Here is a 576,716-nt window from a genome sequence, read left to right on the forward strand (position 1 = left end):
TTATGTAAAATTATAAATTTTTAATGCAAAATGGTAACATTTGTTACAACAAATTTAGAATTTTATCACAATATTGCCAATGTTTTTGTTGTTTTCATAACAGTGAAATTTTTGAGTAAAATTATGACTTTTGTCATCATTTTGTCAAGTAAAATTTTGATTATTTGTAGAACATTTTAAAGTTTTCGTCAAGTAAAATTACGACTCTTTTCATAAAACTTGCCAATATATTGTAAAATTGCGACTGTTAATGAGTAAAATTCCAAGTTTTATAATAATATTGCACAAATATTAGGATTGTCTTGTAAAATTTTGACTTGCGTTGAGTAAAATGACACATTTTATTATAATACTGCCAAAATTCCATATTTGCCTAGTATGTATATATTATTAATGTTGTAAGTACAAATCTTTATATATCTAGAAACAGTGGTCCTAAAGAGGAAGGCATTTTTCGTAGGTCTCAAGAAGGTAACAAATACAAGAACGTGTGTCTGCGTGTGCGTGTGTGTGTGTGTGTGCGTGTGTGTGTGTGTGTGTGTGTGTGTGTGTGTGTGTGTGTGTGTGTGTGTGTGTGTGTGTGTGTGTGTGTGTGTGTGTGTGTCACTCCTGTCAACGTGCCGACAGGTAAACACATCCTGTGGATGGCGGGATTAACGGAGAAGGTGACAAGTTAATATTTAATAGAAGCAGCTGAGAGGAAATATGTCATCAGGTGATGCCTGCGGCACATTTTCATATCCATTGTCCTTCATAAAACAGATGCTTTCTTTTCAAAAAAGTACGTATTGGGACCAAGTCAGAAAACAATTGGCTCTAACAAGGATCATCGTAATGACCGACATTAGAATACAGTAGCGTCGTAGGCGTAAATATTCATTAAACACAAGAAATGGGATTTATTTTAACCAGTTTATTTAATAATTGCTGTAACCTTAACATTACACACTGTTTTAACTGTAACACTGTGTCTGAATATTTAATTAGGTGATTCTTTGGTGTACCACTAGATGGAGCCCGCTAACCACAAGTTTGCCACGGTTTTAAAATCAATGGTAAGGGTCAGTGGTCCCCAACTATCAGTCCAGGGATTGGTTTGCATTTGCTACGGGGCCGCACAGAAATATTAATTAATTTGTAAATAACCGCCTTTTCTCCAACTTAACTTTGGCCTGTCCCACTAAACACAGCAATAACTTGGTAATAAATGTGTATTACAACTCCTCATAGGAACTGGCCACTTCTTATAGTACAATAATGCACATTAAGTGAAGTTAAGTTAAGTTAAGTGAAGTTAAGTTAAAGTACCAATGATTTTCACACACACACTAGGTGTGGCAATTTTTTTCTCTGCATTCGACCCCTGATCACCCTCTGGGAGGTGAGGGGAGCAGTGAGCAGCAGCGGTGGTCACGCCCAGGAAATTAATGAACACATAAAATGTGGAGGGGGGCATGGTTGGCGCGCCTCCTGCGGGAATGGCGTGTATATTGAGGGACTTCAAAGCAGCTGACAGGTGAGTGGATTGCCCAGCTGAGGCGGGTTATCTAATCACCTGTCTCCTTTATCAGCAGGGGCCAAAGCCATGAGGGGGAGAGAAGAGAGCGCAGACACGAGCAAGCAGGAGGCTGCGAGCGAGACAGCCCTGAGTATTAAAAAGAAGTAAAATAAAAGACTTTATTGCACCCTTGACTGCGGGTCCCGCCGTGTCTATCAGACCACAGAGAGCCCAAACACAAGAGACGTTTACAGTGCCAAAGGCTAATTTCCATCCACTGGGTCATTGTATATAGCAGGGGTTTTAAACCTGTTTGACCTCAGGACCCAACTTTTCCACTACAGAAGGACCCGGGGACCACTCCAATAATAACACAGAATTAGTAATCTTACTCTTCGGGTCGCGGGGGGCGCTGGTGCCTATCTCAGCCAATATTCAATAAAATTAAATATATACCCCACTTACAGTTCAATACTTTGTAAATTGGCATAAAAGCATGTGTTAATCACAAAGATTATATTATTAATTTAACAAATACATCTTAAGCATACGTCTGGCTGTTTAGAAAAAACAAATTGACGTATAATATGTCTTATGTTGTGCTAAAATAAATAAAATCAATTAATGATACATAATAAAATAAAAGTGCAATTTAAAATACAGCTGCAACACTTTAGTTATAATTTTTGCACTTAAAAAATGTATATGACCTTAGCACCAGACTTCGTCTGTTATATGTTTTCATTACTGCCACAAGTGGTGGAAAAGTGTATTACAACTGACTACCGCTGCGGCCTATACGGACCACAGCTGATAAACTTATATACTACATTCTAGGGGGCACACACGGCCCAACAATGGGCCCCGGCTCTACGGTTGATAAACACTGCTATATAGTATGTGCCATCAACGTGTCGGGGACCATCTCCTCACAAAGAAACACGACCAGGGCTCCGACTAGTTCAGCGTTACGGTAAGTTGATTTTTCATGCTAATTTTTTTTCTGACACACTTGGTGGTAGAGGGCTTAATGCGTCTGCTTCACAATACGAAGGTCCTGAGTAGTCCTGGGTTCAATCCCGGGCTCGGGATCTTTCTGTGTGGAGTTTGCATGTCCTCCCCGTGACTGCGTGGGTTCCCTCCGGGTACTCCGGCTTCCTCCCACCTCCAAAGACATGCACCTGGGGATAGGTTGATTGGCAACACTAAATTGGCCCTAGTGTGTGAATGTGAGTGTGAATGTTGTCTATCTGTGTTGGCCCTGCGATGAGGTGGCGACTTGTCCAGGGTGTACCCCGCCTTCCGCCGATTGTAGCTGAGATAGGCACCAGCGCCCCCCGACACCCCAAAGGGAATAAGCGGTAGAAAATGGATGGATGGATGGACATGGAAAGCTGGTCCGTGAAAATATTGCCTACATTAAAAGGGTCCCTGGTGGAAAAAAGGTGGGGGACCCCTGGTCTAGGTTGTTGATTCAATTCACTGAAAAGGAAGATGTATTTATGTGGCAGGGGTAAGCCATGATGGAGGGATATATTGCAAGAATTCACATCTTGATTTGAAAGTGTGAAAGTGATTGCTCTTGTCCCGGAATTAAAAGGAGCAGCTTCTTGTCAACCACTGGGGAAAGGTCGCTATCTAGTGGACTTTTGAAAAATGACAACCCTGCACATATAAAGCAGCGTCGGCCGGGTTATAGGTGCAGCCCTGCAGGGGCGTTCAAGTGAAGGGGTAAATTGGGGACGTGGTACTCACCGTGGTTTTTTGTAAAGTTTGTAAAGATGTCATTTCAATATGTAATTTATTAAAAAAAAATATATATATATCTATATATAAATTACAATAAATGTGGACTGTGAATGAAAACAGAGGCCCAGGGACTATTTGCAGCCTGCAGCATTTTTTTAACAGTGGGGACACATTCTAAAAATACTATTTGAAAAAATACAAAAGAAAAAAAGTGGAATAAAACAGCAAACAGGTGAAATTTAAAAACAAAAAGTTTCAGTTTTTCGGTGTCATTAAAGGCCTACAGAAACCCACTACTACCGACCACACAGTCTGATAGTTTATATATCAATGATGAAATATTAACATTGCAACACATGCCAATACGGCCTATTTAGTTTACTAAATTGCAATTTTAAATTTCCCACGGAGTTTCTTGTTGAAAACGTTGCGGAATGATGATGCGTGCGCGTGACGTCCCGGGTTGGAGGGGACATATTAGCGCAGCACCATTTGTGGCTAAAAGTTGTCTCTTTTCATCGCGCAATTCAACTGTATTCTGGACATCTGTGTTGCTGAATCTTTTGCAGATTGTTCAATTAATAATGGAGAAGTCAAAGTAGAAAGATGGAGGTGGGAAGCTTGTTTAAAATTCCCGGAGATGAAGATTTACTATGGATCAGAGCGGCCAAGCGAACATGGTTCCCGACCACTTGTCAACCGGCAGGTTTCGGTGAGAAAATTGTGGTAAAAAGTCGTCTCTTACCGGAGATCAGCTGAGCTTGCGCCGTCCATGCAGCTGCCGTCGACTTCCCTCAGAGACTGGCCTCAAGACACCCGTGGACACACCCCTCCGACTATCAGGTACTATTTATTCTCTCTAAAACACTAGCAACACAATATAAAGATAAAGGATTTCCCAGGATTATCATAGTAAATGTGTCTAAAAACATCTGAATCTGCCCCAATGCAATTGCCTTTTTTTTTCCTTTTCTAGTCCTTCGATATCAATATCCTCAGCCACGAATCTTTCATCCTCACTCAAATTATTAGGGAAATTGTTGTTTTCTCGGTCCAAATAGCTCTTGCTGCTGGAGGCTCACATTATAAACAATGTGAGGATGTGAGGAGCCTTCACCCTTGTGACGTCATCGTCTGCGACTTCCGGTACAGGCAGGGCTTTTTATTAGCGACCAAAAGCTGCAAACTTTATCGGCGATGTTCTCTACTAAATCTTTTCAGCAAAAATATGGCAATATCGCGAAATGATTAAGTATGACACAGAATGGACCTGCTATCCCCGTTTAAATAAGAAAATCTCATTTCAGTAGGCCTTTAAGGCAGTTTTTTGACTGTCATTGTTAAAAATAAGATTTAAAATCAATGTCATGAATTATTGATGTATTCAAGGCTCCAATCATCTCACATCAAATATTGCACATTAAAAAAATTTTGGTGGGAATATTGCATATTTCAATCAATCAATCAATGTTTATTTATATAGCTCTAAATCACTAGTGTCTCAAAGGGCTGCACAAACCACAACACAAATCACAACGACATCATAGAGCCCACATAAGGGCAAGGAAAACTCACACCCAGTGGGACGTCGGTGACAATGATGACTATGAGAAACCTTGGAGAGGACCGGATATGTGGGCAACCCCCCAGCCCCTCTAGGGGACAGAAAGCAATGGATGTCGAGCGGGTCTAACATGATACTGTGAAAGTTCAATTCATAGTGGATCCAACACAACCATGAGAGTCCAGTCCAAAGTGGATCCAACACAATAGCGAGAGTCCCGTCCATAGTGGAGCAAACAGGAAACCATCCCAAGCGGAGGCGGATCAGCAGCGCAAAGATGTCCCCAGTCGATACACAGGTGAGCGGTCCATCCTGGGTCCTGACTCTGGACAAGTTTTGTGTGTTTGCCATGTAAAACAAAGTTTTCTTTAACAATATGAGCATAAAACAGACGCAAAAAGAAAACATGAACAAATAATAAAAACGTATAATCCATGGATATAGATCTGAAGTTGAAGCTTTGAAAGTTTAAAAACATGTTATAACACCAACACCTTTTAGTGAGACTTATTTTTAAACTATATTCATTTTTAAAAAATTATAACAATTTGAGATCCATGTTGTTATGAATATTGACTTATTAAAGGCTCTGATTACTTCATATCAAAAATTCAACTTTGAAAATTCTGAGGAAAATATTCCATAATGTGTGTCTTTACCCAAAAAAGAGCAAGGTTTAGTTTTAGGATCTAGATACTTAAGCATTAAATAATAATAATAATTGATTACTTATGTTTAAAAGTGTTCTGATTGAGACCCAGGTCCATGGGACCAAATTCGAGGGGAGCCCTAAAAAAACCCCCCAAAAAAACAGATGTATGGTTGTAAAAATGAAAAATACCACCATGGGCACCACATGCTTGGATTTTTCAGTGTGCGACCCTCAGTAGAAAAAGTTTGAACAGCCCGAGTTTGAGACTACCTGCCATACATTTTCTACCGCTTGCCCCTCTCCCTATCTTGTTGTAATTGTGTGCATGTTCCAAATAAACCATCACCATGACTTACAACCCTTTTCAAAAACACTCACTGCTTTGTTCCACCTGGATGGCGCAAAGCCAGCTTCAAACACTTCACTCCACACGGACGTCATGACGTCATCAAAGCTCACATTTATGCATTCACACACTGTTCCAATATGTTGGTGCTAATGGAAAAAGGTAAAAATATAATAAACATATGTGGCATAATAGGCGAAACTTATGTACAAGTTTCACTTTTGCATCCCACTGTACATAACTGTGGTGCGTTCAAAGACTGATGAAAGTTAGAAACAGAGGTGTTACTAGTTCATAAAGACAAGCGGAAATTAAACTCCTAGGAGATGCACTAAAAATAACATATTGATGATGCACTATTACCATTTTATCCACTAATGACAATCATACACGAATCAGCTAATTTCTATTTTACACTCTCAAGTAAAAGAACATTTGACATATTTATAATCATATTTAAGTGGTTTTAGGACTTATCTTGATACATTTCCTGGCCACTTAAAATTAACTTTGTTGACAATTTTTTTTTTTAAATGGAACTAAATTTATGGGGGTTAATCTAGATATGTTCGAGATATGTTAATCGCATTTTTAAAAAGTCAAACACCTAAAGAAGGTGTTTACATGTGTTTTAGAAAGCTGGTTTAAACCAAATCCATGCAAAAGTTCGTTTTTTTTTAGCGCAAGTAAACATACCGTGTGTGTGCGCATGGGGCCACATAATTTGGTGCTTTGGTCCAGGTAAAATTGAACTCAAAATGATTCAACTACAAAAGTAAACTAATCCCAAAAAAATTACAATTTATATTAGAAATACATTTGCCATCTAAATGTGAGCTTTCAAAATATTTGTTGGTTTATAACCTGGATGTAATTGGCAATGGGACAGTGTGACTGTATGTTGGAATATTTAGTGTGAACTATTCTGTTTCAGTCCACAGGTGATGGAAGTTTGCAGTGGTGTGAAACTGCTCTCAAACGCAGTTAAATAAGATGACTTGCCAAAGCTGCCGCTGGCTTCATTTAATGCCGCAGATTTTGATAATCCATGAGTGAGAAAAGCCGATACCAGTCACGTTACCTGTATTTATTTTTTCAATTTATTTACGGTCAGTGTTATTGGCCCACATCTGAGGTCCTCTCCAAGGTTTCTCATAGTCAGCATTGTCACTGGCGTCCCACTGGATGTGAATTCTCTCTGCCCACTGGGTGTGAGTTTTCCTTGCCCTTTTGTGGGTTCTTCTGAGGATGTTGTAGTCGTAATGATTTGTGCAGTCCTTTGAGACATTTGTGATTTGGGGCTATATAAATAAACATTGATTGATTGATTGATTGATATTTACACAATATTTAAACTAAGTCCTTATTTGCTTTGTCTATCATGTTGAAACTTTTCCTTCAGTGATAACATTACATCAAATACAAAGCAGTGGTTTATAAGGGAGGTGTTTTTGTTTTGTTTTTTTTAGCTTAGTTGAGCGGCTCCACACCTTGTATGGCAATACACAAAATTTGCTGCTAGTCAGCCGGGGGACAAAATGTAAAGATGTACCCCGCGTTCCACCCGAATGCAGCTGAGATAGGCTCCAGCACCCCCCACAACCCAGAAAGGGACAAGCGGTAGGAAATGGATGGTCAGAGGGAGTCTGCATTTGTATTTTGCATTAATTAGCTTAGGTGATTACGCACTTCACGCAAATCATCTGATTCTGATCGGTGGTGGATCGATCAGCACATCCCCGAATCATTTTGAGTCCCCCACCATTACATCTTCACGTTTTATAGTCCATGTGAAACAATTTACGTATACTTTCTTTATCAAACTTGAATTTAATTGAATGCATGTTTTGTACCATCATCAAATTCCCATCCATCCATTTTCTACCGCTTATTCCCTTTTTGGGGTCACGGGGGGCGCTGGCGCCTATCTCAGCTACAATCGGGCGGAAGGCGGGGTACACCCTGGACAAGTCGCCACCTCATCACAGGGCCAACACAGATAGACAGACAACATTCACACACTAGGGCCAATTTAGTGTTGCCAATCAACCTATCCCCAGGTGCATGTCTTTCATGTTCTCCCCGTGAATGCGTGGGTTCCCTCCGGGTACTCCGGCTTCCTCCCACTTCCATCATCAAATTAACAAATAAATTCAATAAAACATTTTTTTTAGTTTTATGTTAAATGTGTTCTTTTGCAATAAGTTACAAAGGTTTCTGGAACACCCAGCGCTAACTTCTGTGCACCACATATTTACATTTCAATAGAGATGTGCCATTATGTTATGGAGCAGGAAAGGGCTAAAAATATGTACGCAGTAAAATGTCATCGTGTAGGTTGCATGGACCATCTATGCCAGACGCATCGTAGCAGGTTTGACACTTGTTTATTATTTCAACAAACCTTGTATGGTCCCAGTCGGTCGCGCCAATTTCTAGTGTGACCTCTTTTGCTGCTCGTCTCGGCTCGCCTTTCAGTGGCCGGTGACTGAGTCTTCCTCGCGGGCTCATCCTCCTTCTGGTCGCTCTAGTCGTCTTTTGGTTTTAATTCTCCCCAGTCTTCTGCCCCGATTGCTCCTCCTTCTCCCCTTTTAAACTGCAGGGGCGGCATGGCGTAGTGGGTAGAGCGGCCGTGCCAGAAACCTGAGGGTTGCAGGTTCGCTTCCCACCTATTGACATCCCAAAAATCGCTGCCGTTGTGTCCTTGGGCAGGACACTTCACCCTTGCCCCCGGTGCCGCTCACACTGGTGAATGAATGATAGGTGGTGGTCGGAGGGGCCGTAGGCCCAAATTGGCAGCCACGCTTCCGACAGTCTACCCCAGGGCAGCTGTGGCTACAGATGTAGCTTACCACCAGGTGTGAATGAATGATGGGTTCCACTTCTCTGTGAGCGCTTTGTATCTAACAATAGAAAAGCGTGATATAAATCTAATCCATTATTTTTATTATCAGGAGAAGATGCAGGGATCGCGAGCAGGTGTGTGGTTTACGCACCTGACTCAGATTGCTGGAGCATCGCTCAAAGCGCGCCCCACCTCTCCACCTCCTGGCAGCCATCTTGAGTAGGACCACGTTTTATTCTACCCCGCTGTCGGCTCCGTCCCTCCACAGTCACATGAAGCCCAGTGTCATCCATTAATTGCCATTTTACATGCACTTTTTTAAGCGAGGCGCGGGATTGGTGTATAGACGCCACAATAAAAGAACTATACTACAACTCCCAATGGAGCATTTTCACACGAATACAAAGGCAACATATTGACCAGTTTTTGTCTGGAGCTCCTTGGATTGTGCAGGTATGATGAAGGAAATCATACATGAGGCCCTTTTTTTGAAAACATGACACCTAGTGCCAACCTCGTCATGTCCGTTGTGTCCTGAGCAAGACACTTCACCCTTGCTCCTGATGGGTTCTGGTTAGCGCCTTGCATGGCAGCTCCCTCCATCAGTGTGTGAATGGGTAAATGCGGTTGTAGTGTCAAAGCGCTTTGAGTACCTTGAAGGTAGAAAAGCGCTATACAAGTACATCCCATTTATCATTTATTACTGCAAAGGCAGGACTAAAATGTATTAAAACAAAATCATGTATAGTATTTCTATATTATGAACACTGATTCCTTATATTGCATCTTAACTAGCATGCTGGACTTGTGACTCAGGGGCGTCTCTAAAAGATCATTTTAGGAAAAACACAAATAGAAAATAGATGCATCATAATCTTTTATCTTAGTCACTGTGAATTAACTTTTACAGTGCATTTCATTACAAGTTATTCATGAATTTAACAACAATTTAGCCACCACCAATGATTCAGATATAAATTTACATGTTATACTTCAGAGTTTCTCAGGTTGTAAATGATTAGGTCGACTAATTTAGTGACACGTGATCATCCGGTAAGTGATTAGAACAATATGGTAATCTTTAGCAGCTTAATATCTGTACCATAAACACACAGGAGGAGCCAATCAGTAACCTGCTGCCTGCTATTGGAAAAAAAAAACTGACAGAAGACCAAAAATATGGCACATTTGCACAACCAGTAGACACAAAGAAATATGTATACATATTTTCATAAATTGGGGAGCTGTGGCTGACTTCCCCTCGAGAAAAGAAATAGCTAAGCATTAGGTCATTGTTTTTCCTCAACGCCAATCAGAACAATTAAGCTTTTTTGAAGTGCCGTTGGAAAATTCTGTCCCTTCCCAGAATACCGTCAGTGAGTCCAAAACAAACGTGCCGTGTCCATCAACATCTTTCAAATACTGAAATGTGGCATTGAAGAGGACACGCCCACATTGATTGTGCAATGGACACAAACTGCACGAACTCAGTCCCGTTACATTCAAAAGATAACACGGCGACAGCAGATTTCTCCCTTTTGGTCTCAGGATTGCCTCCGTTAGACAACGTAGAAGTGCACAAAAATAAGAATACAAAATTAGACTTTTAAATACAATAGCAGCATTTTTTTGTCTTAGCTGAAAACCTCCAGTAAATCAGGTAAAGGCTTGGAGTCGCTGACCACCGATCGATTGTCCCTGTCAAGTGTGACGGTGTCTTTACGCAGGAGTGCAGGTGTCTGGTACTTGAGGTGACCACTAGGGGCGCTGCCATGCTACAGGCTGAAAGACTGTGCCTCTCCTCTTAGAGCGGCTCCATTTCCACAACGAGCCTCCAAAAGGGGATCGACTCCTCATTGCACCCCACCCCCCCAAGCTCTCGCAGCCGAAAATCCAAAGCAGGCCGGGGTGATTACGTGTGAACTGCAGAGTTTGCAGGATGTTGCTCCTCTCAACTCGAGGCTGTGGCTATGGCCTTCTTGAACTGCTGGCTGCGGAGCTCGCGGGTGCGGCACGTGAGGAGCAGGTCGTGACAGATGTTGCACACCAGCACTGGGTCGTACAGCTGCTGGTCCGGGATGGGCAGCTTCAAATGACAACAGTCTTTACAGAACACATTGCCGCAGTTCCTACCCACACAAACACAAAACAACACTGTTAAATGAATGTTAGAGGAAACATCCTTAAATTCACTTTTTTTTTTGGACTTCATTCAAAGTCAAACTGTGAAGCGCACACAAACATACAGCTGCAGTTGCGACTTTAAGGAATCCCCTACTACTAACTGTTGTTTCGGAGACATTAACGTCTCCGAATGTAACCTCAAGTGCAAGTTGTTTACAACAGTGGTTCTCAACCTTTTTCAGTGATGTACCCCCTGTGAACATTTTTTAATTCAAGTACCCTCTAAATCAGAGCAATGCATTTTTGGTTGAAAAAAAGAGAAAGAAGTAAAATACCGGACTATGTCATCAGTTTGTGATTTATTAAATTGTATAACAGTGCATTTGTATTGATCATTTGTAGTGGTCTTTCTTGAATTATTCAGAAAAAAATATGGAAAAATAACCAAAAACTTGTTGAAAAATAAACAAGTGATTCAATTATAAAGATTTCTACACATAGAAGTAATCTTTAACTTAAAGTGCCCTCTTTGGGGATTGTAATAGAGATCCATCTGGATTCATGAACTTAATTCTAAACATTTCTTCACAAAAAAAGAAATCTTTAAACAATATTTATGGAACATGTCCTCAAAAAATCTAGCTGTCACTGAATATTGCATTGTTGCATTTCTTTTCAGTTTATGAACTTACATTCATATTTTGTTGAAGTATTATTCAATAAATATATTTATAAAGGATTTTTGAATTGTTGCTATTTTTAGAATAGTTTAAAAAAATCTCATGTACCCCTTGGCATACCTTCATGTACCCCTAGGGGTACGCGTACCTCCATTTGAGAACCACAGGTCTTCAATAACTAAAGAATGGTGCAAAGTAAGGGTACTACAAAACAAAAACAGTCGATTCACATTAAAATCGCAATTAAAACATTTGTAATTGTATATATCAATTTATAATTTTAAATAAATTTAACCAGAAATGTGTATAAAATAATTATATTTCTGGATTTAAAATATTAATATTGATACAATTGCTTTCATTCAGTTTTAGTTCTTGTTTTAAGTATTGTATTCATATGTCTTCTCAACTGCTTTATAAACGTCTATCGTAAGTATTGTACAGCTTGGATTGGTTTGCTCTATTTTCTTTTTTAGATTGATTAACATTCTGCAATTTTTGTAAACATTTTAAAAATACATGTTTTAGATGTACACTAAGTCAAACATCAGCAGACAAAAGGAGCTTTTGTAACCGGCAAACTGTTTGAAAAGGTTTGATGATAATGTATATGCCAAATGATACAGTACGAGAATCGTGTTGAATCGAGAATCATTTATGAATCGATTAGTCACCCCAAAAATCGAATCATGAGTTGCTCAAAGATTTCCACCTCTAGCACAAAAGTTAAAATCTTGAAACGGAGGATTGAGCCTTAGATATTAATATTTTAAAATCATAATGCTTTTAATAAGCCATACATCAAAAAACACCTTCATTTATGGATGGAACCAATCAAGTTGCTCTCTATTCATCACTTCTTTTTCCTTGTAAATGTTATGAGTTTTATAATCCAGTAGATGGCAACACCAACACATTATCAGGGCAGTGTCAATACAGTACAGCCAGTGAGTGTGTCACACACTGAGTCATTATGGTCAAAAGCAACATTTTCCATTAAACTTTTTTATACACTCCAAATAATTATTGAAGTAAAAAAAAAAAACAAAAAAAAAACATACCGTTCCTGCTTCTAATCAACACTTCATGTATTTTATGGTTAATGTAGTTAGCTCCCTGCTTTGTTTTAAAGCATGTAACACTGCTCAATAAATCTAAATATTTGAAATGCAAAAACTTTTACCAGAAAACTTTGTCCATAATGGCTTCACTTTTTATCAATATTTGGTATTGACGAGGAAATTACACCACTGAATAAAGACTTTCAGTGCATCTGAAAGATAAATTGCGTTTTGGACTAAAATGATCTGGAGTATTTATTATAGGGCTGGTTGATTATGGCACAGGCCAAAGTCCCAATTATTTGCACATTCTACCTCAAAACAAAAAAACTAAACCAACACCACACTTTTGTGTTAAAAGCTTTAAATTTCTGTTTCGACTATTTTTTGAATAATCGCTCATTCCTAATCTATTAACTGATTTTAAAAAAAGTATTGACAAAAAACAGAACACAACAGAGTACACTGCTTGTCTGTAACTATGAGTTTGTCTACTGCAATGTTTTACAACCTTTGAGTCACACTTTTGGAAAAATAAAAGCCGTTACGGCCAGAATTAAAAGCATACGAGCAAAGAAAAAAAGAGATCATCATGAAGGTTTTTTTTAATCACCTGTGAATGGTTTAAAGGTGTTGCACACATGTCTGCCGCTGCACAACATTGAACACTTGTGTTCGGTGGTTAAATAAACTTTAAAAAACACAAGATTATGTCGCATAAAAAATGACGCTCAGAATTACTTGGTTACACACAAACACTAATCAAAACCTGTTTTTCCTGAGTAGTTGGTTTTAAGTTTTACTATCTGTGTTGGCCCTGCGATGAGTTGGTGACTTGTCCAGAGTATACACCGCCTTTTGCCCAAATGCAACTGGGGTAGGCTCCAGCACTCTCGCAACCCCATAAGGAACAGGCAGGAAACAGATGGATGGACTATTTGTATTGTATTATTATCAAGGTCCTTATGTACGCTGCCATCTAGTGGAAAGTTACTTAACTGCATTGCACTGCAATGCAAGCACAAGCACAGACTTCTTATTTGTACAAACAAGTGTTTTTTTGTTGTTTTTTACCAATTAGATAAAAAGGGAACATTTCCCACAGCACACTTGACTATACCTTACGACCAGTAGTTCCAAAATACTTACAAAACAATATCAGCAAAGATGGGTCAAAATGCAGAGAATAATTTCACCACACCTAGTGTGTGGGTGTGACAATCATGGGAACTTTAACTTTAAGTCAAACAAAGATAAACGTATTCATAGAGCACAAAAAGATCAAAACATTCTTTACAATGTCCAAATGCATGAAAATGTTAAATATATGTAAATATATTAAGGTCTAAACAAAACTGTTTGTGGCTTGTAATACAATATAGTTGAGCCGGAGGTTTGATTAAAAAATTGTTTTAGGATCCTTAACACTTTTGACTCTGCAAAACTCAAGTAAAAGTATTTAGGTTAAAAAATATCTCTGGAAAAAGAAAAAAAAATTACAAGGGCTTATGAGCGTCCCAATTTAAAAATGTCTTGAGCCGTCTCTCGACTAATTGTTGTTCTTAGAGATGCAAGCAAGAGTTCCAAGCATCCCCACCATAAGTCAGCCTAACAAATATCACAATGGAGCCCGGCCAAAACATCTGGTCTCACTCGCTAACATTAGCTTATATTTAGAGATCAACAGGACACATTTTTCAAGCATGGGAAGGGAAAAAGTGAGTGTGAAGGACAGTGCTGAGTGGAAGATATTAAATTAAATAAAGAACTCAGAATCCTGCCAACTTGGCCAAGCAATTTAAGTGTATCACTGCTAGTCTGCAACATACTGAAGCAGAACGAGTCTAACGCCATCTAAGGATTTAAAAATATTATCTAAACGATGGACATTTATCCATAAAAATATGGAAAAGCTGCTGATGTGTATGACGGCGAAACAGCTGAAAGGATATACCGTAAAAGTTCACTCTCCAAGGTAAATGCTGCACAATATTACATTACTTTCCTAGAACTACTATAGCTTTTCGTACTACATTTTATTGTACCTTTTTAATCAAATTATTTTAATGTAAAAGTTACTTTTTCTTTTGATAAGGCATGTTACTTGTTAACATGGTGCTGTTTTGTTTTTTTAATTAATTTATTTTAATTCATTTAAATGTGACATGCTGATTTGAGATACAAGTATTTTGAGTTAGGAGTTCCATCAGAGAACTAAGTAAACTTGAATGTGAGGTAGTACTGTATTTGTATTTTCTAACGACTAAGGTGCACTTACAATTGAAAGTATCACTGTTTGGATAGGATCATAGGACTCCGGAGGCAGTGGACAGGTACCGACAGGCCAAGCGGTGTGCGGCTTCAGCGGTCGCTGAGGCAAAAACTCGGACATGGGAGGAGTTCGGGGAAGCCATGGAAAACGACTTCGAAGCGATTCTGGACCACCGTCCGCTGGCTCAGGAAGGGGAAGCAGTGCACTATCAACACCGTGTATGGTGCGGATGGTGTTCTGCTGACCTCAACTGCGGATGTTGTGGATAGGTGGAAGGAATACTTCGAAGACCTCCTCAATCCCACAAACACGTCTTCCTATGAGGAAGCAGTGCCTTGAGAATCTGTGGTGGACTCTCCTATTTCTGGGGCTGAGGTCGCTGAGGTAGTTAAAAAGCTCCTCGGTGGCAAGGCCCTGGGGGTGGACGAGATCCGCCCGGAGTTCCTTAAGGCTCTGGATGCTGTGGGGCTGTCTTGGTTGACAAGACTCTGCAGCATCGCGTGGACATTGGGGGCGGTACCTCTGGATTGGCAGACCGGGGTGGTGGTTCCTCTCTTTAAGAAGGGGGACCGGAGGGTGTCTTCCAACTATCGTGGGATCACACTCCTCAGCCTTCCCGGTAAGGTTTATTCAGGTCTACTGGAGAGGAAGAACTGAACCTCGGATTCAGGAGGAACAGTGTGGTTTTTGTCCTGGTCGTGGAACTGTGGACCAGCTCTATACTCTCGGCAGGGTTCTTGAGGGTGCATGGGAGTTTGCCCAACCAGTCTACATGTGCTTTGTGGACTTGGAGAAGGCATTCGACCGTGTCCCTCGGGAAGTCCTGTGGGGAGTGCTCAGAGAGTATGGGGTATCGGACTGTCTTATTGTGGCGGTCCGCTCCCTGTACGATCAGTGCCAGAGCTTGGTCCGCATTGCCGGCAGTAAGTCGAACACATTTCCAGTGAGGGTTGGACTCCGCCAAGGCTGTCCTTTGTCACCGATTCTGTTCATAACTTTTATGGACAGAATCTCTAGGCGCAGTCAAGGCGTTGAGGGGTTCCGGTTTGGTGGACGCGGGATTGGGTCTCTGCTTTTTGCAGATGATGTGGTCCTGATGGCTTCATCTGACCGGGATCTTCAGCTCTCACTGGATCGGTTTGCAGCCGAGTGTTAAGCGACCGGAATGAGAATCAGCACCTCCTAGTCCGAGTCCATGGTTCTCGCCCGGAAAAGGGTGGAATGCCATCTCCGGGTTGGGGAGGAGACCCTGCCCCAAGTGGAGGAGTTCAAGTACCTAGGAGTTTTGTTCACGAGTGAGGGAAGAGTGGATCGTGAGATCGACAGGCGGATCGGTGCGGCGTCTTCAGTAATGCGGACGTTGTACCGATCCGTTGTGGTGAAGAAGGAGCTGAGCCGGAAGGCAAAGCTCTCAATTTACCGGTCGATCTACGTTCCCATCCTCCCCTATGGTCATGAGCTTTGGGTCATGACCGAAAGGATACGGTCACAAGCGGCCGAAATGAGTTTCCTCCGCCGTGTGGCGGGGCTCTCCCTTAGAGATAGGGTGAGAAGCTCTGCCATCCGGGAGGAACTCAAAGTAAAGCCGCTGCTCCTCCACATCGAGAGGAGCCAGATGAGGTGGTTCGGGCATCTGATCAAGATGACACCCGAACACCTCCCTAGGGAGGTGTTTAGGGCACATCCAACCGGTAGGAGGCCACGGGAAAGACCCAGGACACGTTGGGAAGACTATGTCCCCCGGCTGGCCTGGGAACGCCTCGGGATCCCCCGGGAAGAGCTAGACGAAGTGGCTGGGGAAAGGGAAGTCTGGGCTTCCCTGCTTAGGCTGCTGCCCCCGCGACCCGACCTCGGATAAGCGGAAGAAGATGGATGGATGGATGAACTGTTTGGATATGTATGCTTTTAAGCCAGAGAATCGGTTGTCATTTAGGTGATCTCTGATCACAACGAAAAAGGCATAATGGGTGAAGTTTGTGTTTTTCTTTACTTAAGTTAAATCCAAACAGCCAATTCCTCTCAACTTAAGTTACGATGATGTTGTCTACTTAGACAGGATCTTTTTTCCCCTCAAGAACGTCCAGAAAAACAATTGAACCAAATAGGAAACCCCACCACTGATGTTATCACACTAACTGTACAGGGGCTCCTTTGCTGGTTGAATTTGTGATATGAGATCATTTTTGTGTGATCGTGTGAATGGAAACATAGTGAAGTCCCACCTGCAGTGGTGACGCCTCTTGGCTATCCAGAACTCACAGTCACAGTTGAAACAATGAGAGGCCATGTGATCAGGCACCCACCTTGTGACCTACACACACATACACGTGCACACACACACGAACACCGTTGATACTTAGAAGTGCAAAAAGCCATCATAGTGAGAGAGAATATAGGACAGTGTAAACAGAGTCTGACAAGGAGGCTGACCTCTGTGTCTTTGCTCTCCACTCGATCCCAGCTGCCCTCAGACAACCTGTCTTCACTGTGTGTTGACAGAGAGTCTTCCTCATGGCTGCTGTCTGACTCTCGTAGACACGTCTGAAAGAAGAAAGACATGGATGAGACCTAACACACACATATACACATATATGTGTGTATATACACACATATATATATATATATATATACACATATATATATATATACATATATATATATATATATATATATATCCATCCATTTTCTACCGCTTATTCCCTTTTGGGGTTGCGGGGGGCGCTGGCGCCTATCTCAGCTACAATCGGGCGGAAGGCAGGTTACACCCTGGACAAGTCGCCACCTCATCGCGGGGCCAACACAGAGAGACAGACAACATTCACACACTAGGGCCAATTTAGTGTTACCAATCAACCTATCCCCAGGTGCATGTCTTTGGAAGTGGGAGGAAGCCGGAGTACCCGGAGGGAACCCACGCATTCACGGGGAGAACATGCAAACTCCACACAGAAAGATCCCGAGCCTGGATTTGAACCCAGGACTGCAGGAACTTCGTATTGTGAGGCAGACGCACTAACCCCTCTGCCACCGTGAAGCCATATATATATATATATACACACATACACACACACATATACATACATACATACATACATACATACATACATATATATATATATACATATATACATGTATATATACATATATATATACATATACATATATATATATATATATATATATATATATACATATATATGCATATATATATACACAAATATATGCACACATATATACACACATAACACACACATATACATACACATAAACACACACATATATATTATACATACACATACATACTAAATACAAAGATACATACATACTAATATATGAAAAAGAATCTACTAACAATGTCATCCTCATAGTCGACGTCTGGCTCTGAGGGAGGAGTGCTATAATGTTTGCTCTCCAGTCTCATCTGCAGCTGTCGCACTTGCTGTCGCAGCACCTCCACCTCTAGTTTGTAGCCTGCTTCGATCTGACGTAGTCTTTGCTGAACTGCATCCATGGGCACAGGCAGCCCATCATCGTCGAGGTAAGATGGCGCTTGGGGCGGAGGGGAGCTGGAGGCAAAGGGTGAGGGCTGTGACACAGCTGGAAGTTGATAGCCAGCCAGTGAGCAGATGTTTTGAGCAGCGCTGGTCAAGCTGGTGTAGCCCGCACTTCTGGTGGCGGAGGGCCATGCAGGCTGCAGAGGGGTACTGGGGCAAAGTGCCTCTCTGCGGCAGCACTGGGAGCTGTTGGGGATGGCGGAGCCTTGGGAGCGGAGCAGCTTATGGGCAAGTCGTTGGCTCTGGGAGGTGTTAACCTGCAGAGAGCGGCTGGCGCAGTGACTGGCACTGCTGCTGGACGACTTCATCAAGCCCTGAGCGCCCTCCCAATGGGAGCCAAAGAGGGACAAGTCTGGCAGTGGGCTCTGGGAGATTAGATGGTGAGCTGCTCCCTGAATGTAGTCTATAGGAGATTCTGCAAGTGCTGAAGTCTGATCTTTTTTTTGGACAACATCTGTGGTCATGTCTTCTTTGTGCGGCTCAACTGCTACCGCCGCCGTTTGCTGTTCCTCATTGTTGAATTTATTCTGATTATGACTGTTATAAGGGAGGGCGGGCAGAAGTTCTCCTTGATCTGTAAGAGTTTCAGTTGAGTCTTCCAGGGGAGGAAGTGGCATTAGAAGCTTCAGAGTCATGAGGTCTGCAGATTGCTGTTCATCATTTTCCTGGCTGTCATTGTGGGCATCAAGTAGTGGGCACACTGGGGTGTCTGATGGTTGTGTGGCATCAGTCAGCGGTAAACACATTTCGGATTTAGGAGAGGGTGGGAGGGTGGCCGCCACACTACTATAGGGGCTTTCAGCCTCCAGCAGAGTTGTAGTGGTGGTAGTGGTGTGTAGTAGCACTGGAGCAAAGAGAGGAGTGTGAGCATGTGTGATGTCTGAAGTGTGCTGGACTGGAGGAAGAGGCAGAGAGGGCAGCGGCTGAGTGGTGAGACACGGTTCCTCTGTTGGGTCCTCACAACCACCATCTGAGGGCTTCGTCAGACCCAGCTGTAGAGGTTCCCTGTCGCCACTGTCATGTGTGACCTCGTCAGAGCAGTCTACGCATGTGCTATTTGGTACAGGTACAGCTTCCAGGGTAGGACGACTCTCCGGGCAGTGCTTATTAAGATTAGGGTCACTGGATGTTCGTGTCAGGGGCAGCCCATTTTCAAACGCTGAAAGTAGGTTGTCCATGGACCGGGTCTTGGGAAGTCTTGAAAAATACATAATACAATATTTACTTTAACTTTACTTACTATTAGATTTGTTGTTTACAATGCTAAACTAACATAATTTCATTATAGCGCAGACAAAGTTAAGCTATTTAAAAAGGATGACAAACAATTGTGGTGGATTCGTTTACCCATTTGTTCATTACTTAACAGGCTGCTCCTCATGGTTTTACTGAGTAATTTGAGCAAATTTGGACAGTCAGTTGAAATCGAAATGTCCTCCAATTAGCACAAAAGTTTGGTCTTTCCTTGTATTTTAGTGAAGTCATTTAAAACAGTTAAACATGGTAGGCTCTGAGAAAGCAGCTAATGCACAACAGCTCAGCACACAAGTCAGACATGCGTAGTAAATGACCTTAATTAAAACAATATTGCAGTCAAACACATTTGTCAATATAAACAATTAATATAATTATAGTTGCAAATTACTTAGTAGATATTTTTGTCTCATATTATACATTTCTGCCTTGGAAACTTTGCGTCTAACAAATGTGTCTGATCATTCAACTTACGTCAGCCCTTTGTTTATTAAAAACACTAGGTGTCACCAAAACAGTATTTAACACTTTAGCCTTTTCTAACATTTCACAATCAGAAATAATAAACATGTACTGTGGTTCCTGTTGATGTCCTATTGGATTAATGTCAAGGCGCCAACATCTGTATCATATCTGAAGTGAAAAAGTCATTAGGACAACCCCTAAATTATGCAGATCCTCAGTGATGCATTTTCTGTTCCTCCAAAGTTTGTAATAAATCAAGTTTTTCATACTTTGGGCCTAATTTTGATATCTGTATCTACTATTTACCAATTTATTTAGACAAAACCACATCCGTGAAAGGGTCATTAATCAAACATTGATTTGAGATTTCAGACCAGCTTTTCCCAAAGTAATAAACCACAATTGTTGGGTTGCAGTTTGTCCGAATAAAGTTTTAGTTTCAGTATAAACCATGAGAAATGCATTTTCATGACAAGGGAATGTTCGAACCACCATGGATGATTTCATTAGCTAAAATGTTGCTTTACTTAACATTACTACCGAATATGTTGTATATTTTATACATGTAAACCAGCAGTAGGCCCCATCAAGTGAGAGCTTTCCTTTTAGAAGACATGCACATTATTGAACTAGATAGATGCAGCTGTGACACAAACACCAATTTGAAAGAGTTTCTCAAAATGTGGGAATGTTAGCAAACTAAAGTTATGCTGCTGTCTAAAAGATGTGCCAATTATCTCTCTCTCATATACAGTATATATCCATTTCCTACCGCTTATTTACTTTGGGGTTGCTGGTGCCTATTAGCTACAATCGGGCGGAAGGCGGGGTACACCCTGGACAAGTCACAACCTCATCGCAGGGCCAACACAGATAGACAACATTCACACTCACATTCACACACTAGGGCCAATTTAGTGTTGCCAATCAACCGATCCCCAGGTGCACGCCTTTGGAAGTGGGAGGAAGCTGGAGTACCCAGAGGGAACCCACCCATTCACAGGGAGGACATGCAAACGCCACACAGAAAGATCCCGAGCCCGGGATTGAACCCAGGACTACTCAGGACCTTTGTATTGTGAGGCAGACACACTAACCCCTCTTACACGCACACACACACACAGTTTGTGTCTCAATTGCTCTGTTTATTGCAGTTCTGAGTGTTGCTGGGTCAAGTTTGGTTTTGGAATTGGACTGCATTGTTATGGTATTGCTATGTAGTGGTTTGTTGGATTGATTAAAAAAAATATATATATATTTTTATTTATTTATTTTTTCAAATTAGAATAGATTCTGAATAGCACAACAAACGATTCGAATCGATTTTTTTCCCCACACCCCTAATATATATATATATATATATATATATATATATATATATATATATATATATATATATATATATATATATATATATATATATATATATATATATATATATATATATATATATATATATATATATATATATATATATATATATATATATATATACATACATATATATATATATATATGTATATATATGTGTATATATATATACACACACACACACACACACATATATATATATATAAATAAAACAAGATTTACAAGATTTTAACTACTTCAAACCTGTGACACTATCTGATTAAAAGGCCTTCCAAAAGAGTTTACATTTTTAAGGATTGTTAAGGAAAAAAATATGTTTTCGACCTTCAAAAACTTAAAGTACTTTTCTGTTTGACCGTAAATATAATTTAACTCAAATGTCCCCAAAGGGTTGAAAAAAAGATTAATTATTAGTTGAAAAAGAGGAGTCCTCTTATGCACGCATAGTTATGTTGTTTAAATACTGTGATGTTTAGATAATAAACAGAGGGAAACCCTGAAACAAACACCTGTCAAAGGAACGGGAGGCGAGTTCATCTTCTGTGACACTCTGGGACAAGTAGAGCTCCATAGAATCGTCCACAGCAGTGCAAGGAGAAGAGGTGGGGAGGTAGACAGCTGTCCACAGCTGTAACGCCCGTGTGTGGCAGACAGGTTGCAGCACCTTGCAGACAAACAGTGAAAAATAACATTTTATAAAGTAGCTAAACAGAATTGACCCTAGTATTTAAATCTGTGAGTGATATTTTAACACTTGCTATTTACAACCATTGCCATTCAAAATGTCACGATACAAAAAGGAGCTTCAAAGCTTTAAATGTCACCCAAAACCAATAGGAGGCAGCATATGAAGAGACCACATTCTGACTTAATTACCAATTGCGGTTTCACAAATTACACAAAATTGCACAATATTATTTAACATTTATCATTGTGGTTGAAGTTTGGGCTATAAGTGCACTGCACCATGCTTCTAGTATTGAGCTTTTTAGGTTACTACTTTTAACAAGGGCCAACATATTACTGATGTATGTATTTAAAAAGGGACAATGCACATTAACACATCACATAGCACAGGGATATTCAACTAACTTGTTTTGGGGGCCACATTTATACCTTCACTATCACGTCTTTTATTGTAAATTCCTGAGAACAACCTTCCCCTACAGTCAACATACGATTGTGGGTCTATTTATTTTGTTAGAGTTAAGGAGCACTTTAAAAAAAGGACCTTTTGCAAACATTTGAATGTCAAGTTTTTTTTTTTTGTTTGTTTTTTTAATATAACTGCAGCCTGAATAGCCCAAATGATGAAAAAGAGGACCTAAAATGAAACATTAATGAACATTACAACTCCAGAAGTTGAACAAATTAATAGTGACTGAATCCGAAATAAAAAAGCTACAGTAACAGCTTAGTTACATAAATCACATTATGAAATAACTGCCAAAAAGGAGAGGACTTAAAGGGGTGATTTGAAGAACAGTTATGTAAATCACAAGTTTGGACTCCAGTCTTCTATGTTTACTAGCAAAGTTAAAATGTCAATGGAAAGATCTCCCAATTTGTTTACAGTGTTGTAAGTTCCTCTAAACAATAGAATCACTCAGTTTTTTTCAGAATTTGTCTCAAGTTTTGAAGTGAATCTGGCCCCTGGGGCACCAGTTGAATAGTACTGACATAGGATGATGTGTAAACATGCTGGAATGTAGCAAGTTAATTTCCATCCACAGTCCCTCAACATAAGGATGTAAGACGTGACAAAGAAATAACACACAAGTAAAAGAGTAACAATAATAATGAAAATAATTCAAAAATATATGCATGTTCAGTTTACACACCATTTTTAGTATGATGTACTGTATTGTTTTAGTAGAGGCTGACTGCATCTGATATTAGAGGTGTGCCTAATATTATAAAAGGTGAGTGTATACTTCAGGCAAGGAGTGGAAATAAGGTATTTTCTAGGCTAGATGGACAGAACTGGTTTGATTTAAGTGTGTCAGTCTCAGCGAAAAACAGGAGGGCGCAGCATTGTAAAGTAAAACTGACCACATCATGACTGAGGATGTAGAGGAAGTTCTGAAAGTTCTTGTTTCCTGTGCGAAGCAGGGACCACACGGAGCAGGTGCGTTTGTAAATGTTCTTCGCCTCCCTCTCCTGATTGTTGTTACACAGGAAAGTACCGTACAAACACGAGTACGTATGTTGCACCAACTTGACCTGCATAGGACAGAATGCTTTAGAAATGTTAAAGTGTAGAGACAGTTCCATTTAAATACCCAAAATATGGTGAAAATAGGTTATCTTTAAAAATGCGCAGCAACACCTCTGTTAAGTTCAAGGTTTTTTTGATAATGGTCACAAAACAACTTAGCACTCATTGTCAGAATGAATGTGAGTAGCAACCACGCACAAGGAAAGCCTCGTTGAACTCAAACAGGCAGGGGAACTGTTTGAGCAGCTGGTGAACACAGTCAAGCCACTGCAGGAAGACAGGACACTGCTCGCTGACGTCATCAGCGTTCTCCTGGTGGCCACAGCGGTCCCCAAATTTGTGACCGTAGTCCAACCACTCAGTCTCTACAAGCACCTGGAAACCCTGTAAAACAGATGGTTATTAATACTGCATATAATGCTATTTGACAATCAATATGAAAATCAATATGGCCAATGGGCCATATTCTCCCAAGTGCTTGAATAAAAAAAAAAAAGGTGTATAACAGCGTGAATTCTGGTTGTGCAGCATTATCCTCCTGGATTTAAGTCAGTCAGTGTGGCCCTTCATCCAAGATGCGCATTATGGGTGGTCTTGTGCATATTTTCCAGTGGACTTGTGTTTTTGTTCTCATGCGCTTCTGAGGCTTAAAAATGTCCAGAGCCCTAAGAACGCAAAGCATTATGTTGCACTTGAAGTTTGAATGCAGTGTACGTCAAACGTAATAAAATGATTAAAAAAAACTTGAAAAAGCAATCAAATCTATTCTGATCGCTTTTATTGGAGACACCTGGAAGGATCCATTGATATGAGAGGATAAAAATGACCATAATGACACTGAATTAACTATCAAAAATCTTAATGCATGTCATATATCAGCTGTGTCTCTGCACGCTTATATAGAAGAGAAGAAGGGCGCATCCAGGGCATTAAATGCAAGGCGACCATGCATATATCTGGCGCATTTGGACATTGGCAAAAAAGTTAAACAATAACACCTGGACCATTAGGCGATATTGGTGGTTTCAGTCTTATTTAATAGAATCAGCCTTTGCCTGCACGCATCCACTTTAACACTCTATCACACATAACTTCAGGGTGGTTATAATAAGTAAAATAAAGTTTCATCTACAGATTAGTCACACTAAGCAAGGAAGAAGAAGCTGTTGTAGTGTGGATATACACACTACATCACCATGGCAACACAGGTTCACGTGATAAGCACTGCCTGGATTGATACAGCCTTTTCCAATTTAAAGTGTTTCCTCTTGTGACAATACCCACAAGTCCATTGGCAAAATGTATTTAATCTGATCATATTTCGGATTAGAATGTTACGGTGTACATAAATGGACCCTAAAAAAAAAGATCCGATTTTGTCGTGTACTTTCATGCATCACACCTTAAGTCGGAATACTTAATTTTGACATGAGGAACACATACCATAAACAAAAGTAGTATAAGTACATGGCTCTGTGCATTTTTACTTGTTTGACTTTGTTACGGGACTTTTTTCCTTCTGTTCGCACTTTTGTTTTACCTCTCTTTTTAAAATGCGCTGTTCTCAAAGTTGTGATACTGTATGTACAGGTTGCTGTGCGTTTTCATGTTACAACCTTCTGTGTATGTTTGAGGCTCACAGTTAGCACTTGGAGTAGCTGTAATGTGAATAAAACAGCTCGTTAAGATGACAACTAGATCCCTTCTTTTACTGTTACATCAACACATGATACTCAAGAACATACTTTGGTTTTGCATGTCTGTTTTAGAGCAACAAACTCAACAGTATATAACAATACCTCTGTGCATGTTGATTGGGGGGAGACAGCAGCAAGATAACTGCTTCCTTCTGAGACTTAAATTTAGTCCCTGCTCCACCACCAAAGTATAGCTGACGTCAGACATGCGTATCAAGGATCACTTCGACCCGCATTTTGCAAGACGTGATTCCATGCACACCAATGTGAATGACTATTGGCATAAACCACCCGTTTCGATCGTAATTAAATTTTGATCCGAACGTGCGTTAACAGGTCAGAATATTCCGAATGGCGTGTTTTCATTAAGCAGTTTTATTCCGGTTAGACTTTTAATCCGATTGTGTCCCGTGTGCAAATAGCTATTGAAATTCACAAGTGTTAATAATACTCCATCTTCCAGAACTAGCCCGTCTTCATTTACAACTTAAGCACTTTTGCCTCACTTATGTAGGGTGGGCTTGCCTGTAGGCTGGATGGGAGAATACGAATCAAAGTTGTGTAATATCAAGTGCGTAAAAAAAAACATGATTAGGGCTTCACATGTGCAGCAACTTATTCTGATAGAGTTAATTTAATTGATTTTCACAGAGAAAACAATACCGTGCGTAGACCCTCACCTCTAGTGTTCTATAGTAGGGATCCAACAAGATCTTGGCCAGAGCAACAATCTGAGGTGTGCGGTCCCAACCGTCTGAACAGTGCACTAGTACAGGACGGCCTTCTCTTTCCACAGAGGAACACACCAAAGTTGCCGCCTTCAACATTACAGATAAATGCTGCAGCCAACGAGTGCTCTCGAGAGCTGAAAGCCAGCTACAAAAAAAGACAGAAAGATGACATCACTTTTACAAATAAGATCATTTAAAGATGACTTCTGATGATTTTCTTCTTTTCTGACAAATGTTATATTCAACAATGCCAAAGCGTCAAATCTTAAAGGTTCATGGATTTGGGCGTGAGCTTGCAGACAATTTTGGATACCTCTCTGTTTGCTCTCTTGTGCCAATGTCTAGAGGCTCTATTGCTTTGTTCTTCTTGTTTAGTACTTTTCCGCCTGGCCTGATGTCTATAAAATACTTTAGTGAAGGGTTTTCAGACTACAGTCCGCGGACCAAGTGGAGCTTACCAAAATCTTCAGTGCGGCTCGCTAGACAGCGCAAGTTCAACAAGCCGATTAGCACGCGGTGTGTTTTTGCCTAAATATAGTATCCTGTAAATTAAATTGGAATGACATGAGTAATTTTGCCGCCATCTTGTGGACAGAAATGGATTTGGCAGTCAATGACCACAAATTTCATTTGATGGTGAACTGATTATAGGATACATTTTATATGTTCCAACCCAAATAACTTTTCCCACTAATGGTGTAAATTAACTGTAACCAAAAAATAAAGTCATCACACATAACTCATTGAACTTTGTGGACATTATAAAATATGTAAATAAAATTTAAACACACACACCAAAGTGCATGATGATATGCAAAACACTTCATACGTTCCCATGTCTGGCGCATTTTAGCTGAGATTTCTGATTGAAAACTTTAAGGAAGTCGTCAGGAAAACAAACAAGGTAGGAATTGAACTTTCACATACCAACTAATATTCAATGGTTAATCGTTTATACTTCATATTACATTGTAGTCAGGGTCTGATGTGAGGGGGGGTTGTTAAAGTTGAGGTAGTTGAAAGTATGTGTTCAGTCTGTTATAGCTTGCTTTAATTGATGCAAACTGAAATGGTATTTTTGTACAAAAGATTACTGTTATGTCCCAATGTTGTATTTATGTGTGCATGTGCGCTCACATCTATTTAGAAGCATATTGGCGATAACCTTCGAAAATATTGCTTTATTGCAGTTTGTACTGTATTCTTTCATGTTCGGTCAACCTTCTTCAATTTGGTATAAAAAGTACACCTGTGAAATAAACCATTTCAGGGACTACCTCTAAGCTCAGAGAGAATTCCAAGAATGTGCGAAAAAGTAATCAGAGCGAAAGGTGGCACTGTGTGTGTGTGTATATATATATATATATATATATATATATATATATATATATATATATATATATATATATATATATATATATATATATATATATATATATATATATATATATATATATATATATATATATATATATATATATATATATATATATATATATATATATATATATATATATATATATATATATATACACATATACATATATATATACATATACATATACACATATACATATATACACACACACACACACACACAGTTGTGATCAAAATTATTCAACCCCCACACAATGTTGGTGTTTTAGATTCCGTATTTTGTTTATAGTCATATCAAATAAAGATGCATTAAATAGACAAATGCAACTTGAATTACATTATATATTGTAACATACCAAACAGTGTCATTTCTCTTATTATCTCATTGACAAAATTATTCAACCCCTTGCAGATCATAACTCTTAAGAACAGAATTTGAATAAGGTATTTTCAATCAGGTGTTGAAAACACCTGTAGATGTGATTAGAACCACAACGAGCAACAATTAAACTGATTGAAAAAGACTGACGCTCAGTTTCTTGTAGATGGTCAATGGTGTATTTGCAACATGGTGAAGTCCAGGGAGTGGTCAAAGAAGTCAAGAGGAGGTAATTTCTCTTCATAAGAAAGGATATGGATATAAGAAAATGGCAAAGACATTACACATTCCAAGAGACCAGGCATAATTCGCAATTTTAAAGCTAAAGGCACAGTGGAAACACTACCTGGGTGTGGTAGAAAGAGGATGCTGTGTGCAACTGCTGTCCGGTATTTGAAGCGTACCGTGGTGAAAAACCCCCCGGTAATAGCTGAGGAACTACAACAGGACATTGCAGAGGGGGGGGACGCAGGTTTCGTCCCAGACAATAAGGCGCGCACTACGAGATGAAGGCCTCCAGGCCAGAACTCCCAGGTGCACCCCACTTCTGACTACCAGGCACAAGGAAAATAGACTCCAGTATGCCAAAACGCATCTGGACAAACCCCAAAGGTTTTGGGAAACTGTTCTATGGACTGATGAGACAAAACTGGAACTCTTTGGGCCTATGAATCAACGTTATGTCTGGAGGAGAAAAAATTGAAGCTTACAAAGAAAAGAACACCTCGCCTACTGTTAAGCATGTCAATCATGCTCTGGGGCTGTTTCTCTGCCTCAGGTACCAGGAATCTCCAGCATGTTCAAGGCATTATGAATTATTTTTCCTACCAGGATATATTAGCTGCAAATGTCATGAAGTCAGTGACGAAGCTGAAGCTTGGGAGACGTTGGACCTTCCAACAGGACAACGATCCCAAGCATACCTCCAAATCAACATCAGTGGTTGCAGAAGAACGGCTGGAAGACTCTGGAGTGGCCTTCACAGTCGCCAGACATAAATCCGATAGAAAACCTGTGGTGGGACTTGAAGGCAGTTGCAGCACGCAAGCCCAAGAATATGAATAAACTGGAGGCCTTTGCCCAAGAGGAATGGGCTAAAATACCTGTAAATCGTTGCAAGAAGCTTGTGTCCGGTTATGTATCACGTTTTAAGGATGTAATTACTGCCAAAGGGTGTTCTACTAAGTACTAAAGATGCATGTAATTAGGGGGTTGAATAATTTTGCAAATGAGATATTAAGAAAAAATTCCTTTTTTGGTATTTTGTAAAATACAGTGTTACAATTTAAGTTGCATTTGTGTATTTGACACATCTTTATTTGATATGACTATAAACAAAATACAGAATAAATGTCCAACTTGCTAAAATTGTGTGGGGGTTGAATAATTTTTATCACAACTGTGTATATATATATACAAATATATATATATACACAAATTATATTTATGAAATGTTTTTGTTAACATGTTAAAAAGTGTTTGATAAAAAATGTATTATGTATATGTTTTATTATTACATGTATTTTATGCAAGTTTCAAATAAACTCAAACCATAACCATAAAGATTCCTTTCTTTCATGAAGACAAAATTATAAGTTGGTGTTTTACCTGGTTCTGATGACTTTGATTGGAATCACACAGTATTCACAGTAGTGCTGGTAACTCCCACATTTTTTAATTTACATTGTGGAGGTGAAAGAAGTCCTGTCAAATACCACATGAAAGTGGTTGGTTTTTGGCATCTTTTTTGTCCAGCTTCCATACTCTCTTACAAGAAATACATTGACAGCAAACTCTGTAGCTTGCTACCTTGTGTGCGCTTGCTTTCTGAGCACTTATATTGTAAAGACAAGAGCTGTGCGGTTGGACTTTAGGCTTTTTACAGCATGTAGGGCACAATAATCTGTTGAAATAAAGTGTTTCTTGCCTTCCTGTCAGTCGTTTTTTTTCTTAGTACTAAGCTCGCAGCACCCAGCGTCACCTCACACGATCCTCAGGTGCGGCGAATGTCAATCAAGTGACGTCATAGTGAAGATTGATGATCGATCATTTTAGGACAATTTTTTTTAATGCCTGGCTGTTGATCTGAGACACACCCTCCGCGATCAACCAGTAGCTTGCTATCGACGTAATGGGCAAACCTGGTCCAGACAGACAGCTAGTCCACCCAGTAGGAATAAGACTGGACGCGGCTTCCCCATCTTGCCGTGAAAGCATTGGCGCAGACGCTGAGAAGGGGGCGGGCGGGAGGTTAAATTGATCAACTTACTTTCCAGGATCGGGTATCTGACTGCAGACAGTCCTTAGGGCATGGAAACTGTTCCGGATGGCATGGATGTTGGCCATTCCCATAAACATCACCTCACAGTTGGGGTAGTACTCTGAACACAAATGGAAATTGTCTCACACACACTTGATATGTATGGGTTTACACAGAATGGCCATTTCCGTACAATGACGGGAAAAAAAATTAAAGACAAAGCATATTTTTCCTTGAATAAACAGCCATATTATACTATATAAACAACTTGGTGTCACATTTCACTTCTTTGTTGAATTCCTTGGTAGTTGAAACAGTGGTCTGCTTCTATATTCCATCCTATCCATTTTTCTAACGCTTGTCCCTTTATATTGTCTTGCTATTATGTTTTGGAATGGTAGGCCTTAATCTCACTGCGAATTTAACAGGTCAAATTGAACAGAACTATACTAACTTTTAAAATATCGGGTAAAACATTATACAAATACAGTGGGCTCTCAGCATTTGGCCTACGATTGCAATGAAAATATGGTCCAAGGGTCAAATTGGAATCCAAAAAGAAGAAAGGCTGAGATGGGACAAAGCAGCTAAACAAATATGCAGTTTTTACTTTTTGGTGTGTGTGCGCACCCTTTTTAAAAAAGGGTTTTACCTGTTTTGACAACAGTACTAAGAAAGGAAGTATTGCTGAGTGGGCTACGCAAAGGTAATAAAGTTATTCTATGTTTTAAATGTTACAATTAACAATAACCATTTATAGTATACACGTAGCGCGTAGGGCGCTGCAATCCACAGGGGGGCCATGTTTTGCGTGAAGAAGCACACAGAATAAATGCTTGTTTTGCAAGGCAGAAGGTACTTTGTTTAAATCCTGGAGAGAGGTCAGGTAGTACGGTCAATAAATGTATGTTTTAAAGTTGGCAGTCAGTCATTGTAACAAAAAAAACAAAAAACTGTTTTAGTGCAAAACTTAATTAAGTTTGATTAAAAAGTATATAAATTGCTTCACATAAAAAATGTTCTACATTTTTTGTAATGGGGCATTTACAAATTATGCTTAAAGTAGGGGTGCTATTCATCTTAGGATTTTTATATGCTTTTACAATATTTAAAAGCCCTCCTCACAGCTGTCACACACATTTATAAACATTTATTAAGCTTTTAAATCACTTCATACATTAAAACCTGCGTAATGTTAACATGAAACATTAACAGTACTCAAATCTCACAGAACTCCTTGGTACTATAAAATTAGTGATGCACTAAACCCGTAGTTAGTGAACTCTGAAGTGGCGAAGGAACACTTTCTTATTTTTGCACTGCCATTAAAACCACTACGCTAAAAACGTACTTACAGTGATACCTCAACATAAGAACGGCCCAACTTAAGTGTTTCGAGATAAGAGCTGCCTATTTTGCATTAAGTTGCAGGCAGAAATGTAAGTTGCAAGCATCCATGCCATTAGTTGGTATAGCAAATGTCAGTGATCTCCATTAGATCCAACCAAAACATCTTGTCTTACTCACTAGCATTAGGTTTTAGCTAGAGATGAACATCACTGTTTTTCCAGCCATGGGTAGGAAGAAAGTGAGTGTGAAGGATAGTGCCGAGAAGAAGTGGATGATATTAATTGAATTAAATAAAGACATCAAAAACATGATAGTGTTAAGCAGACTTGGCGAAGCGGTTTCTATTTTACATCGCACTAAAGCAGCATGAGTCGATAATATTTAAATGGTGTACATGTATCCATGAAAAAATAGAAAAGCTGCAAAAAGGAAACACCATAGAAATAGAAGTAAGAACTTTCTTAAAACTACTGCAGTTGCTTGTCGTACATTCAAAAATATTTCAAAAAATTGTTTTTTTAAAAGGCTTGTTAGATGTAAATAGTGCCTTTTTGGCAGGGGAAGTACAAACTAAATTGGGTTCAATTAATTTTAAAGGGGGATGTTGACTTGAGATACAAGTGTTTTCAGTTAAGAGCTCCGTCACACAACCAATTAAGCTAGTAAGTTTAGCTACGATTGTATTCACTTTTTAGGGCAATTGTCTTATCATTTTAATAGGCAAAATGCATTTTAAGTTAAAAAATTCAAGACTAGTAGCCTCATGTAATGGATGGTGTTGGACTTTGGGCTGAATATGGTAAGTAAAACCACCAAAAAGTCAGTGAGTAATCTGATAATTTTTTTCAACTAACCTTCACATTCGCAGCCTCCGCCCTTTGCACGATTGGCCACTGCAGCAGTGTAAGAGCGAGCGTCCAAAATGAGCAGCTTCTGTGGCACAGTGTTGTCGTCACAGCCCGAGTTTCCCGTCAATGAGGAATCTGGCAACACAGGAGGCAGGACAGAGACATGGCTTGCATTATTACAACTGGATTTCATTTTTTAGACGTGACCAATGGTCAGAATACCTAAGAAAACGCAGAAAAGATAAATTCTAGGAAGTCACAAGAATAGGGTCATATTAAAAAAAAGCAAAAAAACTTATTTCTCACACTGAACAGTACAAGTACGCTATAATAGGTCTACAGCCATGCACAACCTGCTTGTTGAGCTAATTGAAGCACCTTATGTTAGAATAGTGTAAGTTGTTGTGCATCTTCACATATTCTTGGAAATATTACAAAAATGAAAAAAAAAGAAAAGAGCGCCTCCTGGTACTTTTGATCCCTTGTAGCTAACCAACTTAACAGCAATAACGTGGACCTTATTTACTTGCTTTTAGCACAAAACAATGGACATAATTCATATTAGATCCAAGGTACTATAAAATGTTGTAAATCTGGAATCAAACATTAAATGAGAACATTTTAGAAATAGTCAGCATAAAAAAATCTGTAAGGACAGGATTACAACAATATCCTTCAAATAATGCAAAACAACCTCTTTGTAAACCCCAAATGCAAATAAAATAAAAATACTGTTCTACACAAAAATAGAAATGCCCCAACTTAAAAGGAAACTGCACTTTTTGGGGAATTTTGCCTATCGTTCACATCATTATGAAAGACCCGACGATGGATGTATTTTTTTTTTATGCATTCTAAATATTAAATAAACTTAAATAAAAGTCTGCTTACAGCTGAGTCAATGGGAGCTCCACTTTTCCTCCCACAAAATTTGATAAATAACCATTCACAAAGTGCCAGCAATACTCAATTTACATTTTGTGACTTTAATATTAACCAAGTATTAGTGATACAGTTATTACACGTAAGCGCTAACGCAGTCAAACGGTTTATAGCGGCAACATGATAAACGTGCCTATGTTTATATCATCGAGTGGTCTGTCGTTTCCTCGCTTCCCGGATCCCTGTAAGTTTATTGTAGATCCTAAATTAAGTTGATGGCTAAGAATATAGTCCGACAAGTTGGGACACTTAGACCACCATTTTGGACCTGCAACAGGTGAGAATGACACTAAAAGATCTTTTTTTTAATTTTTTTTATTTAGAATGCATTAAATAAAAAGTCTATCAGTCATGTCTTTCATAATGACTGTGAACAAAAAGGTATTTTATTTTATCCTCTTTTTTAAAACTGCTATTACCCTTTAAGAAGCTTTTGAGATAACAGCTGTCTCTAGGTTAATTGTTATGCTTTAGGTTTCCAGCTAAATTAGTGTTACAAGATACCTGCCAATAGTTGGCATAGCAAACATGCAAAAATGGATAAATGTATAGTGTACAGTCAGGGTCTCAGCAAGTCAAATTAAAGACTTTTTAAGACTTAGGTCAATAATGAATATAATTTAAGACCATTTCTAATCCATACGGACAAAAAAGTACAAAGACAAAGGAAAATCAGAGGGCCAGGATGAATTGCAAGTATATGAATTAATACACTTTCACATGAAAATAAATTGTTTAACTCGCTGAATTAGAGATGTCCGATATTATCGGACTGCCGATATCGGCCGATAAATGCTTTAAAATGTGATATCGGAAATTATCGGTATCGGTTTCAAAAAGGAAAATGTATGACTTTAAAACGCAGCTGTAAGGAGTGGTACACAGATGTAGGGAGAAGTATAGAGCGCCAATAAACCGTAAATAAACTGCCCTTTGAGTGCCGGCCCAATCACATAATATCTCCGGCTTTTCTCGCACACAAGTGAATGCAATTCATACTTGGTCAACAGCCATACAGGTTACACTGAGGGTGGCCGTATAAACAACTTTCATTGTTAAAAATATGTGCCACACTGAACCTACACACACCAAAGAAGAATGACAAACACATTCGGGGAGAACATCCGCACCGTAACACAACATAAAACACAAGCTGCTGTTTTGAGGCATGTTAAAAAAATTATGCACTTTGTCACTTCAATAATAAATATGACAGTGCCATGTTGGCATTGTTTTCCATAACTTGAGTTTATTTTGGAAAACCTTGTTACATTGTTTAATGCATCCAACGAGGCCTCACAACAAAATTAGGCATAATGTGTTAATTCCACGATATCGGTTGATATAAGGAATTTGTAATTAATAGATGGACAATATCGGAATATTGGATATCAGCAAAAAAACAGACATCACTAAACTGAATACTACAGAAGCCTCTCTATTGTAAACTAAAACATTTTTTTGCAAACTTCATAACAGCCATTTTTCAGATTTGCCATAGAAGTGTTTTCTTGCAAAAGGTGCAGTGTGCTTCATACCAAGTGTTTACATGTAACAACCAAAACATCAGCGTTGGTATAGACAGCACAACTATATATTGCCTTTGAAAGACACTAACATCTCTGCTAAAGTTAAATGGTTAACTTTTGCTGCTGTCAGAATTGAGCAAACAGATAAAAACGTCTACAGTACTACTACTGTATCTGCACAAAGTTGTGAAAAACAAGAGTGCAGACAGAGCGATTGTCTAAAAAGAAAGAAGGCAGTTATGGCTTGCAAGCCCAGAACAGAATTTGGATGTGAATAATGTGCTCAGCTCATCTGGTATGCGTGAATACATTTGTACCTGTTTGTAACTTTTTTGAAAATATATTGCTAATAAACAAGTCGTTTTTCATTAAGCATGACATTCCCAAATCTTCCTTGCTTCGCTCACCCTTAGTCTGTACACTCATTAACTGAGTGTAAAGACTAAACACAAACTGTATAGCTTTTAATGTCAGCTGCTGCAATGCTTGGAGAAAAAATTAGGGATGAAAAGGTGATGTGAAATTATTTCAATAACTAATAGAAATATAAGAAAAGTTTTACTGGTGTGAGTACATCATTATCCATGCGTTTGTTACGTCTTGTCTTGATTACTGTGACGTATTATTTTCGGGTCTCCCCATGTATAGCATTAAAAGATTACAGTTGGTACAAAATGCGGCTGCTATACTTTTGACAAGAACAAGAAAGTTTGATCATATTACACCTATACTGGCTCACCTGCACTGGCTTCCTGCGGACTTAAGAAATGACTAAGGTTTTACTACTTACGTATAAAATACTACACGGTCTAGCTCCAGCCTATCTTGCCGATTGTACCAAATGTCCCGGCAAAAAATATGCGTTTAAAGGACTCCTGCTTATCAGTGATTCCCAGAGCCCAAAAAAAGTCTGCGGGCTATACAGTGTTTTCCATTCGGGCTCCAGTACTCTGGAATGCCCTCTCGGTAACAGTTTCAGATGCTACCTCAGTAGAAGCATTTAAGTCTCATCTTAAAACTCATTTGTATACTCTAGCCTTTAAATACACCCCCTTTTTAGACCAGTTGTTCTGCAGTTTCTTTTCTTTTCTCCTCTGCACCCCTCTCCCTTGTGGATGGGTTGGGCGGGAGGGAGACAGGTCCAGGGGACCATGGATGAAATACTGGCTGTCCAGAGTCGGGACCCAGGATGGACCGCTCGCCTGTGTATCGGTTGGGGACATCTCGGCACTGCTGATCCGCCTCCGCTTGGGATGGTTTCCTGCTGGCTCCACTATGGACGGAACTCTCAATACTATATTAGGTCCACTTTGAACTGGACTCTCACTGTTAGATCCACTATGGATTGGACTTCCACAATATCATGTTAGACCCGCTGGACATCCATTGTTTTCGGTCCCCTGGAGGGGGGGACAGACGTCCCATTGGGTGTGAGTTTTTCCCTGTCCTTATGTTGGCTCTACTGAAGATGTTGTGGTTTGTGCAGCCCTTTTCAGACACCTGTGATTTGGGGCTATATAAATAAACATTGATTGACTTTTCCCAGATTTTGGACTTTTACATTATCATTTAATTCACTTACAAACGGTTCCCTCCTTGATGACACCACATTAAAACACTTTACATGTTTCCATCCAGAGCTTCAACCCTGTTGAACCCAAATGATTGTTCTGGAGCCACAAATAGTTTGTAATGTAAGTGATTTGGCTTTCTGTGGGCTTTTGTTAAGTTTTCTCCGTTGCTATGCTAAGCACACCACAGCTCTTTGCGCGCACAGAAAACTGTAGCTGTTAGTATGCGGTAAATTTTCAATGGGAAGCACTGATACCCTCTTTTGAGTTTCATTTGTAGTTACGTTATAGTGTCCTCAAAAATTTAAATATTTGAGGACTGAAGCAGATAGCAAGACTGAAGTTTATGCATGTTTTAAATAAGAGTAATGTTAGTATATTTTATATCCTTTCAAAATCATAATTAAGGCCTTTTTTTAGATTTTAGGAGAACTTTAGATATTTTAAGGCCTTAAACTGAAATAGTTGGACTTACTTTTTACAGGGTCTCTGCATGTTTCAAAATGTCAAATTTAAGACCATCTTTAAAATAATTAAAAAATTATTTCACATCAATACAGACAAAAAAAATACAACGTAAAATCAGAGGTCCAGAATGAATTTTAAGTACATGAATTTGTTCACTGCTCTTTCACATTGGAACACACAATGGTTAAACTGTATACACCACGAGCTTCTGTAGTTTAAACTAAATGAAAAAAATATTAGCAAACATCGCAACAGCCAATGTCAGTTGCAGTATAAACTTGAGGAAAATACTAGGCATGAGAAGCTGAACTGAGATCATTAGAACAAATAAGAGAATTAGTTATTTTTGTATAGTTTTACTGAAGAGTACACTACTACCGCAGAGAAATTAGCATATGCTTATTGTATGTAATCAATCAATCAATCAATGTTTACTTATATAGCCCTAAATCACTAGTGTCTCAAAGGGCTGCGTGCCACTTAACCGAAAAAACACTCCATTGGGGGGGAAGAGGGGTTGTTACGTTAATCTTTGTAAAGTTGTGCAAGTGTTGGTAGCGTTTCAGCATCTTTTGACATGTCCTTATCCCGGATTTTGAATTTTACATTATCATTCCATTCACTTTCACCGCCATGTTTACAAAAGCTTCCCTCCTTGATGGCTGCACATCTGGCTACTAAACACTTCACACAATTTTTTTTTTCTCCCATTATTATTTTTAATAGTTGTTCTTTTCTAATCCATTTTCTACCACCTGTTATTCTTGGTGTCTCCTAGCCGCTCAGGCAAATCATATTGTCTAAAAATGTTCCCATCTATAACGTGACAACGCGCTCGCGCCGCAGCAAGTACACGCTCTTTGAATCAATTATTGCGCCACACACTTTTTTAACCCAATGCGGCCTCCGATTCAATAGGATCTCTGCTTTATACGTTTCCATCCACCAGCTTCAACCATGCTATTATTTTATCGTTCAGGAGACACAAATTGTTGAACTTTTATTTACCTAACTCCATCCATCCATCTTCAACCGCTTATGCGGAATCGGGTCGCGGGGACAACAGCTCCAGTAGAGACCCCCAGACTTCCCTCTCCAGAGCAACATTAGCAACTTCCTTCTTGGGGACCCCGAAGCGTTCCCAGGCCAGAGAGGAGATGTAATCCCCCCCCCCATCTGAACCGGGGCCTTCCGCGGTTTACGATCTTATGCAAGTCATTTGGTTTTGTTTGGGCTTTCGTTAGGTTTTCTCCGCTGCTATGTTAACTAATTTGTCAACACAGCTGCGTGCACAGCAAAAGCTGGTGGTGTTCGATAAATTCTGACCGGGCAGCACAGTTAGTTCCGCTGTGTAATTACGTTATCGAGTCCTGAAAAATCTAAACATTTCAAAGCGAGACTCAAGTTTATGCATATTTTAAATAAAAGTAACATCAATAGATTAAGACCTTTTATGAGATTTTAGGAGAATTTTACACATTTTAAGACCTTAAATTCAAATTGGCTTTAAGAATTTTTTTTTTTTTTTTAGACTTTAAGACCTTGCGGATACCCTGTACAGTAAATATTAAAATACTTTACCAAAATCACTGTCTGATGAGTCAGGAGCTTCCTCGCGTTGTTGGCAGGTTAGTGCTTCACAGGAACCCTTGCTTCCGGTGTCCATTTGACAAGCTTTAGCAATAGATGTCACCAAGTACTCATCATCTGTGTTCCTCCAGCCCCACCAGCTGATCTCAGGCTGGCTGCAGCGAGCAATCACAGCACCATTCTTCTGGTGCCTAGAAATAAAAAGCAGGGTGAGATAAAAAACCTACATTTGATTTTACAGTTGCACAAAATGCACAGACCTATAGACCACAACAGGAATCCTCTTCCAAGATCGAAAGGAGGCCACACTGTCCAGCTCTTTGTCAGTTATCCATATTGGAACAAGAAGCTTCTGGGGGTAACTGGAGCACAGCCTAACAATACAAAATTCAGTTATTAATGTGACATCATACAAACAGAGCTTTTCAGTGTCACTAATGATTTAAAAAAAGTGTGCTAAAAATGTAAAAATAAGCAAATATTGGTTATAAATGTGGTGCTTGCCTATATAAGTCTGACATATTTAATTTTACTTACAAAGTTTAAGGAGAGAAGAGCATGTGTCTGTGTGAGGAAATAAAAGACTGTGCTAATGAGTCCTTTGGATCAGCAGGCTGCATTTTGGTTAATTAGCAATTTGTCTGTGCTTCTACCTCACAGGCTGTGATCTTGTGAGCATGAATGCAAGTAAACACGGCTATTTTATGTACTGATTTTCACACACATACACATCGTTAAACAATGAAAACACCGTGAATTTGGACATACACAGTGACTGCAGGCCAAAGTTTTTTTGAATCAAATTTTTTTCCAGTTGACTGTTTACTCTGCAAGTAAAATGTGCTTTTTATAGGACTTCAGTGTAAACATGCATGTAGCCCCAATGTGGCCTCAACGTCACTTGCATGTACATTGAAATGAAGTGAAAACAAAAAGTTGACCAGAGAGGAAGTCAATACTACTAAAAAATAAAATAAGTCGCCGCACCATAAAAGGTTGTTTTTTTTACATGAAAATAAATTTATGTAAAATAATGTATGAGTGAATGTATATATTTAGGAGGGTTCTAATCTTTCAAGGACTTTTTAAACTCACATGTAAGCAAATGTTAGCGTCAATTCCAGTCCAACAATCGCTATTTCTTCAGAGTCAAAATATATATTCATATATTACAAATAGCCTATAATTTGCGCACTATTGACTAGCGATGCAACGAAAACTCGGTCATCTTAAATAGACTTTGCTCAGCAAAACCCGATGATATATCCACTTCTGCTGGCGACTGCATCTTTCCCGGTGCACACGAGTGATAAAGCCCCCCAAAGATGACGTAAAAGTTGCATTCAGGTCTCATTACGTTGAGACTGAAGTCACACTGGAAAAGATCATATTCCAATCAAATTGGGACTACCTTCTGATGCGGCCTGAATCTGATGCGAAAAGATTAGATTTGAGAGCGTTTAGACTATCAAAAATAATCCGATCTGTGTCACTAGAGAGCAAAAAAAGGAATCTGATTTTGTGTACAGTGTAAAGAGGGCCACTGAATACAGATACTGAAAACAAACCACTCAGTGTCATCTTAATGCTGTACAAAACATGTCATGCTATTTAACGATACAATATCTGTGACATACTTATAGTTGCTATTTATGTCTGACACTCTCCAGATGTTCTGCGTGTCAAATCCCATCCTTTTGACCTCCACCTCCATTCTCTGCCGCACGTGATCACCTGCAGACAAATTGGATGAGGGAACACGTTAACACGTTGAAGAACATAATTCCCAAATTAGACTTGTTTTTATAGACCTGGACGACAAAGATGAACATGCTGGTCTTCGTCATCAGCACTGCCTCCCAGACACCACGCGTGATAGGCCAGGGCGAAGAGGTCCTCAAGGCGGGATGGATGAGCCAAGGCCCTCGTGAGACGTTTCATCCACTCCTGACACAGCTTGAAGGTTGTAAAGTGGCATCTATGGGGAGGAAATACGTACATGTCGCCCTCACTACTCATTTCCAGTGTAATTTAAAAGCATTAGGAAAGAAGTTCTCAAAGTTTTGTTGGGGATTGATGTTTCTTCTTCTGAATTAATTTCCTTCCTTAGTTTTATTTCCTCTACACTTCGTCCTTCATTTAAGTTTGTAAGAATAAAATCTAAACATAAAATAAACATTACAAAAGTCAATTGTGTATTTTACATGAAGTCCATTGTGTATTTTGTACAAAAACAATTGAAAGTTTTGTGTTAATACATGCACACAAACTACAGATGTTTATCCAAAGAAATTAATCATCCATATTAAACATTATGACTACACATCCATACATTTTCTACCTTGTCCCTTACAACTAAACCTAAATTGTAACGTGTTTGCACTCTATTGGTCAAATTTAGTGCTACATGTATTAAACGAGCCAGGGTTACCTTCAGACAAAAAAACCCAACCCCAAATACAAAATGCATCACAAAGTCAACAATTTCAATACAAATTAAATATCTTCATGCACAATATCTACTTACAAAAGGTTTGACCAAGTTTTGTGATAAAGCTTACACCTGTGGATTTCTACCATTGTTGCGGCTTGTGTTCGTTGCTGGAAAGGTCCGACAGGAAACAATAACTCAAGCACTTGCAAGAGTGCCCTTGCAACGACTGTTGTCCAGTCGTTTGGGCAATTTATTTTGAATTTTTTCATGGGTTTTTATATTGTGACACATATGCATCGCTGTTCCCCTTTGTGGTGTGGCGAGAGTATTGCATACATGAGCAACCTTAGTTTTAATGGTTTCATAAAGCCTATTTGGATGATGTTCGGTGGGCCAAATGGCAGATTTAGGAGAGCCAGATGTGGCCCGCGGGCCACCAGTTGAATTAGTCTGGGCTGTTAGGCTATAGCTGCTGTGCTAACATTGTTATGGAGGGCTGCTGTTGGCATGTTAAGGTCAGCAAAAAAGTTAAAAAGAGGCTCAGACTCTCTGCTTCTGTCAGGGTCCTACGTTAATAACCAGAGTAAGTAAGAGCCAGAATAAGGCACCGATAGCTTTTTCTTTTTTTGGTGTGGGTACTAGGTGGCGGCTTGTGAGTTTGCGGTGTCAAAGCAAGGTGTTGCTTTTTTCTTTTACCACAATGTTTGCAAGGTAATTGGTTTGTTTAGAATGTGAAAAGTAGCCATGTTTGTTTATGATTGAGGGGTCCGGTGATCTTAGGTGAGGTTTGGAGCATGGTATGAGGTAGAATTGCTTGATTTGTTAACCCTAACCCACCTCCAGCCCAGTATGGGTATCTCGCCTCATGAGAGGGTTTTTAAAAACATTTTATAGGTTATTAAGGGTTATTTTTAATGTTATTGGATTACTGGTGTAACATCATAATGCATGATATCGACCCGATAATCATCATGCACCTAATTTATCATTGATAATTAAAGCATTAAAAAAAATCAATACCATTCTATATTCTCTAATCACAATTATCTTCATTACCTGACAATTTTGGAGTCTTTGCAGATGATATACAGCTGAAACATATCCCTGCTCTCCACGCTCTCTATCAGCCTAAGAGGAACCTGTAGGGGGGGACAAGAACATGTGTGATGAGACTGGTGGCTTGCTGAAAGAGAAGATAGCACATGTGCTAGTGTTACCACTCACTGGTCTAGAATAGACTGACCAAGTTAGGCTGCTCAATCCTTCTTTCAAGATTTATGTCATACAACCATAGCTGACTGTCTTTTGAATGTGTGTTCTTTTAATTGAAAATTGTTATTTATGTCTCAAAAATGTTACTGAATTCAACACAATTACAGAACCGGTTCCATTAAACTACGTCATATTCCAGTGTTATTTTTTAAATACATAATACATGGAATAAGCAGTAATCTTTCCCTGAAGTTCAACTGTGCAGATGAGAACACTTTCTCTTCTGCAAAAAGGGGTGTTTTTAACAAGGTACTCACAGATATTTCATTGTCCACATCTGGGTGGGTCTAAAACACAGTGACAACATGGAGCACACACAGAGGGAGGACACAAGACAGGAGGAAATGGAAAAACAATTAAATCCCCAAAAATCAGGTGGTAAAAAAAACAGACTGACAAGTTATAAGAAGGAAAGAAAACTTGAAAGTGGACAAAGTGGCCTATGCAGTGCACTGAGCGTGACCACATGACATTGCCAAATTGAAATCATGGAGGGAAAGACAAACAGAAAGGAGCAAAGGGCGAGAAAACAGCTTGGAAGTATGAAGATAACCTAAAAGGGAGTGTGGGGTAGAGGTTGTGGCTTGCTGGCATTGAAGGGATCATCTTTGCTGCAGGGGTCATGGTAGAAAGGCAGTATGATAGACACCAATTACTTTAGTCCTCGCATCTTTTTCTAGAATGCAATTTCTCATGAAGATGTCAGGGGATTTGAGATCCACTCCTAGTGACTACAGCCAATTGGTATCTACAGTATGTATTGTTTGTAAATTAAGATGTGGCATAAGAGGGGGGTGTTGCCCCTGTCTAAACTGGTGCACTCTAAGCAGCATTTTATTCTGAAACCCTTCAATCTCATGACAACCTTTTTGAATGAATTAACTATATTCATGTGAAATTATTTGTATAGTTTTTTTAATCAACTTTTATTTAATTTGATTTGTATTAGATAATTAATGGTAAATAAATTCAATGATTTATTTAGTGCAAAATCCAAATTTACCATACTGCAAATTACAGGCTATATGCCGCTACTTTTTTCTTATGCTTTGGACCCAATGGTTTATAAAACGGTGCAGCAAAAGATTGACTGGATTTATTCAATGTTTTTTCTTTGCTTACAGCAGGGGTCGGCAACCCGCTGCCCCGGAGCCGCATGCGGCTCTTTGATCACTCTGGTGTGGCTCAGCTGTAAACTTGCCGACCTTCCCGAATCTACCGGGAGATTTCTGAACTCAGTGCCTTTCCCTAAAATTGTCTGAGGTTTGCATACTGCGATTTTCACTCGGACAACGACATTGGGGGCGGGCCGTGATGGCATTACCCATAACATCTAATACATGTGGTTGTGCCCGCTGTTACACTACACTATGTGCGTGCCGGCCGGTCACGTATTGTGTGAAACCTCAATTACAATCCTCAAGCAATCGATTGCAAAGCATTTTTTGTTCAACAGCTATACAGGTCACACGGAGGGTGCCAGTTTCAACAACTTTAACACGGTTACAAATATGCGCCACACTGTGAACCCACACCAAACAAGAATGACACATACATTTCGGGAAAACATCCGCACTGTAACATAAACACAACATAACAAATACCCATAATCCCATGCAACCCTGTCTCTCCCAGGCTACATTATATACCCCGCTAGCACCAAACCCCAACCACCCCGCCCACCTCAACCGACATAGGAGGGGGAGAGGGGGATGGAGATTTGGTGCTAGCAGGGTGTATAATGTAGCCTGGAAGAGTCAGGGTTGCATGGGATTCTGGGTATTTGTTATGTTGTGTTACAGTGCGGATGTTTTCCCGAAATGTATTTGTCATTCTTTATTGGTGTGGGTTCACAGTGTGGCGCATATTTGTAACAGTGTTAAAGCTGTTTAAACTGGCACCCTCAGTGTGACCTGTATGGCTGTTGAACAAGAATGCCTTGCAGTCGCATGTGTGCGTCTGCTGAAGCCACATACAACACGTGACCTGACTGGTAAGCTGTTTGTGCAAGTTGTGGAGGCCTCTAAAGACAGTGCAATCATAGCACACCCTTTTTTTTGTTGTTTGGGTTTTACTCAGCAGACGTCCGAGGGAATAGTCACTCTGTAACCCGCGAGTCTCCCGGTCAAAATAGGGAGGAATTGTATGCGTGATGCTAATAAGGGGCATTCATATAAAACTCACTGGCTGCACTAACATCAAATATTCATATTTAATTGCGGCCCGCGTGTCTAAGACCCTTGGTTTATACATAGCACAAAGCAAAAAAAAAAAAATAACCTCTGTATATAGTTTTATTTCATTATAAATTTCAAGAGTCTTGTGGCTCCCATTATTTTGTGAAACGGGTCAAAATGGCCCTTTGAGTGGTAAAGGTTGCAGACCCCTGGCTTATAGTCATAATGCAAATAATTTCCATGAAACATTGAAAAACATGCAAAAACATTAAAATGGTGTGTTACTGTTTGTGCTACGGCGCAATCTTTTTGGGGAATGTCTTCAGCGTTTTCTGCTGTTAAAAGCTTTGAACTGGATGTACAAGTGCCGTTTTGCTTCTAATTGTCCATAGCTTTTCTACTCGTGTGGATTCTTCATTCTTCAATCCAAAGTAACGTTTTACAATATAACAAACAATCCCTACTTACTGAACCATCCCACGTGTGATGTCTGTCGGAGTGGTTTCATGCATATTTGTACGTGCTATAATGTATTGAAGCCAACGTCGTTAGCAATAGCTAATACGCAAACATGTTTACAGGTGTCTGAGTTAGTATTAACTTACAATGTCATTCTTTTTTTATTGTTTGTTTCACAAATTCCTCAGTAAATTCAGCAAAACGTCACCTAGGAGTTAAGGTTTTTAGCTAAATGGAGAGCTAGCGTCCGCAGCTAGTGCACCCATGGCAATGACTTCGGTTTTGTTTGATCAGCCGTTTTCCTGCTATGTTACAGAAACCGTTTGGAAACAATTAAGGTATGTAAATAAACATTTACAAAATCGTTCTGTGTAAGTAACTAATTTCACAACGTTTGTATCTGCGGCTTGTAGTTCAGCGAGGTAAATTTATGGAAAAATATTTTTTTCTTCTAAAATGTAGTAACTGCGGTTTATATACTGGTGCGCTCTGCAGTCCGGAAGATAGGGTAATTAAAACATTACATTTCATATCTTCCTGACTCATCTCCGGTCGGGATTTGCTCCCAGTAAAACAGTTTACCAGCCCAGTATTAATTATGCGCGTTACGGTGAACAATGGGAATGTCTATGGAAGGTTGCCATTATATCCTTATCAGTGACGCAGCAGGACACGACTGGTATTACATTTACATGAAGTTCCCTGTCAATCATTAATTTACATTTTACATGTGCCTATTCACCCTGCGATGAGGTGGCGACTTGTCCAGGGTGTACCCCGCCTTCCGCCCGAGTGCAGCTGAGATAGGCGCCAGCGCCCCCAAAAGGGAATAAGCGGTAGAAAATGGATGGATGTGCTTATTCAAGCACAACAGGCACAGACATGGATTGCAGGGCCCTATGCACAGTACGTTATCTGTGAATAGGGAGGGCAACATTAAACCTATCTTGCCAAATGCAAAGATGACTAACTCCTGTGGTTTACATACCCCTAGTAGAAACTCTCAAGCCATCACATTGGGATTGGTGCAATAATTATACTTACTGTATTTCAAAATTGTGAATTCTGAACTGAGATATGAGTTTTAGTTTTTCCAGATGTACTTACATTGATGACAGAGTCCTTGAACTTGATGTGGAGTCTGTAGTTAGAAATAGCAATGACAGCCTCAACTGCATGGCCAAGATATTCCACCCCTTCCCCCTGTAGAACTGGGAAGGGTATCTGTAAAGACAAAACACAGATTGCAGAAATACAAGGAGTACCAAAAAAGCAGATTCAAACACTTGTCAACGGTGTACCACATCTACTAAAGTCAAGTCAAAGCTGTGGCTTTCGTTTTTGATGTAACATTATGAATTATGACTTTTTCTCCCTTACATTTAAAATAAAAGAATATTGAGGCTCTATTTCTATAATGTCCTGATGTCTGTCATTTGTATTTATTTTTTTTTTTTTAAGAATATTGTCACCTAAAATAATATTCAATACAAAGTTCCAACTTTAGTGTTCTAGTCAAGCTAAATTCCTACCAACTAAAGTGGTCACTCGTGTCACGAGTACCCTAATTTAAGCATTTTGAGATATGAGCTCAGCTGTTTGTTGTTATGCTTTAAATTGAGAGCATAAAATTAAAAGTCACAAGTCTTTCTGCCGCTGGTTGAGGTAGAACCCCCTGCCAGAGATCGACACAATCCTGCCCTCCTACCACCGGAACTGTGAAAGTGAACGCAAAGGAGAACGAACGATGACGAAGAAGAAAAAGCAAACAACGGTCTCGGAATCAGAAAAACAAACCACCAGAAACAAGATCAACCATGTAGCCTACCCAACGAGGCAACCCGAGTGTAAATTTCCGATATGAGTGTTTTGAATAACGACTTTGGTCATGGAACCAATTAAGCTTATAAGATATGGTACTACTTAACAGTAAAGTAGTAATTTGTTTGTGAATAGATCCAACTTTTAACAGCAAGCCAAAAAATAGATAAAAAGCTCACACTTGATATTTCAACTAGGGTTACAATTATTCGGGGAGGGGATGTTTTATGTGCGAACTGTAAAAATTGGCAAAAATGGGGATAAAAAGAAGACATGAGAAAGTCTGTCAGCATATAGTGGGCTTTATCAGTGAGGGGATTCAAATGATGATATTCTAACTTTTGTGTTTTGTGAAAGAAAACTGCAAACATGGAAATTCTCACATTTGTACAAACAGGTAATATATAGAGACACCTAAGTACAGTAGAACAAATGAGGTGGAACACAATTCTTTCCAGGATGCCGTTTCCATCAGTTATTTGTTTGGAGTTTAATCAAAATTACTACATTAATCTACTCATGGGTGAAACAATGCAGGGGGTGGAGAGCAAAGATTACCGCTTGCAAGCCAGGTCACATCCCATACAGTAAAGTCTAACCAATCCTACATTAGCATGCAACGCTGAGTCATGCAGAAATGGAATCACTGATGCATGAGCACGCAAGAAGACTGGTGACTGACGATGAGGATTATTGTAAACGGTCAGAAAATCAAGTCCTATTGAAACTTGCGCAGACTGAGTGAAGAGTGCAGCCTTATTTTAAGGACATATTTAAGTTACAAGTCATTGGAATACAAGTTAGAATCTACAGCAGGGCTATTCACCTGGCCAGGGAATGACGCAATACCGCCGGCCCCCGAGTTCAAAATTTGAAAGAAACATTTTTGCAGCAAATACCTGAAAACAGAGTGCTCCAGTTAAAGAGGAACTTGGAACACAGTAAAATCTGCAGATCCTTGCATTACATGCCATTATGGCATTTACATAACTGAGGTTTTCCTCAAGAAAGCCCTGTAGGTCCTCTCCTTTTTGGCAGTTACACGTTTTCACCTTATGATTAAGATGTTGCTGTAGCTTTGTTTACTTCAGATACAGTCCGTAGTCATTTGTGAGAGACTCATATTTTTGCTGTAGATTCCTAAAAAGTCTAGAGTCCTGTCAAAGCTAATCTTTTACTAGCATTTTTGCAGAAGAACCTTAAAAACAAAATAAAATGTCTACAGTGGAGAACACTGGTTCTCTAGGAATATACTAAATAAGACTAAATAGTGAATGGAGAAGTCCGCCATCCAGTCTTTAGCTTTCTGACCCCCAAAACAATTTAATTGATCAAACAGCTATTATCTAAATCTGCTGGTGTCTGAACTAAAATTTTGATAATTCAAAAATATTTTTTATAAGTCTAAATGGGAGATGGGGTACTTTACTTTCAAGAAAATTACATTGATCGAGATCAAAAAAATTTAGGGCAAATTAAACTGTCACTGACTGCACTGTTGCTGCTTCTCTGCCTAAATATGTGTGTGCGCTTGGTGAATACATGTGGGTACAGCTTAACCTAGGAACTGCAACATAAACTCTGCACTGAGATACCGACACAGCCAAATATAGGCAGCAAGCTGGCTGAAACCAGCTAGCACTATTAGGAATTTGCAAAAACTTGCATCATTCAGATTCACAGTCATGTGCAATATGTACATATACGTAATTAATGACCATTAAATATTGCATGGGAAATCATAACTTCAAATCTAGGTAGGTAAAAGTCTGAATTATCTCAACTTTCTGATTCCTTGCATGCATAAAAAATGTAAGTCAGGGAATGTGTCGCCAAATAAAATAAAATATTGATTCAACAGCAGCAGAAATGAAAATGTAGAGCTCCAGTCTGTGTGCTACTCTGCGAAAGGGAGCAGAATATGTCCTGCTGAGAAGGACAGTTAACATGCTGTACAGCCTGACAGTTTTAAACCAGCTGCAATCCAAAAGTAGATGCATGAGTCATTGAGCGCCTGCAAGTGCAGCAAAAGATAGAGTCACGTTTCCGCCACAAAGACTTCAGCAGGAGAAACGATTAATTTTTTTTAAATCTTATTATTTATTTTTTTTAAAAAGGAGAGGAAGAGGCTCATGAATAACTGACTCGTGAGTCGTGACTTCCGGTTGAAGAAGCTGGCCAATGAGAACACGAAAGTGTACACGCAGCTGCACGCATGCATCCGAGCAGCAAGGCAGCAGAGTGTTAAGTGATACATCTAGTGGGGGAAATGCCTGCAAGAAAATTGCACCAAGAAATGTGGACTTTCAGTGTAATGATCATAGAGTGCCTTCACAAAATGTGTCTACATGTGAGTGGAACAGAAATGTAGCCAGGGGACTAAAAATACATAATGCTAGCAATAGGGGATTAGCTAGGCAATTAGAATTAAACGGCAATACGATCACGTACTTTTTCACGCAAATCAGCCAATACTGACACGTTTGATCAGCACATCCCTAGTTTCAACCAGATGTCCTAGACGCATTTCCAATTTTTGCTTGTCCCTGTCAGAAGTCTACCAGCCTCATTTTGCACCAACGGTATTCTTTTGATGCTAGATATAAAGAGACCCGAAAATAACGTTAGAATAATAAGATACAGTGCCCTCCCACTATGACCTGTCTCAAAAATAATCAAGCGTGAGCATGTAGACAGACACTGAAAATCTTTAATTCTGTTTATTTCGGGAAAAAATGGTTCATAGATATGCATGGTGCATTTGTAATTTAGATATACGATAGGATATAACTCATCCTATTTTTAAAATCAAAGACAAACTACGAGAAATGTCTGTTAGGTCTCCATAATATGTAATGTGAAGTGAGTTAAATTTATATAGGGCTTTTCTCTGAGACTCAAAGCGCTTTAAATAGTGAAACCCATTATCTACATCTTTAAGCTACATTTAAACCACTGTGGGTGGCACTGGGAGCAGGTAGGTAAAGTGTCTTGCCCGAGGACACAACGGTAGAAACTAGGATGGGGGAAGTGGGGATAAAACCATGAACCCTGAAGTTGCTGGCACGGCCGCTCTACCAACTGAGCCACGCCGCCGCACAATGATGGTTCTTTGGTGAAAAATGCACATCTATTTTGTTTTAGAGACATATTTGAAAGCCATATTTCGTTCCCTTTTAAAACAGCTCGCTTTAGAAGCAAATTAACCCCTCACGCTGAGTTGGCATTCGCCCTCGTTTGTTCTGTATTTTTTTACATTTTCTAGCTTTTATTGTGCACTTTAGACATCGATAACCGGCACCAGCCATCTGTTTGGAGTGACTTTCCTCAAAACACAACATCCCAGATATAGCAAAATCAACGGGCGCGATAAGGAGACTATATGCGGGCGGACGAGAGAAAAGAAGCAGACACCAAAGACTGCAGGTCTGCAACTATACACTAAAGTTAAACTTCTACAGAGTCTGTAAATCTCCATTGCTAAATCCTGGTCCTATCCATGTGTATATTGACGATAAAAGTATTTTCTATTCTATAGCATGTTAATAATTTCACTACAGCCGCTTTGAACACTGTAAAGGATTTTAATTAAATTAAAAAAAATACTCCGGGAGAACTTTGAACATGTCACAAGGGAGGTGCGGGACATTGAGTCCGAGTGGACCATGTTCAGAACCTCTATTGTCGAGGCAGCTGATTGGAGCTGTGGCCGCAAGGTTGTTGGTGCCTGTCGTGGCGGTAATCCCAGAACCCGTTGGTGGACACCAGCAGTGAGGGATGCCGTCAAGCTGAAGAAGGAGTCCTATCGGGTTCTTTTGGCTCATAGGACTTCGGAGGCAGTGGACGGGTACCAACGGGCCAAGCGGTGTGCAGCTTTAGCGGTCGCGGAGGCAAAAACTCGGACATGGGAAGAGTTCGGGGAAGCCATGGAAAACAATTTCCGGACGGCTTCGAAGCGATTCTGGACCACCATACGCCGCCTCAGGAAGGGGAAGCAGTGCACTATCAACACCGTGTATGGTGCAGATGGTGTTCTGCTGACTTCGACTGCGGATGTTGTGGATCGGTGGAAGGAATACTTCGAAGATCTCCTCAATCCCACCAACACGTCTTCCTTTGAGGAAGCGGTGCCTGGGGAATCTGTGGTGGGCTCTCGTATTTCTGGGGATGAGGTTGCTGAGGTAGTCAAAAAGCTCCTCGGTGGCAAGGCCCCGGGGGTAGATGAGAGCCGCCCGGAGTTCCTTAAGGTTCTGGATGCTGTGGGGCTGTCTTGGTTGACAAGACACTGCAGCATCGCGTGGACATCGGGGGCGGTACCTCTGGATTGGCAGACCGGGGTGGTGGTCCCTCTCTTTAAGAAGGGGGACCGGAGGGTGTGTTCCAACTATCGTGGGATCACACTCCTCAGCCTTCCCGGTAAGGTTTATTCAGGTGTACTGGAGAGGAGGCTACGCCGGATAGTCGAACCTCGGATTCAGGAGGAACAGTGTGGTTTCCGTCCTGGTCATGGAACTGTGGACCAGCTCTATACTCTCGGCAGGGTTCTTGAGGGTCCATGGGAGTTTGCCCAACCAGTCTACATGTGCTTTGTGGACTTGGAGAAGGCATTCGACCGTGTCCCTCGGGAAGTCCTGTGGGGAGTGCTCAGAGAGTATGGGGTACCGGACTGTCTTAATGTGGCGGTCCGCTCCCTGTATGATCAGTGTCAGAGCTTGGTCCGCATTGCTGGCAGTAAGTCGGACACGTTTCCAGTGAGGGTTGGACTCCGCCAAGGCTGTCCTTTGTCACCGATTCTGTTCATAACTTTTATGGACAGAATCTCTAGGCGCAGTCAAGGCGTTGAGGGGTTCCGGTTTGGTGGACGCGGGTTTGGGTCTCTGCTTTTTGCAGATGATGTGGTCCTGATGGCTTCATCTGGCCGGGATCTTCAGCTCTCACTGGATCGGTTCGCAGCAGAGTGTTAAGCGACCGGAATGAGAATCAGCACCTCCAAGTCCGAGTCCATGGTTCTCGCCCGGAAAAGGGTGGAGTGCCATCTCCGGGTTGGGGAGGAGACCCTGCCCCAAGTGGAGGAGTTCAAGTACCTAGGAGTCTTGTTCACGAGTGGGGGAAGAGTGGATCGTGAGATCGACAGGCGGATCGGTGCGGCGTCTTCAGTAATGCGAACGTTGTATCGATCCGTTGTGGGGAAAAAAGGAGCTAAGCCGGAAGGCAAAGCTCTCAATTTACCAGTCGATCTACATTCCCATACTCACCTATGGTCATGAGCTTTGGGTCATGACCGAAAGGATAAGATCACGGGTACAAGCGGCCGAAATGAGTTTCCTCCGCCGGGTGGCGGGGCTCTCCCTTAGAGATAGGGTGAGAAGCTCTGCCATCCGGGAGGAACTCAAAGTAAAGCCGCTGCTTCTCCACATCGAGAGGAGCCAGATGAGGTGGCTCGGGCATCTGGTCAGGATGCCACCCTAACGCCTCCCTAGGGAGGTGTTTAGGGCACGTCCAGTCGGCAGGAGGCCACGGGGAAGACCCAGGACACGTAGGGAAGACTATGTCTCCCGGCTGGTCTGGGAACGCTTTGGGATCCCCCGGGAAGAGCTAGACGAAGTGGCTGGTGAGAGGGAAGTCTGGGCTTCCCTACTTAGGCTGCTGCCCCCGCGACCCGACCTCGGATAAGCGGAAGATGTATCACGGGTCGCTCCTCTCTGAGCTGCCACCTTACCGTGGTAGAGGAGTTTGCGTGTCCCAATGATCCTAGGAGCTATGTTGTCTGGGGGCTTTATGCCCCCTGGTAGGGTCTCCCAAGGCAAACTGGTCCTAGGTGAGGGACCAGACAAAGAGCAGCTCGAAAACCTCTATGAAAAGTAAAAACAAAGGACCCAGATTTCCCTCGCCCGGACGCGGGTCACCGGGGCCCCCCTCTGGAGCCAGGCCCGGAGGTGGGGCACGATGGCGAGCGCCTGGTGGCCGGGCCTGTACCCATGGGGCCCGGCCGGGCACAGCCCGAAGAGGCAACGTGGGTCCCCCCTCCAATGGGCTCACCACCCATAGCAGGGGGCATAGAGGTCGGGTGCATTGGCTTCATCTGGCCGGGTGAGATAGGGTGAGAAGCTCTGTCATCCGGGAGGAACTCAAAGTAAAGCCGCTGCTCCTTCACATCGAGAGGAGCCAGATGAGGTGGTTCGGGCATCTGGTCAGGATGCCACCCGAACGCCTCCCGAGGGAGGTGTTTAGGGCACGTCCAACCGGTAGGAGGCCACGGGGAAGACCCAGGACACGTTGGGAAGACTATGTCTCCCGGCTGGCCTGGGAACGCCTCGGGATCCCCCGGGAAGAGCTAGAAGAAGTGGCTGGGGAGAGGGAAGTCTGGGCTTCCCTGCTTAGGCTGCTGCCCCCGCGACCCGACCTCGGATAAGCGGAAGAAGATGGATGGATGGATGGAACTTGTGGGTCATAAGCTTCCATCCAGTTTTCTACCACTTGTCCCTGAATACTCAGCTGTATTTGGGCAGTAGGCGGGGTACACCCTGGACAAGTCGCCACCTCATCACAGGGCCAACACAGATCAGAAAATATTCACTCACATTCACAGCTTATTTTAATTAATTATTGCGGCCACCAGGTGTTGCCAAAAACAGTGAGCTTCAATTTCAAGCCAGCATACATCCATTTCAGACAGAACTGAATAGGTGTTTTTTTTTCCATTATTACCATTGTTCTTAGTTTGGCTAATTTTACTTGGTATTTTTTTTATATCATTCTATACAAAGATAGTATTTTAATTAAAACTGCGAAAAGCGTTGACAGGTTCTCGACAACCTAGCAAAGCGGGGACACGTGACACTTCCGAATGCCTGACCGAACACCAAAAAGTTTGGTGGATCAGAGCATGTATAAAAAGTTATGACTGTTATAATTTTCCACCACAAGGTGGCGACCATGGCACCACAGTAGTCCTGCAGTTGTGTCCCACCCAGCCCAACAATCAAACATTTCAGGCATACTTGCCAACCCTCCCAGATTTTCCGGGAGACTCACGAAATTTAGCGCCTCTCCCGAAAACCTCCCGGGACAAATTTTCTCCCGAAAATCTGAAATTCAGGCGAAGCTGGAGGCCACACCTCCTCCAGCTCCATGCGGACCTGAGTGATGTGTCGACAGCCTGTTTTCACGTCCGCATTTCCACAATATAAACAGCGTGCCTGCCCAATGACGTTATAACTGTAGAACGATCGAGGGAGAGTGCTTGGTTTCTTATGTGGGTTTATTGTAAGGCAGTTTCATTAACGTCCTCCCAGCGCGGTAACACAACAGCAGTCACGATTTCGTCTACCGTAAAAGCAGTTCGTCTGCTGTGAACAGCAATGTTGTGACACTCTTAAACAGGACAATACTGCCATCTACTGTACATGCATGTGACTATAACATATACAGCTTTTAGAGAGTGCAGTGCACAACTGCGCACACAACAAGGAGACGAAGCAGAAGAACGAGGTAGATACACCAATGGGGACGCCGACGACGAGTAAGATGAAGAAATACGCTTGTAAGTTCCAAGCCGCAGCTGCGATTGGACCTGGATAGCCTCTGGGAAGAAGTAGTGGACTACCAAGTGCTTGGCAGTGAAGATTTTCCTCAGGAAGCAAAGACTGACGGGTTTTGGGCCATGCTAGGGAGAGATGGAAGATTCCAGACTACTGCATTTGATGAAAGCACTTTTGTGCGTGCCACACAGCAATGGGCATCATCAGAGAGGGTGTTCAGCATGGTTAGAAAAATAGTGACAGAATAGAACAAGGATGAACATTTCAACCCTTAACACTGAAATTCAAGTATTTATTTTATATATATATATATATATATATATATATATATATATATATATATATATATATATATATTTCCTTGAATTGCAGCCGGAGCGCTAATTTAAAACCTCTTCTCACTCCGGCACTTACCAAAGGTATGCAGTAAAAATTTGAGTGTGACTTAAGCTTGGACCTTAAATCCTACTGAATAGCTCTTAATCTTCTTCCCTTTATGTGATTTCAAATTACCCGTATTGAAATCAGCCTCCTCTATTTTGAAAATGATGACAGGGGAAGTGTCACTCATGACATCACGAGTTTGACCAGGCGGTAATACTAAGCATGCGCTAAATATTTTGGCAAGAGAGTTTGACCCCAGTAATTCAAGGCAGGTGCATACTATATGCCCTGCGGCAATTCAAGGAAATACTCATATACATATATATATATACACATACATATACATATATATATACATACATACATTAAATACTAGACTGTGAATTCTAGCTGTAATTATACTCCCCTCTTAACCACACCCCCAACCACGCCCCCCCACTTCCCCAAATCGGAGGTCTCAAGGTTGGCAAGTATGATTTCAGGGAGACTGGCCCATGTAAAAGGAAGTTGTGACAGTCATAATTTTTCACCACAAGGGGTCGAAAATATCAGGGCAAAGTTCATGCAGTTGTGTCCCCTCCAATATCCCAATTCACCATAAAAAATTTCAGGAAGACCAAAACATGTGTACGGAAGTAATGTCTGTTATTTTCTACCTCACGGGCGCGATGACAGTGCCACTGCTGAAAAACATATGCATTTCACCCAATACAATGACGCTCCAAATATTTCAGTAAGATCGGAACAAGTGTAAAGAAGGTATTACTGTTATAATTTTTTCACCAAAAGGGGGCGATAAAGGTGCCGCAGTAGTCATGCAGTTGTGTCCCACCTAGCACCACAACCCACCATCAATAATTTCATGAAGATCAGCAAATGTCTAAGGAAGTTTTGACTTTTATAATTCCCACCACGAGGGGGTGATAATGGCCCCACTGCAGTAATACAGTTAAATCCAAACTGATACTCTGACCCACCCCCAAAAATGTTGGTAAGGTCGGGGCATGTGAAAGGACGTCATAAGTGTTAAGTAATATGTAAAAATATGTACAATATGATTCCTGCTGATATTATATCGGGTGATGGTCGGTATCTGCCAATATTTAAGGCATTGACATCGTATCAGAATTGAAAAAGTAATAATCAGGACACTCCTTGTGACAAACCACAATCGCCAGTGAGATTTCATTAAAGTACAAGTAGAGTGGAAAAACAAGTTGCCTCTATATTGAAGCTATTATCAAATATATATATGATTCATGACACCAAAATACTTCCAATGTTGGCAAATAAATAGATATGATCACAATCGTATCAATCTCACAGAGATTCCCAAGCCATTTCTAGAGACAATAAGGAAGCCAGTCACGTGATCCGTGACATAGCCAGAGAAGGCACAGATCTTCCCAAAAAACAACAATGCTAATCAAGTAGACTTTTTGAGAGCAAACGATTACTTTTGGAAAAATTATGATCCAGGACCTTATATTTTTGAGTTCTGACACAGAGGATGAGTAATAAGTTTTAGAAGCAGAGTGATGGATGCAGTTTCATTGTGACTGTATAACATCTGCAGCATTGTTCGATGCTAAACATGCAAATTAACCACAACAAACAAACTAAAAACACTAAAATTTCCACTCTCGCTGGGATACCTACCGACGGGACGCTCACATAATTCTGTTAGGATGAATAATCAATCACAATCCTCACAAAGGGTTAAAAAAAAGTTCCTGCACGAAGTCTTTAAGGGTCTATTTCGCCAACTAGGGGACATGACAGTTAACGTTACATGGCCAAATTGATCTACTCCCAGGTGAGAGATGCATGAATAAGTCTAGAAATTTACTTTTAGCAAGTTTAAGACTAAGCAGAAGCAGCAGTCAGCTCAGTTTTTTAACAATAGCAGGGGTCCGGTCCGATCCGGTGGCCATGTACTGCTTGCCTGTGTATCGGCTGGGGACATCTCTGCGCTGCTGATCCGCCTCCGCTTGGGATGGTTTCCTGCTGGCTCCGCTGTGAACGGGACTCTCGCTGCTGTGTTGGATCTGCTTTGGACTGGACTCTCGCGACTGTGTTGGACCCATTGTGGATTGAACTTTCACAGTATCATGTTGGACCCGCTCGACATCCATTGCTTTCCTCCTCTCTAAGGTTCTCATAGTCATCATTGTCACCGACGTCCCACTGGGTCATTATTGTCACCGATGTCCCACTGGGTGTGAGTTTTCCTTGCCCTTATGTGGGCCTACCGAGTATGTCGTGGTGGTTTGTGCAGCCCTTTGAGACACCAGTGATTTAGGGCTATATAAGTAAACATTGATTGATTGATTAGCTAACATTAATTTAAGGAAATCAATGCGCCGCTAAAAAAGTCATTCTGCATTAGCGCTTATAACAAAATCATTCAAATTTGGTTCATTTTCATGTCACATGTAAATTAGGTATTGTTAGCACTTTTTGGATGCTTTTAGAGAGAGTAGTTCAGTTCATTTATTTACAAACCCCATTTCCGTATTAGTTGGGAAATTGTGTTAGATGTAAATATAAAAGGAATACAATGATTTGAAAATCCTTTTCAACTCGTATTCAATTGAATGCACTACAAAAACAAGATATTTGATGTTCAAACTCAAACTTTGTTTTTTTTTTGCGAATAATTAACTTGGAATTTCATGGCTGCAATATGTGCTAAAGTAGTTGGGAAAGGGCATGTTCACCACTGTTACATCACCTTTTCTTTTAGCAACACTCAATAAACATTTGGGAACTGAAGAAACGAAATTGTTCAAGCTTTGAAAGTGGAATTCTTTCCCCTTCTTGTTCTCCGCTGTTGTATTTTACGCTTCATAATGCGCCACATATTTTAGATGGGAGACAGGTCTGGACTGAAGGCGGGCCAGGAAAGTACCCAAACTCTTTTTTTACGAAGCCATGCTGTCGTAACACGTGCTGAATATGGCCTGGCATTGTCTTGCTGAAATAAGCAGGGGCGTCCATGAAAAATACGGCGCTTAGATGGCAGCATATGTTGTTCCAAAACCTGTATGTACCTTTCGGCATTAATGGTGCCTTCACAGATATGTAAGTTACCCATGCCCTGGGCACTAATGCACCCCCATACCATCACAGAGAATGGCTTTTTAACTTTGCGTCGATAACAGTCTGGTTGGTTTGCTTCTCCTTTGGTTCGGATGACACGATGGCGAATATTTCCAAAAACAATTTGAAATGTGGACTTGTCAGACCACAGAACACTTATCCACTTTGCATAAGTCCATCTTAGATTATCTTGGGCCCAGAGAAGCCGGCGGCGTTTCTGGATGTTTTAGATAAATGGCTTTCGCTTTGCATAGTAGAGCTTTAACTTGCACTTACAGATGTAGCGACGAACTGGATTTAGTGACAGTAGTTTTTTGAAGTGTTCCTGAGCCCATGTGGTGATATCCTTTAGAGATTGATGACTTTTTGATACAGTGCCGTCTGAGGGATGGAAGGTCACGGTCATTCAATGTTGGTTTCCGGCCATGCCGCTTACGTAGAGTGATTTCTCCAGATTTTCTGAACCTTCGGGTGATATTATGTACCATAGATGATGAAATCCCTAAATTTCTTGCAATAGCACTTTGAGAAAAATTGTTCTTAAACTGGTTGACTATTTGCTCATGCAGTTGTGGACAAAGGGGTGTACCTCGCCCCATCCTTTCTTGTAAAAGACTGAGCATGTTTTGGAAAGCTGTTTTTATACGCAATCATGGCACCCACCTGTTCCCAATTAGCCTGCACACCTGTGGGATGCTCCAAATAAGTGTTTGATGAGCATTCCTCAAGTTTATCAGTATTTATTGCCACCTTTCCCAACTTTGTCACATCTTGCTGGCATCAAATTCTTAAGTTAATGATTATTTGCAAAAAAAAAAAAGTTTATCAGTTTGAATATCAAATATGTTGTCTTTGTAGCATATTCAACTGAATATGGGTTGAAAATTATTTGCAAATCATTGTATTCAGTTTAAATTTACATCTAACAATGACCCAACTCATATGGAAATGGGGTTTGTATTTCATTCATTAAAAAAAATCTAACAAAATGAATAAAGTGCAAATAAAATCAACATAACATTAAAAATGTAATATTACGAGTTAATTCATGAGCGTAACAGGGGACCCGCGATCTGTTAGCTATTTATTTAGGATTTTGAACGCATAAAAAAAGCTAAGCATGTGTACTTGACTTACATACGGATTGTGAACAATGACCACCACATCTCTGTCAAAATGTTTTTGTATTTTCAGTATGACTGACCTGATAATATGGCCAGAGTGCAGAAGCAGAATATTACAAACGGCTGACTGAATTTGTGGCATTTTGTGATGTTAAAATCGTGTTTTAACATACTTTGCGGATTGTAAATTATATTAGATATAATGAAACAAATAATATAATGTTAACTTGTACAACTCAGGAGTGGCAAGAAAATTCATATGACGTGAATGTGCCTTAAAATGGGATTTTAATGAAACAATGCATGGCAATTTAGCTTAAAGGCCTACTGAAATTAGATTTTCTTATTTAAACGGGGATAGCAGGTCCATTCTATGTGTCATACTTGATCATTTTGCGATATTGCCCAATTTTTGCTGAGATGATTTAGTAGAGAACATCGATGATAAAGTTCGCAACTTTTGGTCGCTAATAAAAAAGCCTTGCCTGTTCTGGAAGTAGCAGACGATGTGCGCGTGATGTCACGGGTTGTTGAGCTCCTCTCATCTGAACATTGTTTACAATCATGGCCACATGCAGCGAGAGCGATTCGGACCACAAAAGCGACGATTTCCCCATTAATTTGAGCGAGGATGAAAGATTTGTGGATGAGGAAAGTGACAGTTAAGGACTCGAGAAAAAAAAAAAAAAAAAATACGAGGGCAGTGGGAGCGATTCAGATGTTATTAGACACATTTACCAGGATAATTCTGGAAAATCCATTATCTGCTTATTGTGTTACTAGTGTTTTAGTGAGATTATATAGTCGTACCTGCAAGACGGAGGGGTGTGGCCACAAGTGTGGTGACCGCCAGTGTCTCCAAGGGAAGCCACATTTCTCGACGAGGCAAGGCAGCCGGGCTGAGATTATTTTTTTTTTTCCCTCGACGGAGTAAGCATCCGACGGTCGGTGGGAGGCAAGAGAGTCCACAGCTGCAGGAAGAACGACGCAAACTGTCCGCTCATGTCTACGGTAAGAGCCGAATATAAACAAGGAAACACAGGCTGTGTTTGTGTTGCTAAAGGCGGTCGCAATTCACCGCTTCCCACCTACATCTTTCTTCTTTGACATCTCCATAACTCATTGAAAAAATTGCAAAAGATTCAGCAACACAGATGTCCAGAATACTGTACAATTATGCAATTAAAGCAGACCACTTATAGCTTTGATCGGTGCTGGATCAAAATGTCCGCTACAATCCGTGACGTCACGCGCACGCGTCATCATACTGCAACGTTTTCAACAGGATACTTTGCGCGAAATTTAAAATTGCCATTTAGTAGACTAACCCGGCCGTATTGGCATGTGTTGCAATGTTAAATTTCATCATTTATATATAAACTATCAGACTGCATGTCGGTAGTAGTTGGTTTCAGTAGGCCTTTAACTACTTTCCAGAGGGAACTGAACTCAAGAGCAAAGGTTTGATGAATATTGTTGCATTTACCTGAAGACTTGTATCTTCCTTCACCAGTTCCTTTTGGGGGAATAAATCCTTGGCCTTGATGTACTCAAGACTGGGAGGCCCCTCTTCACCCTACAAATACGTAAATGGAAGAAAAAAATATTAAACATTAAGGAAATAAAACATGACTAAAGGGTCTTTAAAATGTAACTGCAGAGAAAATTTAAATCATATAGTACTACACTACGTAAGGAGCAATGAATGGGTCATGGAGGTTGAAAGAATGAGTGTATTAATCAAACAAAAAGTTAATATTCCGGGTTTACATACCCTCTTAACAGGGTGGTTGGCCTTTGATGTTCACTTACTAAAACATAAATTACAAGAGAGATCAACCATTGACTAAGTGAGAACGAAAATTCAATAAAAATATAGCACAGAACTTGCAGTTATGTCAGAGAGACAGGAAAAGGAGTGAGGGAAAAATGTTGCATACATTTTTGAACACTATTATGCTCAAGCCTTGCATTGACTTAAAAGGGGTCAAAGTATGCAAAACCAACTTTTATTACCTGTTGGTAACTGGTTTTCTGCATTTGGATTGCCATAAGGCATGGCATAGATAATACAAAACTTTTGCCTTCTTTTCAACATTTTTAATAAAAAGTAACGTATAGTTTTAACTTGTATCGGGCAGTAGACTCCATTTGAAAGCGCTAAAAACATGGCTGACAATGTGGCGACGCAGTCAAAGAAGATTTTGCTTGCAGGAGGCCTTTGGCTGGTAAATAAGACTGCCCAAAAAACGGTGCATTCTGAAGAGACAGTCAGAAAACAGCTTAAAGATGGTCTGTAAAACATGATCCATGCAAACATGACCAAAGCAACACATTACATGTTATGCACTGCAAGGAAGTGTTTTAAATTTAAAAGAAAATCATAGCGTGCCCCTTTAAATAAAATTACATTGTCTGAAACCCATACTGAGAGTATTAAAAGCAAACTGACCAGATGAATAACATCCTATTATTTTAATCATTATACAAATATTACACATAAGTATGTTAAAGTGTGTGAAAGTAAATCTCACCAAAACATGTATTAGTGCATTTGAAAAGTGTAACTCCTTTAAGTAATGGATCAGACACTTTTTTTTAAATTCTAAATTTCTGGAAAACATAAGCTTCTGTACTGATCGAATGATGTATTTGTTTTTCCAGAGTGCATAATGGGTTCTACTTGTATAGCGCTTTTTTACCTTCAAGGCACTCACAGCGCTTTAACACTACTTCCACATTTACCCATTCACACACACATTCACACACTGATGGAGGGAGCTGCCATGCAAGCCGTTAACAAGCACCCATAAAACAAAAAGATTAAGCCGAAACGATTTGTTGGAGATTGGATTGCGGTCTGAGCAGGCTATTTCGGTGGATTTTGAGCAGACAACATTCCGGAGGAGCCAGCACGTAGCCCTGGAGCACCGTGGCTACCGTGCTCGACAAGGCGGAGTCGCCGTGGTCGAAGGGGCGGCTTGTTAGCCAGATTTAAGATGAACCCAAACAGACCAGCGATAGCAAATCTATTCCTGGCTAATGCGAGATTGCTCGCTCCTCATGGTAAAGAGGATAAGAGGGACGAGGTGAGGCACCATGTAGCACAAAACACTGATGGATAGATGCGCCCTATTGTTTACGGAAACCTGGCTAACATCCTCTATCCCAGACGTTAGCATGAAGCTAACCGGTCACACAACACACAGGCAGGACAGAAACGCAGATGCTACCGGCAAGCGACGTGGGGGTGGATTGTTAACCTACAACAACAACAACAACAACAACAACTGGACTTCAGATTCAGAAGGTAGTAAACAGCCACTGTTCCCAAGATCTGGAATATATTAGTTAGATGCCGACCCTTCGATCTAGCCAGGGAGCACTCTGCTGTCCTGATCACTAACCTGTATGTAGCTCCTGATGCTAGCTCTGCTGCACAATACAATCAGTGCACAACAGAACAAATATCCCGACGCAGTCCACATCATAGCGGGGGATTTTGATCATGCTGACCTGAAAAAGGTTCTACCTAAACTACACCAGCATGTGAAGTGTGCTACGAGGGGAGCTAACACACTGGACAAAGTCTATTCCAACATAAAACATGGATATAGAGCCGAACAACTACCCCAACATGGCAAGTCTGACCACATGTCCCTGCTCCTATTACCAGCTTACATACCAATAGGATAAGTGCCTATCACAACCAAAATGGTCAAAACATGGCCGGATGGAACAGCTGCAGGACTGCTTTGAAACAGTCTGGTCAGTTTTTGAAAACTCAGACTTGGAGCAGTACACAGCAGCGGTCCTGGGGTACATCAAACACTGCATAGACACTGTCACAGTGGACAAGCGCATCAGTCTACCCAAACAGGAAGCCCTGGATGACAAAACAAAAGTACAGGGGTTACTCAAAGAGAGAGACAATGCCTTCAATGCACAGGACCAGCCACTCTACAGTGCTGCCAGAGCCAATCTGAAGAGAGGTATCAGAGAGGAAAAAGCCGAGCACAGGAGGAAAATGGAAGCCCACCTTCAGAGCAACAACACCAAGGAGGTATGTAAAGGAATACAACATGACAAACTTCAGACCCAGTAACCCTTCGGCTGACGGCAACATCTCTTGAGCGGGGGAGTTAAAACAGCTTCTTCGCCCGATTCGAGAGAAAGACACCTGCGGCCGTCACAACACCTCCATCTAACACCCACAGCAGCCGTACCCTTATACTGGAGGAGCATGAGGTGAGGCGCACGCTGAGGGCGGTGAACCCGTGGAAGGCTACAGGCCCAGATGGGGTCCCAGGACAGGTACTGAGCGACTGTGCAGACCAGCTGGCTGGGGTATTTACAAAGATCTTCACCCAGACCCTCTCTCAGTCCATCATCCCATCATGCCTGAAGACCTCCACAATAACTCCGGTGCCGAAGAAGAACTTCATCAGCTGCCTGAATGACTACCGTCCAGTTGCACTTACACCTATAGCCATGAAGTGCTTTGAGAAGCTGGTAGTGTCATTTACTGAACACGTATCAACCTGCAGTTCACATGTACTGTATGGGTCAGAGCTGTGTATAGAGAGAGAATGGCCAAGTTGGTTTCAAAGTTGGTTGCAAATTTGACTCCCAGTAGTCACGAGATGGGCTTTTGACCAATTATTCAGGAGATTTTCTTGCCATACTCTGAGTGGTCAAACGCCCCTCACATGATTGCAGGGTGCTATGTTTGCAACAAACTTTAAAACTGAGTTGTAAAGACTCTCTATACACTGGTCTCTGACGTGAGACTCTGCCAGACGTTCTCAGCAAACCTCACTATGCGTTTGGGCTTTCCAGGTCTGTTCGGCATCCTCCCCCACGATCGGATGATACACCCACAACCTCGATCATCAAACAGCGTATGCTGTCTGTCATGATACATGCTTGACGTGCTGCATGTATCATGAACAATCCCTCAATGGACAGTTGTCTATTTGGTCCAGCTGGCCAGGGATGTTTTTTCCGGTTAATTATGGATAAACACGCCATGTGTGTCGGAATAGCTTGGCTGCAATTTTCACATTTTGCAACTTCGATTCACATTCCCCTCTGTCGGCTTTCGTCTGCTTCAACGTCTCACTCTTCCGGTGTGCTGGCTTCTATAAGCAGTAGTTCATCCTCCATAAATTCACAACGTGGTGGAGACTTGTCCAGGGTGTACCCCACCTATCACTCGAATGCAGCCGAGATAGGCTCCAGCGACCCCCTCCCCCTCCCCCCATGACCCCAAAAAGGGACAAGCGGTAGAAAATGGATGGATGGAAGATAAGGTGGTGAATCCTCATTTGTCCAAAAATAGTTTTTTTTGTTTTGTTTTTTTTACCGATGATTAGACAGTTTTATTGTGACTTTATGGTTTCATACTTCATTTACCGTATTTAATTGAATTGCCGCCAGGCATATAGTATGCGCCTGCCTTGAATTACTGCTGGGTCAAACTCGTTTCGCAAAATAATTAGCGCATGCTTAGTATTACCGCCAAGTCAAACTTGTGACAGCACGAGTGACACTTCCCTTGTCATTTTCAAAATGGAGGAGGCTGATTTCAATACCGGTAATTTGAAATCCCATAAAGTGAAGAAGATTAATAGCTATTCAGTAGGATTTAGGGTCAAAACTATTGAATGCTAAAAAGAACAGTAAGCAGCTATGTTTTATTAATATACCGGTACCTGTCGAGAGGTGGAGCAGACGGTCCGACAGACAGGCAGGGCACGCTAGAGCCCGGCCCAAGATGGCGGCGAGCGAGCAGAGAAGTGCGGAAGAACGACCTGGACTGAGGTTTTATTGAAAAATAAAGTCAAACTGCTCAAGCCATGTTCTTCCTTGGTGGTCCTAGGTACCCGCAAGACGGCTTGAGACAGTCACAATACCGTAGCTGCGTGTGTCAAATATGAGTCAAATGACTCCCACCTCTTGGTGGTAGAGGGCGCTAGTGATCCTTCTTGAGACTGCTCAACTGCAGAAGTGAAATGAGTGACGTAATATGTGCTGGGACGGATATGACGGACCTTTTAGGATGTAACACTCCTATTCTGGTTATGTAAACAAACGGGCTGAAATAAAGCATTTTCCTGTCCTAAATACCCAGTGTATTATTTATACAATAACACTTCCTGGTGGCAGCGGTGGGATAAAGAGATCACCCACGGAGCAGAACGAGAGGGGGAGTTGTCCAAGGATGATTCTCTTGTCGCCCGTGAGGAGCCGAGCTAACTGATAGCCGCTGTCTGAACGTTGGGAGCAACCCAAACGAGAGTGCGCTATGGCTACACACCGACCGACCATGAACTGGACCAGCAAGAGTGAGCAGAGTGCGTTTATTAAAATAAAACAGTTTTCTAAACTGGAATTTCAATCGAAGCAGGAGGTAATAAAGAAAGATATCCATCGAGACAGAGACTTTTAAAACTGAAGAAAGATAAGGAAGACTTCTATAAACAAGTTATCGATGCTTTTGATCAGAAGGAGCTGGCATGGACTATATTTATAAGTAAAGGCAAGACTATGTTTTTCTTACTAAATGTGCTTTTCTTGATGGTATTCTTACATCACACTCAAATTGTTACTGCATGCCTTTGGTAAGTGCCGGAGTGAGAAGAGGTTTTAAAATAATTAGCGCATGCTTACTTTTACTGCACGCCTTTGGTAAACGCAGGAGAGAGGAGAGGTTTTAAATTAATTAGCGCCCCGGCGGCAATTCAAGGAAATACGGTACTCATGTATTTCAGGCAATGACATGAAAAAAAAAAAAAAGTACAAGGTAAAAAATACGTAATGACAAATTAAATTGATGTCAGAGTTCATTGTTTGTTACAAAGTCTACCATGATTAGAACACACAAGTGTTTTGTATCTGGAAGTAGGAACACATTGTCGGCCGTAGGCTGCTATGGAAAGGGAAATAAATGCGCCGAATAATTAGTTCCGGCAATGATTAAAATGACCAAAATCAGGTAAATATTGCACACATTACATATTATGTTTGTTGCTACATTATATGTAGAATTGCACTGTGTATGCAAAACTCTGATGGAAGGTTTTGAAGTTGTTTTAGAAGGCTTTTAAGGCTACAACGGTGACCCCCATTTGCCACATCTTTCAAGCATTTATCATCATCAATAAAAGAAAAGACGTATGTGTTCTTGTCTCTTATAATGATTGTGAACAATAGGCAACATTCCCAAAAAAGTGCAGTACCCCAAAAAGACAAAAAAAATATTATTTAAATCAGTGCCAAAGGTAAGAACTTTAAATATTTAATTGATACTGTTACACCGCCACACTGGATTTTTTCAGATTCAAATTGTGATCAAAAATGTAATCATTAAATTATTTTGAAAATTTGAAGGACATATCAGCATTGGTATGACCAACACTGCCCCTGTAAGTACTTGCTTTTGGATAGATACATAAAAGATACATACATTCATCGAAGCGCCCAAAACTAAGAAAAAAGAAGAATAAGCGTTTATCTTTTAACAGAAACATACACTTCTGTTTAAAGATAGGTTAGAAAAACAAAGATACAAACCAGATATTAACAGTAAATTAGCAGGTCGATTAATACAGAAAATACAACTGAAAATTTTGCAATATGTTACCGCATAAGTCAGCCGCAAAATTGGGAGCCTTTGTAACCCGTTTTTAAAATGGATCGATTTTTATTTGTATACCAAATATTTTGTAATATGTATTATTGTAGGAGGCTGCAGTATTATCAGGATATTGATCATTAGGCCATTTTGACCATCTCTACTTACTATTTGTTGTTTTGGGGATTTTGTCATTTGTTCTGATACAAGGATGAAAGAATTATGACTAAATGTAACTCCAAGCTGTCCTCACATAGCTAACGAAAGAAGGAAGAACTGGTCTCAGATTTACAGGTAATATTTATGGCTCATTAATATTTACAATCATTTACAAATTAGTTACACATCCTCTTGCCAAAGTTACCCTCATCAATAATTAGAACAACTCAAGTGGCTCCCTCTTCTTCACTTCCTTTTTTTAGGACTGGCCCCTACCTTTGTAAACACTTTTTGACACACGGACTAAAAAACCCATTGAAATTGTCTGCCATTTTGCTATAAAGAGTGAAAAATTCTTCATCAGGGCTCACTTTTGCAGAAACTCGCTTTTGTTGAAGCCCACACCCGATGTTGATCGTACACAATATTGACTGATTGACAATGCTTTTGTGGGAGTGAGAATATACTTGTAAAATCTTCGAGATGATCCGACATTTGACTTTTCAAGTAAAGAACAGTGGTGAAGAGTCTAACATCGTAGAAGGATGTGGAACGTCAACTTTGTGATTTCACATGAGAACTCGTCAGAGGACCTGCTACACCCGGATCAAAGTTGGGCAGTTTGAGCCACCAGCTGGCATTGACGTATTTGTTTTTTGGAAGGGAATAAAAGGTTACCTTTGTGTACAAGGCAGAGGTTATCAAAACCTATTATATTAAATCCTCTCCAAATACAATAATTGAGCAGGACCGCATGAATTCAATCTTAAGTCTTTACATCTTAATGAGTACTCCAGCATCTTGCTTTGTCCTGACCTTTTTGCTGCTTTAACTTTTTAACACCTTTTACTGAATTCTTTGATAAGGCACTCTGAAAGGCTTAAATTAAAATGAACGAGGAGTACAACATCTGTGTGGTCGATGCTAGTGATGCTGTATCAAGGATATATTATGTTTGGTGCTTCTAAACATGTACAATCTAAATAGTGAGGAAAGGTTACACGAGTTATCATGGATGCTTTACTTCTGTCAAATTCTACAGAACACATCAGATGTAAGGTGCCATTGTTTGACAAGATTAAAGAGAATGAGACACCACAATTTCCCTTTCAAGAGAAACAAATATGGAGCACAGCTGGCCTGGCAAAGTTTTTTGCTTTGTCACTGTTGTCAGCTTCTGCACCATACCGCACTTCTGTTCAAGCAGAAATTAAAGTGCCCCACCAGACAGGTCCATGCATACTGTATAAGCATGAGACTGCATGCACTTTGTAAAATACAAGAATTATGGATGAAAGCACATCTAATGCAGTGATAGGCTGATAAAAGGTGAGAACAGCTAGAACAGCAGATTGTGCAAATCTGATGTAGTAAAATCAGAAGATGTGAAAATGTATACAGCACTTTGGAGGGTATTCTAATAGGAAAACTAAACTTAAATATGAGTAAAAAGAACAAAAAACATGCTTTACTAAAATGTAACCTTGGGAGAAAACACATGCACAGGCTCCAAGAATGAGTGTCTCGTTGCCATGGCGACAGCAATCGCTCCATGTTTAAGGTTTTGGAAACAATTATCTCTCCTTACTCAACAGATAATTTACTAAATCTGCCTAACCTACTCAGTGGCCTAGTGGGTAGAGTGTCCGCCCTGAGATCGGTAGGTCTTCAGTTTAAATCCCGCCTGAGTCATACCAAAGACTATAAAAATGGTACACATTACCTCCCTGCTTGGCACTCTGCATTAAAAGGGTTGGAATTGGGGGTTAAATCACCATAAATGATTCCCAGGCGCGGCACTGCTGCTGCCCACTGCTCCCCAGGGGGTGATCAAGGGTGATGGGTCAAATGCAGAGAATAATTTCGCCACACCTAGTGTGTGTGACAATCATTGGTACTTTAACGCTTTGTCTGAGAACAAGCAGATTAAAGAACTACTATCAAATGTACATTTTACCTTGTGCAGTACAACTTTGTATATTTCTGTAAGGCAACGCTGCGCAGATTGAAAAATGTCAGACAGCAGGTCAGAAGGAAAAAAGTGACGAGAGCACAAAAAAAAAACAGTCAAGAAGACTAGGTCCTACTGCAGACTACTTAATGGGTCCTTTTTCTTGCAACATAAATATTTTATAGATCAGTGTTCTGAAGGTTCAGTCCAACTATAGTCTTATAATTTCAGTTATACAGTATGCTGACAAGAGCTGAGGAAACTACAGAGGGTGGTTTGAAACAGAATGAGGCACAGAAATCATCTTTCACACATCATAAACTCTATCTGTACACTCACTAAAATAAGATCAGTTAGTCACCTTGAAAATTGTGATCGCTAAAGAAGGCCTTCAGAGAAAGTTTTTTTGTTGGGTTTTCTTTTCTATTATACAATGTCAATAAAAAGTGGTTAAATAATGTATGGCCAAACGGTTCAAGTCAGGCGTGTTGACAAATGTTCCATCAAGGACCACATACAAAAAATGATGCAGGGGAATCACTTTGTCATTCTTCACTAAACTGAAACCAATCCAATATAAGCAAATACTCAGTAAACTATCTTAGCTTGGTGTTGCAGTTAAAGTACTCTAATACCAACCTGCTAAGACATTTAACAAGCACAGCCACATTTTGTTTAAGGTGCAGGTCATGCTAAGAAAGAAAGCTTGTTATAGGAGGAGGAGCGAGCCAGCAAAAGATTTACTGTTGCCTCGACTAAGGAACATAATCCAAGCTTCACAGACTGAACTCAGAACTGAAATTAGACAAAATTCTTACTGAAATTAGACAAAATTCTTACCTCGAGAGCAACAAGTGCCAAGTATGAAAAATGCGTGTTATGATGGCAGGTCTGGTATTATCTAATAATACACTAGTATATTAGAAGGCTGTTTGCAACTCGTTCAAAGTAAAATATTTTGAACCAAACAATGTAACAAGAACACCACCGCTTGCTTATGTTACCATTAGTTGTTTAAGAGAATATATTTAATAATCGCGTCTATATTTGTCACAACTACAAGTTCAATCCATCCATTTACTACCGCATGTCCCTCTTGGGTTCGCGAACTCACTTACATTCAAACACTAGGGTCAATTTAGTGTTGCCAATCTATCCGCAGGTGCATGTCTTTGGAGGTGGGAAGAAGCCGGAGTACCCAGAGGGAACCCACGCAGTCACAAGGAGAACATGCAAACTCCATACAGAAAGACCTCAAGCCCGGGAATGGCACCCAGGACATAGGACCTTTGTAAAAACACTTCCACACAGACAGAATGAAATGTTGGCTTTGATTGGCTTTATTTTTTTGTGTTCTGTACACATGCGCATGAGGGAAATAAGCTGCAAGGGCCACCAGGCAGAGTTTAAACCGGTGAATGAGACTATGAATCAATTGAAACAGTGCTCTGTAAGCATTTATCTCGCCGTGACCAACAGCACCTTTAATGAGAAGTTTAGTTGTTTAAGTAAACATACGTGTTTCGTTTTTTGTTCAATATACAGAGAGGCTGTATTGCCCAGGCTGCTGCACCTCGCGACACAACCTTGGATAATGGTTACTGTGACCAAAATTATCAGCGTTATAATCATTGCGGTATAGTTGAATGGGCTCATAAAGTAATTTTTTTTTTTTTTTTTTTTTTACAATAACTAAAATAAATTGTGGGGTTCTACTCCGTTCAAATGTCTTTGAATGCACCATTAAAACACATCAGTCTCATATTCTTTCTGAGTATAGCTCGATCAGTCTGGTCTAACCCCGGATTTCCACTGAATACGTACCATCGTTTTGTTGCAGCTTTGAGAAATTTTGACAAGATCTCTCAAATCCGTGAGTAAATCAGGTGAAAAGGGGAGTTGTAGTTTGCTTTACTACAAACAGTTTATTCTGTCCTTCCAGAGGAGCAGAATCCAAAATACATGGTCTTGCCATTAAAGTCTGCTGAACGGCAACCCCGCAGAACGTTTCGAGCTTTGCCATCCATCAATACCAACCGGCTGGCGTGTGGTGGCACTGACTTGTCTTGCAGAATGACAGCTTTATTTCTATATTTGTAGCCAAAACCCAGTAAAATCATCCCTTGCAAACATTGTTCACACGCACACCTCATTCAACTCTCCCAAATCACTCCCCTGATTCCCTGGCCCCGGTATTTGACATGCCCATAAAATGTCTGTAAAATGATTACTGAAAACTTTTGAAAAGTTGACAGTATGTCTGTTTCCCGCCTATAAGGACGGTTCCAAGTGTAAAATACGATTCGCCTTTACAACAGAGTATTTTATTTTGAAAGTAAACCAGATTATTTATTTTCTGTTTGTCCAGGACTTGACCTGTCCAACAGAAAAATATTTTAGCAATATTAAAACCGCTGTGTTGTGGCGACTGTCAAATATAAAAGCTCTGCATATATGTAGCGCAGGGACAGGGACTGCATGTTGTTACCATTCCCCAAGCGGTGAAAGATGACACGCTGACTCAAATTACAACAGAAGAGTAACGCTGCCATTACGCATCCAGTGGAACTCTGGGCTAAGAGCACAGCATGTAGGGTTAATGTGCTCAATTGAATAGTTTAGTTGGTCAGAAAGCAATGTGTTTTAATTAGGGCTATCAAAGTTAACGCGATAACCATAAATTTCAATAACGGCACAAATTTGAACCGTGCCGTAGCAGAAATTGCCAAAAGAAAGTCTACCTCGTGGAAATTGCAGGTTCAATGCCATGGCATGTTTTACCGACAAGAAAGGACTCTTTCACCGTGAGAAGAGGCGACATCCCTGCAGAAATGTCTGCCGCGTGCTTCGTTCAGAGGTGGGTGGTGCCTAGCTTCAGTGATTAAATTACGGTTAAAGTGCAGCGATAACGAAACATTTAGATTGTTACTGTGACTGATTTGGTAAGTAAGATGACAGCATAACTTAACAGAAATCAAAGATGGTTCGGCGGGAAGTCAAAAGAAGACTTTTATTGCAAACAGTCAATCCAACATCAAAACATGTTAAGACACTTTCCCAAACCAACCACGCACTTATCTGGCTTCAAAATAAAAGCGCTATACATCCGGTTTAACTACATTTACAAAATAAAAATTTCTTGCATTAGGATCATGCTTTGTCACTCGGGATGGGCACTGGATCCGGTACATTATTGGTACCAATCAATACCAGCCGGTACAACCGGGCACCGATTCACGTAAGATCCAACGGTGCCATGTTTCGGTGCCTAGATTGCGCGTAGCGTCACTTCTGTTTAAATTAGCACTTGTTAGTGGCGAGTACTTGCTAACACTTGAGGAAAACGGGCGATTTTGAAAATGACATGCTCGTAGTAATCTTGCAACCCACCAATGTTTCATGACAAAAACCCAACCATGCCAAATAGAAAACGCTCCAAAGTGTGGCTCATCATTTTCAAATGTGATGCCGATGCAGATTACTTGCTGCAAAATTTGTGACCCAAAAATCAAGGCAAGTGGCAGGAATACTTTCTATCTGAGAAAGCACCTAGTTAAACAGGATTTTTGGTCATGGTTTAGGAAAGCAGATTAGGGTCAGGGTTAAACTGTTAGATGTACAGCTGCAACTCCTGCATTTGGCACCTTCAGAGACCGTTGCAGCCAACAACACGAGGGAAGAAATGCTGTTTGCATTTGGTGACGATAACAGCGACATCATCATCCTCTTCGTCTGTTCCAGGTAAAAAGCCTACTTTGTAAGATTAGGTTAGTTTTGCATTTTAACTTGCAATAGCCTAATTTACATAATCAGCTCCAGTCCTCGTACTATACTTTGTAATGTTAAGTAAGTTTTTGTTTCACACACACATATATACATACATATATATACATATATACATACATACACACACACACACACACACATATATACATATACACATATATACATATACACACATATATACATATACACACATACACATATGTATATATACATACATATATACATATATATATATATACATACATATATACACATACATACATATATACACATACATACATATATACATACATACATATACACACATACGTATACACACACGTATACACACATACGTATACACACACGTATACACACGTATACACACACATATACATACATATACACATACGTATACATACATATACACATACGTATACATACATATACACATACGTATACACATACATACATATACACATACGTATACACATACATACATATACACATACATATATACATATATACATACATACATATACACATACATACATACACATATACACATACATATACACATACATATACACATACATATACACATACATATACACATACATATACACATACATATACACATACATATACACATACATATACACATACATATACACATACATATACACATACATACGTACATACACATATATATACATATATATACATATATATATACATACATATATACACATATATATATATACATATATACATATATATACATATACATATATCCGATTAATCACAATTGGTTTTGAGTTAACTGTGAACAAAATATCTTAATCATTCGACAGCTCTAGTTTATATAGGTTTAGATTGTGGTAGATCAATTTCTAAAGGAAATACATTAAGGACTCTTGTATTTATGTGTGTTTTCACCAGTCAGTCTGCGTGTTTATGAAAGCGCGAATATACATCAAGATTTTTCGCTAATCTTAATTTAAAAATGGTAATACTACCCGTCGGGAGTTTTGCCGCAGTAATCGTTAATACTGTTTAACATTACATCCTTAGCTCCAGCCGATTAGAGCTGCAATGATAGATTAAATAGATAAAAAAAAAAAAAATCACCAATTCTTTTGTTTCTCGATGACTCATTTAATGAGAAACAAATATCCATCCATCCATTTCCTACCGCTTATTCCTTTTGGGGACGCGGGGGGGCACTGGTGCCTATCTTAGCTACAATCGGGCGGAAGGCAGGGTTCACCCAGGACAAGTCGCCACCTCATCACAGGGCCAACACACAAATATAAAATCCAGACCACATGGAGTGCCAGAAACTTAAAATACAGACATTTTATCACACGACTAATGAAATAGAGCACACGAGAGCAGTGCCGTGGGTCATGATGTGGCCTGTGTGGCAAGGAACAGCAGAGAGCGCAGATGGAGCGAGAGATGATTGTAAGAAAAACGACGAGGGGTAAAGAGAGAAAGAACCCAAAGAAACAGTGACAAGCTTTTAAAAGATTTGTAATACTTTTAAACTGCAAAAGACCAGTCAACTTTGTATACGTTTGTACCGTCAAAGAAGCTTTTCACTTGCATGACATCGATGATGCAGCTAGTCAAGAGAAGCTACATTTGATGAAAACGTGGGAAAAGTGAATTTACATGTTTGATGGAAATCAAAAAGGATGGTGAGAATTTAGAACAGCAACATCATCATAATCTCAAGAGAAGACTGGCGGAGGATTGATCCATTTAGAAAGGCACAGACAAAGTATACAGGTAGTGATGTGGAAGAAGAACTGATGACTCAGCAGAACAGCAGACATTTCAAAATAATCATAAAATGCCTGCCTATGTATTGTAAGAGAGGTAAGGATCTGCAGGTCCAAATATAATACTAGTACTTCATATTACATTTGGTTATGTTCAGCATTACAGTGTGTCATTTCTATACATGATCAAAAATTTAATAGTTTAATACTTTCCGGTTACCTTCTTGGGTTTAATTATCTAACTCTATTATTCCTACTTTATCCAATGTCATATTCTTAAGATGTTGCCGTGGAAAATGGTCACTGTCTTTGAACATGTATATACACACACAGACACCTTTTACTGGACCCCGAGGTAAGTGCCCCTGCTAGCTTTAGTGTTGCTCTCATGGACTTACATTTTCTCAGCATACGTTTTCTCTGGATTTTTGGGAAGAATAACACAAATAGTTATCTACATGATGTTTGTTTGGAATGTTTGTGTCTGAATGAGTGTAGATATAACAATCATATCCTTCGATGAACAGATACTGTTTATATTCCTTAAGCTTCTAATGATGAACAGCAAGGTAGACTTTTGCCTTTCCACAAAAGCATTTTATTAGTATTTAACAATTCACCATGGCTATGTCAAGTTATTCTGCTGAAATTATTACAATAGTTAGATGTTATAGTTATACAATAATTATCATGGTTGTTGCTGTTGCTTAAAACAATGCCACAATAAGCACTCATTTGCCCTGTTGAGTCTTTACATGTTTAGATAGAACTTTATTGATTCCTTCAGGAAAATTAAAATTCCAGCAGCAGTGTAGAGTTGAGATCAATTTAAAAAAAAACTAAAAAGTAAATAATGGGGGTTTAAATGGAAACAAAAGAGAAATATTACAATAACAAAAAAAAAAAAGCAACAATGGGAATAAAAATACAAGAGTAAAATAAGAATATAACAAGAGAAAGTAGGCAGTAGTGACCATGTTATGAAAACTTATTGCACTTTTATTGTTTTGCATCCCCTGTCATCCTTGTACCCCCCGCCCCAGAGAGGAGTTGTACAGTCTAATGGCGTGTGGGACAAAGGAGTTTTTTAGTCTATTAGTCCTGCACTTGGGATGAAGCAGTCTAGCACTGAACAGGCTCCTCTGGCTACTGATAACGCTATGCAGACGGTGACTGGCATCATCAAGGATGCTCACTAGTTTGTCCACAGTCCTCTTCTCTGCCACCGTCACCAGTGAGTCCAGTTTCATTCCGATTGTAGAACCGGCTGAGGCAGTTCTCTGGAACCTTTTCACAACTATGACCTCAAGATAGAAAATAAGTGAACCACCTGTTCTATCAGTCTTCCTCATTAATATCCTTGGGTATCCTGACACCAGTAACACTGCTCAGTACTGCAGAGAATGCACTTCAGCACTAAGACTGGCAGAGCAAGGTGCTTAATCCTAGCAGCACACATTTTATAGCTTGCCTCTTGACATTCAATCAAAATCTGCTTGCTGCCACAAAAATAAAATAAATAAAAGTAGCTTTTAATTGTCACCAATCTCATCTAACAGACAATACACTTTTAGAGAGAGCCTGCATTGATTAATACTGTAACTGCAGCGCTCACGAGGATCAAGCAGCACCACCAACCCCACCCCTTTATGATAGGCAGACCGGCCCACTAGCAAGTTTGGGTGTCAAGGGTGTTGATGCACAATCACAACAAAAGCTAAAAAATTAAAAAAATAAAAAGACGCCATTTTAAAAGCTTTTGAATGAAGTGAACTTACAAAGCAGTTGAGCATGGAACAGGACACCCTTCCTTCACCGCTCATGTCGAGGAAACGAGGGGCTGTGCCTGTTCGACACACAGCCGACAGAGGAGCAGCACAACCAGAGCACGAGGAGCCGGCATCACGATTCTTCCCCTCAACAGGCGCCGCTTCAGCCCTCTTCTGCTAAAACAACCCCAGCATGCCTCCCCCTCGGCACTACCTCTCTCATCGCGAGAAGAGCTACGGGACAACACGCTGGTTCGGGGTTCTTAAAATTGGGGACCCACCACGCCTTCTCCCCCCCACCCCAACACGTATGTGCGGGGACAGCCCTTGTTGCACAGCTGAGACGCCCAATAATCCGTAAAGAAGCAAATAAGCACAACAGTCCACTTGGTCAGCTGGAGGAGGGGAAAAAATGAAAAAATGACTGCAGCTCTGCCCTGTGCTGTAGTAAATAAATGCAGGGGGAAAACACGAGTAGAGTGATGGAAAGATGGGAAGGCAGAGGGAACTGCCTGCCAGGCTCCGCCTACTGCATTAGCATCAACATCCATCTCTCATATTCACACACTCAAATTTCCCATCCATTCTCTCTCATCTCTATACTCCTCCCCCATTCCTTGCTTGCTCATCCTCTACTGAAATCTCAAATATGTTTCTACCTCTGCAACAAGGCAAGGTAGTGCTTATTGCACGACAGCCACAGGCGCACGGAAGATGCTCTGGCACACAAGCATGTGCCAAATGACATACACTGATCGTGAATCACACACACACACAATTTGCAGGAAGGCTGTGCTTAAAAAGGAAAATCCCATCCCCATAAATGGAGCAGAGCGGTTGAACATCGACACAAAATCTTTACACGGACAGCACCTGATTTTTGGGAAGGCGGCAGTTGTGTTGCAGAGGATAGGAAGGGGAGGGGGCTCTTGAGGAAAGTGATTCTATGCGGTGATGTTCAGTGACACAGCATTCTACAGACACTAGGTCGTGCTGTCCCTAGCTAAAAGTGGCGGCTGGAAAATTTCTGACCAGTTCCTCATCCATTCAGCAGCGGCATGTTTCTCTTCTGAAAATCATAACATTTTAGTGGAGTATATACAGTATATCTTACCCAACAACATAGGAGGACACCTATCACTAATCTGTCACCTACCCCCGACCACACCCCCACCGCCGCATTGGCAGTCGTGACAGCCATTAGCCTTCAGCTGAATGACCTCTGCATTATGTAACACGCAGGACATAGGGAGCATACACTATGTATAATACAGCTTAAACTCATAATATTTAAGACGTGTGACCATGCCTAAAGTCACTGACATGGTTTGTTGCAGTTTGATTTAGTTTTTAAAAAAGGGATGTTACTACAAATACTGGACTATAAGCTGTACTTTTTATCTACGCTTTGCACGCTGTGGCTTATAAAACTGTGGGGCTAATTCATGGATTTTTCTTTGCTAGAGACTATGATTGAATAATTATCAACAGACACTGAAAAGTTGTATTATTGTTGTGGTATGGCACCAGCATTTGGACGAGTTTGCTCACTGCAGTTGCTGCGGGGTGAACATCTAAAGTATTTTCTTCTGTTTAGTGCTTTCAACTGGAAGTACTAGTGTCATCAAGTCTTCTCGTCCATAGCGTTTCTACTCATACGGATTCCTAATTTTACTGTAACTCAATGACATTCTTTTTGTATTGTTCCAGTTTTGTAAATTCACCAAAACGTCACGAAGGACTTATTGAATCCGTTTAGCTGATTGGCTAGCTTTTGTAGCTAGTGAGTCCATGAGGATGACTTATTTTGTATGATCAGCCATTTTAATGCCAACTTACAGACACCATTTTAAACACTTAAACGTTAAGTATGTAAACAAAAATCTACAATATCTAAGAAAATAACTAATTTCACAACATGTATATCTGGGGCTTATAGCGCGGTACAGCTAATATATGGAAAAATATTTTTCTTCACATTTAATGGGTGCAGCCTTTACATACCGTGCGCTCTATAGTCATAAAATCCTTGGAATTGCTTGCCATTAATTCAAACATTTCTCTTATCAATCCTTCCGGGTGGGGATGACGTTACCTTGTGACGGCCGAAATCAAAATGGCGGAGCCCGGGTGCAACAAACGCTCTACAGTTGACTATATTGTACAAGAAAAGATTGCAAAAGGGCTACTTGTAATAATTATAAGGCTGCAAGTTAATCAAGAGGAGGACATGCAAGCAATATGCTGAAACGTTTCAATACACAAAATGCAATAATTATAAATTAAAGTTAAATTTTTTTAACCACTCCAATTAGGGCTGGGTGATACATGGATATACAAGATATATGACGAGAGAATGCTCTTGAATGGTTCCATAACTGCCGCAATCTCTCCTCTGACAACAGATTTAAGATTGTTGGGGATGTCAGCTCGCAATTCATCCATCTTCCAAAGTATGCTCCTAAAAATGACCGACTCCTCCATGATATCTTGATCCTTAGACTAACTAGGCTTGGAGCGGCCTGACTTGTCGGATTACCGTAGGGCAGACAATGCGGAATCAATAGGCGCAATGACAAAAAAAAAAAAAAAGCTGCACATGACAGGTTAGTACAAGAAGTATACTCTGGGATTTTCAAGTCTTTTTTTTGACATTACCACAATAATATTGTACCGTAGCCTTAATACCGTGATATCGTACCGTGCGATTTTGATATTGAGACAGCCCTACTAGCTATTAGTGCTGCTTGTGAAACTCCAAGGAGACAAGCAGAGCAGCTTGTTGTGCAGGCGTCCACACATGTCGCCATCTTTTAACAGCAATTGCTTATCCTCACTGATCTTTTTTGCAGCACAGCTAGTAAATAAAGTGCACTTTTCCAAGTGTTTTCCCAATTTCACAAAATAGAGATACTGGGTGCTGTAGAATTGGTTTTGTTTTTCAGTGCTATAGTTAGAAGCTGACATTTTGCTCCATACACACTGCCACTTCTCTATTTTTGTTGCTTCTGCTGACTTCCTTTAGTCCTTCATTTGACTTCCCTGCTACTTTTAGTGATAGGTTTTCTTGGATATTACGGCATTTATTTGATCAATTTGTTTGTTCCCTTTAGCAATGCCATTTTATGTTTGTTTTTTTAGTTGGCGAACTTTATGATGAAGTGACAGATGTGGTGTTGCTATTTATTTTGTAGAGCAAAATGTATGTCTTGATGTTGCTGACGTCCACTTCCACCACCTTTGAGTGCAGAAAGTTGACCACCTGTTGCTTTGTGGAAGTGACAAATTAAATTCTTAATTTCTTTCTCTTCGAACCTGGGTTTAAAATGTGCAGCCCAGTCACAAACATTGTTCATTTTGTTCTGTCTCATCCATTTTTCAATGTGCTCGCATGCAGTGGTTCTCAAATGGTGGTACGCGTACCCCTGGGGGTATTTGAAGGTATGCCAAAGGGTACATGAGATTTTTTAAAAATAGCAACAATTAAAAATACTTTATAAATATATATGGTAAATAATACTTCAACAAATTATGAATATAAGTTCATAAACTGAAAAGAAATGCAACAATGCAATATTCAGTGTTGACAGCTAGATTTGTGGACATGTTCCATAAATATTGATGTTAAAGATTTATTTTTTTGAGAAGAAATGTTTCGAATTAAGTTCATGAATCAAGATGGATCTCTATTACAATCCCCAAAGAGGGCACTTTAATTTGTTTACGTCTATGTGTAGAAATTTATTTATAATTGAACTTATTTTTCAACAAGTTTTTAGTTATTTTTATCTTTTTATCCAATTAGTTGAAGACAGACCACTACAAATGAGCAATATTTTGCACTGTTACACAATTTAATAAATCCGAAAGCACTGTATTTTACTTCTGTATCTCTTTTTCAACCAAAAATGCTTTGCTCTGACTAGGGGGTACTTGAATTCAAAAAATGTTCACAGGGTGTACATCACTGAAAAAAGGTTGAGAACCACTGCTCAGATATGGTCCTTCACTTCGATTTCTTTCTAAAGATGCTTGATATCGCTTTACAGTGCATTGTTATTTTCCATTAAATATTTGATTTAATGATCCAATCTAATATTGTCCTCTTTCAGTGATTTCAGGTCACCCCGGATTGTGACAGTGTACTTTTTAAAGAATGTCACGTTATTGTCAATAATTGTTTGACTTCTTTTGATGTCTCTCCAGAAGATTTTGACGTTGCTTTTTATTCTCTGCTATCTTTGAGAAGTGCCGTTTTTTGATTACCTTCTGTAATATTTGTATTTTATTATTCGTCACATTTATTTTATTTATGCAATGCGTTTGATTAATTATCTGGCTTACTATTTGTATGTATAGCCTGATCTGCTCTGTCTGTTCCCTTTTTGAGAGCTGCTTCATTTACAAATTCTAGCAACACAGACTGGAATGTCACTCCAGTCTATGTATTTTAGACACTTTCATTTATATTTATATTGTCTTCTCTATCCCAGGAATCTCTCCAAGTTTGTTATTTTGTCATCGCTCCTGCAGTATCCTTCTGTGCATCGTCAATCGATGCAATCAGTAGCCCATGCGCACGGTCATGTAACTTTCTCTTCCTTTTTTGTCCATCTTCTCACATTTCTTTGTTGTTTCCATGGACTCCTCTGTCCTGACAATTCCAATGGAAGACTTACCGGGTTTTTAGGTAACTAGTTTGAGACTCTCCATTACTGGTGGTTAGGGTGGCTTGCTAATTGCAGTCGTAATTCATTTATTTGTATATGTACGGCTTGCTAGCCTAAGTTAAAATCACAAGTGTCGGCAAGTAATTATGTTTAAGTAGTTGATATTTGTAGTCAGGTAAGCTGGAACGAATGTAGAGTTGTACCTCACTGCTTGAGAGTGCCCTAGCTCACAATTTTTGGGGGAAACAAGCTGTCTCGGCTACATTGATACGCTTTAGGCTTCAAGCCTCCTCACTGCTAATAATAATAACAACCTTATAACAATCGTCCAATGGGACACTTAAGTTTTTTTCTATTTATTTGCCACGCATTGTCATACAGTACCATGATTAACAGAAAAGCGACCAAATATAGGCCCACAAAACAAACTCTTCCACAGTAACCTGCTCCACTAACTGTTAAAGGGTAGCATTACCATACATTATATTTACTGGAGGTAGGATAAAATATCAGAGTTGTCCAAGCTTCCATACTGCACTTGCATGATCCAGCTTACAATAAAAGGCAGCAAGAGTGGAAACACTGAACTCAATACTTACATATTCTTTCAGTAAGAAAACTGGAAAGCAATTAAATCCAAGGCTGGATTAAAAGTGTCATATCACATATGCAACAAAATGTCGTCCAATCCCCACCTGAAAGAACATGACCAGAGAACAACAATGGAGAAGGGAAATATCACTCTCCATGATACTATGGTATTTAATAGACATTCTTCAAAACAATACAATGAGTCGATCTCACTTGTACTATAAATAAAAAGTAGATTTATTTTAAATGTATTAAAGGAGAATGTTAACACGCAGCTAAACCCTTGACAAACTGAGGTCTGTCCCGTCGCATTTACATGCCTGGACGCATGCATTATTTGCTGCTCAACTACGCTGTCAATTAAAGCCACAACTTGATTGTGTGCCCTATAAAAGCTGAGTTGGGCGGCGCGCCATGTTTGCATTCTACCCACTCAGTAGACCATAACTTTAGGACACATCCTGCTCCCACACCTTCTAATTGTGCAAAAGAAAAGCTGTACCAATAAGTCTTATTGAAATCATCTTAATATCATCTTATTAGATTTGCACTCTTAAAACATTTGTTAATACCGTAACCAGCATAGTTGTGTCATGTTGATGCTATTCCTTTCAAAGCAGGAGATTACAGCCATGCAGTCAAATACCAACATTTGTATTTAATAACTTGAATTTGAGAGGCCTTGCACATCTTTATCTCACATGTGAAGCACTTGTGCAAAAATGCAGCGAATGCTAGAAAAACCTTGCAAGTGCCATGTAAAGCCTAACATCTTTGAAGTGTTTTCTCTTATGTTAATGGCTATTTGCTAGAAATTAGAAATGTAAAGGGCATGTTTGTAATATGATACAATAAAGAATTACTTGTTTCACATAGAAAAAGAGCAAACCTTGCATGAGACGTAAAAGGTTCAAGTTCTGTTTTATGAATAGCTTATCACTAAACCAGCATCAGTCACTCAAAAAACAAATATTGGTGGGATGTGAATTCTGTCGCATTTAAATGGTCGTCACTGAGAACTAGCTCTATACATTTGGTTCACTAGTTCATTAGTCTGACCATGGTAATGCCACAGCCCACACCCAAAATGTATTACTGACAAGGTATGGGCAATAAATAGATAAATTGGATTTTTTTAAATCAATGTTTTTTTCCTCTTGTTTCGGCACATTCTTTGTCCCCAGTAGCTTCTGCCCTCCTCGTCATTTCCTTAGCGTAGATTCATGGCAAGGAGTGACATGGCAAGGAGTGACATTTTACATCAGCATGTCTCTATATTTAATTATTTAGCTTACTACATGTATGGGCCATACATTACCAGAAATGACAACTATGCATTGTATCATTTCCAGAACCGTCACTTAGCACCAAAAATTAACCTGGCCAAATGCAGGGAAATTTTTGTGATGTCTCCTCAATTACTGAACCTGTCTATGCTCGTAATGTGCCTTACCAATGTCTACAGTATGTTAAAAAAGTTAGAGTCGTGGACTTCCACTTCCAGCTGAATTGAGTGAGCAGTAGGTAAAGGCAACTCTGAAAAATGTTGTGTCATTTTACTAACTACACAAGCCATACTACATATTTACGAACATTTTCTGCTTCCAGACGACAAAGCCTGTTCTGCCATGAAGAGGTGGAGTACCAGTCGGAAACTCGCACAACAGACTTTGCGTACTCAAGTCTCAGCCCCCAGCAAAAGAAGTGACAAGTTGGCGGAGCAAGAAGACAACGTGCCTATTTCTGTGAGAACACTGCGGAACAAGTTACAGACTTATCGAGACGGTATGTTAGAAGATATAAAGTCACAAATTGAACATATGCAGCACAAAATACGTAAAAGATAAGTCTTCCCTTCGTGAAGAAGCTAAAGCGGATACCAAAGCGCTACGAGATGAAATCTCACAGAAAATACAAACGTTATAAGAGACACACACAAACTGCTAAAACGCAAAAAAAATGGAATCATCCCTCATCAACAACTCTGACGGACAAGTAACTCTGGAGAATTTGCACGAATCGCAAACGGAGGTAAAGAGGCTAGAGGATAAGTGCACCAACCTTGAGAACAAAAGCCGCAGATAAGATATCCGAACTATTGCCGTTGCAGAGGGCGCTGAGGCTGGTAATTTCAGCCAATTTGTTGCGGAGTTTTTTGCCAAAGTGCTTGGTGAGGGAAATTTCGCATCACCGATCGTCAGACAGGGCTCACAGGACCCTCGCACTGAAGCCGCGGAAAAACGGACGCCCACGAGTGATGATTGTTCGCCTACATTACTACTCCGACAAAGAAAGGATCCTATAATTATTCCGGGAAAAAGGAAGTCTTTATTACAAAGGTTACCCCGTTCACATCTTTCCAGATATGAGCCCCAAGGTCGGCTGGTTGAGAGCATCCTTTAATCAGGTAAAAGCGACAGGAGTCCCATACAGCCTGTATTATCCTGCCGGACTGGTGATAACATTGAACGGCTCCAGGCATTCCTTCAAATAACCACAAGAAGCTGAAGAAAATCATCAAAAGAATCTCCACTACATCAGAGTATGGAACGGGATAAAAACGGAATTTAGAGTGAGAGGAGACCAAACAGTTGATTGTAAGACTGAATGTATGAACATGTAACCTGTAAGTTTTGGGCGGGTGTCCCTTTAAAAAAACAAACCCAAAAAATAGTCTGGTTAATTAAATAATTTTGTTTTGTTTTCAAATCATTATCGCTTTCCTTATCCCATACGAATAAGGAGGAATTGAAGACTTCAGTTTATTATGCTATTTGTCTTATTGATAATTGTCTAAATAATGCTACAATTGCATACTATATTTACTTTGTGGTTATGATTAAAATGTAAAGAAACAGGGGGAAAGGATATTTTTTTTATTTTAATTTAACTTATTCATAAATAGTTATTTTGAGCATTCATTAAGACAGTAAAGTTAACGTTGGGCAATGTTTGCGGTCAGCATTTTCTTTTTGGTTTTGCTTGTTGTCGGATAAGAAATCAGTAGAATAAATTAAAAAACAAATTGATCCGTATTTATCAACCAATACACAACAGAAATATCAAGATCTACACTATGGGAGGCTCGAACAGCATACATGAGGCCAGATAATTTAATGGAGAAGCTTAAACAATATAGACAAAGAAAATGAAATTATAAAAAGGAAATAATTTTAGACTTAAAAAAAAATAAAAAATAAAAAAATCCAAACGAAATCCTCTTATCCAATGAGGACAAACAATATGAATATTGGGAAAAGGCCGGGAAAATTTTAGCACATCAAATAAGGGAACAAGCGGCAACAAGATTAATTGCAGAAATACGAACAGAAACAGGACAAACTGACTGACATATCCTTTAAAACTTTTATATTTAATTATACTCCTCCGAATCTAAAGCAAACTCAACGGTAATTGATAACTTCTTTAAAAAAAATTAACATCCCAAAAATAAGCTCTGAGAACAAACAATTAGAAAATCCCATTAAAAGGGGAAATAGAAAAAGCAATACAAAGCATGCAAAGCTCCACGGCGCCAGGCCCAGACAGCTAGACCACAGAATTCCATAAAGAATTAAAAAAACAACTATCACTTACATTGTCAGAAGTATTTAATGAAGCATTGATCAACAGCTATTACTACCGACTTTTTATCCCACCAGCCTCTTCTTTATTTATGAGAAAGATTCGCTAGAACAAAGGTCACACAGGCCGATGCGAATACTGGATGTTGATAAGCTTCTTGGCAAAATTTTAGCTACATGTTTGGAAGGTATACTTCCAACAATAATTTCTGAGGATCAAATTGTATTAAAAAAAGATAGACAATTGCTTTTCAATATTAAGAGGCTACTTAATGTTATATACACACACTTGGGATACAAACAACAAATTCCCTGAGATATCGATATCCTTGGATGCTGAGATCGCCTTTGACAGGGTCAAGTGGCGATGGCGCAGTGGGGGAGTGGCCGTGCGCAACCCGAGGGTCACTTGTTCAAATCCCACCTAGAACCAACCTCGTCGCGTCCGTTGTGTCCTGAGCAAGACACTTCACCCTTGCTCCTGATGGTTGCTGGTTGGCGCCTTGCATGGCAGCTCCCTCCATCAGTGTGTGAATGTGTGTGTGAATGGGTAAATGTGGAAGTAGTGTCAAAGCGCTTTGAGTACCTTGAAGGTAGAAAAGCGCTATACAAGTACAACCCATTTATCATTTATTATTTACCTCTTCTCGGCTCTGTCGGGGCTCGGATTTAGAACCAGATTTGTTTCTCTTATTAGATTACTATATGCTACACCTCAGGCCTCCATACTGACAAACAATATTTGGTCGAGCTCCTTTCCGCTGAGTCGCTCTACACGACAAGGTTGTCTCTTATCACCACTATTATTTGGGTAGGATGTGAAAGAGCATTAACTCCTTCACATTCTACTCATTTGCAATTTCAGATACATTTAGGTATTTGGGAATTATTATAACCCAAGAATACTAGTCTTTTTAACATAACATTTCAAAAGTATATAAATATACAGTACAGGACCCAGATAGGTGAGCTAACTTTCCAATTTTTAAGCAGGTCGAATCAACTTAATCAAAATGAATATTCTACCCAAATTCTTACTCCTTTTCAAGTGCATTCCAATCTTTATTATCAAAAAACGTTTTCAAAAAGTTAGATTTAATATCTAAATGTATATGGAAGAAAAGAAAAAAAAACTCAGAATTTAAAAAGAAACTTTTTACAGGGACAAAAAACAGCGAGTATGAGATTGCCTTGTTTTCAATTATATTATTGGTCTTGCAATATACATTCACTATCTTTTTGGACGAAGGTTGTCTGGGCAGGGTTGGAAAATCAAAGTTGGTACTCCACTTCACTAAAAGCTCTATACATTCAGCATTACCTATTCTACAAATTAATCTAAAACAATCCAGTTCTTTCACACTCAGTGAAAATTTGGACCCAGATAAAGAAGCATTAACTGGAAGGAATAGTCAGTACACACCTCAATTAGTAAGAATTATACATTCACTCTTTCACTGTCAGACTCTACATTTAATTAATGAAAACTGAAAGGAATACAATACATATAAGATCTGTTCACTAATAAAAAATATTCAATTTGTCAGTTGCAGTTGCATGAATGATGTGATGAAGTATTTGCAGTTAGAAAAGACAATTTACATTAAGAGGAAAAATAAATGTTTCAACCAATATTTGGTAATACCCAGAGCTATTGACATCCTCCAAGTGGTATTATTTAGGAATGACATCTGTTTTTACTTGTTTATGTTTTGTCTTTATATATGTAGCATCATTTAGTATTTCGTGTTCTTTTGATGTATCTGGAAAATAAATCCCCAATAAAAATAAGTTTAAAAAAAGTTATAGCCACAGAGTACAATATGATGCTGAACATGTTGCAACATAGTGCACTTTGTTTTGGTTTGTAATTAGAGTGGGACATCCTGTGTGATGATGGCAGGACTCCCATTTATTTGTGTAGAAAACAAGGAAGTTCAGCAGTTTTAAAGCAGCAGCCGAGCATTTGGAGCAAACAAGTACCGCCCTCATTCATTGGCTTACCATGATGAAGACAGTAGGTGTAGGTGCTGCTCTTCCCTCCCTCTCCTCCTGTCTGCTGGGCTCGGCCTTGTCACTGGCAGCTCCTACCAACATGGGAAAGAAAAAAAAAAAAAAACCTTTGAGATACAGTGGGTGTGTGTGTGGAAAATGTTTGCGTGGGCGGTTGAATGGTGTATGCAATTGCAAAGGAGCTGAATTGAAAAGCAGCCTTTCCCTTGTCTGAAGTACATGCGAAGTAAAACCGAACAAAACTAGCTGCCATAGAAGAGAAGTAATCACAAAAGATTGAAGGAAGTTACCGTATGAATAATGTGAACATCCTGCACTGCAGAGACACATGCAGGCATATGAATGTAACAGACTGGAGCCAAGTGACTACTGTAGATCCCACATTTCTTCTTCACACCCAACACACAAACTAGGGGTCTGACTTAAAAGCTCTGAACTGCAATGACAGGGTGGTTCAGCAAATAATTACAATTATTGGATATGTGAATTTGGAACTGTTAGATTGACCTTTAGAACAAGATGTTTGGAATTCTGAAAACAAGCATTTGCTCTCTGAAGTCAAATATCCCTAAGGTTGTTGTTTCAATTCAACAATTGTCTGACCTTGTAAGAGACATTTTGCAGACTGAAAAAATATTGCTGAACAACTGCAGGAAAAGTAATACAGCGGAAGCTCTAGTTACAAAACTCAGAATTTGTCTTATCAGACCCTCAAAAGAGAGACTTTGGTGGTTTGAAAAAATTTGTGCTGTATTATTGCAGGCAATATAATGGTTTCATATATTCAAACTCCTTTGAAGTCCTACAACATAGGGAAATTATAGGGATGGACAATATATTTTTTTAAACCAATACCAATAACTTCCTGCTTTTCAAGACCCATACGCGATAACTTATTTATCCATCCATTTTTGCCGCCTGTCCCTTTCGGTAGCTATTCATTTTAAATGTAGATTTGACTGTAGTTTGTGCACACCTGGAAGTAAGAAAGAGTCAAGAAATGGTGGCTTTGACAAATTGTACCTGTAGATTTGTCCTTACCAAATATGACATTATTATGGTAGAGTTAACATCATATCCATAAATCATTTAAACGTATGTCCTGATTAGGGATGGGAATAGTTTACATTTTTACCAGTCGTTATTAGTTATCTATTATTATTTTATTTCTTTTAAGTTTTTGGGTTATCGGTGTCATAATTTCTAATATTCCCAAAAATGTGCCTCGAAAGTTCAAAAATTAACTTAAAAGGTTGCATCATGAAATCACACAAGACTCACCATAGTTCGAAACTTAGCTGTTGTCACGGACATTTGTGCCGTGTTTGTTCTGTAATGTATCATGATCACAATCATATAATCGCCTAACCCGAGCCATAGAGTGCTGTTTTGTTGACGCTAATAAAAATGTTGATTTAATGCACAGTCACATAGCCTTAGTCTGCTGACATATCAATTGTTTTTGCTCCTAACAGTAATTTGGTTTATGTTGCATGGGTGAATTATTTTATTTATAAGATATAATAGAGAATCCAGGTTAATACCGCCATGCTGAATCCATGTTGAAGTTTACTTTGCAGTGAACAAGAAGTCATGTGCACGTTTAAATTCTGTGAGCCTAGACGGTTATTGTCGTTTTAAGCTCCTTAGCGATAATTATGAAGTTTGACAATACAACACCCTTATGCCCGATTGTAGGTGAGATAGGCACCAGCGCCCCCGCAAACCCAAAGGGAATAAGCGGTGGATGGATGGACAATACAACACGTCCACATGTACAGCGTTGATGGGTCTTAATTTTTTTGGTTAGAAAAGCAGTTGGCTATGTATGTCAACTTCAATTTAAGCAGAACTTTCGGATAATGCTAATTGTGTGAATGCCGAAGAATTCACACAAATAGATCGTTTTCTACACCAAAAAAAAAATTCATAAATGTATTATTCTTCCGAACGCGCAAAAGTTTGGCGCACTCAACGGCCCAGTTTTTACTCGATGGGAATCGTTCAGGAAACAAAACATTCGGTTCGACCGGAAATCACAAGCTGAGCAACAAAAAAAATTCAAAAATATCCCAGATTACTCAGAATTCCTCACTTTGTGGGACATTTTTCCTATTGAAGATAAATTGGTAATTTTCCGAACTTGCACAATTCCAACATTTCTGAACGGTATCGAACCGTTCCATCATCCGCATACTACACTCACCTTGGACAATCAAACTACCATTTTCCAAGTTGAAAAAATAAAATCCATAAATTCCCAGTTCTCCAAAGCCCTATTTTCACCTCTTGCTGTAAAGTTTTCACAGACAACATTTTTCAACCGTTTTTTACTTCAAAACATTCCTCATAGTCATGACAAAATAACCATTTTTCTTTTCGTACAAATTCACGGTTTTCCCAAAATTACGAAATACCACTTCTGAATTCTGTTACTAAGGCAACATTTTTCAACCGATTCGAAAAATTCCAACACCAACCCATTAATATCATCTCGGACAATTGTGCTGATATCAATATTTTCAATGGAATTCCCATTCAAGTGAATGGGAAAACAACATTTCACATTGTTTAAACTTGATTCCGACATTTCAACCATCCACCCACACTGCTCTTCCAGATAAGTTTTCCCTTTCCCCAAATTCCAACATTTACACACTCCACTCGCCTTGGACATTGAAGCATTTCAGTTCCGTTCACGCCTATCGACGGCTTGGCGGATCCCGCACATAGGGTATTCACACGATGGGAGATTATCATCACACTTCAACATCTCTGACATGTAAATGCTGCCAACATTGCAAATGAAAATCTGTTCCTAATTGCATTTAACTGAATGAGTAAAAGTTTAATTAATCTATAAATACACATAAACAAGGAAGTAAATGTTTACATTACCAAGAAGGTTTAACGCTGTGGACAGTAACAAGGAATGTAGGTCTAAGCTACGCGGGCGGGGTGACAAAAATTCCGTTAGAGCAATACAGAGTTTATAAAATGTTACACGTTTTAGTTTCTGCTTCGTCTACACAAAAAACAAACAAGTTTTGATTAGACAGCTGAAGTGCAGGTTTGAGTGTCGCTCAAAAAAACAACTCTTTTGGCCAAAATGACGCGGATTGGCCAACATTTAAAATTAAAAACACGATTGCAAACTCTTGGGGGGAGTGCTTATAGTAATTTACACGTGTACGACAAGTAAGAATCAGATGCATGAAGCTCAAACCATCTTCCCATTACACCAGAAATCTGGAGGGAGGACGCGGGCTCAGTCTCAGTAAGAGTGTTAGCTTATACCTTGCTAAATGCCTAAGAAGTGTGAGACAAAGTTGTGTGGAAAATACATTTATCACTTTAGCCAAATTCAGTCAGCTAAACTTTGTCTACATCAATTCCAGTAGTTTTTAAAGCAGCGTGAATTTGCAATGCCGTAAAAAGGCATAGCCAAAAAAAAAAACATTCTACACATTGAGTCTATTAGAGTGCTAAAACTGCCAAGAGTTCATGACTAGTCAGTATACCAGTGTGCAGCTTAGTAATCATTACAAGCTTATTTTTGTTTTGAGGAAGTCAGATTTTGTGTTTTGTTTGTTTTCATTGCTTTTATTTTAATTGGCATTTTTTTTTAAATACATAAACAAGTTTTTTGTTTGTTTTTCAGCACTTCGCCTTTCCTTTTTAAATGGATGACATTTTAAGTCAGTTTAATTTCAGCTGAATAAGCAGCACAGTTACGGTATAAATAAATATTTCTGAATGAATTAGTCATCTTTGTTGTTAGTAAGTGCATGCCTAAAATACCTCAAGCTGTATTTAGAAGTCGATGGAAAGATTAGAGATATTAAATGTGTACGCTTTATTATCCATCTAATCGTTAAGATAATCGTTGACTAATCGACTATCAAAATAATCATTAAGTTAAGCCCTGCCTGAAGGTGAACACTTAAATTACATGTTTATGGTAAAACTTTGATAGCCTCTATTCTTCCCTGTAATACATTATTTTTTATTTATTTTAGTTCCTACTCAACATCGGCATTCGTGGGAGGTCAAACAGTTTCCAACAACGTATTGTGTTTGACCTTAAAAAGGTTCCAATGTTCTGGTACCAGAGTAACGCATACATACAGAAATACATAACACACACTGTTGACGATTTGTGTTATGGGGTTACACGTCTTGTAGAAACAACACAGTTAACATAAGGACAACTTAAAAACCACACAGTGCAAGTTGTCTCACTTCCCCAGACTTCTGCCCAAAGACACACCCCCTTTTGCACACAACTCCATGAAATGAAAAGAAAACACTAACATGAGATTCAAATAAATATAAAACTTACCTAGATAATGCAATGCAGTCTATGGTCTGAAATTGGTTTTCTGAAACTATTCACAACTTTAAAACATCAGAGTAGCTCAATTCCTTGCAAAGTTGCCGTCGACGTGGTCTCCCAAACCGACTGGTTGTAATCCAGGGCATGACACACCTCCCTCGGTTCCTCCCTCTCCCAGTGACTAGAGTTTACTCTCATCTCCCTCCCACTCTTTCAGTGCCAAGTTACTCATTGTGAAAGTAGTAATACTACAGAGCATTCTTTTTACACACCTCCACTCATGACTATTTTTTGTTTCTAAGACCACCGTCTTTATTATCCAACCATAAAAAGTAAATAATATTAATAAGATAGTCAACAATCTTAAAATAAAGCAAAAAGGTTCAATAAAATTAATGTTTTGTACATCGACTCTTTACATTTTACTTTGACATTAATGCATAAAGATTGCGTTCCATGTGAACTATTCATTTCTAAGAAAAGGGTCAATCTGGATGCTACATTACAAATCACCACTCCTTTACATTAAAATTAATTGTTTTTAAATGTGGTTGCAGAATATCTTTTAAATACAAAATATACATACTCCACCTATATTACCTTACTTAAATTTGAATATATTCAAACTGAAAATTCCATTACATATGTCAGGGCAAATCAACTGGCAGCCCCTCAGCCCAGTCTAAAACTAAAAAAAGCAAACATTTTTGTAGCAAATTCCTAAAAAAAAAATAAAAAAATAAAAGTCTTCCTGTTGTAGAGGAATTTGGACCACTTTACACATTGGCGGACCCTCACATTGACATTTTAACTTTGCAAGCAAACCTAAAGCACTACCAAACGTCTGATTCACATAACTGAGGAGTTCCTCAAGGCAAAGAGCACATTTCTTTTGTAATGTGATTTATGTAAAAAATGTATTGCAGTAGCTTATTTACTTCAGATGCAGTCAGTAGTCATTTGTTTAACGTCTTTAGTCAAACTAGTAGTGTTCCTCAATGTTCCATTTCAAGTCCTCTCTTTTTCATCATTTGGGCTCTTCAAATGGAGGCTCCCAGAGTGCAATTAAAAAAAATTGTGGGAGAGTCATATTTTCGCAGCAAACTCTTAAAAACACTAATGTGCTGTCAGAGATTATCTTTATATAGACGTTTCGCAAAAAGTATTTCAAACACAAGAAAAAGCTCTGTAACTGCCAAAATAAAGACTCAAAATCAAATGTCTCCGTAATATACAAAATAAAACTAAGAGTGAAGCCCTGGTCTAGCTTTCTAGAAAAGTGGCACCCAGAACATATATACATACATATATATACACATATACACACATACATATACACATATATATACATATACACATATACATATCCAATTAAATTGTTACCAAAAAAAAAAATGGAAGCTGTGCACACAAATCACAAATAACAGTAAAAAAGATATTAAGTCAAAATGTGCTAACACGGTCACCGATTATACAAAATGACTGGTTTTGGCGTGATTTCAAATTGTAGAGTCAATAATTCCCAAAATTAGCCAAATGAACACCCATGATTGCCAGAATAAAGGTCATATATGTGTAAAGAGAAAGTGAAAAGGGATTTCAGTCACCAGATGACTTGCTGATACTGTAGAAAAGAGTCACTAGAGTCTTCCTGTTTGGAACAATTTCCCTTGTGGATCATTACAGTTTGTCTAAGTCCGTTGTAGAGGAATTTGAACCACTGAACACATTGGTGGATCCTCACATGGACATTTTAACTCTGCTAGCAAACCTAAAATGCTGGGTCCAATCGTCTGATTCACATAACTAAGTTCCTCAAGGCAGAGAGCACTTTTTTGGCTGTTACAATTTTTTAATGTAATGTGATTTATCTAAATAAGGTATTGCTGTAGCTTATTTACTTCAGATGCAGTCAGAAATCATTTTTTTAACGTCTTTAGTCGTACTAGTAGTGTTCCTCAATGTTCCATGTTAGGTCCTCTCTTTTTCATCATTTAGGCTCTTCAACTAGTGGCCCCCCTAGTGCAGTTTAGAAAAAAATTGCGAGACAGTCAGATTTTTAAAAACACCAACATGCTGTCAGAGATGATCTTTGATAAAATGTTTCGCAAAAAGTCTTTCAAACACAGGAAAATGCACCTGTAACTGACAAAGTAAGTAGACCCAAAATAAAGTGTCTCGATCCATCCATTTACTACCACTTGTCCCTTTTCGGGTCACTGGAGCCTCTCAGCTGCATTCTGGCAGAGTACACCCTGGACAATCGCCACCTCATCGCAGGGCCAAAACAGACAGACTACATTCACACACTAGGGCCAATTTGGTGTTGCCAATCAACCTCTACCTTCCATCCATCCATTTCCTACCGCTTATTCCCTTTGGGGTCACTGGTGCCTACCTCGGCTACAATCGGGCGGGAGGCGGAGTACACCCTGGACAAGATGCCACCTCAACTAGGGCAAACAGAGACAACATTCACACACTAGGGCCAATTTAATATTGCCAATTAACCTCTACCTATCCCCATAATATACAAACCCCGTTTTCATACGAGTTGAGAAATTGTGTTAGATGTAAATATAAACGGAATACAATGATTTGCAAATCCTTTACAACCCATATTCAATTGAATGCACTACAAAGACAATATATTTGATGTTCAAACTCAAACTTTTTTTTTTTTTTGCAAATAATTAACTTGAAATTTAATGGTTACAACACATGCCAAAGTAGTTGGGAAAGGACATGTTCACCACTGTGTTACATCACCTCAAATGTTTGGAAAACCGAGGAAACTAATTGTTGAAGCTCTGAAAGTGGAATTCTTTGCCATTCTTGTTTTATATGTAGAGCTTCAGTCGTTCAACAGTCCGGGGGTCTCCACGGTCGTATTTTACGCTTCATAATGTGCCACACACTTTCGATGGGAGACAGGTCTGGACTGCAGGCGGGCCAGGAAAGTACCCGCACTCTTTTTTTACGAAGCCACGCTGTTGTAACACTTGTCTCGCTGAAATAAGCAGGGGCGTCCATGATAACGTTGCTTGGATGACAACATATGTTGCTCCAAAACCTGTATGGACCTTTCAGCATTAACGGTACTTTCACAGATGTGTAAGTTACCCATGCCTTGGGCACTAATACACCCCCATACAATCACAGATGCTGGCTTTTGAACTTTGCGCCTATAACAATCCGAATGGTTATTTTCCTCTTTGTTCTGGAGGACACCACGTCCTCTGTTTCCAAATATAATTTGAAATATGGACACGTCAGACCACAGAACAATTTTCCACTTTGCATCAGTCCATCTTAGGTGAGCTCGGGCCCAGCCAAGCCGGCGGCCTTTCAGGATATTGTTGATAAATGGGTTTGGCTTTGCATAGTAGAGATTTAACTTGCACTTACAGATGTAGCGACCAATTGTAGTTACTGACAGTGGTTTTCTGAAGTGTTCCTGAGCCCATATGGTGATATCCTTTACACACTATGTCTGTTTTTGATGCAGAACCAGCTGAGGGATCAAAAGTCCATAATTTCATCGCTTACGTGTAGTGATTTCTCCAGATTCTCTGAACTTTTTGATGATTTTACGGACCGTAGATGGTAAAATCCCTAAATTCCTTGCAATAGTTTGTTGAGAAATGTTATAAAACTGTTCAACAATTTGCTTACAAAGTGGTGACCCTCACCCCATCCTTGTTTGTAAATTACTTAGCATTTCATGGAAGCTACTTTTATACCCAATCATGGCACCCAACTGTTCCCAATTAGCCTGCACACCTGTGGGATGTTCCATATAAGTGTTTGATGAGCATGCCTCAATTTTATCAGTATTTATTACCACATTTCCCAACATCTTTTTCTCGTGTTGCTGGGATCAAATTATAATGTTAATGATTATTCGCAAAAAAAAAATGTTTATCAGTTTGAACATCAAATATGTTATCTTTGTAGCATATTCAACTAAATATGGGTTGAAAATGATTCGCAAATCATTGTATTCCGTTTATATTTACATCTAACAATTTCCCAACTCATATGAAAACGGGGTTTGTACAAAAATAAAACTAAGAGTGAAGCCCCGGTCTAGCTTTCTGGAAATCCATCCATCCATTTGTTTTCTACCGCTTATTCCCTTTGGAGTTGTTGGTGCCTATCTCAGCTGCAATCGGGCGGAAGGCGGGGTACACCCTGGACAAGTCGCCACCTCATCGCAGGGCCAACAAAGATAGACAACATTCACATTCATACAATAGTGCCAATTTAGTGTTGCCAATCAACCTATCCCCAGGTGCATGTCTTTGGAAGTGGGAGGAAGCCGGAGTGGGCTTCACGGTGGGAGAGGGGTTAGTGCGTCTGCCTCACAATACGAAGGTCCTGCATTCCTGTGTTCAATACCAGGCTCGGGATCTTTCTGTGTGGAGTTTGCATGTCCTCCCCGTGAATGTGCGGGTTCCCTCCAGGTACTCCGGCTTCCTCCCACTTCCAAAGACATGCACCTGGGGATAGGTTGATTGGCAACACTAAATGGTCCCTAGTGTGTGAATGTGAGTGTGAATGTTGTCTGTCTGTTTTAACCCTGTGCAGAGGTGGCGACTTGTCCAGGGTGTACCCCGCCTTCCGCCCAATTGTAGCTGAGATAGGCGCCAGCGACCCCAAAAGGGAATAAGCGGAAGAAAATGGATGGATGGAAGCCAGAGTACCCGGAGGGAACCCACCCATTCACGGGGAGGACATGCAAACTCCACACAGAAAGATCCCTTTCTGGAAATGTGGCGCCCAAAACGATTAAGTTCTATGTTTTTTTATATTTGTTACCAACAAAAATGGAAGTTGTGCACACAGGTAGCAAAAAACAGTAAAATAAATATATTAAGTTAAAATGTGCTAAAACGGTCACGGATAATACAAAATGACTGGTTTTAGAATGTTTTCATTGAAGATTCAATGAATTTCCAAAATTCGCCAAGTGAACACCCATGATTGCAAGAATAAACCATACTGTGTAACATAACTTAATTGTCTGTAATCGGGAAGTCAACCCATGCACATCGATGATAGCCAAGAGTCATCTTCTAAACGACAATGTTCTGCTGACATAGTACAATACCTTAATGATGGTCAATCGAGAATTGATCCGATTCCAGTAGAGGCCCATCAACATGACACAAGTCAGCTGCTCGTACCGCTGACCAACAACAGGTGTGTGTCTGCGCGTGTGTAAAAATGGTAATAAGTTAAATGTGCGTGAAGAGAAAGTGAAAGTGGACTTCAGTTTACAGCGGACTTGCTGGTCGTGTACAAAAGAGGGAGACAAAAGCAAAACTAAAATACAGCAGTGGGCTGCTTGCAAAGGTTAGCATGAAGCTAGTTACCGGCCTCGGCTAACCACGGCACAAGGAGCTGAGGGTTGTGTATTTTCATCATTCGACACCAGCAAAATGCAAACCAGCTTCCGTATTACGTGCACTAAGCATGCCCGAAAACACTAGGACGTGTCATATGTGCAGGGTTTACTATAAAGTTACATCATTTTAAAGTTAAATCAAGTTACTCACTCAAAAGGGAATCAGCTGACACAACGGTGACTCAGTAGACTGCAGGACTTCCGCATTCTCGTGCGATGACAAGTGCGTCGGCCAATGACACGAGACAAATATAGTAAATGTGGACCAATTATAATTGAGCGCTTCCGACAGCCAATGAAAATAGAGTATACTAATAGCAGCGGTCCTACACACCCACGGCGAAGCCAATCAAGTGTCAGTCATGATCCCAAAACCCACCAATAGAAAATCACAGCGCGGCATAAACTGGGCACACGTACACCACGCTCTACTCGGGCGATTCATGTTTAAAATGGGTCTTATAATGTCTATAAAAGAAATAATTATGACAATAAAAATGTTAAAATTGTCATTTTGGTACAATTTGGAGAAAAAGTCACTCAATAATACAGCAATATTGAATAATAAACACCGATTTGTCATCAAAGGAGCTATTGCTTAATAACTTCATTGATTAATACGGATTGATAATTAATCGATGTTTTTGTTTGCTTTGAAAACTAAAATGTAAAAAAAAAAAAGATAAATATCAGTGGCATGGTAGTGTTCATTATGTGAAGCTAGACTTTATTTTAGTAGCAGCACCAGGCATATGCTCTCCATCAAGACACTACAAGCAATCCTGGTGTGTGTTTCGCTACAGTCAAATCACGTGTTTTTTATTGGGTTTTTTTACCTTGAAAAGTTTGCCAAAATACACACAGTTTGAAGCAAGAATTTGCTTTCTGTCTGCTACAAGTAAATTTATTTTCATCAAGCCTTCAAACTGTGCTGAAGTTTATTAGTTCATTCCGAAAATAATTCAACTCAAAAGCAAATGTAAAAAAACAAAAAAAAATCCGAGCTCTCATATCATGCTCAGTTGCTCTATCTAGTGGCAAAACTGAGGACAACATCCATCCATCCTACCGCTTATTCCCTTTGGGGTCGCGGGGGGCGCTGGTGCCTATCTCAGCTACAATCGGGCTGAAGGCGGCTACACCCTGGACAAGTTTCTACCTCATCGCAGGGCCAGCACAGATAGACAGACAACAACCACACTCACATTCACACACTAGGGCCAATTTAGTGTTGCCAATCAACCTATCCCCAGGTGCATGTCTTTGGAAGTGGGAGGAAGCCGGAGTACCCGGAGGGAACCCACGCATTCACGGGGAGAACATGCAAACTCCACACAGAAAGATCCCGAGCCCGGGATTGAACCCCAGACTACTCAAGACTTTCGTATTGTGAGGCAGACGCACTAACCCCTCTTCCAACGTGAAGCCCAACTGAGGACATATAGTTTTATTATAATTTTTCCATTCTCTTATATACCTGCACACATTTAAATTCTACACTCAGGTTGTGTCTCCCACCCTTGATATGTGACTGCTGTCTCACCCCCCCTCCTTTTTTTCTATAACAAAAATTGACATCAATAGGAGGTGGGCAGGTGGGTGTAGATACAAAATGACCAATCACAGCTAACCACTAGGTCAGTACATATCGGCAACAGACAGACAAACACTGATTTTGATCTACCGGTAACTCTTGTTGAACTAAGGCCCTGATCACAGCATGGTAAGGTTCTTGAATCTGATTTTACAGAAAATAAGGCATCCACTGAGTCGAAAAAAGTTGCATTAGAAATATGAACTCCTGTAAATTTTAGTTTTGTTTTAATGATATCATCATTCATATTTGTTTTTAGACAACTTACACTGATAAAGGGGAGAAGGTAAGTATTTTAATATTCAAAACCTCAGATCCTACTTTACAAGGATACATTGCTCTTTCTAAATAGGCAATTAATGTTAAATATTACCATTATTCTGCTGCTAAAAAACGCACACACACAAGAAAAACATTTTCTTCTCTCATGTCAATGTTTTCAGCCTGAAAGTGGAAAATTTGTCAAGTTTCATCATATCTCCTTCTGGGTCGGAAATGCCAAACAGGTCAGTGGGCAAATTATGAACATTTATGTTACAAGTCAAAATCCATTGGTTAAAACATTGTTTGACCGTGTTAAACGTACAAGAAAAACATGACTTTTGGATTATTCAGCTTGCTCTTTTTTTTAAATACCTTTCCCAGATCGCATTTAAAATGTAAAAATTATGCGATAACACTTGTCACATTTTTAATTGAAGTGAATTATTATTTGCTAAATTCTGTCTTTTTTGGCTAAAGAAGTATATTGGAATAAAAAAAAAAAAGTTAGCTATTTTCATCATATTTTCCTATCTACTGTTGTAAATAACATAGTTGCTATAGAATGTGCTAGTTTAGGGGTACTCAAATGTAACCTTTGAGGTTCGCGGAAAAAATGTTCAATAATTTAAAGGCACGTTTATTATAGTTAGACAAGGCGTAATAAGGGGTTATAGTCAAAACCAAATGTCCTTATCATTCAAAATAATTCCAACTAAAATGCTGACAGTCAATTAATTATTTAATGTCTTTTTTTATGAGAAAAATTCAGTTGAAAGAGTTTGTTCCTGTTTGCAGGCAGCGTCCTTCTACTGTAACAAAATGGGCTTCGAGCCTTTGGCCTACAAGGGCTTGGAGACTGGCAGTCGAGAGGTGGTGTCACATGTCATCAGGCAAGATAAGGTAGACATTTTGAACTTTTTCCACTTCCTTGTATGTCATAATATAAACTTCGTATTCACAACAATGTAATTCCACTGTTACTCATCATAGATTATATTTGTGTTGGAATCTCCACTGAATCCTGGGAATAAAGGCAAGCAAGTTTTGAAATAAACATGACAATATTCATACAAGATCAAATGTTGTAAGCTTGCCTGGTGGGTCTTCTTAGAGATGGGCGATCACTTGATGAAGCACGGAGATGGAGCCAAAGACATTGCATTCCAAGTGGAAGACTGCGACTATTTAATCAAGGTAAACTATTTTTTTTTTTTTATGAATTTGTGTCTTCTGATTGTAATAGACTCTTGTAAACAAACGTGCACAATAATACATCAACCTTCAAGGTTGATTGGTTCTGTGACCGATGTGTTACCTCCAAACACTTGTTTCTCAAATCAACGTCACCCGAGGCGGCATGGCGCAGTGGGTAGAGCGGACGTGCCAGAAACCTGAGGGTTGCAGGTTCGCTTCCCACCTATTGACATCCAAAAAAGCGGTGCCGTTGTGTCCTTGGGCAGGACACTTCACCCTTGCCCCCGGTGCCGCTCACACTGGTGAATGAATGATGATTGAATGATTGGTGGTGGTCGGAGGGGCGGTAGGCGCAAACTGGCAGCCACAATTCCGTCAGTCTACCCCAGGGCAGGTGTGGCTACATATGTAGCCTACCACCACCAGGTGTGAATGAATGATGGGTTCAAACTTCTCTGTGAGCGCTTTGAGTATCTAACAATAGAAAAGCGCGATATAAATCTAATCCATTATTATTATTATTATTATTACCCATTGAAATGCATTGAAATCAATTTAATTGGTGCTAGCCTTCACCCCCGAAACATTACATTTTTCACATGAAAATTTTTAAAAAGAAAAAATTACTTTTGGAAAATAAATATTGTGTGAAAAACATTACAATAGAATGTACAACAAATAACTACAATAGATCTAGGGCTCTTAAAAGTAACGAGTTAACTGTGTGATTAATCACATTAATCTGTAATTGCATTATTTATGTATACAAACAAATTAATCAGACAATTTATTTATGCCGCGGATTATTACCTGGAAGGTGTGTTGTTTTACGGTCATTGATCAGTGCAACGATGAGTGAGAAGACACCGATTGTAGAGCTCCCTGGTCAATTTCACCCCAAAATACACCCTGACTACACTATAGATGACACTCTTTTGAACAAATAAATAAAGTGCATCCAAGTAAAACATTTTAAAATGTTCCAGTTCGACTTTCTGACAGTAAATTTAGGTACAGTACATACTGTACATACGTCCATCCATCCATCCATTTTCTACCGCTTATTCCCTTTTGGGGTCGCGGGGGGCGCTGGCGCCTATCTCAGCTACAATCGGGCGGAAGGCGGGGTACATCCTGGACAAGTCGCCATCTCATCGCAGGGCCAACACAGATAGACAGACAACATTCACACTCACATTCACACACTAGGGCCAATTTAGTGTTGCCAATCAACCTATCCCCAGGTGCATGTCTTTGGAAGTGGAATGCAGGAAGCCGCAGTACCCGGAGGGAACCCACGCATTCACGGGGAGAACATGCAAACTCCACATAGAAAGATCCCGAGCCTGGATTTGAACCCAGGACTGTAGGAGCTTCGTATTGTGAGGCAGACGCACTAACCCCTCTGCCACAGTGAAGCTCACTGTACATACTGTACATACTGTACATACAGTTCTTTTTTAAGTCAATTTTAATGATGCAAACGAGCAAGGTCCTGTGATTAATCACGTTTAATCGAAATTCAAAAGTCTAAATATTCTGGTTAAAAAATGTATAATTCGAAAGCGCTTGGAGAGTGAACTTCTACAGTATATTATTCCAGTTGCTTCTCCATCGAACACACCAACAGCAGCTTCTCCATATCTTCATGGATACATGTCGCCCATTCAAATATTGTTTCAACATATTTGGCCGTCATTATCAAGTCATTGTGCTTCAATATGGTGGACGCTCGCAGTGCTATGCTCAAACTCATGTTTTTGATGAGTTATTTTTTTAATTCAGTGAACTTCTTCACAGCACTGTCCTTCACACTCACTTTTCTCCTTCCATTGGTTGGGAAAACCAAGTTATGTTCACTACAAGCTATAAGATATTGCTAGCGAGTAAGACCAGATGTTTTGCGTGGATTTTACAAGGTGTGACATTTGCTACACCAACTAATGGCTGAAATACTTTTAACTCAAATTTTTGCTTGCAACTTGAAGCATAACAATTAACCAAGTGACAGCTTTTATCTCAGAACATTCTTAAATTGAGGTACCACTGTATTGGGAATGACAGGTTTGCTCTGACAGTTTTTCATTGTCACGTTGGTACATATCTCAGCTTATAATTGGACTTCTCAAAACTACTTGTTGAAATTTCTCATCGTGTTATTAGTATACATCAAAAAACAGTTTCTCATTTCTTAGAACGAGATGCAAATGGTTTGATGCATCCATGTAAATCATCATGTACTGCTGGTTACTTTTTACAACCTTTATTTAACCAGGTAAGAAACCGATTGAGATCAAGATCTCTTTCACAAGGGTGACCTGGCCAAGAGTTCAACAGCACTTGTCACAGAGCATTTTCAGAAAAGTAATACATTAAGATATACATTTTAAAGGGCATAAAAGAGAAATGTAAAACAATAAAAATGCACACCTTTTAAAAACACAGGCACTGTGCAAATGTCTCTTGCTGTCTGTCCATCAGGATTGAACGGAAGTCTCCAAATGGAAGTAGTTCAAAGAGTTTAAATTTCGTCTGCAATGCATTCTGTACCAGAGGGGCAGCAATGCCAAAAGCCCTTTTACCAAATTCAGTTCGTGCATGAGGAACAGTTAAAACATACAAATTGTTAGAACGTAGTACATAAGAGCGTTTTTTTTCTTTGTGACAAGGTACACAAGAATGGATTAATCAAAAACCATACTATTCACTAATCTTACAGTCAAAAATATTGAAATTTAATGTTATTATTTTGTATCAAACTGCACAATTAATGTGTGAAGCCAAAATAAATAAACTCCCAGGAGGCATTCAAAAATTGTTCAGCACACAAGAGGGGGATTGTAATTTAAGGGGGAATTTTAATTTCAAAATGCTTAGTTATAGAACGACCATCAAAAGTTTTTGTATTTCAATTTGTGGAGTGAAACTATGGAATGGTTTGAATGTGGAGTTAATTCAATGTCCAAGAATAAACCAGTTTAAAAAGAAGTATAGGTACATGGTATTCCAGAGGTACAGGTATGAAGAAGGGGTTTGGTATTGGGTTTTTTGTGTTACAGAAGAGTTTGGGGCTGCCCATTGAGGCAGTGGTGCTGCTGTTGTGGCATGATACCATTTCCATGATCACCAGTGGTAATGGTGTGGCTATGTATGTGTGTAGTGTGCATATGTATGTATATATTTATCATTTATGTATATACAAGTTCATTAAGTTTGTACATAGAGTGAACTGGTAGTTCTAGCTCAGTGTAATTTATGATTTAACCTTCCTCTTGTGTTAGAATTCTGTTACCATCTCTTATGTTAACCGGTCAGTTTTGACCCATGTCTTAAATCAGCTGTAAAATACACTAAACAAAATTATCTATCATCCAATTTGGTTCTCATCTCTTGGTTACCTTGTTAGGCTTCCTTATGCATGAAAATATTGAGTTTGATATTTTTGGTGTGGGACTTTTTTTGTCAGTATACCCCTCGTTTTCAATTACAAAAATTATAAAATGAACCTCAAGAGAACCGTAAAAATAAATAAAAGGTTGTTGTGTTACCTGACTATTACTGAAGGGTATTAGAACACATTTCTAAAATAAATGTGTTGTTTTTTTGTTTTGTTTTTTTCATTTTAATAATTTCATACCGAATTGACCTCACATGCCCGTCTTTGTTTGTTTTTGTACTGGATAACAAGGTAAAATGAGAATCCCCTAAAGCTCACATGATTGGGAGAGGATCTGGCTGTCAGTGTGTTCAGTTTTGGTTATTTTTATAACTGGGTCGAAACCGACCCTAACAACACCCAAGGTCCTAATTTCAACCAGAGCATTTTATAATTTAGTTGAAAAAAAAAAATGTTTTGTTTTGTTGAAATAGAGGTTCCTGACGAAGTCAAAAAACTTTGATGCAAAAAAAAAAATGTATGTGGTTCTTTTACGCATTTAAAAACGAAAACGGGTCGGTGCCAACCCCAACACAAGACGAAGGTTAAAGAAAAGGGATGGGATTAAAGAAGTGTAAACTTCTTCTCACTCCCTTTCAAATATGTCAAAAAAAAAAGAAAGCTAATTTGTTTTCGTTTTTTATCATCCATTGTTTTCATTTTGTTGTTATGGCTGTTAAGGCTACAGCACTGTATTGGATCAGGCTTGCTCTTGTTTTTTTTCTTTCGCATATTTGAAATAAAAATGTACCAATCATTCAATACACCTAAAAGATACTTATAAATGATAGTCAGCCAATGTGTGTATCTGCGTGCACTCAATGATTTCATCATACTACAAGTCTGACTACATTATCAATAAAATGTGATAAAAACAAACCATTAATATTATTTTAGACCTTTTTGCCTAACTTTTCCTGCTGCTTTCTTTTGATCCTTACATCCAAAAGGACAACTTTTTGTACTTCTTTGGCAGCACAATCTTCACTGGACTTTTCTGTAATGCCAGCAGACACCAAACTGTTTTAATTGACTTTTTTTGTAATCAGCCCATTTAGTGATCCAGCAGCTGTAAAAATATACAATGATATTTCTGAATAAACAATGTCTAATATGTTTTTTTATGATAGTCCAAATACATTGACACGCAAACAGTCAGAATAATTTATCTGGCAATGCATCGCCTCCTTTCTCACAGCTATTTCATAACGGTGCCAGTTTGCACACACATTCTACACTTTAAAATATTTACACAAAACAGCTGCCGCAGAACAGTTTCGATCTTGATAAATCACATTAACAAGTGCAAAACAATAATGCTTGCAACTTCTCCTCCCAGATCATGTTGGTGTTCTGATGAAGACAGACACGCTAAATGGAGTGTGCGCTCTAGTTTGCTCATTTAAGAGACACAATTTTCATTGCGCAAACTTAGAACATCGGCTTTGCGTGCGCTATCAAGTTTGTACATGTTTGATACAGGCAAACGCCAAGTAAATCAAGCCATGAATGCATTTAAAAAAAATACTTAAACAATAAGAGCATGAATTTTCCGGCAAAAGCAAGTGTCAGTCAGTCAGTCCAGTGTAGTCTGGAGGAATGCTCTGATGTCAACTGCGGCTGAAGTTTGGACGACAGTTTTTCTTTTTGTAAGTTACACCTTACTGTTGGTGGGATATTATATGCAAAACTTTAGACTAGATTCACATTGCCTTTCTCTCCGTTTGTACTGTGGTTTGTTGACCTATTATGACAACTTGTTCAGTCATTTTGCATATAAAACTTACGCAATGAACTAATGCCTAAATGTTATGGGGGTGAGACTATTCAACAGAGACTCATTACCACATATATAAATGATGTTTGATTATTTATTTGCTGGGCAGCAGAGTGGCAGAGGGGTTAGTGCGTCTGCCTCACAATACAAATGTCCTGAGTAATCCTGGGTTCAATCCTGGGCTCGGGATCTTTCTGTGTGGAGTTTGCATGTCCTCCCTGTGACTGCGTAGGTTCCCTCCAGGTACTCCGGCTTCCTCCCACCTCCAAAGACATGCACCTGGGGATAGGTTGATTGGCAACACTAAATTGGCCCTAGTGTGTGAATGTGAGTGTGAATGTTGTCTGTCTATCTGTGTTGGCCCTGTGATGAAGTGGCGACTTGTCCAGGGTGTACACCGCCTTCCGCCCGATTGTTGCTGAGATAGGCACCAGCGCCCACCGTGACCCCAAAAGGGAAAAAGCGGTAGAAAATGGATGGATATTTATTTCCTCAAAACTTGGTTATTGTATTATCTAAAATCCCTTTTAATTATATTTTAAAGAAATACAAATTAATATGGATATATATCACATCATTTTGTTGATTTGATATATTATATATATATATATATATAGTGATCAATCACTATATATATATATATATATATATATATATATATATATATATATAGTGATCAATCACATTCGTTAACTTGTTAAATTTGATAGCCCTGATAATTATATCTCCTATTTGAAAAAAAAAAAAGATTTGAAATATGCATTTTATTGCCCCTGAATCATTTCAGACACACCTTCAGCGTGCTAAAAGTATGTTCTGTTGTCTAGATTGCGCTCCAATCCAACAACAGAACAAAATAACACAGGTTGGAACAAATGGTGCCATAAATATGGAGGAAAATTTGTGCCTCCAAGGTGACAGCTGTTTTTTTTATATTATAAACGCAAAACCCCTCAGTTAAATACAACACTTTGGCACTTGTTATCAGTTGTAAATGCAGTCTTAATAGATTACCCCAACACGCCCACTAATGGTAAATGCTATTTCAAAATTTGCACATGCCGTGTAGAACTACTTATGTGGATCTTAGTAGTTCAGGCCAGAACTGTTTTACAAATGTCGAAGATGATTCGAGCACCAAAGCGACAGAGGAAAAGACGGCAATGTAAACATGTCAATTTCAGTGAGGTCATTCCTGATAAGGATGTCGCTTTTAAGGACATACAGGGGACAACAAAATGCTACAGCATGGTTAAACATCATTTAATTGTGTTTTCAGCCTCCTAAAGAATAGCTAATTTACAATCATTATGTCTTCTTTTTGTGACACAATTGTTTTGTCTGACTTGTTTTCAAACAACATGCATGAGAGTGTGTTGAAACATGAGTAAACATGACAGGTTCTCCACAAGGGGCAACCTTGAAGTTTGGCAGACTGGATAGAACTTGTTATCTAAGCCAAGGTCAAATTAGAGGTTCAACGTCGTCACAGAAAAGTACAAAAGTGGAAAACAGCGGGACCTCAGATGCACCATATGTTGGAGTTTAATCATAACAAGGAACCTGCTTTCAATACTGTAGTGAACACATACTGTATGGTGCATACTAAAAAAAACTTCATCTGGATCCCGATTTTTATTTAATCCTATTTTATTACAATTTTCAAAATCAATTAAAAAACTTATTTTTTTAAGACTCAATTTTTAAAAGACGTTTTAGGCCATTTTCATGTTTTTGTGCAGCTTTTGTCACCTGCTTTGAAAAGGTTTTATTGTCATTTTCATAAGAGTATATTGCATGAATCAGTTTGAATGGAGAATCGTTTTGAATCGAAGATTGATTCTGAATGGTATCGTCACCCCAAGAAATGGATTCAAATGATAAGTTGTTGTAAGATTCACATCCCGAGTGCATTTTTTATTAATTTATCCATTATACTATACAACATATCAATCAGTCAATCAATCAAAGTATACTTATATAGCCCTAAATCAAGAATGTCTCAAAGGGCTGCACAAGCCACAACGACATCTTCGGCTCAGATGTGGAGAATATTACAAGCTCAATGGATGTGATGAACTTCTTAACGCAAAACACTTGCATCTTAAGTCACCATCTCACATTGTGCTGAATTGCAATTTAATTGGTGTTGCCCCCCACCCCCAAACTGCACAATTTTAACATGTAACATGTATTTTTAAAATAAAAACAAACTTTTAGATCATATATATTGTATATTCAAAACAAAACAATAGAATGTCCTACTAACAGCTACAGTACTTGTATGGAGTAATGTAATAATAATAATATACAGTATTTACTTTGGAGAGCGACTTCGAGCTGTTTATCCGTCAAACACACCTTGAGCAGCTTCTACATATATTCATGGATACATGTTTGTCATTTAGATATTATTTTAAAATCCTTGGCTGGTGTTATCCACTCATTCTGCTTTATTATAGCGCAGATAGGCAACTTTTTTTTGCGAGGTTGGCTACACGCCTTTTCTTTTTTTTGTGTGTGATTTCTTTCTTTAATTCACTGAATATGACCTACTTACTCTTCCCAGCACTGTCTTTCACATTCACTTCCTTCCTTCCCATGGTTGGAAAACAAAGTAATGTTTATTGCCATAAGCTAATGCTAGCAAGTAATCGGATCTTACAGGGTTTACTGTTAATATGTACTACACCAACTACTTGTGTGGATAACGGAATTTTTTGCTTGTAACTTAAACTATAACAATTAGCCCAAATCTCCAAAACACTCTTATGTTGCGGCAGTCTTAAATTGAGGTATCACTGTATTCTTATGATGCCATTACGAAAGGTTACCAGTGTGTTAAAAACCACAGAACTTTTGATGGAACTAACTTTGATATATGACAAATATTATTAATTGGCTATTAATTGTAGACACAAATTAGTTTGTGTTTTTAGCGTGCATTTTTGGTCGTCTTGGATGGGAATAAGAAGGCCATCATGGAAAGTTGTGGGTAGTTCCTTACAACTTTAACCCGGAATGACTAAACACAACACATTAGTAGATTACTAGCCACAAAACCACATGTTTAATTACTGTTCTCATCAGTTTAGTTACATTGTTGTCCTTATATTAACCTGACTAGTAATCTGTCAAGTCTTTCCAGCATTCACAGTGAGACTTTGTTTTATTGACCACAAATAATTACTGGGCATGGCACCGCTGCTGCCCACTGCTCCCCTCACCTCCCAGGGGGTGGACAAGGGGATGGGTAAAATGCAGAGGACAAATTTCGCCACACCTAGTGTGTATGTGACAATCATTGGTACTTTAACTTTTAACATTTTTATAGGGTAAAAATAATAAAATAATAACAATAATTAAAATAAATAAACATTAATAATAATAAATAAATCACTAGAGAGTTAGATGTCGGATTAAAATAAATATTTTTGTATTTAGTTTTCAAACAAAATAATCGCCATTCTTTCCAAGTGTGTTAAGCGTTTACAAAAAAAATTTAAGTTATGTGTTTTTTCAACCACTAGAGGGCAACATACTAATGTAGATGTCACTCGAATTTGTTTCCACTGACAGGTAGCCAAGGAGAGAGGAGCTGTGATTGTGAAGGAGCCCTGGGTGGAGCAGGACAGCAGTGGGAAGGTCAAATATGCTGTGGTTCAGACGGTGTGGTAGCAAGTAGAAAAACGTCTTATCTACATTAAATTTAGATATGTAATAAATTGCCTGTTTTGTCCACAGTATGGAGATACAACACACACATTCATTGAGTACCTGGGGCCCTACAAAGGTCTTTTTTTGCCCGGCTACAAACAACCACTGTTCAAAGATCCTGTCTTAGCCAAACTGTGAGTCTTTTTAATATTACTGCTAAAAACATTTTTTTTTTTTTTTGCACTACAAAAATGTAAGTTATTATTTCTACATTGGACGAAGTGTATAGTTTTGTTGGACAACCATTGAAAGAAAAATCATGACAAAATACAGCTAATTATAAATATACTTGCATATATATACTGTACATATTATAAAAACACAGCTCTTTTAATTAATAAATAATGTTAAAAACACAAAATAAATCCTTAGAATAACAATGAAAACTAAAATATATATTATTTATTTGTAGCTAAATATATGTATATTATATATGTATTTATGTATACTATATATGTACATATAAATGTATATGTTATATGTAAATACATATACATATATATTTATCTATGGATCTATATGTAAATATGCATTTGTATGCATATTTCCAGATATTTGCATATATACATACACATTCATATGTGTATATAATGCAGCTGAAACCCCCGATACCCCGAAAGGGACAAGTGGTAGGAAATGGATGGATGGATGTACATATTTACACATATAAATGTATATGTAGACATGAATATATATATCAATATATGCATATGCATATATATAAATATATATATTGCATTTTGAAGTGTTCCAGTAAGTGAGAATCTTCAGACCTGTACGTAAATTTAGTGTAATTTTTTATGCTTTTAATTATAATTAATATGGCAGTTTGATATTTTTTTCCCAAAAGACACCTTTCACACAGAAAGTGAACTAAATTTTAACATGTAAAAATTATGGCGTGAATGAACTATCAATGAAAGACAAAAAAGGGGAGAAGACTCAAATATAAGCTTTGCTTCTTCCTACTAATTTTCCAATATGTTGACATTTACAAATTAAACCACATTGGGTTCTTTAATGTTTAGCATGTTTAAAACAAATAAATTATGTAATCAAAATACATTTGTGTTGAAAAATATGTTTTTTACACCGTAAATGCACATTAAGCATTTTTGCCCACGTCCAGGCTTGAGGGAATTCTAATATTATGATTTATGAAAATTCCTATCAGAAAATATATTATAAAAAATTCAATACAATTTTAGATTTTCGGCTCAAAGTAACTATGATTTGTAAAAAAAAAAATATTGTATAATTGTATTTGACTTGCATTAAGTTACATTAGGAAATTCTAACTATTTTCTTTGAGTGTGCACAAGTCTATGAATAAAGACTTGTGAAATAATTGTGCTTCGTTACATTCAATCAATCAATCAATGTTTATTTATATAGCCCCAAATCACAAATGTCTCAAAGGACTGCACAAATCATTACGACTACAACATCCTCGGAAGAACCCACAAAAGGGCAAGGAAAACTCACACCCAGTGGGCAGGGAGAATTCACATCCAGTGGGACGCCAGTGACAATGCTGACTAAGAGAAACCTTGGAGAGGACCTCAGATGTGGGCACCCCCCCCTCTAGGGGACCGAAAGCAATGGATGTCAAGCGGGTCTAACATGATACTGTGAAAGTTCAATCCATAGTGGCTCCAACACAGCCGCGAGAGTTCAGTTCAAGCGGATCCAAGACAGCAGCGAGAGTCCCGTCCACAGGAAACCATCCCAAGCGGCAGCGGACCAGCAGCGTAGAGATGTCCCCAACCGATACACAGGCGAGCGGTCCATCCTGGGTCCCGACGAGCGGTCCATCCTGGGTCTTGACACTGGACAGCCAGTACTTCGTCCATGGTCATCGGACCGGACCCCCTCCACAAGGGAGGGGGGGACATAGGAGAAAAAAGAAAAGAAGCGGCAGATCAACTGGTCTAAAAAGGAGGTCTATTTAAAGGCTAGAGTATACAGATGAGTTTTAAGGTGAGACTTAAATGCTTCTACTGAGGTAGCATCTCGAACATTAGTTTTCAAAATGTCAAAAGTAATCCTCTATATTTTCTTTATACATCCATCCATCCATTTTCAACCGCTTGTCCCTTTTGGGTTTGCTGATATTCTTAATTTAACAAAAATGTAGATTTTTAAACTTATTTGTGAATATGAGTTTGTGGAGTTATTTATTTTTTTAAAGATAAAATAAAGAAGAAATTAATATCTAGAGCAGTGTCATGTCCAATGATATTTTTATTAAATATAAACATGTAAGAATAAGGGAGTGCCAGATTTGGAGCCACAATGTTTACGAATCGAAAAACCTTTTTTCATTTTTTGATTGTAATGTATTCCTCTTTTCTCTGCAGCCCGCCAGTAGGTTTGAGATTCATTGATCACGTTGTGGGAAACCAGCCAGATGACCAAATGGTGCCAATTTCAGACTGGTAGGACCCGTGCTTAAGAGCACACACACACACACACACACACACACACACACACACACACACACACACACACACACACGAAGTACATGCAAACTCTGTGCACTACTGTTGCATTTAAGTAAATACAACACAGTACCTATGTTGTTGTTCAGTACCTTGATGCTCAAATAAGTTGGACAGCTTGTTTGGATTAGGCTTACAATGCCTTCCATACAATGTGTCCAAGACTATTAAGAATGTAAGAGTTTTGCTTATAGAATTTGCTTGGAATTTAATTATTTTAGTTGTTTTATACACACGTGACAAGTGAAAGAATCAGATGTTAATCACTTTCACAATGTCTGAAAAGGAATAGTAAAAAGCAAAGGTTATCCAATCCTATTGTGAGCGACTCCAGCCGTCGTCATGTGGATTGCGTGGACCACCCAGGAAGGACATCGTGTCGAGCAGATTTGACTCTTTTGTTTTTTCAAATAAGGAAGCGTTAGTGTCGATCGGGTCGCTTTTCAGCTCCTCCTCCTCCGCTGCTCGTCTCGGGCTGCTCTTCAGCTGCCGGTGTCGTCTTCCTCTTGGGCTCATTCTCTAATCGGCCTTGTTCGTCTGCTTCTGCAGTGCTGCGGACAGTCCACCTCTTCCTCTTGATCTTTCCTCTTTCTCCCCTTTTGTACACCTCCTGGCCGCCATCTTGAGCAGGGCCAAATCGTGTCCTGCCCCGCCGTCGGCCCGTCGGCTCCGCCTCTCCACAGTACTCCACCGCCAGACTCAAGCCGGGCTTCAGTCCGGCTGAGCCTACTCTCCCCTCCCTTTTTTGAAGGAGCGGGGGGAAAAAACTGCCACTGCCACCTGTCTTCTCTTCTTTGTCCTCTTTGACCTTTTCTTTGTCTTCTTTGTCCTCTTTGACCTTTTCTTCGTCCTCTTTGACCTTTTCTTTGTCTTCTTCTTCTTTGTCTTCTTTGACCTTTTCTTTGTGTTCCTTGACTTCTTCGTCCTCTTTGATTTCTTCCTCTTCTTCTTCCTCCTCTTCTTTCACTTGTTCTTCTTCTTCTTCTTCTTTTTCTTCCAGCACCACCACGTTTTCCCCTTCACCCCCTTATCATTTTCTTGAACTTTAACTTCTTCATCTTCAACTTCTTCGTCCTCTTTGACTTCTTCTTTGTCCTCTTTGACTTCGGCTTTATCATTTTCTTGGATTTCTCCAACTATTTCTTCTTCTTCAGCTATTTCTTCTTCTTTATCATTTTCACGGTGGCAGAGGGGTTAGTGCGTCTGCCTCACAATACGAAGGTCCTGCAGTCCTGGGTTCAAATCCAGCCTCGGGATCTTCCTGTGTGGAGTTTGCATGTTCTCCCCGTGAATGCGTGGGTTCCCTCCGGGTACTCCGGCTTCCTCCCACCTCCAAAGACATGCACCTGGGGATAGGTTGATTGGCAAAAACTAAAATTGGCCTTAGTGTGTGAATGTGAGTGTGAATGTAGTCTGTCTATCTGTGTTGGCCCTGCGATGTGGTGGCGACTTGTCCAGGGTGTACCCTGCCTTCCGCCCGATTGTAGCTGAGATAGGCGCCAGCGCCCCCCGCAACCCCAAAAGGGAATAAGCGGTAGAAAATGGATGGATGCTCTCCAACTATTTCTTCTTCTTTATCATTTTCTTGAACTTCAATGTCTTCTTCTTTAACTTCTTCATCTTCTTTAACTCCTTAATCTTCTTCAACTTCTTCATCATCTTCAACTTCTTCATCTTCTTCAACTTCTTCATCTTCTTTATCTTCTTCATCTTTATCATAAATTTCATCATCATCGTAATCTTCATCATCAACGTAAACTTCATCATCAACGCAAACTTCATCATCACTGTATACTTCTTCAACATAAATTTCTTCATTAAAAACTTCTTCTTCATCTTTACCATAAACTTTAACGTCATCAACGTAAATTTCTTCAATGTACATTTCTTCGACGTAAACTTCTTCATCATAATCATCTTCTACCTCTTCAGCTGCATGCTCCACTGGATGTGGGCGCCTCCTCTGCATCGCTGTCTGCCTTTTTCTCTTCGGGGGGCCATTCGCCGCCCTCCCACCCCATCTGGTCCGCCAATGCTTGCAGGAGCCGGACTTGTTGGCGGGACTTCTCGAGCCGCTGCTGACTGCTTGCCACCAGCTCGGTGAACGCGCCGACTAGCGCCTGAGGAACTCATCCTACCTCGCCTCCGATGGTCGCCCCACGTTGGGTGACATTTGTGAACGACTCCAGCCGTCTTCATGTGGATTGCGTGGACCACCCAGGAAGGACATCGTGTCGAGCAGGTTTGACTCTTTTATTTTTTCAAATAAGGAAGCGTCAGTGTCGATCGGGCCGCTCTTCAGCTGCCGGTGCCGTCTTCCTCTGGGGCTCATTCTCTAATCGGCCTTGTTCGTCTGCTTCTGCTGTGCTGTGGACAGTCCACCTCTTCCTCTTGATCTTTCCTCCTTCTCCCCTTTTATACACTGAGAGGAGATAGGCAGATTGTGAGCCAGTGTGTGTGCCACGCACCTAATTAAGATTGTGGCTGCGTCGCTCACAGCAAGCCCCGCCTCTTCGTTCCGCTGCATTCTCCGCCTCCTGGCAGCCATCTTGAGCAGGGCCAAATCGTGTCCTGCCCCGCCGTCGGCCCGTCGGCTACGCCTCTCCACAACTACATTATATCCTATACAAGGGTTAGTGCGTGTGCCTCACAGTACGAAGGTCCTGAGTTTGATCTCCCGGCGTGGCATGGTTGGGAGAGTGGCCATGCCAGCAACCTGAGGGTTCCTGGTTCGATCCTCAGCTTCTACCAACTAAGTCACGTCCGTAGTGTCCTTGAGCAAGACACTTCACTCTTGCTCCGGTTGGGTCATGGTTAGCGCCTCGCATGGCAGCTCCCGCCATCAGTGTGTGAATGTGTGTGTGAATGGGTGAATGTGGAAATAGTGTCAAAGCGCTTTGAGTACTTTGAATGTAGAAAAGCGCTATTCAAGTATAACCCATTTACCATTTACCCCAGGCTCGGGGTCTTTCTATGTGGAGTTTGCATGTTCTCCCTGTGACTGCGTGGGTTCCCTCTGGGTACTCCGGCTTCCTCCCACCTCCAAAGACATGCACCTAGGGATAGGTTGATTGGGAACACTAATTGGTCCCTAGTGTGTGAATGTGAGTGTGGTGACTTGTCTATCTCTGTTGGCCCTGTGATGAGGTGGTGACTTGTCCAGAGTGTAAAAGCCCGAGATCTACTTAGCCGTGCCAGCAACTCCCGCCATTCTAGTCACGGCTGTTGTGTCCTCGGGCAAGACACCTTACCCTTATTCTTGATTGGCTGTGGTTGCTCTTTGCATGGCAACTTCCATCATAAGTGTGTGTGAATGGGTGAATGTGGTGTGTAAAGCACTTTGCGTATAATTCCAGGTATAGTAAAGCACTGTAGACCATTTACCATGGCGGATTCCTGGTGGGACTGACTTATGGTTTAATGTGTGCTCTTTTGACCGACGTAAAGGGCCTGAATTGAACACGTGTCCAAAGTACCTTCCTTGTAATAAAAGGCTCCTCCTTGTTTTCCATCCCGCACATCCCAGGTATCAGAGGTGTTTGATGTTCCATCGGTTCTGGTCCATAGATGACAAGCAGATCCACACAAAGTACAGTGCACTCAGGTCCATTGTGGTCACCAATTATGAAGAAACCATTAAGATGCCAATCAATGAACCTGCTGTGGGAAACAAAAAGTCACAAATACAGGTGGGAGTTTATAAAAAAGAAAGTATTCACAGTGCTTCACTTTTTTCACAGTTTGTTATGTTACAGCCTTATTCCAAAATGGAATAAATTCACTCTTGTTTCAGAAATTCTTAACAAAAAACCTCATATGTAAAAAGTTATTTTTTTTTTTTAAGTTAGCAAACTTATTATAACATCTACAAAAGTATTCATAGTTTTTGCTCAATACTTTGTTGATGCAATTTTGGCAGCAATTACAGCCTCAAGTCTTTTTGAATACAATGCCACAAGCTTGGCATACCTATCTTTGGGTAGTTTCTCCCATTCCTCTTTGCAGCACCTCTCAAGCTCCATGAGGTTGGATGGGAAGCGTTGGTTTTCATCCAGGATGTCTCTGTCCATTGCTGCATTCATCTTAGTCTAGAGTGTATGGTATAGTACACAGACGCAAGCCATTTCTTAGTAAAATATTTGCCAATATGTACCTAATATACTCTCAGACTTCAAGAAACATATTTCTCTTGTCTGACATGACAAAGATTGCACTCTTTGGCGTGAATGCCAAGCATCATGTTTGGGAGTAACCAGGCACCGCTCATCATCAGGTCAATACCATCCTTACAGTACAGCATAGTAGTGGCAGCATCATGCTGTGGGGATGTTTTTCAGCGGTAGGAACTGGGAGACTAGTCAGGATAAAGGGAAAGATGAATGAAGCACTGCACACAGACATCCTGGGTGAAAACTGACACTTATAATCCAACCTGTTGGAGCTTGAGTGGTGCTGCAAAAAGGAATGGGGGAAACTGCCCAAAGATAGATGTGCCAAGTTTGTGGCATCGTATTCAAAAATACTTGAGGCTGTAATTGCTAACAAAGGTGCATCGGCTAAGTATTATACTTATGCACATGGGATTTTCTATTTTTAGTATATTTACAAAACCATTTTAAAGAAAACCTTTTCACATTGTCATTATGGGGTATCGTGTGTAAAATTTTGAGAACACAAGTTAACGTATTCCTTTTCAGAAGACCAACAACAAAATGTGGAAAAAGTGAAGCACTGTGAATACTTTCTGGATGCACTTTACTTATATAATATTCAAGCAATAGCTGAATGTGGTGTGTCTAATGTACATGCAGGAATATGTTGACTACAACGGAGGCCCAGGCGTTCAGCACATTGCCCTCAACACATTAAACATCATTCAAGCTGTGAGTGTTTAATCAGTTTGGTCATCCCAGTTCATCCACACGTGGCCTTCCAAAATGGACAAGTAAAGACTTGTTTTACTGTAATCCCATCCAAAGATTGTCAACCTGCGCGCCCGAGGGATGGAGTTCCTCTGCGCCCCTGATGCCTACTATGACAACCTGCGAGAGAGGCTGAAAAGCGCCACGATAAAAGTGAAGGAGGACCTCAACCGTTTACAGGTGAGTTGATGTTTGACTTTATCAAGCATGCTGATATACATTGTTGCTTCGCTGCCATCACATGACAGTAATACCGATTTCCTGTAAAGGAATTAAAAATCCTGGTTGACTTTGACGACAAGGGGTATCTCCTCCAAATCTTCACCAAACCTGTGCAAGACCGGCCCACACTCTTCTTGGAGGTCATCCAGAGGAACAACCACTTTGTGAGTGACCACATATGTATACATACATACATATATATATATATATATATATATATATATATGTATATATATATATATATATATATATATATATATATATATATATATATATATATATATATATATATATATATATATATATATATATATATATTTACATATATATACATATATATATATATATATATATATATATATATATACATATATATACATATATATACATATATATACACACACACACACACATACTACACGATCCATTTTTCATTCAAATAAATTACCTGGTTGACAGCACTTTGTCTGGCTTGACTGCGCAATGTGCAATTCTCTGCCAAAATGCTAGGGGGAGTGTTTTCTCTAAAGTGAACAATCAACTGTCTAGACTAGTGGTTCTCAAAAATTGTTTCACCTAGTATCACCTCAGACACAAACACTTGCCTTCCCAACTACCACAATAATGACCAACATTAAAATACAGTAGCATAGTAGGCCTAAGTAGGCATTAAAAACAAGGTGGAGGTGTTATATAATAAGTGTATTTAATATATTGGGCCATTGTAACATTATACACAGTTTGAACAGTATAACTGCGTTTGAATATTTCATTAATTGATTTTTTGCCATACCACTGGTCTAGATGCAGTATTAACTCAACTTGAGAGTGCCCCAACTGAGGAATGTTTTGGGATAAGAGTTGTCTCTCGGCTAATTGCTATTTTTTAAGTTGCAAGAAAAGAGTTGCGTTACCAGCATCCCGCCATTAGTTGGGGTAGCAAATGTCACAGTGAACCCCGTAACAGCCAGACATAACATCTGGTTTTACTCGCTAGCATAACTTTGTATTCCAACCCTAGGAAGGAAGAAAGTGGTATAAGGAAACATTCTGGGAAGACAAAATAGATGAAACTTTTTTTAAATTAAAGAAAGAAAAAAAATCGATAACATGACCATGAAGCAGAATGAGTGTAATGCCAGCCAAGTATTTTAAAATAATATATAAATAGCGGCCGTTTATCCATTAAAATATAGAGAAGCTGCTGAATGTGTGTTTGATTGAGAAGCTGCTGGAAAAAGATAGCATAGAAGTCCGCTTTCCAAGGTAAATGCTGTAAATTATTATTACATTTATCCAGGGATGTCAAACATTACTCTGGCCTGTGAGATATATCTGTGAAATGTAAAATTGAGCTGCATCTTTAAATTAAAAAAAACTGCTGTTCTAAATGTGTCCACTGGATGTCGCAATAGCAATTCTGTTAGGCAGGAAAATAGTTTATACCGGGGCGATCAAGTATATCAAGCAATAAGTACATGGTAAAGCGGGACTGCCACTCTTCACCCTAGACCCGACGTAAAACAAAGAGTAGTAAAATAAACAATTGGCAATCCCACTTAAAATGCTGCCTGAGACACTCCAAATTGATATAGTTCTGTGAAGATTATTGTTTTCTGTGCAGATTTAAAGAAAGAGAACAGCAAGATTTACTGCAATACTGTCAGTCTTTTCAGTTTTTATTTTTAGTTTGTAGACATTTTCACAGCTTTTATTTTTCTATCAATACACAGTAATGCCTAGAAGGCAGGGAGCAACTCAGCCCTCTTGAATGATTTCTACCTCAGTTTGTATGGTTTGTTGTGTTAGCACAGGATGAATATGTGGAAACGACAAATGAGGTAGTTGATACATAGAAGAGTTAAATGAATCAATATATAAATAAAAATGAACTCAATATCTCTGTTGTCATCGGAAAATTGCCATGTTTTCTTTGTCACTTTCAAAGGGGATACAGAAGGGTTCACTCTGTGCATCTCTATCAGCGCCTGAGTAGGCCCAATTTATTGGAAAGTAATTGCAAAAATCCCTCAAAAAACACAGTGTAAAAAACTGCTCAATATTTATTGAGGTACAATTTTTGCCAACAAAAAATAAAAGTCATTTTTATTTTTAGAGTTTGTGTACTTATTTCAGAATATCAAAAGTTTTTGATCTTCCAATTATAATGGTAAAAAATAAGTACTATAATGAAAGTTTATTGCGCTTGAAAGGAATACTTGCAATATTATTATTGTTATTATTATAAATGATGATTACATTATTGCTTCATTTGTTTCAAAATAATGTTGACAATATTATTTTTAATCAGCAAAATCAAACAGAAAATGCATTTATAACAGTTTAACACATAAATATTAACATTGATTTAATTTTTCTATTCTTCGCTCTTTTTATTTTTCCACTTCACTCGCCCACTGAGACCGCACGTCCATGCAGGAAAGGCTACTTATGGAGAATGGTCTTTTAAATAAGCTGACCAGTCAATCACAGATCCGTGGCCCACGTCGCCGTTCACACAAGGTTTAAATGTTTTTGATGCGCACATCAAAATTCGTCAGGAGTGTTTAGAGGGGAGGAGCGAGCCCTTGCTCTGACAAAACCCTGCTCAACTCGACAGCGCATCACAGTTTGGCCGAACCTTGGCGCCATGACACTATAGCACAATGAAGACTTTCCAGCAGGGGTGTGCAAAGTGCTAGCTTTTTGCTGACCCTCGACATGTTCTGAAAATGATTCCTATTAATGAGGTATATTAGACATAACACAAACAACTATTTGCTAAAGTCAGCTATAACACAAACGCTAAGATAATCATTGTTTTTTCAAATAGCTTAGCACAGTGTTTTTCAACATTTTTTAAGGCAAGGCACATTTTTTTCTCCCAAAAATCCGGAAGCACGCCACCAGCAGAAAACTTTAAAAAATTCAACTTTACCAGGTCATCGTGCCTTATTTTGAGTTTGTTGGTGTTTTTGTGTGTGTAGTGTTTTGTCTTGAGCTTTTATTTTGGTGGCCCTTCCTGTTTTGTCTGTGTTCTCCTGTAGCAGTTTCATGTCTTCCTTTGAGCGCTAGTCTGCGCACCTGCTTAGTGTTAACAAGCAGGGCTATTTACGTTGTTGCTATCCTTCTTTTTGTGGACATTGTTGATTGTCATGTCATGTGGACGCCGTAAGTTTTTGCCGTCGTCCAGCATTCTGTTTCTGTTTACTTTATACCCAGTTTAGTTTTACATCCGATTTTGCAGAACCAACGTCTTTTCCTTTCCCTTTCATTCATTTTTGGTGTAAGCATTACATACCATTTTACCGGGGCGGTGTGGCGCAGTTGGGAGAGTGGCCGTGCGCAACCCGAGGGTCCCTGGTTCAATCCCCACCTAGTACCAACCTCGTCACGTCGGTTGTGTCCTCAGCAAGACAATTCAACCTTGCTCCTGATGAGGTGCTGGTTAGCGCCTTGCATGGCAGCTCCCTCCATCAGTGTGTGAATGTGTGTGTGAATGGGTAAATGGGGAAGTAGTGTCAAAGCGCTTTGAGTACATTGAAGGTAGAAAAGCGCTATACAAGTACAACCCATTTACCTGCATGCTGCCTCCCGCTGTGGTCTGCATATTAGTATAACAACAAACCATCCTCGTCTCACCCGACACATTTCGACTTTTACAAAGCAATTAACTACCTGCTGCCACCAACTAACTTGGAGTTTTACGTAATTACCCTGAAGATTTTTACACAGCACAGGGACATTATTTGGATATTATAATTATTGATTTGCAAAAAATATCTTTTGAACCAATTAGGTGAAGTAGTATAATTTCCCACAGCACACAAGACAATATCTCACAGCACACTGGTTGGCACACTGGCTTAGCATATGCTGGTCCCAAAGATATTTGACGGGTTCGAGGTCAGTACTCTCCAATTCTTCCAAACATGGAGCTCGCTTTGACTCACAAGCTCGTCCAAACTGCTAAAACGACTGCGAGAGTGCACCTCATGTCCCGCACAGAACTTCCCCTTGGTTGTGTGCGTGCCAGCAGCAAAGCAGATCTGAACACCAGTTAAAGGATCAAAATTCCCGTGAGCACGTTCACACTTGTAACTTTCAGTAAATCAATCAGGGAAACACTCAAAGGCTTGCTGCATCACCACAAGGCAGGTGGAATCTTCAAAACTGTGTTGCACCTTCTGTCGTCATGAGGAAATCTCCTGACCTGAACCAGTCTGCAAATGCATAGAACTGAGAGAGCCAGCAGAAGCCACAGCAAAGAACTGTCAACACTCCTAATATCAACATGACTCAGCAGGTCCAAACATCAAAGTATTAAGGCGCCTTCAAGGCAATAAGAAATATGACAGAAGACTCTTTAGCCAATTAACCATCTGTGTGTGTGTATGTGTGTGTGTGTGTGTGTGTGTGTGTGTGTGTGTGTGTGTGTGTGTGTGTGTGTGTGTGTTTGTGTGTGTGTGTGTGTGTGTGTGTCTGTTCCGTCTACAGGGTTTTGGGGCAGGAAACTTCAAGTCTCTCTTTGAGGCCATCGAGAAGGACCAGGACGCCAGAGGCAACCTCACAGTGCTGACAGCAGAAGGTCAGGCTGAGGCTTTCTACTGATCCTCTGGATCAACATCTACAAAACAAAAATTCTTGAAGCATTTGGAAGCGTGTATATTAGAAAGCAGCATTGAGGTCTGTCACAACTTTGCAGAGTGGATGGGACAATGAATAAATGAATGTCACATACACAATCGTTGATGTGTTTGGGGTTTAAGGATGATTGTTTGCCTTCTGGCCGCTGACTTTAGTGCCTGATGCAATACTGCAGGGTCCGAATGTGTACACCACGGCCCAAGAAACATACACACACACACACACACAATATCAGTACTCATATGTTATGCAACAAAAGTACTTTATTATTATTGTTTTGTATATTCATGAGAACCAGCGTTACATGCAGTGGACATTTCATTTTGGTTTATTTTGCCAGAGTCAAAACATTCGGAAAAAAATAGCGGGAGTGCTCTACTGTTCTTTAAAAAACTGCAGTAGTCAAAGACCATCTTCATGGGTGTCAAACTTGTTTTCATCGAGTGCCGCTCTTCACACTGAATAAAATTTATGTAAATGTAAATTGATATTTGACTCATAACTATTATATTTTTTGCAAATGGATAACTTTTTTTGCTTCCAGGTGACAATATCGGATATCGGTCCAAAATCAACCCAAAAAAACATTGTCTTATGATACCCGCTTGTGTGTAAAATGTCAAATATCATCTTTGATACAAGCAGTTAACCTTTGCAAAATTGGACATGAGCCCAAAAGACAAACTACCACTCTATTTCAATTTTAAAGACAGCGTCTTTCATGAGGTTAGTCTTTTTTCATCCCTACAATTGTTCTCTGTTTGATTAAATTCCTTTGATCAAACGTTCCCTAACATTCCACACTACAAAATACTAAAGGTACATATACTATGATTTGTGCTGATATCATATCGGAATAATATCGATATCAAACAATACTCAGGTCTCCAATATGGGTATCGTAACGGAAGTGCAAAAAAGTTGTTTCGTGACAAACCTAATTTAGGTTGGGGTTTTTTTTACAATATTTTTTTGGGAATATCTAGTTGCGTGTTCAGATAATTCTAAAGTTTAGGAGGAATGCAATTGCATTCAAATATTAAATGTTTTGATTGACGACCATATAAATTTAGCAATATCGATAAAGTGCTTTATTGACGCACCCTATTTCCAGGCAACATCGATTTCCGAAAGGATAATATTACGGGTACAAGCGGCCGAAATGAGTTTCCTCCGCCGGGTGGCAGGGCTCTCCCTTAGAGATAGGGTGAGAAGCTCTGTCATCCGGGAGGAACTCAAAGTAAAGCCGCTGCTCCTCCACATCGAGAGGAGCCAGATGAGGTGGTTCGGGCATCTGGTCAGGATGCCACCCGAACGTCTCCCGAGGGAGGTGTTTAGGGCATGTCTAACCGGTAGGAGGCCACGGGGAAGACCCAGGACACGTTGGGAAGACTATGTCTCCCGGCTGGCCTGGGAATGCCTCGGGATCCCCCGGGAAGAGCTAGACGAACTGGGTGGGGAGAGGGAAGTCTGGGCTTCCCTACTTAGCTGCCCCCGCGACCCGACCTTGGATAAGCGGAAGAAGATGGATGGATGGATGGATGGATATTTCCAGGCTTTCATGGACCAGATACAAGGATGTGATGGGCCAGATCTAGCCCTTGGCCTTGACTTTGACACCTGTAATTTAGCCTGTAAAGTCACATCTTAAAAGTAAAAGCAAGCCAGTAAAATATCAGTCATATAAAAATGTCAGTGACGTCACAGGCCAGATCTGGGCCCCGGCCCTTGAGTTTGACACCTGTGATCTATGTGATAGCGCTCTATTGTGCTTTTAGGAATCTGCTCCAAAGAATGTTTTGAACAAAACTTTCTCGGATTTGGCCCATCAAGTTGAGTAGACCTAAGTTAGACGGACAAGTTTGGTTTTCCAAAAAACTGTCAGAAGAAAGTGCCGTGCAGAAGTAGATGAGTTACTCATTTATAGGTTATGATCAGAAGTGGGTAGAGTATAAAGTAGAGTATATAGAGTATAAAATGCAGGCCATTTTATTTACCCCAGGATTCAATGCTATGATCTTCACAGCTGTGAACATTCCCCCCAGTGCCAACACCAAAGAAGCCTTAAATGCTTTGTACTGCTCCATCAATGATCTGCAATCTACACATCCAGAGGCAGTTTTCATCGTGGCAGGAGATTTTAACCAAGCTAACATGAAAATTGTCTTCCCTCATTTCCATCAATATGTGAATTTTGCAATCAGGGGTGGAAGCACGCTGGACGTGATGTACAGCAATATTAAACATGTGTTTAATGCTGCACCCCGCCCCCACCTCGACTCCTCAGACTATCTTTCTGTGATGCTAATTCCTGCTAACAAGCCCCTGCTGATCAGGAATCAAGCTGCAGTGCACCGGCTCCCCCCAGGGCTGTGTCCTGAGTCCACTGCTGTTCACGTTGATGACCCATGACTGCTGTGCCAGGTCCACTACTAATCACATTGTGAAATATACGGATGACACAACAATAGTGGGCCTCATCCGTGACAACAACGACATGGACTACAGGAAGGAGGTGAAACATCTGGTTGACTGGTGCAGAACCAACAACCTGGTCATGAACGTCGACAAGACCAAGGAGATCATCGTTGACTTCAGGAAGCACCAGTCCAGCCACACTCCACTCTTCATCAACGGCACAGTGGTGGAGATGGTGAGAAGCACCAAGTTCCTGGGGGTGCAGATCACTGACAATATGACCTGAGCTCTTGTAAAAAGAGCTCAGCAGCGCATGCACTTTTGCGCCGAATGAAAAGAGCACAGCTCCCTCGCCCCATTCTCACCACATTCTACAGAGGCACTATAGAGACCTTCTGACCAATTGCATCTCTGCCTGGACTGGAGCCTGCAGTGCCTCTGACTGGAAGGCTCTGCAGAGAGTGGTGAGCAGCGAATGACAGAGAATGACAGCAAAATGGCGGCGCCGGGACGGGCTGCGCTCTCGAGGAGCTCTTGCTAAAGATGGAACATTTGGCAGAAATACCGGACAATTCCACAAACTTTATGGCTGGCTCGCATCGTGGTCACTCCGTGATCACGTACGACCGCCAGACACTTCTGGATGTGGACGAATCGGGCCGTTTTGGACTGATAGACGCGGGCGTGCTAAACATGCTAACTAGCATGGGAATACATCGGCGGCTACATCCAGCGGCCTGTGAAGCAGGGGAGTCTAGTAGCAGCGGGGGCCGTCTACGGAGCAGACGCCAGCGGTGTGATCGGAAACGCGGATGCCGAGCGGGGCTAAAAACAAAGCAGAAGGCTAATCCCCACAGAACACCACTTTCCTCCATCCCGAAGACGGATTTAGATGGAAAATGCGAGACTACTGGTCTGGGTAAGGAGTCTGTTAAATTAGAACAAGTTTTTTCTGCTTTGAGTGTTTCAGAGTTGGACATGTGTTCTACTGAGGTGGCTAACTATGATGCGTGCAGTTTATCAAAGCAACAAACAAACAATCGGAAAATCCCCGTTACTGAGGTGGCTAACCATGATGCGTGCAGTTTATCAAAGCAACAATCAAACAATCGGAAAATTCCTGTCGTATCAATTCCTAGATATGGTCGTAACTATACTAAATGCACTGGGCATAATAAACACAACATTATTAATATTGCTACTACGGATAATTTGATCAAAAACTCCCTAAAACAGCCCACTACCTATAATATAGGTTTTTTAAACATAAGATCATTGTCTCCTAAAACGTTGTTAGTTAATGATATTATCAGAGACAACAATCTTAACGTCATCGGTCTCAGCGAAACCTGGCTTAAACCAAACGACTTTTTTGCGCTAAATGAGGCATGTCCTCCTAACTTTACACATGCGCATATTGCCCGTCCGCTTAAAAGGGGTGGGGGGGTCGCACTAATATACAACGAAAACTTTAACCTTAGTCCTAACATAAATAATAAATATAAATCGTTTGAGGTGCTTACTATGAGGTCTGTCACACCGCTGCCTCTACACCTGGCTGTTATCTACCGCCCCCCAGGGCCCTATTCGGACTTTATTAATGAATTCTCAGAGTTCGTTGCTGATCTAGTGACACACGCCGATAATATAATCATAATGGGGGACTTTAATATCCATATGAATACCCCATCGGACCCACCGTGCGTAGCGCTCCAGACTGTAATTGATAGCTGTGGTCTCACACAAATAATAAATGAACCCACGCATCGCAACGGTAATACGATAGACCTAGTGCTTGTCAGGGGCATCACCGTTTCCAAAGTTACGATACTCCCGTATACTAAAGTATTGTCCGATCATTACCTTATAAAATTCGAGGTTCAGACGCATGTTCGTCAAACTAATAATAATAATACCTGCTATAGCAGCCGCAACATTAATACAGCCACAACGACAACTCTTGCTGACCTACTGCCCTCGGTAATGGCACCATTCCCAAAGTATGTGGGCTCTATTGATAACCTCACTAACAACTTTAACGACGCCCTGCGCGAAACCATTGATAACATAGCACCGCTAAAGTTAAAAAAGGCTCCAAAAAAGCGCACCCCGTGGTTTACAGAAGAAACTAGAACTCAGAAATTATTATGTAGAAAGCTGGAACGCAAATGGCGCACGACTAAACTTGAGGTGCACCATCAAGCATGGAGTGATGGTTTAATAACTTATAAACGCATGCTTACCTTAGCTAAAGCTAAATATTACTCAAATCTCATCCACCGTAATAAAAACGATCCTAAATTTTTGTTTAGTACGGTAGCATCGCTAACCCAACAAGGGACTCCTTCCAGTAGCTCAACCCACTCAGCTGATGACTTTATGCAATTCTTTAGTAAGAAAATTGAAGTCATTAGAAAGGAGATTAAAGACAATGCGTCCCAGCTACAACGGGGTTCTATTAACACTGACACGATTGTATATACGACGGATACTGCCCTCCAAAATAGTTTCTCTCGTTTTGAGGAAATAACATTAGAGGAATTGTTACAACGTGTAAATGGAATAAAACAGACAACATGTTTACTTGACCCTCTTCCTGGGAAACTGATCAAGGAGCTTTTTGTATTATTAGGTCCATCAGTGCTAAATATTATAAATTTATCACTCTCCTCGGGCACTGTTCCCGTTGCATTCAAAAAAGCGGTTATTCATCCTCTTCTTAAAAGACCTAACCTCGATCCTGACCTCATGGTAAATTACCGACCGGTGTCTCACCTTCCCTTTATTTCAAAAATCCTTGAAAAAATTGTTGCGGAGCAGTTAAATGAACACTTAGCGTCTAACAATCTATGTGAAACCTTTCAATCCGGTTTCAGAGCAAATCACTCCACGGAGACAGCCCTCGCAAAAATGACTAATGATCTATTGCTAACGATGGATTCTGATGCGTCATCTATGTTGCTGCTCCTCGATCTTAGCGCTGCTTTCGATACCGTCGATCATAATATTTTATTAGAACGTATCAAAACACGAATTGGTATGTCAGACTTAGCCCTGTCTTGGTTTAACTCTTATCTTACTGATAGGATGCAGTGTGTCTCCCATAACAATGTGACCTCGGACTACGTTAAGGTAACGTGTGGAGTTCCCCAGGGTTCGGTCCTTGGCCCTGCACTCTTCAGCATTTACATGCGGCCGCTAGGTGACATCATACGCAAATACGGTATTAGCTTTCACTGTTATGCTGATGACACCCAACTCTACATGCCCCTAAAGCTGACCAACACGCCGGATTGTAGTCAGCTGGAGGCGTGTCTTAATGAAATTAAACAATGGATGTCCGCTAACTTTTTGCAACTCAACGCCAAAAAAACGGAAATGCTGATTATCGGTCCTGCTAGACACCGAACTCTATTTAATAATACAACTCTAACATTTGACAACCAAACAATTAAACAAGGTGACACGGTAAAGAATCTGGGTATTATCTTCGACCCAACTCTCTCCTTTGAGGCACACATTAAAAGTGTTACTAAAACGGCCTTCTTTCATCTCCGTAACATCGCTAAAATTCGCTCCATTCTGTCCACTAAAGACGCTGAGATCATTATCCATGCGTTTGTTACGTCTCGCCTCGACTACTGTAACGTATTATTTTCGGGTCTCCCCATGTCTAGCATTAAAAGATTACAGTTGGTACAAAATGCGGCTGCTAGACTTTTGACAAGAACAAGAAAGTTTGATCATATTACGCCTGTACTGGCTCACCTGCACTGGCTTCCTGTGCACTTAAGATGTGACTTTAAGGTTTTACTACTTACGTATAAAATACTACACGGTCTAGCTCCATCTTATCTTGCCGATTTTATTGTACCATATGTCCCGGCAAGAAATCTGCGTTCAAAGGACTCCGGCTTATTAGTGATTCCCAAAGCCCAAAAAAAGTCTGCGGGCTATAGAGCATTTTCCGTTCGGGCTCCAGTACTCTGGAATGCCCTCCCGGTAACAGTTCGCGATGCCACCTCAGTAGAAGCATTTAAGTCTCACCTTAAAACTCATTTGTATACTCTAGCCTTTAAATAGACTCCCTTTTTAGACCAGTTGATCTGCCGTTTCTTTTCTTTTTCTTCTATGTCCCTCTGTGTATCGGCTGGGGACATCTCTGCGCTGCTGGTCCGCTACCCTTGGGATGGTTTCCTGCTGGCTCCGCTGTGAACGCGACTCTCGCTGCTGTGTTTGGACTGGACTCTCGCGACTGTGTTGTATCCATTGTGGATTGAACTTTCACAGTATCATGTTAGACCTGCTCGACATCCATTGCTTTCCTCCTCTCTAAGGTTCTCATAGTCATCATTGTCACCGACGTCCCACTGGGTCATTATTGTCACCAATGTCCCACTGGGTGTGAGTTTTCCTTGCCCTTATGTGGGCCTACCGAGGATGTCGTGGTGGTTTGTGCAGCCCTTTGAGACACTAGTGATTTAGGGCTATATAAGTAAACATTGATTGATTGATTGATTGATGGTGAGGACACGGAAAAGATCATTAGGACTCCTCTTCCTCCTATCCAGGAGATCGCAAAGAGCCGCTTCCTGACCAGCGCTCAGAAAATCTGCAGAGACTCCTCCCACCCCCACCATGCACTGTTTTCACAGCTGGACTCTAGAAAGAGGTTCCGCAGGCTCCGTAGCAGAACCTCCAGGTTCTGTAACAGCTTCTTCACACCGGCCGTAAGACTCTTGAACGCATCGTAATTATCCCCTCAATTCCCCCCAAAAATGGATTAACTCGCTGGGAAAAAAAAAACAATATAACATACATCCATAAACATGGATACATGTGCAAAAGTGCAATATATTTATCTGTACAGTAATCTATTTATTTATATCTGCACCTTATTGCTTTTTCATCCTGCACTACCAGGATAAAAAAAGAAATAAGGTGCAGATATAAATAAATAGATTACTGTACAGATAAATATATTGCACTTTTGCATATGTATCCATGTTTATTTTGGGGGGAGTTGAGGGAATAATTTAATTATGATGCGTTCAAGAGTCTTACAGCCTGAGGGAAGAAGCTGTTACAGAACTTGGAGGTTCTGCTTCGGAAGCTGCAGAACCTCTTCCTAGAGTCCAGCTGTGAAAACAGTCCTTGGTGAGGGTGGGAGGAGTCTTTGCAGATTTTCTGAGCCCTGGTCAGGCAGTGACTTTTTGCGATCTCCTGGATAGGAGGAAGAGGAGTCCTTATTTTCTTTTCCGCCGTCCTCACCACTCTCTGGAGAGACTTCCAGTCCGAGGCATTGCAGGATCCAGTCCAGACAGAGATGCTGTTGGTCAGCAGGCTCTCTATAGTGCCTCTGTAGAATGTGGTGAGAATGGGGGGAGGGAGCTGTGCTCTTTTCATCCGACGCAAAAAGTGCATGCGCTGCTGAGCTCTTCTTACAAGAGCTCCGGTGTGTACGGACCAGATTATACTCTCTTGATTAGCGAACAGAGACAGGTGTGTGTCCACTGATTGCCAATCAAGAGCAGGTGAGGGAAACAGCGCTCAGAGACAGGAATAAAGTCACTGTATGACAACACACAATACAGGAAATAGAAAGTAGAAATAAAAGCAATGGACAGGAATTAAAACACCAAACGCAGGAAAACCCAAACATGACTACACTGTTAGTAGCAAGTCTGACAAGTATGTCAGGAAACTTGTTTTCACTCGACTTGTACTTTTATATGACTGTTGGCCATATGCAATGTGCCTTTTATACACCAGGGGGCGATTGTGGTCATTTCAGCCTCTTTGGCTATGTGGGAATGTAAAACAGGAGAAGAACAGAATGCTACAAGCAAGTAAGCTCCGGATCTAACAGGCACACACAACTTTCCACTGCTCTTTGGTGTTTGGGAGGTCTTAATGTCTTTAAATGACAATTGTGGTTATTAGGATCGCGAGAAAAACACAAAAAGATTGCCATTTCTGTCAACATAATTTACTGGTTTCCAATCAATAACGTTGTCTAAACTGTTGTGTTTGGACATTTAATTCTTACATGACTAAAATCAAGTATGAATAACGATGTTGCTGTGGATCCTCTGAAAGAGAGATTTAAATCATATGTGATCAGCTAAAACTATTTATTGTTGTTGTCTACTGATAAAGAGAACATACACATTATGTTTACTCTGTATTAATTCCATCGATTGTATGTATGAATAAGTTTTAGTGTCAAAATACGTCTTTTAGGAGGTTTATTTTCTATTACTTGAAAAACGTGCTGGCGTTATGTCACCTAATTGAAGTGTCTTCTTTGGAAACATTCTGACATATATATACTTACAGTATATATATACTTTAATAAATACTGACTTATTTCAGCTTCTATATCTGTACTTTGTGCTTGTTTGGCAATATCTCACTCCTGTCTTATTCCCCTTCACCTGCAATAATGTAGAATGCCAGGCTGCGTTTGATTGGTGAAATTGAGTCTGGCGTCACTTGTGCTTAAATTGGATTGGTTAAAAAGAGTCTTGTGACAGTGCCTGCCCGAAGAAGGCTTGCTGACAAACAAATGCGTCTTCCATCCATCCATTTCTGCCGCTTGTCTCTCTCTGGCTCGTCTTTGCTAGCTTTAATCCAGAGATTGAAATGATAATATAAATACAGAGTACAATTCTGAGCCAACCCACGTTACGCATGAATCATATAGCCTACTACAATGTACAAAGTAGAAAATCATTAAATGTAATGCGTTATATTGTGCCAAGCAAATACCACCCCATATGTGCCACCAAAAACCGCAATTAGCCGTGCTAATGTTGGAACACATTTGTGGAGGTCTTGCTCCTCTGGGTTCTCTGGCCCGCCAATGACGGACATGACAGCCGTGTTCATCTTTGTGAACAATGATTTATTTTTCAATAATTCGTGCTTTTCAGCCATGTTAAAGTTTCTCGCTCATTCGCCACCATCAACCACCTCCTCTCCTTCCCGACCGCTGCCTTTAACAGAGTGACAGGTGAACAGACAAACACTCAAAGCTGTGTCACTAATCTCGGAGTCGATCCTGACACACCCCGCTTCGCTGCAGGTCCGCAGCCCCCCCCACAACATATTGACAACAAAATAGTCACTGACACTACCAATATTCACATAGGTTTTATTCGTCGAATATCTATTTTGCCCCGTCAGTTGGATAACACATCAACATACAGGCTAACAGGCGTATATTTTTAGGGTTGCCACCCGCCCCGTAACATACGGAATCGACCCGTGATTGGGACTGAATTGTTGCATCCCGTATTGAACCAAATCGGGGGGCGGTTTCTTTCGTATTTTATTATTTGTCCCATGCGTCTGTCACACACACACACGTGAACACTGAATTCAACAATAATGAACAAGATAAAAGACATGACAGTAAAGACAGCAATGTTGTATTTGACCCCCTAGTGAAGTGGTTCTCAAATTGGGGTATGCGTACCCCTGGAGGTACTTGAAAGTATGCCAAGGAGTACGTGAGATTTTTTTTAGATGTTCTAAAAATAGCAACAATTCAAAAATCCTTTATAAATATATTCATTGAATAATACTTCAACAAAATATGAATGTAAGTTCATAAACTGTGAAAAAAAATGCAACAATGCAATATTCAGTGTTGACAGCTAGATTTTTTGTGGACATGTTCCATAAATATTGATGTTAAAGATTTCTTTTTTTGTGAAAAAATGTTTAGAATTAAGTTGATGAATCCAGATGGATCTCTATTACAATCCCCAAAGATCGCACTTTAAGTTGATGATTACTTCAATGTGTAGAAATCTATATTTAAAATTGAATCTCTCGTTGATTTAGTTTTTAGTTATTTTTATATCTTTTTTTTCCAAATAGTTCAAGAAAAACCACTACAAATGAGCAATATTCTGCACTGTTATACAATTTGATAAATCAGAAACTGATGACATAGTGCTGTATTTTACTTCTTTATCTCTTTTTTTAAACCAAAAATGCTTTGCTCTGATTAGGGGGTACTTGAATTGAAAAATGCAGGGGGTACATCACTGAAAAAAGGTTGAGAACCAATGCCCTAGTGCAACCCAAAAACAAATCTGTGTGGAGCCGCAAAAAAGTAAAAGCCATATTACATACAGATAGTGTGTCATGATCAATATATAATTTGAATCAAGAGGACTTAAAGGAAACTAAATTACCTAAAATATAGCTACAAATGGGGCATAATGATGCAATATGTACACATAGCTAGCCTAAATAGCATGTTAGCATCGATTAGCTTGCAGTCATGCACTGACTAAATATGTCTGATTAGCACTCCACACAAGTCAATAACATTAACAAAACTCCCCTTTGTGCATGTATGCACAACGTTAAAAGTTTGGTGGACAAAATGAGACAGAAAAAGAAGTGGCATAAAACACGTTGTCACGCCAAATATCTTCCCCCCTACAAAAACTTCTCCCCCCATTTACTTCCGGGATCATAATTAATACATACGTTTTGTTAACGCTATATTATAAAATATAACACTATGTTATAAAAATACAGACGTTTTGTTGACGCTATATTATAAAAAAATAAAAAAACAATTTACAAACACAAGCTATGGGATGACACATTTACTTCCGGGGTCACGTTTCTTCTTATGTCATCCCATAGCTTGTGTTTGTAAATTGTTTTTTAAATTTGTTTATAATTTTTATAATATAGCGTTATATTTTTATTATATAGCGTTAACAAAACGTCTGTATTAATTATGACCCGGAAGTAAATGGGGGGGGGGGGGGGGGGTGAGTTGAGTTTATTTCGAACTGTAGGGAGAAGAAATTTGGCGTGACAACGTCCTAGAAAGTCGGAGAAACTTGTACAAATAAACAAATTATGGTGAGTTCAAGGACCGCCAAAATTAGTAGGACAAAACGGCGCTCGCCAATTACTTTCTTTTGAATCAGTGAAGCATGTTTAATACAAACAGTGCTCTTTATAACAATCAAGGAGGTTTGTGTCATGTTTGTCCTCCTACAGAAACCATATTAAAACAAAAAATATATTTTTTACCCTCATCTTTTTCCATTTGTCATACATTTTTGAAAACGCTCCAGGGAGCCACTAGGGCGGCGCTAAAGAGCCTGAGTGTGACTGTAATTCGCTCTCTGTGTCAAATCCTCTCCGATTTCGTCTGCCTGCACGCAGCCCCGCCCCTCTGCGCTGTCTGTCATGACGGTTGCCTGGTTACGCTGCCGACTGCACCACGCGTTACAAAAATTATCAACAGCAGATACTCACCGCGTCCTCAACCTCAAAAGAGAAAACACCTCCAAAAATATGCACTTTTTCTACTTTTTTTTTTTTCATCTTTTCATTTGGGTTCACAGAAAAAAAGTGTTTCATTTGACTATAGTTCTCCTCAAGTGTCCCCAGAGCAGGGGTCACCAACGCTGTGCCCTTGGGCACCAGGTCGCCAGTAAGGACCAGATCAGTAGCCCACTGGCCTGTTCTAAAAATAGCTCAAATAGCAGCACTTACCAGTGAGCTGCCTCTATTTTTTAAATTGTATTTATTTACTAGCAAGCTGGTCTCGCTTTGTTCGACATTTTTAATTCTAAGAGGGACAAAACTCAAATAGAATTTGAAAATCCAAGAACATTTTTTAAAGACTTGGTCCTCACTTGTTTAAATAAATGTATTTATTTTTTTACTTTGCTTCTTATAACTTTCAGAAAGCCTAAAATACAACCTTAAAAACGTTTTTAGGATTCTTAAACACATATACCTTTTTTACCTTTTAAATTCCTTCCTCTTCTTCCCTGACAATTCAAATCAATGTTCAAGTAATTTTAGTTTTTTTTATTGTAAAGAATAATGAATACATTTTAATTTAATTCTTCATTTTAGCTTCTGTTTTTTCGATGAAGAAAATTTGTGAAATCTTTCTTCAAACTTATGATTAAAATCCCCAAAAATATTCTGGCAAATCTAGAAAATCTTTAGAATAAAATTTAAATCAGATTTCAAACTCTTTTGAATTTCTTTTAAAATTTTTGAGCTGGAAAATCTAGAAGAAACAATGATTTGTCTTTGTTAGAAATATAGCTTGGTCCAATTTGTTATATATTCTAACAAAAGGCAGATTGGATATTAACCTATTTAAAAGATGTCATCAAAATTCAAAAATTAATTTTAATCAGGAAATATTACTAATGATGTTCTTTTTAAAAAAAAATTCAAAAAGATTCGAATTAGCTAGTTTTTCTCTTCCTTTTTTCGGTTAAATTTTGAATTTTAAAGAGTCAAAATTGAAGATAAACTATGTTTCAAAATTAATTAAAATGTTTTCCCTGTTTCCTCTTCTTTTAAAATTGTTCAATTAAGTGTTTTTGTCATCATTTATTCTCTACAAAAAACCTTCCGTAAAAGGAAACAAAATCTACGATGGAATGACAGACAGAAATTCCAATTTTTGAATATATATATACATATATATATACATTGATTTATTTATTAAAGGTAAATTGAGCAAATTGCCTATTTCTGGCAATATATTTAAGTGTGTATCAAACTGGTAGCCCTTCGCATTAATCATTACCCAAGAAGTAGCTCTTGGTTTCAAAAAAGTTGGTAACCCGTGCCCCAGAGTAATGTCCCCATACAAAGTGCTGTAACAAAGCCTGTCCGGCTCCCAGACCGGCTATGCATATAATACAGTATATGTTCACGTTCAGTCCATTTAGCCTTTAACATGTATATACACACAAGTGTTTCCTCTTAAAGTAAAAGTGTGCCTATCGTTACATTTACAGCACTTTATAATACTTACATTATATTTAAGTAGTGTCCTCTTTCAGTAAAAGTGTCCCCAGACAGGCTTAGTTTAATTTACAGCACTTTATATGTATAGACTACAGTACGACAGGCCTACATGCTCAAGTTCAGGCAAGTTTCGATACATAGACGTGATCATTGATCTAAACATGTATACACAAGTTCGAGTGTTTCATTTAGTTTTTTGGGTGTTAAACTGCAAATCTTTGTTTAATTTGCAGCACTTTAGCATTGTTTATTGCAGGGGTCACCAACCTTTTTGAAACCAAGAGCTACTTCTTGGGTACTGATTAATGCAAAGGGATACCAGTTTGATACACACTTAAATAAATTGCCAGAAATATCCAATTTGCTCAATTTACCTTTTTTTTTTTAGTTACCTTTAATAAATAAATCTATACATATAAATAAAAATGGGTATTTTTGTCTGTCATTCCGTCGTACATTTTTTTTCCTTCTACGGAAGGTTTTTGTAGGGAATAAATGATGAAAAAAACACTTAGTTGAACGGTTTAAAAGAGGAGAAAACACCCAAAAAAAATGAAAATTAAATTTTAAAACACAGTTTTATCTTCAATTTCGAATCTTTATAATTCAAAATTATAAGAAGCAAAAAAAATAAATAAATGTGTTTATTTAAACAAGTGAAGACCAAGTGTTTAAAATATTTTCTTGGATTTTTAAATTGTATTTGAGTTTTGTCTCTCTTAGAATTAAAAATGTTGAGCAAAGCGATACCAGCTTGCTAGCAAATAAATACAATTTTAAAAATAGAGGCAGCTCACTGGTAAGTGCTGCTATTTGAGCTATTTTTAGAACAGGCCAGCGGGCTACTCATCTGGTCCTTACGGGCAACCTGGTGCCCATGGGCACCGCGTTGGTGACCCCTGGTTTATTGGGACCCAGGGGCCAGGGCCCAGAGGCTAATATGATGTGTGAAATAATGTCAATTGAATCAAAGCATTTAGTTTTTTATACAAGATACATACGTTTCTATGCATTTCAGGGTTTTGGGGAGCCGTGAGGAGTGTTCCTTATTTCCACTTCTGAAAGGTGGCAACCCTATTTCCCCTGTTAGCCTATACAAGTATGTCGATGTGTCTTTGACTGGGCCAGCATCATAAGCATTTGTTGCAGGAACATACTGGCTTTGTTAGACAACCTCATAAACTGTAATCCATTAATTACAAGTAATAAGAAAACGTAAATGCCTGACTTACCGATCAAGGAGGAAATTAGCAAGTTTGGCGTAAGATGAGAAAATCTTCTCCTTCAATCACCTCCATCTTTCAAAGGCATCCCCTGGTACAAATCCTTGTTTTGTTCCTGATTTTGTCATGAATAAGTTGAGAATCTGAATGACGCCTTTTAGGTTTACCAAGGTCTGACATGTTTAGTAACTTTACCAGTGGTAATAGCTGGACAAAGAGGGCGGTGCATTACTGGCAATCTGGATGTGACACACTCAGAGACTTTCTAAATGGTCAAACGGTGGAGGGCAGATAGGGTGACCAGGTGTCCGGATTTATGCCGGACAGTCCGGATTTTTAATGCCCTGTCTGGCGTCCGGCGCAGCATCAAGCCGGACATGTATTTGTCCTCCTTTTGAGGCACTAGGCTTGAAGAGCGGAATTTTTTCATCTTTGCTGGGCTGCAGCGTAATAGCTAATCATAGACCGTAAAAAAATGCCCCCAACGCAGTAACATATCAAATGATTGGCTAAGAGCGGTGTCAGATACAAATCTGCTTATCATTGGTTAAAAAAGTAAACAAGGGTCCATGTGCTGCGGCATGAGATTGACAGAGTTAGCATCGTGCCAAAACGCAAGACCTCATTTAATTCTGAATGGATAAAAGAGCACAAATTTATAACGAAAAGCAGTCGAGACTCATTCCATGTCTTCTCCACACTTTGTCGATGTGATGTCGACGTAAGTAGTCAGGGGAAAGCTGCAATTGAACGGCATGCGGGTACGGATAAACATAAAAGTAATAAACGTGCGGCAGGTACCCTTTCAATGAGGACATTTTTTCGTGAAGTTTCGTTGCCCCAGGATGACAAGATAACCGCCTCGGAGTTGTGCAAGGTGTACCATGCTTTAAAGCATGGGTGTCAAACTCTGGCCCGCGGGCAAAATTTGGCCTGCCATGTAATTTAATTTGGCCCTTGAGGCAATATCAAATTAACATTAGAGCTGGCCTACCGGTATTATACAGTGGCTGTGCCGCTGTAACACCTCATTCACCGCTAATATTCATACATGCCAACCCTCCTGATTTTCCCGGGAGACTTCCGAAGCTCAATGCCCCTCCCGAAAATCTCCCGATTTCCACCCAGACAACAATATTGGGGGCGTGCCTTAAAGGCACTGCCTTTAATGTTCTCTAAAACCTGTCATCACGTCCGCTTATCCTCCATACAAACAACTTCATAATGTAAGCGGCTTATACACACTCATAAGTGAATGCATCGCATACTTGGTCAACAGCCATACAGGTGACACTTGAGGGTGGCCGTATAAACAACTTTAACACTGTTACAAATATGTGCCACACTGTGAACCCACACCAAACAAGAATGACAAACACATTTCAGGAGAACATCTGTACCGTAACACAACAGAACAAATACCCAGAACCCCTTGCAGCACTAATTCTACCGGGATACTACAATACACGCTACCACCTAAAATGTTAATTTGTTCAACCTTGACCCGCGGCTTTGTTCAGTTTTAAATTTTGGCCCACACTGTATTTGAGTTTGACACCCCTGCTTTAAAGCATCACCAGTCCTACAGAAGTTTAGACTGCGGCATGAAAGTGGACCGGGAGATTTTCAGTGACTCGCCCACAGCTAAAGGGATGGCCTGTGGCAGAACAAAAGACAGGTCTGCTGCGCACACACACATACACTGAAGACAAGTCCCCAAAAGACTGAAGCACTTTAGAAATGCTATGCTTTTTGAGCAGTTGAATGTTTTCTTGTTTGTTACAATCTCCTTTGTTGTTTATATAAAAGGTTATTCAGGCTTTTTTAACAATCTTTTTTTTTTTACTATGTATGTTACCTGTTAATTGTTGTTTACATTTAAGTCCACACATGTCCTGCTTTGTGGCACTCTGCACTTGAAAAGATTAATCTCAGTGGTCACTTTTTGAACACCACAATGTATTGAATAAATACAAATACCGTTAACAAACACTTGACTTTAATATTTTTTCCTATTCAGCCACACAAATATCATCTTTAAACCACTCAAAATTGTACTATAAATAAGAGTATACCAGAGTCCTATGTACACCATAGTAATTTATTGAAATGCCGCATAATGTCCTCCTTTTTGGTGTCATGGAAATGGTCACCCTACAGGGCATTGAAATGAAAAAAACAACACTATTTCTGGGGTGTAAAACTAATTTTGAAAGGAGCATATCCCGGCTGAACTACTGTTATCAGTTAAAAAGGTATTTGAAAAGAACATGATTTATTCATGCCTTTTGACATATCAGTGCCATTTAATGATGACTGGGCATGACATTATTACATAAGGCTCCTTTAAAGGGGAACATTATCACCAAACCTATGCAAGCGTCAATATATACCTTGATGTTGCAGAAAAAAGACCATGTATTTTTTTTAACCGATTTACGAACTCTAAATGGGTGAATTTTGGCAAATTAAACGCCTTTCTGTTTATCGTTTTTTTAGCAATGTCAGAACGCGACGTCACCGAGGTAATACACCCGCCATTTTCATTTTCACATTCCATACACCGGGTCTCTATTTTCCCTTTTTTTCGACTATTTTTTGGAACCTTGAAGACATCATGCCTCGTCGGTGTGTTGTCGGAGGGTGTAACAACACTAACTGGGAGGGAATTAAGTTGCACCACCGGCAAGAAATCTGCCGCCAGACCCCCATTGAATGTACCAGAGTGTCTTCACATTTTACCGGCGATGCTAAGACAGACATGGCACAGAGATGTATGGATAACCTGCAGATGCATTTGCAACTATTAAGTAAAACGAAATCACAAAGGTGAGTTTTGTTGATGTTGTTGACTTATGTGCTAATCAGACATATTTGGTCACGGCGTGACTGCCAGCTAATCGATGCTAACATGCTACGCTAATCGATGCCAACATGCTATTTACGCTAGCTGTATGTACGTTTAAAAGTAGATACCCACATTTAATGCGAAACAAACACTTACCAATCGACAAATTTAAGTTGCTCCAGTGTCACAAGATACGAAGTCCTAATCGTTTGGTCTGCACATTTTACAGACGATGCTAATAAGGCAGCCATGCTATGGGCCACTGTCATTAGGTACACACATGCTATGGCCGAATAGCGTCAATAACTATTCGCTCAATAGCTTCAATTTCTTCTTCAATTCTCGTTTTTGCTATCTGCCTCCATACTCCGACCATCTGTTTCAATACATGCGTAATCTGTTGAATCGCTTAAGCCGCTGAAATCCGAGTCTGAATCCGAGCTAATGTCGCTATAATCTTGCTGTGATAACCGGCATGTTGTTTGTATTGGCAGCACTGTATGACGTCACAGGGAAATGGATAGTGGTTTCGAAGATAGCGAAAATAAGGCACTTTGAAGCTTTATTAAGGGATATTCCGGGAGGTGTAAAATTTGAAAAAACTTCGAAAAATAAAACAAGCCACTAGAACTGATTTTTATTGTTTTGAACCCTTTTGAAATTGTGATAATGTTCCCCTTCAAGTAAATGTAACATGTTATACTACCCACCTCCGGTAAGAAATCAATGATAAAATGTACACTTACACAAATTAATCTGCAGCAACAGCCATAGAAACTCGCTGTTTTACTGTGTGGTATACTATGAATGTGTGCAAACAATGTGCTATAGGGGGAAAACAAATAAACAATTGGCGCTTTATTTGATTATTATATATTTTTTTTACCAACAAACTGATGGAAAACATGCTTTAGGATCAGAAGTTAAAGTGAAAAGGCAGATATATTAAGTTCGGCTAGTGTAGAATTGTTGTCTGTCTGTCTGTGTCGGCCCTGCGATGAGGTGGCGACTTGTCCAAGGTGTACTTCCGCCTTCCGCCCGATTGTAGCTGAGATAGGCGCCAGCGCCCCCCACGACCCCAAAAGGGAATAAGCGGTAGGAAATAGATGGATGGATGGATAGTGTAGAATTATTATTTTTTTTTCAAAGGGTCTCAATGACAGAATAAAATCTTGGAATAGATTGTTGTATCAAATGATGTCAAGTTAAGAACTCTATTGGCCTGCATTAATGTTTTGTCAAAATTGATTTACAAGGATGAAATGCATTATTGACACACATTATCACATAAAATGACACGGCACCCCAGCCTCAAGTTTGACACCTGTGGTGTAAAATGTCATTTTCAAATGAATAGATGACAGGTTTCAATGAAGATCTTTGGAGGTGTAATATTGGAATACATGGCTCTGTGCCAGGGATGTTCTACTGAATTGTTTACAGAAGGCTAAGGACGTGGCCGCCGGCCTTCTCTTCCTCCACTATAATTCATATTTTGTGTATTTCACTACAGTAGACATTTGATTTTGGTCATTCATTTTGTCAGTTATTAAGCAACTTTTGCAAAAAAAAGCTAGTTAAAGATCATCTCGATGACAATAATTTTTGAGGATGTGCTGCAAAAATGGGAGTCTCTCAAGTTTTTCGAACTGAACTCAAAGGTCACCAGCGGAATAACCCAAAAGGAAAAAAAAGAGAGGCCCTCGGATGGAACCATGAGGAACGCCACGAGTATAACTAAAGAAGTTGAACAAATTGACTCCATCTGAAGTAAACAAGCTACAACAACACCGTAGTTACGTTAACCACAATACGGAAAAAAGGTTTCACTACAAAAATGGAGAGGACTTAAAGAGGTGCCTTGAGGAACGCCTCAGGTACGTAAATCACACGTTCGGACCCGTGTTCTATGTTTGCTAGCAAGGTTCAAATGTCAATGCAAGGATCTGCCAATGGGTCCAAGTTCCTCTATACAACAGGAACACTCTTGTGTTTGGATCTGAATCCAGCCTGGGAACCACGCCATACCGGCCCCCATTTGAAGAGCTTTGTTCTACTGTAACAGTTTGTCAGGCAGGAAAATGCACGCAGATGTTTTATTTCAAAATAATTTATTTGCATATAATTGGAATGAAGACAGGTTGATACATTTGTAATGGCACTAGTTGGTTTCCAAACAGAAAACAAAAACAAAATTGGTCTATACAGAAACAACCATTTCAAACCTGGACAAAACGGATAAATATATTAGTAAATAAATATATCAGTGACTAAGTCACTATATTGAAATGTTCTATTATATATATAAAATACAACACTATTTGTGTTATACTCTTTTTGTATACAAAGTATCCAAAATATATTGATAGATGGATCCCTTGGCATTATGGAGGGAATCTTATTCGCACTCGAGTAGGAACGCAAGTTTAAAGCACATGTCAGGTTTTGGATGAAACCGCAGATCTGCAATACGCTGCTTCTGTATGGATGAGCTTTTTCTATTTAGACTGATTTCACATGAACACTTTTATTTTTCCATATAAAATCACCCAGAATGCTGTTTCTCATTCAGAGCACGCACGCACGCACACACACACGCACACACACACACACACACGCTGCAAGATTGTGTTCAAAGTGAGGTATGTTGCCTAATGGATTGTCCAAAAATGATTAGCAGTTACAGTAGGAAGGGGATTCATATTGGTTTACCTGAAACATGAAACCTGACGAAATTGAGGGGTGCACTATTCCCTTTAACAGGCAGATAGCAGTAAAGTGTTCAATATTTTAAAATGTGTTTTGTGGCAAATCCAACATTGACTACAGCGTCAGTTGCTATGTAGAGTGGCGCTTTCCATCATTTTCAGCTGACTGCATAAATTAGAGATCCACCCAGAAATGGAGCCATATGAATCCCTTCCCTACTAAGTAAGGTAACTCAATGGAAGGAAGGGGGCTGACACTTTCTGCAAAATGGATGAATGTAAGTGCTACAAGTTAGATTGAGCTTCGACGGTTTTCAGCTCTTAAGTGTGTCTGCAGTCACACTGCTATGAAAAAAATCCTTTTAAGTAACGACAGAAATGACGGAATACGACTTTACGCTTACGAAGCTGACAACTTGCATGTGCAAAGGGGAAGCATTTTTTACTGTATCGACACGTTTGATGTGGTTAGGCGGGTGCAAAGCAAATGGTGGCTAACCGTACTGAAGGCAGGGTGTCATGCAAAAAAAACAAAAACTATTTCAAACACAAGAACCGTGGTCGTCCACGCACTACCAACATGTCTCAAGGCCAGAGAGAAAACAAACGCCACAGGAATAAAGAGGTAAGTTACAGGAAAATAAGTCATCACAATATGAGAGTAAAACTCTCATTTTAAGAAACTAAATGTTGACAGAATAAAGTTGATATGGGTCCAAATTTGAAAAAAGAACCAAAAACACGCCAGTGTGGAACCATCAGGTCTCTCTAAGGACCTGACTAATCCAGTGGAACCTGTTTATGTTGCACGCTTAACGTATTTTTCGGACTATAAGTCGCAGTTTTTTTCATAGTTTGGCCGGGGGTGCGACTTATACTCAGGAGCGACTTATGTGTGAAAGTATTAACAGATTACCGTAAAATATCAAATAAAAATATTTAGCTCATTCACGTAAGAGACTAGACGTATAAGATTTCATGGGATTTAGCAATTAGGAGTGACAGATTGTTTGGTAAACGTATAGCATGTTCTATATGTTATAGTTATTTGAATGACTCTTACCATAATATGTTAGGTTAACATACCAGGCACTTTCTCAGTTGGTTATTTATGCGTCATATAACGTACACTTATTCAGCCTGTTGTTCACTATTCTTTATTTATTTTAAATTGCCTTTCAAATGTCTATTCTTGGTGTTGGGTTTTATCAAATAGATATTCCCCAAAAATGCGACTTATATGTTTTTTTTCCCTTCTTTATTATGCATTTTCGGGCGGTGCGATTTACATTCCAAAAAACAAAAAAAAACGGTACTTGTGACTTACGATACAAAGTTTTTATATGCTGACATGATTTTCCTCTTTTTCTGCACATTCATCTTCCCCATTTATTTATTTCTAACAGAGCAGTTGTTGAAATGCTCTTGTAGGTTTTCCCCACAATGAAAATAAAGCATTTAAAAATTTCCTCGGTGACTAACTATGTAAAAAATGTTTTTACTCGGCACTGAACAGGAGGTTGCGTGCATGCTTTCATGCTGTGTAATGTGACGATCAATCCCTCCAGGAGTTTGCAGGCTGTTTTTGTGATTGTCGCCGCCTAAATGTTGGACTTCAAGGCAGCTTTTTCAGAAAGATGCAATGTTTTGAGGCTTATTTTTTTCGGACATTTGTACATGATTTTATCAAATTGCAATGCTTTAAGTGCTACTCGTAACCTAAACCACACAAAGCAAGTATTTCAACAAAAAATTAAAACAAATATTGCATTGATATTTTACTACACACTAGATGCAGTAAAAGCACATACTCAGCTCATCGTCAAAATTCTTTACTATTTTAAATGACGAATAATCGAAACACTGCCAAAAGTGTTTTTATTACCTGCTGTCTGCTCTGTCGACCAAAAATTGCAGACTTTTTTCCATGTTTGTTTTACGCCAAAAAGTGTTTGCCCATCTTAAACTTTAATTTATGTTCCAACACATGTTCCCCACATGTGAACAGCATGTGTGAACTGTTGTGAAACAGTTGTAGTTGTTGGTGGTAAACTAAAGACGATGAGATTAGCGTCGCACTTCAACATCTCTAACATGTAAATGCTGCTTCTTTGCAAGGTCAGCATTGCTCATGAAAATATGTTCTTAATTGTCTTACCCCGGATAAGAAAGACAACATAAAGATATGCATAAACTAGGAAATGAAGGCGCTGGTGTGTTGCTAAATGTTTACATTGCACATTACCCAGAAGGCTTAGCGCTTAGATTGGAAAAGGAAGTAACTCTGAGCTACGCGGGATTTGGAATTGTATCGTTCGAGCAACTTATTTATTGTTACACGTTGCTGTTTGTGCTTCAACTACACACAACAGTTGACGGGCACTCAGAGGCAAATTTGATCATTGAAAATGATGCTGATTGGCCAAAATACGCGGAGAAGTTGGAAATTGTTAGGTCGAACATAATTTGCGTGAATTGGTGCGATCGTAAATTCCTGAAGGGACTGAACAGTAAATACATTGCTGTTGACACTTCATGCTGCTTAGTGGTGATAAGGTGGAAAATATTAACACGTCGCAATTTAGTTCTATGTCAACAAAGTGGTTCAATCTACATACAGTATATGTATATATATATATATATATATATATATATATATATATATATATATATATATATATGTTGATATTTTGTCATCTTTTAGTAGTCTCGATATAAGTGGGGCCGACTTAAGCAGGTTCCACTGCTCCAATTCACTTCACTGTACCGTACATACATACTGTATATGTATGTAAGTGTTAACAAAAGTAAACTCTAAATGTATTGTATGAAAAAAAAAAATATATATATAACGGCTGTCAAAAATAGTGATTATTCACAAAAAATCATTGCATTAGTCATGTATATGCATACACAGATTAGTGCTGTCAAATGGTAATGTGTATTTATAAGTTCTGTCAAATGATGCATTTTTTAAATCAAATTAATCACACTTAAATTGTGATTAATAATGAATCACAGTAAATTACTTGCTGGCAGAATTTAAATTAAAATAAACACCTCAACATTTTAACACAAATTGTCAGAATAACATACAAACTTAAAAAAAATTTTTTTTTCACTAAGAATACAATTTATTTGGTCAAAACTTGATAAAAGTATTAAGTCACATTATTATATATACTATTATATATATAGTATTTATATAGGTGTGTGTGTGTGTATATATGATGGATATGTGTGTATTTTGGGTATATGCATGTGTGTATGTATGTGTATGTATGTGATTATGTGTGTATATATATGTATTGTATGTATGTATATATGTATATATATATATATAGTATTTATATAGGTGTTTGTGTGTGTGTATATATGATGGATATGTGTGTATTTTGGGTATATGCATGTCTGTATGTGATTATGTGTGTATATATATGTATTGTATGTATGTATATGTATATATATATATATATATATATAAATTGTATATATGTGTGTTGTGTATATATGTGTGTGTACATATGTATATATGTGTGTGTGTGAATTTAAATGTATTATATATAGATAATATATAGCATCAACGCAGCAACCACTGAATTGAGTTATATTATATATATATTATTGAATTATATATTGTATATATATGTTGTATATGTATAGGGGTGGGACCTAATAAGTTTACTTCTTCCCACTCCCTTTTGAGCCAATCTTGACATTTACAAAAGATTAGTCACATGTAATGTTTTCAATGTAGGTGTAAAAATAATGTATATATATATATATATATATATATATATATATATATATATATCTTTTGTATTTCATGTCATTCTTTTGTTTTGTTTGCTTGGCTAAAAATAAACAATTCATTCATTAGGATGTGTTTTGAAGAAATATATATGGAATATGAAGAAAATAAATTGGGTGATTAACCTGTGTTAATACATGTTTAGTGACATCATTTTTTGTGATTAATTACCTGCGTTAACTTATTTTTGACAGCCCAAATAATTATATCACCTATTTAAAAAATAACATGTATGTAATATGCATTTTGTTGCATCTGGATCATTTATGATGCACCTCCAGCATGCTAAAAGTATTTTCTGTTGTCTAATTCAACATAATTATGAAGTATACAGTACATTTGGACATTTACATTTACTGACATTTACACAATCACAATAAAGTGCTCTACAACTTTATCCTTATAATTAGATTTTGACTATTTAACACTCCACTATTTTTGTCGAATCATTATTCTTTTCTTGTGAAACAACTTTTTCCTTCTATAACAATTTGAATAAAATTTAAGGCATTTTCCTTGTAGGAATACAGCTAATATTCTGACTTTATATGCGTGATATTTTGACTTTATGACAAATAATGAACTTCTAATTCGAAATTCTGTTACTTACTTTAAACTTTGTGGTTTTCTAAGCATGCCCCAGATACTCCTTTTAACCAATTCCTATAAGTGCGTTGAATTGGTTTTCAGTGTTTGAACATTTTCTGTGATGTTTTTCAGGCGGACAAGGTGTGGCTTTATTCCACTTCTCTTGATGTTATTAAAAAAAGGCACTGGGGGTGTGTCTACAGCTACAATGCAGAATTGTGACAAAGAAAAAAAAAAAAGCATGAAAAACAACAAGCATCATCCCGCTAAAGTAAAAAAACAAAAACAAATGCTATTAAGATGTAATAATTCGGTCATTTTGAAAACTTAAACAGACAAACCACAACAAAACTCATGATAAAAACAGCTGCCATGATTTGAAGTTTTGAAAACAAGGCCAATGCAAGGCTCTGCCAATTCAGAGAACACCTCAGAGAATCAAGCGACCTGACAAGGTTGTTGGTGTGGCGTCAAACAACTACAGCAGTACCTTTTAAAGACCCTGTGAGACAAGACAAATGTGAGCTGAGGTAGGATAGTGACGACTTGTCCACTGAGGCTCCCCTCAGCAAAAATGAAGATTGAGCAAGTGAACAAAGTACCAAAGTGAGCGATTAAGTTAGTCGTAAAAAGAGAGGAGGCACACCAAAAACCAAACCCTGTGTCCTAAAAAATGGGCACACTTTCACTTTCTTTCTGTGATTGTTGTCCTCCTGATCATCCAAAACACAGAACCTTGGGAAAAGATTGACACTTTTTTGTCATGAATTATGTTGACAAAGCGGAGGGAGGAGCTGAGATAAAGAATCTTCTTGTTGTGGCAGCAGAGAAGAGAGCACTACCACAGCGTTCCACGGTCCATTCTGGCTCCTGAGTAGCAGCGTGATACAGTGGAACCCGTTTATGTTGACGCCCCTCGGACTTGCTTGATTTACAACCGCTTATGTCGACGAACCAAAGCCAAAACTAAGCACTCCTTAATAACTTGTCACAAAAAGACAATGTGACATTAAATTTTTTTCCTCAATTACAATTTGATTCTTTCAGTTTTCATGTATTCTACATTTTTATTATGGCTGTTGAAAATAAGTTAACTCTTTTAATAAATGACAAAAAAATATTGCATTAATAATGTGTATCAGCTGATTAATCACGCAATGTATTAAGCGTTAAGCAAATAAATGACGTGCATTTTAAAAACATTTAAAAAAAGTTTCTAGATAACATTCTGACAAAATTGTGTCCAAATATTCGGCTCTTTTAAGTTCATGCATATGGGTAATAACCTGTTTAATCAGGATTAATCCAAATCCAAAAGTGTGATGAAAAAAATTATTGAACAGCACTAATTTCGTTTTATGTCTTGACTAAATTGACGACACAGCATGCGCAAATCTTTCTTTCCCAGTGGCTAAAATTCCTAAATAAATTTGAATGGGTGACTTGTTACAGTAATACTGCCATGCTTTTATTTTGACGCTTACTTTGCACTGAACAGGAAGTCACTGTCTATTCTTCTTAAGGCTGTGTAACTGGTTTCATGCTATTGAGCGGTAAAGAATTAAATAATACCGTACTATAACAGATAGGAGTGACTTTTTATCAAATTGTAAAGTTGAAAAAAAGCGATTGACCATGTATGTTGACATCGGCTCAAGAGAGCACTTTTTAAGGATGAAACGAACACGGTGGATGAAGACTTGATGAGTTGGTCGACATAAGACAGGTTTCCAACATACAAACCCCGTTTTCATATGAGTTGGGAAATTGTGTTAGATGTAAATATAAACGGAATACAATGATTTGCAAATCATTTTCAACCCATATTTAGTTGAATATGCTACAAAGACAACATATTTGATGTTCAAACTGATTAACTTTTTTTTTTGCAAATAATCATTAACTTTAGAATTTGATGCCAACAACAAGTGACAAAGTAGTTGGGAAAGGTGGCAATAAATGATAAAGTTGAGGAATTCTCATAAAACACTTATTTGGAACATCCCATAGGTGTGCAGGCTAATTGGGAACAGGTGGGTGCCATGATTGGGTATAAAAGCAGCTTCCATGAAATGCTAAGTTATTCACAAAAAAGGAAGGGGGGAGGGTCACCAATTTGTAAGCAAATTGTCGAACTGTTTTAGAACAACATTTCTCGACGAGCTATTGCAAGGAATTTAGGGATTTTACCATCTACGGTCCGTAAAATCCATCGAAAGGTTCAGAGAATCTGGAGAAATCACTGGACGTAAGCGATATTACGGACCTTTGATCCCTTGGGTGGTACTGCATCAAAAACCGAAGTCAGTGTGTAAGGATATCACCACATGGGCTCAGGAACACTTCATAGAACAACTGAGTAATTACAGTTGGTCGCTACATCTGTAAGTGCAAGTTAAAACTCTACTATGCAAAGCGAAAGCCATTTATCAACACAAAGGAACGCCGCCGGCTTGGCTGGGCCCGAGCTCATCTAAGATGGACTGATGCAAAGTGGAAAGGTGTTCTGTGGTCTGACGAGTCCACATTTCAAATTATATTTGGAAACTGTGGACGTGGTGTCCTCCGGAACAAAGAGGAAAATAACCATCCGGATTGTTCTAGGCGCAAAGTTCAAAAGCCAGCATCCGTGATGGTATGAGGATGTATTAGTGCCCAAGGCATGGGTAACTTACACATCTGTGAAGGCACCATTAATGCTGAATGGTCCATACAGGTTTTAGAGCAAGATATGTTGTCATCCAAGCAACGTTATCATGGACGCCCCTGCTCATTTCAGCAAGACAATGCCAAGCCCCATGTTACAACAGCGTGGTTTCGTAGTAAAAGAGTGTGGGTACTTTCCTGGCCCGCCTGCAGTCCAGACATGTCTCCCATCGAAAATGTGTGGCACATTATGAAGCGTAAAATACGACGACAAGACCCCGGATTGTTGAACAACTTAAGCAGTACATCAAGCAAGAATGGTAAAGAATTCCACTTTCAAAGCTTCAACAAATATTTCTCGGTTCCCAAACATTTATTGAGTGTTGTTAAAAGAAAAGGTGATGTAACACAGTCGTGAACATGTCCTTTCCCAACTTCTTTGGCACGTGTTGCAGCCATTAAATTCTAAGTTAATTATTTGGACATCAAATATCTTGTCTTTGTAGTGCATTCAATTGAATATGGGTTCAATCAATCAATCAATGTTTACTTATATAGCCCTAAATCACTAGTGTCTCAAAGGGCTGCACAAACCACTACGACATCCTCGGTAGGCCCACATAAGGGCAAGGAAAACTCACACCCAGTGGGACGTCGGTGACAATGATGACTATGAGAACCTTGGAGAGGAGGAAAGCAATGGATGTCGAGCGGGTCTAACTTTGGGAGGTCTAACATGATAAAGGATTTGAAAATCATTGTATTCCGTTTGTGTCTACATCCAACACAATTTCCCAACTCATATGGAAACAGGGTTTGTAAATCAGGTGGACTTAAACGGGTTCTACTGTATTGTGAAAACAAGTTGTCACACTCCAGACTCCTCTTCAGATCCTGGACACACACAAATACACATACAGAGAAATTTAATTCAACATAAAACGACAAGGATATTTTATTATTAATAATAGGTATGTTCCGATCCGATATTGATATTGGATATCTGTCCGATATAAGCAATAAAATGAGTTTCCAATGATATCGGCTTGCATCAAAAATGTGACAAATATAAGCTCCGATACAAGAAGTCCTAAGGCGAGTGTTTACTTGTGCAAAGCTGGACAGACAGTTAGCATGTCAAAGTCCTCCAAGAAGCACACAATGTGACCTTTTCTTGTATTTTAGTAAAGTTATTTACAAAATGTAAATATGGTAAGCTGTAGGCTACTAGGAGGTAGCAGCCACCCAACAGCTAAGCACACAATCGCACATAAGCTAGTTGCACATTATGTAATACATACAGTACAGGCCAAAAGTTTGGACACACCTTCTCCTCATTCAATGCATTTTTTTATTTTCATGACTATTTACATTGTAGATTGTCACTATAGGGATTAAAACTACGAATGAACACATGTGGAGTTATGTACTTATAACAAAAAAGGTGAAATAACAAAAAACATGTTTTATATTCTAGTTTCTTCAAAATAACCACCCTTTGCGCTGATTACTGCTTTGCACACTCTTGGCATTCTCTCGATGAGCTTCAAGCACACCTGTGAAGTGAAAACCATTTCAGGTGACTACCTCTTGAAGCTCATTGAGAGAATGCCAAGAGTGTGCGAAAAAGTAATCAGAGCAAAGGGTGGATATTTTGAAGAAACTAGAATAGAAAACATGTTTTGAGGTATTTCACCTTTTTTTTGTCATAAGTACATAACTCTGAGGAGCAACTTGTCCAGGGTGTACGCCGCCTTCCGCCCGATTGTAGCTGAGATAGGCACCAGCGCCCCCCGCGACTCCAAAGGGAATAAGTGGTAGGAAATGGATGAATGGAAGTACATAACTCCACATGTGTTCATTCATAGTTTTGATGCCTTCAGTGACAATCTACAATGTAAATAGTAGGTAGGGGTGTAACGGTACGTGTATTTGTATTGAACCGTTTTGGTACAGGGGTTTCGGTTTGGTTCGGAGGTGTACCGAACGAGTTTCCACATGGACATATTAAGTAGCGCACCGTACGTTGTGTAAACACTACACACCGAGGCACAACACACGGCATGCTAGCAACGACCGGGCTACGATAGACTGACCATACCTCCTCTTTTCACCGGACATGTCCTCTTTCGCGCAGCTGTCCGGGCGGAGTTTCTTAAATGCCTGGCATTTTAAGTTAGGGTTGCGTGTATTTTTCAATGTACGTTCAGGGTTAAGAAGGGAATAAAAAACAAAACAAACATTTGTGAGGGAGGGATAGAGACAGAGAGAACGAGAGCTATGATGAACGCGCATGCGTCGCCAGGCTCTGCTTTTTACCCATAGATTTATCAGATTGAATTTTTTATTATCTATAGCAGGTTTGTCAAGTGTTCCCCGGAGGCCATTTGCAACCCACAGCTAATGTTTTAAAGGCCCGTGGCACATTCTAAAAATACTATTCAAATAAACAAAAACATAACAAAAGTGAAATACAAAAGCTTAAAAGGTTAAATGTAATTTAGAAAAAGTTGCAATGTTGACTAATAAAACAAAGCTATTTTTTTTCTTTCAAACTGTCATTGTTCAAAACATAATATTGAATCAAAATCAATGTTTTTATGAATTATTGACCTATCCAAGGTTCCCATTACTTCAAATCAAATATTCCACTATGAAAAATATTTTTTGTGGAAGATTTTGCAAATTGGGTAAATGAATAACCAAAAAAATGTATATTTTGTTGTTTTCTTACTGCTAAGGAAATTAACCGAACCGTGACCTCTGAACCGAGGTAAGTACCGAACCGAAATTTTTGTGTAGCGTTACACCCCTAGTAAATAGTCATGAAAATAAAGAAAAACACATTGAATAAAGGTGTGTCCAAACCTTTGGCCTATACTGTATACTAAGTCTTCAAGGCAGAAGCGTATTACAAAGTATCCAGTAGCAAATGTGTCTGCATCATTCAACTTACTGTCTCATGCCCTTAATTAAATGAATTATTGTGTCCACTAGCTGTCACCGAAACACAAATCAACACTCCACTTCATAAGCATTAATGTGTCATAAGGTTAGTGTTTTTCATGTTTACAATTATTCTCTGAGTAATTTCACTTGATCAAACCTTTTCTAACATTCCACATTACAAAATAATACAAGTATGTAATTTTATTTCTGCTAACATCGTATCGGATTAATGCCGGTACCGGCAACCACTCAAGACTCCAATGTCTGTATCGTATCGGAAGGGATAAGTTGTTGCGCACATTAAAAATGTGTCATGAAAGATCAAAAGAACACACTTACCCTGATGTTGGTATATTTTTTGACAACATAAACAAATGTCTGTGTTGCGATCTGCAGCGAGTTCATGGTGAAACCTGCAAGGGGCCCACTCAATGGAGGTCCTGGTGCCCAGATTCTGAGGCTCAGGGTGGACCTCCTGGACTCGTTTTTGCCACACAACGTAGGACTCGGCACAGCAAGGCCAGTCGTTGATACCACCCGAGTCCGAAATAAGAGGTACGGGAAAGGGGGCTGGGTGCGGTTCAGGAGGAGAGCGGCAGAATCCTGAACTTTGGCCGTAGTGGACGCGGCTGCTCCGGTCTTCCTGAAAGTCCGAGCTCTGGTGAAAGCGAGTGGAGAGGGAGTCTCGCATACAGCACCGCCCCAGAGCTGTGGTACTGTGTCCTTGGTGATAGCAGTGGGTCTGTAGCTTCATAGGGACAGGAGACATCAGGACAGAGGGCCCTGAAAAGCTGCTCGGGTCCTGATCCTGATTTTCTGTCCCACACACATTAGAACAGTCTGGTTTTGTGCACTGGCAGTGACTAAGCTGAGGAGGGCAAACAGATGGATCTTTGTCCAAGGGGAGTGAAGAAGGTGCAGATGTTGCTGCTGTGCCCCCCTGCTCTTCATCTGAGCCCTGGCTGCCCTCCCCTTCCTCATAGTGGTGGTGTCTATGGCGGTGGTAGTGGATGTGGCTGAACACAGTCTGTGGCTGTTCCTCAGGGGAGCCCACTTTATTCACCACCAAATCCACAGACCTGGGCCTGGCCTGGGCCTCCATCTCCAGACTGTTCCTCCGCGGGGCTCGCCCAGACCCCGGCCCATGATACACAAACGGATCGTAGTCACTGCTCAACGAGCTCCGGAAAGTGGACCAGCTGCCATAAACTCCCTGCATGGACACATCGGTGCAATTTAGAACCGAGTCGCTGGAGGAGCCGTGGCACGGCCCCGAGCTGGAGTCGCTCGCCGGCCCGTCTGCCAAATATCCGCTGCGGTCCGTGTGATAGCTGCCGCCGGAGCAGCTGCCCTCGTCTAGCCGGCCTTGGGCGGCCACTCTGGCTGAGGCGCTGTGGTGCATCCTGGAGCTGGGTGTGCTACGCTGAGCTGGGCAGGATGAGCGATAGTTTGGACAGGACCGGCGGGGGGTATAGTGGTGGGTCGAAGTCCTGCAGTTTCCGCCAGTCCTCTGGGGCCTCCTGGGACCTTCTGCGGGAAGGTGGTACTCACAAGGGGCGCCCAGAGGCCTGCTGGTGAGCAAACGTAGCGTTCGGCTGTCCATGGGAGAAGACGCATTGTAGTAACCGACAGGGGGATAGGACCCCGAAGGTCCACGAGGATAGTTGGGTCTCATAGAGAAAGGGATGGCATGCTGGGGGAAGGGGTGGTTTCGTGGACTGCTATAAGGCTGCGGGTGAAGGAAACTTCGTCCTGAACTGGACAGAAGTCTGTTCCTGTGTGGCTGCCTCTCTGTCCCTGTAGATGACAACTGTAGTTCAAATACATCGAACACAAATTTTTTATTTCATTTATCAAAGTCATTAATAATACGATAATTTTTTTAATCTTTCATTTTTTACATAAAATTAAGGTGTGAATCTTTAGGCAATGCATGATTCGATTTGATTCGATAATTGGGGGTAACAATTCGATTCAGAATCGATCTGTACCGATTCTCTATACAAAATCAATACTTTTTCAAGAACATTTGGTGACACTTCTATGAATAAGTACATTCCTCCATAAAAAAGAGCTCTGATAAATTGTTATATTACTAAGGCAGTGGTTCCCAAATAGATAGATAGTACTTTATTTATTCATTCAGGAGAGTTCCTTCAGGAAAATTAACATTTTCAGCACTATCCCATTCAAGATCAGACAAACATTACAGGGAGACAGAACAGGGTTGCTGACGGGTCTGCTGACTTCCGGCGCCCCTTACAAAAAAAGGTGAGATACAGGTAAACAGGGGGGGGGGGGGGAGAATAAAAGATTAAAATAAAAAAAATGGGGGTACACGTACCTCTGGGGGTACATGAAGGTATGCCAAAGGGTACGTGAGATTTTCTTTTTAATATTTTAAAAATAGCAACAATTCAAAAATCCTTTATAAATATATTTATTGAATAGTACTTCAACAAAATATGAATGTAAGTTCATAAACTGTGAAAAAAATACAACAATGCAATATTCAGTGTTGACAGCTAGATTTTTTGTGGACATGTTCCATAAATATTGATGTTAAAGATTTCTTTTTTTGTGAAGAAATGTTTGGAATTAAGTTGATGAATCCAGATGGATTTCTATTACAATCCCCAAAGCGGGCACTTTAAGTTGATGATTACTTCTATGTGTAGACATCTTCATTTATAATTGAATCACTTGTTTATTTTTCAACAAGTTTTAAAGTTATTTTTATAATTTTTTTTTCCAAATAGTTCAAGAAAAGACAAATGAGCAATATTTTGCACTGTTGTACAATTTAATAAATCAGAAACTGATGACACAGTGCTGTATTTTACGTCTTTATCTCTTTTTCAACTAAAAATGCTTTGCCCTGATTATTGGGTACTTGAATTAAAAAAATGTTCACAGGGGGTACATCACTGAAGAAAGGTTGAGAACCACTGCTTTAAGGAAACTGGTTTTAATGAATGCAATTGTACCCAAAAAAATCTGTACAGCAGATGTGGGAATCTACATCAACAATATGATTTGCCCGAGTGGCTGGACAGGACATATTTAAATAAATAAAAGTTTTTTTCTTTTTAAAAATTATGTAGACCTACATTAGCTAGTCTTAACTAATATGGGCCTCGTCCTCTTGTACACTAAAAAATGTACTGATCGGTGTTGGGAAATAAACAGTGGTGGTAAAGTGGCCGTGCGCAATCCGAGGGTCCCTAGTTCAATCCCCACCTAGTACCAACCTCGTCACGTCCGTTGTGTCCTTGAGCAAGACACTTCACCCTTGCTCCTCATGGGTGCTGGTTAGCGCCTTGCATAGCAGCTCCCTCCATCAGTGTGTGAATGTGTAAATGTGGAAGTAGTGTCAAAGCGCTTTGAGTACCTTGAAGGTAGAAAAGCGCTATACAAGTACAACCCATTTATCATTTAACTTGAAACAAGATGTTTAAGATAAGAGCTGTCTCTCGGCTAAATAAATAAAGTACTATCTATCTATCTATCTATCTATCTATCTATCTAAATGTTATGCTTAATATTGCAAGCAACAAATTGAGTTTCCAGCATCCCCGCCATTAGTTAGTGTAGCAAATGTCACAGTGAACCAGGGGGGCGCTAGCATTATTTCACAGCTAAAAACTGGCATAACTGTTTTCCAACCATGGGACGGAAGAAAATGAGGGCGAAAGATTGTGCTGAGAAGAAGAGGATGATATTCATTGAATTACAAAAAGAAATTATCAAAAAAAAAAAAGAGTGTGTAGTTGACTACGAGCGTATCACTGCTAGCTCACAGCATACTGAAGCAGAATGAGTTTAAAGTCAGCAGAGAAAGTCGAATTAATATTAATTTATCAATGAAAATATGAAGATGCCGATGCTGTGTTTGACTGAGAAGCAGCAGGATGGAGATATCATAGAAGTCCACTCTCCGCTGTAAATGCTGTGCATTACTACATTATTTCATAAAACTACTGCAGTTGTGTGCACTTGACAGTTTTGCCCACTTGGTGGCTTTGTTGCTAAATTTGGCGACTTTCCAAATCCTTTTTGTAAACAGCTACGAGCGACAAATCTCACGTTTTTTCCCGGTGTTATTGGAGACTTTTCCTGTGTTTTGGAGACTCTGAGATGAAAACATGCTGCAGTTACTGTCCTCAAAGAGGAGTGTGTCCCCCCACCCACCCCCGTTCCAAAGCACTCACAGGCAGTCGGTCTAACTGCAGCTGGTGCTGCACGAGCAGAGCGGAGAACCTCAACACTCAAAACCCAGACTGCAAATGATTTGTGCGTGTGCAAAGCCACTGTGATTACTGCACTGGCTTACAAAGCATAAATCCAGACTAATGAAATGCGCATGTGCACAACTGACGCCTTAACTTCCAAAGCAAGATCTAAAGGAAAATATTAAATTTACTGTCATGTCACCGAAAAATGATTCACTGCAACGTACAGTAGGGCAAAAAAGTATTTAGTCAGCCACCAATAGTGCAAGTTCTCCCACTTGAAATGCTGACAGAGGTCTGTAATTTTCATCATAGGTACACTTCAACCGTGACAGAATGTGAAAAAAAATCCAGGAATTCACATTGTAGGAATTTTAAATATTTTTTTTGTAAATTATGGTGGAAAATAAGTATTTGGTCAACCATTCAAAGCTCTCACTGATGGAAGGAGGTTTTGGCTAAAAATCTCACGATACATGGCCCTATTTATTCTTTCCTTAACACGGATCAATCGTCTTGTCCCCTTAGCACAAAAACAGCCCCAAAGCATGATGTTTCCACCCCCATGATTCACAGTAGGTATGGTGTTCTTGGGATGCAACTCAGTATTCTTCTTCCTCCAAACACGACGAGTTGAGTTTATACCAAAATGGATACATGGATGATACAGCAGAGGATTGGGAAAATGTCATGTGGTCAGATGAAACCAAAATAGAACTTTTTGGTATAAACTCAACTCGTCGTGTTTGGAGGAAGAAGAATACTGAGTTGCATCCCAGGAACACCATACCTACTGTGAATCATGGGGGTGGAAACATCATGCTTTGGGGCTGTTTTTTTGCTAAGGGGACAGGACATTTGATCCGTGTTAAGGAAAGAACGAATGGGGCCATGTATTGTGAGATTTTGAGCCAAAACCTCCTTCCATCAGTGAGAGCTTTGAATGGTTGACCAAATACTTATTGTCCACCATAATTTACAAATCAATTGTTTAAAATTCCTACAATGTGAATTCCTGGATTTTTTTTCCCATTCTGTCTCTCACAGTTGAAGTGTACCTATGATGAAAATTACAGACCTCTGTCATCATTTTAAGTGGGAGAACTTGCACAATCGGTGGCTGACTAAATACTTTTTTGCCGTACTGTACCAATGCTCTAGGTCATATTAAAGAGCCAGTTAATATATGACAATAATGTCACAACCATCCAATATTTTGATCAAATTTGATACTGTAACTTTTTGATCACGAAAACTAACATTGAACAGAAGAAAGTTTAACTTGCAGTTCTGATCATAATAAAAAATTTAAAAAAACTCTCACAACCTCTCTCCTACAGCATCCGTTGCAATCAATTATTTAAATGCAGCGATGATGTCATCTAGCGACTTCTATTGACTTTAAGGACAGTCAAGAGCTACTTTCCTTCCGGAGGAGTTTATACTACTGCTTGTTATCAATTGCACATGCAGTTTTAGAAGATCACCCGCAACACGCCCACAAGTACAGTTTGTACATGCATTTTTTTTAGTTTGCTCACGCTATTTAGCACTCGTTATTAAAGCCCTTTTGTTTTGTGTACATTCTCTTATCGTTGTATGTCTTTGATAAAGTTGCATTGTTACTCAATAGGTATACCCAATGAAGTGTCTGGAAATGGGCCAATGCTCACCCAAGATGTTGTGCATGCACAAAGGACAGGTGCGGCGCTCCAGCAGCCAAGGATCAACACAGTCTTTGTGAAACTCATGAGCGCAGGAGATGATCCTCAAATGCTTGGTTGAAAAAGGGAGAAACATTTAAATTAGTGGTACATACGTTTAAAGCGTGTTATGTATCCTGAGGTTGGATTCCTCTTACTTGGCCGTCCTGGAATTCCTCCAGGCAGATAGCACAGACTGGGCCGGAGTTGGAACTGCTGCCATGGGAGCGATGTGTGCCTGAGCAGCCCTGGGAGATGTAGGTTTTGGTTTCCAAACGACTAATGGCATTGACAGTTTGCTGATGGGCCGTGTCCTGCATTGACAACATTGACAAAGATTGCAGGTTAGAAATGGGAATTGAAGGTTGAAGCTTTAAGTGTTGCCACTTTCACTTACCCAAGTTCTGTTAGATTTGCACTTGTAGCGAAAAGCAAAGATGAGGACGATGGTCAAAATAGCCAAGACAACGGTAAGGAGGATGCCCACGTCATAATGTGGCTGAAACGGAAGCACATGTGTATGGCATTATAATAACTGTGGCATGCAAAAAGAAGCAACATAGTCATCACTTATTGTTTTTATCTGGGCTCTTCAAACATTTCCCATCTAGTCGCATATATCAAAAATAGATAGGGGTAACTTTGCTACATTTTGTACATTAAAGATGCCAAAACCAATCCAATGTAGGTCAATATGTGTTTACTAAACAAAATATACACATTTTATATATTTGTGTTGTTGGTGGAAGAGCAAACTAGTGTAATATCTAAATCAGGGGTCTCAGACACGCAGCCCGCAAGATGTTATTTTGTGGCCCGCACCTTGATCCATCCCATCCATCCATTTTCTACCGCTTATTCCCTTTCGGGGTCGCGGGGGGCGCTGGTGCCTATCTCAGCTACAATCGGGCGGAAGGCGGGGTACACCCTGGACAAGTCACCACCTCATCGCAGGGCCCCGCACCTTGATATGAAAATTTAATGTTAGTGCCGCCCGCGAGTTTTGTATGAATGGCGCTTGACAGGATTATATTTTCAACAGGCTCCCGGATTTCAGGGCAACCATTCTCTTGAATTACTGACGATTTTATTCGACCAATCAACAATGTTCAGGGGGTGCCGTATTGGCACAGTCTTTAGCGCCCTCTACAATTTGTACGAGCAGCGTGCCAGCCCAGTCATACAGTGTGTTTCTGGATTTCGGACACACACGTAAACGACTGCAAGACATACTTGATCAACAGCCACACAGGTCACACTGAGGGTGGCCTTATAAACAACTTTAACACTGTTACAAATTTTCGCTACACTGTGAACCCAAACCAAACGACAAACACATTTCGGGACAACATCCGCACTGTAACACAACATAAACACAACAGAACAAATACCCAGAATGCCATGCATCCCTAACTCTTCCGGGCTACAATATACACCCCTGCTACCACCAACCACGCCCCCGCCCCCCAAACCACTCCACCTTGGGGGGGTTGAGGTGGTGTATATTGTAGCCTGGAAGAGCTAGGGCTGCAAGGTGTTCTGGGTATTTGTTCTGTTGTGTTTATGTTGTGTTACGGTGCAGATGTTCTCCTGAAATGTTTGGTGTGGGTTCACAGTGTGGCGCATATTTGTAACGGTGTTAAAGTTGTTTATATGCCCACCCTCAGTGTGACCTGTATGGCTGTTGATCAAATATGTCTTGCAGTCACTTACACAAATCTGCAGTAGCCTCATACAATATGTCGCTGGGCCGACAAGCTGTTTGTATGATGAAAAGGTGGACGCAATGACCTGTTTTAGAGGACGTTAAAGGTAGTGCTATTACGGCACGCCTTTAGGATTGTTGGCAGGGTGAAAACTGGAACATATTCGGGAGAATAGTTTTATTAGGAGGAGCACTGAAATTAAGGAGTCTACCGGAAAAATCGAGAGGGTTGGCAAGTATGTTGCAAGGGCAGGAAAGCCATTCAAAGAAGGTGAATACATTAAAAGGTGCATGTTAGATTTTTAAAGAAATCTTTTCTTGCGGCCCAGCCTTATCCAGTTTCTGCATTCAGTGGCCCCCAGGTAAATTGAGTTTGGAACCCCTGATATCAATCATATTAATTAGGGATGTGTCGCTCAATCGGCCACCAATTAGTGTTGGACGATTTAAAAAAAAAAGTATGTGATCGCTATTGCCTTTCGAAGGCGATCACAGATCCCCTCTGGCTAATAATGTATTGATTTTTAGTACCACGGCTGAGCTAATTATGTATCTCCTACATAAGTTAAAAAAAAAAAATCACCTCCATTACGATAAATGGAAAAAAAATGGCTTTGGAGCAATCAAAGCTGCTCACACGGTCACTGAGGTGGGCACTATGTTTGACATGTCAACTTAATGTGTATTATATTTATGCATGAGAACATTTTGTTGTAAGCTGAGAGGTTTGTCTGTTAAAATCATGGTTGTGTTTTACAAATGATGACAGATGTGAACAAGAGCATGTATTGTGTATGTGTGATGATGTAAATGAGGTGTGGTTCTAATGTATAACAAGTATGTGTCAACGAAAGGGCATTTTATGACTTTTCTTGATTTGATTACATGCTATAATATAATTGCATTGTTATAACTTTATTGCATGTGTGTTTTGTATCTCTTTAATTTAGGTAACCAGGGACTGCGAATGGAAATTATCTAATTAGCTATAATCTGATGCAGAACATATCGTTCTTTGAGCATAATGTTTCTGTGCATCGTCCCTTCAAATAAAGACTAAACTAACTAACTAATAAACTGTATTTATTGATATCTTAAAAGGTGTTGTTTGCTACTTCCCCACAGTTACATTTTTTAAAGCCAAAAATATAACAAGAACACTACTGGCTAGCTCATGTTACCATTAGTGTTTTAACAGAACACATTTGTTTGACAATTGTCCATATTTTTTTTGAAATTGCGAAGTTTATGTAATAATTTGTAACCGGCCCGAATAAAATGATAGGCGTTTACGGCTTTTACTCAATTGGTCTCGTCAACACGTACGCGATGAGAGCGCGTGCACACATACAAAAGCAGTCCAAGAGAACAATTTGCAGTCATGCTGCGGTTATGACAGTTGATACATTCAATGACAGCTAACCCTAGCCATCCAAATTGGAAAACCTAAAGATAATGTGAGTGCATGTGTTGCGTACGTACATAATTACATTATTACGTACGAGAAGCCGTTAGAGGGCAGGATTTAATGTTTAATATATCGTAAAGTTGGCGCCCTCGGTGCATCTGTGTGAATCAGGGGTCTCAGACACGCAGCCCGCGGGCCAATTGCGGCCCGCGAGACGTTATTTTGCAGCCCCCACCTTAATATGAAAGTGTAATGGTGGTGCGGCCCGCAAGTTTTATTTGAATGGCGCTTGACAGCGTTGTGTTGTTTGGGTCCAAAATGGCTCTTTTATCTTTCTGGGTTGCCTACCTCTGCGTTAGTGGAAAAGCGGCAAGTGAGTGAAAGCGACAGAGATGTTGCCTTGGAGACAAGGGTTTTTTTACACATGTCCGCCAGTAATAACAGTCCCCGATAACCTGGACCAATTCAAATTGTTATTTTTTTTTGTTTAATTTGCATTGCCTCACACGATGAACACTACATGTATTTCTATATGACGCCGTCACTTTTTTTGCGCTCGCTGTCCTGGTACTTTACTGTTATCCACCGACCACCGTGTTGCTGTAGGGAGGAAAAGCGTAACTACACATTGCAGAAATAACATTATTCTCCGTGTGTCGGCTAAATACAAATATATTCCACAACCCCAAACATGTCTTTTTCAAAGCCTGCAGTGAAGAGAAGGGTTAGTGATGAGCAAAGACAATTCCAGGAAAAGTGGGAGATGCAATATTTCTTTGTTGAGCACAGGGGCACCCCGACATGTCTTCTTTGCACATAGAAAGTTGCGGTGCACGAGGGATACAATGTGAAACGTCATTATTTGACTAGATATGCTGAGGAGTATGCAAAAAGTTTTTGGGGAAATCTTTTCTTGCGGCCCAGCCTCACCCAGACTCTGCATCCAGTGGCCCCCAGGTAAAGTGAGTTTGAGACCCCTGGTGTAAATGTTGCAAACACTCCCATTAAGTATTAAGTACTAAGACGCAGCTAAACATTTTACACACCTAGAGCAAGCAGGAGCAGGCACGCTAATAGCTAAGCTAGCCGCTGAACCAGCTTCAAACAACAGAAAAAATAAGTGCTTAGAATTGTGTAATAAAGACCATCCATCCATCCATCCATTCTCTACCGTTTGTCCCTTACGGGGTCGCGGGGGATGCTGGAGCCTGTCTCAGCTGCATTCGGGCGGAAGGCGGTGTACACCCTGGACAAGTCACCACCTCATCGCAGGGCCAACACAGATAGACAGACAACATTCACAGTCACATTCACACACTAGGGCCAATTTAGTGTTGCCAATCAACCTATCCCCAGGTGCATGTCTTTGGAAGTGGGAGGAAGCCGGAGTACCCGGAGGGAACTCACGCAGTCACGTGGAGAACATGCAAACTCCACATACAATATGAATGATTAAAATTGGCCGGCGACAGATCTTTGAATATTATCGTTATATCGTTCGTGCATGATGACACATTCTAGCTGTCTCCTGCAAATGTGACAGCGACAGACAAACAAACGCATCCTCAGCGCATTGTAGTGTCCGTGCTCGCAGCTAACGTCCCTCCACAGTGCGTAGCCACTTCTACATTAGCAATGCTAGCCTCCACGGCAGCAAATAAACACTTATTTTATAAGTGTCATCCCTGGAGGACAAGTAATAGCTAAACATGCTGTACCACACACCATGAGAGGATATGCTAACTGTTCACTGCTCGCTGTACATATCCTACAAAGTGAGACCTACACTGTTACGATGTCCATTTCCCAGATTATATAATTGTTGATGACTGAAGTACTGATATCAACCAAGACGGAGTTACTACGGCAGGGAAGGAAGCTGAAAGGAACTGGGGTTTACATCAATGAACATCTTACAAAGAAGAACGCCGACATTGCAAGACAAGCACGCATCCTCAGAAAAGAAAACAAGATACAAGCAACATGGACACGAAACTGTAAAATCATGATTCGGCTAAATGGACCATATGAAGAAGCCAAAGTTGTCACGATTCGAGAGCTCCGTGACTTGGATCAATATAGATGAGACCTGCTAGGCGTATGACTGACATGGCTCATCCTTGGCTGGAGATGGGGACGGTTTCGCGACGAGAAGGTGAGACAACTGAGAATCAAGCGTCTTCAAGAGCTGAATACATGGACTATAAATTACATGACTTTGAATATGATGTTGACCCAGATAACCATCTGTTCAACTCAATCAATGCTACTTGTGACTACTACACCGAGGAACAATTTAATGACAATGTTAGCTTAGATAATAAATTGTCTTTAATACATTTCAACTGCAGAAGCTTATATGCAAATTTCTCAAAGATTGACGAATACTTGAAGACTTTAAACAGCAAAATCAAAATAATAGCACTTTCTGAAACATGGATCGATAAAGACAGAGGTATTGACTTCTCCATTGACGGGTATAAGTTGTATCACAGTAGTAGAAAAAACAAGAAGGGAGGAGGTGTGGCCCTGTTTGTTGACTGCGACTTGAAATGTAAACCTGTCGAATGTATGACAACGGTAATCGATGATTTATTTGAATGTGTAACTGTGGAGGTAGACATAGAAAAGAAGAGAAATGTTATTGTTACGTGTTTATATAGGACACCTGGGTTTAAGGTAGAAGCATTTCATGATAGTCTGGAAGAATTACTGTGTAAGGTAAAGGAAAAGAAAACATTCGTCATGTGTGGCGACTATAACATAGACCTGCTAAGCTCACCCAGAAATAAATCAGGAAGAGACTTCTTGGATGTGGTATATAGTAGAGGGCTTTATCCATTGATCACCAAACCCAGTAGAATATCGACAAATTGTGCAACATTAATTGATCACATCTTTATAAATGACATAGAAAATAACATAAAAAGTGGATTAATAATTAATGATACAAGTGACCACTTACCTGTGTTTCTTACTTATGACTGTCAAATGTATAGAAAGAGGGAGGAGAAAACCCATAGGTATACAAGGAAAAGGACTGAAGAGGCAATAAATAAATTTAGGAAGGACTTATTTGAAGCAGACTGGAATGAGGTGTATGTGGGAGAGGCAAATGCTGCATATGAGGCTTTTCTTAATATTTATTTATCATTGTATGAAATACATTGTCCGAATGTATGGAAACAAAGAGACAGCTACAATATAAAGCCTTGGATTATTAAGGGACTACAGAATGCTTGTAAAAAGAAAAACAAACTTTATAGAGACTTTATAAAAGTAAGAACAAATGATGCTGAAACGAAATATAAGGTTTACAAAAACAAATTGATAACAATAATGAGACAAGCTAAAAAAGACTATTACAATAACTTACTAGAAAACAACAAAAACAATATTAAAGGAACCTGGAATATTCTGAACAAGGTAATAGGTAAAACATCGGGGCCTACAAACCCACCAAGCTATTTTATAAATGAGGATAATAAGATGATAACAAATATGAAAGAAGTAGCAAATGGATTCAATTCTTTTTTTGTGAATATTGGACCCAAATTGGCAGAGAGTATTGAAGAACATAAAGATATACAGAATGGATGGAGAGGGGGAAGCAAAGTGCTACAGTCCATGCTTTTAGGAGATGTTAGTGAAAATGAAATTCTATCGGTTGTAACAAAACTGAAAAATAAGGCATCAACAGACAGTGATGGTATTGACATGATAATTGTAAAAAAGACTATTGACTGTATCATCAAACCTCTATGTTATGTTTTTAATCTCTCTTTTCAAACAGGGACTTTTCCAAATAGAATGAAGGTAGCAAAAGTAATTCCACTCTATAAAACGGGAGATAAACATATATTTACTAATTACAGACCAGTGTCACTGCTGTCACAATTTTCTAAAATAATTGAAAAAGTATTTGTAGAAAAATTAGACAGTTTTATTGAGAAGAACATGCTGTTGAGTGAGAGCCAGTATGGATTCCGAACTAATAGATCCACTGCTTCAGCTGTAATGAATATAATCGAGGATATAGCAACAGAAACTGATAATAGGAAATACACTATCGGTGTGTTTATTGATCTTAAAAAAGCATTTGACACAATAGATCATTCTATATTATTGTCTAAGTTGCATTCACTTGGTGTGAGAGGAGTAGTTTTAGAATGGCTAAGAAGTTATTTAGATAATAGACAAGAGTTTGTGGATTTTTTGGGTAATACATCTGAACAAATGAGGATTGAATGTGGAATTCCACAAGGTTCAGTTTTGGGACCTAAATTGTTTATTTTGTATATTAACGATATATGTGAGGTATCAAAGTCATTGAAATGTGTTTTATTTGCGGACGACACCAACTTTTATAGTTCGGGACATGACTTAAAAGCGTTATCAATACTTATTGAACAGGAAATGATTAAACTTAAGAGATAGTTTGATGTCAACAAATTATCATTAAATGTAAAAAAAACAAAGTTTATGATTTTTGGTAAGAGGAAAAGAGAGGACACCATCAAACTGTCGATAGATGGAATTGATATTGAAAGGGTTTCTGAACTTAGATTTTTAGGAGTGATACTGGATGATGGTCTGACATGGAAATCTCATGTTGCACATGTACGAAAAAAGATGTCTAAGAGTATTTTTATATTAAACAAGGTAAAATATATGTTAGATTATAGGGCAATGCGCATATTGTATTGTGCACTTATATTGCCATATATCAGCTACTGTGTGGAAGTGTGGGGGAACACATATAAGAGTAACATAAAGGCATTGTATCAATTACAGAAAAGAGCTATAAGGATTATTCATAAAGTAGATTACTTAGAACACACTAACATTTTATTTATTAACTCTGGACTATTGAAACTACAGGAGCTAGTAAAGCTACAGACATTGTGTGTCATGTTTAAGGCTAGAAGTAAAACATTACCAGCAAATTTACAAAAAATGTTTGTCATCACTTCTGAGAATACAGAGCATAGAAGAAAAGGTCATTTCAAACAACAATATTCAAGGACAACTTTAAAGCAAATGTGTACATCAGTGGTGGGGGTAAAATTGTGGAATTCTCTTTACAACGAGATAAAAAACTGTAAAAATATATTCCAATTGAAAAAAATATATAAAGATAGAACGATAAGATCATATGGACAGCCATAAGTGTTTACATTTTGTTTTTTATTATTTTACTTATTTTTTGTCTGGTTTGGTATTTGCTCTGTATCATTCCGTGAGGTGTATATTATATTATTACTATTATTTTCTTGGTTTGGTTTATACTTTATGAAGTTTTGCAATTGTTGTGTTTTTCTTGTGTTTTTTGTTTTTGATTGTTTCATCACATTTGGATATATGTGTCGGCTTAAATGATATTCATGAAGTAAGATAATGTATTATGTCAAAGGGGGCAGGAAATTATAAGATTTTCTTCATCCTGCTCCTTCTCAGGAATTGTGTGAATTTAAATTGTATAATTGTGATATAATTATTTATCGTTCTAAATGCACATCAATGAATGAGATAAATAAAAATGAAAAAAAAGAAAATGAAAAAATATGGTCGATACTACAGTGGTTGGATACATTTTTTCTATATTCATCCATCTATTTTCTACCGCTTGTCTTTTACGGGGTCGCTGGAACCTATCTCAGCTGCATTTGGGCTGAAGGCGGTGTACACCCTGGACAAGTCGCCACCTCATCGCAGGGCCAACACAGATAGACAGACAACATTCACACACTACGGCCAATTTTTAGTGCTGCCAATCAACCTATCCCCAGGTGCATGTCTTTGGAAGTGGGAGGAAGCCGGCGTACCCGGAGGGAACCCACACAGTCACGGGGAGAACATGCAAACTCCACACAGAAAGATCCCGAGCCCGGGATTGAATTTGAGACTACTCAGGACCTTCGTATTGTGAGGCAGACGCACTGACCCCTGTGTCACCGTGCTGTAATCAAAAAATATTTGTCGCTTTTGTTACTGTTTAAAAAAATCAAGAAATAAGTCCCTGGACACTGCAGTTGTTTAAAGGCCTACTGAAACCCACTACTACCCACCACGCAGTCTTATAGTTTATATATCAATGATGAAATATTAACATTGCAACACATGCCAATACGGCCGGTTTACTTTATTGAACTGCAATTTTAAATTTCCAGGGAGTTTTTTCTTGAAAACGTCGCGGAATGATGATGTGTACGCGTGACGTCACGGGCTGTTATGAAAGATGAGCGCTGCGCACACACACAGCTAAAAGTCATCAGCTTTCGGCAGATTTTGGCATAATAATACAGTATTTTGGAGATCTGTGTTGCTGAATCTTTTGCAATTTGTTCAATCAATATTGGAGAAGTCGAAGTAGAAAGATGGAGTTGGGAAGCTTTAGCCTTTAGCCACACAAACACACGGTGATTCCTTGTTTAAAATTCCTGGAGGTGAACTTTACTATGGATCAGAGCGCGGTCAAGCTATCATGGATCCCGACCGAATGTCAACCAGCAGGTTTCGGTGAGAAAATTGTGGTTAAAAAGTCGCTTCTTACCGGCGATCAGCTGAGCTTGCGCTGTCCATAAAGCTGCCGTCGACTTCGCTGAGACATTGGCGTCAACACACCCGTGGACAAACCCCTCCGACTATCAGGTACTATTAAACTCACTAAAACAATAGCAACACAATAGAAAGATAAGAGATTTCGCAGAATTATCCTAGTAAATGTGTCTAAAAACATCTGAATCCGTCTCAATGCAATTGCATTTTTTTTAACTCGTTTCTTTTCTTTTCTAGTCCGTCGCTATCAATATCCTCAAACACGTATCTTTCATCCTCGCTCAAATTAAATGGGGAAATTGTCCTTTTATCGGTCCGAATAGCGTTTTTTGTTGGAGGCTCCCATTAAAAACAATGTGAAGATGTGCTGAGCCACCAACATGTGACGTCATCGTCTGCGACTTCCGGTAAAGGCAGGGCTTTTCTGTTAGCACCAAAAGTTGCGAACTGAATAGTGGATGTTCTTTATTAATCCTTTCAGCAAAAATATGGCAATATCGCGAAATGATCAAGTATGACACATAGAATGGACCTACTATCCCCGTTTAAATAAGAAAATCTCATTTCAGTAGGCCTTTAAGGGCAAAAACCGAATTATTTAAATCAATAAACGGAAAAAATTCAACTGATATTGTAACACCGCTATCCTGTGTTTTTGTCTTTTTATAATTGTGATCTAAAATGTCAGTAATAATGCCCCTGTAACTACTTGAGGACTCCCAAGTTTGTAGTATACCCCAAAACTAATGTAAAGTGTTGAAACAACAGAAGCATCAGTGCTTAATACATTTGAACAGAAGTGGAGATAGGGCCATGTTACAACAGAAAATAACCAGATATTATATGGAGGTAAATCAGGGCCAAAATTCATCCATCCATCCATCCATTCATTTTCTTCCAATTATCAGAGATCGGGTCACGGGGGCAGCAGCCTAAGCAGGGAAGCCCAGACTTCCCTCTCCCCAGCCACTTAGTCTAGCTCCTCCCGGGGGATCCCGAGGCATTCCCAGGCCAGCCAGGAGACATAGTCTTACAAACGTGTCCTGGGTCTGGAAGCTCTGGGTTATGACAGACAGGACAAATCACGGGTACAAGCGGCCGAGATGAGTTTCCTTCGCCGGGTGGCGGGGCTCTCCCTTAGAGATAGGGTGAGAAGCTCTGCCATCCGGGAGGAGCTCAAAGTAAAGCCGCTGCTCCTCCACATCGAGAGGAGCCAGGTGAGGTGTTTCGGGCATCTGGTCAGGATGCTACCCGAACGCCTCCCTTGGGAGATGTTTAGGGCACGTCCAACCGGCAAAAAAATTCAATGTGAATCAAAAATATTTTCAACTTGAAAAAAAAAAAAAAAAAAAAAGAGGCTTTAATTTCTTTTTATTTTGAATACACTGATGTATTTTTCAACATTCAACATCAAAACCTGAACCTTCAGTTTCAAAGTACAGGTACAAGACTTTTGGCCCTGATTTACCTCCATACTATTAACAGTAAATTAGCAAGTCTATTAATAATAGTTTTGAGAAAATAATACAACGCGATAAGTTACCACACACATATCATGCCCTAATACCCTACTGTGCAATGCTACCCTTCGAGTGCAATACGTCCGACACTGATTGTTATGTATTACTTCGGTACTATCGTCTTGTTCTGTATTTTGTACAGTATTTTGTATTTCTATAGTGTTTCGTATATTGTACAGGATTGCTTATTATTTTTATTGGATAGTAGTCTGTTTATTTCAACTGTTTTTTCTCTTGTGTTATTTATTTCACCCCATATTTGTTCCCACTACCCCACCTTAAGTTGGAGTCTTTAATCTCATTATATGCAAGTATAATGACAATAAAGTCCATTCTATTCTACTACCTGTACGTCAACAGCCCGGTTTGAAATGGGTATAATGGGTACTAAATAAAATATTTTTATATACACTGTTATTACAGGAGGCAGCTATGTATATATTGTTGTTATTTTAAATTTCGCCCAACTCTACAGCTTTTAGGAAGTTGAAAAGGTGTAGATGGAACTGATTTATGTTTTGTACGTGGAGTGTTAATTTGTGATTTGGCGGAAGCTACTGGTCAAAATAATTAATTCAGGGCATGACACAAAGTTGAATGATACGGACACGTTTGCTGCCGAATACTTTGTATTACATGTCTGTCTTGGAAACTTTGTATATGAAATATGTAACTATAATCATGTGATATTTGTTCACATTGACAAATGGCTTTCGACTGTTCGATTTGAAGACACCTATTACATATGTCTAGCTTGTATGCTATTGTGTGCTTAGCTGTTGTGTGGCTGCTAGTGCAGAGTAGACCATATCGGATTAGTACACCCCCAATAATAATTTCTGTATTTACTAACAACGATATTGTTCTAGCTTACCCATTTGGGCTGCTCCAACAAGATCTCAATGCAGACTTGAGCTTCCTCGTTCTTGTTGACCAGACCCATCAACTCCTCGGCATCGTCAGCGTCCACCAGCACGACTGGGCGTGGAAGGGAGTCCGCTTCTCTCAGCTGTGTGTGACACAAAGAAATATGGCAAAACTGAGACTCGTCTTTGTCCTTGAAAGAGTCTGCTGTCTTCGTAATCACCTCAGCAGCTGCATTTGCATCATCGCTGACATCGAAAATGACAGCCTGAGCGCCCTTGTCCAGTGCCATCTGAGCCTGGAGGAGAAATAACAAGATAGACAACACTTAATCAACTGAATATCCACAGGTGTGCCCACTTCTGCAAAGGCTGGACTGACAGCGCGAAAACATCACTAGGTGGCAGTCTTGCTAAGGGAAAACTAGTTCAGCTCTTCTCTGAAAACATCATAATGAGAAACTACAGTTCCACTTCCTGTGCTTAACCATTCCAGTCAAAGAGAGAGGAAAAGTCAATGCATAGCAAACGATTCCTTACAAAAGGGTGAAAGGAATAAAAGAGGGTCAAATGGATAGTGGAGGAAGTAAGCCTATGATGAGCTACCATGCAAGATATGTCAGAACAGGAGTATCCAAAACTTATTTTCACCACAGGCTACATACTGAAAAACCAAAGAATACAAATTTTCCTTTGGTAATAAAAATATTCTAATATAGAAAGAGCTAAATTGTGGGAAAACATTTTGTAAAAGAAAATGTAAAATTTAGAACTTAACACTCAAATTTTGATTTTGAAAAATCTGAACTAAATTGGATACAAAAATCTAACCCTGAAAAAACAAAGATCCGTCTAAATGACATTTAAATCTGAAAAAAGAAATATAGGAAATGGAAGAACAAAAATTATTTGTTCCAAAAAAATACCAGCATGAATCCCCATTATATTAAAATGTGTGCTCTTATTTTCATTTTTGAATATATATATGTATATATATATATATGTATATATATATATATATGTATGTATATATATATATGTATGTATATATATATATATATATATATATATATATATATATATATATATATATATATATATATATATATATATATGTATGTATCTATATATATATATATATATATATATATATATAATGCTTTTAACTGTAAAACCAGTGATTTTAGTTGCTTGCATGATTTACAGCAGTTATTCTCTAATGGTATGCCAAATAATCACTGAACTAAATATCCAAACACACTGTTACTGTTTAAACTCATTGTAATGTTACAGTGGCAAAACTATGAAATATAATTGTTAAATAAATAAAACCTCTGCCTTTTTTTTAATACATAGTCAGGACTACTACACTACTTTATTTTAATGACAGTCAGTGTAGTGGTACTTGGAGAGAAAAGTGTTTTCTGAAGTGGGTTGAGAACCACTGCACAGGTGTAAAACTCAAAATCCGGGGGACAGATCTGGACCAACACATAATTTTATAAGGCCCGCAACAGCCGGGAAATAATATAGTTTGTGAAGCAATTTTTAATTTTAATTATTTACCTCAATTCTGACAAAAAAAAAATACAAGTACTGAATGAACAGCAATTACATTTCTGCTTGACTCTTACATTCAAAGCAAGTTATCCCCCATATTATACACTGTGAAAATGGCAATACATCTTACAGTAAAAAACTGCCAGCTCAGTTGCCAGAATTTTGCCAAAACAAAAAAAAGCATATATATATATATATATATATATATATATATATATATATATATATATTTTTTTTTTAAATTATTATAAAATATGGATGCATTGATTGATTATTTTTGTCTATACATGAACAATGTTATGGTAGGTTTATTTGAACGGACATAATATTAACAAACACATGAAACAAAGGTTGTGTATTTGATCTCCAAGCAAACTTTTGTTGTTTGCTATATAACTGGTTGTGCACGTATCATGAGTACATTGTACGAAATGGTAGCTCTGGGCGAGATGGCCAAAAAATAAAATACATTTTTTTGCCCAAAAAATGGATTTGATACTTTTACCCTGCTTCTTAAAGAAACCAATAATTACGAATAACAGATAATTCAAAACAAGTTTTGCTTTAATTGGCTAAAAACTAGTAGCTTGAAATAAGACCAAAAAAGGCCACAGTTTACAAGATACATGACATAAACATTCACTGCATCTCACTCTTAGCAAAATTACAACAAATACAAAATGCACTGTGTATGGACTAATTGTCAATAACTAAATTAAGAGCTTGCTCTGCAGAGCAAAACATCCGCCTTGATATACTTCCGTAAACAGAAATGTAACATTACACTTTAAATTCTAAGAAATAATCTCCAGTATTACGATCCATAAAAAGCTAACGTAAATGTTCTGTTTTGAATCAAACAAAAATGGAGCATTGCACATTGTATACAAATAAATAACAAACTCCAACATTGAGAGTGCGCTATAGTTTTAGTATGTGGGCAGCTTTATCGACGTGCAGAGTGACCGCTTTAGTTATAGCTGTCATTTGTGATCCTTTCCTATTATCTTAAAGGGGAACTGCACTTTTTGGGGGGAATTTTGACCATTATTCATCATACCCATGTAACACAAAAACAAATATGTAATAATTTTTCCATGAAATCTAATTTGTAATACATGCCAAGTAAGAGGTGGCTAACAATGAAGCTTCATTGTTAGCCACCTCTTACTAATGGTAGTCACCCAAATATTCACCAAGTAATAGCCATGTTGTTATTATAAGCACAAACATTAAGGAACTACTTTTAGCGCTGCCGTGATCACAGAGAGGTAACTATCTTATGCAGCTTTTTCCATACTAGGCTGGTGAGCTGCTGCATCGCCTTTGAAGTGGTAAAAATTAATTCAAGATTGTAAATCATGCCTCTCACCTGGATAGTAGAATGTTAAGGCCTTAAACCGAGAAGTTGGTCAACTTTGAGATTTATTTATTTTTTTTTTTTTATAAATCTGCGTGGGGATTATGAATAATTATTCATTTAAATGTGATTGTATAGTAAGGGCTTGTTCGAAAACATAGCAAAACGCCACAGGTATGAGCATATAAGTTAATGGAGGATTTTGGAGGTTTTTCTATTAGCTTCACTGATAGCGGACATTTCCTAGTGTTTATTTACTAGTTAGAATGCATTAAAAAAAAACAAAATAACATACGTATTCTTGTCTTATATAGGAATTGTGAACATTCCCCCAAAAGTGCAGTTTCCCTTTAAAAGGGAACATTATCACCAGACCCATGTAAGCGTCAATATATACCTTGATGTTGCAGAAAAAAGACCATATATTTTTTTAACCGATTTCCGAACTCTAAATGGGGGAATTTTGGCGAATTGAACGCCTTTCTATTATTCGCACTCGGTAGTCAATCCGCCATTTTCTCACAGACATTACAAACACCAAGTCAAATCTGCTCTGTTATTTTCCGTTTTTTCGACTGTTTTCCGTACCTTGGAGACATCATGCCTCGTCGGTGTGTTGTCGGAGGGTGTAACAACACGATCAGGGACGGATTCAAGTTGTCTTACGTGGAGTGTGCATCGATTAGCATGCTTACGTGGGGTGTGCATCGAGTAGCACGGCATGCTAATCGATGATAACATGCTATTTAGGCTAGCTGTATGTACATTTGTAGCTATATTTGCATCCAGCATTTCCCTCCACCCACATTTAATGCCAAACAAACACTTAACAATCGACCGATTTAAGTTACTCCCGTGTCACAAGATGCGAAAGTCCCTATTGTTTGGTCTGCACATTTTACCGGCGATGCTAGGGCAGACAAGGCACAGACATGTATGAATATCCTGCAGATGCATTTCCAACGATAAAGTCAACGAAATCACAAAGGTGAGTTTTGTTGATGTTATTGACTTATGTGCTAATCAGACATATTTGGTCGTGGCATGACTGCCAGCTAATCAATGCTAACATGCTATTTAGGCTAGCTGTATGTACATTTGTAGCTATATTTGCATCCAGCGTTTCCCTCCACCCACATTTAATGCCAAACAAACACTTACCAATTGACGGATTTAAGTTGCTCCTGCACATTTTACCGGCGATGCTAAGGCAGACATGGCACAGAGATGTATGGATATCCTGCGACACTCAATCGTTGGTTAGAAGGCGATCCCCGAATAGCGTCAATAGCTATTCGCTCAATAGCTTCAGTATCTTCTTCAATTTCGTTTTCGCTATCTGCCTCCATACTCCAACCATTCGTTTCAATACATGCGTGATCTGTTGAGTCGCTTAAGCTGCTGAAATCCGAGTCTGAATCCGGGCTAATGTCGCTATATCTTGCTGTGCTATCCGCCATGTTTGTTTGTATTGGCATCACTGGATGACGTCACAGGAAAATGGACGGTGGCTTCACAGATAGCGAAAATCAGGCACTTTAAAGCCTTTTTTGGGATATTCCATGATGGGTAAAATTTTGAAAAAAACTTCGAAAAATAAAATAAGCCACTGGGAACTGATTTTTATTGGTTTTAACCCTTCTGAAATTGTGATAATGTTCCCCTTTAAGTAAATGACTCCACCACACGAGGCTGCCTTCTTGCAGGAGTTTGTTTATTGTCCGCCCTCTTGTTGCATTTCCCCTACTTGGCTGGTTGCCCCTCTTTTAGATGCTGGAATAAGTTTGTTGTAACTGCTGTCTTTTTCAAATAAACTTTGCAGTGTGCTGTCAATTGTTGCACGCCTTTTGTCACAAATCCAAACCACTAACGACACTTTTCTTTTCTTTCTTGCTCTTGTTGGCAGCAGCCATGTTGTCTCTGTGTATGTGTGATTCTCTGCTAACAAAATGACGGGGAGGGCAAATTTTGCGGAAGCTCCTGGGGATAAAAAGTATGTGGGGCAAGTGGAGAAAAACATACTTTTTAAAAAATAAAATCACCTGCAACAAAAAAAGTTGATTTATTGATAAAATCGTTAAAACGCCCAAGCCCACAAAATGGTAATTCTGCGAACATCTAACAATGAGGGTAAACATGTGAACTTCTAGTCAGCAAATCCAACAAATAAGACGTGTTCACACACACACACACACACACACACACACACACACACACACACACACACACACACACACACACACACACACACACACATACACACACACACACACACACACGCACACACACACACGCACACACACACACACGCACACACACACACACACACACACACACACACACACACACACACACACACACACACACACACACACACACACACACACACACACACACACACACGCACGCACGCACACACTTCTGGGGTAGGACTGGTGGAAGGTAAAAATGTCACTCCGTTGATGTGTTTAACAAGTTAATGAAAAACCTTGTTTGTTTAGTGCCGCCGTTGAACTCCGATAACTTTTTAACACTTCAAAAGGGGAAAGTTAATACATGACAAGCAAGAAACAGATACTTCCTTTGTGTACATGAGATGTCATAAAGGAACTCCTCCCGCACCTCTGCCTCTCAAAACACGCATAAAAAAAGAGCACAACGTGTCCATTCTTTGGCTTTGTATTTGAGGTTTTTATGCTGCCACGAAAAAAAGAATGAATAACTATTCTTTTTATTTATATTTTCACAATATAGTTTAATTGTATTTTGTCGACAGTGTTGCAAACACATCAACCTCCATATTCTTATTTTATTACAAGAAATGCAGTAGAAAGGGAAGACATAACAAGTTGTGTTTTACATAAATGCATTAAATGTAATGCTGAAATCTCCAAATTTATTTTGTTTTGTTTTTGTTGGTATCCGATTAACCTACGAACCGAAAAAAGTATAGACAGATTAATTGGATAACAAAATAATCGTTAGTGGCAGGATTAATTGGGAACTGCACTTGAGACATGACATGACGACAGAAGGATTTAAAAAAAAATTCATTGTAAATATCAAATAGACGTAAATAAAAGTCAGCTTAACAAGAAGTCCTTTATGCCGCCCATAAAATTCAATCAATAACCATCCAAATAGCGCCAACAATGCTCCATTTACATTTCGTGACTTAAGTATTAACCAAGTATTACAGATATTGTTATAAGCGCTAACGCTGATAACAATTTATAGCGGCGATGTGATACTACTGTGTGTCCCTATGTTTACATCATCGAGTGGTCAGCCGCTTCTCTACTTCCCTGCTCTTTGGAAGTTTATTATAGATCGTAAATCATGCATCTCACCTGGAAAGTAGATGGCTGAGGACATATTCCGACAAGTTGGTACACTTTGACAGCCATTTAGGAACCTGGAAATGGCTAGAACGACACGAACAGACGCTTATATTTTCTTTAAAAACGCAAAAAAATTTATACATACATTTAAATCAAATCTGTTGCTATTGAATATATTACTAACATTTATTTTCCTTACATAATATTGTTTTCCTCTCTTTTTAAATTGTTGCTGCTTATTTTGTGATGTACTTTGTTAAGAATTATTTTCCCCAAAGATTTCTCCAATCCTTTTAGTCATTCTTCTTTCATCAAAAACAACTGGCAACAAATATTTCTGTTGGTATCGTAGACTGTACTAGTGTTTAAAGACTCTTTACTTCTGTCGCTCTATGTCCACGACCAAAAGCAAGCTGCAGAGAGCATTATTTTTGCAAGAAATCATTAACTTAAAATTTAATGGCAGCAAAGCATTCCAAAAAATTGTCACAGGGGCATTTTAACCACTGTGTTACATGGCCTTTCCTTTTAACAACACTAAGTAAACGTTTGGGAACTGAGGAGACCAATTATTTGAAATTTTTCAGGTGGAAATCTTTCCCATTCTTGCTTGATGTGCAGATTATGTTGTTCCGTTGTCGTATTTTAGGCTTCATATTGCGCCACACATTTTCAATGGGAGACAGGTCTGGACTATAGTCAGGCCAGTCTAGTACCCGCACTCTTTTACTACGAAGCCATGCTGTTCAAACACGTGGCTTGGAATTGTCTTGCTACAATGCTCCCCTCACCTCCCAGGGGGTGGAACAAGGGGATGGGTCAAATGCAGAGGGTAATTTCACATCTAGTGTGCGTGTGGCTATCAGTGGTACTTTAACTTAAATAAACAGGGGCGTCCATGATAACGTTGTTTGGATGGCAACATATGTTGCTCCAAAACCTGTATGTACCTTTCAGCATTAAAGGTGCCTTCACAGATGTGTAAGTTACCCATGCCTTGGGCACTAATACATATCCATACCATCACAGATGCTGGATTTTGAACTTTGCGCCGATAACAGTCCGGATGATTCTTTCTGAAGTATTCCTGAGCCCAGTGGTAATATCCTTTATGGACTGATGTCGGTTTTTGATGCAGTACCACTTGAGGGATCAGGCAATCAGTAATATTTTCGCTTTGATGATATTACGGACCGTAGATGGTGAAATCCCTAAATTCCTTGCAATAACACGTTGAGAAACGTTGTTTTTAAACTGTTTGACGATTTGCTCACGCATTTGTACACAAAGTGGTGACTCTCGCCCCATCCTTGTTTATGAATAACTTAGCATTTCATGGAAGCTGTTTTTACACCCAATCATGGCACCCATCTGCTCCCAATTAGCCTGTTCACCTGTGGGATGTTAAAAATAAGTGTTTGATGAGCATTCCTCAACTTTCGCAGTCTTTTTTTGCACTTGTGGCAGCTTTTTTTGGAATTCCCAATGAGCTAATATTTGCAAAAAAATAACAAAGTTTACCAGTTTGAACGATAAGTATCTTGTCTTTGCAGTCTATTCAATTGACTATAGGTCGAAAAGGATTTGCAAATAATTTTATTCTGTTTTTACTTACGATTTATACACCGTGCCAACTTCACTGGTTTTGAGTTTTGTACACAGCTCGCCAGACAGCGTATGTACTGTAGTTGCAGGGCTCCAATTTAGCAGCGGCAAGTGCCACGACCGCCCTCGTCTTTTCGCCGTAATTTCAAAAAAATGTACCAACATTTGCGGCAAGAACATGCTGTGACCGCCCTTGACTTTTTGCTTGTTATTTAACAAGGGATGTAACAGTAAACAGTACAATGATAACATGCGATCAAATTCCAGACCGTTAGTAATTCCATTAAATTTTTTAATTACTGAAAAACCGTCATTTATTAATGCATTTTAGGCAACAAGAAATCAGGCGCGTGCGTCATTTGACTTGATAATTATGGCGGACCAACAACACTGACTTGGCTGTGGAGATTTCCCCTCGGAGTAAACGGAGCCAAGCGCTTGGTTTAACGTTATTTTCCCTCACCTCCTGCCGTGTGTTTGAGAACGCACTGTTGTGTATAGATGAGACAGGTGTGGACAATATTGGAGACACTTTTCCCCACACTAAAAGCATAGGAGAAAACGATATGATGTTTTGCATCAGGCTATGTGTCGGGAAGTTGTCACAATTTGTATATGAAGTCTTTACTTCGTTTAATGGGATGTTCACTCGTCCTTTATTTAACTGCAAACTGTATCAGTGTTGAAATAACATCAATATTAGCTAAAATATTTTGTCATCTCATCGAATTGAACACGGGCGGTGAAGATTGTTTATTCAATGTGTGAGGTATCACTCCGGAGTTTTTTTTGTTGGCCAAACTGTTGTACTGAAACACTATGGAGGTGTTGGAGAAGAACAAAGCTAGTTTATTAGATTTAATCTTCATTAGTCAAACTGCTTTATGTTTTATTTTGATATCAAAAAGTAAACACCGTTTTTGTTTTGTTCTTTTTGACATTATTTGTGTTTTTTTCATGTCACAAAGGTGTTACTTCAAAAATTATTCATATGACACATTATTTTGTTAATGTTTTATAGTGTATAGATCCACATACAACATATTTATTGTCAAACTCTTAATGGGTCTGTCCCGATACAGGATCTACATGTACATATAAATGTACATAACTCAAAAACATAAATAAATAAAACCACCCTCTATCAAAATGTAAAAATAGAGATAAAGGCATCATGTAATGACAAAGATCTGACAAGTTGATGTTATTAAAGAATAAAAAATTAATATTTGTCTATCAACATGTGGATGACATTTATTTTTAGCCTTTTTATTAGACATTACAAATGATATATTTGTAAATACGTTCACACCCCAACACTGCTTAACTTAATCAGTAATCATGATTTCAATATTGATAACAATAGTCTTAATTATTACTTCGGCCATAATTGGCAGCTCTAGATCTCATACATGAACACTACTTTTTTTTATCTATCTATCCATCTATCTATCTATCTACAAACCCTGTTTACATATGAGTTGGGAAATTGTGTTAGATGTAAATATAAACGGAAGACAATGATTTGCAAATCCTTTTCAACCCATATTCAATTGAATGCACTACAAAGACAAGATATTTGATGTTCAAACTCATTAAACTTTATTTTTTTTGCAAATAATAATTAACTTGGGATCTCATGGCTGCAACACGTGCCAAAGTAGTTGGGAAAGGGCATGTTCACCACTGCGTTACATCACCTTTTCTTTAAAAAAACCCCTCAATAAACGTTTGAGAACTGAAGAAAGTAATTGTTGAAGCTTTGAAAGTGGAATTCTTTCCCATTCTTGTTTTATGTAGAGCTTTAGTCGTTCAACAGTACGGGGTCTTGTTGTCGTATTTTACGCTTCATAATGCGCCACACATTTTCGATGGGATACAGATCTGGACTGCAGGCGGGCCAGGAAAGTACCCGCACTCTTTTTTTACGAAGCCACGCTGTTGTAACACTTGTCTCGCTGAAATAAGCAGGGGCGTCCATGATAACGTTGCTTGGATGACAACATATGTTGCTCCAAAACCTGTATGGACCATTCAGCATTAATGGTGCCTTCACAGATGTGTAAGTTATCCATGCATTGGGCACTAAAACACCCCCATACCATCACAGATGCTGGCTCTTGAACTTTGCGCCTATAACAATCCGAATAGTTATTTTCCTCGTTGTTCTGGAGGACACCACGTCCTCTGTTTCCAAATATAATTTGAAATGTGGACTCGTCAGACCACAGAACACCTTTCCACTTTGCATCAGTCCATCTTAGGTGAGCTCGGGCCCAGCCAAGCCGGCGGCATTTCAGGATATTGTTGATAAATGGGTTTAGCTTTGCATAGTAGAGTTTTAGCTTGCACTTACAGATGTAGCGACCATCCGTAGTTACTGACAGTGGTTTTAGGAAGTGTTCCTGAGCCCATGTGGTGATATCCTTACACACTGATGTCGGTTTTTGATGCAGTACCGCCTGAGGGATCAAAAGTCTGTAATATCATCGCTTACGTGCAGTGATTTCTCCAGATTCTCTGAACCTTTTGATGATGTTACGGACCATAGATGGTAAAATCCCTAAATTCCTTGCAATAGCTCGTTGAGAAATGTTGTTCTAAAACTGTTCGACCATTTGCTTAGAAATTGGTGACCCTAGCTCCATCCTTGTTTGTGAATTACTTAGCATTTCATGGAAGCTGCTTTTATACCCAATCATAGCACCCAACTGTTCCCAATTAGCCTGCACACCTGTGGGAGGTTCCATATAAGTGTTTGATGAGCATTCCTCAACTTTATCAGTATTTATTGCCACCTTCCCAACTTCTTTGTCACATGTTGCTGGCATCAAATTCTAAAGTTAATGATTATTTACAAAAAAAAAAGTTTATCAGTTTGAACATCAAATATGTTGTCTTTGTACCATATTCAACTGTATATGGGTGGAAAAGGATTTTCAAATCATTGTATTCCGTTTATATTTACATCTAACACAATTTTCCAACTCATATGGAAATGGGGTTTGTATCTATCTATCTATCTATCTATCTATCTATCTATCTATCTATCTATCTATCTATCTATCTATCTATCTATTTATTTCCTTGAATTGCCGCCGGGGCGCTAATTAATTTAAAACCCCTTCTCACTCCTGCGCTTACCAAAGGCATGCGGTAAAAGTAAGCATGCGCTAATTATTCTAAAACCTCTTCTCACTCCGGCACTTACCAAAGGCATGCAGAAAAAATTTGAGTGAGTGTGATATAAGGATACCATCATGAAAAGCACATTTAATAAAAAAAAAGTTATTATTGTCTTACCTTTACTTATAAATGAAATCCATGTCAGCTCCTTCTGATCAAAAGCATCAAAAACTTGTTTATAGAAGTCTTCCTTATCTTTCTTCAGTTTTAAACGTTTTGTTATCTCGATGGAGATCATCTTTTATTACCTCCTGCTCCGATTGAAAGTCCAGTTTAGAAAACTGCTATCAGACCGCTGCTATCAGTTAGCTCGGCTCCTTAAGTGTGGGGGCAACGACAGAATTATCCTTGGACAATTCCCCCTCGCGTTCTGCTCCGTGGGTGATCTCTTTATCCCACCGCTGTCACCCGGAAGTGTTATTGTATAAATAATACACTGGGTATTTAGGACTGGAACAAACTTTATTTCAGCCCGGTTGTTTACATAGCCAGCATTGGAGTGTTATATCCTAAAAGGTCCGTCGTGCACCCGCCGCGTCAAATCCGTCCCAGCACAATTCACGTCACTCATTGTCACTTTTTCTGCAGCCAAGTAGCCGCAAGAAGGATCACTAACGCCCTCTACCACCAGGAAGAGGGAGTCATTTAATGACTCATATTTGACACACGCAGCTACGGTATTGTGACGGTCTCAAACCGTTGTCTTGCGGGTTCCCAGGACCACCAAGAAAGGACATAGCTTGCGCAGTTTGACTTTGTTTTTTTCAATAAAACCTCAGTCCAGGTCGCTCTTCCGCTCCTCCTCTTTGCTTGATCGCCAACGCCTCCTCCTCGCCGCCATCTCCAGCGTGCCCTGCCTGTCTGTCGGACCGTTGGCTCCACCTATCCACAGCTATATTAATAAAACATAGCTGCTTACTGTTTTTTTAGCATACCGGTATCCAATAGCTTGGACCTTAAATCCTACTGAATAGCTCTTAATCTTCTTCCCTTTATGCGATTTCAAATTACCGGTATTGAAATCAGCCTCCTCCATTTTGAAAATGATGACAGGGGAAGTGTCACTCGTGATGTCACTAGCAGGGGCGTCGCCAGACATATTTCACTGGGGCACGAAGACCTTTATGAAGAAGAAAAATCATGGACCCAGATTTCCCTCGCCCGGACGCGGGTCACCGGGGCCCCCCTCTGGAGCCAGGCCCGTAGGTGGGGCACGATGGCGAGCGCCTGGTGGCCGGGCCTGTTCCCATGGGGCCCGGCCGGGCACAGCCCGAAGAGGCAACGTGGGTCACCCCTCCAATGGGCTCACCACCCATAGCAGGGGCCATAGAGGTCGGGTGCAATGTGAGCTGGGCGTCAGCCGAAGGCAGGGCACTTGGCGGTCCGATCCTCGGCTACAGAAGCTAGCTCTTGGGACGTGGAACGTCACGTCACTGGGGGGGAAAGAGCCTGAGCTAGTGCGCGAAGTCGAGAAATTCCGGCTGGATATAGTCGGACTCACTTCGACGCACAGCAAGGGCTCTGGAACCACTTCTCTCGAGAGGGATTGGACCCTCTTCCACTCTGGCGTTGCCGGCAGTGAGAGGCGACGGGCTGGGGTGGCAATTCTTGTTTCCCCCTGGCTCAAAGCCTGTACGTTGGAGTTCAACCCGGTGGACGAAAGGGTAACCTCCCTCCGCCTACGGGTGGGGGGACGGGTCCTGACTGTTGTTTGTGCTTATGCACCAAACAGCAGTTCAGAGTACCCACCCTTTTTGGGGACACTCGAGGGAGTACTGGAAAGTGCTCCCCCGGGTGATTCCCTTGTCCTACTGGGAGACTTCAACGCTCACGTTGGCAACGACAGTGAAACCTGGAGAGGCGTGATTGGGAAGAATCGCCGCCCGGATCTGAACCTGAGTGGTGTTTTGTTATTGGACTTTTGTGCTCGTCACAGTTTGTCCATAACAAACACCATGTTCAAACATAAGGGTGTCCATATGTGCACTTGGCACCAGGACACCCTAGGCCGCAGTTCCATGATCGACTTTGTAGTTGTGTCATCGGATTTGCGGCCTCATGTTTTGGACACTCGGGTGAAGAGAGGGGCAGAGCTTTCTACCGATCACCACCTGGTGGTGAGTTGGCTGCGATGGTGGGGGAGGATGCCGGACAGACCTGGGAGGCCCAAACGCATTGTGAGGGTCTGCTGGGAACGTCTGGCAGAGTCTCCTGTCAGACAAAGTTTTAATTCCCACCTCCGGAAGAACTTTGAACATGTCACGAGGGAGGTGCTGGACATTGAGTCCGAGTGGACCATGTTCCGCACCTCTATTGTCGAGGCGGCAGATCGGAGCTGTGGCCGCAAGGTAGTTGGTGCCTGTCGGGGCGGAAATCCTAAAACCCCTTGGTGGACACCAGCGGTGAGGGATGCCGTCAAGCTGAAGAAGGAGTCCTATCGGGTCCTTTTGGCTCATAGGACTCCGGAGGCAGTGGACAGGTACCGACAGGCCAAGCGGTGTGCAGCTTCAGCGGTCGCGGAGGCAAAAACTCGGACATGGGAGGAGTTCGGGGAAGCCATGGAAAACGACTTCCGGACGGCTTCGAAGCGATTCTGGACCACCGTCCGCCGCCTCAGGAAGGGGAAGCAGTGCACTATCAACACCGTGTATGGTGCGGATGGTGTTCTGCTGACCTCAACTGCGGATGTTGTGGATAGGTGGAAGGAATACTTCGAAGACCTCCTCAATCCCACCAACACGTCTTCCTATGAGGAAGCAGTGCCTGGGGAATCTGTGGTGGACTCTCCTATTTCTGGGGCTGAGGTCGCTGAGGTAGTTAAAAAGCTCCTCGGTGGCAAGGCCCCAGGGGTGGACGAGATCCGCCCGGAGTTCCTTAAGGCTCTGGATGCTGTGGGGCTGTCTTGGTTGACAAGACTTTGCAGCATCGCGTGGACATCGGGGGCGGTACCTCTGGATTGGCAGACCGGGGTGGTGGTTCCTCTCTTTAAGAAGGGGGACCGGAGGGTGTGTTCCAACTATCGTGGGATCACACTCCTCAGCCTTCCCGGTAAGGTTTATCCAGGTGTACTGGAGAGGAGGCTACGTCGGATAGTCGAACCTCGGATTCAGGAGGAACAGTGTGGTTTTCGTCCTAGTCGTGGAACTGTGGACCAGCTCTATACTCTCGGCAGGGTTCTTGAGGGTGCATGGGAGTTTGCCCAACCAGTCTACATGTGCTTTGTGGACTTGGAGGAGGCATTCGACCGTGTCCCTTGGGAAGTCCTGTGGGGAGTGCTCAGAGAGTATGGGGTATCGGACTGTCTTATTGTGGCGGTCCGTTCCCTGTACGATCAGTGCCAGAGCTTGGTCCGCATTGCCGGCAGTAAGTCGAACACATTTCCAGTGAGGGTTGGACTCCGCCAAGGCTGTCCTTTGTCACCGATTCTGTTCATAACTTTTATGGACAGAATTTCTAGGCGCAGTCAAGGCGTTGAGGGGTTCCGGTTTGGTAACTGCAGGATTAGGTCTCTGCTTTTTGCAGATGATGTGGTCCTGATGGCTTCATCTGACCGGGATCTTCAGCTCTTGCTGGATCGGTTCGCAGCCGAGTGTGAAGCGACCGGAATGAGAATCAGCACCTCCAAGTCCGAGTCCATGGTTCTCGCCCGGAAAAGGGTGGAATGCCATCTCCGGGTTGGGGAGGAGACCCTGCCCCAAGTGGAGGAGTTCAAATACCTAGGAGTCTTGTTCACGAGTGGATCGTAAGATCGACAGGCGGATCGGTGCGGCGTCTTCAGTAATGCGGACGTTGTACCGATCCGTTGTGGTGAAGAAGGAGCTGAGCCGGAAGGCAAATCTCTCAATTTACCGGTCGATCTACGTTCCCATCCTCACCTATGGTCATGAGCTTTGGGTCATGACCGAAAGGATAAGATCACGGGTACAAGCGGCCGAAATGAGTTTCCTCCGCCGTGTGGCGGGGCTCTCCCTTAGAGATAGGATGAGAAGCTCTGCCATCCGGGAGGGACTCAAAGTAAAGCCGCTGCTCCTTCACATGGAGAGGAGCCAGATGAGGTTGTTCGGGCATCTGGTCAGGATGCCACCCGAACGCCTCCCTAGGGAGGTGTTTAGGGCACGTCCAACCGGTAGGAGGCCACGGGGAAGACCCAGGTCACGTTGGGAAGACTATGTCTCCCGGCTGGCCTGGGAACGCCTCGGGATCCCCCGGGAAGAGCAAGACGAAGTGGCTGGGGAGAGGGAAGTCTGGGTTTCCCTGCTTAGGCTGTTGCCCCCGCGACCCGACCTCGGATAAGCGGAAGATGATGGATGGATGGATGGACGTGCCCCAGTGTTGATCTGCAGTGCCCCAGCACAAATTTCACCAATAAAAAAAAAACGCTTCAGAGTTTTAAGTCTACATAACATAGACAACAGCGCACATACTACTTAGTAGGGTAATTGATTGCTACTGTATTCACTCCACGAATCAGTGAGAGCACATGGCTAATTAATATGGTAATTTATTCACGTGTGGATCGAGACTTCAGGAGAGAGAGAGAGAGAGAGAGAGAGAGAGAGAGATTATATTATTTTAATTTGACTCAAACTGTAACTCCTAGATGGATATCAGAAAGTTATTCGCCCGCAGCAGAGAAGAAGCAGCAGGAATGAGAGATGTAAGTGAAGTCCTAGCTAACTAGGCAACATCATTGTCTTAAGTTGATGCTAAGTTAGCTAACATTATTCCTTGTATCAAGACAAACATATTCATTTGCTGTACGAGCTGTCGGGGGAATTTCCAATGAACATGAAACATAATGTTGCTTATTGTCTGCTGGTTCTGCATCAATGATGATTTGGAGTAAGCATGTGTGAGTTGAGTGCTTCTCACATGGTTTATCTTCAGGAAGAAAATTTTTTTTCCATGTCATCAAGTCGTGAGCCAAATTTTTAAATCATTCAAGTTTATTTCACAGAAAAATAGCAGAGTAGACTTGTCTTGTTAATCGGTGTGACTTTGACTAAAATACTCTTGTTTTGTCACCAGAAAAATGGCTACAGCTGAAGCATCTGGTTTTGTTTCCAGAAAAAATAATAACATTTCTGTATTTGTTTTCAGAAAGATGGCTGAAAATAACGGGTTTTGTTGCCCCATTTAGGTTTTTTTAAATATATTTCCATGTCTGTCCTGAGTCCTCATCCAACTTGTTAGTCGGTTTGCCTTTTGCTAAAATACTCACTAATAGTCACTAGAAAAATGGCTAAAAATATCTGGTTTTGTTGCCACAATTTGATTTTTTTCTCCCTAAACTTTTTTTTTCCATGCACACATCTGACTGCGACTCACTGAAAATGACACACAATCCACTTTTATGTCACGACCCAGCAGTTGGGAACCACTGGTCAACTGTATAACAGTTACTGTAATATTTCCATGTCTGTCCAGAGTGATTGACCACTTTGCAAAAATGAAAATGAGACGTTACAGTTTACTTCTCAGAAAATGATTCCCTGAACAGACACACAACAGTTCATTTATTCTACTACTGTGGCTTTATTGTTTTGTGTATATTTTATAGTTTTGTGTATCTGAAATAGGATTAGCCACATTGCCATGAATGGAAATTAAATAATATAAAAGAACCCAGAGATGTATGGGTGCTTTATTTTTTGTTTTACTTTTGTAGATGTTAAGTTTGCAGATGATTACTGCAATATATATTTCAAAAAGATTCATTGCTTTTCCTTTTTGCTTTTACCAGTAGCAGTTTAGAGGTCTGGAGTAAAAAAGTGCACAAGTAGGTCAAATGCATTAGTTAATTTCTGGTCGTTAATCAAAGATCTATACAACATAATCTGATATGATTTCATAGTTTAAAGCACTATTTATGTATTTTTTATGATAAATAAGTGCTAAAAATGTTTTTGCTTGCGCGCTTTGCACGCTCACATGAATTTTCTGTGCCCAAGGTGTGCCCCAGTATAGTATTAGGTCTAGTGACGCCCCTGGTCACGATTTTGACCCGGCGGTAACACTAAGCATGCGCTATATATTTTGTGATGCGAGTTTGACCCGGCAGTAATTCAAGGCAGGTGCATACTTTATGCCGGCGGCAATTCAAGGAAATACGGTATATATGTATATATACTGCCTCAAAAGAAAATAATGTTTGCCTTGGTACCTTTCTAACTTGCCTTGGTGCCCTAAAATATGAGCCCTCTTTTAACACGCATGTTTTTCTGCGTGTATCATTATCAATATTAAAGTGACTCACTCGATGGAAAGTTGTGCTGGCCGGGGACGTTTTTTCTGGTTTAATTTTGGGTAAGCACTCCATTCATGTCAAAATAGCATGGCTCCAAATTCCAAACTTATAGCATCAAAGTCACGCCGACCTCACTCTATCGGCTTCTGTCTGCTCCAAGTTATGCCATGTTTCAACCTCCCTTTGTGCTGGCTTCTATAAGCATTAGTTTATCCTCAGTATATTCAGGTTCAAAAAGTTAAGGTTGTGAATCCTCATTTGTCCTAAAATAGTAATGTTCGTTGTCTATTACCAAGTCTAAAGTAGGAACGCACATTTGTGGCCGCAAGTGCTCTGCTAAGGAAACGAAAATAAATTTGTTTAGGAAATCAGTTCCGTCAAGGATTAAAATAACCAAAATAGGGTAAATATTGCACATAGTACATATTGTTATGAAAGTGTCTGTTACTACATTAAATATAGATTTGCAGTTTGTATACAAAACATTGAGGGTTTTGAAGTTGGTTAAAGGGCTATGAACGCTACAACAGCCGCATCAGTTCCTAAAAAAACAACAACAGGTGTTTTTGTGTCTCATAATAATTGTGAATGATAGGCATAGTTCCCAAAATGTGCAGTTTCCCTTTAAATTAACCCAACAAATGAAATGTTTTTACCAGCATGTCATACAGGGAATTTTTAAAAAATGTTTTACTTGAATACATGTCATTTATTTGCTCGACACTCAGTAAAAGTGTAGAAAAAGTCCTGTATGGGTTTAATTCAAAGCAAAATTTGTCACAGAGTACACTAATCGGAGTCTCCTCACTCATCTTTGCAGTGATGTACACATTGACCTAATCACTGACCTTTTACAGTACAGTAAAATGAATTGTGCGATTAATATGTGCAGACACATGATTAATGCAATCATTTTGTGTTTAATCCCAATGAGCACAATACACTTGTTTTTTTTGACAGCACTATATTGAAATTAAAGTTAAACGAATAAAATATTTGTTAAATCTTTGCGGCACTCCTTTATTGAACACCTTTGGCTTAGCATCCTAACCACCACTGGATTGATAAAAGTGAACATGTTCATAAAATAAAATGTGAAGAGTATCATAGCGACCCCCTTGTGCCCTTTAATTTTCTATATGCGGTCTTAAGAGGAAGAAGTTAGGACACACACATTTCTACACATTTTTTAACCTCTGGCAGTTGGTTGATAGTATTTTCCACCCTTTGTGTATATTTATTTTTGACTGTTCTGTAAAATTGAGGAATTGCTTATTGTTCTTAGCTGTGATTTAGGGGTTGAAGTACATGGGTGAGTGACTAGTCAGTTGAGTAAGGCTGCATCATAATTCTCTCCCTTTCACCTTGTTTTAGCCCTCGACTTTGTGTGTTTATGTTAAGCAAGTAGTGTCTCAATTCTTCTGCAAGGTTAAAGGAAGGACTAAATGTCAATGAGTGTATATCCCTTTAACCCAAATGTGGCCCCAAGTTTTATGAAAAGAAGGTTGAGCAGAAAGTTCATAAATTATAAAGTAATTACATGCATTATTTACTTCCATAGTAGAATAATTAATCACAGACACGCCACGTAAATATTTCCCTGTTAGAATGTTGTTTTTATTTGAAAATCGATAGACATCGTGGTTTACTAGTTACAGCCACGTTGGCTACCGCGTATGACAGACTAGCAGGAAATTGACTCCACTATAATTTACAATATTTCATGAACGAACAGACAGCTGAACCACTTTCAAAATTTATATTAGCCATGTTTAGAATGTTAAACAATGACATGGTTGACTGGATTTTTAGAAATGGTTCAACACAGACGAGTTGGCAACTGAAGCGTGAATTACTCAATAGGGTTCTAAACGGGTTCCTCTATGTAAAAAAGAGGTTTCCTAGTCATGTGAAACTGCCCTTTGTGTGAGACAGATTACTGTGCATAGAACTCAAAATAACAATCAACATTCGAGTCATCTGTTTGAATGGTAAACTATAACCTGATGACTCTATGCTCAGGACAGAGAGCCAGCAGCACAATATAATTATCAAACACTTTACATCAGGGTTATTCAACTGCAGGCATGGGAGAGAGACCCTACCGGCCTCTTAGTTCAGTTTAAAATTTAAGAGAAACAATTTCGAAGAAAAATTCCTAAAAACCATGGAGTGCTCCTGTTGTATAAGGGAACTTGGACCACTGTAATCACATTGGCGAATCCTTGCATTGACGTTTGAACCTTGCTAGCAAACATAAAACACTGGGGTCCAAACTTGTTAAATACATAACTGAGGTGTTCCTCAAGGCTCGCCTTTAAATAGTGTCCTTTTTGGCCCTTTTTCACACATATTTTCCCCTAACATTATATATGTAACTAAGGTGTTGCTGTAGCTTGGTCCCCTCCATCTGCGGTCCCCTCTAAGGTTTCCCATTGTTATCCCAAAGGGTTGAGTTTTTCCTTGCCCTGATGTGGGATCTGAGTCGAGGATGTCGTTGTGGCTTGTGCAACCCTTTGAGACACTCGTGATTTATGGCTATATATGTAAACATTGATTGATTGTTTGACATAAAGCACAGAAACAAAGAAACCAAGAGTGTTTCCTACATCTCAATTCGAGCAATCTTGTACTAATAAGAGCTCAAACTGAACAAACACTACATATAGCCAGTGGGTGGTCTATTGAGGCCAGTCAGTTCTGTTTGTTTACGCCTAAGCTGAAGAGTGGTCTGTGAGCCAAACCTGGGATCACATTGTACTCTCCTGAGCGGAAGGACATAGTCATGTCTTTATCTCACATGGCATTGTTTTTGAATCACTAAAACTTAAGGGTCACTAGGTTTAGAATATTGCAAGGTATGCCAGTTTTCTGTGGCTTCGCAGGTTTTGCTTAAGATCAAAGCTTTATCGTATGTGCCCTTAATGGTTTCAGTCAGTCTGGTTTTCAACGTTTAGTCTGTAAAAATGGCTGATTGTTCTCCAGTGCAAATTGTTTGTCAGCTCAGTTTTGTAGGTGTTAGCTTCAGTGCTCAGTGCACACGCCCTTAATTACTAAAAAGTGCAAAAATGGTGCACACCGCCCTATTTCAATGTGGTTTTTGCATGTACCAATGGCGTATGTGCCCATGGAAACACTAATTTCCCTTCTTATTCATGTTATGCTCCTACCTGTGGAGGTATTGCAATGTTGGACAAGAACACACACACATACATGCACACACACCAACCGGAAAGACGAGCGCATTTGTTACCCTGTCTGTGATTGCGAGGCGGGGCGGTCCATTTCGCTTCAAACGGAACTTTGGATACAACTGAGGTAACTTGTTTTTATAATTGGCACACATCAAGTTTAAAATACCTTCTTAATATTCGAAGAGGGAGCTGACAGTGTTGCCAGCTGATCTATCCTACAATATCTAGGTGAAGCACAATTACAGCAAGGACAAACCAACTGCACTACACTGTATATATATATATATATATATATATATATATATATATATATATATATATATATATATATATATCTATATCGTATTTTTCGGATTATAAGTCGCAGTTTTTTTCATAGTTTGGCCGGGGGTGCGACATATACTCCGAAGCGACTTATGTGTGAAATTATTAACACATTACCGTAAAATATTAAATAATATTATTTATCTCTTTCGCAGAAGAGATGAAGAAATTGTCAGCAATCGTCACATACACGTCAACCAATAAGAATTCGGCGGGGGAGGGTCATGGCAGAAGTGCATTGTGGGTCATGGGATGCTAACTGCTATATGCTATATGCTACTGCCGTAGTTATTAAGATTGATCATTTCAACGTTGGCGGTGTCTTATAAAAACTGAGAAGGGCTGAACAAAAATGGCACTGAAAAGGAAATCATGTACTGCAGATTACAAGCTGGACGTAGTGAAATATGCAGCATAAAACGACAAGAGGAAGCGGCGCATACTTTTGGAGTTGGCAGAGTTGTTTAGAAGCGACATCGAGGAAGAAGATTTCATGGGATTTATCGATTAGGAGTGACAGATTGTTTGGTAAACATATAGCATGTTCTATATGTTATAGTTATTTGAATGACTCTTACCATAATATGGCACCTTCTCGGTTGGTTATTTATGCGTCATATAACGTACACTTATTCAGCCTGTTGTTCACTATTCTTTATTTATTTTAAATTGCCTTTCAAATGTCGAGTCTTGGTGTTGGAGTTTATCAAATAAATTTCCCCCCAAAATAACACTTATACTCCAGTGCGACATATACATGTTTTTTTCCTTCTTTAGTATGCATTTTCGGCAGGTGCGACATATACTCCGGAGCGACTTATAATCTGAAAAATACGATATATATACACACACACATGCATGTAATACCTTTTCTGCAATAGAGAATATCACTCAAGCCAACATAACAATTTTTTGCACTCTGACGATGAGCTACACAGTGGACCATCACAACTAAGGATGGGTACCAAATTAAATTCAGTACTTCTGGCATCGCCCGAATTCTGTTTGTACTACGTGGTATTGATTCACATAAAATCAAATGATGCCATATTTCGATATCTTTTTGGCACGTGGCGTGACGTCCAGTTGCACACTCGTCACGTGTGGTCGCAGACTAAACACCAGCTCAAGGAAACCATCACTCAAGCAGCTTTCAGGGCGGATTCAGCCAGACTCCTAAGTAATGTTGCAATTTTCAACACCAACAAAGCAGGTATGTTTGGTAGAAAAAAAACACACATAAGGCTCCACTCTTTTAAAATGTTCCAGCTTGATACATTGGATTTGCCATAGACAGGTTAGTAATAACATTGGCGATTTTACATAGCAAATTCGGCACCTCAAAATTTGGTAATGAAAACTACAACTCAGATGAATGTTACAATCAAACAGCTGGCATGTAATAAGCAAAATACCTACAGTAAAAAAATGTTGTAAGCCGCGACGTAACACATTCAACTGAATGGAAAAAAATACTGCCTAGTGAGACAACATACCAAAAAATAGCCTATAGAGGACTGCCATCTAATGTCTTGGAAGTGCAATTGCATTGCAAATGAGACTCAAATGTCATAAGAAAACAATATACAACAACCGGACAGAACAGTTATCAATTTTTAAAAATTAAATTATTTTTATCAACCAAGGGCTTCACGGTGGAAGAGGGGTTAGTGCCTCTGCCTCACAATACGAAGGTCCTGAGTAGTCTGGGGTTCAATCCCAGGCTCGGGATCTTTCTGTGTGGAGTTCGCATGTCCGTCCCGTGAATGCGTGGGTTCCCTCCCACTTCCAAAGACATGCACCTGGGGATAGGTTGATTTGCAACACTAAATTGGCCCTAGTGTGTGAATGTGAATGTTGTCTGTCTATCTGTGTTGGCCCTGCGATGAGGTGGCGACTTGTCCGGGGTGGGCCCCGCCTTTCGCCCGATTGTAGCTGAGATAGGCACCAGCGACCCAACGACCCCAGAGGGAATAAGCGGTAGAAAATGGATGGATGTATTTATCAACCAATTAACATTTATTAGCACACATAAAGGTACGGAGAATTTGTGCCCTTGAGTAGTCCGGGAATCGGTTCAAATCATCCCTAGTCACTGCAGCACAATCATACCACTGGGATGATCCAAATGCAAGTAAAAATACATATTGCATGACATTTTTTCCTACTGGGTATATATAATACAGTAATATATTTCCTAAATAAAAAAACAAATGCCATTAAAACAAAACAGACAGTAAAATGCATGAATTGAATTGGTTTTAATCAGCCCGTTAAGTCAACCAGTAGCTATCCAAATATGAAAACATATTGCTGAATAGACAATATCGCTTATATTTTTATCTTTGACAGTTCATACATGTTGACAAACATACAGAGCAAGGACAAGCCGTGTGATCACCTCCTTTCCCAAAGCCATTTTTGCGCATCTGCCATTTTGCATTTCCTTTTCAGGCATTCCAAATATAGATGCAAAACAGCGTCCAAAGAACAGTTTAAGTTTTATTGAATCACAATTTATAAGTATTAAAAAATGAAAAATAAAGAAAATAAATTGCATCTTCTCCACCCACTATTGTGGCTGTTTTAATGATCAGCATGTATTCTGCATATTCATGTAGACAAACACGCTAAATGAATGTCTATTATGCTCACTTAAAAGACACAATCCTCTGCGGACCAGCTTTGCAGACCAGTTTTGCGTGCGCTATCCAATTTACACGTGTTTTAGTACACACAATCCTTCAGCAGATCAGGCCCACTGTGTGCGCTTGCCGAGGTAGGCTGTATATGCAGAATACAGTTCAGCTTTTGTTGTTGTTTTGGGTTTGTTATTAAAGAGATAGTTGAGCCATCACCACCTTGTTATGTTTGTGTGATATACAGTGCTGTATAACGCTTTATATTGTGTTCAAAGAGTACACATTTTACAAAATTATGGACTTTTGTTGTCAGGGTACCAGTTGAAAAGCCCAAATGATGAAAGAGTGGTCCAGGTTCCTTTATAGTACAATAGGGGTGCAACGATTCGTCGACCATTACTGACAACATTAATTGCAGACAAATTAATTTATCGACAACAGTCATGACGTAATTACTTGTGTTTTTCCGGAGGGAAGCGAGTCAGCGCGGCAACTTTCTGCAAACAACACCACTGGTGAAAACATTGGGAACGTTTCCTCTTATTCTTGTTAAAATATGAATACCCTGCTCATAATTTGTAAGCGGTTAAAGTGGGGGAATATCAGACCTCTACAAGATACGGTCTCAACGCGATATAAAAATTGGCTTGTTATCTTGCTAAATAGCTAACAACTGTGAGACAAAGTTGTGTGAAAGAGTTTTAACTATTATTTTACCCAACCTTTAGTACTTTTTAAAGCAGCATCAATCTGCAAAGCAACAAAGAAAGGAACAATAAGAAACATCAATCACACGCACGCACACATACACAAAACATTAGGCACCAATATAAAAGATTAAAAATAAAATGCATTAATAGCTAAAATGTTAATTATATATATATATATATATATATATATATATATATATATATATATAAATAAAATCAGAAAATCTTTCATTTTATTGCTGCTATTTTAACTTTACCTTTTTACTTTCATTAAAAAAATGATACTTTGTTGTTTTGACACGTTGCCTGCCCTTGCTTTTAAATGGACACACTATTTTTAAAATGTTTGTGACAGCCTAATGATCAGCAAATATAGAGTTACAAATTAGATGAATACTATGAATGAATATCTTTGTTGTAAGTAAGCACATGCCGATATATATTAAGCTAAATTCAAGTCGATGGCTAAATTAGAGCCACTAAATATGTGTACACTTTATAGTCTGATTAGTCGACTAATCATTAAGATAGTGGATGACTGCAGTCGACTAATCGTTAAGATAGTCGATGACTATAGTCGACTAATCGTTAAGATAGTCGATGACTATAGTCGACTAACCGTTAAGATATTCGAGGAGTACAGTCGACTAATCCTTAATATAGTCGTTGACAATAATAGACCAATCGGTAAGATAGTCTATGACTATAATCGACTAACCGTTAAGATATACGATGCGTATAATTGATTAATCGCTAAAATAATCGATGAGTATAGTCAACTAATTGTTAAGATAGTCAATGAGAATCGTCGACTAATCGTTAGGATTGTCTATGACTATAGTCGACAAACCGTTAAGATATTCGATGAGTATAGTCGACCAATCGTTAAGATAGTCGATGAGTATAGTCGACCAATCGTTAAGATAGTCGATGAGTATATTCCATTAATCGTTAAAATAGTCGTTGAGTATAGTCGACTAATCGTTAAGATAGTATATGACTATAGTCGACAAACCGTTAAGATATTCGATGAGTATAAATAGTCGACTAACCGTTAAGATATTCGATGAGTATAAATGACTAATCGTTAAGATAGTCGATGAGTAAAGTCAACAAACCATTAAGATAGTTGATTAGTATAATTCACTAATCGTTAAGATAGTCGTTGAGTATAGTCGACTAATGGTTAAGATAGTCGATGAGTCTAGTTGACTAATTGTTATGCTAGTCGATGAGTATAGTCGACTAATCGTTAAGATGGCCGATGAGCATAGTCGACTAATCGTTAAGATAGTCGACGAGTATAGTTGACTAATTGTTATGCTAGTCGATGAGTATAGTCGACAAATCTTTAAGAAAGTCGATGACTATAGTCGACTATCAAAATAGTCATTAGTTGCAGCTCTACTTTACAACATAATCATTGAAAATGTTTTAAACTGGAAGTTTAATAGCCCTATTTTATGGACATATACATGACTATGTTAGGTTTGCCCCTTTTAACAGTAAAATATTCAGTATGTCAATTCAGACATTTCAAACTCAATTTGGAGTGGATTTAAAACGTACGAGAATTTAATAATCAATCAAACTGAATGTTTTTTTGTTGGGACAATCTCTTCTTAGTGAGACTACCCACATCATTTAGGGCACAAGCAAATTAGACACTGGAATTGTATGTGTGACTCAATGGAGTGAGAGTAAACTAGGTAAAAAGAGAGAGGGAAAGAACAGCGGTGAGGAGAAAAATGAGGCGAGCATGCAGCACTGCTGCTGTGGCATTAAAGTATCTAATGACAGAGTACAGCGATGTGGGCCTTCAGGCCAGAGGCTGATTCTCTGTGCCCTGTCATTTCTTTAAAACGGCTCGACACATTACTGTGGAACAGGGACACGCCGTTCGGCTAAATGAGGAGCAGACAGGGTTGTGGCTGGGTGGTGATGATAGCAGGGTTAAATGGCATTGAAAACAGGTGCAGTCTGCATTTACGTTGTGGACACACTTTGTGAAGGCATCCACTTTAAAGTAAAGAATTTGACCCTCAAATACTTTTTAGCTGTCCTCCTCCTATGGTTATGAAGTGAAACTTCTTGGTAACATAGTAGTTGCGATTGTAACGCGGGGCTTGAAATTAACGGTGGAGCCTTTTAAATTGAGGTTGTACGATACAAAAACAAACAAAACAATCAAAAAAACAACCACAATGCATGACATGTGCCGTGTTTTATTTTTAATCTATCTCTTTCTGACAAAAGAAGATCAGAGTAAAAAAAAGCGGAAAATGTGATAAAACAAATATAAACCATAAGACGGCGACAGCTATCGATAATTTTAGTAATCAGAAATCAGATGAAACATGCTTCATAGCTTCAATGCGTATTTTAAGGACAATAGTTGAAATAAGGCAGCACAGTTGCAGAGGGGTTAGTGCGTCTGCATCACAATACGAAGGTCCTGAGTAGTCCTGGGTTCAATTCTAGGCTGGGGATCTTTCTGTGTGGAGTTTGCATGTTCTCCCCGTGACTGCGTGGTTTCCCTCTGGGTACTCCGGCTTCCTCCCACTTCCAAAGACATGCACCTGGGGATAGGTTGATTGGCAACACTAAATTGGCCCTAGTGTGTGAATGTGAGTGTGAATGTTGTCTGTCTATCTGTGATGGCCCTGCGATAAGGTAGTGAGTTGTCCAGGGTGTACACCACCTTCTGCCCGATTGTAGCTGAGATAGGCACCAGCGCCCCCAGCGCCCCCAAAGGGAATTAGCGGTAGAAATGGATGGATGGATGGATAGTTGAAATAAACAACATCTTTTCTGCTCAACATAACTTTCAATCTTTGGTTCTGATACTTGCACATCATCAAAACTGCATTTTTAACATGTGTGCATTAAGAAAAATAGAAAACAAAAACATTATTTGTTGCCACTACACACCACCACCCTGATGTGCGCCCTATTATAGTGAGCGTGTGGAAACTATGTCCGCATATCTAAAACTCTATGCAGTCTTGATTTCATCAATTACTGAGTGGGACAAGCGGTAGAAAATGGATAGATGGATTTATTCTAATCACTCATTGAACGATAAATTGAAGCAAAATCATATACATTGAAGCTTTTTCTGTAATGGATTTAGCCCTAACCATAAGTTACTTTAAAAAAGTTTCAAATGACAATTCATCAATTGTTTTCCTTAAAAAATGTCTGTATATGTAATAAAGTTTTAATTATGATGACAGTTTGATGTCGAATTACATCTTCCCTTAAACTTTTCCTCCCATTCCATTGCACATTTCACTTTAACAACCTCCCCTAGTAGCATCCTTTCCTCATTGTTTCCCCCATTAAAAGGACAATCTGGGCCAGTCATAGGAATTTTTTGTCATTTTATTGCACCAACTATTGCCCGCATGCTCCCAGTCTACATGTCCCCTGTGGACTTGTCCCTCGGGAAGTCTTGTCAGAGAGCATGGAGTATCTGATTTTGGTGGTGCGCTCCCTGTAAGATCAGTGTCAGGACTTGGTACGCATTGCCGGCAGTAAGTCCGACCCACTTTTCAGTGAGGGTTGGACTCCACCAGGGCTGTCCTTTGTCACTGATTCTGCTCATAACTTTCATGGATAGGATTTCAAGGCACAGTCAGGGTGTCAGGGGATTCGGTTTAGTGGCTGCAGAATTGGGTTTCTTCCCTTTTTTGCAGATGATGTGGTCCTGATGGCTTCATCTGATCAGGATCTTCAGCTCTCACTGGATTGCTTTGCAGCCGAGTGTGAAGCAGCTGGGTTGAAAATCAGCACTTCCAAGTCCAAGTCCATGGTTCTCGCCACAAAAGGATGGAGTGCCATCTCTGGGTTAGGCAGGAGAACCTGCTCCAGGTTAACGAGTGAGGAAAGAGTGGAACGTGGGATTGACATGCGGATCGGTGGAGCGTCTGCAGTGATGTGGACCCTGCATTGGTCCACCGTGGTGAAAAAAGATCTAAGCCGGAAGAAAAATCTACCGATCAATATGTGTCCCTATCGTCGAGATCACGGGTACAAGCGCCCGAAATGAGTTTCCTCCGTCAGATTAGAGATAGGGTGAGACGCTCTGTCATTCCGGAAGAGCTCAGAGTAAAGCCACTGCTCCTCCAGAGTAGCCAGATGAGGTTGTTTGGGCATTTGGTCAGAATGCCCCACAACGCCTTCCTAGAACACGTCCGATTGGTACGAGACCACGGGGGAGACCCAGGCCATGGTGGAGAGATTATGTTGCCCAGCTGGCCTGGGGCTGCCTTGGGAGGAGCTGGACGAAGTAGTTTGGGAGAGGGAAGTCTGGGTTTCTCTATTTGGGTTGCTGCCCCCACAACCTGACTTTGGATAAGCGGAGGAAGATGGATGGATGGATGAATCTTGCAAGATTTGCACAATAGAGCTATAACAGCAAATGCAGGATTTATAGGCAATTGTGTGGAAGAATACTAACAAGCCTTGTGATGCTTTGGTCGCATGATGGCAATGGTTGTTGTGATTCCAAAAAGGCAGGAAAAGGCGAGAGGCAAGTTGCAGGTAAAAGCATTTTATTTTAAGTACTAAAAAACAAAAACAAGTGCTTCTGGGAAGTGTCCGAGCACAGGGGAAGCTATGCATGACAAAACAAGAACTGAACTAACTACAGAAGTAAACAGAATGCTGGACGAGCAAAACTTACAGAAGGTACGTGGAGCGGGAATAAAACGGCATCTGCACCAAGTGTAGTTCAGGCTTAGCAGATGAGTCCAATGTTTGAGAAGCGTAACATGAAAATCAATGTTCCGACAAAAATGATGTTTGAGGGTCAACTTAATTAGTCCTAATTACAAACAGAAAATAGGTGCTGCTGGGAAGTGCCCGAGCATAGGGGAAGCTATGCATGACAAAACAAGAACTGAAATAACTATATAAGTAAACCGAATGCTGGACGAGCAAAACTTACAGAAACTACGTGGAGCGGGAATAAAACGGCATCTGCACCAAGTGTAGTTCAGGCTTAGCAGATGAGTCCAATGTTTGAGAAGCGTAACATGAAAATCAATGTTCCGACAAAAAATTATCTTTGAGGGTCAACTTAATTAGTCTAACAGAAAACAGGTGCGGGAAAAAGTGCCAAAGGACTGGGGTGAAGCACTTCCAGGAAAACACCAGAAAAAAGAGAAAGAACCACCAAAATAAAAGCACAGAACAGGGACTAAAACATTTAACACTGGGAAACATCAACAAACTCCAAACAAGACATAACATGATGTGACAGATCCCAACAAGCCTGGGCCCATAACACATTTTGTTAGATGATATATTTAACTTAAAATTATTAGCGATAAACTATATCATTGCCAATATTTTTTAAGACCAAACTAACCACTGATGTAATGATAATAATCCATGTATATCCTTTCAAATGCAATAAACGTGTGTTTCTCATATATTTTAACATTGTAATTGAATGTAAGCATTTACATCTCCAAGTTATATAAAACAAACATAATAAAAAAATAAAAATAAATCCATTTTTATTTTTTAGCACAATTTTGCACTTGAACGAAAATCAAAAATAATAGCAATAAAACATGTTCGAGGGAGACCTCAAATATACACAAGCAAAACAACAAATAGAAATGTCTAAATTGTAAGTACTGACAAACAAAGTTGCGCTTCACTACTGAACATGGAGGCAGAGGTGTACATTATGACAATCAAGTTAAGACATTTTTAGACAAAAGTGCGGAGTAACAATATAAACACTATAGCAAGGGTCACCAACCTTTTTGAAACCAAAAGCTACTTCTTGGGTACTGATTAATATGAAGGGCTACCAGTTTGATACACACTTAAATAAATTGCCAGAAATAGCCAATTTGCTCAATTTACCTTTAATAATTATTTATATATATATATATATATATATATATATATATATATATATATATGTGTGTGTGTATTTCTGTCTGTCATTCCTTCGTACATTTTTTTCCTTTTACGGAAGGTTTTTTGTAGATAATAAATTATGAAAAAAACACTTAATTGAACGGTTTAAAAGAGGAGAAAACAGGGAAAAAATTAAAATGAAATTTGAAACATAGTTTATCTTCAATTTCGACTATTTGAAATTCAAAATTAAACCGAAAAAAAAAAGAAGAGAAAAACTACCTAATTCGAATCTTTTTGAAAAAATTAAAAAAATATTTTATGGAACATCATTAGTAATTTTTCCTTATTAAGATTAGTTTTGATGACATGCTTTAAATAAGTTACAATCCAATCTGCATTTTGTTAGAATATACAACAAATTGGACCAAGCTTTATTTCTAACAAAGACAAATCATTATTTCTTCTAGATTTTCCAGAACAAAAATAAAAAAAAAATTCAAAAGACTTTGAAATAAGATTTAAATTTGATTATAAAGATTTTCTAGATTTGCAAGAATATAATTTTTGAATTTCAATCATAATAAGTTTGAAGAAATATTTCACAAATATTCTTCGTCGAAAAAACAGAAGCTAAAATGAAGAATTAAATTAAAATGTATTTATTATTCTTTACAATAAAAAAAATAAATTAACTTGAACATTGATTTAAATTGTCAGGAAACAAGAAGAATGAATTAAAAAGGTAAAAAGGTATATGTGTTTAAAAATCCAAAAATAATTTTTAAGGTTGTATTTTTTCTCTAAAATTGTCTTTCCGAAAGTTATAAGACGCAAAGTAAAAAAATAAATGTATTTATTTAAACAAGTGAAGACCAAGTCTTTAAAATATTTTCTTGGATTTTCAAATTCTATTTGAGTTTTGTCGAGCAAAGCGAGACCAGCTTGCTAGTAAATAAATAAAATTAAAAAAATAGAGGCAGCTCATTGGTAAGTGCTGCTATTTGAGCTATTTTTGAAACAGGCCAGCGGGCTACTCATTTGGTCCTCACGGGCTACCTGTTGCCTGCGGGCACCGCGTCGGTGACCCCTGCACTATAGTATAAACAGATGTATTAACAAGTCATATCCAAAACAATTATGACTGGCAGATTCCCAGCGAGGAAACACCAAAATGAAATGAAAACATGACAAAAGTCTTGTCAAACATTTTCAGCACTATAGAAATGTTAGTTTTTCAAGAGTATAAAAGGGCATTATATCTTTTGCAATGTAGTTATTAGAACAATACTTTCTATAAACGCACACTATTTGGTTTGCACTGACCTGGCTTGTTCACCAATAGGGTTGCCAACTCCTTGAAAAACAATTAGGGACACCGTCAAGGGCCAGTCAACCTACTTTTTTTGTCCTATTTTTATTTGTGTGAAAGTAGTTTGTACTATCCACAAAGGTTAAAGGCCTACTGAAACCCACTACTACCCACCACGCAGTCTGATAGTTTATATATCATTGATGAAATAGTAACATTGCAACACATGCCAATACGGCTTTTTTAGTTTACAAAATTACAATTTTTAATTTCCCGGGAGTTTCGTCTTGGAAACGTCGTGTCATGATGACGTGTACGCAGGACGTCACGCGTTTTTAGGAAGTATGAGCGCTACGCACACACACAGCTAAATGTCGTCTGCTTTAACGGCATAATTACACAGTATTTTGGAGATCTGTGTTGCTGAATCTTTTGCAATTTGTTCAATTAATATTGGAGAAGTCACAGTAGAAAGATGGAGTTGGGAAGCTTTAGCCTTTAGCCACACAAACACACGGTGATTCCTGGTTTAAAATTCCCGGAGCTGAAACTTTACTATGGATCAGAGCGCGGTCAAGCAGACATTGATCCCAACCGAATGTCAACTAGCAGGTTTCGGTGAGAAAAATTGTTGTTAAAAAGTCGGCACTTACCGGATATCAGCTGAGCTTGTGTCCTCCGTACAGCTGCCGTCGACACCCGTGAGACATGGCTTCAACACACCCGTGGACGTACACCTCCGACTATCAGGTAAAATTAAACTCACTAAAACACTAGCAACACAATAGAAAGATAAGGGATTTCCCAGAATTATCCTACTAAATGTGTTTAAAAACATGGGAATACGTCCCAATGCTATCGCGTTTTTTTTTTAAACTTTTTTTTGTAGTCCGTCGCTATCAATATCCTCAAACACAAATCTTTCATCCTCGCTCAAATTAATGGGGAAATTGCCGTTGTCTCGTTCCGAATCACTGTTTTTGTTGGAGGCTCCCATTGAAAACAATGTAAATATGTGAGGAGCCATCAACATGTGACGTCATCGTCTGCGACTTCTGGTGAAGGCGAGGCTTTTTCAGGAGGTACCAAAAGTGGCGAACTTTATCGTGGATGTTCTCTACTAAATCCTTTCAGCAAAATATGGCAATATCGCAAAATGATCAAGTATGACACATAGAATGGACCTGCTATCGCTGTTTAAATAAGAACATCTCATTTCAGTAGGTCTTTAAATGGAGACAACTGGACTCTTCCGGTTCAAGATGTTTCACAGTTGCTTCCATTCAACCTTTGTAGATTATATGACCTGATGCAAATAATCTACATATATTTTATACTGTTTGACTCCAATTAAAATTTAATTAGATGCATAGGTTTTCGGATCAATACGAATACATGGGAAACAACTTCTCCGATAATATTTTTGTGTGCCAAATAACTAACTCAACAGAATAAAATAATATTTGTTCTGTCTTGAATAAAAACATTTCCTACTTAACTTAACAAAAAAACAACATTTCTTTAACAAAAAATCTGAGGTGAGGTTCTTTTGTTTTATTAATGTGACTGGCAACATTTCAATGGTGCTTTATTCATGACTGTAAGGTTTGCTATACTATGTTAATTTGTCATTAAATATAAGCATCACACACACACTCATAACTTAAGTGGAATAAATTACACGCCACTAATAGTTTAAGCGAGATACAACTTCGTCGACCGAAGGGTGATAACTGGATGTCTAATATCCTCATTGAATGTGTGCTCGACCTCAGACCAATTGCACTGAGTGACAAAACGAACGCTCATATAAATATTGCAGATTTTAGAGGTAGTGTGAAAGTGCCTAATGAATGCTTTTCAGAAATATATTAAGCTGAGCTTTTGAGAGTAACTGTGCTTGACTAACTGGCATGTGTCTGTGATGGCAGGGTACTCCATTGGTGGTTAAAATGGATGAAGAAGGCAAAGGTGTGGCCCTTCTGGGTATCCATTACTTACTTTGATGTGGGGCCACTGGAAAAGGGTGGGGGCAGTCAAACGTGAGCAGGAGGGGCTGGGTGGCATGTTAGGACAGGTGAGCAAATTCTACACTCTGTGCTCAAGTATTAAGCCTGGAGGGTGGGTCTGAATCACCCACTCTTATCCCTCCTATTCATGAACATATACGCTTAGAATCTAGTCATGGCGCACAAGGAACTCAAACAACGTTCAAAGTACAAACACGATATTCTTGTTTGAAGCCAAGAGGGGGTCATTTGGAAAATTCACAGTATTGAAGCGCAACCCAACCCTTTCACCGCCTGCCCCATTAGCGGGTGCTCGGTGCAGCCTGACACAGATTTGAAATGCATGGCACAAGGTGATAGGAGACAGCCACATGTCATATGATATACAATCACTTGCTGCATGAAAGAGAGTTGTGGCAAGTGTCTGTTGCATGTGGAGCAAATGAGACTGATGTGGACGCTAAAATAACGTGATGATATGCTTGAGAGGCACAACTCAAATTCATACCCACATATTCTGTATGAACTTGAACAGGTCAAACCGGGTGAGCGAAAACAATAAGCAAGAAGTGTCTCCTGCTGTTGCTGAGCAGGTTTCATTTCAAGTTCAGCAACATTTTATTCCAAAATTGTGAGATAAGTCAGAATCAGAATCAGAATCAGAGATACTTTAATAATCCCCGAGGGCAGAGTAAGATTTTCAGCACAATCCCATTCAAGAGCAGACAAACATTTCAGGGAGACAGAACAGGATTACTGATGGGTCTGCCAACTTCTGGCACCCCTTACAAAAAAGGTGAGAAACAGGTAAACGCTAAAAATATTTAGTCTTAGCCTGGGACCCTGAAAAGGCGGTCCAGATTGATTGATTGAAACTTTTATGAGTAGATTGCACAGTTCAGCACATATTCCGTACAATCGACCACTAAATGGTAACACCCGAATAAGTTTTTCAACTTGTTTAAGTCGGGTTCCACGTTAATCAATTCAGGGTAAGAGTGAGGCCAATGGAAAAAAAAACTCATAGCCATAGCACACAAACATGTGTGTAAGAGGGAAACATCAAAGAACACAAAGGACATTAATGAAATTAAAAAAACAGAGCTGATGCAGCCAGCCACTTCTACACACAGCCACAAAAGTAAAACAACAACCAACAACAAAACATATCTTATTTTTTGGATTATAAATTGCTCCGGAGTATATGTCGAACGGGCCGAAAATGCATAATAAAGAAGGAAATAAACATATATACGTCACACTGGAGTATAAGTTGCATTTTTGGGGGAAATTTATTTGATAAAATCCAACACCTAGAATAAACATTTGAAAGACAATTTAAAATAAATAAAGAATAGTGAACAACAGGCTGAATAAGTGTACGTTATATGATGCATAAATAACCAACTGAGAAGGTGCCTGGTATGTTAACGTAACATATTATGGTAAGAGTCATTCAAATAACTAAAACATATAGAACATGCTATAAGTTTACCAAACAATCTGTCAACACTAATCGATAAATCCCAAGAAATCTTCTTCCTCGATGGCTCTTCTAAACAACTCTGCCAACTCCACAGGTATGCGCCGCTTCCAATTGTCATTTTCTGCTGCATAATTCACTACGTCCATCTTGTAATCTGCAGTACTTGATTTCCTTTTCGTTGCCATTATTGTTCAACCCTTCTCAGTTTTTATAAATAACCGCTAACAATGAAATGATCCATGTCAATAGCTACGGCAGTAGCATACAGCAGTTAGCATTCCATGACCAACAATGCACTTCTGCCATGACCCTCCCCCGCCAAATTCTTATTGGTTGACGTGTGTGTGACGATTGCTGACATTTTCTTTGTCTCTTCCGCGAATGAGATAAATAATATTATTTGATATTTTACGGTAATGTGTTAATAATTTCACACATAAGTCGCTCCAGAGTATATGTCGCACCAAACTATGGTGCAACATATATAAATGATAAATGGGTTGTACTTGTATAGCGCTTTTCTACCTTCAAGGTACTCAAAGCGCTTTGACATTACTTCCACATTTACCCATTCACACACACATTCACACACTGATGGAGGGAGCTGCCATGCAAGGCGCCAACCAGCACCCATCAGGAGCAAGGGTGAAGTGTCTTGCTCAGGACACAACGGACGTGACGAGGTTGGTACTAGGTGGGAATTGAACCAGGGACGCTCGGGTTGCGCACGGCCAGAGACAGGAGCAGACCCAACAAAGCAACCAAGAGAGCCGACTCCACCCTCGGCCACCCACCAACTCTCGGCCAGTGTCCAATCTGCATGGATGAGCGAGGATATGTCCAAGTGCAAACTATATCATATTTGTTTAATAATAAAAAGGGAAATGTTGATTGATCCGCCACTAGCAAGTATCAGACAATTTACTTGAAAAAGTATAGAGTTTGAAAGGGCACATGATTTTGCAATGCATTGTGGGAACTGGGTAGCCATTTTTGCTGGATGTAGGTTTTGTTTACATGGCTGTCCCTGAGGTAATGTGAGAGAGAGAGAGAGCAACAAACTTGATTAAAATGGATTGTACAAAGTAAAAAGGTCAATGGCCTCCACCGAGACAAACTGTACCCTATTCCAAAGGCTCGCTACCTCAAAAAAATATGTTAATGTTTCCAAATTGTGTCATGGCAGGAAAAAACAAAAACTACTCACAAAACAGAAAGTCATTGATGTCTTAATTTATCCTTTATGAGATGAATAAGATTAGTATCAGATCGATACAAGCGTTATGAGATCAATATTTTTCAGTTTTCTTCTTTTTATTTTGTACAAATATATTTGTCATATTTTGCATTGCTATACAGTAGTACCTCAGCTTACATGCTTAATTTGTTTTATGACCGAACTCGTACCTCAAAACACTTGTGCCGCAAATCAATGCCCCCCAGGGAAGTTATTGGAAATCTGTTTCATTGTTCCTTCTAAAACGCCACAATTTTTAAATTTGACATGCTTTTAAAAAAAAACCTAACTTTTAGATAAAAATACTGTTTCGAAAAAAACACAAACAAACTATATACTGTACAGGAGAGTCTATCTTTTTTGTAAGGGGCGCTGGAAGCCGGCAGACCCGTCAGCGATCCTGTTCTGTCTCCCTGTAATGTTTGTCTGATCTTGAATGGGATTGTGCTGAAAATTGTAATTTTCCTGAAGGAACTCTCCTGACGGAATAAATAAAGTACTATCTAATCTAGGCTGTCCATAAAATCCGGGTACAATGGGCAATTCAGACTTATCAAGGAAATCATGTTGAAAATAATATTTATCAACATTAGAATTGAATACAATTGTTTTCTTTTGAACATTATGTGTTTTTAACAATGTGGACACCCTTAACTACAAGCAACTACAGTAATTGTATTTTTTTTTATTATGAAATGATGCAATAATGTAGCATTTACCTTGGAGAGCAATCTCAATGAAGTTGGTTTCTATGTAACTACAGCGTCAGTATACCCCTCACCGTGCTCGGACTCCAGTGGTATGGCGCAAAGAACTTGAAGGATAAATGGGGCTCTGAATGCTTAGGAGAGCAGACTCCTACGATATATACTTCAAACTGTTTATCCGTCAAAAACACCATCAGCACTTTTAATGGAAAAGTGTATGCCGTTTAGAAATTGTTTTGGTGCTACCTTCAAACTGTTTCGCCAAGTCGGTTACACGGTTGGTCACGGCTATGATTATTTATTTTGTCAATTCAATAAATGTCATTTGCTTCTTCGCAGCACTCTCCTTGACATTCACAAAGCAAATTGCTGTTGATCTCTATTGATAAATAATTTTAGGGTTTTGGGTTAAGCGCAATGTAGCACTGCATGCCAAAGAAACATTACCAGGGGGGTGGTGCACCAACGTTTAAATGTATTAACAAAGTTTAAAAAAAACAAAAACTACAAACCCCGTTTCCATATGAGTTGAGAAATTGTGTTAGATGTAAATATAAACGGAATACAATGATTTGCAAATCATTTTCAACCCATATTCAGTTGAATATGCTACAAAGACAACATATTTGATGTTCAAACTGATAAACATTTTTTTTTTTGCCAGTAACACGTGACAAAGAAGTTGGGAAAGGTGGCAATAAAGACTGATAAAGTTGAGGAATGCTCATCAAACCCTTATATGGAACATCCCACAGGTGTGCAGGCTAATTGGGAACAGTTGGGTGCCATGATTGGGTATAAAAGCAGCTTCCATGAAATGCTCAGTAATTCACAAACAAGGATGGGGCGAGAGTCACCATTTTGTAAGCAAATTGTCGAACAGTTTTAGAACAACATTTCTCAATGAGCTATTGCAAGGAATGGAGGGATTTTACCATCTATCTAAAATCATCAAAAAGTTCAGAGAATCTGGAGAAATCACTGCACGTAAGCGATGATATTACAGACTTTTGATCCCTCAGGCGGTACTGCATCAAAAACCGACATCAGTCTGTAAAGGATATCACCACATGGGCTCAGGAACACTTCATAAAACCACTGTCAGTAACTACAATTGGTCACTACATCTGTAACTGCAAGTTAAAACTTTACTATGCAAAGCCAAACCCATTTATCAACAATATCCTGAAACGCCGCCGGCTTGGCTGGGCCCAAGCTCACCAAAGATGGACTGATGCAAAGTGGAAAGGTGTTCTGTGGTCTGACGAGTCCAAATTTCAAACTATATTTGGAATCAGAGGACGTGGTGTCCTCGAGAACAAAGAGGAAAATAACCATTCGGATTGTTATAGGCGCAAAGTCCAAAAGCCAGCATCTGTGATGGTATGGGGGTGTATTAGTGCCCAAACCATGGGTAACTTACACATCCTTGAAGGCACCATTAATGCTGAAAGGTCCATACAGGTTTTGGAGCAACATTTGTTGTCATCCAAGCAACATTATCATGGTCGCCCCTGCTTATATCAGCAAGACAAGTGTTACAACAGCGTGGCTTCATAAAAAAAGAGTGCAGGGACTTTCCTGGCCCGCCTGCAGTCCAGACCTGTCTCCCATCGAAAATGTGTAGCACATTATGAAGCGTAAAATACGACAGCGGAGACCCCGTACTGTTGAACGACTGAAGCTATACATAAATCGAGAATGGGAAAGAATTCCACTTTCAAAGCTTCAACAATTAGTTTCCTCAGTTCCCAAACGTTTATTGAGTGTTGTTAAAAGAAAAGGTGATGTAACACATTGGTGATCATGTCCTTTCCCAACAACATTGGCACGTGTTGCAGCCATGTTAATTCTAAGTTAATTATTGTTTGCAAAAAAAATAAAGTTTATGCGTTTGAACATCAAATATTGTTGTTTATTGAATGGATCCCCATTAGCTGACGCCAAGGCGACTGCTAGTCTTCCTTGTTGAGGATGTCAAGAAGGTAGAGCACTTTCTGACCATGGCTAAACCTCTTCCCATTTTCATTAAAATACTATCAATGTGATCGGACCATGACAGTTGACTGTCTAATAGCACACCAAGCAGTTTTGCTTTTTTGACCTGCACAATAGGTATATCTAACATTGAAATGTGAAGCTTAGGGTCTTCAACAAGCATATGCCTGGATCCAAAAAGAATGATATTTGTTTTGTCAATATTCACAACAAGTTTACTATCATTTACCCAGCGTGACACTCTCTCCAGGTCCTGATTTAAGTTAATTTGTAGGTAATTTAAGGTAGAGGCAGTGCTGTATAGAGTTGTGTCATCTGCATACATAACCATATTAGTGTTTGTTGTAACACAGGGAAGATCATTAGTAAAAATAATAAAAAGTAAAGGACCTAACCAGCTTCCTTGAGGCACGCCACAGTAATTGTACTTGCGTTCAGATAGGCTACCATTAAAACACACTCTGTGATCTTCCTGATAGATAGCTCAACATCCAAGAAAGTGACGTACTATTAAAACCATATTTTCTCAGTTTGGAGATTATTATGTTGTGATCTACGACATCGAATGCCGCACTAAAGTCAATCAGGACAGTACCAACCATCTTCTTGACATCCATTTGTGACAGCCAGTCGTCAGTCAGCTGAGCTAGAGCAGTAGATGTTGAGTGACCTTGTCTATAAGCATGCTGGTAACACCACATCAGTTTTTTGTAGGCAAAGTAATCTTGAATCTGTTTGAAAACAACTTTTTCCATCAATTTACTAAGAACAGGAAGTACGCTTATTGGTCTACTGTTTTTACCAGTAAAATCTTTATTTTTTTCCTTGCGTAGAGGGATGACTTTGGCCTCCTTCCAAACCCCAGGACATACTCCACATCTTAATGATTTATTAAATATATGAAAAATCGGAGTTGATACATGGCATACCGCAATTCTTAACAATTTACCATCTAGCATGTCCGTCCGTCCCAGCAGGTTTATCAGATGGCAGTGATGACAAAAATTTCTCAATATCAAAACTACTAACTGGTACAAAATCGAACCTGCAGTTTTTACCCTTCATAATATGATTTCCAATTAATGTGCATGAGGAGGAGCCATCAGAAGGCGTCATATTCACTCTCAGATTTTCCACCTTGTTTGTGAAGTAATTATTAAAATATGTGGCAATTTCCATGGGCATAGTCAGGTAAGCTCCATCAACTTCTATATACGCATTTGTTTTACAGGATGCTGATCTTCCCATTATGTGATTTAAAATTTTCCGCAATTGTTTTCCATCATGTCTAAAATCATAGATCTTTGTCTGATAATATACCTTTTTATTACCTCTATTTATTTTAGTTACACTATTTCTTAATTTACGATGGATCATCTCATCAGCGAGTAGACCAGAAGAGTCCACCAACTTTTTAGCCTGGTTACTGTCACGATCCGTGACTCGGATCGTTCATGGTTTTGCCCTTTTTATGTCTTTGTTCATGTTTTGTTTCTGGACTCTGCCGATCCTTGTTTGAGCACTTCCTTGTTTGTGTTAGTCACCATGGAAACGTATTGTGTTCCTCCTCACGGGCTCCTGTCACACACCTGTTTCTAATAATTATTTGTGTATTTAAGCCCACCTGATTCCTTAGTTCGTCCTCGGTCCATTGTTTGCTTTTCGCAACACGTCACGGTTTGTATTTGGTATCATAGATTATTTTGTGCTAAGTTCAGCCTTAGCTTCACGTGCGTGTGGCACGTCGTTTAATGTTTTCTGTTTCCTGCTACGTTTTAGCATTAGCTTTCCGTGCATTGGCATGCGCTTTGTTTTTCCCCTTTTTGCACCAGTGTTCTTTTGTTTTATTATATTAAAACTTGTTCCTACCTGCTATCCTGCTGACTGGTCGTGTGTGCATCCACGAAGTGGCAACTCTGCGCAGCAAGTGCGCCGAGAAGCGTGACAGAATGGACCGAGCCAAAAGCCACTTCGCACTCCTCCAGCCCCAGCCAGAGCAGGTCTTCCTCTCCGAGGAGGAAGAGATGGAGATCTTCCGGGAGCTCCGAGCAGACTCTTGTCTATGGGAGAGCGAGGACGACATTGAGCTGCCAGAAGAGGATCTCCCGGCCGAAGCGGCCTCCAAGACGACGCCCGAGTCCAGGACGACGCCCGAGTCCAAGTCGAGCGTCAAGTCCAAGACCACGCATCTCCCTCCGCGTCGGCTGTGGTTGTGGCCGTGCCCAGGTCGTCCTCCTCGCAGGGCGCTTCCACCTCCACGGGTGTTGCCGTACCCCGGGCGTCCTCCTCAGCGGGTGCTTCCACCCCCACGCCGGCCACGGTGGTGGCCCTACCCAGGGCGTCCTCCCCGCAGGACGTGCCCTGGCCCTCGTCAGCCACGGATGTGGCCTCTGCGGGCCCGACCGGCTAGACTTTTGTGGCAGCGGCGTTCCACCCGCCGCCGGCACCTATGGTGTCCTCGGTGGATTCGGGACACGGGACTTTCCAACCCTCCACGAGGTCCTCCCTCCGCCCTCCCTTCTCTTTTGGACTGTCTTGTTGTGTGTGTGGGGGGGTTGTACTTTGGGGTTTTTGGGGCATCTGGGATCTGCCCCTTAAGGGGGGGGTAGTGTCACGATCCGTGACTCGGATCGTTCATGGTTTTGCCCTTTTTATGTCTTTGTTCATGTTTTGTTTCTGGACTCTGTCGATCCTTGTTTGAGCACTTCCTTGTTTGTGTTAGTCACCATGGCAACGTATTGTGTTCCTCCTCACGGGCTCCTGTCACACACGTGTTTCTAATAATTGTTTGTGTATTTAAGCCCACCTGATTCCTTAGTTCGTCCTCGGTCCATTGTTTGCTTTTCGCAACCCGTCACGGTTTGTATTTGGTATCATAGATTATTTTGTGCTAAGTTCCACTTTAGTTTCACATGCTTATCTGTAATCTGTAAAAATAACTTCATGAATGTGCTCAAAGCAGCAAATATCTTGTCTTTGTAGTGCATTCAATTGAATATGGGTTGAAAAGGATTTGCAAATCATTGTATTCCTTTTATAATTACATCTAACACTATTTTCCAACTCATATAGAAACGGGGTTTGTAGCTAGACTGTCCTGGTGCAGAATGATCTTTTTCAACCAGGAAAAATTAATCATGCATGTTCACATAATTAGTTTTGATACCTGTGTGCCGAGCGAGAGTAGGATCATGTGACCTGGTGAGCCATCTTTGAACTGGAAGCACACTGGATCTTTTTTTTAATGATTATCTTATTCAGCCAGCCTGCCTACATATAGACACACTGTCACTAGCCCTGTGATGCACTCACAGTTTGAAATCACAAAACTTCTAATCTTCAACAACCAGGTTGCAACAATGATTAGGAATATCCACCCATCCATCCATTTTTTACCGCTTGTCCCTCTCAAGTCGCAGGGGTGGCTGGAGCCTATCTCAGCTCCATTCGGACGGAAAGTGGGGTACACCCTGGACAAGTCGCCACCTCATTAGAAGGCCAACACAGACATAAAAAAATGATATCCACCTCACCTTGTTGGATGTTCATTGTGTCTAAACCAGGGGTGGGCATTACGTCGATCGTGATCGACTGGTGGATCTCGGAGGGTGTGTCAGTCGATCTCAAGCCAGGCATTAAAAAATATACATAAAAATGAGCAATCATCAATCATACCAAGACTTCACTTTCGTCAGTTGTTTGACATTCTCGGCACCCGAGGATCTTGTGAGATGACGCTGGCTGCTGCGAGCTCATATTTAAGAAAAAAATCACTAACAGGGCGGACGCAGAGAAACACATTTTATTTCTAGAGACTCCGTACCTACTGTCAAAACTCTAAAGACCGACTGCACAGTTCCTGTCTTCACCAAAAAAGACCTGTTTCATCCTGCCTGTGCTAACAAAATAAGAGTCTCAGAAAGCTAGCGTGCACAAGCTAGCAAGCTACGGAGTTTGATGCCAATGTATTTCTCCCCCGCCCTCAGCGACCGCTTTCTCACTTGCTTGCCCACCCGCACACTCACTGACGTCACTCACCTGCTGCCAGACTTTAAAGGGCCACACACATATGCTACTCTCATAACAAAGTGTTTAAAAACGAGTAAAAAGTTCCATCTTTAGCAAGAGCACCGCAGTGTCGCAGCCCGTCCGGGCGCCGCCATCTTGCATATATACTAGTGATTTAGGGCTATATAAGTAAACATTGATTGATTGATTGATTGAGTATGCAAGTTGGACAAATGAGATGCCAAATCCAACCACTTTCATGTGGTATTGGACAGAAAGGAGGACTTTTTTTTTCCTCCATTTGAAAATGCGGACGTTATCAGCACCACTGTCTAATTCCAATCAATGCAAGTCATCAGAATCAAATACACCAACTTATATTCTTGTCTTCATGAAAGAAAGGAATCTATGTGTTAAACATGCTTGTATTATCATTAAACACCATTAACTTGTTAACAAAAATGTCTCTTTCATAAATAAATAAATATAAATTATAAATAGGAATGAGGTAGATCTCCTCGACTTGGTCAATTGAAAAGTAGCTCACCTGCAGAAAAAGTGTGAGCGCCCCTGCTCTAGACAAAGATGTGAGTGTTCTTTATTTTTTTCTTCTTTGCAGGCAGTATCGACAACGCTGTGGATACTTCCCAAGTGTTACAAACCACACATTACATGTCCGTTGTTTTCTTTGGACTCATATTGAGCGAGCAAAACTAGAAAAATGCTGCAAAAAGGCTAACAGCACTTAAAAAGTAGCACAGCTGCTAAATGAGCAACGGTGAATCATCCCGCCCAACATTGGCTGTCCTTACGGGCCTGAAATGGCTGACCTGCAGGCACACAATGGGTGGGTGAAACCTTTGTACACTGAGTTAGGGCATTTCTTTTTGGTCTGAGGTTTGTAAATAAAAAAATCAGTACAATCAAATATACGCTCTAACAAAAGCAAAAACCAAGACAAAACATATGGTTCAGGTTTTTGTCATTCACTCCCAAAAACACTGGTCATGGGTTCGGAGTTGCAATACAATAAATCAATTACATACCTCACCATATTCTTAAGCCCATCACTAGCTCAAAGTAGTTCAGAGTTAAAAGTTCATGCTGCGGATGAACTTGTTTCCGTTATCTTCGGTAGGTAAAATTCATTCGAAATCTGTACAAATGAAAAGGTCGAGCAGCCTCCAGGAAAACATCATCTTCCATGTATCCACTGTAATCTAAAGCTGTACAAACATACGATATTGTTCAAGAATTCTTTAGGACTCTACATGTCTGGATATCCTTTAATTATCGTAGCATTTGAGTGTAACATATATAATTTAGCAAACCACCTGGGTCATATGGTCGGCAGAAAGACTTAAGGTTCTTTGAACGTGCAAGAATTAAAAACACAGCAAACACCACCATTGTATGGTTATCCTTTTTCTGCTAACATCAAGTGACCTCAACTATATTAAACAGTCCGACAGAGGAATCATAATGTCTTGTCAAGTGATTCAGAGAGGAAAAACATGCGCTTTATATCTACAGTATCCATGGCTTATGTTAAATAATTCATTCCATAACTTTCATTTTCTAGCTGGCCGAGACATTTCTTTCTTCCACTGACAGCTGGTGGCACAGAGAGTCAGGGAAGCCAATTAGAGGGTCTTTCCTGGCCGATACAGATAATGCCCTTGTTTTCATAAAGCATCCTGTTATTTAATCAGGCCTGCAAGTGACATCCTGACACCCCTCCTAGAGTGTAGCACAAACTCCATCCACTCTCGCCTGTCATTCTTGCCGTGAGCACTCCATTTCATTCAACAGCTCTTGTAAGCTTCCAGGAATTCATTCTTGGAACAGGCAATGCAGTAAGCCATGTCTTTCTGCAGATCAAACACACGCACGCACGCACGCACGCACGCACGCACGCACGCACGCACCCACACACGCACACACACACACGGTCACACACGCTGTCTATGTAGAGCACAACAATAAATGGCTTAGAAAATGCACATTCAGTGCTGCTGGACTAGGTAGGGGTCAGCAGCTTTGCTCTCTTTCACTGAAGAAAAAAAGTCTGCACCTGCAACACTTAGCTTATAACATTTTTTAAATACCTTTTATTTTACCTACCACAAAATAAAACTGACAAAAGTACAGTGTGCATGTGAAATGGATGCCAGTTAGTGTGGCTGTGTGATACCACATTGGTTAAACCTTACTCCCTGACGCCTTAAAGGAGACATATCATGCAAAGCCAACTTTTCTTACCTGTTGGCGCCTGTTTTTGTGCACCCCCGCGACCCCAAAAGGGACAAGGATGGATGGATGGATGAGATCCCAATAGTCCCAAATTTTAAATCCAAACCATGGAGGCGCCGCGGACATACTTATAAAACAATTTTGCTTTCTTCCAAACTTTTTCCAATCGACCTGTTCACAATTTGCGACTTATATTGGCTTAGTTATGTAGCCTGATATCTCCATACATGGTAGAGCTTTATCCGAGGAACTTTGTGTTAGTCTGCAATTTCTTATCCAGTTATAGTCAATAAGATTACCCTTTTTCAGTGTTTTTCAACCTTTTTTGAGTCAAGGCACATTTTTTTCATTGAAAAAATCTCAAAGCACACCAGGAGCTCATATTTTGTTGCTGATTGACATGTCATGTACGGATGTACTTTATGGACGCTGTCTTTTCTCCACAGTAAGTCTTTACTGTCGTCCAGCATTCTGTTTTTGTTTACTTTGTAGCCAGTTCAGTTTGAGTTTTGTTCTGCATAAGCTTCACTTCCTTTTGTTTATTCTTGATTTAAGCATTAGACCACTTTTTACCTTCACCCTGCCTCCCGCTGCTTCTGACATCTACAAAGCAATTAGGTACCTGCTGCCACCTACTGATATGGAAGAGTATTACACGGTTACTCTGCCGAGGTCTAGACAGCACCGACACTCAACAACAACACATCATTTGCAGATTATAATTACTGGTTTGCAAAAAGTATCTCTAACCCAAATAGGTGAAAGTAGATAATCTGCCACGGCACACAGTGTGCCGCAGCACAGTGGTTGAAAAACACTGCCTTATTTTTCTCTATTCTCTTGTTGTGGAACACAGACTGGCTTTTACATGCACACGCATGCTAAAATAATCCGCTGTTGCCATTTCTAATACAATGTAGTGTATAGTTTTAACTTACAGTATATCTTTCAGTAGATTCGATATGGAAGCGCTAAAAACTACAATATGGCTGAAGGGGTGGAGACGCAGTCGAAATAGGCTTGGCATGGATGAGGGGTTTGGCACATGTGGAGGGGGGCGTGGCTTGCCGCGGAACGGGGTGTGCAAGGACCGGCCTCAAAGACAGCGACAGGTGAGTAGATGGCCCAGGTGGGCCTTGTTATCTAATCATCTAATTAGCAACAGCCGGGATGAGACACAGGGTTGGAGTCGGGAGTTGGAATGAGAGAGAGACACACGGACAGAGAGCGCACGCATCATCACGCCTGGAAAAGACTGCTGAAAGGCAATCCAGACTGTTGAATGAAAATAAAAAGACTGTATTCAAACTGTGTACCGGGCTCACGAAGATCTATCGGACTCAGGAGAACCCTTGCAACAGACAGACTTTTACAGCACGTAACTAAGACGCCATAAAAACGACCCTTTAAGAAGTCAAGAGCACAGCGAGTTGATAGCCATTGTCTTTTAGCTCGTTAGCCAGCACTGCTCTGCTTCACCTTCAACCAGTGGGTTTATGCAGTAGCCAGTTTGAGCCCGGCATATGCAGAGCTATACATATGACCGGGATGCATACACTGACCGGGATGACCATCGATTTACTTGTGCATGCCTAACTTAAAACAAATCATTACTTTACGAAAATTGCTTAATTTATTCGTTGGCTAATTACTCGCCACATATCAAGCACACAAGATAAGCCAGCATTGTTGGCGGTGAACTTAAAATAATCTGTCTGTACTAAATAAAATGTTAATTTTCTTCTTAGATGTTTCTTTTCGCAAAGTATTTATAGCTCATGGATGTTCTCATTCATACTGTCATTTTTCTTTTACGGCGTTTAATCGATCTGACTGGACTGTGCAGTTTGTCTTGGATAACCTTTCTTCCCTAATCCAAGTAGACTTCATTAGTTCATGCTCATAGACGTACATTGGTCAGATCTAGTCTAGATGCTGTTTTGTTTGGTTAGATTCATTGCTATCCTACACTTAAAATGCTGACATCATTTTTGTGACTTAACTGCAAACAAACACTCCTTCTTTCTTTCCCTCAGTCAGAACTCGGCCTGTACTTATTCACGGCCTTACAGGCAGTCAAAAGACAGCAAATACAACATCCATCCATCTTCTACCGCTTATTCCCTTTGGGGTCGCTGGTGCCTATCTCAGCTACAATCGGGCGGAGGGCGGCGTACACCATGGACAAGTCGCCACCTCATCGCAGGGCCAAGACAGATAGACAGACAACATTCACACTCACATTCACACACTAGGGCCAATTTAGTGTTGCCAATCAACCTATCCCCAGGTGCATGTCTTTGGAGGACATGCAAACTCCACACAGAAAGATCCCGAGCCCGGGATTGAACCCTGACTACTCAGGACCTTCATATTGTGAGGCAGACGCACTAACCCCTCTGCCACCTTGAAGCCGCAAATACAACAGTTAAATATTTTTAATAATTTAAGATTCACGTAGTATAATCAACCATTCCTGGAAAAAAAGGTTATTTTGAGTTTGCCAGCTTGTTGATTCGCTAGCTTACTGGCTGACGCTAATTTCTTTGCAAGATAGTTTCTTAGATCTTAGTCTTAGCTACTTTAAGGACATAATTTGAAACAGTTACTGTACATTATACATTATACATGTACATGAATACCATTTATCACATACATTAGACAAGGAAAAAAGAGGATTGGTTGTATTTTTCGTTTACTGTTCACACACAAAACAACATTTTCATCTTCGCATTTCATTACATTCTGTCTGTATACTTTTAGCATGGATATTCACTGTCGGCAATAACACAAATAATTTTTATAAAAAAACAAGCAAAAACACTGACAGAGTCTTTAATTGTTTGTGTTATGGCGCCATCTTTTGGACAAATTCGCTCACTGCTGGTGCTGCAGCGTCCTTCCATTTATTTCAAGCAACGTTTTTAAGTATAACTAAATTTGTTTATATTAACTAAACCGTCCCATGTTTGATGTCTGTAGTGGTGTTTTCACGCATATTTGTACGTGCTATCGTAATGCGCTGACGCAAATTTTGTTAGCATTAGTTAATATGCTAACATATTTATGAGTGTCTGTGTTAGTATTATTAACTTAAAATGGCATTATTTTTGTATTGCTTCAGTTTCACAAATTACTCAGCAAATTCACCAAGACGTCACACCGTGGAGTTATTGAGTCTGTTTAGCTGATTAGAGATCTAGCTCCCGTAACTAGTGGGTCCATGATGATGACTTCTGTTTTGTTTGATCAGCTGTTTTACAGCATTGTGACAGCCACTGTTTGGAAACAATTAGGTATTTAAATAAATACTAACACATTTTTATAGTGTAAATAACTCATGTCACATTGTATATATCTGCGGCTAACATATGAGATAAAAAACTTTCTTCTAAAATGTAGTTAGTGCAGCTAATATCCTGGTGCTCTAGAATTATGTCAACTAAATAACAGTTATTTTTGTTTACATTGCTTTTGTTTGTTTAGCTCAATGAAAAGCTTTGTTATCACCACTTTGCAGCTGGCAGACCTTGTAGAATGATTTAAAAGTAAGAAATATGTGTGTTATCTGAATATTTAATAGAACGTCATGCTTACATTATTTTTGTTTGTTTCAGATCAACAGGCAGCTTTGGCATCAACATTTTGCAGCTGACAGACGTAGAAATATTCAAAAGGTAAGGAATATATTTTAAGTGTAAAGTTAATAGTATTTGTTGCTTGAAGTTCTTTTTGTGATTTTGTAAATCAACAATGTGGGGGTCACCTGCAAAGACATATCTGTACCTGAGTCAAACTTGAACATAGATTTACTGAAAAGTCAAAACTGCCTGCCCAAAATTTGATATAATAATTCAAGGGAATGTGACAGACAGTAAAAAAGAGAGATGAGAAATGAGAGAGGGATGTGAAGTGTGAAAGAAGACGGGAAAATGTATTTTTTACAGGAATGTTCTATTTTATCTCAGAAAGACGGTGTGAAAACCTCCACATGGTTACGAAACAATTCAAAAGAGGCTCCGCATGCCTCCACTTGCTGCTGTATAAAAACAACATTCTAATGCCCTAGTTGGCATTAGAATGTAGGGTCGATTAGAGACAGGAGGGTGGAAAGAGAATTAGGTGTACATGGGAATGGGAGTGACAACATAAGGGAACAATGGGAGGGTGAAGATGTGAAAGGGTGGAGGAAAATGACAACATTTTTCCTGTCAATAGTCTTGATTCTGACCTAGTAGACTTGAACTTGAAAAAGCAGACAAGTCCTTTCATACAGTCAATACAATCAACTCATTCACATCTTTGACTCTGGCACATAGCCATCGGATTCCCTTTCAAAAGGGTGTTTCCTGAGTAAAGTATTAGTAAGGCCAATTAGTTTGAAGCACGATCATGACTATGTTGGTGCTTATTACCATGAATTGATTAACGTGGACCCCGACTTAAACAAGTTGAAAAACTTATTCGGGTGTTACCATTTAGTGGTCAATTGTACGGAATATGTACTGTACTGTGCAATCTACTAATAAAAGTTTCAATCAATCAATCAATGAAATTATGCATCTAAACACAGTGTGGAGCCTCTCCCCTAAGTTATTAATCACCTCCATTTCTTAATATCTTAAGTATCATTTCTTAGTATCTTAAATATCGTTACCAAGTATAATTTTTACTAGCAGACATGGCCTAATATGTTAAACACTCGAGAGTAAACCAGGAGCAGACATGCTAATGGATAATCTAACTGCAAAGATAGCTTTAAACAAGAAATTAGTGTTTCGTAAGGTTTAGGAAGTGTAGATGGAACCACCTTGCAGCAGAAACTAAGCAGATATTAACAGGAAATTAACAAGTCGATTAATAAGTCTAAGGAGAGGATAATATAACAACAACTGTTGGTATGTCAGCATTGTCCGAGTCAGTACACGACTAGTAAGAGGAGGGCAGAGTGATCCATAAATTGGTGGTGTCTATACCCAGAGTAGTATCAGTATAGGATCAATATTTTTAATTTCTCAATCATTGTTTTCTTGTTTTTTGTTTATGTTTACACATTCAGGGAATAACTTCCTGGACACGGAAGGACTTTAAAGACGAAACCAATTGATATACATAACTAGTTGTGACTTTTTTAAATTTATTGTGTAGTATGTGTACTATTGACGTTGTTATGCTAAACAATTGCATGTAATACATGAGACTAAGGAACTAGTTAAAATATTATGTTGATGTTTATAAACTTTTAAGAGCACTTACCATTAATAAATTGAAAAACATCAATTTAATACACGTTATTTGGCATTGGCCGAATTCACTCATGGATGGTCGTATCAGAATCGACAGAATAAGACCATGATTGGAATATCCCTGATAATAGAAGAAGTTGAAATATCCCTGATAAAGGAAGAAGAAGATGAAGACTATAAAAACGGGACTGCTTGGCACTCAGCATCAAGGGTTGGAATTGGGGGTTAAATCACCAAAATGATTCCTGAGCGCAGCCACAGCTGTGGCTCACTGCTAAACCCCCCCCCCCCCCCCCTCCCCTCCCCCGGGGGGTGGAACAAGGGGACGGGTAAAATGCACATAGTGTGTGACTATCAGTGGTACTTTAACTTGAACTTTAAGAAAAAGAAAAGAAAAAGAGGAAGAGGAAGATGAAGAAGACGAAGAAGAAGAGTAATAATAGAGGAACGTAACATCTGTGCAAACACAGTCATTGGACATACACTAAATAAAACTTCATGCCAGTGAACATGATCAATCGATCAAATGAATTCTTCTCCTAAAATCATTTTGACATCTGGAGGCAATGGTAAATGTATTAACTGTTTGAAGGCAAAGTAGCAGACTGAAAGTTTTCCAAGCACATTAGCTCACTTGCTTTAAATTTGCACAAGTTTCTTGCAGCACTTATCTCATTTGTCATAGACAGACGAATAGCATCCATCAACTTTTCAGAGTTATTTTTCAACAAGTAACCAAATACTTAATTGGAAAAACTTGGAATACCTTTTTAAGAGAAACTACAGACCAGTGGCTATAACTCTCCCCTCCTCTTCAGAAGAGGACATTTGACTTTGTCATTAAGAAAGAAATGCATTGGATAGAATGTTTCATTGTGGCTCCAGGGCACTGATTCAAAGGAAGTACTTCAAATTGCATTTTAAATCACAATAAAATATTTGAACTTTAACAGATGGGCCAGGCTTCATGATTGGTCTCAATGTAATTTTAAATATTTGAGAATTGTAACTTATAAGCAGAGATGAAGCGCCATTTAAACCTGGTGTTTTTGTTCAGTAGTTAGGTTTTCCTACCTGAAGGCATCTTCCGCCAAGAGCCAGGGCAAGACTGGGCGCGATTTCGTCTAGAAAGGAGTTTTGACGAGCCAACTTTCAAGAAACTGAGAGGATCAAAGGGCTGATTATAATGACAGCAAATAAATAATGTTGCACAGCCTTATGAATATTTCAGTCATCAGTGAGAGACAATACATTGGTTTTTGATTGATTGATTGATACTTTTATTAGTAGATTGCACAGTTCAGTACATATTCCGTACAATTGACCACTAAATGGTAACACCCGAATAAGTTTTTAAGCTTGTTTAAGTCGGGGTCCACGTTAATCAATTCATGGTGCACCTATAGTTGCCATGGCGGCAGCCACTTATGGTCCTTTTTGTTCCCCTTATTAGGGGAAACAAAAGTCACACAAAAAACAAAGATTTGCAGCTAAGAAGTTCACAAAGAGGAAACACATGTACAGCACAACATCTCCTCAGCAATAATACAAATGCAAGAAAATTAGCAACAAGAGTGTGCTTGTGTCCAGATTAGGATTGCTCTAAAATTGGATTTACACTATGAGGCCAAATACAAATCTGCGTCGTGTCTGTGTAAAAAGGAAAAACATGTCCTGTCCAAACCAAACAATATGGAATGGAATGTTTAATATTTGTACCATTCATCTAATATTGTTTAATTCTGTGTAGTCGTAGCCAGATGACACTTGGGTATTTGGGAATTATGGGCGTGTGCGTGTTATTTCACATTTTCAGTATATACTAAAACAGTGATATCGGATATGGGTCACCTGAATGCACATGGAAATACAAAAAACATGATTTACGTATTGCATCAGTCTCGTGGACCAGCAGTATAAATCCATCGAGCCGTATATTTGTCCAAAACTGATATTCCACTTAACTGATTAAACTGAATGTGTTTCCCTAACAGTCAGATTGACATTTTCTGAAGGCTAACATTTGAAACTGAATATTATCATCTAGCTTTTGCCTCTGTTTAGACAAGTATGTAAAGCATCTATGTCTAGGATCTCATTTTCCTCCAAATCTCTGTGGCCACTGGTGATGACAGCTTGATGAAATCCTGACCAACCAAACAAATGAGGTATGTGACGCCCAAATAAGAAAGCCTTGAAAAGTGAAGTCTGCATTCAGGAACACTGGGAGCATACCTTTGATGACTGCCCTTCAACAAGACTAAAGTACAGACAATGTATGCAACGATTATAGATTTTGACTGAAGAATCAAAGTCTGAGTTGATAATCATGGTTTCACGGTTAACACAATTTTCATGCATTGATTATTTTCACAACAAAATATGTATAAAATCCCACAGAAATTCTTTAGAGATGTTGATGTGTTTATTATTGTCGGAAATAACATTAATGAAATAAAATTATAAGAGTAAAACATTATAAATATATGCAAAAGTTGTATATGATTGTATGATTAAACTCAAGTGTTATTGTTGTTAATCGATCATCCATGCCTATCAAATCCTTTTAAATAATATGTTTAATGTTGTGTTAACAATAACTGTAATGCTTCTTTGTCCTGCTGCCATTTTTAAGCTAATTGAGCGTTGTAGTGTGTCTCTTGATAGGTATATATAAGCATGTGCAGCGCTGGTGTAACTTTGCAATTGTTCCATTTAGATAGTGCCGAAAAATACGCACCAGCATAATGTCCAGGGGAGGACAACAAAAACACACGGTGTGGCCTTTGCGGTTAAATAACAAATACTTTTTTTTAAATCATGGTTAGTAGTAAAACCGGTTTATTGTTGTATTCTTAGTAGTGACAGATATTTTTGTCAAGTCAAAGCTATAGTAATCAATTATGACTAAAATGTCACAAAGTAGCGTTAAGACCTATGCCAAACCTGGACTTGCTTTAAAGTAAAACAAGTAATTATTGTTGGTTAGCAGGCAATTTCCTGGCTCATCCCCTAGACACTGTGGATGGTTCCTTTGATGCTTTATTGACACCAAACTAGGGCTGGGCGATATGGCCTTTTATTAATATTTCAATATTTTTAAGCCATGTCACGATACACTATCTATATTTCGACATTTTGCCTTAGCCCTGAATGAACACTTGATGCATATAATCACAACAGTATGATAAGTCTATGTGTCTACATTAAAATATTATTGTTCATACTGCATTAATATATGCTCATTTTAAACTTTCATGCAGAGAGGGAAATCACAACTATGTCAATTTACCAAAACTGTATTTATTAAACAGTTACTAGGCAGTGGCACAAACAGTCATGTAATTTCAAAACAGAAAGAGCAAGATTGTCATAGACATTTTAAAACAAGCTATTAGTGCATTTTTGTGCATGATGTCACTAAGATTACATATCAAAACTACACTAAATTAAATAAATGATAAATGGGTTGTACTTGTATAGCGCTTTTCTACCTTCAAGGTACTCAAAGCGCTTTGACACTACTTCCACATTTACCCATTCACACACACATTCACACACTGATGGAGGGAGCTGCCATGCAAGGCGCCAACCAGCAACAATCAGGAGCAAGGGTGAAGTGTCTTGCTCAGGACACAACGGACGTGACGAGGTTGGTTCTAGGTGGGATTTGAACCAGTGAACCTCGGGTTTCGCACGGCCACTCTCCCACTGCGCCACGCCGCCCATGCAAATTAAAGTGCACGTTTTGTACAGAACGCCACTGCAATATTTTAAAACTAATAAAGTGCACTGTAGTGCGTGATGTCACACAAGATATTTCAAAAAGTGTAAAATAAAAATTAGCTGCATAATAGGAAATCAAATAGTTTATGACCTTCGCTATGTGGTGGGTTACTGAGGACGTTATCTCCTTCTGTTGTTAACTATTTTTTTCATACGGTGTTGATGTGGAAATGGAAGACGCCAGCCTCAATTGGGTCAGTGGTTTTATGCTACGGCATTTTGTTGGTGTGGCACCGGCCGAGATGTTGACATGCAGAGTTTCAAGCACTCCTTATTTTCTAGCGGATACATTTTCAAATGATGGTACAAAATAGTAGTGCTGCTACTTTTAAGAGCAAAGCTTTTGCCGCATACTTGACATATTACTGTTGTCTGTTCAACATCTTCCTGCTTGAAGCCAAACCACCACCAGACGATGGACCCTGTGCTGTTTCTCTTGGGAATGAATTTTTTTTCCTCCATTTGTTACCAGATTTGCACCTTCGCTCTCTCGTATTACCACTCACACCGCTCCACTTGTACCACCTGCCACAGCTAACTTTACCCACGCCGCTACGTCTCTGCTCAGCGAGGGCGTATGATGTTGCACGTGCGACAGTATGTGACGCATGGAACAAGGGGCGCTTGTTTTACGTCTCTGTGAGAAGGAGGGACAGGAAAGCGCGAGGAACGCCTGTAGTGTAATGCCCGCAGCTAAAAGCAACTGCGTGACAACGTATATTCGAATACTCACTATTTAGTCATTTTCTAGATTACACAGAGTGATATATCGAGTATATTCGATATATCGCCAAGCCCTGCTCCAACCATTACATTATTGTATCTGCTGAACCTATCAGGGTCCTTCTCATATTCAAAAGGCCTTTAAAAGGGTCCATGAACCATCTCTATACAAATTGATGTATTTTTGCCTTCAGAGTGCTTAGCACTCCACCCCTATCGAAAAAAAAAACAAAAAAACAAAAATGAATACATGTGTACAAAAATGTTGGAAAGTATTTTGCGATCCACACATACACTCATGCAAGTGACATTCCAAGTGCTTCTATTTTGGAGTATACTTCTCACTGTGCTGCGCTGCAGACATCTCACTGTTTGTGTATAAAAGTTTTGTGGTGATTGTGACTCCAGTGACTTAAAACTACATTGCAAAGAGGGTGGAGGAAAGGGGAAGAAAGGTAAGGAGAAAGGAACAACATAGAGAACCAAAATGCAAAAGCTCAACCATTTTTTTGTTGCATTTGTGATCAGTGAAGAGTAAACATTTAGTTTTACTATGTCAGCAATGGAGATAAACCTTGTCCGGTAAGGAAATACTGATGAGAGCTGCCACAGCTACACTGAAATACACTTCTGACAGGCCTCACATATCTTGAGGACAGATAATTGTCAATTGAAATGTTATTCAAATTAAAAGACGACTAGAGAGAGAGTGTCGTGGAGAGGTAGACCATGTTCAAATCACTCAGACCTTGTTGACAGGAGTGATGACAGCACAGCACCGAGCTGAACGACAACAATACTGCAGGTTAGAGGGACATCTGTTCATTGTTGACCTGTGAGACCTTTTGGCCTCCGGGTCCTACGGTGCTGTGACCCTGTAAACTTGAAACCCTGGAATTCAGATGCTTCTGAAGGTGCATGATAACGCTTCAGGTAAGATCGTCTGATTTTTGTGTTTTCAATCCATCCATCCATTTTCTACCGCTTATTTCCATTGGGGTCGTGGGGGGCGCTGGTGCCTATCTCTGCTACAATCGGGCGGAAGGTGGGGTACACCCTGGACAAGTCGCCACCTCATCGCAGGGCCAACACAGATAGACAGACAACATTAATACTCACATTCACACACTAGGGCCAATTTAGTGTTGCCAATCAACCTATCCCCAGGTGCAAGTCTCTGGAGGTGGGAGGGAACCCACGCAGTCACGGGGAGAACATGCAAACTCCACACAGAAAGATCCCAAGCCAGGGATTGAACCCAGGACTACTCAGGACCTTTGTATTGTGAGGCAGACACACTAACCCCTCTACCACCGTGCTGCCATTTTTGGGTTTTATAAAAGAAAAAATTCAGTTTTCAGTGTCTATTGATTCACATATCCCAAATAGTGATCAAACATATCATAGTTGTATTTCCAGACTTAACGTGTCGCTCCCGAGGTCAAAAATATCTCACCAAGCAGAGCCACCCACTTGGCAGCATTGTTGTTATTCAATCCATCCTGTGAGGAATCTATCTCACAACTGCTCAACTATCATAATTAGGTTGGTTTTCATACTCGTCACCAGCCCCATAGTTCACAGATCGCCAAAGCCATGTGCAAAAATGCAACTTTTTAGAAATGGAGACGGCAAGAGGAATGTGCCTTTGAGGTTCTCTTAGTATTTGTGACATTGTTGAGCTCCAGCTCCGTAAAACAGCTGGTGACTTCAAAAAGCCAAGCTTTGTCTCAGAGACGAATAGGATAGACTTTATTTAACTCAATTATGTGGTAGCAGAGCAGCTTCAGACAGTGCACAAACAAAAAGTAAAACAAAGGAAAACAGAGGGAGGGAAACATTAAAGAACACAAATGTAACCAAACATAAAAGAGCACAGAGCTGCTGCAACCAGCTGCCACTTCAACGGCGTCATTTCTACAAAAATTATTTTTCTGAAATTATGAATTCTCCAACCACAGGCAAAAATACTTTGGCAGACCATGAGTGAGTTATATGCTGCAATTTACTAGGGTAATCTATAATGCAATCAAAACACACACTTTTTTTGGGCATTTAAAAAATGTGGCAGAGTGAAGGCGATAAACCATGTCACTACTTAACAACAGTTCTCCGAACTTCACTTCACCCTATGTCACATAAATAAATACAACATTTTTATTCATTGATTTTGTTTAGCTTTTTATTCAACATGAAAGTTTCTTTAAAAAATGATTGTAAAATGATTATACCTGAAACAGGGTCTATTTTAGTGTGCAGCTTGGTTTGCTGAAACAGACAGTTTTACTAATAATTCTGTAGCAGTACATGAAAAAGCAATTTGGATGGTCTGGCGTCATGATGTCGCTACTATATCCATTTTGCTCTATTTTTGCACTTAAAAAAAAAAAAATCTTCATTTTAATCCTACAATGTTCCACGAGTCCATACAAATTCTTGTTCTACAAAAGGTCCCTGGACCAAACTCTAAATACAACTGGTTTGTGTATTTTACCAAGAAGGTAAATTCTGTTTGTGCTGTGGGGTGGCTTGTGGAGGCAGATCTCTGCTCACACAGTGAATGCTTCTGTGCCTTTTGATTACTGAATAGCTGCACAATGAAAAACACACTCCTCTCTTTCACTTTTAATGCATTTCTTTCCTTGTTAAATGCAGCACTAAAGTTGCAAAATTGGCCAACAGATCCCTTCTGGTACGCCTTATTTTCTGGGAAACCATGTGCGTATGAGGTGAGTGGAGAAGTGGAGTTGCAATGCATGTTCTATAAAAAAAAAGGTCTACAAACACAATAGTACAGTACAGCACAGTCAGAAAGCTGTCCTCCAATGATGGTAATTAAACAAATGTGATGTTGATTACGGTGCCAGCATGCAACAAATAAATTGTGAATATTTGATTTGATTTAACTTTATTTCACTAGTTTATTGCTTCCTCTATTTCAGCACATATCCTACAACGAGCTCGCCGAGTCCTTTGTTGCTGCAGTGAGCTGAGTTGGTAATATGGTTAATTTTTACAGTAGAACAGCAGTCAAACCCACTACGAATGTTCATCTTTGAATAATCTTGCTTAAGTTTCTTCAGCTTTTTACCAATTTGGTTAGGCAGGAATTTTTGTTTTAAAGGGGTCATGATATGATTTCTTTTATATGTTTAAAATACCTCCTTGTGCTCTTACATAGTGGTGTAACTAAAGCGGTGCTTTAGTTAAAATTTTGCATATATTTTGTATTACAGACATCTTCAAGCCTCAATTTGTCTGTCTCTCCAAGAAGCGCCATTAAGTGGGACTTCCACCAGGCTAAGCCCCATTCGACTGGGTCTCCATCCCTTCAGCAATGTTGTAGGTATAAGCGCTTCCATATCAAGTATACTATCAGATATACTGTACGTTAGAACTATACCCCACTTTTTATTAGACATGGTAGCAGCGGAGGATTTTAGCATGCAGTCTACCCCACAAGAGGATTGAGAAAAATAAGACTAACTGACTTACTGACTACAACTTTGGACAACAACTGAGCAAAAATGCAAAGCTCTTCAGGTAAACCTCTAAAATGTATGGAAATATTTGCTGATGTAACTAAGGAAAAATACAAAAACCATCCATCCATTTTCTACTGCTTGTCCCTTTTAGGGCTGCGGGGGGTGCTGGAGCCTATCTCAGCTGCATTCGGACGGAATGCGGCGTACACCCTGGACAAGTCGCAAAACAATTTTCACAGGGGAATTTTTACCACTGTGTTACATGGCCTTTCCTTTTAACAACACTCAGTAAACGTTTGGGAACTGAGGAGACCAATTTCTGAAGCTTTTCAGGTGGAATTATTTGCCCTTCTTGCTTGATGTACAGCTTAAGTTGTTCAACAGTCTGGGGTCTCTGTTCTCGTATTTTATGCTTCACATTTTCAATGGTAGACGGGTCTGGACTACAGCCATGCCAGTCTAGTATGCACAACAGTAGTACCCAACATACAGTATGTTGCTCCAAAACCTGTATGTACCTTTCAGCATTAATAGTGCCTTCACAGATGTGTTAGTAACCCATGCCTTGGGCAACTTACACTCTACTAGGGGTGTAACGGTACGTGTATTTGTATCGAATCGTTTCGGTACGGGGGTTTCGGTTCGGCACGCGGGCGTACCGAACAAGTTCGGAAGCAGAAGTCTTCACAAGCTGCTCTGCTTTTTGCCTCTGTCTCTGCCTCATTGTCCTGCCCACACAATCATCTGATTGGTCACATACAAAGCCAAACAGCAGTGCGTATTCAGACTTCAGAATGATGTAGTCCATGCTTTAGCGTCGAGCAGATATTCGTCTAGCAGGGGAGGAGCGGACTCTACCCAAATAATAATAAACACTTCCCAGTCACAACTATTATAAACATCACTATGAGCCCGTTGACCTTCTAGAAACTTAAACTGCAGCTCAGCTCGCTCACAGTATAGGCTTGAGATGAAGGCTAATTAGCTTTTAGCGTAACGGTAGCTCATTTTGCTGTGTGTGTGTGTGAGCGTGTGTGTGCGTGCGTGCGTGTGCGTGTTTTAAGGGCAGCAAAGCCCTGTCTGTTATTTCATTGAACTCCATTTTGCTTAGGGATGAATAGTCTCTCCTATTGCAATTGTACTATTTTTCAGCTATAGTTACATGAATCATTAGTAATGTAACAGCCTAGTTTTGAATAGCAGGGTCCCTGCTATCACATTTTGATAAAAATACAACATTTACATAATAAAAGTCAACTACAGGCTTCCCAAATTCTGTAATAAATTAAGCATGATGAGTTGACATTAAACAGTTTCAATGGAAACTGTTTAATGTTGCACTTTTTATATGTAGAAAAAAGGTTTTTTCATTTTATTTAATCAAAGCAACAACTTGAGGCAGTTTAATGTGGATTAACGTGGGCAGAATTATTATAATGTTCCCAATGTTAGAAGGATAAAGCCATTGTTTACAAATTTGGTAAATAAATAACCAAAACATGTATATTTTGTGGATTTCTTACTGTACCGAAAATGAACCGAACCGCGACCTCTGAACCGAGGTACGTACCGAACCGACATTTTTGTGTACCGTTACACCCCTACCTACACTCTAGTGTTTTTAGGAATCTCATGCTGGAATGTGAGTCTCTTATCCATCCATCCATCCATCCATCCATCCATCCATCCATCCATCCATCCATCTTCTTCCGCTTATCCGAGGTCGAGTCGCGGAGGCAGAAGCCTAAGCAGGGAAGCCCAGACTTTCCTCTCCCCAGCCACTTTGTCCAGCTCTTCCCGGGGGATCCCGAGGTGTTCCCAAGCCTCCTACCGGTTGGACGTGCCCTAAACACATTCCTAGGGAGGCGTTCGGGTGGCATCCTGACCAAATGCCCGAACCACCTCATCTGGCTCCTCACAAGTTTTTATAACTCAACTCGCGGGCCACCACTTAACTCGCTTAAATGATGAAAAAGAGACGAGCTAAAATAGAAACTTGCGAAACATTACTCATATAAATAAAGAAGTTGAATAAATAATTACTGACTGCATCTGAAGTCAACAAACTACAGCACCATATTATTCACATAAATCACATTACGAAAAAATGTGTCAATTCCGAAAAGGAGAGGACTTAAAGGAATGCCTGAAGGAACGCCTCAGTTACGTGAATCACAAGTTTGGACCCCAGTGTTTTATGCTTGCTAGCAAGGTTAAAATGTCAGTGTGCTGATGTGTTTAAGTGTTCCAATTTCCTTTAAACAAGAGGAACACACTAGTGCTTTTCTGCAAGAATGTTTCCCAAGCATTGAATTGAATCCGGGGCCGAAATGATGTCATGCCTGTTCCAAATTTGGCCCCTCTGCCGCCAGACGAATAACCCTGTTTTAAAGTATCCCTTAAAAGTATTACGTTTTGCTTATTAAGGTTTCCCCTCTCCCTAAAGGAAAAAAAGGGGGGAAATGTACCAAAAACAAGTGTTGCAAATGTGGTTTCCCTGTTTGTGTCATTATGAAAGAGTGAGTGAAAAGACACAGGCTAAGAAAAAATACCCAAAGACGGAACATCATGCTCTAAAAATGACAGTAAAGGTTGACATCAACTTTAAAGCAAGAGCCAGACTGAGCTCACTGGCTAAAAAGAAGGTAATCATTAGACTAAGTTAAGTACTTACTACGGAGTTATCTTCACTTTAACATGATGAACTAAGACAGCACCTAACTTTAGCAAAGGAGGAAATGGGAGGGTCAGGCAAGTACAAACAGAAGGCTAAAGACATACAGAGAGGAAATGTAGGAAAATGCACTGCAGGGTTTGACCGCTTCAAAGTAGAAGAAACATGTAGGGAAAGATGAGCCTCAAGCTACTTTTACGTGATTATGAAGTTTGTGCGTTTGAGATGAAATGATCAAAGCAGAGTCAAGGAGCAGTGCGAATTTGGCCTTCAGGCAAACAGGAAGAAAGGAAACTTTAAGAGAATGTTTTCAAAAGGTCATTGACTTTCGAGCAGTGATTTACAGTTTATCTTATATTTGAAATGCTACAAAATACACAGATGGATGAGTTTCAAGGAGCATGAAGATTAAAATGCATTATGTTAAGCGCTGTACGGTTCTTGCTGGATTATTCACGGGTGTATAATAAAAAGTAAGAATTCCAATTTTGCGGCAAAGTTAGTCTGTTCAAAGACACGTGCAAAATTCTGGCAGAGAGAAGCAAATTAATGGTCAAATGCAGAGGACAAATTTCACCACATCTAGTGTGTGTGTGACAATCATTGGTACTTAAACTTTAACTTTAAAGGCCTACTGAAACCCACTACTACCGACCACGCAGTCTGATAGTTTATATATCAATGATGAATTATTAACATTGCAACACATGCCAATACGGCCTTTTTAGTTTACTAAATTGCAATTTTAAATTTCCCGGGAGTTTTTTCTTGAAAACATCGCGTAATGATGACGTGTACGCTTGACGTCACCGGCTTTTAGGAAATATGAGCGCTGTGCACACACACACACAGCTAACAGTCGTCTGCTTTAACCGCATAATTACACAGTATTTTGGAGATCTGTGTTGCTGAATCCTTTACAATTTGTTCAATTAATATTGGAAAAGTCAAACTACAAAGATGGAGTAGGGAAGCTTTAGCCTTTAGCCACACAAATACGCGGCGATTCCTTGTTTAAAATTTACGGAGGTGAAACTTTACTATGGATCACAGCGAACATGGATCCCAACCGAATGTCAACCAGCAGGTTTCGGTGAGAAAATTGTGGTAAAAAGTCGCCACTTACCGGAGATCAGCTGAGCTTGTGCCGTCCATACAGCTGCCGTCGACTTCCATCAGACATTGGCGTCAACACACCCGTGGACACACACTTCTGACTATCAGGTACTGTTAAACTCACTAAAACACTAGCATCACAATAGAAAGATAAGGGATTTCCCAGAATTATCCTAGTAAATGTGTCTAAAAACATCTGAATTCGTCACAATGCAATTGCGTTTTTTTTTAACTTGTTTTTTTTTCTTTTTTTCTAGTCCGGCACTATCAATATCCTGAAACATGAATCTTTCATCCTCGCTCAAATTAATGGGGAAATTGTCGTTTTCTCGGTCCGAATAGCTCTTTTTGTTGGAGGCTCCCATTAAAAACAATGTGAGGATGTGAGGAGCCATCAACATGTGATGTCATCGTCTGCGACTTCCGGTAGATGCAGGGCATTCCTGTTGCAAGCAAAAGTTGCGAACTTTATCGTGGATGTTCTCTACTAAATCCTTTCAGCACAAATTTGGCAATATCGCGAGATGATCAAGTATGACACATACAATGGACCTGCTATCCCCGTTTAAAAAAGAAAATCTCATTTCATTAGGCCTTTAATGAACGTATACCCGCATGTCTTTTGTTTCGTCTGATTTTTAAGTTTTGCCCTAAAGTAGTAAAATCATACTCTTTGCAGATGTTTCCCAGTGTTCCTACACCATGACTTCAATTAAAAGTGTACGTGGCCAACAGGAGCTAATTGTTGTATTGTATTCATGTTGGCACACCCCATAAAGTGAAAGGAAAAATATACATCTGATGGTTATCCAAGCTGTCAATATTTGTCAGAGATCATGTGGAAAGAACCCCAAATTGCTTATAATCCAATTGCCTCCCCTTTTATGTTAAACTTCAAAACAGATGAAAGGCCGTTGAATGGAGCAACAACATTCAAGACGAGCGCTTCAATAAAAGGCTTCACCTCAACAGCACCAAAAAGTCAAAACTACCTTGTTTTGTTCTGCAATGACAAGGCACATGGTATTGCTAAATGCCCAGCCTTTGCAACAACAACAGTGTATGACAAAAGGGTATTTATTTATGAACACCATTTATGCTTTGATGCTTAAGAAAGGGCCACTCTGCTAAAGACAAAAGGTAACTGCGGTGGATGTCGTCCTACCTGCCTGCAACAGGAACATATAAAAATTACAGGTAAGTACCAATCATACCGCCTGAATGCAGCTGAGATGGGCTCCAGTACCCTCTGCGACCATGAACAGGACAACCAGCAGAAAATGGATGGATGGATGGAAGTAATGATGCTACAGGGGTAGGGATCAATATAGATAGTTACAGATATTTTAAATGGCTTAATTAAAAGCCTGCCAATAAATACAGTAAAATAATTTCCAACTTACCATAGGTGCTTTTCATCACTGGAGAAGGTGTCTGATAGTCAAGTAGGATGAGCGCGGCTAATGTAATAAAATAGTCAAAGTACAAACCCCGTTTCCATACGAGTTGGGAAATTGTGTTTGATGTAAATTTAAACAGAATACAATGATTTGCAAATCATGTTCAACCCATATTCAGTTGAATATGCTACAAAGACAACATATTTGATGTTCAAACTGATAAACTTTTTTTTTGTGCAAATAATCATTAACTTTAGAATTTGATGCCAGCAACATGTGACAAAGAAGTTTGGAAAGGTGGCAATAAATACTGATAAAGTTGAGGAATGCTCATCAAACACTTATTTGGAACATCCCACAAGTGTGCAGGCTAATTGGGAACAGGTGGGTGCCATGATTGGGTATAAAAACAGCTTCCCAAAAAATGCTGAGTCTTTCACAAGAAAGGATGGGGCGAGGTACACCCCTTTGTCCACAACTGCGTGAGCAAATAGTCAAACAGTTAAAGAACAACATTCCTCAAAGTGAAATTGCAAGAAATTTAGGGATTTCAACATCTACGGTCCATAATACAATCAAAAGTTTCAGAGAATCTGGAGAAATCACTCCACGTAAGCTGCATGGCCGGAAACCAACATTGAATGACCACGACATTCGATCCCACTTTATCAAAAACCGACATCTCTAAAAGATATCACCACATGGGCTCAGGAACACTTCAGAAAACCAATGTCACTATAGATACAGTTTGTCGCTACTCTGTAAGTGCAAGTTAAAGCTCTACTATGCAAAGCGAAAGCCATTTATCAACAACATCCAGAAACACTGCCGGCTTCTCTGGGCCCGAGATCATCTAAGATGGAGTGATGCAAAGTGGTTTGACGAGTCCACATTTCAAATTGTTTTTGGAAATATTCGACATTGTGTCATCCGGACCAAAGAGGAAGCGAACCATCCAGACTGTTATCGACCCAAAGTTCAAAAGCCAGCATCTGTGATGGTATGGGGGTGCAGTAGTGCCCAAGGCATGGGTAACTTACACATCTGTGAAGGCACCATCCATCCATTTCCTCCCGCTTATTCGCTTTTGGGGTCGCGGGGGGCGCTGGCGCCTATCTCAGCTACATTAATGCTAAAAGGTACATACAGGTTTTGTAACAACATATGCTGCCATCTAAGTGGCGTGTTTGTCATGGACGCCCCTGCTTATTTCAGCAAGACAATGCCAAGCCACATTCAGCACGTGTTACAACAGCGTGGCTTTGTAAAAAAGAGTGCGGGTACGTTCTTAGCCCGCCTGCAGTCCAGACCTGTCTCCCATCGAAAATGTGTGGCCCATTATGAAACGTAAAAATACAACAGCGGAGACCCCTGACTGTTGAACGACTGAAGCTCTACATAAAAGAAGAATGGGAAATAATTCCACTTTCAAAGCTTCAACAATTAGTTTCCTCAGTTCCCAAACGTTTATGGAGTGTTGTGAAAAGAAAAGGTGATGTGACAGTGGTGAACATGCCCTTTCCCAACTACTTTGGCACGTGTTACAGCCATGAAATTCTGAGTTAATTATTATTTGCAAAAAATAAATAAAGTTTATGAGTTTAAACATCAAATATTTTGTCTTTGTAGTGCATTCAACTGAATATGGGTTGAAAAGGATTTGCAAACCATTGTATTCAGTTTATATTTGCATCTAACACAATATCCCAACTCATATGGAAACTGTGTTTGTAGATTTGAAGGCAGGTGCAGATTTGAGAGACTCAATGGCAGTAGTGTATAAGCTATTGAACAGTTTGAGAAGCAACTCATTAAACTGACGCATTGTATGTTTAAGTTTAATTCGAACATGCATGTAATTACAACATGATACATCACAGTTTCCCAGTTTCTTTTTTCAACATTTTCACAGCAAGACGTAAAGACGGCGCAACCTTACTAGTGTTATGAGAGTAGTGTATGTGTGTGCTCCTTTAAGAATGGCAGTGTGTACTGTCGGGTAAGGGACGTCAGTGAGTGCATGGAAGATTGAAGAAGTAAGCGTTGAGAGTGTGCAATAGTGTCGACTGGTGAAAGTGTCCTGTTGTGTCCTGCAGAAGTAAGAATAAAGTGACCAAATTGTCACAAGTTGGCAGCCTTGTCATTCTGACCCAGATGCGGAACTTAGCAGACCCATTGTCGGATAAAGTGAAAGGTGTTACTACCCCCGACGAAAACATAGGTCCTGGGAACATCTCCTCTATGCTCCTCGACTACCGCCTGGGACTGGGAGCCCAACGGCAGCAAAAGTGTAACACTCGGTAGTTGATACTTTTACGCGATTGACTGTTAGCGTGTCCCTCCGATTGCTCAGTAACACTTCCTGTTTCCTGTGTGCTGGGTTCCCAAAGCGCGAGTGACTTCCTGAAATGAATCGTACTTCACAATTTCTGGTTTCTTCCGACCAAAATATATAAATATATGTCCAATATTTTATCAAACATATTTTATATTGATATTTCGATATATATAGGGCCAGCTCTATTACAAATAATGATTTACCATTTAAAGGTGTGGTTTAGAAAACGTTAACTTGAAAAAAAAAGTATTCAAATAGTATTCAGTACACCACTTGTTGACTGCAGAATAAAGTTTGTGATGACAAGCAAAATAACAAACAAAAGAAAAAAACATTTTATTCCCCAAATTTTACCGAGAAAAAAAAAAAGTAAAAAACCATGGCCCGAAAACCGAGGTAACGAACGTAGTATGGATTATCTGTACTGTTGCACATCTGGTAAACACAATGATAGAAATGAACAACTGTCATGACAGTTGTCAGCTGTATAGTACCTTAATTAAAAATGGTATGTAATGGATGTTACAAAGTACTGCAGTAATAAAGAGTAGTGTTTCAATGGTACTCGGTATAAACCTGCACAGGACAATACAATTTTATTTAAAAAAAAAATACAATTGTGATATTAATTGAGATAGAATGATATGAAAAAAAAGATAATTTGTGCATGTGTGCACCCCAAATGTAATAGTAGAGCTGTAGAGGAGCAATTCCATTAGCAATTGCTACACTCTACTGTGCGTGTCGTTCTAGTTTGTCACTTTATTTTTAATCTTTTTGGTATACCGATTTTAACTTTGGCATTCCCCCTTTTTTTTTTTTTAGCTTGTTCCCATAATAACAACATTACAGATTATTTAAAATATGGTCTGTGGTCTTTTTAAGGTTGTTTTGAAGAAAGGTGATCCAGTAACACACAAACATCTAAACATATGCACAGGAAAAGCCACCTTGACGACAACAGGATTGCAACACAATCAATTCCAAATCCCATTTCATCTGAGAAGTGGAATCCATAAGCGAGGCTTTCAATAAGAGTCAACAAGTTCAGACATGGGCCAAACACTCAGTATAACTTGTTCTCACTAAAACGAGGCATTCTTTGTGATGGTGCAGTTTGTGTGTGAATGAAAACTAGGGCTATCTGGGCTTTGAAGTTTGTAGATCACAGTTTTTTATTTTGAGCAAAGTACAGTAAGCCTTGTGTGGAGTTTAGACTCAGCCTCTTGGCATCGCTGCAATGTATTTGCTCAATGAGTCATGTGTTGCTTTGAGAACAGGTTCAAGGCTTTAGTGTAAATACAAAAGCCAAAAACTGTCTAGAGTCAAGCAGACAGATCACCGCCAGAACCAGCCGGTGGTTGAGAAAGCCAGTGGTTAAGTTGCCTGAGTTTTGTTCATGTAAAAACAGTGAACAATACAGGGTTTGGATTGAGTCATTTGGAATAAGGACTGAAAGGGCGGTGGTTGTTTGTTTAATAAATGTATCTATTTAAACACTGTTGTCCAATTCAATCCTGTTTAATTTCTCCCATTTGCAACAAAAGTCAAATGAAACCCAGTGGGACCATGACATTTGTACAACCTGAGTTAACAACTGCATATAGATTAGGTGTGTCTCCGATACGACTTTTTCACTTCCAATATTGGAGCCTTGAGTGTTGGCCGGTACTGATATCAATCTGATACGATACCAGCAGGACTCATAGTTTCATAATTTTGTTATGTGAAATGTTACAAAAGATTTCATCAAGGGAAATTGTCAAAATCGAGCACAACAGTGGATATGAAAATACTAACCTTAGGGCATAAAAGTGCACTTATTATTTTCCAGTGTGAAAAGGGCTTAATCAAGTGAAATTACCCCGAGAACAACGGATGGTATTGAAAAACACTAACTTAATGGCTTTTTGAAATGGAGTGTTAGTTTGTGTTCTGGCAACACTTATTCGTCACAATAATTCATTAAATTAAGGGCATGACAGAGTAAGTCAAATTATGCACGTTTGTTACTGGATACTTTTTAAAATGTTTTTTCTGCCCTGGAGACTTTGTATGTGTAACTAATTTGCAACTATAATTATTTGATACTTGTTAATACTAACCAAATTCTTGTTTTAGACTGCAAAGTTGTTCAACAGGGTATCTACAGGTATTAGCAAATGTAATTTAATTATTTTTAATGCCATTAAACAAAATAATGGTTACGGCATGGCGCAGTGGGATAGTGGCTGTGCGCAACCCGAGGGTCCCTGGTTCAAATCCCACCTAGTACCAACCTTGTCACGTCCGTTGTGTCCTGAGCAAGACACTTCACCCTTGCTCCTGATGTGTGCTGGTTGGCGCCTTGCATGGCAGCTCCCTCCATCAGTGTGTGAATGTGTGTGTGAATGGGTAAATCTGGAAGTAGTGGCAAAGCGCTTTGAGTACCTTGAAGGTAGAAAAGCGCTATATAAGTACAACCCATTTATCATTTATTTATATAGTATAAGTCGCTCCGGAGTATAAGTCGCACCCGCCGAAAATGCATTATAAAAAAAGAAAAAAAAAACATATATATGTCGCACTGGAGTATAAGTCGCATTTTTGGGGGAAATGTATTTGATTATACCCAAAACCAAGAATAGACATTTGAAAGGCAATTTAAAATAAATAAAGAATAGTGAACAACAGGCTGAATAAGTTTACGATATATGACGCATAAATAGCCAACTGAGAAGGTGCCTGGTATGTTAACGTAACATATTATGGTAAGAGTCATTCAAATAACTATAACATATAGAACATGCTTTACGTTTACCAAACAATCTGTCACTCCAAATTACTAAATCCCATGAAATCTTATACGTCTAGTCTCTTACGTGAATGAGCTAAATAATATTATTTGATATTTTATGGTAATGTGTTAATAATTTCACACATAAGTCGCTCCTGAATATAAGTCGCACCCCAGGCCAAACAATAAAAAAAACTCGGACTTATAGTCCGAAAAATACGGTAGTCAAAAGCTTACAATTGTCTGTATACACACAACTGTAAAAATTTGACAATGATCATCTTGAACAGTTGAAATCAACTTGAACTCTCTAGTGAATTTTATATGAGAATGCATATTTATTTATGTTTTGTTGTAATAGCAGCAGCTGACAGTGGCAGAAGTGGCTTTGTTGGTCTTACCAAGAAAAAAACTGACACTGTTAACTCCTGCGTGCAAATAACTGCCAGCTTGTAATTAGTTAATAAGATGGTTATTGCGTGAGTGATTTCACCACATTTATGCCCTTTGAGCAATGTTTGAAAGTCTTTTTGGACACGCTGCAGTATGCCTCTCTGGGTTTACAATCAATGGGCTTTAACCAAGTTTAACCAAGCCAACCAGCCACTTTTGCAGACATTTGCAGCTTCCTATTTTCCCGAAATTGTCATGATCCGTTGCCTGGGTTGTGTTTTGTTTAGTTTGATATTTACTTAGTTGTTAATCCTGTTTCAGCACCCATGTTTGTGTTCTTAGTTGCCATGGGTGCTGATTTTTGTCACCTGCCTCTGATGAGATGTTGGAACGCTCACCTGCTCCTGGTCAATAATCAGAGAGGTATATATTCCTGCCTCACGCCATATTCTGCCTGTCTTGTTCGCAACACGCGACATATACGTTGGGTATTTATTTTAGAGTTTAGAATTACTAGTTTCTTTCTCCATTGTTTGCTAGACTATTGCTAAGCTTTGCCATACTGTGGCTTCTCGTGTCATCCGCACATTTTCCTTTTTTGTATCTTTTGCCTTGTTATTTGAATAAATCAATTTTTTTATTCCGCACACTACTTCCGGATGTCCGCCTGCATTTTAAGGAAGTGACCACCGCAAAATCATGCAACCTGTCCTGACGGACATGTATTCATGTTCTTGCCTTCACCACAGCATGAGCAAATTCACAGGATGCAGCATCAGAATCATCCTGTGTTCTGACTTCGTGCACCGGCCGTAGATAATAGCCAATTAACAGATTCTGCCAGTCAATAATCATACTGTACCTTCAATCAAAATGATTAAAAGGGAACTACATTTATTTAATTCTGAAATAGTTGATCATTATAATATACAAAGAAGTCATTTTTAAAATGTTATTTCTTTAAAAAAATTCTGTAAAACTGTATATCCTCTAAAAATATGCCTTATAATAGTCACAGCATGGATGATATGTTTGTTTCTATCAGGACACAAATTTAAAAAAAATAGTTAAAGGGTTTTATGAATAGTAAATGAACATTACACGAGAATGCAAATGATGCATCTGTTCGGAAAGGGATTATCCATTAAAACGTTTTAGGAAAAGACATGTCATGTAATGATATTTGGAAAAATACCAATAAGCATTTTTCAATGCATTACCAATAGGCTGAGTCAAATAAACATCTTGAATACATTGTATTTTATAACCTCTCAGTTGTTTAAAATAGGTACATTAGATATCAAATTATAGTGTCAGGGAGCCGAAGGAACTCTTACTCATTTGCCGACTGACGGGATGTTCATATTTTCTCGTTTAGCTAAAGATCATTATCCCCACAAAGGGTTAATAAAATGTGCCGCAAACGAGCATATTTTTGTGTCTTTCTCGCAATCTCGTCTAAGTTGAATGTCAAAGTTGACCACAACCTTCTACTATCCAGTGAGAGGCATGATTTATAATCTAGAATTAACTTTTATTAGCTTAGAGGCGATGCAGTGGATCACCGGCTCAGTATGTCAATACTGTAGCTTGCCAAACTTGTTAGCTCTCTGTGATCATGGCGCCGCTAAAAATAGTTTATCTGCATTAGCAGTCATAATACCATTATCGCTAATACTTTGTTAACATTCAGGCCACGAGAAGTAAATGGAGTATTGTTGGCAGTTTTTGGATATTTAGAGGGTTTTATGGGCGGAATAGTGTACTGCCATTAGCTGCCAAGCCTCACACTTTGAGCGTCAGTCACGCAACTTAACCCATTCTCATGCCACACTTGAATTTTTTCATGCTTATATTTCCCCATTCACTACTCTATATATTTTTTTTTTTTCAAAATAATAAAGTATTTTCTTTGCGGCTTGTCGTACTTCAAGTAACTTTGATTGCTGATTGCCTGACTAAAATACCCAATCCCAGATTATTCTATAAAATATTGTGTCTAAATCTAGGCAACCACATACTATAAGGCATCTTGCAATATAAACCAATCAGAAGCAATATAAGGCGTCTCTCTCTTTCACTCACAATTAAGCGCAGTGTTGTCAACTTGGGAATTTTGTCGAGACTGATTTGCTGTCAGTCTTTGCACTACTTATGCAGGTCTGGATGTTGAATGTTTAATCTTTACCTAAGTTTGAAGTATTGCCACCTTTGGCGAGGCATGTTTTTAAAGCATCGCTTCAGCGTTTATAGCCTCACCATTATTGTTAGTTTTGAAACCCAAATGCCTCCATATTGCGCTCTGCGCACCTTCTTTATTAACCAGTAGAAGTGCTGCTTCTGCCATTATACCTCTTCTGTCTCCACTCTGTTTCCACTTGTATGTCCTCTCTGTGTGTGTTGACTCACTCAACGTGCACCTCGGCTCATGTTACTGCAGTAACCTCAACGCGGCGCAGCAGTATTTGCACAAAAAAAGGACTGCTATTTTTCAAAGGCAGAATAGTAATTTTTTTAATTAATTATTACCCCATTATGTTGTACAATCCTCCCATGGATTAAGCGCAAAATTTCAAGTTTACCTCAACTAGTCAGCACAAGTGATCTTACGTTCTCTGCTGCTATGTGAACCACAACCAATGACCCTCTGATTATATACTTTACAAGGATTTTAGTCCTGGCTAAACATTGTCATTACAGTAGATACAATGGTGCACTAAACAAACAGCAAGCAGGCCTGATTCTTTGTGTGTGTGTTTGAGTATGGGTTTGTTTTCCCCCACCCACAATAAGCCACTACCCACTACTTCCAAATCCTCCAATTGGTTCTGACTGGTGGCTGTAGTTTGGGGCCAGGAATGCTGTGCCAATGTTGAAATAGAAAGGCATTCCAGAATGCTGTGCTGATTAGCTATGGAGGTAGTAACAGTAGTATCAATTTTCATGCAATCGGGACAGCTGAAATGCTTGATACTTGTAAAGGCAGCTGTTTTGATGCATCTTTTGAAATGAATCTGATAAGACTCTGTTTTACCAAACTGATGTTGCCAGTGAATTCATATAATACTATAATACCTTGTAGCTTTTACAGACAGAATGAAATATGCTCCATTAACAACCGTGTGTGTGTACCAGTAGAGGGCAACGTTTGAATGCATAACCCACCAACACAACCTGTTATGTCCAGCTGAAGAAAGAGTTACAGTACACTTGTTGTTGCAGCACTGGTCAAGTCCATATTTCAAATCACTGCAAACTCCAATCCAGGCGGTACGGAGAAACAATTCAAGCAATAAATTACATGATAAAGCTAATACATATCACATGCAAATCTTAAGTTCACTGTGCTGCTGAGAGTAGTGAGCAATGAAAACCAAAATTAAGACAAAGTAGAAAAATGCAACTGCATTCTTAAAACTTGGAAGCTTTACGATATTTGGTTTCCAGTCTATTTTTGGCATGTGGTGCAACATGAACCTTCTGTGGGCGAAAGAGTATCTATAGATCAGCAGGATGGGTTAAAGTCAGACTACATTGTAAACAAGTCTCATTCAAAGAACCACAGCTGACCCGTCGCCACACATCTAAACCATCTGACTCATCCTTTTCAAAAGGAGAGCAAACTTTTCAGCAGCTGCATGATGAATCCCCAGTGGAAAAAAATCCAGCTTTGATTCTCACTGAGGAAGCAAGGATGCAGGTGGCTGGGGTTAAGCGTATATTGGAACACATATTTTTCAGACAACCACAACAACGAAAACACCCCGCCTCCTGTGCTCTGAATTTCAAAGGCAATCTGCGGGGAGGAAGGAAGCACTCAGAAGCAACAAGCTTTTGTCCGAGAGAGTATGTCTTGTTCATGGGAACGCATTTGTTTCTATTCAGCGTTCAGTGATATCTTTTATTTTGGCCTACTCGGTTTGGTTCCCATTGGGAGCGCAAACACGAGTAGGGATGCAACGATTATAGATTTTAACAAGAGGTGGAATGATTTGTTTTAACAAGAATTTGTGGTTGCCGATACCATCCGAAACAATTCAGTTAGTGGAAATCGATTCTGTAACCTTTTAGCAAAAAAAATTAATAATAAACTAGTGGGACTGTTAAATAAATACTAAATACTGGAAACTGCAGGTAAAGTTTCCTATATTGCTGTTATTTCTTGTAAGGAATTAATTTATGAATGAATTATGGATACCAAAATGCAAGTACACAACGAATAATGGATGCATTCACATCTTATCTGAATAAATGGCAACAAACACTTTAAGTTGAATTAACAGGAGGAAACCTTTTCGGATTTTATTTTCAATATTCAAATGTTCAATATAACTGCAGTAACCAGGATTTTAACAGTTGATTTATCTGCTACTTTTGCTATTGTTTTTCAACATAAAAAGTTACAATATTAATATAAAAAATAAATAGGTTAACCTGCTTCTTTTATTGTTGTTTTTTTGACATATCAATAATAATGATTAAAAAAAATTCAATTAATATAAACTAAATACATGCAACCAAATCTCCTAAGGTTAAATGAGCGGCGGTTTGACTTGCTTCTACTCTCATTTTAATAAACAGCTGCGGTAGCAGAGATAAGTCACAACAAATGCAAACGCCACAACACAATAACATAATACAATAACACAACAATTATAAGCCAAAACATAACAACAGAAAGACAAAACAGAAGTGACAGTGACAAGTTTCGGCGACTCACCAACTTCCGAAACAGGAAAGCGCCGCTCTAAGTAGCTGAAGGTTGTTGTGTTATAATAATGATATTGTCATGCCGCGTTTTATTTTGTTGTAACCTTTCTCAACCACTGTAGTTATCCGGCATTCTTGTTTTGACGACTGATGGCGATGATGGCACAGACAGACTTGAATGATGTTTAATGTCCTTATCATTAAGTACGAATTGCATGTCAAGTCATCATTAAATGGCCCTGATATGTCAAAAGGCATTAATAAATAATGCTCTTTTTGAATACCTCTATAACAGATAACAATAGTTCAGCCGGTATATGCTCATTTCAAAATTTGATTTCCAACACTGAAATCTTGTTTTCATTTCGATTTCCCGCCATCTGCCATTTTACTAAATAGAAAGTCTGTGAGTGTGTTACATCTAGGTTGCCAGTTACACACCACCATCTTCGTCTGGCTCCTGCCACTGGTAAAGTTACTAAACATGTTAGACCTTAGTAAATCTAAAAGGCGCCGTTACGATTCTCAATTTATTCATGACAAAGCCAGGAACAAAACGAGGAATTGTATCGGGGATGCCTTTGAAAGATGGAGACGATTGAAGGCAGAGAAGATTTTTTCATCTGACACCAAACTTGCTAATTTCCTCCTTGATAGGTAAGTAAGGCATTAACATTTTCTGATTACTTGAAATAAATGGATATGGACATTTCGTATGTAAACTATATTGCCCAATACTGTCTATGATCTGGTCTAACAAAGCTTGTACGTTCGTGCAACGAATGATTAGCATCCTAGCCCGGTCAATGGGAGCATACACATCGACATATATGCTAACGGGGGAAGTATATGCCTCTATATCTATGTGTAATTGAACTCACAAGGTAAAATATATTTTCGACAAATAAAACCTATGTGAATATGGGTAGTGACTATTTCGTTCTCAATATGCTAATACGCTGAGGAAATGGGTTCACACATTAGCACGGCTGTCATGGCAATGGGAAATGTATAGCTACAGCCAAATCACATAATAAACGAATTCCTCATTCATGTTTGCATATTGTGGACTACATGTACCAATTTATAAGGCAATCTGAAACATTTAAAACAGTATCAATGTATATTTCGAGCGGTCAAACTAGACATTTTAGCAGGGGTAATGCCAACAATCTGTTCTGACTAAAATATTGCTGCGTAACAATACAATTATATTTGGCTAATCGACATTAGTAAAATGTGGCATAATAAGTTAGTAAACCGTCTTGCAAGGGGCATAAAAAAGAGAAACCTACAACGTAGGACTTGTCACTTGCCGTTTGAGGTTCCTTGGAGTAGCCGAGTTGATCAAGCTTGATTTTGCTGCGTATCTGGCAACCTCAGTCAGGGAGAGGGGGAGGGCACTACAGAATTTTGACCGTGATTGCTGTACCATTTTAGGTCTGATTCTTACATATGGCTCCTTTAAACTCCACATAACGTCTGCTGTTTTTTTTTCCCCCTTTCAAAACAATGTTGGATTGACACCAATCTTTCATTAGGCAAACTTGCTGAACATAGATCGTTGTAGTTAAGTCTAAGGAAGATACATCAATATATTACTATATGGATTAATTGTTACACCCCTACCAATAAGGCACATTTTCAAATCACCTCAAATACGATTTGTTGAGTATTCAATTACTCTGAGTAATAATCACGGTTTCACAATTGTCACCATTATTATGCATTGATTAATTTATCACAAGCCACTTTATAAGTGGAATGGCTGGATGGAGTTGTGTCCGGGTGTCATTGTGGTTGTGTTGTTTAGTGTAGTCGGGTGATGGTTGTTCACCGGTTGAGGTCTTAGCAGGAATGTGGCTTTTTTTTCCTTTATTTTTTACAGCTGGGTTGAGTGGCCGCATGGTAGGCTTTCTTGGCGGAGGGGTCATCGGGCGTTGTTCTGGCTTCATGGGGGCCATGGTGTTTGTGTTTGGACGTGGTCCTGTCAAAGTGTGGTTTTGGCCACGGTGTTTCGTCGTTTTGATTTGATCGGATGGTGTTGGTTCTCGGGGGTATTGAAACCGTTTGTCTGTTGTACGGGCGTCCGTGGTTGCTGGGTCCGGCTTGTTGTGGTTTGTGATAGCGTGTGCGCTTGGTGGTTGTCGGGGCTGGCGGACTTGTCAGCTCTGTTATCGTTTGTTGTGTCCTGTTGGTTGGCTTGTATGGCCAGGCCTGCCCTTGCATTCTACCGCGCCATCCTTGGTGCCCAAAGTCGTGCTGTCGTGTGGGTGGGTGAGGCACATGGGCAGACCTGTGGGAGACTGCGAATCGATTGGCTGGTTCTCTGTAGATGGTGGGTTCCACTGCTCCACCGGCTAATGTATGGATTTGTCTGTTTATATAAATGTGTGTGTGTATATATATATATATATATATATATATATATATATATATATATATATATATATGTATATATATATATATATATATATATATATATATATATACATATATATATATATGTATATATACATATATATATATATATATATATATATATATATATATATATATATACACACACACACATATATATAAACAGACAAATCCATACATTAGCCGGTGGAGCAGTGGAACCCACCATATATATATATATATATATATATATATATATATATATATATATATGTATATATATATATATATATATATATATATACATATATATATATATATATATATATATATATATATATATATATATATATATATATATATATATATATATATATATATATATATATATATACACACACACACACACAGTGGGGCAAACAAGTATTTAGTCAGCCACCGATTGTGCAAGTTCTCCCACTAAAATGATGACAGAGGTCTGTAATTTTCATCATAGGTACACTTCAACTGTGAGAGACAGAATGTGAAAAAAAAATCCAGGAATTCACATTGTAGAAATTTTAAAGAATTAATTTGTAAATTATTGTGGAAAATAAGTATTTAGTCAACCGTTCAAAGCTCTCACTGATGGAAGGAGGTTTTGGCTCAAAATCTCACGATACATAGCCCCATTCTATCTTTCCTTAAAACGGATCAATCATCCTGTCCCCTTAGCAGAAAAACAGCCCCAAAGCATGATGTTTCCACCCCCATGTTTCACAGTAGGTATAGTGTTCTTGGGATGCAACTCAGTATTCTTCTTCCTCCAAACACGACGAGTTGAGTTTATACGAAAATGGATACAAGGATGATACAGCAAAGGATTGGGAGGATGTCATGTGGTCAGATGAAACCAAAATAGAACTTTTTGTAAATATAAACGGAATACAATGATTTGCAAATCATTTTCAACCCATATTCAGTTGAATATGCTACAAAGACAACATATTAGAAGTTAAAACTGATAAACATTTTTTTTTTTGCAAATAATCATTAACTTTAGAATTTAATGCCAGCAACACGTGACAAAGAAGTTGGGAAAGGTGGCAATAAATATTGATAAAGTTGAGGAATGCTATTCAAACATTTATTTCGAACATCCCACAGGTGTGCAGGCTATTTGGGAACAGGTGGGTGCCATGATTGGGTATAAAAGCAGCTTCCATAAAATGCTAAGTAATTCACAAACAAGGATGGGGCGAAGGTCACCATTTTGTAAGCAAATTGTCGAACAGTTTTAGAACAACATTTCTCAACTAGCTATTGCAAGGAATTTAGGGATTTTACCATCTACGGTCTGTAAAATCATCAAAAATGTCAGAGAATCTGGAGAAATCACTGCACGTAAGCGATGGTATTACGGACCTTTGATCCCACGGGCGGTACTGCATCAAAAACCGACATCAGTGTGTAAAGGATATCACCCCATGGGCTCAGGAACACTTCATAAAACCACTGTCAGTAACTACAGTTGGTCGCTACATCTGTAAGTGCAAGGTAAAACTCTACTATGCAAAGCAAAAACCATTTATCAACAACACCAAGGAACGCCGCCAGCTTCCTGGGCCCGAGCTAATCTAAGATGGACTGATGCAAATTGGTAAAGTGTTCTGTGGTCTGACGAGTCCACATTTCAAATTATATTTGGAAACTGTGGACGTGGTGTCCTCCGGAACAAAGAGGAAAATAACCATCCGGAGTGTTATGGGCGTAAAGTTCAAAAGCCAGCATCTGTGATGGTTGTGGGGTGTATTAGTGCCCAAGGCATGAGTAACTTGCACATCTGTGAAGTCACCATTAATGCTGAAAGGTACATACAGGTTTTGGAGATACATATGTTGTCATCCAAGCAACATTATCATGGACGTCCCCGCTTATTTCAGCAAAACAATGCCAAGCCACGTGTTACAACAGCGTGGCTTCGTAGTAAAAGAGTGTGGCTACTATCCTGGCCCGCCTGCAGTCCAGACATGTCTCCCATCCAAAATTTGTGGCGCATTATGAAGCGTAAAATACGACAGCTGATACCCCGGACTATTGAACGACTAAAGCTCTACAAAAGACAAGAATGGGAAAGAATTCCACTTTCAAAGCTTCAACAATTAGTTTTCTCAGTTCCCAAACATTTATTGAGTGTTATTAAAAGAAAATGTGATGTACCACAGTGGTGAACATGCCCTTTCCCAACTACTTTGGCACGTGTTGCAGCCATGAAATTCTAAGTTAATTATTATTTGCAAAATAAAATTAAGTTTATGAATTTGAACATCAAATATCTTGTCTTTGTAGTGCATTCAATTGAATATGGGTTGAAACAGATTTGCAAATCATTCTATTACGTTTATATTTACATCTAACACAATTTCCCAACTCATATGGAAACAGGGTTTGTATATATGTGCACGTGTATGTATGGATGTGTGTATGTGCACGCATGTGTGTGTGTGTGTGTACACTTCTATGTATACATATATACACACATGCATACACTACTCTTTTGTAAATTAAACCTGTACAGCAAATATGGGCATCTACATCAACAATATGATTTGCCTGGGTGGCTGGAGAAGAAAACAATTTAAAAAACATTCACACAAAAAATATAATTCTATTTTCAGAAATAAAAATACCGTATTTTTCGGACTATAAATCGCAGTTTTTTTCATAGTTTGGCCGAGGGTGCGACATTACCACAAAATATCAAATAATATTATTTATTTCATTCTCGGAAGCGATGAAGAAAAGGTCAGCAATCGTCAACAATACATGTCAGCAATCGTCACACACACGTCAACCAATAAGAATTCGGCGGGGGAGGGTCATTGCAGAAGTGCATTGTGGGTCATGGAATGCTAACTGCTCTATGCTATATGCTACTGCCATAGCTATTAAAATGCATCATTTCATCGTTGGCGGTAACTTATAAAAACTGAGACAGGCTGAACAAAAATGGCACCGAAAAGGAAATCCTGTACTGCAGATTACAAGCTGGACGTAGTGAAATATGCAGCAGAAAACGACAAGAGGAAGCGGCGCATACCTTTGGAGTTGGCAGAGTTGTTTAGAAGCGACATCGAGGAAGAAGATTTCATGCGATTTATCGATTAGGAGTGACAGATTGTTTGGTAAACGTATAGCATGTTCTATATGTTATAGTTATTTGAATGACTCTTACCATAATATGTTACGTTAACATACCAGGCACCTTCTCAGTTGGTTATTTATGCATCATATAACGTAAACTTATTCAGCCTGTTGTTCACTATTCTTCATTTATTTTAAATTGCCTTTCAAATGTCTATTCTTGGTGTTGGATTTTATCAAATAAATTTCCCCCCAAAATGCGACTTATACTCCAGTGCGACGTATGTATGTTTTTTCCTTCTTTATTATGCATTTTCGGCCGGTGCGACGTATACTGCCGAGCGACTTATAATCCGAAAAATGCGGTAATCAAATAATATTATTCCAACAGTATAAAATTTAAAATACAACCAAAAGTGTAATTAAAAATAAGGTATTTAATAATGGTATAATTAACATAAGACTAAATGTCACTATCCGCTACACGGATCGTTTATTGTTTTGCTTTGGATATGTTTTGATCACGTTTGGACTCTGCCGATCCCTTCAGTTGAACACTCCCTTGTTTACATTCGACACCATGGCTACTTAATTACGCCTCCTGCACGCACTCCCGAAGCACACCTGTTTTGATTTATTGTGTTGTATTTAAGATCGCCTGCTACCTCAGTTCATCGTCGCCAGTTTGATTGCATCACGCAACAGTTACGTTAGTTTTGTCTTTCCGTATTCTCTCTGCTAAGTATAGCTTAGCCTCCGCGCGCTCGGCTCGCGCTGTATGGACTTTGTGAACTCTGCCTTTTGCTCACGTTTGTGTTCCGCTTCCCGTGCGTTGGCACACCTTTTCTTTCCGCGTTGTACAAAGTGTTCTTTTTGTTGTATTTTATAATTAAAACCTGTTCCTACCTTCAATTCTGTCTGCTGTGATCCCGTGCATCGAGGGGTGACACTCCCCGCACATCCGCGATGCGGCGCTACCGTAACAGAAACTGGCGACCAGAAACGGGTCACCTCGCGTGGGATCCTCCAGAACTCCGTCCCCGACAAGCAGCTTATCCGGACATGTACTCCACCGCTCCAACCCAGGACTCTTCTCTAAGGGTTGGTACTTTGTTCACTTCTCCCGTTCCTAGTCACCATTCTGCTAGTTCTGTTAGTTCCGCACAAGCTCCCGCTTTCCCTGTCACTCAACGTGACGTCACTTCGTTCCCGCCTCCCTATCACGTTACTATTAACCCCTTGTTAGACTCTCCACAGACTTGTTTTTTTGATGATAGCAGTGACGACGAGTTTTTTGATTCATAATTTTATCATTTGTTACCCAAAGACCTGTTTTCTTTAAAGAAGATTTATAAGGACAATTATTGCACCCCCAAGCCCAGTCACCCGCCAAACAATGACGTTAATTCTAAGATTAATTATTATCAGGATAATTTTCGCCACTATGACTCTAGTATGTCTTCACGCCCCACACCTGCTTCCCCGCCTCTCAAGTCTCGTTCCCCGCCTAAATCCGTGCCTTTTTCCTCCTCATTTTGTGAGGATTTTGAACATTTTAGACGGGAGGAGCCTGCCCTCCTCCAAACCTCCCACCGCCCACCCTTACGGTCAGCCTCTGTCCAACTGGGCCCCGTCTGGAATCCGGGTCTTGAGGGGAGGGCTAGTAGTAGCAGCTGTGCTACAAAGGTAGCACAGTGGCAAACTACTAAGCCACCTCGACAACCGGATTAAACCTCTTCTACCTGTATTCCAGCACCTGAAACTCCGGCCCATTAGACCTCCTCCACCGGAGTTCCCCCCGGTTAAGCCACTACGGCCTCCTAGACCTCCTCCACCTGTGTTCCGTCCGTGCCCTAGTTCTTGTTTTAGTCCCAGTCTCTTCCAGAGTTCAAGTCCTAGCCGTCTTCCTAGTCCGTGTTCCAGTCCTACTCGTCGACAGACTTGTAGATTGAGTCGTAGTCCAAGCCCTGGTCCGAGTTTTTGTTCTAGTCCTGTTTCGAGTCTGAATCCTGTCCCGAGTCTAGTTTCTTGTCATCTTAATATTAGTTCTGATTCCCCTCATGGTCCTAGTCCGAACCCTAGTCCTTGGCCAAGTTCTTGTCCGAGCCCCAGTGTTACTGTTAGTCCTAGTCCTTGTTCAAGTCCTGGCCCGAGCAACAGTAAGATTGTAAGTCCTGGTCCTTGCCCTAGCTCTTGCAAGAGCACTAGTTTGATTTTTAGTCCTGGTCCTCACACACATCCTTGCCCGAGCCCTAGTATTTGTCTTATCCCTAATCGTAGTCCTAGGCCTTCTCTCAGCCAGTCCCCTAGTTCTCCTCTGTGGGTCCCTGTGCCTGCTCCACGGCTGATACCCGTTCCAGCTCCGCGGCGGAGACCAGTACCTACTCTGCGGCGGATACCAGCTCCGGCTCCACCAGTTCCGGCTCCACCAGTACCTGCTCCGCGGCGGGGACCAGCTCCTGATCCTCTGCCGACCTCTGCACCTGCTCATCTGCCGGTTTCTGCTCCTGCTCATCTGCCGGCTTCTGCTCCTGCTCCTCTGCCGGCTTCTGATCCTGCTCCTCTGCCGGCTTCAGCACCTGCTCCTCAGCCGGCTTCAGCACCTGCTCCTCCGCCGGCTTCAGCACCTGCTCCTCCGCCGGCTTCAGCACCTGCTCCTCCGCCGGCTTCAGCACCTGCTCCTCCGCCGGCTTCAGCACCTGCTCCTCCGCCGTCTTCAGCACCTGCTCCTCCGCCGGCTTCAGCACCTGCTCCTCCGCCGGCCTCTGCACCTGCTCTTCCGCCGGCCTCTGCACCTGATCCTCCGCCGGCCTCTGCACCTGATCCTCCGCCGGCCTCTGCACCTGATCCTCCGCCGGCCTCTGCACTTGATCCTCCACCGGCCTCTGCTTCGGCTGCAGCCCCCGCACCGGTGCCTGCTGCTGCCAAGCCTCCTCCACTCAGGCCACGGTTGTGGCCGTACCCCAGGCGTCCCCCTCAAAGGGCGCGTCCACCTCCACGACGGCCACGGCTGTGGCCCTACCCCGCGCGTCCTCCCCGTAGGACGCGCCTGGGTCTTCGTCAGCCACTAAGGTGGCCTCTGCGGTTCCGCCCGCCCAGACTGTGTTTGCAGCGACGTTCTACCCGCCTCCGCCACTTGTGTCCCCGGTGGATTCGGGGACACGGTACTTGCCGACCCTCCGCCAAGCCCTCCCGCCGCCCTCCCGTCACGTTTGGACTGTCTTGTTTTGGGAGGGGGTTGTCTGTATATTGGGTTTTTTGGGGCATCTGGGATCTGCCCCTTAAGGGGGGGGGTAATGTCACGATCCGCTACACGGATCGTTTATTGTTTTGCTTTGGATATGTTTTGATCACGTTTGGATTCTGCCGATCCCTTCATTTGAACACTCCCTTGTTTACATTCGTCACCATGGCTACTTAATTACGCCTCCTGCACGCACTCCCGAAGCACACCTGTTTTGATTTATTGTGTTGTATGTAAGACCGCCTGCTACCTCAGTTCATCATCGCCAGTTTGTTTGCATCACGCAACAGTTACGTTAGTTTTGTCTTTCCGTATTCCCTCTGCTAAGTATAGCTTAGCCTCCGCGTGCTCGGCTCGCGCTGTATGGACTTTTTGAACTCTGCCTTTTGCTCACATTTGTGTTCTGCTTCCCGTGCGTTGGCACACCTTTTCTTTCCGCGTTGTACAAGTGTTCTTTTTATTGTATTTTATAATTAAAACCTGTTCATACCTTCAATTCTGTCTGCTGTGATCCCGTGCATCGAGGGGTGACACTCCCCGCACATCCGCGATGCGGCGCTACCGTAACACTAAAGTTAACTTTATTGATCCCTCTTGGGAAAATGTCAAGTAGGCAATACACTTAAGTGTTACCGTCATCAACGATCATCGATGCCTATTTATTAATTTGTAATAATCTACTTAATGCTGTGTTGATTACTGTAATGCACATCATTGAATCACATTGTGTAGAGCTGTTATTGTACAATGTTATGGTAGTGTTTTAAACAAGCTATATTAACTTACAATGCCTATAGTTTATTCAACACAGCAATCCCTAACTTGAAATGGAGAGTCTGGGAGCTATAACCTGGAATGCCAGGTCTCCACGGGTTTTATAACATGTTTTTGGGATCTTTAGAAGACCCTGGCCTGAAGATCGGAGGCTGCGCCCTGAGGAGTAGGGGCATAGCAAATCAGTGATGTACTGAGGGGCCCCACCATGCAACGCACAGAGTGTCAGGGATAAAATCTGAAACTCACCGCGGAATTTAACGGGAAGCCAATGAAGACTGGATAAAACGGGGGTGATGTGGGCTTTTCTGGGTGCACCGGTCAAAAAGTCTGACAGCAGTATTTTTAGCGTTGACTTGTTAAAAAGAGTGAACAGAGAATTGCACTAGTCAATGCGAGACAAAATGAACACGTGAATGATCATTTTGAGATTAAATTTTGACAACAAATTTCTCACTTTAGAAATATTTCTGAGATGATAAAAACAGTTTTTGGTCAGTTGACGACAGTGACCCTCCAAAGCCATTGACTGATCAAATACAACCCCAAGGTTTCTGAGACTGCTTTTAACAGATGCACCCAGAGCACCAAGGGAGTTCTTGATCAGGAGGATCTTTTTATCGGCAGCGATTATCAGAGTTTCCGTTTTGTTTGAATGTATCTGGAGTAAATTTGAGGACAACCAGTTTTCAATACAGGATACACACTCCAAGAACTCAGATAAAAAGTGAAACTCTGAATCATTGAAGGAGCTTAACAGTTTCATATCATCTACATAGAAATTATGTGACACATTTTTAAAACTACTGATCAACCTCCAAAACGGCCTCAGATACAACAAAAATAAAGCAGGCCCCAGAACAGAACCTTGGGCCACACCAGACTATGACAAGTTGGACACATTGGACATTACATCACAAAAAGCAACATTAAAAGTTCTTCCATTTATATAAGAAGTAAACCACTGGAAAACTGCAACAGAAAACCCCATCTCAGATTTGAGGCAATTTATCGGTATGCTGTGATCTACACTATCAAAGGCAGATGTCAAATCGAGTAAAACCAAAAGCTGTGTAGCGACCAGAGTCAGCGGCCATCATCACGTCACTGGAAACTTTTAAAAGAGCAGTTTCGGTGGAGTGAAATTACCTAAAGCCAGATTGGTATTTATCGTAAAAATCATGCTGTTCCAAAAATAAGGTTCGCTGCTTAGCTACCACATTTTCAGTGATTTTTGACATGAAGGGAAGTTTTGGTATGGGCCGGTAATTTATAGGCTCTACCGAATCAAAATTAGTTTTTTTAAGGATGGGATTCACCACAGCATGTTTAAAAAAGCTGAGGATCGAGTCCGACTGAAGTGAAAGGTTTATCAATTTTACCACCCAAGGACCAACAGCATCAAACACATTTAAGAAAAGTGGAGTAGGAACAATGTCCACAAGGCTTGATGTGGGTTTCATTTTCCCACTAAAACTAAAACATCCCGTAGGCTGACAAGATTAAAAGAAGACCATGATGCACACACAGGGGCTGGAGTAGTGCACAAACCATCCAAGGGAGGACTAATACTGGCCCTTATGTCTTGCACCTTGTTCACAAAAGAGTTCAAAATCTGTTACAGTCATCCTATGCGTACGCAGGCACCCGAGGAGATGGAGGTGAAACAAAATTGTCAATAGTGTCAAATAAAACTTTAGGGTTGTTGTTATTATCCAAAATAAGAACATCATTTGAAAAGAAAGCCGAGCGAGCACGTTTCATAATTTCTTTAACGTCCCATATCGTTTATTTAAAGTGGAGTCTTTGGACATCTAATTTTGTGGCTTTCCACAAATGTTCGCCTTTCTGACAGCTTCTCCTAAAACTGGAAATGGCTTCATTCATCCATAGACGAAGTTGTTTATAAGAGCGTAGAGTGTTTTTAGCTGGTGCTACTGTGTTCAAAACAGTCAGACAGTAATTATTGAAGTTAAATGGTAAATGGGTTAAACTTGTATAGCGCTTTTCTACTCAAGGTACTCAAAGCGCTTTGACACTATTTCCACATTCATCCATTCACACACACTTTCACACACTGATGGTGAGAGCTGCCATGCAAGTCCCTAACCACGACCCATCAGGAGCAAGGGTGATGCGTCTTGCTCAAGGACACAATGGATGTGACGCGGTTGGTATTAGGTGGGGATCGAACCAGGCCACTCTCCCAACTTCGCGACGCCGTCCCCAGTTATCCATAAATGTATCAACATCATCACAGCTTGCAAAAGTTGTTGGGTCAAAAAGAAAAGAAAACTCGCTGATGGTAGAGTCATTTAGAATGCGTGTCTGTTTCCTCACATTGGAAGTAGTCTGAGTCAGCGAGACCGCAAGATTAAAAACAATGCAATAGTGGTCACTTATTTGAAGGTCTTCAATACTTAATTGGTTAATTCTTACTCCAAAATAGAAGACCAGATCTAAAGTATGACGTTTTTTGTGAGTAGGACCCGACACATGTTGTAAAAAGTGTAATGACTTCATAAGAGATACTAGCTCATCTACCAAGGGACAAGAGGAGTTATCAACATGGAGATCGAAATCACCAACAATTAATACCCTCTCCAGCTAAACAATAGATGACACAAAATCTGTGAATTCGTCCAAAAATAGACAAGCAGGACCAGGCAGTTGGTAGATTGAAACACAGTAAAAAGAGTGTTCGTTTAAAACCTAGCACGTCTGAAGCTCGAATGAGTTGTACGGATTCATGTCTATCAGTCTGCAGCAGAAAGAGTCCCGGTATACAAAGGCCAAGCCTACGCTGCGGCGATTAAGTTGAGAGGTCCCAAACACATGACTTTTCGGAGAACACAGATCCTTAAGAAAAAAGTACTTGTTCTCCCACTGCCAAGTTTCCGTGATGCACATAAAATCCAAATCGCGGGACACTAATTGGTCGCTCAGGAGATGTGTTTTGGTGGCTATCGACCTAGCATTTTGCAGGCACAAGCATAGAGTTGTGGCCTCGCTAGCTGGTGGAGGGTTGCAGCACAGTGGCCGGAGGGATCCGTGGTCCACACCGCGATGTTGTGGAAGGCGTCCGTGCAGCAGCGCTGCCAGCGGTAGTTGACGGAGGCAGGTGGTCAGACGCGCAGGTGTCACGGGCTGGATCCACCACAATCCGTGTGATTCCGGGTATCCGAGTGAAAAGAGGACAGGAGCAGTCTCAGAATGAGACCTCCAGTACGCCTTGATTTTCACCAGAAGACCTCCGCGTCTCACCCGCTTTTTGGCGCGCTTCCTCCGCAGGACAGGTGAGCGTAACAGGTAGGCAGGTAAGGAGGCTAGGTGGGAAGGCAATTTAGAAGCCTGATCCTCAAAGTGTTGACTGTGGTACATCTCATACGGTCGATTTAAATCGACGAACGCATGAGTGAGCAATCGTCTTCAATGACTCCCTGGTCATTTTTTTAAATACCCGACTAGGTACAGTTTACTGCGTTGTCCTGCTGCCATTTTTAAACTAATGCAGCATACTAGCCTGTCTTTTGATAGGTGGGTAAAAGCGTGTGCACCGTTGATGTCACTTAGTTTTTTCGTTCCATGCAGGTAGTACCTAAAATACCGTACCAGCATAATGTCCATTTATAGCGAGTGGGGAGGACTGCAACACAAGGTGTAGTGGAGTCTTTGTGATTAAATAACCGTGATTCTTTTAACCACGGTTAATACTAAAACCGGTTAACCGTTGGTTCTCTAAACATGACAGGGATGTAATCGGCGGGCAAATGTGAGGGAATGTTTCTACAGCACCACCCGGCTCTACAATATTTAAATATAGGGAAAAGGAAACAATACCTCTGCCTGCCTTCGGGGGGGTGCACTATCCACTTTAGCAGCCAAAGCAGTAGAGTGTTGAATATCTTAAAATGTGTTTTGTGGCAATTATAGCTTTGACCACAGCATACCTTGCTATTTAGAGTGGCGCTTTCCATCATTTTCACCAGACTGCATTGCAAATGCTTACTCCCCTCTTATGGAGGGAAACAGAAAAGTGATAAAAACCAGGGCACGGATGAGTTTTAAAAGTTCCGCGACGATAGCTCAGGCTCAATGCCACTTGTTTCAAAGTAGACTCCCTAGTTGTGCATCATGGTATAATACCAACATCCTGACCAAAACCTTTGGCTCTTTTTCTGTTCATATCATCTACTCTTTGAAGGTTTAGGAGCAGAAGAAGCTCTGGAAAGAAAACACCAATGGACGGGAAAGGAAAGGAATCTTTGGAAGTTTGCAAGAACAATCAAGATGTGTGTTTGACTTCTACCTTATCCGGCAGCGGTAGACAGCGCGGTCCTCTTTGCTCCAGTTTGACAATGGTGATGAAGTCACTATCTGGTCGCTCATCTTCACTTGTGTTGCACAGAGACAGAGGGTGATACTGCCAAAAGGAAAAAAAACAAACATTTAAAAGTATTGCAAACGAAAAAACAAAAACTGTGACTCTATGTTTATGCCTTGTACCAATGATTCCCAACCACTGTGCCGCAGAACATTAGTGTGCTATAAGAGAGCATCGGTATACCGTGGAAAATTAGCCAATTACCAATCAAATGTACCTATGTTTTAATTTTAAGAAAATTACATTTACTAATAGAGGCTTTACTACATAATAAAGTTCTGGTTCATTATTTTGGAACAGTAAAACCTTTATTTGACCTCTGTTTCCATACTTATGTTTAAGGGGTCTTATTGTGCAAAATTAACGTTTCTTACCTATACCCTACTGTTTTTGTGTATTTGGGATCTGCATAAATCCGGAAAATTTGAAATGAAACTCTAAAAGAATAGCGGAGATAATTATAAAACAATCTTGCCTTCCTTCATACTTCCTCCAAACGAGCTGTTTGGAATTTGCCCAATTTCTGACGTTTTTCCCGATTGTGACATCAGCTCCATAAAGGGTAGAAATGTACCCAAAGTGCTTAAGCAAGTCTGTTATTTCAGTCAATAAACTCCTTTTTCTCCATCCTCATGTATCCTCCGCTGTTGCCATTTCTTATACAAATCAGTTCATAGTTTGAACCTACATCTGTCAGTAGACTTAAAATAGACTATATAAACTACAACATGACAGGGAGAATATGTTGTCGAAGTGGAGGCACGTGAATAGGTCTGCACACAAAACGGCGCATCCTGAAGAGACCGTCAGAAAGCAGCTTGTACACAGTATGCAAAACATTATATATGCAAATTTTGACAAAATATTCACTATTAAATTGATTGATTTAAATATTTATTTCAAACCTGCACAGTACAACAAAACACTTTTTTTTAATACATTTTTTACATTTTGGCAGAGATAATCGTGCAAGGCTTGAAAATGGGTTGGATGAAGCAGATGCTTATAATATCCCAACCCCTCTCACACATTCCACATTTAACATAAACAATATAATACAAGAACAATACTCTATAAACAAAAACAAGAAAAACTCTTGTACACTAACAATACGATAGTACAACTATTACTATGAGACAAGACGAGACAAAACACACACACACACACGCACTCGCACGCGCACACACGCCCACGCACACACGGGCCCAAACACTCTCTGACCATACAGCTGGTTCTAAATATAGGTAAATATAATTTGTTGTTCCCCTTTAAACTGTAACTATGGTGATCATCTCTGTCATGGAATAGGTTCTGTATATTGGATGGTAGAGAGTTTCGGGATGCCCTAAACATAATTTGAGCAGTTTTAAAGTTGATCACATCGTTCAGTTTAAATTGCTTTAAGTCCATAAATAGTGGATTTGAATGATGTCGGTAGTGAACATTGGACACAATCCTAATGGCCTTTTTCTGCAGAGTGACTAAAGGTTGTAAATGTGATTTATAACAATTTCCCCAGACTTCAACACAATAGTCAAATATGACATAATAAATGAATGATACAATAACAGCAGAGCATTGGTGTTCAATAAAAGACATGATCTCCTTATCATTCCAACACATTTAGCAACTTTTGTCCTCAGGTAACTTATATGAGGCTTCCATGAGATATTTTCATCTATTACCACTCCTAAGAAAGAATATTGTTGAATATATTCTATTGGTGTTTCATCAATAACAATCCTGATCGGTATATTACTTTTGCGATTGCTAAAGAGCATTATTTTGGTCTTCTTTAAATTCAGAGACACTTTGTTTGTATTAAACCAAGTTTTTAACTTTATCATCTCCTCAGTTACAGAGGCCAGAAGTTGCTTCATGTCATCACCAGCACATGTGATTGTTGTATCATCAGCAAAGAGGATGAACTTCAGCAGCGTTGATACTTTACATATTTCGTTGATATATACTATATATATGCTATACTATAAATAGTGTGGGTCCCAGTATGGACCCCTGGGGTACTCCACAGGTTATGTTCATGAGTGTAAATTGATGTTGGTCGATCTGAACAATCAGCTGTCTCTCATTTAAAGGCCTACTGACACCCACTACTACCGACCACGCAGTCTGATAGTTTATATATCAATAATGAAATCTTAACATTGCAACACATGCCAATACGGCCGGTTTAGTTTACTAAATTACAATTTTAAATTTCCTGCGGAGTTTCCTGTTGAAAACATCGCGGAATGATGATGCATATGATGACGCGTGTTTGTGACGTTATTGGTTGGAGGGGACATATTAGCCCAGCACCACTTATAGCTAAAAGTTGTCTCTTTTCATCGCGCAAATACACAGTATTTTGGACATCTGTGTGGCTGAATCTTTTGCAATTTGTTCAATTAATAATGGAGACGTCAAATAAGGATGCTGTTGGTGGAAAGCGGTGGATTACAGCTGCCTTTAGTACCGAAACACAGCCGGCTTTTCTTTGTTTGTTGTGAAGCTTTAACACAGCCCGGTCAAACGAACATGTTTCTCTACGTCAACCAGCAAGTTTTTTTATGGGAAAATTGTGATATTAAGTCGGCTCTTACCGGAGACTTGAGTGAATTACGCGGCCTCATCCTGCAGCTCAAAAAGGCAGCTTTGATCTTGGCTCCTCGGCTTCTCTCAGAATCACTGGCGTTCACCGCAGCCATCCGACTTTCAGGTATGACTTGATAATCTCACTAAAATACTGTTAACACAATAAGCAGATAAGGGATTTTCCAGAATTATCCTAGTAAATGTGTCAATTTACATCTAAAACTCTCCCACTGCCGCCGCCTTTTTTTTGTGTGCTTCACTCTAACTTTCCTCATCCATGAATCTTTCATCCTCGCTCAAATTAATGGGGAAATCGTCACTTTCTCGGTCCGAATGCTGGTGGCTAACATTATAAACAATGTGAGGATGTGAGGAGCCCTCACACCAGTGACGTCACGCGCACGTCGTCTGCTACTTCCGGTACAGGCAAGGCTTTTTTATTAGCGACCAGAAGTTGCGAAATTTATCGTCGATGTTCTCTACTAAATCCATTCAGTAAAAATATGGCAATATCGTGAAATGATCAAGTATGACACATAGGATGGACCTGCTATCCCCGTTTAAATAAGAAAATCTCATTTCAGTAGGCCTTTAATGTTATGTAGACCACAAGGAAGTGTTGTAAATGTAGAAAAAAAATCATAATATGACCACTTTAAGGCATCTAGGTGATGTACAGTGAATAGAATAGAATAGAATAGTTTTATTGTCATTATTGCAATGAACAGGTTCAAAGAACAACGAAATTGGAGCAAATCCTCCTAAGGTGCATATACAGTGCATAAGCAGTGTGACAGCATAACATGGCACAGTGTAACCCATGATTAGAATGAGAAACGTAACATAAAGACAACAAACACAAATCAGTCTGTTTTAATCAACAGGGCTTTTTGTTTTCTTCCCATTCGATTCTTTTCATATGTTTGAATACTGATATGAAATTTCTCCATTGACACATCAATTGGCCGCTCTATGAAAATTGTGTGACTCCTAAAAAAAGTCAAACAACTCAAGTGGGTCATAATCCTTGGCGGAGCTGGACTAAAAATCCTGTGTAAAGAAGACAAACTTGCTTTAAAGCAGCGGTGTCCAAACCTTTTCCAGTGAAGATGCGGGACCATTTTGATAATATGTTTTACAACATAGAAATCCAAATACTAAAACCAATACAATGTAGGTCAATCAATTGGGCTTTTAGTCAAAAAAGGACCATATCTTGCAAGAAATTATATCATACACTCACGAAGGATCATATAAAGTAAGTCGCACGGGTTTGGTTTTCTTGACCCATTCTGTAATTTCATTAGTTTTTCTGGTTAATGTGCTAATCCAGGGCTGTTTCGTGCTTGCATGACAGTGAGTCAAGGGGAAAAAAAGGTCATTTTATTAGAAACACCTAAGTAAAATTGCACCATTGAATTGATTACCATGAATTTATTAACATGGACCCCGACTCAAACAAGTTGAAAAACTTATTCGGTTGTTACCATTTAGTGGTCAATTGTACGGAATATGTACTGTACTGTGCAATTTACTAATAAAAGTTTCAATCAATCAATCAATCAATCAAACTAGCTCGACCAAAAGCAGGAAACCAGGAGTCTAAAAACATAAGGCAAGGTAATACAAGACAACATAGCAAATAGTGCCAAACACAAGCAGTGTGCACAAAATAGAGTATGCAACACGATGCAAAACAATCCGCAATGAACCAAAGAGGTCTGTGAGGCGACACTGGCAAATAAAATTTCCAGATTAGATATCACCGGCAGGTAAGTCTGGATTACTAACACGGAGCAGGTGTGCAGATCGAAGATCAAGCCAGAGCTAAAGTGGCTGAAAACAAAGGCAGAAAGTAGGTGTAATTACCTAAATACCAAAACACAGGAAAACACAGGAAAACAACACACACAAGTCTAACCTGTCATGAGCAATCATCCTACAGAATGAGCTGCGGGCCACAAAGGACCCCCGGGCCATAGCTTGGACAGCCTAGCTTTAAAGAGTTCAATGATCAGCATGCACAGTAGCATGTGAACTCCAAAAGAGTAGTCCAACCCAATGGCCTGGTCTTGTCACTGGTGGGCCTTTTCATTTTGCTGTGGGCTGAGATCAACAGGGATACCCCCATCTTTCTCCGGCGGAAATCCCTAAATTAAAAAGCCCTCAGGGTGACATCAACAACTGGCACTCCGATCCTCGGGGTATTGACGTAATGTTCTGCAAAGGGCTGGTGCTTGTCAGTCAGGTGGAGGACGCAAGGAGGAAGGGAAAGGGTTGAAAAGGAAAAGAAGATAAAGAAACATGATGGATGGGTGCAGTAGATTCACATTTCACTAATCATTAAAGCCAGACAAATAGTTACAACTGCATGAACACTCAATATTTTCAACCCACCACATATTGCTAAATGCCTCCCCTTCTTAATACAGAGTATGATGAGGAAGTAATGCAGCATTAACTGCTGGCCCAGTCAACATGCTACTCTGGCAGCCTGGCCTCTACCAGCCCACATGGAATAGCTCTAAATTAAAGGCCTACTGAAATGAGATTTTCTTATTTAAACGGGGATAGCCAGTCCATTCTATGTGTCATACTTGATCATTTCGCGATATTGCCATATTTTTGCTGAAAGGATTTAGTAGAGAACATCGACGATAAAGTTCGCAACTTTTGGTGCTGATAAAAAAGCCTTGCCTTTATCGGAAGTTGCAGACGATGACGTCACAAGGGTGAGGGCTCCTCACATCCTAACATTGTTTTTAATGGGAGCCTCCAGCAGCAAGTGCTATTCGGACCGAGAAAACGACAATTCCCCCATTAATTTGAGCGAGGATGAAAGATTTGTGGATGATGATATCGATAGCGAAGGACAAGAAAAAAATAAATAAATAAATAAAGTAAAAAAAAAAAAGCGATTGCATCGGGACAGATTCAGATTCTGGCAAATCCCTTATCTTTCTATTGTGTTGCTAGTGTTTTAGTGAGATTAAATAGTACCTGATAGATGGAGGGGTGTGTCCACGGGTGTCTTGAGGCCAGTGTCTGAGGGAAGTCGACGACAGATACAAGGACGGGGCAAACTCCACAGATCTCCGGTAAGAGGCGACTTTTTACCACAATTTTCTCACCAAAACCTGCCGGTTGACAAGTGGTCGGGAACCATCTTCGCTTTACCGCTCTGATCAATAGTAAAGCTTCACCTCCGGGAATTTTAAACAAGGAATCACCGTGTGTTTGTTTGGCTAAAGGCTAAAGCTTCCCAACTCCATCTTTCTACTTTGACTTCTCCATTATTAATTGAACAAATTGCAAAAGATTCACCAACACAGATGTCCAGAATACTGTTTAATCGCGCGATGAAAATAGACGACTTTTAGCCACAAATGGTGCTGCTCTAATATTTCCTGACAGTCCGTGACGTCACGCGCACGCCTCATCATTCCGCTACGTTTTCAACAAGAAACTCCGCGGGAAATTTAAAATTGACCCCTGCACTAGAGGAAAGACATTCAGCATCCAACATTGCAGAATGGTTGGAATAGGTAATAGCCAGGTTTGAAATTCCCCTAAGCAAAATTATTGCTATTGTGCAGGACAACGGTGCACTTTATATAAAAAAAAAAAAATAAATAAAAAAATAAAAAAAAAAAAAAATTTGAAATTTGTAACACTTGCCTTGTTTTATTTGGCAAGTCGAAAGGACATGATGCCAGTACACTGTTTTTTTAAATAAAGTATTGGAAAGGATACAAATGTAGTTTTTCTCTTTTATCTGATTATTAATCTATTAATCGAAGTAATAATCGACAGATTAATCGATTATCAAATTAATCGTTAGTTGCAGCCCTAGTTACTTGTATCAGTAACACATGAGATTTCAGTAACACAGGAAATCTTTATTTACACCTCTGCAGAATACTCATACTCGCTCGTATTGCGCTTATATTTACGGTATCGCTCTAACACTAAGATTGCTGGGTAATGTAGTTTCTCTACAAGTACTAACACACGGAAAACCTCGAGAAGCAACCCAACCTTAAACCATTAATGCTAAGAACTTGAAGACACAACTTACTGTAGAGACAATCTGTAGTCATTGGCAAACATTTACCCTCCTGGGGAAATATGTGAACCAGTGGTGTTCAAAGTGTGGCCTGGGGTCCATTTGAACAATACAGATTTTATTGTCACGTGGGGAAGCGTGGAAGTAGCACCTTAAGCAAAAGTGACCCCAAAATGCAGCAGTTTCTCTTTCTTTAATTAGCAAAAGAAACCCACTCACGAGGGAGTGGGAAAACAGAGCAAAGAAAGCAAGTTTTAAAATAACTGCACAAGTCACAGAACTTCTTTGATGAACATTAGGCATAGCAATATGCAGGACAAAAGAAGGAGCATAACATCAGCCATACGACAGTGAATTGTCTAAATAAGAGACTGATTGGCAACCTGGCGCAGATGTGCCCAAGTTGCCAGTCAGGTAGCAGGTTTCGACGCCTGTGCACAGCAAAAGGAAATGAAATAACAAAATACGAGCAGTGGAAAGAAACTAAAATACCAAACACAGGGAGAGGTATACCTAACTCCAAAACAGTCACAAGGGTGTGACAAGTAGAGCACATTGTGGAAATAAAATAAACAAAAAACCATACAAGACAGAAAATAGAGCAAAAAGGAAAATAAATAATTAAACAAAGCTAAAATGTTCATACAAATGAATAGCCATACAAAGATGTGCCTTTGAATATATGTAAAATGTTTGTTTATCCTTTTTATTATCTTAATTTATTACAAATAACACGATGTTGTCAGAAACCTCCATCCTTTCTGCTGTCTTTGCAGTTTTTACCAAGGTAATCAAAATCAAAAAAATTTTTTTTTATTGAAAAACATCTGTATTCTGCATTTTAATTTTGCCTAAAATTGTGCAGCCCTATCCTACATGCAAGAGTAGTGTATTAATTAAGTAAAAAATACAAATCCTGTTTCCATATGAGTTGGAAAATTGTGTTAAATGTAAATATAAACAGAATACAATGATTTGCAAATCCTTTTCAACCCATATTCAATTGAATGCACTACAAAGACAAGATATTTGATGTTCAAACTATTTTGCAAATAATAATTTACTTATAATTTGAAATGTGGACTCGTCAGACCACAGAACACTTTTCCACTTTGCATCAGTCCATCTTAGGTGAGCTCGGGCCCAGCCAAGCCGGCGGCGTTTCAGGATATTGTTGATAATTGGGTTTGGCTTTGCATAGTAGAGTTTTAACCTGCACTTACAGATGTAGCGACCAACTGTAGTTACTGACAGTGGTTTTACGAAGTGTTCCTGAGCCCATGTGGTGATATCCTTTACAGAGTGATGTCGGTTTTTGATGCGGTACCGCCTGAGGGATCAAAAGTCCTAGAATGATTGCTTACGTGCAGTGATTTCCCCAGATTCTCCGAACCTTTTGATGATTTTACGAACCGTAGATGGTAAAATCCCTAAATTCCTTGCAATAGCTCGTTGGGAAATGTTGTTCTAAAACTCCATCCATCCATCCATTTTTTACCGCTTATTCCCTTTTGGGTCGCAGGGGGCGCTGGTGCCTATCTCAGCTATAAACGGGCGTTCGACAATTTGCTTACAAAGTGGTGACCCTCACCCCATCCTTGTTTGTGAATTACTTAGCATTTCATGGAAGCTGCTTTTATACCCAATCATGGCACCCAACTGTTCCCAATTAGCCTGCACAACTGAGGGATGGTTCATATAAGCGTTTGATGAGCATTCCTCAACTTTATCAGTATTTATTGCCCCCTTTCCCAACTTCTTTGTCACGTGTTGCTGGCATCAAATTCTAAAGTTAATGATTTGAAAAAAAATAAATGTTTATCAGTTTGAACATCAAATATGTTGTCTTTGTAGATTATTCAACTGAATTTGGGTTGAAAATGATTTGCAAATCATTGTATTCCGTTTATATTTACATCTAACACAATTTCCCAACTCATATGGAAACAGGGTTTGTACACAATATCAACATTAGCCCTGCTGCTAACTTTTGAGTGGTCTGCCAGGACATTTTCAGCGAGATGGTATGTAAAAATAAAAAAATCATCATTCCAAGCGTAACACTGTCCCGACAGGTGACTCGGCGATAACTACACTTAATTGTGCCTTATATTGTTTCACTAAACTCGCAATGTTAATAGTTACTATTAACTTAGTATTCAAATTAGTCACTGATATCTACATTGTTTTTTGGTGTCGTTACTGTCTTTTATGCTAGCAATAGGGTTGCGAGTTATAGACGATGTAAGATATAAAGATATAAAGTTGGCTGACGGTAGAGTATTCAATACTATTGTTGTATTATGACAATGCATGTTGATAACACATTCTAACTGTGTCTGCAAATTAGACAATGACAAGCATACAAACTCGTCCTCATCGCAATGTAGCATTGTTGCTGGCGGCTAATGCCTTTCCACAATACAAAGACACTTAATTCAAAGTCAGCAATCCTCACCTACTTGGCGGCAAATAAACAATGTTTCTTACAAATATTATCCCTGGAAGACAATGAATAGTGGAACAAACATGCTAAAATACACAATGTAAGAGGATATGCTAACTGCTTACCGCGAGCTAGATCTCTTCAACGTCAACAAAAGGTGAAAGCATTGTTACCAATATCGACAGTATGATACCAAGTATAATATCTTTATTGGTTGATACTTCAGTGGTTAGATCAAAATTTTATCCATCCATCCATCCATCCATTTTTTACCGCTTATTCCCTTTTAGGGGTTGCGGGGGGCGCTGGCGCCTATCTCAGCTACAAATTTTATATTATCAAAAAATGTTTTGTCGTTTTTGTTATTGTTTATAAACTCAGGAAATGCTAGGCCGCACCGGCCGCAAACGGTAGTGACCAAGTCACATCAAAAGATACCTGCAGGGCGGTATTGTCCCAAATATGTCTTTCCAAAATATACCGGTATTAACTGTAATACTGATACACGGCTCAGCCGTAGTTATGTGTATATGAGTACTTTTTGGGGACATTCAACAATACCGTGATGAAAATGATAACCGTTATTAGTCTGGTGACAATAACCGTAATATAAAATTGTTATAATGTTACAGTTGAAATCATTAACATTATATTAATCAGTTTCGATCTCTGGCTGCATGCTCTTTCACGGGCCACCTTGGGTGATATCTGTGACTTAAAAACACACTGCTACAGGGCTACAAATAGCAACAAGACAGACTGAAACGTCTTAATTTAGGTATTTGCGGGCTGCCCTGACAAAAAGGGGGCCTGAGAAACCAAATCACCAAGTCTCCATTACACAGAGACAAGAAACCACAGCGCACGCAAACAGTTCCCCACAGACTGTTAACAATGCTCACTCCTCCAACCTGCCGCCTCATCCTCATCTGTCTAGATCTGTTGCAAACTGACGGGGACATGTCCCTTGGCTCTTTTGTAGCCACGATTAAAGGCATTCCTTTCTAGTTCAATCAAAGCCTGTAACAAAAATATTCTAAGGAAAAAAACTAACAGCCTCAAAAACAAACACATGGACAGAAAAAGACAAAAATAAATAGTAGCTGTGGTGAAACGTCAATACTACTTTCCCCTTGCTTGGGCCTGCGGAAATTCTTTTTTCATCTGCCAATAATCAGCAAGTGGGCTTGTAATTCATCTGCTGCCAGACACTCATCACTTGCAGTTTGTCTTCTTCTAAAAATTACTATTAGGTGTACTTCTTTAAACTAATCTAAGTAATGTTCAGTGACATGTTAACAAATTAATACAATTTTTGCAGTAAATTCCTACAAATACTAGTGTGCTCCTGTTGAATGGAGGAACTTGGACCACTGTAAACTCATTGGCAGATATTTGCGTTGAAATTTTAACCTTGCGGGCAAACATAGACACGGGTCGAAACATGTGATTTAAATAACTGAGGCCTTCCTCAAGGTACCCCTTTAAGTCCTCTCCTTATTGAAAGTTATTGTATTATTTCGTAATATGGTTTACTGTATGTAACTAAAGGTGTTGCTGTAGCTTGTTTACTTCAGATGCAGTCAGTAGCCATTTGTTCAACTGATTTAGTTTCTTGTGGTGTTCCTAATACGGGACAGCGTGGCGAAGTTGGTAGAGTGGCTGTGCCAGCAATCTGAGGGTTACTGGTTCAATCCACACCTTCTACCACCCTAGTCACGTCCGTTGTGTCCTTGGGCAAGACACTTCACCCTTGCTCCTGATTGGCCCTGGTGAGCGCATTGCATGGCAGCTCCCGTCGTCAGTGTGTGAATGTGTGTGTTAATGGGCGAGTGTGGAAATACTGTCAAAGCGCCTTGGGCTTTTTAAAAAGGGGTAGAAAAGCACTATACAAGTACAACCCATTTACCATTTATTGTAAGTCAGGGGTGTCAAACTCATTTTAGATTGGGGGCCACATGGAGAAAAAAATCTACTCCCAAGTGGGCCGGACTGGTAAAATCACGGCACGATAACTTAAAAATAAAGACAACTTCAGGTGTTTTTTTCTGTTCAAACATAGAACAAGCTCAAATGTACAAATCATAATGTTGCTGGGGTTGGTTTTTTTTTTAGACTTACATGTTGCGGTTAATAATTTATTTGTTGTTATTTATATTTTCTGAATAACTTCTGTGATAATGTTCATCAGTCAACTCATTGGTGTTAATTTTCAATCTATTAAGATAAAAAAATGGTATCAAAATCCAATTTCAGGATGTTATTTATGTAGTTTGATCATTTTCTTCGACTGATGTACTAACATGTGGTTTATTTTGTACCGTAGGTTTCGGAGTATAAGTCGCACCTGCCGAAAATGCACAATAAAGAAGGAAAAAAACATATATAAGTCGCACTGGAGTATAAGTCGCATTTTTGGGGGAAATTTATTTGATAAAACCCAACACCAAGAATAGACTGTAACCACCGGGTCGCAGCGTGGTGCGGAGTTCATTCTCCCAGGAATGCAGACGAGCCTCGGTCACAGCGTGAAGTTAGGAATAAATGATTTAATTACAAATAAATCAGACTTTGACAAAGAAAAACGAGCGCATAGCACTTAAGGCAAAAAACTTAAAGAGCTAGCATGGGAGCTAGAAGACAAAGAGCCTAGCGTGGAAGCTAGCAGGTAGCAAGCAGGAAACAGAAGTCGTCACTTGTTGTAAGAAAACAAACTAGGAAGCCAGCCTGACTGACGGGAGAAGGCAGGCTTAAATAATGTCAGTGATTAGAAAACACAGGTGTGCGTCCGGAACAAGCGGCAGGTGAAAATAATAAGTAACTATGGTAACCAACTGAGAGGTACACAAACAGGAACTGAAGGAGTCCAAAACCAACAGAAAACACAGAAGACTCATAACATAGACATTTCCAAAGCTATTTAAAATAAATAAAGAATAGTGAACAACATGCTGAATAAGTGTACGTTATATGATGCATTAATAACCAACTGAGAACGTGCCTGGTATGTTAACGTAACATATTATGGTAAGAGTCATTCAAATAACTATAACATATAGAACATGCTATACCAGGGGTCGGGAACCTTTTTGGCTGAGAGAGCCATACAAGCCAAATATTTTAAAAAGTATTTCCGTGAGAGCCATATAATTTTTTTTTTAAAGACTGAATACAACTAAATACGTGCATTTTTAAGTAAGACCAACATTTTTTGAGTATAATAAGTCTCTTATTCTTTTTAATAACATTGTTATTTTGAAGCTAACTAACAATAAATAAAATACTTCTTACCATTAATGCGACTTCTTGAAAGGGTGCGGTGGAAGCCAGATGGATGGATTAAGATGCATGAGAATGTTTTATATTTTGAATGTTATTTTTTACAATGTGATTAACGTGGAATTATTCATTACTTACCGTGTTAAGCAATGTCAGCTAAGATTTTTCGGAGAGCTAGGTGCAGTCATCAAAAGAGCCACATGTTCCCTACCCATGTGCTACATGTTTACCGAACAATCTGTCACTCTTAATTGCTTATTCCGATTAAATCTTATACGTCTAGTCTCTTTTGTGAATGAGCTGAATAATATTGTTTGATATTTTACGGTAATATGTTAATAATTTCACACATAAGTCGCTCCTGAGTATAAGTCGCACCGCCGGCCAGACTATGAAAAAAACTGTGACTTATAGTCCGAAAAATACGGCAGATATGTATCATCATCTACAAAGATACAAAGAATTGGTGTTGCGACATCCAGTGGACACATTCAGAACACCAGTTTCATTGATTCCAAAATTTCAGGTAAATTTTTATACTTAGTAAACTCATCCCGCAGGCCGGATAAATCCTGTTCTAGGTCCTCTCTTTTTCATCATTTGTACTATTCAACTCGCGGTCCACAAGTTCAGTTAAAAAAACTTGTGAAAGAGACAAATTTTTGCGGCATATTTTTTAAAAACACTTGAGTGCGGTCATAGAGATTATTTTCCTAACTTTTTTACAGAAACAAGTTTACTCGACAGGTACATTGTGTTAACATGTAATAAAAATATAGATGGACAAACAGGCAGCGAGAAATGAGCTGTCAAATAACCTCTGTTGGCAGAGGTATGAAAGACAGTTAGGATCAGCTTTGAACAGGTGGATGTGGCAAATATGATGACACAAGATTAAAACATTGTCTGCCTTGATAATTGAAGAGACGGCTTGGGGCAGCCAAACAAAGTGTGTCTTTTCTCAAATGTCAAAATCACCCTAAGACTTAAAATGAGCCAGCACTGGATTGTGCATTCGGTGTAAAACGGACCTCACTCATGCTCTTCTTGTATCGGATGATGCTAAATTTGTAAACAAAAAGAGTTACTGTTTGCCAGGTATCTAAGTGTTTACTCACACTGGGCTAGTTCTATCACAACAAAACATTATTCTCTCTCTCTCACTCTCTCTCACTCTCTCTTTCTCTCTCTCACACACATTGATTTTGCAGCAATTTCATAGTATCTAGTTTTTAACTCTATCATAGCATGTGAAATAGTGGCCACTGAGCCCGCAGCCTTTTTTCCTCCAAACAGGAGGCATTACAACTTTAGACCTGGAAAAGCAAAAAGTGTGCCCCCCTCCCTACCCCATCATTTTATAATCAGTGTCTGCCCCGTATCCAGTAACATTTGCCACAAAGAATGACAAAGAAACACAATCTTATAATGAGCTCTGAATAATTACCACAAGCATTGAGTTTGCTGGAGTGCGTTATCTGAAAGGGTTATATTATGATTCTAATATATATTTAATAGACATTAAATCTGTGTATTAATTTCAGGGTTCGTACACCTTTTCCATGGCCAAATTCAAGCACTTTTTAAGGACTTTCAAGATCAATTTTCCAGTTTTATAGTACCCTTCAAAAGGCGAAAACCATCCATCCATTTTCTTCCGCTTATTCCATTTGGGGTAGCGCTGGTGCCTATCTCAGCTACAATCGGGCAGAAGGCGGTGTACACCCTGGACAAGTCGCCACCTCATCGCAGGGCCAACACAGACAGACAACATTCACACTCACATTCACACACTAGGGCCAATTTAGTGTTGCCAATCAACCTATCCCCAGGTGCATGACTTTGGAAGTGGGAGGAAGCTGGAGTACCCGGAGGGAACTCACACAGTCACGGGGAGAACATGCAAACTCTACACAGAAGGATCCCGAGCCCAGGATTGAACTCAGGACTACTCAGGACCTTCGTATTGTGAGGCAGACGCATTAACCCCTTTTTCACCGTGCTGCCCAGGTAAAAAACAGTGTGAATCAATCCATAGCCTTGTTGTTTGAGGTCACCAAATGCTGTCTGTAGGAAAAATAGGGAACATCTGCTAAAACATAAGCCTAACATTGAACCAGCAGTTGTCATTAACTGAATGGGGCATAGAAAATGAAGCAGTGTTTCTGTAGACTGATGTCATTGGTGTTTGCAAACGTGTCTCCATTTTTCTTGTTTTTCAAATTTCTTGTTCTTTTCCTTACTAAACAGCACTCAATCACATCTAACAGCACGGATTGATTCAGACAAATTAAGTAGACAACTAAAATAATGGAGCAAAAAATACATCAAATCATGTTGGATTTCCTTTTTGCATACTTTGCAGCAGCCTACACGTGAATTTAGTCCACGATTTATCCAAAGTTTGTATTTGTCATTTTCCATCCAATGTTCATTAAAACAACAACCTCCCGGCATGATGGACCAATGCAGCACTCTCCTTTTGGGGGCGACACATAGCCGTATATACATGACAACAACCTAATGTAAGGTCTCGTGCAAAGCCAACAGATCAAGCATGTAGCTTTCTATTTTAAGGAAACTTGTTTTATTTTTTTCCATTTTAATTCCATTGAGTCAGACTGCCGACAAATATGATGAACATTTCCAAGCATTTACAAACACTTTACGAAATAAAATAAAAAAACATTTACAAAATTCAAGCATTTTTCAAACCTGGTTTGAAAAATGCTTGGTTTTTAAGCACCTGTACGAACCCTGTAATTTGAACATTTTGTATACACTTTTATATACATACACATTTACTACTTTTTGAGCACTTTAATTTCCGGGCTTTAGAGCTCAAAAAAATAATGCCATTGTAGGTTAATAATACAAACAAAGACACTTGTAAGCGTGTTAGCATCTTTGCTGATGATAACAATGCGAGCTTGAATAGATTACGATATCACGTACAAGTATGCATAAAAACCCTCTCACTGGAATCAAACCTGGGATGGTTTAGTAAGTATGAATTTTTTCAGTTATATTGTAAAACGTACACATTTTGAGTGATGAATTAAGAATCCTTTCAAGTTGAAACGGTGCAAAAAAGGAAGTACATTGTCAACCCGCAGCACCTGCAGAGAGAGAACTGATCCAAAAGATGGCACCATTGCACAGACAATAACAACTTTTCAGGGTCTGTGGGTGTGATATTAAAATTATCTGTACAAGACATTATTGCTGTTTGCCAAGAAAAATCCATAACATTAGCCGCACCGTTTCATAAGCTGCAAGTATTAAAGCGTTGGAAACAATTAGCGGCTTATAGTCCAGAAAATACAGATTGTCTTGAAAAGGAGCCGTTTTGGGGTTGCGCTTTTTTCGATGCGACTGAACCCCTACAGCCGACTGAGATGACATTCTTCCTTGAAAGACATTTTGGTAGGTTTTTTTGAGAACCAAAACATATAGAGTGCTAGAATTACAACATCCATCCTGCAAAAGCGTTTACCCGTCAGGCAATATCAGGAACGAAAATGAGCTTCTGCAAAAGTGAGCCCCGATGCAAAAGTTTTACTCTCTTTGTAGCAAAATGGCAGGCAAGTCTAATAGCTTAATGAGTCCATGTGATAAAAGTGTTCACAAAGGTACGATAGTAGGGAAGTGATCAAGAGGGAAACGTTCGAGTCATTTCATCCATAGAATGGGGAATTTTGTCCAGAAAATGTGGAGCTAATTATACACATTAAAATAAAAACAGCCAGGGCTGCAACTAACGATTATTTTCATAGTCAATTAGCAACCGATTATCTTAACTATTAGTTGACTATTTGGATAGTGAAGTGCACTTAATAACTAATTAATGATTAATGACTTTATTTTTCAAATGACTTCTAAATGCAGCTTACAGTAAGTAGGACTAAATTTGGCCAAATGGTGGAGTCTTTCAGAGGCATACAGTCATGGAACAGGCTGCCAACCCATGTCAGAAACTGTGACACCTATTCAACATTTGAAACTGCACCCGATTATTCCATTTTTTGTTTATTCTTTGTTTTATTTTGATTTTTTTTTTGTCCATGGTCTGTGCTTATGGTATGCTTTTAATATGTAATGTGTTGTGATTTATGTATTCTTTTGTATCATGCATGACCCGTTGAATGTTTACTGTATTAACCTGCCTTAGAAAAACGGATGTCGCTGTATGTTGATGAATATGTATTTTCCTAATTCAAATGAATACATACAATAAAGTTATTTTGTGATTTTTTAAAAAGCTACACACTGGTATAGTGACTATTGATCAACTCTAGTGAGACTGCTTGCCTATCTCTCTCTCTGTGTGTGTGTGTGTGTGTGTGTGTGTGTGTGTGTGCGCTTTAAAACATACTTAAATTGGTGTCGACAATGTTTAGCTGGTTGACTTTGGCTAAAATGCTAATTAATGTTATTTTTCACACAACTTAGTTTCACTCTTGTTGCTAGCAAGGTAGAAACTAACACTCTTATCGAGACTGTGTCCACATCCTCCCTCCAGGTGTCCACAATCATGTCTCCGCTTTAAATGCTCGCGCATCACAGATGTACTTCCAGAAAAACAAGGTACGCGTTGCAAAATGAGAAAGGTATTCATGTTTTAAAGGCCTACTGAAACCCACTACAACCGACCACACAGTCTGATAGTTTATATATCAATGATGAAATATTAACATTGCAACACATGCCAATACGGCTGGTTTAGTTTACTGAATTACAATTTTAAATTTCCCACGGAGTTTCTTGTTGAAAACGTCGCGGAAAGACGACGCGTGCGCGTGACGTCTCGAGTTGGAAGGGACATATTAGCCCAGCACCAATAGCGGCTAAAAGTCGTCTCTTTTCATCACGCAATTACACAGTATTTTGGACATCTGTGTTGCTGAATCTTTTGCAGTTTGTTCAATTAATAATGGACAAGTCAAAGTAGAAAGATGGAGGTGGGAAGCTTTAGCCTTTGGCCACACAAACACATGGTGTTTCATTGTTTAAAATTCCCAGAGGTGAAGCTTTACTATGGATCAGAGCGGTCAAGCGAAGATGGTTCCCGACCACTTGTCAACCGGCAGGTTTCAGTGAGAAAATTGTGGTAAAAAGTAGCTTCTTACCCGAGATCAGCGGAACTTCTGTCGTGCTGCTGCTGCCGTGACTAATTCCATCAGAGACTGGCGTCAAGACACCCGTGGACACACCCCCTCCGACTATCAGGTACTATATAATCTCACTAAAACACTAGCAACACAATAGAAAGATAAGGGATTTCCCAGAATTATCCTAGTAAATGTGTCTAAAACATCTGAATCGCTCACAATGCAATCGCCTTTTTTTTTTTACTTTATTTAATTTTTTAATTTTTTTATAGTCCTTCGCTATCAATATCCTCAGCCACGAAACTTTCATCCTCGCTCAAATTAATGGGGAAGTTGTCGTTTTCTCGGTCCGAATAGCTCTTGCAGCTGGAGGCTCCCATTATAAACAATGTGAAGATGTGAGGAGCCCTCACACGGGTGACGTCATCGTCTGCGACTTCCGGTAAAGGCAAGGCTTTTTTATTAGCGACCAAAAGTTGCGAACTTTATTGTCGATGTTCTCTACTAAATCCTTTCAGCAAAAAGATGGCAATATCGTGAAATGATCATGTATAACACATAGAATGGACCTGCTATCCCCGTTAAAATAAGAAAATCTCATTTCAGTAGGCCTTTAACAAGAACAAGAGAAAATATCCTCACATTTTACAAACCCCGTTTCCATATCAATCAATGTTTATTTATATAGCCCCAAATCACAAATGTCTCAAAGGACTGCACAAATCATTACGACTACAACATCCTCGGAAGAACCCACAAAATGAGTTGGAAAAAAACGGAATACAATGATCTGCAAATCATTTCCAACCCATATTCAGTTGAATATGCTACAAAGACAACATATTTAATGTTCAAACTGATAAACATTTATTTTTGCAAATAATCATTAACTTTAGAATTTGATCCCAGCAACACGTGAGAAAGAAGTTCGGAAAGGTGGCATTAAATACTGATAATGTTGAAGAATGCTCATCAAACACTTATTTGGAACATCCCACAGGTGTGCAGGCTAATTGGGAACAGTTGGGTGCCATAATTGGGTATAAAAGCAGCTTTCATGAAATGCTAAGTAATTCACAAAAAAGGATGGCGTGAGGGTCACCACTTTGTAAAAAAATTGTCGAACAGTTTTAGAGCAACATTTCTCAACGAGCTATTGCAAGGAATTTAGGGATTTTACCATCTACGGTCTGTAAAATCATCAAAAATGTCAGAGAATCTGGAGAAATCACTGCACATAAGCAATGATATTACGGACTTTTGTTCCCTCAGGCGGTACTGCATCAAAAACTGACATCACTGTGTAAAGGATATCCCCACATAGGCTCAGGAACACTTAATAAAACCACTGTCATTAACTACAGTTGGTCGCTACATCTGTAAGTGCAAGTTAAAACTCTGCTGTGCAAAGCCAAACCCATTTATCAACAATACCCTGAAACGCTGCTGGCTTGGCTGGGCCCGCGCTTACCTAAAATGGACTGATCCAAAGTGGAAAGGTGTTCTGTGGTCTGACGAGTCCACATTTCCAATTATATTTGGAAACACAGGACGTGGTGTCCTCCAGAACAAAGAGGAAAATAACCATTAGGATTATTATAAGCGTAAAATTCAAAAGCCAGCATCTGTGATGGTATGGGGGTGTATTAGTGCCCAAGGCATGGGTAACTTACACATCTGTGAAGGCACCATTAATGCTGAGTGGTCCATACAGGTTTTGGAGCGACATATGTTGTCATCCAAGCAACGTTATCATGGACGCCCTGCTTATTTCAGCAAGACAAGTGTTACAACAGCGTGGCTTCGTAAAAAAAGAGGCCCGTCCAGTCCTGTCTCCCATCGAAAATGTGTGGCGCATTATGAAACGTAAAATACGACAGTGGAGACCCCGGACTGTTGAACGACTGAAGCTCTACATAAAACAAGAATGGGAAATAATTCCATTTTCAAAGCTTCAACAATTAGTTTCCTCAGTTCCTAAACGTTTATTGAGTGTTGTTAAAAGAAAAGGTGATGTAACACAGAGGTGAACATGCCCTTTCCCAACTACTGTGGCACGTGTTGCAACAATGAAATTCTAAGTTAATTATTATTTGCAAAAAAAAACAAAGTTTATGAGTTTGAACATCAAATATGTTGTCTTTGCATTCAACTGAATATGGGTTGAAAAGGATTTGCAAATCATTGTATTCCGTTTATATATACATCTAACACAATTTCCCAACTCATATGGAAAAAGGGTTTGTACATGTTCGCACTGACGATGTCGACAACAAAATTTGTCTTTGACATGAATTGATTAACGTGGACCCCGACTTAAACAAGTTGAAAAACTTATTCGGGTGTTACCATTTAGTGGTCTATTGTATGGAATATGTACTGTACTGTGTAATCTACTAATAAAAGTTTCAATCAATCAAATTTATCAACAGTAGTGGTGACGTCATCACTTGTGTTTTTTTTCCAGCCGAAGTGGGTCACATCTTTGATTGATTGATTGAAACTTTTATTAGTAGATTGCACAGTTCAGTACATATTCGTACAATTGACCATTAAGTGGTCAATTGTAAATCAAATGTCTACTGTAGAGGATGGTGGTCCTCCCGGATATACAAAAAAGGACTCATAGTGAAGGAAGAAGTTAGCCCTTGTAGGCCTTTGATTTCTAGAAATGTGGCCCCCAGAACAATTCAGTTGAATGTAATAAAAAAAACTACCTCGGCCTGGGCAAAATGGTCTAAAAATAACAACTTAGATTTTTTCACAAAAAATTCTACTTACAAATAGTTTTTATTTTCCCCCTACGTCCTAAAAAAAACAATGAATACAATTGACATGGATAATTCAAAACAGCTTTTGATTTTATTTGATCAACAACTAGCAGTTTGAAATGACACTGCATCTTTTTTCCAAGAGAAATTGTAATTTGTATAATGTTCTTTTTCGATCAGGAATAAATTGTTTTATCCAATGCAATAATTTTCAAATAACTAAAAAGCTTCCTCTGGGAGGCAATAATTCGAATAAAATACTTCTGTAAAAAGAAAATGTAACATTTTACATTGCATGAAAATAAATAATAATCTTCCACATTGAGATAAATAAAGTGCAAACTTAAAACTTCTGTCTTGAAAAATGTACTTCTGTACATAATAATGTAGCATTGCACTTTGCATGCAAATAAATAAACTCCAATAAATCAATAGGGATACCAATAATTTAATAATTACATAGTAATACAAGTAAATCAGATCAATGAAGTTCAAACTTAAAAGTTCTGTTTTTAAGCACAAGCACCTTTGAGCTGTCTGGTTTGGATGCACAGAGTGACTGCTTTAGTGATCCCTTTGTGCATTGTTCTCCATCTTATACATGGTACATTGTTTAAATGACTTTGCCACAATAAGCTGCTTCTGGAATTGTTGTTGCGGTCTTGTTCGCCTCGTAAATATTTGCATTTCCCCCACTCGGCTTGATGCTATTTCAGATGCTGGAATAAGTTGGTTGGAATGCAGTCACTTGTTCTAGGCCAGTTGCCGGAATTCTAAAGCACTGCTAGCACTTTTCTTTTCTTTGGAACAAATGTCTCGCTCTCAAATGCAATAACATTAGCCATGTTTTGTTAAGCTTGTGAATCTCTCCTAAGGAACTAAGGGCACAGGCGAGGTCTACACAAAGTATGCCGGAGAAAGAGGAGAAAAACATCTATTTTTTATTTTATAAATCGCTTGCAACAATAACTCGGATTTATTGATAAAATCGATATATCGTCCAGTCCTAAAAGTATCCATCCATCCATCCATCCATCCATCAATGGATGGGTGATGGAGTTGTGTGGAATCTTTTTTTTTTCTGAATAAAACAATAAAATAACTCAGTGGTTCTCACCCTTTTTTCAGTAAAAGTACCCCCTGTTAACATTTTTTTAATTCAAGTACCCCCTAATCAGAGCAAAGCATTTTTGGTTGAAAAAAAGAGATAAAGAAGTAAAATACAGCACTATGTCATCAGTTTCTGATTTATTAAATTGTATGACAGTGCAAAATATTGCTAATTTTTAGTGATCTTTCTTGAACTATTGTGAAAAAAAGATATAAAAATAAGTAAAAACTTGTTGAAAAATAAACAAGTGATTCAATTATAAAAATACAGATTTCTAAACATAGAAGTAATCATCAACTAAAGTGCCCTCTTTGGGGATTGTAATAGAGATCCATTTGAATTCATTAATTTCATTCTAAACATTTCTTCACAAAAAAAGAAATCTTTAACATCAATGTTTATGGAACATGTCCACAAAAAATCTAGCTGTCAACACTGAATATTGCATTGTTGCATTTCTTTTCACACTTTATGAACTTACGTTCATATTTTGTTGAAGTATTATTCAATAAATATATTTATAAAGGATTTTTGAATTCTTGTTATTTTTAGAATATTTAAAAAAAATCTCACATACCCCTTGGCATACCTTCAAGTACCCCCAGGGGTATGCGTACACCCATTTGAGAACCACTGGAATAACTAATCAAATTCCTGCATAGTAGGGCTGATAAATTAATACAATTTTAATTTTGATTTTAATTATGGCTTCTCACAATTATGAAAATATAATAATAATTTAAAACACCGAATAATGTGCATGCAAATTCCTGAGCTTGTGACCCTTTTAAAACTCAACAAAAAAGTAAGTCATACGATTTCCGCCGTCACATAACCGTAGATGGAGTCACATAATTCGTCAATAAAAGAGAATCCTCTTATAAATGCAAAATAATGTCAAGGAAATTGACATAAATGTAAAAAAAATCTTGTCATTGGGAGGAAAATAAACATTTGTTTGGGGAAATATTGCGCTCATTCATTCCCGACACACTCCACCACCCTGTTTTGACTAAACAATCAATGTCAAAACGGCCAATTTAAACATCAACTAAACTACGAAGGTAAAACTAACAAGAACAATCCATACACCAACAACACATTTTATCTGCTTGTGTTGTTGTGAACAACATCATCGATGTAAACATTAATGCATGTACAAACAGTGGTCACAACTTAAGAGAAGCAATCTCTTTTAACAGCCTCAATTGAGCCTCAACTGAGCTCGTCAAAGCAGAGAACAACAGCACATCACACTTTTCCCCTTCACAATAATAGCGACATCCGGTCACACTGCGCTAAATAAAGGGTTCAAAAAAGTACTTTATATAAGCATAATGTACTTTAAGCACATATTGATACAATTCCAAAATTATTATGCTTTGACCTAAAATACAGGTCAAAATGTCCAAAGATGCATTGCACCAATAAATGTGAGGTATTTTTCATTTAATCAAAAATGTTTTATAAAATGTTATTTCATACAAAAATTACACACTTTATTGTAAAAAAAACTGAATTAAAAACAATTCAAACAGAAAAAACGAATTTAGTTTTTTTTTATATTACTTTTGTTATTTAAATGTATTGTTATTGCTATTATTATTTTACTTCCTGTGGTTTATTTGTTACTAATTTCTAACCAGTTTTTTTAAACTATATTCAAAGTTCAGTTTTGGTGATACAATAAATAGTCATGTTTTCATATTAATGAATAATCGTGTAATTAATCAGGTTTACAATATCAATCACACTAATCGTGATTTTTTATTTTTTTGGGCCATAATCATCGAGCCCTACTGCATAGTTTGAACTAACTTTTAATGGACACTACATACAGTACATATACACACACACAAGCATACACACCACTAACAACCAAAACTGCCCCATCAGCCTCAGGCTAGCACCAAGGCATACATTTCAAAGCACCGAGTTAAACATAAACAAAACACTTCCCTGTCATAACAGGTCAGTGGCTTGGTAACCCAGCAGTTTGTTAGTATTGCAGTGAGCCCTCTTCCCTGTGGACATGGAGGCCACATCCACACGTCCTGCATGTTTCCTCTCGCCCTTCAATGGCCAATACCCATCTCACTTTCTGAGATCTCATGGAGAGCCAAAACTATAGGATTGTGGGACATTTTCAGAGATATGTGGTGATATTAACAAGTTAAATGAGGAAGGCTCTTTGCCAATGGGTATTAAAGTATAATAGTCATGATATAGTATTGTGAATGTTGTCTGTCTATCTGTGTTGGCCCTGCAAAGAGTTGACGACTTGTCCAGGGTGTACTCCGCCTTCCGCCCGATTGTAGCTGAGATAGGCACCAGCGCCCCCCGCGACCCCAAAGGGAATAAGCGTTAGAAAATGGATGGATGGAATAATAACTCAGAAGATTGGTCCAAAAAAAAAGATTCCAGATGTAATACAAAGTCGGGGGATTATTACCAGCAAAATTGCTAAATATTGTCTGGAATAATGAGTATGTGTACAAAATGAGCTGAGTTAATGATACATGCTTGTTATTTAATTTCTGGCAAATTGGTCACAGATACTGTATTTGTATGTATGTAACCAAAGGCAATGAAGCAAAGCTTATCTAAACATTTGTAACCTGATGCTGTAGCTGTTTGAGAGGAAATGTTTTACCCATAACACCTGGTGCGGGACCTTGGATAAAGATAAGGGCGTGACTGTAGAAAGAATAGGGGCAATACTGCTACAACTACAACAAGTCTATTTTACTAGCAAAGACACCAGGGTATGGATTTCTTCATTGATCAATACTATATGAGAGGCTGCACAAAGATACTTGAGCATTTCGGTATAGTGAAAAACTTCATAAGTAGAAAAAGATTTGAACATGCCAAACTAAAGGAAAACATTTAAATGGTTATTTTTATCCTGTGTGTCATACCCTAAAATTATATCATGCAACAAGGAAGGATTTCTACTACTGTTTTTTTCCATCAATCTCAGAAAGAGGCAGTCATTGAGGGAAAGTAAACACGACAAATAAATTAAAGGCTTCCCCGCCTTATTCGTGATAGTCTCCAGTGTTCCTGTGGTCACATTGTCCGCACACTTAGCAACTCCTTAGCAACTTGCCAGTAAATAGTGGCAAAACAGCATCCCTGACGTAGCCTCAGGCTGTTTCGATAACACCTTGTAATTGGCTACATTATTGTTTTCCTTCTCACTGCCAATTTCCTTAAGAGACACACAATGAAGCAACCTTTTTTATGGTCTAAATTCTGCAGAAAACTTTTAAAGACTAACCAGTGCACATCTCATTAGTGACTGGCTCTCTACATAACAAGGCAGTAGGCATAGAAGTCAGCAGGGGCAATGGGATCCTTCCTTTCCCTACTTCTTCCGTAAAGGTGCCGAGCTGTTAGGTGCTGCACCAATACCAGCTGGGTCCTATGTATAGTTTTAGTGGCTAAACAGAGCGTTAGACCGTGCATAAGTATGTATGTTCAATACAGAGAGGGGTTGAGGGGTCGGTGGGGTTAACGTTGCTGTGGTGTGGGCATCAGGCCAAGAGCATGTAGCTCCTCATGGAATGCCATGGATAAATGAGACAGAGGAATGCAGACTTGACTGAGCAGTGTAAACAGGCAGGGCCGCGAGAAAGGCTGCCACGCCGCTTTGAAGTCGCTTCAATCTCCTTATCATACTGTAGACACACACACAGAGCTTACCTGTCAGTATCCGACAAAAAAAATATTCAAATTATGCCAACAGTGGAACCTCTAAAGACGAATGCATCTGAGGTTAAACAATTCAGAATTTGAAGGGCTATCGGTCAAAAATACACCTCTGAGGCTGTTGTACGGTACATGACATCCTGTTAGACATGCATTACATTGCAAGCCTCGCAACTTTTGACCTCACGAGACCTTGCTTCAGCAACACAAGTGACTCAGCTTCTGTCTTGCTATTTTGTATGAGTCGTTTTCCAAAAGAATGACTAGACTCAAATGTATCAAGCCAAAACACTGCAGCCAAAAAGTTTTGGCATTAAAAGCGGATGTACTGCATGTTTGAAATAAATATGTATTGACACTAAAACATATTGGTACTGAACAATTCCTTCCAGGCATTTGCGATGCTGCATCTATGCCAACTGACACAAATTCAACCAATCCCTGCGAATTATGCGGAGCCTCCAACTTTGTTCAATGCCCGCAATTTCTCCGCACATTTTCACCAACCAGCGTAATTTTCACCTACCTAATTTGTCTCTGAGCGGCGCTAAAAGTCAACTGCCTCATCAAAACATGTTTGTTTTTTGTGTAGACAAAGCAGGAACAACGTGCAAAAATATATCAAGCCTTTATTGCTCAAACAGAGCGTATTTTAGACCTACTTCCTGTTCCTCTCCACAGCGCAAATCGTTTTGGATAATGTTATACTGTATATAAATATTTACTCCCTAGTTTATGGGCATTTATATATTTATTCAACCTTTATTTATTCAGGTTATTTTCATTTGCAATGCTGACCTATAAAAGAGGCAATATTTTTACATTAGAGATGTTTAAGTATGATGTTATTTACCAACATTCATAAAAACACAGGTTTGATTGATTGATTGATTGATTGATTGAAACTTTTATTAGTAGATTGCACAGTACATGTCCCGTACAATTGACCACTAAATGGTAAGACCCGAATAAGTTTTTCAACTTGTTTAAGTCGGGGTCCACGTTAATCAATTCGTGGTAAAGGTTGAGTATATGTTATTAAGAATAGCCTCTAAACACTGCAACTTTGGCTAAAGGCATTTAAGGCTGCAACAATCTCATAAAAGGCCAGCACCATCCAGGAGGGCCTAAATGAATAAGATTCAATTTACATGTAAAATACAGGATACAAAAACATGTATATGATGTGTTTCACAATGTCAGTCTTTAGATTTTTCTGAAAAATATCTGGACTTTTGCACAGTACTCTAATAGCAAACCAATTAATTTTTAGAAAAACTGAAATACTTCTAAAACAATACCTTAATGCTTACTAGGGGAAATTACAGTAAGACTGCTTGTTTGCATCTCAACAGTTGTTTTCCTCACTACGGTAGGGCGAAACCATCTTTGCCCAGGCACACGCTCCTGTTATTGGCGTATAACTATTTGGGGTTTTGGCGCCAGCCACTAGACTAATTATGACCAATCTAAGTCTATGAGCAAGAACTGATGAAGCCTACTTGGATGGGAGGTGAAACGTCTTCTAAGATAAACCAAACAGACCAGCTGCACTTGATTGATTGATTGCTTGAAACTTTTATTACAAACATTTGTAGTAGATTGCACAGTTCTGTACATATTCCGTACAATTTAAAAGTTAAAGTACCAATGATTGTCACACACATACTAGATGTGGCAAAATTATTCTCTGCATTTGACCCAAGACCCTTGATCACCCCCTGGGAGGTGAGGGGAGCAATGGGCAGCAGCGGTGCTGCGCCCGGGAATCATTTATGGTGATTTAACTCCCAATTCCAACCCTTAATGCTGAGTGCCAAGCAGGGAGGTAATGGTTTACCACTTAATGGTAACACCCGAATAAGTTTTTCAACTTGTTTAAGTCGGGGTCCACGTTAATCAATTCATGGTAAATGAATGCCTTGATGATTAGTGTTATTGCAGTGTTATAAGTGTCTGAACAACATTTTGACAACTTCTATTAGCCTGTTCAATAACTTCAGATCGACAGTCATTATGCATTTTATTATCATGTGCCAGGCATGGATTTACTGTATAACGTTCAATCAGTAATAATTGTAAAAACAGAGAAGGAGCCAGGCACGTACATACTGTATTCCCGAAACCTAGATGAACTGACTTCAAAACGTCAAAATATGTGACTGCACCCTAGCCTGTGCACTACACAACGATACAGAAGCTCACACCTGTTGTCTACGAGAACACACACAACTTCAAAGCTTCCAGCTGGATGACGGCAGGGAATTTTACAATGAAGATATAACTATCTAATCCCCACACTACACTGTTAGCACCGCTTCTATGTGCCCTATCAACGTTTCAATGTTTGTTGAACATCAAGCAGTGATATCAGATGGAGCTGAGCGTTAAAACGATATCTATATACTGTGTATCGTGATATGATTATTATGGGTTTTTTCCCCATATCACTCAGCTCTAATATCAGACTAAGAATGTAGACAGTAGACATGAAAGAACTGCATTGGTTTGCCTCATGTATGAGCCAGCACAGGAATCCACTGAAATGGGCACATAAACACTTTTGCCCTTTGAAACATCATTCTTCTCAGTCCAGTGTGTATACAGTATGTGTGTGAATAAGAGAAAAATACACAGTGTGCATGAAAACCTCTTTTCTTAACCAAGGGTTGCAAGTGCTGTGGCTCACGACCAGCAATGTTTGGAGTTAGGGTTTTATTTTCAGGTACAATAAAGTTTAAAGCAATGTCACACCCAGCACACAAGGTATGTTTAACACATATGTTTCTATGTTTTTTGGCTTTACAACCACTTACTTGTAAACTAAGTTCAGGTCACCAAGAAGAACGGTTTTGGAAAAACACTGACTGTAGGAGACTATTCTTTTCAGCATCTCTGTATTCTATGGGAAAGTGGACTTAAAGGGGTCAAAATATTTTTTTCTACATTTTAAACACTTTCTTGTGGTCTTTGTATTACGTAATGGTGGCTCTTTAATCAAAAATTTGCATAGATTATGTTTTACACATCGAATTCAAGACGCTTTTTGAGCGTCTCTTCAGGATGCGTCTTTTTGTGGTTGGTCTAATTTACGTGCCTTCACTTTAAAGGCCTACTGAAACCCACTACTACCGACCACGCAGTCTGATAGTTTATACATCAATGATGAAATCTTAACATTGCAACACATGCCAATACGGCCGGTTTAGTTTAGTAAATTGCAATTTTAAATTTCCCGCGAAGTGTACTGTTGAAAATGTCGCGAAATGATGACGCAAATGACGGCGCGTGAGTTTGACATCACCGGTTGTCACGGACATGTTCTTCCAGCCCGAGCCAAGCTATAAGTAGTCTGCTTTAATTACACAGTATTCTGGACATCTGTGTTGCTGAATCTTTTGCAATTTGTTCAATTAATAATGGAGAAGTCAAAGAAGAAAGATGTAGGTGGGAAGCGGTGTATTGCAGCTGCATTTAGCAACACAAACACAGCCGGTGTTTCCATGTTTACATTCCTAAAGGTGAAGCTTTACTATGGAACGGAGCGGTCAAGCGAAAATGGTTCCCGACCACATGTCAACAGGCAGGTTTCAGGGAGAAAATTGTGCTAATAAGTCGGCTCTTACTGTAGACATGAGCAGAGCTTGCGTCCTCCTGCAGCTGCGAATTATTACTTCCTCCCACCAGAGACACTGGCGGTCACCACACCCGTGGCCACACCCCTCTGACTTTTAGGTACCATATAATCTCACTAAAACACTAGTAACACAATAAGCAGATAAGGGATTTTCAAGAATTATCCTAGTAAATGTGCCTAATAACATCTGAATCGCTCCCACTGCCCTCGTCTTTTTTTTTCTTCTAGTCTTTCACTCTCACTATCCTCATCCACAAATCTTTCATCCTCGCTCAAATTAATGTGGAAATCGTCGCTTTCTCTGTCCGAATTGCTCTCGCTGCTAATGGTTATGATTGCAAACAATGTGAGGATGTGAGGAGCTCCACAACCGGTGACGTCACACGCACATCGTCTGCTACTTCCGGTACAGGCAATGCTTTTTTATTAGCGACCAAAAGTTGCCAACTTATCGATGTTCTCTACTAAATCCTTTCTGCAAAAAATATGGCATTATTGCAAAATGATCAAGTATGACACATAGAATGGACCTGCTATCCCCGTTTAAATAAGAAAATCTCATTTCAGTAGGCCTTTAACTGCATCTTCTCCCCGTCATCCATGTTGTAGTATCTCGAGCTTCCATATCGAGTCTACTGACAATAGTTTGAACAATACGCTACTTTGTATTACAAATAGATGTATGTGTGTGTAGGAGACAGTCAACCCCACAACAAGACGATACAGAAAAAGAAGGCGCTTAGTGACTTTGCCGTCAGACTACGATGGTAGACGCAAAGCTCTTCTGGTAAATTTCTACCATAAATGGAGATATCCGTTGATGTCACAGGACAAAGCAAATTCTAAACGCCTTGTTTGGAGGAAGAAAGAAGTAAGACAAGATTGTTTTATAAATAGTTCTGCAACAACCCCATGGTTTGATTTCAAATTTTCGGGACTTATGGGGATTCCAAATACACAAAAGCAGACACAATCAGGTAAAATAAAGTTGGTTTTGCATAGTCGGACCCCTTTAAAAGCAAATCTCTTTTTTTGTGGTATAACAGACCTACAAGTGCTGATTTTAGCTAAATATATATCAACATCATCATCCAGCCTCTTATTATATTAAGGAACTGAGATATGAGAACATGCAACCAAAACCTTTTCTATTGCTTTCCAGGCTTTGTAAAGACAGTATCACAGCTTAGAGAGGGAATTGCAACTTAATTTTTTTTTTTTACCCAGACTGAGTTTTTTTTTTTAAAGATTCCTGAGTACATGTAGACTTACCCTAAGTTACAAAAAGGAAATAAACGACATACAATGCTAATATCAAAGTTATTGTGACCAAAATGATCACGTTATCATTATGATCGTGTTTTTTATTGAATGTGCTCAAAAAATACTTATACACATTGAAGTCTTAAGACAGTCTTTTTTTTTCTCAAAGTAAGATAAATAGACACACTGTGAGAAAACCTTACAAACACCTTTGTCTGGTATTCTTAGGAGTATAGATAACTCTGCCTATTGGTTCAACATGCACAGTTGAATAGCTTAGTTGCTCAGACAGCAATGTTTTTGTACAAGTTTAGATTGGCGTATGTCGATTTCTTAAGGGGAAAGTGTTTCATTTCTCTTGTATTAATGCTAGCATTTATGCTAGTAACAGCCAGTTCGTGAGTTTATAATAGTGTTTCTATCGATCACAGTTTTTGGATAATTTCTATTTAAAACTGGTGGGAGTTGTATCCCGATTATCTTTAATACCGTTTATCGTGAGCAGGGATGTAATGTCAGTGTTCAAGTTAATTTGGTACATGTTGTCCTAGCTCAGTTTAAGGGCACAGTCACGCAAGTCAATTAATGATGTGTGCTTAACTGAAGTTTACTTGACTAGCGTAGTGTACTATGCATATGCACGAAACAAGATTAAGTATATCTTCTTAAATAGACTCTTTAATATTGGCTTGTTCAAGAGTTGCATCAACTGGTTTGCCAGGTACCTCAATAACCGAATGCAGACAGTTCAGAACTAGTTTTTGTCAGCTCCAACAAATACTTGGGTCTCTGGTTTGGCTGCTCTCTTTCTTTCTGGACTCACATCAATAATCTGCAGACAGGATTGGAGTTCCTTTTAATAAAGCATTATTCACATACTTTGCCGAACATACTTTGGTGAAGATGACCATACTCCCTAAGTTTGATTATGGTGATGTCGCCTATAAAATGGCTTCCAAGTGTGTCGTTAATTGACTGGATGATCTCCACCTCTCAGCCCTGCGTTTTGCCCCTGGAGTGCCTTTTTCCACCCACATTGTGACTTATATAAACTGATAGACTGGCCCTCCCTTCCAAACAGGTGACATTGTCACTGGCTTCGACTTGGCTAAACACTTACCTAAAAACAATACCTCTTTAACTGCTTGCACTTTTCCAACAATAATTATCACTTGAGATCAAGTGACATCATGACTCTTTGTGTTCCAAAAGCCCGCACTGTTCTTGGCCAAAGTTTTTTTAGTGTCTTCAACACTCCCTCAAAAAATCAACTCTTCCATCACTAAACTTGTTCAAGTAGAAATTGCAACTGTCCTAAACTGATTGTTGTACAAGTAAATTCCCCTTCTGGTATCAATTTCCCTATAAACTATTAATTATTTGCATTGTTTTTGCATGCTTGTTTTCTTATTGGTTGTATATTTGTATTGTAAATAATCATGTTTATTGTTTTTTACTTTTATTTGTCCCTTGCTTGGTCATCATTTACACTGCAGGCCAAAGTGGCCCAAATCGGTTTTTTTGCAGCTGACTGATTACACTGCAAGTAAAATTTGATTTTTTATCAGACTCCAGTATAAACGTGCACAGGCCCCAATGTGGCCCTAATGTGGCCTCGACGTCACTTGCATGCGCAAATATCTTAAAAGGACAAGGGAGTTGCTCCTACTCCAACAAATTGACATAAAAGTTGTCATACCCTAAAAAATTCTCTTTTTTTTAAAGTGAAAAATACATTACAGTAATATGATATATATATATGGATATATAGTGTAATTCATTTTGGAAGGTTCTAATCTTTTTTATGGCTGTTGAGAAAGCAACATGTACATCAGTGTCGATCTACGATAGCTTTAGTTTTCAACTCACTTACGTGAACAACTTAAGCAAATATGCCACAGCGTCAATTTGGGTCCTTCAACAATCATTATTTTTTTAAGAATCAAAATATATTTACATATATTTAATATAGCCTACTATTTGCACACTTTTGACTAGTGATGCACCGAAAATTTGGCTGACAAAAAAGACTTTGCTCATCGAAACCCAATGTTGTGATGAAGAATCCACTTCCGCTAGCGGGCTGCGTCATTCCCCACCCACACAAACGATGTAGCTCCCACAAAGATGACAAAAAATTCACATTTGGGTGGCCTTGCCATCTTTAATTCAAGTCACATTTAAGAAGATCAGATTCCAATTGGATTTGGACTATTTCATGATGTGGCATGAATCTCATAACCTGACTCTCGCAGGATCCTTGTAGTTCACTGAGCTCCACACAAGGATCTAGGCTCGAGGGCATTGAAAACTCCTTCAAAATATCAAAAAATAATGAACCAATCAGGATCGCCGGACGGGAGTTCAGAGATGTGACGTAGCGCCGAAGCGACTGTTTGTTTCAAACAAAAATGGTAGCATGCAGCGAGAAGTCGTGTGCTGACATTGATTCTGCTATTGCAACTGTTTTGTCGAATCTATCTCTCATTAATTCTTTAAAAGATGAACAGAGAACGGTTTTGAAAGCATTTATTAACTTACCGCTCTGTCATTATCCAATATGTCGGCTGTTCTGTTTTGGATTTCCCAGCGTCGCTCTCATCAGCGTCACGGATTGATTTGGATGTGAGTGGTTGAAGTAGTACGTCATTCAGGATAACGGACAAGAGGTTTATCCAATCACATACATTTTTTTTTTTTTTACAAGGCCCCTCCTTCTGAAATACCTCTCCTTTTGAGAAGTCCCAGATCCTTGTTTGGAGCTCAGCGAACTACAAGGATCCGGCGAGAGTCAGGTTATGAATCTCATGCAAAAAGATCACATTTTGAAGCACTTTTTGGCATTTAAACAGGCAACTAAAATCTGATCTGTGCAACATGAGGGCAACAAAATCAAATTTGGTGTGCAGTGTAAACATGGCCATTGTAAATGAGAAGTTGTTTTCCTGTTGGAATAAATAATGCAGGGCCCCATACAATTTTGCTTTTATGAGCACAAGTATCGAATCTGAATGTGTAGTAAGGTTGCACGATTATGGCCAAATTAATTATCAAAATTAGTTTACTCAATATTGAAATCACGATTATCAAGATCGGCCTCTTTCAAATTGAACACCTCCTTTTATTTGAGTCATATTTTACATATTCCGGAGAACAAGCAGTAAACATTTGACTTTGGGCAATTTATTTTGTCAGGGTTTTTTGAACTGAACTCTCCGGCCACCTGTTGAATAACACAAATGATTAAAAAAAGAGAGGCACCTAAAATGGAACCTTGAGGAACACTAGTAGTACAACTGAAGAAGTTAAACAAGTGGCTACCGACTGCATTTAAAGTGAACAAACTACAGTTAGACCTTACAAAAGGAGAGGACTTAAGGGGTGACTTGAGGAATGCCTCAGTTATGTAAATAACAAGTTTGGGCCCCAGTGTTCTCTGCACGGTTACATTTCAATGCAAAGATCTGGCAAATTTGTTTACAGGGGTCAAAGTTCTTCTATACAACAGGAGCACTCCAGTGTCTTTGGGAATTTGCTGCAAAGAATTGTGTCTCCTGAATTTTTATTTGAACTCTGGATTTGGCCCTCAAGTCGCCAGTTGAATGGGTATATTATTTCAGATGCTCTGCAGGTGTCAACAAGTCAAATTTAAGATTTAAGCAGGATGCAGTGTGCGTCATATCAAGTGTTTTCATGTAACAACAACCAGAATATCAGCAATGGTAGAGACAGCACAACAATATATTTTCTGTGAAAGGGACTGGTAGCATCTGTGCTAAAAATAAATGGTTAAGTTTTGCACTGCTTTTGCTGCTGTAAGAATAGAGCAAACAGACAAAAACATCTCAAGTACTACTACTATTGCATCTGCACAATTTTGCGAAAAACAGAGTGCAGACAGATTAAAGTTAAAAAGTTAAAGTACCAATGATTGTCACACACACTGGGTGTGGCGAAATTATTCTGTGTTCAACCCATCTCCTTGATCACCCCCCTGGGAGTAGAGGGTAGCAGTGGGCAGCAGCGGTGGCCGCGCCCCGGAATAATTTTTGGTGATTTAACTCCCACTTCAAACCCTCGATTGCAAAAGAAAGAAGGTGATTATGGCATGCAAGCCTAAAAAACAGAATTTGGATGTGATTAATGTGCTCAGCTCATCTAGTAAGCATGAATCCGTTTTTACCTGTTTGTGACTGTTTTGAAATCACATTGCTACTAAACAAGAAGTATTCTTTATTTAATGACAAGATCCATCTATCCATCCATTTTCTATCGCTTGTCCCTTATTGTTAAGTTGAGGAGACACAAACATCAGCGTGGATCTACGTGAGCTTTATTTTTCGAATCAAAACAACAATCGCTATTTCTTCTGAAACAAAATATATATTCATATATTACATATAGCCTATTTTTTGCGCACTATTGACAAGTTATGCACCGAAAATGTGGTCGTGGTAAATATATACAGAAACCGGATGTTGTGATGAAATATCCATTTCCGCTAGTGACTGCATTTTTCGCGCACATGAATGACGTAGCTCGCCCAGAGCTGACAAAAAAAGTCACATTCGGGTCACATTACTTTTACACTGAAATCACATTTTAAAAGATCCGATTCCAATAAGATTCAAGACTACCTCCTGATGTAGCCTGAATCTGAGGCCAAAAGATCATATTTGAAGCACTTTTGAGAGTTTGGACTGGCAAAAAATATCTAAACATTCTGACAGGTATGCCGCAGCAAGTGGAGGAAAACATATTTAATTTGTTAAATCATCTGCAACAAAGAACTTGAATGTATCAATAAAATCGATATACCGCCCAGGCTTATAACACATTACCACACAATATGTGGATATTATTAAAAAAAACGCCCATGCATCATAAAAAAAATCAGAATTATCCTAATTTAAATCCATTAAAAAACATGATGGGAAGAATGAAAAACACTTTATGTACACTTATCCATGTTTGGCACATTTTAGCTGCCTGATATTTTTGATTGCAATATTTATACATAATAAATTCATATATATATATATATATATATATATATATATATATATATATATATATATATATATATATAGTTCAGTTCAGGACCTGATGTGGGGTCCTAATGGCAAGTTGATTCCGATCACCTCCGTATGGCCCGAGGACATCGATCCACCACAGTACCGGACGCGTCAGCGAAGGCGGAAGCCGTCCAAAAGGGCTCCACTTCGCTACCGGGACGCGCCGCTCCCTCAGACTCCTCCGGACAGCAAGACGCCACAAGCAGCAAAGTTTTCCTCGCCGCCGATGTTTGGTAATCCAGTCACTCATTTTGCCAAACAAACAAACTGATTGGGCTGCTAACAAAATGAACTCCGGCTACGACTTCACTCCATCCACTCTTCATGACGTCACTCCGCCCACTTCTGATGACGTCACTGAATCGGCGCGCGGCGATGACATCATTCCGCCGGCGTCATCTAAGGAAGTCACGGACCATAATGTTCTTGTTGTGCCTTCTGTCTCCAGGTGTAAGTCACCTACAAAAGACTATAATTCAAAGATAAAACACTACCAGGACATTTTTTTGAAATTTAGATTTCCTCAGTCTTCTTTTGATTGCCAAGCTCCGCCCCCCATGGCTCTAGTCCCGCCCACGACACGGACGTTTTCTTCTTGTCCTCCCACACAATCTCAGGTGGGAGAGGGAGATGCACTTGCTGAACATTTTTTAGGGGAGGATTCTACCCACCTCCTAACCTCCCTCCACCCACCCCGAAAGACGGTTCCAGACCGCAAGAAGTGCGTCTGGTATCCGCCCCTTGGGGGGGACTGGGGCAGGGGGGCGGTGCGGGGGGAGTGGCACAACTGCGCCCAGCCAAGCCGCAACCTCCTCCTAGGCCGCCACCACCAGCTCCACGACCAGTACCAGCACCAGCTCCACGACTAGTACCAGCTCCACGACTAGTACCAGCTCCACGACCAGTACCAGCACCAGCTCCACGACCAGTACCAGCACCAGCTCCACGACCAGTACCAGCTCCACGACCAGTACCAGCACCAGCTCCACGACCAGTACCAGCACCACGCCAAGTACCAGTACCAGCACCACGCCAAGTACCAGCACCACGACAAATACCAGTACCAGCTCTACGACAAGTACCAGTACCAGCTCCACGCCGCCAAGCACCGCCATGCCAAGAACCAAGCCAAGTCTCGTCTTCTGCTGCGTCCACGCCTGACAAGTCTTCTGCTGCGTCCACGCCTGACTCCTCGTCTTCTGCTGCGTCCACGCCTGACTCCTCGTCTTCTGCTGCGTTCACGCCTGACTCCTCCTCTTCTGCTGCGTTCACGCCTGACTCCTCGTCTTCTGCTGCGTTCACGCCTGACTCCTCGTCTTCTGCTGCGTTCACGCCTGACTCCTCGTCTTCTGCTGCGTTCACGCCTGACTCCTCGTCTTCTGCTGCGTCCACGCCTGTTACAACGGCGCCGACGTGCCAACTTCCACATCGACCATGGATGTGGCCGCCCCCTGGTCGTCCGCCACGCCAAGTGCATCCACCTCCCTGTCGGCCACGGATGTGGCCGCTCCCTGGTCGCCCGCCTCGCCGGCTGCAGCGGCGTTCCACTCGCCGCCGCCACTTGACTTTGCCTCGGTGGATTCGGGGACACTTGCCCTGGCGACCCACCGCCAATTCCTCCCTCCGCCCTCCCGTGACTCTTGACCCTGCTTGTTTTTGTTTATGGACATCTGGTATCTGTCCTTGAGGAGGGGGTACTGTCATGATCCGTAGTCTGGATCATGTTTAGTTTAGTTATTTTCTGTTAGTTTGGACTCCCTTTGTTGTTTGTGTACCTTTTTGTGAGTCAGTTTGGTCACCTTGGCAACATATTAATTTCACCTGCTGAGGGTTCCAGACGCACACCTGTTTTTTTAATTACTTCCTTATTTAAGCCTGCCTTGTCCCGTCAGTCGGTCTTGGTCCCTCGTTTGCGGTATGCAACTGTTTCGTTGGTAATTCTAGATTTCTTGTTACCTGATCCTGTGCTAGTGTTAGCATTAGCTTCTGTGCTTTCGCCACACGTTTCTTTTCGTCTGTTTTTGTACCAGTGTTTTGTTATTAAATCATTCTTACCTTTTAGTTGTTGTCCGGAGTGTCTATGTTTGCGTTGGAGGAACGATCCCGCATTAAAATGCGACCCCCACGTGACAATGTATGTATGTATGTATATAAAACAAAATTTGGTCGAGGGCTGAAAGCTGACTGCATGTAAAGTAACATATTAAGTATATATATATATATATATATATTTATATATATATATATATATATATATATATATATATATATATATATATATATATATATATATATATATACATATACATATATATAAACATATATATATAAATAAAAACATATATATGTATATATACATATATATAAATAAAAACATATATATATATTCATATATATATAAATAAAAACATATATATATATATACATATATAAATAAAAACATATATATATATACATATATATAAATAAAAACATATATATATATATATGTTTTTATTTATACATATATTTATAAATACAGTCAGCTTTCAGCCCTCGACCAATTATTTTTTTTAGCCCAATGTGGCCCCCTTGGCAAAAAGTTTGGCCACCCATGATCGAGACCACAAAGTAGTGTTTTAAATGTAGATTAAAATCATGATAGGGCCCCTTTTAATAAAGTCTAATCCCATGGTATGCTTACTCAACCACAAAGACACAGGCTTTGGCATTTAACGTACCCATTTTTTTCAGTACATGTGATCCATCCTCCTGGACACCCTGAAATAAGCCACATAGTCAGAAAAGTTGCAAAAAGGCAACTAATCGTGCAACTAAACACATTGGGGCTCATAGAATTGCAATGCAGTGTGAGAGTGGGCTGAGGTAGGGAGGGTTGATTGTACCGAAGCACCGTATATTATAATTTAGTATGATCTCAACCGTGTGAATGCTTGCTAAGTGGGAAACAAATTGATTGGGGTCTTTGTAACAAGCTAATCAACATGTTCTTCTGCTACTGTGAGAAGAGTCAGAAGTATGGTCTATTTTTCAAATAAAGCTGTATGAAAACATCACATTGATTTGATGATGTGTCTTTATTCAGTGTTTGACTTTGTGAATTATTTTGAAAGTGTTTCTATTGATTTCTATAACTGTTATCAAATGCGTGCAAATGTGTTAGTATCGCCGTTCTTAGCCCACGGGTGTCAAACGTACGCCCTTTTTAAACAAAGAAAACAATCTGAAGTTGTGTTTTTTTCTAAGTTATCATGCCGTGATTTTGCCAGTCCGGCCCACTCGGGAGGAGAGTTTTCTCCATGTGGCCCCCGATCCAAAATGAGATTGACACTCCTGTCTTAGCCCATTGACAATCTCTTTATTTTCCAGTGCCATATCTTTTTATGTGGATGAATACAACCTGCATCCTTATTTGCAGGCACTGAGTGAACGTGGTGACATATCCTAAATAACTCCCCAAAGTCTTTAAAAAGGGGGTGGTTTTGAAAAAATAATTTTGACATTCTTTCTCCAAAATTTATTTCTGGCATATAATTACAGAAGAGGATAAGCATATCAAGCTAAGTAGAAATCTCGCTCAGACTGTCCTTGTACCACAGCAGAAACAGTCTGGTATACTTCCAACTACTTTAAGGACCTTTCAGCAAATGTTTGCTCTCCCTTTCTGGGATGAAAGGTAACATAGTCAAAAGTCAGTCTGTCATCAGTATTCAGTACTGTGCGGCTGTCACAGATTAAATTGGCACTTGCTACTCCTGCATTGTAGTACTCAGATACAACTCTTAACTAAAAGCAGTTAGTGGTTTACTGGTCAGAGACAACCACAAGCAGACACAACTCTCCGGCCGGCCTACAGTAAGACATTGGGGAATCATTTATTAAGCATGCGTATGCACAAAAACCTGCCGTACGTTATTTTTCACAGCAAAGTTGAGATGTACAAAGAGTGAACTTGACGTTCAAAGGGGTGATGCCTCGTGCCAGCTCAATGTTTCACGTACGCACATTTTTGCAGGCTGTTGATACTTTGGCGACGCAATAAAGTGGTCATTTGGGCTTTGCCAACACTTGATTTCAACAATGTAAAAATGATCGAGGCAAGAACCAAAAATTTACTTTTTCGCTAATGGATTTAATGGCCCCTATCCATATTACTACTTCTGAAAAAGTCTATCAATTTAATGAGGTGACTATTTTGCCACCTATTGCTGTCACAATGTGTTCCACTGACTTCAGCACCAGCTAGGACAGTCCAGCGGACAGCAGCAGCCAGTGGTTTTGGTAAAATGGCACCATGGAAAACGCCTTTTTGTCACATACGGCTGCTACTGCAGAAAGCTTTCCTATGCTGTAATAATACATGAGTAATCAAACAAGAGTCAAAGTATTACATTTAAAAGACTGTAAACCAAGTGTTACATGATTTTTACACCAAAATATAATCTGGCTGTGAGTCGGCTCCAGTATGAACACATTTTGTTATAAATTACACGATTTATATTCATATTGGAGGTAATCAGAATCACCCATCTCCTGTAAAAGTTTACGTATCATTGCAGCGTCTATCTTTTTCAAACGTGGTGCAATACTATTTGATCTCCTCTCTGCTTGTCTGTTTAGGCCATGCACATTGTTCTTCTTCTTCACCTTTGTCCTGATGTTGGTCAATGATTTTTTTTTAATTTTAGCTTGTGTGCAGTTATCAGAACAGAGCAGTTACATAAGATAAGAAAGTACTTTATTAATCCCCGAGGGGAAATTAGATTAGTAATGACAGTCTCTCTATCTCACAACTCTTGTAATTTGCTGGAATCACGAGAAAGAAGCACATCCCCTGAATTCCAATTCGGTAGAGCGTGCAGATCTCAGACAAAAGACTCATTTCAATATGATTTGCGTATTTATAAAAGGGAGTGTGCCAAGCCACGCAGACGTCTTGAATCAATTCCAGGTTGAGTGCGATGTAACACAAAAAGTGCTTGAATTTGAACAAAGTGCATTTGCAGCTCTGCGTTGTGTTTATGATCTTTCCAAACTGCCACCGCTCAGAGCGGGACGCGAAGACACAACTGTCCGATTGAGATGAAAAGTGTGCTAGCCACTTGGCTAAAAGCCCAAGCTGCTAATTCAGCGGCTAGCAAACAATTTTCTTGGGTAAGATGTTGTCTGGATTTAAACATATGTCTATTTTTAGTAGGAAATCCGTGCAACTTTTAATACATGAAGCGCCTGGTCATTAATACAAAAAAAATGGAATCATTAATCTTAGACATGCCTGCTAACATGGAAGCTCATAGATGTGGGAAAAAATCTACAGTAATTTGGCTTTACAAATAAAGTGGTTTTAGTGCTGACTGAGGTGTACAGAAGGGATGAAGTCTGGTAGAGTTTAGATTCCCCCTTAGTATTTGTGCCATTAGGTTGCATAATTATCAATCCGAGAATTATAGGGTTGATATTAAGAACTAGTACATCGCTGATAATCCAATGACATTAAAAAAGCTCACATGACAGCAAACAACAAAAAACAAAAGGCTCCAATGAGGTGAGACTACCAATTATGTACTGAAGGATGGTTAGGGTGAACGTTTCAAGCGCTCCTACCTCATTAGATGTTCTAAACTTCCACTAAACCTACTCTAGTCATCAGAGGAAGGCATCCTCTGTGTTGCCGCATCCAAATGGCCTGCAAAAACTACGCATGACAAAAACCCAAAACACCCAGCTTTGATACATCAAACCTTAATGAGCTATCCACTAGAATTTACACCGAAAAACGAAAGAGCTATCTGTGCTCTATTCTAGTGCCCGACCACCTGCAACAAATGCTCTGCGGAAAAATTGTGCAGATAGCGTTCTTGTTAGTGACTTGCTTGACAGAAGTCTAACGCTCTGATGCTGAACCACCAACTTACAATGGAACAAGGTAAGAATAACAATAATAATGGATTAGATTTATGTAGCGCTTTTCTAGACACTCAAAGCGCTTCACAGAGAAGTGATAACCCATTATTCATTCATACCTGGCGGTAGTAAGCTACATTTGTAGCCACAGCTGCCCTGGGGTAGACTGACGGAAGCGTGGCTGCCAGTTCGTGCCTACGGCCCCTCTGACCACCACCCATGATTCATTCAACAGTGTGAGCGGCACTGGGGGCAAGGGCGACGTTTACTGCCAAAGGGCACTACGGCAGTGATTTGGATGGTAAGAGGTGGGGAGTGAACCTGCAACCCTCAAGTTGCAGTTTCTAGCACGGGTAGAACTAAGACTACATTTGCACTCCAAGTGGACCAAATCTTTTTTTTTTTTTTAAATCTGATCTTTTTCCAGCTGACCGTTAACACTGCAAGTAAAATGTAATCTTTATCAGAATCCAATATAAAAGCGCACAGGTCCCAAAGCAGCCACCATGTGGCCACGACATGACTTGAATGTGCAGTTTGATAAAGTGTTAAAAAGGAAGTTGACCAGAAGGCGATTTGTTGAAATGAGCCATCTCTTGTAAATAAAGAGTGGAATTGTCACTGGTGCTGCAGGTAAGTGATTATTTGGGGATTTTTTTAATTTGATATCCAAATTGGCGTTCCGAAACCTGAAGGTATCTTTTTTTGATGCGGCCGCAGCATAAATTGATAGACACCACTGGTAGCTTTTTCCAACAAAGCGCCTCATTTCCCTTGAACACCGAACTCAGTAAATGAACAAGGAAGTCTCAGGGCATTCAATCGATCGCAACTGGACTGTTTAATTTGTCTTAAAAGACGTTTCGCCGCTCATCCGAGTAAGCTTCATCAATTCGTGCTCACAGACTTAGATTGGTCAGATCGGCGAAACGTCTTCTCAAACAAACCAAACTGTTTGGTTGCGATCGATTGAATGCCCTGAGATAACAATGACCTGGATGAATGAGAACATTCATAGACAACAAGGAAGTCGCTATTACAAAAAAAACTACAACAGAAAACAATGGTCGCCACAGATCAATGTGTTAGTGGGTTGTAATTGTGCCATGGCTTTTGCGTAAAGGAAGTAGGTAGATAAGAAGAAGAGAATTGCAAAAGAGAAAGTGATCGTGCTGAGCACACAAATGACGTAGATTGCCCAAAGTAAAAATCACAATCAGGCCACATTCAGGTTGCATTTCCGCTTAGACTGCAGTCACATTTGAAAACATTAGATTCCAGTCGGATTTGGATTACCTCCTGGTGTGGCCCAAATCTAATGCAAAAAGTTTAGATTTGAAGCACTTTGGCACATTTAGACTGGCAAAAAATATCCCATCTGTGTCACTCGAGGGGAAAAAAATCTGATTTGTTGTGCAGTGTAAACAGGGCCCAAATAGAACCAATGAAGAACAGGTGAGCTGGCCAAAGTGGGCCAAAAGATTACATTCAAACTTTATGGTTCCACTTCTACAACTGATTTGTTAGCAAAATATCCACACCATCCACAGCTATAATTTCACGCTTTACACAAAACAATCATAACATCCCCTTCTCTGATTTGGAACTGTCTCATTTTAAACATGTATTAATGTGAGTGTGAATGTTGTCTATCTGTGTTGGCCCTGTGATGAGGTGGCGACTTGTCCAGGGTGTACACCATCTTTCGCCCGAATGCAGCTAAGATAGGCTCCAGCACCACTCGCAAACCCGAAAGGGACAAGCGGTAGAAAACGGATGAATGGTTAGATAATGTTACACCCTTAATGCCTCTCATACACACACACAAGCAGAAAACAGATTTGGCTGCTCCACCCACTGGCTCTGGACGTACATTTCATCATCACTGACACACAAAGTCGGAGTTGGCAAACCTCAAGGTTTGATATCCTGGACTAAAAATACATTTTAAGACAACGACTTGACAAAGGACGAGCAACCTGTCAACAGAGAAGCCAGGATCAAAATAATCTAAAACATTTCCCTTTACGGCCAACAGGGCTTAGTGCTGTTGCCTCACAATAAAAAAAATCCTGGGTTCGATCCCCGGGCTCAGGGTCTTTCTGTGTGCTATTTGCATATTCTCGCCTTAATCTGCGAGGGTTCCCTCCAGGGACTCAAACTTCATCCCACCTCCAAAAGCATGCACCGAGGATTAAATTAAATTGACCCTAGTGTGTGAGTGAGAATGTTGTCTGTCTTGGCCCTGCGCTGATGTGGCGACTTGTCCACTTGTCCTTCGCTTTCTGCCTGAATGCAGCTGGGATAGGCTCCAGCCACCCTCGTGCCCCTGAGAGGGACAAGCAGTACACCTACAGCTAATAGACCTGTGCAACCAATATAAATACGAAATAAAATGTGTCCAAAAATGTGTGTGTACGGCTATTATTTAGGTGCAATGTATTTTAAATAATCCATCCATCCGTCCATTTTCTACCGCTTATTCCCTTTTGGGTCGCGGGGGATGCTGGTGTCTATCTCAGATACAATCAGGCGGAAGGCGGAGTACACCCTGGACAAGTCACCACCTCATCTCAGATGTATTTCAAATAATATATTGCGAAAACAGGTTGGACTCGCGAATCGTGTTGAATCAACAATTGATTCCAAATCGAAAAGTCACCCGAAGCCTTTAAATTGAATAATCGTGATTTTTTTTTCTCCTAAGATTCACATCCCAAATCAGTAGAACATTTTAATTATTACACACCACAGTGAGGCTTCCACAGTCAAACAAAGGGCATATGCGTGACAATAAGACAAACAAAAATCTATTTTCGTTATTCAGTTATGTTTATGCCTTTTTAACTACAAACGTTTGTACATATAGAGCTGGGATTGATTCCAGCACCACCCGTGAACCGGAGAGAGACAAACGGTAGAAAATGGATGGGTGGAAGGATGGATGGATGGATGGATGGATGGATTTTAAACCATAAATGATATACCTGCTACAGCACCAACTCAATCCTACTACTCCACTGTAACGTTTACCCAGACACCAGTTGTATGATCACAAAAACAAACAGCAGTCCATAATGTTGTTTTTCAAGACTTTTCAGGTTACTACAGTAAGCTTCTCCTCTTCTTTTCAGCACAATAGTGGCAAACATTACATCCTAAGTATGGCTTTCCGAAATAGTCTCAAAGTCCTAATTAAAGGTCTCCTTGGAAGAAATAAAAAAAAAACATCTAAAGCATTGTTCTATTTGTGTTTTGTGTGTCTATCATTAAAAAGCAATTACAGAACCTATTTCTAATTACAATTCTCATTCCGTTTTACAGAAATGTACTTATAATATGGGGTAACGTGAAGGGGGTAGATAAAATGCACGATTCTGTTTTAAGACACCCACAAGATTTTCGCATAGTGCCAACAAAGATTGGCTCATGTGTAAAGACAATGGACTGACATAAGACTATAATTAACAACTTTATTATCAATTAATTAATTCATTATATACATTTATATATATATACATATATAATATATATATATACATATATATATATATATAAACACAGATACATACGTACGTATATATATATATATATATATATATATATATATATATATATATATATATATATATATATATATATATATATATATATATATATATATATATATATATACATATATGGTAAATTGTAAATGGTAAACTCAGTATTCTTCTTCCTCCAAACACGACGAGTTGAGTTTATACCAAAAAGTTCTATTTTGGTTTCATCTGACCACATGACATTCTCCCAATCCTCTGCTGTATTGTATCAATTTTGGTATAAACTCAACTCGGCGTGTTTGGAGGAAGAAGAATACTGAGTTGCATCCCAAGAACACCACACCTACTGTGAAGCATGGGGGTGGTAACATCATGCTGTGGGGCTGTTTTTCTGCCAAGCGGACAGGACGATTAATCCGTGTTAAGGAAAGAATGTATGGGGCCATGTATCGTGAGATTTTGAGGCAAAACCTCCTTCCATCAGTGAGAGCTTTGAATGGTTGACCAAATACTTATTTCCCACCATAATTTACAAATAAATTCTTTAACATTTCTACAATGTGAATTACTGGATTTTTTTTTCACATTCCATCTCTCACAGTTGAAGTGTACCTATGATGAAAATTACAGACCTCTGTCATCATTTTAAGTGGGAGAACTTGCACGATCGGTGGCTGACTAAATACTTTTTTGCCCCACTGTACATATATACTGTACATATATACAGTTTATATATATATATATATATATATATATATATATATATATATATATATATATATATATATATATAATATATATATATATATATATATATATATATATATATATATATATATATATATATATATATATATATATATATATATATACAGTGAAGAAAACTAGTATTTGAACACCCTGCTATTTTGCAAGTTCTCCCACTTAGAAATCAGGGAGAGGTCTGAAATTTTCACCGTATATATATATATATATATATATATATATATTGGTATATACTGTAAGTGATATTAGTACAATTTCAAAATGGGTTACAGAGGCTCCTAATTTAGCTGCTGACGTATGCAGTAACATCATCATTATGTTTAACATAATTTCCAGGTGTATTATTTTTTCAAAACTATTATTAATGTATTTATTAATTTACTGTTAATATCTGGTTAGTTTTTGTTGTAAAATAGTTGTATTAAAATTATTTGTGTGTTGTTGGAATACTTTGCATGCTCTAATTCTGGGTATTGATCCAATACAGGGGCAGTATTAATCATACCATTGCTGATACTGATCCTTCAAATTTCAAGATCATTGCATGATTCAATTTTTAATAGCAATCATAATCAAACGAAAACACAGGATGACAGTTTAACAATATAAATGTCATATTTAAATGATTTTTTACTTTTGTCTTTAAATTGAATCCTTTGGGTTTTGCCCTTAAAACTCCTGTAAAATGTTACTTATTTATTGGCTTTGTAAACAATAATAAAAAAAACAAAATATTTTTTGATAACAAAAATACAAATCTGACCACTGTGGTATCGACCTGATATTGTACTACTTGGTTAGTACTGTTGGTATTTGTATGAATCTACCCAACTTTGTTTACATTAAACAGTTATAGCTTGCAGTTAACATGGCCTATTGTATCTTCCTACGGTATGGAATGTAGCATATTAAACTATTCCTCGTCCTCCATGGATATTTCTTATTAGAAATCTAATTTATTTGCCGCCATGAAGGCAGTGAGTTACTGGCAAGGATTTCTGACTTAGAAGTGGCTCCTGCACTATGGAGGGACATTAGTTGCTTGTAAGAATGCAACATTGCGTTGCTTGTCGCTGTCAAATTTGCAATATCAAGATATGAAAATAGTATTAAAAACTATAGTGTCGGCCAAATGGTCATCATTTATATCGTATAATACAGAATGCAGCTGAGATAGGCTCCGGCAGCCCCCCCGACCCCGAAAGGGACAAGCGGTAGGAAATGGATGGATGGATGGATTGATGGATGGATGAATGGATGGATGGATGGATGGATGGATGTACTGGCCAAACTTAATATACAACTCTAATTATTCTCAACATATGTTTTATTTTTGGCTGTTTGGAACATATTTGAAAGTACAGTATTGCTAGGAGGGCTTCACGGTGGCAGAGGGGTTAGTGCGTCTGCCTCACAATACGAAGGTCCTGCAGTCCTGGGTTCAAATCCAGGCTCAGGATCTTTCTGTGTGGAGTTTGCATGTTCTCCCCGTGAATGCGTGGGTTCCCTCCGGGTACTCCGGCTTCCTCCCACTTCCAAAGACATGCACCTGGGGATAGGTTGATAGGCAACACTAAATTGGCCCTAGTGTGTGAATGTGAGTGTGAATGTTGTCTGTCTATCTGTGTTGGCCCTGCGATGAGGTGGAGACTTGTCCAGGGTGTACCCCGCCTTCCGCCCGATTGTAGCTGATATAGGCGCCAGCGCCCCCCGTGACCCCGAAAGGGAATAAGCGGTAGAAAATGGATGGATGGATGGAGTATTGCTAGGACTTTAATGATCAGCTAGCGAAATTGTTAGACACAGTAGCTAAATTACAAGAGGAAGGAATGGATAATTAAACACTCACAAGGGCATAAAAAAGGACAAAATAATAAATAAATGTAGATTGACGATAAAAGAGAGATTTTAAATAACAACAGCAGCATAAAAAAGATTAATTTTAAGTAAATACATTTTCAAATATACAATACAAACAAAGAAAGGTGCGATAATGTTAAAGGAGTCGCGTAATAGAGAATTATTACAGAATTGTTACCGTACGGAGAGTGATTGTACAGTTGGATGGAGTGCGGAATAAGGGGTTCTTGTAGTGTGAGGTGGCGACTTGTCCAGGGTGTACCCCGCCTTCCGCCCGATTGCAGCTGAGATAGGCGCCAGCGCCCCCCGCAACCCCGAAAGGGAATAAGCGGTAGAAAATGGATGGATGGATGTATTGTACAGTATGGAAACAAAGCTGGAGAAAGCTGTTGGCGTAAGAGCTCTGCTGTCCCTCAACTGACTGGTGGAGTGGGTAGGCAGGATTGTCCATGATGGGGAGCAGTTTGTCCAGTGTCATCCTGTCCCTCACTGACACAAAAGCCTCCAACTATGTGCCAATAGTCTGGCCGACTTTCTGAATCAGTTTCTCCAGCCAACTTATGTCCATTTAGCTGGTGCTGCTCAACCAGAAAACCACTGGAACACACAGGGCACTGTACTTATGGGAACAATTAATTCAGTTACGACTATGGTAGTTACCACTATTGTCATGAATACATGCCTTCATAATTGGCATTCCTCCTAAATACAAAGAAATTCAGATTTCACTGTGACATTCTGCAGCAAGTGCCTCTGGGCGAGTCCAGCAATCGACCAACACAAACAGGACCCTGAGATAAGATCCACTTAGTGAGGCAGATCAAACCATCTTAACAATAGGGAGCTGGCCAGCCCTGCAACTTGACCTAGCGTCTCTCCATCAGCAGTTTAACATTAGACCTTTACACTTCCTCTGCTGGCTCTCCTTCCTTTGGCCCTGAGGGTAGGAGCACGTCTCTGTAACGGAGTGTGTGAGTGAGCAATCCACACAAAGAGGGTGACCTCATATGGCATGAAAGAAGCCTCAAAAACACTGTCTCAAATGGGGTCAATTGGAGGGTCCACATTGTCGAAAGTCCTACATATCAAAAGTCACTTGATTTAAGTCAGCCTGCTGAGTTGCCTGCAGCAAAAAAAAGTGTTTTTCTATCTCAGTGCTGTTCAACTGGTGGCCAACGGACCAAATCAGGCCACAGAAAGAAGCCATACCAGCCCTAGAGTTCAGGTCAAAATTTGGGAGACATGTTTTTAAGCAAATTCCTGAAACAACACCAATGTTCCTGTTTTACAGAGGAACTTGGATCAATGTAAAGACATTGGCAGATCCTTGCATTTAAATTTCAACCTTGCTAGCATACATAGAACACTGTCATCCAAACTTGTGATTTACTTAAAGGGGAACATTATCACCAGACCTATGTAAGCATCAATATATACCTTGATGTTGCAGAAAAAAGACCATATATATTTTTAACCGATTTCCGAACTCTAAATGGGTGAATTTTGGCGAAATAAACGCCTTTGTATTTATCACTCTCGGAGCGATGACGTCAGAACGGTCAATCAGCCATTTCGTCAAACACATTATACACATGGAGTCAAATCAGCGCTATTATTTTCCATTTTTTCGACTGTTTTCCGTACTTTGGAGAAATCATGTCTCGTCGGTGTGTTGTCGGAGGGTGTAACAACACGATCAGGGACGGATTCAAATTGATTTAAATAGAATGTGCATCGATTAGCACGGCATGCTAATCAATGCTAACATGCTATTTACCGGCGATGCTAATGCAGACATGGCACAGAGATGTATGGACAACCTGCAGATGCATTTCCAACGATAAAGTAAAAAAAAATCACTAAGGTGAGTTTTGTTGATGTTGTTGACTTATGTGCTAATCAGACACATTTGGTCGCTGCATGACTGCCAGCTAATCAATGCTAACATGCTATTTAGGCTAGCTGTATGTACATTTGAAACGATATTTACATCCAGCGTTTCCTTTCACCCACATTTACTGCCAACAAACACTTACCAATCGACGGATTTAAGTTGATCCAGTGTCAGAAGATGCGAAACTTCCGATCGTTGGTCTGCACATTTTACCGGCGATACTAAGGCAAACATGGTCGAATAGCGTCAATAGCTATTTGCTCAATAGCTTCAGTTTCTTCTTCAATTTCGTTTTCGCTATCTGCCTCCATACTCCAACCATCCGTTTCAATACATGCGTAATCTGTTGAAACGCTTAAGCCGCTGAAATCCGAGTCTGAATCTGAGCTAATGTCGCTATATCTTTGGCAACCGCCACGTTGTTTGTATTGGTATCGCTATGTGACGTCACAGGAAAATGGAGAGTGTCTTTGCAGATAGCGAAAATAAGGCACTTTAAAGCTTTTTTTAGGGATATACCAGGACGGGTAAAATTTTGAAAAAAACTTACAAAAATAAAATAAGCCCCTGGGAACTGATTTTTATTGGTTTTAACCCTTTTGAAATTGTGATAATGTTCCCTTTTAACGGAGGCATTCTCCTTTACGTCCTCTCCCTTTTGGTACTTACACATTTTTTGTATTGTCATTTATGTAACTAAGGTGATGATTTAACTTGTTTACTTCAGATGCAGATGATTTGTTCGATTTCTTTAGTTATTTAAGTACAGTTCCATTTTAGGTCCTCTCTTTTTCGTCTTTTATTCAACTGGTGGCCGCAAGTTCAGTTCATAAAAACCTGTGCATTAAAAATATGATGGTTGCTGTCATAGAAATGATCTTTGACTAGCTTTTTGGCAAAGCACTCCTGTAACTCTGACAAAATAGATTTAAAAAAAATCGAATTTCTTCTGTAGAGGACACTGGTTCTCCAGAATATACAAAACAAGACTGTTAATGAAGGGAGAAGTCCGGTCCCGGGTCCTTAGCCTTCTTGAATGGTGGCCCCTAAAACAATTGAATTGAATATCCCTGTAATATCTGTTGTCAGATAGATGAAATCATGGCATACTGAGAATAAATGTCTTACTTAGGAGTAGGTAACTTGTCAGCACCTTTTCCTGTTACTGTGAGTGGTTCAGGGGTTTGTTTGTAGTTTTTTTTAATTTTTTTACTGACATGTGATGTGAGGGGACGGACCAGGTACAGAGTGGAACCAGAATTTCCAGATCCATTGTCATGCCTGCGCCTTTGTAGACTAACCAGCCCATCTCCTCGACTGACTCGGCACACGTACACACACCCAGACACCCAGACACCCACACGCCCACACACGCGCACACACACGCACACACACGCACACACACGCACACACACACATGGCTCTAGCCAAAAGGAGGGTAGAGTAAGGCTAAAGGAAGTCAAACTGTCGACAGTCATAAATATACACATACAACTGAAGTCATTGCAGGTAAACGATAAAGTCGCAGGGTAAAATTGTTTGTTCTCTCCCTGACGCTAGCTCCAATTATACTAGATCGTGGGTGGCCCTAAAATCAGAACCAGCTTTTAAATTCCAGAAATGGGGAGTGAGTGGCAAAGGCCAGCTGCTGAAATGCATCACACTGTGGCTCTTTTCTTAGGAAACCACATCAGAGGCAATCCGACAATGACCCTGACCTCTTAGTTGTCTCAGCATCTCTCCTTTTTCAGAGTCACACCTGCTTATCGTTGCGGGTTAATGTGAAAATAACACAGTGGCAGATAGAGGGGCAGTGCATCAATAGTAAAAGCTTTGAGCAGAAACTTTTGACTAGTGTTAAGTTAATGGAAAACATCTGCCTGTAGGCTGGAAGGTAACAACAAAAGAAAGCACATATCATTTTCATTTAAAACAATGTGTTAAAACTATTTTTTCCCCTCTGCAAGATGCACATCACAGGTTCATTTTCTGTAGCTTTTTTCAAAGGACACCGGGTGCACATACTCCAATTATACTTGAATAACATCAAACAGAGTATTAAACATGCTCCAGTGTAAGAGGTTCAGCCTACATATTGGTAAATTAATACCATTACCATTACCATAACATACCATACCAACGTTATTTATAAAGCCTTTTAAAAACAACCACAGTTAAAAAACAAAGGGTTGTACACCACAAACAAGTACACACAAAAAGGAGAGAAATAGAAGGAAAGGACCGACTAAAATACAGTATATCATTCAAAACAGAGGTTTTAAATGAATACAATCAAAGTTGTGTTTTCTCCAAAAAAATGATGTTGTTTTTACAAAATTGATCTGTGTATTGGTCATGCTCAAGTAGTTAAGACTCAGTGTTGATATGTAAGGCATCAAAACTGATTGAACCCTGATGGTATAAAGACTTAAGCCTTTCTATGTTAAGTCTAACGACAGAAGTAATTTCTTTTAACCCTTTAACGTTCCAAAGGGCGGGCCGATACCAATTATGTTCACGAAGAAACCGAAGTTAAACACCGCCCCCGATTTATGTGCCTGAACATGTTGTACATTATTGAAACACTTTTTTTGCTGAGATTTGACTGATGTACGCCATTTCAGCATACTGTTATACCTGAAAGCTCTGCGACTGAAGCCTCACTCGGCTCAATAGAAAACTGTTAACCTCGTTTTCTCGGGGGACAACAACCGCAATGTTTGACTAGTTCAGGACATAATCATGGATGCCACAAAACAGATAACAGGCATAACACAAAACTATAGTTATTTCAAATTGCAACTTCTGGCTTAAGAAACACTCAAATAAATTAAGAAAATAAACAGTGGAAGTAACAGTTTAATTTTTACATCAAAGAGAGTGTAAAATTATGGAATCACTATAAGCCGCAAATTTTTTGCCTACGATTTGAATCCAGCGGCTTATAAAACGGTGCGATTAATTTATGAAGTTTTGTTTGCTGATGATAATATTGTTTTTTGTTCAACAAATGGTTTTCATTAAACACAAGCAGATACGTGTTATTGTTTGTGCGATGGCGCCATCTTTTGGATGAGTTATATCACTGGAAGTGCCGCAGGTTGAACATTTACACTAATTTCTTCTGCTCAGTGCTTTAAACTGGTAGTACAAGTGCCATTCCATTTTCTACTCTTCCATAGCGTTCATCCTAGTCGTATGGATTCTTCATCCATCACACCAAGCAACATTTGTAAGTTTTAAAATATAACTAACATTATTTTCACTTACTAAACCATCCAATGTACGATGTATGTAGGAGTGTTTTTATGCATATTTGTACACACTATCAGTGGCGTTAGCATTAGCTTATAGCTCTTATCAAATTCTAAAAGAAAGCTGTCGGAATTATCAAAGTTGGTTACACGGGAAAAAGCTAAATATTTGTCAGACTTAATTTCAAATAGTGTCAGCAAGCCAAGTGTTATTTTTAAATCCATTAGTTCTGTTCTTAATCCGAATCCAGCCACTTCACGGAGATGACAAGTGAAACTTGTGGAAAATTTCTCTTTTTTAACGACAAGGTTGCTTCTATTCGGGCAAATCTTCTCCTTCTACATTGAGTTTCAATGTGGGCACTCAGTGCTCGGCTGTGTTGTTTCAGTTTGAGCCTGTGTTGATGCCTGAGCTTAAAGGAATAGTTGACAAACTAAAACCCTCGTCCTGTCCCACAGACCCAGTCCCCCTTGCTTTTTTTAAAGAAGTCTGGGACTCTATTGACTTGTCTGTTAGGGACATCATCAACAACAGCTGGATTTCTGTGCCATCTTTTTGTAAAAGAGCTGTTGTGAGCCTTTGATAAAAAAAAACCCCAAAAAAAGGGCTTGATCCTACAAGTTTGTCAAATTATCGGCCCATTTCTAAATTACCTTTTGTGTCAAAAAATTTGGAGAAATGTGTTTTGGTGCAACTGCAGACTTTTTTAGATGAAAATAGCATTTTAGATCCATTTCAGTCCGGATACAAAGCTTTGCACAGTACTGAATCTGCACTTTTAAAGGTTTTTAATGATTTGCTTTTGTTGTCTGATTCTGGCAGCTCTGCCATTTTAGTGCTTTTAGATCTTACAGCTGCCTTTGACACAGTCAACCACACAATTATTTTAGATCGCTTGAGAGACTGTGTGGGTGTCAGGAGGACTGCCTTAGAGTGGTTCAGATCCTACCTGTCAAAAAGGTCCTTCTCTGTCAGGCTGGGGGACGCCACCTCTTCTTCTGTTCCGCTTTACTGGGGTGTCCCCCAGGGATGTATTCTAAGCTCCATCCTGTTCGCTCTATATCTCCTCCCGGTTGGAGAGATTTTTAAGAGGCATGGAGTTTCCTATCACTTTTATGTAGACGACTGCCAAATTTATATGCCGATTTCAAAAGGCCTCGGCCCCCTGACAGCCCTTCTCAACAGTCTATGCGACGTCAAAGCTTGGTTAGCCCAGAATTGTTTAATAATCAATGAGGTAAAAACGGAAATTTTAGTTTTCGGCCTTCACTGACTTGGGACCATTGCAAAAATATGTGCGTCCCAAAGTCACCAGCCTTGGCGTCACTATAGACCGCGATTTTAAACTTCACAAACAAGTCAATGGCGTTTTAAAATTTAGTTTTTATCATCTTTGTATTTTAGCAAAGGTAAAAAAGTTTTTATCTTCTTACTTTTTGAACAAGTTGTGCATGCTTTTATTTCAAGTCGCCTGGACTACTACATTGCACTTTATGCTCGCAAAAACCAAAAACTCTCTCCCGGTTGCACTTAGTCCAGAACGCGGCAGCGCGCCTTTTAACAGGGGCCAGGAAACGCAAGCATTGAGAGTTTGCACAGGCTCCCTGTTTATCTCAGAATTTAGTTTAAAACATTGCTGTTTGTTTTTAAAGCTCTACATGGACTGGCACCTCATTATATCTCAGACCTCATCCAAATGTACACTCCTGCGCGCGTTCTGAGGTCCGAGAGCCAGCTCCAGCTTGTGGTGCCCAAGATGACACTTGAAACCAGGGGAGACAGGGCCTTCTCTGTGGTCGGCCCTAAGCTCTGGAACACTCTGCCCCTCCATGTTCGAACTGCTCCCACAATGGAGTGTTTTAAATCTCGTCTTAAGACCTACTTTTATTCTCTGGCTTTTACCACAACGTCAGTTGTGTGGTCCTCTGTTGTCCTCTGTGTTTTAAAAAATTTTGATTTCTATTTAATGTTTTATTTAGTTTTATCCTTTGAAATAATTTTTAATCATTTATTTTACATAGTTTTTGTATTGGTTTTATATATATATATATTTATTTATGTTTTTATTCAGTCATTGGTGGAACTCAGGATAATATTTTAATATTGTTTTTAATATTGTTGTGCAGCACTTTGGAAACATTTTGTTGTTTAAATGTGCTATATAAATAAAGTGTATTGGATTGGAATAATATGTTTGCAAGTGTCTGTGTCAGTATCATTAACTTGCAAATGCATTATTTTTGTATTGCTTCAGTTTCACAAATTCGTTATTAAATACACCAAAATGTCATCGTGAAGGTATTGAGTCTGTTTAGTTGATTGGACAGCTAACTTCCATAGCGAGTGGGTTCATGACGATGACTTCTGTTTTGTTTGAACAGCCATTTTACTGCCATATTACAAGCACCAATTGGAAACAATTAAGACATGTAAATAAACATTTACAAAATAATTCTGTGTAAAAAAACTCAGTTGATAAAGTATATTTCTGCGGCTTATAGTCCGGTGCAGCTAATATATGGAACAGCTGTATAGTCTGGAATATACAGTAATTACCAAGTAAAGTTTAATTTCCAAAGTTAACACGGATAACATTTGCATTTAAAAAATTAATTTCACAACTTTGAGACCTGTTGCACCAGGTAGACTGGCATGAATTATGGCTCCAACACGAGATAGGTTAGTTGGAACAAAGAAGAATGATGCACATTTTAATCCAGCAGCTACTTGTTGCTTTACCCTCAGAGTTAAATGTGTACCTTTCCTGCTAAAGTGTTGAATCATTGGGGTCAATACAATCTTTAACTACCAAGAAATAAAACATCTTTGTGTAATACTCATAATATGGTTAGGTAAGCTGTAGGTGTTTCTCTCTATGCATGTCAGCATTGACAGCAGTCCCATAATGCAACTGAAACCAACAGCGGCACATTAAAGCAGGTGTTTAGTCAGCGCGGCGGCTCAAATTGATTCGAGGTGATATACAGAAGGATTCAGATCTGAGTCATCACTATAAAGAAGACCGGTGTACGCGTCATGCTAAAGTGGTTTCATTATAAACTGAAGTGGCCGCGGTCGGAATCATTTTAGCAATTTAACCCCCAATTCCAAACCTTGATGCTGAGTGCCAAGTGGGAAGGTAATAGGTCCCATTTTTATAGTCTTTGGTATGACTCGGCCAGGGTTTGAACTCACGACCTACCAATCTCAGGGCGGACACTTTAACCACAAGGCCACTGAGCAGGATTGAAGAGATTTTAGAACTTTTAACATGTATCAGCAACCTATCACTTCAAACTGGCAAATTCCCAGACAAAATGAAAATAGCAAAAGTCGTACCAATTTATAAGACTGGTGACAAACACCTGTTTACAAACTAAATACCTGTTTCTATACTTCCACAATGTTCTAAAATTATTGAAAACATTTTTAACAATAGATTGGACAAATTCATAAATAAAAATGAGACACTCACAGACAACCAATACTAAGCCAACATCTGAAAATCAATGGCATAAATTGAAATAACGGAAGAGATTACCAATGCAATAAATCGCAAAAAATGTGCTGCTGCAATGTTTATGGATTTAACAAAAGTATTTGACACAATCAATCACGGTATCTTAATCGACAAATTAGAAAGGTATGGAATTAAAGGGTTGGTTTTAAACTGGGTAAGAAGCTACTTAACCAACAGGAAGCAATACGTGAAGATGGGCGAACACAGAGCTGAAAATATCTTGTGGCGTAACTCAGGGATTAATACTTGGACCAAAATTGTTCAATCTCTATACAAACAACATTTGTAAAGTTACAAAAGACTTAAAGTTAGAATTATTTGAAGATGATACAACTGTGTTTTGTTCAGGAGAGAATACACAGAAGCTAATACAAATAATACCGGAAGAAATTAACAAATGAAAAAGATTGTTTGACAAAAACATCTTTGAATCTCAGTAAAACTTAAATAATGCTATTTGGTAACAGTAGACGGGAAAGTCAAACACAATTACAAGTAGACATTGAAAGGGTAAAAGAAAACACATTTTGGATGTAATAATAGATGCTAAAATGAACTGGAAGCCCCATGTAAAAAATATACATCATAAACTAGCAAGAAACACATCAATAATGAATAAAGCTAAAAATGTTCTGGACCAAAATTAACTTCATATTCCCTACTGCTCACTAGTGTTTCCATATCTGAGTTATTGTGTAGAAATACGGGGAAACAACTACAAATGTGTGCTTCATTCATTAACTGTGTTACAAAAAAGAACAATTAAAATGTGTCTAATATAGAGAACATACTAACAATTAATTTATTGATTAAAAAAAAATTGGTGCATTTGCAAACAGCTAAAATGGTGTACAAAGCAAACTAACCTGCTACCCAACAAATCTTCTCAAAAAAATAGGAGAAATGTAACCTGTGAAGAAAATCTAATTTAAAACATTTGTATGCACATACAACACTTAAAACCTTTAGCATATCTGTATATGGAATGAAATTATGGGATAGATTAATCAAAGAATTCAAACAAACCACCAATATGATTCAGTTTAAGAGACTGTTCAGACTACAGGTGTTCACAAAGTACAAAGAAGAACAATAATGATAGACATCTTGAAGTATTTTTTAGATAACAATTATTTATGTAATTAAATATTTGTTTACTTACTTATGGTATTTATTTATTCACTGTTCTGTTACAAAGAGAGAACAAAAAAATTGTATAAAATTTCATATGATATGAAAAATGGTAGGATTAAATAAGCTCTGCTTCTTCCTACTCCTTTTCGGACGTGCTGTCATGAAACAACTGCAATTAAAGCTGCAAGCAGCGATGGACAAAACCGCTTTGGCTGCTGCCCCCGCAACCCAAGCCCAGATAAGCGGTAGAAGATGGATGGTTGGATTATTACACAGAGAAAAAGTTGTATACACATGTGTTATGAATCAGTCTCATAGTAATAACAGTTGTAAAGTGGCTTGGGCATTTTATAAGGACGACTTGGTGCCGCCATTTAGAGACTCTAATGCATGGTGAATGTAATGCAGTTGTTGTATTGCAGAGGAAATAGCAAACTTCCTGTTGATTTTGGCCGGGGGATCTCAGTGGATGAAATATAGGTCTAACTGAGACCTACGTGGTGGTTTTTGTTTCATGTTTCTACGACATTCCTACTGGTAGTTACAGACAGTTTTGTCTGTGTTTTCTTCCTAGGGGGCGCTAAAGCGCAATTTTGAGTTTTGGGGTTTGTTTTTTTGATTAGATCGCAACTTTCGCCAGTCCTGATGTGTGTGTAATTTGGTGAGTTTTGAAGCATGTTAAGGGGGTCAAATTACAGCTCAAAGAGGCGGCGGTAAAATAATAAATAATAATAATAATGATACTAATAATAATAATAAAACCTTAGAAGTTCAATAGGGTCCTCCGTCCCAAAGGGACATCGGTCCCTAAATATGTGATGCATTACATTCCATAGTATGCATGTTCGGAATGAACTGAAACTTAACTCAAACTGAAACTGAACATTTAAACATTTTAAAACTGCATTATTATACAAATAAAACATGTTTACTACATGAAAACACACTAAAGTACCAAAAATTGTTGAGTTGAGTACCGGTATTGATTCCCAGGTACCAAGAGTACAGTTTCAGTATCTTGCTGGCTAAAATATTATGTAAATTACAATTACAAAATAAGTAGCAGGCTGAATATTACATTTTATTAATTGAGAATGTTAAAACACTGTCATGCAGCAATATGAAGACTATTAACTTGTACAACTTGGTCACTACTGCCTAGTTTCTCTTGTTATATTTAGGGACCGAATGTCCCTTTGGGACAGAGGACCCTATTGAATTTCTAGCGTTTTATTCTTTCTTTCTTATTATTATTCTGCAGCTTTGAACTGTAATTTGACCTCCTTAACAATCTTCAAAACTCACCAAATTTGACACACACACCAAGACTGACGAACATTGCGGTTTATTCAAAAAAACCTAACCCCAAAACTAAAAACTGCGCGCTAGCGCCCCCTAGGAAGGAAACACAGACAAAAATGCCTGTAACTTCCAGTAGGAACGTCGTAGCGACATGAAACAAAAACCTCTATGTAGGTCTCACTTAGACACTGACATCCTTCAGCAAAACTCAACAGGAAGTTTGCAATTCCCCCTTCAAAACAAAAGTTTTGTAAAAACACTCAGTTTTTCCTCTTTGAGCTGTAATTTGACCCCCTTAACATGTTTCAAAACTCACCAAACTGGACACACATATCGGGACTGGCGAGAATTGCGATCTAATCAAACAACCTAACCCCAAAACTCAAAATTGCGCTCTAGCGCCAACTAGAAATAAAACACAGACAAAACTGATCCTAGGAAGAAAACACAGACAAAACTGCCTGTAACTTCCAGTAGGAATGTAGTAGCGACATGAAACAAAAACTTCTATGTAGGTGTCACTTACACCAAAATTTCATACACTGACATCCTTCAGCAAAAATCAACAGGAAGTTTGCAATTCCCCTAGGGATGATACTCGAAACCGGTATTCCCAGTTGTTCGATAAGAAAAGAACCTAGTCCTCAGACTCAAATCTCTTTTTGAGAACTGGTACCCGTTATCGAGACCACAATAGTAAAGAAAAAGAGTTGGTTCTTTATTCGAATCCCTGGGACCAATCCTGTCCCGACCAGATATGCCCCGTGAGACATCACAAGAAATTACGTCACGTAGCTCAGTCATTAGGCGCAGATAGAGAAAGCAGGAAAAACAAGCGCTCCAAGGTGTAATAAAGATCAAAACAAAAAGACATAATCCAATGAATAACTTTACTGAGAGATTTGAGCAGGGCACAAACACATGACCAACACTATTATGACCAACCGGAAAAATAGCAACAAGGCTAGCAACGCACCTCCTTTACGGCAGCTGTCGCAACGTTCTTAAGGCAACCGCAGCACATACATATATATACAACATATCCCCCTTTTTTAACTGTTGTTTTTCTTTCCTTGTAAACAAAACAAAATCACACTGTACAGTATATGTGTTGTCTGTCTAATTATAAATAATGCAGACGAGGCGTGTTGGCTGAGTTTTTGAGGTTTACCTTCACAGCGTACTCATAACCTGAATCTTCTTAGCTGCCGGGTGACGTTAGCAACAACACTTTTCGGGGCTACCGCGCATGCTCGTCACTCCTGTTGCATGCTGGGTGAGTAGTTGTTATATTCATAGCTCAGAACATCACATCTTTCCCCCTATAAAGAAATAATGTTAACTCAATAGAGTGTATTTATTTTTTTAGCTTTAAGTTTTAATTTTTTAGCATTGTAACCACATTTGCAAACAACTTTTCTCTTCATAGAATTTTCTTTCAATAAAGAAATAAAGTGCAAAATTGTCAAAGCATCATAACAAACAGTTATGTCAAATAGCAGCAGAAGTGCAATTTTTGGAGAGCTGTATTATTTTCAGTTTTGTGCCCAAGCGACTGATTTTATTTAACACTATATTATTATTTATACACCTATAGTGATCACAGAGACAGGTTGTTTTTGTGTTACTGTATATATTTGTTTTTCTGAAAAATCCCACTTAATATACTTTGGGTAACAACAGTCAATATGTATTTATTTAATTTTTTTTTTTAGGGGGGTAAGAGTCAATATTTTTTTATTTATTAGATTTTATTTTTTTCTTATATAATAAAAATGTGAGCTTTTGTTGAACCAAATATTGTGTTTTTTTTACAATATACAACAACCTATCTGGACTCGATAAGAGAATCGATAAGGAATCGGTTCGATATGAGGATTTGGTAATAGGCTCGAACTCGATAATTTCTTATCAAACATCATCCCTAAATTCCCCCTTCAAAACAAAAGTTTTGTAAAAAACGATCACCTTTTTTCAAACATTATCTCCTCTGAGCATGTTTGTCGTGTCAGCTTCAAACTACCACAGGAGAGAGATTGAACCCTTCTGATTAAAAGTTGGTAAAATATTTTTAATTACTGCTACGGTTTTGATTTTATCAGCCTTCAAAGAAGAAACCATTTCAAATATGGCCACCGTGCGCAGACAGAGCGAAGGAAACGTTTTTTTTTGTTTTGTTTTTTCCGTACCATAAGGCTAAATGTAATTTAGAAAAAGTTGCAACGTTGACAAATAAAAAAAGCATTTTTTTTTCTTTCAAACTGTCATTGCTCAAAACATAATATTGAATCAAAATCAATGTTATTATTATTTATTGACCTATCCAAGTTTCCGATTACTTCAAATCAAATATTCCACTTAGAAAAATATTTTTGGTGGAATATTTAGCAAATTTGTTAAATAAATAATCAAAAGATGTACATTTTGTTGTTTTCTTACTGTACCGAAAATGAACCTAACCGTGACCTCTGAACCGAAGTACGTACCGAACCGAAATGTTTGGGTACCGTTACAACCCTAATATATACACATACATGTATATATATATACTGTATATATATATATATATATATATATATATATATATACATCTGCGATTAATCGTGAATAATTTTAAGTTAGTATTAACAAAATGTGATTAATCGTGATTTAAAAAATAAATAAATAAATAATGTATATATATATATATATATATATATATATATATATACCGTATTTCCTTAAATAGCTGCCTGGCATGTAATATGCGCCTGCCTTGAATTACTGCCGGGTCAAACTCGCTCCCCAAATTTATTAGCGCATGCTTACTTTTACCGCCGGGTCAAAGTCGTGACGTCACGAGTGACGCTTCCCCTGTCATCATTTCTAAAATGGCGGAGGAGGTTTTTTTTGCTTTCACTATGTGTAAACTAGGGGTCTTGTTCCACAACCATACAGATCACACTGATGGTAGTGATATAAAACAACTTGTCTTTAACACTCTTACTAATATGCGCTACACTCTGTGAACCCACACCAAACACATTTATGGAGAACATTGGCTCTGTAACACATTATAAACGCAACATAAGAATTACCCAGAATTCCAATGCATCCATGACTCTTGGCTATATTATACACCCCGCTAGCCAAGAGTCATGGATGCATTGGAATTCTGGGTAATTATTATGTTGCGTATATAATGTGTTAGAGCCAATGTTTTCCAGAAATGTGTTTGGTGTGGGTTCACAGAGTGTGGCGCATATTAGTAAGAGTGTTAAAGTTGTTTATATCATAACCATCAGTGTAAAAGGTATGGCTGTTGACAAAGTATGCATTGCAATATCGTGTGAGAAGCAGCGATATGCATGCGTCCGACCAAACCGCAGATAGCACGGTGTAAAGGTGGGCGCAATGACATGTTGTAGAGCAGTGGTCCCCAACCACCGGACCGCGGCCACAAAATAATTTTTCATTTTTTTATTTTTCATTTTTTTATATCACACTCAATTTTTTACTGCATGCCATTGGTAAGCGCAGAGGTGAGAAGAGGTTTTAAAATAATTAGCGCCTGCTTACTTTTACCGCATGCCTTGTATATGCGCAGGAGTGAGAATAGGTTTTAAATTAATTAGCGCCCTGGCGGCTATTCAAGGAAATACGGTATATGTATATGTATATATATATATATATATATATATATATATATATATATATATATATATATATATATATATATATATATATATATATATATATACATACACATCCATCCAAACATCCATCCATTTCCTACCGCTTGTCCCTATCAGGGTCGCTGGAGCCTGTTCCAGCTGCATTCGGGCGGAAGGGGTGTACACCCTGGACAAGTCGCCATCTCATCGCAGGGCCAACACAGATAGACAACATTCACACATTAAGGCCAATTTAGTGTTGCCAAAAAAACTATCCCCAAGTGCATGTCTTTGGAGGTACAAGAAGCGAAGCCAAATAGCTTAACTACATTTCCCAGTAGCTTGGCAGTAGCTTTGCTACTTTTTAAACAAGTACTTTTTTAGATCCATGCAGCGGGTAGCTTAGCTGCAAAAATACAAGCCACGAAAGAAGAGTGTGGGAGAAGATGAAGAGAAAAGAAAAAGAGAAGTGGACTAGTGCAACTTAATGGGCAGGTGACAAAAAATCCATCCATCCATCCATTTCCTACCGCTTATTCCCTTTGGGGTTATGGGGGGCAATGGTGCCTATCTCAGCTACAATTGGGCGGAAGGCGGTGTACACCTTGGACAAGTTGCCACTTCATCGCAGGGCCAACACAGATAGACAGACAACATTCACACTCACATTCACACACTAGGGCCAATTTAGTGTTGCCAATCAACCTATCCCCAGGTGCATGTCTTTGGAGGTGGGAGGAAGCCGGAGTACCCGGAGGGAACCCACGCATTCACGGGGAGGACATGCAAACGCCACACAGAAAGATCCCTAGCCCAGGATTTAACCCAGGACTCTTCAGGACCTTCGTATTGTGAGGCAGACCCATTAACCCCTCTTACGCCATGCTAACGGTGACAAAAAATACAGAAAAAAAATCAATAATGATTGGTTGGTGTACGTATGAGAAAATCCACAATGATTGGTGGGTTTACTATGATGAGTCTCGATTGGTTAAGATTAGGGTAAAACATTACGGACAGGCCAATCATAGGGAAAGATAGGGCGGGCCATCAAACCAAGAAGGGAAATCATAAAAGACATGCATCTCAAATGACGAAAAGGGAATATTCAAGTGGGCAATTAAAAAAAAAAAAAAAAAAAAACGAGTGGAGAATGTTAGAGGGATTCTCTGACTTAAATTTTTCTTTAACTGATGTAAATGACGTCCAGGATAACCCCAATGCGTCTACTTGGTCACATTTGGACAAATGTATGCGTTCGGTTAAAACAATGCCCAAACATTAATTTTAGTTATTTACCTTGTAAGCCCAAATCAAAACTGCTCTCAACATGGAAGACGTGGAACACACATTTAAGAATACACATTAATTCCCACAATGTTGGGAACAAGATAAAAGTGTTTTATTAATGTCTCCGCTTTTCCTACATGGTTTGAATTCAATTTTACAGGCCATATGGGGATCCTAAATACATAAAAAAAGATCATAACGTTTAAGAAAAGTTGGTTTTGCAAAATATGACCCTCTTAAAGGGGAACAATATCACAATTTCAGAAGGGTTAAAACCAATAAAAATCAGTTCCTCGTGGCTTATTTTATTTTTCGAAGTTTTTTTCAAAATTTTACCCGTCCCGGGATATCCCTAAAAAAGCTTTAAAGTGCTTGATTTTCGCTATTTGCGAAGCCACTGTCCATTTTCCTGTGACGTCACATAGCGATGCCAATACAAACAGATGGTGGATAGCACAACAAGATATAGCGACATTAGCTCGGATTCAGACTCGGATTTCAGCGGCTTAAGCGATTCAACAGATTACGCATGTATCGAAATGGATGGTTGGAGTATGGAGGCAGATAGCGAAAACGAAATTGAAGAAGAAACTGAAGCTATTGAGCGAATAGCTATTGATGCTATTTGGCCAACTTAAATCCGTCGATTGGTAAGTGTTTGTTTGGGTGGAAGGAAACGCTGGATGTAAATATAGTTTTAAATGTACATACAGCTAGCTTAAATAGCATGTTAGCAACGATTAGCTGGCAGTCATGCCGTGACCAAATATGTCTGATTAGCACATAAGTCAACAATATCAACAAAACTCACCCTAGTGATTTCGTTGACTTTATCGTCGGGAATGCATCTGCTTTGAGTGTCGCAAGATATCCAGAAATTCTTGCCATCTCTGTGCCATCTCTGTCGTAGCATTGCCGGTAAAAAACAAACGAGGGACTTTCGCATCTCTTGATACTGGAACAACTTAAATCCGTCGATTGGTAAGTATTTGTTTGGCATTAAATGTGGGTGGAGAGAAAGGCTGGATGTAAATATAGCTACAAATGAGGCATAATGCTGCAATATGTACATACAGGTAGCCTAAATAGCATGTTAGCATCGATTAGCATGCCGTGCTAATCGATGCACATTCTACGTAAATCAACTTGAATCTGTCCCTGATCGTGTTGTTACACCCTCAGACAACACACCGACGAGGCATAATGTCTCCAAAGTACCGGAAAACAGTCAAAACAACGGAAAATAACAGAGCTGATTTCACTTGCTGCGTGTAATGTGGTGCAGAAAATGGTGTTGACTACCTAGGTGACGTCACGTTCTGACGTCATCGCTCCGAGAGCGATGAATTGAAAGGCGTTTAATTCGCCAAAATTCACCCATTTAGAGTTTGGAAATCGGTTAAAAAAATATATGGTCTTTTTTCTGCAACATCAAGGTATATATTGACGCTTACATAAGTCTGGTGATAATGTTCCCCTTTAAGGATCCTGTTTCAATGCAAAAATTAAAGCTGCAAGCAGCGTTGGTCGGGTCCGCCGTTGGCCGCCGCCGCCGTGTCCCGAGTCCCGATCTTAGTCAGACCTACATAGAAGTTTTTGTTTCATCACTCTACGACATTCCTAACAGAATTTACAAGCAGTTTTGTCAGTTTTTTTTCCTAGGGGGAGCTAGAGCACAATTTTCATTTTTGGGGTTTGTTTTTTTATTGGATGGCAATTTTCACCAGTCCTGATGTGTGTGTAAAATTTGGTGAGTTTTGAAGCATGTTAAGGGGGTCAAATTACAGATTGGCGTTTCTGGATGTTGTTGATAAATGGCTTTCGCTTGGCATAGTATAGCTTTAACTGGCACTTTGAAGCATTTTAAGGGGGTCAAATATCAGTTCAAAGAGGCAAAAAAGGCATTTTTTGCAAAAATTTTGTTTAGAAGGGGTTTTTGTCAACTTTCTGTTGATTTTAGGTATAGAAGTGTTTAATGGAAATGTAGGTCTAAGTCAGACCTACATAGAGGTTTTTGTTTCATGTCTGTCCGACATTCCTACCCGAAGTTACAAGCAGTTTTATCTGTTTCCTCTTCATGGGAGCAGATTTTTCTGTGTTTCATTAAAAAATTGCAATAGAATGCAATTTTGAGTTTTAAGGTTTGGTTTCTTCACTAGATCGCAATTTCTGCCAGTCCTGATGTGTGTGCCAAGTTTGGTGAGTTTTGAAGCATTTTAAGGGGGTCAAATTACAGCTCATAGAGGCAAAAATAGCGTTTTTTGCGAAAATGTTGCTTTGAATGAGTTTCTGCAAAAATTCTGTTGATTTTGGGTATAGACGTTTTTAAATGGAAATGTAGGTCTAAGTCAGACCTACACAGAGGTTTTTGTTTCATGTCTCTACGACATTCCTAACGGAAGTTACAAGCAGTCTGTATTTTTTCTCTTCCTAGGGGGCGCTAGCGCGCAATTTTCATTTTTGGGGTTTGGTTGCTTAATAAGTTGGTCTGCCGCTCCATACCGATGTGTGTGTCAATTTTGGTGAGTTTTGAAGCAGGTTATGGGGGTCAAATTAGGGTGCGAAGGTGCGAGCGCGCCTTGGGCTGCTGCCCCCAAGCCCCACTGTCGAAGATGCCTTAGTGACACTATTTAATGCATTGTGAAAGTAATGCAGTTGTTGTATTGAAGCGAAAATATCAAGCTTCCTGTTGATTTTTGCCAAAGCATGTTAATTATTCAAATGTAGGTCTAAGTCAGACCTACATAGTGGTTTTTGTTTCATGTCTCTACGACATTCCTACCGGAAGTTACAAGCAGTTTTGTCTTTGTTTTCTTCCTAGGAGCAGTTAGTCTGTGTTGTATTCCTAGGGGGCGCTAGAGCACAATTTTGAGTTTTGGGGTTTGGTTTTTTTATTAGCGTGCAATTGTTGCCAGTCCTGATGTGTGTGCCAAGTTTGGTGAGTTTTGAAGCATTTTAAGGGGGTCAAATTACAGCTCAAAGAGGCAAAAATAGCATTTTTTGCATAAATGTTGCTTTGAATGAGTTTTTGCAAAATTTCTGTTGATTTTGGGTATAGACATTTTTATTGGAAATGTAGGTCTAAGTCAGACCTACACAGAAGTTTTTTTTTCATGTCTCTACGACATTCTTAACGGAAGTTACAAGCAGTCTGTGTTTTGTCTCTTACTAGGGGGCGCTAGCGCGCAATTTTCATTTTTGGGGTTTGGTTGCTTAATAAGTTGGTCTGCCGCTCCATACCGGTGTGTGCCAAATTTGGTGAGTTTTGAAGCATGTTAAGGGGGTCAAATTAGGGTGCGAAGGTGCGAGCGCGCCTTGGGTTGCTGCCCCCGAGCCCAAGGGCTTAAGACGCCTTCGTCCCACTATTTAATGCATTGTGAAAGTAATGCAGTTGTTGTATTGAAGTGAAAATATCAAGCTTCCTGTTGATATTTGCCAAAGTATGTTAATTATTCAAATGTAGGTCTAAGTCAGACCTACATAGTGGTTTTTGTTTCATGTCTCTACGACATTCCTACCGGAAGTTACAAGCAGTTTTGTCTTTGTTTTCTTCCTAGGAGTAGTTTGTCTGTGCTGTATTCCTAGGGGGCGCTAGAGCACAATTTTGAGTTTTGGGGTTTGGTTTTTTTATCAGCTCGCAATTGTTGCCAGTCCTGATGTGTGTGCCAAGTTTGGTGAGTTTTGAAGCATTTTAAGGGGGTCAAATTACAGCTCAAAGAGGCGAAAATGAAATTTTTTAGGAAACTTTGCGCAGCGGATCTTTGAAGGCGCGTAAAATCAAAACCTTAAAACTTATCAAAATTTTGATATATACTTTTAATCAGAAGGGTTCAAACTCTCTCCTGTGCGAGTTTGAAGCCGAAACGACAAACGCTCTTGGAGGAATATCGATTTGAAAAAGGTGACGGGTTTTTACAAAAACTTTTATTTTGAAGGGGTAATTGTCAACTTCCTGTTGATTTTTTCTGCTAGCTGTCAATTATTAAAATGTAGGTCTAAGTGAGACTTACATAGAAGTTTTTGTTTCATGTCTTTCCGGCATTCCTACCGGAAGTTACAAGCAGTTTTGTCTGTGTTTTCTTCCTGTAAGCAGTTTTTTCTGTGTTTTACTCAAAAATTGCGCTAGAGCGCAATTTTGAGTTTTTTAAAGAATTTTTTTCATTAAATCCCAATTTCTGCCATTCTTGATGTGTCTGCCAAGTTTGGTGAGTTTTGAAGCATTTTAAGGGGGTCAAATTACAGCTCAAAGAGGCAAAAATTGCATTTTTTGTGAAAATTTTGCTTTGAATGGGTTTTTGCAAAATGTCCGTAAATTTTTGCCCCAGAAGATACAATTATGAAATTTAGGTCGAAGTCAGACCTACATAGAGGTTTTTGTTTCATGTCTCTACGACATTCCTAACGGAAGTTACAAGCAGTCTCTTTTTTTTTTCTTCCTAGGGGGCGCTATTGCGCAATTTTGATTTTTATGATTTGGCTGCCTAATATGTTGGGAAGGCATGAAAGACCGACGTGTGTGTCAAATTTGGTGAGTTTTGAAATATGTTAAGAGGGTGAAATTGGGGCGCGACGGTGCGGAAGAAAGAAAGAAAGAAAGAATAAAACGCAGCAGATTCAATAGGGTCCTTGCCTATGGCAAAGGACTCCTGTGGAGTCCTTTGCCATAGGCAGGGCGGACCCTAATGAGAAATTGTCGATGCTTGATGAACATTGCTCAAAGTAGATGCCTAAATGGGAGCATGATGCAAAACAATTTGAGAGTGTTCCTTCTTGTTGGTCAATGTTTACATGCCAGCAACCATCTGTGTTTATGAAAAACTATAAGATGAATACATTTCACACAACATTGGCGTTTTTTTTTTAGACATTCTATTGCCATAAATGAACATTTGCAGCCCACATACACGTGTGAGAGAGCATTATTCCAAGAGCTAATGTTGGCAGTGTTGAGAAATATAACTTGTGTGTTCGCCTCATAATGTGGATCTCAGAATCTAGACACTTTAAATAAAAGAAACCATGAATGTCGCCTCAGGAGAGATTTATATGCCAGGAGATCAGTGCAAGGGGTGTGAAAGGAGCGGGAAGGGAGGAAAAGAGGGGAGGTGTGCGTCTCAACATGCAGCCCCTCTGGGTAGAAGGGCAACAACATCCAAAGCACTTCCTCCCACCAAGAGAACATGCTGTTAAGTTGGAGAGGCAGGTAGAGAATTTCAGACGTGCATCATTACACACTAAAAAATGTTGGGTTAAAAAATAACCAAATTTTAACCCAACTGCTGGTTCAGAAAAGAACAAACCCCTTATTTAAGTTACTGTGACTCAAAATTTTGGGTGAATTTTTTTCAACCCAACTTTTGGCGTTGAATTATTTAACCAAAAAGTTGAGTTATGACAACTTAATGTTGGGTTACTCTCAACCAAACTACTAAATTTAATTATTTAACCCAGAAGTTGAATTATGCTAACTCAATGTTGGTTGAATTATAAACCCAACTATTGGGTTTAACTTATTTAACAAAAGCTGAGTTATTCTCACTACAATGTTGGGTTATTCCCAATCCAATTATTGGGTTCTGCAATTTAGCGCTTATTGACCCAAAAGTTGGTTAAAAAATATTAATGCTACTGCTCGTTTGTCCTACACCTGAGTGACATTTTTACAATAATTGCCTTGTATGGTCATAAGAGTCCTATACAGCATGCTCAAATATGTTCATGTATGTAAGAGGTGTGATTGTAAATAATGTAAATGAGATTAAAAAAGAAAAAAGTAACTTTATATAATAAAAATGTTACTCCAAAATGTGTTACTCATTGAAAACCAACCCAATGATTTTGAAAACCCAGAAATTGAGTAACAATAATACATTTACAACCCAAAAATAGATTGCTCTTCACAAAAATAACTCCAACATTAAACCCAACACCATCCATCCATCCATCCATCTTCTTCCGCTTATCCGAGGTCGGGTCGCGGAACAGCAGCCTATGCAGGGAAGCCCAGATTTCCCTCTCCCCAGCCACTTCGTCCAGCTCCTCCCGTGGGATCCCGAGGCGTTCCAAGCCAGCCGGGAGACATAGTCTTCCCAACTTGTCCTGGATCTTCCCCTTGGCCTCCTACCGGTTGGACGTGCCCTAAACACCTCCCTAGGGAGGCGTTCGGGTGGCAACCATACCAGATGCCCGAACCACCTCATCTGGCTCCTCTCAATGTGGAGAAGCAGCGGCAGAGCTTCTCACCCTATCTCTAAGGGAGAGCTCCGCCACCCGGTGGAGGAAACTCATTTCGGCCGTTTGTACCCGTGATCTTGTCCTTTTGGTCATGACCCAAAAGCTCATGACCATAGGTGAAGATGGGAACGTAGATCGACCGGTAAATTGAGAGCTTTGCCTTCCGGTTCATCTCCTTCTTCACCACAACAGATCGATACAACGTCCGCATTACTGAAGATGTTGCACCGATCCACCTGTCGAGCTCTCAATCCACTCTTCCCTCACTCGTGAACAAGACTCCTAGGTACTTGAACTCCTCCACTTGGGGCATGGTCTCCTCCCCAACCCGGAGATGGCACTCCACCCTTTTCCGGGCGAGAACCGTGGACTCAGACTTGGAGGTGCTGATTCTCATTCCGGTCGCTTCACACTCGGCTGCGAACCGATCCAGTGAGAGCTGAAGATCCCGGCCAGATAAAGCCATCAGGACCACATCTTCTGCAAAAAGCAGAGACATAATCCCGCGGCCACCAAACCGTAACCCGTCAACGCCTTGACTGCGCCTAGAAATTCAGTCCATAAAAGTTATGAATAGAATCGGTGACAAAAGACAGCCTTGGTCCAACCCTCACTGGAAACGTGTCCGACTTACTGCCGGCAATGCGGACCAGGTTCTTACACTGATCATACAGGGAGCGAACCGCCAAAATCAGACAGTCCGATACCCCATACTCTCTTAGCACTCCCCACAGGACTTCCCGAGGGACACGGTCGAATGCCTTTTCCAAGTCCACAAAGCACATGTAGACTGGTTGGGTAAACTCTCATGCAACCTCAAGAACCCTGCGGAGAGTATAGAGCTGGTCCACAGTTCAACGACCAGGACGAAAACCACACTGTTCCTCCTGAATCCAAGGTTTGACTATCCGGCGTAGCCTCCTCTCTAGTACACCTGAATAAACCTTACCGGGAAGGCTGAGGAGTGTGATCCCATGATAGTTGGAACACACCCTCCGGTCCCCCTTCTTAAAGAGAGGGACCACCACCCCGGTCTGCCAATCCAGAGGTACCGCCCCTGATGTCCACACGATGCTGCGGAGTCTTGTCAACCCAGACAACCCCACAGCATCCAGAGCCTTAAGGAACTCCGGGCGGATCTCATCCACCCCCGGGGCCTTGACACCTAGGAGCTTTTTAACTACCTCAGCAACCTCATCCCCAGAAATAGGAGAGCCCACCACAGAATCCCCAGGCACTGCTTCCTCATAGGAAGACGTGTTGGTGGGATTGAGGACATCTTCAAAGTATTCCTTCCACCGATCCACAACATCCACAGTCGAGGTCAGCAGAGCACCATCCACACCATACACGGTGTTGACAGTGCACTGCTTCCCCTTCCTGAGGCAGCGGATGGTGGTCCAGAATCCCTTCAAAGCCGTCCGGAAGTCGTTTTCCATGGCTTCCCCGAACTCCTCCCATGTCCGAGTTTTTGCCTCTGCGACTGCTGAAGCTGCACACCCCTTGGTCTGTCGGTAGGGCTGGGCGATATATCGATATATACAATATATCGCGGGTTTGTCTCTGTGCGATATATCGTAATATTCGAGTATACGTTCTCACGCAGTTGCTTTTAGCTGCGGGCATTATTACACTTCAGGCTCTTTTCACTCTTTCCTGTCTCTCCTCACAGACAAGCAGGCGCACATTCTTACATACGTCACATACTGTCACGTCATACGTCACATACGTATACGCCCTCGCCCAACAGAGAGGTAGCAGAAAGGGCTACGTTAGTTGCTAACGTAGCCGTACGAGTGGGAATACGAGAGAAAGAAGGTGCGGATCTAGTAACAAATGAAGGAAGACTTAATTCCCCATAAAAACAGCAGGGGATCCATCGTCTGGCGGTGGTTCGGCTTCAAGTGGGAATATGTCCAACAGACAACCGTAATTTGTCAAGTGTGGGGCAAAAGCGTTGCTATAAAAAGTAGCATTACTGCTAATATGTATCATCATTTGAAAAGTCACTCGCTAGAGAATGAAGAGAATTTCATAATGTTCGTCGTAACCTACCAGATAGTGAAGGACGAATACTATTTGATTTACTATTATGCAGCTCATTTTTATTTGACACTTAAAATGTCTCTGACTATCTTGCACTTTATGTTTTGGAAATGACTTGAATGTTTGTACCATTGCTTAATAACTTTAATGAATACACTTTTGGTCAATTGACTTAGTTGTGATTTCCCTCTCTGCATGAAAGTTTAAAAGTAGCATATATGAATGCAGTATGAAGAAGAATGTTTTAATGTATACACATATAATCATCATACTGCTGTGATTATATGCATCAAGTGTTCATTCAAGGCCAAGGCAAAATATCGTAATATATATCGTATATCGCAATATGGCCTAAAAATATCACAAAATTAAAAAAAGGCCATAACGCCCAGCCCTACCTGTCGGTACCTGTCCACTGCCTCCGGAGTCCTATGAGCCAAAAGAACCCGATAGGACTCCTTCTTCAGCTTGACGGCATCTCTCACCGCTGGTGTCCACCAACGGGTTCAAGGATTACCGCCACGACAGGCACCAACTACCTTGCGGCCACAGCTCCAGTCAGCCGCCTCGACAATAGAGGTGCGGAATATGGTCCACTCGGACTCAAAGTCCAGCACCTCCCTCGTGACATGTTCAAAGTTCTTTCGAAGGTGGGAATTGAAACTCTCTCTGACAGGAGACTGCCAGACGTTCCCAGCAGACCTTCACAATGCGTTTGGGCCTGCCAGGTCTGTCCGGCATCCTCCCCCACCATCGCAGCCAACTCAGCACCAGGTGGTGATCGGTAGAAAGCTCCGCCCCTCTCTTCAGCCAAGTGTCCAAAACATGAGGCCGCAAATCCGATGACACAACTATCCAAGATGGCGGCGCCCGGAAGGGTTGCGACCCCGAGGAGCTCCTGCTAAATATGGAACATTTGGCAGAAATACCGGACAATTCTACAAACTTTATGGCTGGCTCACATCGTGGTCACTCCGTGATCACGTACGACCGCCAGACACTTCTGGATGTGGACATATCGGGCCGTTTTGGACTGATAGACGCGTGCTTGCTAAACGTGCTAACTAGCACGGGAATACTACGACGGCTAAATCCAGCGGCCTGTGAAGCAGGGGAGCATAGTAGCAGCGGGGGCCGTCTACGGAGCAGACGCCAGCGGTGTGATCGGAAACCCGGATGCCGAGCGGGGCTAAAAACAAAGCAGAAGGCTAATCCCCACAGAACACCACTTCCCTCCATCCTGAAGCCGGATTTAAATGGAAGATGCGAGACTACTTGTCTGGGTAAGGAGTCAGTTAAATTAGAACAAGTTTTTTCTGCTTTGAGTGTTTCAGAGTTGGACATGTGTTTTACTGAGGTGGCTAACTATGATGCGTGCAGTCTATCAAAGCAACAAACAAACAATCGGAAAATTCCCGTTACTGAGGTGGCTAACTATGATGCGTGCAGTTTATCAAAGCAACAAACAAACAATCGGAAAATTCCCATCCATCCATCCATCCATCATCTTCCGCTTATCCGAGGTCGGGTCGCGGGGGCAGCAGCCTAAGCAGGGAAGCCCAGACTTCCCTATCTCCAGCCACTTCGTCTAGCTCTTCCCGGGGGATCCCGAGGCGTTCCCAGGCCAGCCGGGAGACATAGTCTTTCCAACGTGTCCTGGGTCTTCCCCGTGGCCTCCTACCAGCTGGACGTGCCCTAAACACATCCCTAGGGAGGCGTTCGGGTGGCATCCCTCAAACAACTTTTTTTGTCAGGATGCCACCCGAACGGAAAATTCCCGTCGTATCAATTCCTAGATATGGTCGTAATTATACTAAATGCACTGGGCATAATAAACACAACATTATTAATATTGCTACTACGGATAATTTGATCAAAAATTCCCTAAAACAGTATAATATATGTTTTCTAAACATAAGATCATTGTCTCCCAAAACGTTGTTAGTTAATGATATCATCAGAGACAACAATCTTAACGTCATCGGTCTCAGCGAAACCTGGCTTAAACCAAACAACTTTTTTGCGCTAAACGAGGCATGTCCTCCTAACTTTACACATGCGCATACTGCCCGTCTTCTTAAAAGGGGTGGGGGGGTCGCACTAATATACAACGAAAACTTTAACCTTAGTCCTAACATAAATAATAAATATAAATCGTTTGAGGTGCTTACTATGAGGTCTGTCACACCGCTGCCTCTACACCTGGCTGTTATCTACCGCCCCCAGGGCCCTATTCGGACTTTATCAATGAATTCTCAGAGTTCGTTGCTGATCTAGTGACACACGCCGATAATATAATCATAATGGGGGACTTTAATATCCATATGAATACCCCATCGGACCCACCGTGCGTAGCGCTCCAGACTATAATTGATAGCTGTGGTCTCACACAAATAATAAATGAACCCACGCATCGCAACGGTAATATGATAGACCTAGTGCTTGTCAGGGGTATCACCGTTTCCAAAGTTACGATACTCCCGTATACTAAAGTATTGTCCGATCATTACCTTATAAAATTCGAGGTTCAGACGCATGTACGGCAAACTAATAATAATAATAACTGCTATAGTAGCCGCAACATTTATACGGCCACAACGACAACTCTTGCTGACCTACTGCCCTCGGTAATGGCACCATTCCCAAAGTATGTGGGCTCTACTGATAACCTCACTAACAACAACGTGTAAATGGAATAAAACAAACACCATGTTTACTTGACCCACTTCCTGGGAAACTGATCAAGGAGCTCTTTGTATTATTAGGTCCATCAGTGCTAAATATTATAAACTTATCACTTTGCTCGGGCACTGTTCCCCTAGCATTCAAAAAAGCGGTTATTCATCCTCTTCTTAAAAGACCTAACCTCGATCCTGACCTCATGGTAAACTACCGACCGGTGTCTCACCTTCCCTTTATTTCAAAAATCCTCGAAAAAATTGTTGCGGAGCATTTAAATGAACACTTAGCGTTTAACAATCTATGTGAAACCTTTTATTCCGGTTTCAGGGCAAATCACTCCACGGAGACAGCCCTCGCAAAAATGACTAATGATCTATTGCTAACGATGGATTCTGATGCGTCATCTATGTTGCTGCTCCTCGATCTTAGCGCTGCTTTCGATACCGTCGATCATAATATTTTATTAGAACGTATCAAAACGCGAATTGGTATGTCAGACTTAGCCCTGTCTTGGTTTAACTCTTATCTTACTGATAGGATGCAGTGCGTCTCCCATAACAATGTGACCTCGGACTACGTTAAGGTAACGTGTGGAGTTCCTTAGGGTTCGGTCCTTGGCCCTGCACTCTACATGCTGCCGCTAGGTGACATCATACGCAAATACGGTATTAGCTTTCACTGTTATGCTGATGGCACCCAACTCTACATGCCCCTAAAGCTGACCAACACGCCGGATTGTAGTCAGCTGGAGGCGTGTCTTAATGAAATTAAACAATGGATGTCCGCTAACTTTTTGCAACTCAACGCCAAAAAAACGGAAATGCTGATTATCGGTCCTGCTAGACACCGACCTCTATTTAATGATACAACTCTAACATTTGACAACCAAACAATTAAACAAGGCGACACGGTAAAGAATCTGGGTGTTATCTTTGACCCAACTCTCTCCTTTGAGTCACACATTAAAAGCGTTACTAAAACGGCCTTCTTTCATCTCCGTAATATCGCTAAAATTCGCTCCATTCTGTCCACTAAAGACGCTGAGATCATTATCCATGCGTTTGTTACGTCTCGTCTCGATTACTGAAACGTATTATTTTCGGGTCTCCCCATGTCTAGCATTAAAAGATTACAGTTGGTACAAAATGCGGCTGCTAGACTTTTGACAAGAACAAGAAAGTTTGATCACATTACGCCTATACTGGCTCACCTGCACTAGCTTCCTGTGCACTTAAGATGTGACTTTAAGGTTTTATACTTACGTATAAAATACTACACGGTCTAGCTCCATCCTATCTTGCCGATTGTATTGTACCATATGTCCCGGCAAGAAATCTGCGTTCAAAGGACTCCGGCTTATTAGTGATTCCCAAAGCCCAAAAAAAGTCTGCGGGCTATAGAGCTTTTTCATTTCGGGCTCCAGTACTCTGGAATGCCCTCCCGGTAAAAGTTCGAGATGCCACCTCAGTAGAAGCATATCTCACCTTAAAACTCATTTGTATACTCTAGCCTTTAAATAGACTCCCTTTTTAGACCAGTTGATCTGCCGTTTCTTTTCTTTTTCTCCTATGTCCCACTCTCCCTTGTATCGGCTGGGGACATCTCTGCGCTGCTGATTCGCCTCCGCTTGGGATGTTTTCCTGCTGGCTCCGCTGTGAATGGGACTCTCGCTGCTGTGTTGGATCCGCTTAGGACTGGACTCTTGCGGCTGTGTTGGATCCATTATGGATTGAACTTTCACAGTATCATGTTAGACCCGCTCGACATCCATTGCTTTCCTCCTCTCCAAGGTTCTCATAGTCATCATTGTCACCGACGTCCCACTGGGTGTGAATTTTTCCTTGCCCTTATGTGGGCCTACCGAGGATGTCGTAGTGGTTTGTGCAGCCCTTTGAGACACTAGTGATTTAGGGCTATATAAGTAAACATTGATTGATTGATTGATTGAACTACAAAGTCGATCATGGAACTGCGGCCTAGGGTGTCCTGGTGCCAAGTGCACATATGGACACCCTTATGTTTGAACATGGTGTTTGTTATGGACAATCTGTGACCCAGGACTAGCGACTCATAAATTGGGTTATCAAAATAACCCAGCATTTTTTAGTGTGTGCTTTAGGAAAATAGGACAAAACACTTGACTTTATCTTGCCACATCCACTGTACATGGTCAGCATGCTGCTGGTGAATCATTGTATCCCAAATGTAATAGTTTTACAGCATGTGAAAATTAAGAAAAAAATTGTCAACTTAAGAGTTTGGCTGATAGTTTAAAGCAAGAATGTTCAACTAAATTGTTTTGGGGACCATATTTCCAGAAAACTAAATATTGGGTGACCAGACAAGTCTTTTTTTTGTATGTTTTAGTGAACCAACATGCTTACAATTAAAATTTAATTTTAGTTGACTTATTTTTTTTAAAGTTACAGGAGCGGTTTGTTGTTTTTAGGAACCTTCAGCAAAAAGCTACCTAAAAATAATTACTATAACAGCACAGTAGTGTTTTTAAGGAAAAACATTTTTTAACTGAACTCCCACGCCACCAGTTAGATAGGTCAAATGGACAAAAAGGCAGAACCTAAAATAGAACCTTGAGGAAAAAATAGTACAACCAAAGCAGTTGAATAAACGACCAACGACAGCATCTGAAGTAAACAAACTACATCAACATCTTAGTTACATAAATCACAAAAATTGTAACTGCCAAAAAAGAGAAGACTGGATGCTTTGAGGGAGGCCTCAGTTATGTAAAACACAAGTTTGAACCCATTTTTCATTTTGCTAGCAAGGTTGATGGCAATGCAAGGATCTGCCAATTTGTTTAGAGTGATCCAAACTAAGGTTGTCCCGAACCGATATTTGGATCGGATTGGCCGCCGATATTTGCCAAAAACTGCGTATCGGCAAGGCATGGGAAAATGCAGGTCCAGATCCAGTTTTAAAAAAAAATCCGGTCCATGTTTTCCAACGCACCGATTTAAATAATACATACTCTTCTGCTGCTCCCTACGCTCCGTTCCGCATTATCCAGCACACCTTCAACACATCCACAGGTTTGTGTTCTAACCGTTAAGACGGCCGTGTGAATAAAAAGTTACGGTAAAAATGTCAGCTGTGTGGGAGGGGGGAGTCCTCTTTTTTTTTTTTTTTTTTTTTCTCTGTCATGAAAAAGGGAGGTTTTTGTGGTTGGTGCACTAATTGTAAGTGTATATTGTGTTTTTATGTTGATTTAATAAAAAAAATAAAATAAAAATAAAAATAAATAAAAAAAATAAAAATAAAAATATATATATATATATATATATATATATTTGTTTTTTTTAATAAAAATGTATTTAAAAAAATTCTTCTGCAGCCGGGTACCAATCGGGCCACGGCCCGGTAGTTGGGGACCACTGGTTTAGAGGACATTAATTAGCATTACTGCTGCATTTTAGAAGTCTCTGTATTACTTCATTTAACATACGCAAATAATTGATGCTTGGAAATTTGTCCATCAATTTATGAATCGCCCGTGTTGTAATAGTGATACATCGGATAATTTATTATTTTTCCCACCGCTAGGTCCAAGTTCCTAAGTAAATGTGTCGGTCATGTATGATGTCTTTTTGTTATTTTTGTTTTGTGATGTGTAATGTCTATATGTTTAAATGTACGGCAGTGAAAATGAATTTCCCCAACGGGGACCAATAAACCTAAATCTGAATCTGATACAACAGGAGCACTCTTGTGTTCAAGGAATTTTCTGCAAAAATGTTTGTTTCCCACCTTTCGAACTGAATTCGGGGCGGTATGGCCAACCCCGATTTGGCCCCAGAGCCGCCAATGAAATAACCCTGGTTTCAAAGCAAAAAAAAGTGTATCTTGTATATTTACTCGCCAAAAAACTTTTGGGAAATATTCTCCATGATTTAAGAGTAATTTCTCTGAAGTAAAATACAAATCTCCTGAGGATTACAAAACTCAACAGGCAGGTGGAACCCTCTTGTCTGAAGAGGAAGCAGCACTGGCTTGGGGGTGTTTTCCACATTACATGCAGCACTAATATTGAAAAGGAGATAACAATTCCAGCTGCTTTGCTGTTGCTGCAACACATCTGGAGGAATCATTGGTGAATAATGACCTCTCCACTATTGCTTTATCAGGTCAGATAACACCAGTCAAAAATGTCAGTACTACCTGAACTTTTTGTAAAAGTTATGGTTGTAGCCGCCACTCCCTTCAAAAGCTCAATTAGAAGTTGCAGGAGTTAAATGTGATGAATCTGGCCCTAAGCAAAGACTTGTGACTCTCCTTTGATGTGTATCCAATTGGAAGCGCACAGTAAATTTTGGCCTCCAGGCCAATCAGGACAATATAGCAGGCAGATGAATCAGATATAAATCACAAATCTTGCCTGACAAACTGAGACCCCCAAGGTGAGAAAGGTTCTAACAGGCATTCAAAGATTTAGACAGTCTTTACAAGATGCAGTTAAGTGAATGTGAACCTTGTTGTAAAATTGAACAGTATTTTGGATGATGACGCAAAACTGAAACAGCAATACATTTTAAGGGGACACATTAAGCAAAACCTACTTGTTTTACCTATCGATACCTATCATTGTGTATTTGGGAAAATTTGAAAGCAAACCATGCAAGTACAGCGGAGATACTTATTAAACAAACTTGCCTTGCTTTATAATTCCTCCTTTGGAATTTGCCCCATGTGTGAGGTTTTTACAACATATGACGTCAGCGGATATCTCCATATATGATAAAGTTTTACCCGAAGAGCTTTGTGCGAGTTAGCCACTCCTGGCCGCTTTTTCTCTATTGTCTTGTTGTGAGGAAAACTGCTCCGTACATGCTGTTGCCATTTGTAATACAAAGTAATGTATAGTTCAAACATATGTCTGTTAGTAGACTCAATATAGAAGTGCTAAAAACTAGAACATGGCTGACAGGGAGAAGAAAAGTAGACAAAATGGCGCATCGTAAAAGGACGGTTAGAAAGCGGTTGGAAGATGGTCGGTAAAATATGATCCATGCAAAATGCTGACCAAAGAAACACCATTACAAGTTAGGTAGATCACAAAATAGTGTTTTAAATGGAGGGGGAAAAAAATCATAATACGACCCCTTTAAACCAGGCCTCAGTTATGTAAATCAGAAGGTAGGACCCAGTATTTTATTTTTGCTAGCAAGGTTAAAATGTCAATGCAAATATCTGCCAACGTGTTTGCAGTGGTCTAAGTTCCTCAATACAACAGGAGCACATTTGTGCTTTTAGGAATTTACTGCAAAAATGGTTTGTCTCCCGAGTTTTTAACTGACCTTAGAGGTCGGTATGGTGTCATTCCCGCCACAGCTAAATTTGGACTATTTTGACAAAAACATACCTGAACTTAAAGCAGACCTTTACTTTGTAAGACATTACTAGAAAAGAAAAAAAAGCATGCCAACAACAGACAGGGAAAGAAAAAAAGTGTGTATAAAATGTGACTGATAAGCAATGTGGACTGTTGATAAGACACAAAGACCTAACTTGCACAAACCTGCCAACATCAGGGAGATGAGGGCCTTCGACAAAACACACCAAACTGAAGGTGGCAAAACACGTGTCTGAGTCGGAGACTGCAGAAGGAAAGAGACTTTGAGGTGCGTCTCTACTGTTGCACCTGTGTGTAATCTGGCCTTCGTCACGGTATTTGAACAGACATCTCTGTATGCTACGCTTCCTCTAAATTGGCCAGATGAATATGTAATCTACCTTCTTTCAACCTTATCCTTTCTTTTTATACCTGTGACTTACTTACCTTAGTCTGCTGATTAGAGCAGCACGAAGACTGCAGACGTGACGTAGTGTTTTAAAACATAGCTTCTGCTCCCTTAACAAGGCACCAGCATATGTAAAGATTGGTATATGCTGCTTTGCCCTCCAAAGCTTCCTAAGTAAACTGACATGCACCACCAAAAAAAATCTAACCTCCAATTATTGAGATGACCAAAAGGGAAATAATTGGCTGTCTTTTAGTACATGAGTGCATTTGAGTAGTTTCAATCTACTGTGATGCTGTATACACAACAACCAAGCAACACAATTCATGGATACGTGACATCTCCTACAGAAAGAAGGCTGTGGAGAGACGGAGCCGAGGTGCCGACAGCAGGGTCGGACAAATGCCGGTCCTACCCGCAATGGCGGCCAGGAGGCGGGGCGTGCGGCGGAGAGAAGAGGCGGGACGCACTCAGAGCGACGCTCCAGCCAGCCAAGACAGGTGCGTTCACCACACACCTGCGCTCAATCTGCTCATCTGTTGTTGCAGCATAAAAGAGGGGAAGGAGGAACGATCGGGAGGAGTAGGCGAGGACACGACGGCAAACCGACAACAAGTACAACGATCGAGGACGAGAGAGAGAGATGACGACCCCCCGCAACGGACGCAAACCCCGGACACCGAAAGGCGTGCAGCGGCGGCAAGCAGGAAGAGCCCGCGCGCTGAAAAGTGACGAGATCGGATGGCCAAACGAAGACAGGTTTATTGAAATAATAAACACCAGTCAAACCTGCTATGATGCGTCTTGTGTCCAGTGTCACGGCAACCCACACAGGGACGGCGGCAGGGAGTCCGCCACAAAGGCTATTTAACTTCTTATCAAATATCAATTGGCTGTCTAACGTTCTTCACCAGCATTTGGTTTCTAAGTATTATTGTCTACTAGTAGTATTACTGTCTGTCTGTCTACAATACTAATATTTGGTACTAAAATGTAGATCGATTAGGCCATGTCGATATATCTTCTTCTCACTCGATAAGGCGAGTGGCCAGTCGGGATGCGCCGCCGTCAAACCGGAACCCGCCAGAGCGCGCTCTGCCACACGCACCAAGTATCCAAGTTTTTTGTTGCATACAATTTTTTTTTTTTCTCTCTTGCTCCGGCATACTTTTTGGCCCCAGGAGCTTCTGTAACTTGCGTTGTCCCCCTTACTTCATTAGCGGCATGCCTAGTAACGCCAGCGAGACGTTTCATCCCAAGAAAAGAGAAGTGTTTTCAGTACTTTGTTTTTGTGGCAACAGGGGTGGAACAAATGACTGAATATGAAAAAGTGAAAAAAAAAATGCAGAAGCACAAGAAACTGGCATCTAAAACAAAATCTGAAATATCCTTTTTCTAATAAAAGCAAGAACCGGAACTAAACACAACAATTAAGTTGATTTCAAATAGAGGCAACACCACACACAGCAGACAACTAACACTCGCACACATACAGTGCATACTACTACTATCTACGAGGGACTGAATCAATGATTGAAGTGACACGCTTCAGCTTGCAATCCAAACAATACCCCTTTTGTGGACCAGAAGCTAAAACAGCTATGGAAGCACATTAAAACTATTTATAAACCAGAACTTACACAATCCAGTGAAAACATTCAACAGTGCTGCTTTAACTGCTAACCTGACGAACACAAGTGAGCTGATGCTGCTCTGTTTGGGCACTGACGTCACACGTCACTTGGCAACAGGTATCGCCTTTTAAAGGCACACACACACGCACACACAGCTCTAATATGAAACGTTTCTTAACTGCATGAGCCAGATATTTCAAGTTTTTTTATTGATTTATTTTTGTTTTTATTTTATATTTTTTTAAAAGTACAGCAATAATTAGTTTTTTATTTTTATTTTAATAATTACATATATGAAATTGTAATTCCGTTAGCAATTTAATAAGATTTTTGGAAAAGTTAGGAATAACTATACTTAATTACTTTTTTAAAGTAATTTTCCAAACACTGATAAAAAGGAGCACAGTAACATTTTTGGAAAAGTAAGGAATAACTATATATACTTTTTAAAAGTAATGTTCCAAACACTGATAGAAAGGAGCACAGTGTAGAACACTCACTAAAGTGGTCGCTCTGCACACCACTAAGATGTGTGAATGAAAAAGCCTGTGTTTATCCACTTGACTTATTAAAACTATAGTCTTCTCAATATTTTACTTGATTATTTATTTTCAAACAATGTGTATTACTACATTTTATTTATAGAAATATTTCATTCAAGACAGATGTTTTAACTTTTCACATTATTAATCTCAAAGTTCAAGACAAATGTTTATTTGCATGCATTGTACAATGTTACATTTTTTTAAGGGAAGTTTTTTATTCAAGACAAAATTATTGCTTCCGAATGGAAGCTCTTAATTTAGTTATTTAAAAAAAAATTCAAGTACAAATTTACAACTACCATAAGAATAACAATATTATACCGTGACCACCACTTCCCGAAGACAGCTGGCACCCCACTCGGCGACGGAAAGTTTCTGTGAGTATGGCTTCCTGCGCTTCGTGCACTTTACTCATGGATAGGTTGGCTTTGCTAGAGAGCCGTGTCCGCCAGTTAGAGCAGTGTAATTTCGTAACTTTAGATGTTGCGGACACATCTGCTAGCGTTAACTGTAGCGAGCTAACTAGCCCAGCTTGTAGCAGCCCTAAGCGGCCTACAAGCTACGGTGTACCGGTTGAGACGCATAATAGATTTAGCCCTTTAGCTAGTCCTACACCCCAGTCTACCGGACACCACACTTTAGTCATAGGGGACTCCATCACCCGAAACATAAAGCTTAGCAAACCAGCCACAATTAAGTGTATTCCCGGGGGCAGAGCACCTGACATTGAAGCTAATCTTAGGGAGCTAACTCGCAACAGGTCTAGTAAACACGTACGGCAGGCTAACCGCACCACTAGTTATGCGAATATAGTAATACACGTTGGCTCCAATGACGTTAGGATGAGACAATCAGAGATTACAAAGAGAAACATAGCCAGGGCTTGTAATCTCGCCAGAAAGATGTCCAGGCATCGAGTAATTGTCTCCGGCCCCCTGCCTGGGAGAGACAATGATGAGAGATATAGCAGATTAGTCTCTCTTAACAAGTGGCTGGATAGCTTCTGCAGACAACAGGGATTTACGTTTATTGATAATTGGCCCTCTTTCTGGGGCGAACCTGGCTTGCTGAGGAGAGACGGCCTTCACCCTAACCAGGAAGGCGCTATCCTCTTGTCTCGGAACATAGACTTCGCATTGAGCCACATTTGACTAACTGCACTAGAGCAAGCCCGGTCACAGGCAATTACAGAGCCTGCTAGCCTGGGTATGGAGTCAGTTAAGTTAGAACTAGCCAGCGCCAGGCTGGATGATCCCTGTACACATAGCAATTTTCGTAGAATAATACACAACTCACAAAATGTTTTTTCTACTGTGTCTATGACTACGTCAGAGTTAGACATGCGTTCTACTGAGGTGGCAAATTATGATGCGTTCAGTTTATCGCAGCGCCAAGTAGACAATCTGAAAATTCCCGTCATATCAATTCCTAGATATGGTCGTAATTATTTTAAGTACACTGCGCATAATAAACGCAACATTATTAATATTGCTACTACGGGCTTTCTAAACATCAGATCTTTGTCTCCCAAAACGTTATTAGTCAATGAAGTCATTAGAGACAAAAACCTTAACGTCATCGGTCTTAGCGAAACCTGGCTTAAACCAGACGACTTTTTTGCGATAAATGAGGCATCCCCTCCTAACTATACGAATGCGCATATTGCCCGTCACCTCAAAAGGGGAGGGGGTGTCGCACTAATATACAACGAAAACTTTAACTTTAGTCCTAACTTAAATAATAAATATAAATCGTTTGAGGTGCTTTCTATGAAGTCTGCCACACCTCTGCCTCTGTGCCTGGCCGTTATCTACCGCCCCCCAGGGCCCTATTCGGACTTTATTAGTGAATTCTCAGAGTTTGTTGCTGATCTAGTGACGCACGCCGATAATATAATTATAATGAGGGACTTTAATATCCATATGAATACCCCATTGGACCCACCGTGCGTGGCGCTCCAGACTATAATTGATAGCTGTGGTCTTACACAAATAATAAATGAACCGACGCATCGCAGCGGTAATACGATAGACCTAGTGCTTGTCAGAGGTATCACCGTTTCCAAAGTTATGATACTCCCGTATACTAAAGTAATGTCCGATCATTACCTTATAAAATTCGAAGTTCAGACTCATGTTCGGCAAGCTAATAATAATAATAACTGCTATAGCAGCCGCAACATTAATGCTGCCACAACGACGACTCTTGCGGACCTACTGCCCTCGGTAATGGCACCGTTCCCAAAGTATGTGGGCTCTATTGATAACCTCACTAACAACTTTAACAACGCCCTGCGCGAAACCATTGATAGTATAGCACCGCTGAAGTTAAAAAAGGCTCCAAAAAGGCGTACGCCATGGTTTACTGAAGAAACTAGAGCTCAGAAATTATTATGTAGAAAGCTGGAACGCAAATGGCGCACGACTAAACTTGAGGTGCACCATCAAGCATGGAGTGATAGTTTAATAAATTATAAACGCATGCTTACCTTAGCTAAAACTAATTATTACTCAAATCTCATCCGCAGTAATAAAAACGATCCAAAATTTTTGTTTAGTACAGTAGCATCGCTAACCCAACAAGGGACTCCTTCCAGTAGCTCCACCCATTCGGCAGATGACTTTATGAAGTTCTTTAATAAGAAAATTGAACTTATTAGAAAGGAGATTAAAGACAATGCGTCCCAGCTACAACTGGGTTATAGTAACACAGATACGATTGTATGTACGGCGGATACTGCAAATATCCAAAATAGTTTCTCTCGTTTTGATGAAATAACATTAGAAGGATTGTTACAACGTGTAAATGGAATAAAACAAACAACATGTTTACTTGACCCACTTCCTGGGAAACTTATCAAGGAGCTTTTTGTATTATTAGGTCCATCAGTGCTAAATATTATAAACTTATCACTTTCCTCGGGCACTGTTCCCGTTGCATTCAAAAAAGCGGTTATTCATCCTCTCCTTAAAAGACCTAACCTCGATCCTGACCTCATGATAAACTACCGACCGGTGTCTCACCTTCCCTTTATTTCGAAAATCCTCGAAAAAATTGTTGCAGAGCAGCTAAATGAGCACTTAGCGTTTAACAATCTATGTGAAACCTTTCAATCCGGTTTCAGGGCAAATCACTCGACTGAGACAGCCCTCGCAAAATTGACTAATGATCTATTGCTAACGATGGACTCTGATGCGTCATCTATGTTGCTGCTCCTCGATCTTAGCGCTGCTTTCGATACCGTCGATCATAATATTTTATTAGAGCGTATCAAAATACGAATTGGTATGTCAGACTCAGCCCTGTCATGGTTTAACTCTTATCTTACTGATAGGATGCAGTGTGTCTCCTATAACAGTGTTAAGGTAACGTGTGGAGTTCCCCAGGGTTCGGTCCTTGGCCCTGCACTCTTCAGCATCTACATGCTGCCGCTGGGTGACGTCATACGCAAATACGGTATTAGCTTTCACTGTGATGCTGATGACACCCAACTCTACATGCCCCTAAAGCTGACCAACACGCCGGACTGTAGTCAGTTGGAAGCGTGTCTTAATGAAATTAAACAATGGATGTCCGCTAACTTTTTGCAACTTAATGCCAAAAAAACAGAAATGCTGATTATCGGTCCTGCTAGACACCGACCTCTATTTAATAATACAACTTTAACATTTGACAACCAAATAATAAAACAAGGTGACTCTGTAAAAAATGTGGGTATTATCTTCGACCCAACTCTCTCCTTTGAGTCACACATTAAAAGCGTTACTAAAACGGCCTTCTTTCATCTCCGTAATATCGCTTAAATTCGCTCCATTCTGTCCACTAAAGACGCTGAGATCATTATCCATGCGTTTGTTACGTCTCGTCTCGATTACTGTAACGTATTATTTTCGGGTCTCCCCATGTCTAGCATTAAAAGATTACAGTTGTTACAAAATGCGGCTGCTAGACTTTTGACAAGAACAAGAAAGTTTGATCATATTACGCCTGTACTGGCTCACCTACACTGGCTTCCTGTGCACTTAAGATGTGACTTTAAGGTTTTACTACTTACGTATAAAATACTACACGGTCTAGCTCCAGCCTATCTTGCCGATTGTATTGTACCGTATGTCCCGGCAAGAAATCTGCGTTCAAAAGACTCCGGCTTATTAGTGATTCCTAGAGCTCAAAAAAAGTCTGCGGGCTATAGAGCGTTTTCCGTTCGGGCTCCAGTACTCTGGAATGCCCTCCCGGTAACAGTTCGAGATGCTACCTCAGTAAAGCATTTAAGTCTCACCTTAAAACTCATCTGTATACTCTAGCCTTTAAATAGACCTCCTTTTTAGACCAGTTGATCTGCCGCTTCTTTTCTTTCTCCTATGTCCCCCCCTCCCTTGTGGAGGGGGTCCGGTCCGATGACCATGGATGAAGTACTGGCTGTCCAGAGTCGAGACCCAGGATGGACCGCTCGTCGGGACCCAGGATGGACCGCTCGCCTGTATCGGTTGGGGACATCTCTACGCTGCTGATCCGCTTGAGATGGTTTCCTGTGGACGGGACTCTCGCTGCTGTCTTGGAGCCACTATGGATTGAACTTTCACAGTATCATGTTAGACCCGCTCGACATCCATTGCTTTCGGTCCCCTAGAGGGGGGGGGGTTGCCCACATCTGAGGTCCTCTCCAAGGTTTCTCATAGTCAGCATTGTCACTGGCGTCCCACTGGATGTGAATTCTCCCTGCCCACTGGGTGTGAGTTTTCCTTGCCCTTTTGTGGGTTCTTCCGAGGATGTTGTAGTCGTAATGATTTGTGCAGTCCTTTGAGACATTTGTGATTTGGGGCTATATAAATAAACATTGATTGATTGATTGATTGATAAAAACAATAGTTTTGGTAAGAGTAAGATGCAGTGCATGCAATGTCTATTCAAACTCCTAGTTTTTGATCGGATAAAAAAAAAAAACTTGTTCTAAATCATTGATCAATGTCTTGTGCCTGCTGGGTTGAGGCCTACATCATTTTTGATCTCTGCTGCCTTGACCAATATATTCCAGGAGTCCAGATCTCTGGGTGACACCAGCTTGGAGGTGTCATTAGTACAGCGGATAACACATTTGTAACCCCCCCCAGAAGCCGTTCAGCAACCGAACATGCAAAAATTAGCAAAAACCACAATTTTAAGACGTTTTAGTGTTTAAAGAATTTAAAAATTATCAACAGAGTTGACACAAATACATACTCCATTCATCCAAATGAATCACTGTTTCAGTCACTATGTTATTTCGCCACTACAGTAATTACAACTTGTGTTCACATCCACAGGAACCACATGGGTTAGCCTACTCGATACAGTATCTACAACCTTACTAGTGTTCACATCACAGCCACAGATGGTTCCGCTAGTTATTTATATTATTCACCAATTACTTTGTTCATTCACACATTACTTTGGCATTTTTGCTTTGATGGCCTTGTTATGAGCCTTCTTGGCAAATTTCTGAACAGTTTGCCTTTTCCTTTTTGTTTCTCCTTTAGTGGATTCTGCCTTGGATTTTATAGCCAATTTATGTGTCTACGACTCCTTATCCACTGCTAACTGCTCCAAATGCAAAAATCGCACCGGATCCACTGGTTTCAACCGCGGATGGTGGGCCCATGTGGCGTAAAGGATGGTGTGTCCACGTATCTTCTTCGGGCGCTTGTTGTCAAGCCCTGCCTCCAGGCCTAGCTCCGGGCTTACTCGGGGCCGGGTAACGCATCTTCTCTTAGTTTCTTTCATGGGAGTTATCGTAACCCTGATGGGGGGAGCATTCGGGTTCTACACCTTGCCCAAGGGTGACCCAGAACTATGTAAGGCAGGGGCGTTCAACTCCCCTGAGGCTTTATACAAGCCTACATACCATTTAAATGTTTGTCCAAATTTGAAGCAAATGTGGTTTTACTTTATTGCCACCTTTGGCGAGGCAAGTTTTTAAACTTAAAGCATGGTTTGCAAGGCAGCACATCCGTGTTTAATGCTTCACCTTTATCGTTAGTTTTGAGGCCCAAATACCTCCATATTGCGCTTCACACAGACTCTTTATTAACAAGCAGAATTGCAGTTTTTTGCAATTCTTCCTGTCCATGCTGCTTGTCGGCACTCTGTGTGTGCATGTTCACATACTCAACATCACCACCGCGCAGCAGAATGCAGACGTAAAAGAAAGTAACGATATATTCTCAAAACTCTTCTCTTGGTCTTATTAGAAACTGAGGCGAAAGGCAGGCCCGGTGCTTAATACTGTACACTAGATAAATTCATCCAAAGCTGCAAGCAGACAGGAGCTCCAAGTAACAATAGGATCTACTGATTAGAGCAGTTGTCACCCACCTTTTGAGCCCAAGATCCCTGGTCTCAGCCATGAACCAAGGGAATATCTAATGTAGAATAATGTAGAAATGTTCCCCAAAAAATATCAACATTTTAAATATAAATTTTGGCTTTTTCTCATTGTGCCTTTCGATGTTTTCCCAGTTTTGGCTGTTTGTTAAATATTGTATCTGTAATGTGCCTGGGGCGAAGGACAAATGAGTCACGAGCCCCAGATGACCTCTGTGCTGCACTTAGGGCACCCCTGCTGCAGCTGTTTGTGGCCACTGCAGTCTTAGTGCTGTAGTATATTTGTTCATCCTATGGTCACATATGGGATGTGACTCGCACGGTTCTCTAACGTCAGCACCGGAAGTACTAAAATAAGCTGTTCAACTCGCGGGTTTTTCCTGTGTTTGATCAATAGAGGGTGAACAGGGAAGTCCTTCTTTAGCTGCTGCCTTGTTTTGTCATAGTTCACTGTCTTTGTGCATTTCTATATTTAGTTTTGTGTATATAAATCAACACAAAATCAGTACGTTGGAGAAAAGTTCACAGACTGTAATTGGCTTGTTAGCTTTACATCATGATGGTCGTGGTTGAGTGGAGAGTTGTTAAATTTGGATGCTAGAAAACGTCCAAAGCTTTGCATTGCTGCAGTTCGATGATTTTTTTTTTTTATGTGCACATACTGCAATGTGGATTTGCGAGACGATCGAGTAACGGGATGTGAGGCTGATGAGAGTCAAGGCGTGTGTGCGGGGTTGTGGGTCTGTTGAGGCTAGGGTAAACATTTGTATGTTGGTCACTCTCCGGGTGGAGTGGCACTGAAGTAATACTAATACACAATTTTTTTTCATGTTGCCGGAATCGACCAGTAAAGTCCCAAAGATGGACTGATCGATCCTGATCAACGGGTTGGCGACCCCTGGATTAGAGCATCGATGATGTTGTCAAAAGGAAAACACTATGGAGGCAAGAAAAAAAGGGAACCATTTTAATGTTATAGCTATATATAAGTGTCAAACTAGTAAATGTATTCCAGAAGGATAAGATACAATGATCTTTCAAAGAGAAGGTTGTAGGTCCTTATGCAATGTGGTCTCTTAAGTATTTAGTGCAAAATTGTACAAACAATGTTTTAAAGTGTTTCCAGTAAAATCCACCAGCCGCTTTGTTTTGCCACTTAAACAATATATGTTGTCAAATATTCCAAATTGTTAACATTGGGATTTGGGCTTAACCTATAAAATGATGATTGACAATTTGCAGTAGGACAATACAATTAAATATAAGTACAATCAGTTTCGTAATTGTTAATAATTTTGACCGGATTGTTTGTTGGTTAGAGTTGCATCATTTTATTTTGGTTAAATGGGGTATCAAAGGGGCGACTGGTCCTGGGTGTACCCTGCCTTCCGCCCAAGTGAAGCTGGGATTGGCTCCAGCTCTGCTTGCGACCCCGAGAGGGACAAGAGGTAGAAAATGGTTGGATGTGGTACCGAAAGGCCCTATTCGCCCATGTGCTTAAGTGAAGATTGCTGTGCAACAGTGCGGCAGACTTTAAGCCTGTCTGTCCATCCAAGATGCACACCTTGGGTGGAGTAACCCTTAAATGTGTCCGGCCTTCCGCAAATTCTAAAAGGGGCTGTTTGGAACATTTATACAGATGCCCAGAGGGTGCTAACTTTCCAATGTATTTTAAGAATAACCTCACCCATTTAGAACTTCTAGGGTGTACTGACGTACAGTAACTAGAAACGTACGCAACACGTGCACACTCTTTAGGTTTGGGTGTTGTTAGCGAGAGTAATAATAGCAATTTGGATAGTTAGCGTTAGCTGTCATTGAATGTATATTCTATCTTAACAACATGACTGCAAATTGTTTGTTGTTTTTCTTTGATTGCTTGTTTATGTGTGCACACACTCCCTGCACATATGTGTAGACAAGACAGTGCGAGTCACTGCTGTAAACACCATGACTTTATTTGGCCTTGGTAAACATGTTTAATTACATAAACTTAGTATTTGTGAAAAATATAGGCAATTGTAAAACCAATGTGTTCTGTTAAACCAGTAATGCTAAAATAAGCTAGCAAATGGTGTTTTTGTTAAGACTTTTTGCTTTGAAAAATGTAACTGTGAGCAACTTGCATACAGCCCCTTTGAGTACTTTTATTGTTACATGCTTCTGAGGCTTGAATATGCGACCCCTATAAAGTGAAACAATATACTGCACTGGGTGCAGTGTACAACACACATAACAAAATAATATACAACAATTCCAGAAGGCTATCAAATCTCTCTGATCCCCTCTATTAAGACACCTGGAAAACATCCATTAAGATGAGGATGAAAAAAACATGACGCCATTTTAATTAATGATCAAAAATCAAAATGCACATCACGATGGAAGAGGGGTTAGTGTATCTGCCGCACAATACGAAGGTTCTGAGTGGTCAGGGTTCAATCCCGGGCTCGGGATTTTTCTGTGTGGAGTTTACATGTTCTCCCCGTGACTGCATGGGTTCCCTCAAGGTACTGCGGGTTCCTCCCACCTCCAAAAACATGCACCTGGGGATAGGTTGATTGGCAACACTAAATTGGCCCTAGTGTGTGAATGCGAGTATGAATGTTGTCTGTCTATCTGTGTTGGCCCTGTGATGAGGTGGCGACTTGTCCAAGGTGTACCCCGCCTACCGCCCGACTGCAGCTGACATAAGCTCCAGCGCCTCCCTAGCGACCCCAAAAGGGACAAGCGGTAGAAAATGGATGGCAGGATGGATGAATGGATGTTTCTTGAGTTCGACCACAGCGAAAATGGGGCTCGCGCACACACAGACGCACACACTTGTCAATGCAAGACGTGTCATGGCTATCTCAAACATTTGTACTCTTGTACGGGGACGGCGTGGCGCAGTGGGAGAGTGGCCGTGCGCAACCCGAGGGTCACTGGTTCAAATCCCACCTAGAACCAACCTCGTCACGTCCGTTGTGTCCTGAGCAAGACACTTCACCCTTGCTCCTGATGGGTGCTGGTTGGCGCCTTGCATGGCAGCTCCCTCCATCAGTGTGTGAATGTGTGTGTGAATGGGTAAATGTGGAAGTAGTGTCAAAGCGCTTTGAGTACCTTGAAGGTAGAAAAGCGCTATACAAGTACAACACATTTATCATTTATTTACTAAAACTCTTGATATCACAAATAACATCAGAGTAGTCACGAGAATAAATGAAACAAAGTTTCATGTATGGATTACTAATCACATGCAGCCAGGAAGACGACGCAGTTGTAGGATGCATACAACAAACATACACAAAATACTGTTTGGATTGGTACGGCCTTGTGTTATTTTTTTCATGGAGTTCAAAAACATTTACAAGTGTTGGTAAAACTCCATGTTTCACAATTTTCACACAAATAGGAAAAAAGTTGTAGGCTTAGTTAGTAATGAGCCTGCCTTAATGACAGATGTATTTTTGATTTGATGCTTTAATTAGTAGATTGTTCAGTACATATTCCGTACAATTGACCACTAAATGGTAACACCTGAATAAGTTTTTCAACTTGTTTAAGTCAGGGTCCACGTTAATCAATTCATGGTACAAATTGGTATGCAATTTTACTTACGCAGGTTGGGCGTGTCCACAGGCTGGATGGGAGAATACAAATATGACAAACGTGCATAACTTGTAGCGCGGCAAAAATTGTAAATGGGAGAAAAGTGGCTGCAACCAGCAGATTCAGTCTTAACTAGTTTATGGCATGAATACAAAAAAACATTGAGTTGTATCCACAAAGACTTTTGCAACAGCACAACTCCTCCAGACATCCGAATAATCAACATTGGAATGGAAATAGGGAACTATATATACTATCATCACTTAAAAAAAGTCAATTGATTAATTCCATTCCTAACACCAAGTAAATGAACTAAAATCTGTCCCAATGTTCAGTTAGCTAGTTTTTGACCAAAATCTCACTAAATTGTAAATATAACTCAATCAGGAAATGTAGTTGATGCAAAAATACACCAGTCTTTCCCATCTGCCTCGATTTAAAGAGGTAAAATAGACAAAAAGGCAAAAAATGCTAGATGCACATGTTCCATAGAAAAGGGCAAAGCTGGTCAGCATTGTTGCGCAACTGAACTCAAAAGTGCAGCTGCACAATCGGCCATCCTCTCTGATTAGTGCAGCCAACAAGGCTAAGGACAGCTGGTGAGATATTGTCTCTCTTGGCTAAGTTTTGACTTGTTGTTCTGTCTAAAATCTGAATTGTATTCCCAAGGGTCTTGCCAGATGTTTGTGGTTTTTTTAAGACACTAACAAGACTTTCATTCTATTTGGGTCAAATGGTTCCAGAACGCTGTTCTAACATGTGGCCTTGAGAGCATTTTGTGTGAAACGGCATATGCTGGGTGTGTAGTTAGCACGTAGTGTGTACGTTTCCCACCAATTCTTTGGTTGGCAGTGAGTGTCCAAGCTTGATACTTTGAAACTCGATGCACGTTCGTAATGCCACGTTATTCTTTTGCACAAAACATGGAAGTGTGAGAGGCAGAAGGTTTGAACACTGAGATGAGCATCTATCGCCTGGACAGGCTGGCATTTCATTGACAGGATTTAAGTATGAGCAGTCAAGATTTTCCTTCAAGGAACAGGGGCTGGGGGACTAGAGCTACTAAATTGTGTGCTATAGACTAAAATGTTGAAATTACTCAGGGTGTTGTGTTGCCTCGCAGACGGTGGAACTATTCTGTTTCTAAAGAATTACTAGACCAATGACCAAAGATATCCTTATTGCAGTGAATTTTAATTCTGTGAGGAAAAAATCCATCCATTTCGAACAAGGGTGGTGTGGAATTTATGGTGTTGCACTCCCCAAAAAGCATCGCATTACCATCGGATCTGACATGTTTTTTAAGTTTACTCTGGCAATTGGTAAACATTGACTTTTAGCACTTTTGGCACGGTGTCCACACACATCTTGATGTACATGACAGTACAATAATATGACAGAAGATTGAATAAAAAAAAATAAGGTAGGCTTTCATCATTTGTGTCGTTTTAGAAGAAATATTAGTGACAACTTGTATGTCATTAAATACGGAAGTCTTAAAATACACATGCAAAACAATCATTTTTGTCCCTCATTTGTAACAGTTACAATTTATGTTTAGTATCAAGTGGCGCATCCATTGTGACCCCCCATGTAATGACTCTTTCTCTTTATATGATGTCTAGGCAGGAGCGCAACACATCTATCATGCAGTAGCATGGTAAGGAGAGTAGTGTGTATCCCTGCCCAACGCCCTGAAATTCAGAAATGTGCTCTATTCTGTAACCCCCAGAACAGAGAAATAGGCCACCCAGAGAAGACATCAACATACTGATTGTTGGGCACAAGAACCTTTACCTCATCTTTTGCACCGACCCCCATTCTGTGTGCCAGTTGGTTCCCACACTCTTCTTCTGCATCAGTCAATACTGCTCCCCAGTGTCACCCACACAAAAGGGCCAATAAGCGGTGACCTCACTATGTAGAGGCTCAGTTTTTATGCTCAACTTCACACACACAAATTGTCAATCATGCACACCTACTCAATCGATGCAATAGTCCCACAATCCTTTAAAACTCTTTCAATTAGGCGGAGCAACATTATTATGTGTAAGCATAACATACAGTATATATGTATTCCTCTGCATGGCTTATTAGAGCCAAAAACAGCAAAAAGGTAAACATCTTTTTGTTTTAGAAAGTTTTCCAAAATGAAAGAAATAGGGAAATCTGATTGCTGGGAAAACTTATGCTAAGACTCGCTTAGGTTTTGTTTTATGGTAAATCCCAAAGATGTTGACAAGAAAATAGATAATACATAATCAGTCATTGGTGTACATACACAAACTAGGTAAGGGTTTTCCAATAATATATCATAAGTTGTGTAACTTGTAAGTTGTGTAATGAGTTTCAATTCCCATCTCCAGAAGAACTTTTAACATGTCATTAGGGAGGTGCTGGACATTGAGTCCGAGTGGACTATGTTCCGGGCCTCTATTGTAGAGGAGGCTGATTGGAGCTGTGGCCCCAAGGTGGTTGGTGCCTGTCGTGGCGGAAATCCTATAACCCGCTGGTAGACACCAGCAGTGAGGGATGCCATCAAGCTGAAGAAAGAGTCCTATCGGGTCCTTTTGGCTCATGGGACTCCAGAGGCAGCGGTCAGGTACAGACAGGTCAAGCAAAGTGCAGCTTCAGCGGTCGTGGAGGCAAAAACTCGGATATGGGAGAAGTTTGGGGAAGCCATGGAAAATGACTTCCGGACAGCTCCGAACCAATTCTGGACCTCCATCCGCCGCCTGAGGGCGGGAAACAGTGCACTGTCAACACCGTGTATGACCTCTACTGTGGCTGTTGTGGATCGGTGGAGGCAATACTTTGAAGACCTCCATCAATCCCTCCAACACGTCTTCCTATGAGGAAGAAGTGCCTGGGGAATGTGTGGTGGGCTCTGCTATTTCTGGGGCTTAGGAGCCGAGGTAGTTAAAACCTTCTCGGTGGCAAGGCTGGTGGGGGTGGATGAGATCGCCCAGAGTTCCTTAAGGCTCTGGATGCTGTGGGGCTGTCTTGGTTGACAAGACTCTCCAACATCGCTTGGACATCGGGGGCGGTACCTCTGGATTGGCAGACCGGGGTGGTGGTTACTCTCTTTAAGAATGGGAACCGGAGGGTGTGTTCAAACTACCGTGGGATCACACTCCTCACCCCTTCCCGGTAAGGTCTATTCTTGTGTACTGAAAAGGAGGCTACGCCGGATAGTCGAACCTCGGATCCAGGAGGAACAGTGTGGTTTTCGTCCTGGTCGTGGAACGGTAAACCAGCTCTATACTCTCGGCAGGGTCCTTGACGGTGTATGGGAGTTTGCCCAACAAGTCTACATGTGCCTTGTGGATTTGGAGAAGGCATTCGACCGTGTCTCCCGGGAAGTCTTGTGCAGAGTGCTCAGAGAGTATGGGGTAACGGACTGTCTGATTGTGGCGGTCCGCTCCCTGTATGATTGGTGTCGGAGCTTGGTCCGCATTGCTGGCAGTAAGTCGGACCCGTTTCCAGTGAGGGTTGGACTTCCACCAAGGCTGCCCTTTGTCACCAATTCTGGTCATCACTTTTATGGACAAAATTTCTAGGCGCAGTCAGGGTGTTGAGGGGATCCGGTTTGATGGCTGCAGGATTAGGTCTCAGCTTTTTGCAGATGATGTGGTCCTGATGGATCTTCAGCTCTCACTGGATCGGTTCGCAGCCGAGCGTGAAGCGACTGGGATGAGAATCAGCACCCCCAAGTCTGAGTCCATGGTTCTCGCCGGGGAAAAGGTGGAGTGCCATCTCTTGGTTGGGTAGGAGATCTTGCCCCAAGTACCTAGGAGTCTTGTTCACGAGTGAGGGAAGAGTCGATCGTGAGATCGACAGGCGGATCGGTGTGGTGTCTTCAGTGATGCGGACACTGTATCGATCCCTTGTGATGAAGTATTTGTCAGAGGAGCTGATTGATATTTAAGTATTGATTTTAAGTGTTTGTAAAATGAGCTGAGCCGGAAAGCAAAATTCTCATTTTACCGGTCGAGCTACGTTCCCATCCACACTTATGGTCATGAGCTTTGGGTTATGACCGAAAGGACAAGATCACGGGTACAAGCGGCCGAAATGTGTTTCCTCCGTCGGGTAGCGGGGCTCTCCCTTAGAGATAGGGTGAGAGGCTCTGTCATTCAGGAGAAGCTTAGAGTAAAGCCACTGCTCCTCCACATTGAGAGGAGCCAGATGAGGTGGTTCGAGCATCTGCTCATGATGCTACCCGAATGCCTCCCTAGGGAGGTGTTTAGGGCACGTCCAACTGGCAGGAGGCCACGGGGAAGACCTGGGACACGTTGGGAAGACTATGTCTCCTGGCTGGCCTGGGAACGCCTTGGGGTCCCCCGGGAGGAGCTGGACAAAGTGGCTGGGGAGAGGGAAGTCTGGGCTTCTCTGCTTAGGCTGTTGCCCCCGCAACCTGACCTCGGTCGGATAAGCGGGAAAAAATGGCTGGATGTATGGAAGTTGTGTAACAAATAACCAATATGAATCGGATACCAGTTTTATTTCAAAGGATGTGAGGGCTTTGGCATGTGACAAAAACCGAAGTTAGAATTCAGCCAATTCTAACTTCACCTTGTTTGTTTTCTGTTCTTTTATCCACTGTCTGTCCCAGTCTCTCTCTCTCTCTCTCTTTCTCTCTCTCTCTCTCTCTCTTTCTCTCTCTCTCTCTCTCTCTCTCTCTCCTCCTGTCAATTGTACTACAAGAGAATTAAAGGGGTCATATTATGATTTTTTTTCTACAATTATAACACTTTCTTGTGGTCTACATAACATGTAATGGTGGTTCTTTGGTCAAAACTGGATGCATAGATTATGTTTAACAGATTGTTTTTAAGTTACTTTCTGATTGTCTCTTCAGAATGTACCCTCTTGCGGTCGGTCTTTATTTACGTGCCTCCACTTAGACTGCGTCTTCTCCCTGTCGGCCATGTTGTAGTTTTTAGTGCTTCCTTATGGAAAATATAGGAATAAATATAAGTTTGAACTATGCGCTACTTTGCATGTGTATATACAAGCCAGTTTGCCCAACAACAAGAGGATAGCGACAAAAAATAAACCTATCAACTACAATGTCGGACTTGCGGAAAGCTCTTCGGGAAAAACTTTACCATGTATGAAGATATCCGCTGACGTCACCATTGGAGAAAAACATCACAAATTGGGCAAATCCAAACGGCTTGTATGATGGAAGAAAAAATAGTTTTATAAATATCTCCATTATGGTTTGATTTGAAATTTTCACAGCTCTCAAATACCAACATTTTCGGACCAAAGGGCACACCGGATTAATAAGGCCCCCTGAATATGAGCGGGTGTATTTTCATACCAAAGGTGCACCAGATTATAAGACGCATTAAAGGGGTCATATTATAATATTTTTGTATTTACATTAAAAACGGTATCCTGTGATCTACATAACATGTAATGGTGTTTCTTTGGTCAAAATGTTGTATAGACTATGTTTTACAGGCCATCTTCAACCCATTTTCTGACTTTCTACAAAATACACCGTTCTGTAGGCGGTCTTATTCACGTGGCTTCACTTCAACAGCGTCTTCTCCCCACCCTCTGTGTTGTACCAGTAGTTTTAACGCTTCCATAGAGAGTTTACTGACAGATAAAAGTTAGAACTATGCAATACTTTTTATACCCGCATATTTTCGAGACTTATACAGATCCCAAACACACATTAGCTTAGAAAAGTTAGTTTTGCATAATATTGCAAAACAAAACACCAAAGAGTGTGTCTCCTAATATGTGTAATTTTGCTGTTCTTATGCATACACCATATTAACACCAGTATGTTGAAGCTGTAATGCTCCACGTTCCATCAAGCGGTGCGGCTTTGTAGTTGACCAAAGTCCTACTAAAACATTTTGATTTTGGAGCGCCGAGTGAAAAAGTCTATAATCTCAATGAAACATTAAAGTTTTAATGTTGCTCTCTTACAGGTATTTGCTAGCGTCTACTGGTCACACTTATCATTGCACCTTGTACCAAATAAAATTGCTTTGAAGTCAGTAAGCACAACCAGAATTAGTGTGCAGATTAGGCACACCGGGTTAAAAGGCATACAGTAGATTTTTGAGAAAATTCAAGGATAATAAGTGCGCCTTATACTCCTAAAAAAACGGTACACAAAAACAGGAGCCAATAGGTAAGAAACTTTGTTTTTTCATAATAAGTAAAATGAAATACACCTCATTCGTATCACATCAACATAAAGACACATTTAAATAAGAATTATAGAATGTATTTAACAAGACACAAACAGCACAAGAGTAATATTTAAATCTAAGGATGTACAATACTATTACTATATTTGTACTTTGGTATGCTGTTAAATTTAGACTACACACGTTCCACTATGATTACCAAAGAAAACATTTGGGGTCATTCTTTAAAGTAGATTATCCGAGCAGAGACAGTTTTGTTTCTTTAACATATTTTTTTCGGACTATTAGAAGCACTTAAAATCTTTTCATTTTCTCACAAATCAACAGTGCGCCCCTTAACCCGTTCTATTGTCATCGCCGATAAGCAATATTATTGCCAATTATTTCTTTCAGACCAAATTTATCACTGGTATATCTTTTCGAATGCAATAAACTTCTATAAACTAAATTTCTGGAATATTTAACATTGTAATTGAAATGTAAACTTTTAAAAATCCAAGTTAAATACCACCAAAAGATAATAAAAATATAATATGCATGGTTAGCAAAAATGTGCACTTGAATAACAATCCTTAAATATACACAACCAAAACAAAAATAAAATGGCTAAAAAAAAGTTTGACAAAGTTGCACTTTAATATTGAACATGTAGGTAGAGTTGCACATTGCGTAACTGACAATCAAGTTAGGACCTTTTAAAACAAAACTGTAGAGTAACAATATAAACACTACAGTATAAGCAGATGTGTTAAGAGGTCATATGACATATGGCAGTATCCGAGTGAGGACACACCAACATGACATGACAACGTGACAAACGTCAAACGTTTGCAAAACTTACAGAAATGCTAGTTTTATAATAGTATTAGATGGCAGCATGTCTTTGGCAATGTATTTAACCACACTTTCTGTGAGTGCACACCAGTTAGCACTGCTTTGTTTGCGCTGACTTGGCTTGATCACCGAACGCGAAGTGAGTGTGGACTGTCAGGTGGTTGGTTTGTTATTCGAACCCACTTGGCAAACTGGCTCCTGGGTGTTAATAGGCTCAGCTTGTTCCAAAGGTTTAAACTGAAATATTCCCACACTGGTGCAGTGGCATTTGGTTTTGTGATAATTTTGTCCATTTTCCCTACTACATGTGTTGCACGGGCTAGCTTGTTGCACTGATGCTAGAGGCGTAGGGCCACACCTCGCCACACAAAGAGTCAAAGATACTTGATGAAGGAAAAGAGAATTCACCCCTTCTTTTGATTCCGCTTTTGCACAAAAGTGCCTAGTTGCTGGGAGAGACGAAGAATGTGTATAATCTTGAAGTTTTCACATGGAGATTTACTGATGCTGGAGAATTTACCAACTTAATTTTAATTTATCGTCGGTTACTTGACTTATCGAATTTTGGACCAGGCCTACCTAATGTACGTATGGTTGTGCTTACCGACCTCAAAGCAACTTTATTTGGTACAAGGTATAATGATAAGTGTGACCGGTAGATGGCAGTCTACCAGTTTACATAAGAGATACATGTGGAATGCAGGTTGAAATCTGTTCAAAGCATGCTCAAAATGTTCATGTTTCATTGAGAATACGGAACATTACACACAGGGCTCAGAAATCTGTCAAAATGTTTAAGTAAGACTTTAGTAAGCTATGAAGCCGGAGCACTTGATGCATTGTCGCCATATTACACCTACTGTACTCAGACATACTGTGCTTCAACATACAAGTACTGTGTATAATGACCCCAAAATGGCACCTATTAGGAGACATATTATTTAGAGTTTTGTTTCGCAATATTATGCAAAGCCAACTTTTCTTACCTATTAGTACCTGCTGAAGTGTACTTGGGATCTGCATAAGTCCCGAAAATGTGCGTGGTTCGCCATTGTAGTCCACGCCTACACCATAGTCAATAAGCTCCTTCTCTTTCTCTATCCTCCGCTGTTGCTGTTTCTAAAGCAAAGTAGCATACAGCTCTAAGTAGATTTGCTTTGGAAGCTCCAAATACTACCGGTACAACAAAGATGAACGGGAGAAGACGCTGTCAAAGTAAATAGGATTGCCAGAAAACAGAAAATTCTGAAGAGCAACTAGAAGATGGTCTATAAAACACAATCCATGTAACATTTTTATTTTTTTTTTAAAGCTCACCATTACATGTTATTTAGACCACAAGGAAGTGTTTTAAACGGAGAAAAGAAACATCATAATATGACCACTTTAATGGGCCTTATAATCTGGTGCGTCCTATGGTCCGAAATATACGGTAATCATTGTATATGTGGCAGGGGTGCACATAAAAATCAATTCACATCCAAATCGTGATTCCTATCTATTCCAATTGTAAATCGATTCTGTTGTTTTTTATGAAGAAAAATTTTAAAAAATGCTATAAGGCCATCTCTATGCAACCAAACTGAGCGTTCGTAACGTGTAGCCTGTTTTGATTATACCAAATAATACATTGCGAGAATCAGTTTGAATCGATAATCGCGTTGAATTCGAGAATCGATTATGAATCAGACTCAGATTCGATCGGGAGGTGTCCAAAGTTTCACACCCCTAGTATGTGGTACTACATCTGCATATGTGAAAATATGGTACTATAGTACGTGTATTTATGGTACTATTGTATGATCTACTCTGCATACAAAATGATGCCCTGCTGACCTCCCTATGGACTGGACTTTCACATTATCAAGTCGGGACCTGGGGTGGACATTTTCCATAGATATTGATGTTAAACATTTCTTTTTTTGTGACGAAAAGTTTAGAATTAAGTTTATGAATCCAGATGGATCTCTATTACAATCCCCAAAGAGGGCACTTTAAGTTAATGATTACTTCTATGTGTAGAAATCTTTATTTATAATTGAATCACTTGTTTTTGGTTATTTTTATGTCTTTTTTCCAAATAGTTCAAGAAAGACAACTACAAATGAGCAATATTTTGCACTGTTATACAATTTCATAAATCAGAAACTGATGACATAGTGCTGTATTTTACTTCTTTATATCTTGTTTTCAACCAAAAATGCTTTGCTCTGATTAGGGGGTACTTGAATTAAAAAAATGTTCACAGGGGGTACATCAATGAAAAAAGGTTGAGAACCACTGTATTAGAGGATCCCCCTGTTGACCTCCATATGGACTCGACTTTCACGTTATTAACCGTATCCACTCGGCATCTATTGCACCGGTCACCCGGGGGGTTCTCCATATCTGCGGTCCCTCCCAACGTTTCTCATTGTTCCCACAGGCTTGAGTTTTTTTTCTTGCCCTGATGTCGGATTAGAGCAGAGGATGTCGTTGTGGTTTGTGCAGCCCTTTGAGGCTTTAGTAATTAAGGGCTATTTAAAGAAACTTTGATTTATTGATGGATTTATTGATAAAGGTTTGCTTGTACTAAAACATGGGCAAACTTGATAGATCATGCAAAGCTAGTCTACTAAAACAAATAAAATTGATGCATGTAGGCGTCTGCTTATGTTTTTTGAATGATGTTAGTGTTTTTATATATTTGAAAGAAAATTCTTACAATATACATGTTCTTGCGTTTACAACATTCCAGTGCACACCTTCAGCACATAAAAAAATTGTGTTCCATTGTAGATGCACTGCAGAAGTGCTTTTAAAATTCTTCAATAAAAGTGGTACATGTTTACTGCATTAGGGCTGCACAATTATTCGATTATTAATCATGATCACGATTTGGGCAGCTACGATTTAATGAGGGTGATTGTCGCCGATATTAACATTTAAAAAATAGGCTCCGCTGCATTTCAAATCAAGCACGTTCACAACCAACCAACCAGCAGGTGTCGACCAAGAGGCAGTGGACTTATGTGAGAGCGAGTCAGAGTGAGTAACAACAGAGGTTGAAGGTAGATCAGCCAGTAGGTCCCGAAAATGTTAGGAAAAATAAATGCATTACTACATCCGTGCCCTCCCCTACTGCAGTTAGTCACAGGGTACCTACAGCCTAGGCTCTCCCTCTCGTTTCCTGAAAACCGGAAATGCCCCCACGCTGATGAACCAACTACCAACACCACAATGAGTTGTACAGCAAAGCTGTGTTGGTGTGCACATCTAAACAACTTATCGGGTTGCGAAGACATGTTAAGCATTAACAACACTTATCTTCTTTTCGCAACATTTGCCCACGCTGTAAAGCTGATTGTTAACGGAGTGGGCTGCCAGCCACCGTCGCAAAACCTCAATGAACGGCTACAAAAGCTGCTGTTTTTAATATTTCATTTGCACTTGATGACCGCACTCTGTAATGGCATACATTTATTTTACCAAGCCCTTTGTCTTTTGAACATTTTATTTTAATATTAATTCCTTACTTTTTTTGTTTCATTTTTAAATGAAAGCCAAGTTCACATATTGTTTATTTAAAATAGAAAGTGCAATTAAATATTTATTATATTTTATTTAAAAAAATAGTTGTGATTTCAATATTTAAAAAAAACATGTGATTATTATTTTGGCCAAAAACATGCAGCCCTATGTTGCATGTTTTTTTTTAAAAAATAGCAAAACTCTACGGATAGGAGCATGATAGAATGACTATGAAGTAAATGGGTGTCTTCATGGTGACAGCTGCATAGTACACACAAAAACCTTATTCAAATAAGGACGGAACATAAAGCCTTTCTGACAGAGACATTACATAGTACACACACATATTGTTATACGAACGTGTCTTTTAAATCATTTTGATTCTCATCAGCTTCATGTCTATGTCAGGATTCCAGAATCATAATGTAAATATTTCCAATTCTTTTTGGTGCAAAAAAAAATCACATTTCCCTCATATTCGCTGCTCCACTAATTCCATAGTAGTCAAGCTTCAGACTGAATAAAATTGTCTGATTAAAGAAGCCACCGATCGTGTGTGACCGACAAAACCAGCAATGATCAAAATGGTTGGTTTATTCTGCAATGCCATGAGAATATATGATAAAAGATAAAGGAACCAAAGAAGCGAAAAGAGAAACAAGTGTGCAATGAATCAGTATACAGTATACAAAGAGAAAACATGCAGTGATGAAACATGTTTTTATTGCAACTTACTTGATATAAACCTTCCCAGCAACAAAAGCCAGCCATGAAAAGGCAAATCAGATAAATATTTAAAAAACTGCTATTTTTTGAAAAACAGGTGTCAAAAAATACCTTAACCAAGAGGGAATTGTGCACGTCTCCTGTAGAAGTTGTTTTGATCACCATTTGCCAATTAGTTGGTTTGTCAGATTTCGATTTTGTGGAAGTTACTTAAAATAATTCCCGCCAAACTTTGTAGCGATGCCGCAAGGGTCAATAAAGATTCCAAGTCCCTTTGGTGCAAATGTTTTTTAAATCATTCTATGTTTGTAGATGAATCAGGAAACCGCTAATAGAATGGGCGAAAAAACAAATGTGGTTCTTTTTTTTTTAAAGGTGTTTCTCTTCGCAGAAATAATTCAACTGCTGTTGAAATACATTCAAACATCCAAATCTGAATCAGACTAATAGAAACAGAGGTGTTCATTTTTGCCCAAGACACAGCAGGCTTTACCATACAATGAGAGATTTGGCTACATTTGCAGAGTAGCCCCTGGAGTAAGACGTGTGTTTTTTTTCATGACTTTGTAATGTAACTTAAATTGCCAAAAATGGTGTCTTCATGATATCAGGATTGTATTCAACATAGCTCTGATTGTTTCATAATTTTAGAGACCAGGGGCTTCATGTTACAAGCTTCCTTACGCACAACAACCTGGCGTACAACCTTTTTCACAGCAAAGATGAGATGTATCAAGACTGACGTTGATGTGGAAATGTGGGCTGCCTCATGCAAACTTAATGGCTGATGCATGTACATTTCTACAGGCTGCGGATACTTTGACAACATACATAGAGAGGTGGTTGTTGTTCAGGCTTTGCCAACATTTGATTTTAATAATGTAGAAAAGATCGAGGCAAGGACACTAAATTCACATTTTTCCAATGGATTTAATGCTTCATATCTATATTAAAATGTCTGAAGGCATATATTAATTCATCTCGATGATCATTTTGCTACCTATTGCTGTCAAAATGTGTTGCTGTGGCTCCTTGGCCATGTCAGGCAGACAGCAGCAGCAGGTGGTCGCCGGCCACTGGCACCAAAGACAGAGAAGGATGTCACTTATACGGCTGCTTGAGCACATGGCTACATTAATATGATTTGTGTATTTAAAAGGGGGCGTAACGAGGGCGTGGTCTGTACATGCCATTTCAAGCCAACTCCTGAGATCAAATCCACATTTATTGCGATGTAAGAAAGAAATGCGCTTGTATTAGTGCGTGCGCAGACTTTAATACATCTGGATTTTCACAGGTGTACATTCTTGTCTGCGTTTGAATATATGTTTATTTTTAGTAGGAACACCACGCAACTCTAGTTACCTAAAGCCCCAGAACACCCATCTTGGTAATGCCTTTGTAGAAAACCACTCTGTCAAACATATTTTTTAAATGGTTGGATCGGTATTGCAAGGATCTGTTTTCAAATCAGGTATGGTCTTCAGACTTCATAAAATCAAGATGAGGTCAGATTTTGGGTATGAAGGAGGCATTTTGATTTTTGTGATAATTTTCCACCTACAGTGAAACCATCAGTGGGTGAAATGTTTTTTTTGTTAAATTGCAGATACAACTGCTACCACAGTATATGTTCACTACAAGAAACAAAGCATCCACGTGTTACTTAAACAACACCATACAGAGGCCTAGCAAAACATGCCCCTACTTCTTGTGGGTAATGATATAATGTACAAGAAAAAAAATATCGCAGAAGAACCATGGACAAGCGAGGATTTGGAGTGTTGGCAAATGCTAAGGCCAGAACAAGTGTTGCCCACCCACTGCAGTAAGGGTAGCATAACTCACAGCTAGGGTTGCCTTTCATGTCTTGAGTCTCCCATTCAGGTCGTAGTTGTGCAACACTATACGGGCTAACAAGGGAGCCTGACATTCTGCCTATTCTGTTTACTTTCCACCGTATGTATGATCTCTTGTCTATTCTGCAGCCAACCATTCTAATGTTTCCTTTTGATTTGCCAGTGTATTTCCTTTTCATTAAAACGGTGTGTTGTCAATGATTGGCAGGCCCTGTGTGTGAACTTTAAACTTGTAAGGCAAAGGTACTCTTTCCTTTACACTGTCGGGTCGCTTGAAAGGGCTTGAGTTGAGGGTTAACTTGTTTATTATTCACACCATAGAGGTTCCTAGAAGGTTGGTATGGTCGAATGAGCAATGATACCTTTCAACTTCCCACGTACTCACAGGAAATGTCTACATGAGGATGTGTGTTTTAGACATTTTGTCTGCATGACACTTTGTATATCAAAAGACAATCAGACGCGTCCTTTTTATCCTAAAAAGCAAGTGTTTGTGCAAGCTGTCCCGGGAGAGGCAACAGGGCTACGGTGTTGTGAGATCACTCCCACCTGTGAAGATCAAATATGAGACATTTATTATACAGGGGGGACTTATCTGTCTCTCCCTATCTGATGGTATATGTAATAGAGAGCCTCTGGACAGATCCACTTTCACTGCCCTGAAAGGCTGGAGAGATGACCCAAAAGAAATCATTATTCAAGAAAACAAAGGTTTCGTGGGGTGGGGTGGGGTCCAGGAGGTGGAGGAAATTCGGGCGGTGTTGTGACTAAAGAGAGACGAACTAGCCTTTCTAAAATGTACATTAAAAACTTACATCATTATTCTCGCTTAGTGAGTCGTGTCATTACATGTTTTGGGGTTTAGCGGCTAAAAATTGGGCTTAAGTCAAAAAATAATGTTTTCCAGTAGAAGTGAAACAGTTGATCGATGTATCGATAGATCAATTTACATTCCTAAATTTCAAGTATATCGATCTGTGCTCGGCAAGTTTGCCTTCCGGAAGATAGGTATCGATCCAAGGTCATTTTAAAAGGGAATCGATTAATTCTATCAATACAAGAAGATGAAAAAAAACATTGGATTTAAGAATGGAGGCTTTGTATGAATTTAAACACTTTTGACTTTAAATTATTAAGTCTATAACTCCTGTCGTCATTCACCATTCATCATTCTCTTTTTATTGCTTTCATGAAAAGGCATATATACAAGCCATGTGCAGTTGACACTTTCATTGTTTTTTGTTTCTTATACATTTCCATGATCCTAAAGGAGCAGATGGAAGAATACTATACTTATATTTATCTGCCACCTTTTTAACACAAATTATTTTAGATTACTTTATAACTGTTCCCTCCACCAACACCCAAACTCCAACATACTTTTTAATTTTTGTTTAAGCATTTTCACAAGAAAACAAAGGTTTCGTGGGGTGGGGTGGGGTCCAGGAGGTGGAGGAAATTCGGGCGGTGTTGTGACTAAAGAGAGACGAACTAGCCTTTCTAAAATGTACATTAAACACTCAATCAAAATCAAAATTCAGCTTGATATAATTACAGTTGTCTCTTTTTTTAACTCTTTTTAAATTCAAATACATTCTTACAACTTTTTAAGTCTTTGTTTCGAGAATTATATGCTTTCTCACCAAAAACAGACAAGCACATTTGTTTCAAATTTGTTCGCACTCTTGGATCGTCAAAATCATACGGCCTTCTGTGGTTCTCATCTTCAGACGTGAACACAAATAACTTTTGTAAGTCCTTTGAAAGAACTTTACTTCTAGCTTTGAACATCACTAATAGAGTATGCAATTCTACAATGTCTTTTAGTATTAATAATCCTGACCTAATGAAGAGTGGATTTGTCTGTGACATAATCAAAACAAAAATAGCGGAAAACTATGGTGGCTGAGAAAGGTCACAACAAATGCAAATGCGACAAGACAATGTCATTAAATACAACACAACAACTTTCAGCTACAGCGCAATTGCAAAAAGGCTCAACAAATAAAAACCACATAACACAATCATTTTAACCAAAAACACAACTTTGGGCCACAAAGGACATAACTGACAAAATGGATCTGACAATGGACTAAGTTAAGACGGCAGAACACAACAACATGAAGTGTGACACATGAGCAACTGGGAAGGAAATTGAATGGTTATTTCATGAGAAACAAATAAATAGAAGAAATGGATGAAAGAGGCTATGGAAACTAGGAAGCGAGGGGCCAACACCATCAACAGGGATGAGTGTTTATTGTCTAGTGTGAGTGAACTGTGGTGCTGAATTTCCCCCAGAGATCAATAAAGTACTTTCTATTCTATCTATTCTATTCTATTATATTCTTAAAACTAGGGTTGGACATTGATTTAATTTAGACGATACCAGTTCCAACTCTGGTGCCTCTTTTGGATTCTGGTCGCCAGGATTATTGATTCTGATTATTTTAGGAGAGAGGGTCGAAAAGTTACTATTGCATTTCTAGTGACTTTCTATGGCAACCCCGCCAAGAAAAAATACAGACAACACACAAAGGAGGTCATAAAAAAATGAGTGTGTGAATGAGGTACCTGTCAAGTGCAGTTTAACCAAAGTGCAGGTTCAAGCAAGGAAGATTCGGACAAAGAAGGAACAGGAGGAGTTAAGGAGAAAGCTTTGAGGCGTTCTATAGTATGGGGTTTGGTCTTGGGGCTGACAATATGGTCTTTTGGAAAGACTCCAAGGCTTGTGTGCGGTGTCTCCTTTTGATATTGGAGCATGGTATGTGTAAGAGTATTGGGGTTTAGCCAACACACACAACCTTTTGGTAATAGTTAACAGAGTAGGCAAACAGTGGAAGTCCGTGGCATGGAGGTAGGTCAGAGAACTGCAGAAGACACACTGCTAAGCCCCTTCCTCCCTTGTGCACTTTCAGAGTGATCTGGCAGACCACTGTGACGATTGGCTCAGTTCCTGACTCTTGGGTTTGGACTGGTTCTTTATAAACGAATGCTGACTGGTATAGGACGGTGCCGCCCATAAATAGCACTCAGCAAGGCTTTCTTCATACAATACAGTAGGAATTTGATGATATAAACAGTCCTGATGGGCCATGCCTCTCAGACTATTTTGAGCGCATTTTAGAAGTATCATAGTAATAGATAAATGTTACTTGATTGGACTTTCGCCTTTTTTTTTTTTTACCACCGCAGATACTTGTACAGAAACGTTCCTATTTACCCAGGTAAATAAATTAGGTTACACCTTTGTGTTTACACCAAGAACTACCCAGGTTTATTTTGTTGTACAGGAACTATTTTTAGTTCTTAGTAGCAAGGTGGGACTTTCAGAAGCTCCAAGAACAATAGAGGGGCTGGCTGTGCTGTCAAAGACTGATTGGTACAACACAGTTGGGGCTTTTCTAAAACATTGTATTCAAAGATGCAGCCGCCATTACAGCATGATAGACAACTTGTTTATTTCTTTATTCTTTTCTTTCTATTACAACATACTTGACAATGGAAAGAGAGTAACTTTTGACTTGCAGAACTTTTGTGGGGCATTTGTGTGCCAAAAATGTTGTTTAGTGGAACTATCTTGCTGTATTTTTACTCAGCTGTAGTCTTTAAGACAAGTATGCAGTTTATTGCCATTTTTAAATTTTTACAAAATTTAAAATTTCAATGCGCAAAGCTACCAGATGTGGACAGCCTTTTTTAAACGTATTTACAGAGAAATATAAAGTAGTCAGTGACACAACATGTGTGTAGTTATTTGTCTCAACCCGAGAGAACCCAATGCTAATGCTAGCAGACTAAAGCTAAATCTGATGCATTTATGTTATCGTCATGTTATAAACACTGACACTTATTATTATTATATTGTTATTTACAGCTGAAAATGGATCATGAGGAATCGCTTGACCCTCATGAATTCCTGATTTACTGAGGGGATGACTTTCTGACTGTTGGACACTGTGAACAAAATCCTGGCTGACTTTTTGTGTAAAATCTGGTACACTTTGTTTTTAAATCATAGCGTTTTGTATATTTTTGCTTTGTATCTTATTTACTTACACTTAAGCAAATGAAATATGACCAATTATTGTCTGTTTATTTACATGGTATCAATGTACTAATATTTTAAACCACTCATTTATTCTTTATCAGCCTGATTTGTATTAACTACTCTGAACTGTAAAATACAGTGGAAACTCAAACCTATTGTTCCAGCTACTAAAGGTTACATAATGTTTAAAAGGTAATGTTTTTCTGTTGATACTGTTATTCTCAGTTATAAAAAAAGTTCACAAAAGTGTTCATGTCTTTGTAAGATTGAAGATATATTACCAAATTAGCAGGGGATCAAATAATTATGTCATCTACTGTATTACTGTACTACTCCCCTTAGTCACAAAGACTTCCAATCTCTGGAAAATGTGATTAGGACTTAATGGCACAAGACGAGCATGGTGTGTCATTTGCATGTCACTGACTATTTGTGGCCTGACCATGCCCCTTCCCATTTGGCAGTGATTCGACATTTTATGTTTTTTTCTAAACCGCAATGTTACCCTACCATGGTGATTTTGTGTGGTCACATCAACCATGCTAGTGAGGGAAGTGCTCTGCTCACGCATATACTGTAAGTATGTGTGTCCTGCTATTATGAGTCCCTGTGCATGCAGACAGCCCAAGGACTTCGGAGATAGATATGTCATTAACTAAGCCTCCAGCAACCTGCTGCGCTAATCTCGGCTCAAGCAGACCAAACACCAAACCGCTCACAGCTCTGCTTTAGTCTTTTAACTTTATTTTCAATGATACTTCTTTGTAAGGCTGTACCCAACTAAAAATAAACACTGAGAAACACCATGCTTCAATCTAGTACATTAAGAAAATAGCAGGTAATTAGAGTAAAGTCAAATATTATCAAAAATATATGTACTATGACTCCATAGAGCTCTAAAACAATAAAGTACGTGTTCTCTGGCACATATTACTCTTACTACTCTTGAGTAGCTCCCCCAGTGAAGGTTATCAGTGGCCCTGACAAGACACCACGGCCTTGCTCTTTAAAATACAGTACAGACTTGGGTTGGGCATCCAGCATCGATGGGAACCAAGTTTCACAATGCGAATCTCCCGGAAAAGTCCACATTTTTAAACGTTGATTCCTTCTCTGAGTTAATAATTCTCTATTGCAGTTAGGGGTGGCTGCTTGGGCTGAGGCCCCCGATCGCCCTTAAACAATGTATCTTAATTTTACTGAACTACGTCCAATGAAGAGGCAGCAGCCACATAAATAAATTAAAAATAAAAATAATAATAATATGATGAGGGTAATAATAATAATTCATATATTTTATATAGCATTTTTGAATGTAAAAATTAATATTAGTATGTTATTTTCAACTATAAGTACCGCAACAGATTAACAACAACGATTATTGATAATGATTCAGGTTTTGTGAATCCCAATTAAAAAGTGTTTGATGTTACTCCGCTGGTTTGCTAAATGTTAGCTTACTTCCAGTAAAGTAATGGTACAAAGAAATTGAAAGCTAGCAAGATAATGTTAGGTACGTGGTTACATAGAGAGAATCCAAACAAGTATGAATATTATTAATTTAGCTTTATATTCATTTATCAGTATAATCCAATGCTTTGTGTGTGTTTTAGATAGATAGATGGATGGATGGATGGATAGATAGATAGATAGATAGATAGATAGATAGATAGATAGATAGATAGATAGATAGATAGATAGATAGATAGATAGATAGATAGATAGATAGATAGATAGATAGATGATAGATAGATAGATAGATTAGGACAACTGCACTTTTTTAAGAATATTGTCAATCATCCGCAATCTTTCTGTACGACAAAAATACACTTCTTTCCCTTTTCATTGCATTTTAGGTAGTAAATAAGAAAAAAATGGGTAAAGAAGATTCACCTATTTCGCTTATGAAGCCCTCAAAAGCATTTTATATACAGTGGAGCCACGATTCACAAACGCCTTGTGTTGCATTATTTTTGGTTTGCGAACGTTTATATTGCGCCAAGTATGCCTCTGTGTGTGTGGACCATGTCTCGGCATTAGAACGTTCCATACGTTTCACTTATTTATTTATTCATTCATTCACTTTGTCTGCCACCGGAAGCCCTATTGGGGCCCCCAATCTCGCATCCTGTTTACATCCTACACACCACCGGGACCATTTCAAAGAGCTTCGAGACTAGCAGCACTTCTGACAAGTTTACGTCCACAATTGACGCAACTTGCGCCAGTCAGAGCTGTGTGAGCATGTCTAAAAGATCACTTTGTGTGATTAGAAATGCTTTAAATGTGTTCAAACTCTCACAGTCTTGCTGTATTGCTTTGGGTTGCTGGACAACCACTGTGCTGTTATTTTAGATACGTAGTTATCCTCTGATTTGTGGCACCTTCAGTTTGAAGATTTTATCAGCGAAGGGGGTTTTGTTTCTTAACAAGTCTTTAATTGTGATGAGACTGTAAAAGATGCCACAGTAGACCACTACTACAGCAAAGGAGAAGGCACTACCAGAACAAAAGTGACGATGGATTGCTTCACACTGCTAGTTTGTGCTAAGGTTAATGTAGTATGTGTCTTACTTTGTTCAGCGGTCATTGAATGCACCATAAAAACACGATCCCTCTAAAAATCGACCATCATAATTCCGTTCTAAGACAGCCCAGCTTGTAGGATCAGTGTGCACTATTGAATATCTTAGTTGCTCAGACAGTAATGTGTTTGTATGATTTAAAAATGCGTTATGTTGTTTCTTTGTGGGGAAAGACGTCAATGTTTCCATTTTAGCATTTAAGCTAGTGATCTGGCACCAGACAGTCCTTGAGTTTATCAAAGTGCAGTTATCAATATGAGTTTTTCGATCATTTTGATTTTAAATGGTAATAATAACCGTCGGGATATTTGCTGCGGTCATCATTACTACTGTTTATCGTTACATCCCTAGATGGCTTTCCCTACAATAGCCCTTTGCCGTGTCTAGTTATATGTTCCACGCATTTTAATCCAAACCTAAGTACAGACAGCAGGTTTCTTTGGAATAAAAGTTTTGCTCTCGTTAGCGTTAGTACTAGCTATGTTTCACTAGGTATGCGGCAAAAACAGCAAGGGGAATGGTGAAAGCTACAGAAGCTTATGTATGCTGGAGCAAAAGGAGAACATTTTTTATTTTTAAATTGTCTGCAACAAAACACTCAAATATATCGATAAAATCGATATACAGCCCAGGCCTAGGCAAAATACGTAAATCTCCATGAGCTGCATTGTTAGCTGCCTAATGCTAAATTCAACATTATGAGAATGCACAGAAGAAAAAAGGGGAAGATGTGTGTTTTTGTTTCACATGAAGATTGTAAATGATGGGCATAATTCAATAAAAAAGTCTAGTTTTACTTTGAAGTGGTCATATTTAAAAGTTGAGGTTGTTTCTTTAATTGATCTTTGATTGTTTTGCCTTTACTATTCTGGCTACACTGTTTCACCTTACCCCACAACTGATCATACGTATAAACTGTCAAATGACAAATGTATTGTCTTCTTTCTTGACATTTATTTTTGACAACGGAGTAAAAATGCAAGAAAATACCCAAAACATTTCCAATGGTGATTGTAGTGTAAATATAGAGATGCATTAGCATTTAGAAATATAATTTGTTTTTTTAAGTAGAACTTGTCTTGGACAAGACAACATTCTTGTAAGTCCACTTGAACCTTTTTAAAAATACTTAACGTATTGACAGCCTCATTATAAACATGATGGGGCTGCAGCTATCAATTATTTGGTAATTGTGTAATCAATGGATGAGTTTGTTCCTTTGATCGAGTAATGCGTATTTTAGGGGAAATTGTTGATATATGTCGTGTCGAAAGAATGTCCGCGTTTTTAGGGACTGGTTTACTGAAGGTTTGCATGCACTAAAACACATGCAAACTTGATAGCACATGCAAAGCTGATCTACTAATCGTGTGCAAAGTGGGTTTTGTCCTTCAAGGCGTGGCATCCATTGTGCATCTCAGTCATCATTATGATGCAAAAGAAATGCTGACTGTTAGATCGCCCACAGTATTGGTAGGAGAAGATGCAAATATAATTATTTAGCACGCGCAATGTGATTTATCAATACTTTGCAAGCAGTATTTTGCAGTTTGTTTAGCACGTGACAGAAGGACGTGCTATCTGACAAAGACGTAGACAGCTGGGAGAACAGAGGTGCTCCTGTTACAAAGACAGGCGATGCCTACATATTTGGACTGACAAAACTGAAAAATATGACACATATTGTCTATTCAGCAATTTCCTTTTATAAGTCTATTGGAGTTGGATGACTTATTAGGCCGTTTAAAATGAATTCAATTGATATAGGGACGGCGTGGCGCGATGGGAGAGTGGCCATGCGCAACCCGAGGGTCCCTGGTTCAATCCCCACCTAGTACCAACCTCGTCAAGTCCGTTGTGTCCTGAGCAAGACACTTCACCCTTGCTCCTGATGGGTGCTGATTAGCGCCTTGCATGGCAGCTCCCTCCAGCAGTGTGTGAATGTGTGTGTGAATAGTTAAATGTGGAAGTAGTGTCAAAGAGCTTTGAGTACCTTGAAGGTAGAAAAGCGCTATACAAATACAACCCATTTATCATTTATCATTTATATGTTTCGAAGCACCCCCCGCAACCCCAAAGGGGACAAGTGATAGAAAATAGATGGATGGTTGTTTCGAAGTCTGCTAGTGTTTTTTTTATGTCGTTAGTTTATTTTATTTAGGAAAAATATTACTATAATACATCTCCCATAAAAGAATACATCTTTCATTGTGCATTTGCGTGCGTTTGAGTCATTTTAGTCACACAAATGTGCTGGTGATGCGCTCAGAATTAAGTGGACTGTGCATATGTTTAGGATCCAGAAAAGGTGTTACGGATTATAGTTGTGTGCTGCTGGTTCAACACATTGCACACTGAGAGGAGCATGATAACATGAATGTGTAGAAAATGGTCGTGTCTGTGGTAAAAGCTCCGTATGAATGCAACATTTTTACAAACCCCTTTTTAATATAGAATATAGAATAGAATATATCTTTATTGTCATTGTACATTGTACAACGAAATTGTATGCAGAACTAATTTAGAGCAAATTCATAACAAACATAAGGACATAGATAAATACATAAAAATACATAAAAATACCAAGCATACAGCTCACATGCACAGTCATTATTGTTATCTTGTATTCAGCGACAATAGAGTTGTAAATGAGTTGGGAAATTGTGTTGGATGTAAATATAAACGGAATAAGATGATTTGCAAATCCTGTTCAACCCATATTTAGTTGAATATGCTACAAAGACAACATATTTGATGTTCAAACTGATAAACTTTTTTTTTTTGCAAATAATCATTCACTTTAGAATTTGATGCCAGCAACACGTGAGGAAGAAGTTGGGAAAGGTGGCAATAAATACTGATAAAGTTGAGGAATGCTCATCAAACACTTATTTGGTACATCCCACAGGTGTGCAGGCTAATTGGGAACAGGTGGGTGCCATGATTGGGTATAAAAGCAGCTTCCATGAAATGCTAAGTAATCCACAAATAAGGATGGGGCGAGGGTCACCACTTTGTAAGCAAATTGTCGAACAGTTTTAGATCAACATTTCTTAACGAGCTATTGCAAGGAATTTTACCATCTACGGTCTGTAAAATCATCAAAAAGTTCAGAGAACTGGAGAAATCACTGCATGTATGCCATGATATTACAGACTTTTGACCCCTCAGGTGGTACTGCATCAAAAACCGACATCAGTGTGGAAAGGATATCATCACATGGGCTCAGGAACACTTCATAAAACCACTGTCAGTAACTCCAGTTGGTCGCTACATCTGTAAGTGCAAGTTAAAACTCTACTATGCGAAGCCAAACCCATTTATCAACAATAACCTGAAACGCCGCCGGCTTGGCTGTGCCTGAGCTCACCTAAGATGGACTAATGCAAAGTGGAAAAGTGTTTGTTCTGTAGTCTGACAAGTCCACATTTAAAATTATATTTGGAAACAGAGGGTGGGGTGTCCTCCAGAACAAAGAGGAAAATAACCATTCAGATTGTTATAGGCGCAAAGTTCAAAAGCCAGCATCTGTGATGGTATGGGGGTGTATTAGTGCCCAAGGCATGGGTAACTTACACATCTGTGAAGGCACCATTAATGCTGAAAGGTCCATACTGGTTTTGGAGCAACATGTGTTGTCATCCAAGCAACGTTATCATGGACGCCCCTGCTTATTTCAGCAAGATAAGTGTTACAACAGCGTGGCTTCGTAAAAAAAGAGGCCCGTCCTGGCCCGCCTGCAGTCCAGTCCTGTCTCCCATCGAAAATGTGTGGCGCATTATGAAGCGTAAAATACGACAGAGGAGACCCCGGACTGCTGAATGACTGAAGCGCTACATAAAACAAAAATGGGAAAGAATTCCACTTTCAAAGCTTCAACAATTAGTTTCCTCAGTTCCCAAACGTTTATTGAGTGTTGTTAAAAGAAAAGGTGATGTAACACAGTGGTGAACATGCCCTTTCTCAACTACTTTGGCACGTGTTGCAGCCATGAAATTCTAAGTTAATTACTATTTGCAAAAAAAAAAAGAAGTTCATGAGTATGAACAACAAATATCTTGTCTTTGTAGTGCATTCAATTGAATATGGGTTGAAAATTATTTGAAAATCATTGTATTCCGTTTATATTTACATCTAACACAGTTTCCCAACTCATATGGAAACGGGGTTTGTATTTAAATAAGGTCGTCTGCACCACTTGCACACGCAGTGTTAGTAGATCACACGCAATACGCCCACTCATCGTACACACTAGTTTATTTTTTGCACATTGTCTAGCGCATGGTATTTGGATCTTAGTTAATCATGCCTTTAATGTTTCATATGCTCATTTCGGTCAAGATTTTATAAACTTTTTATTACTAACACTCAACAATAAATCAAAGCAACAAAACATAACTCAAAGCTTTAAAATAATCAATTCAAATGATTAATGGATTCATTTTAAAATGCATGTTACAAAACTTTAAAAAAAAACAACAACAACCCTGAATGACATTCAATGACACTCTATTACAAGTGAGTTTAAAAATGACATAGGGGACTTTGTTGCCGACAGGTTAATATCTAAACTAGTGCACCAAAAAACTGCAGACCAATGACCATAAGGGCCTCAACAGCCTCTCAGAAAACATCCAAAACAGCAGTCTGTCAGCATTCCACTTGGGTGCCAAGGTATTTACTTTGGACAAGAGAGGGAGGCACAGTGAGGGTCTGCTTCTAATTACGACCAGCCAGTCAGGGGGTCACGGCCAATTGAAACAAGTCTTCTAGATACACAGTCCTCTGCTGATGCCTTTCAAACACTGGACTCAATCTCGTTTGGCTTTATTTAATGTTTGAGGGTGCCACAAGGTCATCGCATAGTTGCAGACAGGAGGCTGTCCTGCTTCGACAAGCCCGACATGTTTGCAGTCTACCAGGGATAATCAACTAAATAGTTTTGGAAGCCACATTTGTAGAAAGCTAAAGACTGGCCAGACTTCTCTCTTCACTATTAGTCTTATTTTGTATATTCCGGGGCATATACTGCAGCGTTCTCTGCAATATACATTTGATGTTGGTCTATTTATTCTGTCAGAGTTACAAAAGCGCTCTGCTGTTTTTAAATTGCCCGTAGAGTGAAAAACAAGTTGACTTTTTATGCTTAATTGTGTTTCATTGTATCCATTACACCTTATTCAATCATATTGACAATCTGTAAAGTATGTAAAAACACAATTTAAACATCATTAAATGCCACAAATTCAGTCAGCCACTTTAAATATTCCGCTCCGAATACCTTCGGTTATTTCCGGAGATTAAGGTCACAATGGGAACACTTCTGCACTCTGACAATAGCATCAGATCAATCATATTGTACTGTAAATACACAAAAATTAGACAGAGTTGTGCTGTCTATCATTCACAATTTCTATAGAAGACATGAACACAAATGTTTTTTTCTTTTAATTATGCATTGTCAAAGTCAGCTAACTATGTAGTCAATGAGGGCTCACTATTTTGTCCACGAAATCCTGTAAATAACCATCCTAAACCCGCCAACAAAAATCTTTGTACACATCGTGACCTGAATATTAACCAAATATTAGCAATGTTGTTATTATAAGTGCTAACCCAAACTAGCCGTGCAATGATACAGACAACTAAGTTGCTCTTTGCTGCCTTAACTGTCAACCAGCAGTGATGTCCTGCTGCTTCCGCATCATCGCGTCTCGGCTCGTCAAAGTTATTATAGATTGTGAATCATGCCACTCATCTGGATAATAGGAGGATATTCAGCCTTGAATCTAGAAGCTGTTCATCTGTGACATTCAATTCATACCCGGAGATGGTAAAAAAACACACACAACCGAAGACAGTGTCTGCAGGGAGACTTTCTTGTGAATGTTTTGTGTGCATCATGATTTATCTTAACGGGAAGATATGGACATCTTATCAGTGCTCATCGGAGATTGCATTGTTGTTGATGATGAAAGGATCTGCGGTCCCTACCACTCCGTCACACGATGATGTGTCTGGTTTCCTCATTATCTCCCAAAATGGGTCAGGAATCTCTGTGAGATTTAAACTATTTTGATTATATATATTTATTTGCACACTTTGGAAGTCTTTAAGGTGTCATAAATCAGATATACTGTATATGATAATGCCTTCTATAAAGAGGCAACTTGCTTTTATACTCTACTGGTACCTTAAGGACCTTCTGCAAAACAACATTTTCTAAAATCATATCTATGATAGCACTGAAGTATTTCAAAGAATCTGCTGCAAAAATGTGAGTCCATCACAAGTTTTTTTAACTGAACTTGTGGGCTAGCAGTTGAGCCCAAATGATAAAAAAAGAGGAGCTCAAATGGAATTTATGTGAGACAACAACATGTATTTATTTTTTAAATGCAATCTAAATAGAAAATAAATGCGATCAAAGGACCGCTTACAATAGAGCCAATTGGGTTTGCTCTTTCGCCCGAATGCAGCTGCGATAGGCTCCAGCGTCCCCCACGACCCCAAAAGGGACAAGCGGTAGAACATGAATGGATGGATATTCTGCCTGTATAGCACTCTAAAACATCCAAAGACCTCCATTAAGGTTTTATATACACAATGTAATTATATGTGTAATGTAGTAACAGGCATATTCACAATAACTTGTCATATTTACATATTTTGATCATTCAGCGGCGGATTGATTTAAAAAACGTATCAAGATGTTTGCTTTTTCCTCGAGAAAGTAGTAAAATGTTTATATTTAATATATTTTTCTTCTGGTCCTTATTTTTGATAAGTCATAAAATATATCAAACATTTTATATATCTATCAAGCCTTTTGAGACATTTGTGATTAAGGGCTGCAAAAAATTATATTTGTTTGATTGATTGAAATCGATATAAAACACTTATATGTTGATACAGTTTTCAGCCCTATCACCCAGCCCTAGGAAAAAAACCTTCCTGTGTGGACAGGGTCGTAAAGGATAATGAAGAGGCTTTCCAACAGTATATGATTTCATTCCAAGAAGCATTGTTACAACAAATAAATAACCAAGTAAAGACAAATGTCCTTACTTTGTGCAATGTTTAGTAGAAAACAAACATAAAGCGATATGTCAAAACCGCAATACAAGTGAAATTAACTCATAAGGTTCTGTAATATAATATAATCAAATATACTTTTTCCTTCTTGTGAATTATCTAAACTAGTGGTGCTCAAAGTCTGACCTGTGTGTTACGTCTGTTCGACATTGTGATGCCGGGTTCGATTCCCTCGAGGATGCGTCAAGTGAACACAGCAAAGGTAGGATACACACAATTTATTTAAATAACAAAAAGAGCTATATAACAAAAATGCTGGAGCTAGTTGAATAAAACAAACAAAGGACGCTAGCATAAAAGCTAGGATATACAACAATGAGAAATAAACAAAAACTTCAGCATGAGAACTGGAATGAACAATGAATGGCTAGCGTGAAAAGCTTAGCGAGAATATACATACTTGAGAGTATTGCAGGCAAATCATGAACCCAGGCTGAACAAACAAAGAAGGACGGCTTATAAAGTGACGGTGATTATCTGTAGCAGGTGTGAGGGGCGTGAGCAGCAGGTGAACTGATGAGTAAACATGGTAATGACTAAACAGGAAGTATGAGGGTAGAACGACGGAGTGAATAAAAATGCAACAAACCATAATATGGGAAGATCGGAGTACGGATCTTAACACTGTGGGCTAAATTATGGAACACAGTTTTTTTTTGGGACCCGTAGAGTCCATCCATCCATCCATCCATTTTCTACCGCTTATTCCCTTTCGGGGTCGCGGGGGGCGCTGGCGCCTATCTCAGCTACAATCGAGCGGAAGGCAGTGTACACCCTGGACAAGTCGCCACCTCATCGCAGGGCCAACACAGATAGACAGACAACATTCACACTCACATTCACACATTAGGGCCAATTTAGTGTTGCCAATCAACCTATCCCGGGACGGCGTGGCGCAGTGGGAGAGTGGCCGTGCGCAACCCGAGGGTCCCTGGTTCAAATCCCACCTAGTACCAACCTCGTCACGTCCGTTGTGTCCTGAGCAAGACACTTCACCCTTGCTCCTGATGGTTGCTGGTTGGCGCCTTGCATGGCAGCTCCCTCCATCAGTGGGTGAATGTGTGTGTGAATGGGTAAATGTGGAAGTATTGTCAAAGCGCTTTGAGTACCTTGAGGGTAGAAAAGCGCTATACAAGTACAACCCATTTATCAACCCATTTATCCCCAGGTGCACGCATTCACGGGGAGAACATGCAAAAATTAAATAAAAAAGAAATTAATTTCAAATGTAGAAAATAGCGCATAAAGGAATAGTCCAATGATGAGGCTAAAATGTTACTGCAAATTATGAATAAATACAAAAATATTTGCCTTTAAATATATGTACTACGTTTCTTTGGACTTTTTAAATAGCCTATTTCTTTACAAATAACATGATGATGTCAGCTATTCCCAACCTTCTGTTATCTTTTGTAGTTTTTACCAAAAAATGGAAATTATAATCAAAAATGTTGTTTTTATAGAAAAAAATTGTGTTTTATTTTTGGCCAAAACCGTGTGCAGCACTAGTCCCAACAAAGTCTGACACTCTTTTTAAACTTTATTACCAAAAGCAGTCTGAGGTTCCAACTTCAATACAATCTCGCAGCCACGCTTCTCTTATAGCTAGAGAGTCAACAGCAATGCAAAACTCCCACATTTTACCTTCATGAAAGAGTCTTGTTGGCAAACACAGCAATGAAAAATAGACCCTGTTTCACTCTTTTGTTTTACAAATTTACACAAAAAAGAGTGGACAGTTACAGCTGTATACTTGCTCATTTGAATTTTATTTTAAACTACAGCAAAAGGTTTAATCTCGATGAATGTACCTCTCATTAATGAAACAGTTATGTATCAAAATGCGTGGGGAGCAAAACTTTATTTTAGATTGTAACAACTTGAATCAGGAATGTGTTACAGTTCCTTGTATTAAAGTTAGGGAATCGAAAACCGGTTATTGTTCTGAACCAGTACCCTGTGTATCAATTCCTTAGAATCGCTTGCCAATTTTTCAAGCGATTACCGGAGGTTGGAAATGACGTCATTGCGCAACGTGCATAGCGGCATAAGAAAGCAAAATGCGCTACTTAAAATAACTACAAAATTGCTGTTTCATCAAGGAGGACATACGAGCAATATGCTGAAACATTTGAACACACAGCACGCAACAACTGTAAATGAATGTGGCATTTTTAACGCTAGCACAACATCTGTCGTAGATACAACAGGTACTAACTCACCGCCTTTCATGTTAGTACTATTACCTGTTAAATTGAAATCCATGCCTTCTCGTTTGGATGAGCATGACGGAAGAGATTCTCACTGGATCTAAGGAAGGCAATAAGTACTAGCTCCATTTCATGTCTGCCGCACGGTTCTATAGCATCTCCTTTCACCGCGGCAGAGAAGTGTACAAGCAGTGACTAAGTTTGGGGTTTAAAGCTTGCACAGGTTTGCCACAGTGTTACTGAATTTCCAGAGGGGAACGTTCAATTGTAGTCAGAGCAAAGTTGCATGTTTTCCTGCAACCACATTTTCACTCAGTTATTTTCATGATTCAGGTGATACTCACAAAATTAGAATATTGTGTAAAAGTCCATTCATGTCAGCAGTATAACTTCAAATGTAAAACTATGTATGTGACCTTTTCTTATTACTGTACATGCAAAGTGAGATATATTAGGCTTCTATTTGTCATACTATAATTTTGAAGATTATGGATTACAGGTTTTAAAGACTCTTCAATTTCAAAAAATTTCAATTCAAAGGTTTTCATAAACTGTAAGCCAGAATCATCATAATTAAATCAAAAGAAGGCTTGAAATATATTGGTTGCTTGTTATGTATATGATAGTTCCATCTTGTAAATTTAAACAAACCATTCTAATATTATGAGTGTCACCAATATATTTTCTAGGGAGATGACGAAAGATGATTTAAATATTATTTTAATCATTTTAATATAAATATTATAGTCTTGGGAAATTTTCACATGCTTTTTATTTTGTTAAATTCTACATAAGAATATTTATTTCTTACATTTATTTTTAAAAGTTATTTTTTCTATGCTATGTGTCTCTAAAAACCTCACTGTTGATTTTGTAAGGTCATGTTAACTTTAACCAAACACAATTTATGCTAATCAACCTTTTTGTTCTTTTTTTTCAAAGAAGAATCAATAAGAGACCCGTTAGAGCGAATTGTTAAGCAGAATTGAAAGTGAAATCGGAACTGAAAAGATCTTATCAATTCCCATCCCTATTTAAAGCAAATTTTTATTCCATCCATCCATTTTCTACCGCTTATTCCTTTTGGGGTCGCTGGCGCCTATCTCAGCTACAATCGGGCGGAAGGCGGGATACACCCTGGACAAGTCGCCAATTCATCGCAGGCAAATTTTTATTTTACATTATAAATTATCCTAGTTAAGTTCTGTAATTGTGGCACTATCAACCTTCAGACAAACATACAGTACTTTACAAATAAACAGCAAACAAGTATTATCAAGATCCACACTGTCTGTTAAACCCCAAGTGCGTCATTAGCAGATGTTACTTTTACACTTTACTGAACGTTCTTTCTTGAATTTAATAGTTTTTTCTTACTGTCTTTATCAAAATGCTGGCAACATTATTTGGCCCCGTAATTACTTATTTTCCTGCCAATTCACCAAACACTCAAAACTACACATTGTGCTTAAACGCCTCATCAGGAATAGATGCAAAGTGCTTGACGTGAGGAAGAAAGGAGACATACATGTAGATGTTCATTGTTGTGTTGTTTGCATTAAGGTGTATACTGTACACAAATAAAATGTTCACACGCACGATAAAGATGATTATTAACCAATACATATTTTTTGCAGGAGAGAACCCACGTAGTCGTGGAGAGAAGATGCAAACAAACACCACACAGAAAGACACCAAGTCCGGGAAGCAAACCCAGGACCTTCTTGCTGTGAGGCACGAAGGCCAACCACTTTCCCGCCTTGAAGCCCAGTGCATGAGCTTGTCAATATAATCAATGTACATGTCACATACGCCATCCAATCAAGGCGCGATTACATGTATATGCTTTATTAAGAGATTATATGGTTCGCTGACAAACATACAAGTGTAAACCAAACCATTTTGCATCAAAGCAGGGCTAATCAACTGAACGCTGGGGTCCAAACATGTCATTTACACAACTGAACTTGTGTAAATTGACAGTTACAATTTTTTGCGCAATGTGAATAATGTAAGTAAGGTGTTCCTCTAGCTTGTTTCAGGTGCAGTCAGTATTCATTTGTTCAACATTTTTAGTTATACTAGTAGTGTTCCTCAAGGTTCCATTTTAGGTCCACTCTTTTTCATTGTTTGGGTTATTCAATTGGTGGCCTGCGAGTTCAGTTAAAAAAAATTGTGAGACTCACATGTTTGCAGAAGGTCCCTAAAAACCGCAAAGCGCTCCCATAACTCTAACAAAAAACCACAGTAGAGGACACTGCGTTTTCCGGATTATACAAAATAAGATTAATAGTGAAGGGAGAAGTCTAACCCTCTTGTCCTCAGCTTTCAGGAAATGTGACCCCAACACAATGTAATAAAATATCCCTGAAATTAGGGCTGGGCGATATATCAATATATACGATATATCGCGGGTTTGTCTCTGTGCGATATAAAAAATGACTATATCGTAATATTCGAGTATAATATTCGCAGTTGCTTTTAGCTGCGGGCTTACACTTCAGGCTCTTTTCACTCTTTCCTGTCTTTCCTTCTCACAGACAAGCAGGCGCACATTCTTACATACGTCACGTACTGTCACTTCATACGTCACATACGTGTCCGCCCTCGCTGAGCAGAGAGGTAGCATACTGGGCTACGTTAGCTGCTAACGTAGCCGTACGAAAGAAAGATGGTGCGGATCTGGTAACAAATGAAGGAAGACTTAATTCCCAATAAAAACAGCAAGATTTCCATCGTCTGGCGGTGGTTCGGCTTCAAGTGGGAATATGTCGAACAGACAACCGTAATTTGTCAAGCGTGGGGGGAAAAGTGTTGCTATACAAAGTAGCATTACTGCTGATATGTAGCATCATTTGAAAAGTCACTCACGAGAGAATGAAGAGAATTTCATAACCTTAGTAACATACCACATAGTATGTTACATATTTGATTTCCTATTATCCAGCTCATTTTTATTTGACACTCAAAATGTCTATGACAATCTTGTACTATATGTATTGGAAATGACTTGAATGTTTGTGCCATTGCTTAATAACTTTAGTAAATACACTTTTGGTCAATTGACTTGGTTGTGATTTCCCTCTCGGCATGAAAGTTTAAAAGTAGCATATATGAATGCAGTTTGAAGAAGAATGTTTTAATGTATACACATACAATCATCATACTGCTGTGATTAGATGCATCAAGTGTTCATTCAAGGCCAAGGCAAAATATCGTAATATATATCGTATATCGCGTATGGCCTAAAAATATCGCGATATTAAAAAAAGGTAATATCGCCCAGCCCTACCTGAAATACAGGCACCGCCAAATATCGTTTTTGTTCCAGACCAGCGGACTGGACTACTTGAATACAGTTCAGAATGTGCTAAGTCCATGTTTTGTGATCATTCATATTTAACCTTATGGACTGCACACCAGAATCTACAAACCCTTTCAGCTGTGGCTTTTCATGGAAATGTATGTTGATAATTGTCATTATGACCTAAAAGTACTATCCCTAGTTTACATAATTTCTAGGAGATCAAAATAAGATAAATTACATGTTAACACCAATTTTCTAAGACACAATTTCTAAAGGCATAGACATACAGTAATTATGCTTTAAAAGCATCATAGAATTAAACCATTTCCACAAGTTGTGGTTGGCATCCAGTGGTCTGCCATCTCTGTAATATGGCACACATCTACCCAGGGGATTTCCTGGGCTTTGGTGCATGTGGGTACCATGGGCTCCATGCATCTAATCATAATTACTGCTCCTGTTGTATTGAAGATGTATTCTTCTGTTTCTACCAATAGAAGGTCTGTGTTGCAGATGCACAAAAAATATGTTTCACACTAAAATGCGATCAAAGTTTTAAATGACAATTGGTCTTTCGGATTTCACTCAGCATCACATACAAGCAGCTCGATTTTACCCAAAGACTCATTCAGCACTGTTGTTGGCTTAACAGTGGCGAGCCTGGTGGCTTTATCAATCATCCACTCATGGGAAGAGTAAAGACATTTATTATTTGCCATTTATTTATTAAATGCATGGAAGTACTGTCTAGTGAGTTTTCCATGATGAATATTTTATTTGTATTCATTTGTATTAGGGGTACATTGTTAACTGTTTTTGCAGGACATGCCATGAAAAAAGACCATTAAAATATTTTGTAGCGCAGCTTGAAGATGACAAGGAATGGCTACTGAAAGTAGATTAATTAATGTAATTTGTACCAATGTGCCAATCTGAACTTCAACAGTACCAGACAAGTGTGACTGAAAGTCTTGTATGATGATGACTGATGTTGTGCAAGCTTGATGTGAACAAAGGATAGCAGGCAGGAACTCAACACCTTTTATCCAAACACAAGCTTCCATCCATCCATCCATCTACTTCCGCTTATCCGAGGTCGGGTCGCGGGGGCAGCAGCCTAATCAGGAAAGCCCAGACTTCCCTTTCCCCAGCCACTTCGTCTAGCTCTTCCAGGGGGATCCCGAGGCGTTCCCAGGCCAGCCGGGAGACATAGTCTTCCCAACGTGTCCTGGGTCTTCCCCGTGGCCTCCTACCGGTTGGACGTGCCCTAAACACCTCCCTAGGGAGGCGTTCGGGTGGCATCCTGACCAGATGCCCGAACCACCTCATCTGGCTCCTCTCGATGTGGAGGAGCAGCGGCTTTACTTTGAGTTCCTCCCGGATGGCAGAGCTTCTCACCCTATCTCTAAGGGAGAGCCGCGCCACACGTCGGAGGGAACTCATTTCGGCCGCTTGTACCCGTGACCTTATCCTTTCGGTCAAGACCCAAAGCTCATGACCATAGGTGAGGATGGGAACGTAGATCGACCGGTAAATTGAGAGCTTTGCCTTCCGGCTCAGCTCCTTCTTCACCACAACGGATCGGTACAACGTCCGCATTACTGAAGACGCCGCACCGATCCGCCTGTCGATCTCACGATCCACTCTTCCCTCACTCGTGAACAAGACTCCTAGGTACTTGAACTCCTCCACTTGGGGCAGGGTCTCCTCTCCAACCCGGAGATGGCATTCCACCCTTTTCCGGGCGAGAACCATGGACTCGGACTTGGAGGTGCTGATTCTCATTCCGGTCGCTTCACACTCGGCTGCAAACCGATCCAGTGAGAGCTGAAGATCCCGGTCAGATGAAGCCATCAGGACCACATCATCTGCAAAAAGCAGAGACCTAATCCTGCGGTCACCAAACCGGAACCCCTCAACGCCTTGACTGCGCCTAGAAATTATGTCCATAAAAGTTATGAACAGAATCGGTGACAAAGGACAGCCTTGGCGGAGTCCAACCCTCACTGGAAATGTGTTCGACTTACTGCCGGCAATGCGGACCAAGCTCTGGCACTGATCGTACAGGGAGCGGACCGCCACAATAAGACAGTCCGATACCCCATACTCTCTGAGCACTCCCCACAGGACTTCCCGAGGGACACGGTCGAATGCCTTCTCCAAGTCCACAAAGCACATGTGGACTGGTTGGGCAAACTCCCATGCACCCTCAAGAACCCTGCCGAGAGTATAGAGCTGGTCCACAGTTCCACGACCAGGACGAAAACCACACTGTTCCTCCTGAATCCGAGGTTCGACTATCCGGCGTAGCCTCCTCTCCAGTACACCTGAATAAACCTTACCGGGAAGGCTGAGGAGTGTGATCCCACGATAGTTGGAACACACCCTCCGGTCCCCCTTCTTAAAGAGAGGAACCACCACCCCGGTCTGCCAATCCAGAGGTACCGCCCCCGATGTCCACGCGATGCTGCAGAGTCTTGTCAACCAAGACAGCCCCACAGCATCCAGAGCCTTAAGGAACTCCGGGCGGATCTCGTCCACCCCCGGGGCCTTGCCACCGAGGAGCTTTTTAACTACCTCAACGACCTCAGACCCAGAAATAGCTTGTTTCTCGTTAAAACACAGCAGTCATCAAAAACCAGAGGGACCTAAATCCTGTCTGACAAGATGAGGGTCTCTGTATGATAGCTTACAAAAGCATGTTTTTTTGCTTATTGGATGTGGTCTGTAATAATTTTGGTTTTACTGTGATAATTGTGACCATATGTTGTGGGTTGTATTAGGGCAGGGTGATATGGCAAAATAAATGAACATTATTATTTTTTTTATATAACGCAATCTCAAATAATATGACATGTTTTGTAGTCTTTTCAACCTGCTAGTTTTAATGTATCTGCACTAAAAAATAAAATAAACTAGAGAGATTAGTTCAATATGTTTTCACAGTGGGCGGCACGGTGTTGGAGGGGTTAGTGCATGTGCCGCACAATAGGAAGGTCCTGAGTTGTCATGGGTTCAATCTCGGGCTCTGGATTTTTCTGGGTGGAGTTTTCATGTTCTCCCCGTGACTCCGTAGTAACCCTCCAGGGTTCCTCCCACCGCCAAAAACATGCACCTGGGGATAGGTTGATTGGAAACACTAAATTGGCCCTTGTGTGTGAATGTGAGTGTGAATGTTGTCTGTCTATCTGAGTTGGCCCTGTGATGAGGTGGCGACTTGTCCAGGGTGTACGCCGCCTTCTGCCCCAATGCAGCTGAGATAGGCTCCAGCGACCCCCCGCAACCACGAACGGGACAAGCAGAAGAAAATGGATGAATGGATGGATGTTTTCACAGTACGGGTAAACAACAGCGCAAATAAAATAATAAATAATATGAACATAGAAAAATATGAAACTTTTACAGTATATCAAATGTAGCAAAATATGATCAATGTGAGTGTTTGTGCAGTAATAAAGACCCAAAATAAACAACGTGTCTGCATGGAAAATAAAGATATTTTAAAATGTAAAGATTGTTGCGCTTGTAGCGTGAAAGCAAGACAACTTTAAGTATCGTTGACACACAAAAACGTGTGCGTCCTTTATTCACACAGAACAAACGAGAATGACTCTTACACACTCAAAAACGGCGGGAACAACAAACACCCACCTATGGGAGAATCTCCTGATGGCCACTTAAAGGCCTACTGAAACCCACCACAACCCACCACGCAGTCTGATAGTTTATATATCAATGATGAAATATTAACGTTGCAACAATTGCCAATACGGCCTTTTTAGTTTACTAAATTACAATTTTAAATTTCCCAGGCGTTTCGTCTTCAAACGTCATGTAATGATGACGTGTACGCAAGACTTCACGGGTTTTTAGTAATTTTGAGCGCTGCGCACACACAAAGCTAAAAGTCGTCTGCTTTAACGGCATAATTATACAGTTTTTTGAAGATCTGTGTTGCTGAATCTTTTGCATTTTGTTCAATTAATATTGGAGAAGTCACAGTAGAAAGATGGAGTTGGGAAGCTTTGGCCTTTAGCCACACAAACACACGGTGATTCCTTGTTTAAAATTCCTAGAGGTGAAACTTTCCTATGGATCAGAACGCGGTCAAAGAACATGGATCCCGACCACATGTCAACCAGCAGGTTTCGGTGAGAAAATTGTGGTTAAAAAGTCAGTTCTTACCGGAGAAAAGCTGAGCTTGTGCCATCCATAGCTGCCGTCGACTCCCCTGAGACACTGCGCGTCAAGACACCCGTGGAGACACCCTTCCGACTATCAGGTACTATTTAACTCACTAAAACACTAGCAACACAATAGAAAGATAAGGGATTTCCCAGAATTATCCTAGTAAATGTGTCTAAAAACATCGGAATCCGTCCCAATGCAATCACGTTTTTTTTTTTACTTTTTTTTTTTGCCTAGTCCGTCGCTATCAATATCCTCAAACGCGAATCTTTCATCCTCGCTCAAATTAATGGGGAAATTGTCGTTTTCTCGGTCTGAATAGCACTTTTTGTTGGAGGCTCCCATTAAAAACAATGTGAGGATGTGAGGAACCATCAAACATGTGACGTCATCGTCTGCGACTTCCAGTAGAGGCAGCGCATTTCTCTTCGCACCGAAAGTTGCAAACTTTATCGTGGATGTTCTCTACTAAATCCTTTCAGCAAAAATATGGCAATATCGCGAAATGATCAAGTATGACACATAGAATGGACCTGCTATCCCCGTTTAAATAAGAAAATCTAATTTCAGTAGGCCTTTAAAGGGGCCGCGCCGAATTACCCGCTCTTAACTGCATACATGCATGCGCAACAGAACAACATTGTCATGTGCATAATCGAACAGTACAGTGAATAATAATAACAAAGTCAAGTAACAGGTGTGGTGAATTATGTCCGTAAATCAACCGCTACAACATAACCTTTTTAAAATCATGATGCTACAAACAAAATGATCATTGCTACTTGCAAATGCGCATCACTCTTATTAACAATACAGATCAGCTGGTGTCATGTAATGGTGCACAATTTAGTCAATGTCGATTAGATATTGATTAACTTGTGCATAAAATTGTATTTTTATTAAGTGCGATACCCTGACCACAAGAGGCCTCGGAGGGTTTTGTATTTTTTCTCCACCGGCATTTCAGTGACAGACATGTTTGGCAATCGGAATTGTTGTGTTTACAGGAAACAGCAAGTTTTGTGCACTGCAGTGATGGCAGTCAGTTCCGGGGCAGGAATTTCTCAGGGCAATGGCTCTCGTTGCCCCCTCAAAATTTATAGGCGCTACGGCCAAAATACCCCGACGGACACACCTCTTTTCTTCTGCGCAATTTTTATGTCATTATGGTTTCTTTGACCAGTGGTGGGTTTAATTCTGCCACGTATGAACCGTCGTAGTCCCACAAGCAGCACAAAATGTGCATGTTTTTAATTTTTTGTACCAGTTTGGGCACCATTAGAGCACTGGCACTGTTTTAGAAATACCAACGGCAAAAATGTGGTCAATACCCATCCCTAATGATAAGTTTGACACAGTGCTAATTACAATCCAATCCACTTTATTTATATAGCACATTTAAACAACAATAACGTTTCCAAAGTGCTGCACAGCCATGTTACAAACAATTGTAAAAAAAAACACAAAGTAATTGTTTCCCATACCATTATATTAGGGAAGCATCCATTAATTAAAATAATTTATTTCAATCACAAAATAAGTGTGTGTAACTAAATGACACATTTATCACAGTTTTTCTATTCTGTAAGTTTAAAAAAAAATGATTGTCAAGTGAACAGTTTGATTTGTGCGCGTCTTTTGTCCGCCTGTCAATCCTTTTTATTGTTGTAATATTTAAGGAGGCAATGTTACAAGAACACTTTGTGATAAAGAACACGTTCTGAGCGTCAGGCTACAACACTCCTCCACATGCCAACTCCTCCTAAGAAGCACCCTGCTCAGCTCATTGCAAAAAGGCTGCACTTTAATAACCAAACACCACTAGCACTAATGCATGACAGAACACTATTGAGCTGAAGCGTCGACAGTATATCAGCGGTCTTCAACAGGGGGTCCATAGAGGAAATGAGGGTAGTGACATTTTTTTAAAATGCTTATTAACATTAATCCAACACACTTTAGTATAGTTGATTAATTAAAAAAATGTCACAAACTACAAATAATTATCATTATGTTGGTGAGCATTTGGGTTGGCAAGTGGATAGCTCTCTAGTTGCCACCGAGCTATTAATAGTGCTAGCCTCCAATTAGCAATTAACGGCGCTAGTTTTTAGCTAGCAAATAGCACCGCTATTTTCCACTTAATGATGAGCGACGATACTTTGTATGATTTGAATATCTTAGTATTGCAAAATGACAAGGTACCTTTAGGAGCAGTTATATTTAAAACACAAATGTATATAAGTTACATAAATAGGAGGTCCCGAGTCCATCTTTCCATCAGTTTAGGGGCCCTTGGCCCGGAGAACGTCCAAAACCCCTGATGTACAATAAATATTAGGAGGAAACAAAAGTTGTTATTGATATTTAATTCATGTGTTGCCCTGAGCCTCTTTGGCCAAGTTAATATTATTTGACAAGACATTAATCTGCTTTCTACTTTGGTAACAGTTAGGAGAACACCTAATTGTGCCCCAGTTCTTGAAGAAAGAACTGTCTCTATAGACATGCTGGATGAGTTTGACGTTAAAGAACCCTCCATCCATCCATCCATTTCCAACCGCTTATTCCCATCAAACACCAATAAGATGAACTACTTGTACATTCACTTTTGTTTTTGCTCCCATCTTTTATAAGCTAACCTCAAAGATGTTCAACTTTTTCTACTTACACAAAAAGCTTATTTCTCTCAGATATAGGTCAACAACTATGTCTAAATCAGTGTTAGTGAGTACAGTACCTCATCTTTGCTGAAATAATCCATCCACCTCGCTGGTGTGGCATATGAAGATGCTGATTAGAAAACATGATTATCAGGCATCCAGCATCTTCACCTCCAAGTTTATCTGAGACCCACATTGGGGCTGGATGATTCATCGAAATTGAATCGACATCAAGGTTTTAAATAGTGCGGTAAAAAACCACGAGAGGCTGAGGTTTTTTTTTTGTCCTCCGCCATCACCGGCATTTGATTGTCAGCCATGTTCGCCAATCAGAATAGTTTAGCCTTGTGTTTGTTTGTCTCTCGCTTCAAACAGAAAGAAAGACGTCCTACTTTATGCATCGCTCTCGGCCCCTGAGTGTGTTTGTTTGATAGGGGAATTAACTGAACAGAGTGACCCCTCCTCTCAGTTATCTCAGCCACCGCCAACTCACTCACACTACAGACAGCCTTGCAAACTGCCAGTATGCAGTGCCGCAAAGTAACACAGATTAGGAGAAAAAAAATAATATTATAAAGCCTGATGTCCTTTTGTGGGAATATTTCAGTTTCAAACTGGATGGGCGATATGAGCCCATCAACACGAACAAACAAGCGAAAATGCAGCCGTGATCACGTGATGACTAAAAACCAAAAGACAACGTCCGAACTCATTTTAACAACTGGGGGAAAAAATGCACGTTAAGATGTTCAATATCTATCCATCCATCCATCCATTTTCTACCGCTTATTCCCTTTCGGGGTCGCGGGGGTCGCTGGCGCCTATCTCAGCTACAATCGGGCGGAAGGCTCTATTTAGGCTACATTTTAGTTTACAGATATCAGTCCTTTTAATTTTTGGTTTATTTATTTGGGATTACAAAGTTATTTACCTTAAAGTTACACTACAATGTTAAACAATTCAACAGTAGCGATAATGTTTATATCCTTTTAAATGGTTATTTGCATTATTACCATCATACATTATGCTTACATTACATTATAAACACTGTGTAGTTATCTAATATTTATTCAGTCAAAGAGTCTGTCTGCATAAAGCCAAATATTTTTGAAAGTAAATCATTACATATTTTTTTAGTGCGTGGCACCTTGAGACAAAAATATGTTGATTGACAGTCTAAAAGCATCATGACTTCCTTGACTTGTTATTTTTTTATGCATCCATCCATTCATCCCCCGCGACCCTTTAGGGGTCGGGGGATGCTGAAGCCTATCTCAGCTGCATTTGGGCGGTACGCGGGCTCCACCCTGGACAAGTCGCCACCTCGTCTTTTTTTTTAATGCTTTGTTATGTATAAAATCAAAAAATCGCAAATCAGATCGCAGTCACAATATTGGAGGGAAAATTTGCATTTACGTTTTTTTCTCAAAATAGTGCAGTCCTAAACCACATGGACAGCTGTTGCAACAATCTGTTTGCATAACCAAATCATCTCTGCACTGTCTGGTTTTCCTAAATAGGGTCTCGACCTGACTCCAGTTCATTGTTGAAACTGACTTGGCTGGACAAATGTTTACATTTACTGTATTTTTCGGATTATAAGTCGCTCCGGAGTCTACGCCGCACCGGCCAAAAATGCATAATAAAGAAGGAAAAAAACATATATATGTCGCAGTGGAGTATAGGTCGCATTTTTGGGGGAAATTTATTTGATAAAATCCAACACCAAGAATACACTATTGAAAGGCAATTTAAAATAAATAAAGAAAAGTGAACAACAGGCTGAATAAGTGTATGTTATATGACGCATAAATAACCAACTGAGAAGGTGCCTGGTAAGTTAACGTAACATATTATGGTAAGGGTTATTCAAAAAATTATAACATATAGAACATGCTATACGTTTACCAAACAATCTGTCACTCCTAATCAATAAATCCAATGAAACCTTCTACCTCGATGTCGCTTCTAAACATCTCTGCCAACTCCAAAGGTATGCGCCGCTTCCTCTTGTCGTTTTCTGCTGCATATTTCACTACGTCCAGCTTGTAATCTGCAGTACATGATTTCCTTTTCGGTCCAATTTTTGTTCAGCCCTTCTCAGTTTATATAAGTTACCGCCAATGATGAAATGATCAATTTTAATAGCTACGGCAGTAGCATACAGCAGTTAGCATTCCATGACCCACAATTCACTTCTGCCATGACCCTCCACTGCCGAATTCTTATTGATTGACGTGTATGTGACCATTGTTGACGTGTTTGTGACAATTGCTGACATTTTCTTTGTCTCTTCCGTGAATGAGATAAATAATATTGTTTGATATTTTACGGTAATGTGTTAATAATTTCACACATAAGTCGCTCCGGAGTATATGTCGCACCCCCGGTCAAATTATGAAAAAAAATGCGATTTATAGCCCGAAAAATACAATAATGGTGTCAGGACAGGTGTTGTCGTCACAGATTAATGTACATTTTTACTTTTTTATCACTGGATATCTTTTGTTAACATTAGTGCTTTTAAGAGAACATATTTAAAAAACAAACATACTGTATCTTAAAAATGTTGGATTTATTGGCTTTCATTTTTTGTGTCTGTACATGCCCGAATGCCTGCAGCGCTTGCACGACCACAGGAGAAGTGTTTAAGTAGAAAGAATTGAAAAACGACTCCAATGTCCGCCATGCTGGGTTTAAACAGGAGATTAAGATGCACAATCAACATTTCATATCGTACTCCAGTGGTCCGCAACCACCGGTCCGGGACCGGTACAAGTTTGTGACGCATTTGCTACAGGGCAGCACAGAAACATAAAATAATTAATTAACGACTGCATTTTCTCCAACTTAACATTTGTCTGTCCGACTAGCAATTAGGTTGTTAACAAATGTATCATAAAACTCCTGATTGAAAGTCACCATATTTTTATATTTGTTATATCTTCGTTAGATGGGACAAAGCACATTAATGAACATATACAATGTGAATGTGCCAGATTGTATCTGAAGGCCAATTTTCATCTGCAGTCCCTGGCAGGTCCAGGGTTTCTCCTGCATGTATTTGATCGTCGCGGCCTGCCACGGCAAAATAAAAGACACTACACCTTAAAAATGACGGGTTTCTTTTAATGTGACAACAAATTCCATTCATCCGTTTTCTACCGCTTGTCCCTTTTGGGGTCACGGGGTTGCTGAAGCCTATCCCAGCTGCACTCGGGGGGAAGACGCCACCTCATCGCAGGGCCAACACATAAAGACCGACAACATTCACACTCACATTAACACACTAGGGCCAATTTAGTGTTGCCAATCAACCTATCCCCAGATGCATGTCTTTGGAGGTGGGAGGAAGCCAGTATACCTGGAGGGAACCCACTCAGTCACGGGGAGAACATGCAAACTCCACACAGAAGGATCCCAAGCCCAGCAATTGAACCCAGGACCTTGTTATTGTGATGTACGAGCACTAACCACTGCTCCACCATGCTGCCGTTATTAAACACAATAAATATGCATGGGTAACAGTTGATGACAAAATCCACTGAGTTTACACCTACTAGAGAAACATTTTCCCCTAGGGGATCAATAAAGTTGATAGTAGTCTCAAATTAATAATTTATTTATTCATTATTAATAGTATTTTTTATTTATATTATTATTTTCTACTGTAATTATAATGTCATGTGATTATTGTTCTTTACACAATAACAAGTAACACATCAAAATGTCTCAGGAATATGTGATTTTATAAATTTTTTGATCTGAATATTAAACCATGCATAATAATTGTGATTACGGCTGTACGATTTCAAGAAAAAAAACCTAATAGCGATTTTATTTTGTCTCCAAAATTGCGATTGCGATATGATTTGTAATTTTTATATTTAAAACATAAAAATGCATACAACTGCAAAAATTAACAAGTGAAGGAAGACATGGTACTTTTAAACCGTCAATCAACATATTCTTGTCTCAAGGTGCCACACATTAAAACAATATGCAATAATCTACTTTCAAAAACATTTGGCTTTATGCAGACAGACTCGGACCTTTCATCTGCATCGCGCTCTTTAATTGAACTATTGGATAAAAACTGTCACCGCGGTGAGGAACGTATTGTCTTGGTTTTTTGTCTTGTGAATTTCATGTTTCATTTTGAAAAGTAACTTTCCTCTCATTTCAGGTCACTTGCCCTTCCTCTTGTGTCATCAGTCTGACATCATCTTGATCCCTGATTGTTTCCACCTAGGGATGATCTTCAATAAGAAATTATCGATGTCGATGCCATTATCGAATCCTCTTATCAAATCTCCTATTGAATCCAGATATGTTGTTGTGTGTGCACTGACTTCAGAAAGTCGTAGATGTTTTGTGACTGGGCAGGCACTCTGTTTATATGGAGGAAAGGCGGACATGACTGAGGAGAGCATGCAGACGTTAAAGGGTGAAGGATTCAGATGAGAGCGGACACTAAAGGCACGCCCTCAGTGAGCATATAGTGCTGCTATGTGCGTTGTAAATAAAAAATTGCCGACAAACACATCACCATCATGGACGAGGTGCCGCTTTCGACATCCCGGTGAAGCACACTGTGGAGAAGAAGGGGACCAGCAGGGTAGCGAATCGATACGCACAATGGGGCAAGAGAAGTCAGTTTTTACTTTTCCGAGGAGCCCCACGGCAACGAGACTGATTTTGAAAATGAGGAGAGGGTATCTGGTGGGTTTGATAGAGGACTTGCCCAGCTGTTCATTTTGGACACAGAAGATGAGGAATTTTATGGTTTTGTGGATAATGATTTATTAAAAAATTATGTGAGTACATTGATAAATACTTCAATATCGTCCATGCATGTTAGCGTATGTTTTAAGTTAGCGTATGTTTTAAGCTAGCGTATGTCTATCTATGTTGGCCCCCCTTTCCGCCCGATTGCAGCTGAGATAGGCTCCAACAACACCCCCGACCCCGAAAGGGATAAGCGGTAGAAAAATAGATGGATGGATGGATGGATGGATGGATGGATGGATGGATGGATGGATGTTTAACCTTGCCTGCGTCCAAAAATACGGTGTGCCTTATTTATGCATTAAATATAAAAATAGCACCCATAACTGACACGGCGCATTTTAATACGGTGCGCCCTATGCTCACGAAAATACGGTATAGTGGGTTCGATAACGGGAACCGGTTCTCAAAAAGGGATTTGAATCCATGGAATCGGTTCTTTTCTTATCGAAGCATCGTGAGAACCGGTTTTCGAACATCATCCTTATATCCACCAGTTCCCCATTACCCCCATGTGTCTTATAGTCCACGTCTCCCTTTGTTCTGTGCCAGAATGTCTCGTTGTAACGATTATCTCCAGCCTCATACCCAAGCCTTTTCTCGTCTTGTTTTGAGTTATCCGCATCCTGAATTTTCAAGTTGGTATTTTGAGTTTTCTTTTTGTGCTCTTAAGCAGAGTGATTTTTTGTTTGTAAATTTTTCAAGTTGAAGTGGTAAGTTCAGTTTATTTTTACAGTCTTTTATGTTCCTCATTTTTGAGTGAGATTTTGTTAATTATTTTGTTAGACAAGAAACAGTGTAAAAGTTTTAACGCCCATTGTTTTTCCCTCCTTCTGGAGTGTTTTTTTTGTTGTTAAAATGTTATAGTTATATTCCTCGCTAGTCTAGTATAGACATTGATATTTTTGTTTCCTCTTTTTGGAGTGATTTTCAGTTTTTCACCTTTTATGAAACCTTATCACCCTGTTGCCAGAATTCATAACTGTTGTTTTATTGCCCTGACTCAAGAGTTGAAAGCGATCATTTCAAAATAAAAGCCTGCCTTATTGTTCTCCACTTTGCATCTCAGTCTTATTTCTGATGCAGGCCTGAAAAAAACTATACAGTGTTAATAATGTCATGTAATGATAATATACAATAGGAATGCAAGTAACCATTTAAAAGGATAGAAACTTATATTTTTCAATACTGTAGAATTGTTTACCATTGTAGTGTAATTGGAAGGTCGATAACTTTGTTATCCTTAATAAATAAACAAACAAAAATTAAAATAGACTAATTTCTGTAAGCAAAAATGTAACCTAAATAGATATTAAACATCCATCCATCCGTCCATTTTTCTACCGCTTATGACCTTTGGGGTCGCCACCTCATTGCAAGATATTAAACATCTTAAAGTTTTTTTTTCCCCCGTTACAAAAATGACATCAAACATTATTTTGGTTTGTTGCTATGGTGTAATCACGACGGCATTTTTGTTAGTTCGTCTGTGGAAATGGGCTCATATCGCCCATCCGATTTAAAGCTGAAATATTTAAACAGGACATTTGGCTTTATTATCTTAAATTTTCCCTAATAAATTGTGCTGCTTTTCGCACACCTTACTGGCGTATCCCGAGGATCCCCACTCTAGTCTCTGCCGAGACAAATATTGCTAATGACTGAAAAGAGGGTCACTCTGTTTAGTTAATTCCACTGTGAAATAAACGCGCTTTGGTGCTGAGAGGGATGCACAGACATGAACAAACACGAGGCTCAACAATTCTGATTGGTGAACATGGCTGTCAATCAAATGCCAATGACAGTGAGAAAAAAAAAACGCCAGCCTCTTGCGGTTATTTACCGGACTAATTAGAACCTTGATGACAATTCAATTTTGATTAATCGTGCAGCCCTATTCGTGGTTATCGTGAAACCGTGATTATTACTCAGACTATGATCGTACAGTCAAAATCTATAATAGTTGCATCCCTAATTAGTATTGTATAGTTAGTACAGCCCTGCCATGAGTGTAAACACTCACACACTGATGCTGGAACACACACCCATAAAAAATCAAACCGTACCTCGGGTGAACACACTTTTCTTTGGATGGCTGAGGCAAGTGTTCAAGCAGAAAAAGAAATATAATTCACTTCCACTCAGACTGCTTTGCGCCGATTCCACATTTGGCTCTCTCTGTGCAGTAGCCTGCCGCTGCTTTGGCCACTAATTTACCCGCTGTAAACACGGAGTATAAATAGCTTAAAGCATGTCATCGAAGAGCCAAATAACTTGAAATTATACTGCTGGGATATGTTTTGCAAAATCAGCTTGAGTCAAACAAAAAGCCTTAAGTGAAGGAGCAACAGGGAGTCGGGAGGTTGGGGGAGGGGGGGGGGGCTTTGTCAGAGAGTATTTATCTAAGGAATGGTGATGACTCCTTTCCTCCATCTTCTCAACAAAATTAGCACTTCCTGCCCTTTGAGTGCATGTAGCCCTTTTTGTCCTTGAAACTGAAACCGTCAGTGAATTACAATCATTTTGAAATACTGTCAAAAAACAGTAGGAGGCTGCTTTGAGAGAAGGAGGTAACAAGCAGGAATTGCAGGAGAAGGTGCCACAAGAAAAGCGGAGCTAAGAAAAATGGTAAAGACGAGCAGCCAAGGGCGTGCTAGAAAGTGGCATGCCCGATTGGGACACGACGCCTTTTATTGAAACAATAAATGTATGTCAACCCTGCTACGAGGTGTCGTGCATCGAAGGTCCTTGTAACTCACGTGGTGATTGCAGGAAGTCTGTCACATTGTGATACAAACAACTTTAACACTTTTACTAATATGCACCACACTGTGAACCCACACCAAACAAGAATGAAAAACACATTTCGGGAGAACATCTTCACAGTAACACAACATAAACGCGACATAACAATTACCCAGAATCCCTTGCATCCATGACTATTCCAGGCTATATTATACACCCCGCTAGCACCAAACCCCCCGTGCGTCGGTTGAGGTGGGCGGGGTTGGGGGCGCGGGGGTGTATAATATAGCCTGGAAGGAAGAGTCATGGATGCAAGGGATTTGGGGTAATTGTTATGTTACGTTTATGTTGTGTTACTGTGAGAATGTTATCCAGAAATGTGTTTGTCATTCTTGTTTGGTGTGGGTTCACAGTGTGGCGTATATTAGTAAGACTGTTAAAGTTGTTTATATCACAACCTTCAGTGTAACCTGTATGGCTGTTGACTATATGCCTTGCAATCGCGTACGTGTGACGATAGAAGCAGCGAGATGCATGTGTCCGGCCGGTACGCATATAGCATGGTGTAAAGGCGGGCGATGACATGTTGTAGAGGACGTTAAAAGTAACGACATCACGGCACGCCCTCAATATTGAAGTACGAGTGAAAATCGGAGAATGTTAACCCCGGGTGATGTCCGAGAGAGGCACCAAAATCCGGAAACACCCCGAAACAATCGGGGGGGTCGGCGATTATGCAGCTGAGCCATAATCACATCAGAGTGGCCTAAGAGCCGCGGGTTGCCGACCCCTGCACTACAAGCTCTCCTCGCTCTTCCCTGGGTCTTTTTCTCACAGACAAGCAGGCGCACATTCTTACATAGGTCACATACTGTCACGTCATACGTCACATACGTATACGCCCTCGCCCATCAGAGAGGTAGCGGCGTGGCTAACGTTAGCTGTGATGCTAGCGGGTTGTTGCGAGAGAAAGATGCGAATTTCGTAAAAAATGAAGGAAGAATTAATTCCGAAGAAAAACAGCATGGGGTCCATCGTCTGGCGGTGGTTTGGCTTCAAGCGGGAATATGTCGAATAGACAACTTTAATTTGTCATTTGTGGGGCACAAGCGTTGCTACCAAAAGTAGCATTACTGCTAACTAGTTATCATGTCAGAGTCTCGTTTGAAAAGTCACCTGCTAAAATAAATACAGTTTTGGTAAATTGACTTAGTTGTGATTTCCTTCTCTGCATGAAAGTTTAAAAGTAGCATATATTAGTGCAGTATGAACAAGAATGTTTTAATGTAGACACAGAATCACCATACTGCTGTGATTATATGTATCCAGTGTTCATTCAAGGGTAAGGCAAAATACCGAGAAATATATCGTATATCGCGATATATGGCCAAAAATATTGCGGTATTAAAAAAAGGCAATATTGCCCAGCTTTAATTAGGACATAAACATGTACAATTCTTGGCTTCTTAAAATTAACATAAACAAAGCAATTATTCGTAGAAATTAGTAGACAAAGTCTGATTTGACTATCGACCTCGCAGTTGAATCGTCAGACATTGAACCTTCTATGGGACACAGGCTCGTTGAGTACCCAATACACCTTTTGCATACAGAAAGGTGTGTTGTGAGGAAGTTCAGAGACAGGAGATGCGCAGCCTGTTGGGACACACCGCCGCCAAAAGGGAACCCTCCCTCGGGCACATAGCTCTCTGTGCACCTGCATGATAACACAGTCAAACGTGATAACTTTGAAGACAACATGGCATGCTAGGAAACGCTTGCTACATAAGTTTGCCAACCATTCTGGATTTTGCAGAAGACTCCCAGAAACTGCCCCCGTCTACCATCATCCCAACTGAAGTTAGAAATCTCCTGGATTCGATTGTTTTTTCTTTTTGAATAAAGTATTGTAGCTTTTGTCCAGATGTTAGAAGGATGACAAGGAGGTGGGATGTCAAATTGTATGTATTGAAATGCCTAAGCAACATCCACAGCCATTCCATCGTGCACACAAAGAAGCTCTATCCCTGATGAATCTTCCCCTCTGTATTCCCGTGCATGCCAGTCACAACACATTTACGTACTCTCAGATGTCAGACAATAGAAATCTTCGGTAGTGATGGGCATTGAGCATCAGGCATAAAGGAGAATTGGGTCTTACATTCCAATTCTGCCGAAATTGTCCACATTTTTAAATGTCGATTCCTATTTTCGATGCACAGTCCAGAGGTTAGTGCATGTGCGAAAGTCCTGGGTTCAAGCCCCGCTTCGGGTATTTCTGTGTGGAGTTTGCATGTTCTTCCCACGACTGCGTGGGTTCCCACCGGGTACTCCAGCTTCCTCCCACCTCCAAAGACATGCACCTGGGGATAGGTTGATTGGCAACACTGAATTGACCCAGGTGTGTGAATGTGAGTGTGAAGGTTGCCTGTCTATTTGTGTTGGTCCTGCGATGAGGTGGCAACTTATCCAGGGTGTACCCCGCCTTCCGCCCGAATGCAGCTGAGATAGGCTCCAGCACACCCCCCTTCCGCGGGCCCCTCACCCCGAGAGGGACAAGCGGGAAAAGAAAATGGATGGATGGATGGGTCTGCCGACCGGAAGACTGACCTGTCACATACTAAGTAACCAACTAACCGTCTATCGCCATATGCTGCAAACGCGTTGAATTTCAATAATCCTCCATTTCGGCAAATAAACTATAGTTCTTAAGTTGTATCATCACTCGAAAACTGTAGGACAGGAAAGAACATGAATGTTTTTTAATCGTCTGTGCGAAGATATAAGACGCACAAATGTGCATTAATGGTGATGGGTGTGTCACTTAATCTTGTTTGGCCCACGATCTAAAATGTGCATCTAATTTTGGTCACCAGTGTGATTGAGGTAGACACCCCTGCTCTACATAGTCAGAGCCATAGCCACTATTAAATTGGCAACAATACAATACATATTCCATAATAATAAAAGCATTTATGTCTGTAAAAAATATTTGATAATCAAAGCATGATCGCATCAATCCACGTTTCCTTTTTTCTATATGCCAAATTGATTAAACATGGAAGTCCTTCAAATGCAAGCCCGCTCCCGCAGTCAGACAGAAACACCTTCGGTCAGGGTAACATAATTTGGCACATTTGGTGGGTCGAGAACCTCACAAAACTATCCAATCTCTGGAGTGTTCATTTGTATATCTGAGTGCTTTAACTTTTTTCTTTGATGTGGAAAAAGTCACAAATGAGGTCTAATGTCTAACGAATCAGATTCGACTATAAAAATTCCAAGTCTAAGCCAGCCCTAAAAATGACCCCTTCGACAATGTATGCTGACGTTGACTTAGTAACTTGTAATAATAAGAACATGTTGGACCAATACTTGATGAGTGGGTCAACATTGACAAGTTGCTGACATGAGCGCTATAATAAGAACATGTTGGACCAATACTTGATGAGCGGGACAACATTGACAAGTTGCTGGCATGAGCGCTATTGACTGAAGCGGGTTCTAGTATATTTTTTACTCATCTTTACCCAGCTGCAGAAATTACATCTTGTGTTACTGTTTTTACCATGCTGCATAACTAGTACATGCAAGCTTGTATGCAAGTTAAACGGACTTACAATTTTCTGCATTATGTGACTCATTTTACATTATGAATGTAGCGCATAAAATGTGAGAATAAATGATAACTGATAGAGAATTTCTTTAAAGTGAATGAGGAGATTTATGAAAATCAAAAAAGAATGTGTTGTGTAAGACATATCTGATGTACTCCAGAATTCCAGACATGGCTTAATGACTTTAAAAGAAGGATGTCTGCAGGATTAAGAGATTTGCTATTTTCCCTTCCAATGCTGTAAGAAACATCTTTAAAGTTTGTGGAGAAGGTGCGTAACGGGGAAGTACGCTTAGGTATTTCACTTGGAGTACAGGTGCTACTAAATGAAAAGATTTAGAAGCAAATATGGCTGGGCGGTATACTGGTATTGCCAGTTGTACAGGTATATTTTAGAAAAATAATATACTGTATATTTGAGACAATACAACCATACCGATATCTTTTGATGCTGCCTTTCATACAGCCGTTTGCTCCATTCTGCACAAAGCATGATCTGCTTTCATACTCTCAGCCCCGCCACTACTTTAGGTAGGCTTCTCTGACGCACGACAATGCAACACATCAAACTTTTTCAAAAGAATGGCGGCCACGGTGTTGTGTGATGCAATCCATTGGTACAGACTGTATCCAGCTATTGGCGAGTGACTACAGCTTTATTTAAACACACACAATTTTGCATGAGAACCTAAATCTTTCTTTGTAGCGACTTTATCACTATTCTCATCTGTTTATGTTGTTCAGTTATGTTAGCGACTTAGCAGAGCAGCTAGCGATAGCTACTCTCTGCTGTTTGGTTTGTCAATTATTTAGCCACCCCTAAGCTTGAAATTGCTTCTCCTAATAGCTGGTGCTGCCCAACCTAGTGCAGCAGCTGGGTGGCTGAAGAGTAGTCTCACACTGAACAGCCAGCAGCCTTCACCGCAGGGAGTAAAGCAATTGTCTACTGACCAGCAATAATAGATTTATATTTTTCTTTGGTGGCCTTCTTTTGTTTCTCTTTCCCTGCTGCCCATCTCGTCAGAAGCCGTCTTGCAAAACAAAACAGCAACCGCCATTGAAAGTTAAAACGTTAAAACACCATTAACATGAATGAGCACAACATTGAGCAGTGGAAACGTCGGTTTATTTACTATCAAGCTTGTTTCTTTAGATGTTAAATAAAGTATGTTGTGACTGGCTAGTTGTTTGGATAGAAGCTATGCTAGCATGTCACGAGAGCGGCGATGCTGTATACACGTGATCACCTCTGATCTGAGCAGATGCGCAGAAGTTTGTAATAGCGTCTATGATCTGTTGACAACAATGTTTCTTTTCTCTAAATCTTACTGTATTTCATCCACTTTTATCCATATTCGCACAAGTGCTACTATTTATTTTTTCTTGTGCAACAATCTATATTTTGTTGCAAATGCGAGTATATGGGTTGCATCATACAGCCTTAGAATACTCTTCGTCTTGATTGGGGTGTCGACTTGACAGTAATCCGTCATCAGAAACAAATTGATTTGGCAAAATCTCACATTCGTCGGGCACTTTGGAGAAATGTTCACTCACTCCGCTCTTCACGAATCAATCCTGGTTTTTACAGTTCAGGACAGACATCAGACAGTGTGTGGCATCCTGTGTGTAAGCGGTTTGTTGATGTCAATGTTGTGGATAAAGTGGCATGTGGTGGCGGTGGGGTTGTGTTGTGGGCAGTATGTTATTGACAACAAACAAGAAATGTTCCTTTTTGTGCACATGGAAAAAGTTTTAGGTTTTTGAGTTCGAGGTTAATTATTTTGTTTGTTGTACTGTATTTTCCAGACCATAAGGCGCTCTGGATTATAAGGCGCACTTGCCGATGAATGGGCTATCTTCAATGTTTTTTTCATATATAAATCACACCGGATTATAGGGCGGATTAAAGGAGTCATATTTTATTTTTATTTTTTCTAAATTGAAAACACTTCCTAGTGGTCTACCTAACATGTAATTGTGGTTATTTGGTCAAAATGTTGCATGGATCATGTTTTACAGATAATCTTCAAGTCGCTTCCTGATGCGCCATTTTGTGGGCGGTCTTATTTATGTGGGTCACCTTCGGCAGCGTCTTCTCCCCGTCATCTTTATTTACTTCAATTCATAACGGAGCAGTATCTTCTCATCCGAGAACAACAACAAAGACGGAAATGTGTCCCGTGAAAAAACATCCGACCGGAACTCTCTAATAACTAAAGTTCCTTGGGTGAATAACATAAACTCACTATACAGGTATGTTTTAGCGCTTTCATGGAGAGTTTACTGACAGATATAAGTAAGAACTTTACATTACTTTATATTAGAAATGGCAACAGCAGAGAATGAATGTCTCATAACAAGAAGGTAGAGGAAAAAGAAGAAGCTTATCGACTACGGTGTCGGCATGGACTACAATGCACAATTTTTCAGAATTTATGCAGATCCCAAATACAAATCAGCAGGTACCAGAAGGTATCAAAAGTTGCTTGTGCATAATATTGTGAAACAAAACGGCAGATAATATATCTTACCTTATACACACACACACCATAATAATACTTGTATGTTTAATGCGCCGACAATCTATCAGGACGTGCGGCTTCATAGCTTACCAAAGTCATACTACAACATGTTGATAGATTTTTGAGCGCCGTGTGTTGTGTTCTATATTTTAAATGTAACAAATAAAATGTTTGTGTTGTTTACTTGAGTCATATTGCCATCATAGTGCAGTCTACTAGGGGTGTAACAGTACACAAACATTTTGGTTCGGTAAGTACCTCGGTGTAGAGGTCACGGTTCGGATAATTTTCGGTACAGTAAGAAAACAACAAAATATACATTTTTTGGGTTATTTATTTACCAAATTTGTAAACAATGGCATAACATACATATACACACAGGGTCATCACCACCGCCCGACGTTTTTTGTAGACATGTTACATAAATATTGATGTTAAAAATTTCTTTTTTTGTTAAGAAATGATAAGAATGAAGTTCATGAATCCAGATGGATCCCTATTACAAACCCCAAAGAGGGCACTTTATGTTGATGATTACTTCAATGTGTCGAAATCTTTATTTATAATTGAATCACTTGTTTCTTTTTCAACAAGTTTTTACTTATTTTTATATGTTTCTTTCCAAATAGTTCAAGAAAGACCACTACAAATGAGCAATATTTTGCACTGTTATACAATTTAATAAATCAGAAACTGATGACATAGTGCTATATTTTACTTCTTTATCTGGGGGTACTTGAATTAAAAAAAAAATTCACAAGGGGTACATCACTGAAAAAAGGTTGAGAACCACTGTGTTATGAGAGTACCGTATGTGTGTGTGGCCCTTTAATATGTGACAGAATGTGACGTCAGTGAGTGTACGGGCGAGCGAAGTGAGGTGAGGGAGCAGTAGAGCGCAGGAGTGGCTAGTGTTTTGTTGGATTGGCTGTGTGCAAGACCTCAATAAAGCCATGATTTGCAACTAATCGCTGGACTCTTCATTTACCCTGGAGTCCGGAGATGTGGAGACCCACTGCCGGGTAGAGTGAAGGGTTGTGCGCGCAAGGGAGACACTATGGGAGCCGGAAGCAGGAAAGGTGCAACACATGTTTGACGTGTTGTCAGAAGCAGCTGCTGAACAATCTTGGCAAACCTCCGTCCTCCATAGTTGTTTCGCGCAGCCAAAGTGTTTCCAAAGGGAGATCTTAACGAGACAGGAGGGTCTTCCAGCTCTGGCTTTAACATGTTGTCCTAGCCTGCTAGCTGCTAGCATGTCTACTCATTCGGTACACCTCCAAACAGAACCGAAACCCCCATATCGACACGGTTCAATACAAATACACGTACCATTACACCCCTATAGTCTACACATATATTTTATGTTTGACTGCCATCTACTGGTCACACTTATCCTTACAATATGTACCAAATAAAGTTCTATCGAGGTCAGTAAGCAAAACCAGAATTATTCCGTACATTAGGCGCACCAGGTTATAAGGCGCACTGTCGTGTTTTGAGAAAAAAAAGGATTTTAAATGCGCCTTATAATCTAGGAAATACGGTATATCACATCTACTCAGTGGCCTAGTGATTAGAGTGTCCGCACTTTGATTGGTAGGTTGTGAGTTCAAACCCCGGCCAAGTCATACCAAAGACTATAAAAATGGGACCCATTACCTCCCTGCTTGGCACTCAGCATCAAGTGTTGGAATTGGGGGTTAAATCACCAAAAATGATTCCCGGGCGTGGCACCGCTGCTGCCCACTGCTCCCCTCACCTCCCAGGAGGTGATCAAGGGGATGGGTCAAATGCAGAGGACAAATTTCAACACACCTAGTGTGTATGTGACAATCATTGGTACTTTAATTTTAACTATAGGAACCATCAATTATAATAGTCATCTGCACTCAGTTTGTCCAGTTATTGTGATGTAATGACTTCATTAAAATAACCAATATATGTTTCAGAAAAAAAAATGTATTAGCCATGTGTGGAATTTATGTCATGATTTAGCAAGACTGAATTCAGCAGCTCCTCATAACATTGTTGCAGTGAGCAGCAATGGGGAGCACTGGACAGGCTTTTATCTCATCCAGGGAGATAGTAAGCTATGGACAGGAAATCTTGAGGGAGGGGAAGTTGAGGGCCCATATGGGAAGTGCAGTGTAAACAAACTTGGCTTTTAATCATCCCAGCTCACGTTCAGAACTGGACACACTTTGATGTTTTCCCTCAGTGCCTCCTCCGCCCTCCCATCTTTCGTTCCCAAAGGTTTTTGCAGCGGGCCAAGAAGGCAAACATGGCCACAGTAAAACTATGGTCAGCAGAGGGCTCAGGCAGCAAGAGGGGAGTGGTCCATACCTTACAGGACATTGAGATGGGGCTTCAAAGAGTGTAACGTGGTGCAAAGTTAATAACAGAATAGCTTAATTTAAATACAGCTCCAAGAGGACAAAAGGTCAACTCAACATCTCAAAAATAAAGACCCCCAAAAATGCAACTGAAAAATGGTTAGTTGGTTACCGGGTAGATTAAAGAATGTTTTGATTTCCCTAAACTGACACAAATCCCAGTGAGGGTTGAACTTCTTGCCACTCACGCGGCAGAGTCAGGATAACGTTGACAGTCCTCTCAAGTTCAAAGTCATCACAGAAGCTTTTGCGCTTCCTCTATGACCACTACATCAGCTTTGTTTCTGGTAAAGGGTATACACTTGTAAAAAGTATCTGTACTTTCTCCTAATAGAGTTGCCAGATTCTGGCCAAGTTTTCCAATGAACATGTCCATTTAGGAGACAGGGCACACTTCCAGCACGGACACTGTGTATTAGTGCATTGAAATATGTGACCCAAAGCAAAGTCTTTCTATCTACTTTAATACACCGAAAGGAAATAAGTCAAAAACATTTAGACAATTCAGTGCAGGCTGCTCACTGAGTAAGGAGAAAACTTAAAATGGAAATAAGGCATAATTAATTAAAATGTTGCGATTATTCTATTACAATTTCATGTCATGTCAAGTCAAACTTTACTTTTCCAGCACATTCAAAACCACAGAGGTTGACCAAAGTGCTGCACAGGGCAAATGAGACAAAACAATTTGTAGACAGCAACTTTTAGCTAAAAACTATTGAAGATAACAACAAGCGTGCAATTTTGAGGAACCTCGAAAAGAACGACACAACAACTTTGAAGTCAGTTTTTCAAATACATTCAACGCCTCAACAACTGTGGTACTTATTGCATTAACATCAAGCATTTATCTATTTACCTACACTGTGCTTTGCTATAGAACAGTACCAATGATGGCAAAGTGGAAAAATGTGCTCAACATGTCTATTGTAGCACCCATACATGTAACTTTTTATGATGTCACTGTAGCATGCTGGCAGCTAGGGTATCCAGATCTCTGTCCTGAATATTTTGACAAACACTGACGCTAACTGAAATGCAATCGCTAATCCACAGTTAGTTACGTTTTCTACGATAATCGATAAAAAAATAAAAACACTCCAATTAGGTTAGATTACCCATTCTGTGCTGTAAGTTGGTTCGGGTGAACAAATGAAGCGCTCCTACCTCAAAAGAGGTTCTAAATTCCAGATTTTCCAAGGTGGGGGCGTGGTTAGGGACATAGTCGCGATGACGTCATTCTTCATCTAAACAAGAATATAACAAAATTCGGCATCCGAATGACAACAGACATTTTATGTATGGTAAGTGATGTTTTATTATATTTTTTGGCTCTCATGAAGTCTAGAGTGAGTTTTTATCAGTGATGAAAAAAAGCGAACCTCAATGTGCGTTTTTTTAAATCAAAGCACTGCGTATTCCTAAAATGATCCAAATACGTAAATATTAAATGTTATTATGAATGTGCCTGTTACTATATTACATACAGTATATACTTACAGCATGTATATAAAACCTTAAGGGAGGTGTTTGGATGTTATTTTAAGGGCTTTATAGGCAGAATTGAGCGACACCCATTTTAAGCGGACTTTCAACCGCATGTATTTAGTATTTAGAATACATAAAAATAAGAAACCTATACAGTATGTGTTTTGTCTTCTATAAGGATGGTGAAACTACATAGGCAAAATTCCAAAATAGTGCATTTGCCCTTTTTATCTGTTGGTGTGTTTTTTTTCTTCGTATTTGGCTTTTAAACAGGGTAGAAGAGGATTCACTATGTGCTAGGGCTGTGTAATGTACCGGTACTGCGGTACTAATGAATTAAAAACAGTACTATACTGCTTCTGAAAAATATCTCAATGTTGAAGATTATTATTACTTTGCATCCAATGTGCATCGCTACATTTTTGTTAACAGAAGTATTATATTCCAGACAGAAGAATCTCTTGATTTAATTCTTCAAGAATTATTCCATAAAAAGTACACATTTATATCTGGTCTAAAAAAAAAACATTATTAAAATTAGAATTTGCTGAGAGTAAGGTGCAGTGTATGCAGTATTATTTCAAACTACTAGTTTTTGATCAAATAAAAGAAAAACCTGTTTTGAATTATCTCTGTCATTGTATTCAATAATTTCTTTAAAAAGTAGGGACAAAAATTTGAAAAAATAGGAGATCGATTTTTTGTTGAAAAAGTCAGAGATTTTATTTTTGGACCATATCGCCCAGGCCTAACTAAGAAATACTGATGATTGATTTACTATGACACCCAAGTAAGATCAGGTGAATGAAAGATGGTGAAGGCCATAGAACTTGGATGAACCTCAGCCTACTCTCCAGCTTTCATGCCCCCTTCCATCCACTTGAGGGCAAGAACATAAAGCGGGACTGATAAGTAGCCTGCACAGGCCTTGCTGTGGACGTGTTGGTACAAGCCTGAGTTGCAACAAAGAGCATCATGCAGCTTCAACATCATCACCACCACAAAACTACGCCTTCTTCAACTTGGACAGGATAAGATGATTGGATTTAGCGAAGAAAAAGCACTGTTTTTAAAACTGGAATAAAATTGCTCTTCATATTAGCGTACATAGTATGTAAGTTTTGCTCTGCGGGTGGTGACAGCAGGTTTGAATCATACACACCATCTTTCTAAATTATCTCTCTGCCATTTTCTGTTCCAGCCCAGAGATTCTCAAAACCGTGTGAAGCTTTTATGAAGAACAATAAGGAAAGCTTGAATTCCCGGGGCCCGTTTGATATCAGCCATGTGAGATCAGAGGTGTTTTCCCACACAGGTTCATTGTTTAGGTGAAATTGCTTTTTGGCCTATCTCATGGTGAGCTACCTCCATAAAGAAAGCATAGAAATTGTCATTATCAGAGCAGCATTCACAAAAACTGCAGAACCTGGTGTGTGAAGAGAGACAAGATCGTACAGTGCTGTGTATTGTTGGTCCTGTTTCTTAGGAGAAGACAGTAAATAAATTGGCACAGCAGGGCTTAATGGCCCAAACAATTTTAATCTACACCTAAATGCTGAAAATGCAAACAGAATAAAAACACATGTTTTTACACTTGCTTGTAAGGAGTGAGTAGGCTTTGAACTCAAAATATTGCTGTGCACAGATTAAAATGTGTCATTTAACTGTCTTACACATTGATGATTGAATTAGCATTTGATGCCATAAATATTTAGGTGCAATAAAAATGTTGGCAAGCAAAGTCATGTTTTCCTGTAATGTGTAAAAATTATTCCAAATAACATGTGTCATCACTATTGTTAAGGAATTAAGATGGTCTGTCATCACATGAGCGGTGAGACTTTTGTGGATAGATCCAAGATCAAAGCAGGGTGGAGGAGTGCAAGTGCAGATATGATTAAAGATGGCAAAATACTATTTTCTAGGTCATAAAAAATGTCTGTCACTCAATAAACGAATCCAAACACAGAAAAAGGAGGGGGCATAGGATTCAAATTGCTCGATTTGCTGTCACTTCTAACTTAATGGTGGCACGGTCTTCGGTGATGATAGCAGATCTCAGACCCCACATGGTGACACAAAACACGCACCATTCACTTCATTGGGTACACCTCTGCAGGTGAAAAAAAACTACCATTAGATAATAATGTATACTTTCAATGCATTGTTGTAGAACTACACTGCATTATATTGAGAAGTTCCTAATACTTCTAATAAAAGATAAAAATGTTGTACATACATTTAAAAACAGATCTGTTATTAGTAATTAGTATTAACATACGGGTACAATGTAACAAAGGCGTATACCTGTGCATTCGACTGGTCTTTCAAGTGGGAAGCTCATCTTCACATTTTCAGATACTTTCTGAACACAACTACAGACACCATTAACAGCTAAAAGATGATAGATTTTACAAAGCAAACGCCATTTACAGAATTTGTATTTAGTTGTCTCCATATCAATACGGAACAACTGAATAAAACTTGAAAAATATTCTGGCAGTGGTTTATATTTCAAGATTAAGGATTCACTAATGTTGTTGTCAATCAAAAAGCGAATTCAGCCTCAGACAGATCACTCAATCATCATGCATAAGCCCGCCGTCCAAGCCAGTCAACACCAATCCCACTTCTCATTCACTTCCAGAAGCGCTCATTGTCTTCAGGTGGAGTCAATGGATGCTTGGCTTCAACACTGTATAATGCACGGTAACGCTACAAGAATGAATGAGAAGAAAGTCGTGTCAGCTGTCGCGAAAGTAACTGAATCTGATCAAAATGTATTCAATGAAATGGAAACACAAAAGTACACATTTGCATGAAAACTTAAAAGTACACGTTTGCCAACTTTTTTTATATTTTATGGGGATGCTGTCAATAGCAGGTCTCCAAAGTGAAAGGCATCTAAAATATTAGAACTCAGGCTGCAGTGCGAATCGGAGGTGGCCGAATTGTTGGTGCATCACGAGTCAATAGAACATGAATAATAAGTTATATATATCCATTTATAAAATATATTACTTTATTTTTTTTTCACGTAAAACTAACTCATTTTTTAGGTGCGGCGGTTTTTATTTTGCCATGGCACTGCGCCATGATCACTTACATGTAGGGGAAACGTCCATCCATCCATCCATTTTCTACCGCTTATTCCATTTTGGGGCCGCGGGGGGCGCTGGCGCCTATCTCAGCTACAATCGGGCGGAAGGCGGGGTACACCCAATGTAATGTTATAAGTTACATGGTAAACAACTCAAATGAACGTTTTATCCAGACTCATACATTTGTCCAAATGTGGCCATGTAGAGGAATTGTGACCATGTAGATGAATTGTGGGTTTCATTGACGTCGTCTACATTGCTAAAAGAAAAATCTAAAGAAGATAATCCCTCTGCCATCTTCCACTAGTTTTTTAAATATGTAAATCGCTCTTCTCTCCTATGACTCTCATCGTAATCTGGAATGACTGTTGTGATTTCACATCCTGGTTCCATGACCCACCCTATATTGCCTCTGATTGGCCTAATCTCAGTTTATTGTGACTCATCATAGTAAACAACCAACCAATCATGGATGTTCTTATACGTGCAAGCACGCCTTGGAAGGAGGAAGGCGAGGGGTTTAGTAGCCCATGGAGGGGAGCGGGGGAGAACAAGGTACACAACAAATAAGCAGCCTTTGGCCATTTTAACGTGAAATCAATTATATAGATATCACAATATTTTCTTAATTCATATGTTGTTTTAAAATATATTGATATATCTTACAAACTCGATATATCGCCAAGCCCTAACTTGATGTATTTTTCCTTAGTTATTTCAACAGCTATCTCCATATATGGTAGAGCAGTGATTCTCAAACTGTGGGAGGTGTACCACAACACCGCTCTACCACTTGTATTACGCGGACTCCATCGAGCGGTATGCCAAGGAATCACTTGATTCAAGTATGGTGTTTTATTTTCCTATATTCAAACACAGTGTTACTGTTCAAACTGTGTGTAATGTTAGGGTGGCCAAAAATATTAATTGTGCTTGTTAAATTAAACATCTGACTTGTTTTTAGTGAAAACGTAGGCTTACTGCGCTACTGCATTTTAAAGGGGAACTGCACTTTTTTCGGAATTCACAATCATTATGAGACAAAAACACGTCTTTTTTTTTTTTTAAGATCCTAAAGAAAAAAAGTTCCTCAGTGTTCGCTTTTACAATAACAATGCCGCTGAAGTTTGATTATTATATAGGTTGTATTGTTGACAGGTGCCTTTTTAAATTGATTTAGCCGCAGAATGAATTGCTACCATTAGCTGCATTGTCAAATATCAATTATATTATCGCGATACACGATATATATCTCGATATTTTGCCTTAGCCTTGAATCAACACTTGATGCATATAATCACAGCAGTATGATGATTCTATGTGTCTACATTAAAACATTCTTCTTCATACTGCATTAATATATGCTCATTTTAAACTTTCACGCAGAGTAGGAAATCACAACTAAAAAAATCACAATTTATTTCGTACAGTGTTGATCTGGAAATGTTGCTTCAGCATTTTGATGGTGTGGGCGTGTAGCACCGAACGGAGATTTTGACATGCGGATTAAGCACTATCTTATCTAGCAGGTGACTTTTCAAATGATGCTACATATTAGCAGTGATGCTGCTTTTTATAGCAACGCTTGTGCCCCACACTTGACAAACTACGGTGGTCTGTTCGACATATTCACACTTGAAGCAAAACCACCGCCAGACGATGGACCCCATGCTGTTTTTCTTGGGAATTAATTCGTCCTTCATTTGTAACCAGATTTGCAACTTCTTTCTCTCGTATTACCACTCGCAAGGCTTCGCTAGCATCACAGCTAACGTTACCCAGTCTGCTACCTCTCTGCTGCGCGAGGGCGTATACGTATGTGACATATGACGTGACAGTATGTGACGTATGTAAGGAGACACAAGAAGGAGTGAGAAGAGCCTGTAGTGTAATGCCCGCAGCTAAACGCAACTGCGTGAGAATGTATACTCGAATATCACAATATTGTCAATTTCTATATCGCACGGAGACAAACCGGTGATATATCGCGGATATCGATATATCGCCCAGCCCTAGTACAGGAGTGTTTCTTGTTGATACTACCATGATTACGTCAATATTTTTTGGCATCACAACATCTTCTTTTGTTTTGTTTTTTATTTATCTATAAACTCAGGAAATATGTCCCTGGACACATGAGGACTTTGAATATGACCAATGTATGATAGTGTAAAGACTTGGTACCCGAATTTGTGGTATCATCCAAAACTAATGTAAAGCATCAAAACAACAGGAGAATAAATTATCATTACATCTTAACAGAAATGTAAACAAAACATGTTAAAACATAAAATAAGCAGATTTTAACAGTAAATGAAGATGTAGATTAATAATTAATTTTCTACCACTTGTCCTTAATAATGACCAAATAAAACAATGAACATGAATTCATTACCATGAATTGATTAACGTGGACCCCGACTTAAACAAGTTGAAAAACTTATTCGGGTGTTACCATTTAGTGGTCAATTGTACGGAATATGTACTGAACTGTGCAATCTATGTTGTAAGCACAATACCAATGGGCGCAATTTGCAAAATGCGGTTGCGCATTTTGCAAGTGTAAGGTCAAATCAAAGTCAAATCAAATCAAATGTTTATTGGATTCATCACTACACAGTGTACATCCACGATTAAACTACTGACTAAACTACTACCACAACTTGGTTTACTATTTATAAAATATAATAATGTAGGGTTACCTGGAACTTGAAATAGGCCACCCGGCCTGAATCCACACTTCCCTCGCCAAACACCTTCATTTCCCAACCCTCACGCTTGGATAAATAGGCCTTGATGCCATCTACGCAGTGTTGGGAGACTGTTTTGCTGTTAGATCGCGTCCAAATTTGCAAAGTGCGCGAGATCGGTGAAATACTTACAACATCTACCAATAAAAGTTTCAATCAATAAATCAAAACAATGAGACAATATGTAACTGCATATATCAGCAGACTAATTAGGAGCCGTGGTTTGTTTACTTACTACCAAAAGACAAGTTGTCTTGGATGCTCACTGTTTTATTTAAGGTCAAACTTGCAATAGAAATATCCGTTTAATGTACTGTAAGAATTTTTGTTAGAATAAAGCCAATAATGCCATTTTTACGGGGTCCCCTTTATTTAGAAAAGTACCGAAAAGTATCAGAAATAATTTTGGTACCCGTACCGGTATCGGGACAACACAAATAGCAACCCTCAAAAGTTCATGAGCTTTACAGTGTTGGACCAGATTCAGCCAGTTTCGGAATTTGTGTTGAACAGTAAAATCGATTCTCAATTTTTCCCCCCCGTGGAATCACCTTGGACAGTCCTGCAGGTGTACCTAACACAGTGGCATGTGGGTGTACAGCAGGGGTGTCAAACGTACGGCCCGAGGGCCGGCTCAGGCCCGCGAACAGGTTTTATCCGGCCTGCGGGATGAGTTAGCGAAGTGTAAAAATTAACCTGAAATTTTTGAATGAAAGAAACAGCTGTTCTGAATGTGTCCAATGGATGTTGCGATAGCAATTCTTTGTATTTTCGCAGATGACGCTACATATGTACAAAATAATCCACATGATGTTGGTACATCAGTCGAGGAAAATGATCAAAATGCATAACATCCTGTAATTTGATTAGGATATAATATTTTTATCTAGATAGATTGAAAACTAATACCAATGAGTTCACTGATGAACATCATCACATAATTTATTCAGAAAATATAAATAACGACAAATAAGATAAAATACTACTACCGCAACATGTAAGTGTAGAAAAAACAAAAAAAACAACATAATGATTTGTACAATTCAGTGTTTCCCACAGGTCAATTTATTTGTGGTGGTGTGGTCAGGCGGAGGGGGGAGGAAGGGGGGGGGGGGGGGGGTTGGTTTATGGCGGGTGGCAGCAGCGATGACCAAAAAGAATGCGGAGTTGGAATAGGTTTACAACACTTTATGTACATATCTATATACATATTTATATAATATGTAACTACAAGCTCCATTCACAGACAGAGTCCCATTGATTTTATGAGCGGTCGAGCGAGTCAAAAGCCGAAAAAATAAAATAAATAAAAATATTTATTTATTTAATTTTTATTTGTGGCGGCCGTAATTCTTTCATGGCGGGCCGCCACAAATAAATGAATGTGTGGGAAACCCTGTACCGGTATACCGCCCAGCCATAATTGCTTCTAAATCTTTTCATTTAGTAGCACCTGTGCTCCAAGAGAAAACCCTAGGTGTACTTCCCCATTACACACCTTCTCCACCTTTTTTAAGATGTTTTTTATTTATTTATTTATTTTATTTTTGGCGGCCGTAATTCTTTCGTGGCGGGCCGCCACAAATAAATGAATGATTGGGAAACCCTGCAATTTCAGAATGTGCTTATTCTATTTTTAAACAAAGAAAACAATCTGACGTTGTCTTTATTTTTAAGTTATCGTGCCGTGATTTTACCAGACTGGCCCACTTGGGAGTAGGTTTTTCTCCATGTGGCCCCCGATCTAAAATAAGTTTGACACCCCTGGTGTAAAGCATCTAGTGAAGAAACATGTGTACGGCAGCATTGATCCAAAACATATACATTGATCTGTAAGCCTAAAGGTGTTTTTTTAAGGGTCTTACCTGCATTAGTTTTCCCTCCGCGTAACCGGCGCTCCCCCCCACAAACACCCCTTCCAGAGTGATGGGACTTCCCGTCGGGTCGTGCTTCAGCAGTGTCACCTTGATAAGCGCTCGGTGCCCCGGCCGCTCGGGCTCCAGGCCTGGCTGGCCCAGCACCACCTGCAGGGCCGCCAGCAGCAGCAGCAGCGGCGGCCAGAAGCCGGCCAGGCGCCATCGGGGGACGGTCATGGCTTCGGCTGAAGCGGCGGAGCCCGGCCGCACATGGTGGACTTCAAAGGCAGGCAATAGCACCGCAGAAAGTTAGGAGGGTGCGGGGTAGAATGGAAAAAAACAAAAAAAAACTTGTAGAAATGTTTTAAAATGTTGCCCACTTGTTGTCGTCTCCTACAGCGTAACAATCCAAACGTTTACGCGTGACCTTTCGATATCTCCAATGGATGATCCAACCGAGTATTCCCAATGCAAACACATTCACTCAAAAGGAATAAAATAATAAAGTCACCAAAATATGATCCACGTGTCCCTCACGCGCATGGGCAGCTCCCGCGAGTCCAGCTAATAATGCTACTATAATAACAACTCGCACTAACAGCGACACTCGGAAACTTTACATATGCAGTGCAAGGAAGTTGACAAACAGCGTTACGTGATTGCAAGTCCCGAGGGCGCCACATTTTTTTAAGGACCGACACACCGACACACGCACGCACGCACACACACACACACACACACACACACACACCCTCTCACACTCTCTCACGCTCAAGCGCGCACACGCGGAAGAGAAAAAGTTCAACTTCAGAGGCGGCGTTCCAGGTTGCCGCCGCGGAGACGCGCAGCGCGCGGGCAGATCACACGCCGGCCGAAAAGGTTATAAGTAACACTAACATGTTTACGACTTCATTCGACGACTTTATCCTCGCTTAAACTCCAACGAGGACCTTAGTGAACGTGAACCGCACTCAAGGTATTCCCAATAGTCGGTTCTCGTTGAAGCGACTTTTCGGCGACTGGGCTGGCGTTACGAGAAACTGGATACGGTCCTCTGGGTCGGTCGGATTAATTCACGAGTCCAGGGTACAGACACCGGAGAGTGGTCCAAACTCCATGTGATCCTCTTGTGAAGTTAGTCAACTTCAGTGTAGCGTACTACACGCACCTCCATGCCCCCCCCCTCTCATTTACAGCCGCTACCTGCTCATTTGGCCTGCCGCCTTCATGCGCTTGACTGAGCTTTGTTAGTCGAATCAAAGGGAGGAATATTTAACTGTGAACGACCCAATCTTTCTCTAGCAAAGTTGGCACATGTTTTGAAACTGTATACATCCGTAAGATGTCATCTACGTATTGAAGTACACTGTTTTAAAAGGGTAAAAGGTGTTTCTTTTTTCCGAGTTGACCTTAAGGCAACGTTGAGGCCGTGGAGTATAGCAACGCCAGTTGATTAAACACAAAACACAACAATAGCCCCCTCTAGTGATTAAACTGCACACATTGAAATCACACTGCAAATACAGGGTCAGTACCCCGACAAAACCAGAAAAGGGCAGAAAATGCATATTTTTTTAAACTTTTTTTTCGCTAAAATGTCCGGAGGAGAGACCCTTACACGAAAACTACAAAAAAAATGTCTTGCTTCAACAGCAGAATACTGGCCCTGTAGTTGTATGAGATGTCTACCATGAATTGATTTACGTGGACCCCGACTTAAAGGCCTACTGAAACCCACTACTACCCACCACGCAGTCTGATAGTTTATATATCAATGATGAAATAGTAACATTGCAACACATGCCAATGCGGCCTTTTTAGTTTACTAAATTACAATTTTAAATTTCCCGGGAGTTTCGTCTTCAAAAAGTTGTGTAATAATGATGTGTACGCAAGACGTCACGGGTTTTTAGGAAGTATGAGCGCTGCGCACACACACAGCTAAATGTCGTCTGCTTTAAAGGCATAATTATACAGTTTTTTGGACATCTGTGTTGCTGAATCTTTTGCAATTTGTTTAATTAATATTGAAGAAGTCACAGTAGAAAGATGGAGTTTGGAAGCTTCAGCCTTTAGCCACACAAACACACGGTGATTCCTTGTTTAAAATTCCTAGAGGTGAAACTTTCCTATGGTTCAAGCGAACATGGATCCTACCGAATGTCAACCAGCGGGTTTCGGTGAGAAAATTGTGGTTAAAAAGTCAGTTCTTACCGGAGAAAAGCTGAGCTTGTGCCGTCCATAGCTGCCGTCGACTCCCCTGAGACACTGCGCGTCAAGACACCTGTGGAGACACCCTTCCGACTATCAGGTAATATTAAACTCACTAAAACACTAGCAACACAATAGAAAGATAAGGGATTTCCCAGAATTATCCTAGTAAATGTGTCTAAAAACATCGGAATCCGTCCCAATGCAATCGCGTTTTTGTTTTTTTTCTAGTCCGTCGCTATCAATATCCTCAAACACGAATCTTTCATCCTCTCTCAAATTTATGAGGAAATTGTCGTTTTCTCGGTCCGAATAGCACTTTTTGTTGGAGGCTCCAATTAAAAACAACGTGAATATGTGAGGAGCCATCAAACATGTGACGTCATCATCTGCGACTTCCGGTAGAGGCCGGACATTTCTCTTAGCACCGAAAGTTGCGAACTTTATCGTGGATGTTCTCTACTAAATCCTTTCAGCAAAAATATGGCAATATTGCGAAATGATCAAGTATAACACATAGAATGGACCTGCTATCCCCGTTTAAATAAGAAAATTTCATTTCAGTAGGCCTTTAAACAAGTTGAAAAACTTATTCGGGTGTTACCATTTAGTGGTCAATTTTACGGAATATGTACTGAAGTGCGCAATCTACTAATACAAGTTTCAATCAATCAATCAAAGTCTCAAAACCTCACCAGGAGTCCCGACAAAACCCGTAAATGACAGAAAATGAATTTTTTTTTAAACTATTTTTCGCTAAAAAGGTCGTAAGGGGGCACCCTCACACAAAAATAAAAATGACAAAAAAAAACTGCACAATACCGGTTCTTTAGTTTGATTGATTGAAACTTGTATTAGTAGATTGCACCGTACAGTACATATCCCGTAAAATTGACCACTAAACGGTAACACCCCAATAAGTTTTTCAACTTGTTTAAGTGGGTTTCCACGTTAATCAATTCATGGTAAAAGTTGTTGGAGACGTCCCAAGATTGTGTAGTTCACAAGCTACAAAAACTAAACTTTCTACGATATTATATGGGTATTAATTTTATAGCACTGTTCTACCTACAAGGCACTCAAAGCGCTTTGACACTATTTCCAAATTCACCCATTCACACACACACTGATGGCGGGAGCTAACAGGCACTAACCACGACCTATCAGGAGCAAGGGTGAAGTGTCTTGCTCAAGGACACAACAGACGTGACTGACTTTCAGGTTGCTGGCACGGCCACTCTCCCAACCGTGCCACACCGTCCCCTATCTATCTAATGTTATATATCCTTTAGCTTATTATTCAATTCTTCTGCAGATAAGGACTGGATAAACATAGAAAGAAACCTGTTCATGAACGTGGATATTGATGTGGGAAGTGTATATTATCCATCCATCCATTTCCTACCGCTTGTCCCTGTTGGGGTCACGGGGGGTGCCAGAGCCTATCTTACTAGGGCCGATTTAGTGTTGCCAATCCACCAATGTCTTTGGAGGTGGGAGGAAATCAGAGTACCCGGAGGGAAACCACACACAACCTCCACACAGAAAGACCCTTAGCCTGGGGATCAAACCTAGGACCTTTGTATAGTGAGGCACATGCACTAACCCTCGTTTCACTGTGCTGCCCGTGTATATTATTATTAAACCCAAATAATAGAAACAGACCCCAATCTTATTTTATTTATTTATTTGTTAGGGATGGTGCATTTTATTGAATATCTGCAAAAGTACAGGTGTAAATATGCCAGATCATAGCACAACTGCTAATTTCTATCTGCTGTTCCCAAGCAGGTAACAGGAATAAAAGAACAAACACGGAAGCACAAAAACAACAACATTAAAAGAGACAGACATGCTTCAAGTAGTCACAGACTTGATAAAGTTCCATCCACTTTCTGAAGTTAGTTTTTAACGTTGTTTATGTCTGGGAGTCTTTGATGGAGTGGTAGAGAGTCCAATATTTTGTTGCTCTGACTGAGAGCATTGTTTGTCCAAAGGTTGTATGCCTGTAAGGTACCTCACAGTCTCCACAATGTGTTGTTCTGGTGCCAACCCCACCCAAACACAAGGTGGGGCAAGTAATGTAAAATAAATGCATTTTTAAAAAGAATATAAGTATGAAAGTTTAAAATCGGATGCTTGTCTAAAACAATGCTTTGATGAAATTAACATTATAATCCATCCATCCATTTTCTACCGCTTATTCCCTTCGGGTTCACGGGTGGCGCTGGAGCCTATCTCAGCTCCAATCAGGCAAAAGGCGGGGTACACCCAGGACAAGTCGCCACCTCATCGCAGGGCCAACACAGATGGACAACATTCACACTCACATTCACACACTAGGACTATTTGGTGTTGCTAATCAACCTATCCCCAAAATAATAATTATAGATTTGATGTATTTAGCACTTTTCTATACACCAGACACTCAACGCGCACAGACATAAGTGACAACTCATCTAGGGCTGGGCAATATTGCCTTTTTTTAATATCGCAATATTTTTAGGCCATATCGCGATATACGATATATATTAAGATATTTTGCCTTGGTCTTGAATGAACACTTGATGCATATAATCACAGCAGTATGATGATTCTATGTGTATACATTAAAAAATTCTTCTTCATACTGCATTCATATATGCTACTTTTAAACTTTCATGCAGAGAGGGAAATCACAACTAAGTCAATTGACCAAAAGTGTATTTATTAAAGTTATTAAGCAATGGCACAAACATTCAAGTCATTTCCAAAACTTAAATTGCAAGATTGTCAGATAAATTTTAAGTGTCTAATAAAAAAGAGCTGCATAATAGGAAATCAAATAGTATTTGTCCTTCACAATGTGGTATGTTACTAAGGTTATGAAATTCTCTTCATTCTCTGTCGAGTGACTTTACAAATGATGCTACGTAATAGCAGTAATGATACTTTTTATAGCAACGCTTTTTCCCCCCACACTTGACAAATTACGGTTGTCTGTTCGACATATTCCCACTTGAAGCCGAACCACCGCCAGACGATGGAAACCCTGCTGTTATTCTTGGGAATTAAGTCTTCCTTCATTTGTTACCAGATCCGCACCATCTTTCTCTCGTACGGCTACGTTAGCAGCTAACGTTAGCCACGCCGCTACCTCTCTGCTCTGCAAGGGCGTGTATGACGTGACTGTTTGTGACGTATGTAAAAAGGCGCGCCTGCTTGTCTGTGAGGAGACACAGGAAAGAGCGAGGAGAGCCTGAAGTGTACACCCGCAGCTAAAAGTCCTGCGTGAAAACGTATACTCGAATATTACGATATAGTCATTTTCTATATCGTACAGAGACAAACCCGCGATATATCGTATATATCGATATATCACCCAGCCCTAGTTCCATCCTTCCATTTTCTACCGCTTATCCCTTTAGGGGTGGCGGGGGGTGCTGGAGCCTATCTCAGCTGCACAAGGGCAGAAGGCGGTGTACACCCTGGACAAGTCACCACCTCATCGCAGGGCCAAGACAGATAGACAGACAACATTCACACTCACATTCGCACACTAGGGCCAATTTAGTGTTGCCAATCAACCTATCCCCAGGTGCATGTTTTTGGAGGTGGGAGGAAGCCGGAGTACCCGGAGGGAACCCACGCAGTCATGGGGAGAACATGCAAACTCCACACAGAAAGATCCCGAGCCAGGGATTGAACCCAGGACTACTCAGGACCTTCATATTGTGAGGCAGACGCACTAACCCCTCTTTCACCGTGCTGCCCACACTAGGGCCAATTTAGTGTTGCCAATCAACTTATCCCTTGTTATCGAACATTTTAAAAAACATTTTCAATTGGTTTAATTGTTGTTCCAGCAGCAAGAGACTAAGTTGTTATGGAATATATTTAATGTAAAAAAAAAACCTTGAGTGTAAGAACATCCCTGCAGCATTAGTGTCAGAAAAAGCATCTGTCTTAAAATGTTTAACTTCAGTGATTTGTTTGACACTGCGATGAGGTGGCGACTTGTCCAGGATGGCCCCCACCTTCCGCCCGATTGTAGATGAGATAGGCACCAGCGCCCCCACCCCCCCAAAGGGAATAAGCGGTAGAAAATGGATGGATGGATGGATGGATTTGTTTGACATGTTTTTTGACTTTCTGTGTTGAGTCCAATGTCAACTTTAGACATTTAAAGTTATTAACTAGAGCGAGCTCCACATCTTCTAGGGAGACATTGGAGTGCTCGTGTTGTGTTGTTATTGTTGTTGTGGTTTATTTTCTTTGCGTTTAGTTGCAGAGTGTTCTTTGTGTGTGTAAATAGAACTGCATAATCTGCACACATCTGCATGTCAACATGTTATATGATCCATGTGTCTCAAGCTTGTGTGTGTCTGCACCATTTATAAAAGGGGGGAGGGTTAAGTACTTTATATACAAACGTTTGTAAATGCTTTATTTGAATGCATATATTTGCATATTGTAAGTGCTAATACTAAAAAAATCTGGTTTGAGGTGATCAAAAGAAGTCACTAGTTCATTGAAAATATGCCTTATTGGTAGGCGTGTAACGATTAATCGATAGGTTGGTTTATATTCCATAGATTCAACTACATTGATTTGTGCTCTGCAAGTTTGCCTTTCAGAAGATAGGCATCGATCCAAGATTGTTTTAAAAGGGAATTGATTGTGATAAATTTACAATCTCTAATCAACATTTTTTTTAGATATCTACAGATCCGCAGTTTATTTTGTAATACTTTCCCTAGGTTTTTAGATTTACCAAGCGACACAGTTGTAGATGTGTCTCTGACACCGCTTCCAACTTTAAAAGGATAAATTACATGTATTTATTGTAACATTTTTCTTTTACGCCCTAAGCGTCTCGATCCAATGAAGTCACTCTGGTAGGAGGAATTGAGAGTAACCCTGTCTGAGCAGAGCTTGACAGACTTTTTAAGTAGAGTGCATATGTCTTCTACTTCATAGGTCTTCTAGACACACCCTTAGTCAATGTAAACTAATACATTGTACTTAGTCCGGCTGGCTAAGATATGTGACGGAATATTGGTATCATGCAATCGATGTCAACAGTCCCCAGCTAACTTACCTGAGGTAGTTGTGACCCCAAGATGCAGGAGACAGGAGGACAACATACAGGTAAGAGTCTTTCAATCTCACAAGTAGCACAAGGAGATGCAGTAGAGAAGTGCACAAAAACATAGGCAGCCCAAAGCAAATTGAATTAGTAACATTAACAATACTCGAGCCCTGGCTGGAGGGCACGACAGTCATAAATAGCAGCCTGATTGACAGTCACGACCAGGTGGGGCCAGGCTGCCAATCAGCCGCAGGTAAGGGGAGAGAGCACTCAGGAAGACATGCAGGAAAATGAACTGAAAATAGGAGTGCTACACAGGAAATAAACAAGCTAAGTAGGCATAACAAGAACTTTATGTGACAGATCGTCACAAAACCATTGACAATAATTACAAAAATGTTATATTTGTGTACATTTCACAATTTTTCTTCTGAGAGCGAATTCTTTAATCTGTGATTTGCATTTTTGCATTAATGGTAAAAATAGACTATTACCTACAAACTGTAAATGACAATGAAATGGAATGTGACAACAAATGTCAGGCGATTTAAAACCTGCAGACGTGGCATAAGAATTTACGACACTCTAATTTTGGGGAATTTAAAAAATTGCAAAATATGGTTGATGGTATGGAAATTTAGGGGAACATTAACAAACAAAACCCAGAGTGTGATGTCTGCATTCAGGGGAAGTTTACCCAAACTAGAAACAGGGATCCTAATGTGAGAGCAAAAGCCCAATTAGAGATGGTCCACACAGATTCGGCAGGGCCAATAGACCCAGAATCTAGCATTCAGCATTCACTGATGATTATACTAGTGCTATGTTTGTTTACTTCTTGAAAAATAAGAGTGACACAGTTCAAGCTACAGAAAAGTGTCTTGCAGACACAGCACACTTTGGAACAGTTAAATCAAGTCAGTTAATGGGACTGAATTCACAGGGAAACTATTCCAGACGCTTCCAAAAAAACAACATCATATTAGACATGAAACTTCAGCACCTTATTCACAACACCAGAATGTTACTGCAGAGAGAAACTGGCCCACACTTTTTGACATTTTCTTTTGCCCTGATGTGGGATATGAGCCGAGGATGTTGTTGTGGCTTTTGCAGCCCTTTGAGATGTTTGTGATTTAGGGCTACATAAGCAAACTTTGATCGAATGATTGATTGAACCCAACGTTCTTGACCATAGGTGGGGATAGGGATGTAGATCGACAGGTAAATTTAGAGCTTTGCCCTTCGGCTTAGCTCCTTTTTTCACCACGACGGACAGATGCAGTGTCTTGCAGATGCAGCACCAATCCGCCTGTCGATCTCAAGATCCACTCTTCCCTCACTCGTGAACAAGACACCAAATTACTTGGGGTAGGATCTCGTCCCCAACCAGGAGATGGTATTCCACCCATTTCCGGGTGTGAACCATGGACACGGACTTGGAAGTGCTGGTTTTCAGCTCGGTCGCTTCACACTCAGCTGCGATCCGATCCAGTGAGAGCTGAAAATCCTGGCCAGATGAAGCCATCAGGACTACATAATCCGCAAAAAGCAGAGACCTAATTCCGCAGCCACCTAAACGAAACCTCAATGCCTAGAAATTCTGTCCATAAAAACTGTAAACAGAATCGGGGACAAAGTGTAGCCTTGGCGGAGTCCAACCCTCGCTGAAAACGGGTCCAACTTGCTGCCGGCAATGCGGACCAAGCTCTGACACTGATCATACAGGGAGCGGACCGCCACAACCAGAAGGTCCGACTCTCTTAGCACTCTACACAGGCCTTCCCGAGGGACACAGTCAAATTCCTTCTCCAAGTCCACAAAACACATGTAGACTGGTTGGGCGAACTCTATAGAGTTGGTCCACAGTTCCACGACCAGGACGGAACCCCTCTCCTCCTCCTGAAGTTCGACTATCCGGCATAGCCTCCTCTCCAGTACACCTAAATAGACCTTACCTGGAAGGCTGTGAAGTGTGATCTCATGATAGTTGGAACACACCCTCCGGTTCCCCAGTCTGCCAAGCCAACGTAAAGAAAGGAGAATGAAAGGAACTTTTGACTTGCAGGAACTTTTGTGGGGCATCTTTGTGCTGAAGAAAGTTGATCAGTGGAACTATCTTGCAGTGTTTTTACTCAGCCGTAGTCTTTAAACTATATGCAGTTTATTAGATTTTACAAACATCATTTCGATATGCAAAGCTGCGAGAAGTGGACGGACTCTTTTACATGTATTTACGGACACAAAGCGGAAACATCAGCTGCTTACTAGCCTGGCTTCGTTGGATACATGTGAAATAAAACACTGACATGTTTTATTTACAACTAAAATAGACTAAAAGGACTCACCTGACCTTCATGAATTGAGCCTGACTTTTTATGCACAATTCTGTACACTTTATTTTATAAATAATATTGTTTTGTATATTATTGCTTGGTATTTCAAGTATTTACTTTTTAGTAAAATAACATCAGCCTTATTTGTATAAGTGACCCTGAACTGTGAAATGTGGTGGAAACACAAGCCACACACTTCTATACCTATACAAAAGTTCCTGAACTTTGGATAGGTTTTCTGGCAGGACAAGGAACAGAAAGTAAGGGTGCTAGTGATGTATGGATTGATACTAAAATATCGATACCGGATCTTAATGCTCTAATATCGATTCTCGAATCAAAATATTGATGCTTTTGATATCATGTATGTCATTTATAGGAACACTGTCAATTAGTGGGAACTACTTTTTCTTTTGCCTCGGTAAGTAATGCCCAAGCACAAGGGCACACTGTGCTATGCTCAAGTCATTCAGTCTGTCATTGCGGTTGATTTCAGCTGCTCGCTGCTGCCGGTCTGGCGCGCGCTTTGCAGATGCACTGACGCGTGCCCGGGCCCTGACACAGACAAGAAATAATGTATAATAAATTATACCCAAGTACATACTGACTGAAGCCTTCTGTAACAATAATAATAATATACTTTATTTGTAATACAGTTTACATTTCAAAGAAATCTTAAAAATTCTAGCGATGAATAAATACATAAAAAACAATCATTATTAATAATGATGGAATAAATACAGGAGTTAATACTGATAGGCAATATACGCTGTATAATGAAAGAACAATAGAGTATATAGTAAATAATTAATGATAAAATAATGTTACATGAATAAATGAAGGAGTTAGTGGTATGAGACACTGTGGTTCTAAGCACTTTTTTTCCTCCGTTTACCTAAAAAACAAAACTGTGTACTATTTCTTTAATTGATTCATATGTCATTGTTTATATTCTAATGCCGGGGCCAGCATGGACCAGGAGGTCGAGTGAGTCGGCCAGTAACCATGTTCCAGTCCTGCCTCCTTCACCTCCCTCCCAGCCCTTGGGCAGGATGCAAAATCCACACTTCCCCCGTGGAGAAGCCCACACATGGAAGATTTAAGGACCCAGTTGCTGGCGATGGACCCGGATCTGATCCTCAGGTGGCAAAACAATTGGCTGAAATGCAGAGACACAATTTTTCATTTTGATTTTCATGTGACAATAGAAATGTTACATGTTATACATTTCTCAATTGTACTGCTATTACTGCTGTATGTTTCTCATGTTGTGTGGTCAAACAGATGTTTTAATTATATTTTTACTATCAGAGAGTAGGTTTTAAAGAACCAGATCTGGGAATTTTAATATGCATGTATATTCAGTATTTAATATTTATTAAATTCCAGTTGTTAATGTATGTTGCTAATCTTTTTTGGCACCTGCAGACATTTATTTTTAACACCTTGACAATAACAGCACCATTCATCTGTTTTGCTGTGTCTCTTCTGCAATTGTCAGTAAACATTATTTTAATTTGAATGATGTTCTGTTTTAACCAAACTACCGTTTTTTCTTTTGTTTTAATTATTTCCTTTGAACTAAATGTAGCAGTGTCCATCCATCCATTCATCCATCCATCCATCCATCCATCCATTTTCCACCGCTTATTCCCTTTGGGGTCGCTGGTGCCTATCTCAGCTACAATCAGGCGGAAGGCGGTGTACACCCTGGACAAGTCACCACCTCATCGCAGGGCCAACACAGATAGACAGACAACATTCACACTCGCATTCACACACTGGGGCCAATTTAGTGTTGCCAATCAACCTATCCTCAGGTGCATGTCTTTGGAGGTGGGAGGAAGCCAGAGTATCCGGAGGGGACCCACGCAGTCACGGGGAGGACATGCAAACTCCACACAGAAAGAACCCCAGCCCGAGATTGAACCCCAGACTACTCAGGACCTTCGTATTGTGAGGCAGACGCACTAACCCCTCTCCCACCGTGAAGCGCGCTGTAGCATTGTCATCTGCAAGTATTGCCTTGTTTTATAATATATTGTGGTTCCGATCCAATCCAAAAAATGCATGTAATACTGTCCAAAAAGAAAAAGAGAACTGGTTAACTTCATGTGGTGGAAGCAGATAGGAGAGGACTATTCAACCGGTGGCCTGGGAGCAAAATCCAGACTATTAATGACACCATACTGACCCCGATTTCAGTTCAAAGTTTTGGGAACAAATATTTTTGCAGCAAATTTCTAAAAACACTAGAGAACTTGGACCACTGTAAAGACATTGGCAGATGCTTGCATTGACTTTTTAACCTTTCTAGCAAACACGGGAGTCCAAACTTGTGATTTACACATAACTGAGAAGTTCCCCTGGAGTCCTCTCGTTTTTGGCAGTTGCAAATGCTTTTTGTGAAATGATTGATGTAATTAAGTTGCTCTCGCTAGTTGACAGCACAAGGCAGACTCTTTTGATGGCAGCTCATCAAAATAGAACACGGAAGGTAGAAGAGAAGTGAAAGTAGACCTGGAAAGTGGAGAAACGCAGATCAAAATTGGCTGCATGGCCTCCTCGGATGCTGTAACCATCATCAAGGACAAACATGTGCATCTTTGAAAATGTGAAAGTATGCTTAAGAGTGAGAAGTTGTTCCTTCTTTTTGTTACTGTTCCATTTCATTTTTGCATGTTATCTTCATAGTACTGTATTTTATGTATTTGTATATGTGCTGTATATACAGTGTGAGTCTCCTTAGTCTTAATTTAGATATAGGATCCCACTTACACTACTACTACTTACATCGCTGTCTTAGGAACAAACCATGTGCACAGACCGAGGAAGGGTATGTCTTTTGAAATCTTAAAGCAGGGGTCTCAAACTCAATTTACCTGGGGGCCACTGGATGCAGAAACTGGGGGAGGCTGGGCTGCAAGAATAGATTTCTTAAAAAAAATCTAACATGCACTTTTTAATGAATTCGCCTTCTTTGAATGGCTTTCCTGGCCTAGCAACATTCTTGCCAACTCTCGCGATCTTTCTGGGAAACACCCGAAAATCAGTGCCCCTACCGACAATCTACCAGGGCAATCATTGTCCCGGTTTAAACCCGGACAACAATTTTAAGGGCGTGCCATGATGGAGCTGCTTTAAGCGTCCTCTACAGTCTGTGGTCTCGTCCCCTTTTACATAATACAAACAGTGTCCGGCCCAATCATACATTCCACAAAAGTGACTGCAAGACAAACTTGATCAACAGCCATACAGGTCACACTGAGGGTGGCCGTACAAACAACTTTATCACTGTTACAAATATGCGCCACACTGTAAACCCACACCAAACAAGATTGACAAACACATTTTGGGAGAACATCCGCACTGTAACACAATATAAACACAACAGAACAAATACCCAGAATCCAATACAGCCCTAACTCTTCCAGGCTACAATAAGGGGTAGGGGAGGGGGGGGTGTATATTGTAGCCCTGAAGAGTTAGGGCTGTATTGGATTCTGGGCATTTGTTCTGTTGTGTTTATATTGTGGTACGGTGCGGATGTTCTCCCAAAATGTGTTTGTCGTTCTTGTTTGGTGTGGGTTCACAATGTAGGAAAATATTTGTAACAGTGTTAAAGTTGTTTATACGGCCGGCCCTTTGTGACCTGTACGGCTGTTGATCAACTATGTCTTGCAGTCGCACGCTGCGTCAACATGCGCCAAATACAACACATGGCTGGGTTGGCACGCTGTTTGTACAGGTTGTGGAGGACGCTAAAGACAGTGCCTCCACGGGCCGCAAAATAACGAATTGCGGCCCACGGGCCACAATTGGCCTACGTGCTGCATGTTTGAGACCAGTGCCTTAAAAATGTAATACATTTGTAAAATGTGGCCCAGAATTGATATATGGGGCGTTCTACAAAATTTTTTGCAAGCATTATAATGTATGCTCTGTCACAAGAGATGGGATTTATGGCTTCTGGAAGGGAGACGGCCGGGTCTTGAGAAGCTGTTCCTTTCAAAGAGCCGTTAAAAAGACTGGTTTGTTATGATGGTTATAGTAAAAAATTACTGGTAGAAATTATACTTGGATCAGAATACATCAAATGTATGCCAGTATTGACTAGCATTAGATTATTGTTGTTTTCACTGTAAACAATACATAAGTTGGTGCCATATCACCATGACAGTGACATCATTATTTGGAGATTTGCATTTTTTTTTTTATTGTAGCACAAGAGCATTTTAACAATACAAAAATAATACCTTATAATAAATTGTCATATGTACATGAAAAGTAGAAAAAAAAATAGAAAAAAATTAGGACACAGTAAAAAAAGTGAATACAAAATTGTATTAACATACCAGGTGTGTGTACGCCTGAACTACTTTACATAACCTCATTAGAACAATACACCAGAAAATGCAACAACTCGGCTTCGTTTTCTAATCGCCTGTCGGGTGGCACACGCATCTGTGTATACATAAAAATCGGTTCGCCAACGAATGGCTCGATAACGTGACTCGGTTTTCATTGTTTACTGAAAGTAGCCGGTCAAAAGATTTGATTTGTTTGCTCGCAATTATAAAAAATGGTATCAATTGTAAGACATAAAAATACTCCATGATGTCATTGGTGATTTCCTAATTTATTTTGATTAGTGCCAAGTGCAACAATGTTAACATGCATGCTTTATGTTTTTAGTGGCTGAGGTGGGTATAGCAATGGGTTACATCATATTTAGTTTTGAGGCTGATCAGGATTCAGGGCTTTTTTTTTAATACTATTTGGGGATACATGATCTCTCTCTCTCTCTCTGTCTCTCTCTGTCTCTCTCTCTCTCTGTCTCTCTCTGTCTCTCTCTCTCTCTCTCTCTCTCTCTCTCTCTCTCTCTCTCTCTCTCTCTCTCTCTCTCTCTCTCTCTCTCTCACCCACACGTGCGCACGGACACAGGTGTCTTCCTCACACCTTAAGAGCTTATTATGGACATCTGGTTGACAGCTCTTGCCTTTAGCTCGATGCATAGCGCTCTGAAACTCTCATGTGGCGGACCTATGTCCGTGTCTCAGCTGGAACTGAACTCAGGACTAGACCAGGCAAGTTACACATGGCTATTTTTGCTTTATAACTTTAAAGTAAAAGTAGTTTTACTTCAGTCCAACTTTTTGGCTAGCCTGCCCATCCCTGCTTATTAGCTATACCCGGTAGTTTTATCTGTGAATTTACCCTTAATAGTTTATTTAACTGTGAACGTCTGGACGTTGTAAAAAAAAATGAAATTTATCAGATCGAAACGTTGTATTGAATATGTACTGTTAATTACTCCGATTTATTCCCTGCTCAGGGAATATGTGGGAGGGAATAAGGGAGGCGATTTACTTTGACACCGGAGCTTTGTTTTGAAAGCTTCCGTTGCAAAAGAGGAAATGGGTGTGCTCTCGCAAACATGGTCTTTACAGGGATGCTTGTGACGGCAAGAAGGAATGTCTGTCGTTAGAGAGTCCAAAACTTATCGGTTGAAAAGGCATAAAGGTATTTAGTTTGAGCATAACAGTTCGAATATTAGTTGCTGTGTGTTCTCCTGCGTTGTTGTTGTTCGATGTTTGATGTAAATGCCCTGCTAGTGCTAAGCCATTAGTGTATTACCGCCCTAAAGGGGAAGTGCACTTTTTTTTGTTCACAATCGTCATGAAAGACATGACAATGGATGGATTTTTTTTTTAGAAAATGGATGGATAGATGGCATTCTAACTTGTACATTAATGTCTGCTTACAGTGGAACCAATGGGTCGTGACCTGAAAAATAACCAAGTATTAGTGATATATAAGAGCTAACAGAGACCAAATATTTTGAGCCATGCCATGATCACAGAGCAACAACTAGCTTATGCTGCTATATTGACATATTGAGCCAGTGAGCTGCAAAGTCGCCTCTGAGCTGGTGAAAGTTATTTTTAGGTTATTATATCATGCCTCTCCCCTGGACAGTAGAAGGTTGTGGCCATAAACCGAGAAGTTGTTCAACTTTGACATTCAACTTATACCCAGAGATGGCGACAAAAACACGAAAATACGCTTGTTTGCGGCCCATTTTTTTAAGCCTTATGTGAGGATTAAGATAAATATAAACATCCCATCAGTCAGTATCCCAGTGACAGCACACATTGTACAGTAAGCGATCATTTTTTATGTTCATAGTTTGTATTAATTGTTTAATAATATGGTAATAATAATATGTTTATAATGGCCAATAATAATATGTTCAATGAATATGGTTACATGATTACTTGGTTTCACCAAGCTGGATTTCTTAAGCACACGGCTTCTAAACCTGGAAATGATCATCTTTATATTCAGGCTCAAAAATATAAAACTGTAGATCATCATCAAGTAGTCTTTGGCTCTCATGAAGGCTGACATGATTAGTAGTGTGTGTAGTAGAGAAAATCGAACACTTTGATGCGTCTGTCAAATTAAGACACAGTGGTATGCTTAAAATTAGGAAAATATATCAATATTACATGTTATTATGTATGTGTCTGTTACTACCTTACAAATAAGCTTAGGACCAGATTTACCAAAGGTTTGCGTGTACTAAAACACATGCAAACCTGATAGCACATGCAAATCCGATCTATTAAACGTGTGCAAAGTGGATTGCGTGTGTTAAGTGAGCAGAGAAAGGTGTGCACTCCATTTTAAATTTCTGTTTTCATTAGAATGCACAAATTATGCTGATCATCAAAACAGCCACAACATTGGGAAGAGAAAATGCAAATATATTAAACAATATGTTGTTTAATTATGTTATTTTATATGAACTGTTATTTATTAACACTCATCACTGTTTTGTGAGCTTTCTTTTGCTTTTTATTTAGAAGGTGTTTGGAGGATGTCCAAACTGACACAGACACACGGCTGTGAGAAAAGAGGTGCTCATGCTGCAAAGACAGATGATGGACATGAGAATCCTGAGTGCGTGTCAACATTTTGGATTGATAATGCAGCTGAGATAGGCTCCAGCGCACGGGACAAGAGGTAGAAATGGCTGGATGGAATTTACTTTTATCATTTTATGGCTGCTGGATGATTTACGGGTCTGATTAAAATAATTCAATGGATGCGTCTTGAACTTTGTTTACACTGCAGGCCAAAGTGGCCCAAATCTGATTTTTTTACAATCGGATTTTTTCCAGCTGACTGTTTACACTGCAAGTAAAATGGGATTATTATCATACTCCAGTGTAGACACGCCCAACGTGGCCCCAATGTGCCTCAACGTCACTTGCATGCGCACTTCGATAAAGTGAAAACAAAGAAAGGTGACCGTAGAAAGTCGCTCCTACTATAAAAGTAGGTTAGATACAATTACTGAATAAGATTAATAAAATCAAGTGTAAGATTACTAATTCAGTGTTGGAAAAGTTGGGCCCCGGGGTTAAAAAGATTAAGAACCCCTGTTCTATTGCATTGTTTTTATAAAATATTTCAAATCCAAAATTTTGTTTTTATTTAAAAAAAAAAAAATGTTACATGTTGAAAGAGTGCTCTTTTGAGGGGTCAAACACCAATTAAATTAGTTTCAATGGGAAATGTTTATTTGAGATATAAATGTTTGAGCTAAGAGCTCCATCACAGAACCAGTTCAACTTGTAGGTTGAAGTACTACTGGATTTACATATAGATTGTTTTTGTTTATAGCTCTCAAAGTTTTTTCCATTAATAAGGATGTATATCAATAAATATATAAATCATCAATGCAAAAGAGTCAGTGATTTCACTGGGGATGCTACATGTACTGTATGTTATTGTTTTGGAAGTCTCTTTAACAACCTTCTTGTGTGTGTATCCTCCCACACTCCAAAAACGAGTTCACCATGCCAAAAGTCAGCTGAGTCAGGTTCCAACTCACCCGAAAACCTGAAAAATAAATTCAATTAATTGGATGGTGAAGTGGTTGTTTCTCAACCTAAAGGGGTGCATGTGGCCTCAGTCTGCTGTGGCTATATTTAACCATCTACTTACCACTTGTCTCATTTATCCTCCGCACATGGCTTCCTGGAGTTGCCACAGCAACATTTGTTATAATAACACTGAAGACGATACAAAAGTCCACTGAACGTATTGTTTGCTAATTTTGTTTTCCCAGTCTTTGTCTGCTCTTCATTAATTATGTTGTATCCATCTGCTGTCGTAGCCATCGGAAGTGTTTGGGTAGCTGTATCACTAGTTTTCAGGGCTCTGGTGATATGTTCTTGCTTGACAATGAGAGTCTCAATATCACTAAGTATCTCAATTTTGAGTTTTTGAAGGTATAAGCATTTTTCATCTTCTATTTTGTCCTTGGTCTTTGAGTATTTTTGAGATGTGTCACCAACTCCTTGATTTAAGGTCTTCTTTTTCACAAACATATATTCCTTTTGTTTCCAATATGATTTAACAATCGGGTTTATCACATGCAATTGTTTCTCCAGGTTCTTTTTCATCTCATGACCCTGACCCTTCATCTGATCAATATTCCTCCTTTCTGTTTTTATATCTTTCCAGATTTTCCGTAGACAATCACTTTTAGAAATTCTGGTTACTGGGTAAACACCTCTTTTTATCACTGAATCGGGCAGAGTACTAAGCTTCTGTTTGAGTTCATTTTCCAATCCACCACTTCTGGATACAATGAAATGATTATCTTTTGTAGATTGCATGCACTGGTAAGTTACATCCGAATGCTGCTTAGTTTCTTCAAGCCTACTCTTCATTTCAAATAGTTCATTTTTCATTGCCTTGTTTGATTTTGCCAAAACAAGATGGGTTGTCTTTCCTTGTTTTAGGATTTCTTTCTCTTGTTTAATGTTGTTCTTCAGTTTGTCTAGGTTTTGTTTTTCCACCAAGAGTTTTGTTTTCAGATGTTTTATTTCTTCTGTTTCTTTCTCTACGCTTGAAAGCAAAATGTCCAGCTGAATCCTTATTAGTTTGTCGTTGATTGATATTCGATCTCGGCCTGCATTACTATCTTCCAGCATGTGCTTTATTCTAAGCAACAATTTTGGTATACCTTCAATCTCCTTGCTCTTTTGGCAATGTTCTTGTCTCAGAACACCAAAGGCCTTATTTTTCTGATCCAATGCATATATGTTGTCATTGACTTCATCTCTTTTAGTCACGACATCCATGTTTAAGTGATGAATATTTTTCTTTTCCTTCTTCATATCCTCAACTAATGTGTCCAATCCTGTTTTATTCTTCTTGAACTCATGTTCTCTAATTTCAAGGTCAATGTATCTCTCTTTAGTTATGTGTTGATTATCTTCCAATGTGATCAATTGTTTTTGCATATCAGACTTCAACAAGTCCAACTCCAGTTTTCCTTTGCTCATTATCCTATTGATTTCCCTCATTATTTCTTTCTCTTGTTTAATGTTTTTCTTCAGTTTGTCCAGGTTTTGTTTTTCCAACAAGAGTTTTGTCTTCAGATGTTTTATTTCTTCTGTTTCTTTCACTACGTTTGAAAACAATTTTTCCAGCTGGGTCTTTCCTCCCATTGTTAGTTTGTTGTTGATTGATATTTGATTTCTGCCTCTATTAATATTTTCCATCGTGTGTTTTAATTCAAACAAGATTTTCGGCATACCTTCATTTTTTGCTTCTAAAATTATTATTTTTTTGTCAACATCCTCAAGTTTCTTCTTATACGTTGCCTTTAAAACATCTCTCACTCTTTTCATTGACAGGATACAAGACCCAAAGTAATTGTTCAATGCCTTTTGCTCTGATTGCAGTTTTTCCATCTGCTTCGTGTCTTCGGCATGCAGTATTTTTTCGGTTTCAAAATTAGCCTTCATTTTGACTAGCTTTTCCATCCCTGTACTTATAATGGTTCTGGCAAATGAAAACTCTTTTCTCTGTTGACAATGTTCTTGTCTAAGAACACACAAATCCCTATTTTGCTGTTCCATTGCACATTGGTTATCATTGACTTCATCTCTTTTTATCCCAACAGCCATGTTTAGCTGATAAATCTGTTCCATCTTCTTCTTCAGCTTCTCAGCTATTCTGTCCAATTCTGTTTTATTCTTTCTAAACTCATTTTCTCTGATTTCAAGGTCAATGTATCCCGCTTTAATCATGCGTTGTTTCTGCTCCAATGTGATCAATTGTTTTTGCATATCAGACTTCATCAAGGCCAGTTCTAGTTTTTCTTTGCTCATGAGCATATTGGCTTTGCTCAGGTATGCTCTCTCTTGTTTAAGGTTGTTCTTCAGTTTCTCTAGGTTTTGTTTTTCCACCAGGAGCTTTGTTTTCAGATGTTTTATGTCTTCTGTTTCTTTCACAATGTTTGAAAACAAGTTGTCCAGCTGAATCTTTCCTCCTACAATTAGTTTGTTGTTGATTGATATTTGATCTCTGCCTTGATTAGTATTTTTCAATATGTGCTTTATTGTAAGCAACAATTTCGGTATGCCTTCTTGTTTCGCTTCTAATTTGACAACCTTTTTGTCAATGTCTTCAATTTTCTTTTTATACTTTGCCTTTAAATCATCTCTCACGCTTTCCATTGACAGGATACAAGACCTAAAGTGATCTTGCAACACCTTCTGCTCGGATTGCAGTTGTTCCATCATCTCCATGTCTTTGGCATGCAGCATTTGGTCGGATTCAAAGCTGGCCTTCATTTTGAGTAGCTTTTCCATCTCTGTACTTATTTTGGTTCTAGCAAATGCAATCTCTTTGCTCTTTTGACAATGTTCCTGTCTGAGAACACACAAGTCCCTATGTTGCTGTTCCATTGCACATCTGTTGTCATTGACTTCATCTCTTTTGGTCCGAACATCCATGTTTAGCTGATGAATTTGTTCCCTTCCCCTCTTCATCTTCTCAGCAATCGTGTCCAGTCCTGTTGTATTCTTTTTAAACTCATTTTCTCTGATTTCAAGGTCAATGTATCCCTCTTTAATCATGCGTTGATTCTCCTCCAATGTGATCAATTGTTTTTGCATATCAGACTTCATCAAGGCCACCTCTAGTTTTTCTTTGCTCATGAGCATGTTGGCTTTGCTCAGGTATTCTTTCTCTTGTTTAATGTAGTTCTTCAGTTTCTCTAGGTTTTGTTTTTCCACCAGGAGCTTTGTTTTAAGATGTTTTATGTCTTCTGTTTCTTTCACAATGTTTGAAAACAAGTTGTCCAGCTGAATCTTTCCTCCTACAATTAGTTTGTTGTTGATTGATATTTGATCTCTGCCTTGATTAGTATTTTTCAATATGTGCTTTATTGTAAGCAACAATTTTGGTATGCCTTCTTGTTTCGCTTCTAATTTGACAACCTTTTTGTCAATGTCTTCAATTTTCTTTTTATACTTTGCCTTTAAATCATCTCTCACGCTTTCCATTGACAGGATACAAGACCTAAAGTGATCTTGCAACACCTGCTCAGATTGCAGTTGTTCCATCATCTCCATGTCTTTGGCATGCAGCATTTGGTCGGATTCAAAGCTGGCCTTCATTTTGAGTAGCTTTTCCATCTCTGTACTTATTTTGGTTCTGGCAAATGCAATCTCTTTGCTCTTTTGACAATGTTCCTGTCTGAGAACACACAAGTCCCTATGTTGCTGTTCCATTGCACATCTGTTGTCATTGACTTCATCTCTTTTGGTCCGAACATCCATGTTTAGCTGATGAATTTGTTCCCTTCCCCTCTTCATCTTCTCAGCAATCGTGTCCAGTCCTGTTGTATTCTTTTTAAACTCATTTTCTCTGATTTCAAGGTCAATGTATCCCTCTTTAATCATGCGTTGATTCTCCTCCAATGTGATCAATTGTTTTTGCATATCAGACTTCATCAAGGCCAGCTCTAGTTTTTCTTTGCTCATGAGCATGTTGGCATTGCTCAGGTCTGCTCTGTCTTGTTTAATGTTGTTCTTCAGTTTGTCTAGGTTTTGTTTTTCCACCAGGAGCTTTGTTTTCAGATGTTTTATGTCTTCTGTTTCTTTCACAATGTTTGAAAACAAGTTGTCCAGCTGAATCTTTCCTCCTACAATTAGTTTGTTGTTGATTGATATTTGATCTCTGCCTTGATTAGTATTTTTCAATATGTGCTTTATTGTAAGCAACAATTTCGGTATGCCTTCTTGTTTCGCTTCTAATTTGACAACCTTTTTGTCAATGTCTTCAATTTTCTTTTTATACTTTGCCTTTAAATCATCTCTCACGCTTTCCATTGACAGGATACAAGACCTAAAGTGATCTTGCAACACCTTCTGCTCGGATTGCAGTTGTTCCATCATCTCCATGTCTTTGGCATGCAGCATTTGTTCGGATTCAAAGCTGGCCTTCATTTTGAGTAGCTTTTCCATCTCTGTACTTATTTTGGTTCTGGCAAATGCAATCTCTTTGCTCTTTTGACAATGTTCCTGTCTGAGAACACACAAGTCCCTATGTTGCTGTTCCATTGCACATCTGTTGTCATTGACTTCATCTCTTTTGGTCCGAACATCCATGTTTAGCTGATGAATTTGTTCCCTTCCCCTCTTCATCTTCTCAGCAATCGTGTCCAGTCCTGTTGTATTCTTTTTAAACTCATTTTCTCTGATTTCAAGGTCAATGTATCCCTCTTTAATCATGCGTTGATTCTCCTCCAATGTGATCAATTGTTTTTGCATATCAGACTTCATCAAGGCCACCTCTAGTTTTTCTTTGCTCATGAGCATGTTGGCTTTGCTCAGGTATTCTTTCTCTTGTTTAATGTAGTTCTTCAGTTTCTCTAGGTTTTGTTTTTCCACCAGGAGCTTTGTTTTAAGATGTTTTATGTCTTCTGTTTCTTTCACAATGTTTGAAAACAAGTTAACCAGCTGAATCTTTCCTCCTACAATTAGTTTGTTGTTGATTGATATTTGATCTCTGCCTTGATTAGTATTTTTCAATATGTGCTTTATTGTAAGCAACAATTTTGGTATGCCTTCTTGTTTCGCTTCTAATTTGACAACCTTTTTGTCAATGTCTTCAATTTTCTTTTTATACCTTGCCTTTAAATCATCTCTCACGCTTTCCATTGACAGGATACAAGACCTAAAGTGATCTTGCAACACCTGCTCAGATTGCAGTTGTTCCATCATCTCCATGTCTTTGGCATGCAGCATTTGGTCGGATTCAAAGCTGGCCTTCATTTTGAGTAGCTTTTCCATCTCTGTACTTATTTTGGTTCTGGCAAATGCAATCTCTTTGCTCTTTTGACAATGTTCCTGTCTGAGAACACACAAGTCCCTATGTTGCTGTTCCATTGCACATCTGTTGTCATTGACTTCATCTCTTTTGGTCCGAACATCCATGTTTAGCTGATGAATTTGTTCCCTTCCCCTCTTCATCTTCTCAGCAATCGTGTCCAGTCCTGTTGTATTCTTTTTAAACTCATTTTCTCTGATTTCAAGGTCAATGTATCCCTCTTTAATCATGCGTTGATTCTCCTCCAATGTGATCAATTGTTTTTGCATATCAGACTTCATCAAGGCCAGCTCTAGTTTTTCTTTGCTCATGAGCATGTTGGCTTTGCTCAGGTCTGCTCTGTCTTGTTTAATGTTGTTCTTCAGTTTGTCTAGGTTTTGTTTTTCCACCAGGAGCTTTGTTTTCAGATGTTTTATGTCTTCTGTTTCTTTCACAATGTTTGAAAACAAGTTGTCCAGCTGAATCTTTCCTCCTACAATTAGTTTGTTGTTGATTGATATTTGATCTCTGCCTTGATTAGTATTTTTCAATATGTGCTTTATTGTAAGCAACAATTTCGGTATGCCTTCTTGTTTCGCTTCTAATTTGACAACCTTTTTGTCAATGTCTTCAATTTTCTTTTTATACTTTGCCTTTAAATCATCTCTCACTATTTCCATTGACAGGATACAAGACCTAAAGTGATCTTGCAACACCTTGTGCTCAGATTGCAGTTGTTCCATCATCTCCATGTCTTTGGCATGCAGCATTTTGTCGGATTCAAAGCTGGCCTTCATTTTGAGTAGCTTTTCCATCTCTGTACTTATTTTGGTTCTGGCAAATGCAATCTCTTTGCTCTTTTGACAATGTTCCTGTCTGAGAACACACAAGTCCCTATGTTGCTGTTCCATTGCACATCTGTTGTCATTGACTTCATCTCTTTTTGTCCGAACATCCATGTTTAGCTGATGAATTTGTTCCCTTCCCCTCTTCATCTTCTCAGCAATCGTGTCCAGTCCTGTTGTATTCTTTTTAAACTCATTTTCTCTGATTTCAAGGTCAATGTATCCCTCTTTAATCATGCGTTGATTCTCTTCCAATGTGATCAATTGTTTTTGCATATCAGACTTCATCAAGGCGAGCTCTAGTTTTTCTTTGCTCATGAGCATGTTGGCTTTGCTCAGGTCTGCTCTGCCTTGTTTAATGTTGTTCTTCAGTTTGTCTAGGTTTTGTTTTTCCACCAGGAGCTTTGTTTTCAGATGTTTTATGTCTTCTGTTTCTTTCACAATGTTTGAAAACAAGTTGTCCAGCTGAATCTTTCCTCCTACAATTAGTTTGTTGTTGATTGATATTTGATCTCTGCCCTGATTAGTATTTTTCAATATGTGCTTTATTGTAAGCAACAATTTTGGTATGCCTTCTTTTTTCGCTTCTAATTTGACAACCTTTTTGTCAATGTCTTCAATTTTCTTTTTATACTTTGCCTTTAAATCATCTCTCACTCTTTCCATTGACAGGATACAAGACCTAAAGTGATCTTGCAACACCTTCTGCTCAGTTTGCAGTTGTTCCATCATCTCCATGTCTTTGGCATGCAGCATTTTGTCGGATTCAAAGCTGGCCTTCATTTTGAGTAGCTTTTCCATCTCTGTACTTATTTTGGTTCTGGCAAATGCAATCTCTTTGCTCTTTTGACAATGTTCCTGTCTGAGAACACACAAGTCCCTATGTTGCTTTTCCATTGCACATCTGTTGTCATTGACTTCATCTCTTTTGGTCCGAACATCCATGTTTAGCTGATGAATTTGTTCCCTTCCCCTCTTCATCTTCTCAGCAATCGTGTCCAGTCCTGTTGTATTCTTTTTAAACTCATTTTCTCTGATTTCAAGGTCAATGTATCCCTCTTTAATCATGCGTTGATTCTCCTCCAAAGTGATCAATTGTTTTTGCATATCAGACTTCATCAAGGCAAGCTCTAGTTTTTCTTTGCTCATGAGCATGTTGGCTTTGCTCAGGTATGCTCTCTCTTGTTTAATGTTGTTCTTCAGTTTGTCTAGGTTTTGTTTTTCCACCAGGAGCTTTGTTTTCAGATGTTTTATGTCTTCTGTTTCTTTCACAATGTTTGAAAACAAGTTGTACAGCTGAATCTTTCCTCCTACAATTAGTTTGTTGTTGATTGATATTTGATCTCTGCCTTGATTAGTATTTTTCAATATGTGCTTTATTGTAAGCAACAATTTCGGTATGCCTTCTTTTTTCGCTTCTAATTTGACAACCTTTTTGTCAATGTCTTCAATTTTCTTTTTATACTTTGCCTTTAAATCATCTTTCACTCTTTCCATTGACAGGATACAAGACCTAAAGTGATCTTGCAACACCTTCTGCTCAGATTGCAGTTGTTCCATCATCTCCATGTCATTGGCATGCAGCATTTTGTCGGATTCAAAGCTGGCCTTCATTTTGAGTAGCTTTTCCATCTCTGTACTTATTTTGGTTCTGGCAAATGCAATCTCTTTGCTCTTTTGACAATGTTCCTGTCTGACAACACACAAGTCCCTATGTTGCTGTTCCATTGCACATCTGTTGTCATTGACTTCATCTCTTTTGGTCCGAACATCCATGTTTAGCTGATGAATTTGTTCCCTTCCCCTCTTCATCTTCTCAGCAATCGTGTCCAGTCCTGTTGTATTCTTTTTAAACTCATTTTCTCTGATTTCAAGGTCAATGTATCCCTCTTTAATCATGTGTTGATTCTCCACCAATGTGATCAATTGTTTTTGCATATCAGACTTCATCAAGGCCAGCTCTAGTTTTTCTTTGCTCATGAGCATGTTGGCTTTGCTCAGATATGCTCTCTCGTGTTTAATGTTGTTCTTCAGTTTGTCTAGGTTTTGTTTTTCCACCAGGAGCTTTGTTTTCAGATGTTTTATGTCTTCTGTTTCTTTCACAATGTTTGAAAACAAGTTGTACAGCTGAATCTTTCCTCCTACAATTAGTTTGTTGTTGATTGATATTTGATCTCTGCCTTGATTAGTATTTTTCAATATGTGCTTTATTGTAAGCAACAATTTCGGTATGCCTTCTTTTTTCGCTTCTAATTTGACAACCTTTTTGTCAATGTCTTCAATTTTATTTTTATACTTTGCCTTTAAATCATCTCTCACTCTTTCCATTGACAGGATACAAGACCTAAAGTGATCTTTCAACACCTTCTGCTCAGATTGCAGTTGTTCCATCATCTCCATGTCTTTGGCATGCAGCATTTTGTCGGATTCAAAGCTGGCCTTCATTTTGAGTAGCTTTTCCATCTCTGTACTTATTTTGGTTTTGGCAAATGCAATCTCTTTGCTCTTTTGACAATGTTCCTGTCTGAGAAAACACAAGTCCCTATGTGTCTGTTCCATTGCACATCTGTTGTCATTGACTTCATCTCTTTTTGTCCGAACATCCATGTTTAGCTGATGAATTTGTTCCCTTCCCCTCTTCATCTTCTCAGCAATCGTGTCCAGTCCTGTTGTATTCTTTTTAAACTCATTTTCTCTGATTTCAAGGTCAATGTATCCCTCTTTAATCATGTGTTGATTCTCCTCCAATGTGATAAATTGTTTTTGCATATCAGACTTCATCAAGGCGAGCTCTAGTTTTTCTTTGCTCATGAGCATGTTGGCTTTGCTCAAGTATTCTTTCTCTTGTTTAATGTTCTTCATATTCTCTAGGTTTTGTTTTTCCACCAGGAGCTTTGTTTTCAGATGTTTTATGTCTTCTGTTTCTTTCACAATGTTTGAAAACAAGTTGTCCAGCTGAATCTTTCCTCCTACAATTAGTTTGTTGTTGATTGATATTTGATCTCTGCCCTGATTAGTATTTTTCAATATGTGCTTTATTGTAAACAACAATTTCGGTATGCCTTCTTTTTTCGCTTCTAATTTGACAAACTTTTTGTCAATGTCTTCAATTTTCTTTTTATACTTTGCCTTTAAATCATCTCTTACTCTTTCCATTGACAGGATACAAGACCTAAAGTGATCTTGCAACACCTTGTGCTCAGATTGCAGTTGTTCCATCATCTCCATGTCTTTGGCATGCAGCATGTTGTCGGATTCAAAGCTGGCCTTCATTTTGAGTAGCTTTTCCATCTCTGTACTTATTTTGGTTCTGGCAAATGCAATCTCTTTGCTCTTTTGACAATGTTCCTGTCTGAGAACACACAAGTCCCTATGTTGCTGTTCCACTGCACATCTGTTGTCGTTGACTTCATCTCTTTTGGTCCGAACATCCATGTTTAGCTGATGAATTTGTTCCCTTCCCCTCTTCATCTTCTCAGCAATCGTGTCCAGTCCTGTTGTATTCCTTTTAAACTCATTTTCTCTGATTTCAAGGTCAATGTATCCCTCTTTAATCATGCGTTGATTCTCCTCCAATGTGATCAATTGTTTTTGCATATCAGACTTCATCAAGGCAAGCTCTAGTTTTTCTTTGCTCATGAGCATGTTGGCTTTGCTCAGGTATTCTTTCTCTTGTTTAATGTTGTTGTTCAGTTTCTCTAGGTTCTTTTTTTCCACCAGGAGCTTTGTTTTCAGATGTTTTATGTCTTCTGTGTCTTTCACAATGTTTGAAAACAAGTTAACCAGCTGATTCTTTCCTCTTACAATTAGTTTGTTGTTGATTGATATTTGATCTCTGCCTTGATAAGTATTTTTCAATATGTGCTTTATTGTAAGCAACAATTTCGGTATGCCTTCTTGTTTCGCTTCTAATTTGACAACCTTTTTGTCAATGTCTTCAATTTTCTTTTTATACTTTGCCTTTAAATCATCTCTCACTCTTTCCATTGACAGGATGCAAGACCTAAAGTGATCTTGCAACACCTTCTGCTCAGATTGCAGTTGTTCCATCATCTCCATGTCTTTGGCATGCAGCATTTTGTCGGATTCAAAGCTGGCCTTCATTTTGAGTAGCTTTTCCATCTCTGTATTTATTTTGGTTCTGGCAACTGCAATCTCTTTGCTCTTTTGACAATGTTCCTGTCTGAGAACACACAAGTCCCTATGTTGCTGTTCCATTGCACATCTGTTGTCATTGACTTCATCTATTTTGGTCCGAACATCCATGTTTAGCTGATGAATTTGTTCCCTTCCCCTCTTCATCTTCTCAGCAATCGTGTCCAGTCCTGTTGTATTCTTTTTAAACTCATTTTCTCTGATTTCAAGGTCAATGTATCCCTCTTTAATCATGCGTTGATTCTCCACCAATGTGATCAATTGTTTTTGCATATCAGACTTCATCAAGGCCAGCTCTAGTTTTTCTTTGCTCATGAGCATGTTGGCTTTGCTCAGGTATGCTCTCTCTTGTTTAATGTTGTTCTTCAGTTTGTCTAGGTTTTGTTTTTCCACCAGGAGCTTTGTTTTCAGATGTTTTATGTCTTCTGTTTCTTTCACAATGTTTGAAAACAAGTTGTCCAGCTGAATCTTTCCTCCTACAATTAGTTTGTTGTTGATTGATATTTGATCTCTGCCCTGATTAGTATTTTTCAATATGTGCTTTATTGTAAGCAACAATTTTGGTATGCCTTCTTTTTTCGCTTCTAATTTGACAACCTTTTTGTCAATGTCTTCAATTTTCTTTTTATACTTTGCCTTTAAATCATCTCTCACTCTTTCCATTGACAGGATACAAGACCTAAAGTGATCTTGCAACACCTTCTGCTCAGATTGCAGTTGTTCCATCATCTCCATGTCTTTGGCATGCAGCATTTTGTCGGATTCAAAGCTGGCCTTCATTTTGAGTAGCTTTTCCATCTCTGTACTTATTTTGGTTCTGGCAAATGCAATCTCTGTGCTCTTTTGACAATGTTCCTGTCTGAGAACACACAAGTCCCTATGTTGCTGTTCCATTGCACATCTGTTGTCATTGACTTCATCTCTTTTGGTCCGAACATCCATGTTTAGCTGATGAATTTGTTCCCTTCCCCTCTTCATCTTCTCAGCAATCGTGCCCAGTCCTGTTGTATTCTTTTTAAACTCATTTTCTCTGATTTCAAGGTCAATGTATCCCTTTTTAATCATGCGTTGATTCTCCTCCAATGTGATCAATTGTTTTTGCATATCAGACTTCATCAAGGCGAGCTCTAGTTTTTCTTTGCTCATGAGCATGTTGGCTTTGCTCAGGTATTCTCTCTCTTGTTTAATGTTGTTCTTCAGTTTCTTTAGGTTTTGTTTTTCCACCAGAAGCTTTGTTTTCAGATGTTTTATGTCTTCTGTTTCTTTCACAATGTTTGAAAACAAGTTGTCCAGCTGAATCTTTCCTCCTACAATTAGTTTGTTGTTGATTGATATTTGATCTCTGCCTTGATTAGTATTTTTCAATATGTGCTTTATTGTAAGCAACAATTTCGGTATGCCTTCTTTTTTCGCTTCTAATTTGACAACCTTTTTGTCAATGTCTTCAATTTTCTTTTTATACTTTGCCTTTAAATCATCTCTCACTCTTTCCATTGACAGGATGCAAGACCTAAAGTGATCTTGCAACACCTTCTGCTCAGATTGCAGTTGTTCCATCATCTCCATGTCTTTGGCATGCAGCATTTTGTCGGATTCAAAGCTGGCCTTCATTTTGAGTAGCTTTTCCATCTCTGTACTTATTTTGGTTCTGGCAACTGCAATCTCTTTGCTCTTTTGACAATGTTCCTGTCTGAGAACACACAAATCCCTATGTTGCTGTTCCATTGCACATCTGTTGTCATTGACTTCATCTGTTTTGGTCCGAACATCCATGTTTAGCTGATGAATTTGTTCCCTTCCCCTCTTCATCTTCTCAGCAATCGTGTCCAGTCCTGTTGTATTCTTTTTAAACTCATTTTCTCTGATTTCAAGGTCAATGTATCCCTCTTTAATCATGCGTTGATTCTCCTCCAATGTGATCAATTGTTTTTGCATATCAGACTTCATCAAGGCAAGCTCTAGTTTTTCTTTGCTCATGAGCATGTTGGCTTTGCTCAGGTATTCTTTCTCTTGTTTAATGTTGTTCTTCAGTTTGTCTAGGTTTTGTTTTTCCACCAGGAGCTTTGTTTTCAGATGTTTTATGTCTTCTGTTTCTTTCACAATGTTTGAAAACAAGTTAACTAGCTGAATCTTTCCTCCTACAATTAGTTTGTTGTTGATTGATATTTGATCTCTGCCTTGATTAGTATGTTTCAATATGTGCTTTATTGTAAGCAACAATTTCGGTATGCCTTCTTGTTTCGCTTCTAATTTGACAACCTTTTTGTCAATGTCTTCAATTTTCTTTTTATACTTTGCCTTTAAATCATCTCTCACTCTTTCTATTGACAGGATACAAGACCTAAAGTGATCTTGCAACACGTTCTGCTCAGATTGCAGTTGTTCCATCATCTCCATGTCTTTGGCATGCAGCATTTGGTCGGATTCAAAGCTGGCCTTCATTTTGAGTAGCTTTTCCATCTCTGTACTTATTTTGGTTCTGGCAAATGCAATCTCTTTGCTCTTTTGACAATGTTCCTGTCTGAGAACACACAAGTCCCTATGTTGCTGTTCCATTGCACATCTGTTGTCATTGACTTCATCTCTTTTGGTCCGAACATCCATGTTTAGCTGATGAATTTGTTCCCTTCCCCTCTTCATCTTCTCAGCAATCGTGTCGAGTCCTGTTGTATTCTTTTTAAATTCATTTTCTCTGATTTCAAGGTCAATGTATCCCTTTTTAATCATGCGTTGATTCTCCTCCAATGTGATCAATTGTTTTTGCATATCAGACTTCATCAAGGCCACCTCTAGTTTTTCTTTGCTCATGAGCATGTTGGCTTTGCTCAGGTATGCTCTCTCTTGTTTAATGTTGTTCTTCAGTTTCTCTAGGTTTTGTTTTTCCACCAGAAGCCTTGTTTTCAGATGTTTTATGTCTTCTGTTTCTTTCACAATGTTTGAAAACAAGTTGTCCAGCTGAATCTTTCCTCCTACAATTAGTTTGTTTTTGATTGATATTTGATCTCTGCCTTGATTAGTATTTTTCAATATGTGCTTTATTGTAAGCAACAATTTCGGTATGCCTTCTTTTTTCGCTTCTAATTTGACAACCTTTTTGTCAATGTCTTCAATTTTCTTTTTATACTTTGCCTTTAAATCATCTCTCACTCTTTCCATTGACAGGATGCAAGACCTAAAGTGATCTTGCAACACCTTCTGCTCAGATTGCAGTTGTTCCATCATCTCCATGTCTTTGGCATGCAGCATTTTGTCGGATTCAAAGTTGGCCTTCATTTTGAGTAGCTTTTCCATCTCTGTACTTATTTTGGTTCTGGCAAATGCAATCTCTTTGCTCTTTTGACAATGTTCCTGTCTGAGAACACACAAGTCCCTATGTTGCTGTTCCATTGCACATCTGTTGTCATTGACTTCATCTCTTTTGGTCCGAACATCCATGTTTAGCTGATGAATTTGTTCCCTTCCCCTCTTCATCTTCTCAGCAATCGTGTCCAATCCTGTTGTATTCTTTTTAAACTCATTTTCTCTGATTTCAAGGTCAATGTATCCCTCTTTAATCATGCGTTGATTCTCCACCAATGTGATCAATTGTTTTTGCATATCAGACTTCATCAAGGCCAGCTTTAGTTTTTCTTTGCTCATGAGCATGTTGGCTTTGCTCAGGTATGCTCTCTCTTGTTTAATGTTGTTCTTCAGTTTCTCTAGGTTTTGTTTTTCCACCAGAAGCCTTGTTTTCAGATGTTTTATGTCTTCTGTTTCTTTCACAATGTTTGAAAACAAGTTGTCCAGCTGAATCTTTCCTCCTACAATTAGTTTGTTTTTGATTGATATTTGATCTCTGCCTTGATTAGTATTTTTCAATATGTGCTTTATTGTAAGCAACAATTTCGGTATGCCTTCTTTTTTCGCTTCTAATTTGACAACCTTTTTGTCAATGTCTTCAATTTTCTTTTTATACTTTGCCTTTAAATCATCTCTCACTCTTTCCATTGACAGGATGCAAGACCTAAAGTGATCTTGCAACACCTTCTGCTCAGATTGCAGTTGTTCCATCATCTCCATGTCTTTGGCATGCAGCATTTTGTCGGATTCAAAGCTGGCCTTCATTTTGAGTAGCTTTTCCATCTCTGTACTTATTTTGGTTCTGGCAAATGCAATCTCTTTGCTCTTTTGACAATGTTCCTGTCTGAGAACACACAAGTCCCTATGTTGCTGTTCCATTGCACATCTGTTGTCATTGACTTCATCTCTTTTGGTCCGAACATCCATGTTTAGCTGATGAATTTGTTCCCTTCCCCTCTTCATCTTCTCAGCAATCGTGTCCAATCCTGTTGTATTCTTTTTAAACTCATTTTCTCTGATTTCAAGGTCAATGTATCCCTCTTTAATCATGCGTTGATTCTCCACCAATGTGATCAATTGTTTTTGCATATCAGACTTCATCAAGGCCAGCTTTAGTTTTTCTTTGCTCATGAGCATGTTGGCTTTGCTCAGGTATGCTCTCTCTTTTTTAATGTTGTTCTTCAGTTTGTCTAGGTTTTGTTTGTCCACCAGGAACTTTGTTTTCAGATGTTTTATGTCTTCTGTTTCTTTCACAATGTTTGAAAACAAGTTGTCCAGCTGAATCTTTCCTCCTACAATTAGTTTGTTGTTGATTGATATTTGATCTCTGCCCTGATTAGTATTTTTCAATATGTGCTTTATTGTAAACAACAATTTCGGTATGCCTTCTTTTTTCGCTTCTAATTTGACAACCTTTTTGTCAATGTCTTCAATTTTCTTTTTATACTTTGCCTTTAAATCATCTCTCACTCTTTCCATTGACAGGATACAAGACCTAAAGTGATCTTGCAACACCTTCTGCTCAGATTGCAGTTGTTCCATCATCTCCATGTCTTTGGCATGCAGCATTTTGTCGGATTCAAAGCTGGCCTTCATTTTGAGTAGCTTTTCCATCTCTGTACTTATTTTGGTTCTGGCAAATGCAATCTCTTTGCTCTTTTGACAATGTTCCTGTCTGAGAACACACAAGTCCCTATGTTGCTGTTCCACTGCACATCTGTTGTCGTTGACTTCATCTCTTTTGGTCCGAACATCCATGTTTAGCTGATGAATTTGTTCCCTTCCCCTCTTCATCTTCTCAGCAATCGTGTCCAGTCCTGTTGTATTCCTTTTAAACTCATTTTCTCTGATTTCAAGGTCAATGTATCCCTCTTTAATCATGCGTTGATTCTCCTCCAATGTGATCAATTGTTTTTGCATATCAGACTTCATCAAGGCAAGCTCTAGTTTTTCTTTGCTCATGAGCATGTTGGCTTTGCTCAGGTATTCTTTCTCTTGTTTAATGTTGTTGTTCAGTTTCTCTAGGTTCTTTTTTTCCACCAGGAGCTTTGTTTTCAGATGTTTTATGTCTTCTGTGTCTTTCACAATGTTTGAAAACAAGTTATCCAGCTGATTCTTTCTTCCTACAATTAGTTTGTTGTTGAATGATATTTGATCTCTGCCTTGATAAGTATTTTTCAATATGTGCTTTATTGTAAGCAACAATTTCGGTATGCCTTCTTGTTTCGCTTCTAATTTGACAACCTTTTTGTCAATGTCTTCAATTTTCTTTTTATACTTTGCCTTTAAATCATCTCTCACTCTTTCCATTGACAGGATGCAAGACCTAAAGTGATCTTGCAACACCTTCTGCTCAGATTGCAGTTGTTCCATCATCTCCATGTCATTGGCATGCAGCATTTTGTCGGATTCAAAGCTGGCCTTCATTTTGAGTAGCTTTTCCATCCTTGTATTTATTTTGGTTCTGGCAACTGCAATCTCTTTGCTCTTTTGACAATGTTCCTGTCTGAGAACACACAAGTCCCTATGTTGCTGTTCCATTGCACATCTGTTGTCATTGACTTCATCTGTTTTGGTCCGAACATCCATGTTTAGCTGATGAATTTGTTCCCTTCCCCTCTTCATCTTCTCAGCAATCGTGTCCAGTCCTGTTGTATTCTTTTTAAACTCATTTTCTCTGATTTCAAGGTCAATGTATCCCTCTTTAATCATGCGTTGATTCTCCACCAATGTGATCAATTGTTTTTGCATATCAGACTTCATCAAGGCCAGCTCTAGTTTTTCTTTGCTCATGAGCATGTTGGCTTTGCTCAGGTATGCTCTGTCTTGTTTAATGTTGTTCTTCAGTTTGTCTAGGTTTTGTTTTTCCACCAGGAGCTTTGTTTTCAGATGTTTCATGTCTTCTGTTTCTTTCACAATGTTTGAAAACAAGTTGTCCAGCTGAATATTTCCTCCTACAATTAGTTTGTTGTTGATTGATATTTGATCTCTGCCCTGATTAGTATTTTTCAATATGTGCTTTATTGTAAGCAATAATTTTGGTATGCCTTCTTTTTTCGCTTCTAATTTGACAACCTTTTTGTCAATGTCTTCAATTTTCTTTTTATACTTTGCCTTTAAATCATCTCTCACTCTTTCCATTGACAGGATACAAGACTTAAAGTGATCTTGCAACACCTTCTGCTCAGATTGCAGTTGTTCCATCATCTCCATGTCTTTGGCATGCAGCATTTTGTCGGATTCAAAGCTGGCCTTCATTTTGAGTAGCTTTTCCATCTCTGTACTTATTTTGGTTCTGGCAAATGCAATCTCTGTGCTCTTTTGACAATGTTCCTGTCTGAGAACACACAAGTCCCTATGTTGCTGTTCCATTGCACATCTGTTGTCATTGACTTCATCTATTTTGGTCCGAACATCCATGTTTAGCTGATGAATTTGTTCCCTTCCCCTCTTCATCTTCTCAGCAATCGTGCCCAGTCCTGTTGTATTCTTTTTAAACTCATTTTCTCTGATTTCAAGGTCAATGTATCCCTTTTTAATCATGCGTTGATTCTCCTCCAATGTGATCAATTGTTTTTGCATATCAGACTTCATCAAGGCGAGCTCTAGTTTTTCTTTGCTCATGAGCATGTTGGCTTTGCTCAGGTATTCTCTCTCTTGTTTAATGTTGTTCTTCAGTTTCTTTAGGTTTTGTTTTTCCACCAGAAGCTTTGTTTTCAGATGTTTTATGTCTTCTGTTTCTTTCACAATGTTTGAAAACAAGTTGTCCAGCTGAATCTTTCCTCCTACAATTAGTTTGTTGTTGATTGATATTTGATCTCTGCCTTGATTAGTATTTTTCAATATGTGCTTTATTGTAAGCAACAATTTCGGTATGCCTTCTTTTTTCGCTTCTAATTTGACAACCTTTTTGTCAATGTCTTCAATTTTCTTTTTATACTTTGCCTTTAAATCATCTCTCACTCTTTCCATTGACAGGATGCAAGACCTAAAGTGATCTTGCAACACCTTCTGCTCAGATTGCAGTTGTTCCATCATCTCCATGTCTTTGGCATGCAGCATTTTGTCGGATTCAAAGCTGGCCTTCATTTTGAGTAGCTTTTCCATCTCTGTACTTATTTTGGTTCTGGCAACTGCAATCTCTTTGCTCTTTTGACAATGTTCCTGTCTGAGAACACACAAGTCCCTATGTTGCTGTTCCATTGCACATCTGTTGTCATTGACTTCATCTGTTTTGGTCCGAACATCCATGTTTAGCTGATGAATTTGTTCCCTTCCCCTCTTCATCTTCTCAGCAATCGTGTCCAGTCCTGTTGTATTCTTTTTAAACTCATTTTCTCTGATTTCAAGGTCAATGTATCCCTCTTTAATCATGCGTTGATTCTCCTCCAATGTGATCAATTGTTTTTGCATATCAGACTTCATCAAGGCAAGCTCTAGTTTTTCTTTGCTCATGAGCATGTTGGCTTTGCTCAGGTATTCTTTCTCTTGTTTAATGTTGTTGTTCATTTTCTCTAGGTTCTTTTTTTCCACCAGGAGCTTTGTTTTCAGATGTTTTATGTCTTCTGTGTCTTTCACAATGTTTGAAAACAATTTATCCAGCTGATTCTTTCCTCTTACAATTAGTTTGTTGTTGATTGATATTTGATCTCTGCCCTGATTAGTATTTTTCAATATGTGCTTTATTGTAAGCAACAATTTTGGTATGCCTTCTTTTTTCGCTTCTAATTTGACAACCTTTTTGTCAATGTCTTCAATTTTCTTTTTATACTTTGCCTTTAAATCATCTCTCACTCTTTCCATTGACAGGATACAAGACCTAAAGTGATCTTGCAACACCTTCTGCTCAGATTGCAGTTGTTCCATCATCTCCATGTCTTTGGCATGCAGCATTTTGTCGGATTCAAAGCTGGCCTTCATTTTGAGTAGCTTTTCCATCTCTGTACTTATTTTGGTTCTGGCAAATGCAATCTCTGTGCTCTTTTGACAATGTTCCTGTCTGAGAACACACAAGTCCCTATGTTGCTGTTCCATTGCACATCTGTTGTCATTGACTTCATCTCTTTTGGTCCGAACATTCATGTTTAGCTGATGAATTTGTTCCCTTCCCCTCTTCATCTTCTCAGCAATCGTGCCCAGTCCTGTTGTATTCTTTTTAAACTCATTTTCTCTGATTTCAAGGTCAATGTATCCCTTTTTAATCATGCGTTGATTCTCCTTCAATGTGATCAATTGTTTTTGCATATCAGACTTCATCAAGGCGAGCTCTAGTTTTTCTTTGCTCATGAGCATGTTGGCTTTGCTCAGGTATTCCCTCTCTTGTTTAATGTTGTTCTTCAGTTTCTTTAGGTTTTGTTTTTCCACCAGAAGCTTTGTTTTCAGATGTTTTATGTCTTCTGTTTCTTTCACAATGTTTGAAAACAAGTTGTCCAGCTGAATCTTTCCTCCTACAATTAGTTTGTTGTTGATTGATATTTGATCTCTGCCTTGATTAGTATTTTTCAATATGTGCTTTATTGTAAGCAACAATTTTGGTATGCCTTCTTTTTTCGCTTCTAATTTGACAACCTTTTTGTCAATGTCTTCAATTTTCTTTTTATACTTTGCCTTTAAATCATCTCTCACTCTTTCCATTGACAGGATGCAAGACCTAAAGTGATCTTGCAACACCTTCTGCTCAGATTGCAGTTGTTCCATCATCTCCATGTCTTTGGCATGCAGCATTTTGTCGGATTCAAAGCTGGCCTTCATTTTGAGTAGCTTTTCCATCTCTGTATTTATTTTGGTTCTGGCAACTGCAATCTCTTTGCTCTTTTGACAATGTTCCTGTCTGAGAACACACAAGTCCCTATGTTGCTGTTCCATTGCACATCTGTTGTCATTGACTTCATCTATTTTGGTCCGAACATCCATGTTTAGCTGATGAATTTGTTCCCTTCCCCTCTTCATCTTCTCAGCAATCGTGTCCAGTCCTGTTGTATTCTTTTTAAACTCATTTTCTCTGATTTCAAGGTCAATGTATCCCTCTTTAATCATGCGTTGATTCTCCACCAATGTGATCAATTGTTTTTGCATATCAGACTTCATCAAGGCCAGCTCTAGTTTTTCTTTGCTCATGAGCATGTTGGCTTTGCTCAGGTATGCTCTCTCTTGTTTAATGTTGTTCTTCAGTTTGTCTAGGTTTTGTTTTTCCACCAGGAGCTTTGTTTTCAGATGTTTTATGTCTTCTGTTTCTTTCACAATGTTTGAAAACAAGTTGTCCAGCTGAATCTTTCCTCCTACAATTAGTTTGTTGTTGATTGATATTTGATCTCTGCCCTGATTAGTATTTTTCAATATGTGCTTTATTGTAAGCAACAATTTTGGTATGCCTTCTTTTTTCGCTTCTAATTTGACAACCTTTTTGTCAATGTCTTCAATTTTCTTTTTATACTTTGCCTTTAAATCATCTCTCACTCTTTCCATTGACAGGATACAAGACCTAAAGTGATCTTGCAACACCTTCTGCTCAGATTGCAGTTGTTCCATCATCTCCATGTCTTTGGCATGCAGCATTTTGTCGGATTCAAAGCTGGCCTTCATTTTGAGTAGCTTTTCCATCTCTGTACTTATTTTGGTTCTGGCAAATGCAATCTCTGTGCTCTTTTGACAATGTTCCTGTCTGAGAACACACAAGTCCCTATGTTGCTGTTCCATTGCACATCTGTTGTCATTGACTTCATCTCTTTTGGTCCGAACATCCATGTTTAGCTGATGAATTTGTTCCCTTCCCCTCTTCATCTTCTCAGCAATCGTGCCCAGTCCTGTTGTATTCTTTTTAAACTCATTTTCTCTGATTTCAAGGTCAATGTATCCCTTTTTAATCATGCGTTGATTCTCCTCCAATGTGATCAATTGTTTTTGCATATCAGACTTCATCAAGGCGAGCTCTAGTTTTTCTTTGCTCATGAGCATGTTGGCTTTGCTCAGGTATTCTCTCTCTTGTTTAATGTTGTTCTTCAGTTTCTTTAGGTTTTGTTTTTCCACCAGAAACTTTGTTTTCAGATGTTTTATGTCTTCTGTTTCTTTCACAATGTTTGAAAACAAGTTGTCCAGCTGAATCTTTCCTCCTACAATTAGTTTGTTGTTGATTGATATTTGATCTCTGCCTTGATTAGTATTTTTCAATATGTGCTTTATTGTAAGCAACAATTTCGGTATGCCTTCTTTTTTCGCTTCTAATTTGACAACCTTTTTGTCAATGTCTTCAATTTTCTTTTTATACTTTGCCTTTAAATCATCTCTCACTCTTTCCATTGACAGGATGCAAGACCTAAAGTGATCTTGCAACACCTTCTGCTCAGATTGCAGTTGTTCCATCATCTCCATGTCTTTGGCATGCAGCATTTTGTCGGATTCAAAGCTGGCCTTCATTTTGAGTAGCTTTTCCATCTCTGTACTTATTTTGGTTCTGGCAACTGCAATCTCTTTGCTCTTTTGACAATGTTCCTGTCTGAGAACACACAAATCCCTATGTTGCTGTTCCATTGCACATCTGTTGTCATTGACTTCATCTGTTTTGGTCCGAACATCCATGTTTAGCTGGTGAATTTGTTCCCTTCCCCTCTTCATCTTCTCAGCAATCGTGTCCAGTCCTGTTGTATTCTTTTTAAACTCATTTTCTCTGATTTCAAGGTCAATGTATCCCTCTTTAATCATGCGTTGATTCTCCTCCAATGTGATCAATTGTTTTTGCATATCAAACTTCATCAAGGCAAGCTCTAGTTTTTCTTTGCTCATGAGCATGTTGGCTTTGCTCAGGTATTCTTTCTCTTGTTTAATGTTGTTCTTCAGTTTGTCTAGGTTTTGTTTTTCCACCAGGAGCTTTGTTTTCAGATGTTTTATGTCTTCTGTTTCTTTCACAATGTTTGAAAACAAGTTAACTAGCTGAATCTTTCCTCCTACAATTAGTTTGTTGTTGATTGATATTTGATCTCTGCCTTGATTAGTATGTTTCAATATGTGCTTTATTGTAAGCAACAATTCCGGTATGCCTTCTTGTTTCGCTTCTAATTTGACAACCTTTTTGTCAATGTCTTCAATTTTCTTTTTATACTTTGCCTTTAAATCATCTCTCACTCTTTCCATTGACAGGATACAAGACCTAAAGTGATCTTGCAACACGTTCTGCTCAGATTGCAGTTGTTCCATCATCTCCATGTCTTTGGCATGCAGCATTTTGTCGGATTCAAAGCTGGCCTTCATTTTGAGTAGCTTTTCCATCTCTGTACTTATTTTGGTTCTGGCAAATGCAATCTCTTTGCTCTTTTGACAATGTTCCTGTCTGAGAACACACAAGTCCCTATGTTGCTGTTCCATTGCACATCTGTTGTCATTGACTTCATCTCTTTTGGTCCGAACATCCATGTTTAGCTGATGAATTTGTTCCCTTCCCCTCTTCATCTTCTCAGCAATCGTGCCCAGTCCTGTTGTATTCTTTTTAAACTCATTTTCTCTGATTTCAAGGTCAATGTATCCCTTTTTAATCATGCGTTGATTCTCCTCCAATGTGATCAATTGTTTTTGCATATCAGACTTCATCAAGGCGAGCTCTAGTTTTTCTTTGCTCATGAGCATGTTGGCTTTGCTCAGGTATTCTCTCTCTTGTTTAATGTTGTTCTTCAGTTTCTTTAGGTTTTGTTTTTCCACCAGAAACTTTGTTTTCAGATGTTTTATGTCTTCTGTTTCTTTCACAATGTTTGAAAACAAGTTGTCCAGCTGAATCTTTCCTCCTACAATTAGTTTGTTGTTGATTGATATTTGATCTCTGTCTTGATTAGTATTTTTCAATATGTGCTTTATTGTAAGCAACAATTTCGGTATGCCTTCTTTTTTCGCTTCTAATTTGACAACCTTTTTGTCAATGTCTTCAATTTTCTTTTTATACTTTGCCTTTAAATCATCTCTCACTCTTTCCATTGACAGGATGCAAGACCTAAAGTGATCTTGCAACACCTTCTGCTCAGATTGCAGTTGTTCCATCATCTCCATGTCTTTGGCATGCAGCATTTTGTCGGATTCAAAGCTGGCCTTCATTTTGAGTAGCTTTTCCATCTCTGTACTTATTTTGGTTCTGGCAACTGCAATCTCTTTGCTCTTTTGACAATGTTCCTGTCTGAGAACACACAAATCCCTATGTTGCTGTTCCATTGCACATCTGTTGTCATTGACTTCATCTGTTTTGGTCCGAACATCCATGTTTAGCTGATGAATTTGTTCCCTTCCCCTCTTCATCTTCTCAGCAATCGTGTCCAGTCCTGTTGTATTCTTTTTAAACTCATTTTCTCTGATTTCAAGGTCAATGTATCCCTCTTTAATCATGCGTTGATTCTCCTCCAATGTGATCAATTGTTTTTGCATATCAAACTTCATCAAGGCAAGCTCTAGTTTTTCTTTGCTCATGAGCATGTTGGCTTTGCTCAGGTATTCTTTCTCTTGTTTAATGTTGTTCTTCAGTTTGTCTAGGTTTTGTTTTTCCACCAGGAGCTTTGTTTTCAGATGTTTTATGTCTTCTGTTTCTTTCACAATGTTTGAAAACAAGTTAACTAGCTGAATCTTTCCTCCTACAATTAGTTTGTTTTTGATTGATATTTGATCTCTGCCCTGATTAGTATTTTCCAATAAGTGCTTTATTGTAAGCAACAATTTTGGTATGCCTTCTTTTTTCGCTTCTAATTTGACAACCTTTTTGTCAATGTCTTCAATTTTCTTTTTATACTTTGCCTTTAAATCATCTCTCACTCTTTCCATTGACAGGATACAAGACTTAAAGTGATCTTGCAACACCTTCTGCTCAGATTGCAGTTGTTCCATCATCTCCATGTCTTTGGCATGCAGCATTTTGTCGGATTCAAAGCTGGCCTTCATTTTGAGTAGCTTTTCCATCTCTGTACTTATTTTGGTTCTGGCAAATGCAATCTCTGTGCTCTTTTGACAATGTTCCTGTCTGAGAACACACAAGTCCCTATGTTGCTGTTCCATTGCACATCTGTTGTCATTGACTTCATCTCTTTTGGTCCGAACATCCATGTTTAGCTGATGAATTTGTTCCCTTCCCCTCTTCATCTTCTCAGCAATCGTGCCCAGTCCTGTTGTATTCTTTTTAAACTCATTTTCTCTGATTTCAAGGTCAATGTATCCCTTTTTAATCATGCGTTGATTCTCCTCCAATGTGATCAATTGTTTTTGCATATCAGACTTCATCAAGGCGAGCTCTAGTTTTTCTTTGCTCATGAGCATGTTGGCTTTGCTCAGGTATTCTCTCTCTTGTTTAATGTTGTTCTTCAGTTTCTTTAGGTTTTGTTTTTCCACCAGAAGCTTTGTTTTCAGATGTTTTATGTCTTCTGTTTCTTTCACAATGTTTGAAAACAAGTTGTCCAGCTGAATCTTTCCTCCTACAATTAGTTTGTTGTTGATTGATATTTGATCTCTGCCTTGATTAGTATTTTTCAATATGTGCTTTATTGTAAGCAACAATTTCGGTATGCCTTCTTTTTTCGCTTCTAATTTGACAACCTTTTTGTCAATGTCTTCAATTTTCTTTTTATACTTTGCCTTTAAATCATCTCTCACTCTTTCCATTGACAGGATGCAAGACCTAAAGTGATCTTGCAACACCTTCTGCTCAGATTGCAGTTGTTCCATCATCTCCATGTCTTTGGCATGCAGCATTTTGTCGGATTCAAAGCTGGCCTTCATTTTGAGTAGCTTTTCCATCTCTGTACTTATTTTGGTTCTGGCAACTGCAATCTCTTTGCTCTTTTGACAATGTTCCTGTCTGAGAACACACAAGTCCCTATGTTGCTGTTCCATTGCACATCTGTTGTCATTGACTTCATCTGTTTTGGTCCGAACATCCATGTTTAGCTGATGAATTTGTTCCCTTCCCCTCTTCATCTTCTCAGCAATCGTGTCCAGTCCTGTTGTATTCTTTTTAAACTCATTTTCTCTGATTTCAAGGTCAATGTATCCCTCTTTAATCATGCGTTGATTCTCCTCCAATGTGATCAATTGTTTTTGCATATCAGAATTCATCAAGGCAAGCTCTAGTTTTTCTTTGCTCATGAGCATGTTGGCTTTGCTCAGGTATTCTTTCTCTTGTTTAATGTTGTTGTTCAGTTTCTCTAGGTTTTGTTTTTCCACCAGGAGCTTTGTTTTCAGATGTTTTATGTCTTCTGTTTCTTTCACAATGTTTGAAAACAAGTTAACCAGCTGATTCTTTCCTCTTACAATTAGTTTGTTGTTGATTGATATTTGATCTCTGCCTTGATTAGTATTTTTCAATATGTGCTTTATTGTAAGCAACAATTTCGGTATGCCTTCTTGTTTCGCTTCTAATTTGACAACCTTTTTGTCAATGTCTTCAATTTTCTTTTTATACTTTGCCTTTAAATCATCTCTCACTCTTTCCATTGACAGGATACAAGACCTAAAGTGATCTTGCAACACGTTCTGCTCAGATTGCAGTTGTTCCATCATCTCCATGTCTTTGGCATGCAGCATTTTGTCGGATTCAAAGCTGGCCTTCATTTTGAGTAGCTTTTCCATCTCTGTACTTATTTTGGTTCTGGCAAATGCAATCTCTTTGCTCTTTTGACAATGTTCCTGTCTGAGAACACACAAGTCCCTATGTTGCTGTTCCATTGCACATCTGTTGTCATTGACTTCATCTCTTTTGGTCCGAACATCCATGTTTAGCTGATGAATTTGTTCCCTTCCCCTCTTCATCTTCTCAGCAATCGTGTCCAATCCTGTTGTATTCTTTTTAAACTCATTTTCTCTGATTTCAAGGTCAATGTATCCCTCTTTAATCATGCGTTGATTCTCCACCAATGTGATCAATTGTTTTTGCATATCAGACTTCATCAAGGCCAGCTTTAGTTTTTCTTTGCTCATGAGCATGTTGGCTTTGCTCAGGTATGCTCTCTCTTGTTTAATGTTGTTCTTCAGTTTGTCTAGGTTTTGTTTGTCCACCAGGAACTTTGTTTTCAGATGTTTTATGTCTTCTGTTTCTTTCACAATGTTTGAAAACAAGTTGTCCAGCTGAATCTTTCCTCCTACAATTAGTTTGTTGTTGATTGATATTTGATCTCTGCCCTGATTAGTATTTTTCAATATGTGCTTTATTGTAAACAACAATTTCGGTATGCCTTCTTTTTTCGCTTCTAATTTGACAACCTTTTTGTCAATGTCTTCAATTTTCTTTTTATACTTTGCCTTTAAATCATCTCTCACTCTTTCCATTGACAGGATACAAGACCTAAAGTGATCTTGCAACACGTTCTGCTCAGATTGCAGTTGTTCCATCATCTCCATGTCTTTGGCATGCAGCATTTTGTCGGATTCAAAGCTGGCCTTCATTTTGAGTAGCTTTTCCATCTCTGTACTTATTTTGGTTCTGGCAAATGCAATCTCTTTGCTCTTTTGACAATGTTCCTGTCTGAGAACACACAAGTCCCTATGTTGCTGTTCCATTGCACATCTGTTGTCATTGACTTCATCTCTTTTGGTCCGAACATCCATGTTTAGCTGATGAATTTGTTCCCTTCCCCTCTTCATCTTCTCAGCAATCGTGCCCAGTCCTGTTGTATTCTTTTTAAACTCATTTTCTCTGATTTCAAGGTCAATGTATCCCTTTTTAATCATGCGTTGATTCTCCTCCAATGTGATCAATTGTTTTTGCATATCAGACTTCATCAAGGCGAGCTCTAGTTTTTCTTTGCTCATGAGCATGTTGGCTTTGCTCAGGTATTCTCTCTCTTGTTTAATGTTGTTCTTCAGTTTCTTTAGGTTTTGTTTTTCCACCAGAAGCTTTGTTTTCAGATGTTTTATGTCTTCTGTTTCTTTCACAATGTTTGAAAACAAGTTGTCCAGCTGAATCTTTCCTCCTACAATTGGTTTGTTGTTGATTGATATTTGATCTCTGCCTTGATTAGTATTTTTCAATATGTGCTTTATTGTAAGCAACAATTTCGGTATGCCTTCTTTTTTCGCTTCTAATTTGACAACCTTTTTGTCAATGTCTTCAATTTTCTTTTTATACTTTGCCTTTAAATCATCTCTCACTCTTTCCATTGACAGGATGCAAGACCTAAAGTGATCTTGCAACACCTTCTGCTCAGATTGCAGTTGTTCCATCATCTCCATGTCTTTGGCATGCAGCATTTTGTCGGATTCAAAGCTGGCCTTCATTTTGAGTAGCTTTTCCATCTCTGTACTTATTTTGGTTCTGGCAACTGCAATCTCTTTGCTCTTTTGACAATGTTCCTGTCTGAGAACACACAAGTCCCTATGTTGCTGTTCCATTGCACATCTGTTGTCATTGACTTCATCTGTTTTGGTCCGAACATCCATGTTTAGCTGATGAATTTGTTCCCTTCCCCTCTTCATCTTCTCAGCAATCGTGTCCAGTCCTGTTGTATTCTTTTTAAACTCATTTTCTCTGATTTCAAGGTCAATGTATCCCTCTTTAATCATGCGTTGATTCTCCTCCAATGTGATCAATTGTTTTTGCATATCAGAATTCATCAAGGCAAGCTCTAGTTTTTCTTTGCTCATGAGCATGTTGGCTTTGCTCAGGTATTCTTTCTCTTGTTTAATGTTGTTGTTCAGTTTCTCTAGGTTTTGTTTTTCCACCAGGAGCTTTGTTTTCAGATGTTTTATGTCTTCTGTTTCTTTCAAAATGTTTGAAAACAAGTTAACCAGCTGATTCTTTCCTCTTACAATTAGTTTGTTGTTGATTGATATTTGATCTCTGCCTTGATTAGTATTTTTCAATATGTGCTTTATTGTAAGCAACAATTTCGGTATGCCTTCTTGTTTCGCTTCTAATTTGACAACCTTTTTGTCAATGTCTTCAATTTTCTTTTTATACTTTGCCTTTAAATCATCTCTCACTCTTTCCATTGACAGGATACAAGACCTAAAGTGATCTTGCAACACGTTCTGCTCAGATTGCAGTTGTTCCATCATCTCCATGTCTTTGGCATGCAGCATTTTGTCGGATTCAAAGCTGGCCTTCATTTTGAGTAGCTTTTCCATCTCTGTACTTATTTTGGTTCTGGCAAATGCAATCTCTTTGCTCTTTTGACAATGTTCCTGTCTGAGAACACACAAGTCCCTATGTTGCTGTTCCATTGCACATCTGTTGTCATTGACTTCATCTCTTTTGGTCCGAACATCCATGTTTAGCTGATGAATTTGTTCCCTTCCCCTCTTCATCTTCTCAGCAATCGTGTCCAATCCTGTTGTATTCTTTTTAAACTCATTTTCTCTGATTTCAAGGTCAATGTATCCCTCTTTAATCATGCGTTGATTCTCCACCAATGTGATCAATTGTTTTTGCATATCAGACTTCATCAAGGCCAGCTTTAGTTTTTCTTTGCTCATGAGCATGTTGGCTTTGCTCAGGTATGCTCTCTCTTGTTTAATGTTGTTCTTCAGTTTGTCTAGGTTTTGTTTGTCCACCAGGAACTTTGTTTTCAGATGTTTTATGTCTTCTGTTTCTTTCACAATGTTTGAAAACAAGTTGTCCAGCTGAATCTTTCCTCCTACAATTAGTTTGTTGTTGATTGATATTTGATCTCTGCCCTGATTAGTATTTTTCAATATGTGCTTTATTGTAAACAACAATTTCGGTATGCCTTCTTTTTTCGCTTCTAATTTGACAACCTTTTTGTCAATGTCTTCAATTTTCTTTTTATACTTTGCCTTTAAATCATCTCTCACTCTTTCCATTGACAGGACACAAGACCTAAAGTGATCTTGCAACACCTTCTGCTCAGATTGCAGTTGTTCCATCATCTCCATGTCTTTGGCATGCAGCATGTTGTCGGATTCAAAGCTGGCCTTCATTTTGAGTAGCTTTTCCATCTCTGTACTTATTTTGGTTCTGGCAAATGCAATCTCTTTGCTCTTTTGACAATGTTCCTGTCTGAGAACACACAAGTCCCTATGTTGCTGTTCAACTGCACATCTGTTGTCGTTGACTTCATCTCTTTTGGTCCGAACATCCATGTTTAGCTGATGAATTTGTTCCCTTCCCCTCTTCATCTTCTCAGCAATCGTGTCCAGTCCTGTTGTATTCCTTTTAAACTCATTTTCTCTGATTTCAAGGTCAATGTATCCCTCTTTAATCATGCGTTGATTCTCCTCCAATGTGATCAATTGTTTTTGCATATCAGACTTCATCAAGGCAAGCTCTAGTTTTTCTTTGCTCATGAGCATGTTGGCTTTGCTCAGGTATTCTTTCTCTTGTTTAATGTTGTTGTTCAGTTTCTCTAGGTTCTTTTTTTCCACCAGGAGCTTTGTTTTCAGATGTTTTATGTCTTCTGTGTCTTTCACAATGTTTGAAAACAAGTTATCCAGCTGATTCTTTCCTCTTACAATTAGTTTGTTGTTGATTGATATTTGATCTCTGCCCTGATTAGTATTTTTCAATATGTGCTTTATTGTAAGCAACAATTTTGGTATGCCTTCTTTTTTCGCTTCTAATTTGACAACCTTTTTGTCAATGTCTTCAATTTTCTTTTTATACTTTGCCTTTAAATCATCTCTCACTCTTTCCATTGACAGGATGCAAGACCTAAAGTGATCTTGCAACACCTTCTGCTCAGATTGCAGTTGTTCCATCATCTCCATGTCTTTGGCATGCAGCATTTTGTCGGATTCAAAGCTGGCCTTCATTTTGAGTAGCTTTTCCATCTCTGTACTTATTTTGGTTCTGGCAACTGCAATCTCTTTGCTCTTTTGACAATGTTCCTGTCTGAGAACACACAAGTCCCTATGTTGCTGTTCCATTGCACATCTGTTGTCATTGACTTCATCTGTTTTGGTCCGAACATCCATGTTTAGCTGATGAATTTGTTCCCTTCCCCTCTTCATCTTCTCAGCAATCGTGTCCAGTCCTGTTGTATTCTTTTTAAACTCATTTTCTCTGATTTCAAGGTCAATGTATCCCTCTTTAATCATGCGTTGATTCTCCTCCAATGTGATCAATTGTTTTTGCATATCAGACTTCATCAAGGCAAGCTCTAGTTTTTCTTTGCTCATGAGCATGTTGGCTTTGCTCAGGTATTCTTTCTCTTGTTTAATGTTGTTGTTCAGTTTCTCTAGGTTTTGTTTTTCCACCAGGAGCTTTGTTTTCAGATGTTTTATGTCTTCTGTTTCTTTCACAATGTTTGAAAACAAGTTAACCAGCTGATTCTTTCCTCTTACAATTAGTTTGTTGTTGATTGATATTTGATCTCTGCCTTGATTAGTATTTTTCAATATGTGCTTTATTGTAAGCAACAATTTCGGTATGCCTTCTTGTTTCGCTTCTAATTTGACAACCTTTTTATCAATGTCTTCAATTTTCTTTTTATACTTTGCCTTTAAATCATCTCTCACTCTTTCCATTGACAGGATACAAGACCTAAAGTGATCTTGCAACACCTTGTGCTCAGATTGCAGTTGTTCCATCATCTCCATGTCTTTGGCATGCAGCATTTTGTCGGATTCAAAGCTGGCCTTCATTTTGAGTAGCTTTTCCATCTCTGTACTTATTTTGGTTCTGGCAAATGCAATCTCTTTGCTCTTTTGACAATGTTCCTGTCTGAGAACACACAAGTCCCTATGTTGCTGTTCCATTGCACATCTGTTGTCATTGACGTCATCTCTTTTTGTCCGAACATCCATGTTTAGCTGATGAATTTGTTCCCTTCCCCTCTTCATCTTCTCAGCAATCGTGTCCAGTCCTGTTGTATTCTTTTTAAACTCATTTTCTCTGATTTCAAGGTCAATGTATCCCTCTTTAATCATGCGTTGATTCTTCTCCAATGTGATCAATTGTTTTTGCATATCAGACTTCATCAAGGCCAGCTCTAGTTTTTCTTTGCTCATGAGCATGTTGGCTTTGCTCAGGAATGCTCTCTCTTGTTTAATGTTGTTCTTCAGTTTCTCTAGGTTTTGCTTTTCCACCAGAAGCTTTGTTTTCAGATGTTTTATGTCTTGTGTTTCTTTCACAATGTTTGAAAACAAGTTGTCCAGCTGAATCTTTCCTCCTACAATTAGTTTGTTGTTGATTGATATTTGATCTCTGCCTTGATTAGTATTTTTCAATATGTGCTTTATTGTAAGCAACAATTTTGGTATGCCTTCTTTTTTCGCTTCTAATTTGACAACCTTTTTGTCAATGTCTTCAATTTTCTTTTTATACTTTGCCTTTAAATCATCTCTCACTCTTTCCATTGACAGGATACAAGACCTAAAGTGATCTTGCAACACCTTCTGCTCGGATTGCAGTTGTTCCATCATCTCCATGTCTTTGGCATGCAGCATGTTGTCGGATTCAAAGCTGGCCTTCATTTTGAGTAGCTTTTCCATCTCTGTACTTATTTTGGTTCTGGCAAATGCAATCTCTTTGCTCTTTTGACAATGTTCCTGTCTGAGAACACACAAGTCCCTATGTTGCTGTTCCACTGCACATCTGTTGTCGTTGACTTCATCTCTTTTGGTCCGAACATCCATGTTTAGCTGATGAATTTGTTCCCTTCCCCTCTTCATCTTCTCAGCAATCGTCTCCAGTCCTGTTGTATTCCTTTTAAACTCATTTTCTCTGATTTCAAGGTCAATGTATCCCTCTTTAATCATGCGTTGATTCTCCTCCAATGTGATCAATTGTTTTTGCATATCAGACTTCATCAAGGCAAGCTCTAGTTTTTCTTTGCTCATGAGCATGTTGGCTTTGCTCAGGTATTCTTTCTCTTGTTTAATGTTGTTGTTCAGTTTCTCTAGGTTCTTTTTTTCCACCAGGAGCTTTGTTTTCAGATGTTTTATGTCTTCTGTTTCTTTCACAATGTTTGAAAACAAGTTATCCAGCTGATTCTTTCCTCTTACAATTAGTTTGTTGTTGATTGATATTTGATCTCTGCCTTGATAAGTATTTTTCAATATGTGCTTTATTGTAAGCAACAATTTCGGTATGCCTTCTTGTTTCGCTTCTAATTTGACAACCTTTTTGTCAATGTCTTCAATTTTCTTTTTATACTTTGCCTTTAAATCATCTCTCACTCTTTCCATTGACAGGATGCAAGACCTAAAGTGATCTTGCAACACCTTCTGCTCAGATTGCAGTTGTTCCATCATCTCCATGTCTTTGGCATGCAGCATTTTGTCGGATTCAAAGTTGGCCTTCATTTTGAGTAGCTTTTCCATCTCTGTATTTATTTTGGTTCTGGCAACTGCAATCTCTTTGCTATTTTGACAATGTTCCTGTCTGAGAACACACAAGTCCCTATGTTGCTGTTCCATTGCACATCTGTTGTCATTGACTTCATCTGTTTTGGTCCGAACATCCATGTTTAGCTGTTGAATTTGTTCCCTTCCCCTCTTCATCTTCTCAGCAATCGTGTCCAGTCCTGTTGTATTCTTTTTAAACTCATTTTCTCTGATTTCAAGGTCAATGTATCCCTCTTTAATCATGCGTTGATTCTCCACCAATGTGATCAATTGTTTTTGCTTATCAGACTTCATCAAGGCCAGCTCTAGTTTTTCTTTGCTCATGAGCATGTTGGCTTTGCTCAGGTATGCTCTCTCTTGTTTAATGTTGTTCTTCAGTTTGTCTAGGTTTTGTTTTTCCACCAGGAGCTTTGTTTTCAGATGTTTTATGTCTTCTGTTTCTTTCACAATGTTTGAAAACAAGTTTTCCAGCTGAATCTTTCCACCTACAATTAGTTTGTTGTTGATTGATATTTGATCTCTGCCCTGATTAGTATTTTTCAATATGTGCTTTATTGTAAGCAACAATTTTGGTATGCCTTCTTTTTTCGCTTCTAATTTGACAACCTTTTTGTCAATGTCTTCAATTTTCTTTTTATACTTTGCCTTTAAATCATCTCTCACTCTTTCCATTGACAGGATACAAGACCTAAAGTGATCTTGCAACACCTTCTGCTCAGATTGCAGTTGTTCCATCATCTTCATGTCTTTGGCATGCAGCATTTTGTCGGATTCAAAGCTGGCCTTCATTTTGAGTAGCTTTTCCATCTCTGTATTTATTTTGGTTCTGGCAACTGCAATCTCTTTGCTCTTTTGACAATGTTCCTGTCTGAGAACACACACATCCCTATGTTGCTGTTCCACTGCACATCTGTTGTCATTGACTTCATCTCTTTTGGTCCGAACATCCATGTTTAGCTGATGAATTTGTTCCCTTCCCCTCTTCATCTTCTCAGCAATCGTGTCCAGTCCTGTTGTTTTCTTTTTAAACTCATTTTCTCTGATTTCAAGGTCAATGTATCCCTCTTTAATCATGCGTTGATTCTCCACCAATGTGATCAATTGGTTTTCCATATCAGACTTCATCAAGGCCAGCTCTAGTTTTTCTTTGCTCATGAGCATGTTGGCTTTGCTTAGGTATTCTTTCTCTTGTTTAATGTTGTTCTTCAGTTTCTCTAGGTTTTGTTTTTCCACCAGGAGCTTTGTTTTAAGATGTTTTATGTCTTCTGTTTCTTTCACAATGTTTGAAAACAAGTTAACCAGCTGAATCTTTCCTCCTACAATTAGTTTGTTGTTGATTGATATTTGATCTCTGCCTTGATTAGTATTTTTCAATATGTGCTTTATTGAAAGCAACAATTTCGGTATGCCTTCTTTTTTCGCTTCTATTTTGACAACCTTTTTGTCAATGTCTTCAATTTCCTTTTTATACTTTGCCTTTAAATCATCTCTCACTCTTTCCATTGACAGGATGCAAGACCTAAAGTGATCTTGCAACACCTTCTGCTCAGATTGCAGTTGTTCCATCATCTCCATGTCTTTGGCATGCAGCATTTTGTCGGATTCAAAGCTGGCCTTCATTTTGAGTAGCTTTTCCATCTCTGTATTTATTTTGGTTCTGGCAACTGCAATCTCTTTGCTATTTTGACAATGTTCCTGTCTGAGAACACACAAGTCCCTATGTTGCTGTTCCATTGCACATCTGTTGTCATTGACTTCATCTGTTTTGGTCCGAACATCCATGTTTAGCTGTTGAATTTGTTCCCTTCCCCTCTTCATCTTCTCAGCAATCGTGTCCAGTCCTGTTGTATTCTTTTTAAACTCATTTTCTCTGATTTCAAGGTCAATGTATCCCTCTTTAATCATGCGTTGATTCTCCACCAATGTGATCAATTGTTTTTGCTTATCAGACTTCATCAAGACCACCTCTAGTTTTTCTTTGCTCATGAGCATGTTGGCTTTGCTCAGGTATGCTCTCTCTTGTTTAATGTTGTTCTTCAGTTTGTCTAGGTTTTGTTTTTCCACCAGGAGCTTTGTTTTCAGATGTTTTATGTCTTCTGTTTCTTTCACAATGTTTGAAAACAAGTTTTCCAGCTGAATCTTTCCACCTACAATTAGTTTGTTGTTGATTGATATTTGATCTCTGCCCTGATTAGTATTTTTCAATATGTGCTTTATTGTAAGCAACAATTTTGGTATGCCTTCTTTTTTCGCTTCTAATTTGACAACCTTTTTGTCAATGTCTTCAATTTTCTTTTTATACTTTGCCTTTAAATCATCTCTCACTCTTTCCATTGACAGGATACAAGACCTAAAGTGATCTTGCAACACCTTCTGCTCAGATTGCAGTTGTTCCATCATCTTCATGTCTTTGGCATGCAGCATTTTGTCGGATTCAAAGCTGGCCTTCATTTTGAGTAGCTTTTCCATCTCTGTATTTATTTTGGTTCTGGCAACTGCAATCTCTTTGCTCTTTTGACAATGTTCCTGTCTGAGAACACACACATCCCTATGTTGCTGTTCCACTGCACATCTGTTGTCATTGACTTCATCTCTTTTGGTCCGAACATCCATGTTTAGCTGATGAATTTGTTCCCTTCCCCTCTTCATCTTCTCAGCAATCGTGTCCAGTCCTGTTGTTTTCTTTTTAAACTCATTTTCTCTGATTTCAAGGTCAATGTATCCCTCTTTAATCATGCGTTGATTCTCCACCAATGTGATCAATTGGTTTTCCATATCAGACTTCATCAAGGCCAGCTCTAGTTTTTCTTTGCTCATGAGCATGTTGGCTTTGCTTAGGTATTCTTTCTCTTGTTTAATGTTGTTCTTCAGTTTCTCTAGGTTTTGTTTTTCCACCAGGAGCTTTGTTTTAAGATGTTTTATGTCTTCTGTTTCTTTCACAATGTTTGAAAACAAGTTAATCAGCTGAATCTTTCCTCCTACAATTAGTTTGTTGTTGATTGATATTTGATCTCTGCCTTGATTAGTATTTTTCAATATGTGCTTTATTGAAAGCAACAATTTCGGTATGCCTTCTTTTTTCGCTTCTAATTTGACAACCTTTTTGTCAATGTCTTCAATTTCCTTTTTATACTTTGCCTTTAAATCATCTCTCACTCTTTCCATTGACAGGATGCAAGACCTAAAGTGATCTTGCAACACCTTCTGCTCAGATTGCAGTTGTTCCATCATCTCCATGTCTTTGGCATGCAGCATTTTGTCGGATTCAAAGCTGGCCTTCATTTTGAGTAGCTTTTCCATCTCTGTACTTATTTTGGTTCTGGCAAATGCAATCTCTTTGCTCTTTTGACAATGTTCCTGTCTGAGAACACACAAGTTCCTATGTTGCTGTTCCATTGCACATCTGTTGTCATTGACTTCATCTCTTTTGGTCTGAACATCCATGTTTAGCTGATGAATTTGTTCCCTTCCTCTCTTCATCTTCTCAGCAATCGTGTCCAGTCCTGTTGTATTCTTTTTAAACTCATTTTCTCTGATTTCAAGGTCAATGTATCCCTCCTTAATCATGCGTTGATTCTCCACCAATGTGATCAATTGTTTTTGCATATCAGACTTCATCAAGGCCAGCTCTAGTTTTTCTTTGCTCATGAGCATGTTGGCTTTGCTCAGGTATGCTCTCTCTTGTTTAATGTTGTTCTTCAGTTTGTCTAGGTTTTGTTTTTCCACCAGGAGCTTTGTTTTCAGATGTTTTTTGTCTTCTGTTTCTTTCACAATGTTTGAAAACAAGTTGTCCAGCTGAATCTTTCCTCCTACAATTAGTTTGTTGTTGATTGATATTTGATCTGTGCCCTGATTAGTATTTTTCAATATGTGCTTTATTGTAAGCAAAAATTTCGGTATGCCTTCTTTTTTCGCTTCTAATTTGACAACCTTTTTGTTAATGTCTTCAATTTTCTTTTTATACTTTGCCTTTAAATCATCTCTCACTCTTTCCATTGACAGGATGCAAGACCTAAAGTGATCTTGCAACACCTTCTGCTCAGATTGCAGTTGTTCCATCATCTCCATGTCTTTGGCATGCAGCATTTTGTCGGATTCAAAGCTGGCCTTCATTTTGAGTAGCTTTTCCATCTCTGTACTTATTTTGGTTCTGGCAAATGCAATCTCTTTGCTCTTTTGACAATGTTCCTGTCTGAGAAAACACAAGTTCCTATGTGGCTGTTCCATTGCACATCTGTTGTCATTGACTTCATCTCTTTTGGTCCGAACATCCATGTTTAGCTGATGAATTTGTTCCCTTCCCCTCTTCATCTTCTCAGCAATCGTGTCCAGTCCTGTTGTATTCTTTTTAAACTCATTTTCTCTGATTTCAAGGTCAATGTATCCGTCTTTAATCATGCGTTGATTCTCCACCAATGTGATCAATTGGTTTTTCATATCAGACTTCATCAAGGCCAGCTCTAGTTTTTCTTTGCTCATGAGCATGTTGGCTTTGCTCAGGTATTCTTTCTCTTGTTTAATGTAGTTCTTCAGTTTCTCTAGGTTTTGTTTTTCCACCAGGAGCTTTGTTTTAAGATGTTTTATGTCTTCTGTTTCTTTCACAATGTTTGAAACCAAGTTGTCCAGCTGAATCTTTCCTCCTACAATTAGTTTGTTGTTGATTGATATTTGATCTCTGCCTTGATTAGTATTTTTCAATATGTGCTTTTTTGTAAGCAACAATTTTGGTATGCCTTCTTGTTTCGCTTCTAATTTGACAACCTTTTTGTCAATGTCTTCAATTTTCTTTTTATACTTTGCCTTTAAGTCATCTCTCACTCCTTCCATTGACAGGATACAAGACCTAAAGTGATCTTGCAACACCTTCTGCTCAGATTGCAGTTGTTCCATCATCTCCATGTCTTTGGCATGCAGCATTTTGTCGGATTCAAAGCTTGCCTTCATTTTGAGTAGCTTTTCCATCTCTGTACTTATTTTGGTTCTGGCAAATGCAATCTCTTTTCTCTTTTGACAATGTTCCTGTCTGAGAACACACAAGTCCCTATGTTGCTGTTCCATTGCACATCTGTTGTCATTGACTTCATCTCTTTTGGACCGAACATCCATGTTTAGCTGATGAATTTGTTCCCTTCCCCTCTTCATCTTCTCAGCAATCGTGTCCAGTCCTGTTGTATTCTTTTTAAACTCATTTTCTCTGATTCCAAGGTCAATGTATCCCTCTTTAATCATGCGTTGATTCTCCTCCAATGTGATCAATTGTTTTTGCATATCAGACTTCATCAAGGCCAGCTCTAGTTTTTCTTTGCTCATGAGCATGTTGGCTTTGCTCAGGTATGCTCTCTCTTGTTTAATGTTGTTCTTCAGTTTGTCTAGGTTTTGTTTTTCCACCAAAAGTTTTGTTTTCAGATGTTTTATTTCTTCTGTTTCTTTCACTACGTTTGAAAGCAAGTTGTCCTGCTGAATCTTTCCTTCAACGATTATTTTATAGTTGATTGATATTTGATCTCTGCCTTGATTACTTTTTTCCAGTATGTGCTTTATTGTAAACAACACTTTTGGTTTACCTTCTAATTTGACAACTTTTTTGTCAATGTCTTTAAGTTTCTTTTCATCCTTTGCCTTTAAATCATCTGTCACTCTTCCCATTGACAGGATACAAGTCCTGAAGTGATTTTGCAACACCTTCTGCAGTTCTTCCATTGTCCCCATGATTTTGGAATACAGTATTTTTTCGGTTTCAAAATTAGTCTTCATTTTGAGTAGCTTTTCCATCTCTGTACGTATTTTGTTTCTGGCAAATGCAATCTCTTTTCTCTTTTTGCAATGTTCTTGTGTGAGAACACACAAGTCCCTATTTTGTTGTTCCATTTCACATCGGTTATCATTGACTTCACCCCTTTTTGTCTGATGAATTTGTTCCCTGACTTTCTTCATCTTCCCAGTTATAGTGTCTAATCCTGTTCGATTCTTTCTAAACTCGTTTTCTCTGATTTTGAGGTCAGCGTATTGCTCTTTGATTGTGTGTTGATTCTCTTTCATTGTTATTAATTGTTTTTGCATATCAGACTTCATCAAAACAAGCTCCATTTTTTCTTTGCTCATGAGCTCATTGGCTTTGCTCAGGATGTCTTTCTCTTGTTCAATGCTTTTCTTCAGTTCGTCCAGGTTTTGATTTTCCACCAAAAGTTTCGTTTTCCAATGTTTTAGTTCTTCTGATTCTTTTACTACATTTGAAAGCAAATTGTCCAACTGAATCTCTCCTCCTATTATTAGTTTGTTGTTAATTGATATTCGATCTCTGCATTGATCACTGTCTTGCAAAATGTGCTGTAATCCATGCAACATTTTTGGTATACCTTCATTTTTGGATTCTATATGGACAACTTTTTTGTCAATGTCTTCAAGTTTCTTTTCATACTTTGCCTTTAAATCATCTCTCACTCTTTCCATTGACAGAATACAAGACCTTAAGTGTTCTTGCGACAACCTCTTCTCAGATTGCATTTGTTTCATTGTCTCCTTGTCTTCGGCATGCAGTAATTTTTCTGTTTCACAATTAGTCTGCATTTTAAGTAGCTTTTCCAGCACCGCATTTTTTTTGGTTCTGGCAAATTTTAACTTTTCACTCTGTTGACAATGTTCTAGCCTGTTTACATGTAAGTCCTTATTTTGCTGTTCCATTGCACATATGTTCTCATTGACTTCATCTGTTTTTGTCATAATATCAATGTTGAGTTGATGAATTTGTTCAATGCCCCCTTTCAACTTTTCAGCTATTGTGTCCAGTCGTGTTGTATTCTTTATGAACTCTTGTTCTCTTATTTCAAAGTCAATGTACCTCCGTTTAATCAAGCTTTCTTTCTCTTTCAATGTGATCAATTGTTTTTGCATATCAGATTTCATCAAGTTCAGCTCCAGTTTGTCTTTACTTATAAGCCTAATAGCTTTGCTTATGTATTCTTTGTCTTGTTTAACATCGTTCTTCAGTTGGTCCAGGTCTTGCTTTTCTCCCAAAAGGTTTGTCTTCAGATGTTTTATTTCTTCTGTTTCTGTCATTATGTTTGAAAGCAAGTTATTCAGCCTGATCTTTCGTCCCAGTATTAGTTTGTTGTTTATTAAAATATGATCCCTTCCTTGATTACATTCTTCCAGCATGTGCTTCAGTTCAAGCATCATTTTTAGCATACTTTCAATTTTCTCTTCTATAATGACAACTTTTTTGTCAACGTCTTCAAGTTTCTTCTTAAACTTTGTCTTCAAGTCATCTGCCACTCTTTCCATTGACTGTATACAAGTTCTAAAAGGATATTGCAACACCTTCTTCTCGGATTGCAGTTTTCCCATCACCTTTTTGTCTTTGACATACAGTAGTCTTTCTATCTCAGAATTAGTTTTACTTGTATGTAGCTTCTCCACATCTGTTTTATTTTTTACCTTGGCAGATTTAGACTCTATTCTTTTTTTATCATTTTCTTTTCTGATAAATGTTGTTGCTTGTGTTTGCCTTAAGTTATTTGATACATTCGGGTCATTCCTTTTCTCTGTGAAACATGATTGAAATTCAAGGCCTTGACTTCTTACCTTAGTTTCAAATCCTTGTAAAATATCTATTTTTTTACTTTTTTCCTGATTTTCTTTTTGAGCAACACTTGTTTTGTTGTTTGGATCTGTGTTTAATAGATTATGTGCTTTATTTTTAGTCTTTTGCAGATGGCCTTGCAGGTAATTTATTTCCATTATGATTTTGTTAATCTCACAATAAAATGTCCCCATGTCGCTTATTGATTGATTGATTGTCTTCTGCAGTTGTTGGTCTTGCTCCATCAGTTTATGTATTTCATTGTTAATGTGATCCTTTTCTGTTATCAAATCACAAAGAATACCTGTTTTGTCATCCATTTCACTACATTTTACTGGCATGTCATCTTTTTCAACTTTATTTGTTATTTTGTTGAAGGAGTCTTTGTTTGTCTTATACAGGTCTTCTTTAAGTTCATATGGAATTGCAGAAAAGGGATTTTTGATTGAAGAGCTTCTAAATTTCCATGCAATGTTCTGAGCAGTAATCTGTAAACCAAAAAGGATATATATTTTATTAAAAATGAATGAAGAGAGAAAACATTGTATTTGGTGTAATTGCTTCATTACACTGTATACATAATCAATTAGGTATTGATTGTAGATTGGAATCATTCATTGTTCAATTACAAAAGATATCACTTGGTTTCTCTGTATTTATAAATACATTACTTCTGAAAACTTTGAGAGGAAAATCAAAACTCCTTAAAACCCCAATACAAAAATTTGGGCTAATAGGAGTCACCATTTTAGATTACGGTTAAGGTGCAGTAAAATCATAACATTTAAATTGTTACTGTGACTGATTTAGTAAGTAAGATGACATAAAAGCTCAACAGAAATGAAAGACAGTCGGCAGGGTGTCAAAAGGAGACTTTTTTTTATTTCAAACAGTCGATCCGACATCAAAACATGTCAAGACCCTTTCTCAAACTAATCACACACTTTTCTGTGTTCAAAATAAAAGTGCTACGCTATACGTCCAGTTTAACTATGATTAGGGTTTCTCCTTAATGTACTGCTTCATATTAACCGCCACACTTAACAAAATAAAGTAATATAATGTATTGTAATGTCCAGAAGAAAAAAAACAGTCTGAGGCTCTTTTTAGCTTTTATGGTCAATTTTATGCTAACATTTGGCCTAATTCCAGCAATTATTTCCTCTGTGCACACACATCTGCCTCAGTGCTTCACACCTAGACACACAAGACTGGTTCATTCTCTGCCGACACGGTGTGTTCAAACACACTTCACAACATACACATTAACACCAGCCATACGTACTGGGTTGTCTGGAGCGGCGGTAGACGTACTTTAATATATTCGAGCGGACAGCGATCTTCACAATTTAAGATGACACTGGCGGTTTTTAATGAGAGAAAGGCTCCCAGCAACGTGAAGCAAGTGTGACATCAGGCCCTCTGCAACTAGCTTTTTGTCACAGATATGGCACGAAATAAGTATTTAAACAGAGTTTTTAAACGCGAGCACAGTCGCCAGAAATAGATGCTAGATTTGTTGCCAGTGTTTTTTATTACAAAAAAGGTATTGGAGAAATCGCTAAAAAAAAAATTCTCAACAAAGTACATTGTACGATAAGCAGCAACAATTTAAAAATAGAACACAACAATATTATGTAAGGAAAATATATATGATAATACTACACTTGATAATAACATATTTGATTTAAATGTATATTCACATCCCATTTTAAAGAATATGTGCATCATAGCAAATCATGCAATGACGTCATATCGACCACGGCCATAACCAGGCCCCCAGCGCCACAGGTATTTTGGCAATTAAGGGGAAACCCTGACACAAAAAAAATATAAATGTCTTAAGCTACCATCATACTTTGTCAGAGATGTTTTGTAATATTATTCTGTGATATTTTTACCTAAAGAAACGCTTTTACATCAGTTGAGGAATATGGGGACCGGGGGGATTTTTCTGGCTGACTGAAATATTGCGTAATTAATTTTATAACATGTACTCTAATTGAGTTCTCAATTACAGAATGATTAGCAGGCTGAATATTACATGTTATCAACTAATAAACATTGTTATGCAGCAATATGAAGCCACCCCCCCTAAAAATTATCTGTCCAGGGTACACTTATTAATGGTAAAAAAGTATACCTATCTTTGATTAATCGCGATTAATTTTGAGTTAACTATGGACAACATGTGATTAATCACGACTAAATATTGGAATCGTTTGACAGGCATAATAATCATATTAAAATATTTATTCATTACCTTTATTGCATACAAATGTATAATATAGGCAATAGTGCAAAATAACTGGACAAAGGCATAAACAACAATTGAGATTTTCTTGAGTTTGTAAACAATAACAAAAATAACAAAGTGATTTTCAAAAATAAAAAATATTGATCTGATCACTGTATTATCGACCATAAAATGATACAAACTTGGTGTCGTTACAGTTGATATTAATAGAGAGCATCACCCTCCAGCCCTCAGGCAGGCACTTTAGGTGCCTCAAGACTTAAAAAACTACTAAATTACTACACTTCTGGACTTCATGTTAAACCACATTTTGCAACCCTGTATTTTCTGTATGCACGTGTAATGACAATAAATTTAATCCTCAAAAACCTTGTTTATTTTTCCGCAATGGAGACGAGGATTAGTGATTTACTGTCGAAGCTGCACTAAAGAGGAATGGTTGCCGCAAGCTCCTTAGTGAGGACGCTACGTTTTGTTATGGACCCTTTTTTGCTTGTCGCTGTCCAATTTGCGGGACACAGCTAGAATGTGTCACAGAATTGCATTATCACAATATGACAATAGTATTGAAAGTCCTGTCATTGGCCTTTTTGAGACGGCTCATTCCCGAACACAACACATCACGAGTTTGATAGCCGTTCTGCCTAAAGTTTGTTGGTGCAATTTCATAAAAAGTACAGAGATTTCTCCTGACATCATAAGCTTTTAAACTAATGTACCGGGTACAATTGCAAAAATTTGACAGATTAATACTAATGCTCTGTTTTACTAATATGTAACTCTCACAACTGAGGATGTACTAAAATATACAATACAACATACATTTTACATACATATACATATACTGCAGATAATGGTCTATTTGCTTACCGTCTCATCTGATATCTTTGTCGTTTTCTGAATGTGTACTTCTTCTTGTAAGTGTTGCTCCGCTTTACAGCAATGAGGAGTGTTCATCACAGGCATTGTTTGCATCAAACTCTTGTCTTCAAGTGTATATAGTTGTTTATATACCTTGAGCTTGAGGATTTCTAACTCATCCCTCTCTTGCATAATTCTTTCTCGTCGCTGGTCAAGTTCTCGATTTATTTTTTGTGTTTTATATTTCATTCTCTTATTTTTTTTTTGTTCTTCTGCAACGTCCTTGACCTTCTGTTTCTTTTCCATGTGCAAATTCTTTCTAACTTGTTTTACCTTAGAAAGCATTCTGTACATTTTAGCAGTCGCTTTGTGAATGGGATACATTTTCAAGCGTTCTTCAATTGCCTTTCCCTTATCTACGGTATCTTTCGTTATGTTTCCAAATATTTGTTCACGGGTTTCCAGCACAAAGGACTTAACAAACTTGGTTCTTTCATTAATTTTTCGTTGTTTAAATCCTGCAAATAAAGCTGTTTTTGTTTTATTATGTGTTCGTAATTGAGGCCAAAGTTGCTTCATAAGATTGACAATCATATTCATCTTGTTGTTGATGTGCTTAGTTTGATTTTTAAGGTATAAAACATTTTCTTCATGTCTGTGTAATTCTTGTTTGAAAAATCCCATGTTTATTTCCATTTGTTCCTTGGTCTGCTTTGTCACAATAATTGTTTGTTTACTATTTTTCACTAGATTTTCAATCAACCACTGTTGCCTCTGGTGTTTAGGTTCTTCTAGTACTCCCTTATGGTTCTGTAATTGTTTCCTACAATTTTGGATAATCGATTCTAATTTGCTTTGCTTAGTTTTAATTGCACTATGTTGTGTCCCCAGGAGTTGTCTCGTTTTGTTAATTAAAGTCAAAGAGTTCTGAAGGAACATTTTTTTTTTTATGGCTGTCTTTACGCTTTCCTTGACTTTCTTAGCAAAATATTCCGTTTGCAATCTTAAAGTTTTTATACATAGGGTCTGGTTATAGTTTTCCGATTTTAGTTTTTCAATTTCCCCATGTTGCTTCCATATTTTGGTCCTCAGGAATTCAATTTCATGTTCTCCCCCTTGTGCTCTTTTCCAAAAATGTTTGGAATCATGCATTTCATGAGAAATCCTTGTCTGTCTTTTAAGAAGCTCTGATTGGGTATTAATGTCAGTATTTATTTGTTGTTCTTTTCTTTGCTTGGTATCCTTTTGGGCCATCTTGCTGTTCAGTCCTGTTTGTCCTACAAAACAAACAATGTCCATATTAAACATTGAAAAATGGATAGTGATACAAATTCGATTACATTTTGTAGAATAGTGTGCTAGAATAGTGTGCCTAACTTGACCCCATCAACTCACTCTGCTGTCATACTGACTTTAGAGCAGGGCTATTCGACTAAATTGTTTATGGGGGAAATTAAAAGACCGGAGGGCCAGACTTCTCCCCCACTATTAGTCTTACTTAGTAAGTTCCAGAGAAGCAGCAGCCTCCAGACATTAGATTGTGGTCAATTTTGTCAGCGCTTCAGGAGTGCTGAGGTTTTTTTTAAGGACCTTCTGCAAAAAAAAATATTCAAAGGTCATCTATGACAATCACAGCAGTGAAGTGTTTTTAAGAATCTGCTGCAAAAATGTGACTGAGCTGAAATTGTCGGCCATCGGTTAAATAGCCCAAATAAGGAAAAAGAGAGGAGCTAAAATGGAAAGTTGAACAACACCACTAGTTTACATGGTTTAACAACCGGCACAATTCCTAAAGGTTTTACCTCCCGTGCAAACACTTTCGTCTTTGTGCGGAGATGGCGTGGCGCAGTTGGGAGAGTGGTTGTGCGCTACCCGAGGGTCCCTGGTTCAATCCCCACCTAATACAAACCTCGTCACGTCCGTTGTGTCCTGAGCAAGACACTTGGGTTGTACTTGTATAGCGCTTTGACACTACTTCCACATTCACCCATTCACACACACATTCACACACTGATGGAGGGAGCTGCCATGCAAGGCGCTAACCAGCACTTGCACTTCACCCTTGCTCCTGATGGGTGCTGGTTAGCTGCCTTGCATGGCAGCTCCCTCCATCAGTGTGTGAATGTGTGTGTGAATGGGTGAATGTGGAAGTAGTGTCAAAGCGCTTTGAGTACCTTGAAGGTAGAAAAGCGCTATGCAAGTACAACCCATTTACCACTTACACACAACACTGCATCATTCTCCGCCAATCTGCTTTCAGGCACGGACGCTCTGTTTGTAATTGTGGGAAAAGTTAGCATAAAATCAAAACCACATGAACATAAAACATACCACAAGAAAATAGTTACAGTATGAATGGATATGTATATCCTATTATGTGTGCATTATTGACTCGTGATCCACCGAAAACTCAGCCAGTGAAAAAAGGCTTAATCACCGAAAACAGCTCTGCCGAAACCGTATGTTAATAAAACGCATGCGATTGTCTGGCGCGTCGTCAGCAAGTCTGCGATGTAGACGGAGCTTTAATGTATCCCAAATATACCTGCGGACAGCAATCTACAAAATGTGCAAATATTAAAAGGACAGTGGCGGCTTTTCAGGAGCGAAAGTCCAACTGGAGCAGCAGCGCCAGGCAAGTGTGACATACTTGCTGCAGCTTGCTTTTCATTGGGGACAACGAGGGAGAGAAGTACAATCTCTAAACACGAGTGCAGTCTCTAACAACACCATAAAGATTATTGATGTGTTGCTAGTTGTTGTTTTTTTTTTTTTATAAAATAGTCATATTAAGTCACTAGATACTTGACAAAGTATTAACAAAGGACGTTGTACAATAAGCAGCAACCACTGAAAATATGGAAAAACAATATAAAATTGTATGTTAATACTAATTAATAACACATTTATTTTTTGTTGCATGTATACATTTTTTGAACTTTTTAAAGAAAATCATTTCATGATAAATGATAAATGGGTTGTACTTGTATAGCGCTTTTTTACCTTCAAGGTACTCAAAGCGCTTTGACACTACTTCCACATTTACCCATTCACACACACATTTACACACTGATGGAGGGAGCTGCCATGCAAGATGCTAATAACCAGCACCCATCAGGAGCAAGGGTAAAGTGTATTTGCTCAAGGACACAACGGACGTGACGAGGTTGGTACTAGGTGGGGATTGAACCAGGGACCCTTGGGTTGCGCATGTTAGCACATTATCCAAATTACGCTAACTATGATCCCACTGCCACAGGTATCTTGACAATCGCGTGGAAACCCTGGTATAACTTAAGAAGTTATAGTAACACCTTAGTTACATAAATGGCATTACAAAAAAATAAATAATAAGAACTGGAAAAAAGGAGAGAACTTAAAAGATATGTAGATAAGGCTGACCATATTCTGAAATCCCAAAAAGAAGACACATACAGTATATGCGTGCCAAGGCCGGGACTCGGTGAAAATTTGACAATGATACTCGAACTTGCTTTATAAATAATATATTAATTTAAATAAAGCATTTTTTCTCCTATGTTGACAGCAGTGTTGGCACTAGGAACCCCATTAGTCATAAAAATGGGGTCCCTTTGTAAATTTTTAGGGTACCACTTTTTTGTAAACGTTTTGAAAAAAAAATTAGAAACGTATGCATTATCCTGTTATATCTAACATTCCATGTTGTGTTTTTGGAAAAAGTTTGTCATGAACGTTACTTCATCCATTAAAAAAATAATTAAAAAAAGAAAACAAATTTGTATACATATGTAAATGTATTCAGTTATAAACATTCATTCACTTTCTTCTTTTCTTCATGGATGTGAACTTAACTGCTGCTGGTAGTTTTTTCCGTTTTTTTTTTTTATAAGTTGTAAGTGTATTTATTTCAGTATAAAAGTGTAAAAAGTGTTTTGCTTGGGTCATGAAATGATAATGGTGTGCCAGGGCATACATACATTTTACATTTAAGACTAAAATCTCTGGAGTCTACATCGACTTCTTATCTACCCTTAATTTCAAAATGTTTTAGTTCTTTTTATATTGTTTGTTTTCCGCCCTTTTTTTGTCAAACAAAACTATGTTTTTAATGTCAAACGCACAAAATATGCAAAATCTTCCACCCCAAAATTTTTCAAATCGGAATATTTGATGTGATGTAATGGGAACCTTGGATAGGTCAATAATTCATAATATCATTGATTTTTATTCAATATTATGTTTTGACCAATGATATCAGTCAACATTGCAACTTTTTCTAAATTACATTTCACCTTTAAGCTTCTTTTTTTACTTTTGTTATGTTTTTGTTTATTTTAATAGTATTTTTAGAATGTGCCATGGGCTTTTAAAACATTAGCTGCATGCCGCAATTGGCCTCTGGGGCACACTTTTGACACCCCTAATTCTGATACATCTATCATAAAAAGCGGAGCCTGGCGACGCATGCGCGTTTATCATAACTCTCTTGCTCTCTCTGTCCCTCCCTCACAAATGCTGCTGCGTGCGCACACACCTTCACAATTTGTTTTGTTTTTAACCCCCTTCTTAACCTTCGTACATCGAAAATACCGTACGCGCAACCCTAACTCAAAATACCGGACTTTTGAGGCATTTAAGAAATTCCGCCCAGACAGCCCCCGCAAAAGAGGATATGTCCGGGGAAAAGAGGACATATGGTCAGTCTAATCATACATTTGGACCTAGTGTTTTATGTTTGCTGGCAAGGTTAAGATGTCAATGCAATGATTTGCCTTAGAGTATCCTCAACCCTAACAAATTGAGCTTTAATTTTGAGTACTCTTAACTCCTACCTATGACAAAACTGAGTCTGAATGTGCCGTGTTGCATCAGAGATGGGGTCACAAGGTGATTGGTGCCAATTTTGACAGCAATGGCAATATAGTAAGGTGGAGCACATTTTTTTTTAATCTGTTAACCCTTTATTTGTTTTTTGTTGTTCCATCAGTGTTGTAAGGGAGAAAAAATATGTTATATTCCTAATAAATTGATAATTGTAGCCAAACGCTAGCTCATTACTTATGTTCGTAATCTCTTTACGGAGCTTAAATAAGAGCACTTTCTTTTTATTATTTGCTCACACTCACACTCTAGGAATGCAATGATTAACAGGTTTTACTATTAACTGTAGTTAAAAACGTCACCGTTATTTAATCACAAAGGCTCCTCTCCATTGAGTGTTTCAGTCCTCCTTATGCGGACATTATGCTGGTACGTTATTTTTGGCACAGACTGCATGGAACAATAAAGTAACACTAGCGGTGTACGTGCTAACATGTACGTATCGAGAGACACGCATTTTCAAAATCAGCTTAAAAATTGCAGCAGGACAAAGCGGCGAACTGTTTCCACCCAAAGAAAAGTGAACATTAGCAGACTGGGAACATTTGGGTATTTAATATATTACCGGGGAGTCATTGAAGACGATGGCTCACCCATTATAGTGCAGCATTTTCGGGATCACCACCCAGCTTTACACGCCAAAGTAAAGGCAAGACATAATAACTGAGTTCATGTGTGTGAATTTAAATGTATTATATATAGACAATATATAGCTGCAACCGCTGAATTGAATTATATTATATATATTATTGTATTATATATTGTATATATATATTGTATATGTATAGGGGTGGGACCTAATAAGTTTACGTCTTCTCACTCCCTTTTGAGCCAATCTTGACATCTACAAAAGATTAGGCACATGTAATGTTTTCAATGTAGGTGTAAAAATAATGGATCTATATATTTCTTTTGTATTTTATGTCATTCTCTTGTTTTGTTTGCATGGCTCAAAATAAACCCATTCATTCATTCATTCAGTTATGTTTGTGGCAAATTACCTAATGAAAAAATGACTTAAATATAAGGATACAATCAGTAGCTTAGCGATGAGTCAGTTCAGTGAAAACAAACAGCAACAGGTACTTCATGCATTGACCATTTAATATTAGATATTATTTCTTCCTTTCTGTGGTGAATAAACATCTACTTTAGTATGGAAAGTGTAAAACACTAAAATAACGCCAGTAGCTTGTAAAATAACAGCATAAAACCGTGGGTTGAAATTAAGTGTATTCCAGTTATTGACACGTTATTAACACTTTAATTTCTTTAAAAGGAGGAAATCGGCATGAATGACAGTTAATGACAATACCAATAACAATCTTGAATTTATTACCCAAGTGGGTAACATTTTCCCCTCGGGGATCAATAAGGTTACCCTTACTGTAGTCTTGTATTACCAATACAATTAATGCATTTATCTACTAATATTCATACTTTTGGATTATATTTATTATTTTTTAATGTTATAATAGTTATAATATGTGATTACTGTTTTCAGACCATAATAAATAACATCAACATCTCTAAGGAATGATTTTGTACATTTTTTGTTGTGAAATTAATCAGGGCATTTACGCAGGCTATAATCGTACAGCCAAAATCTATGATCATTGTATCACTAACATACTCTACATTTACTTTTACAACAGTGTGCTAAAATGACATGGTATTGTGAAAAACTAATAGTCTGTATCTAAATGGACCTTTGGTCTTCCTATTTTTTTGCAATATAAAGGGCCTTAACTGCCAACATCCTCTTTTCCACCACATAAAACCGAAGAGTTTATGTTAAAAGCTTTTACCTACCTTACCTCTTAAAAGATCTGCATAAAAATGTAAATACAAAAATAATAATGAAAAGGGGTCGACAACTTTTAAGTAGGGCTGGACCATTAATCAAATTTTGATGTTTATGGCTTCCCATAATCATAAAAATATTATAATTGGGGAAAAAAAAAAAAAAACAGGTGGCGCAACATGCATGCAAATTCCCGAACTTTTAGCAATGAAACAGATAAGGTGCAAATTAGTAAAAAAAAAAAAAGAAGCTCAATTACTATACTTTTGGGATCTCACCATGGTTGCTACTTTTTTTTTTGACACAGCACTAGTATGACTAATCAATAATCGCTAAATTCACGTAACCGTGGATGGAATCACAAAAATGGCCAAAAAAACGGAATCCACTGTTAAAAGCAGAATGTCATGGAAATTGACATAAATATAAGAGAAAAATGCTATCATTGTCATTTAGTTAACAAACATTTTATAAAAGGTTAATGACACAATAAGCACACACTCTGGTGGTAAAATAAGTGTAAAAACTAAAAAAAAAACTGAATTCCAAAGAATTAAAAGAAGTAGATTGCTATTGTGCATTTTAATTGATTGTTGTTTTTCTTATTATTTGCTTACTTGTTGTGGTTTATTTGTTACTAATCGATATCCATTATTCTTTTAAGTTATATATAAAATTGATTGTTGGGGTATTTCAATTACTTTCAATGTATTATATTTAATAATTGTGTTAATAATTTTATTTCAATATAATCGTCCAGCGCTACTCTCTCGTATGCTTTACTAAATAATCTTACAAAATGCTTTTGCAGCAATACTAGCAATGAAGTCAATAGTGTGGTTGACATTAATGAAAAAAAAGTAAAGTGAAAAATGGCAAAAACGTAATATCGGTAATACGCTCTTGATTCCATTATTATACTATGGATTGAAAGCTGTTGTTTTCACACTATGAACCTGTGTGTATGTAACACAATATACATAACATAACTGCCTACCTCAAATTGACTTTGTCTTCAGTTGTGCAGAAAAAGATAGTCCAGAAAAGTCATTTCAGACAGCAATTGACAAAAAATTAAAATTCCTTATAGTGGTGCGGGATGGTGGGAGAAATGTGACACGCAATGTGTTTCTAAAGTTGTGATGCTGTGTGACGTTTGAATGGTGAAATATCTTGTGCTGAGTGTCTGCTTGCAACTGATAAGTTGAACCCTGTTTTGGAATTAATGCCCAAAGCTTATCTCAAGTCTCCACAGTATGTGCTCAAAAACATACTCATGTTTAATATTGTCAAAGGACATACGGTAAGCCTACTTTAAAGTACCATACCATACCATACCATACCAACTTTATTTATAAAGCCTTTAAAAACAACCACAGTTGAAGAACAAAGGGCTGTAAACCACAAAGAAATTGTGACAAAGGACTGACTAAAAAATAACATTTAAAACAGAAGTAAAATACAGATTGAAAGAGCAAACACAAATTACCCTTAGAACTATTTAATCACCAAAATCAAAAGAAAAGTTATTTTGATAGGTGGTCCAAAAACCAACAATTCTTGGCGTGGAAACCCCGAACTGTTGAACGACTAAAGCTCTACATAAAAGAAGAATGGGAAAGAATCCCACTTTCAAAGTTTCAACAATTAGTTTCCTCAGTTCCCAAACATTTATTGAGTGTTGTTAAAAGAAAAGGTTGATGTAACACAGTGGTGAACATGCCCTTTCCCAACTACTTTGGCATGTGTTGCAGCCATGAAATTCTAAGTTAATTATTATTTGCAAAAAAAAATAAAGTTTATGAGTTTGACATCAAATATCTTGTCTTTGTAGTGCATTCAATTGAATATGGGTCGAAAAGGATTTGCAAATCATTGCATTCCGTTGATATTTACATCTAACACAATTTCCCAAATCATATGGAGACGGGGTTTCTATATATATATATATACACACAATATAGTATATATAATAAGGAAACAATACTAATTAATCAACTAGAGAATGGTGTGTGACACAATCCAAGAGTGTGTATGGTGTAAGACTATGTGTGGCAATAATTGCTGAGTGTTTACCAGAAGTGATGAGTGAGAGGTGGAAGATCAGGAGGACAAGGCAGAGCTCCGAGGTCCGTGAGGCGAGCAGGAAGTCGGGTGTAAGCGGGGCGTCAACAGGTCTGTGTCCAAAGCGAGGGGTCCAGATCCAAGGGGCAGCCAGAGAACCAGAGAGGAAAACGAGACGAAGACAAGACGCACAGCTCGCCACACAGTAATAGGGATTTGCTGCAGGAACGACATGACACTACAAGTAAACACGGAGAGAGAGCAGGATTGCATCAAGCATCAGATCGCTCACTGTACGCCAACAGAAGGTTACGTTCTGGCCCAGAACGCAGGTCTGCATTGGCTTAAGAAGCCCAGCCAGATCATCACGGACAAGTGCGCTGATTGTAGATTGAATGCAGCTGCCAGCGGAGTGAAGCGTGAAGAATGCGCAGCGGCATGCGCTTGCGCCGTAAGCAGCTGCCAGCGGAGTGAAGCGTGAAGAATGCGCAGCGGCATGCACGTGCGCCGTAACAATATTTTCTTAATTCATATCTTGTTTAAACATATATATCAATATATCTTACAAACTCAGCTCTTCGCAGTGGGAAGAGGGGGCTCTCTAACCCTTTAAATAATTGTCTTGCCCTGTCAAATCAAAATGTTTGAAGTTTAGAAAGTACATTTTATTATACACACAAAATGTATTTATGACATGTTGATCAAATTATTCGCAGTAGTGTAGAAATCTATTGAAAAGAGGACATGCTATAACTTATAATATTTTTTTACACGGGTAAGTGCACCGTCTATTTCTTGAATCTGCGGCTCCTAGCTCAGTATGGACTCATTGATCGTTTATAAACAGAGTTCGGAGAGGAAGTGACTTCTGAAAGAACGCGCCCCACACATGAAGTGACATCAGAAAGAACACGCCACAGCCAGCTTCATAACAATCGGTTTCAACTCGGAGGTAACCACTAGAAAGATGGAGGAAAATCATCCAGACACGCCCGTGTTTCCCCTTCCACATGTACAGATGCTTGTAGAAATCACACGGCAATACCTTAAAAGAAGGAAACACGTGATTGCAGCTATTTCGGATACAACCTGTCTCACAAGGCAACATAGCAATGTTGAGCGACGATTTTGGATAAGGCCTAGAAGTACGGTAGCCTGGTGGGATATGTTCATTAACGAGTGTGTTTTGCCACAGGAACGGCAATGTCCACGTCAGCTGTGATTCTACTTAGAAAAAAACTTTGTCCATTTGTCAAAGGTGAGACATCGAGAATGTGGGCTCCCGTGGATGAAGGAGTACTACGGATAAAAGCGAATGCATATGGACTGGCAAAGCAGACTATCAATTATTCTCCGTGATGTATGTCGAGCGATTACTCAACGTTTAGTTTTGTACTCCATAGCTATTGTGAAGCCATGAAGTGGTTGCGGCCGCCAATTTCAGCCTACAAGCACAGTGTCCTGAACAGATATCTAGGTCCATGGATTGATTAACGTGGACCCCGACTTAAACAAGTTGAAAAACTTTTTCGGGTGTTATCATTTAGTGGGCAATTGTACGGAATATGTACTGAACTGTGCAATCTACTAATAAAATTTTCAATCAATTAATCAATCAGTCCCGAGATTAATTGTTGTAAAATGTTATTTGTCACATTGTTTACTTTCACACATCCCTTAGAGTTATGATTCATGTAGGATGGCTCAGGTTTGATTCACTACAGTAGTCTAATAACTGCTGATGATGAGGCAAGCAAGCTTTACTGTTAAAATAAATGTGACAGTAGGCTACATTGAAACTCAGGGTAAGAACACACTTGCAGGTCAGAGGTAACTGTTTTGGCGGCCTAGTACGCACGCGCAAAAAAAAACGCCCGCTTGCGTACTAGGTCGCGTTGCGTCGGCGGACGGAGGGGGGAGGTGGTCTTAAATGGAGGCATTGTGTGTGTGTGGACAAGGATAAGGTTAGGTGGGATATTGCCTGGATAACCTCAGCCGTCTTAGTGTAGAAGGGGCCTTAATGTCCTCTTGGCGCTGCGCCAGAGCACATCTAACAAACGGTGCTTCATCCTTCTTTTGGGGTGGAAAAGGTTGGAAATAAGATATTTGGTTTACTCACTTTAATGAAAGACTATATTCCTTTTATAAGTGCCATTAGATTTGACTGATCATCAACGACAGGCAAAATCTAACGGATCAGATTTGACTGTGACTATTCTTAATTGAACACAGCCCTAATAATTGTAGACCATCAAACTTACCTTTTTATGTTTCTAAATTAGCTAACCGTTTATTGACCTGCCTGGTTCACAGCAGTTTTTGTTGTATTACTCTTTTATTGACATGACGCCTACTTGCCAAACACAGATGTCATGTTGTGTGGAAGTATGTTTGTTTTCTGAGCACTTATGGTTTGTTCACAGACCTCACCCTTTGCTGCCTGCACCACCCAGCTTATCAAACCAGAAGCAGCAGCACTTATCTGGTAGAAAATGGACATCTAATCGCCTACATGCAATTTTAGGTGCTCATGTTTTTTTAGTTACTGCAATGACTCTTGTATTTAACTCTGTATCACACTGCCCTGTACTAATCCAAACATTCGTATCCTGTTTTATTTGCTCGATGGAGGCTGCAGGATAAATGTACAATTTTGTAATTCAAGACATTAGCTTGCACAAAAAGTACAGTCAACCAACCGCCTGTCCTGAAACCAGACCCTACTCATACAATGGCAGTCAGATCGCAATTTAGGGTCATTCTCACAAGACCAGAAAGAGTTGTATGTTTTTTCATGTGTCACTGTCACCCTAGAAGGAAATTATGGTTTGTCTTTTTTTTGCTATTCATTTATTCAATTATTTGCTGTGTTTTGTGTTTAAACTTGTTTTACCTGGGATTGATTTTTAGATCATTTACTTATTTTGTCTTTACTTATTTGTTTACCTTATAGGACACACACGTGCGGAAGTTGTTTCTGGACTTCAGCTCGGCGTTCAACACCATCGTCCCGCAGCACTAGGGGTGGGCAAAAATATCGATATAGCAATACATCGCGATACGTTCTCTTCCGATTCAATATCGATACTCAAAGTTTGAATGTCGATAAAAATAAAAAATCATGTTTTTTAGACGGACTGTAAATGCAGTGCGACCTCCGCTCCTCCAGGTGTCGCTGTGCCGCTACCTGGTGACACACGTGTTGCAGACGAGGGCGATGTACGAGATCCATACTGGCAGCAACATCGCTGCTCTACTGAGAAGCACAGTGAAGGAATGGGGCTTACTAGATAAGGACCCAGTTGTGGTCACGGACAATGCGACGAAAATGACCCTCGCAGCAGGGTTAGCGGGCATGCTGCATTTTGGATGCTTCGCTCACATCCTCAATTTGGCTTCCCAGCGCGCACTTAAGTTACCAGCAGTCGCCCGCTTGTTGGGAAAAGTGAGGCGCATCATCAGCTTTTGTAGACGCAGCACCACAGCGAGCCATGTCTTAAAGGAAAAGCAAAAACTTCTCAACCTGGACAAACACAAACAGATGACTGACACTGTGACCAGGTGGAACAGTGCACACGACATGCTCCAGCGCTTTCTTGAGCAACAGCCGGCCATCGCTCCTGCCCTGCTGTCGGGTGAAGTAAGAAAGTGTGAGAAGGACGTGTGTACCCTCACTGAAACAGACGTCACAGCTGCTGAAGAAATCGTGACAGTTATGAAGCCAATGAAGACTGCAACTGTTGCTATGGAAGAGGAGAAAACTCCAACACTATCAGCAGTTGCACCGGTCCATACCCACCTGCTCAAAGATCTCCAAGTAATTTTAAGATGCATAATGCATTTTACATTTTTCAGTTAACTATGTAGAATATTGCAATATATCGCATGTATCGCAAAACTTTTAATATCGCAATATCGTATCGTATCGTGACACAAGTATCGTGATGCGTATCGTATCGTGAGGTCCTTGGCAATACCCAGCCCTACGCAGCACTTGGTGAGCACACTGGCCCCCCTTGGATTCAGTACCCCCCTACGCAACTGGCTGCTTGACTTGTGGGCGACAAAACCTCCAGTGCCATCTCCCTGAGCACTGGTTCCCCCCAGGTCTGCTTCCTGAGTCTGCTGCTGTTCACGTTGATGACCCATGACTGCCACATTGTGAAGTATGCGAACAACACAACTTTAGTGGGCCTCATCCGTGACAGCAACGACATGGAATACAGGGAGGAAGTGAAACAATCTGGTTGACTGGTGCAAAACCAACAACCTGGTCCTGAAAGTCGACGAGACCAAGGGAATCATCATCGACTTCAGGAGGCACCAGTCCAGCCACACTCTACTCTTCATCAATGGCACAGCAGTGGATATGGTTAGCAGCACCAAGTTCCTGGGGGCAGGGCCAACACAGATAGACAGACAACATTTACACTCACATTCACACACTAGGGCCAATTTAGTGTTGCCAATCAACCTATCCCCAGGTGCATGTATTTGGAAGTGGGAGGAAGCCGGAGTACCCGGAGGGAACCCACGCATTAACGGGGGAGAACATGCAAACTCCACACAGAAAGATCCCGGGCCTGGGATTGAACCCAGGACTGCAGAACCTTCGTATTGTGAGATAGACGCACTAACCCCTCTCCCACCGTGAAGCCCTGTAGTCTGCATGTGACAAATAAACTTGAACCCTTGAACTCCCCATCATACATTTTACTCCTTTTATTGTTGGATGAACTCACAGCGTGGTGTGTAGAACTACACTTGACCTGACGGAATATGAATTATGATTGACATGCATTATTTTGCATTCAAACTCAAATACTACGGCTTTATAAATAGTAGTATCACGTTCCAGCCTAATCTGTGAGAAACCGGCAGATGGATGTACCCAAAATAACCACGAGATGGCGACAAACACATTGATACAGTCACCATTTCACACAGCAGCAGTCGATAAGTCACAAAAAGGATCTCTAATAACGCACCGAACCTGAATCGATTATTTTAATAATCAATTAGTTGTTCAATTCATCGGATTAAACGTACTTTGCAGCCTCGATGAGTATTGTAGGGCAAATGGTTGAAACGCAAAGATGTTTCTGCTTGCCATAACCTTTATTCATTCCATTTACCTTAAATAAGGTAAATGACAGATGAAACAAGGCTTGTTTCATCTGTCATTTACCTTATTTTGACTTTGATTCACATTTATCTTGGTTAGCCTCTATATACCATCCTTTACCTTCTATTTAACTTGTTTTACTCTCTTCTACTTTCTTTTCGCCTTATTTCACATTTTGTCACCTTCTCAACCTACTCAGTGGCCTAGTGGTTAGAGTGTCCGCCCTGAGATTGGTAGGTTGTGAGTTCAAAACCCGGCGGAGTCATACCAAAGACTATGCAAAAATGGGACCCATTCCCTTCCTGCTTGGCACTCAGTATCAAGGGTTGGAATTGGGGGTTAAATCACCATAAGTGATTCCCGGGTGTGGCTACTGCTGCTGCCCACTGCTCCCCTCACTTCCCAGGGGGGGAACAAGGGGATGGTTCAAATGCAGAGGACACATTTCACCACACCTGGAGTGTGTGTGTCAATCATTGGTAATTTAACTTGAACTTAACTAATCTTACCATGTCATTTGTCTCCTCTTACCTTTTTTGTTTACCCCCTGTTATCTTATTTTACCTTCTGCTTACCTTTTCTTTAAATGGTAAATGGGTTATACTTGTATAGCGCTTTTCTACCTTCAAGGTACTCAAAGCGCTTTGACACTATTTCCACATTCACCCATTCACACACACATTCACACACTGATGGCGGGAGCTGCCTTGCAAGGCCCTAACCACGACCCATTGGGAGCAAGGGTGAAGTGTCTTGCTCAAGGACACAACGGACATGATGAGGTTGGTAGAAGGTGGGCATCAAACCAGGAACTCTCAGGTTGCTGACACGGCCACTCTCCCAACTGCGTCACGCGGTATTATATTATGTTCTTTGATCTATTCCTTATCTTTCACTACCTTCTATTTACTGTTTTCACCTTTAAATGTTCCTTTTTTTTAACCTCCTGTTTACCTTGTATTATCTTCATTTACCTTCTAATTATCGTTCTTTATCTTTTATTATTTGTATACCATCACATGACTTCTTCCTGTATGTGAAAAAAAGTGGTGGTCAGCCAAGCCAGGATGGCTGTTGTGCTGCAAGCAGTGCAAAAACTCTAAAAGTATGCAAGGAGCCAAATCTTCCCCGCAAAAAGCAGATATGAACAAAAATCAAACGATACAATGGAATAGATCCACATACTTTATCAAAAAAAGATTATCTGTCGGGGTTCCCAGACATATCGAACCATGTAATACTGCAGATGTCATTATGTACGACAAAACAGATGAAAACTTGGAAAAGCAGGGAGGCTTCTTTGTGTGTGGCTGGGTCAAGGAAATGGTGTTTTTAAGACACTCCTGGTTAAATATGCATCGTTCTTGTTGGGGTAATGTTCCAGTTCATGAGTTAAATGTGCGTTTACTTCCAAGTTTACTTGCCTTGCACGTGCCAGTTACGAGTAGCATTTCTTTCCCCGTCTCTATCTAAATATAACTATGGATGTAAACATTGTGTATGTGCTGAAAGCTTCATTTATAACTGCTGCCTTTGGGGAAAACCTTTTTGGGTTTCACTCATATTTGCTTTCTTTTATTTAGACTCCCCATATCAAGGTAATACTTAAATGTGAAACACTATACATTAAAAGCATATCAAACCAACTTTTAACGTAGTGATCGCTGCATTCTTTAAATCCGCTCCCTTGGACTGGAGGGTGTGCCACTTTTCTCGTAGTCGTTTGATTAAATCTCACACTTCTCTGCCCTTCTTGATTACCTCTCCAAGAACTCTGAAGAAATGAGTATCCTTTTCGCGATTTGAACAGTTCCTACAGCTGAAACCAACGCAGTATAGGAGATTTTTCTTCGAGAAAGGCTAATTGGCGCCTCATACCCCAGATCAAACGCTGGTTGGACCACTATTCTTTTACTTTTCATTTATCTTTTTTTACCTGTTATGATCTGTTGTCCAAATCATGTCATGTCTTGTTTAGTTTTGGACTCCCTCAGTTCCTGTCTTGCGCACCACTGGGTTTGTGTTTTGGTTGCCATGGGTGCAGACTGGCTTCACCTGCCTCTGATTAGTGTTTGGCACGCTCACCTGCTGCCGCTTGGTCAGACTTCCTTATTTGCTGTATGCAACACGTTACGTTGGGTATTTCTATGTTTCTAGTTCACGTGCTATTGGAACACTGTTCGGTATTTTGCATGATTAATGGACAATAAATTGTTGACTTAGATCAAATGAGATGTGTTGTCTGCAGGGAAAAAAAAACATTTTAAAGGGGGAAAAAATGTACATTTAAAAGAATAACTTTTTTTTTTTTTTTTTTTGGGGCAAAAATATTGTATGCACAATTGTGGAGTGGCAAATGCTGCATTAAAAATATCCAGGGATCTTCTGTGTGCTGCTTATGCAAATGAAAAATACTGCAGGAAAATACAATATAAATACAAACAAGCTAATTCAGCTTAGCGGTTTTGCACAAGTGCCCCGTGGTTCTATTGTGGTCCTCTGCAAAGAATGCATTAAGCCCCTCCCACCTCCAGCTAAGCTCCTCCCACCCACATCTTGTCCTTCGCCTTCTGTAAACTAGTTTTTTATTCAGGAAGGAGCAACAGAGAAAGGTATGCTAAGTTATTACATATTACTATTGTTTTGTGTACTGCAAATATTGTATGTTTTCCTGCTGTGTATTGTCAACACTATTCCACCATTTACTATATGCTTTGTCAATAGTATACTTGTAGTCTGTAAACTTCACATTCCTAATTTTCCAAGCTCAATGTAACAGACATTGAAAATATGTTAATTTTTATCATCATTGCTAATTTTTTAGTTTCAGTAGTTTAATATTTACTTCTGAAGAACCATTTTTGGAAAAATATGTGTTGGTTGGGTTTTACTGCTGAGAGAGATGCTTTGATATAACAGCAAAGTCAAATGCTCCCTGTTTGTTTGGTTGTGTTCAAAGGTGTAGGAATGAGATTTATACATCGGATGCCTGACATATCCATTAAAAGTTTTAGCAGAAATATGTGACAAATTAACTGAACTGCAAAACATTGACAAAGTGCTTTGACACATACACTGCTTTTTTTAAAGAACTTTCTGACATTAAAAAAAACATGAACAGTGTAAATTAAAAAAAAAGTGTTCACTTTTTAATATCAGTTTAAGATAAAAAGCAGATGCTTTCAGTGAAGAAAAAGTCAAATTAACAAGCTTTGTTGTTTCTCAACAATACCATGTGGTTAAATTCAAAAGTTTAGCCAACAAAAATGTACAATAGTGATACCTCTCACTTCTGCGTCACTTACAACTCAGTCAGTGTGCAGTCACTTTACAGCCATGCAGTCCATTGTTCAGACCTGGGCAATTATTTTGACTCAGGGGCCACATTGGTCGGTAAAAATATATCTGGAGCCGGTGTGTGTGTGTATATATATATATATATATATATATATATATATATATATATATATATATATATATATATATATATATATATATATATATATATATATATATATATATATATATATATATATATATATATATATATATATATATATGTATGTATATATATATATATGTATATATATATATATGTATATATGTATATATGTATATGTATATATGTATATATATATATATATTTATATATATATATATTTATATACATATATATATGTATGTACATATGTATATGTGTAAATATATATACATATATATGTGTATGTATGTATATATATATATTTATATACATATATATATGTATGTACATATATATATATGTGTAAATATATATATATATGTGTATGTATATGTGTATATATATATATATATATATGTATGTATATATACATACTGCGTGGCGCAGTGGGAGAGTGGCCGTGCGCAACCCGAGGGTCCCTAGTTCAAATCCCACCTAGTACCAACCTCGTCACGTCCGTTGTGTCCTGAGCAAGACACTTCACCCTTGCTCCTGATGGGTGCTGGTTGGCGCCTTGCATGGCAGCTCCCTCCATCAGTGTGTGAATGTGTGTGTGAATGGGTAAATGTGGAAGTAATGTCAAAGCGCTTTGAGTACCTTGAAGGTAGAAAAGCGCTATACAAGTACAACCCATTTATCATTTATTTATTTATGTATGTATACACCAATCACGAATCATACTGTATATATGACATAACTGCAGGATATTTCCGTGTAACAGAGGAGCGACTGACTGATGAATGTGTGAAATTATTTCTCTGTCTTATTTTATTACGGTATTTCTGATTTTAACATGACACTGATTTTGTCTGTGTTTTTTTTTGCACACATACTCAGTCTGCTGTATGTGTGCCTGGTTCCCTTTTTTAAGGAACACTTTAAACACGTGTAGTTTGTTCAGCATTAGTGGAAGGAATTCCTAAAATGCTGTAGTAAAAGCTAAACACACAATACAAACACTCACAATATGACTGATAAAAAGTAAAATAAAAATATGACAGACCTCCTCAAAAAACTGAAAGGAATTTTACAGCCTTTCCGCTGAATAAAATAATGTACACGAAAATAAATAATGTGAGTGAATGACTTGTTTGACATTTGTTTTGAAAATAATGTCAGCTTAGTTTTGAAAGCCCTGACATTTGTGTATATTTCATGTACAAACTGTTTTTTGCCTTGTAGCTTCACATTCAGCTTATTCATGTGTGCCTGTTTGTCCACAGCAAACGCTAACTCACAAAACCAATCGGTGTCACTCAGCTCAGGGAAAGTGTCAGTTTTTTCAAGTTTCTCCAAAAATGAGACAATCTCTTATTTTCGCTCCCACACACGTTGACATACTTTACCCAAACTTAACCAACGGACATTGGAATGCTAATGCAAGTCCTGCTGGTCAGCATCAGTGAAGTGCCCTAGCACAAATAAAGTTAACGAGCATTATATCTGGCTTCACTACGTGGTCAAGCTGCTAACAATAAAAAAGTACCTCGTGTTGGGGGTTTTCCTCTTTCACCCTCTCCTGGATTCTTTTTAGTCACCTGATGTTTTATCCTGTGATATTTGGCGACCTATCTGTGGTAACGCTAGCTAGCTTACTCCAAGAAGTTTGTGCTTCATGACGACTTCCGCCAAGCTGTTGAAAAAATCCTCTTAGGGATTCTATGGCCAAAAACTACCGTTATCTCAAAATTGTCATTAATCCCTCTGATGAAAATCTAAAGCTGAGCGGTGTCCCGAATGTCATTACTTTCATCCAGTGCCAATGAATATATTGCATATGACTCTGTTTTGTTGTTGAGCTTACTAAAACTTAAGTCTTCATCAATTAGCTCCACACAGCGAGTCACTGTATTGCGTGATAAGCAATTTTTTTCAAATTCGCTCTTGCTCTCAGCACAAAACACTTGCTGTCTCCACCATGCACTCTTTTAGAAACTGTCCTTTGGAAAAAAGGCTTTCTCGTCATGACTAATTTGAATGCCAGTACATAACTTGCCTTTGTGCTTGATTCTTGAATGGTAGTGCGTCGGATAAATGTTTTGCTGAGCCTGCAAAATTAGCTTCCAACTTCTGAGTGGTCCGTTCTTGCGTTGACTGGTTGTTTGCATAATTAGTGTGCTTGGTGGAGAAATGACGACTTACGTTGTATTCCTTCAAAACCGCGACGGTTTCTTGGCAAATAAGACTGGACTTCAGTGAAAAAGTAATTAGTTGTCCATTCCTTATTAACACCCGGCATTCGGTGTCAAATTTTGTCATTGTTGCAAATTGTTTCTGCTGTCAGAGCAGTAGTAGTAGAAAAAGTGTACATGGGCTGTGCAATCAATCAAGCATACTGCAGTCTGATTGCGGCACTCTGTGGAATTACTTGATATTATAGGACAATTAATGCGGTCGTAATTATTACACAATTTTCTCAATTTCGTTTTTAATTTTTGGCGGGCTGCACCATAAAGACCAATAGGCCGGATGTGGCCCGCGGGCCGTAGATTGCCCTTCCCTGATATAGTTGGTGCGGGTGTTGTTAGGGTTGTGCATAAAGAATTGAGCATTGATGGAAACCAGGTCTTACATTCTGATTCTGCCGGAATCTTTTACATTTTTAAATGTTGACTCCTATGTATTCTCTGACAGGAGGCGTATGCACAGGAAGGAATGATTTTATCATTTTGCGGTGTAAAAAAAGAATGTGTCGATCAATGGGTCAGTATAGCTCGGTTGGTAGAGCGGATGTGCCAGTAACTTGAGGGTTCCTGGTTCGATCCCTGCTTCTGCCATCCTATTCTCTGCCGTTGTCTCTTTGGGAAAGCCTCTTAACCCACCTGCTCCCAGTGCCACCCACACTGGTTTAAATGTAACTTAGATATTGGTGTGGAAGTTTCCTTCGCCTGCCACGGTTTTCTTCGGCCAACAGTACCACACGGGTCTCAGCATGCAGGTTTGACACAGTTTTATTTTCTTCATACATACAATCGTGTTCAGTCTCTCCAGCTTTTCAGCTGTCCGCTCCCTCGCTCGTTTGTTGTTCTCGCTCGTCTCTCTTGCTTCTCCTCCCTTCATGGTCTCCAGCGCTGCTAATAAAGGGAACAGGTGATTAGACAACTCGTTCCAGCTGAGGTATCCACTCACCTGTTGGCTGCTTCATGGCCGGCCCTTGCACACACCTCGCCCGCAGGGGACGCGTGGAACACGGCCCTTTCCACAATTGGGTTTCACTATGTAAAATGGTTTTAGTCACTAGAGACAAGCACTATCCATTTTTTTCCATTTTCTACCGCTTATTCCCTTTCGGGGTGGCGGGGGGCGCTGGCGCCTATCTCAGCTACAATCGGGCGGAAGGCGGGGTACACCCTGGACAAGTCGCCACCTCATCGCAGGGCCAACACAGATAGACAGACAACATTCACACTCACATTCACACACTAGGGCCAATTTAGTGTTGCCAATCAACCTATCCCCAGGTGCATGTCTTTGACAAGCACTATATAAATATAATTTACTTCACTTTATCAACAAATGTTAACCATAGAATTTAATCGTTTATAGACCGTATCAAATCTTATCGGATTGACTCTCATTATTCATTTTTAAAATACATAATTTTTTAATGGTATCATAGACAGATGATATTAGAATAGATGCATATTGAATAGTCCATCAGAAATAGATAAACAGCCCTCGCGGTTTGCAGGGCTTCTTGCATGAAGTCCTGTAATCACAATTTCCTAATCACTATTTTGTGATAACAAAAGTAGCGATGGAATCTCTGTAGTATCGACCATATAACTTGGTCACGTTACTGTCAACATTTGTATCAATCTGCTTCTTTGTTTACATTCAAGGGCTTTAGCCTAGCAGTTAGCATGAGTTACGATATTCTCCTATGGTGTGTAGTGCAGCACCTTTGGATATTCCTTGTCCTCGAGTCCTCCGGTGGTACTTGCTTTATTTTCCGCCATGGAGGCGAGGATTAATGGGCCACTATCTCACTAACGAGGACGCGACACCTTTGCTGTCAAATTGGCGTGACACAGTTGGATTGTGTCATCAACATGCATTATCACCATATAACAATAACATTAAAAGGTCTATAGTGGGCCAAATTGATATCATTTATATTGTACAGTATCGTCTATATTAGGCTGATCATATTCTGAAATCCCAAAAAGAGGACACATATATGCGTGCCAAGGCCGGAACTAGGTGAAAATTTGCCAATGAATCTTCAACTTGTTTTATAAATAACATATTTATTTACGTAAAGCAATTTTTCTCCTCTGTTGACAGCAGTGTTGGCGCTACGAATTTTCAAAATGGGGTCCCATGGACCCCATCAAGTCATAAAAATGGGGTCCCACAGTAAATTTTGGGGTCCCACTTTTTTGGAAGCGTTTTGAAAACAAAAGATAAAAGAATGTATTGTCCTGTTATACCTCACATTCTATATTGTGTTTTGGAAAAAGGTTGTCAGAAACGTTACTTAATTCATTAAAAATAAATAATATAAAAATAAAACAAATTTGTATGCATATGTAAATGTATTCAGTTATAAACATTCATTCACTTTTTTCTTTCCTTCATGGATCTAAACTTTACCGCTGCTAGTATTTTCAATAAGATGTAGGTGTATTTATTTCAGTATAAAAGTGTAAAAAGTGTTTTGCTTTGGTCATGAAATGATGATAACGGTGTGCCAGGGTAAACATACATTTTATATTTAACACATAAATCTCTGGAGTCTACATCCACTTCAGAGCTATTCCTCATTTCAAAATGTTTTAGTTTTTTTGTTTGGTTGTTTTCCGCCCTTTTTTGTCAAACAAAACTATGTTTTTCTATGGCAAACACAAAATATGCAGAATATTCCACAAAAAATATTTTTCAAAGTAGAATATTTGATGTGACGTTGAGGGTGGCGGGGGTGTATATTGTAGCATCCCAGAAGAGTCAGTGTTGCAAGGGATTCTGGGTATTTTTTCTGTTGTGTTTATGTTGTGTTACGGTGCGGATGTTCTCCCGAAATGTGTTTTTTCATTCTTGTTTGGTGTGGGTTCACAGTGTGGCGCATATTTGTAACAGTGTTAAAATTGTTTATACGGCCACCCTCAGTGTGACCTGTATGGCTGTCGACTAAGTATGCCTTGATTGATGATCAATCCACTATCTCGCTCTCTCTGTCTCTGTCCCTCCCTCACGACAGTTGCTGCTTGCGCACACCTTCACAATTTATTTCATTTTTAACCAATTTTCACCCTGTCCTTACTTTAGAAATACAAGCAACCTTGACACAAAAAGGCGGACATTTGAGGTATCTTAGAAACCCCGCCTTGACACCCCGGACAGTCCCACAAAAGAGGACCATTATTGTGTATGTGTGTGTGCAGGCGTAGTACAGCTGAGTCAAGAATTGTGCAACAGTATGTAAACAATTCTTCTGACTTCTGTGTATCTTCTGTTGTGTGCCAATGTCTCAAATTGTTTGTGTGTTACAACTTTTTTCTTTATTTTTCACTTCCGGCAACAATGCTTCTGTTAAAAGAATTACGTTTCACCTTTAGCGATGGGACAATATATCGATTGCCCAGCTGTACTGTTGTGTGTGATGTGAGCAGGAGCTGGAGAATATTTGGCTGCCTTAGTGCGAGTTTACAGACTAAGACTGCTGAGCACTTAAGCTTACTGAGTGTAATTGTTACCCCTGTTAAGAAAGTAGTGAGGGGGGTTTAGCAGCTATTTGGGACAAGACTTGCTCCGGCTCTTGGCAGTGGCGCATGTGTACGACTTCAGTCTTGTCGGTAAAGCCACCTACGGAGCTTTGGGGCTCAGCCTGCCATTCAGTGTGCTCTTTTTGTTCCTGCTTGTGGCGCATGTTCCCGCACTACGGCCTGGGCTGGCTGCCATCAATCACACGTCAAAAGTAGCGTTAACTTTGACAACACCCGTTTTAATATTTTTTCCACTTGGGTTTTCCACTCGTAGGTGTGTCCCAATCTGATGTTAATATCAGATATCCGTCCAGTACCAGCAAAATGATAAGTATCAGATTATTTCGGATCACATCAAAAAAATATACGGTATATGAGTAGTCTGATACAAACAAACAATCTTGTTACTAGGGATGATGTTCAAAACCGGTTCTCCCGATTGTTCGATTAGAAAAGAACCAATTCCATAGATTCGAATCCCTTTTTGAGAACCGGTTCCCGTTATCGAAACCAATATACCGTATTTTCACGACCATAGGGCGCACCGTATTAAAAGCCGCTGTGTCAGTTACGGGTACTATTTCTGTATTTAACGCATAAATAAGGCGCAGTGTATTTTTGGGCGCAGGCATGATTAAACATACGCTAGCTTAAAACATACGCTAGCATGCATGGACGCTGTTTTAAAAAGGCAGCAGGAGCAAAGCTGAGTTTGGTTTTACTTTATTAAAGAATTTATCAATGTACTCACATCATTTTTTGATCGATCCTCAACCACAAATCCATCAAAGTCCTCATCTTCTGTTTCAAAATGAACAGCTGGGCAAGTTCTCCATCAACACACTAGATTCCCTCTCCTCATTTTCAAAGTCAGTCTCATTGTCCATTAGCGTAGCAAGCTACTACAACAATAAAAGCCGACTTCTCTTGCATTGTTGTGCGTATCGATTCTCCACCGTACTGCTCCCCTTCTTCTCCACAATGTGCTTCACCGGGATGTCGAAAGTGAGCGACACCTCGTCCATGTTGGTGATGTGTTTGTCGGCAATTTTTTGTATGTACAACGCACATTTAGCAGCACTATATGCTCACTTGGGGCGTGCCTATATTGTCCTCTCTCACCTGAAACCTTCACCCTTTAACGTCTGCATGCTGTCCTCAGTCACGTTTGCCTTTCCTCCATATAAAAAGCGTGCCGGCCCAGTCACATAACATCGACAGCTTTTGGAACTCAGAACACACACAACAACCTATCTGGATTCGATAAGAAATTCGATAAAAAATCCGTTCGATAAGAGGATCCGACAGTGGGCTCACACTCAATAATTTCTTAAGGAACATCCCTACTTGTCACTTTTTCAAATCTGGACTGTCATTTTTTCATTGGCCGATTAACGCGAACACTTCCTTTTTGACATTAGGACCATGCCGTAGCATGGGAATCTTGACTGCAGTTCACTTGCTACTGATGAGCCACAAGCGAGCAGAGATGGACAAAGGAAAGTCTACCTTACGGAAATATCAGGTTCAAAGTCATGGCAAGTTGTTCTCCCCACATGAAAGGACTATTTTTTGCCTTGAGAAAAGACAACATCCCTGCAGCAAACACCTGCTGCGTGTGTCGTTCAGAGTTGGGTGGTGCTTAACTTCCGTGTTCAGATTACGATTAAGGTCCAGTGATAACATAACATTTACATTGCTACTGTGACTGATTTAGTAAGTAAAATGACCTAAAAGCTCAACAGAAATGAAAGACGATTGGCAGGATGTCGAAAGGAGACTTTTATTTATTGCAAACAGTCGATCCAACATTAAAACATGTCAAGACACTTTCTCAAACCCAAACACACACTTTTCTGCCTTCAAAATTAAAGCACTCTCCTTAATGTACGATCCTATTAGCCACCACATATAACAAAATAGAATAATATAATGTATTGTAGTGTCCAGAAGAAAACAAAGTCTAGCTTTTATGGCCAATTTTATGCTAACAACGGGCACAATTCCAGCAAGTATTTCCTCCGTGCACACAAGTCTGTCTCCGTGCTTCATTCCTCGACACACAACACTTGTCCATTCTCCGTCGACAGGGTGTGTTCACAGACCATGGAAAAAATGACCATCATAACACACCAACATACACATTAACACCAGCAGATAGTTACAGTATGAATGGCTATATACAGTTTGTTATTTGCTCACTATTGGCTAATGATGTAGCGAAATTTTGGCCTGAAAACACAAACTTTAATCACTGGAACAGTGCTCTGGAAAACCGATGTTTTGATGACGTAAGCCAGTGGTTCTCAAATGGGGGTACGCATACCCCTGGGGGTAGTTGAAGGTATGCCAAGGGGTATGTGAGATTTTTTTTTTAATATTCTAAAAATAGCAACAATTCAAACATAATTTATAAACATATTTATTGAATAATACTTCAACAAAATATGAATGTAAGTTCATAAACTGTGAAAACAAAATGCAACAATGCAATATTCAGTGTTGACAGCTAGATTTTTTGTGGACATGTTCCATAAATATTGATGTTAAAGATGTATTTTTTTGTGGAGAAATGTTTAGAATTAAGTTCATGAATCCAGATGGATCTCTATTACAATCCCCAAAGAGGGCACTTTTAGTTGATGATTACTTCTATGTGTAGAAATCTTTATTTATAATTGGATCACTTTTCACTTTTTAAACAAGTTTTTGGTTATTTTTATATCTTTTTTTTTTTCAAATAGTTCAAGAAAGACCACTACAAATGAGCAATATTTTGCACTGTTATACAATTTAATAAATCAGAAACTGATGACATAGTGCTGTATTTTACTTCTTTATCTCTTTTTTTCAACCAAAAATGCTTTGCTCTGATTAGGGGGTACTTGAACTTAAAAAATGTTCACAGGGGGTACATCACTGAAAAAAGGTTGAGAACCACTGACATAAGCTATGTGCACGGTGTTGTCTGAAGCGTAGGCAGCATGTCCGCGCTGTGGGTGAGGTTTCTGGCTGATTTAAATATTGTGTAAATAATTTTATAACATTTTCTGGTCGAGCCCTCAGTTACAGAATGAAAAATTATATATATATATATATATATATATATATATATATATATATATATATATATACATACACACATATATATGTATTTACTTATTTACTTATATATACACACACATATATATGTATTTACTTATATATACATATATATATACATATATACACACATATATATGTATTTACTTCTATATATTCACCTTGAAACTCCTTCATTTTGACTTTGAAATAACGAGAAAGTGACAACTACTTTTTGTTTTTCCCAATTAAATTTCAATTCAAGTCCAAAGCAGAGGATGAGGTTCCAGGTGATGAAACAATCAACATGATCGACCTGAGCTTCCTCACAGAGGGCGAACAGAAGACTATCCTGACTGTGTTAGAAAGAGATGCAGAGCTGAAAAAAGCTGAGGAACAGCGTGTACAGTAAGTTCATCTTTGTCATCAATTTAAAAAGCGATTTTTTTCCACCTCTTTGGAAAAGTCTGAAATGTAGGTGTAATTGGAAGACAAGTAAATGTGCACGGGAGTCTGTGTGTTTGTGTACAGAAACTTAAAGAAGACATTGAGAGGCAAGAGCCATCTCAGGTATTTGACTGGAGAATGGTTTTACGAGACGAAACTGCACCGCCATCAGGATCGCATCCATGGCTCGGATATAATCAGAGCCTCCATGAAGCACACAAGTAAACCACTTTATAATTGTAAGTTCAGTGCTGCTTAATACATGAGTGTATGAGAACGAAGTATGCTAGGACATAGGTCTTGACTGCATGATTAGTCTGAGTAACAATCACGGTTTCACGATTATTGTGCATTGATTAATTTGACAACAAAAAATTGTCATGAAATAACAGACATTCCTTGCAAATTTTTCAAATAATAACAGAACAACAGTACAAAATGATAAATACGAACAAAAGTATTAAATGAAAAATGTATAATTGTATCAATAAAGTAAGACAAATTAACTCATGTGCTATTGTCATCAAATGTCATCCATGTCTACGGATTAAATAGACATTATTTTACGATAAGCCACTACCTTTTTTCAAAGCTTTGAACCCTGCGGTTTATTCAACGGTGCGGATAATCTATGGATTTTTTTTTGGTAAGGGCTAAATTATTAAATGGATTAAGCAAACAAATCAAACAATGTACTAAAACAATGTACTTTAAGAAATTGTTCCATCTCAAAGTGTTTACAAAGTACCAGGAAGAATAGCATCTAGAAGCTTATTAAAAAAGGAGAACATCTTATTTATCTCAAAGGACGAATAAAGACATCCATTACTTTTTTGTTTTGTTTGATCATTCGTTTTCCTGCCGTGTTACAAGCATCATTCAAAAACAATTAAGGACTGTAAGCGATCATTTACAAAGTTTTTCTATGAAAATATGTAATTTCACAAAGCACCAGTATATATCTGCTGCTTATAGTGCGGTGCAAGCTAATACATGAACATTTTTTTCTTTTCTTTTCTTTTCAAATTTAGTGGGTGCCGTTTATGTACCAATGTGGCTTGTAGTCCATAAAATAAGTTTTTTTTTTTAATGCTGTGTTAATACTAACTGGAAGGAACATAGTTAGATCCAATTGTATAATGCTGATTTTATTCAATGGTATGGTCGTATTTTACACTTTCTATATTAACTTACAAGGCCTATAGTTTATTTAACACACACAGAAAGAGGCAATCTCAAACTTAGAATGGTCAAATACAAAAGGTTTCAAGACCAGACCTAAAATTCAACCAGCTAAAAGCCTTGTTTCGATGCAAATGTGCCCAAGTTTAACAGAAAAAAAAACACATAAACTTCACAACTAAGGATGTTCTTTTTCAACATCTCAGATGCATGACCCTTTATTTTCATTACATGTGTCTTGTATTCTCTTGAGTATCTGTCGATAAATAGTGAATGATATAACTAAATGTTTTGTTAAAAATGTGTATGTTTTGATTAAGGTCTTTGTTTGAAGAGATGTCTCTCTATTGTAGTGAGCGACAGCTTTCTCTGTGCAAAGAACAATGAAGAGTTTCTTCAACCTCTTCCTGCTGATCGTCAATGGCAGCCACACAGACAAATTGGTCATGCAAGGTGAGGAATTACAGTTCTGGTAACAGTTATTATATTGTTTTGGAGAACACTTTTAGCTATGCCTGATTAGACAAATATATACAATTAGTATAGTGTTAAACAGAAATATTTACAAAAAAATAAATCCCCAGTCTGGTTTGAACATTGAGTATTATAATCCAGGCTGTGTGTTTTAAGAAGTATCACATGTTTGGCTAGTCAAGTAGATTAATTGGGAGTGACTGCTGGTGAGTAGTCATGCATTTGACCGGTCCTTTGAAATCCTCAATAATCTTCTTATATGGTCAGATGTTACATGTTTTTGTCATCTTAACAATAGCAGACATCATGAAAGTCATACAAGTCTTCATGAAAGTCATACACATGTAAAATGTATTTTAAAATGTTGCACTCAATTTAAAGTAAATATATAAATACACTACATTAAACATTTGGCGAATCTGTAGCACTTGGGATGTGGTTTTGAAAAAATAAACATGTGTCTTTCTAATCAGAATAAAATATATTTTTTAGGACCCTTTATAATCCTGGAAGTTTCTGGACATGTTTTTAGATGTCCTTTTGCTTTTTTCCATTAGGTTTCAAAGCCAGAATCACCTTGAAATGCGACATAGAAAATCATCATTACAACTACTCTCAAAGGTATGTGATATGACAACATAGTAAAGGTCGTTCTGTAAACCCTTCCTAAAATAAATTAAATAGTTTTTTCTCTGTTTTCAGAAAAGGAAAAACCCATTTAACTGTGAACTCTTCACCCCTCACACTCTTGCCAGCTGCCATTTTGAGGAAGCAACTGATGAAATCAAAACTTTACACAATGGTAAGTTGTTTTTTTTATAATGAAAACAGATGGAGTGAGCAAAGGCATAAACACAGTGTTTTTATTCAAAGAGTGGGGCGGGGAGACCCGGTGCCATATTAAGGGGGGTCGTGAGAGGCAGAACGACTTCTAGTGTTTACGTCTTTATTCATGTTTGAACGAGACATAAGCCTCCAGCTAGGGAGCAACAGTGCTTGAATTAATCAACACGCTGATTAGAAAAATCTGACAAAGTATAAGAGTTTACTGTGACTACTGTAAATAATAAGGATGATTATTATAGACAATATATCATGTAAAATAATTATACGGAGCAAATGTTATTCAACAACAGGCTGGATGCAAGAAATCCGGTGTTGCGTCAATAGAATTATTTACTATATTATTCAAATAAATTGTTTTGGGGCCACATTTTCAAAATGCTAAGGACAGGTTTTATCCTAGTTTATCTTAGTTTTAGTTTTATCTTGTATATTCCGGAGAACCAGCTTCTTCTACAGTAAACGTTTGATTTTGGTCTACTTATTTTGTCAAAGTTACAGTTTTTAAGGACCTTATGCAAAAAACTATGACAGCACTCTAATGTTTTTTATGAATCTGCTCAAATGTGAGTCTCTCACAAGTTTTTTTTCTAACTGTACTTGCGGACCACCAGTTGAATAATCCAAATATTGGAAAAGAGAGGACCGAAAATGGAACCTGGAGGAACGCTACTCATGTAACTAAAAACAAGTGGAACAAATGACTACTGACTTCATCTGAAGTAAACAAGCTACAGCAACACCTTAGTTACATAAATCACATTACAAAAAAATTTTTTTAACTGCTAAAAAGCAGAGGACTTGAAGGGGTGCCTTGAGGAACGCTTCAGTTATGTAAATCACAAGTTAGGACCCCAGTGTCCATGTTTACTTGCAACGTTAACATGTCAATGCAAGGATCTGCCAGTTAGTTTACAGTGGCATTTGTTGATACTCAAATGTATCAACAAAGAGGTTTTCAAACAAATGTAATCAAATGGCAAGGCAACCATTTTAAATATTAGAATAAAGTTAAGCATTACAGGAACTGTGCGTTTAAATATTTTTCCACAATTTTCCATTGTTTAAAAGTTGTAATACATCCAATTAAATTATCTGTTTTATTCATAGTCAATGAAACATGTTTGCTGTAATTTAAATGTAATGTGTTTATTAGGCCCATAATAATATATCTGTGAAATATCTCAAATAGTCATGTGTAGAATATTGTGTAAAGCATGACACTGTAAGACACCAAAATTATTAATGGAAATTATATTGATCAAGCGGATGTTGTTTTTTCTGCAGATCCCACCAAGAACAGTGAACGGGATGATTACCTAACCTTATCAGTGCCCACACTTTCATCTGCACCTCAGCAAGACAATTCTCTCGACTTAGCCTTTGAAGAGGCTCATCATTCTCAGGTCACAGACTGGCCAGAAGAGAATGTTCTTCAACCAAGTATCATCAAATATGTCAAGTCGAATGGAGGAATCAAGCCAGTGGCAAACAGTGTTTTACCAAAGCCTCGACAGTTGCTCATTAGAAGTGCTGAGGAAAATAATGCAGAAACACAGCAGGATTTGGTGAAGACGCCTCAAATAAACCCACCTGTGAATACTTTTAGGCTACAGGTTGAAACAGCACAATCTATTATGGAAACATTTATAGCTGTCAAAGAACAAGATGAAATTCTCAAGATGAAAGACACTGCGACACTACAATTTACGGGAGAGAAGCTTAAAGACAATATTAGAACAGGTGATTCAGGACATCACCAAAACAACGTGGAGGAAAAGCCGGTTGAGGCCTCATGGAAGATAAATAATAGCATCTGCAAAAGAATATCAATGGAACAGCATGTAAATGAAGACCGTACCATGACGGTATTAGAAGTTCAACACAGTCCTCAGAATGCTCAGATATACACCATCAAGAGAAGCAAAATGGAAATATTGGTCGAGAAAACGGCCCCAAACCCTGTAGAAAATGTTGTTTCCTCCTCACAGATCGAATCTGGCATCACAGTAGATTTGGTCACAGGACAAGCATTTCCCATTCGTCCCTTCAAAATCCAAGCTCCAAAAGCAAAAGAAGTCAGGAGTAGTTTAACGAAAACTTGTCACCCTAGAGTCCTACAAAGAAAATTCCCCTCTCCCAATATATCGAGTTTGGAAGGTTCTCCCTTGAGGACGTTTGCAATAGACATTGACCCACAAACTGAAGTTGATCATAATGAGCAACCTAAAAATCCAGTGCCAAGACAGAAGAAAAATGTTTGCAGGATACAGCAGACATTCCAGAAGGATACCAAACTTACTGTGGAAAACCGTTTACAAATAGTAAAGCCAGTTACCGAAGAGGCTAACTCTCGGAATGAAAGGTCTCAACTAATAGATTTACAAAGTCTTGCCAGGTCTGCTATTCCTCAGGATTATCAGCACTACCTTGGGCCCCATGAGAAAGCCCATATCCCACCTTTTCAAAGTGATGAAGTTCCTCGAGAATCCAAGATAATCACTGTGGGATACCAAGAGGACAAAGGAGACAATCCAATTCACTCAGGATTGCGGATTATTCAAAGTAAAGATAAAACATGCAACCAGCAAATGTCAACCACATTCAAGTCTCTGTCTCTGGAAAGTTTAAGAGGTGAGTTAAAAAAAAACATTCTGTCTACATCTTTGACAATAGTTTTAAGTACATCTGATCGTGTCCGCCTTTTTATAATGTAGAATCTTTTGACACACTTTTTCGATATATAAGTGTCCAGTTTAGGTGATGTGGAAACCTACCATCAAGCAAAATATGAATGCAACACTTTTGGTTTTGCATTAATTTTTCATGAGCTTAACTCAAAAGATCCAAAAGTGTTTCTATGTATAAAAATGGCCTGTTTCTTGTCTTTGTTGCCAGAATAGTCATTCCACTTAACAGGTGAGGCATATAATCATGCTAATTAGACATGATTATTGCACAGGTGTACCTGCGCATCGGGTTGGTCAGGTTTTTGACTGTGTCCTGTAGAGTGTTGGTCCACTTCTCGTCAAGGGCTTTGCAAAGTTGTTAGATATTGAGAGGAAATGGAAACCACTGTCATATCTACTGATCCAGGGCACCCTTAACATGCTCATTGGGTCACATGTTGGTAAAGTATGTTGTACATGCAAGAATTGGGATGTTTTTGGCTTCCAGAAATTGTGTATATATCTTTGCAAAATGAGATGATCGTCGCGGATAAATGGGACAAAAATGGGCCTCAGGATTTCGTCACAATCACAGCTCATCCCATGATCAACTTTGGGCTGTATGGAAGAACCTGAACCACCGGTGCGTTAAAGAGGAGCGGTGCAAAGCATTCATTAAGGGGTAGAAGCTGGCAAAATCAGACTAATGTACATGTGGAGCACTCTAAATCATGGAGCACCTTATGAGTTCCAGCCAGGTCCCAGTGTACTGGAATGACCTTTCATAACCAAGCGCAGCTGCACTCGCTTACGCCAACCACTGGAGGGACCAGCTACGAAGATGGCCAGACATGATAAGGATTATTGCATGCTCCTTCAACAGTTGCAACACCCGTGGCATTGCGCTGTCTGATACAACTGCATATTTTGAAGTAGCCTTTTTTTGGCCAGCCTAATACACATGTGTGCAATAACAATGCCGTTCAATCCGCATTTTAATATAGGAGTGGATGGGTTATCTCAGCAAATCAAAGCTAAATATTTGCTCACTTAACAGATTAGAAATATTTGTGAAGAGAGTTTAGGAAAACAAATACCCTTTTTAGTATACTTTGAAAAAAGATTTCAATCTTTTAGTTCAGCTCATGAAAGATGGGAGTAAAAACAAAAGTGCTGCATTTGTATTTTTGTTTAGGGTTTATTGAGGTACAGAACGTAGCTGCATAGCTAGACCAAATTAAGTAAAAGCAAAGAGGTTACACAAACCGGCACTTGGTAAAAACAAAACAAAAAGACAATAAAAAGAGGGTATTAGAAGGGACTAGAAGGCACTGTAGAAAATCAAATCAAATCAAATCAACTTTATTTATAAAGCAGATTTAAAATTTACCACAGGGGTAGCCAAAGTGCTGTACAATGGACAGGTTAAAAGATAATAGAAGACCGAGCAAACAACACAACACAAACAGAACATGATAAAAAAATAGATAAATAAATAAAAACAAAAAAAACAGGATCACAGCAGGTGTACAATGGGGCGCCATTGCAGGATGGATATCACTTAGTGTTAAAAGCCAAGGAATAAAAGTGTGTTTTTAAGAGAGATTTAAAAACAGGAAGAGAGGAGACTTGTCTAACACTCAGAAGTAGGTCGTTCCAGAACTTGGGAGCAGCAGCAGCGAAAGCTCTGTCACCTCTAAGCTTCAGCCTTGTGTCAGGGACCGTCAGTAGCAGCTGATCGGCTGATCTTAGGGATCGAGTGGGGCAGTAAGGCTGAAGGAGGTCAGAGAGATCCGTTGGCGCGAAGTTGTTTAGACATTCAAAAACAAATAGAAGTTTAGAATTGATTCGATAACGCACAGGGAGCCAGTGAAGGGACGCTAATATAGGGGTGACATGCTCACGTCTGCGGGTCTGTGTTAGCAGACGAGCAGCATAGTTTTGCACGAGCTGCAGGCGGGCGAGGGAAGCCAGGCTAATCAAAGCACTATCTAAGTCAGGGGTAGGGAACCTATGGCTCTAGAGCCAGATGTGGCTCTTTTAATGACTGCACCTGGCTTTCAGATAAATTTTAGCTGAAATTGCTTAACACGATAAGTAAGGAATAATTTCGCTGGTAATCACAGTGTCAAAAATAACATTCAGAATATAAAACATTCTCATGCATTTTCATCCATCCATCCATCCATCCGGTTTCTACCGCACCTGTTCAAGAAGTCGCAGTAATGGTGAGAAGTATTTTATTTATTGTTGGTTAGCCTCAGAATAACAATGTTATTAAAATGAATAAGAATTATCATACATATCAAGACATGTTGGTCTTTCTTGAAAATACACGCATATAGTTGTATTTAGTGTTGAAAAAATATATATATAAATATATATGGCTCCCACGGAAATACTTTAAAAAATATTTCCGTGGCTCTCTCAGCCAAAAAGGTTCCCGACCCCTGATCTAAGTAGTCCAACCAAACCCCAGAGTCTAATGCTGAATGGTGTAACTCTGTATTGAAAATGCCAAATATGGTGTTGATTGATTGATTGTTTGATTGATTGAAATTTTTATTAGTAGATTGCAGAGTTCAGTACATATTACGTACAATTGACCACTAAATGGTAACACCCGAATACGTTTTTCAACTTGTTTAAAAGTTGTTAAAAGCTGTCTTCCACTGGTTTCCATCTCAAATTTTAACTAGATTGCACTCATTGAGAAGGCCCAATTTGAAAAAATGTTTGCAAAATGTAGAGGAGAAAAGGTGGAATCAATAAGAACAAGCTGTAATTGATTTTTGATGGTTATGTTGATGAGTGAACTACAGGGTCTCATTGAGACATCTTCCCTATCAACAAAAAAAAAGCTTTGCCTAAAGGGAAGGTATAGAAAGGCGATTGAGACCATTAGGCAGCAAAGTGGAAGTATGATTTCCCTGGGCATTTAATGAAGTGGCAGGAGGGTGAAAGGGAGCAATATTGCAGCCATGAGGTCTATGGGGTGAAAGCACTACTGTTCTGTTCTCCCTGAATACCTCTTTAAAGTAATGCCAATCCTTGGGTACTACTAAAAGATCAGTTTGTTCCGGTGGTGACATGTTAGCAATGGTAGAACGATTGGATGTGGAACGGAGAGATTGAGAATGACAAATGTGTATTCTAAACCAGGTAGGCCAAGGACAATGGGGGCCGCGGGTGACAAAATTACAATCTAACTCTTACAACATCAATACTGGATATTTCTGAATATGAGCCAGGAGGCACCGGTCGAGTGAGAAAACCTCTTTGGCCGCCGAAAGACAAAACAAGGATTTTATGCAAGTTAACAACATTTGAATAAATGTACCAAAAATCTAACTACCTTAGAGTCTGTAGGTGTGGTAATGCCAATAATTCCCTGCCAGGTAAAAGTACCTGACAGTTGGAAGTAGTTAAGCGAGGCTTCGAGAGTTAAAGGACCCAGGGTGCACATGCCTCCAGACTTGGGTCAAAAAGGGCACTCAAAGATGACGTGACTAGTTTGGGCTGAGTGCAAGCCAAGATGAAGGTGCAAACAGCGAGTCTGGTCGGCGGGAGCGAGACATCTTGCATGGGTTACTCACCACTGGCTGGGTCACACTTGGGTTCCATGGATATATCCTTATGAGTAGATGTTTGAAAAGTGGTGACATACAGAAGTACATTTGGAGGAAAAGGTTACACGCAGGGTCCATGCAGAGCTCTATTAGCAATTAAAATCTGTCAAAATGTTTTAGTACAGCTTTGGTAAGCTATGAAGCCGCACCGCTGGATGGATTGTCGGCGCACTAAAGCTACCGTAGTCAGACACGCTGTGCTTCATATACATTCACTGTACAAACAAACATACACGTACTGTACGTATACATTTATTGTACAAACATTCATATACACATTGTGTTCATATACAAGTACATATACATACATACGTACACTCATGCACATAATCACGTTTCATCAAACATATATCAACGTTGTTGCCCTAGAGTAAACTGGGTAACACATGGCATATTGACAAAGCTTAACCCATTGTTACTATAACAATCTACAAGATCAATATAGGTTGCCTCTCTCTCTTCCACTCCATCTTTCGGTATTCCTTTTTTAATTTTTTTTTATTATTATGTCATTTATTTCTTTTATTATCTCTCTAGCTATATTATGTATACGTATTGTTGCATTTGAACAACTGTGTTGTTGAAAATAGAGGTAAACTATTGGTATTGTTCATGATCAATAGCGCTTTTTCAATTGGTATTTGTATTGCTCCAGTTTTGGTGTAAAAATGCTCATTGTCATTACTATATAATTTATTTCACTAACTGCTTATTTGCTATCACTTTTACGATTATATTTGTACACATTGTATGTGCTGGTGTTGTTCTATTGTTGTTGTTATTGTTGTATTTGCTGTTGTTGTTTTTGTCTCTCTGTCTAACCCCCCTCTTAGCCCCACAATTTCCCCCTTTGTTTTCCTTTTTTTCCTCTTTCTATCCCCTCCTGCTCCGGCCCGGCTGCACCAAATGATAATATAAATACATTTAATAAAGTCAAATTCAAATAAGGCAACAAGAGAAGTATCCTACACTTCTCTTTTGCAAAGTAAATCTGAACAGCCGATATGGGCATCTACATCAACTATATGATTTGCCTGTGAAGCTAGACATGACAAAAAAAAAAGACACGCTGTGCTTTAACATACGGTATTATTATGGTCTGTGTAAAGACCGCAAAATGACATTATATGGCGTTTTGTTTCGCAATATTATGCAAAACCAACTGTTCTTACCTTCTGGTACCTGCTGAGGTGTTTTTTGCGAACTATATAAGTCCTGACAATTTGCGTGTATCCGCCATTGTAGTCTGTGGCGACCCAGCAGTCAGTAAGCTTCTTCTTTTTATCTATCTTCTTGTTATGGGACATTCATCATTTGCTGTTACCATTTCTAATATAACATAGCATACAGTTCAAACTTATATTTGTCAGTAGACAATTCGACCGGTGCGCCTTTTGTTTGAAAAATAGTCAAAAAAATATGATACTCTTCGCGGCCAGAATGCAGAAGTCAAAATTTCAGCTACGGGAAGTCTTTTTTTAGCGCTGAGCCAGCAGGCGTCTAACTGCATAGCCCCTCCTCTAGGGGTGACCAAACACTCTTTGAAGTAAGTCGGAAAATGAATTACATAACCCGGGTCGGTTCTCCTAAAATAGCCAGTGCCCAAAAATTTCAGACAAGAGTCTTGCCTAGCTCAGCAGTTTGTGTGAGTGAGTAGTTGCTGGTGGAATTCCAATTGACAGAGATGGATAAATTAATTGCACTTCCCTTGGTAGCAGGAGTACCTCGCAAAGTGATGAATAATAGGTTTCTTTATGCCACTGGGAGAGGGGCGGGTGGTGGTCAGCGGCAGCTGAGGAGGAGCAACCATGGTACCAACGGGTGCCGGTGAGGAAGGGCTGACCAGCAGGCTAATTAGCTGACCCTCATTTGTGGAGATGGACTGGATTGATGGACATATACCTGACGGCCTATGTTTACCAGACATCCTTTTCTTGCTGTAAAAGGGGATAGTCGCACAGGTTCAGATTCTGTGCCATGCCCATTGCTCCCAAATTCACAGCAACTCCAAAAGGTTACAGTCACCAAAAGTATTTAATTGTATGCAGCACACTGGGTAAAAGAAAACAGCACAATGCAAAAATGATGCTTGGCATAAATGGAGGAAGACTGTATAAAAAGGCTATACAAATAGACAACATCGGAAATATAGGCATGTCCAAAACTCCAAACCCACAGGTAAGTAGGAGAGCATCAAGTGGCTAGGAAGATGGAAAAATGTCTTTGAAAACTGTCTGTCTTTTTCTTCTCCCCAAGTACTGATATAATTTTCCAAAGAGAGGTTGGGTTGTCTTTGTCCTATTTGGCTACGGTTTCCATGGAAACTGCTCCTCTGCTGGCTTATCTAGATGAGAATTGCCGCTCACAAATACCTTACACCGTCATGCAGGGCTTTATTGTGTGACTTTAAAACTTACAATTCACAGTAATACCTAATGTTGTATTATAATAAACATATGATGGTCAATATGCAGAAATATGATGGAAATATTAATATATTGTTTCATTACATGTATGTGTATGCTGGCAATATTTGTGGTCAGCATAGAAATATTCAAATCATTTGGCACATAAATGCATAAGAAACTAGAAATTTTACAGTCTTTTTGTTCATGCAGGTTCTGGTGATGAATGTCATCTAATTAACTTCTGCAATCTGAAAAAATCTCCAAGATTTATGTCATCCACAAAGAGCCTGAGGGACCTATATCAAAAAAGCAGTAAGATAACATTTTACTGTACCCGTCTTCCATCAGACAATACCCTAATACTGTATGTCCACAGTTTTAGAATCTTTGGGCAATAAGTTTTTTTTTTTTTGTAATGAGTTATATTTTTTTTGCATATAACTTGTCTTAGGAGAAGAAAAAAACAACAGCAACTCAAGAGAAGAAATAAATCAAAGTCTGAATGATGGTAGTTATATGTTCCTCTTAAACTACAAACCCCGTTTCCATATAAGTTGGAAAATTGTGTTAGATGTAAATATAAACGGAATACAATGATTTGCAAATCATTTTCAACCCATATTCAGTTGAATATGCTAAAAAGACAATGATTATTTTTTTTGCAAATAATCATTAACTTTAGAATTTGATGCCAGCAACACGTGACCAAGAAGTTGGGAAAGGTGGCAATAAATACGATTAAGTTGAGGAATGCTCATCAAACACTTATTTGGAACATTCCATAGGTGTGCAGGCTAATTGGGAACAGGTGGGTGCCATGATTGGGTATAAAAGCAGCTTCCATGAAATGCTATTCACAAACAAGGATGGGGCGAGGGTCACCAATTTGTAAGCAACATTTCTCAACGAGCTATTGCAAGGAATTTAGGGATTTTACCATCTAAGGTCCGTAAAATGATCAAAAAGTTCAAAGAATCTGGAGAAATCACTGCACGTCAGCGATGATATTACGGACCTTTGATCCCTCAGACGGTACTGCATCAAAAACCGACGTCAGTGTGTAAATGATATCACCACATGAGCTCAGGAACTCTTCATAAAACCACTGTCAGTAACTACAGTTGGTCGCTACATCTGTAGGTACAAGTTAAAACTCTACTATGCAAAGCAAAAGCCATTTATCAACAACACCCAGGAACGCTGCCGGCTTTGCTGGGCCCATCTAAGATGGACTAATGCAAAGTGAAAAAGTGTTCTGTGGTCTGACGAGTCCACATTTCAAATTATATTTGGAAACTGTGGACGTGGTGTCCTCCGGAACAAAGGAAAATAACCATCCGGACTGTTATCGGCGCAAAGTTCAAAAGCCAGCATCTGTGATGGTATGTGGGTGTATTAGTGCCCAAGGCATGGGTAACTTACACATCTGTGAAGGCCCCATTAATGCTGAATGGTCTATACAGGTTTTGGGGCAACATATGTTGTCATCCAAGCAACGTTATCAAGGACGCCCGTGCTTATTTCGGCAAAACAATGCCAAGCCAAATGTTACAACAGCGTGGCTTCATAGTAAAAGAGTGTGGGTACTTTCCTGGCCCGCCTGCAGTCCAGACTTGTCTCCCATTGAAAATGTGTGGCGCATTATGAAGCGTTAAATACGTCAACAAGACCCCGGACTGTTGAACAACTTAAGCTGTACATCAAACAAAAATGGTATTGAGTGTTGTTAAAAGAAAATGTGATGTAACACAGTGGTGAACATGCCCTTTCACAACTACTTTGACATGTGTTGCAGCCATGAAATTCTAAGTTAATTATTTGCAAAAAAAAAATAAAGTTTATGAGTTTGAACATCAAATATCTTGTCTTTGTAGTGCATTCAATTGAATATGTGTTAAAAAGGATTTGCAAATCATTGTATTCTGTTTATATTTACATCCAACACAATTTCCCAACTCATATGGAAACGGGGTTTATACATTTTTTACAGACACCATGTTTTACCATTGGATATTAAGGATTACATAATGTCTTTTCCAGTTTCGTCTTTTTCACCATCAATCTCTTCAGTCAAACAAAATCAAATCAGATCAACGTGGGTCCAAACCAGTCTGTCTTTGCCTGTCCTTCAGCAAAACGAGGTAAATTGTTGTAAATTGGAATGGTTAAAACCACCTACTTTACACCACCTTCCTGATTACATACACTACAAAGGCTCCAAGAAAATAAAAACTAATATTGTCATAAATAGAAATGCGCGGATCGATCAGTACCTGCTGATTTCCTTGAAAAGTACATAATTGGCCACGCCTTTCTATGTGGATCACAAAAGCTAATCAATCCTCTCTGGCTGACACTGTGGGTCTGATCTATCATGATCTAGCTATCAGTCTTGATAAATCACACTGCGTGTGCTAAATAAATACATTTAGATTGTACATGTTAGAAGAGGGCTGATTGATCCATATATTAGTAGTGTCGATACAAAGAGTAGTATCAGTATATGATCAATACTAAATTGATCAGATTTTATTTTATTTTTAAAGAAAATAAGGAACTAGTTTTAAATATAGTGTTGATATTTATTAACTGTCAATAGCCATCCATCCATCCATTTTCTACCGATTGTCCCTTTTGGGGTGGGATAGGTTGCTGGAGCCTATCTAAGCTGCCTTCAGGCGGAAGGCGGTGTACACCCTGGACAAGTCGCCACCTCATCGCAGGGCCAACACAGATAGACAGACAACATTCACACACTAGGGCCAATTTAGGGTTGCCAATCAATTTATCCCTAGGTACATGTCTTTGGAGGTGGGAGGAAGCCGGAGTACCCGTAGGGAACCCACGCATTCACGGGGAGAACATGCAAACTCCACACAGAAAGATCCCGAGCCTGGGATTGAACCCAGGACTGCAGGACCTTCGTATTGTGAGGCAGATGCACTAACCCCTCTGTCACCGTGCTGCCACTGTCCATAGCATTTACTATAAATACATTGAAAATGAAAATGTTAATATATGTGATCGTCAACCGTCCTATTTTTGCTAGGAAATCCTGTTTTCTTTCCTTCTTTGCCGGTTTTTGCTCTTCATGAAAAAAAAAACAAGCCGACAAGACTCGCAAAACTGGGTTGGGGGCGACAATTAGGAGACTAATTAATAGGGATTTTTCGATCACGGATTTATGATGCCGATTACGATAATCCATGAGTGGGATCGGCCGACATCAATGCTGATCACATGTATTAACTGTTTTACCTGTAATTTTGGTGAGTGCTATTGAGAGTTTTACACAACGTTTAAACGACTTCCTTTTTCTATTTTATTACATACAATTGTTTGAGCAAAACAAAATCAATAGTACAAAATCCATCCATCCATCCATCCATCATCTTCCGCTTATCCGAGGTCGGGTCGCGGGGGCAGCAGCCTAAGCAGGGAAGCCCAGACTTCCCTATCTCCAGCCACTTCGTCTAGCTCTTCCCGGGGGATCCCGAGGCGTTCCCAGGCCAGCCGGGAGACATAGTCTTCCCAACGTGTCCTGGGTCTTCCCCGTGGCCTCCTACCAGCTGGACGTGCCCTAAACACATCCCTAGGAAGGCGTTCGGGTGGCATCCTGACCAGATGCCCGAACCACCTCATCTGGCTCCTCTCGATGTGGAGGAGCAGCGGCTTTACGTTGAGCTCCTCCCGGATGGCAGAGCTTCTCACCCTATCTCTAAGGGAGAGCCCCGCCACCCGGCGGAGGAAACTCATTTCGGCCGCTTGTACCCGTGATCTTATCCTTTCGGTCATGACCCAAAGCTCATGACCATAGGTGAGGATGGGAACGTAGATCGACCGGTAAATTGAGAGCTTTGCCTTCCGGCTCAGCTCCTTCTTCACCACAACGGATCGATACAACGTCCGCATTACTGAAGACGCCGCACCGATCCGCCTGTCGATCTCACGATCCACTCTTCCCCCACTCGTGAACAAGACTCCTAGGTTCTTGAACTCCTCCACTTGGGGCAGGGTCTCCTCCCCAACCCGGAGATGGCATTCCACCCTTTTCCGGGCGAGAACCATGGACTCGGACTTGGAGGTGCTGATTCTCATTCCGGTCGCTTCACACTCGGCTGCGAACCGATCCAGTGAGAGCTGAAGATCCCGGCCAGATGAAGCCATCAGGACTACATCATCTGCAAAAAGCAGAGACCTAATCCCGTGGCCACCAAACCGGAACCCCTCAACGCCTTGACTGCGCCTAGAAATTCTGTCCATAAAAGTTATGAACAGAATCGGTGACAAAGGACAGCCTTGGCGGAGTCCAACCTTCACTGGAAACGTGTCCGACTTACTGCCAGCAATGCGGACCAAGCTCTGACACTGATCATACAGGGAGCGGACTGCCACAATAAGACATTCCGATACCCCATACTCTCTGAGCACTCCCCACAGGACTTCCCGAGGGAGACGGTCGAATGCTTTCTCCAAGTCCACAAAGCACATGTAGACTGGTTGGGCAAACTCCCATGCACCCTCAAGAACCCTGCCGAGAGTATAGAGCTGGTCCACAGTTCCACGACCAGGACGAAAACCACACTGTTCCTCCTGAATCCGAGGTTCGACTATCTGGCGAAGCCTCCTCTCCAGTACACCTGAATAAACCTTACCGGGAAGGCTGAGGAGTGTGATCCCACGATAGTTGGAACACACCCTCCGTTCCCCCTTCTTAAAGAGAGGGACCACCACCCCGGTCTGCCAATCCAGAGGTACCGCCCCCGATGTCCACGCGATGTTGCAGAGTCTTGTCAACCAAGACAGCCCCACAGCATCCAGAGCCTTAAGGAACTCCGGGCGGATCTCATCCACCCCCGGGGCCTTGCCGCCGAGGAGCTTTTTAACTACCTCAGCGACCTCAGCCCCAGAAATAGGAGAGTCCACTACAGATTCCCCAGGCACCGCTTCCTCAAAGAAAGACGTGTTGGTGGGATTGAGGAGGTCTTCGAAGTATTCCCTCCACCGATCCACAACATCCGCAGTCGAAGTCAGCAGAACACCATCCGCACCATACACGGTGTTGATAGTGCACTGCTTCCCCTTCCTGAGGCGCCGTATGGTGGTCCAGAATCGCTTCGAAGCCGTCCGGAAGTCGTTTTCCATGGCTTCCCCAAACTCTTCCCATGTCCGAGTTTTTGCCTCCGCGACCGCTAAAGCTGCACACCGCTTGGCCCGTCGGTACCCGTCCACTGCCTCCGGAGTCCTATGAGCCAAAAGAACCCGATAGGACTCCTTCTTCAGCTTGACGGCATCCCTCACTGCTGGTGTCCACCAACGGGTTCTGGGATTACCGCCACGACAGGCACCAACAACCTTGCGGCCACAGCTCCAATCAGCCGCCTCGACAATAGAGGTTCGGAACATGGTCCACTCGGACTCAATGTCCCGCACCTCCCTCGTGACATGTTCAAAGTTCTCCCGGAGGTGTGAATTGAAACTCTCTCTGACAGGAGACTCTGCCAGACGTTCCCAGCAGACCCTCACAATGCGCTTGGGCCTGCCAGGTCTGTCCGGCATCCTCCCCCACCATCGCAGCCAACTCACCACCAGGTGGTGATCGGTAGAAAGCTCCGCCCCTCTCTTCACCCGAGTGTCCAAAACATAAGGCCGCAAATCCGATGACACAACTACAAAGTCGATCATGGAACTGCGGCCTAGGGTGTCCTGGTGCCAAGTGCACATATGGACACCCTTATGTTTGAACATGGTGTTTGTTATCGACAAACTGTGACGAGCACAAAAGTCCAATAACAAAACACCACTCGGGTTTAGATCCGGGCGACCATTCTTCCCAATCACGCCTCTCCAGGTTTCACTGTCGTTGCCAACATGAGCGTTGAAGTCTCCCAGTAGGACAAGGGAATCACCCGGAGGAGCACTTTCCAGTACTCCCTCGAGTGTACCCAAAAAGGGTGGGTATTCTGAACTGCTGTTTGGTGCGTAAGCACAAACAACAGTCAGGACCCGTCCCCCCACCCGAAGGCGAAGGGAAGCTACCCTCTCGTCCACTGGGTTGAACTCAAACGTACAGGCTTTGAGCCGGGGGGCAACCAGAATTGCCACCCCAGCCCGTCGCCTCTCACTGCCGGCAACGCCAGAGTGGAAGAGGGTCCAGTCCCTCTCGAGAGAACTGGTTCCAGAGCCCTTGCTGTGCGTCGAGGTGAGTCCGACTATATCCAGCCGGAACTTCTCTACCTCGCGCACTAGCTCAGGCTCCTTCCCCCCCAGTGAGGTGACGTTCCACGTCCCAAGAGCTAGCTTCTGTAGCCGAGGATCGGACCGCCAAGTGCCCTGCCTTCGGCTGCCGCCCAGCTCACAATGCACCCGACCTCTATGGCCCCTCCTATGAGTGGTGAGCCCATTGGAGGGATGACCCACGTTGCCTCTTCGGGCTGTGCCCGGCCGGGCCCCAGCCCGGCCGGGCACAGCCCGTACAAAATAAAAATAAAATAGTACAAAATAACTAAACAAATTAAACTACCATCTATTGTATTTTTTTCCCCTAAAAGTCCGTCTGTATCCATGAAATTATTTTCTGAGTTTATTAAAATGTTGATCCAGTCATTCTAGTAGGAATCATATACTATTATTACCCTTGGTGACAACACTACCGATTTGTGGATATATCTGCTCTCTCTGGCTTGGACAATGCTGAAACACCAACAGTTACTGTTATATAATCCTCTCTCTAGACTTTATTAATCTAATTATTATTTTCATGTTAATATCTGCTCACTTTCTGCCGTAATGTGGTTCCATATAAACTTCTTAAAGTTGAATTAGCACTTATTTCCTCTGTTTTTTCCAGCTTGCTTAGCAGTTAACTTAGCCATTAGCATGTCTGCTCTCACTTGCTCTCTCTGTGTAACATGTTTAGCCTCGTATTTATACTTGCTAATGATACATGAAATGTATTAAGAAATTCAGTTAATTTGCCATATTTGAGGTGATTACTATGAACTCAAGGGATTAACTCTCAACTGTGTAAGGACATACACGATTAACTGCTAGTTTGTAAGCCGGAGAAACAAAAAGAAATACAATATTAACCAGAGGAGACCTGCGTTTGTGGTCAGCATTGAAAGGCATTAATCGGCAAGGGCGATCACATACTTTTTCAAGAAAGACGGCCAAATCAGATCAGTGGCCGATATGGTTGCCAACGTCCATAAAAAAGGCAAATGACCCATATTTAGAAACAAAAGTACTTGTTCTGTATTAAACTGTCAAGGGACACTTTTTTGGTTTGAGTATTTATTAACATGTCAAATAAAAATACTCTGTAAAATATCAATAGAGTATTTTGAATGACAATAGCTTCACAAGAGTCTACAACAGGCTAAGGCAATAGGATGCCAGCGTGACTGATCACTCACCTGTCAAACTCATTGCAGCTTGACGTTTCTGGCATGTTTTAGTTCTGCCTTAGCAGCTGTGACTGCCTCGGTGTGGCAGCAGCTAGCTAGCTAAAATGTTCTGTCTATCCTCCAGTGATCAGACTTCAAATATTACTTTTTACCACATTCACATTTTTTGAGTTTTTTTAAAGAAACAATTGGGGAAGTTTTGTGATTGTTTTTGTTGTCCTTAAGGGACAGATTCCAGATCTCCCTTGGAAAAACTTAAAAACCCCCCAACATTAAGACACTTCATGAGTCAAGGGAGTGCGGAGGGAGGACATGGAGGAGGGTCGCCAGGCCAAGTGTCCCCGAATCCACCGGGAACAAGTCAGGTGGCGGCGGCGAATTGAACGCCGCTGCCGCAATTGTCGAGGCGGGCGACCTCGAAAAGGTCACATTGGTGGCCGCCAAGAAGGTGAGCATGAGTGGCGCCAGAAGTTCAGCAGCCGTAGAGTTCTGAGACAACGTCTTGGGTGTCGCTGCTGTTTGCGCCACTGGCGTCCATACACTGACCTCCGAGAGAGCCGCTTGCAGGCCTCTGATTGCTGCCTGCGCAGCAGGCCAGCTGGAGGTCGCTGAGACGTCGTCGCGGAAGCAGGAAGTGGCGCCATCGTCGCCGTGGAAGCAGGAGGGGCGTCGTCGTCGCCGTGGAAGCAGGTGCTGGTGTGGGAACCAGCCTTGGAGCAGGTGCTAGTGTGGGAACCAGCCCTTGAGCAGGTGCTGGTGTGGGAACCAGTCTTTGAGCAGGTGCTAGTGTGGGAACCAGCCTTTGAGCAGGTGCTGGTGTGGAAACCAGACATGGAGCAGGTGCTGGTGTGGAAACCAGCCTTGGAGCTGGTCCTGGTGTGGAAACCAGACTTGGAGCAGGTGCTGGTGTGGAAACCAGACTTGGGGCAGGTGCTGGTGTGGAAACCAGACTTGGAGCAGGTGCTGGTGTGTAAACCAGACTTTGTGCAGGTGCTGGTGTGGAAACCAGACTTGGGTCTAGCCTTGGACTTGGACTTGGTGCTGGTGGCCTAGCCGGAGGTTGCGGCTTGGCGGGCCGAAAGACTGGTGGTGGTGGCCGTGCCGGAGGTTGCGGCTTGGCGCGTCGAAAGACTGGTGGTGGTGGCCGTGCCGGAGGTTGCGGCTTGGCGGGTCGAAAAACTGATGGTGGTGGCCGCGCCGGAGGTTGCGGCTTGGCGGGCCGAAAGACTGGTGGAAGTGGCCGCGCTGGAGGTTGCAGCTTAGCTGGGCGCAGCTGCCCAGCACTAGGCCCCCCCCCAAGAAGCGGATACCAGACGCGCTTCCTGTGGTCTGGAATTGTCTCCAGGGGTGGGTAAAGGGAGGCCAGGAGGGGGGTAGACCCCTTCCCTCTCGATTGTCCAAAAAGTTTTCTCCCAACCCCCACCTGAGGAAGAGAGGGTAAGGCCACTGATGTGGGCGGGACTTGAGTCCTTATGGGCGGAGTCCAAAAATCAGGTGACTGGGATTGACTCGACCTGCATTTAAAGAAAATGTCCTGATAATGTCTTATTATAGCGTTAAAGTCATTTGGAACCGGCTGAGAGACAGAATTAACAGAAGTTTTAAAAAAAAATTCACCCTGACGTCATCACTGGTGGACGGGGTGATGTCATCGGGGCGCGTCAACGGAATGACGTCATCCTCGCTGTTCTCCAGCTGACTGACAGCCCATTCAGTAAAATTTTTGGCAAAGTGAGAAATGGGATTACCAAACATCAGCGGAGAGGAAGACTAGGCTGCTTCCCGATGACTGTGTTCCGGAGGGAAGGATTGCGGGAAATGCGCGTCTCTTTCGCGAGCCGAAGTCTTCTTGTGGGACTTCCGCTTTCGCTGACGCGTGCGAGCGGGCTGAGAGTGGACCTCCCCCGGCCAGATGGAGTCGATCGGGACCAGAAACCCTCCAGGTCCCCACATCATGTCTTCATCTGGCGAAACGCGAAGCGTCTCTCTGCCCCCATCGCTCGGAAGACCATCCACGCACCTTCGTAGACCTCCGAAATGCCCGCAGCGAGAGAACTTCTTGATGCTTGCTTCCTACTGTGACGAGTTGGTCGCATGGTGATGCGGGTTTTCGTTCTCCCAAGGATGCAGACAGGCTTTGGACACAGCGTGCAGGTAGGAAATTATTTATTTTAGAATAAAACAGACTTAAACGAAACTAAAAGAGCTAGCATGGGAGCTGGGAAACACTAAAGGGCCTTAGAATGGAAGCTAGTACAAACAGAACCGAGAACAAACGTTGTCACTTGCAAATTAGGAAGCAAGGCAGACTGACGGGAGAAGACAGGCTAAATAATGACAGTAATCACAACACAGGTGCGCGTCAAGAACAAGCGGCAGGTGAAAACAATGAGCAACCATGGAAACAAACTGAAAGGCGCACAAACTGGAACCGAATGAGTCCAAAACAAACAGAAAATACAAAAAGACTCAAAAATCTAAATCAAAATATGATCCAGGCAGCGTATCATAACAAATATCTCACCTCTTTTTGCCAGACTACTTCTCATAGCGATGAATTGGAGATCTGCTCTATCATAAAGCTGTACATTAGATTCATATTAGTTAAACAGGACATACTTCTGTTAAAGAAATATTTTAATTTTTATTCTGTTAAGCAACAACTATTTCTGTGTCGTACAAAACCTTTTTTTATTCTGTTAATTGAGATATTTTGCAATAACAATTAATTAAAAAGCTATTTGTTTCCCACATATTCACATTATATTATAACATGTGCATCTAATTAAATTTTGCTAGGAGTCAAATAGTATAAAACATGTGTATGTAGATTTGTCAGTCATCAGGTCATGTTATCCACAAAGGTCAGAAATATCTTCAACAAACACAAAGAGTCCAGTTGCCTCCATTCAACTATTGAAGATAGTAGGACACATTTCCCTCAAATAAAAAAGGCCAACAGAAATTAAATCCTTTATTTTTCCAGGGAGTTGGCAACCCTAATGGCTCGTCGGTCAGCACAGCCCTTACTTACTTTTTTTTAAGTAAAAAGGAGCAGACAGCTGCTCAAACTTGCTAATATTTTTAATAACTAAGTAGCCCGGAATTTTTTGTATTTTCATTGTGACAATATTTCAGGGCTCCTCACAGGACTTCAATTAGAATGAGTGGCGTAGTTGTTTGTGAGGCAAAGGATGCCGGTTGAAGTTCAGGCTATTATGTGTTGTCAACTTTGTACTTTTTTTATGTCATTGCCTGAAATGATAAATAAAATGAAAAAAAAAAAGGCTATGAACTATTTTTAGAGATTTAACTGTGATTTGTGATAAGTGAAAATCCCTTATTTTAAACTCTTTCCTGGAAGATGTCCCATATTTTAAAATTGCAACTGTTGACGGGTATGGATCTGTATCGGCCAGTCCTGTCCAGGCTATTGTGAAAACATAATGGAACCATACTATACATTTATTTGTTGTTATATAATATTTCTGTTCTGTCGTTTTATATATTTTGATGACTATTAGGCAGATCGTGACAGCCTTTTGGAGACCTCATTTGACAGTAGAAGAAACACAGGAAGCTCCGCATCAAACATTAGTTTCTCTTCGGGGATGGATTCCATGCCAAATGTAAGTACTTGGTCATTGTCTTCTAATTACATAACAAAGAATATGTCTTTTTTACACATTTTATTGACTTGTTCCATATAGACCTATGAAAAAAACGATCACACAGCAAATATACAGTAAAAGCGTCCTTGTTTGAATTACTGAGTGAAATATGTTTTCTGAACTGAATTTGTGGGCCTCCATCAACAAATGACTTCTGACTGCATCTAAAGTAAACATGCTAGAGCAACACCATAGTTACTGTACATAAATCACAATTAGGGGAAAAAAAGTGTACAAACTGTAAATGTGTAACTGCCAAAAAGGGGAGGACTTATAGGTGTGCCTTGAGGAACGCCTCAGTTATGTAAATCATAATCACACACTATGTCCTGTATTTTTATTATGTAAGTGGCCAACAGAGCTGATTTTTTTGGTTTTTATGTTCCCAGTTGTTGCGCCCTGTAAAAGAAAAATGTAAATCATGACGTCACATGCCAGTTTTTACACAGCAGTTTTGCCACATGCACCAAGCAGAAATCTTGCCAGTGCAGCAGATAACTAAAGTAAGTGCTTAAAAGTTAAAGTAGAAGTGTTCTGCTGTCTATGGTTGCAATAGACGCAATATTTATGTGAACGTGTTTGTTTCGTTACTGAGTGCAGTTGGCTAGAGGTCATTTACTCGTCGTCATTCAATGAGGATATTACACATCCAGTTTGCACCCTTGGTAGGAGAAGAGAATTATGTGGCTTAAAACTATTAGTGGTGTGTCATTTATTCCACTTTAATGAGCTGGGGTGGTTGTGCTCTCATATACTCTGGAAAACAAGCAGGAAGCAGCAGGAGCGGCGTTCAGGAAGGAATTAATTTTTTTTCCAAAAATAAAAGCAAAAATGTAGCTGGGGAAAAGCTTTAAGAGTAATTTAGCTCAAGAGTAGCGATCAAACATACAACTTACATGTACAGGAATCAGAGGATGACTCCCCAAAAGCAAGCGTCACCTGAAGCGAGCATTGATCCAGCAACTAAGGCTGGGAGACAACAGAATTCAAAGGGGTTTGATTAGAGGAGGCAACAGGTGAGGAAACTAATTACTACACCGAAACAGGAGTACCTAATCTGTGTCGAAACCAACAAGAAAAGTAAACCAAGGGAAAACACGCTGGAACAGAAATAAACACAATCCTCGGTAGAACCACAACAAACTATGAGCTATGACCTCTTAGGTCATGATCAATATATTGAATTTAAATACAATGTATGCTTAAATTTGTACATGCAATGCGTTACTAATTATCCATCCATCCATCCATCCATCTTCTTCCGCTTAACCGAGGTCGGGTCGCGGGGGCAGCAGCCTAAGTAAGTAAGCCCAGACTCCCCTCTCCCCAGCCACTTGGTCCGCCTCCTCCCGGGGGATCCCGAGGTAATCCCAGGCCAGCCAGGAGAAAGTCTTCCCAACGGGGTCCTGGGTCTTCCCCGTGGCCTCCTACCTGTCGGACATGCCCGAAACACCTCCCTAGGGAGACGTTCGGGTGGCATCCTGACCAGATGCCCGAACCACCTCATCTGGCTCCTCTCGATGTGGAGGAGCAGCGGCTTTACTTGGAGCTCCTCACGGATAGCAGACATGCTCACCCTATTTCTAAAGGAAGCCCCGCCAGCCGGCAGAGGAAACTAATTTCGGCCGCTTGTACTCATGATCTTGTCCTTTCAGTCATAACCCACAGCTCATGGCCATAGGTGAGGATGGGAATGTAGATTGACCGGTAAATTGAGAACTTTGCCTTCCGGCTCAGCTCTTTCTTCACCAAAACGGATCCATACAGCGTCCGCATCTTCCCTTAATTGTGAACAAGAGTCCGAGGTACTTGAACTCCTCCACTTGGGGCAAGATCTCCTCCCCAACCTGGAGATGGCACTCCACCCTTTTCTGGGCAAGAACCATGGACTCGGACTTGGAGGTGCTGATTCCCATCCCAGTCGCTTCACACTCAGCTGCGAACCGATCCAGTGAGAGCTGAAAATCTTGGCCAGATGAAGCCATCAGGACCACATCATCTGCAAAAAGCAGATATCTAATCCTGCAGCCACCAAAATAGATACCCTCAACACCCTGGCTACGCCTAGAAATTCTTTCAATAAAAGTTATGAACAGAATCGGTGACAAAGGGCAGCCTTGGCAGAGTCCAACCCTCACTGGAAACGTGTCCGACTTACTGCCGGCAATGCGGACCAAGCTCTGACACTGATCATACAGGCAGCGGACCGCCACAATCAGACAGTCCGTTACCCCATACTCTCTGAGCACTCCCCAGAGGACTTCCTGGGTCGAATGCCTTCTCCAAGTCCACAAAGCAAATGTAGACTGGTTTGGCAAACTCCCATGCACCCTCAAGGACCCTGCCGAGAGTCTAGAGCTGGTCCACAGTTCCACAACCAGGACGAAAATGACACTGTTTCTCCTGAGTCCGAGGTTTGACTATCCGGCGTAGCCTTCTCTCCAGTATACCTGAATAAACCTTACCGGAATGGCTGAGGAGTGTGATCCCACAATAATTGGAACACACCCTGCGTTTCCCCTTCTTAAAGAGAGGAACCACCACCCCGGTCTGCAAATCCAGAAGTACCGCCCCCGATGTCCACGCGATGTTGCAGTCTCTTGTTAACCAAGACAGCCCCAAAGCATCCAGAGCCTTAAGGAACTCTGGGCGGATCTCATCCACCCCACCAGGGGCCTTGCCACCGAGGAGCTTTTTAACTTTCTCAGCAACCTCAGCCCCAGAAATAGGAGAGCCCACCACAGATTCCTTAGGCACTGCTTCCTCATAAGAAGACGTGTTGGAGGTCTTCAAAGTATTCCCTCCACCGATCCACAACATTAGCAGTCGAGGTCAGCAGAACACCATCCCCACCATACACGGTGTTGACATTGCACTGCATCCCCTTCCTGAGGTGGCGGATGGTGGTCCAGAATCGCTTCGAGGCCGTTTGGAAGTCGTTTTCCATGGCTTCCCCAAACTTCTCCAATGTCCGAGTTTTTGCCTCCGCGACCGCTGAAGTTGCTTACCGCTTGGCCTGTCGGTACCTGTCTGCTGCCTCCAGAGTCCTATGAGCCAAAAGAACCCGCTAGGACTCATTCTTCAGCTTAACGGCATCCCTTACTGCAGGTGTCCACCAGCGGGTTCTAGGATTACCGCTACGACAGACACCATAACCGTATTACTAATGATGTTGAGTCAAAATATAATGTGCACATCATTGTACACGTTATATATCCATCCATTTTCTACCACCTGTCCCTTTTTGGAGTCGCGTAGGGTACTGAAACTTATCTCAGCTGCATTCGGGTAGAAAGCGGCGTACACCCTGGACAAGTCGCCACCTCATCGCAGCACGTAATATATCATTATATTGATTTTAAATATGATTTTAAATGTAATGTACTGAACATTGTATACAACATTATATTGTTTTTACAGTGTAAAGTAAAGGACAGCTGAATGTAGGACAAAACACTCCCAGAAGTGACGTTATTTCTCCATAGTTTGTGCAGTATAAAGCTGTGCAATACACTAAAAAAAGAAGCAATGTCTTTATTTAGGGACTAATATATTATTATAATATATCTCCGATATGAAAAAATGTTTTGCAATATGCATGTTCTTGCAGTTGGGTCTTTCCAGACACATAAATGCACTGCGGTGTTGTGATTGTCCACCGCCTCCCAGCACAGCGCACCATCAGTGCACTAAAAATAGTTCCTGTAGTCTAAATTGCAATTCTATATTGCAGGAAAGGTGTTACAGGTTATAGATCTGTACTGCTTGTTTAGCATTGCAAAACCGCACAGGCTGGAGAGCACAAAAACATTGTGGAGGGAAGTTAAGGTTTTCCATTGGCACATAATGCCGGTTGAACACACAAAATCTTCATTAAAATAAGGTGGTTTGCACACAAGTAGATCACACGCAACACACCCAATAATAGTTTGCACATGCTGTTTAGCACACGGTATTTGGATCTTTGTGACCAGGCCCTAAAACCATAGCCCAAAAAAATTAAAGAATGTTGCTAAAATAATTTTCCCATAATCTCCTGATGGTAATTACTTTGTTGTTGTTGTTGAGCAGGTCAGTGACAGCACCAGGAGTATATGCACTGTAGATTTTAGTGGAGTTGAAGTCCAAGGAAGCATACACTATGCTGTGAACTACATTCAAAGACTTCAAGAATTCCACATATTTGTAGTGCTCTGCAAAGACCTGGCTGCGGCTGACACCAATAGGCACTCTGCTGATCCGTAAGTTCCTGCATTATATTTTAATAACATAGTTATTAAAATGGTAAAATGCACGTAAGTTTGTGAGGCATAGATTTAAAACACAAACTGGCACGTTCAAAGGAAATGTAGCTTTGTTGTATTTTGCAGGTATGTCAAATGTTACCTTCTCCCTGACAAAATAAAGCTCGGAAAGAGAAAAACTAAAGTTAAAAAGCACACCCTAAACCCAACCTTCAATGAAATCCTCAAGGTTAGTACATACTTTTTGTTAAAGTTTCTTTTACCGGTTGAACATCACATTTGTTTTTAAATATTTCCATTTTCTGTTAAATAGTTTAAAACCAAATTGGAGCTGTTGAAAACTCAGAGCCTTTACGTTTCTGTGTGGCACAACAACACCTTTGGGAGGAACACCTTCTTAGGTGAAGTGGACCAGGATATGTCAGGATGGGACTTAAGCAACACAAAAATACATGAATATACATTAAAATCCAGGGTAAGCTGATTTCTGATATGATTTATAAAATCCAGTGATTATCATGAACAAGTGGTCTGAATAGCTTGTATTGACTTGATCGTGCAGGTGTCAGGACAGACCTCAATTACTTCCTTTTTAAGTTTGCCAGACAGCAGAGGACTGATGAGAGTATCATTGAGGTTCCTACTACAAGTATCTCACAGTAAGAACACATGTAACTCAACTTTTCAAATCAGATTTGCAGTCTTCATCACTAATTGAGATTTTAATGTACCCTCAGGTAAAAAAACCTCTCTAATTGAAACCGGTGAGGTGCAAATTTGGGTGAAAGATTGTAAGAATCTATCTTCAAAGAGAGGACTTACAATGGATCCATTTGTCAAATGGTACGATATTGTAAACTATCAGGACCATGTTCATAAATTTTAAGTAAATCCATTAGTCTTTGGGTAAGATTCTAGATAGCCACACTGGGCAAGGACAATATTGAAAACAGTTTTGAACACCCTGAACTCGTGTGTATGTTCAGTGCCTTGCCAAAATATTTGCTCTCCTTGAATCTTTCAGCCTTGTATTGCTGCTCTATACAAATTCATGGTCAATTAATTTTGGCTATTTTGACAAGTATTAAAAAAAGATCCTTTTTTTTGTCCAAATGAAAAGCGATTTTTGCAAACTGGTGCCAAAAATAAATAATGTAAGTAAATAATCAGTGATAAATAATGTAAGTAAAATCAACCCTACAGGTCAGTGTTTAGTAGATGCACCTTAAATGGGTTAAATGGGTTGTACTTGTATAGCGCTTTTCTACCTTCAAGGTACTCAAAGTGCTTTGACACTACTTCCACATTTACACACACATTCACACACTGATGGAGGGAGCTGCCATGCAAGGCGCTAACTGGCACCCATCAGGAGGAAGGGTGAAGTGTCTTGCGCAGGACACAACGGACGTGACGAGGTTGGCACTAGGTGGGGATTGAACCAGGGACCCTCGGGTTGCGCACGGCCACTCTTCCACTGCGCCACGCCGTCCCGGCTGCTTCAGCTGCAATTACAGTTACAAGTACAATCTGCAAGGATATGTGTCAAACATGCCAGCACATCAGGACACTGCAATTTTGCTTGTCCATCTTGTGTAAACACTTCTTTTTGAGTCTAGCCACAAATATCCAATTTGATTTAGATCTGGGCTTGACTTGGCCTGTCTAGAACATTTACCATGATGTCCTTGAGCCAGTTCGGTCTAGCTTTTTGCTGTATGCATACGGTGGTGGTTTATATTTCAAGATAGCTGATACACTAATTTCGCTGTCAATCAGAAAGGGAATACCTAATCATCATGCGGAAGCCCAGCATCCAGGCCAGCCAAGGCTCACCGACTGCCCAATACACACCCAGAGAAGCTCAGCTTCTATGACCGTAAACAATTTTTGCCCGTCCCTCCAATCAGTGTCTTACTTTCTTAAAGATTCAATGGGGATTTACTTGGGGTGTGATGAGATCTAATGTTACAAACGTGGGACAATAATCATTGTTTCGAGAAAAGGTTTCCTGTGCACATAAAGCAGTCATAAGTTGTTATTTTTTTAGTCAGAAGCAAATCCGTATGGCTGTGCACAAAGGATTAGAACTGCACATCAAGTGCTTTGCGCACACTTACCAAGAGCTAGCAAACAGGGTTAGTGGCTGTTTGGATAGTGGTTCTCTTTCTTAAATTGCCATGAACCGTGTCTAAATGATGGCAGAGAGGCTTTCTCAACAGGTTTTGAACACAGCGCCAACGCAGATTGGCCCAGTAGTACCTTGTTGGCGGGGGACTCCCTCGGCTCTGTCCCACCTCGCTGCGTGTTCGTTATTTAATCAAGAATCCAATTACTCATTATCATTCTCTTTTTAAGCTCATATGAGATGAAGTCCCCTGGGGTGGGGCCATACATCTGGGCTCCCGTGTTCTTTCCTTTCATACTTTGATATGTTCTTTTACAGAATAGAGCAGTGGTGTTCTTTTCTCTCGTGCTTCGATATGCTCTTTGATAGAATAGAACAGGACTTGCTAAAACACTTCTGCAAAAATCAGCACATCGAGAGCAGGTCATGAGGTTCAGTGACGCACAATACATTTCACTCTGATCTATGTGAAGCATTAATGTTCGAATAAGCATCATCATACAAAAGGTGTTTTAAGCATCTAATGTTAAGCATGAATATTAATAAGCATTCTCGGCTAATCTTTATGTGTGAGTAGTTAATGAGCTGCTCAAAAGCCACAAGCTATTTTAAGATTATAGAGAATCAAAACATCGAAACATGGTCCAAATCACAACATACCGCAGATCTCCCAGAAAGGCGGCCTGGTCGTCCACCATTCACATTTACATTTACATTTACATCCACACGCAGTGCCTCCTGATGAGACTGTGATGCCTCTGTATTTAACTCCGCGTACTTACCGTGTTCATATCGTGAAGGTTCAGGAGGAAAATGTGACAGGCGGATTAGGGTGGTGTTAACATAATATCACAGATCTTGCGGTGCATATACAGAAGCTGTCGTTCTTTACACTGTGAAAGCCACTTTGCACACACACCCCATGTCCAACCATAGAGCCCGCCTAATTAATTTGACCATCATTAATTGTTTTTTGTTAGTTCTCCACGGTTATTAGGGTTCATGGCAGATCAGTGACGGATCACCAAATGTAGAGCTTGGTCTTTGGCGGGCACGGCGAATTGCTGAACCGAATTGAGCCACCATCTAAAATGGCAATGTGTGAACACCCCTTTAGCCATTGTGTTCCATGTGACTCGCCCACAAAGGCGGGCATGGTGGGGGAGAGGTCACTCCCCTTCAACTGCGTTCTGCTCGGAAGCAGCTAAACTGTCAATTATGGACTCTGAAGATGCTACAGAAAAGTACTCCGGACACACTAGATTGCTTTCCAGCAGGAAGACGCACATGCAGCAACCCAGAGAAAAGACAATACAACCGAATCAGTGATATACCTGACAGTTGCAATATCACAGATGCAGAAAACCCCACAAATTAACCTAATTTTAACTTTTGTGATTTTCCATTTTTGTTTTTATTTGTGGAATCAAGTTGAATGCATGGATAGAAGTTTATGAATTAAAAGCTCAGGAGTAGGGCTTGCATGCAAAGTTATAGCATACGTCAAAGACTTGTTTTATGACCCAGCCAAATGAAGAGTCTCCTATCCAGTCATATGCCTTTTCATTGTAGTTTTCTTATAAACATGGGCGCTGTCAGGCATTCCGAAATTGTCTCAAATCTACCACCCTACACGTCACCACCTACTTGAAATTATTGGAATGGAAAGATATTGTCTTGTTCTCGTGTACCCAATAGCGTGTATCGTTCCGTGAAATGAGTGTATCTTCACACCCCAGGATCTACCATACAGATTTACACTGGCAGCATCTGCCGCTGCCAAGAAAAGAGAACTTGTGTCAGAGAGCAAACTCACTCATCAGTATATTCCTGCAAAAGGTGGAAAAATTACCTGCATGATCCAATTCGGGAAATAGTTATGTTCACTGCAGATGAGACTTTCAAGGAGAAAACTGTTTGCCGCAAAGTTTTATTGATTATATATAGGTTCTTGCATATGTAAATTCTGAGCTATTCACTGATAATGCAATGTTTTGGGATCGACTTCATGCAGTTTTATAAATGAGGCGCTGGTCTTTATAAACTGAGACTAGGCAGCGCTTCTTTTCTTTCAAGCACTAAGAAAAAACACTTTTAAGTCACCTTATACACACTATGGCGACGGTACTGTACAGTTTATGCACATACCAACTTTCTGATAATGCATTTGTTTGGATATCCGCTTTTAAAAGGCAACGTCCCCCCTGGTTATTTTGTTCAAATGGCTGGTCTGAATAAGGTGAGGAGACTAGAATTGAAGATCAATAATCCATCCAGCAATCGATTTTCTACCGGTTGTCCCGTTCGGGGTCGCTGGGTGTCGCTGGAGCCTATCTCAGCTGCATTCGGGTGGAAGGCGGAGTACACCCTGGACAGTCGCCACCTCATCGCAGAAGATCAATAATTTATTCGACAAATGGAATAACTACAAACAGTAGCAATACCAGCGCTGGTGAAAAGACTGTGCGGTACAAAGTGTGGCGCGTTCTCGCTCGATGGTCCGCCTGCTCACTGGCTTTTATTCTCTTGCTGTTCCTCCCTAGTGGAGTTGTTTGGGCATTGTCCAATAAAACCGAAAATTAACCTAAGTGTTTGTTTTGGACACACACATACACACATTCAAGGACGTTGAAGATATCTACCTATTCGTAATTATGACAAAAGGATATCTGCTGATTTGAGTAAGCATTGCTCGGGTGAATCAACAAATTGGAAGATGCTGGAAGCCATTCAAAGTACCCTAATGCTGCTACAAATGATTGAAGAATGTGAACAAAATTGTGGGCACTCAAACTTTTGAGATTTGGATTATATTGCAAACGTTTGGCGACATCTTGGATATGCCGACAGCTCTGATGGTGAAGTTGAGGACCAGAAATAAACAAGAGTGAAAAGCTATTTTTTTTACGCTTGTAAACACAAGCAACATAATCTGGATTGTTCCCTGGCTTTGAGACTCTCCCAGACCACAGTGCAGTGAAGACACAACACATTTCTTTCCTGTCTCATGGACACACCTGTTGTTGTTGTTGACTTCGGACTGACTGGCTGTGCTATCGCGTTAGCGACAGCAGCAAGATCACGGAACAGAGACACGCTGCAGGCTTACACACACATATGCATCCATGAAAAATACACGACACACACACATGTACTCAACCCCTCCATCCCACCCCTTTGACGATTCACCCCACGTGTTATGATGGACGAATCAGCGTAGTGACTGGCAGCCAGATGCTCGTCCCCTCACCCTTTGTTGCAAGTTTTGACTGGTATGTTGTAATTTATATGTGCTTTGCTATTAAGTTTTTTCTCGCTCCAGACTGGACCGCCACAAACAGAATCAGAATCAGAAAAACTTTATTAATCCCTGAGGGGAAATTCAGATTTTCAGCCATACATTACATGGAGAAAGAACAGGACCGCTGACGGGTCAGCCAACTTCGGCGCCCCTGAGAAAGGTGGGAAAAAGGTAAACATTGGGTGGATGAGTAAAAAAAAAAAAAAAAAAATTGGTCTGGGGAGGGCCAAGCAAAAAAAAACCAATAGCCATAAGCACACATAAACATATAACATAGAATCCACAAAACTTGCAACAGATGGGAGGGAATGGGGGCTACGGTGGAAGGCTGCAGCTATCTAAAGCGCTGCCTAGCCGTCCACAGCCCCTAAGGGATTCAAGCGGTGGTGAAGGTGTGGGGTGGGGATATGTGTGTGCATATGCCCATTGTCTAGGATGTAGTGTTGTTGTGTCTATAGGCCTGGAGTCGCTCTGCAGGCATTACGTGCAAAGTTCAACTCCCAGGTATTGTTGAAGGAATGAGGGAGGTCAGAGTGGCAATGACTGAGGTGTCCTCGGGGGATGTTTTCAGAACAGCCCTCTTCAGTTATGAGCAGTGTCAAGGCCATTTGAGGGAATAAAATCGAAGGTAAGTATTGTTGTTTTCCAAGCGAGCAGACATTTTGCTTGTCTGATCTAATCGTCCGTGCTGGCCCTCAAGATCAATTTTTGCATTTCAGTAAGTCTCTCAATGATGTGATCCAAATTATTATTCAATTCAGAAATCGCCACAGTCTGTGTTCCCACAGCTCGACTCATGCCTTCCATTGCATCAGGCATTCTTTGGACTCCTTGACCGGCTGACATCGTCTTCCAAATTTGACAATACATCAAAGCAATGCCCAGCCCAATCAGCAGATGCCCTGCGATCACGGTACCAAATAGGTAGATGTCTTCCACGTCCACGTCGGAAAGCACACTGAGAGGCACATGATTCTCCATTTCTCCCAGGATTCTCTCACGTACCCCACAGCAATTGTTCCGACAGGGCAGCCAGGTTCCCCAAAACCTTTTTTGCTCGTCGAGAAGATTTTGTCAATTGAGTTGAGAGTTCAGCTTATCAATTCCATGTTAGGTGTTTAGATTTTGAGGACAGCACAGAGGAAGAGGCTCTTAGAAATTATAGACAGGACAAAACATAGAGAGCAGGGAGAGACAGAGAAGGAGTAAAAAGCGACCGCCTCCACCAAGTGCCAAGCCAGAAAAAATATACTTTTTTTTACTCATCCTGCTTCAGCGTCAACCTTGTTCCCACCTTTTACAGGCCGCCATGTGGCAACCCATCACCATACCTGTTCCGTTCCCCGTACAATAATTGTTTGTCTAATTTTTAACGGGTTTGTGTTGAAAACAACATTTTGTTGTACTTGTGCAGTGACAATAAAGATCGATTTGTCCTTCTAAAATGCACATAAAAAGTAATACATGTCTCCTGCTTGTTTGAAAACATAGCAACATGCCACAGGTAAGAGCATGATGACAAGATCATGCTGTAAATGAGTGTTTCCATGGTGAAAGCCGCAAGAACGCACAAAAACCTCATTTAAATAAAGAAGTCTGCACCAATTATGAATAGCACGTGCAATGTTAGGAGACCTCACGCAACATTCCAACTAATAATACATGCTATTTTATAGATTGTACACACTGTTTAGCACGTGGTTTTTGGATCTTAATAGATCAGGCCCGATGTGTGCGTATTTGCAAAGGGGGTACTCATTATGTTTTGTCCTTGAACAGAAGAAAGTCAGTCAAGAGTGAGACCCCCTATGCATTCCACCCAGCTTTAAGTTGTAAAATATTCCTCTAACACATTACTGTGCCTACATTGGCGCCCACTTGGAATTTGTTTACAATTTATGACTGATGGTAGTTAAAATTTGTAACTGGTTACTGAATTTTTTTTTTTCTAACTCGAGACTCTCATTTACATCTGCAGCACCGTACTTCCCGATGTAAGTGGCAAAGCTCAACAAAAGAGCCGTGTGGTGAAGAGAACAGCCAACCCTATGTTTAACCACACTATGACCTATGACGGTTTACGACCAGATGACCTCAGGGAAGCCTGTGTGGAGATTACAGTGTGGAATCACAACCGGCGAAACCCTCACTACATTGGTGGTATCAGACTTGGGCTTGGAACAGGTACTTGTTTACCCCATGTTTAATGTTATTTATTAGGGCTGTAAAACTATTAAAATATTTAACCGCGATTAATCGCACTTTGTTCATATTTAACTCAACATGAATCGCGATAATTGTAGATAGGTATACTTTTTCATCAAAAGTACATGGTTTATTAATGCCTTTTGACATATCAGGGCCATTTAATAATGACTTGACATGAAATTATTACGTATGGCTCCTTTAATGCAAATAAAAAAAAAACCTCTGCAATTATGTAGTTTACAGACAAAAATGTGTACACTATCTCATGCTTGTGCTACAGCACATCTCATTAAGCAAAATGTGAATGTTTTAAGAAAGGGGTTGCCAACCCAGTCTTTTTTTTGGGACCCTACCGGTCGATATTAGAAAAAAACAGTATTAATATGACATCATTGACACTAACGGACCTGCCGACAGGCACGCATTTTAACCGCTAAACACGCCTGCACACCTCGCCTCTCTCTCTTAAAGGCCTACTGAAACCCACTACTACCCACCACGCAGTCTGATAGTTTATATATCAATGATGAAATATTAACATTGCAACACATGCCAATACGCCCTTTTTTAGTTAACTAAATTACAATTTTAATTTCTCGGGAGTTTCGTCTTCGAAACGTCGTGTAATGATGACGTGTACACAAGACGTCACAGGTTTTAAGGAAGTATGAGCGCTGCGCACACACACAGCTAAATGCCATCTGCTTTAACGGCATTATTATACAGTTTTTTTGGAGATCTGTGTTGCTGAATCTTTTGCAATTTGTTCAATTAATATTGGAGAAGTCACAGTAAAAAGATGGAGCTTTAGCCTTTAGCCACACAAACACACGGTGATTCCTTGTTTAAAATTCCTGGAGGTGAAACTTTCCTACGGATCAGAGCGCGGTCAAGCCAACATGGTTCCCGACCACATGTCAACCGGCAGGTTTCGGTGAGAAAATTGTGGTTAAAAAGTCAGTTCTTACCGGAGAAAAGCTGAGCGTGTGCCGTCCATGAAGCTGCCGTCGACTCCCCTGAGACACTGCGCGTCAAGACACCCGTGGAGACACCCTTCCGACTATCAGGTACTATTAAACTCACTAAAACACTAGCAACACAATAGAAAGATAGGGGATTTCCCAGAATTAACCCCGTAAATGTGTCTAAATGCATCCCAATGCAATCGCCTTTTTTTTTAAATACTTTTTATTTTTATTTTTATTTTTTTTTCTAGTCCGTCGCTATCACTATCCTCAAACACAAATCTTTCATCCTCGCTCAAATTATTGGGGAAATTGTCGTTTTTATGTGACGTCATCGTCTGCGACTTCCGGTAGAGGCAGGGCTTTTCTGTTAGCACCGACAGTTGCAAACTTTATTGTGGATGTTCTCTACTAAATCCTTTCAGCAAAAATATGGCAATATCGCAAAATGATCAAGTATGACACATAAAATGGACCTGCTATCCCCGTTTAAATAAGAAAATCTCATTTCAGTAGGCCTTTAAGGATCACATTCCGCTCTCTCAATACTGCGGCCACACACTCTGAGCAAGGCGAGGCAATTCACCCGCTCGTTTCGAAAACGCACATGGCATTACTTGTACAAAGATCATCGAGCTGCAACAATGACTGTTGGAACGCATCAGACATTTTCTAGCATTCTCCCACATGCGAGTACTTGCATTTTGGGGATGCATTATTAGAAATGCGCCCACACTTTCTGGGCAGCAGTGAAGTGAAGTGAAGTGAATTATATTTATATAGCGCTTTTTCTCAAGTGACTCAAAGTGCTTTACATAGTGACACCCAATATCTAAGTTACATTTAAACCAGTGTGGGTGGCACTGGGAGCAGGTGGGTAAAGTGTCTTGCCCAAGGACACAACGGCAGTAACTAGGATGGCACAAGCAGGAATCGAACCTGCAACCCTCAAGTTGCTGACACGGCCACTCTACCAACCGAGCTATGCCGCCCCAGTCAACCTTTCTCTCTACAGCAATGCAATGCTCTGCTGGAAGTTCTGCCACGTCTTTCACAAACTGTAAGGTTCCGTAGAGGCGAGCAGTCCGTTGGAACACACCACTGTCGGGCCGATGCCCGTTTATCGGTCACGGAGCTCACCGCCATTATCATTATCGCTCAACTGAAACAGGAAGCTAACAAGCCAAATACTAGTTAGCAGAGGTGTGGACTCGAGTCACATGACTTGGACTCGAGTCAGACTCGAGTCATGAATTTGATGACTTTAGACTCGACTTGACAAAATGTAAAAAGACTTGCAACTCGACTTAGACTTCAACATCAATGACTTGTGATTTGACTTGGACTTGAGCCTTTTGACTTGACATGACTTGCTACTTTCCCCAAAACCCAACGATTAAAAAGTTATTCAGGAGCGCTCCGTATCTTCCATTGTGTACGCGTGTTTGTCAACATGTGTGCGATGACAGCGTGTGCGCTACCTGTCAGTACAACAGCCAATCAAATTACAGCCAATCAAATTACATCCACGTTATTTTCGTCACACAACATTCACCCAATCAAATTGCAGGAAAACCAACAAAGAAGAGCTTTCAAACAAAAGAAGAATAAGTGAAGAATATTATGCCATAAAGTGTTTCGTTCGGGTATTAAAACTACGACTTGGTCAACAAAACAGGAATTGCCGTATGCAAAACATGCGGTTGGAAGATTACAGACGGAGACGCAACAACTTCCAATTTCGTTCGACATTTGAAGTTGCACAAAGAAGGGTACGTTTTGAATGTAAGCTAACGTTTATTGGCTGAGTAACGTGACTTTTATTTGCTGTGTAGTTAAATCAGTGAGGCTGTAAACTCACTGCTAACGTTATAACCATAGACATCTTATAAGTAGACGCAGCATCGAGCGCTATTGCCTACTGCCGCTGACGAGACGCGGGGCCGCCATCTTGAAGTGGTGATCCACTCCACTCAGTGCAATTCATTTGGCAGGAGCAGTGAACTGTCAGCGCATTTAATTCATATTAACTCACTGAATACCACTTATATTCATGCGCTTTTTTGTCATACGTGTAACTATGATAAAGGACACATGTCTTGGCGTGTTCATAATTTGCTTAACAGTAATAGAGTATTCTGATATACTATAAGTGACCAGACGTCTGAGATTAAAACTGGGAATATAATCCCAGAGAAGGGGAAAAAAACTGTCAGCTATTTTGAAGTTGAAGAAACAATATGATTAGGTTATAATTACATGTGTATATCCTACATAAACAATGTATGAATACATTAGATATCTATATATCTTACGGACCTATAGACCAGAGGTTTTCAAATGGGGGTACTTGAAGGTATCTCAAGGGGTACATGATATTTTTTTAAATATTCTAAAAATAGCAACAATTCAAAGTCCTTTAAAAATGTATTGAAAAATACTTCAACAAAATATGAATGTAAATTCATAAACTGTGAAAAGAAATGCAACAATGCAATATTCAATGTTGACAGCTAGATTTTTTTGTGGACATGTTCCATAAATATTGATGTTAAAGATTTCTTTTTTGTGAAGAAATGTTTAGTCACTGGATTCAGAATAAAACCAAATTCTGTCTTACTCAACAAAGTTAGTATTTGAATATTGTTACTTGAAGACTTATCTGTGGTTACAATGAAATGAGAATGCATCATAATCAAAGGTGGCTGGTGAATTTTGTTTTAGGTGGGCCTGAAAGTTTGTAAACCAAATAGCTGTAAGGGGGTCATCCTCCCCCAGAAGATTTCTTTGTGATTTTCACATACAAATATTGTAGTTCTTTGCTCCTGCTTAACTCTGTGGTAATATTCTTTTCACAAAATACAACCAATAGTATGTTAATGTAAATTCTTACTTGTGAAAAGTAATCCTCCAATTCCTATTTTCAACAGTCTGTTCAATTGAGCAGGAAAACGCTGAATACCAGCCCAGCATCTTTGTTTTCTACCTGTCAACTGTCAGTTTAGGCTGCTTACTGGCTCCTCATCACCACTTCAAGATGGCGGCCAAATCGCTTGCGTCACAGCAGCCAATTCTGCGTCTACTTATAAGATGTCTATGGTTATAACGTCAATGCAAACACGGCAATCTGTTGCGTCCACTGCTGTTCGCTACCTTATTCATACTTTTTGTCAAGTGATTTTTTTTTTAAGCAGGGTTGCATGAGGTACCTGCACATAACGGTATGTTAGTGAATGTATCACACCCAGTAACGTAACGTTAGACGGCGGTCAGCAGCACCGCGTATTTTAGCCACCTACAAAAAGACAAACATAGTCAAATAAAGGTCAGTTAAAATGTATACTATATTAAGAATATGTGTACATATTCCATAGAGCCCTGACATCTAACAAGTACAGCACTGTTCATTGTTATGTTCATGTATTTGTTATGTTTTTCATGTGTACGCAGACATAAACACATACAGTATGAGATGAGATCAATGAGATAAGGTAACAACATGATACAATCTGCTGATAAACTAGTTACAATGGAATATTCCATGGAAATACAATGTTAACACTTTTGTGCAAATAAGTACAGTTGCACTTGTTTTTTCAAATGTTTATACTGTAAAGGAATGAGTTAAATGTTTAGAATAACAGGTTGATAGTGCTATTATGAAGTGCAATGTCAGCACAATTTTTTTTTATAATAAATACATACAGCGTTTTAAAAGAATACACAATCTGTGTACATATATTAGTCTGTGGTTAAAAAGACTTGAATTGACTCGAAACCCAAAATGCAGGACTTGGGACTTGACTTGAGACTTTCCAGTATTGACTTTGGACTTGACTTGGACCTGCTTGTCTTGACTCGAGACTTGACTCGAGACTTGAGGGCAAAGACTTGAGACTTACTTGTGACTTGCAAAATAATGACTTGGTCCCACCTCTGCTAGTTAGTGTCGGTGAACAGTGCTCCAAAGTATACATTTTATGTTGAATTATATACTTTGGCTACAACGATTACAAATGTTGACAATATCGACTAAATAAAATTTGTCGCCGAGAATTATTTATAGTCCTGACTTCATCACTCGTGCTTTCCCGGGCGGAAATAGGTCAGCACCGCCACTCTGTATTTTGTTTCTTTTCAATGCTGCTATTTTAACCGTTTTTTTATTTATTTATACATAAACGTGGTTAATTGTTTTTTTTAACAATGTGCCTTTACTTTCTTTTAAAATGGACAACATTTTAAAAGTCATTTTTGTTTTTGTCACAACCGAATGAGCAGCAGTTACAGTAAAAATAAATCCATCCATCCATTCCCTACCGCCTGTCCCTTTTGGGGTTGCAAGTGGTGCTGGAATCTATCTCAGCTGCATTCGGGCGGAAGGCAATGTACACCCTGGACAAGTTGCCACTTCATCGCAGGGCTGGCCAATTTAGTGTTGCCAAAAAATAAATATTTATGATTAATGATTAGTGATCTTTGTTGTTAGTAAACACATCACTAAAATAACCTTAAAAGTCCACGAAAAAATAGAGCTATTAAGTATGTATGCACTTTATTATTCGACTAATCGTTAAGTTAATTATTGACTAATCGACTATTAAAATAATTGTTAGTTACAGCCCTATTATTTACAAAAGTAAACATTGATACCGTATTTCCTTGAATTGCTGCCGGGGCGCTAATTAATTTAAAACGTCTTCTCACTCCTGCGCTTACCAAAGGCATGCAGTAAAAGTAAGCATGCGCAAATTATTTTAAAACCTCTTCTCACTCCGGCACTTACCAAAGGTATGCAGTAAAAATTTGAGTGTGATGTAAGCTTTGACCTTATATCCTACTGAATAGCTCTTAATCTTCTTCCCTTTATGAGATTTCAAATTACCGGTATTGAAATCAGCCTCCTCAGTTTTGAAAATGATGACAGGGGAAGTGTCACTCGTGACGTCCCGAATTTGACCTGGCGGTAATACTAAGCGCGCTAATTATTTTGGGAAACGAGTTTGACCCGGCAGTAATTCAAGGCAGGCATACTATATGCCCTGCGGCAATTCAAGGAAATACGGTATATGCAAATGCAGTAATATGTGATAAACAAGGTGGCAGCTAAAAAAGGACTTTCTGCTACGGCGGGGTTTATGCAGCTTGCTGCGAGGTTCATTTTCCTGGGATGCAAACGGACGACGCCGGACAGGAATTGCAGGTAGGAACATGATTTAATCTTGAAAAAAGAATCAAAGAGGTACAAAACAGAAGACAACCGACGGAACAAGGCACCGATAGCACTTGAAGCTAGACTTAGCATGTGCTCGGAGGCAAGCAAAACTTTCATATTAATAGCGTGAACCAATCAAAGAAGCCAGGACAAGTGACCAGCAAGTGCAAGCTTAAATAATGTCTCTGATTACAAACAGGTGAGCGTCCTGAAAACCAGAGGCAGGTGAAAATCATAAGTAGCCATGGAAACGATCTCAGGAGGTGCACAAACAGGAACTGAAGGAGTCCAAAACAAAACAGAAAACACAAAATATGATCTGGACCATGGATCTTGACACTTTCCCCTTAATCCCCTCTTTATCACAAAGGGAAAAAAAATGCCAGGTGAACAGCTGATTTTACTACTTCCGGCGCTGACATAAAATCACTTGGGTCTTGTATGTGACAATAGGATTAACAAATATACTACAGTACTAAGACTACAGTGGCCCGAAACAGTTAACTTCTACAGCAGGGGTGCTCAAAGTGCAGCACAGAGGTCATCTGTGGCTCGTGACTCGTTTGTCATTGGCCAGGCACATTACAAAAAAAAAGAAAACTGCAAAAATTGAGAAAACCTGAAGAAGCACAATGAAAACCACAAAGCTTTGTCTTTTTTTTAAATATTAAAATGTTTAATAATAGTAATATATACATAGGAATATACAGTACATATATATATATATATATATATATATATATATATATATATATATATATATGTTGTGGTTTGTGCAGCCCTTTGAGACACTAGTGATTTAGGGCTATATAAATGAACATTGATTGATTGATATATATATATATATATACACACCTATGTATATATAGGTATATATATGTTTATATAGGTATATATATACTGTATGTGTGTACATATATATATATATATGTGTGTGTGTATGTATGTATATATATATAGAGAGAGAGAGAGAGAGAGAGAGAGAGAGAGAGAGAGAGAGAGAGAGAGAGAGAGAGAGAGAGAGAGAGAGAGAGAGAGAGAGAGAGAGTTGATGCTGGGGTAAATCTTGCTTTTGGTGTTTGGCTAAGACCAGGGATCTTGAGCTCGAAAAGGTTGATGACCAGTGTTTTATAGGGGAACTGCTCTTTTTTGGGAGTTTTGTCTATTGTTTACAATCATTATTAAAGACATGATGACGGATGGATTGTTTTCAATGCATTCTAAATATTAGATGAACATAAATAAAAGTCTGTTTACAGTGGAGCCCATGGGAAGTCCACTATTTCGCCCATAAAATACAATAAATAACCATTCAAAAAGCGCCACCAGTACTCCATTTACATTTCGGGACTTGAAAATTAATCAAGTATTATGATATTTTTATTGTAAGCGCTAACACAGATTAACTATTTAAAGCGGCGACGTGATCACTTCCTGTGTGCCTATGTTTACATCATAGAGTGGTCTGCGGCGAAAAACTAAATGAAATGTGCTTTTTATTATATTATTACATTTATCCTGTTATGATGTCAAGTAGGGGGCAGCTGTGCTGCTGGTGTGCACGTCTGATGCTGCTCACATGTGGTCCAAGGAATGGTCAGGGAGTATGACACTTGAAAAATTAGGAGGAACATTGGCCTACATTGCGGTTTGTTCTTCCCATCATTCTTCCTCATCGGAATTAAAGTACCAGTAGAGTGGAAAAGCAAGTTGTCTCTATATTGAAGCTATAAACTGATAAATCGCATCTATGACACCAAAAGACTCACAAAGTTTGCGAGTAAATAGATATGATCAAAATAGTAGAAATTTCACAAAGATTCCAGAGCCATTTTAAGAAATAATGAGTCCAGTCTTGTGGTCTGTGACGTAGAGGTGGGAATCACAGATCTCTTCCTCACCAACAACAATGCTAATCATGCAGACTTTCTGGGGGCCAACAACAATTACCTTGTTGAAAAATGACGATCCAGAACCTGATAGTTTTGCCGGATTATAAGGAGAGTGATCAAGCTAAAAGTTTTAGAAGCTGTGTGCTTAACAGATCTAGCTATATTGAAACACTAATCATCATGTAGCACTAAGGTTAAGTGCTAATCAAAAACACAAACTTCCAATAATTCATAAAACGATTGCTTACTGTACAATGTCAGCTCTCACTGTGATGAGGACTTTAGACTTTAGATGAAGAATTAATCACTGATTGATTGATTGAAACTTTTATTAGTAGATTGCACAGTACAGTACATATTCCGTACAATTGACCACTAAATGGTAACACCCCAATAAGTTTTTTAATTTGTTTAAATTGAGGTCCACGTTAATAAATTCATGGAAATTAATTTAATAAAAAAATGTAAATTCGTTATCAGGTCTATTTTCATTTATAGGTTATCAGAATCTACACTATGAAACCCTGATCAGAACATCTCTAGCTCTAACACATAAAGAACAGGATACGTCTAAATGTTTTTTAAGCAGATTTTCACAAATAAAGTGAAACTTTTGTGAGAGTGTACTCCTGTGGAAATAAATTTCATAATGTTTATATTCTAGTTCAAATGATTTATATTTATATATTGCTTGCAAATGTCCCACGAGAGTAGTACTTTTTTTACCCTGCCTCCTAAAAGAATTAGAATCGAGAATCGTTTCGAAAGGCAATCGAAGCGAAGAACTGGAATGGTAATTTGGAATCAAATAATTGTATCGCACAATTTTTAAAATTTTACCCCAAAGTACTGTACAAATTAAAAAAAAATAAAGCTAAAAGAAATAAAAATCCGCCAAAAAGTTCAGAACACTACTTTTTTTTTTACACAGAAAAACGAACCAATCAATAAAATGGAAATAAAATAAGGAATATCCATTGAAAACAATAATAAAAACTTAAAAATGTCCAACTCAGTTTGTGTTAAACGCCAGGAGTTTTTTTTTGTTTGTTGATTCTTTGAAGACGTAAAAGTTCTAAAGATTTAAAAGCAATAGGTGCTGATTTCTGTGTGGAGTTTGCATGTCCTCCCCGTCAGTGGTCCCCAACCTTTTTGTAGCTGCGATTTTTTTCCCTTTTTTTTTTTGGCATCAAAAAGGGAGGTTTTTGGGGTTGGTGCACTCATTGTAAGTGTATCTTGTGTGTTTGTATGTTGATTTAATTAAAAAAAATTGAAAACAAATAAATTAAAAAAAATTTACAAAATTAATCAAATATTCTTCTGCGAGTGGTTGGGGACCACTGCTCCCCGTGACTGCGTGGGTTCCCTCCGGGTACTCCAGCTTCCTGCATGCCACTTCCAAAGGCAACACTAAATTGGCCCTAGTGTGTGAATGTTGTCTGTCTATCTGTGTTGGCCCTGCGACCTGTCCAGGGTGTAAACTGCCTTCCGCCCAATTGTAGCTGAGATAGGCACCAGCGCCCCCAAGCGACCACAAAGGGAACATGCGGTAAAAGATGAATGGATGGAAGGTGCTGATTTTGAGTGGTTGCACATTTAGTTTCATTGTTGATCGACCGTCTCTTTGTATCTTTATAAAATCTTGGCAAAAAGCTAACTAATGTGCACACAGCAGGGGCGTCGCGAGACAGATTTCACTGGGGCACGTGCCCCAGTGTTGATCTGCAGTGCCCCAGTAAAAATTTCACCAATAAAAAAAAACGCTTCAGAGTCTTAAGTCTACATAACATAGACAACAGCGCACATACTACTTAGTATGGTAATTGACTGCTACTGTATTCACTCCACAAAACAATGAGCACATGGCTAATTAATATGGTAATTTATTCACGTGTGGATCAAGACTTCTTGAGAGAGAGAGAGAGAGAGAGAGAGAGAGAGAGGATGAGAATCACTGCGTGACGAAGGTAACGTTAGCCAACCACAATTTGTTCATTACATTATTTTGATTTTGATTTGACTCAAACTGTAACTCCTAGATGGATTTAAGAAAGTTATTCGCCCGCAGCAGAGAAGAAGCAGCAGGAATGAGAGATGTAAGTCCTAACTAGCTAGGCAACATCATTGTCTTAAGTTGATGCTAAGTTGGCTAACATTATTCCTTGTATCAAGACAAACATATTCATTTGCTGTACGAGCTGTCGGGGGAATTTCCAATGAACATGAAACATAATGTTGGTTATTGTCTGCTGGTTCTGCATCAATGATGATTTGGAGTAAGCATGTGTGAGTTGAGTGCTTCTCAAATGGTTTATCTTCAGGAAGAAAAACATTTTTCCATGTCATCAAGTCGTGAGCCAAATTTTTAAATCATTCAAGTTTATTTCACAGAAAAATAGCAGAGTAGACTTGTCTTGTTAATCGGTGTGACTTTGACTAAAATACTCTTGTTTTGTCACCAGAAAAATGGCTACAGCTGAAGCATCTGGTTTTGTTTCCAGAAAAATAGTAACATTTCTGTATTTGTTTTCAGAAAGATGGCTGAAAATAACGGGTTTTGTTGCCCCATTTAGGTTTTTTTAAATATATTTCCATGTCTGTCCTGAGTCCTCCTCCAACTTGTTAGTCGGTTTGTCTTTTGCTAAAATACTCACTAATAGTCACTAGAAAAATGGCTAAAAATATCTGGTTTTGTTGCCACAATTTGATTTTTTTCTCCCTAAACTTTTTTTTTTCATGCACACATCTGACTGCGACTCACTGAAAATGACACACAATCCACTTTTATGTCACGACCCAGCAATTGGGAACCACTGGTCAACTGTATAACAGTTACTGTAATATTTCCATGTCTGTCCAGAGTGATTGACCACTTTGCAAAAATGAAAATGAGACGTTACAGTTTACTTCTCAGAAAATGATTCCCTGAACAGACACACAACAGTTGTTCATTTATTCTACTACTGTGGCTTTATTGTTTTGTGTATATTTTATAGTTGTGTGTATCTGAAATAAGATTAGCCACATTGCCATAAATGGAAATTAAATAATATAAAAGAACCCAGAGATGTAGGGGTGCTTTAGTTTTGGTTTTACTTTTGTAGATGTTAAATTTGCAGATGATTACTGCAATATATATTTCAAAAAGATTAATTTCTCTTCCTTTTTGCTTTTACCAGTAGCAGTTTAGAAGTCTGGAGTAAAAAAGTGCACAAGTAGGTCAAATGCATTAGTTAATTTCAGGTGGTTAATCAAAGATCCATACAACATAATCTGATATGATTTCATAGTTTAAAGCACTATTTATGTATTTTTTATGATAAATAAGTGCTAAAAAATGTTTTTGCTTGCGCGCTTTGCACGCTCACATCAATTATTTGTGCCCCAGGTGTGCCCCAGTACAGTATTAGGTCTACTGATGCCCCTGGCACACAGACAGAATTGGCAAGTTTGGTGAGAAGGCATTTCACAGAATGCTTCATTGCAGTCACCGTGGTATCATGCATCTTTAATATGTTATTTCGTATAGAGTTTAGTCGTCAAAGGGGTATCAATATTTGTGCAGTTAAATTATTTCTACATTCAGTGGCAATCTGGCACACTTATAAGTAAAACTCAGGGCCAGCATTGCTGACAGGAAATGGGACTGGACTGAGGCGCCATCTGTTGGATGGGGCACCAAATTGCAGGATCTACAAATGAAAGACTATATATATAATTTAAAAAAATACAAATGGATGTACAGTATAATGAAACACACTCCGTACATTTACCAGGGAAATTTTCTTTAAGATAAATAATGATTAACCTGACAGCATCTATTCAGACAGCAAGCAGCAGTAGATTTGCTCGTCAGATACAACTTGACATCTACATTAGGGGTCATTAACTAAAATTAAAATAAGTCCAAATACAGAACATTTCCTCATACATACTTTTACAAGAAAGTAAGTGTTCCTGGAGAAAGATAGGTACATGTACTTTACAGTAGATAGAAATGCTGGTATAAAGGTAAAATCTTTTTGAACTTTATAAAAGTAAATGAATGGGAGTAAAACATGTTTGATAACATTATCATACATGTGAATTATTCCCTTAATATGCGACCTATATTAACACTGACTCGAGGAGTTTTTAATCTTTTTGACTTTTCCAATGCAGAGAGGCCCGGTGCCCACTCAAATGTTAACACCGGCTTACTCTTGATTTTAATAATATTCAATAATTATATCTAACCGACTTACAGTTTACAACCTTATCAAATGATACAAAACCATTTGTTGATAACAAAGATTATTATCAAGGCTTAATTAGGGTTACCGTATTTCCTTGAATTATCGCGGGTGCGGTAATTCATTTAAAACCTCTTCTCACTCCTGCGCTTACCAAAGGCATGCAGTAAAAATTGAGTGTGATGTAAGCTTGGACCTTAAATCCTACTGAATAGCTCTTAATCTTCTTCCCTTTATGCGATTTCAAATTACCGGTATTGAAATCAGCCTCCTCCATTTTGAAAATGACGACAGGGGAAGTGTCACTCGTGACGTCACGAGTTTGACCAGGCGGTAATACTAAGCATGTGCTAATTATTTTTGGGGGCGGTATAGCTCGGTTGGTAGAGCGGCCGTGCCAGCAACTTGAGGGTTGCAGGTTCAATCCCCGCTTCCGCCATCCTAGTCACTGCTGTTGTGTCCTTGGGCAAGACACTTTACCCACCTGCTCCCAGTGCCACCCACACTGGTTTAAAAGTAAAAATTAGATATTGGGTTTCACTATGTAAAGCGATTTGAGTCACTAGAGAAAAACCGCTATATAAATATAATTCACTTCAAGCGAGTTTGACCCTGCAGTAATTCAAGGCAGGCGCATACTATATGCCCCGCGGCAATTCAAGGAAATACGGTAATTACAAAAATAAGTATAATCAAATATATTGCAAGTGAAGGGATTCATAAACAAATACAAAATAAATGTAGATACAATTACGCAGTTCTAAAATAAATATGTTCTCACTAAACTAATAACAATAAAAAAATAACACATGTTTCTTGAATAAACCTTTAATCAAATAAAACTGCAAATGAAAGTACAGCTTCACCACTTAAGCCATATTTGTTGCACTTAAACTTCTTTATGGTTGAAATAGGGGGTTAAATCCCCAAAATGATTCTCAGGCGTGGCCACCGCTGCTGCTCTCTGCTCCCCTCACCTCCCAGGGTGTGATCAAGGGTGATGGGTCAAATGCAGAGGCTAATTTCACAACGCCTAGTGTGTGTGACAATCATTGGTACTTTAACTTTAACTTTAACTTTAGTTCCAGACTTCTTCTGTTTGTTTGATATTGCCATTACCGCCACAAGTGGTAGAAAAGTGTATTGCAACTAAGAACCGCTGCAGCCCATCAGTACCAAAGCTGAGAAACAGATATTTTTGGGGGCCCCTAGGGTGTGCTGGGGGCCCAACAAAATGGTTTAGAAACACAGGATTACAACATTTGAATGTAAAGTTTAAAATAACCTAAAATGGCATCAGTTCCTAATTTCACCACACGTCACTGATCATAAATGCAGTCACATAAATAAGTTGTGTTGTTTTCTGTGCAGGGAAAAGTTATGGAATTGATGTGGCTTGGATGGACTCCACGATGGGAGAAGCTAATTTATGGAAGAAGATGTTGGAGTCGGGTGGTCAATGGGTGGAAGATATTTTACCACTGCGCATGCTTGTGACCACGAAATGATGCTCAGAATTATCATCGCGACAGAATGTTTTGATAACCGCAAATAACATCACAATTTTAATGGTCCATTACACACCGTATGAAAAATATGTTAATTGTTTTGTTTTTCATGTCCTTGTATATGCTTAATATACGTAAGTATGCAAATGTTTGTTATCGAAAAGGGGTAGGATTAAACAAACCCTGCTTCTTCCGACAGGACTACTATCAAGAAGTGTTGAATTCTGTAAATGTAACCATGTGATGTTCCTTTATGTAACTTTTTAAGCATGACTAAAACAAATAAACCAAACCATACAAATTGGTGTCCGCTGGTTAAAAAAAAACAACACATAAACACTTAATTATATATATATATATATATATATATATATATATATATATATATATATATATATATATATATATATATATATATATATATACATACTCCCCTGAAGAGCAGGGAAACCTGTGAAACAAGCTTGTCGGGATGACATAGCCACTGTGTTTTTTCCTGACCTAACGAATACACACACACACAAACACATACACATACACACACACATATATATATATATATATATATATATATATATATTTATATATATTGACACATGTGGTTAATAAAAACAATTATTAGGTTACTATATATAAATGAAGATTTATCACAGTGTTTGTTTTGACCGCCGGAAGGTGGCGCTGTTTGCACAGGCACTTATCACGTCACACTGCAGTGTGATGATAAAACAATGTGGTCTGCATGCGCCCTTCAGAAGAAACTCAGACAGAACTTAAGATAAAACTGAAGTAATCAGTTAGTATTGCAGCGGCAAACTTTATTATCATCAGTGCACAGTAAGTTTAATCCATGCAAAGCATGAATAAGATCTACAGCAGTCTCAATGGGAGGTCCTCAATTCTGCCCATGAAACCCAATAAAAAAAAATTGAAAAAGTGCCAACAGTACTCCATTTAAATGTCATGACTTGAATATAAACCAAGGATTAGTGATATTGTTATTATAAGCGCTAAAGAAGACAAATTAGTTATAACGGCGCCGTGATCACTAGCTTGTCTATGTTGACATCATCGTATAGTGAGCTGTTTCCTTGCCCCGGTGATCATGAAAGTTTACTCTAAATCATAAATAATGCCGCTTACTTTGATAGTATAAGGATGAGGATGTATTCCGACAAGTTGGTACACTTTGTCAGCCGACAAACACAGAATGAATAGACCGACACAAGAAGACGCTTGGTTCCACCACCCTTGTCTTTGCAAGAATTGTCATTCTTGTCATTTTACATCTAAACAGGAATATAACAATATTCTATCAGTCAGCATCCTAACGACAGCAGACATTGTACAGTAAGTGATGTTTTAGTATGTTTGTTGGCTCTCATGGAGTCTGCATTGAGTAATAATCAGTAATGTCAGTATTGTAATGTGCCGCTTATGCTTAAAATTAGCAAAATACAGAAATATTACATTGTTTTATAAATGTGCCCGTTACTATATTAAATATCTGCTTACATTATGGATATATAACCTTCATGGAGGTGTTTGAATGTTTTTAAGGGCTTTCTGGGCAGAATACCATGAATTGATAAACGTGGAACCCGACTTAAACAAGTTGAAAAACTTATTCGGGTGTTACCATTTAGTGATCAATTGTACGGAATATGTACTGTACTGTGCAATCTACTAATACAAGTTTCAATCAATCAAATAGAGCAACTTCCAAAGGCTCCAATGTAAGCGGACTTTTGACTCCATTTGTTTCCTAGTAAGTTCTTGTTGTACATAAGCATTGTGTATAACAGGCAAAATTCCCCAAAAAACTGCAGCTCCCCTTTAAAGGCCTACTGAAACCCACTACTACCGACCACGGAGTCTGATAGTTTATATATCAATGATGAAATATTAACATTTCAACACAAGCCAATACGGCCGGTTTAGTTTACTAAATTACAGTTTTAAATTTCCCGCCGAGTTTCTTGTACAAAACGTCGCGGAATGATGACGCGTATGATGACGCGTGCTTGTGACGTTATTGGTTGCAGGGGACATATTAGCCCAGCACCACTTACGGCTAAAAGTCGTCTCTTTTCATCGCATAACTACACAGTAATTTGGACATCTGTGTTGCTGAATCTTTTGCAATTTGTTCAATTAATAATGGAGACTATGAAGAACAATGCTGTTGGTGGAAAGCGGTGTATTGCAGCTGCCTTTAGCACCGAGACACAGCCAGTGTTTCTTTGTTTGTTGTGAAGCTTTAACACAGAGCGGTCAAACGAACATGTTTCTTTACATCAACCTGCAAGTTTTTGGATGGGAAAATTGTGATATTAAGTCGGCTCTTACCGGAGACATCAGTGGATTACTGGACCTCCTCCTGCAGCAGCTGTCAAAAAAGGCAGCTGTGAGCTTTGCTCCTCCATGGCTTTCATCAAAAACACTGGCGTTCACGGCAGCCATCCGACTTTGAGGTATGACTTTACAATCGCACTAAAACACTATTAAAACAATAGGCAGAGAAGGGATCTTCCAGAATTATCCTAGTAAATGTGTTTAATTACATCTGAAACGCTCACATTGCTGCCGCCCGGAGACGTCGCTTGTTTTATTTTTATTTTATCTTTTTTTTTTTTTTTTGTGCTTCACTCTAACTTTCCTCCTCTCTGAGCTGCAACCTTATCGTGGTAGAGGAGTTTGCGTGTCCCAATGATCCTAGGAGCTATGTTGTCCGGGGGCATAAAGCCCCCTGGTAGGGTCTCCCAAGGCAAACAGCTTCTAGGTGAGGGATCAGACAAAGAGCAGCTCGAAGACCTTTATGAAGATGAAAAACCATGGACCCAGATTTCCCTCGCCCGGACGCGGGTCACCGGGGCCCCCCTCTGGAGCCAGGCCCAGAGGTGGGGCACGATGGCGAGCGCCTGGTGGCCGGGCCTGTTCCCATGGGGCCCGGCCGGGCACAGCCCGAAGAGGCAACGTGGGTCACCCCTCCAATGGGCTCACCACCCATAGCAGGGGCCATAGAGGTCGGGTGCATTGTGAGCTGGGCGACAGCCGAAGGCAGGGCACTTGGCGGTCCGATCCTCGGCTACAGAAGCTAGCTCTTGGGACGTGGAACGTCACGTCACTGGGGGGGAAGGAGCCTGAGCTAGTGCGCGAAGTCGAGAAATTCCGGCTGGATATAGTTGGACTCACTTCGACGCACAGCAAGGGCTCTGGAACCACTTCTCTCGAGAGGGATTGGACCCTCTTCCACTCTGGCGTTGCCGGCAGTGAGAGGCGACGGGCTGGGGTGGCAATTCTTGTTTCCCCCCGGCTCAAAGCCTGTACGTTGGAGTTCAACCCGGTGGACGAAAGGGTAGCCTCCCTCCGCCTTCGGGTGGGGGGACGGGTCCTGACTGTTGTTTGTGCTTATGCACCAAACAGCAGTTCAGAGTACCCACCCTTTTTGGGAACACTCGAGGGAGTACTGGAAAGTGCTCCCCCGGGTGATTCCCTTGTCCTACTGGGAGACTTCAACGCTCACGTTGGCAACGACAGTGAAACCTGGAGAGGCGTGATTGGGAAGAATGGCCGCCCGGATCTGAACCCGAGTGGTGTTTTGTTATTGGACTTTTGTGCTCGTCACAGTTTGTCGATAACAAACACCATGTTCAAACATAAGGATGTCCATATGTGCACTTGGCACCAGGATACCCTAGGCCGCAGTTCCATGATCGACTTTGTAGCTGTGTCATCGGATTTGCGGCCTCATGTTTTGGACACTCGGGTGAAGAGAGGGGCGGAGCTTTCTACCGATCACCACCTGGTGGTGAGTTGGCTGCGATGGTGGGGGAGGATGCCGGACAGACCTGGGAGGCCCAAACGCATTGTGAGGGTCTGCTGGGAACGTCTGGCAGAGTCTCCTGTCAGACAAAGTTTCAATTCCCACCTCCGGAAGAACTTTGAACATGTAACGAGGGAGGTGCTGGACATTGAGTCCGAGTGGACCATGTTCCGCACCTCTATTGTCGAGGCGGCAGATCGGAGCTGTGGCCGCAAGGTAGTTGGTGCCTGTCGGGGCGGCAATCCTAAAACCCCTTGGTGGACACCAGCGGTGAGGGATGCCGTCAAGCTGAAGAAGGCGTCCTATCGGGTCCTTTTGGCTCATAGGACTCCGGAGGCAGTGGACAGGTACCGACAGGCCAAGCGGTGTGCAGCTTCAGCGGTCGCGGAGGCAAAAACTCGGACATGGGAAGAGTTCGGGGAAGCCATGGAAAACGACTTCCGGACGGCTTCGAAGCGATTCTGGACCACCGTCCGCCGCCTCAGGAAGGGGAAGCAGTGCACTATCAACACCGTGTATGGTGCGGATGGTGTTCTGCTGACCTCGACTGCGGATGTTGTGGATAGGTGGAAGGAATACTTCGAAGACCTCCTCAATCCCACCAACACGTCTTCCTATGAGGAAGCAGTGCCTGGGGAATCTGTGGTGGACTCTCCTATTTCTGGGGCTGAGGTCGCTGAGGTAGTTAAAAAGCTCCTCGGTGGCAAGGCCCCAGGGGTGGACGAGATCCGCCCGGAGTTCCTTAAGGCTCTGGATGCTGTGGGGCTGTCTTGGTTGACAAGACTTTGCAGCATCGCGTGGACATCGGGGGCGGTACCTCTGGATTGGCAGACCGGGGTGGTGGTTCCTCTCTTTAAGAAGGGGGACCGGAGGGTGTGTTCCAACTATCGTGGGATCACACTCCTCAGCCTTCCCGGTAAGGTTTATTCAGGTGTACTGGAGAGGAGGCTACGTCGGATAGTCGAACCTCGGATTCAGGAGGAACAGTGTGGTTTTCGTCCTGGTCGTGGAACTGTGGACCAGCTCTATACTCTCGGCAGGGTTCTTGAGGGTGCATGGGAGTTTGCCCAACCAGTCTACATGTGCTTTGTGGACTTGGAGAAGGCATTCGACCGTGTCCCTCGGGAAGTCCTGTGGGGAGTGCTCAGAGAGTATGGGGTATCGGACTGTCTTATTGTGGCGGTCCGTTCCCTGTACGATCAGTGCCAGAGCTTGGTTCGCATTGCCGGCAGTAAGTCGAACACATTTCCAGTGAGGGTTGGACTCCGCCAAGGCTGTCCTTTGTCACCGATTCTGTTCATAACTTTTATGGACAGAATTTCTAGGCGCAGTCAAGGCGTTGAGGGGTTCCGGTTTGGTAACCGCAGGATTAGGTCTCTGCTTTTTGCAGATGATGTGGTCCTGATGGCTTCATCTGACCGGGATCTTCAGCTCTCGATGGATCGGTTCGCAGCCGAGTGTGAAGCGACCGGAATGAGAATCAGCACCTCCAAATCCGAGTCCATGGTTCTCGCCCGGAAAAGGGTGGAGTGCCATCTCCGGGTTGGGGAGGAGACCCTGCCCCAAGTGGAGGAATTCAAGTACCTAAGAGTCTTGTTCACGAGTGAGGGAAGAGTGGATCGTGAGATCGACAGGCGGATCGGTGCGGCGTCTTCAGTAATGCGGACGTTGTACCGATCCGTTGTGGTGAAGAAGGAGCTGAGCCGGAAGGCAAAGCTCTCAATTTACCGGTCGATCTACGTTCCCATCCTCACCTATGGTCATGAGCTTTGGGTCATGACCGAAAGGATAAGATCACGGGTACAAGCGGCCGAAATGAGTTTCCTCCGCCGTGTGGCGGGGCTCTCCCTTAGAGATAGGGTGAGAAGCTCTGCCATCCGGGAGGAACTCAAAGTAAAGCCGCTGCTCCTCCACATCGAGAGGAGCCAGATGAGGTGGTTCGGGCATCTGGTCAGGATGCCACCCGAACGCCTCCCTAGGGAGGTGTTTAGGGCACGTCCAACCGGTAGGAGGCCACGGGGAAGACCCAGGACACGTTGGGAAGACTATGTCTCCCGGCTGGCCTGGGAACGCCTCGGGATCCCCCGGGAAGAGCTAGACGAAGTGGCTGGGGAGAGGGAAGTCTGGGTTTCCCTGCTTAGGCTGTTGCCCCCGCGACCCGACCTCGGATAAGCGGAAGATGATGGATGGATGGATGGACTCTAACTTTCGTTATCCACAAATCTTTCATCCTCTCTCAAATTAATGGGGAAATCGTCGCTTTCTCGGTCTGAATAGCTCTTGCTGCTCCAGGCTATCATTATAAACAATGTGAGGATGTGGTTAGCACTCACATCGGTGACGTCACGCGCACATCGTCTGCTACTTCTGGTATAGGCAAGGCTTTTTTATTAGCGACCAAAAGTGGCAAACTTTATCGTCGATGTTCTCTACTAAATCATTTCAGCAAAAATATGGCAATATCGCGAAATAATCAAGTATGACACATAGAATGGACCTGCTATCCCCGTTTAAATAAGAAAATCTCATTTCAGTAGGCCTTTAAACAAAACATGAACATGCATGAATGCCACATTGGCAGCAAACCAAGAACAACAAACAATGCTGGCTGAGTTTATCTGCTTTCAGCACAGATAACTTAAACAATGCCTTTTCTAAATGGACGGCCAGCGCATGAAGGACACTTACTTATTTGTGAAGACTTAGTGCTGCTAAATGCCTTCCGTGTCGCCAACTGCTGTACAACAAACTACAGGTAGTTTGTACAAAAAAAGAGCTGCCATCCAAAAAAATAAATAAACTTGTCCGTCAAAGCAACTGGTTGAACTGAGGAAAAGTAAATGCAGATGTAAATGGTGCACTACTTAAAGTTGTTTATGGACATATTTATCACATTGTCAATTAATATACTGTACATCTTTACATAGTTTGCTATATTATTGCAAAAAACTTTCAAAATGTGCACCTAATTCTTACTATAATTACCGTCACCAAGTTTGGAGTTAACCAATGAATAGAAGAATAGAATAGAATAGAATAGAATGGACTTTATTGTCATTATATTTGCATATAACGAGATTAAGGACTCCAACTTAAGGTGCGGTAGTGGGAACAAATATGAGGTAAAAATAAATAACACAAGAGGTATAAAAGAAAACCTAATAATTGAAATAAACAAATTACTATCCAATAAAAATAATAAGCAATCCTGTACAATATACAAAACACTATTGAAATACAAAATACTGTACAATATACAGAACAAGACAAGAGTACCGGAGTAATAAATAACAATAAGTGTCGGACGTATTGCACTCGAAGGGTAGTATTGCACAGTAGGGTATTAGGGTAGAATATTGTATGGGGTGAATTATTATTATTATAAGTTAGAGTTCAAGATGGTGACAGTTCTGGGAAATAAGCTGTCTCTGAGCCTGTTTTTTCTGGCTATGATGCACCTGTAGCGCCTGCCAGAAGGTAGCAAGTTCGAACAGGTGGAAGCCAGGGTGTGTGCTGTCCTTTGTGATGCTTTTTGCTTTGTTGAGGCAACGGGAGTTATGTAAATCCTTCAGGGAGGGCAGGGGGCAGCCGATAATTTTTTGTGCTGACTTTATGACCCTCTGAATTGGCTGTTTGTCTGCTTCAGTGCAGCTGGCGTACCACCCTGTTATGCAGTATGTTAGCAGACTCTCGACAGCCGAGCGATAGATGGTCACCATCTCTCCAGTCTGTTCTTCCTCAGCACCCTCAGGAAGTGGAGTCTCCGCTGGGCCTTCCGGATGACCACAGTTGTATTTTGGGTCCAGGACAGGTAAGCAGATATGAGGGTTTTTGTGGTGTTCAGTGCCAGATTATTCACTGAACACCACGCGGATAGTTTCAGGACCTCATCTCTGTATGCAGACTCATCCCCCCTGTAACGGGACCCCCTAGCGTTGTGTCATCGGCGAATTTGATAATTGTGTTCTCCGGGTTACTTGACTGCAAGTCAATGACTTGCAGCTCAGTAAAAACCTTTAAAAAATGTGTTTCTGTATGACATTCTAACTACCAAATTTCTTTTGCATCCAAATATTGGTGTATTGATGTATTTTCTTAAGCATTTTTTTATTCATGCACGCAAATAACCTTTGATTAATCATGATTAATTCAAATGTGTGTGTGTGTGTGTGTGTGTGTGTGTGTGTGTGTGTGTGTGTGTGTGTGTGTGTGTGTGTGTGTGTGTGTGTGTGTGTGTGTGTGTGTGTGGGTGTGTGTTGTGGCCTAAAAAAAAGAAAAATAATCCAAATGATTTAATTATTTAGTACCCAAAAATCACTGGAGAAAATAAATCAATAGTAACGAAAGATCAGCTCCAGGAAAACCGGGTCAAAAGTCTGTCCTTCACCTTAGGAAATACAAAAATCAGGAATTACAAGGGGTTCAGGGCAAAGGGCAGAGTAAGTGAGTTAGGGGCAAGATTCCACCGCAGGCAGCGGACGAACTGGCACCGGCTGAGTGGAGATCCAGGGTTTAAGTCTGATAGTTGATTAGCAACAGGTGGGCTTGGATGACTGGCAGCACACCTGGGACTAATGACAGGGTAGCAGACTTACAGACACAAGAGGAGATGGGAGTAGGAAAACAAGAATAAAAAAAAAGTAGGTGAACTGCCCTCATGACATAGTGTGTGTTTGTCAATTTGGAATAATCTTGATTAATCACAGGTTGTTACTCGCTTGCATATTAAACTTTTTGTTTTTTAATACAGCCTGATATTTTGACACAAATGCCATTTTTTTGCCATCATGTCACACATGAATGTAGGATGTGTTGTTTGAAAGCACTACATTAATTTGCTCACAACTTGCTAACAGTTTTATTCAAAGTCCAGTCAGGGAGTATTTTGAAGTGAAATTTGCCAGCGAGCTCAACAGTCGGCGTCTCTTCATTTATCTTTGCCCTGACTTATGGATTAGGTTGATCAATAACAGAATAACAACACGCACCTTTCAGGTAACAATCCAAGGTAAAATAAATGGTGTGAATAATCTGCATGTACAGTGGGGCAAAAAAGAGACAGAATGTGAAAAAAAAATCCAGGAATTCACACTGTAGGAATTTTAAAGAATTTATTCATAAATTATGGTGGAAAATAAATATTTGGTCAACCATTCAAAGCTCTCACTGATGGAAGGAGGTTTTGGCTCAAAATCTCACGATACATGGCCCCATTTATTATTTCCTTAACACGGATCAATCGTCCTGTCGCCTTAGCAGAAAAACAGCCCCAAAGCATGATGTTTCCACCCCCATGCTTCACAGTAGGTATGGTGTCCTCGGGATGCAACTCAGTATTCTTCTTCCTCCAAACACGACGAGTTGAGTTTATACCAAAATGGATACATGGATGATACAGCAGAGGATTGGAAGAATGTCATGTGGTCAGATGAAACCAAAATAGAACTTTTTGGTATAAACTCAACGTGTCGTGTTTGGGGGAAGAAGAATACTGATTTGCATCCCAAGAACACCATACCTACTGTGAAGCATGGGGGTGGAAACATCATGCTTTGGGGCTGTTTTTCTTCTAAGGGGACAGGACGATTGATCCGTGTTAAGGAAAGAATGAATGGGGACATGTATCGTGAGATTTTGGGGCAAAACCTCCTTCCATCAGTGAAAGCTTTGAATGGTTGACCAAATACTTATTTTCCACCATAATTTACAAATAAATTCTTTAAAATTCCTACCGTGTGAATTCCTGGATTTTTTTTTCATATTCTGTCTCTCACAGTTGAAGTGTACATATGATGAAAATTACAGACCTCTGTCATCATTTTAAGTGGGAGAACTTGCACAATCGGTGGCTGACTAAATACATTTTTGCCCCACTGTATACTCAACAAACCAGCTAAATATAGCCCGAATGATGAAAAAGAGAGGACCTAAAATAGGACATAAAGGAACAACTAAAGAATAATAATAACAAAATTATAATAGGGAGTAGCTGAGATAGGCTCCAGCACCCCCACCCCCGCAAATCCGAAAAGGAATAAGCCGTAGATGGATGGATGGATGGATGCACAATAATAACAGCAGCTGAAAATTATCAAGCTATGAGAAGAAATAATAAGGTCACATCGATAATGTCAAATCGACCGATAAAATTAGCCGATTATATCAAAGGCTTATCATCCTCAGTTGTAACCTGTGCTGCTGCTGGGTCTTCAACCCCTCCTTACGGTATGGTTGCATATTTGTTATAGGCCTATGTGTATATATTTGTGGGACAGCACACGTGACTTGTTGTGTACAGAGAAAAGCAGCAGGCAGCTTTTTTGGGCGAAATTTGCTGGAAAGGGAGCGCCAAATTGCAGAATGTACAAATAAAATAATTGAATAAAATGTATAATTACGTAAAAACAAATGAATGCATATTGAAACACACCCCACACTCAAAGTTTATGTTATGATAAATAAAAATAAAACCTCAATACTGTATTTAAAGTCTTTAGATCTGGGCCTCATGAACGGAGAGTTGCGTGGCTTTCCCATTAAGTACTGTATGGACATACGATCAAATCCAGAAAATGGCGTACAGCAGTAAAAATTCTGACATATTAAAGTGTTCGCATGCACAAATCCAAGCACATTTTTTTGTTACATCGCAATCTACTTGGAATACTTTGTAGACTTGTGCGTGGTTTGGCATGCCCAGACCATGCTCCCTTATACATATGCAAACTATATCACAGTCACGGCACGGTCTGACCAATCACAAGGCAGTAGGCAGAGGTGGGTAGTAACGCGCTACATTTACTCCGTTACATTTACTTGAGTAACTTTTGGGATAAATTGTACTTCTATGAGTAGTTTTTATGCAACATACTTTTACTTTTACTTGAGTATATTTATAGAGAAGAAACGCTACTTTTACTCCGTTCCATTTATCTACATTCAGCTCGCTACTCGCTACTTTTTTTTATCGATCTGTCAATGTTTGTTTTGGTTAATGACAGAGCTTCAAAGTAGAATCTACGCATGCCTGCGTTTCACCAATCACATGCAGTCACTGGTGACGTTGGACCAATCAAACAGAGCCAGGCGGTCACATGACCCGACTTAAACAAGTTGAAAAACTTATTGGGGTGTTACCATTAAGTGGTCAATTGTACGGAATATGTACTGTACTGTGCAATCTACTAATAAAAGTTTCAATCACTCAATCAAGAGTGTAAAGGAAAAAAGACATTTTTTATTTCAACCGTACTTCCCGTCAAAAGCCTAAAGACTGATCGCACAGTTCCTGTCTTCACAATAAAAGTGCCGCTGCATCGCGCCTGCGCTAACAAAATAAGAGTCTCCGAAAAGCCAGAGTAAACAAACTAGCAAGATACGACAGAAAAGAGGAACTTTTTTTCCCCCTCCATTTGAAAACGTGGACCTCTGATTCCAATCAATGCAAGTCATCAGAATCAGGTAATACACCAACTTATAGTCTTGTCTTCATGAAATATAGGAATCTATGTGTTAAACATGCATGTCTATTCATTAAAACACCTTAACGTGTCAACAAAAACGGCAAAATAAATAAATATAAATTATATACTGTATATATAAATGTATGTATATATATATGTATATATATATATATATATATGTATATGCATACACATATAGATATATATATGATATGTGTGTGTATATATGATATGTGTGTGTATAAATGATATGTGTGTGTATGTATATGTATATATGAGGTAGATCACCTCGACTTGGTCATTTATTAAGTAATTGATAAACGTTGGAAAACTTATTGGGGTGTTACCATTTAGTGGTCAATTGTACGGAATATGTACTGTACTGTACAATCTACTAATACAAGTTTCAATCACTCAATCAATCAATCAATCAAATCAATGAATGCCTACTGAGCCTATGGTGCTGTTAAGTTATTGTGGCTCAATGTGCCATATTTTATTTTATTTTAATGTTCTATTATTTAATATATATTATTGTTTTAGTTGCTTAAGAGATATTCCTGGCTCTAAATTTGCTCGTTGCTATTTTTATGTTTTTGTGCATTATTTGTTGCTGTAATCAGGTTACTCATCAGTTACTCAGTACTTGAGTAGTTTTTTTCACAACGTACTTTTTACTTTTACTCAAGTAAATATTTGGGTGACTACTCCTTACTTTTACTTGAGTAATAAATCCCTAAAGTAACAGTACTCTTACTTGAGTACAATTTCTTGCTACTCTACCCACCTCTGGCAGTAGGAGGTGCTTTTTGTTCGTGTTTTAGCATAGCAATTGTCAACCTGACATCACTGTGTCTCCTGACTACAAGAGGAAATAGAAAAAAAGATTGTACATTTTCGCACTTTTTCACATGAACTGTTCCCCAACATCACTTGTGTGTGTAGCCAAAGTATCCACAGCCTGTAGAAATGTGTGTGCGGTAGCTATTAAGTGTGCATGAGGCAACGCACGTTTCCACGTCAACATCAGTTTTGATACATCTCACCTTTGCCTTGTGCATACGCAAGCTTGATACGTGAGGTAACGTGGTGCAAGCCAGAGAAAAATTCCAGAGGCACTTTTTCTTTGCAACGGCTTCGTCTGGAGGAATCTAGTTCCTACTAAACCTTCGTCAAGGGCTCCTTTTTTACGCACCAGAACTTCCGGCCTTCACAATAATAACGCTCTAAATCACATCCGGTCCAACTGTGCAAACTAATTAATGATCTCCAAAAACAGTCGGCGTATATGTACATGAATGATTGCTCTGCTGCTTCCTTGCTTCCCTGCTCCCTGTAAGTTTATCATAGATCATAAATTATGCATCTCACCTGGACAAAAGAATCCTGAGCAAGTATTTCAATAGGTTGGGACACTTTGACAGCCATTTAGGAACTGGTACTGGCAAGAACGACACAAAATGCACTTGTCTTCTTCACGAAAATTATGAGACATTTTTCATCTGAATGGGAATATGTAAACATCCTAACAGTCAGCATCCTAATGACAGCAGACATCGCACAGTAAGAGATGTTTCATTATTTTTGTTGGCTCTCATAAAGTCTGCAGTGAGTATTAATCTGTGATGAACAAAAAAAAAAGAGAATGTTGTGATGTGTTTTTATAATTAATGCGCCGTGTATGATCAAAATATATAAATATTAAATGTTATTATAAATGTGCATTTTACTATTATTACACACACACACACACACACACACACACATATATATATATATATATATATTTATATGTATGTATGTTCATCATGTATATAAAACCTTAAAGGCCTACTGAAACCCACTACTACCCACCACGCAGTCTGATAGTTTATATATCAATGATGAAATATTAACATTGCAACACATGCCAATACGGCCTTTTTAAGTTTACTAAATTACAATTTTAAATTTCCCTGGAGTTTCGTCCTGTAAACGTTGTGTAATGATGACGTGTACGCAAGACGTCACGGGTTTTAAGGAAGTATGAGCACACACACAGGTAAAAGTCGTCTGCTTAAACGGCATAATTACACAGTATTTTGGAGATCTGTGTTGCTGAATCTTTTGCAATTTGTTCAATCAATATTGGAGAAGTCACAGTAGAAAGATGGAGTTGGGAAGCTTTAGCCTTTAGCCACACAAACACACGGTGATTCCTTGTTTAAAATTACTGGAGGTGAAAATTTACTCTGGATCAGAGCGCGGTCAAGAGAACATGGATCCTGACCACATGTCAACTGGCAGGTTTCGGTGAGAAAATTGTGGTCAAAAAGTCAGTTTTTACCAAAGAAAAGCTGAGCTTGTGTCGTCCATAGCTGCTGTCGACTCCCCTGAGACACTGCGCGTCAAGACACCCGTGGAGACACCCTTCCGACTATCAGGTACTATTTAACTCACTAAAACACTAGCAACACAATAGAAAGATAAGGGATTTCCCAGAATTATCCTAGTAAATGTGTCTAAAAACATCGGAATCCGTCCCAATCGCGTTTTTTATTTTTTATTTTTATTTTTTTCTAGTCCGTCGCCATCAATATCCTCAAACACGAATCTTTCATCCTCGCTCAAATTAATGGGGAAATTGTCGTTTTCTTGGTCTGAATAGCACTTTTTGTTGGAGGCTCCCATTATAAACAATGTGAATATGTGAGGAGCCATCAAACATGTGACGTCATCGTCTGCGACTTCCGGTAGAGGCAGGGCTTTTCTGTTAGCACCGAAAGTTGCAAACTTTATTGTGGATGTTCTCTACTAAATCCTTTCAGCAAAAATATGGCAATATCACGAAATGATCAAGTATGACACATAAAATGGACCTGCTATCCCCGTTTAAATAAGAAAATCTCATTTCAGTAGGCCTTTAACATAGATGTTTGGATGCTTTTTCAGTAGCTTGATGGGCATAATTTAATGGCTCCCATAGAATTCATTGTAAGCAAACTTTTGATTGAATTTATTTAATACTCAGAATGCATTAAAAAATAAATCCTCGTGTTTTTCATAATGATTGTGAATGATAGGCACAATTTAAAAATTAAAATGTAGTTCCCCTTTAAGGTTTAAGATAAACTCTGTAAATATATGTAATTTAGTAACAGACACATTAATAATAATATTTAATATTTACATATTTTGATAATTTTGAGCACACTCGCCACATTAATTGAAAAAAACGCATCACAACGTTTTCTCATTATTACCCACTGCAGACTTCATGAGAGCCAACAAACATGATAAAACATCACTTACTGTACAGCGTCTGCTGTCATTAGGATGCCAACTGAATATTGTTATATTCCCATATCGGATGCAAAATTACTCCTTATCCTTGCAAAAAATAGGGGGGTGAAAACAAGCGTCTTTTAATGTCTTTCGTTTCATTTCCAGGTCTAAATTGGCAGTCAAAGTGAATACGTCCTGGTTCTTCTTCTGTCAAGGTGAGAGGCCTTATTTAGGATTTACAATAAACCTTTCACGCTGCTGATTCGGATCCGATTAGGCATGAGTGAGATCGGCAGATATCGATACCAATCACATGTATTAATTGTAAATTGTTTAATTTATGTATATTGAGTACAGTTGACAGTTTAACAATACAGCACAATATTTATACTACCGGTAGTTCTTAATTTTTTTTTTTTAAATTAAATGCAATTGTTTGAGCAAAACAAAGTTACTAGTACACAAAAAGTAAACAAAAGCAAAAAACTACTATCTACAACTCATTGAAATATTTTTTTCCCTCAAAGTCTTTCTGTGTACAGGGAACTATTGAAAATATTTTGAGAAAATAACATATCAATCTTACTGTAGTATCAATCATATACTGATACTATGACAATGCTGACACACCAACAGTTATTGTCATATTATCCACGCTCTAGACTCTTGTTTTAATCTACTTGCTAATCTCCTGTTAATTTTTTACCAACTGTAATCTTTTAGTACTAGACATAGGGAGACCCAAAAATAATACGTTACAGTAATCGAGACGAGACGTAACAAACGCATGAATAATGATCTCAGCGTCGGTGTTGGACAAAATGGAACGAATGTTAGTGATATCACGGAGATGAAAGAAGGCCGTTTTGGTAACACTCAATGTGTGACTCAAATGAGAGAGATGGGTCGAAGATAATACCGATATTCTTTACCGAGTAGCTTTGTGTAATGGTTTGGTTGTCAAATGCTAAGGTGGTTTTATTAAATAATTACCAGTGTCTAGCAGGACCGTTAATCAACATTTCCGTTTACTTAGCGTTGACTTGCAAAATGTTAGTGGACATCCATTGTTTAAGTTTATTTAGACACGTTTCCAGGTGACTACAATCTGCCGTGTTGGTCAGCTTTTGGGGCAGGTAGAGTTGGGTGTCATCAGCATAACAGTGAAAGCTAACACTGTATTTGCGTATGATCTATGATGTCACCTAGCGGCAGCATGTAGATGCTGAAGAGTGCAGGGCCAAAAACCGAACCCTGTGGATTTCCGCACGTTACCTTAACATACTCTGATGTCACATTGTTATGGGAAATGCACTGCATCCTGTCAGTAAGAAAGGAGTTAAACCACGAAAGGGCTAAGTCTGACATACCAACGTGTTTTGATACGTTCTATTAAAATGTTATGATCGACGGTATTGAAAGCTGCGCTAAGATCGAGGAGCAGCAACATCGATGATGCATCAGCATCCATAGTTAGCAATATACCATTGGTCATTTTTGCGAGGGCTGTCTCTGTAAAGTGATTTGCCCTGAAACCGGACTTAAAGGGTTCACAGAGATTGTTGGACGCTAAGTGTTCATTTAGCTGCTGTGCAACAATTTTTTCGAAGATTTTCGAAATAAAGGAAAGGTGGGACACCGGCCGGTAGTTTATCATGAGGTCAGGATCGAGGTTAGGTCTGTTGAGCAGAGGATGAATAGCTGCTTTTTTAAATGCCAGGGGAACAGTGTCAAAGGACATTGAAAAGTTAATAATAAGTTTCCCAGAAAGGGAGTCAAGTAAACATGTTGTTTGTTTTGTTCCATTTACACATTACAGGAGTTCCTCTAATGTTATTTCATCAAAAAGAGGGAGATTATTTTGAAGGGCAATATCCGTCGTACATACATTCGTATCTGTGTTATTAAAACCCAGTTGTAGCTGGGATGCGTTGTCTTTAATCTCCTTTCTTATGAGTTAAATTTTATTATTAAAGAAATTCATAAAGTCATCAGCCGAGTGGGTGGAGCTACTGAGAGGAGTCTCTTGTTAGGTTAGCAATGCTACTGTACTGAACAAATATTTAGGATCGTTTTTATTGAGGTGGATGAGATGGGAATAGTAATTAGTTTTGGCTAAGGTAAGCATGTGTTTAAGTTATTAAACTATCATTCCATGCTTGATGGAAAACTTCAAGTTTATTCGCATACCATTTGCATTCCAGCTTTCAACATGATATTTTAAGAGCTCTAGTTTCTTCTGTAAACCAAGGGGTATGCCTTTTAGAGGCCTTTTTTAGTTTTAGCGGTGCTATACTATCATTGTTGTCGTGCAGAGCATCGTTAAAGTTGGCAATTCCTGCACACATGGCATTTCTCGTAGAATAATACACAACTCACATAATGTTGTTTCTGTAGTGACTGTGCCAGAGGTGAACATGTATGTGTACAGTGAGGTTATCGATAGAGCCCACATAATTTGGGAATGGCGTCATTACCGAAGGCAGCAGGCCAGCAAGAGTCATAGTTCTAACAGCATTAATGTTGCGGCTGCTAAACAGTGGTTATTTTTAGCTTGTTGACAATGAGTCAGAACTTGGAATTTCATAGGATAATGATCGGACATTACTTTAATGTACGGGAATAACATAACTTTGGAGGTGGTGACACCCCGGACTAGGACTAGATCTATCATATTACCATTGCGATGCATGGGTTCATTTATTGTTTGTGTAAGCTATCAATTATAGTCTGGGTCTGATGGGGTGTTCATATGGATATTAAAATCCTCATTACGGTGTGGTAAAGTTGGTAGAGTGGCTGTGCCAGTAATCTGAGGGTTACTGGTTCAATCCCCACCTTCTACCATCCTACTCACGTCCGTTGTGTCCTTGGGCAAGACACTTCACCCTTGCTCCTGATGGGCCCTGGTGAGCGCCTTGCATGGCAGCTCCCGCCGTCAGTATGTGAATTTGTGTGTGAATGGGCGAATGTGGAAATACTGTCAAAGCGCTTAGGGCTCCTTAAAAAGGGGTATAAAAGCGCTATACAAGTACAACCCATTTACCATTATAATTATATTATCTGTGTGCGTCTCTAGATCAGCGATGAACTCAGAAAATGTATCGATAAAGTCAGAATAGGGGCCAGGGGTCCGGTAGACAAAAGCCAGGTAAAGAGATAGCCAGAGGTGTGGACTCGAGTCACATGACTTGGACTCGAGTCAGACTCGAGTCATGAATTTGATGACTTTAGACTCGACTTGACAAAATGTAAAAAGACGTGCAACTCGACTTAGACTTTAACATCAATGACTTGTGACTTGACTTGGACTTGAGCCTTTTGACTTGACATGACTTGCTACTTTCCCCAAAACCCAATGATTGAAAAATTATTCAGAGCGTTCCGTATCTGTCCGTGTCTGTCAGCGTGTGTGCGATGACAGCCTGTGCGCTACCTGTCAGAACAACAGCCAATCAAATTAAATCCACATTATTTTCGTCACACAGCATTCAGCCAATCAAATTGCATGAAAACCAACGAAGAAGAGCTCTCATACAACACGCCAATGAGGAAAAATGTTGCCAAAAATTGTTTCGTTCGGGTATTAAAACTACGACTTGGTCAACAAAAAACGAATTCCAGTATGCAAAGCATACGGTTCGTTCGAAGATTACAGACAGAGACACAACAACTTCCAACTTCGTTCGACATTTGAAGATGCACAAAGAAGGGTAAGTTTTGAATGTAAGTTAACATTTATTGGCTGAGTAATGTATTTTTTATTTGCTGTTTAGTTAAACCAGTGAGGCTCTAAACTCACTGCTAACGTTATGAAAATAGACATCGTATAAGGGTACGCAACATCAAGCGCTACTGCCTACTGGCGCTGACGTGACGCGGGACCGCCATCTTGGAGTGGTGATCCCCTCCACTCAGTGCAATTCATTTGGCAGGAGCAATGAACTGTCAGCGCATTTAATTCATTTTACCTCACTGAATACCACTGATATTCACGCGCTTTTTTTTCATTCATGTAACTATGATAAAAGACACATTTTTTGGCGTGTTCATTGTTTGCTTAACAGTAGTGGAATATTCTTATATGCTATAAGTGAGCAGACGTCCAAGATCAAAACTGGGAATAATAATCCCAAAAAGGGGGAAAAAAACGGTCAGCTATTTTTAAGGCGAAGAAACAATATGATTAGGTTATATATACATGCATATATCCTAAGAGAATTTAAGTCCCTACCTTTAGTCAAAAGTGATTTATGACCCCCCATAAATCAATGATTTATGACCCTCAAGGTCAAAGGTCAATGATTTATGAGGGGTCAAGTTCAAAGGTTAATGATTTATGAGGGGGTCAAGGTTAAAGGTCAAAGTCAAAGGTCAAAGTCAAAGGTCAGGTTCAAATGTCAAGGTCAAGTGGGTGTGGCTTACCCGGAAGAGGGTGGAGTTAAGACCTGCGGTGGGAGTGGTTAAACCAGGAAGAGGGTGGAGTTTTAAACAGAAAGAGGGCAGAGTTAAGACCTGCGGTGGGAGTGGTTAAACCAGGAAGAGGGTGGAGTTAAGACCTGACAGGGAACAGAGGAGGGATCAGTTTTTTTAAGAAAGCAATGTCATCTGAGCAGCATGTGACCATATATTTGATAGTTTAAATGTTTACGATCGTTTGAAACAACTTCCAGATTTCGATGTATTGATGGCTGGGAATGTTACGTGTGGAGATGTGGACACGCACGCACTTCACACACACACACACACACACACACACACACACACACACACACACACACACACACACACACACACACACACACACGCAGAGGAGGGGTACAAAAGGGCGGTGTAAGGCTTAGTCATTATTTGGAGCTTTATACGTTAGCGTAAAGACTTTGTTCGATTCGGTCATGATTAGTGAAACGCCTGTGTCGATTTATAAAAATAATAAAACTTACATTGACGCTCCGCAAAAAAAGTCGAGTGTTTCTAAATCGTATTCAGATGCCGCCGACCGAATCTTTGCGTGAGAAATGGGACTTGGAAGCGTACGGGATGGAGGGATCTTTTGGATTTGTATTCAGATACGAAATGGGTGATATCTGCTTATTTCAGCTAAAAGAAAGAAGAGACGGAAGCCCTTTCTCGATATTTTCATCGTTATCTACCGTGGATTGGGAAGTTATTGGTGGACACGCACACACACACACACACACACGCACACACACGCACACACACGCACACACGCACACACACACACACACACACACACACACACACACACACACACACACACACACACACACACACACACACACACACATTCGTACGCACACATCGTTAAGACCTGACAGGGAACAAAGCAGGGTTCAGTTTTTTAAGAAAGCAATGTCATCTGAGCAGCATGTGACCACCCATCTGACAGTTTAAATGTTTACGATCGTCTGAAACAACTTCCATACCTCACGAAAACATATTTAAACAGATGGAAAAAACTATCGCAGAACACAGTGTCACGTAGCAACTGGTCTTTACGGTCGTTTGAATCAACAGGTCAGTTTGGGGTACAAAGGAGGGTTCAGTTTTTACTGACTTCCCATCTGACAGTTTAAATGTTTACGATCGTCTGAAACAACAGGACACGCACGCACGCACACACGCACGCACGCACGCACACACACACACACACACATACACACACACACGCACACACACACACACACACACACACACACACACACACACACACACACACACACACACCATTACCTCTGCTTTACCACGTTATTAGACATTGGTTTAACTCCATTTAAGCATTTAAACGTTAAAAGCATTGCACTTGTACGACGTTGTAATACTTTTTTTTTTTTAACAGCCGATGACGACGAAGTGAAAGACGAAGAACTTTGTTTGATCGATCTTACAAAGTTGGAAGATGATTATCGAGGTGTGTTTAAACCTTCGAATTATTTAATATTGTGTGTATTCATTATTTTGTTTTATAGAGGATTCGCCGGAAGAGACCAACGCGATCCCTTTAACCCAATCGCAGTCTGGTGAGTCAAATAATTCTCATTTTTACAAGAAAAAAAAACATGCGGTATACGATACATATATACATATATTTACTTACAGATTTTCCGTTTACATTTCTTGCTCACTGGTCTCCCTTAACGCTGGAGGGGCCGTCAACGGCCATTCCAGGCAGAGGAGAAGGCTTGATTACGCCAAAGACTCCAGACATCGAATCCTTGCTCCGTGGGGAAATCATCGAAAACGACGGTGAATGTCCAACAGGCACCCGCTGTAAGTTTTTCTCGTTTTCTGTAAGCTTTTTAAGATTCTCAGGAGCTTTAAAGAGCTCCTCTCACTCTAATGTCTTTCGCTCAAATGAATTTCGCGCCTAAGGGGAATGGGCGGGGACTGATTCCGGAGGTGGGCGGTTGTTTCCGCCAAGCAACCTTCTGGTTGAAATGGAGTGTGGATCAAGATGGATCCCTACTCTATATTCTTTTATTTAACCCAATGTTTTTTAAATACGTGTATAATGCTTTATATCCTATGTGTTGTGAATTCCATCCTACAATATCTTCCAAGGAACCCAAAGAAATGTTACCACACCTCCCGCTTTATTTATTCTATAGATTGCCTGAACTATTTCATAAACTAAATCTTGTCTTGTTTCTGATGCTATGTTTTTTTATGCTCATCAATGCACTGTTGGACTGCGAGCACACAACTACTTTCCTTGCTTTGTTTTCCTCTATCCAGTTAACTGCCATATAAATTGCTACCAATTCCCCCGTAAAAACAGATAGTTTATCACCGATTATTTTATTTAATACTATGTTTCCTTGTGGGATAACTGCTACAGCTCTTACCTTTATTTTTTTTATATAGTTTTTGATGCATCCGTATATATCATATCTCAATCCATTTTTCTATCCGGTAACTATTTAAATTTCTATTCTTTAGTAATTGCATGTTTTCTTTTGGGTTATCAAACATCCACGGTGGTATTGCAGGCATTGGTACTGTAGGACTAACTTTAATATTGTCAATTGTAACTTTATTACATATGTCTCCTATAATCCACCCAAAACTATTCTTTTTTGTTTTCTCTTTTTCTTGGCAGATTGGTAGCACTGGACAAGTCGGATATCCTTGCTTGGATCCTTTTAAAGTTGCCCGATAAACTGCTGAGAGTTGATCTCTCCTCTTGTCCAAAGGTTTTTCGTTCATTTTTACTTGTAATACTGGCACTAGGGTTGATGTAGTAGCTCCACAACATAACCTTAAAGCCTGTGACTGGATCCGGTCTATTTTCCCAAGTCATGTTTTTGAAGCAGATTGGTAAATAATGCATCCGTAATCAATAACAGATGGAATTAAAGTTATAAATATATACATGTATTGTTTTCAACGTTAACCTATCAGCCCCCCAATCATTACCCCTCAAAGCCCTCATTATATTTAACACCTTTTTACTTTTTCCCCTATTTTTTTATTTTCCGGAAGGAACACTCCTGAAGGAATAAATAAAGTACTATCTAATCTAATCTAATCAAATCTATTTTGCTGATGTGAGTTGACTAGTTCATATTTTTATCAAACCATATTCCTAAATATTTAAATACTTGTACCTCTTCTATATTTTCACCTTAGAGTTTTTATTTGGAGCTTGTTTGGTACTTTTGTCTTTGTAAAATGTATGACTTTTGTCTTTCCAACAGAGAATCTTAAACCTCAAGCCGTTCCCCAGTCTTGAACATTATTTACCACTTTGTTAGTTTTTTGATTATTTCTTTTGACTCTAAATAATATACTAGTCTTTCATTAATCTTTTTTTTTTTCCATTACTTTTCCCCAAATTTATAATTTCCTGCCTCTTCCGGGTCTTACCCTGACTTGCATATTGGAATTGTTACCGCTAATTTTCCCCTCTGCCGGTCATTCTCCTTCTTCATATATCCTGTCATATCATTTCAAGACCACTTCTTTGACGATGCCACCTAAGTTTTTGATCATTTGATAACCCGCTAGGTCTTTCCCCGGTGACGTATTTTTAACCTTTTTCAAAATTCGAACCATTTCATTCAAAGAAAATGTCATATTCTTAGTGTTGGTAAAGCTATTAACGTTGTCTTCCATCATTTCCCCAATATTTAAACTCATTGTTTTTTCTCTCTTTTGTTTTTCCACATTTCCCAAATTATCATTACCGTGCATTTTAACAAATGTTTTTGCTAAAGGTTCTGCTGTTTCTTTACCCGTGACTACATCTTCTTTAATAAATGTGGCACATCATCCTCTTTACCCTTCATTCCTATCTTTACGAATCGTTATATATCCTTTTATTATAAAGTTTAATTTTGGCTTCAGCCCTGTTTCTTGAATACAAATTATACGTGGTTTAGTTTTCATATTTTTAATATATCCCTTTAATTCATGTTCGGTTGCTATCAAACTTCTGGCATTCCACCGGACAATTAACAGGGTGTTGGAATGTGGTAACATGACTCCGTCACGTCTACTCTCCGTAGTACAGCTTGCACCCGGTACCAAGATAGTTCTTTCAACAACTTTGATGCTGCTTTGACAATTATTTTGATCTTCTCAGTCTTATTTTTACTTTCATTTTGTATCAAAGCTGAGTTGTGCTCTCTGGTTTATTTTGCAAATGAACCGACAGAACATGATCATGTACAAGACTCGCCTACCCACAATGCACTGCAACCCAACGCTCCTGGTCGGATGTTTTTTTCGGGGTTCATGGAGAGATGCGGTAAAGAGTGGTAGCCAAGACACACGGTCACACACGGTCACACACGGTCACACACGGTCACACTCGGCAATTATTTTGACCTGGGGAGCAGATATAGAGGAAAAAATGTGTCTGGGGGGCCGGGATATCTGATTTTCAGGTACAAAAAACTTCACAATGACACAAAATAAACACAACAGTTAAACCTCACACTAAAAACAAGACATTGACTTGTACGTTCAAAAGACAGAATAGAACAAGTCAAGACATGCAATGCCATCTACAAAATGTTATGTAAATGTTAGTCATTACACACGCGGCTATGGTTTTGATGCATTTGTTACAGACATGTTTACGTCAAGTAACATCACATGGTTCCATTTGCACCTTTCAACAAATCTGAAAAGGAATATTAAGAAGTAAAACTTATATTTAATCCTACCTCTTCTCCGAGCACACGGTGACTGTACATACGGGTCGAAAAATGTTGACCTAATTCAGCATTTCTCCAAGTGTGGGGAATAGAGACATGACAGGTGGGGTGCGAGGAAAGGGAGGAAATTTTTATTTTTGATTTTTTTTACTATGCTTTCATTTTCTATACACACTGTAAATCACTTTGTGATTCTGTCTGTGAAATCCGCCGTATAAATAAATGTAAATTACTTATTTTTCCTGTAGGCTTTAAATTTCTCGGCAGGAGCGAAAGTTTGACAGACATAGCAACAGTAACTTTTGCAGGCAGGGCTAAGAGGAACAAACTTTCGCGCGGATGGGTAGCAGGCTAATGTGCGGACCACAATTACACAAAATGGATACATTTGCAACTCGCACCTCAAAGGTCTGCGGAGAAACAAAAATATGACGGGTCTAATCAACCAAAAAGTCAACCTAAAAGAAAATATGGCGAAGGGTATCTTGCTCTTGGATTCACGGCAGCGGAGGTGGGGGCAGAGGAGAGACCCCTGTGTGTTCTTTGTCTAAAACGGCTAGCAGCAGACAGCATGAGGCCCAACAAAGTAAAGAGACAACTCGAGACCACACATGATGTCCAATAAATTGTTTTGTTGGGGCGATGGGGGTAGGTGGGCCTTGAGTCTAAAGTGGGGATGGCAGAAAAAAAAAAAAAGTTTGAGAAGCCCTGACCTAATTGTACGGATCTCACTTTAAACGGCAAACCGATCATTTAAATGTTTTCACTTTGAATATGAAACGAGGAGTAAAATGTACAATGTACAATATTATCAATTATTTCACAAGGACATGTTTTAAGGATATTGTACAGTATAATTAAATCTAAAATGAATGTGATCACTTTCAGGATCATTTTATTTTTAGCCAGTAAACAACTGTTATGTACTTTTGAATCGGGTTTTCCCCATTAAATAACAAAAATTATAGAATTTTACAATATTCATTATTATTAAATATTAAATGTGCCAACTAGTTTTACGGCATACATCATCCCCCCTTTACCCATTTGTTAAAAAGACGAAAGTTGATGCGAACGCCTACGTGCTGTCAGAAAACTAAAAGAAGAAGAATGCCTTTGTGCAATTACTGCTAATAAATCAATCAATAAAATGCATCAGTCAAATAGTACAGGCAACTTCGTTAACATGGAGCCACAGACAATTTCATTCAAAAAGTCCCAATTGCTAACATAAAGATACAACAACAAATAAAGGCAAAGAAGGCCTAGTAGGTAATTACAACAACAGACAAAGTATTAAAAATATCAGTCCAATAACTGCACAGGGATGGGCAGAGCCAAAACATGTGTAGCAAGTAAGCTGGAGACTGTTGACGCTGAAATAAGGCTATATGTGGCACAGATACAAGATTTATAAACTCTACTTAAACCCCCACTTAAGAACTTTCAGTTTTGGTTTATATTGGCCGCACCAGTGAACCAAAGCGATGGCGTTTTCCCAAAAGGAAAACCACATTTACCATGAGGACTAGCGCATATAGCGTCCAACTGACACGATAATGCCACAATGATTCTGTATTACTGAACTTTCCACAGTAGGAACCTACATTCGTTTTCTACCACTTATTCCCTTTTGGGGACGTGGGGGTCGCTGGCGCCTATCTCAGCTACAATCGGGTGGAAGGAGGTGTACACCCTGGACAAGTCGCCCCCTCATTGCAGGGTCAACATAGATAGACGGACAACATTCACACCAACCTACATATTTTACTCAAACCTTATATTTGCAGTTTGAAGTCACTGCATTGTTTTTTCCTTGTACAGTTCTTTTGAGTTTGTTGCGTGGTTGGTCAGTGTGGAACTGCAAAGTATCGCGCTGGTGGGTATTTATTGCTACCACACAAATTTCCAGTAGCTAAAATTAGTATTATTATTCTGATTTGAGCATTGAAAGTCACTTACTAGTTTAGCAGGAACAGATCCAAAGCAGCATTGGTCTAAAATCTCTTGTCTTTTGACCTCACGCAAGTTAGTGAAAGTCGTGCCATTGTTGATCCTTGATTGTCCCTCCCTTTTTTTTTTTTTTTTGAAAACCCGATTCAAAAGTACATAACAGTTGTTTACTGGCTAAAAATAAAATGATCCTGAAAGTGATCACATTCATTTTAGATTTAATGATACTGTACAATATCCTTAAAACATGTCCTTGTGAAATAATTGATAATATTGTACATTGTACATTTTACTCCTCGTTTCATATTCAAAGTGAAAACATTTAAATGATCGGTTTGCCGTTTAAAGTGAGATCCGTACAATTAGGTCAGGGCTTCTCAAACTTTTTTTTTTTCTGTCATCACCACTTTAGACTCAAGGCCCACCTACCCCCATCGCCCCAACAAAACAATTTATTGGACATCATGTGTGGTCTCGAGTTGTCTCTTTACTTTGTTGGGCCTCATGCTGTCTGCTGCTAGCCGTTTTAGACAAAGAACACACAGGGGTCTCTCCTCTGCCCCCACCTCCGCTGCCGTGAATCCAAGAGCAAGATACCCTTCGCCATATTTTCTTTTAGGTTGACTTTTTGGTTGATTAGACCCGTCATATTTTTGTTTCTCCGCAGACCTTTGAGGTGCGAGTTGCAAATGTATCCATTTTGTGTAATTGTGGTCCGCACATTAGCCTGCTACCCATCCGCGCGAAAGTTTGTTCCTCTTAGCCCTGCCTGCAAAAGTTACTGTTGCTATGTCTGTCAAACTTTCGCTCCTGCCGAGAAATTTAAAGCCTACAGGAAAAATAAGTAATTTACATTTATTTATACGGCGGATTTCACAGACAGAATCACAAAGTGATTTACAGTGTGTATAGAAAATGAAAGCATAGTAAAAAAAATCAAAAATAAAAATGTCCTCCCTTTCCTCGCGCCCCACCTGTCATGTCTCTATTCCCCACACTTTGAGAAATGCTGAATTAGGTCAACATTTTTCGACCCGTATGTACAGTCACCGTGTGCTCGGAGAAGAGGTAGGATTAAATATAAGTTTTACTTCTTAATATTCCTTTTCAGATTTGTTGAAAGGTGCAAATGGAACCATGTGATGTTACTTGACGTAAACATGTCTGTAACAAATACATCAAAACCATAGCCGCGTGTGTAATGACTAACATTTACATAACATTTTGTAGATGGCATTGCATGTCTTGACTTGTTCTATTCTGTCTTTTGAACGTACAAGTCAATGTCTTGTTTTTAGTGTGAGGTTTAACTGTTGTGTTTATTTTGTGTCATTGTGAAGTTTTTTGTACCTGAAAATCAGATATCCCGGCCCCCCAGACACATTTTTTCCTCTATATCTGCTCCCCAGGTCAAAATAATTGCCGAGTGTGACCGTGTGTGACCGTGTGTGACCGTGTGTGACCGTGTGTCTTGGCTACCACTCTTTACCGCATCTCTCCATGAACCCCGAAAAAAACATCCGACCAGGAGCGTTGGGTTGCAGTGCATTGTGGGTAGGCGAGTCTTGTACATGATCATGTTCTGTCGGTTCATTTGCAAAATAAACCAGAGAGCACAACTCAGCTTTGATACAAAATGAAAGTAAAAATAAGACTGAGAAGATCAAAATAATTGTCAAAGCAGCATCAAAGTTGTTGAAAGAACTATCTTGGTACCGGGTGCAAGCTGTACTACGGAGAGTAGACGTGACGGAGTCATGTTACCACATTCCAACACCCTGTTAATTGTCCGGTGGAATGCCAGAAGTTTGATAGCAACCGAACATGAATTAAAGGGATATATTAAAAATATGAAAACTAAACCACGTATAATTTGTATTCAAGAAACAGGGCTGAAGCCAAAATTAAACTTTATAATAAAAGGATATATAACGATTCGTAAAGATAGGAATGAAGGGTAAAGAGGATGATGTGCCACATTTATTAAAGAAGATGTAGTCACGGGTAAAGAAACAGCAGAACCTTTAGCAAAAACATTTGTTAAAATGCACGGTAATGATAATTTGGGAAATGTGGAAAAACAAAAGAGAGAAAAAACAATGAGTTTAAATATTGGGGAAATGATGGAAGACAACGTTAATAGCTTTACCAACACTAAGAATATGACATTTTCTTTGAATGAAATGGTTCGAATTTTGAAAAAGGTTAAAAATACGTCACCGGGGAAAGACCTAGCGGGTTATCAAATGATCAAAAACTTAGGTGGCATCGTCAAAGAAGTGGTCTTGAAATGATATGACAGGATATATGAAGAAGGAGAATGACCGGCAGAGGGGAAAATTAGCGGTAACAATTCCAATATGCAAGTCAGGGTAAGACCCGGAAGAGGCAGGAAATTATAAATTTGGGGAAAAGTAATGGAAAAAAAAAAAGATTAATGAAAGACTAGTATATTATTTAGAGTCAAAAGAAATAATCAAAAAACTAACAAAGTGGTAAATAATGTTCAAGACTGGGGAACGGCTTGAGGTTTAAGATTCTCTGTTGGAAAGACAAAAGTCATACATTTTACAAAGACAAAAGTACCAAACAAGCTCCAAATAAAAACTCTAAGGTGAAAATATAGAAGAGGTACAAGTATTTAAATATTTAGGAATATGGTTTGATAAAAATATGAACTAGTCAACTCACATCAGCAAAATAGATTTGATTAGATTAGATTAGATAGTACTTTATTTATTCCTTCAGGAGTGTTCCTTCCGGAAAATAAAAAAATAGGGGAAAAAGTAAAAAGGTGTTAAATATAATGAGGGCTTTGAGGGGTAATGATTGGGGGGCTGATAGGTTAACGTTGAAAACAATACATGTATATATTTATAACTTTAATTCCATCTGTTATTGATTACGGATGCATTATTTACCAATCTGCTTCAAAAACATGACTTGGGAAAATAGACCGGATCCAGTCACAGGCTTTAAGGTTATGTTGTGGAGCTACTACATCAACCCTAGTGCCAGTATTACAAGTAAAAATGAACGAAAAACCTTTGGACAAGAGGAGAGATCAACTCTCAGCAGTTTATCGGGCAACTTTAAAAGGATCCAAGCAAGGATATCCGACTTGTCCAGTGCTACCAATCTGCCAAGAAAAAGAGAAAACAAAAAAGAATAGTTTTGGGTGGATTATAGGAGACATATGTAATAAAGTTACAATTGACAATATTAAAGTTAGTCCTACAGTACCAATGCCTGCAATACCACCGTGGATGTTTGATAACCCAAAAGAAAACATGCAATTACTAAAGAATAGAAATTTAAATAGTTACCGGATAGAAAAATGGATTGAGATATGATATATACGGATGCATCAAAAACTATATAAAAAAAATAAAGGTAAGAGCTGTAGCAGTTATCCCACAAGGAAACATAGTATTAAATAAAATAATCGGTGATAAACTATCTGTTTTTACGGGGGAATTGGTAGCAATTTATATGGCAGTTAACTGGATAGAGGAAAACAAAGCAAGGAAAGTAGTTGTGTGCTCGCAGTCCAACAGTGCATTGATGAGCATAAAAAAACATAGCATCAGAAA

The 576,716-nt window shown here is 39.6% G+C and overlaps 7 protein-coding genes across 14 annotated transcripts in view; 3 read left to right on the forward strand and 4 right to left on the reverse strand.

Annotated features, from left to right (window-relative positions):
• Positions 1–9,518: 9,518 nt before the first annotated feature.
• On the reverse strand, positions 9,519–76,148 carry mtmr4 (myotubularin related protein 4). Of its 2 annotated transcripts, XM_061898008.1 has the most exons (19): positions 75,786–76,148; positions 60,196–60,285; positions 45,845–45,961; positions 42,359–42,388; positions 41,886–41,968; positions 40,207–40,373; positions 40,033–40,129; positions 38,656–38,769; positions 38,387–38,586; positions 32,302–32,430; positions 30,107–30,218; positions 26,031–26,226; positions 23,852–24,037; positions 23,488–23,658; positions 21,945–22,099; positions 18,144–19,542; positions 17,222–17,332; positions 17,014–17,102; positions 9,519–10,783 (listed from the first exon to the last, which is right to left on the reverse strand). In XM_061898008.1, the coding sequence occupies exons 1-19, from the start codon at positions 75,828–75,830 to the stop codon at positions 10,606–10,608; spliced, it is 3,669 nt and encodes a 1,222-aa protein (XP_061753992.1). In that variant the 5' UTR covers positions 75,831–76,148; the 3' UTR covers positions 9,519–10,605. The 2 variants fall into 2 exon arrangements, with proteins under 2 accessions (XP_061753992.1, XP_061753993.1); XM_061898009.1 differs by lacking the exon at positions 42,359–42,388 and having other exon boundaries at positions 75,786–76,143.
• Positions 76,149–98,008: 21,860 nt separating this feature from the next.
• hpda (4-hydroxyphenylpyruvate dioxygenase a) lies at positions 98,009–121,086 on the forward strand. Its single transcript, XM_061898010.1, has 14 exons — positions 98,009–98,103; positions 98,234–98,260; positions 98,418–98,480; positions 99,034–99,138; positions 99,229–99,271; positions 99,350–99,432; positions 108,225–108,314; positions 108,390–108,496; positions 110,723–110,800; positions 114,390–114,552; positions 115,675–115,746; positions 115,843–115,965; positions 116,055–116,171; positions 120,505–121,086. The coding sequence occupies exons 1-14, from the start codon at positions 98,101–98,103 to the stop codon at positions 120,616–120,618; spliced, it is 1,188 nt and encodes a 395-aa protein (XP_061753994.1). The 5' UTR covers positions 98,009–98,100; the 3' UTR covers positions 120,619–121,086.
• An 18,972-nt stretch (positions 121,087–140,058) lies between these two features.
• Positions 140,059–414,041, reverse strand: LOC133551370 (E3 ubiquitin-protein ligase RNF43). The gene is made up of 9 exons (XM_061898011.1): positions 412,803–414,041; positions 256,212–256,325; positions 168,880–168,954; positions 168,667–168,801; positions 156,999–157,100; positions 156,760–156,915; positions 156,572–156,674; positions 151,006–152,463; positions 140,059–148,611 (listed from the first exon to the last, which is right to left on the reverse strand). The coding sequence occupies exons 1-9, from the start codon at positions 413,028–413,030 to the stop codon at positions 148,586–148,588; spliced, it is 2,397 nt and encodes a 798-aa protein (XP_061753995.1). The 5' UTR covers positions 413,031–414,041; the 3' UTR covers positions 140,059–148,585.
• An 8,985-nt stretch (positions 414,042–423,026) lies between these two features.
• Positions 423,027–442,576, reverse strand: LOC133550439 (golgin subfamily B member 1-like). The gene is made up of 7 exons (XM_061896423.1): positions 442,079–442,576; positions 440,417–441,823; positions 439,530–440,161; positions 438,758–438,962; positions 430,428–438,502; positions 430,236–430,322; positions 423,027–423,570 (listed from the first exon to the last, which is right to left on the reverse strand). Exons 1-5 carry the CDS (start codon positions 442,574–442,576, stop codon positions 430,436–430,438), a joined length of 10,809 nt encoding a protein of 3,602 aa, XP_061752407.1. The 3' UTR covers positions 423,027–423,570; positions 430,236–430,322; positions 430,428–430,435.
• On the forward strand, positions 427,788–547,736 carry sytl2a (synaptotagmin-like 2a). Of its 6 annotated transcripts, XM_061898012.1 has the most exons (20): positions 427,788–427,934; positions 429,281–429,440; positions 499,276–499,418; positions 499,542–499,696; positions 500,993–501,092; positions 501,671–501,734; positions 501,816–501,915; positions 503,244–504,590; positions 510,873–510,974; positions 511,114–511,170; positions 512,703–512,803; positions 521,596–521,700; positions 525,814–525,983; positions 526,113–526,215; positions 526,300–526,461; positions 526,549–526,645; positions 526,724–526,829; positions 533,394–533,599; positions 539,733–539,791; positions 547,299–547,736. In XM_061898012.1, exons 3-20 carry the CDS (start codon positions 499,318–499,320, stop codon positions 547,422–547,424), a joined length of 3,261 nt encoding a protein of 1,086 aa, XP_061753996.1. In that variant the 5' UTR covers positions 427,788–427,934; positions 429,281–429,440; positions 499,276–499,317; the 3' UTR covers positions 547,425–547,736. The 6 variants fall into 6 exon arrangements, with proteins under 6 accessions (XP_061753996.1, XP_061753998.1, XP_061754001.1 ...); XM_061898014.1 differs by lacking the exon at positions 539,733–539,791; XM_061898013.1 differs by lacking the exons at positions 427,788–427,934; positions 429,281–429,440 and adding an exon at positions 489,340–489,355.
• Positions 442,906–446,830, reverse strand: LOC133550441 (uncharacterized). Its single transcript, XM_061896424.1, has 3 exons — positions 446,234–446,830; positions 443,741–445,978; positions 442,906–442,914 (listed from the first exon to the last, which is right to left on the reverse strand). Exons 1-3 carry the CDS (start codon positions 446,828–446,830, stop codon positions 442,906–442,908), a joined length of 2,844 nt encoding a protein of 947 aa, XP_061752408.1.
• Positions 547,737–555,819: 8,083 nt separating the features above from the next.
• LOC133551373 (HMG box transcription factor BBX) overlaps positions 555,820–576,716 on the forward strand; it is a 91,915-nt gene continuing 71,018 nt past the window's right edge. The window contains exon 1 of one of the 2 annotated variants that reach the window (XM_061898022.1): positions 555,820–555,901. The gene's annotated coding sequence lies outside the window, so the exon portion shown is untranslated. Of the gene's footprint in view, positions 555,902–562,156; positions 562,204–576,716 lie in introns of those variants that run through there. The other variant, XM_061898021.1, reaches the window with a different exon arrangement.

This window comes from Nerophis ophidion, linkage group LG04 (genome assembly GCF_033978795.1).
Source record: "Nerophis ophidion isolate RoL-2023_Sa linkage group LG04, RoL_Noph_v1.0, whole genome shotgun sequence".
Lineage (NCBI taxonomy): Eukaryota > Metazoa > Chordata > Actinopteri > Syngnathiformes > Syngnathidae > Nerophis > Nerophis ophidion.

Excerpts from the sequence above, each read along its gene's own strand:
- mtmr4 (XM_061898008.1), bottom strand. The coding sequence starts at position 75,830 with ATGAGCGGTGAAGGAAGGGTGTCCTGTTCCATGCTCAACTGCTTT. Across the intron at positions 60,286-75,785 it reads GTTCCATGCTCAACTGCTTT|GGTGAAGAGGGGCCTCCCAG; the intron begins GTAAGTTCACTT and ends ACGTATTTGTAG. Across the intron at positions 40,374-41,885 it reads AAAGACTCCAAAATTGTCAG|ATGCCACTTTACAACCTTCA; the intron begins GTAATGAAGATA and ends TCCTCCCCATAG.
- hpda (XM_061898010.1), top strand. Across the intron at positions 114,553-115,674 it reads ACAAAAAGTCACAAATACAG|GAATATGTTGACTACAACGG; the intron begins GTGGGAGTTTAT and ends ATGTACATGCAG. Across the intron at positions 115,966-116,054 it reads AGGACCTCAACCGTTTACAG|GAATTAAAAATCCTGGTTGA; the intron begins GTGAGTTGATGT and ends TTTCCTGTAAAG.
- LOC133551370 (XM_061898011.1), bottom strand. The coding sequence starts at position 413,030 with ATGACCGTCCCCCGATGGCGCCTGGCCGGCTTCTGGCCGCCGCTGCTG. Across the intron at positions 168,802-168,879 it reads ATGCAAATGCAGCTGCTGAG|CTGAGAGAAGCGGACTCCCT; the intron begins GTGATTACGAAG and ends TGTCACACACAG. Across the intron at positions 156,916-156,998 it reads GCAAATCTAACAGAACTTGG|GACACGGCCCATCAGCAAAC; the intron begins GTAAGTGAAAGT and ends TTGTCAATGCAG.
- LOC133550439 (XM_061896423.1), bottom strand. The coding sequence starts at position 442,576 with ATGCTCATGAGCAAAGAAAAACTAGAGCTTGCCTTGATGAAGTCTGAT. Across the intron at positions 441,824-442,078 it reads GCATCCTGTCAATGGAAAGA|CTTCTGGTGGAAAAACAAAA; the intron begins GTGAGAGATGAT and ends CTGAAAACAAAG. Across the intron at positions 438,963-439,529 it reads ATTGAAGACATTGACAAAAA|ACAGGAACATTGTCAAAAGA; the intron begins GTTTGTCAAATT and ends GTGTTTTCTCAG.
- LOC133550441 (XM_061896424.1), bottom strand. The coding sequence starts at position 446,830 with ATGAAACATCTGAAAACAAAGCTCCTGGTGGAAAAACAAAACCTAGAC. Across the intron at positions 445,979-446,233 it reads GCATCCTGTCAATGGAAAGA|CTCCTGGTGGAAAAAAAGAA; the intron begins GTGAGAGATGAT and ends CTGAAAACAAAG.
- sytl2a (XM_061898012.1), top strand. The coding sequence starts at position 499,318 with ATGATCGACCTGAGCTTCCTCACAGAGGGCGAACAGAAGACTATCCTG. Across the intron at positions 501,735-501,815 it reads CATTACAACTACTCTCAAAG|AAAAGGAAAAACCCATTTAA; the intron begins GTATGTGATATG and ends CTCTGTTTTCAG. Across the intron at positions 526,646-526,723 it reads CCTACTACAAGTATCTCACA|GTAAAAAAACCTCTCTAATT; the intron begins GTAAGAACACAT and ends ATGTACCCTCAG.